Raw genomic sequence first — 576,716 nt, 5'->3', positions numbered from 1 at the left:
AACCTTCATTTCGCAAAAATCATTTGTCTAACCCTAGCCGGGATGTAGCAGATTAACTTTCCTGGGAGGCTAGAGAGCCAGAAAGACTCAAAACATTTCATTCGGATATTTTCTAAATGAAACACTTTGATATATTTTTTGTTTGAAACAACTTTTAGTTTCAAAGTTTACTTGAATTTTCTTTTTTTTAAAAAGTCAAAACGTTTTAAAACAGTCAATTTTAATCAATAATGTGAAAACAAACTCTTTTGTTTTACCCTGAATTATTTTGTTGACTTTTTGATTTGCCAAAAATTTTCATTTTCAGTCTGATCCAAAATGTTGTGTTTTGTTTGTTTACTTGTTGAAATTGGCAACGAATTGAAAAATCCATTATTCACCTTGCTCTACTTTTGACATATGTTAGCGGTACAGGTCAGTTCCAGCAGTAACTCTGCAATTAAACAACAGGAACTCAGCAGGTAACATTTTTACGATAAAATTGCAACATTTGGCCTTATCCATCTCTACCACTATCTTTATGGAATTTTATGAACTATTGAGAAGTGTGTAGGGGGAATAGGGAGGGGAAATTACTTATGGTTTTACTAGGAGTTCTAAATTCAAACAGTCTTAAAAATGCCTTACTCACACACCACTCTAGTGAATTTTTATGACTGTAGTTTAATATCATTGTGCTGCTGTTTTCCAAGCATTTCAATTGTCTCGATACTTTATAATTTATTAAATATTTGTTGTTTTGATATTCTTCTTCATCTTCTCCTCACAGTTGGCTGGCTGTAAAAATGATATGGTAATAGAGAAAGCTGCCTTCCTAGTGTTGAGTGAGAATTTACCACATTTGCCTTCCAAACTTTCCTTATAATAGTTAGTTAGAACTAAGAACAGCATTCCAGGTCAAACACTGCATATTTATTGGCAACATTAAAAGGTTACAGTATTTTCTAGCTACCTGAGAAACTAGTGTGGAATAGTAAAGCTAAGGAATGTTTGGAGAAGCAATCTCAAGTGACAGACATCAAAGTAGTATCAAAATGTAAATTTTTTATTTAAACAACTGATCTTTATAGTGACAATACCTTTGCATTTTTGCTATTCTCTACATTTCACAGATGAGGAAACTGAGGCAAAAAGAGATTATGGGCTAAACGCACAGCTATTGTGACTCCATTGTAGTCATTTGATTTATAGTAGGGATGACTTTTTTTCTTCTTTTTGTTGAGTGAGTGAAAATAGCTTTCCTGAGTCCCAGTTCTTTAAACCACAAGGCCATCTTATCTCCCACTACAGAGTGTTTCCAATCCCTTTTATATTTCTGTTCTTTTATTCTATAACAAGCTGCTGACCTGTGACCTTCAGGAATGCATCATGCACAACCATTCCAAAAATACATAAAAAGGCTGCCACTTCAGGCACCTAACCACCAAGAACAGTGACATGAGCTTTTTTTTCCAGACACTAATATTACTCATTGCTTAATTGCAGCATAATATTTGTACTTTTGTTAAGGCTTTTTCTGCTTACAAGTAATTAAATTGTTACTCACTTACTGTCTCATATGAAATGTTTTTTTATATTATAAAGAAATGGTAGCAACTCCATGGTTTTAGGCAGAATTGAGATTTGCACTTAAAGTAGGACTACAATCCCTCTGTTTTACACTGATGCTTGAATTTGGTGTAATATCTCAGAGGACAATTTACTTTTCGGTATTGTCATAACTATAAATGGAAGGGTAACAACCCTCCGGTGTACAATACTATAAAATCCCTCCTGGCCAGAGACACCAAAATCCTTTCACTTGTAAAGGGTTAAGAAGCTCAGGTAACCTGTCTGACACCTGACCCAAAGGACCAATAAGGGGACAAGATACTTTCAAATCTTGGTGGGGGGAAGGCTTTTGTTTGTGCTCTTTGTTTTGGGGGTTGTTCACTCTTGGAACTAAGAGGGACCAGACATCAATCCATACTCTCCAAATCTTTCTGAACAAGTCTCTCATATTTCAAACTTGTAAGTAACAGCCAGGCAAAGCGTGTTAGATTTATCTTTGTTTTCTCAACTTGTAAATGTTCCTTTTGCTAGAGTGTTTACCTCTGTTTGCTTTAACTTTGAACCTAAGGCTAGAGGGGGTTCCTCTGGGCTCTTTGAATCTGATTACCCTGTAAAGTTATTTTCCATCCTGATTTTACAGAGATGATTTTTACCTTTCTTTCTTTAATTAAAAGCCTTCTTTTTAAGAACCTGATTGATTTTTCCTTGTTTTAAGATCCAAGGGGATTGGATCTGGACGCATCAGGAATTGGTGGGGGGAAAGGGGAGGGAGGGAATGATTAATTCCTCCTTGTTTTAAGATCCAAGGGGTTTGGATCAGTGTTCACCAGGGAATTGGTGGAGGAGTCTCTCAAGGCTACCCAGGGAGGGAAAGGTTTTGGGGGGGGGAGACAGAGTTTCCCAAATGACTCAAACTATTTGGGTGGTGGCAGCAAAAGCAAATCTAAGCTGGTAGTTAAGCTTAGAGGTTTTCATGCAGGTCCCCACATCTGTACCCTAAAGTTCAGAGTGGGGAAGGAACCTTGACAGGTGTGGTTTTTTTCCGTAAAATATTTACTAACTTTTGCAAATGACATTTTTTTAAATGTTCCGTTTAGCGATCCTGCCCTGTGTCTTTCACATTTCTTTGGATTCTTTCAGCTAAACATCCATAGTTCCCACCAATGCCAAATTGCACATGCATATACACATTCTGATAACATCTTGGACATAGATCATTCACAGTTAAATACTCTGCATGCATGTGGGGACAGGGATTTATCCCTGTGCCAGTCTTAACACTGGCACAGGGACTTAGTGGAGGTGGCTTGTACTTCCTCTATTTGGAGGCTGCATTGGTCCTGGGTTGGGTGAGCCCAGTGTCTTTTTACTAAGCCAACTCCATTATGGGGAGCCCTTCAAATGCTGTTGCCTTGGATGTAGTGGCGAGAAAACAGTGTCTCTGTGCCAAGGCATTAGTGCATTCGGGGTGAACCTTGCTGGAGATTTTGATGTGCTGATACCTCAGCGCAGAGACATTGGGTTTCCCATTGGCACAGACTCCTGTCTATCCCCTAATTTCCCCACCCATTCAGAGTGCCCCAACTAAATCTCTCCCTTACCACAGCCCTCCACCTTCCTTGATTCACCCCTTCCCTCCTCCCTAACAGGGTTATTAATTGCATCCTTTTCCGGCCCTCATTGAAGGCAGTGGAATGCATACAATTCATTAAAGTATAAAATATGCACACAATTATGTTGATTAATAAGATAGTGTAAAAATAAGTTCATTCAGAACTACTTGCTCAAACAACCATATTGCAGTTTGAAACATTGCACTGTGACACTTCAAAGAATTTGTGTATACCCTCAATTTCGGCCCTGGCTGTAATAGATCTTTGCAAAGCCCTGGCTGTGGGCGGCGTTGAAAAGATGTGTGTGAACCTGGTGGATGGGAAATAGGAAAACATGAACATTCATGAAATTCCTTTTGGTGTCAAGAGGAGCACCTCTCCATTGAACTGATTTAGGATGGAACATCAGATGAAGTGGTTACATTTTCTCTTTACATTACAGTTTCTCTTTCCTGTGAGTCATGAATCTTCCTGTAAGAATGCACTATGGGTTAGCAGAATAGAGGTGATTCTCCACATTCCAGCTGCATCAGTCTGTTTCTTTTAGAAAAATACTTTAGCGGTTTCCATATAACACACCCTAACACATTAGGTGATGTGTAATTGCGAATCATCCTAGGTATAGTACTGATATAATCAGCAGGAATCAGTGTTCAGACTCAGTAGTTGTACACTTAGGCCTGGTCTACACTGAGGGGGGGAATTGATCTAAGATATGCAACTTCAGCTACGAGAATAGTGTAGCTGAAGTCGACGTATCTTAGATCGACTTAGAATTACTTACTTTGTGTTCTTGCGGCATGGGATCGATGGCCGCGGCTCCCCCGTCAACTTTGCTTCCGCCTCTCGCCAAGCTGGAGTTCAGCAGTCGACGGGAGAGCGATTGGGGATCGATTTATCGCGTCTACACTACACGCGATAAATCGATCCCCGATAGATAGATCGCTACCCGCCGATCCGGCGGATAGTGTAAATATACCCTTAGAGGTAGAAATGAGAGTGGTTTCAATGTTTTATTTTAATAACTTTTCAAATAAAAATATTTTATACCTCAAATATGTATGTGAATTAGAGAGAAAAGATGAAAAGCTAGTGGGATATTGATAAGGGGAGCATAGATGTGTTATTTACCACTTCACATAACTTAAAAACCAGGGGTCACTCATTGAAATTAATAGGCAGCCACAAACGTAAGGAAGTATTTCACACAATGCACAGTCAACCTGTGGAATTCGTTGCCAGGGGATGTTGTGAAGGCCAAAAGTATAACTGGATTCAAAAAAGGATTAGAGAGATTCATGGAGGATAGGTCCATCAATGACTATTAGCCATGATGGTCAGGGACACAACCCCATGCTCCAGGTGCCCCTAACCCTCCAACTGCCAGAAGCTACACAAGGGGATGGAAGACTCGAAACTGTCCTGTTCTGTTTATTCCCTTCAAAGCATCTGGCACTGGCCACTGTCAGATGACAGTATTCTGGGCTAGATGGCCCATTGATCTGACCCTGTATGGCCCTTCTTATGTTCTTGTGCCATAGGTAGGGCTTTTGGGGCTTTTAGCCCTTTTTTTTTGGTTGTTGTTTTATCTTTCACCCTCCATCTTAGTCCATCTTCTTGTTACCAAGGTTGGTGCCCTTTTTAGGAGCCTATTTTTCCGATTGGTTAAAATTTAAACCTAATCTACCTACCAACAGTAAAGCCAGGAAAGGGTCATCTGACGCTCGGTTATTCTGTCTAGTGAGAGAAAGATTATATAAAGGGGTTGCACAGTCTGTCAGGTGCTGTCTGCTCAGGAGGCAGCCCGTGTTCGGTCCAACCCGTCTCTGTGCTCGGTCATGCAATGGAGGAAGAGGAACATCATCAAACACCTGTGCTTACCTCGTTGTCCATCATCGAGGAGGTTCTCCTGTTCCATCTCGAGTTCCTGATTCCGGTAACTGTCCTCAAGGTCCCGATCTGAATTACCTGAGAAGCAAGACAGATGAGAGCATTGTGAGCCATCTGCACCTGAGCTCTTTTCACTCCTAGAGACTGAATAACATTGACATTTTATTTATGTTGTGCCCATATAAGTTAGGGGTTGGGTCTGGGCTTCAAGCCCACTGTACTTGTAAAACCACCAAGCTGTTTTATTCTGTTTTACTCTGTTTAATGCTTTCTTGCCCTTTTCCCTATCTTGTGTTACTTATCTCTTAATAAACCCTCCTGCCTGTTCTCACATTTTAAAATGACTATGTTTCATTTGACCTGCGGCTAATAGGTGATAGACCCTACAGGGGAATCAATCCTTTGGTCCTTAAATCAATTCCACCAATCTCTTCTGGTAACTGGGCAAATTATTTGTGAATAGAATAAAAGGAGTAAATACTGTTAGTAAAATATATGTGAATAGGGTAGCAAAAGAAGATTCTTCTTGCAAGAGATTGGCAAATGGGTGAATAATAGTTTAGACCTTGCTTTAACATACACCCAATTCCTCTTTGAAAGGGTGTACCAGTGGGAATGTGCATACTTTAGCAAGATAAGATAAACCTTAAGCTTGTTACTCTTTTAAAAATAAAAAAAGAAACTTACTCTAAGTTGTTCCTTCCTTTCCTAGCTCTTTGTGTGGATACAACGCGCCAGTAGAATCATTGCCAGTAACTTGTTTTCCCAGGTACACTTACCAGCATTCTGCTATCTTTTGCCACTCTACAAAAACATAATGAATGCATTGCCGCTGAATAAAGGTTAAAAATAAACACCAGGAATTTTAGCTATCAAAATTTGATCCTACGGGTCTCTTCATAAGTATTTACTTTGATCATTTCCTGGGATTGCCTGCCATGCAAGTGCTAATTTACCAAAGATTAAAGCTGGCTGAAAAATAAGAAGGAAAAAAAAAGCAGCATTTCTGTAGGAAATATTGAAACAGCAAGACCCCAAATAAAAAATCTATTTTCTTTTGTGTGCTGAGTAATGCACATTCACTATAGTTTATATCTTGGTTCACAATAACATTCAAGTCCAATCCAGAAAAGAGAAAACAATAGATTTGTTTAGTGCTTAGACTACAACAATTAAAAATAGACTCAGTATATCACACGTAAACACAAAAATGCATAAAAGACACACTTTTTGAAAATACACAACTTATAGAGCTAAAACAGAGATATTAATAATGTGCCTTGAATTATTTCCCATGGCCCAACACTCTTTGAATTGGCAGAATATTGTCCAGCTTAGGCTAGGTCTACACTACAGCGGGGGTCCGACCTAAGATACGCAACTTCAGCTACGTGAATACCGTAGCTGAAGTTGCGTATTTTAGGTCGGCTTACCTAGCGGTGAGGACGCGGGAAAGTCGACCGCTGCCGCGCTGCCGCCGACTCCGCTGCCGCCTCCTGCCGAGGTGGATTTCCGGAGTCGACGGCAGAGCGATCAGGGATCGATTTTACCGCGTCTTCACTAGACGCGGTAAGCCGATCCCCGATAAACCGATTGCTACCCGCCGGATCGGCGGGTAGTGAAGACAAAGCCTTAGTGAGGTATGTAATAAGGCTGCAGAGTCTTTGGTTAGCGTATAAGAGCTAGCCTGGGATTTGCATTGCTCTGTGTGAAGTAAGCTATGTTGGGGGGTCACAGGTTGACTTCTATGTGTAGGGTTGGTCTGTTTGGTGGGGGGAGGGCTTTCAAGGTGGAGGACAGAGTGCTGGAGTGTTGAAGACCAGTAGTGTTGTTAGAGCCCTCTGGAGAGTTTGGTCATCTAAATGGGATTGGTGCACCTTTCACTGGGGGGATTCAAAAGGGCAGGAAGACTTGAGTAGCCAAGTTCTCCCAGCAAAGGTGAAAAGGCATTGTATTTATGACTAGGCACAAAGTGGGGAAGTCATCGATAGGTGCTAGAAGGGAGTATTACACTGGTTTACAATTTTTGAGAAGTCGTCTGCTTCAGGGATAAAATGTGCTATTTATTATGTATTTTGATGTGCTGAATTCAAATATGACAATTAAAACAACTGATTGGCTACTGTTTCTAAGATATTTAAGTTTTTACATTTTATGTCTATGTATATTGTGTAGATAGTAGAGTTTTAATCATAAATTGTAAACCTAGGTCTTTTCATGTGTTTATGGTTGCTTTACATGATAATATTTCACCTGTCCTGTTTATGTAACACTTTAAAAATCAGCAAAAGGGTTATATAAATAAAATTTATTATGAAACAAAAGGCAAAAAACTATTATGTACATAGTTTAGTCCTATTCAGTGTCTACTCGGCGCTTCTTGGCTTGTCTCTTGTATTCATTAAATGGAGCATCTCTTGTCACTGTCCAGCAATAGTCTGCAAGCATTGATGGGCTCCATTTGCCCTGATAGCGTTTCTCCATTGTTGCAATGTCCTGGTGAAATCGCTCGCCATGCTCGTCGCTCACTGCTCCGCAGTTCGGTGGAAAAAAATCTAGATGAGAGTGCAAAAAATGTATCTTTAGTGACATGTTGCAACCAAGGCTTTTGTATGCCTTGAGGAGGTTTTCCACCAACAACCTGTAGTTGTCTGCCTTGTTGTTTCCGAGAAAATTTATTGCCACTAACTGGAAGGCTTTCCATGCCGTCTTTTCCTTGCCACGCAGTGCATGGTCAAATGCATCATCTCGAAGAAGTTCACGAATCTGAGGACCAACAAAGACACCTTCCTTTATCTTAGCTTCACTTAACCTTGGAAATTTTCCACAGAGGTACTTGAAAGCTGCTTGTGTTTTGTCAATGTCCTTGACAAAGTTCTTCATCAGACCCAGCTTGATGTGTAAGGGAGGTAACAAAATCTTCCTTGATTCAACAAGTGGTGGATGCTGAACACTTTTCCTCCCAGGCTCCAATGACTGTCGGAGTGGCCAATCTTTCTTGATGTAGTGGGAATCTCTTGCACGACTATCCCATTCGCAGAGAAAACAGCAGTACTTTGTGTATCCAGTCTGCAGACCAAGCAAGAGAGCAACAACCTTCAAATCACCACAAAGCTGCCACTGATGTTGGTCATAGTTTATGCACCTCAAAACTTGTTTCATGTTGTCATAGGTTTCCTTCATATGGACTGCATGACCAACTGGAATTGATGGCAAAACATTGCCATTATGCAGTAAAACAGCTTTAAGACTCGTCTTTGATGAATCAATGAACAGTCTCCACTCATCTGGATCGTGAACGATGTTGAGGGCTGCCATCACACCATCCATGTTGTTGCAGGCTACAAGATCACCTTCCATGAAGAAGAATGGGACAAGATCCTTTTGACGGTCACGGAACATGGAAACCCTAACATCACCTGCCAGGAGATTCCACTGCTGTAGTCTGGAGCCCAACAGCTCTGCCTTACTCTTGGGTAGTTCCAAATCCCAGACAAGGTCATTCAGTTCACCTTGTGTTATGAGGTGTGGTTCAGAGGAGGAGGATGGGAGAAAATGTGGGTCCTGTGACATTGATGGTTCAGGACCAGAAGTTTCATCCTCTTCCTCTTCCTCGTCTGACTAAAGTGAGAATGATTCTGGTGCATCAGGAACCGGCAGTCCTTCTCTGTGGGGTACTGGGCGTATAGCTGATGGAGTGTTTGGATAATGCACAGTCCACTTTTTCTTCTTTGACACACCTTTCCCAACTGGAGGCACCATGCAGAAGTAACAATTGCTGTTATGATCTGTTGGCTCTCTCCAAATCATTGGCACTGCAAAAGGCATAGATTTCCTTTTCCTGTTCAACCACTGGCGAAGATTTGTTGCACAAGTGTTGCAGCATATGTGTGGGCCCACCTCTTGTCCTGATCTCCAATTTTGCAGCCAAAATAAAGGTGATAGGCTTTCTTAACCATAGTGGTTATACTGCGCTTTTGTGATGCAAAAGTCACTTCACCACAAACATAGCAGAAGTTATCTGCACTGTTCACACAAGTACGAGGCATCTCTGCTCACTTTGGCTAAACAGAAATGTGTCCCTTTGCAAAATCAAACACTGACAAATAAGAGAGCACAACACTGTATGATTTCTAGAGCTGATATAGGGCAATTTGTTCAGCAGAGTGATGTAAGCTTCGTTATGATTGCATCATCCATGACTTCTAGGAATAACATGATGCAATTCATATCATGTATGACGCAATACCAGCTTCAGATTGCATCATTCGTGGTTTTGCCTAAAAAGCAAGTACTGTCCAAACCCAGTCATAGATTTATTCATAGATCCAGTCAAAGATGTATTTTAGTCATTTCTGGTTTAAATTGAGATCCCTTCCCTTTATAACTCACTTATCCTCCGCCATTCCCAAGTCAAGGGTCGTATATACTGACCCAATAGCATATCTTGAAAACTAGAGCCAATCAACAATTTTAAGCATCATTTTCGTTCTCAGTGACCCAGAATTAGTAAAGTTTGACTGCATTTATTTCAGAAGCATTTTGGCTGTAGAGCAGTGTTATCAGCAAAACAGCACTCCATTTGCACCCAAAGTTCATGACTTTACAACTTCACAGTTGGCACTAGTTTAGCACTGTCCTTATGTACATGCACTAATGTTTCTGACAGATGCTCTAGAGGAAGTAGCAAAAAACTGAATTCCAGGTTAATGTAAAGGTTTAACATCTTTTTTGGAACACACTGATATAAAGTAGTAGGCTCTTTCTTTAAACTCATTCTCATCTACAAACCGTAATTCTGAGTCAGTGATTTAGATGTAAAGTACATGGAGGGGAGAAAATCACAAAACAGTTCCAAAGCTACAGACTATGGTAAATAGCATGTTGTCATGTAGCAAATGATAATACAAACTATGGAAGAATGTAGAGTGGAGAAGAAAACACATTCCCTGGGGCTGAGAAGTTATTGTCTGTTTATAGCCATGGCACAGATAGTTTGAAAGAGGAGACATTTTTCTGCCTTCCACAACCCTGTAAACAAATCACAGTTCTGAATGATCAGACATTTATTTACTACATGACAAATAACTCATTATGTGAGCCCAGTCCTGCTCCTATTGAGGTCAACAGGAGCAACATCAGCTCCTAAAAGAAAATATTTTAAAAATATTTACAATACTGCAACCCCAAGTAGTCAAAAATCACGTGTCAGGCCCCAAAGTAACACAAGGTTTTTTAAAAATAATAAATTTGGGGTGCTTTTGATTTGTCTTTTGGTTTTTGAGCCTTTAGGAGAATCACATTTTCAAACTTTTGCCCACAACCAAGAGAGCTAGAAACTCCCTTTGGTTGTAAATTTGAGACGGGTGATAGTTACCCGTGTGATAGTGTATTTAGGGCTAGTTTGTGTCCCTGTATTAGACCATAGCTCTTTGTAATTTTAGGCACCTTACTATGCTGTCCCAAGAGCAGTGCAGGGGAGCATTGTAGCTCAAGGCCTCAGCTAGTTCTGATGGTTTGGGCCATAATAATATACTGCTGAATGTACTGCGCCTGCTGGAATGTTGGAGGGGTGGAGCCAACAGCTCCGCCTATTCTCCATTCCTCCTCACCCACACCCCATCTACCTATTTAGGGTCAGGGGAAAGAAGAGTTAAGGGTGTGTCTACACTGGAAGGTATAAGTTCCAGCTGGAGTAAACAGACTTGTGCTAGCTCTGATGGAGCTAACATGCTAAAAATAGAAGTGTAGCCATGCCAGTGTGAGCAGTGGGAGGGGCTAAGCCACTCAAGTACATACCTAGGGTCTCAGATGGGATCAGACTTGGGCAACTAGCCTGTCCCACCACTCACACAGCCATGGATACACTTCTATTTTTAGCACTCTAGCTCAATCAGAGCTAGTGCATGTATATTTACTCGAACTGGAAATTACACCTTCCAGCTCCAGTGTAGAAATACCCCATGATCCATGTACCAGTGCAGAGAAACAGAGGTGGCTACACTTCCCTGCATGGGCATTCAGTCAATATAACTCTGTGGAACAAATTCAATGTGGAAAGAGTTAAAAATAATACAGCTCTCTTATATTTCCCCAAACACTGAGCAGAGGGCAAAATTGTCTCTAGCATCCTACATACAAGAGAGGAAATACTGTTGGACGAAGCAGGGGGGGGAAGTGATGGCTTTTTGGTGTACAGAAACTTTATACTGCAATGAGGTAACAACTCACTCCTTTTTTTCCTTTAAAATAATGGAATAAATAATAGAAGCAATAGCTGCAACTCCATCCTCTGAAAGGTTTTTTCCCCTCCATGTCTCAAGATTTTATACAGAACTGCTAGTGAAGAACTGTCAGGTTGTGAAATTAGCCTTTGAAATGTGCTTTACAATGACTGATTTGCCAAACTCAAAGGTTATAGCTTTGCAAGTTTGGGGACTCGCAAAATCCACACAGCTCCACAAAAAATTGCAAATGTCTCTCTAACCACTTGGAACTTTTTTATGGCCTCTGGAAAAAAATGAGTTCAAAACTGGACTTTGATAACAAATTAAAATAAGGCTGGCGGTCCCAACCTGGTCCTTTGCTAAGTTGTCCACATCAGAAAACCCCCATGCAATTTGACATAATTTAACATCATCTCCTCAGAAGTCTAGCAAAGGAGTTGCAAAGCAGAGTTGGAAGTGTTGGCTGAGCTTTGCTGGGGAAGTGTAAATAGCGCCTTTGTGCACTATTGCAACTATCCATAATAATAAATATTTCTTTGCTCTTATATAGCACCTTGCATCAAAGGATCACAGATTGCTTTCCAAAATTCGGTAAGTTTTACTCAGTGCTATTAGTCTTTTTACAAGCATTAGATTCACACATCATTTGTTAGAAAGGAATTATTTAGAAGAGAATGTATGTGTTTTTCTAAATAGATGAATTCATATGATGGTATGAAATATTAACCACTATTTGAGATCTCTCGGCTCACCAAGTCACACATAGATAGTGCATGTAGTGACGTTTATTGGTTTATTTTTTATTACAGTCCTGTCCTCCTGAATGTCCTCCACAGTGCCCTGTGTCTATTACAGCAGAGCCTCAGAGTTATGAACACCTCGGGAATGGAGGCTGTAACTCTTAAATGTTCGTAACTCTGAACAAAACAATATGATTGTTCTTTCAAAAGTTTACAACTGAACATTTACTTAATGCAGCTTTGAAATTTACTATGCAGAAGAAAAATGTGGCTTTTAACCATCTTAATTTAAATTAAACAAGCACAGAAACAGTTTCCTTACCTGGTCAAATCTTTTTTTTAAACTTTCCCCTTATTTTTTTAGTAGTTTACGTTTAACACAGTACTGTACTGTATTAGCCTTTTTTTTTTTTTTTTTTGGTCTCTGCTTCTGCTTGATTGCGTACTTCCAGTTCCAAACAGGGTGTGTGGATGACTGGTCAGTTGGTAACTCTGGTGTTCATAACTCTGAGGTTCTACTAAATGTCTTTTATCTGTGATTCTAGAACCCTATCTCTTTATTTTGTCTCCTTTCATACTGTTATCCCAACCTTAAATTTCTGCAGCACACACTGTCTTTCAGTCCCTGATTTCAGCACCTCATCCAGTGTTACAGATGCTGATATCTCATCAAGGGTCTCTTTCTACACTGGGTCCCTTTCTTCCTGCCCTTTAAGCATACAGACCTCTTCTTCCTCTGTGCAACCCCACTGTGAAACCACTCAATCTCCTGATGCTTTCTACATTATTAATGCTTTCATTCTCTTTCCTCCTCACCACCACTTAGATCGCTCACAAAAATTTGACTGGCTTGCTCTGGGTGGGAGCCATGCAATGGCCACGCAAACAACATGTCTTCCCTCATCCAACTTTTCAGAAACTGAATTTCTAACTTGATCATTAAAGAACTGGTTCTGGTGGAAAGTCTCAAGCATCTCATGCTCTCCCAAGATGAAATTGTCTGGACACACATCTCTGCCATCCTTAGGAAGAGCTAATCCAAAATATCAACATAATTATAAGCAACAGGAACAAGGCAGTTATGTTCTCTGCCACAGTCTTCCTGTGTGACCTTGTGAAAGTCACCTAACCTGTCTGTGCCCTAGTAACATGGGACTAATAATACTTATTTTTTCTCACCCACAAAAGTCTGCCTTGCCCATGTAGATTGTAAGCGCTTTGGGGTAGTCACTGTCTCTTGCTGTCTGTATTCCCAGCAGCTAGTAAAATGAGGTCCTGATCTCAGTTGGTACTACTATAATAGTAGTACTACTATTAATAATTGATAAAAATTACAAAAAAATATTAAAAATTAAAAACAGAAACATGTACAGAGAATAGAGACAATAGGATACTACAGGGTTGGCTGCCAATACAGGTTTGCAGATCAGGAGAGGAATCTTCCTGATGGGATAAAATCAACTATTTTTATTGAAAAGAACAGCTACTAACTAGAGGTATGTGTCCTTAAATGTCCTTTTATAAATTAATGGTTAATCTAATGAGGCTTGGAACTCCAGCTTACAGTGACAATATACTGAATCAGTTAGGACTCAACTGAACAGAACAAAACCAAGCATTCAGCCCAGGAATACTATATAATCACTTCTCAGTCAAGATCTCCTGAGGAATTCTCCTTGCCTCAGAGAACAACTTCTCTAATGAGCCACCTCTTCATGTTCTGTAGAAAATGTGGAAATCTTGTGACTACTGCTGCAATTAATTACCTATCTCATTAATGAAGAAATCATCAAATCCCAGCCATTTGCAGTAAGATACCGCTTCCTCACAACCGCCTTCGTCCTTCCAGCATGTATTCTATTTTATTATTTAGAAGCATCAGATTTGTTCCGCTGTATCAAAATGAAACTAAAATGGATAGAATCATTTAATTCTTCCCATCAATGATTTTTTCAGCAGAACAAATGAAACCCGGTAGAGTTGTAGCAGTGTGTGAATCACTGAAAGCTTGTCCCATCAGAGAAATCATTCTTCCACACAGCAAAAAACATCTTTGAAGGATTAGAACTCCTTGTTAATGAATTTTCCAGTTCAACGTTTTATGTCCCATACATAAAGAAGACAGCTAATATGATTATATGCATGCACATCCGAGAGATGAAGCATGGCTAACAGGTATTGCTTTCATAAGGCCGCAATTGGAAGCTTTCTGTGAAGATAGTTCTGATATGAATGTGCTGAAATTCTGATATGGTACTATGGAAAACAGTGTTTTCATTCATAGTTCAGACATGAAGACAACAAATTATTAAGAAATCAAAGCAATTGTTTAGAAAGGTTTTTTTTTTATGAATTAGAGATAGCACCAACCTTGAACTATGTGAATAAAATACACTATTAGGGACATTTAATCTCTTCCAGCATGATTCCAGTTTTGCTGCATGGACCATGATGCTTGACTGCTACAAAACTGAAAGTATGTTTTTCTCTTTCAAATGTTGATAAAATTCCACATGGGGGAGAGAACTAAAACTGAAATATTGGGAAGCATGTAACACAATATGCTTTATAGTAACAGTGAAACTTGTAAAGAGACAACCTTCCATTTTAAGATACCACCAGAATTTCAACAGCACAAGGTAGGTTGAGGTGTTTTTGGCTTCTGATGGAATTCACTCCCCACTGCGTATCGGGTTCCAAATATTGGTCTGTTACATTTGTGCATTCCCCACTGACTGACATGAGGTAGCAAAGGGAAAAATGAGAGCACTGTCTATTTAACTAACATTAATTAATCATCCATCACTGCCAAGTCTTAACAGGATTGCCAAAGATGACTTTTACCCCTGAGACTCATAAAAGAGTTGATACTTTGTCTTTAAAATGTACCAAAATTACACTCAGCCTAAGGAATTGTCTAAATATTTGCTGGATGAGGATACTTCAAGTTCCCTACCAGGTATTCACCATCACCACCATCGCCATCCACCCATTTAAACTGCTTACACTGAACCCTCTGCTATAGTATCTATAGACAAAGTATATTTTTCCAGATCAAAGTATAAACATTTCTAGTAAGAGCACTTAATCTGAGTTTGTTTTCCTATCTCCTTACTTAAGGTTATGAAAAACATTTTTATGTACATAGGAAAAACAAATAGCTCCTCCTCCCTCTCATCTGTCCTGTCTACATACACAAATAGTATACAGGGTTTATCACAAAGTAAGCAGGAGCATTGTTGTGGGATCCCCTCATTACTGTGTCGGCAGGAAATCACTGCTGTTCTGTAAATGCTACATAGATAGACCTTGGTTGACTGGTTGAAGAAAAGGAAGTATAAAATCCTGAGGAAACTCTGAACATTTCTGAAGACTTTATAGGCAGAGATTTTGTCTGGACCATGTATTAATGGTGGCTATCCTACAATTTCCAAAAGGGTTTGCAGCCTCAGAATCATACTGGATCCATTATTGCTCTTAGATTCACAAGCAGCAATAGTGAGCTACTGTACATTTCCCATCCATCCATCTCTCCATCTCAACCCTTTATACAGTGCCATCCCTATAGCATTTAATGTCTTAGAGAATAATACCACGGGCAGCTAGCCAGGAAATTGGGGCCAACCCTCTCAAATGTAAGCCTTCCAATGATCATCCATACCTTTTTAACTTCAGACTTGACTACCATAATAGATCTCACTTAGACCTACTCTTGATGTTCACCCAGGAACTGTAGCTAATGCAGAACACAGCTGTCCATCATCTCAATGGGGTGAGTTACCATGAATATATATGCCTAAATCTATGAGCTGGCTTCTTGATCATTTCAGATTGGAGTTTTAGGTGCTGGTGGTGATTTATCCACCTATGAATACTCTGAGACTCAGGGCAGGTGAGAACAGCTGAGAAGTATTTGCTGACAGTTACTTAGTGATCGTTTTGGGCCAAATGTTGACCCAGTATAAACCACTGCACTCCCAGAGCCTTCACAAATACAGGGTTTTCTCAGTGCAAGCCTCCTATTTCTGGAATCAACTCCCCTTGGTCATCTATAAGAGCCCAAATGTAACCATATTGAGAGCACAATGCAGAGCTCATTTATTTTGTTCCATTTGTGATTAACCATTTGGTTGTTGGTTTAATCACTGCAATTGAATTAGATGACTGCTTTGCAACAGGTGCTATAGAAATTAGTAAATAAATATACATTACCATGTGTGTTGCACGCAATCTAGGATATGACATGAGCAGACTGGTATAAATTTGCAATTGACAGCTGTTTATTTAAAGTCTATTTTGAAGCTGTCATTGGTGTTTAATTATTTTGATAGTTTATAGATTATTTTATTGCACATCATCAAAAGAGTATGCTGACATTATACTGTACATCAACAAAACTTCAATCACTCCTGACGGGAAAAAGGTAGGAAAGCTGCTCATGGTAGCTCCTCAGAAGTATGAGGCACTTTTAAGTTGTTCATGACATAATTTAATTTAGGTTTTTGATGTATTTTCAAAAGTTTATTTAACATCATTGGTATAGGGAAAGAAATAAGATCTAGGACAACATTTTCAAAAGCAACAAAATTTCACTTAAGTGAGTTTAACTGGAGACTTGAGCTCCTAAGTCAATTAGGTGCTTTTGAAAATTTGACCCCTACAGTCACTGAAAAATCAAAGTCAACAGACTTCCCCACACATGAACTGTAAATTAAACTATGCTGGTTTAGCTTGGAAGAACCACTTAGAAGCTACCCCTTTTGGGGTCTATTTTCCCCTGTGTCAAAACTCCTCTCAGTGCAGAAGTGAGGTTTAAGAATTGGAGGATTAGAACCCAGGTCAGTAGAGCCTGGGACAGCTGATATTCCTACAGTGCTACCAGGAAGCTATACAGAGGTCCTCCCAGGCAGCACTGTAGAGAGTAGGCACTGCAGGAAGTACTGCCCAAGGGACCCAGTGTGATGGTACCCTGAGGCCCTCTGATTGGCCAAGCACCCTATTTAACCCTACGGATTGCCCCAGGAAGTTGTCTGGGTAGTAAAATCTGCACAGATTTTAACTTGCAGCAATGCCAGATGTTGGTTGATCTTCTGGTCTCTGATCCCAGGCTGACTCTGACCTTGCTTCCTGATTCTAGCCTGGTACTGCCTCAGTTCTCTGGTCTCTGAATCTGACTCTTACAATTCCTCCAACCTGCTGCTTAGTGACTACTGTCTCTGATGTGCAGACCTCAACCCAGCCGTGAACATGGCCGGCTCTAGGCACCAGCAAAACAAGCTGGTGCTTGGGGCGGCACATTTTTAGGGGCGGCATGGCCGGCGCCAGAATGCCGCCCCTGCCGCCCCTAAAAATGTGCCCTGGCCGCCCTAGCTCACCTCCGCTGCTGCCGCTCGCGCACCACGGCGCGCGAAACAGCTGATTCGCCCGCCGCTGCTCGCCCTCCCTCCCAGGCTCTCAAACCTGGGAGGGAGGGGGAGATCCCGAGCGGCCGCGGCGCGCGAAACAGCTGATTCGCGTGCCGCTGCTCCCCGTCCCTCCCAGGCTCTCAAACCTGGAAGGGAGGGGGAGATCCTGAGCGGCCGCGGCGCGTGAAACAGCTGATTTGCGTGCCGCTGCTCCCCCTCCCTCCCAGGCTTGAGAGCCTGGGAGGGAGGGGGAGACTCCGAGTGGCCGCGGCGCGCGCACCGCTTCTCCCCCTCCCTCCCTCCTAGGCTTGAGTGCCTGGGGGGAGGAGGCAGGGCTGGGGATTTGGGGAAGGGGCGGAGTTGAGGCGGGGCCAGGGGTGGGGTACGAAAAAAACGGGGGGGGGGGCGGCCAAAATTGTTTTTGCTTGGGGCGGCAAAAATCCTAGAGCCGGCCCTGGCCATGAATGTTAGGCCAAGCTGCCTACATCCTGGTCCTTTACAGTAGGTGCCATTAGCTGATCACAGCTCTCTAATTGTGCACCAGCCTGGCAATGGAATGAATCAGCACAGCCCGGGGGCTGCTCCAACTTACACCACTTGTAAATGGCCCCTAAGAGATTTTATACCAGTTGAGGTGGATTGGTGTGAGGTGCTGTGCCTCAACCAATCCCTGACATTCCATTCCCTGCCCCTGGGAGTCAGTGGAGCTGGCTTTATGACAGCGTGGAGTCCCTTCCACCAGGGAAATTCTCTGTATATCTGCGGATGTGGATATCTGCGGAGCTGCAGGGCTGTACTGGAAACCACAGCAGCAACATGTTGGGCTGCCACTTGAAGGAACCAGTGCCCAGCATGAGCAGCTCCTCCAGCGTGGCTGTACCACCTCCACTCACTGGGGCGGGCACTCGGTTCACCAGCAGCTGTCCCTGGTCGCACTAGTGTGTGCAAGCAGCTCACACGCTCCCAGACAGGAGTTCCTTCCATGCAGCAGTCTGCATCTCCTGTCCAAGAGCATGTGAGCCACTTGCACACACTCCAGTAGATCCCTGCAGCTCTGTGGATATAAATTTTGTATCTGTGCAGGGCTCTACTTTTCTGTTGAAATGTTACAGTGAGAAATTAGCCACTTTGCACCACCTGAACAGTACAAAAAGATCTGAGCATTGCACAAAAATTGGCTCAATCTGTCTGATTCTGAATCAAATCTGTCAATGCAGGATGCAGTTCAGATAATTAGGGAGGGAGGGATGCCATATTAAAATTATTCCAGTGGCTATAAAAGCACTGAAAAAGGAGAAGGTGGCAATATACTATACATGTCAACGCTTCATAGACTTATCAGTCACAGGCTACGTCCTCACTACAGGGGGGGGGTCGATTTAAGATACGCAAATTCAGCTACGCGAATAGCGTAGCTGAATTCAACGTATCGGAGCCGACTTACCCCGCTGTGAGGACGGCGGCAAATCGACCTCCGCGGCTCCTCCATCGACGGCGCTTACTCCTACCTCCGCTGGTGGAGTAGAAGCATCAATTTGGGGATCGATTGTCGCGTCCCGACGAGACACGATAATTCGATCCCCGAGAGATCGATTTCTACCCGCTGATTCAGGCGGGTAGTGTAGACCTGCCCACAGATCAAGTATACTTTACCACCTGGTGATGCCTAACTGAGCTATTGCTATTTTATAGCTCTTCATGGCCCTTTTCTTAGAGGCCGTGTGGCCAAGGGCAGCAATGTGGGTTCCATTCTCAGCTCTGCTACTGGCCTGCTGGGTAACCTTGGGCAAGTCACTTCACCTCTGTTTCTCCATTGGTAAAATGTCTATAATGATAGTTGCTGCCTTTGCAGAGTACTTTGAGCTCTATGCATGAAAAACACTATATAAAAATCAGGTGGGTATTAATGGCAAAAGGTCAGCTAAAAATTTCTCTTACATTTTTCTACAAGAAATTTTTCCAAATAACCTTACTCTACAAGAATGTTTTAGAAACATCCTTCAGGTAGATAAAATACTGTAAAGATATCTATAGTCTTCAGTCCTTAAGAATTTTAACTGTGTTATTTGGGGGAAAGGGAACAGAGACTTACTGAGGTTAATGATCTTGCTCTCTACCAGCTGAAGGATTTTAGTGCTATCGCTTTACCCTCATTCAAAGAGCCCCTGGGGGATATGGGTTAGATGAAGTTCTAACTTCTGAGCGTTGGTGAGAGTCTACAGCCCTTCATCTCTGCCACCTGTCCTTTTTGTAAGCAGGTAGGAGTTCACAGTACATATCTTGTGTTCTGTGTGGAACACTGACGCCACTATTGCATCTCCTGAAGTTTGGGGTGCACTTCAGCCTTCACCTTCTCTTTTGGAGGCCTCCTCTGTGCTCTACTAAGTCTCAGCTATTTAGAATTTCAGGAAGTAGAAGATGGTGAAGGGAAGGAAGCAAGAAGGGGGAAAACAATACAGTGTTGTGGGATTAGGGGATAACAATGAAATGTTATGGGAGAAAGAAAATGATAAATCCCCAGTTTTAGATACATGTGGATAAAAAAAAACATTAAGACTGCTCAAATAATGCCAGATTTCCATTCTACATAACGCCTCCTCTCCTTATTCATGTACATCTTCTTTTATTTTATTACTGTAACCCCCAACCTAGCATGTTATCTCTCTGTAGTATTGTCTGGTCTTTCAGCTTTGAGTTGTAAAATTGCATAGTTCTGCTGGAGATCTCACAAAGTGTGTGGCATTCAGAAAATATGTATGTAAGCTGTAAGTCATCTACCTCTTTGTCCCTTTCAGTGTTTGTTTAAGCAAATCAATTAAAAAAATCACAAAAAAGTCTCCACTAATTTTGTGTGCCCAATATGATATATCTAGGGCCTGATTCTAGAGGTGCTGAGCATCAAATACTCTAACTGAAGTTTAAGAAAAAAAACAAACCACAAAATTATAGTAGGAACTTTTGAAAATTTTGGCCCTCATCCCTAAATCTCAGTTTCTGCCTCTTCAGTTGAGGGGAAATATCTATACCTTCTTCATAGGGGTATTGTAAAGATTAATTAGTTAATCCTCCTACAAGACATAAAGCTCCCTCTGTATTGTTATTCCACTAAAGTTTTAAGCCCACTTCATTTTCTAAGCAGATAGCAAAAAAATTACATATTAAAGATTGATTTAACATATTTTGTAAATTATCATTTTTTACCCCAGAAAATGAATTAATATCCACAGTGGCTTTTGGCACTGAAGAGAATGCTCACTGTCACTACTTATACTATCTCTGTGTGGTTTGGTATATTTCTGCTTGTCAGAGTATCAAGTAGAACAAGGGCTGCTAACAGGGAGTTTTGCAAGGGAGTTCTCCAGGTGAAGGAGGAGCAATACAGCACCCTTGGGGTAAGTGACTGTCTGTAGTGTGTGTTTGTTAGTGTTTGGGAGTTACTTGCTGTGTGCTGAGCTTGTGTTTGTCAGTCTGTTTGTTTGGTTGGTTGTTTGAAGGACCGTGTGCTGTGGCTGGCAGTTGGAAGCTGTGAGCTTCAAAGGAAGGTCTGAAAGCTAGAAGCCTCTGGTAATTGGCTGAGCCTTAATCAGTGGGTGGGGCATTCATACAGGCCAGGCCAGGGCTTTATAAAGCAGCGCACAAGCGACCAGGGAGCTTTTGCGACCAGGGACTGCTAACAGGGAGTTTCGCAAGGGAGTTGGGAAGGGAGCGAGGGTCCCTTGCCGGTTCTATCTGTTTTCCCTTTATTCCCCTTAAAACCTATAAACCAACTACATTCAAAACTTCTTGCTTAAACAACCCTTTCAGCGGACAGGGGGCTGCAGACAGGGGAGTTTGAGAGGGAGTTTGACAGAGGGAGGCTTACGATGGTTAGGAAGACCCACAACACCTGTGCCAGCACTGCTTCTGTCTCCTCCACCTGCGCCTGTAGCCAGACAGAGCGCCTGAGCATGGATGCTTCTACCCAGATCCTGGTGTGGTTTTGCAGAGACTGTAACTTGCAATTTCCACTTACTGATATCCAGGCTGGGGGGACCATCCAATGTGAAAGGTGCCTGCTGGTGGAATCTCTCAAGCAGCAGGTGGGAGAGCTACAGGAGGAGGTGGCTAGGTTGAGGAGCATCCGAATCCACAAGCAATTCCTGGACAGTGTCCATGTGGAGACAGCTAAGGTAGCTGTCCCAGTACACAGGAGTGCTGATACACCACTGGTGGAGGAGGAGATGGCTCAGGGTGGACACTGGCAGCTGGTTACTTCTGGCAGCAGGCAGTGCTCCACCCCTGCTCTGAACCCTCCCGCCATGGTAATAGGTAACCGTTATGCTCTTCTTGATACAGGAGAGAAGGAATCACCCCCTACAGTAAAGGAAGAGAAGCCTCGTACCCCTAAGGCTGGGAGGTCTGCTTCCACCACTGCGAATAGGAAACGTAGGGTAGTGGTGGTCAGAGACTCTCTGCTGAGGGGGACGGAGGCGCCCATCTGTCGCCCTGACATTTCATATCGGGAGGTATGCTGCCTGCCGGGGGCCCGTATCCGAAATGTTACGGAGGCATTGTCAAGGATTATCCAGCCCTCTGACTACTACCCCATGCTACTCATCCATGTGGACACAAATGATACTGCGAGGTGTGACACTGAGCGGATCAAGAGTGACTACAGGGCTCTGGGAGTACGGGTGAAGGAGTTTGGAGCGCAGGTGGTATTCTCTTCGATTCTTCCTGTCAAAGGTAGGGGCCCGGGCAGAGACAGATGCATCATGGAGGTGAATGCCTGGCTGCGAAGATGGTGTCGCCAGGAGGGCTTTGGCTTCCTTGACCACGGGATGCTATTCGAGGAAGGACTGCTAGGCAGAGATGGCGTTCACCTTTCGAGGAGGGGAAAGACCCTATTTGGACACAGACTGGCTAACCTAGTGAGGAGGGCTTTAAACTAGGTTCAATGGGGACAGGTGAGGAAAGCCCACAGGTAAGTTGGGAACATGGAGACCTGGGAGATGGGTCGGAAACAAGAGGGAGTGTGGGCTATAATGGCAGAGAGAAAGAAGGGTCAGGGCAAAACTGGGAGGCAAGATCGAACCAGTATCTTAGATGCCTATATACAAATGCGAGAAGTATGGGCAATAAGCAGGAAGAACTGGAAGTGCTAATAAATAAATACAACTATGACATTGTTGGCATCACTGAAACTTGGTGGGATAATACACATGATTGGAATGTTGGTGTGGATGGGCACAGCTTGCTCAGGAAGGATAGACAGGGGGAAAAGGGAGGAGGTGTTGCCTTATATATTAAAAATGTACACACTTGGACTGAGGTGGAGATGGACATAGGAGACGGAAGTGTTGAGAGTCTCTGGGTTAGGCTAAAAGGGGTAAAAAACAAGGGAGATGTCATGCTAGGAGTCTACTACAGGCCACCTAACCAGGTGGAAGAGGTGGATGAGGCTTTTTTTAAACAACTAACAAAACCATCCAAAGCCCAAGATTTGGTGGTGATGGGGGACTTCAACTATCCAAATATATGTTGGGAAAATAACACAGCGGGGCACAGACTATCCAACAAGTTCTTGGACTGCATTGCAGACAACTTTTTATTTCAGAAGGTTGAAAAAGCTACTGGGGGGGAAGCTGTTCTAGACTTGATTTTAACAAATAGGGAGGAACTCGTTGAGAATTTGAAAGTAGAAGGCAGCTTGGGTGAAAGTGATCATGAAATCATAGAGTTTGAAATTCTAAGGAAGGGTAGAAGGGAGTACAGCAAAATAGAGACAGTGGATTTCAGGAAGTCGGATTTTGGTAAGCTCAGAGAGCTGATAGGTAAGGTCCCATGGGAATCAAGACTGAGGGGAAAAACAACTGAGGAGAGTTGGCAGTTTTTCAAAGGGACACTATTAAGGGCCCAAAAGCAAGCTATTCTGCTGGTTAGGAAAGATAGAAAATGTGGCAAAAGACCACCTTGGCTTAACCACGAGATCTTGCATGATCTAAAAAATAAAAAGGAGTCATATAAAAAACGGAAACTAGGACAGATTACAAAGGATGAATACAGGCAAACAACACAGGAATGCAGGGGCAAGATTAGAAAGGCAAAGGCACAAAATGAGCTCAAACTAGCTACGGGAATAAAGGGAAACAAGAAGATTTTTTATCAATACATTAGAAGCAAGAGGAAGACCAAAGACAGGCTAGGCCCATTGCTCAGTGAAGAGGGAGAAACAGTAACAGGAAACTTGGAAATGGCAGAGATGCTTAATGACTTCTTTGTTTCAGTCTTCACCAAGAAGTCTGAAGGAATGCCTAACCTAGTGAATGCTAATGGGAAGGAGGAAGGTTTAGCAGATAAAATAAAAAAAAGAACAAGTTAAAAATCACTTAGAAAAGTTAGATGCCTGCAAGTCACCAGGGCCTGATGAAATGCATCTTAGAATACTCAAGGAGCTAATAGAGGAGGTATCTGAGCCTCTAGCTATTATCTTTGGAAAATCATGGGAGACGGGAGAGATTCCAGAAGACTGGAAAAGGGCAAATATAGTCCCCAGCTATAAAAAGGGAAATAAAAACAACCCAGGAAACTACAGACCAGTTAGTTTAACTTCTGTGCCTGGGAAGATAATGGAGCAAGTAATTAAGGAAATCATCTGCAAACACTTGGAAGGTGGTAAGGTGATAGGGAATAGCCAGCATCTATTTGTAAAGAACAAATCATGTCAAACCAATCTGATAGCTTACTTTGATAGGATAACGAGCCTTGTGGATAAGGGAGAAGCTGTGGATGTGGTACACCTAGACTTTAGTAAGGCATTTGATATGGTCTCGCATGATATTCTTATCGATAAACTAGGCAAATACAATTTAGATGGGGCTACTATAAGGTGGGTGCATAACTGGCTGGATAACCGTACTCAGAGAGTTGTTATTAATGGTTCCCAATCCTGCTGGAAAGGCATAACAAGTGGGGTTCCACAGGGGTCTGTTTTGGGACCGGCTCTGTTCAATATCTTCATTAACGACTTAGATATTGGCATAGAAAGTACACTTATTAAGTTTGCAGATGATACTAAACTGGGAGGGATTGCAACTGCTTTGGAGGACAGGGTCATAATTCAAAATGATCTGGACAAATTGGAGAAATGGTCTGAGGTAAACAGGATGAAGTTTAACAAAGACAAATGCAAAGTGCTCCACTTAGGAAGGAACAATCAGTTTCACACATACAGAATGGGAAGAGACTGTCTAGGAAGGAGTACGGCAGAAAGGGATCTAGGGGTTATAGTAGACCACAAGCTAAATATGAGTCAACAGTGTGATGCTGTTGCAAAAAAAGCAAACATGATTCTGGGATGTATTAACAGGTGTGTTGTGAGCAAGACACGAGAAGTCATTCTTCCACTCTACTCTGCGCTGGTTAGGCCTCAACTGGAGTATTGTGTCCAGTTCTGGGCACCGCATTTCAAGAAAGATGTGGAGAAATTGGAGAGGGCCAGAGAAGAGCAACAAGAATGATTAAACATGACCTATGAAGGAAGGCTGAAAGAATTGGGTTTGTTTAGTTTGGAAAAGAGAAGACTGAGAGGGGACATGATAGCAGTTTTCAGGTATCTAAAAGGGTGTCATAAGGAGGAGGGAGAAAACTTGTTCACCTTAGCCTCTAAGGATAGAACAAGAAGCAATGGGCTTAAACTGCAGCAAGGGAGGTTTAGGTTGGACATTAGGGAAAAGTTCCTAACTGTCAGGGTGGTTAAACACTGGAATAAACTGCCTAGGGAGGTTGTGGAATCTCCATCTCTGGAGATATTTAAGAGTAGGTTAGATAAATGTCTATCAGGGATGGTCTAGACAGTATTTGGTCCTGCCATGAGGGCAGGGGACTGGACTCGATGACCTCTCGAGGTCCCTTCCAGTCCTAGAATCTATGAATCTATTATTGAATCAATGAGGTAATCTTTAATAAAAAAGTGCTGTTTTAATGTGGAAAAAAGAATATTCCTAACTCTATTAAAAATCCAACTGCACTGAATAGTTTGTTTTAATATTGAGATTCACTTGAGCTACAGGGCAATATGGCATTCAGGGGAAGGCCAAAAGTGAGTTAGGTTAATAGAGAAGACATGAGACAGACTGGGAGTGAATTGCAGTGCAATGTGGGGAGTCAGTGGAATTACACATGGAGTCACATATTTCTCAGCAAGCGAAAGGGGATAGAATTTGGCCCCAATGACTTGCACACGGGGATACTTTCAAATCACTTTGAGAGGGAGTTGGGCCCCTAACTGGTCTTTGTGATTTTGAAAGTCTTCCCCACATTTTTTTATATACTGCCACTTGTGTGCGCAAATGATAGAATTTACTAATGCAAAGTCTGTCTTTGCTCAATTTGTGTATGCAAAGAAGATTTGCATGTGTAATGTCTATTTGCACACACAAGTGATTGTGTGAAGCACTGCATATATGATAATATATCATATAAATGATCCATATAAATGTAAATAGAGGATACGGGCCCATTCAAAACTCACTTATACTAGTTTTATACCAGAGTAACTCTACTGACTTCAGTAGATTTATTCAGGGCAGCCCAGGGCGGGGGGAAAGTGGGGCAATTTGCCCCAGGCTCCGGGCACCACAGGGGCTCCCACGAGTATGTCGGAGGCTCCCCCTGCCTCCATCTTCCCCCATCCCCCGGCGTCTCGCTGGTAAGGGGGCAGGGCTGCGAGCTGCAGCCGAGTGGCGGGAACTCAGGCCCCGCTGGAGACACCACGCCACTGCAGCGCTGTCCGGGGCCGCTCCTGGACGCGGCGCACTGAGGCTCCGGGAGAGGGGGTAAGCGGCATGGTAAGGGGCCGGAGCTGGGCATCCCCCCGACCCCATCTCCCACAGCCCTGACCCCCAGCTCCGTGCTCAGCCCCTCTGAGTTGGGCACCCCCCCCGGCCCCATTCCCCCCACAGCCCTGACCCCAGTTCCGAGCCCAGCCCCTCTGAGCCGGGCACCCCCCCGGCCCCATTCCCCCCACAGCCCTGACCGCAACTCCGAGCCCAGCCCCTCTGAGCCGGACACCCCCCTGACCCCATTTCCCCACAGCCCTGAGCCCAGCCCCTGTGAGCCGGGCACCCCCCAACCCAGAGCCCAGCTCCCCACCCAGCCCTGGGCAACAGCAGCACCACCCCCAGGCAGCGACAGCCCATTGGCACCAACCATCACCATCACCCAACAACAGCCCATTATGTAATTGCAAATGTATACATACCATTAAAGCATTTAATGTTTTTAAATAATGTATTTAGTGTATTTTCAAATTATTACAAATTAATTTTTGAATGTATTTCACTAGTTATTTTTTACATTTCCAAATACATGTTACTATAGTATTGCAACTTTTTTTTATGGAAGGGGCCCCTGAAATTGCTTTGCCCCAGGCCCCCTGAGTCCTCTGGGCGGCCCTGGATTTATTTCAGATTTATGCTAGTTTAACTGAGAACAATCAGGTGCAATGTTTTTCTAACATATGGCTGAATGCACTCTTTGGTCCTCTTTAATTCTGGCCCTCATTTCAGCAAGTGGATCTGAATCGTAAGTAGGTGGGACTTTTAAGGAGAAAGTGGAATTATTCACATAACAGAGCTAACAATAACAGTGTAAATGTTCTTGCTTGGGCAGAAGCTCATACTCTGAGGCTTATCCCCCGTGACAGATCTCAGAGCCTGGGCTCCAACCACAGCAGGAATGTCTACACTGCTATTTTTAGACCTGTAGCATGAGCCTGAGTCAATTGACCCAGGCTCTGGCACTTGCTACCTCAGTATTTATTTTTTATTTTTTTTGCAGTTTAGACGTACCCTTAAACAACAATAGCTGTTGTGCACACTAATCGAGTACTATGCAGACCTATATAAGTGTGAGGAAAAATAGAAAGTAATGCCAGATGACACTAAGTAAATGCTTAGGAGTACATTTTCCAAGCTGTGAACAGGAGGAGGGGGACACACAGTTGTTGTTAATGGATTTTTCATATATAACGCCCACACACTGTACTTTGAGATTGTACCCCTTGGAAACATTATTAAATAGGTTAAAATTGACATTTGGTAACATCAGAAATAGTAATAAACGCAGTATTAATTCTAGGGTAAGTTTTTGTAATTTGTTTCACAAACCCAGATTATTCATTTTCTAACCTTTTGGTTTGACATGTCAGTTTAATATTTTTATAATTTGAATTTTGCAATTTGTTTTCTATTGACTGCTCTGTCCTTTTTCTCTTGTACACTATTGTACTCTTATTTGTCAGGTTTTAGTTTTACATATATAATAGAGAAAAGAACAGCAACTTTTCAGGGGAAATGAAATGGGAGTTATCAAGAGAATCATATGAAAGGATGAGCAAATAAATTTGGATAAAATAAGACCTCTCTTTGTACCAGTGCCCCAAATTTGAACTAAATCCAAACAACCTTTCTGGAGAGTCAAAAAATTATGATCAACTTTTGTTTGGTACTACTTTCATATATTTAATGTCACTACCCTTCTGGGTTTTTGCCTGGTTTAGAAACAGAATTCTTGAAATACTTTACCTGTCTGGAAGTAGATAGCACCAAAAAGCTTCTGAAATAGCTTGCTCTTTTAAGATTTCCAGCCCAATTTTGCAGACTGTGGAGGCTTGCACTGTTAAGAAAATCTCTGGACAAATAGCTAACCTGAGCTTGAACTCTGAACATTTTGAAGATCTATTCCAGAGGGGAGCTCACAGAAATCACTTGATAAAATTGTACCACAGAGAAGAGAAATTGGCGTGAGTCGCAGGTGTCTGAGGGTATGTCTTCACTGCACTAAAGTAATTAATTAATTAATTTAAAAAGAAGTGTGTTTTTTGTCTTGGGTTAGCTAACGCAGGTTAAAATAGCAGAGAAGACACTGCAACTTGGCTTTTAACTCAGCAGCTCTAGTTCAACCCCATCTCCCTGTAAGCTTTAACTGGAGCCGTTAACCCAAGCTGAAAGCTGAATTGCTGTGTTTTCACTGCTATTTTAACCTGAATTAGCTAGTCTGAGTGAAGGACACACCTCTTTTTGCAGTGAAGCCAGATCATGAGACCGTTTGTTCCTTCTCTAGATACCGCTAAATCATCCCTGACAAAGATGAGTTGCAAAAGGGTCCCTAGTTAGTGTACAGCCTGCTCAAAGCAACCAGAAAGCCAATAGATCTCACCCTTTAAGGACTCCCCCTCTGTGACTCTATGCCCCCCCCCTTCAAAGCCCACAGCAGCCAAGTCCAGTAGAAAAGGGGTGAGGTCAGGGAACCCTTTTGTCCCAATCAACCCTGGATGCCAGAAATGTTATTGTGGATATGAGGGGTGTGTGTACCCCAGAATGCAAGTAAGCTAATTGCAACCATATTATGTGCATTCAGCCACCATGAATTAATAAAATAGAACATCACATATTATAATTTGAAAGCAGGCTTTTAGAGGCAAGCTCAAAACTAGCTGGCAGTATCTGCTAATCAGAATGGGAGGAGGGGAAAGACAAGTCAACAATTAACACTGAAAACCTTGGTGGACGAGAACCTTGAATTTGGGCACCTTTGATTTAGAAGTGTTATTATAATTAAGATTGCTAGGAATGTTTGTTGATAAGTAGTTTATTGAAAGTTAGGAAAAGGATGATTTACTAGAGGTCATTATGACCTGTGTGTTTTGTTTAAGTTAGTTATAAAAGACTAGCTAATACAGTGTATTTTGGACCAGTCCTCTGAAGCCATCTTGAGAGACGTTTTTCCTGACACCTTTTCTCCCTGGCAGGTAAGCAACTGTCCACTGCATATCCACTGTTAATTATTCAATACGAGATTTTAGGTAAATATCAGATTTAGGTAAATATCTAAATCTATTGCTTATGTTTGTGTGTGCTTAAATCTAATAAAGTGCAGTTTTAGATAGCACATGCTTACTTGCATTAATCTTTCATCAAACGGAATTACTGTATTCCCATAGATTTATTCCTGACATGGCCTTGAGTGAAATAGTTCAGTTACCACTGCTGTGGGTTATGAGAACCTCTCCTTAGGGTTATGTGTTGCTGGATGTAAGTTAGAGCAGTCTCAGGGCTGGTCTAGCTTCTGTTAGGGACCAACCTCATCCCTGGTTAGTCCTGGAATTGAACGCTCATAAAGGTGTCCTCTCTTTCCCTGCCTCCTTCAGTTGTCCAAGCACAACTTGACCAGAGTGGATGATCTATTGAGTCCAATCAAAGGAGGAAATACAAGCAAGGAAAGGAGACCATACCTAATACCATTACTGAAATCCTGGCTTAAAGTGGTCTACTGTTCTTTTTACAATAGCTATGTATTGCTAAGAATATTTGCTACTCTGTCAATCAGGGCTTTGGAGTGGAGCCCGGAGCTGGAGCGCAGAGCAGCTCCGGAGCAGTGGAGCTGCAGGTTTTTGCCTGGAGCGGAGCCGGAGCACAGCTCCAAAGCCCTGCTGTCAATCAATACAGCTGTAGGAAAATTTTCTTTTTCACAATTGCTTATGTGGAAATCTATTGGCATCCTGCAGTGACTGAACATTCTATTATGTTTTTCCATCAACAGTTGACCTTAGACACTTAAAAACTGAAAGAAAATAAAGTAGATTGCCTTGCATGACAGACAATCTTGAATGATTATTGTTTGTGTAGAGCATTGGATATTGTGCAATGCATGGTCTTATATAAAGATGCTGCTTATTCCTGCTGTGAGACACGTATCATTAATTTGGTAGTGGGTTGCATGAAATAAGATATAGTTTTATTCCCCATCTTCACTGTGTAGATCTGTTAGTTAATGCTAGTTAGAAAATGCTTAACCCATTCCCAACTAGTCATTTAGTATGAAACGTCAGTTCTACTGTTTTCAGTAGAGGTAAGTTTGCTTGCCAGCTGGCATTTATACATCGCTACAGACATAAGTTATTTTGACTTGATTCCATGTCTTATAAGGTTTTAAAAAAATTAAATATTGAGAATGGCTAAATTGAGGGATTTCTCATAAACCAGGAGAAATTGCCAGGTTGATTTTCATGGAAATATGACAATTTCTCTATGGAAATACTGTGTCAGATCCTCTGCTGGTGTAAATCAGTGTAGCACAATTGATTTAAGTGGAACTACACCAACCTGGCCCAGTGCCTTTACGTAGTACTAGGGCTTCTAGAGTTTGTTGTTCAATTAGATTTTCATCCAGTCTAAAGTGTAACACTATATAGCTCTGGCTCTGAAAACATAGAATGTAGTAATGCCAACAGTTGGTTAGGGAAGGGAGAAGGTATTGTTTCTTTTCATTCTGTGACTGACTGCTACTTTCAATCCTCCAAACAGCCTGAAGTACAATAATCTTCACTTTTGCCTTATTGTTGTGCCTGATGGGTAGCTATCATTGCATAATCGATATTTGTTTGCCCCCTTTGAACACTTTTTCCTGAAGCTGTGCGAGGAGTTCAGAAATCTGTCCTGACCCTCTGTCAAACACTCCCTGAACTTTTCAGAAGGTTCTGTTTTCTCTTACTCATCTTCATTGCTCATGCTGCCCTGACTTCTGGTTATGCAGCCTTATGTGTTTCTGTTTCTTCCTTTTTACTACTTAGTTGCTTATTTGGAGAAAAAAGGAGGGAAATAATCACTATTCTCTTCTGTCTTGAATATGCAATTCAGTAATTGTTGGCCAATGCCACATATTGTGTTAGTTTCTCATTAAGAAAATAGTTGTAAAGCAAACATCTATATTGTAATTTAAGCTTAAGCGAGTAGAGAATAGGGTTACACAGGGGGAAGTAGAGAGTAAAGTGATGGGCTTGGTATGATTAGATTATAATGTTTTCTATTGTCTCTAACTAAGAAGTCCCTTTGCTATAAGATAACCAGTTTCCAGATTGGACTTTTGATCTACTACATTATCAAAATGTTGTTGAATAGATCCATACAGTTGCTCTTCACTATCTCCCAGGTACTTTTCCTACAGTGTACCAAGATTTATAACGTTTGCAATGTGACACACTCTAGTTACTGAATCATATTCACTTTTCATGTATTTTTGAGTCAATCACTGAAGATGGTGATAGATATTATCTGCCTACCTCAGTAAACTGATCTGGCTGATTTTTGCCTGCTAGGATGCACGGTAATTTAAAAAAAAAAAAAAAAAAAACTTTATTTGCTGCAGAGTGTCTGGTTATAATACAGGCATATATGTTTGCTATCATCACTCTTTACCTGTCTTATGTTTACCTGTATGCTTTTCCTTACGTCCCCACTGCCTCCATTCACTCTTCCTAGCATGTATTTGTCCTTTAGAAATCACTCCCAGTGCATTAAAAGTTGCTGTATTTATTAGGATTCAGCATTGCATTCATACACTTCTCATTGTGAAGTGTTTTATTATTACTGTACCAAATAATTTAGATGAGCATGATAAATGACAGCATGTTGGTGTTGTTAAGGTTAATGGCCCAATGATTTACATGTAAAGACACATTTAAAGTCAAAATGATTGCATTAATAGTTTCAGTGAACTTTGAGTATACTGTTCAGGAATGCTCTAGAGAGGTATCATTGCTATTACGTTAGTTGTGATATGGCATCTATTAGAGTTGAGCTAGTAATATGGCAAAATTGAGTACTTCCACATATGGCCGCCCTGTATCTTCTGGGTGCAGGTATTTCTCCAGTCAGCCATTAAAGGCCAAAACTGAAGAGAAAATTACCTCAGACAACAAATACTATAGACCAATAACCACTCTATCTTTTCCACTAACTGAAGATAATAGGCCAAACTCAGCCCTTGTGCTTACAAGCACATCTCCATTGAGATCAATGGAGTTGCATCCATTTCCATCAGAACTCAGTTTTGCCCAAATTCTTTCCATAGTAATAAAAAAAAGATTGGCAAATGATCTTGCTAAGCGTTTTCCGGGTAGTCTGGTAGAAAATTGAATGAGATGAATAAAGCAAGACAAGAAGTATTGGAGTTAATTTGTTAACCTTTGTAAAATGCTCACCTTGCTAGGTGGCGTGTGGCTTTGCTGGGGCTGGGAGCAGTGGAGACACTTTGAGGAGCTGTGTGGGGGGAGAGAACGCAACTGAGAAGTGTCTAAGGCAGTGCTCTATGTGCTCCCTCTCCTTTATTTTCTCTCTCTTTCACCAGTTCCTTTGTTGCAGCACGCTTCTTCTCCCTTCCCCTCCCTGTCCCCATCTTCTTTCCTTGTGCTCAGGATGTGTCGGGAGGTCACATGCTGCACCTGGGGTCAGGACTCGGGGGTCTCTCCCACCCACTGCTGCCGCCGCCATTGGGAGGTAGGGGTCATGCTAGGGCTGAGTGATTGTCTTGTGTCTGTACAGCATCGGGAGGAGGAGGTTGATACAGTTTACTATCTAGGTGGGTTGGCCATTCTGGGTTCTCTGTGTCAAACTCACCCTTCCCACCCTTAATCTAGTTGCTGGATCTCTGGTGATGTTGGAGGTTAGGCTACTCACAGGTTCTGGGGTCTGGAAGAGAAATTTCCCACATGGCAAAATTGCCAAACTGCTGGGTGGGTTTTTCACCTTCCTCCAGGCATCTAGGCGGTCTGGTTTGGGAGATTTAAATTACAATTGTCACAACTTTGGCAGGCTCAAGTGTGGTTTATGGTTTCGAAATGGTCCAGTTCAGGTCTGTGTAACCCAGTGGGCTGCTCAGGCATTGATCCTGAGCACAATATTGTAGGGTTGGCCTCTGTGTCAGGCAGCTTGTGGCTGCCCTCATCTAAGCTTTTCAACCTCCAGCTTCTAGTCAGGGTCCCTCGGCAGGCCAGAGGGTGCAGAAATGGCATATCCTTCAGGATTATACAGTAACTCCTCATTTAAAGTCATCCTGGTTAACGTTTCGTTGTTACGTTGCTGATCAATTAGGGAACATCTTCGTTTAAAGTTGTGCAATGCTCCCTTCTAAGGTCGTTTGGCAGCCGCCTGCTTTGTCCACTGCTTGCAGGAAAAGCAGCCCGTTGCAGCTAGCTGGTGGGGGCTTGTAACCAGGGTGGACTGGCAGCCCCCCCATCAGCTCCTCCTATCAGCTCCCCGCTCCCCTAAATTCCCTGTGCTGCAGCCGCCCAGCAGGCTATCAATTGCCGGGCAGTTCAGCTGTCCCTCCCCCCACTGCCATGTGCTGCTCCTGCCCTCTGCCTTGGAGCTGCTCCCAGAGACTCCTGCTTGCTGTGCAGGGAGGAAAGGGGGAGGCTAATGTCAGTGTGTCCCCCTTCCCCCTGCTCCTGCACCCCGCTTACCCCTTCTCCATATAGAGCAAGGAGGGGACACGGATGGAGAGAGACAGAGAGAGCCTGGGGCAGCAGCTGCTGTCTCAACTTCCTGGTCCACTTAAAAAGACAATGCACTTAAGAGTGGGTCAAGTTTACTTAAAGGGGCAGTGTGCATCTCTCTCTCTCTCCCACACACAAGGTGTGTGTCTGTCTCTGTCTGCTATGCTGTCTCCCCTCCCTCGTGTTCGTGCTGCCTTGTGTGAGAGGCTACATTAACAACAACGTGTTAAACCCTGAGGGCTCAGCCGAGTGCTAGTTCATCATTTAGTAGCAAGGCATTCCCTGGGAAATATCCCTCCCTCTTCTACCCTCTGACTTCACCACCTCAACCAAGCTTCACAATCATCATAGCTGTGAACAGTATTAAATTGTTTGTTTAAAACGTATACTGTGTGTATATCTATATAATATATAGTTTTTTGTCTGGTGAAAAAAATTTCCCTGGAACCTAACCCCCCCCATTTACATTAATTCTTATGGGGAAATTGGATTCGCTTAACATCGTTTCGCTTAAAGTTGCATTTTTCAGGAACATAACTGCAACGTTAAGCGAGGAGTTACTGTAGTCCAAAAGTGTCATTGGTGCCCATTGCCATCTGCATTGGAACAACTTGGCTGGGTAGTTTGGGATGGTTACCACACTTAGGTAATAGTTTTAAATAAAGTTGCAACCTCTTCATTTAACCATATTATGATGTCTGTGATTCATTGTTTCCATGTCCCCATCAACTAAGGCCACATAGCAAAACAGTTCCCTAAGTCAGTGGCTCTCAACCTTTCCAGACTACTGTACCCCTTTCAGGAGTCTGATTTGTCTTGTGTACTCCCAAGTTTCACCTCACTTAAAACTGCTTGCTTACAAAATCAGACATAAAAATACAAGTGTCATAGCACACTATTACTGAAAAAAATGCTTATGCTTACTTTCTTATTTTTACCATATAATTATAAAAAAACATAATTGGACTATAAATACTATACTTACATTTTAGTGTGTAGTATATAGAGCAGTATAAACAAGTAATTGTCTGTACGGAATTTTAGTTTGTACTGACTTCGCTAGTGCTTTTTATGTAGTCTGTTGTAAAACTAGGCAAATATCTAGATGAGTTGATGTACCCCCTGGAAGACCCCTGCATGCCCCTAGGGGTACATTTACCCCTGCTTGAGAATCACTTCCCTAAGTGTCAAACTAGCTGCACATATCTTGCTGTGATCTAAAGGGGCATGACATACAAACATAAAGCCAAACAGTCTACCCCTTTTTCTTATATTGGTGCAATTTATTTATTTAATTTACTTGTTTATAATTAAGGACCCATGAGAGTTAATGGGCTTGATCCTGCTCCCATTCAAGTCAATGAACAATTTCCCATTAGCTTCATGGTGCAGGATCAAGCCCAATGGAATTACTCCATGCTGGAAATAAAGGCTGTAGGCTCAGATCCATTGTATTTGGTCTGTGCACAGATAGATGAGCATATGCCCCATTGTACTGGCTTGTTCAGCACCTTCTTATTTTATTGTGAAGGATGCCACATATGTGAAATTTGCTGCTATCTATTAGCAAGAACAGACTTTGAGGTCAATGACAGTCAGAAGCAGCAGCTAAAATGTAGCACATGCCATTTTTCCATAATCTAATATTTTGATTCAGTACCACAAACTGAAATTAAAAAAAAATAGACTAGGAAACATTCCTCCTGTCAGGAACATATGTTCCTTTTACATTAACTGAAAGCTTTTGCAAATGTGAGAGCGGAAGCATATGTAGAAATGGCTGAATTTAGTAGGTGGGGGTAAAAGTGTTTTGCTAAGAATAAAGTTGCCAAAGCATATATGATAGGCTGAAAATTGCAGATTAAATGGAAGCACTTTAATTTTCAGGATCAGAGAGAAAATGCAAAGGAGAATCAAGCTGAGCATTTAGGTTTTACTGTGCTACAACAGCACCCTGCTCTGTCTGCAGTCACCAATGCCAGCATCATTACAAGTGGAGGAAATCCAAAAATTGCCAATAGATACAAACCTCTTCAGATACTCCCTTCCCATGAATTGAGTTTAATGAATTAATGATTATACTGAATCATGGCCCTTAACATATACCAAGGAAAATACTGTATGAAAATAAGGTGTTAGATTTCCAGGTAGAAATGACCCAGTTTTTAATAAGGTGATGATTTAGTAATTGCTGTAAAGTAATTGCTGACTTTTCATGAGGCACCCTGAAATTTTATACATGTGCTTTGTGGAAAAGCCTGAAAGGGACTTTGCTTCATTCACAGAACAAGTTCACCACAAATAAATTCTTCAGAATAAGGAGAAGAGAGAGTGTTAAAATAAGGGATGATGTTTATTGCATATGGCATTTAAAATACCTTTCAAAAAATAAAGAAGAGAGAGAAAAGACAAAAAGCTGTAGAGGCAAGGCAAGTTCTGGCAGTGTAGAAGTAAGAGCATGGATTTTAATTGGGAATGAAAGCTACAGTGAGATTGATTGAACGTATCTATAAATAAATATGGTTAAGGAAAAGAAAATGTTGAAAAGAAAGTTTAAAACCACAAAGGGACAAGCTAGAGAAAACAATCAGATAGTAACAAACTTCTCTCCCTTCCATTCTTGGACTTCTTTTTTCCTTTCTGCTATTTAATTACTCTTAAAGGTGTGGTTTGCATACTCAGTAGAACCTCAAAGTTACGAGCACCTCGGGAATGGAAGTTGTTCGTAACTCTGAAATGTTCGTAACTCTGATCAAAACATTATGGTTGTTCTTTCCAATGTTTACAACTGAACATTGACTTAATACAGCTTTGAAACTATACTATGCAGAAGAACAATTCTGCGTTTAACCGTCTTAATTTAAATGAAATGAGCACAGAAACAGTTTCCTTACTTTGTCAAATCTTTTTTTTTTTTTTTTAATATTTCCCTTTATTTTTTTAGTAGTTTATGTTTAACGCAGGACTGGACTGTATTTGCTTTTTTTCCCCCTCTGCTGCTGCCTGATTGTGTACTTCCAGTTCCAGAATGAGATGTGTGGTTGACTGGTTAGTTCGTAACTTTGAGGTTCTCCAAAGGTTCAACTGCTTATCTTCTGGCTTTCCATACCCTTTTTGATTCTGAAATACTGGCATAGAAATCTCCTGAGAAAAGGCTTTCTCATGAAGTTTCCAGAATTTAGGCTTCCAACTGTGTCCAGAAATACTTCAACTACAACATTTCTAGTGTTAGTCCACCATTTATTACTTCAGTCCCAACCAGAAACTGAAACTGCAAGTTAAAAATAAAGTTATTCGAACATTTCAGAACAACACAAAAAAGGTTTTCGTTCTGAAAATGGCTAAAGGTTCAGGAAGATCTTATTTTATTCAAACCACTTTGTCTCAAACTCTGTTGGAGCTACATACTGGGATAGTTATACATGTACTTCCTCTCTGATTTGATCCAGGCTAATCTATACATTGCTTTTGGGGTTAGAAAGAATATGCATTATTGTACAGCTGAAAAACCCGATTCAAAGGCTTTACCAGTTGGTGCAATCAATTGCCATTCTTGGATCCTGTAGTTGTAAGATTCTTCACAACCCCATTTCAAAGTTTTATCTCAATCCACCACTTTTCCATATAGCCTCTGTCATAGAGTGCAGCAACCTCAGTTCTTTTAAATATTTCCAGGAAGATTTAGTGAGTGACGATTGATTGATAGCTGTGAAAAACCTCTTCAGTCTCTATCAGTCTAATAACCATAAATGGTTCTTTCTTCTGATCTTCAGATGGGAATTCCACAGGCATTATGGTTTCTGGCCAGTTCAATACTTCACTGAAGTGCTCAGTCCCTCTCCATTTCTAACAGTTGAATTCTATGTGTTGCTTCAAGCAGAATTGGTAGAGTAGTGTATTTTATCTACTAGTAAGCAAACATTCACAACATAAAGTGACTTTATGGATCAGCTATTCAAATATAGGTGCCTAATTTGCATCCTCAAAATATATGAATGCATATCCAAAATGGTAGTCATGCGTGCAATTGCCAATTTTTGATCTGAATTTTCTAGTTAAAATGGCATTTATATATATGGGAAACAACATTAGGGTCCCAGATTGTGTTTGGCAATTTGTCTATGGATGTTTCTTAGTTACAGCCTGATATTTAATAAGGCTTCAATCTGTCCTTTGCTTGTGCATCTACATAGGTGGACACGTGCTTTATATTCATGATCATCTATGCACATATGGAAAGAGAGGTTGGCTGGTAATTAATGTACCCAACTGGGACTCAGGAAATTTGAGTTCTAGTCCTGGCTTTGCCACAGGGTTCCACTGTGATTTTATCCAAGTCTTTTAACCTCTCTGTACCTCAATTTCCCATCTGCAAAATGGGGATATTTCCCTATTTCTCAGGGGTATGTTAAGCAAAATTTGTTAATAGTTGTAAGGTGCATAAACCTGTGTATGGTAAGTATTATAGAAATGTTTTTAAACAAATGCATACATAATAAATAAATAAATTCTGGCACTTGTGCTTGCAGATGATAGGATTAAAAGGCAAAACATATTTGGATAAATAGAATTTTCATGTGCAAAATCCACCTCCCATGCATGTGAAATTGTAAAAAAAAATGCACATTGATCTGTGAATAAACACTGAGTTACATGGACAGAAGTGGACCTCCCCCTTGGAAAATCAGGCACTTAAGGTCACAAAAGGACAGAATTTGCACCCACACTCCATACTCAAGTTGAATAGTACTTTATTTCACAAGTACTCTCATTGGTTTTAAGAGGACTATTTGCCCAGTAAGAGAAGCTTTTCCTTATTTCTGATATTATATAAGGGGACTTTCTCTAAACAGAGAGAGTGAAATTCTGGTCCCATTAAAGTTAATGGCAAAATTCTCATTGACTTAAATGAAGCAAAGATTCCATCAAAAAGCATATTGGCAGTCTATCCTCACCAATGTCTAATCTGGTCATTCTAGAAAAATCATAACATAGAATTATATGTTAAAACTAGTTAAAATACATACATATTTCGCCTTCATATAACCATGACCAGTAAATATCACTGCAATTCTGTTCACAATGTTGAAGCTATTGCTCAGTCAGCTCACAGAAAGGTATCTCCAGTGAATGCATTTGTCTTTGTAGTGTTAGTGAGGTGAACATCCTGGGTTTCTCATTCATTACATAAATTGGAAAACTATCTTATTTCATCTTTTTAACTAGCTGCAATTAATCATGAAATCTGAAATAATCTAGAGAACATGCACCTATCACCTCTTTGTTGATTCCAAACATTTCTAGGGATAATTTTAGATATCAAGAATAAAACTCAGATGAGACACCAGCATCAACAGCTCGTGGCTTTCACTGGCATCTGTCATCTTCCCTGGGAGTGTTCTAGAGAGAGTTTGATGCATGGCTGGTGGTTGAAGTTGTGGTGGAAATCTATGAGTGAGTTTAAGTAATCTGTCAGAGGATGAAAATATCATCAATGTATCTCAGGTATATCATATGTTTTGTGATGCATTTTTTCCAGAAATTCTTCCTCGAGGTGGCCCATGAAGAGGTTGGCATATTGGGGAGCCATCCCAGTACACATGCCCGTTGCATGGTTTGGACAAAGTTTTTGTTGTTAAATGTAAAGTTGTAATGGATGGGGATGAAATGGATGAGTTCAGCAATGTGTGTAGGGTGGATATCTGAGCATTGTCCACTGTCTTGTAGATATTTGAGACAGGCAGCAGAAGGAAGTATGTTGTGTCCTGGAGGAAACTGGCCCTTTGTCTGGTGCGTGGTCTGAGGATGGTTTCTATGAGTCCTGATATTCCTTCAATAAGGATGCCATGGCCAATATGATGGGTCAGCCTGGGTTCCTTTGTTGTGCATCTTGGGAAGCATGTAGAAGGTCCTGAGGTGGATTTGTGTCAGATGAGGTTATTGAGTTTCTCTTGGAGTTGTTTGGGGAACAATTTGATGACATCCTTAAATTCCTGTGTGAAGTGTGGTGTGGGGTCTTCTCTGAGTACTTAAAGTATGTGGTGTCGAAGAATTGTCAGTTGGCCTTGTTGACATAGTGATCATGGTTGAAGACTATGATAGCGCCCCCTTTGTCTGCTGATTTGATCACAGTCTGGTGTTGGATTTCAGGGACAATATAGCTATCTTTTTTTCTGTATTGGAGAGATTGTGGTGGATGTAATTTTTGTTAAGGATTTCACAGTCAATTTTTTTCCTGAAGCATGGGGAAATTAGGTTTTGAAGCGGGGTATGATGAAGACTGTATGAATAGTGACAGTGGATTTAAGTGGTTTAATTTGATTTTTGTGATTACTGTGAATGTTAGATTTTGTAAAGGACTCCTATATGTATGCTTTTATTATGTGTGGTTTATAAATCTAAATGAACTCCCTCTGTTGATTATGTCAACTGTGTATCAAATTGCTTGCATATCATGATGAAATTATATGTCTGAATAAAATCTGAAATTTTCTTTATAAAGATTAAATGAATATTTCATTCCTGGTGCATGCTCATTCTTCACGAGTATTCAAGGAAAACTATTAGGCAGTTCAATTTCACTAGCAAAGAAAGTAGATATAAGCTTGAATTATGGGGAAATTTGGATCCTAACTTTGCAGCTCAGGATCCCTAGCTGTAAGGCTCTTTGGCGTATTATTCATAAATCCCTCATATCCTCTTTCTTTTTTTAACATGCACTTTCTATCAGCTTTGCTGTAAATATCAACATTTCAATTTTTATTCAGAAGTTATATAATGTTATATACAACAATTTCAGTGGTAAGAAAACTACATTAACACAGAGTTAAAGTTGCTTGGTGGTATGTCGTCCCCTTGCAGAAATAGGTTGAGCAAAACTTAAACTTCTGAAAATGCACAGTTAAGGTAGCCCATGCATTCTTCTGCCCTCTTTAAACAATGCCCCAATATGTCCCGTTAACACACATATCTTTACTCTTCCAATGCCCCAGTTGCTGAAATGTGCAAGCTGTTCACCTCCTTTTAAAACCCATTGACTCTCAGACACAGGATTCATCTCATACTATTAAAGGATAAAAAGGGGAAAAAAGAGAGCGGAGTTGGGCAACCATTACTGTGCATTTCCTCATTTTTAGAAGTTTGAGTTTTGTTCAATTCAGCGTTCTGCAAAGGAACGACATAGCACCAACTAACCTTAACTCAGTGTTAATGCAGTTTTTTTGCCATGAAATTACCTAGTTTTTTGAACAGGGAAAGATTCATTGTTGTTAGGAGATAGTCATTTCAGAAATTGTACATATGTTCTGCAATTTGCATGCTGAGCCAAATTAGCTTGTGTCAGCAATCTCCATTTCATGGTGTATTCCTTGGTCTGCCACAAATTTATGCAATCTTGTGATCCTGGAAGTGCCCAGAATCCATAGGTTGCCAACCCCGGCACAGCACATATTTCTTTTCCCTCAAGGACCCTGTGCTGTCAATTCTGTACCTCTGCACTATGTTTCTTTGGAAACACCTCTTTAATCTGCTCCCAGATCAGGAAAGAACCACTTGCTCTCGCCTCCCCAGAGGTTAGAAAAATACAGATTTTCTCAAACAACCAATCCAAGGCTTGCCTACCACCTATCCTCATTGCACACCCCTTCTGCAACTGCAACCCCTCTCCTTGTCCCTATCCCTCCCCACTCCCCCATGTCCTCTGTCTCCAGCTCCTCCCTACCCAAAATAACAACAGTTTTTCATAGATCAGCTATTGACTATTCTGCTGTGTTCACAGTAAGCCTCCCCATAAAATAGGAACACTTTATATTATAACAGGCAACTTGTAGCAAGCAACATGAGTTATTAAATCTTTTTTGCACAGGTGTGCAAAGGTTTGGGCTAGAAACATCAGTGGTGGTGTGTTCACTGGGGCACATTGGCACATTCCCTCAAACTACTCAGGCAAGCATAAAGTGGCTGCACAGAAAACCTCTCAGATTTTTTTTCTTTATTGGTGCATGCACACTGTAATCCTTCCAGACTGCACATCCATGCAAGTGAAGACATGGACACTTTCTTAAATACCCCAAAAACCTAGTGGGTGCCATACACAACCTTGGGTAAAAACTGACCAGTTGAGACCATTCTGAGCCGCATCATATCAATAGTTTGATCTCTGGCTGTGTGTAAAACCTACCTGGAAACTTTTTGAAAAACTGCTCTTTTCTCGGGGCTTATATCTCTGGAACTATTGGCTCAAATGATTCCAAATGTGGACCACTAACCCTATGCTGCACTCCCACAAAGCAATGCTAATTTCAAGAAATTTTCGTGCAAGCATGTGGATTTTAGAAGCATCATCCTTTAAACAGGAAGGATAGAGGGATGATGGAGGTGAAAGGGCTTCTCTCCACATCCATCTGCAGCACAGGAGTCTCTGAAAAGTTTGAATTGCCCCATTCATCTCAGTATGATCTTCTCAGCTGAATGAAAACATCCCAGGGAGATGAATACAAGCTGAAGCAATAGCTCTGAGACATGTGAACTAGTCCATTCATCTCAGTGGGTATTCACATCCCCTTCCTAAGTGCCTTAGAGCTGGTGTGATACATGACATATACCCATTCTCAGGCTATGTCTACACTAGCACTTTTGTTGGTAAAACTTTTGTCAGTCAGGAGTGTGAAAAGAACACCCCTCAATCAATATAAGTTTCACCAACAAAAGCGCCAGTGTGGACAGCACTGTGCCGGCAGAAGAAGCTCTTCTGCTGCTGTAGCTACCTCCATTCATTGGGGATGGTTTAATTATGCCAATGGGAGAGCTCTGTTCTGTCGGCATAGAGCGGCTACAGGGAGACCTTACGTGGTGCAGCTACAGCAGTGCTGCTGTGCCGCTGTAAGGTCAGTAGTGTAGACATAGCCTCAGTTCCCCACCTGAATGGGCAGTACTTCACCAGAATCTGTCTTACATGGGGGGCAGGGAGCGGGCCTCAGACCCTCCCAAAAGGGCAAACTCCCCCAGAACCTGGCATATATGAGAAGGCCAGGGAATGTGCATGATGCACACACAAGTGGAAGTGAAAGGGACTCAGACACCTAGAGGCGAAAGAGTCCCCCCCAACCCTGATCTGGGCACGCGAACGGGAGGGAAGAATGTGGGACTGTCAGGTGACACCTTATCTCCCCCAGTCCACCTGCCAGTCACCACCATATCTCGCTTCCCTCTGTCTCATTCCACCCCTCCACTCCGCCTACCCTCCAAGCCTCCCTCACATGAAGCCTCAACCTCTCTCCCATTCCCTACCACCCATCCCCATTTATCCCCCTCCCCATAATCCCCAATGCCTCACTTTGGGGGGATGCAGGGAGGTTGGGGTGTACTGGCAGGGCTGGAGCTGCATGATGATTGGGGTGCAGTCTGGTTGGGGTGCATGGGCAGAGATGGGGGGGTGCAGGATGGTTTGGATGTACTGGCAGAGTTGTGAAATGCACCGGGGTTGAGGTACAGGAGGGTTAGGGTGCACTGACAATACAGGGGATTGGGGAGCACTCTGGTCTTAGGTGGGAGTTTGTGATTAATTTATTCTTAGTTATGTTAATTCAAGGGTGAGTTCACAGCCATCAAGCTCAACTAGATCTGTGATTCATCCAGTCATTAGTATCTCTCAATTTAACAGTACAAGGCAGGAGAAAACCCTTTTTTGGGAGGGGGTCTGTAACTCAGGGAGCACTGTAACTCAGGAAGCCCTGGTCAAATGACTCCAGATTTGGATCACTAATGCTAATCTATGCCCCCATGAGCCACACCAAATTTCAAAGCCATCAGATTAACTGTTCAGATTTTAAAATACTTACAGGTGTCAGGCTTTCAAGCGTACAAAATGGTAGGAATGGAAACAGTCTAGCCATTTTTCTGTACTGGCACATGCATAGTGTGTTCACCGAGGCAATGGTGTCATCACATTCCCTCAAACTACCCAGGCCAGCATGAAGTGAGTGCATAGAGATCCTCTCATGTTTGTCTATTTATTTATTTATTTGCACATATGTACTGTAATCCAGTGGTGCTGGAACTAGGGGTGTTGGGGGTGCTGCCACACCCTGTGGCTTGAACTAGTCATAACAAAAAACAAATACATGATCTCCATGGTTTCCATCATCAGCACCCCCACTATAAAAATTGTTCCAGCACCCCTGCTGTAATCGTCCCAGACTGCACATCTATGCAAGCGAAGAAGCGAATATGTTCTTAAATACCATTCACAATGTGGGTCCCTGAGTTGGGGTGGACCAGGCCCTGCTGGAGGCCTTGCAGCCCAGCCACATACCACCCCAGAAAAGGGCAGTGGAGAGAGCTCTCCAAGCTGCCTAGAGTGGGACACAGCCAATCAGAAAGGGCTGCAGAGAGCAGCCAATCAAGGCCCAGCAGGCTAGTAAGAGAACAGCTGCAGGGCCAGAATGAGATCAGCTCCTTGCTGGAGCTGGAGGAGTGTGGATGGTGTGCCTGGCTGGCTGGCTGGCTGGCTGAGAGAGCGAGAGGACCTTGGACAGAGCAGTGCTGGCAGAGACCCGGAGGAGTGAAAAGGACCTCCGGGCTGGCTGCTGGGATTCAACCAGAACAAGGCCCTGAGGTAAGAGTGAAGAATGTGTTGGGGCCGCAGGGAAATGGCCCAGGGAATCGTAGCAGCAATGCAGTTTAAATAAAGGGATGTGGCAGATGGCTACTCTCTATAGGGTCCCTGGGCTGGAACTTGAAGGGAGACCAGGTGAAGGGAGACCAGGGAGACCAGAAACAACCCAGTGAGTTGGTCTCCCTTCACCAGCCACTGACAAAGTGGCCTAGACTTTGATGCACCCTCAGAAGGGAAACTTAACTGGTTAGAAGCCCAGTTGGAGACCTGGGGGCCAGAAAGGCCCAGAGAGGTGAAGAGTGTCCAGGGAGGGAGCCCTGAGGGCAAGGCCCCACACCAGGGCCGGGACTGTTGAGAACCAAGGAGTACTGAGATAGGCCCTGTTGGACTGTATATCCCTGGAGGGGAACTGCACTGTTTAGCAGCTCAGCTGGAGAGGTGGGGCCAGAAAAGCCCAGAGAGGCAAAGAGTCTCTGGGGAGGGAGCTCTGGGGGATGTGGCCACACACCAGGGCTGAGACTGCTTGAAGAGCAGGGACAGGCCAGAGGGGGCTGAGAGACCGTCCAAACCAGGGTACTGAGATAGGCCTTGCTGCGCAGATTGAGGATCAAGCCTAAGGATAGGGCTGCAGATAAAGGGACCTTACAGAGGGCACTGAGATAGGCCCTTTGTTGGACTTATACCCAGGAAGGGATTTGATTTTATGTCACATACAGACTGTGTGTTACTTGGACAGAGGGCTGAGTGACTGAAGACTCCACTGCAAGCGAGAGAGAAAGTGTAGACACATGCTCTCGGACAAGGGGGTGCTTGTGAGAGGGGAGTTCTACCTCATTACAGTCCCCCAAAGATTTAGTGGGAGCCATGCACTGCCTTGGATAAAATTTGACAGATTGAGACCATTTTGACCTGTATCACATTAATAGTTTGACCTCTAGTTCTGAACACAAAAATACCCCCCAAACCCTTTTTTATTAACGGCTACTTTTAACTGGGTGATATCTCTGGGATCCCCTGGCTCAAATGACTCCAAATTTGGGTCACTAACACTACTCTGTACCCTCTTGAGACACACCTCATTTCCAAGTAATCAAAATGTCAATTTTAGAGGACTTAGAAAGCTTGACATTTAAACAGATGTTGTGACTCCACCTTAACTAAAGTGGTGCTGCTGCGCCTATATATATATCATGGATAATTACTTTTCTGAAATCTGCATCAATAGGTCACAAAATTCTGTGCATTGCTTTTGCTCAGTTATGTCCAGTAATACCAATTTTCTATTCAAATAGACAAGCACATGGAATACTGAATGTTATCCCTGCCCAGAATTAAAAATTATAATCATGTTATTGAGTAAAAGAAAGAAGGGTACTTGGAACACTGATGTATGTTCTGCTGGATTTAGTGACCAGGCAAAGTAAAGAGAGCACCAATTTATTGTCAAAGGCATACCTATCTAGGGATTTACAATTTCTTAGTAATATAGTAGCACCTAGAGGCCCCCCAGGCATGATCAGGGCCCATTGTGGTAGGCACTGCAAACACATAGTCAGAGACAGTCTTTGTTGTGAGATCTTACAATTTAAATATACAAGAATGTGGATATTATTAGCCCTATTTTGCATGTTGGTAAACTAAGACATGGAGAGATTAGATGACTTACCAAAAGTCACAGAAGAAGTCTGTGCCAGTGCCAGGAATGGATCCCAGGTTACTTGATTCCTAGCTCCGTGCCTTAGCCAGAAGACCAACTTTCTTGTTTAAAAATCTTCCGGCATTTCAGAAATCTGCATTCAGATTTCTGCATTCTGTCCCTGTGATTACATACATCAGAGTAATAACGTGCATGGATGCCCAGCTAGAGGCATGCAATTCTGGCCGCGCAAATTATGTGCAAATGGTTACATAGTCACAGTTCTGAAAATCTGAGCTCTGATATGCTCCAGGACCTCCCTCTCTTCTTGTCTACATGGGAAAGGCAGAAAATAAATTACTGTGCCTTCCCCTCTCTGAAGGAAAGAAAAATTGAGATACTATCTACTTTCCTCTTCTTAACGGCATGAAAGAAAATATAATGGTGCTGACCTAAGGGAGAGGTGGAGAAAAGAGCATGGGAGCAAGGACAACAGACAAGTAATATCAAACTGTCCCTATTACCCAACAGGTGCCAGGTGCCCCTAAATCCCACTGACATCAACTGAGATGCTTAGTATCTTGTAGTGTCAGACTCTGCTATAGAGGATGAAACCCTCTGCTATTGAGGATGAAACCACAATTCCGCATAGAAGAGCCTGGTTCTTGAAATACTTAGTGCTGGGCATATAAATTACTTCCAGGAGTTATCCCATTAACCTCAATAGGACTACCTACTGTAGTAAGCATTATTCCCAGTAGTAGATATTTGCACACTCAGGCCCTGAATTCAGTCCTGTCCCATGACTGACTTCCCATGGAAAGTTTGCCTGAGTAAGGACCATGGGGTCAGACACACAGTACTCTGGCTCATGTCATGATGACTAGTAGAGGTGTCACAACCTAAGTTTAATTTAGCATAATATTTTTGGTTCTCTCAATTCACACTTGTTCCTCTATAAACTTTTAAAAGCTTTGTGTTTTTTTCTGTCTTAATCATATAGTTTGTGTAGAGCAGGGGTAGGCAACCTATGGCACGCGTGCCGAAGGCGGCACGCAAGCTGATTTTCAGTGGCACTCACACTGCCTGGGTCCTGGCCACCGGTCCGGGGGGCTCTGCATTTTAATTTAATTTTAAATTTAATTTTAAATGCTTCTTAAACATTTTAAAAACCTTGTTTACTTTACATACAACAATAGTTTGGTTATATATTATAGACATATAGAAAGAGACCTTCTAAAAACGTTAAAATGTATTACTGGCACGCGAAACCTTAAATTAGGGTGAATAAATGAAGACTCGGCACACCACTTCTGAAAGGTTGCCGACCCCTGGTGTAGAGTATAAAGAAAATGTGTTCCAATAGCACACAGTATACAATCTGTTCTCTGCGTAGTGGCTGCTATAATTTCCCATATCAGATGCTGTAGAAAATAAAATAGATAATATTGCATTTCACAAAACATCTCTTGCAAAGTACACACAGAATGAGTAGCTAAAGCTAATTTAAATGAGCCTTGAAGAAGTAACATTTCCTGACTGTGATAGGAAGAAATCAATGCTTTGATACACTTTGTTTTTGCACTGAAGTCTGAAATTCAGGGCATGAGAGCTAATCCACATCAAAGGAGAATTAAACAAATGGGTAGCTACCCATTTCAGAGAATGAACAGAAATGCATAAATCAACATTTCACAAGGAAATCAGTCCAAGTATAGGTGAAATTTTAAATTATTTTTGACAAGGAGGGAAAGCAGATAGGATCACAGTGTAACTGGAGTATAATGTGCATAATTAACTTGTTCGAGGGTCAGCTCCCTGCCAGCAGAGTTTTATGCTGTCAGTAACTTAGAAATAAATGGGAGCTGAAGGAGTACATGTAACCTGGAAAGGGCAGAGGCCTGTGGAAATTAAAAATCATCTTTGAAAAAGGTAAACAAGCAATGATTTAATGACCTAGTAACAGGTCTCAGCAATGGACTCTATAGAATGCTTTTGTATTTTAACTCATGATTCTGGATCTGTACTGTGTGTTGATAAAAAGAGTAACAGAGCCCAAATTTCCCTGGACGTTCTGATTAAAAACAAAGTCTTCCCCACTTCTAGGAGTAATGTATTTTTTAAACCTTTAACAAAACAAAAGACACACCACAGACCTGCCCACCTAGGTTACCAGTCTAGGTACTAATTTTCCAGTCCTTAAATAGCATCTTTCTTTAAAAACCACTAGAAAGAGTTTAAATCAGAGAAATTGCCCTCCTAGCTATCTAATAAGCTACCCAGACTTCTTAGGTCAAACTCACTGGGTTGTTTCTGAACTCCCAAGAGTCCCTTCTAGGCAAGGTCAGTAGGTTGTACAGCCTTTGTTGGGTTAATTGACAGGGTAAGAAGGATGATCACAGGTAAAGTAACCGCACTTGTTTAACCTCTGCAGTAGCTATGGGGGAACAGATGCTCTTTCCATGCCCACCTTGGAGCAGGATGTTGTCAGTAAAAGGCAATGACTGCTAACATCTGTACAGAGAAGCTACTGCAATGTAGGGGGTCAGGAAGTCCTGTGAAGCTCTCAACATGGAATTGCCTATACATTCTTTGGGTCTCACTTCATATAAGAAATGGAGAATTGGGCCCCCAAATGCACCAGTTCCTTGTTGGATCTTCAGAGGCACAGAGTCATCTGTGTAGAGAACCTATGACTTTGCATTAGTCCTTGGCTCCCACTGGCTCCCTGTTAACATGACTAATAGGGGCTACCTCACCAGCCACTGCTCCTGGAGCCCCTCTTACTTCATAGGAGAGGAGAAAGTTAATGCTGGATGCATGAACCTTATTAGCACCGACCAACCCATTAAAATTCCATGAGGATGCAGGGACTACTTCTGCAGCTTGTCTCCTCTCCATACAAAGAGTCAACTTTGATGGGGCTTCTGATGAGTCAAGAGAAGTGAGGGTAGGATGCTATGTGAGTGTCTTTCTTTTAGTCTTCTGGGTGCAAGATCTGCTAGAACCCTGTACCCATCACTGTGGAAATGAAGGATCCAACCTGCACTAGTATCTCTTCTCCAAAAAGCATATGTCTACACTGCACGCTTCAGTGAGGTGTGAAGTACACATATACCACGGGTATGAATAGCAGTGTAGATGGGGAGGCACACCTTAGGCAAGTATAGTACAGACATGCCTGAAGGATGTGGGCAGGTATGAGTGTATATACCCTATACCGCTCTCTATTTGCCCAAGCTGTGGCTCCAATCTACACTGCTATTTTTAGCAGTGTTGTATCCTTCTGCCTCTCCTCTGCTGGAGCCTTTCTCCACAGGAAAAGACTCCCCCGCCCCAGTGAGGAAAGGCTCTGACAGAGGGGAGGCAGCAGGGAAACCCCGCTACCTTTAAGCTGTCAGAGCCTTTCCTCACCACGGTGAAAGGCTCTGGCTATGGGGAGCTGCTGAAGCCTTTCCCTTCTGCGTCCTCTCTCCCAAAGCCTTTCACTGACACATGTAGCTACAGATCGCAGCGTGGATGCAGCCTGCTTTTCACCGTGGCATGTAGTTAAAGGTACGCTACATGCCACCAGCAGTGCAACACATGTAGACACACCTGAGCTAGCTTTCATAGCTCAGATATGTCTACATGTGCAGCAATCATACCTACTAATTACAGTGTAGACATAACCTAAATCTAGGCTTGACACAATGAGGTGAGGTAAAAAAATGAAGCTGGGAGAAGGAAGGATGAAAGTAACAACATAATCATGCAGTTGCTTTGGTCATTGAAGCTACTTTCTTTGTTTTGTTTGTTTTATTTCAAAGAAGGGCACACTACGTTTGAAGTAAAGCTGCCTGAATTTTAATTGGAAACAAATTGTCTGAAATTTAGCGCTTATTTGTTCACAATCTTATCTTGCATTCTGCATATTTTTTTTCATAAATAGCCACTATGTAGCTTATGTATAGCTTGGACAAATATGTTTCAGTTCATGGGCTACTTATGAGCGCATCACCTTGAGCATTTATTATTTGATTTGTCTAATTGGTCACATAAATCATGTTGTATTGTTTCCGCTCTTTAATCAGATGAAAAAAAATTTAAAACAGGAGGATAACAAATTGTAAATGGTAAATAGGGACTAGCAAATAGGAATAGTTTTCATTTGCATGAAAAATAGCTATTTCCCAGGTGTATTGAAAACCCTTTGTGAGAATATTCATCAGTAGCAAAAAAGAGGTGGTATGAAGTAAACAGCCATTTTGAATTCAAAGAAATGTTTGCAAACTTCTTCTTTTTTTGCCAATATTTGACCAGCTCAGTTTTGTTGAAGTGTGTTTTAGGAGAGGCTTAAAGGATGAATAGAGGCATAAAGTAAAACTAAGCAGTAAAGCTAATCAAAAGCTAAGTATAACAAAAATCAAGGCTGTTTAGCCAAATTGTTAATCATCTAACTGTTTAAGCATGAATTCCCTCGAGCATTCAGAGTAAAAGACATCTCTGAAAATTGTCTAAAGGATTTAAAAGCTCTTAGTCTAAAAATGTTTATTTAGATGTTCTCATTACCCCATTTATGCAAACTTGAGTTTATCTGTCCCAGACCAGTTTCTATGTCAGTCGTGAAGTATGACCAAAATGTTTCCAGCCATCTTTAGAAGATCAGACCAAGTTCTGGGCTACCGTTTGGCTTTGATTTTCTTTTATTCCCTTGATATTATGTCAAACAAGAGGCAAGCATAGTGACCCCATTGAGGCTGCTCTCATGGCCATGCTATGACCTGTGCTGCAGGTAGTCCATATAGGTGAGTAAAGCAGATGCATAGGCCAATCCACGATCTTGCCCTGAAGTTTTTCTCATTAGTGGGCAGTTTTCATTGACTTCTCTGAGAGACCTAAGTGTACATCCAAGGTTCGCAACTGGCCCTTAGCTTGCACATTAGGAGTATGATCAAAAGAAGTAACAGATACAGAAGTCTAATCAGGATTAGCCTTCTTAGATGCCTATTATTTATTATATGTAGGTTATCAGTCATAAGTGGTAGGCATGACCTCTCCTAGTGAGTGCTATAGTAGCTAAATGTCACAATCCAGTCCTGAGCCAGCATGCCCAGTTCAAGCTCTCTTCTTTCATTTTCCATAATTTGAACACAGGGCCAAGTGCTGTATGTTTACAATGAGTTATATTTAAAATGTTTGCAGTGAAGTAGGTGGGGCTGCTCACAAGAATAAGGGTTGCAAGATACCACCAAATTTTCAAATGAGCCCTGAGATATTTCCTTGGTAAATTTTGCATATATCCATTGGCATATGCAAAGCAAGCCTTGTCATGTGAATGCAAAGCAATGAATTTCATCTCTAAATCTCCAGTTTTCATGCCCACAAGTGCACATTTTGCAGGTGCAATTTCAGAGGCCACAGTTGAAAATTTGGCCCAAAATATTAGCCTAAAACTTTATTTATTTACATTCCAAAACAAACTGCTTCACACAGTAACTAGAGACAGGGTGGGTGAGATAATATCTTTTACTGGACCAACTTCTATCCTGGGGCCAGCACAGCTACAGCAACACTGCATATATACAGAAACTTAGATTCTAAAAAGCTAAGTAGGTTATATGACAACTTATTTTTTCTGGTCCTACTGTGCTGACTACGTTAAATTTAACAAACTCATTAAAGAAAGGGCCTCATACAACTTTAAGCAAAGTGTATTACTGCAAACTGGAGCTAGCATACAAGGGTCATAGGACTGTAGGACACTAGGCTCCAGTGGTCTTACATGCACTTAAGTCATCTCCTTAAAGCTTGTGGGTAAATATACTAGTATGCAACTTCTGTACAGTACACTGAGCTTGTGAGAACATATGCTATAAATGTGAACATCTGTGGTGACTGAGAGATTAGACTATGAACTGTAAGGGCCTTGCAAAACCATCTTTTTTCCAACTCTTGGAAAGGGGTAGTCTGAGGGTGTGAGAGGTCAGTGGGTCTTTAATTATGTGTCTGTAACCTTCTACATTGCATTCCAATTGATGAAATGGCACCCAGAGCACAGGAGCCTTTAAAGACTTTTATTAATTTAAAGAAATAAAATTAAATAAAGGTGAAAAAGAGGTTGTAGACACAAAAGAAAATCTGAGAATTCTTCATTAGGCATGTGTGGAAAGAAAAGGCTTATAAGGGTTATTGGCCCAGTCCGCCATACCCTTACTGTCAATGGGACTATTATTATGAGTATCATTTTCAAGATCAGGCTTTAATATCATATAGATTAATATGTTTCTATAGTACATGTTGCATTTCAAAAACCTGTAAAGTATGTCACTCCTCTGTTGGTTTATTATAATGAAAATCTGTTTTAACCGTTTCATCTGAAGATACACAGCTTTAATGTATTTATGGTAAGACAATGTGCTGGTATTTCATTTATGGCATTTTATTGTGCTGTTGAAAATATACGGGGCTTTAAATAATACCTCAGTTATTTCTTTTTATCTCCACAATAAGTCTGCACGAACATCAAAGTGTCTCTGTTTGCCCTGAGCCTGTACTGAAATAGTCTTCAAGGTCTTTTGCGTTCCAGAGATCCTGCTTAAAACATCCTGATTTCAAGCTAGTGGAATATATTTGCTTTACTGCTTAAAGTCCTTCCTTTGGTCTCTACTTAGTAGTCTTGAGTTTGTGTTACTGAACATAGGAGGATTTGGACACCTATTGGTAATCTGAATATTTTACAGATCTGACTTGCCTCTGTGCAAGTTTGAGTTGTTTACTGTGGTGCCGTTGTTGGAAGGATTACATTTACAAACACTACCCATGCAATAATCGGCAGTAGAAATGTTGGTTAGTAATAGCAGGTTAATATCCACAACAAAAAGAAATAGACACTGTGATGAATATGAGATGTAATAAGCTTAATTTAATTAAAATTGTTTATGCTTATCAGAAATGTATTCATGCTAAGCAGCCATTGGGAAGTTCTCCTTTCTGGAACACTCTCAAACAGGCCACATCTCCTTCCATTTTGGGAAATGCCCTGGATCCACCTAAATTTGATGATCTTCCATTGGGATTACAGAGACCCTCCTTGTTCATCTCTGGAATACCAGCCCCTGGAGTTGAGTGGCGGTGACTTTGATAATTCCATCTCAGGTTTCATATCAATCCTGTGGACTAAGTCAGCACTTCTTGTATTGTTGAACTGGTTTTCTGTGTATATTGGATCATCAAAATAAGGGGTTATTTTAGATAATAATACCTACCCCTTAGATAGCACTTTTCATCTGTGGATCTCAAAGCACTTTACAAAGGAGGTCAACATCATTATCCCTATTTTACAGATGGGAAAGCTGAGGTACAGAGCAATGATACAACTTGCCCAAGGTCTCCTAGAAGGCAGTGGCAGAGCCAGAAGTAGAACCCAGGTCTCCTGAGTCTATGTCCACAGCCATTTCAAGTAGGTCACACTGCCTCCCTTATGCAATATAGAGCTAATATAGGCATTGTAAAACTTATCTGGTTCATAGTCTTGGAATAGGAATTAAGATGGGAGACTTTGAAAGGCACCAAAAAATTTTTATCCCATTGGTATGATATAATCGAATTTGTTAACCACAGTGCACAGCCAGTCTGTTCAGATGGGCCTTTCTCTTGCTGTGCTGGGTGTTTTGTTTTTGGGATTGCTTTGGTAATGGATTGGGGAATCTTGTACAATTGCTTACTGGAGTAATAAAACACAGAGTCATAAGCATAACAGGCCAGATTTTTGAAGATATTTAGGTGCCTAAAGATGTAGATAGGCAACTGTTGGGATTTTTCAAAACACCTAAACAGTTAGGCCTCAATCTACATCCTAAGGCCCCTAAAAACCTTTGAAAATCTGGCCTCTTTTGCTTATGAATATATGTTTTTATGACTCCATTAAGCAATTGTACAATCAGAGTTTTCTTGTTGCCACCAATTCCTGGCAGCATAGTATTAAATTTTGTATAAATGTACCTTTCTAGTGTCAGTGCACCTGGAGGTTTAGCAACAGATGCATACTTTTTATCCTTCAAATGATAGTCAAACTATAGCGTAACTGTAAGAGACTTGATCAAAACAGAGCTTGTATCTACAAAGCAAGAGAGATCAAGGGTGAGATTTTCAAAGCCTCACAGGGTATTTCGAATGCCAGATTCCCATTAAAATTAATTTTAATAAATTTTAATAGGAATTAAGTATCCAAGTTCCCTAGGTACCGTTGAACATTTTACACTAAAAGTAAATAAAATTAATTCAATTTCTGATTAAAGGACTCACATTATTTGCCCATGGTTGGGATAAAAAATAATTTTAAAGATTGCAGCTGCAAATGGTGGACAAGAAAGAGATCTTGGAGTCATTGTGGACAATTCTCTGAAAAAATCCACTCACTGTGCGGTGGCAGTCAAAAAAGCTAACAGAATGTTGGGACTCATTAGGAAAGGGATAGATAATAGGACAGAAAATATCATATTGCCTCTATATAAATCTATGGTATGCCCACATCTTGAATACTGCATGCAGATCTGCTCACCCCATCTCAAAAAAGATATATTAGAACTGGAAAAGGTTCAGAGAAGGGTAGCACAAATGCTTAGATGTATGGAACAGCTTCCATATGAGGAGAGATTAATAAGACTGGGACTTTGCAGCTTGGAAAAGCAATGATAAAGGGGGGTATAAGAAAATCTTTAAAATCATGACAGGCGTGGAGAAAGTAAATAAAGAAATGTTATTTACTTCTTCTCATAACACAAGAACTAGGGGTCACCAAATAAAATTAATAGGGAGCAGGTTTAAAACAGACAAAAGAAAGTATTTCTTCACACAACGCACAGTCAACCTGTGGAACAATTTGCCAGAGGATGTTGTGAAGGCCAAGACTATAACAGGGTTCAAAAAGAACTAGATAAATTCATGGAGGTTAGGTCCGTCAATGGCTTTTAGCCAGGATGGGCAGGGGTACAAAACCATGCTCTGAAATGTCCCTAGCCTCTGTTTGCCAGAAGCTGGTAATGGGCAAGAGGGGATGGATCACTTTATGATTACCTGTTCTGTTCATTCCTTCTGAAGCACCAGGTATTGGCCAGTGTCAGAAGACAGGATACTGGGCTAGATGGACCATTGGTGTGACCCAATATGGCCATTCTTATGTTCTGATGACAATACACATAATACAATCCACATAATTGTTCATAATAGCGAATATTTTATTTTCTGTACTTTGTAATGATGGACATTAAATTAAGCTAGTTAACAGGATTAAGGATGGATTTTAACACCTACTTTAATAAATGTAAAAATATGTATTGCAGACTTTGCTTTTCAGAATAGCTTTTCCAAATATTCAAGGCCTTTCCATTTTCCTAATATCAGCCTTACAGAGGACCTTAAAAACTATTATTAGTATGATTTACTAGGATGCTGGGTTTTTTTCCTTTTTATTTATCAGCCAGTTTAGAACAGTGTGGTTGTGACTTGACAGTATAACAACAATAAATGTCAATTTGCATGTTGAGATTTTGTACAGTAGAAGCCATGATGCAGACACTTCCACTTCAGAGAAGATCCATAATATTAGGTTAAAAGAATGCAATTAATTTTCCTTCTTTTCTATCAGCCAGCATCCTAAAAATAGAATTCTGTTGTGATATTTGCTGTCCTAACATAACTATTCTGTCATGGGCCTGTTTGTGTTTTTATTGCAGTGTGAATGATTAGACTAAGGCATCACTCTAAAAGCGTAAATGAAGATCAATGAGACATAGGCTCCTAAATCATTTAGGCTTTTTTAACAATTTTATCCCTGGTGCTTCTTCTGAAAATTTTAGCCCCCAAAGTTGACATCTTATGTATTCTGTGATAGAGCTAAAGCGCCATACTGCATTGACCTTTCCAATATGATATATTGATTAGCTAGACTTTTTGTTCCTCTGAGAGTTTACTGTCTTCATGGTCTATGAGCAAAAGGGCAAAATGATCAGTCAATCAGGTTCCCAAATCTTAGTGGTGTTAGTTCCTAGTAAAATGTCAGTGGCAGATTAACTGCATTTGGCATTCATTTTCTGAAAACAAAGAATATTTGTATAGAATGTAAATTAGATATTCCAGTTCCTGTAAAGATTTCTTTAAAATCTTTGTTCTTTGTTTCCCCATTTACTCTCATTCCATCAGTACCTCTGCAGACGCTTCATCTTGCATTTTTGCTAGTGATTCAAAATTTCATCCTATGATTTTCAGTCACAATATTTCAATGTTAAATAAGGGAGACTCTATTATCTCACCTCTTCAGCAGCAGCCCTGGTTCTCAACACTTTTCAAGTAGTAATAACTGTTTCTATCATCTTACAAATTCTATCGTCTTACAGTCCATGAAGAAAAGTATTTCAAAAATGTGCACCAATGCAAAGGTCTTTGATTTTCTGTGAACAATTGTCTTTGTTTTAGCTAGACCTCCTTAAAATATTAATAATAATGCAAAAAGAGAGAATAAAAGCATCTTCAGCATTATTTTATTCTCTGAATCTGTATATCATTATAGTGTCTTAAATGGTTAGTATCCACTTCACTGCCATTGGAGGTCATAATCATATTCAAGAGCTCATTCTATTGTGCATCTGTGCTTAGTTCCTGTCTTACTTATCATCCTCATCAATGAACTGTGTGAGAGGGTAAACAGTACTTTAATGAGTAATACCAAGGTCTAGATTGTGAGTAAAGTATTCAAAGGTCCTACTGGCTTTCAATTACTTAGCTGCCTAAGACACTCAGGCAATTTTGACAATTTTACCCTAAGTCTAATTTAAAGTCAATGGGATTTAAACTCATAGGTGCTTAAATTCTGTCTTTTTCTCTTCTATAAAGGTTCTTATACCATGCTCATCATCATAGTAGCTCAACACCTTGCAGTAGTTCATTAAGTGACATGACTACAAATCTGTCACTTGATGAGGGAACAAACTACCTCTCTCCTAGAGCAGTGTGTGCAGTGGAGTGTCTTGTTATGGTAGGTGATTGTTGTTTTTGAATATTCATGTTGCTATGTATTTAGCAAGGCAGGTCAAGAAAATGTGCCTTGCACCTGGAGTGGAAGATTGTGAGGATTGTGCTAGTCCTTAGTTCCTGGGGAGTTCATTCCATAGTCTTGGGCTGGTCCCTATGGAAGTTCTGTCTCCCATGCAGACAAGCTTTACCCTTATTGTAGAGTTCCATTGTGATTCAGGAGTGAAGTTGTCTATCCTTTAGATACACTGGGCCCATACCATGAAGCACCTTGTAGATAAGGACTAAGACCTTGACCTTGATTCAGTGTTCTATAGGAAGCCAGGGTAGAGAGCTGAATACTGATCTGGTGTGTTCACAGTAGTCAGTGTCGCTGATGAGATGTTCTGTAGGGTTCTGTATGAACTGGAGTTCCCCAACTGCTGAAGACTTCATGTCCAGTTATATTGCATTGCAGTCCAGCTGTGAGATATGGGTACTGCTACGTGAGACAGGTGTCCACAAGGAATCTAAGAGCACTTCTAATCTAAAATTTGAATTAACTAGTTGTGGGTATGTACCTTCAGCAAAGGAGACCAACCAGTGGCTGCAAATTATTTTGCCCACCAGCATCCCCTCTTTCTTGCTTGGGTTCAACTTCAACCAGCTGCTCTTCATCCAGGAGCTGATTTCGTCCAAGCACTGGGCCTTCTCAGTGTTAATGGCATGGTTGTATGTGGTGAAGGAAAATTAGAGCTGTGTGTCTTCTTCAGTTTGCTGGCACTTGGCACCATATTAGCTGAGCAGTTCACCTAGTGGCTGCATGTACTTGTTAAAAAGGACTGAAGAGAGAATTGATCCTTCTGGGACGTCACAAGTGAGGGGTCTAGTGGCGGAGGTGCAGTTTCCCATTGCTACCCATTGTGTGTGTCCTTCCAGGAAGGGCTTAAATCATTTTAGCACATTATTCTGGACCTCTGCCATCTCTCTAAGGTGAGACAGCAGCATCTCAGGCACTTCTGAAAATTTCACTCTGCATCTCTTAACTCCGCCTCTGCACTAGGGGCAGTGCAGAGCCACATCAACTCGGAGGCTGATGAGGGAAGCCTGCCCTGTCCAGTGTACCTAGTCTACTGTATGGTTTTGGTTCAGAAGAGGGCCAATGTCATGACCCCACCTCTTGTATATCCCTTTTCGGATGATGTCCTCCCCAGAGAGGAGGACATCATTGAGTGTGGTAATTACATGGTGTGTGTTCCTGGCCCTCATGTAAGTATAATCTGGCCTAAATTTGCAAGGGTTGCAAGTGACAGTGCAGAAAGAAGGAAATGGCAGTAGAGATGTGGGATTGGGCAGAGCTGTTCAAGGCCTTAAAAATTAAGACAAGAAGCTTGGATTTGGTGACCAAGGTGAGAAGAAATAAGTGAAAGGATTCAAAGGAATCATGTTCAGATCTATATTTTATAGATATGATAATATTTGGAAGATACTCAGATACCACTATGACAAATATTGTACAAATGGTTGCAGTGTTGTTGCACCCATGTTGGTCCCAGGATATTTGAGAGACAGGGTGGGTGAGGTAATATCTTTTATTGGACCAACTTCTGCTGGGGAGAGAGATAAGCTTTCGAGCTTACAGAGAGCTCTTCTGACCTGAACAAGCTTGTCTCTCTCTGCAACAGAAGTTGGTCCAATAAAAGATATTACCTCACCCATCTTGTCTCTACTATATAAATGCACAGACTGGCTGGATGGAGAAAATCCCGTCAGAGCAATGAGAGAGGAAGATTACAATAAAAAAGGCAAGTCTTCATCTTTATTTTAGAGTAACGAGGTGAATTTGGCCAAGTTATAAGACTTTGAAAAGTCTCGGATTGCACATGCTCTGTAGAGATTTCTTAAAGTTTAGCAGCTAACATCTCCAAAGATTTTGTATGCTCTGTGTATGCCTTAGGCCCTCACCACCCTAGTACTGACCTGATTGTGCATGGGCCATTCCCACAGAGTGACTGAGCATGCTCCAGCCCAGGGCAACAGGGGTGAAGATGGACCTTCCCTGTAATTGCTTCTATCAGCTGTTCTGGGATGTTGTGAAGCCAGACACCGGAACTGAAAGTAGAGAGGGTGTGTCTCTTGTGTTCCTCCTGCTGATGCTCAGGCATCCTGGAGAAGAAAGAGGAAACAGCCTGTCCTAAAAGCAAATGAGTGAGGAGGGGTGGGAGGGAGGGAATAAATGGTGAGCAACAGGAGCTGTGAGGTAAGGGAGTGTCGTGGGCCTGGTCCATCCTATCCCCTTTGTGGGGGAGGGGGTGTTATGGCCCTGCAGCTGAATTTGGGTGTGCACCCCTGGCCTCGGGGCAGTGTGGCTTAATAGCCAGTGTCAGTAGGGTTGTCCTTTCTCTCAGGGCTGGGTGGGCTAACAACAAGAGTCAATAGGATAGAGCCACTAGAACACAGATAGAGCATAGGCCCTTTCTTTTGGGCCTGTGCGGCCTAGCAACCAGAGTCAATAGAGCAGCCCCTTCTGTCAGGGCTGTGCGGCCACACAGCCAGAGTCAACAGAGCTGCCTTTTCTGCTGAGGCTGTGCGGTCTTGTGGCCAGAGTCAATAGGGTGGGTGGTGGCCAGGGTAGGAGACCCAGACCCACCAGGTCCCAACCCAGGGCTCTGTCGATGGCGCCGTTGCCCCTCCTCTGAGTACATTAAATAGGTGATTAAATTTCTAAATGCCTATCCACTTTTTGACACTTCTCTTGTGTACATACTTGGTGTGAAAGCTTTTCCATTACAAGAAAAGTTCATGTTTTTACTATACCACAATTCCCTAGGACAAGAAGTCACATTTTTCCAGTAATGTGCAATAAAAAGTCTTATGGCTAACAATAAAAAGAAATTAATTTGTTGCTCTGTTTAAAATGTAAATCCTTTACTGCAGCATTAAGTAAGCAGGTCAGGAGATATCTAGGAATCTGGCATTTTGTCATAAGAGGAATCTCTTCAATAATTTCCTCCCAAACCATAAAATTTCTGGACAACACTATATATGCAGTATGTAAAATAATGAAAGAATTACACATAAATTCTGAAGGTGCTAAATAAAATTGCGAATGCTCCTTAATCCTCACCTCCCCTGCATGTAGCTGAACCCTCTTGGTAAAAGTCTGTAAGTGACAGGCCTTTGTGACATGCTACTGAGAAAGTTGAGACTGCTGTCTTTCTACACTTTGCAGACTATGACCAGATACAAGATAGTCATTGTTACATTTCAAATTACAATACAATACCATGACAATATATGGAGTAAGGGCTGATACATGAAAAGAAATTTGACATCCCTCCATTCTATTATTTTTATACGGAGCAGGACCAGCTCAGTGATCAGAGTATGGCATATAATAATGGTCATATTCCCCCCTGCATGTCTGGAAGCTTTGCAAGATGCTCTATATCTATGAGGTAGAATGTCCCACTGTTCTTCCTGTTGGGGAGAAGTGTTGTCACATCACCCCTAATACAGGGCTTTGCCTAAGGGCTCGACTATGCGCTGCTTTAGTCCACACTAGACACGTGTAAATTCTAGTGCACACTAGTGTGTTGCACACTAACTGGCCCATGTGGATCCTGCTGGTGCACCCTGGAAGGTCCCTAGTACTGTTTGAAATGGCATCCCTCTAGAGCAGACTAATGACCATGTAGACAAGCCCTAAATGTATAAGCCCTTCAGGGAAGGGATGGTCTCTTTTTTTATATGTTTAGTGCCTTTGAGTGCTGCCACAATATACATATCTAATAATAGTAGTAAGAATCAAAAGAGGAGACATACAGTACAACTGTCTGAATTAATAAAAGATGTGTTTATATCATTATAATGATTTATTTTACCGTTTTTATTGTTTAACTTCACCCAAAAACGGTGCATTGATTATATCAATCGGATTACTGTATTAACAGAGCTACCCAACAAACTATGATGTCACGTAATGCAAAAGGGTGATCTGTTTCTCTACATGCAGATGTACCTTACTGAGAAACCATCATTGCCTGTTACAAATATTCTAACAGAGACGATGTTGACATACATTATTAATCAGTAGTAGCACTTTGATCTCTACACTTATTATTTTATACAGGTTATTTTTGCCATGTAACTGTACAGCAGTAAAAATGACTTTTTATATCTCTGTCTGTGATGCCTTTATATTAAATGCTTATACAAAGCAAACAAGAGAGAAAAGATGATTGATGACCAATTGAGAAGAATGAATTTGGGCAAGTTAACAATATGCCTTTATGATAAGACCAACAAGTGAAGTTACAAAAAAAATGACTAATCTAGTTTTTCATTTTAAATAATTGTATTGTAGGTATAACCTCATCCATAGGTGTGGGAAGTAGGGATGCAGGGGGTGCTGCAGCACCCCCAGCTTTTATGCGGGGCCGCCAGCCCCACGCCCGGGGCTCCTCTCCCCAGCTTCGGTCCTGGGGGCAGGCCCTGCACCCCGCTCCCCAGCCGCCAGCTCCGCACCCTGGGCCCTGCTCCCAGCCCTCTGCCCGGGACTCCACACCCTGGCCCTGCGCCCCGGCCTGGCCACCGGCCCCTCTTCCCAGCCACTGGGCCCATTCCCCAACCCCGCACCTGGGGCTCGGGTCCCGGCTGCCAGCCCCACTCCTAGGGTGACCAGATGTCCGGTTTTGGACTGGAACACCCGGTCAAAAAGGGATCCTGGCGGCATGCACGGCTCCCGGGTCAGAAAGCAGCCGGCATATCCAGCTCTCAGCCTTAGGGGCAGCCAGGGTAGGGGGGTCCACGTGCTGCCCCACTCCCTGCCCACAGGCGCAGCTCCCATTGGCTGGGTCAGGACAGGGGAGGAACTAGCATGACTCGCGCTCAGCAAGCAGCTGTTGAGGGGTTGCATGGTGTGCGCCTCTCCCACTGCTGCCCGGCCCTCTTCTCCTCGTGCTCCTTGTGTGGCTGAGCTCGAACTGCGATGCGTGCCCTGCGGCGAACCACGGTCTGTCGCCCCATCGCCGGCACCCAGGAGTTGGAGGTATGTATATTCCCGACTCCGAGTGCTGGGAATGGGGCTGCACCCCTATCCCCCTCACTGCATCCCTCCCCATCCCAACCCAGCCACACCCCCATCCCCCTCACTGCATCCCTCCCCGTCCCAACCCCCCACATCCCTATCCCCCTCACTGCATCCCTCCCCGTCCCACCCCCACCCCCTCATCCCCCTCACTGCATCCCTCTCCATCCCACCCCCGCACTCCCATTCCCCTCACTGAATCCCTCCTCCATCCCATCTTGTCCTGCCCCCCACACCTACCAATCCCAGCCCTGTACCCCTTACAGCGCTTTCCCACCCATCCTCTCCACCTCCCTGAGCTGCCACCCCCATGTCCCTCATCCCCCACAGCCCTGCACCCCATTCATCTCCATACAAAGCTACACTCCCATTATGGCCCTATACACCCCTGTGCCCCCCACATCCTCATGCACCTTTAGCCTTCTGACTTCCCCTGCATCCCCATCCACCCCACATACCCTCCCACACCACCTCCTCTCTCCTTCTCTGTCCCCTCTCACCCCCAGTCTGCTCTCGTCCTTGGCCTCTTTCCCTACCCATCTTTTCCCCTCCAGCCTACCTTCCTCCCTTCCTGGCTGGGTGATTTAGGCAGTCCCTGAAAAAGTGTCTCTGTGTAGGCAAGTGTGTGCATGCATGCATTGTATGTGTGTAAGAGACTGTGTGTCTTCGTGTAGGGAGGTGTGTGTATTGTCGCATGTGTGTATACCTGTGTGAATAAAATTTGCAGCTTAACTCTTTGACTTTTATTACTTTTGCTGGCTTGCGCACAAAAAAAATTGACATAAAATGTGTGTGTTCATTTCATAACAAGTTTTTAAAAGAGAAAGGCACTCTAAAAGAAAAGTATTATTTCTCAAAAAGTGAATGTTGTTGACTAGTAATTGCAGAAGAGCCAATGGATCAGACATGTCTCCCTACCTTTGTCTAGCTACATTATAAACTCTTTGTTGCAGACTCTCTCTCTTTTTATGTGTATATCCAGCACCTACCACCCTGGAGCCCTGATCTTAGTTGGGGTCTCTAGGCACTAAACAACAATTGTAATATTAAATAATGTGGAAGTATATGTGTTAGTGCATGCTAGGTGTGTACACATGAATACATGTGTGAATCTGCATGTAGGTGTGGGAGTCAGTTTCTACAGATTTATTTATATAGGTATCTGGTCAGGTGTGCATTTCTGTGGTTTTGCTGTATGGATTTGTAACTAAGATGGGGAAAGCCGACTGCTGCAGCGGTGCACGTGGATTGGACAGAGACTTCTCTTAGAGGAGAGTCTATTGATAGAGATTCTCTAGGTTTTAGTCAGGAGGAGAGGATGGAAGAGGATAATCTAGGGGCCAGATCAGACGAGAAGCATTCACATAAAAAAGAATCGGACACATCAGAAAAGGGCAGACAAATAAACAGTGACAATTTTTTTAAGTGCTTGTATATAAATGCTAGAAGTCTAAATAATAAGATGGGTGAACTAGAGTGCCTCATGATAAAGGAGGATATTGATATAATAGGCATCACAGAAACCTGGTGGACTGAGGACAATCAATGGAACACAATCATTCTGGGGTACAAAATATATTGGAAGGACAGAACAGGTTGTGCGGGGGGGGGGGGAGGAGTGCCAATATATGTGAAAGAAAATGTAGAAGTATGAAGTAAAAATCTTAAGTGAATCTACATGTTCCAAAGAATCTCTATGGATAGTAATTTCATGCTCTAATAAGAATATAACATTAGGGATCTATTATCGATCACCTGACCAGGACAGCGATAGTGACGATGAAATGCTAAGGGAAATTAGAGAGGCTATCAAAATTAAGAACTCAACAATAGTGGGGGATTTCAATTAGCCCCATATTGACTGGGAACATGTCATCTCAGGACGAAATGCAGAAACAAAATTTCTCGATACTTTAAATGACTGCTTCTTGGAGCAGCTGGTACGGGAACCCACAAGGGGAGAGGCAACTCTTCATTTAGTCCTGAGTGGAGCGCAGGATCTGGTCCAAGAGGTAACTATAACAGGACCGCTTGGAAATAGTGACCATAATATAATAACATTTAACATCCCTGTGGTGGGAAGAACACCTCAACAGCCCAGCACTGTGGCATTTAATTTCAGAAAGGGGAACTATGCAAAAATGAGGGGGTTAGTTAAACAAAAATTAAAAGGTACAGTGACTAAAGTGAAATCCCTGCAAGCTGCATGGGCGCTTTTCAAAGACACCATAATAGAGGCCCAACTTAAATGTATACCCCAAATTAAAAAACACAGTAAAAGAACTAAAAAAGAGCCTTAACAACCATGTAAAAGAAGCAGTGAGAGATAAAAAGGCACCTTTTAAAAAGTGGAAGTCAAATCCTAGTGAGGTAAATAGAAAGGAACATAAACACTGCCTAATTAAGTGTAAAAATGTAATAAGAAAAGCCAAAGAGGAGTTTGAAGAAAGGCTAGCCAAAAACTCAAAAGGTAATAACAAAATGGTTTTTAAGTACATCAGAAGCAGGAAGCCTGCTAAACAACCAGTGGGGACCCTGGACGATCAAGATACAAAAGGAAAGCTTAAAGATGATAAAGTCATTGCGGAGAAACTAAATGGATTCTTTGCTTCAGTCTTCACGGCTGAGGATGTTAGGGAGATTCCCAAACCTGAGCTGTCTTTTGTAGGTGACAAATCTGAGGAATTGTCACAGATTGAGGTGTCACTAGAAGAGATTTTGGAATTAATTGATAAATTTAACAATAACAAGTCTCTGGGACCAGATGGCATGAAAGAACTCAAATGTGAAGTTGCGGAACTATTAACTATGGTTTGTAACCTGTCCTTTAAATCAGTTTCTGTACCCAATGACTGGAAGATAGCTAATGTAACGCCAATATTTAGAAAGGGCTCTAGAGGTGACCGGTAAGTCTAATGTCAGTACCGGGCAAATTAGTTGAAACAATAGTAAAGAATAAAATTGTCAGACACATAGAAGAACATAAATTGTTGGGCAAAAGTCAACATGGTTTCTGTAAAGGGAAATTGTGTCTTACTGATCTATTATAGTTCTTTAAAGGGGACAACAAACATGTGGACAAGGAGGATGCAGTGGACATAGTGTACTTAGATTTTCAGAAAGCCTTTGACAAGGTCCCTCACCAAAGGCTCTTACGTAAATTAAGTTGTCATGGGATAAGAGGGAAGGTCCTTTCATGGATTGAGAACTGGTTAAAAGACAGGGAACAAAGGATCGGAATAAATGGTAAATTCTCAGAATGGAGAGGGGTAACAAGTGGTGTTCCCCAAGGGTCAGTCCTAGGACCAATCCTATTCAACTTATTCATAAATGATCTGGAGAAAGGGGTAAAAAGTGAGGTGGCAAAGTTTGCAGATGATACTAAACTGCTCAGGATAGTTAAGTCCAAAGCAGACTGTGAAGAACTTCAAAAAGATCTCACAAAACTAAGTGATTGGGCAACAAAATGGCAAATGAAATTTAATGTGGATAAATGTAAAGTAATACACATTGGAAGAAATAACCCCAACTAAACATACAAGATGAGAGGGGCTAATTTAGCTACAACGAATCAGGAAAAAGATCTTGGAGTCATCGTGGATAGTTCTCTGAAGAAGTCCATGTAGTGTGCAGTGGCAGTCAAAAAAGCAAACAGGATGTTAGGAATCATTAAAAAGGGGATAGAAAATAAGACGGAGAGTATCTTATTGCCCTTATATAAATCCATGGTACGCCCACATCTTGAATACTGCGTACAGATGTGGTCTCCTCATCTCAAAAAAGATATACTGGTATTAGAAAAGGTTCAGAGAAGAACTAAAATGATTAGGGGTTTGGAATGGGTCCCATATGAGGAGAGATTAAAGAGGCTAGGACTTTTCAGCTTGGAAAAGAGGAGACTAAGGGGGGATATGATAGAGGTATATAAAATCATGAGTGATGTAGAAAAAGTAAATAAGGAAAAGTTATTTACTTGTTCCCATAATACAAGAACTAGGTGCCACCAAATGAAATTAATGGGCAGCAGGTTTAAAACAAATAAAAGGAAGTTCTCTTCACACAGCGCACAGTCAACTTGTGGAACTCCTTGCCTGAGGAGGTTGTGAAGGCTAGGACTATAACAGCGTTTAAAAGAGAACTGGATAAATTCATGGAGGTTAAGTCCATTAGTGGATATTAGCCAGGATGGGTAAGGGTGTTCCTAGCCTCAGTTTGTCAGAGGGTGGAGATGGATGGCAGGAGAGAGATCACTTGATCATTGCCTGTTGGGTTCACTCCCTCTGGGGTACCTGGCATTGGCCACTGTCAGTAGACAGGATACTGGGCTAGATGGACCTTTGGTCTGACCCAGTACGGCCATTCTTATGTTCTTATGTATTTGGGCTTCAGGAGTGGGCCTTTAATGGACCCATTGCAGCTGTGATAATGTGTAGTCCTAATTTCACACATAAAATTACAATAACTTTAGTGAAGAAAAAACATGGAGCTGGTTACAAAAAATGGGAATAGAGGAAGGAAAGAATCATGAAAACCTGTGTGAAATAAAAAAGACTATTTTGCTGCCAGCTCTAGCATCCTGTAACAAATAAAACCTGAACTTAGCATCATATATCTGTCAAAACAATAAATATGCCTGTTTGGGCCTTGCGGTGAAAATGAGCCTGTGAGAGAGGATGGGGGAGAGCAAGCGGCAGAGAGAGGGGGGATGGAGTGAGCGAGGGGTGGGGCAGGGGCGGGGTCTCAGGGAAGGGAAGGGGCAATGGGCAGGGCAAGGGTGTTCGGTTTTCTTGAATTAGAAAGTTGGCAACACTACCTACTCCCCGGCCGCTGGCCCTGTGCCTGGCCCCCCGCTCCCAGGGCTCTGCTCCTGGGGCCCCGCGCCCATCCCCAGGGCCAGGGCTCCACTCCTTGCCCCATGCCCACCCCCAGCTGTGGCCACAGCCTCAACCCCCTTACCCGTGTCCAGGTCCCCCTTTCCTGGAGACATAGCCCCTGTTCCCGGCCCCAGCTCTGGGGATGGGGGCGCGGACAGGGTAAGGAGGCTGGCTTTTAGCACCCCAACTACTAAAAATGTTCCAGCACCACTGACCTCATCAGATATAACATCAAGTAATGAATGTGCATTTCACTTACCATGAAATCTCAATAGACCTCTCCTGAAATCCTTACAGGCATAACTCCCACTAATTTCACTGAAGTTAGCTTGAGTGAGGACTACAATATCAGCCTCAATTCATGTGTACATTTTTAATTTGTATGTTTAAAATAGGAACAAAAAGATAATCTCCCAGTAACTGACAAATGAATTCCGAATAATCTCAGGTTAAGAATCAAAGGTTATAGACCCTTAATTTACATTTAATTGTTTTACAACTATAAATTCAAGACTTTAATTCCCAAAATAGTCTCTATAAAAATATATATTTCTTCCTGCTGGGCTCAGTTCTCTCTGCTTGTCTTTTTTGCCTTTAAATATCTGCTAAATTCCCTAACTGCTCCTTCTGAGAACTTGTTAACGTCTCTTGTGTGTCTTTTAGCTTCTTCTTAACTGCATTTTTCAGTTACTCTGACAGCTTTTGGCTCCCTATGTCACATCTCAGTGTCAGCTCTCCAGGTTTCACTCACTTTCATCAGCCATGTTTTTAAACTGCCTATACTTCCAGTTGTAGCTCCAGCCTGTGTTTCCGTTATTATAAATGCCACTGCTAACTCCACATCCGTTCTGAGTCTCTGCAGTGCCAAACTCTTCCATGTCAGCGGTGGATCCCTGAAATAATAAGCCTAAATTATAAGCACCTTATGGATGCATCAGAAACAGAAATACCCTCAGTGAGCTGGACAAATGTATTTGCACACATGATGTAAAAGTACATATTGGGATAAATTGTGCCTGTAGCAAGGGGTAGCGTAAAAACTACATCGCCTCAGGTCATGTGCCTCTAAGTCACGATTTCCTTCTTGCTTGCTCCAAGATGGTAAATATTATGGGAGTTTTATATAAAACACACACACTCACACTTACGCACAGCTATGAATATACAGAAACTTAATATAAACATTACCAGCTACTGACACATAAGAATATATAACATAGGTCGTAAGATTGTTGTACCAATAAAATTATTGTTGCCATGCCTTGCAAATGGCTTCTGGATTACACAGGTTATTCCTAATAATTTGCTGCTGGGCTATACCAATAGCAAACTGATGCCAGCCCCACTGACTCAGATAGGAGAAGATGCAGCCAATGCTCTGCCCATTCCCGGCCTCTCCCTGCACACCTGACCTATGTCCCAATTAGTCTAATCAGGGGCATCAAGGAGGTTCTTTCCCGACTGTATGGGTATGTGCTCAAAGCTACAATCTAGCCCATTGTTATTAACTTAAAACATTATCAGCACAGGCTGAATTATGCCTTCCCCCCATTAACTGCAGTGTTGCCAACTCTTGTGATTTGATCGTAATTCTTACAATTTTTGGTGTTTTCCTTAAATACCCAGCTCCTGGAGTCAGATTATTACATGAAAATCTCACTTCCACTGAAAGTAAAAAATAAGTTTATAACCCTCAAGTTTGAATTTGTAACCCAAACTGACTCTAAACACACAGAAACCCATAGGCAAATTAAAAGAATCCCAAATTTATTACTTTTTAAAATCTCAAGAGTTTTTAAGCCAATCTTAAGATTTGAGGGGACCTCGCATGATTTTTAAATCCTTGAAGTTGGCAATACTGTAATAATTTGTCTCAAAAAGGTACAGTGCACATAGGTTTTGTTAGTTTTGCAAAGTACAAATGACAATATATTAATGATGACAGAACTTTTAAAATATGTACTTTTATTTTAAAAGAGCCTGAGAGCAAATCCTCAGCTAGTTTTTTGGTTTGTTTGTTTTGTCTTTTAACAGTTGGACAAAGGGTTTAGCTCTCCAACACAAGACTGATAAACATGTTTCTCCCTCCCTTTGGAATATGAGGGTGCTTCATCAGAAACCGTGTGAACAGTGAAGTTAAGCACTTGCTTTGGAATTTAATAGGATGATTTTCTCTTTGCCACTGTACAAATCGGCCCAGACACAGAGGGGATTCCCCAGAACCAATGTATCAACAAAGCATGTAGCTGTCAATTCCCTTTTGATAATGCAGTCAGAACAAATGCGAAGCTGTAATTTTTTTAGCAATGGAATAATCCACGTATAGAAACTCATTAAAACTCATTAAATCTATTAATCTCCTGGTATAATGCCAATCTCATCAACATCCTTTTGTTCCTAAGGAGAGTGGGGAGATCATTCCCCCTAAATCAACACATACGAGGGTCTCTCCTCCATGCATTGCTCTCGCTACCCTGTGGAAGGAGGACAGTGGTCCCATCCTCCCTTGTCTCAGGACCTGCCAAGCATCCTTTCCAACTGGGGGGCTCTGTGTTGGACAGCAAGCAGGATGTGGGAGTGCTTTGGGTGAATATATTGTCCCTTCCCTACCCTTGTAGTAACCAGCAGGCTTGTCACAGAAAAGGTATTATAATCCAACGCTGTATTCCCTTGTCTACAATGCCCTTGCACACCATGGTACCCCCTTTCCTGATATGTTTTACGGCAGATCCTGGAATACACTCCATAGGACCATGGAGCTGGGAAGAACAAATGGGGTCTTGGGAGCTGGTGCACAGAGACAGGTCACACGGCTGGATGGCCCTGACCTCTATCAAATCCCCTAAATCAGTGGATCAGTGGGATGAACCTTCTGCTTTTTCTTGTGAGAGGGGGAATCCCATCCCCCAAAAGAAGTCTTTGGAGGAGACTGTGACTGAAACGTCACAATATTTTCCTCTCCCTTGATCCCTCTCATTATATACATTTTTTTTAGCCAAGATTTCAAAGCACTTTACAAAAGTAGTTAAGTAACAATGATGGGAAACTGAGCTATAGAGAGGTAACGTGATTTGTCCAATGTTACACAGCAAGTGAGTGGTGGAGTAGGGAAATAGAAGCCAAATCTGTTACACCCATGTTAAAAACCCTAGACTTTTTTTTAAAGATTGCTCTCACACCATGGCAAGGACTATATCTTCTTGCATGTCTGCAAAGGGCCTACTGCAATCTAGATAATAGCAATAATGTAAGTAAACAAATGCTCAGCTATCTCATACAGTATAAATGTCAGAAAGTAAACTTTCAGAAAACTGCATGCAACATATAAAATGCAAATGTCATACATAATATCCTGTGTGGGGAATGAAAGTTGAGCTCTTCTCCTGTCCTTTCCTTGTATTATTGGCTGCTATTGCTGGAGCAACGAAGCTATAAATTTGTCCTAAATCTCATCTAAACTTTCCTGAACAGAATGCAGTGAAGTGCTGAGATAGCTGGCCTCTTTCAAAACCAGAATAAAAGTGCACCTTGTAACAGCATGTTTTATCAGACCCACCTATATTGTACAAATGCTGGCCTTAGGTGGTAAAGAATGTGCTTCTTTCAGCCTTCTTCCATCATTAATTTCCCTTGACTCTATCTACTCTCACTCTTGCACTTGGGCATTTTTTTTTAAAAAAAAAATATAAAAGAAATGAAAGAAACCAGCGTATACAGCTTGCTTTCCTTATAAAAGATGAGCAGACTCCTCTTCCCATTGTTTGCTGTTGTCTATCTTCCTTCCCTACTTCTGTGGCCTTTATCTTTATTAGTTTTGTTATTTGTCTAATTATAGCCAGGGCTGATAGTGCTGGCTATTATTACAGTTGCCTGACACTTGCTATTAGAAGCTCCTATTTTCAGTTGCTTATATCTTTGCCAAGCTTTAACCATTTAGGCTGAATTTTTACATACCACGTGTCTGCCTCAGGCTTTTTTTTTAAATATTCAGTCGACATGGTTCAGTCATTTCCAAGAATGATGGGAAAATACATTGTTCTGCCCACATTAAAACAATTATTGAGACCTTTTATTTGAACAGTTCAAGTGACCCATGCTTTGGAGCAGGGACTTGAAATTAGAGCTGAGATGTATAGTCTTTGTGTCAGAGATGTGCCTTTTGACACCCCTGTGAAAGTCCACCAAAATTTGGCCAAGTGATAAGCCTTTGGAAAATTGTTCTTCACATGTGCTCATTTGAGATTTTGACTTTAGCAGCTAGAATCTCCAAAGATTCCATCCTCACTGAACAGGCTTGGGCCTTTCACAGGTCCTACTGATGACCAGACTGTGCATACACCATCACCCCAGAGCAATTATAATAATGGTTCTACTGTACTAATTCAGACAGCAAACACAACCCATGTACATATGGGCCAAATCCTGCTAATTGTTAAATCAAGTGGCAGTTTCAATACTGACTTCAGTGGGAGCAAGATTGGGTTCTAAAACTGCAGTTTTTCATCAATCAGCTGTCTGCTTACTCTGGACATTGACCTTTTATTATAGGGTTGTATCAGTATTTTAATCATAAACACAAAAATTCACTCCACACTCCTAGTATGCAAGATCTTAGCCAGGAAACTTCACTTATTGTTGTGTGCAGTTTTGAAAAGAAAGTAAAGATAGAAAACCACCATTGAGTTGTATTCTTGAGTGTTTGCACTGCTTTGCTTCTTCAGGCATACTGGCCCTTATTGAGGATTATAAACCTAATAGAGTTCCCATCAAAGTTCATCTCTAATCAGGCAGCCCAACCTCTCTTACTACACCTTCTCCTTCCAGAATACAAAGTACGATCCTCCTCCACTGTTTCTACCAATGCAACTACTTTCCTCTTCCACATGTTCATTTCCCCAAAACCAGTGTTACCAGCCAGTGATCTGGAGAATCTATGTATTCTAGTGCATTAGCTCAGGACATTTGAATTGAAGGAATGATCATATATTGAAAAAAACACTGCTTTGTGTGATAATAAGGGATGGGAGGAAACAGTTAAATCTATTTTTAACTTTTAGCACTATAATTGTGCTGATCTTAACAAAATGTTGATCAATATTCAATATCTGAATGGCCATAAGATATATTCACTGTTACCCTATTACCCTTATAATCACCCTATTCAGAATTATGTGGAATTTCAGAATAAGTTCCTACTTTTAAACTAGCAGTTTTTGAAGAGGTCTTTTGTTTTCTTTAAAGTAGTTAGTATTTCTAGAAATGAGAAAAGGGTATTGTTCTGTCCTCTCAACTAAGAAACAACTGACTAAAAGAAAATATTTGGACAAAGACTAATATAGAAAGTTTCCACGAAAAGGGAGTATTTTAAACACAATTATGAGGGTGTGAAAATTGCAGGATTATACCCCCAAATCATTGTGCAGCCTTCACTGTTGTTGTTTTTTTCTAATTTGGTACATTTTTATGAAACCATAAATGATAGTTCAACTAATCACTGCAGTTTTCCTTTAAATATGAATAATCCACATAAGAGGGAAATAGGCCCTTACATTTTCCTCTTCCTTTTAATTCTAGTCCATTTTTATGAGTACAATGCTATTCCTAGTCATTTCTATTATAATGAAGTTGAAAGTAGTCATTGCAAACTATGTGAAACTGGTTATTTATGTTGAAAGAACTGCATTTTTCAGCAGAAACTCAATTTATGTAAAGAATATAATGAGATGAGTGATTATCATCTTAAGGACGTGTGTTACAAGATCCTCAGAAATTTAAAAGCAAATAATCAATAACGATTCAGCCCAAGGCATTCTCAGCTGAATACCAGCTGATACAACAGTTTCTAACTATAGCACAAGTGAAATTGTTGATTTAAAGAAATCCAGATTGGTTCTGATTAGTAATTGTCTTTTATTTCTAATTTATTAGACATTTCCAGATAATGTGTAATCAAAATCTGAAGGAATACTAAATGTCGAAAGTCTGTCTGCAAAATTATACAGTTTATCTAATAGAAGGTATTGACAGAAAAATTGCAATGTGTCTCATGATTAGATCTATACAGCTTTCATCTAGATGTCTTCCTTATTTTGAACTGTTAGTTTCTCCCTGGAGTAGTCTCATGGTTTCAGAACTACAACTATAAATAATGTATTTTAAAACTTAGAAAGTTATGTTTATTTTAATATTCTGCTGATAAGAATTCACCATATTACTATGACATACAGTGTACTCTGAATAACTTATTTCTGCAATTTTAGTTGTTGCTATAGAAACAGATGCAGACTGCCTACTGCTTTACTATAACACAATTAGAAGTATTATGGAGTCTTTAATTGTATTCCTTAGAAACAACCATAGTCAGAGAGAAGCTATCAGTCTAGGCAGACTGTTGTTCTGTTTTGATATGGCAGTTTTGAGGTAATGCTGCAGGAAACCCTTCCCAGTGATTTATTTAATTAACAGTTTCTCTGCCCTTTTCTCTACCCTCTCCTCCCACCACACACACACACAAAATCCATACACTGAAGGTCTACTCTACACTTAGTATGTCCTTGAAATATGTAGAAAGAAAGAAAGAAAGAAAGAAAGAAAGAAAGAAAGAAAGAAAGAAAGAAAGAAAGAAAGAAAGAAAGAAAAGGAACCTGAGAAACTTGGATAAATGCCATTGTTTTATTTTACATCAGCATTGGTTGTCCACTTTATCTGAAATATCAGTGCAACTAAAGATTTATTCTGCTAAAGTAGACAACCAATATCAGCTGGAGAGTGTACACTTGTTTTCTCTTTTTTATGGTTCCCAAAATTGATGTTGTTCTTCATGTTGGAAATATAAAGAACATCTGTTTTAAATAATATCAACTAGCCTTTGAATGTCTCAAATGGAAAGAGCGGGGGAAATGAATTTACTCTTTGACTCAGAGCAGAAAAGTTAATGCAACAACTAAATGTACCCATAAAAACATACCTACATGCAGCACACACAAACACACACACAGCTGCAAATCTTTATTGTGGGGAAAAAACATTGCTGTGAAAACAAATAAAACCACACAGGTATAGGCAGTGGGTCACATCACTCTATATTTATCCAAAAACAGGTGAGTATGTAAAAAAATACTCCAAAATTACTCTTAAATAGGAGAGTGGAATACACCTTCTTCTATCATCAAAATATAAGAACTGTATACTGGATCAGAACAATGGTCCAGTGTAGCCCAGTGTCCTGTCTTCTAACAGTGCCTAATGTCAGATACTTCAAAGGGAATGAACAAAACAGGGCAATCATAAAGACTTGATTGCATTGTTTAAAGAGTTGGGGATGCTCTGTACAGGTAAATGGCTACACTTATACCCATGCTATAAAGCCCTTCATTTATAGTTTATGGAGAGCCCAAAAAGTACACATTGACCCTAACCAGAACCATCAGTTCCAGTCTTAGAGACCCCTCTTGTAGCATACTAATCATCGAGATAACAAGAGGCCCTCTTTTTTACTGGTTAGACCAGTGGTGGGCAACTTGCGGCCCACATGCAGCCCATCAGGGTAATCTGATTGCGGGCCGCGAGACATTTTGCTGATGTTGACCGTCCGTAGGCACAGATCCCCGCAGTTCCCAGTAGCCGCAGTTTGCTGTTCCCGGCCAATGGAAGCTGTGGGAAGCAGCGGGCCATAGGGACATGCTGGCCGCTGCTTCCCACAGCTCCCATTGGCCGGGAACGGCAAACCATGGCCACTGGGAGCTGCAGAGGGCCATGCCTGCAGATGGTCAACGTCAGCAAAATGTCTTGCAGCTCGCAGATTAACCTGCGTTGCCCACCACTGTGTTAGACTATGTAAATGGTTTTACTAGGAAACTGGTATATTGGCTTTAGTAGTTTCCTGTTATAACTAATGAATTGTATCACCAGCCTCCCAAAGTTACTATATATAAGAAATACAAGGTTGTAAAGAGTATCAACAGATGTATACAAAATACATATGCACAAAATGAGTGGCTATAGGTACTGAAGTCTTGAATCCCAGAAGAAAGATCGATATAATAGTGTCATCATCAGAAAGATACAAGAAGATATGGTCCCCTGAACTTGGGGCAAATTCTTCAGCTGTTCCCTGTTCTAATGCTGGTGTAAAATTCTGAACACAATCATCTCTTTGATGTTGAGGTTTTGTTTGTTTCCTTGCTAATAGCTCACATAATTTCACGTCTGTGTTTTATTTTCTCTTAAAAAAAAATAAATGCACAGAAATGAATTTATATAGCCATTCCAGTGGAGAAAGTCAAGGTAAATGTTTTGATTTGCATACTGTATGCAGCATGCTTTCTAAGTATCCATTTAGCTCTTTATTGTTACTATGCTGAATCTAAAACCATGCCACAAACTTCAGTAATGAACACCATTTTCGCAAGCTGTTTGCATGAAGATTGTGGTTCTGTGAATGTGGGGATCAATTGTCACATCTGTTGTTAGTGTACAAGTAGTGTATGCAATCAGCTACATACTAATAGTATATGAGCTTGCTTTCAGTGCTCCTGTTCTGTGAGATATGTGTCAATTCACTATTGTTATCTGTGTCTGCAGAAGATGATAGAAGGTAGTAATGATTAGTTAGAAAACAGTGAGTGAGCCATATTATAGCTGTGAGGATGCACTCCTATCTGTACCATCCATAGCAAGCTGCTCCATATGGTAGCCATCCAGATTATTCATTTCTCCTAATTCAACTTCAGCACTGCCTAGATGATGGTTCTTCACATTCTACTCCATAGCTATGGCAGGATCTGTATTAGGGCCATGCTTTCCATACCTGTCACTGATGCTCTGTGGTCATCACTCAAATCTTTAACTTCTTGGCTTTTGCCTAATTACCATTACCACATCCCATGGGACTTGCATTCAAATGAAGCAATAAATTCAAAGGGAACCCCCACCACCAAAAAACTGAGTAACTCTGTCTGGTCTGACGTTGAACCAAAACCATAACAAAGTGCTGAGCTTCATATGATTTCTTCCTGAAACAACAGGGACTCTCCCTTCTACATCCCTCTTTCTTCTGAAGGTTTTCCACGGGGCTGCAATCCTTACTCTGCTCTTGTGCTGGAGTAACTACTATGGGTTTGGGAGAAAAAGTTAGGGTAGAAGGAAGGGACAGACTGATAAGGCATTGCAGAGAATGGTGTGCATTCATCTTCTCTTTTGGGAGCCTTACAACTGACCCACCTGGGGATTGGGTGAGTGTCATGATGAGGGAGGAGGGGTGGGGGGGGGCTCCTCTGGAGCTCACTGCTGTTGGCGGGGAGAGTACTGGTGGTTCTTAGGGGTGCATTGCTGTAGGTGCTAGACTGTCTGACTTGTAGGCCTTGTCTGCACTGGGTTATTTTACACCAACATAGCTGCATTTGTGCAAGCCCCTAGTGTAGACAGTCCATGCCCAGTTAACCATGACTTGTACTGGAACAGTTTAACTCAGTGTGAAACACCAATGTGGACAAATTTCCATCAAGTGTTCACAACCCAAACATTACAGCACTGAGAACTTGGAATCATCTTAATTGATTTCCATTGTCCAAGATATGAGATGCGCAGACTGTAAGAGAGTCATAAATAGGTAAAGAAATACTTGTTTACAATATATGGCTTTTAGGCTGGCCATGTCTCCAATAATAGATTTTTGCATTTACCTCCCTGTCCACATTGATGAAGATTTACCCTTTTAGACCCCTTCATCTTGGTTACTAGGCTGAAATATTTGTATAATAGTTAAAACAACAAATCCAGTTAAATCAGTGTACATCATCTTAGTAGCCTTTTTCTGCACCTGTTCCAGTTTGTATTCATCTTTCTTAAACATGGTTCTTTCACCAGCAATCTCAAAATATAAATACGACACACAAACTCTACTGAACGAGAAGCATAAACATTATATATGTTCAGACTAGAGACCTGGCTATGATCCTTCTAGTCCCATGCAAGTGTCTGAGAGATACTTATGATACTACCCAGGGATTACAAATACCTAGTCTCCATGACAGCTTACCCACTGTAGCATGTACCATGGCTCCAGAGAATCATGCCCCAGACCTGCTCACTCCAACTGCTTAGTTTCCCTGGGCAGAACAGCCCCCAAAGCTTCCCAACTCTACCCTGACACCAGACATTCCATGTCTGATCTCACATTTCCCACCTCTGCCTTCCCTGGCAGTGGGAATCCTGACCTGATATCTGACTGTACTGACTATCATTCTTTGATATCCAGACAAATTCAACAATTGTGAATCCATCCCATCCCTAACCTTCACAATTTACTTGCCTTGCTGGTATCTTTCTCTTATGTGAAAATCAAGATGTGAAAGTGAGTATATACAAACCATGGAAAAAGGGAAGAAACTATGAGTTGCATATTCCACTCTGTTATACCAGTTTTATGTCAGTGTGACTCCAAGTCACTATGGTGTGAAATTGATGTAACTGACTGAAGAATCAGGCCCTATATGTTTTCCCTTAATATAATTTTCAGTATTCTCAATTTTTATGAATAGTAATAGCAATAAATATAATAATCATAATCATGCAATAATATGTTTTGACCTTATAGTGTCCCTTTAAAATTTTGTAGCAAAAAATATGCTCCTGGGCACAGAGTTTTCATGCCAGGTTTCAGCCTGGAGCAAAGTTTTAGTGTGAGTTATAAACCCCTGAAAACAGAGCATTATAATGGAAACGCTGATGAGAACCTTAACTACTGTGGCACAAATGACAGCATTGTAATAAGTAGCCTAGTGCATTTTGCTGTACCAATAAATATGCACATGATAAATTTTGCCATTCTAATATGCTAAATTAATATAATAAATATGCTAATATAACATACTATAATACACTTTCCTGATATATGGAAATGCATATACTAATCTAATTCACTATGCTGTTACAATATTCCAGCTAACTAGAAATAAATAAGAACATCACTAATATCTACATAATTGTCTTGATATAACAAATTGTATATCACAGCAGCTATATTCTTTTCATTTTTGGGTGTTATTTTGTTAAAGCTTTGCTCAAAACTTGTTTTTCTACACGTGATTACAATACAGAAATAACTGTCTGAATTCCAGCAATAAAATATTATTTTAAAATGTCTTTAAGACTTGCATTTGATTACATTCAAACTTCAGAAGTAGCAAATGTGATCTTCTGGGTGTCTTTTACAAGCAATTAAATACAAAACCAAAATGAAAAGTAATTTACAATTGTTGCCTAACTAAATCAAGAAGAGATTGTGCTACTTCATCAGGAACAGGTAAAAAGCTCATTAAAAGGCAGATCAGATAGCAGGTATTATCCACAATGTAAAATAAGATTTCCTAAGGCTGTGATATGAATTAAAGGGTCACAAATTAAAATTATAAGATACTACACTTTAAAGTAGTGGGGGGAGGGATAGCTCAGTGGTTTGAGCATTGGTCTGTTAAACCTAGGGTTGTGAGTTCAATCCTTGAGGGGGCCACTTAGGGATCTGGGGCAAAATCAGTACTTGGTCCTGCTAGTGAAGGGAGGGGGCTGGACTCGATGACCTTTCAAGGTCCCTTCTAGTTCTAGGAGATAGGATATCTCCATTAATTTAAAGGGTTTGATCTCATTTAATTTAAGATTCAAAACTAAAGCCAACCTATGATTGTATTCTGACATATCATCTGTTTAGCATAAAGAAGTCATCATGACCTTGGATACAATAGTAATTCAGGACCTTAATTTTATACTTAAAGGGGGTGGCTTTTCTGTCTACCACAACCCCATCATCCTGAAAATGTTCTGGTGTATCTAAGAAATGTTAGTACTTATTGCTTATCTCTTAGGATAGATTAAGGCTTAACAGTGATGATGCAGATTAAGTGTATTTCATGTTCCTGAAAGCATAGACATTTAAAACCCAGTTAATGAAAGTAATTCAGTTTAGGTTCTTGGACAGCTGTTTATAAAAACTATTCAATAATAATTGCGTACAGTGATTTTGGCTTGCCCTTTTAGACCACTTTCTTAGTTAAGGGCATAAGAGCTATGTAATGCATGACATATTTCATATCGTTACACACAATGCTTTGTAGTTTTAATTATTTGTAATGGAAAATCCAGAATGCTGGGGTGCAAGATTTGGTAATCTGGCAAGGAATTTTCCACCTCTAGGATGCCAGTTCGAATTCAGCCAGTGATCAGAGATCTTACTGGCCAATGCATGTTTGCCAGTTCCTGCAGTTTTTAGTGGACAGGTCACAAAAATCTTGTTGTTCCCAGGAGACAGACTAAGGACTTAAAGGAATCATGGAAACTGAAAAACTTCCTCACTTATAGATGGTCCCTCCAGCACCAAATTGCTGCATATTAATGGAGTAGTATTGGAAAGATAGATGTTCTGCTGCCTATGTTGCATGTCTTCTGGGGATAAAGAAAAGAATTCCATTTCAAGGGCTGTCACCCTAGTAGTACCTAAATACTAAAAATTCCCTCTACCAAAAAAAGTTGTGAAGGTATTTCTCTTTTTTAAGTTACATACATTCATCACTCTCTGTTTGTCTCTTTCTCTCTATCCAGGCATTTTCTGTATCTCTTGACCTACCAGGTATATAAAGTGGGAGCAGGGGGCAGTAAAGAAGGAGTGCTTTTTCCAAAGATGGTGGGAAAAGTAGAAACCGGCATATTTATTCCAGAAGTTAACCTTCCGTGGATGGTATAGCTAAAATATTTTGAAGTCTCGGAACAAAACCAGATATATACATTAAAAGCTACACCTAGGTACTGAAGCTTTAAGTGTATCCTTGCACTCAGCCCCAAGACCTCCCTTCCAGCACACAGCCTGAATATGGTACAAGGCTGTGCCTAGGGTAGCTCCATGGGAACCTGGGAGGTAAGAGTCTTCTCTCTCTAACTAATCTTTCGACCACCTTGGTTAGGCCCCAGTTCAGCAAAATTCTTGCACATGGGCTTATCAAAATCAAGGAGATTTAACATGTGCTTAAGTGCTTTGCTGAATCAGGGCCTTGCATTTTCAATTTACTTATGTATAGTTTGTTTCTTTTTCACGTTGAATTTTCTTTCTATTCAGACAAGAACTGCCACACCATCTTACATACAGTCAAATGTTTGTATCGGGCACTCTGCATTTTTCTGGATGGAGGGGCGGGACTGCTTTCTGGCATCTTTTGGCCCTGAAAAGGACAAGGAGCTAAAGCAGCTTTTGTTTGTCCATTTATATTTTTCATAGGAATGGAATTGGAACTCCATCTTGGCTTGCATAAGATCCTTAGTCAGAATACATCTTAATATCTGTGGTTATGCTTTTCCATCTGCAATAAGTGTTAGTGCCAGCAGAAGGGAGTGTAGATGTACAACCTAGCAGTATCCAAAGTGGCAGAATCAGAAGCATTACCTTGAGCAGAATATTGAAGCCGTTCTTGCCACCTACTTAGCATGAATCCAAGAATTTAGTGCAACATGATTCCTCTGTGGCAGAATATATGTTTATTGTTCACTTAGAATTTTGCTGTTTGAAGAAGTGTATGACTAGGGGGCAGGTAAGGGAAGACAGAGCTTTTCACCTTCAGATCATTGCTTTGAATTCAAATAGATTGGTCATAATTTAGTCAATACCATTTGATAGTTTTTCATTAGCTTATTTGAAATTGCTTCCTAGCACTGGTCTCAGTTAAGTGTCTGAAGGACAAATGTCCATATCAAGAATTCCTAAGCCTAGGTGACATCCTTATTCACTGATTTAATACAGACAAGAAGGACTGAGTTGGCATGGAAACAGAACTATGCTTCTCCAGGTCACAAATAAGGCACATTGCTTGGGCAGTGGGAGGAAATTTATACTGCCACTGCCATTCTGCACATGATCTGTGGATTATAAAGGATTTCCCATTCTCTGGCAGTAAATCCAGCACTTTTTATAAGCACCAAATGTATTTTAAAAAATGTCACTGTTCTTTTATGGGCCCAAAAAGGTAATCTTTATTCTAGTATTTTAAATCCTCACTCAAATACACCATTGCTCAAGTCTTCTACAAATGCTGTCCTCTTTTGTACTGCTAGCATTTAGGAAGAATAATGTATTGTCTCTATACTGCTTATGCCAGGCAGAATATGTATTTAAAAGTAAGTAATTTCAAAGCATTTAGACCTACAGAAAAATTAACTGTGATTGGAACATGATCTGGGGACAAATATGCAGTTGTTACATTTGACTTCTTATGCACATACAATCCTTTGCTCCATAAATCATGTCTCATTTGCTGTTTCAATTTTACAACTGCTGGATGCATGGGCTACAATAAAATACAACAATTTCTAGAAAAGATAATATTTTAAAATGAGAAAGCTATACACAAGCCTATAATCAACCAATCAATAAATATGTTTCTTGCATTTCCTTGCTATTGCAACAAAAAAAGTAGTTAAAGCAAAGTACAAATTCATCTCCTTCCGCCAATCAATAGCTAATCTCGCTAAGAAGAGCAAATAGCGACCTGGCACCTATATGTCTGAGTAATATGCTTACTTGCACAAAATCACCATGATGAAAATTTTCATATGCTCAAGAGTAGTAGGAACCAAAGTATGTGGGAGAGTTTATTTCAGTTAGAACTGAGAGCCTGCGATCAACTGCCACCAAGAAAAGTGTAAATAGCATAATCATCTTATATTTAGAGAAGCTTAAAATACAGTGGAAAAAATATATACCGGAAGAAAAGCTTCCAGAATTATGAGTGAGCTGAAAACAGCTGCCAGGTGTGAGCGCAAGAGAAGGAAACCAGTGAGTGTAATTTCTTCCTTCAGCAGGTTCTGAGATGGCACATTTATATGATTAATCATTTGCACTGTAAACCAAACAAGAATGCTAACAGCAAAGGAATAAACAGAAGAGTCTATTTCTAATTCAAAACAATAAGTCTGTGTATCCCTTCCCTTTTGTTAATTAGGTCCTTATAAAACTACTGTACTTGTAAACTGGTACTCCAGTTTAAAACTACCACAGTTCCCCTACTAGCCTTTTATTTATCTCAAATGCTGTAGAAGTGCTCATTTCATTAGAACAAGCATACTTTACTTCCCAGGCATACATTTTTATACTACATATTCTTATTACAAGTGTGGTTGTGCTTGAAAAGGTACTTCAAAGAGCAAATGAGGTCAAAAGCTACCGTAACAGCCTTCGAAATAGAAGAGGTAGAAATTCAAGACATTCCAAACTCAGTGGTTGATTCTCCTCCAAAACCACTTTTACAATGAATATAAATTGAAACCAAAATGTAACAGAAGATTGCCAGTCAGCCGTGCCAAATCCAGGTACAATTAAAAATAAATAGATTCCAGCTTAGTTCAGGAGCTAGCAACCCAGTGAATCAATCCCAAACTCAGCTAGCCCACCTCCCCAAATAAAAGCTTCCCTAAATAATATTTGTTCACCATTCAGTTTCATGAAGTAACTGAATTGTCAGTCATTCTCAACAGACTGAAGATGTACTCGTAAATTCATTGAGCTTCATTAGATCCACTCAGCAGTTCAAGTGTTTTTGACAAATTAAATAAGGCACCGTAAGTGTGTGGATTTTTATCCTTTCTGTCACAACCAATTTTCCATGTAATTTCACACTATACTCATAATACTGTACGTATATTTGCCACTGAAAAAAGATACTAAAATGTGAATAAATCCCTAAAGTGCATAAAGGGATGTGCTGACCAGCAAGGTTTCATAGCATTCTGAAACTAAACTTCTCAATCAGCTGTGTGTCAATAAGAAGATTCACTTGGGATAAATTATATCCTGGGGACCAGTAGTTTGTGGAGTGCAAGGAGTATATTGTCAGGACTTTGATGTTGCAAACAATTTGTCCTGCATGATATTTAGATCATATTCAAATTAGGTGAAATTTACCAGTGGTGTGCCACTTAAGTCCCACATAGGAACTGCAACATGAATTTGTCTTATTCTCACTTGTTGTAGTGTGACAGAAAAAGAATTCCCCTCCCTGCTCCCTTGCTGAACTCCAGAATGGAGCTTTTATTTAGGAAGTGGTCTCTGTGCTCTATGACACCTTTAAAATTCTCCCCTGGCTAAGTGTGTCTCTGAAGGGCAGGCCCATGAGGATCGTTTTCGTGGGTATCTTTTTCGAGCATGAGTCAGTGTTGCTTGCAGGAGTGGACTGCAACCATATAATCCAGTCTGAGTAAGGGGCAATGCGTAGAGTCACAATCTTAACCCTGCTTCTCCCTTGCTGTAGGGAGGCTGGCACACATTATTTCTTCCCCTGTGCAGGCTCCAGCATACCAGATAGTGAGTTAGAGTGGGCAGAGCTAAGGCTCCACCTAACTCCTTCCACTACTCATCTACTTGCTGCCCAACTTCATAGAGTCATAGAAATGTAGGACTGGACGAGACCTCAAGAATTCATCAAGTCCAGCCCCCTCTGCTGAGACAGGATCAAGTATACATAGACCATCCATAACAGCTGTTTGTCAAAACTCTTCTTTAAAACCTCCAGTGATGTGGATTCCACAACATCCCTTGTAAGCCTATTCCAGTTCTTAACTACCCTTATAGTTAATTTTTTCCTAATATCTAACCTGAATCCATCTTGCTGCAAATTGAGCCCATTACTTCTTGTCCTACACCTAGTGGACATGAACAACAATTGATCACCGTCCTCTTTATAAGAACTTGTAACATATTTGAAGCCTGTTATCAGGTGCCCCCTCAGTCTTCTTTTCTCCAGACTAAACATGCCCAGTTTTTTTTTAACCTTTCCTCATAGGTCAGATTTTCTAAACCTTTTATCATGTTTTGTTTCTGTCCTCTGAAAACCTCTGGACTCTCTCTAGTTTGTCCACATCTTTCCTAAAGTGTGGCACCCAAAACTGGACACAGTACTCCAACAAAGGCCTCACCGGTGCTGAGTAGAGCAGGACAATTACCTCCTGTGTCTTACATGCAACACTCCTGTTAATGCGCCCTAGAACGATATTTGCCTTTTTTTTTCAAAACTGCAATTTTTGATCCAATATAACCCCCAGATCCTTTTCAGCACTGCTAGCACCTAACCAGTTATTTCCTATTTTGTTGTTGTGCATTTGATTTTTCCTTCCTAAGTTAAGTACTTTGGAGTTCTCTTTATTTAATTTCATCTTGTTGATTTCAGACCAATTCTCAAATTTGTCAAGGTTGTTTTGAATTCTAATCCTGTTCTCCAACATACTTGCAAGCCCTCCCAGCTTGGTGTCATCTGCAAATTTTATAAGCTTACTCTCCACTACATTATCCAAATCATTAATGAAAATATTGAATAGTACCAGGCCCAGGACTGACTCCTATGGGATCTCACCAGATATGCCCTCCCAGTTGGACAGTGAACTATTGATAACTACTCTTTGAGTATAGTCTTTCAACTAGTTGTGCACCCCATCTTACACTAATTCATCTAGATCACATTTCCCTAGTTTGCTTATGAAAATGTCATGATAAACTGTGCCAAAAGCCTTACTAAAATCAAAATATATCAAATCTACAGCTTACCCCTTATCCACTAGGCAAATAACCATGTCAAAGAAGGAAATTAGGTTGGTTTGGCATTATTTATTCTTGACAAATCCATGATGGCTATTCCTTATAATGCTATTATCCTCTAGGTGATTACAAACTGATTGTTTAACAATTTGTTCTTGTACCTTTCCTGGTCTATAATTCCCCAGGTTCTCTTTCAAAGATAAGTACTATGTTTGCCCTTCTCCAGTCTTCTGGCACCTCACCCATCCTCCATGAGTTCTCAAAGATAATTGCTATCAGTTCCATGATTGCTTCAACTAGTTCCTTAAGTACTCTAAGATGAATTTCATCCAGCCCTGCCAACTTGAATACCTCTAACATATCTAAATATTCTTTATTCTGTTATTTCCCTATTTTGGTTTGTGTTCCTTCCTCCTTGTTGATAATATTAATAGTGTTTGAGTATCTCATCGTGATTAACCTTTTTAGTGAACAATGAAGCAAAATGGACATTAAATATGTCAGCCATTTTGGTGTCATCAGTTATTAGCTCTCCTTCCCCACTAAGTAGAGGACCTACACTTCCATCATCTTTCTCTTGTTCCTAAAGCATTCATAGAACCTTTTTAATTGCCTTTTGTGTCCTTTGCTAGTTATATGTCAATTTATAGCTAGGCCTTTCTGATTTTGTCTTTACATGCTTGTGCTATTCTTTTTTATGCCTCCTTAGCAAATTGTCTGTTTCCACCTTTTTTAGGATTCTTTTTACTTCATTAAAGAGATCCCGACAGAGCCATATTGGCCTCTTACTATTCTTCCTATCTTTCCTTCATATCAAAACAGTTTGCAGTTGTGCATTTCATGTTGCCTCCTTGAGAAACTGCCAACTTTCCTGAACTCCTTTATCCCTTAGATTTTCTATCAGAGAACCTACCAGTTCTCTGAGTTTGTTAAAATCTTATTTTTGAAGTCCATTTGACTTATTCTGCTGCCCTTACACATTCCTTTCCTTAGAATCATGAAGTCTACAATTTCATGAACACTTTCAACACTTTCACTCAAATTGCCTTCCACTTTCAGATTCACAACGAATTCCTCCCTGTTGGTCAGAATCAAGTTTAAAATGGCTGCCCCCCTGGTTACTTCCTCCACTTTCTAAAACAAAAAGTTGTCCTCAATACATTATCAGAACTGACTGGAAATTTTGTGGGGGGAATGAACTTACTGGAAACTAGGAAGGGGAGAGAAGTCCACTAGCAGCTGTTGCCCTCTCACTAATCTGTCAACATGGGTTGGTTGCACAGGGAAGTAAAGGGGACTCATATGCCTACTTATGCAGTTTATGCAGTAGGTCTCACAAATGAGATGAAGAAATAATAAAAGCATATGTTGCTAGGAATGTGATCTGAGTTTAAATGAGTGTTTACTTTTTCTTGTGCACAGAAATTTTGGTTTCCCACCAGACATTCAGACCAAGTGCTCTTTCGCAGCTAGAAGTGGCATGGGATACTATCCAATAAAACATAAGCAGCCTTTTCTTTCCTATATGAAAGTAGTAATATTATGAGCCACAAAAAATGTATAAAATCAACATACACACCTGTCCTCCTTTCCAGTGTGTCCCATCCTAGCTTTTTTGGAGAGGCCCTATCTAAAGCCTATTGCAATCAATGCAATTGACTTCAGCAGGCGCTGGATTGGGCTTCTATTGAGAATGATACAAAGACATCTTTATAACATATTCAGTATTAGAGATGGTCAAAAATACCAATTATATTTTGTGAAAAATTTCTAAATAGTCTCCTTTTCATTTTTGTCTAAATTTCCCATGATTGTGTGTGTGTGTGTGTGTGTGTGTGTGTGTGTGTGTGTGTGTGTGTGTGTGTGTGTGTGTGTGTGTGTGTGTGAAAGACAGCGAGAGAGAGTGATTATGTGGGGGCAAGCAGGGGGAGGTCATTGAGAAATTGAAATGAAAACTGGGCGGGGGAGAGGTTTTCGAAAACTGGTTTTGTTTAAAAAAAAAAATCCTGGTTTTTGGTAAATAAATAAATTCAGGTTTTGGTAAAATTTTTTGAAAATCAAAGCCCAATATTTTTACCAAAAAAAAAAAAAAAAAAAAGAGTTGTCTTTCAGTTTCTGGTTTTCCTAAAAAAAACCCCATAATTAAAAATGAATTTTTTCCACAGAAAATTACATTTTTAACAAAAAATATTTTTCTTTGAAATTATTTTTCAATGACATTTTTTGACCATTTCTGTTCATGGCACTCTTTTTCATCATCTGGATATGTAAGACCACCAATTAGTACCAATTTGCGAAATCTACAGGTACTGGATATTAACCAATGTTGTTATCTGACAGAGAGATCTGTCTTTCTCAGGTTACAGTGCTCCATATCAGCAAGAGGTGATTGTCTTCCAAAATTGATTTAAATGCAGAGAATTAATTATAAAGATTTGAATGAGCTAATATTATTATGCCATCAGAGATATACGATGTGCTATCCCCATTTGCTGCATGGGTGGGTATCAGGACAAATTAGCTTCTCTTCAGGATTCTCATATAGATTATTCATAGATAACAGTTTTATACAATAAAGGTCACACACAATTGCATGTATTAATTTATATTATATTGGATTAATTACAAAAAGGTAATAAGGTAAGCAAGCTTTCTAGAGGCACAGATTCTAATTATCAGGCCAGGGAAATAATTCAAGTAGAACAACTGACATAATGGCAAGTTGTTGATTGAGATCTTGTAATTTAATTAAGAGACAGACTGTGAAAGAAGCAGTTTTTTTTTTTAAGATGTACGTATGGACTTCTGTGACTTAATTATTATGTTTAAATTACAGTCACAAAACAATGAGTCTCAAAAGCTGGCCTATTCTATTATTTCTTCAGACTAGTTCAGTAAAAGCTATCATCTAGAAATACCTGAGATGCCAAGATACCAGAAACAAGGGTACAGAATGTAGCCTTTACAACAGCAGATCCGAGTCTTGCTGAACATTGCAAATATGTGGCCTTAAAAGAACTAATAAGAGAAAGAATTGTTGTAGACATAAGGAACACCAGTTTGTCAGAGCCAAAATTATAATTTAAATCAGACTGCATGAAATCATAAAGATATAGTAATGTTATTTATATGCCAGAAACAGAGACACCATATCAGATGGCACTGATACAATGACAAAGAGAAAAGGAAATCTGAAAGCAGTAAAAGGGAGAAAGCTCACAATAAAAATATGTACGGCTAAAGAATGGGAGACCAATGTATCTTTACAAGAGAGAACAACAGAAAAGCTGTGGAAGAGGTAACAAGACACCAAGTCACAACTGGAAGCTATGTACAGCACAAGAGGCAAAATGTAGAAGATTCCATAAAACAGTTTATTTTGCAACAACATGGAGGTTGCTCAGAAAAGTTGGAAACTACCCAGGTGGAACTGTTAGCATCATCATATTTCTAAGGGAGATATCCTTAACAATGAAGAAAACACAATGGTACATAGAGATTAATCTAAACAGGCAAAATCTTAAACTTAAAGATGACACTGGATCAACTGCTGCTGCAGTTCCAAAACAAAACAAAAAGAGATCCAAGGGTGGAGAGCTGCAAAGACTTGATAAGTTTTTATGTGGGCTCAGTTACACTGTTTTGGACTTTTGTGTCCAGTTCCTAGGGAAAGTGGAAGGGAAAAAACATTTTTAGACAAACAGAATGCATAACACAAGGACTGACAGCATCCCACTAGGTTTGGCAATGGTGCATAGCAGAGAAGCTTGTTTGCACGGATGATAAAAACAAACTATAGTGGAGATACGGCCACAAGGGTTTACACAAGTAGAAAGCTGATATTTGGGAATACAAAATAAGACTTGTGCCATTAGCAATTCCTTTTGTTCGTACAGCGCTATGTTGGGGAAATTCAAACAACTAAAGAGAATGAATAAATTGAGGTTATTTTATATACAAAGGAACCCAGCAATAGGTGGAGGAATGATAAAATCCTCATTAGCATATACTTCACAGTACTTAATAATAGTGTATGCAGAGAAAGACACATACCCTGCAGTTGACCAGACACTAATTCCGTTATCCTAAAGCAAGATATTTGTAAGGCTAGACACCTCAGCAGGCTTTTGGCAAATCTCTCTTGCAATATGCATCACCATGTTTGGAAAGTACTGTGTTAATTGGTTCTCATTTGCAATGTCTTCAGCACTGCCGCATTTTCAAAATCAAATATCTCAGCTCATTTGGGCTCCTTTACCATACTGCTATGTAGGAACAAGAAGCCAAGAGTGCACATAATCATCCATTCTGTGGACTAAGCAACACTAAGATGCTACCAACAGGCCATGCTCACATTGAATTGGAAATGTGACTATGGAAGTAGCAGGTAAAATTTGTGGTGCATATAATTAACAATCATAGATTCCGCTGGATCCAGACAAACAGTAGACTTTATTTATCTTATCTTAATTCTAAAACATTTGCAGTGTAAGAAAACTCATGAGAATAACAAATCACTTTAGGAAAATTTTACCCCATATACCAAAGCTAATAAAACATTTTAAGATGTGTTCTTTGTAGTAGTCATATTTGTATGTTGAGGAATCCACAACAAAACACACAAACAACTGGCATCTCCACCCGCTTAGGCACAATAATAAATTCACTCTCCAACAACAGTAGCAACAGCACATCTTCATATGATTTACAATCAGTAGCAGCAGAGGTAGTCTATAGGTCTGTCACTTTTGTTTCATAAAGCTTCACAGAAGCAGAATAGCACTATACTCATGAAAAAGGAAGCTTTAGCAGTCCGAATCTGTGAATGACGTAGTATATATTTGTTGGAACTGGATTTTACAATAAATAGAGACCACAAGCCCTTACGTGACACTATTGGATTCATAAGCATTAGATGACCTTCCACTCAAGATACGAAAGTTCTGACTGCAGATGTTGCAATTTTCTTTCAAAATTGAACACATCCCAGGGAAGGCACACATAGTGGCAGACCCTGTTATGAAGGGCTCCGGTTAAATAGCTGCTGATGGAAGATGAAAGGACGTTGGAGCCAAGATCTACATCCACCTTGTGAAAGCAGCAGTTCCAGCAGTAGTCAGCTGATGCCAGCAAATTAGAGATACATAACTAAGGCTATGGTTACACTAGAGATCTTACAGCGGCGCACTGATGCTGCTGAGCTGCCATAAACTCTCTAATGTAGCCGCTGTAAGCTGATGGGAAAAAGCTTTCCCGTCAGCTTAATTACTCCAGCCCCTGCGAGAGGTGGTGCTTCAATCGGCATATATTGTGTCACACAGGAGGGTGGCTAATTCACACCCCTGAGCAACATACTTATGTCGAATTAAGCTGGAGTGTAGTCATAGCCAAAAGGATAAGACAGATCAGAATCTTGCCTATTTTTGCCAAATAGGGTTAAGTCAAAGGAATAAACTTCTGATAGACCTGCTACTGTATTGGTAGGACTGCAATTATCAGTATACAGATAAATGCCTGCTTGTGGAATGACATCACAATTTTGTCACTGCTATACTTCAAAAAGAAATAGACCAGTCAGCTTAACTTCAGTACCCGGAAAGATAATGAAGCAATAATTAAACAATCAATTTGTAAACACCTAGAAGATAATAAGATGATAAGTAACAGTCAGCATGGACTTATCAAGAACAAATTGTGTCAAACCAACCCAATCATTTTCTTTGACAGAGTAACAAGCCTTGTGGTTAGGGGGGAAGTAGTAGACAAGGTATATCTTGACATTAGTAAGTCTTTTGATACTGTCTCGCATGACCTTCTCATAAACAAACTAGAGAAATACAACCTGGATCGGGATGGGCAAACTTTTTGACCCGATGGCCACATCTGGGTATGGAAATTGTATGGCGGGCCATGAATACTCACAAAATTCGGGGTTGGGGTGCGGGACGGGGTGAGGGCTCTGGCTGGGGGTGTGGGTTCTGGGGTGGGGCCAGAAATGAGGAGTTCAGATGCAGGAGGGGGCTCCGGGCTGGGGTAGGAGTGCGGGGGTGAGGGCTCTGGCTGAGGGTATGGGCTCTGGGATGCAGGAGGTTGGGACCGAGGGGTTAGGAGAGTGGGAGGGGGATCAGGGCTGTGGCAAGGGGTTCAGACATGGGAGGGGGTCAGGAGTGCAGGCTCCGGGCGGCACTTACCTCAAGCAGCTCCCAGAAGCAGCGGCCTGTCCCCCCTCTGGCTCTGTCATAACTATAAAGGGAAGGGTAACAGCTCTCCTGTGTACAGTAATATAAAATCCCTCCTGGCCAGAGACTCCAAAATCCTTTTACCTGTAAAGGGTTAAGAAGCTCGGGTAACCTGGCTGACACCTGACCCAAAGGACCAATAAGGGGACAAGATACTTTCAAATCTTGGGGGGAAAGGCTTTTGTTTGTGCTCTTTGTTTAAGGGGTTGTTCGCTCTTGGGACTGAGAGGGACCAGACATCAATCCAGGTTCTCCCCATCTTTCTAAACAAGTCTCTCATATTTCAAACTTGTAAGTAAAAAGCCAGGCAAGGCGTCTTAGTTTTACTTTGTTTTCTCAACTTGTAAATGTACCTTTTACTAGAGTGTTTATCTTTGTTTGCTGTACTTTGAACCTAAGACAGAGGGGGGTCCTCTGAGCTCTTTAAGTTTGATTACCCTGTAAAGTTATTTTCCATACTGATTTTACAGAGATGATTTTTACCTTTTTCTTTAATTAAAAGCCTTCTTTTTAAGAACCTGATTGATTTCTCCTTGTTTAAGATCCAAGGCGTTTGGATCTGTATTCACCAGGAGTTGGTGAAAGGAAGGAGGGGGGAAGGGTCAATTTCTCCTTGTTTTAAGATCCAAGGGATTTGGATCTGTATTCACCAGGGAATTGGTGAAAGGTTTCTAAAAGCTTCCCAGGGAAGGGAATGGTGGCAGCGGACCAGAACTAAGCTGGTAGTTAAGCTTAGAAGTCCTCATGCAGGCCCCCACACTTGTACCCTAAAGTTCAAAGTGGGGATACAGCCTTGACAGGCTCCTACACGGAGACACGGCCAGGCGGCTCTGTATGCTGTCCCATCTGCAGGTGCTGCCTTTGCAGCTCCCATTGGCCCTGTTTGCTGGCCAATGGGAGCTGCGGGGACGGCGCTTGGGGAGGGGACAGCGTGCAGAGACCCCTGGCTGCCCGTACATGTAGGAGCCGGAGGGAGGTCATGCTGCTGCTTCCAGGAGCCACACAGAGCAAGCCCCCGACCCCGCTCCCTGCAGAGCTCATGGGCTGGATGTGGCCCCTGGGCCGTAGTTTGCCAACCCCAACCTAGATGGAGCTACGATAAGGTGGATGCATAACTGGCTGGAAAATCATTCCCAGAGAGTAGTTATCAGTGGTTCACAGTCAAGCTGTTAGGGCATATCAAGTGAGGTCCCACAGGGATCATTTCTGGGTCCAGTTCTGTTCCATATCTTCATCAATGATTTAGATAATGGCATAGAGAGTACACTTATAAAGTTTGTGGCTGATACCAAGCTGAGAGGAGCTGCAAGTGCTTTGGAGGATAGGATTAAAATTCAAAATGATCTGGACAAACTGGAGAAATGGTCTGAAGGAAATAGGATAAAATTCAATAAGGACAAATGCAAAGTACTCCATTTAGGAAGGAACAATCCATAGCACACATACAAAATGGGAAATGCCTGCCTAGGAAGGAGTACTGCAGAAAGGGATCTGGGGGTCATAGTGGATCACAAGCTAAATATGAGTGAACAGTATAACACTGTTGCAAAAAAAGCAAACATCGTTCTGGGATGTATTAGCAGAAGTGTTATAAGCAAGACATGAGAAGTAATTCTTCCACTCTACTCCACGCTGATTAGGCCTCAACAGGAATATTGTGTCCAGTTCTGAGTGCCACATTTCAGGAAAGATGTGGACAAATTGGAGAAAGTTCAGAGAAGAGCAACAAAAATGATTAAAGGTCTAGAAAACATGACCTATGAGGGAAGATTGAAAAAATTGAGTTTCTTTATTCTGGAGAAGAGAAGACTGAGGGGGGACATGATAACAGTTTTCAAGTACATACAAGGTTGTTAAAAGGAGGAGGAAGAAAAAGTATTTTCCTTAACCTCTCAGAATAGGACAAGAAGCAACGGGCTTAAATTGCAAAAGGGTGGTTTAGGTTGGACATTAGAAAAAATTTCCTGTCAGGATGGTTAAGCACTGGAATAAATTGCCCAGGGAGGTTGTGGAATCTCCATCATTGGAGATTTTTAAGTGAAGGTTAGACAAACACCTGTCAGGGTTGGTCTAGATAATACTTTGTCTTGCCATGAGTACAGGGGACTGGACTAACACTAGATGACCTCTCGAGGTCCCTTCCAATGGTATAATTCTATAGTTCTACAACAATCAGGATTATGGGCTGGTCTGAGCAAGCAAATTTAGACTAGTACAGAACTGTGAAGAACCTTTACTCTATAAAGTTACCTGACAAACATTGTCTGTGAGTAACAAAATAATTGTTTTCTTCTGGAATGGACATGTGTACATATATTGTGGCTGATTACATTTCCAGATATACTTAGTTGGCATGGCAAGCCATACAGCAATGAAAAAGCAATATTTGCAAGACACAGTGTTCTTCAAGTCTTGATTTCTGGTATTGGTCTTTAAATGTTAGCATCCATGTTCATAGCTTTTGCACAGGATTTTAATTTTAAACATCACACAAGAAATCTAAATTGTCCCCAAAGTTAGTCCTTTGCATAGAGAATTCTATGGAGGTTTTCAGAAGTACAAACCCACTTTGGAAGACTGATAATCTCACATAAAAATCTTTGGACCAGATCTTCAGTTGATGCAAATTGGCATAGCTCCTTTGACTTGAAATCTGGGCCTTCATTTTTACAATAATAGGACTAGCTCTATTTAAGGCCCTAGTTTATATTGTTTTGAAAGGAAGATTTTATTTGTGTTGAAAAATTGAAATTTCGTCTTGAATTTTTGCTTTACTGGTTTGTGTCCCTAGATAAAAAGAGATTAAAGGTCTAAAGAAAGGGAGATGTGGAACTAAGTTAAAACTATAAACGTCTTCATCCTCTAGTTACTAGAGAGAATCAAAAAATGCTGTAAAGCAGACTTTACTAAAGTCTTGGGGGAACTTCCGTTTCAGGGAGCTTTACTCCTAGAACGAGGGTGTCCATTTCCACAACAGAAACAAAGTGATAGGAGACAAAGGTAAAGATGTAGGCCAACCTATATAGAGCTTTGAGTGGGATAACAAAAAAATTTGAACTTTATAAGCAGGGCAATGCATAAAAAGTAATTATTTTATTTACCTTTTTTATATTTTCATGGTTAATAAAGCAATATTGACCTCTGGGTCAGGGATTTCTTTTGCAATTAACGATGGGTGAAGTTAAGGGCCCTCAGCTTTGCCCTGGGCCCTCAAATGCAATGGCCAGACATTAACTGCCAGGAAATGCCTGACCCCAAAGTCCATTTATTACTTAATTAGCATCTTTACTTTTTCTGAAATTATAAGCATATTAAATAACTAATGGACCTAAGATCTCTGCTTGCTGGCTGTTGCTGCTCCACAACTAATCACTGACCCTCTTTTCTTTTTTTGTTCTTTTTCATAATAAGTGGGAATACTGGGATTGCAAATTTTTGGTTTACTCTGTCTCTTTCATTGGCAGACCTATGTCATTATAAATGCAGATTGGCACATCAGAGGAAGGGGGATTTCCAAAGCAAGCTTCCACTGTGCAAGAGGGGGACAACCATGGAGTTTGAAACAGAAAGTTTCCTGTGCTACAGTAGGCATGTAGACAGAACTGGACAAGGCATGAGGAGTAGAGCAAATGGAGGGGCACAAGTAGGGATGGAAGTTTTCTTATCTGTCCCTACAGAGAGTTGAAAAGACCACTCTAATCTCTGTGGATCTGCGCCGCAATCTGTGGGGATGATTCCTCACCCTTTTCGTAAACACGCATTTTCCCGGGGCGTAGTTTGTCTATTCAGGTCAGGAGCTGAGTTCAAGACTTGGGTTTATGTGGGAAGTAAATGAGGCTATGTCTACACAAGCACTTTTGTCAGTAAAACTTTTCTCAGTCAGGGTATGAAAAAACACACCCCTGGCCATCATAAGTTTCACCAACAGATGCACCGGTGTGGACAGCACTATAGCTACCACCGCTTGTTGGAGGTAGTTTAATTATGCTGACAGGAAAGCTCTCTCCTGCCAGCATAGAGTGGCTACACGAGAGACCTTACAGTGGTACATTTGCTGTGGTACAGCTGTGCCACTGTAAGGTCTGTAGCATAGACATAGCCTAAGTTACTTTGCTGGCTAGATAAGTGGGTGTTTCTAGGTATATACACACACACTCCTAAAAAGTGTGACTAGTCCCGGGTGGGAGGAGCTTGGATCTCAGGAAGTAATTCTAAGAGCAAGTTCAGGGTGAAGAGAAAGAGCAAAACTGTTTTTGTACACCACTGCTAGCCACGGGAAAGGAACTCCCTCTGTACCCTCTTCCAGTTGTTATGTTATACAAAGCACACGAGATCTTTTACAGGGGAGAAAGCAAAAATGCCACATTTATTGAGAATATAGCAGTTAGCATATGCTTTTCAGTTACACACACACACGCCATGCACACAGTCCGGCCCGTTGATGTTTATAGTTACCAGTCTGAGTCTGGATCAATCTAGTGGCCAGCCAGATTGGTCACAGAGGGAAGCCGGGCTCTGTCAGTCGCGATCCGATGCTCCTGGAGTTGTGGCAAGATGAACCCAAAGTCCCATGGCAAAGCACCCTGTTCTTACAGTCTTTTTTCTCTGTTGAAGTCTATGGATTTTGCTGTGTCAGTTTATGACCGGTTACTCCTTCATTGGTATTATCTTTTGATGTAAACATTCCAAAACACCTCCGAGAGGGTCATCCTGTCCCGGATTTGATTTAATCAATTGTCTTTAGGGGTGCCAGCCTCCACCTCAGGGTCATCAATCTGCCCTTCCTCAGTCATGGATGTACGTTGATGGTTCTCTGGTGTCAATAAGTCTCTATAAGGGTATGTCTACACTACGAGAGTACTTCGATTTTAGTTAATTCGAATATGTGGAATCGATATTACAAAGTCGAACGTGTGTGTCCACACTAAGGACAGTAATTCGACTTTGTGAGACTTTGTGAGTCCACACTAACGGGGCAAGCGTCGACATTGGAAGCGGTGCACTGTGGGCAGCTATCCCACAGTTCCCGCAGTCCCCGCTGCCCATTGGAATTCTGGGTCTAGCCGCCAGTGCCTTCTGGGTAAAAAAAAAAGGGTAGAGGGTGCTTTTGGGTAATTGTCGTCATCCGTCCGTCACTAACGCCCTCCCTCCCTCCCTGAAAGCGCCGGCGGGAAATCAGTTCGCGCACTTTTCTGATTACTGACAGTGCGGACGCCACAGCAGTGCGAGCATGGATCCCGCTGCGACCATCGCTGCAGTTGTGGCAGTTCTCAACGCCTCGCAGCTTCTCATCCACCTTTACCAGAGGCAGCTGCAGATAAATCAGGAGAGGAGGCTACGGCACCACCGTGAGGGCATGAAGTCGGAGAGTAGCTCCGACCTCTCAGAAAACAGGAGACCCAGCGCCCAGGACATCTCGGTGTCACTGGGTCTTGAGGATACTGTGGAACGGCGATTCTGGGCCCTGGAAACAAGCACTGACTGGTGGGACCGCATAGTGCTGCAGGTCTGGGATGAATCCCAGTGGCTGCGAAACTTTCGCATGCGGAAGGGGACTTTCCTCGAACTGTGTGACTTGCTGTCCCCTGCCCTGAAGCGAAAGGACACCCGGATGCGAGCAGCCCTGACTGTCCAGAAGCGAGTGGCCATAGCCCTCTGGAAGCAAGCAACGCCAGACAGCTACCGGTCAGTCGCGAACCACTTTGGTGTGGGCAAGTCTACCGTGGGAGTTGCTGTCATGCAAGTAGCCAAGGCAATCGTCAAGGTACTGCTATCAAAGGTAGTGACCCTGGGAAACGTGGAGCTCATCATAGATGGCTTTGCCGAGATGGGATTCCCAAACTGCGGTGGGGCTATAGATGGGACTCACATCCCTATCCTGGGACCGGACCACCAGGCCAGCCAGTACATAAACAGAAAGGGCTACTTTTCTATGGTGCTGCAAGCACTGGTGGACCACAGGGGACGTTTTACAAATATCAACGTTGGATGGCCTGGCAAGGTTCATGACGCTCGGGTTTTCAGGAACTCTGGTCTGTTTAGACGGCTGCAGGAAGGTCTTTACTTCCCACACCACAAAATAAGTCTTGGGGATGTGGAGATGCCTACTGTGATCCTCGGGGACCCTGCATACCCGCTAATGCCCTGGCTCATGAAGCCCTACACTGGCGCACTGGACTCAGGGAAAGAACTCTTCAACTACCGGCTGAGCAAGTGCAGAATGGTGGTGGAGTGTGCTTTTGGCCGTCTCAAGGGGAGATGGAGAAGCTTACTCACTCGCTGTGATCTCAGCGAAACCAATATCCCCATTGTGATAGCTGCTTGCTGTGTGCTCCACAATCTGTGTGAGAGCAAGGGGGAGACCTTTATGGCGGGGTGGGAGGTTGAGGCAAATAGCCTGGCTTCTGATTACGCCCAGCCAGACAGCCGGGCGATTAGAAGATCCCAGCGGGACGCGCTGTGCATCAGGGAGGCTTTGAAAGCCAGGTTCCTGACAGAGCAGGGTCTCCAGTGACTGTTTAGTTTGTGGACACAGATGCTGAACCTGCCCCCGTTTCTTTACCCAGTTACTGTTGACTATCCTTCCAAGTTACATACCCCCTTCACCACCTTCCCAACAAATAAAATCTGTTCCGTTTTGTTAATGAACAAGGTTCTCTTTCTTACTGTTTTCGCGGGAATGTTTTAAACCGGGGACGCAGACTGTGGCGGGGGGCGGGGTTAGTGTTTTGATGCAAATGATGCTTCTAAACTCCGGGAATGACAGGCTCCGCAGTGCTGGATTGGTTGTTTCAACGGAGCCTGCCAGCAGTCCTGGGCGGGACTGCGTGTATGTGTCGGCCAAGTGAGTTTCTGGCAGGGGGCGGAGGGTTACAGACCCCCGTGCTGCGTGGCTCTGTGATCCAGGATAAGGGCCGCGTCATAAGATCTCTAACTGCCCTCCCCCGCCACAAAGTCACAGATCAACCCCCCCGCCCCCCAGAACATGAAAACCACCTCCCAGACTGACCAGGGTAACTGGTGACTGCACTGTGTATGTGTCCTGATGCTGGACCTGCCCCCGCCTCTGTACCTGCTAAAGGTGACTGTCCTGTCCAAGTAACAAACCCCTTCCCCCCCTTCAGACAGAATCCCCTCTAAAAGACACTCTCGGAAACAGTACTTAACAGAAACAGATGTTTTATTATGAACCGCACATGAAAAGGGGGGGGAGGAAACTTGGACGGTGGCTTGTGTGAGATGGGTAGGAAAGGACTTTTCAAACTTTGTGGAACGAGAGCCTTCTATTGCTGCAGCAGTCTGCAGGGGCTGAATGAAAGTTTTAACGGCCCTTGCCGCCCCTCCTTCTTTGGACTTTTGGTGAGGGGGGTGTGGGACTTGGTGTCGGGGGAGGGCGGTTAGAGGTAGACAGCAGCAGGGCTCTGTCCTCCTGCCTCCGGTCTTGCAGAACATCCACTAGGTGCCGGAGCGTCTCCGTTTGCTCCCTCATTAGTCCAAGCAGGGTTTGAGTAGCCTGCTGGTCTTCCTGGCGCCACCTCTCCTCCCGTTCCATGACTGCTCTGTGCATTTGTGACAAGTTCTCCCTCCACTGTGTCGTCTGGGCTGCCTGCTCTCGTGAGCAGTCCATAAGTTCATAGAACATGTCCTCACGCGTCTTCTTCTTCCTCCTCCTAATCTGCGCTAGCCTCTGGGAGTGTGATGCCAGGCTGGGTTGGGAGACAGTCGCAGATGTGTCTGTGGGAATGGGAAAAAGGGAGTGAATTCCTGAGACAGATAAATGAAGTTGCTAACAAAGAACATAGTCTTTCTCTGTGAACAACACCATGCACTGCACCTTTCACATGCGCACTCAGGACAAGGTCGAATTTTCGGCCCTCGCCTTCAGTGCCTGGGGTCTTGCAGTTGCGATCAGAGAAGCGTGGCAGGACACCTCTACTTTTGTTGCAGGAAAACATGGTAAGCCGTAGACTTGTGGCAGCTTAAAATTTTAATAGTAGCACTGGGCTCCTTTCGCACTGAAAGCAAGGCCACTCTCTGCTGGCAGCAATCAGGGAAGCATGAGCTCTGCCCCTGTCACACCAGCTCGCGGCTGTCCCAGGGAAAAATCCCTGTATGCTGCCCCTCTGCCGCCTCCACCGCGTGGCTGTAAAGCAGTCCCAATACTAACATTCCCCTCCCTAATTTAAAGCAGGGCGTCATGTGCGACATAACGCTGATGAGGATCTCGGAGAGCGAGAGGGGACGGATGCTTCGGGAGAGCATGCAGAAGCCAGGGCCGTATGCCGCCATGCTCTGCCGTGCGATGATCCCGGACTACTTAATAGAGTCATGGCGTGGGAACGTGTCTTACCACGGTGGACCGAACAAGATCGCCCTGCCACGGAACCTGATGCGCATGCTTGAGCGGTACCTCCAGGAGAGCTATGCTGAGCTCTCCCAGGAGGACTCTCTGTCAATTCCCGGACATATTGACCGTCTTTTCGTGTAACTGTACTGGAAGGGACTACAGAGTGGAGCGTCCTGTGGTTGCCTAATCATGAAAATCCGGACATTATTTGATTTTTTATACATAGTTGGGACTAAATAGTTGCCTAAGGCAAAGAAATCATGAACACCCAATTGCTGATATAGTTAATATTCCTGTTTTGTTATAAATAAAAGTTTCTATGTTTAAATGAGTGAATGAAAAGCCCATTCTTAACAATATAAATATTCCAGTTATGTTAAAATTAAATGTTTAGATGTTTAAAGCACTCACTGCTTGATCCTTCCCCTGATTCGGTGTCCGGGGTAACGGCTGGGGACGGTTGGTAGGGGATCTCGGTAAGGGTGATGAAGAGCTCCTGGCTGTCATTGAAATCAGCGGTGCAAGCGCTGTCGACTGCCTCGTCCTCCTCATCTCCTTCCTCATCTTCCCCGTCCGCTAACATTTCCGACGAGGAACCGGCCGTGGACAATATCCCATCCTCAGAGTCCACGGTCAGTGGTGGGGTAGTGGTGGCGGCCGCACCTAGGATGGAATGCAGTGCCTCGTAGAAACGGGATGTGTGGGGCTGGGATCCGGAGCGTCCGTTTGCCTCTTTGGTTTTTTGGTAGCCTTGTCTCAGCTCCTTGATTTTCACGCGGCACTGCGTTGCATCCCGGCTGTATCCTCTCTCTGCCATGGCTTTAGAGATCTTCTCGTAGATCTTTGCATTCCTTCTTTTGGAGCGCAGCTCTGAAAGCACGGACTCATCGCCCCACACAGCGATGAGATCCAAGACTTCCCGATCAGTCCATGCTGGGGCCCTCTTTCTATTAGATTGCACGGCCATCTCTGCTGGAGAGCTCTGCATCGTTGCCAGTGCTGCTGAGCTCTCCACGCTGTCCAAACAGAAAATGAGATTCAAACTGCCCAGACAGGAAAAGGAATTCAAATTTTCCCGGGGCTTTTCCTGTGTGGCTGGTCAGAGCATCCGAGCTCGGACTGCTGTCCAGAGCGTCAACAGAGTGGTGCACTGTGGGATAGCTCCCGGAGCTATTACCGTCGATTTCCATCCACACCTAGCCTAATTCGATATTGCCATTTCGAATTTAGCGCTACTCCTCTCGTTTTCGAGGAGTACAGAAGTCGAATTTAAGAGAGCTCTATGTCGAACTAAATAGCTTCGTGGTGTGGACGGGTGCAGGGTTAATTCGATGTAACGGCGCTAAATTCGACATAAACTCCTAGTGTAGACCAGGCCTAAGTGTCTTCGCTCCTTCTTTCTTGACTATCTGGTTAACAATAGCCTTCACACCTTATCTTTTCCTGATGCATGCATTCCTCATTCACACAAACAGTCTTTTACAGAGACCTTCAAAGGTATACAGCAGTTTTTATGTTGAGCAAGAAAGGCATTGTAAATTAAACCTTACTAAATCTTGTAATCAAAACAGTTCACATTGTGGCCCAGGCCTTCAACATTCCTCTAATCTCCTTAACATAGACACAATACAAGATCCTGTCTCTTACTTACTAAACCTTAAAATAAAGAAATTTATATTTAACTAGAGTGCGTAATTTATAATACATATAGGAGACCATAGTAGACATTATAACTTATCCTAAAATAAAAGGGTGACCATAATCAGTCATAAGGATTGTTCTGGTCCGTCCCTGCCTTAACATCAGTACAGACACTGGCAATCTGTCAGATGCGTTTCTACCAGTGTCCCAGAGGGTCATTCCTTTCTGCTATTCAAAAAGGGTGGCTGACAGGATGAACAAATCATACATGAATTCTGATAGTACACATATAAAATCCTGCTCCTACACAGTAATATATAGATGTGGTTTCGTTGTTTACTGAGCTTGTGCCTACATCATTATTCCATGGATTTGGCCTGGCTTTGCAAAGGCACCAGCAAAGAAACTGCAAGATCTCATAACAGTGGAAATGTATTCAGACTGGAAAATAAGAGGAAAATCTCACCTCAGTTATAGGTCTCAGTGTGGTTCCTCTAATGTCAGCGTCAGTGCAATCGGTCTAGATTTACACCAGTGTATCTGGGAACAGAATCAGGCCAAAATCTTAAATGAAATTTTTACAAGTATTAAAGCATAAAATAAACTTTAAAAATACATCTGTCCTACTGACATTATGAAACTGTGTTGTATAGGCCATTTCAAAACATGAATCTAATCATACTTGTAGTGTATATTTTATATTTGGTTGTACAGATCCTTTGGCAACCCCAAAGACATGCCACAACTTAAGGGAAGGGTTCCATGAGCCAGCCAGGAATTAGGGGGGTTAGTTCCGAGCCAGGATACAGAGATTGCTCAGGGAAGCTCTGACTAGCTGGGAGCTAATTAAGTGCAACTAAACCTATTTAAGCTTGGCACTTAAAATAAGGATGTTATTTTCACAGAGGACAAAGGCAAATGAGATAGTGTTGACCAAAATACTGTTTAGTGCTGACCAAAATGCTCTGGAGAAACATAGGAAACTACTATGAATTGCTTGTCATGTTTGGGTTTGTTGAGGTAAGTGCTGCAGGAAGGAACATAGCTGGACATTCTTGTGTCTTTGTGGTCAATTCGGACAAAACTAGAACTTCTGTAATAAACCTCTGGTTGGGGAATGTGTTCAAACCTGACCTTAGAGTGAATTTTCCTTCCTTCTTATTCTGCTCCTGGTGTGATTACAATATCATAAATGAAAAATGAAACAATGAAAATCCCGATAAAGAACAGTAGGATAACAATAGATGAATGAATATAAAAAATGTTAGAGAAGGCCTTTAAAAAAAACACAGGTTGTTATATGGCAATGCAGTGACATTTTAAAATTACTAGTGCTGACTATAACTTTGCCACTCAAGTTTATGGTGAATATAAGTGAGGGTATATGTTGTCTTGGGAGATTTCACTTGTGCGGGTGGAGAATGAGGAGTAGATGCTGCAGTGAAGGGCTATGTGTGTTTGGGGCTATCGTGTTCTGGTTGTGGTGTTGTGTGGGTGGTTTTGAAGAACTGTGACAGTTAAGCCAAATAATCCTCCATCTGTGCAGTCTCCTTCAGATGACTTACTTATTACACCAATGAAATTGTTGCATACAAATTAGCTGTACAGTAAGGGTGGTGATTGGTTGCATTACCTCTGATATCACAATGGTCTAAGACTGTAGGCATAGATAGTTACTCGCCTTCCTATTTTATTATTTTGTTGCCAGTTTTGACCCAAGTGGCTAGACAGTTTGGGGCCCTGGGGATTTATCATTTGGAAATAGAAATTGGTTGTACTCAGGTATTTCTTTGATAAAGGTTTCTTAATTGACAAAGAATGTATCAAGTCCTGTGTCTTCTGAATGTAGAAGGAACCAAGAACAAAAGGAGCAGGGCTTGGAAGCCTCTTTAGAAGACAGCACACTCTTAGCATCATACTGTGCTTACAGGCTCTTGCTTGGCAGTGTTTTTTTTTTTTTCCCCCCTCCTTTCCTCTGCCTCTCTCTGTGTTCTTGTCTGTGGCCTCAGTACCTGTGTGTTCTTGGACACTCTCCCACATACCTACTCAAATAATACTCAGCCCAAATGTTCCTGGTCAGGTTCACACACACACCGTTTTTCTTAGTTGGGGCTTATGTTTACAGTTATGTTAATTGAAGGGCGAGTTCATACCTATCAACCTCAATGAGGTTTTAACCTGACACTTAACAAGGTCTTACACAGTTCATAACAATTGTGACAGACCCAGACCAGTGGGGTACAGGAGTCTGGTAGAGGGCAAATATACTGGTCACTGGATGAGTAGTTTTCTGTTCCCTGAGTGACCAGAGCAGGGGCTGCACTAGAGTAATCAGGAACCTGCTACAACCAGTTAAGGCAGGCAGGCTAATTAGGACACCTGGAACCAATTAAGAAGAAGCTGCTAGAATCAATTAAGGCAGGCTAATCAGGGCACCTGGGTTTTAAAAGGAGCTCACTTCAGTTCGTGGAACAAGTGTGAGGAGCTGGGAGCAAGAGGCGCAAGGAGCTGAGAGTTTGAGGGTGTGCTGCTGGAGGACTGAGGAGCACAAGCGTTATCAGACACCAGGAGGAAGGTCCTGTGGTGAGAATAAGGAAGGTGTTTGGAGGAGGCCATGGGGAAGTAGCCCAGGGAGTTATAGCTGTCATGCAGCTGTTACAGGAGGCACTATAGACAGCTGCAGTCCACAGGGCCCTGGGCTGGAACCCGGAATAGAGGGCGGGCCCGGGTTCCCCCTAAACCTCCCAATTGACCTGGACTGTGGGTTCTTCCAGAGGGGAAGGTCTCTGGGCTGTTCCCCAACCCACATGGTGAATCTCTGAGGCAAGAAAATCCGCCAATAAGCACAGGATCCACCAAGATAGAGGAGGAACTTTGTCACAATATATAAATGGACTGGGAGTTTAGGAACATGCTCACTGAGTGCCAAATCTAACATCTCCTGTGCCTCATGTAATGGAGCACATTGAGGCCAAATAACTTTCCAAATGAATAGACTGTGTGATGTACTGGTGTGTTGATACAAAAGACAATAAGGTTTCACTTAAGGCTTGTGTGAGATGAGCTGGGGTATGCAGTGATCTTTAGTAGCGGCAACCTCTATAGGTTTTCATTTTAGAATATTAGTTTCTTGCACTTCCTACTGGTCAGTGAGAAAATTACAGGCTAAGGCAGGCATTCCCAAACTTTTTTTCCTGAGGCCCATCTGTGCAGCTGCAATAGGCACTGTGGCCCACTATTAACACTTCTAGAGGAAAGTTATTGCCGTATATACTCGATCATAAGCTGGTTCGTTTATAAGCCGATCTCCCCTCCCCCCCAAGATAAGTAAAAATGGAAAATTTTTATAACCTGTTCATAAAATGACCCTATAATTCAGGGGTCAGCAAACTTTGGCTCCCAGGCCATCAGGATAATCCACTGGTGGTCCGAGATGGTTTGTTTACCTCGAGCGTCCGCAGGCATGGAGGTAAACATAAGTAAACAAAGTGTCCTGGTGCGCTAGCTGCTTACCCTGACAGGCCGGGACAGCAACTGGTGGGGAAATTTTTTTGGGGGGAGAAGCTGAGAGTCAGGGGAGTAACCCCTGTGACCACCCCCCACATGACCCCACCCCTAGCCCGGAACCCCCACATTCCCCCCATCCCATCCCTTCCCACCTTATCTGGGGAGGGCCAGGGGAGGTTGTCTCTGACCTGGCTGGAGCTGCTCCGGCAGGCTGGGCAGCGCGGCCGCAGCCTGCTCCAGCGGCCCAGACCGGGTGGCGCGGCCGCAGCATGTTCCAGTGGGTTGGGCAGCGTGGCTGCAGCGTGCTCCGGCACCCGGGCGGCAAGGCCACAGCCTGCTCTGGGGGATGGGGCCGAGCAGCATAGCTGCAGCCTGCCAGCCCCGGAGCTGCAGCTGCTTCGGAGGCTGGGGGGAGAGCAGCATGGCCAGAAGTGGAGAGACTCTGGCCCCGCCTCTTCCCTTTTGTCTCTGCTGGCTGTGCTGCCTCTCCTTGCTCCCTCTGTTGGGGGGAGGGGCCGTGTCCCACCTCTCCCTCTCTATACCCGTTCATAAGCCGACCCCCATCTCTGGTGCTTCCCTTTTTTACTAAAAAAATTCGGCTTATGAACAAGTATATACGGTAATTTTAACTATTACATACATATAAACTATAATACTGTAAATAAACAATGTACATGTTTCTTTTTATTTTAATGTAAACAATTGTAAGGATAGAAATCCCTAGCAATATGCATTCAAAGAAATGCTTCAAGATCACTGGGTACGTCTATACTTACCTCCGGGTCCGGCAGTAAGCAATCGATCTTCTGGGATCGATCCCGGAAGTGCTCGCCGTCGACACCGGTACTCCTGCTCCGCGAGAGGAGTACGCGGAGTCGACGGGGGAGCCTGCCTGCTGCGTCTGGACCCGCGGTAAATTCGAACTAAGGTACTTCGACTTCAGCTACGTTATTAACGTAGCTGAAGTTGCGTATCTTAGTTCGAAGTGGGGGGTTAGTGTGGACCAGGCCTTTGAAACCAAGCAGTTTTAGTAAAATTACACTTTAAAAATTTTTTAGAACAAAATGTGGTGTTCAAACAGGGAAACACAATTTTGTATAAAACTGAACAATAAGCAACACAGCAATGTTAACAAAATTGTTAATAAAACACATTGTGTTGTTTGTTGATTTCAAAACAAAATAATTGTCCAACTTTGAACACTATATTGTGTTTTCAATTTCTTTTTTGTGTAAAATCTGAATTTCTGTGCTGTGTAAGTAAAGACCCAACCCTACTCTCTACTAATTAGAAAAGAAACAAATTTTTTAAATAAAAATATAAAATAACAGTTATATTATAACACACTGAGGTAATGAGTACTTATCCAATTCGGTAAAGGAGAATCTAAACTTCAAGTATGTGTCATCATATTTTCTTACCACTTTCTTTATTCTTTTGGCTGCCTCATTTTGTGTAGTTGTAGATGGTCTGGGACTTTCATTATCTTCTTCATGAGTACACCCTTCTCGTTTTTGAAAAATACATCAATCCATGTCAGATTGAAATACTGCATGCTGATTTTTACAATTGTAAATGGTGGACTGTGTGTATGTTGCTAGGCTACCTTGCAAAGAAATGCACCTTGTGCTTGTGAGAATTAAAGTTGACATATTGCAGCTTGTTTGGTTTTTTAAATAAATAAATAACGTTTTTTTAATCCTCTATCCAACATATACAACTCAAAATATTACATTTATATAGCTTTTATTTAGATTACATGAGTCACATGGAGTTAAAGATTTACTAAGAGCTTGATTGGAGAACGCAGTTGCATTGGTGGAGCACCTGGGATTGTGTTGCGACCTACCTTTGGGCTGTGGCCCACAGTTTGGGAACACTTGGTCTAAGGGGAAATTCCTGCCTGATTGGCTGCCATTCTCCATTCTCCCACCTCCTGTAAAATGGCAGCCAGTCAGAGCTGCTCTATGTGTCGAGGGACAGCCTGGTCTTTCAGCACACAATGCAGCTAGTGTTTCCATCTTCTTTTCCCCCGCTACAGGGCTGACAGGCTTCAGTGTGCAGCAGCTGGATGGGGAACAGCTCCTCCTGCCCCCTTGACCAGGGCCGGCTTTAGGCCAATTCCACCAATTCCCCTGAATTGGGCCTCGCGCTTAAGAGGGCCCAGTGGCAGGGCCACCCAGAGTGGGGGGCAAGTGGCAGAGAATCCCTTCCCTGGCTAGAGGCGCCTTTTTAATTTTTACTCACCCGGCGGCGCTCCAGGTCTTTGGCGGCACTTTGGCGGCGGGTCCTTCAGTGCCGCCGAAGACCCGGAGCGAGTGAAGGACCCGCCGCCAAAGACTAGGAGCGCGGCCCGGTGAGTACAAGCCCTACGTGGTTTTTTTACGTGGTTTTTTTTTTTAGTCATCCCTGTCGGGGCCCCGTCGAAACTGTTTGAATCGGGCCCCACACTTCCTAAAGCCGGCCCTGCCCTTGACTTCCCAACCCACTCAGGGTAATGGATAGCCTTTGACCTGGTGACCCCTCCCCAGGCCTGGGGAGCAGGGAGGGTAAAGAGCAACTGTATTGTTCTTCCCCTAGCAGAGTGCTAGCAGACGAGTTCATAACAGTCCAGCCTAGTGGTCAGTCTGACTGCCAGAGCCAAGGGTCGAGACAGAGTTGGAATCAGGAGTCAGAGACAAGGGTCGGAGCTGGATTACCAGGAGTCAGGGAAGGCAGGAGCAGAGCTGGTACAGAGGTGGGAGCAAGGCTGGGACAGGGTGAAAAAAAGCTAGGTGCAGGGCAGGATCTGGGCTGAAGCTCTGGAGGAGCAAAGCAGGAGCAGGGCTTGGAAAGGTGAGCACAAGGAGGCAGAGAGTCCGTCCGTGTGTGCAGAAAGCACCCTAGCAAGCTGCTGCTGCTGAGCTAAAGAACCAGCCTGCTGGCTTCCTCAGCCACTCAGACAGGGCGGTTGGTCAGGAAGCCTAGCTGGCCCGTTAGGGTGTCAGGAGCAGCTGCAGAGCCTTACTCCTGACACAGAGCAGAAGAAACTGCTGCTTTTCTTGTAAGTGACAAGGGGGAGCAAGGCCCAGAACACAGGAGAGCACCCAGCAGGATAGGGGCAGCAGAATCAGCAAAAAAGGTAGAGCAGTTTGTGTGTGTGTGTGTGTGTGTGTGTTGTGGGGGTGGGGGAGGGGGGATCAGGTCTCTCTCGTATGTGTGTCTGAATCAGTTGTGAGTTGCTGTATGTGAAATAGCGATCTATATCAATTTTGGGGCTCTGTTTTAGTTGCTGACAGATTCAATAGTCTATTTTGGAGGAAAGAGCACAATTGGATGGGGGGGGGGAGCGAGATTTTGAACAGGAGGAAACTTCTTGCTTTTTCTCCACCCGTTCAGCCTTTTCCCTCCTAAAATCCTGTCACCACTTTTCCCCAAATTCACACAAACTTTCTTTCCCCCTGCCCATCCACCTTGTCCCTCACATCTCACACCCCTTGCTACATTTTATAATATAAAAAGGGATAAGATTGAAAGAAAACAAGGGGATGGAGGAGACAGCACCTTCCTCCCTCACTCTAGGGGAGAGGAGCCAGGACTCCTTGCAACGAGCACCCTTGCCCAGCAATCAGCTCACTGAGCCATCAGGGTCTATAAGAGCCATTCCTACCCTAAGCCCGGTGTGAAGAAAAATTGGAAGTTTGTGCATAATCAGCAAACACTTTAATAAGTTCTACTTAAATGTGTGAAGAGATGGAAATCTATGCAAATTTAAAATAACCTGTCTTTTTGGACAATGTTGGCAGGTATGTGCTGAAGATGGAAGATGAATCTGTTATGGAGGGCAGGAGTGTGTCATGGACAGAATTGTGGGCAAATTGAAGGTGGCAAGGAATGCTGGAAACATTTCCTTTAGCTTCTTAACTTCTGCTTTGAAGGTTGGTGGGTGTGTCCTGAGGCATCTTTAACAGCCACTAAATTTAAGTTTGTGTGTGTGTGTGTGTGTGTGTGTGTGTGTGTGTGTGTGTGTGTGTGTGTGTGTGTGTGTGAAAGAGAGAGAGAAACAGCAAAAGATTTCAATACATTACAATTAAAACCTATTCCTTTTTTTCATGTGAACTTCCCAAAATATTCATAAAATAAAGGTGTTTTTTTTTCTTTAGTACTGTAGTGAGGCAGAGTGGCCTCCCTCCAAGCCTGATGGGGAGGAACCGCCCCACACCCCCTGGGGGGTGGGGCCAAACCAGTTCTGCCCCCCATGCCGAAAGAGGCAGGCCCTCCATCTCAGTTGAGCTGGAGCCAGGGAAGGAGGCATACGTCTCTACCTCTCTGCGGATCCCCAGACCAGAGACCAAGCTGAGCGGCATCCTGCCCCCGGAGGAGACCAACTGTGGAGAGGAGTTGCTGGGACTGCCGTCTGTCATATACCCCAAGGAGACTGAGGAGCTATGGACTACGGAGCCACACCAAGGATGGGCAGTAGGAAGTAGCCCAGGAGAACCAGACATTAATCCGGTTGTGTATCCAGGAAATGAATCAGCGTGTTTCAGTGACTTCCCTGCTGACCCAGTGGCAGGACCACCCACCATTGTTAGGGTCCTCAACTGGGACCTGGTAGAGTAGGGTGGGTCCAAGTACCCCTACCCCCTGCCATCAATCCCACCCCCTGGGGTAGTGGCCTACTCACCCTAGACTGGAAGGTCTGTGCCTTGCCTGTGGCTTGTTACTCTGCCCCACCCAGAGGGTCAGAGCCCCAGACTGTATTTGCTGTCTGCTCCAGCCCGAAGGCTGCCGCTAAAGACTGCTCATTGCTCTGCCCTACCCAAAGGGCCACAGCTATAGATCGTAGATTGCCACCTGCCTCAGCCAGGAGGCTGGGCAATAGACTATGTTGCTGCTCTGCTGTGACCAGAGGGCCAGAGCCCAAGCTTGCTAATTGATTGCTTACTGTGTGACATAGTTAGGCAGCGTGGCCTCCCTCCGAGCCTGATGGGGAGGGACGACCACAGAACCACTACAAGTAAATACTAAAATAACATGCACTAAGTTCTAAATCTCAAGGTTCGTTATCATCTCGGCAGTTTCTGAATACTCCCATGTTTCACAGACAGAATTAATAAACGTCAGTACCTTTCAACAGTGTATAGAATTCTAACTACTCTAATTGACTGACATTTTGACTACAATTTCAGCCAATACTTTTTAAAATAAAATAGGTTTTTCCCTGTCACACTTTATAAGCTCAATACAAAATACATTTATCCAACCAAATATACACATTTAGGAGTTTGCATCACTGAACAGCTTTTCTCCAAATATTCATTGTATCTTGTTCACCCCTAAGGCCAAAGTGCTCCTAATTTATTTATAACCAATGCTTTCTAGTGGTTTCCTTTCTAGTGACAAGACTTCATTAGTCCCTATTGTGGCAGGGTGGTCACCCCGCCATGCCTTGAAGGGCTTAAAACAACCCTGGGAGAGGGCTGAGAGGGAAAAAGCTGGGCTGTCTGGGAAAACAGCCACAGCTATAGCGGGGGCAATTAGGGCCCAGCTGGCCCTTATAAGAGGGCAGTGGGCCAGAAGGACAGACATTCTCTCTAGCTACAGAGAGAGAAGGACCTGGCTGCCTGAGAAGCTGAGGAGGGTACCTAGGGTGGAGCAGTGCTGGGGAAGGGCAGAGGGAGCTGGGGAGCTCCAGCCTAGCAAAGCCCAGGCTGCAGACCAAGCTAAGGGCCCACAAAAGGGTACTAGGGCTGCGGAGGGGCAGCCCAGACCTAGGCAGAGGCAGCTGGTCCAGCCCCCCCTTGCCGATGATGAGTAGTACAGACTGCAGGCTGCCCCAGGGAGCGGGGGCTAGACGATGACTGACAGTTGCCACTGAGGCAAGGGAGGGGTGGGGGTTCCCGGGGAGAGGAGACCCAGACTAAGGAGGTACTGCCAGGGGGCAGGAACCTCATCTAGAAAGGCACCGGGGTCCAGGAGGGACATGGGGCCAGCGGGAGCAAGACGGCAGAGGGTGCTCCTGGCTGAAAAGAGCTAATTCCCTGGACAACCAGCAGGAGGCGCCACACTGGTGAGTCGTCGCCCTGCCACACCTATCATATCTAGGCTTTGATTAAATTAGTTAATAAAACACTTTATTCTGTTTTACTTTGTGAGGAAATAAACTACTACTAATAATAATAATATTTTAAGTTGGCTTGTCCTGCCAAACTGATAACATAAGTGATTGAGGACAAGAGACATTTTAAGAGTCAATCACAGTATGAAGTTTAGCAAATAGAGAACTAAGTCCTGAATCTGCAAAGTCTTACATAGCCAGGTAACTTTATGCACATGAGTAATCTCATTAAATTTAATATGTACTCCGTTGCTTAAGTGTTTTCAGGCTCAGGATCACAGTGTGTCATTCATTAGAATTTCTAAGTCTAGTGACTTAGCTCCACTGAGTATATGGATTTTACCTGCTGTTCATCTGTTAGACCTGCAATGAAAAATCATGCTACAGAATCATTAAAAATGTCAAACTGCTTTAAGCGGAGAGCCAATAGCACTGTTGAACCTTAATGTTCAGGCTGACATCACTGCCATGAATGATCACAATCTGAATTTTTACTTGCTGATCTTTGTGTGTAAACAGAGCCTGAGATGTCAGAGCCTGAAGGCTCAAATCTACTCTTCTTGAAATCAGAGGCAAATCTCGCATTCAATTCAAGAGGAGTAGAAGCAGACCCTCAGAGAAGGAGGACGGAGGAACTACAGATTCAACTTCAAAAGAGAACTGTCTAACAGGGCCCAATTCTGACTTAATTCAGATGGCCACTTAGCTTCAGCAAGAGCTTTGAGGACTGGGATGATAGTTTTATTCTTCACATGCAAGATACAGCCAGAAAACTGGGGCAGCAATGATCAATGATCAGAGAACTAAGAATCATTCAGAGTGAATAATTTATTCAGGGAATGTAGCCTCCTTCTTTTGTTTATGAATTGTCCAGGAACAGTGTAAGGTTGCTATGAATTTACTCATTCATAATTATTTCCCAAATACTTTCTGTGAATGAATCTTGGTCTGAATTAACTTAATGAGCAGTTTGTTACACATATTGAAGAGTCAAGAAGTGTTGATTCATTTGATTAATCACTTTATTATTTAGTTGTAGGGCCCTACCAAAAAACGTGTCACAGACCGTGAAATCTGGTCTCTCCCGTCTCCCCCCCCGTGAAATTTGGTCTGTTGTGTGCTTTTACCCTATATTATTCAAATTTCACAGGGGAGACCAGCGTTTCTCAAATTGAAGGTCCTGACCCAAAAGGGATTTGCAGGGGGTTATTTTAAGGGGGTTATTGCCACCCTTACTTCTGCACTGTCTTCAGAGCTGGAGAGTGGCAACTGTTGGCCGGGCACCCAGCCCTGAAGGCAGTGCCTCACCAGCAGCAGTGCAGAAGTAAAGGGGCAATACTGCAATCCCTGTACAATAACCTTGTGACCCCCCCCCCCACACACACACACACACACACAACTCCTTTTTGGTTCAGGACCCCTACAATTACAACACCATGAAATTTCACATTTAAATAGCTGAAATCATTAAATTTACTATTTTTAAAATCCTATGACCATGAAATTGACCAAAACAAACCATGAATTTGATAGGGCCCTATTTATTTGTACTGTGGCAAGAAATTCAGGGAGTGAGGCCTCATTATGCAAGGTGCTGTACATATAATGAAAAGACGATCCTTGCCCCAAATAGCTAACATTCCAAGTCCCAGTCCTGCAAACACTTCTACACATGTAATCCCATTGGTTTCAATGAGATTATTCATGTGCATAAGATTTAAGCATGTGTGTAAGTGTTTTCAGGATCAGGGCCTAAGTATATGATGAGAAAAACAGGTGGATACAACATTAGGAGGAGTACAAGGTTAGAGTGAGACTATTTTAATGAGCATAACAAGCATCAATCACACTTAAGTAATTTTTTCCTGTTCTCTGCCTGGATGAGCATAACTCTTAGAATCAGGTGTCCAGTGTCATTACTCTAATTTACAAATCCAAAATATGCTTTTTACATATATAATGTCCCGTTAGAATTCATTTTTCAACAACCTGTCAGAAAACTCATTCACCAGAATATTCGTAGAAAGGGACCACAAAAAGAATGTGACCATCACCATAATGAATTCATTGTTTTATCTGAATGAATGTTTTTTTCCTCTAGGTATCTATCCAGCTCTACTGAGCCACAAAACAGGTATAAGTAATTATTTTCTTGAGCATCAGAGACTGAAATTTAAATGAGCATCTTGTTGTACTGCAAGCCTTTCGGATGGGAGGGAGTGGGGAACAAAGCTGAGCTTTCTTAGCCATGGATTTTGAGACATTCATATAGCTGGAAAAATAAATAGTACTTATATGGCTTTGTAATTTCTAAATAATAAAGCAATAATAATGTCAATTAAAGATCTATATTTATTGATCTATGGTTAAACAATAATTTTGGAATCTGGTTTCTTGAGATTCATCATTATGTTACAGCTGCAGTCAGGACAAAGCTATTGTTCAGTCCTTAAAAGTAAAGACACAATAAGGTCACAATGAGCTCAGTAGAAGCACATTATAAAAGAGACACACTGTCAAACATTTATGGTAATAGTATGCATACTGTTCTTTAGGCAATGAGGCTCAGTAATAGCAACACCAAAAGGTTCCAACTAAGAGCTTCATGTTTCATCTCATCACTGAGGCATGGCTGTTTGTTTCAGCCTCAGACTATATCTGCATACTGATTTGCATAGCAACTCACAAGCCCAAATAGAATGAGCAATGTGTCTGATTGCTAGTTCATCCTTCGGGTAACCAGTATGAACACCATTAGATGACATTTCATGTTACTGCTAAAATGGAGTTTGCATGCCCGATTAGGTAAGATAGGTGGGGATTTTTATTTTACTGTTATAGTTCTTTATTAAATGGCTTCATTCTGATGTGCACTGCAGTTACATCTTTTCATATGACAGTATGTGACAATTTTGTCCAAGATAGGATATTCTACAGCTCATGATGATGTTGCCTCCTGGCACTTCAAAACAGAAGGGAAAGGTTTCAGCCACATTTTGTGATTCCTTAAGGATTCCAGAAACTGAGGGGATTCATACTCCCCACTTAACTACATTAACATACATGCTAAGGTTGGAAGGGGCACAATTTTAATCTGAGGAATTAGGACTGGGTTTAGGAAAAACGGAGTGCAAAAAATATGACAGCTGAAAATCAAAGAAAGGGCTGGCTTCCAGAATTGAGGCAACAAAAAAAAAAAGATGATTGCATCATCCCCCCTCGTATTTAACAGACTAAATTTCATTAAAACAGCCAGTTCCGTGAAGCTCAGCAAATGTAGGAAAACAGATGTCTTCTTATCCACCAAGACCTCAACAACGCCCCTCCCCCACCCCACATGCCAACGTCTTAAGTCCCTCAAGGCTTTCTGGGAACATTCACTTAGCCTCATGCAATCAGGCTATGATCAGAAGGAGGCTTGGAAAGCAGATTGGCCTAAACAAGACTTAAAACTTAAGCACCTTGTGCTGTATCCCATGCAGAAGGTTGCTGGGTTCGACCTTCCACAGACATCTTGGTCAACTCTGAACCAAATCCGAACCAACCATCGTAGATGTGCACATCTAATGCACAAATGGAAAATCAAGGACTTCCTGGCATGCAAGTGTGGCTCCCCACGACAGACCATCAAACAGATCACTACCTACTGCCCAATTCATAAATATGAAGGAGGCATCACTGCAATAAATTCTGCTACTCCTGATGTAGCCATCTCACTCGATCAACTTCAGGTGAAATTGTAGCTGCTGCTCTACACCAGCCATCGGATAGAAGAAGGTTAAAAGGGCTAGCTCTACAGTACCCCAATTAAGTTAACCCTATGAAGGACCCCTCATCTTTCTCTGGATCCATCTTCTCCCAGGACATTCTCTTTCTCTACCCGGTTTCTGTTTACCTCCATAAACATCCCCTTACTCCTCTGTTCTCTAACACTGTCTCTCTTTTACCTAATTGCCCGGAACTCATTCTTTCTCCTTTTCCCCCGTAGGGAAAAGGAGAAAGAATGAGTTCCGGGCAATTAGGTAAAAGAGAGACAGTGTTAGAGAACAGAGGAGTAAGGGGATGTTTATGGAGGTAAACATCTTCCTAATTACCCATGAACAAGTGGTATGTGATAGAATCTTCCTAATTACCCATGAACAAGTGGTACGTGATAGAATCTTTCAGAAGACCTCCCCTATAGATGTTGTCCAACAGTGGGGCAGGGTGCAAAGAGACAACTATTGGTTGGAAATATTGGTTGCCACTGGCATTCTTTACTCTTGCTGCTCCTCCAAGTACCAGAGGAATCATCATGCCACAACCAACCTCCTCTGTAAGAATAATGAAGTCCAACTGCTGAATCCCATGGACTGGCTGCCTGCAGCTAATCAGTTTCTCAAACAAGCTGCCCCCTTTTATTTGCAGGTAGAGACTATGTTGGCAGCTTACCAGAGAAGGTGTCCCAATTGTAGGCAGTCACCTGGTGGCCAAAAGTGAGTTTGTAGGTGACACATCTAGAACTCTGAACTAGAGCAGTTTGGTGGATTGAAAAAAATCAGGGGCAAGAAAATTGTTTTGGGTTGACCTGAAACAAACAAAAAATGAATATTTTGGCTAACCAAAAAAACTCCCCATCCTTTATTTTGTGTTGAATGAAACATTTAGCTCAATCCGAACATAAATGTTTTGTTTCGTTTTTGTGGTTTTTAACTTTTTTTTTATAAAATCTGAAAACGATTTGAATTTGAAAACTGTCATTTTGAATCAAAAATCAAAATATTTTGTTTAAAAAAAGGTTGAAATGAAACATTTCTGGTTTTTTGGATTTTTGTTATTGTTTTGGTCAGAATTTTTTTTTTTTAATGAATTTGACAGATTCACAAAATGTTTTGGTCCATGCAAATCTGCCTTTCTCAGCAAAAAAAAAAAAAAAAAAAAAAAAATCAGCTGAAAAATGTCACTTTCTCCTACTCTCAGTCAATTAGGCTGCCTTCCCTTGCAATTGTCAGTTTGTTGAGGTGGGGCCCCAAAAGATCAGGGAGCAGCTTCCAAGCAGGTGCTTGGGGCGGCCACTTCGGAGAGGGGCGGCACGTCCAGGTGTTCGGCGGCAATTTGGTGGACGGTCCCTCACTCCAACTCGGAGCGAAGGACCTCCCGCCGAATTGCCGCCACAGATCGCGATCGCGGCTTTTTTTGTTTGTTTGTTTGTTTGGCTGCTTGGGGTGGCAAAACCCTGGAGCCGGCCCTGCAGGGAGCCATAGGGTCTAAAAGTTGGATAGCAGAGCCCATTGTACCAAATTCTATCAGGAAACCACACAATCACTTTGGGGAACATGCAGCCTACCTACTTTGGAATTTTGATCTCTTGATGTAAGTAAATTGGTACTATGCATGTTTTTCTATCACTTAAAACATGCAATATCTTTGAGGGTATTTTTAAGCCCTGCTGATACATTCATATCACCTATTCACGAATTTGGTCTTTTCCTATTTAGCAAGAGCATTGTTTTGTCTGTTATTTTCAATGAAGTGCAAATTTAACCTAACTTTCTCAGTTTTGTTTTGGTTCTGTCTTTGTGCACTCGCTTTCTTGTTGGTTTCATTAATGTCAGCACAACTCAGAAGTGAGTTTTTGATGACTTGGACTCCCTTTGCTGACTGACTTTTCAGTAGCAAAACAGAAACAATTCTAGACTTTTCATAAACATTATCTGTTTTGATTTGTTTTTCCTTTATTGTTGAAAGAATAGTAGCTTTAAAATCAAATAGATACCTAGAGTCCTATAGTTCTTTTGTAATTCCCAAGCAACATATCAGTGGATTTCTGTGCACTACAAATGCAGTAGACCATATATTTACCTTTGCCACTGGATAATTTCATATACATACACATAACTCTTCCCAGATTTTATAATTTTTACAATCACAATATACTGTACCTATAATCCAACAATACAATATACCTGAAAAACAACATGTAATTTGCTATTTTGTTGTAGGAGTTAAAGTATTTCATAGCATACAACAATCCTCATGGTGAAATTATCTGCATGTCAAACTTAGTCTTTTCAGCTGTTGAATGCTGCCTACTTTCCAGTTTGGCACGGTCTAAGTATGCTGCCAGAGACTGAAAGTCCGTGCATGTGACATGCTTTTCATATGCCATGAAATTCTGCAACTCTCTCTGTCATTTTGAATAAACAATTCACAATTTATTTAGTTCTCACACATAATATTCCAAAACAATTCAGTAAAATGAGAATATTAACAGTATTATACTTCTCACCAATGGAAACAAAAGCTATTTTGGTGAATCTGTGTAAACTATAACTTAGTTTCTGGAACTTAAACCTTTCACACATGGTCACAAATCAACATTATTGCCTGGGTGCTAGATTCTGCATTAGAGTTTCCGATTTGACTGACCAATATGTAAAATCTCATGTAGGCCAACTGATCTGTAATGGCTATATGTATGAGAAGGTTTGGGCAGTTTTAAAGGATTTTAAACAGTTGAAACTTGCCTTTTCTAAATTGGTTCAAATCAGGGTACATAAAAATGAATGATTTTTTAAATAAAATGAAATCATAGTTTTAATTTAAATAAACTACATATTTCTTTTGAAAAATAAATTTCTTTAGAATTAAATTATGAATTATGACAACTTACGTTAAGGCCTAAAATTATGATAATTTATTAAAATAATTTAAATTTAAAAAGTTCAAGCAGTACAGGTTTACTGCTGAAGTTTTAAAGGAAGTCAAACTACTGAAATAGTGGAAGTCACTGGCTAAGCACCTGGAACCAGAGTTTGTTTAATTATTAAACCAGCTTTTGATAGCACTGGCCTCTTCTGCAGGTGCAAAGAGAATATTTTCATTTCAGTTTCTTCAGCTAATTCAGCTCAATGACTAATTCATCTCATTGAAAAAAGCAGGGAAGCTTGGTTTCCTCTTTCAATGTATGAATAAAAGCTAGGAGTGAGAGAATGAGATCTATTAGTTCTAAAATCTTGAAGGATGTGGGCCCAGATCCACCACGGTATTTCGGTTCCTAATTTTGATTGATTCCTTTGCTTAATAATTAGTTTTAAATGAAAAAACGTGTTTTGATAAATTTATTTTTTCTTATGTAACCAGCATATTTAAGGTAATTTTATTTAACTAATAAAAACAATCTTAAAATGCTGTTTTTGTGCATTTTAATTGAATTCCAATCTCCATCCTAATGCAATTTGACACAAATCATGACTAAAAAAAGAATCTAGTAAATAAAAATGCATCATTCATCATTTTCTAACATTTTAAAATAATTAAGAATCTGAGTAAATATGTTTTTATCACAAATGATTCTTTTACATAAATATTACCAATTCAACAAAAATAGGACGAGTAGATTGAGAGGCAATATAACCTAGAAGATTCATCATAGAAGTAAGTGCTTGATTCTAATCCTAGATCTACTCCTGACTCAATGTGAGGTCTTTGGTAAGCCATTCAATATCTCTGGGCCTGATTCTGCTGCCCTTATACTGAATAATACTGTACTCTGCAAGTTAAGGTGGAAGAATCTGGCCCAGAGTTTATATGGCTCCACTGAATATATAGAGAGACACTGTAAGGATTAAATTTTTAATATTTGTACAGCACTTCACATAAGTAAAGCTCTATGTAGCAATATAATAGGTAATATGCAATATATAATGCTAAGTATAATTACTGTTCCTGACTGCCACTAATAAGAAGTTATTCTCCTGTACAATAGGTTTCATGATACTGTCTCAGCTACCATGTTTTTCAATGAACAATAAAATAATCCAATCCCTGAAATTCAATATATCTTAACATGAAAAAATAGTGTGTGGACAAGGATGTTTAACTTACAGTGCAATTCAGGGACAAATTGTATACTTGACTATGCATACCCAGATTCTGTTGACTTCTGTGGGAGACATGAGTGAACACCCAAGGTTAGAAACCAGGCCCTTGCTAACACAGTAGGAGTGTGGTGAAAAGGAGTAACAATTACAGAAGTATAATCAGTGTTAACCACCTTAGATTATTATATTTATTACAGTAGGCCTTAGAGACCAATCAGGATCAGGCCACACTGTGGAAGTCACTCTACAAATATAGAGAGAGACACTGTTCCTGCTCCAAAGAACTTCCAATCTAAGCTCCTGCTATTGCAAGCAATGACACATATGCTTAAATTTACACACATCATTAAAGTCAAAGGAACTATTCAAATGTGTGAAACAAGCAGGATCAGAACGTTAGAACTGGATCACAACTAGGCTTCCCCGCTATGGAATGAGCTGATCAGCACAGTGTGAAGTTACAGGGATGGTTGATACAATGATGAATTTTCAAACTATCTGCTGTAGCTTTGTTAGTTCAGTTCCCAAGACAGAACATATTGCAGTAACGCTCTCTCTCTTTAGATGACAAGACTTAGAATCTTCACTTTCAAAAACAGGCCCTGATCCTGTAGTGGGAACAATGTGGGCAGACAGAGTCCAACTGAAGTCAGGGTGCTCCAAAGCAGTCACAGATGTCTGTTTGCATGGGTTTTGTACAGCCCTAGTAGAGCTTCCCCAGCTGGTCACTCACCAGGCTGCTGAGTTTGGGTTTCAATATGACCTGTGTGCTCTTAGTTGCCCTTGGTCTAAGTAGGCTCAAGCATTGTCTCTTTCCTTTGCCTCTCTGACGCATTTCTTGGGCACAGGCTCTCTGTCTGTTACCCCTTCACAGAAATGGGGCCTTATGGCTCAACTGCTCCCCAGAGTCACCAGTAATTTAAGCACACCCTTTCCATGAGCCATGTGGGGACTCTAGGCCTACAGTTCACCTCCTCAGGGACATGTAAGAAGGAAAGCACAGACTTTGTGAGGGTGTGATTAAGCTACTGGGGACACTGGGGATCAGCACTTGTCCTGAAGGCCTAAAGCAAGTGGTCCACGAGACCCCATTTCAGTGAAGGGGTAACAGAGAGCCTGTGCTGAAGAAATGTGCCAGAGAGTTCCAAGAAAAAGGACAATGCTGGAGCCTGCTCAGACCAATGGAAACTTACGAGCACACAGGTCTAGCATGTTGGGACCCAAACCCAGCAGCCTGGTGAATGTCCAGTTGTGGGAGTTCTACCAGGGCTGTGTGACAGGGTGGTAGTCCTGAGATATCGTGGCAATAGTGTGGAAGCATTTTGAATTATTTTATTTGTGAAGCTATTGGCTTTTCAGCTATATATAAAAGCTAAAAAAGTGAAAGCAATGTAAAAATCAAAGCAAGAGAAAAGGGAACTGCAGTACTCCACCAATGACTACTCCTTTGCTAAGAAATGTGTATCTTGCTATGTTAAAATGTATTTGCAATCAAGCTTAAAATGACATGAACAGAAAACATTTACATTAATTTCTTTTGTGAGTGTCTACGTGTGCAAAAAAATGTTTTTCATAAATTATTTTCTTTTTTCTTGTGATGGTTAAATGCTGGAGAACCAGGTGGCGTAATCTGTTATAATTCAAAGGTAAACATTGGATTGTGTTGTTTTTTTAATGACTTTGTGGATCTAAACAAATACTGCATAATTTAGACTTTTCATATCTGAGAAAACAAATAGTATGGGATTATAGGAGTCCAAAAAATATAAAAAAATATTTTTGATTTGAAGTTATATTGTTGAAATTCTGTATTATTGTGTTACCCATTTATTATTTTCTGATTAGCAATGAAGAGTATTATATAGATTTCTAGTAGAAAGAGGGATTCTTTGAGGAAACAGCTGACATTTATCATAAGTTTTCTGAATGGGCCAAACTTTTCTCTTAGACTAGGTTAAATCCTAGTAACTGTTCACTTCAATAGATTTACTCAGATTTACTTAGTTCGGTGTAATTGAAAGTGAATTTTGCCTTTAACAATAACATGTTTACTTGCTGATACTTCCCTGCTTATATAACATACAGAAAATTATGCCTATTCATTTTGAAGTGTTTCATTTTTGCCAAACTTATTCCATTAAGACTGGTAAAATTAGATTGATAATACAGCTGGTCTCTGTATGGAAAAATATCTATAAGTATCATTTTGTGAGGGTTGCCTTTTACTTTTTTTTTAATTTTTAAGCTTTTTTTGTTTTGTTTTTTTGTTTTGTGATATATTATACACCGCTACCTCGATATAACACGACCCGATATAACACGAATTCAGATATAACGCGGTAAAGCTGCGCACTCCGGTGGATCAAAGCAACTTCAATATAACGCAGTTTCACCTATAACGCGGTAAGATTTTTTGGCTCCCGAGGACAGCATTATATCGAGTTAGAGGTGTATATGTATTTGTTGGGCAGAGCTGAAATATGTTTTCGGTTAATATAAAAATTTAGTGATGAAAGACACTAATTCAATGCTTCGATGTCAATAAATCTTTCTATTGAAAAGCCATTTATCCATATGTGGTTGAATACTGCGTTGGAATTTTGACGATGGGGCAACATAAGGAAATTTACAACTCATACTGCTGCTGAAGTAAGTGGTGATGATAGCTCAAGGGATTTAATTAATAGTAATGACCCATTCTGATTATCTTCTTTACTGATAAATGAGGGCCCTATCCTGCAAGGCATTGAACATCCTCAGATCTCACTATCTTCAATGGGATTTGAAAGTGCTCAGAGATGCTGCTGATGTTCATCATAATCTCAAGGGAAGCCAGTTCCTGCAGAAGAGAAGAAATAATGGAGGTAGCCAGGGACCAGAGCCTAAAGAAATATGAGGATGATATACAGAGGACTGCAAGAGAGAATACAAAACAGATTCATACCAACACCAGGAAGAGACAGGTCTTTGTAATTAAGGACTCCATACTCAGAAAAATCAACAGGCCTGTCTCCAGACCAGATCCAGAGCACAGAACTGCATGCTATCTGCCAGGAGCAATGATACAAGATGTGGATGTGAGGCTGAAGAAAATTCTAATGGCAGCAGAGAAAAATCCACTGATTGTGATGCAGTTTGAGGCAAGTGACATTGCTAGATTCCTGCTGGAATGGATCAAGGAGGACTATGCTTGGCTGTGTAAGACGTTTAAAGAAGTAGAAGCTCAGCTGATTTTTAGCTGAATATTTAAAGTCCCTAGAGAAGGAGGGCAAGGGCATCACACAGTAATGAAGATGAACAGAAGGCTCAAGGATTGGTGCTATGAGGAAGGTTTTGGGATGATTGAGCATTGGAAGGCATTCACAAAAGACTCTTCTCAACTGATGGACTCCACTTGAGTACCTGGGGTATTAATTTTCTGGAATCAAGGCTGGCATGATCAATAAGAAAGGCTTTAAATTAGGAGATGAGAAGAGAAGGTTGGGAGAGTCTCCAAATGTCCATGCCTGAATTTAATATACAGGAGGAGGAAAATCAGCTAAATGAAGATATAGTAAGGGATAATGGAACACCACAAGCTAGAAAACGGAGTGAGGTCTGAGGAAAACAACTGAAATGTTTGTACATGAATGCCAGGAGTCTGGGCAATAAAATGAGGAATTGGAACTATTGGTGCAGGGAGTCAAACCAGATGTTACAGGGATTATGGAAACATGGTGGGACAGCACTAATTACTGGAATACAGATATTGAAGGGTAGGTGCTGTTTATGAGAGAGAGAGAGAGAGAGAGAGAGAGAGAGAGATGGTGGGTTAGTGTACCTCAACGAAGCAATAAATGTAAAGAAATACAAAGTGATGGTATGGACAGTACAGAATCTGTTTGGGGAAGGATTGTAAGAGAGATTATCTGTTGGGATAGTGTTAGGGATCTGTTATAAGTGATCTCTTTAATATTATTAATGAGATAAATATATCTGTGAATTGTGTCATACTGGGGTCTTTAATTTCCCACATAGAATCATAGAATATCAGGGTTGGAAGGGACCTCAGGAGGTCATCCAGTCCAACCCCCTGCTCAAAGCAGGACCAATCCCCAACTAAATCATCCGAGCCAGGGCTTTGTCAAGCCTGACCTTAAAAACCTCTAAGGAAGGAGATTCTACCACCTCCCTAGGTAACCCATTCCAGTGCTTCAACACCCTCCTAGTGAAAAAGTTTTTCCTAATATCCAACCTAAACCTCCCCCACTGCAAATTGAGACCATTACTCCTTGTTCTGTCATGTGCTACCACTGAGAACAGTCTAGATCCATCTTCTTTGGAACCCCCTTTCAGGTAGTTGAAAGAAGCTATAAAATCCCCCCTCATTCTTCTCCTCTGCAGACTAAACAATCCCAGTTCCCTCAGCCTCTCTTCATAAGTCATGTGCTCCAGCCCCCTAATCATTTTTGTTGCCCTCCGCTGGACTCTTTTCAATTTTTCCACATCCTTCTTGTAGTGTGGGGCCCAAAACTGGACACAGTACTCCAGATGAGGCCTCACCAATGTCAAATAGAGGGGAATGATCACGTCCCTTGATCTGCTGGCAATGCCCCTACTTATACCGCCCAAAATGCCGTTAGACTTCTTGGCATCAAGGGCACACTGTCAACTCATATCCAGCTTCTCGTCCACTGTAACCCCTAGGTCCTTATATACATATATACAGGAGAATAAATGCTACTAATACTGTTTGGGCCCACTTATTCTTGGCGGTGATAGACTATAGTTTTCTTCATTAGTGTGTCACTAGCCCAGTAAAAGGTGATGCAATTTTAGATTTGGTTTTGATAAGTAGTGAGGACATCATAGAAGATCTGGTCATGGGAAATAACCTTGAATCAAGTGATTACGAATAGATTCAATTTAAATTAAATGGAAGGATAAACAAAAACAGTTTGTCAACGCTGATTTTTTTATTTCAAAATGGCAGACTTTGGGGAATTAGTTAAAAAAAGTCATTGAGACTGAAGAACTCAAGGACATAAATGTGGAGAAAGCTTGGAATTAGTTCAAATCAATTATACAAAAACTATCCGAAATTTGCAACCCAAGCAAGGGGAAAGACTTCAAAGGGAAGTCTCCAGACCCAGCTAGATGAATAGCCACCTTAAAACGGCTGTTAGGAGTAAGCAGAGAGACTAAGAAAAAGGGGCTGATCAGCAAAGAATGCTACATTATGGAGATTAGAAAATGTAGGAATGAAGTGGGAGTTGCTAAAATTCTAGCTGAATTGGCTCTTTCCAAGGAAATTAAAATAAATAATAAGAGTTTTTTAGCGATATATATGTAACCCCCAAGGAGCTTACCTAGGTTCCTGGCTCTCTATGTGCTTGTAACTCACCTTGAGCCCTGCATCCTTTTTTGGTGAGGGGAAATCCTGGGAACAGAAGCAGCCTGATGCCTGCATGAAGAGGACGCCTGCCACCAGTGATCATCAGCCCCTCTGCACTGACTGAGGAGTCCAGATTCACCTCTGAACCTGAGGATCATTCATGGAGCTCTGAGTGCACCATCTTCTAGTTAGATAGTCAGGGAAATTGTCTGGGAGACCCTGTACTCCTTGAACTATGTCCTCAAGCCAGGAGTAAGGGTTTGGGGATTTTATTTCATGCTGCTTATAAAACCTGTGGAGAGATTTTACTATCTTGTCCCATGTGTGTCTTTTGGACTATATTGAACAAAGTCAGCCAAGTTGTTAATTGCTGCTAAAGAAGATATCATGGTCACAGGTCAACAAGGGCCCCTACAAACATTAGTTATATCATGTCACATGGCAGGGGAAATCGGGTATTATTGGCATAGGCACTGGTGACTGAGTGTAATGTTTTACCCGATTATGTTATATTTACCTCCAGTTTAATATAATTAGTGTTTTAAATATATTGTATGTGTTTGTGTTATTACTTCGAAGTCTCCAACTATCTGACAAGTAAGTGGGGGTTATCCTGTGGTTAGAATTTTCCTTCCAAGCTGCCATGGTGACCCTGCCAGGAAGGAGCGAGTGGGTTGGAGGCACCACCAAAAAATTCATTTGGAAAAAAATTAAGGAAGTTATCCCCTGCTCAGCTGGAGGTGGGATCCAGAAGAACCCAGGCCAGTCCATCAAAACCCATAAGGAGATTAGCGCTACAAGAGGAAACCAGGTGAATAGAGGTGCTACATATAAATGAAAACAGAATACGGAAAGATGAGGTTTGGCCACTATGCAATGTAGATGGGAAAGATATTAAAGATAATCTAGGAATGGCCCAAACCCTAAATAAATAGTTTGTCTCGGTTTTCAGTAAGGATGATAACATGGAACATGTGCACGAAGGCAGTACAGCTAATGGAAATGAGTATCTAAAAATGGAAATTACCATATCTGAGGTGGAAGAAAAACTTAAACTATGGGTACGAGATAATTTCCATCCCAGACTACTGAAAGAACCGGCACATGAGATTGCTAGTCCAGTAGCAAGAATTTTTAATAAATCTATCCATTTGGAGGTAGTAATATATATATGAGTGGAGAATAGCTAATGTCATATCTACATTTAAGAAAAGGAAAAAAAGTGTTCTGGGCAATTGCAGACCTGTTAGTCTGACCCCAGTAGTATGCAAGACTTAAGAACAAATTATGAAGGAAAGAATAATTAAATTAATAGAAGTAAATAATAAAGGGGATGTAATACAACATGGGTTTACCAAAGCTATATAATTCCAGACTCACCGGATTTCCTTCTCTGAGAAAATAACTGTGTGAGGGAGGTGGGAACTGTGTGTGGGGGGGCGGGGGGCGGTGGTTAGATAAGGGAAGTGCAGTAGATCTAATACACTAGGACTTCAGTAAAGCATTTGACATGGTACCACATGGGAAATTACTAGTTAAATTAGGGAAGACGGGGATCAATAAAAACATTGTAAGGTGGAGCTTGCTAAAGGGGAGAAAGCAATGGGTTATGCTGAAAGGTGAATTATTGGGCTGGAGGAAGATTACTAGTGGAGTTCCTCAAGGATCTAGGAACCAATCTTATTCAATATTTTTATTAGCTACCTTGGCACAAAAAGGAGGAGTCCACTAATGAAATTTGCTGATGATACAAAGTTTGGCGGCATCATCAATACAGAGGAGGACCGGAATATTGTACATGAAGATCTGGATGGCCATGAAGATGAGAGTGATAGAAATGGGATGACATTCACTAGTACAAAGTGCAAGGTCATGCTCTTAGGGTCTAATAAGAATTTCTGCTACAAGCTGGGGGCTCCTCAGTTGGAAGCAACAGAAGAGGAGAGAGATCTGGGTGTCTAGGTCAATCACAGGATGACTATAAGCCACCAATGTGATGCGGCTGTTAAAAAGGCATATGAAATCATAGGACATATTAGGAGAGGCATTTCCAGTAGAGACAGAGAACTATTAATGCCATTGTACAAGGCACTAATCAGGACTGGCTCCAGGCACCAGCGCAGCAAGCAGGTGCTTGGGGCGGCCAATAGAAAGGGGCGGCACGTCCGGCTCTTTGGCGGCAATTCGGCGGCGGGTCCCTCAGTCCCTCTCAGAGGGAAGGACTTGCCGCTGAATTGCCGCCGAAGATTGACGCGGCAGCAGTAGAGCTGCCGCTAAAGTCCCGCCGATCATGGCTTTTTTTTTTTTTTTTTTTGCCGCTTGGGGCGGCGAAAACGCTGGAGCCGGCCCTGGCACTGATACAACTTCATTTGGAATATTGTGTACAGTTCTGGTCACCCATGTTCAAGAAAGATTAATTCAAATTGGAACAGGTACAAAGAGCTACTAGGATGATCAAGGGAATGGTGGGCCTATATTATGAGAGGAGCCTAAAGGAACTTGGCATGTTTAGTCTAGCAAAAAGAAGGTTGAGAGGGGATATGATTGTTCTCTGTAAATACATTAGTGGGGTAAATACCAGGGAGGGTGAAGGACTATTTTTGTTAAAAGACAATGTCACAAAAACAAATGGATATAAACTGGCCATAAGCAAATTTAGGCTGGCGATTAGGTTTCTAACCATCAGAGGAATGAGGTTCTGGAATAGCTTCCTGTGATGTTTTGGGAATCACCCAGACCAGTAAGGAGTTCTAGCACTGCCTTCTGTAACCTTGAGTGCCTATATGCTATGCAGTTTTGGTTCACAGCCCTGACACCAGCAGTCTGTCCACAAGCACAAGGTCTTACTCTGGCCTCCACCAGCCTAGTTACTTCTTGCAGGGTGACACAAACAGCCCTTCCAGTTCCAATTTGCCCCAAATCTGTCCACCCCACATTCTTAAGTATTAGACACTAGGACTTTCCCCCTCTGGTTTGTCGCCCCCAAAGGCGTGAAACCAGCCTCCCAGACACCAACTTACTTTGGCAACCACGTGCCACTTTGCACACTAAATACCTGCCTGGGGTTAATATCAAAAGGTTTGTTTAATAGAAAAATCACAGCTTCAAAGATAAAATAATGAGGAATAGCAAATATATGCAAGTTACACAGAAAATAAACATGAAGATGCCACCGCAGGCTTTACATTTTCAAATTAAACTTTCTTTTCTAATAGATGTTGCCCATTGCCACTGAACAGTTTCCCAGTGTACCCCCTGCCACAGAAGGGATCTGGTGTTTCATGGACATCACTCGCCAAAGGCTGACCCTCAGTTTCTAGATGCCTTTCGCTTTATGCCTCCCTCCATTTTATGATGGTGTCTCCGGGATGCTTCTTCAATCGCTATAGATATTCAAAGTGGAGAAATCCCCAGCTGTCTCAATATTATTCCACTAACTTTGATAGCGGTTATTATTGTTGCCATTTCCTGGCTTGTACAATGGATCATTACTTGTATCTCGTTTTGAGTAAATGTGGTAGGATGTCGTATGTTTTTGCAGCAATTCAGCAAACTGCATCAAAAACTATGTGAAGATTTGAAAATTGCAAAGCCAGAATTCAGAATTCAGAATTTGTTCTTTGTGACCCTCATCGTTTGCTGGATGGTATCATAAAAGAAGGATTCAAATGTTCAAAACTTTTCCAAGACGTAGTAGCTTTTGTAATGCATTCTGGAGCTCTTTTTAAATATGCATTTGATGTCAAAAGACAGTTCATTGCTGTCTGTCACAGTGTCAGGGTTGAACCCTTGATTATTTCCAAAGTAACCCAAGGTTGTCACACAGAGCCGCTAGTATTCAGTTACTGAGGCAATAAGTGTTCTGATCAAATCTGATGTCCACTTATTACTTTTCTCAGAAGTTCACCTGCCAGAGGTAAGAAATGAGAATCTTTGTGAAAGTATGTGGCCAATGATGTAAAGAAAAACAAACAGTTTTGTCTCTTAATATGTTTTTTTTTTTTTTACTGAAAGTGCTTGGAAATTGAAAATGCCTACTGTGACAGCGCACCTCTTTTGTCATGTCAGGGCTTAGTGTTTTTCCCTCTGGTTTTGAGGAGGGCTGGGGTAAATCAGTCCCACTCCAGGGGTTCAATACATCACATTGGTTTATTTATAATATTTACAGGGTAGGCCTTAGGTTTGACCTGAGGACTTCTTTAAACAAAAACAAAAAAATTACATTTCATAACCCCCACTGGGGTACTGCCTCTTCTTATTTCAGCTACCAGTCACTAGCCACCCTCTCTAAGGGCATGTCTACACTGGCAGAGTTACAGCACCAGGAGTTACAGCACTGCTCAGAGAGCATTGAAGAGAAGCCGCTGTTGTGTGTTTACACTGTCAGCTGCCTGTGCAATAGCGTGTTCACACTTGCGGCACTTGCAGCGGTATTCGGAGCGGTGCACTCTGGGCAGCTATCCCACAGAGCATCTCTTCCTCTTCTGCCGCTAAGAGTTGTGGGAAGCCGGAGAGGGTCGCAAGGCATCCTGGATCCTGTCCCAATGCCCCATGATGCTTTGCTTCACATCCCAGCAATCCCTGTGCTTCCATCTGCATTTGGCGCCATCTTTCAATGGTTTGTGTACTGCGCGCCCTGCCTCTTCAGGCTGCAGGAATGGATCCCGCACTGTTGACCAATATGCTGCTCACTCTGACTAACACATCACAAGTGGCAGTGGAGTTATTCCTTAAACTACAAAGGCAAGAGGAGTGCAACATTGATCTCACCACGCATAGTAGCTATGACGTGAGATAGCTTGTAGCATTCATGGAGGTGCTGACCACAGAGGAACGCCGCTTTTGGGTTTGGGAAAGAAGCACTGAGTGGTGGGATCACATTGTGATGCACGTCTGGGATGATGAGCAGCGGCTGCAGAACTTTCAGATGAGGAAAGCCACATTCATAGGACTGTGTGATGAGCTCGCCCAGCCCTGCGGCGCAAGGACACAAGAATGAGAGCTGCCCTGCCGTTGGAGAAGCATATGGCAATTGCACTGCGGAAGCTGGCTACTCCAGACTGCTACTGATTGGTTGCTAACCAGTTCGGAGTGGGAAAGTCTACCATTGAACTCGTGTTGATGGAAGTCTGCAGGGCCATTAATCACATCCTGTTCCGAAAGACTGTGACTCTGGGCAACATGCATGACATTGTAGATGGCTTTGCACAAATGGGCTTCCCTAACTGCAGAGAGGTGATAGATGGCATGCATATTCCAATTCTGGCACCAGACCACCTAGCCATCAAGTACATTAATCACAAGGGGTATTTCTCAATGGTTCTCCAGGCGCTTGTGGATCGCCATGGGGTGTTTCACAGACATTAACACAGGCTGGTCCGGAAAGGTGCATGATGCACCTTTCGATAAACTAGGCAAATACAACTTAGATGGGGCTACTATAAGGTGGGTGCATAACTGGCTGGATAACCATACTCAGAGAGTAGTTATTAATGGTTCCCAATCCTGCTGGAAAGGTATAATGAGTGGGGTTCCGCAGGGATCCGTTTTGGGACCGGCTCTGTTCAATATCTTCATCAACGACTTAGATATTGGCATAGAAAGTACGCTTATTAAATTTGCAGATGATACCAAACTGGGAGGGATTGCAACTGCTTTGGAGGATAGGGTCAAAATTCAAAATGATCTGGACAAATTGGAGAAATGGTCTGAGGTAAACAGGATGAAGTTTAATAAAGACAAATGCAAAGTGCTCCACTTAGGAAGGAACAATCAGTTTCACACATACAGAATGGGAAGAGACTGTCTAGGAAGGAGTATGGCAGAAAGGGATCTAGGGGTTATAGTGGACCACAAGCTAAATATGAGTCAACAGCGTGATGCTTTTGCAAAAAAAGCAAACGTGATTCTGGGATGTATTAACAGGTGTGTTGTGAGCAAGACACGAGAAGTCATTCTTCCGCTCTACTCTGCGTTGGTTAGGCCTCAGCTGGAGTATTGTTTCCAGTTCTGGGCACCGCATTTCAAGAAAGATGTGGAGAAATTGGAGAGGGTCCAGAAAAGAGCAACAAGAATGATTAAAGGTCTAGAGAACATGACCTATGAAGGAAGGCTGAAAGAATTGGGTTTGTTTAGTTTGGAAAAAAGAAGACTGAGAGGGGACATGATAGCAGTTTTCAGGTATCTAAAAGGGTGTCATAAGGAGGTGGGAGAAAACTTGTTCATCTTAGCCTCTAAGGATAGAACAAGAAGCAATGGGCTTAAACTGCAGCAAGGGAGGTTTAGGTTGGACATTAGGAAAAAGTTCCTGTCAGGGTGGTTAAACATTGGAATAAACTGCCTAGGGAGGTTGTGGAATCTCCATCTCTGGAGATATTTAAGAGTAGGTTAGATAAATGTCTATCAGGGATGGTCTAGACAGTATTTGGTCCTGCCATGAGGGCAGGGGACTGGACTCGATGACCTCTCGAGGTCCCTTCCAGTCCTAGAGTCTATGAATCTATGAATCTTTCGGAACTCTGGCCTGTTCAGGAAGCTGCAAGCAAGGACTTTCTTCCCAGACCACAAGATCACCGTAGGGGAAGACAAAATGCCCATTGTGATCCTGGGAGACCCTGCCTACCCCGTAATGCCGTGGCTTAGGAAGCCATACACAGTGCAATTTGACAGCAGCAACAGGCTGAGCAAGTGCAGAATGACTGTTGAGTGTGCTTTTGACCGTTTAAAAGCCTGCTGGCACTGCCTCTATGGGAAGCTGAACCTGGCCAATGACAATATTCCTATGCTTATAGCCACATGCTGTACTGTACGCTTCATAATATTTGTGAAGGGAAGGATGAAAACTTCACTCAGGGCTGGACCGCTGAGGCTCAGCGCCTGGAGGCTGAGTTTGAACAGCCAGAGACCTGGGCTATTAGAGGGGCGCAGTGCATGGCCATAAGGATCAGGGATGCCTTGAGGCAGCAATTTGAACCTGAAAGCCACTAAATTTGTTGCTATGCTCGGGAGTGCAGTGCTTGTAATGCTAGGAGGTGATTGTGATTGGTACAGATGATACAATATGTGGGTTTAACATAATTGTATGTTACTTTGCAGGGCTCCTTTTGCTTTCAATTAATAGAATAAAGATTGCTTTCAAACCAACACAATTCTTTTATTACAAAACAATAACCAGAGGAGAGAGTCAAACAAACAAAAAAAACCCCACCAGCAGTGGGGGGGATGGGGGAAGGGAAGGCCCCAGGAAGAGGAGTGATCCCAGGATGGCTAAAGATTTGTGTATGTCCAAGGATCATATCGAACCTTCTCCTTTGGAGTACAATGCAGCGGGTACTGTACTCCAGCAGGGCCAAACTGCAGAGGGATGGGTGTTGCGTGCAGTGGGTAGTAGGAGTCCGCAGTGCTGGACTGTGAGGGGGAGGAGTGAAATGCCGCGGGTATAGGCTGGAGCCAGGAGTAAGAGTGTGTTGGCGGTGTCTAGGGGGCACATGGGAAAGAGCTTTGCGACAACGGCTGCAGGGGAGGGCGGGTGCAGAGCTGCTCAGTTTGAAGAGCTAGTATCACCTGGAGTGTGTCTGCTTGGTGCTCCATAATCTTTAAGAGCCGCTCCATGGCTTCTTTCTGGCGTGCTGCGTTCTCCTTTCGGTCCCTCTTCTCACTGTCCTGCCACTCCTTCAATTCCTGTTTCTCGGAGGCGGAGTTCATCATAACATCACGCAGAAAGTCCTCCTTAGTTCTTCATGGCCGCTTTCTAGTTCTGTGCAGCTGTTCAGCTGCCAATAACAAAGAGGGAGGCTGGGCTCCCAAGGTCATCTCTGTGAAGTTCAAACGCAACATTTTACAGAAGCAGTATTGTTTGCAACGCAGAGAACACTGATTCAGGGATTTAAAACACAGCCAGTACTCACATACCTGTCACTAACTGGCTGACCCCAGGCAAGCACACATGAACCACAAGACCCGGCTACTCACCCTACTGTGGTGAGTAGCCGCAGGGGCAGGGTAAATCACTCTTCCCGGACCCTGCTGTGCACCGGGCACATGGCTCTTGGGGAGAGCCAGCACTGTAGGGGGAGCCTGATAATCATTCCTGTCCCCATGCTTTCCACAGGATGTGATCATTATGGAAGATATCTTGCTGCTGAGGGTGAGCAGGGAATCAAGGGAGGGTCTTCTCCAAGACTGTGGCTTCCGCCCTGGCCCCTATGCGGCTCGCCTGTGTGCAGCAGTGGTTCTCCCCCCCCCCCCCCATATGACAGCACAGTGGCCCAGAAAAGTTACCATTCATGGGGCAAGAAACAAAGCAGCTCTGCTGAAGAACCTGCGGCAGCAGATTGCCCAGTATCTCCATGAGAGTTTCCTGGAGATCTCTGAGGGAGATTCCCGTGAAGTGAGGGAGTCTATCAACAGCCTGTTCTGCTGCTCAGACTAGGCATGCGGTAGGAGACAAGCCTGCTTTCTGCAGCAACCCTCCTGCCCCCAGGAACTTGCTTCAGCGATTCCCCAAATCAAATCCACTTACCAGGGGCCTCCTCTCCTGTTTGCGCTTCACCAACATCCGACAGCTGTGGCTGGCTAGCCTCCTCCGAGGTAGAAAAGAGCTCCTACTGCATGCATCTCTGACCTCCGAGTCATCCTCTGCCTCTAGGTCCCCCTCCACATCCTCGTCCAAGATTTCCTCCTCTTGGCTCGGTCCACTCTCGACTGGCACGAGAGCCACCAAAGTATCCACAGTGGTCTTCGCAGTGGAGGTGGGGTCGCTGCCGAGTATCATGTCCAGCTCTTTGTAGAACCGGCAGCTCCTGGGCACAGCACCGGAGCAGCGGTTTGCCTCCCACACCTTGTGGTAGGCGTTCTGCACCTCCTTCACTTTGACCCTGCACTGCAATGTGTCCCAGACATGGCCCCTTTCTGTCATGCATTGTGAAATCTGTCCGTAGGTATCATAATTCCTATGGTTGGAGTGCAGCTGGGACTGGACAGCCTCCTCTCCCCAAATGCTGATGAGGTCCAGCAGCTTGGCATTGCTCCAAGCGGGGGATCACCTGGGGCGTGGAGCAGGCATGGTCACCTGGAAAAATGCGCAGAGACCACTGCACACGTCACTGAGCAAACAGGAAGGGGACTTTCAAAATTCCAAAGGAATTTATGGGGTGAGGATGACGGTTAGTCACCTAAGGGCAGGGCAGTAGAGTTCAAACCGATGACCAGACAGGCGAGAACAGGTATTGTGGGACGCCTCTCAAAGGCCAGTCGCAACGCTGTAATCAACCAGGGTGTCTACACTGGCACCGCAGCGCTTTAGCCCCAGCGCAGAAAGCTGTACGCCTCTCGTTGGGGTGGTTTTTCTAAAGCGCTACAACTGTGCAGTTTCTGTGCACTAAGTGGCTTAGCAGTGTGTACACCTCGGGAGTTACAGCACAGAAAGCTTCTTTACTGCACAGAAACTTGCCAGTATAGACAGGATCTAACTAACTCTGGGCCTAGCTATGCTGGGAACCTAGGCCCCTTCCACAAACAGAAATAAACGCAAGATTTCCCCTTATAGAGGAAAATAGCTCTTTACCTAGAAGCCTTTTCCCCTCACTGCCCATAACCCGTCTACAGCTTGTTTCTCATTCCTTCATCCCTTTTCTCTCACTGGGAGAGATTTTTAAAGGTCACAGGGTGCCCTTAGTTAGAATCAGGTGTCTATAATTAACCTGAGGTAACCTCTTTCAGTTCTTAGAAAATAGGGCTTTAATCTGATATACCTGCCTTCTGCCCTCCTTCCAGATGTAAGGTCTGACTTTGTCATGCTACTTACATAAAAATTTTCAATAATCTGTGAGTCAAAGCAAAGGTTCTCTTTGAAAGCAAAACCATAAAAGAGTTTCTGAATTGGAGAAGCAATATGTACTTTGCTGAATCACTTGCCTTTAGAAGAGCAACAAGATACAGAATGAAACTTCCATTTGTTTTACAAGACCTTGTATGACAATAGCATTCCTCCCTGGCTAGAAATATTTCATCTCCTGAGATGAGATTTGAGAACAGCTCTACTACATTGTGGTACACAGCACAAGTAATTGATCCATTTTGAAAGGTGGAATTTTCTCTGAACTTTTCGAACTACAGATTTCTGTTTGATCACTTCTCAAGACATGAAAAATACCAGCACAATTTGCTGAATACCATTCTGTAGCAATTCTGAATAGCACCCATTTAACCATTCATGATTTCTGGAAAGGAACACAGCCACAGTGGCCTGAATTGACTCGCTCTGTATTGCAAGTGTTGACTTTACCTGTGTCCAGTGCGAATGCTGAGCAAGCATTTTAAGAACAGTTGTGAACGGAAGCAAGGAGCATGCTACTATCCATGAAGATGTATTCAATGCTTTATTACAGCAAGTTAAACAGTTTGCATTTTATTTTTATTTTTGATATGTATATGATTGTGATGCTTGAATGTGGCACTGAAAATTCTTCATCAACAATTTTCTCTATCCATCTACCAGTGGAAACTACATTTTTTTCATAAACTTCCATTTTCCTTGAAGATGGAAATTACATCCTTTTCCATCACATTAATATCTCAATGTAGTCAAAAAGCATATTTATGAAGAATTGTAATCTCTTTGGATAACAATAAGTGCATTCTTATTACATTATTTGGTATTTAATATTAGCTGCTTTTTATGGTAAATATGTCATCAAAAATGTCTGGCTAGTGCCAGGGAGAGGTATATGAAATGCACTAAATATTAAACCAGGGGTTCAATAACAAAGATACAATGTTTAAACTAACATGTAAGTCATTTTTATACATATAATAAAAATTAAAGTAGATCCTATTTAGACAAGAATTTGGGGTAGTACCAGAAGAAATTTTCTCATTTACATTATGTAAAGAGAAAAAAACCGCCCAATTTTTGGACATCAACAGAGAACTCAAAAAATGTCTAAATGAAATTAATTAACACTGAAAAAAACGGAGCTCTAATTATAATTTATATGAAAACCAGGCAATATATCAAATTCCATGCAAAGAGGTAATGGGTTAGGAAGAATCATAATAGGCTCACTCATTCTGGAAAGGAGAATGCTTGCTATGTGAAGAAAGATGTTAGGATCCAAGTTTCCTGTAAGTTTATCACTATTTCACATTTTCTAGTCAGTGTGTCTCATTCCAGTGCAAACAGCAGTCGGAATAAAAAACACACTACCCCTTTCACTTCTTCCCAACCAAAGGCCAGTAGACCTAGTTTCATTAAAAAGATTCTAACCATACATTGGAACCAAAGTACTATTAAAACTAAGGCCTCATGGGATTATGTAACTGTCTAACTTCCCCAGATACCACATAATTCCCTATTTGTGCTACATAACTCCACTATTTTGCTATTACTGCTTCTCCACCCAACAATCTGCTTCAACACTTCTGCAATGCAGAGGATATGAGGAGAACTGTGGGGCTTCTATTGTGGAACTAGGCAAATGGGTAGTGGCATAGCAGGCTGTAGAATCTGCAACAAGCCTAGGGATAGCTGTGCCAGAAAGTACCAGCCCAGAAGACGTGAGCAGTCATATCTTGTCTTTAGCAAGAATAGGTTCATAGAATGTGCAGGGCTATGGATGAGATGGACTGGGAGAACAGTGGCCTGTGGACTTGGCGGACAGTGAAGGGGAGACAGTCTTAGAGAAATGAAAGGGGATTTAAATGTAAATTGTCTTGTCAACTGAGAGCTATTGAAATTTCAACTAATTTGTTTTCTACCTTGAATACTTACGTACTGATAGTGGAAAAGGCAGGAAACAACCTGATTTTAGTTGTAATGGCTCCAGGCTGCCAAGCTGGTTTAAAATTTCAGTGCCTCCCCCATACCCCTTTACTGAATCCAGTCCTCTGTTTCCTGATCTACTGCTGCCCTTAAGTTAGACCAGTCATTTCCTTCCTACTGCTTCTAGATTGCTGCTCACAGAACAGCGCCAACCTAGACGAGTTTAGAGTTCCATTAGGCAAGTACCTTTTGATACAAGATTTCATATCCTCTGTCTTGCTGAACTTTAGGTTCCCAAGCTTCCTGAAGACGCTCCATACTGCCACTGACTCATGGACACTGTGATACTACAGAGTCAGGTGGTCTTGTCACCTGATACTAAACATTACCTGGGACAAATTGTGGGACCCTTAATGAATGGGGGAGGCAACCTAGTGACAGATGATGTGGAAAAAGTTGAAGTAGTCAATGCTCTTTTTTGCCTCGGTCTTCACAGACAAGGTCAGCTCCCAGACTGCAGTCCTGGGCAACACAGTATGGGGAGGAGGTGACAAGCCCTCAGTGGTGAAAGAACAGGTTAAGGACTATTTAGTCCTTGCACAAGTCCATGGGTCCAGATCTAATGCATCTGAGGGTGCTGAGGGAATTGGCTGATGTGATGGCAGAGCCATTGGCCATTATCTTTGAAAACTCGTGGTGATTGGGAGAGGGCCTGGACGATTGGAAAAAGGCAATTATAGTGCCCATCTTTTAAAAAGGGAAGAAGGAGAACCTGGGGAACTACAGACCGGTCACCCTCACCTCAGTCCCTGGAAAAATCATGGAGCAGGTCCACAAGGAAACCATTTTGAAGCAGTTGGAGGAGAGGAAGGTGATCAGGAACAGTCAACATGGATTCACCAAGGGCAAGTCATGCCTGACCAACCTGATTGCCTCCTCTGATGAAATAACTGGCTCTGTGGATATGGGGAAAGCAGTGGATATCTTGACTTTATCAAAGCTTTTGATAAGTATTCTTGCCAGAAAGTTAAAAAAGTATGGATTTGATGAATGGACTATTAGGTGGATAGAAAGCAGGCTAGATTATCAGACTCAATGGGTTGTGATCAATGGCTCAATGTCTAGTTGGCAGCTGGTATCAAGCGGAGTACCCCAGGGGTCGGTTTTGTTCAACATCTTTATTAATTATCTTGATGATGGGATGGATTGCACGCTCAGCAAGTTTGCAGATGACACTAAGCTGCGGGGAGAGGTAGATACACTGGAGGATAGGGATAGGGTCCAGAGTGACTTAGACAAATTGTAGGATTGGACCAAAAGAAATCTGATTAGGTTCAACAAGGACAAGTGCAGAGTCCTGCACTTAGGATGGAAGAATCCCATGCACCGCTATAGGCTGGGGACCGACTGGCTAAGCAGCAGTTCTGAAGAAAAGGACATGGGGATTACAGCGGACGAGAAGCTGGATATGAGTCAGCGGTGTGCTCTTGTTGTCAAGAAGGCTAAAGGCATATTGGGTTGCATTAGTAGGAGCATTGCCAGCAGATCGAGGGAAGTGATTATTCCCCTCTATTCGGCACTGGTGAGGCCATATCTGAAGTATTGTGTCCAGTTTTGGGCCCCCCACTACAGAAAGGAAGTTGACAAATTGGAGAGAGTCCAGCAGAGGGCAACAAAAATGATCAGAAGGCTGGGGCACATGACTTACGAGGAGAGGCTGAGGGAACTGGGCTTGTTTAGTCTGAAGAAGAGAAAGGTGAGGGGGGATTTGATAGCAGCATTTAACTACCTGAAGGGGGGTTCCAAAGAGGATGGAGCTTGGCTGTTCTCAGTGGTGCCAGATGACAGAACAAGGAACAATGGTCTCAAGTTGCAGTAGGGGAGGTCTAGATTGGATATTCGGAAAAACTATTTCACTAGGAGGGTGGTGAAGCACTGGAATGGGTTACCTAGGGAGGTGATGGAATCTCCATCCTTAGAGGTTTTTAAGGCTCGTCTTGACAAAGCTCTGGCTGGGATGATTTAGTTGGGGTTTGTCCTGCTTTGAGCAGGGGGTTGGAGTAGATGTCCTCCTGAGGTCTCTTCCAACCCTAATCTTCTATGATTCTATGACGTTTTGTAACTTTCCACTGGAAGAGAAGGGGTGTGTGTGTCAAGTTTGGGAAACAAAGGATTCCCACCTTATGTAAATCCTACTTAAGGGTGCGGAGGAAGGCAAACGGGACTCCTTCTCTCCATGGCCTGTCTGCCCAAGAAGAAAGATTGCTAAATGCACCTGAAGGGAAGGCAGGAGGAAGACCAGGGGGGGAGTCTCAGATAGGGGTCCAGTCTGAAAAGAAATATATCTAGAACTCTGAACCACAGAAACTATGCAACCTGCCTAAAATAACATTTAGGGTAAGAAATTACATTTTGTAACCTGTTTCTTAAGTATATTGAGCTTAGCTTGCATACTTTGGTTTATTTGCTCAGTAATCTGCTTTGTTCTGTCTGTTATCTCTTATATTCACTTAACATTCACCTTTTGTAGTTAATAAACTTATTTTTTGTTTATAATATAACCCAGTTTATGTAATTTCTAACTGGGGGGGGGGGGGGGGAGAAGTTGTGCATATCTCCCTCCACATTGAGGGAGGAGGCAAATTTCATAAAACCTTTGAGTTTGTACTCCTTCAAGGGAGTGGGTACCAGAGTTTTGGAGCAAGCCCCTAAGGCTGAATCTTTCCAGAGTGGATCTCTGTCTCTCTGTGTAGTGGGTGTGGCCCTGCCTGTGTGCTTGGCTGGAAGAGGCTTGTGAGCCTAACCCAGCAAGGCCAGGTAAAGGGCATCCAGGCTGGCAGAATAGACAGGCTCAGTGGTGTCTCTGCACATCAGGTGACACCCCAAGGGCCCAAATCCATCCCTATTAGGACCAGAGATTTTCCAGCATGAAGCACTTTATTAGCTTGTTAAACTGCTGTGAGAGAAGAGGGTGGCTCTGAGCGTTGGTGCACATTCTAAATAAAGATCTTTTATTTGTTTTGTTTTTAAAAAATAATTTTCAAGTGAAAATGTGATTAGCTGACAGCACCAGAGACTGCATTCACCACACTTCAAATGTGGCTTGTAGCATTGGCAATTGCAGCCCTTTAGCATAGAACAGGTCTGGCAAACGACATGGATTTCCTATATAGACTTCCCAACTCTGATCAAAAGGTACCACCCAAAGGCTGAGAGGGTTCAGTTTCTGCGTTCATTCACTCTTTAGCTTCTTTTCACTAAGGACCTGGTCCAAAGCCTGTTGAACGTGCACCCAATAGTTTTAAAAGAGCTGGCTGAGGAGCTCACTGGACCATTAATGTTGATTTTCAATAAGTTTTGGAGCACTGGGGAAATTTCAGAAGACTGAAAGAAAGCTAATGTGCCAATTTTTAAAAAGGGTAAATGGGATGACCCTGGTAGTAATAGGTCTGACATTGATCTCAGGCAAAATAATGAAGCAGCTGTTGTGGGACTCAATTAATAAAGAACTAAAGGAGGATGTGACCCTAGGACCCCTGTATTCACCCCCTACACATTACTGCAATAATATTTGTACAAAATATGCCTTGGGAGGTATATGAAAGTTAATGGACTGGTTATTAATATTATTGTAAAATGCATGTGTTATATATGAAGTTATTAGTTCCCTCTCTATGATGTGACTAGAACATTTTTAAGACCAGACAGCCCAGCAAGGAAAAGATGATAAGCAGGTCTGTTCTAGACAAAGTAATGTGGGTTTACATCAATTTACATATTAGGTGTAAACAAAGCCACTGAATTAAACCACCAATGGTTATCCTGAGCTCAAGAGACAAAATTAACATGGCTCCTGAACCCCAGAAAGACTCAGGAGACTGAATCTCCAGTACGAGTTAGGGCAAATCTACACTCAAAACACTGCATCGGCACCAATGCAGCTACACCGCTGTAGCACTTTAATGAAGACACTAAGCCAACAGGAGAGAGCTCTCTCATTGTCTTAGTTAATCCACCTCCCCGAGAGGTGTTAGTTGTGTCAGCAGGAAATGCTCTCCCACCAACATAGTGCTGTCTACACAGGGTGATAGGTTGCTATAACTACGTCACTCAGGGATGTGAATTTTTCACACCCATGAGTGATGTCGTCATACTGATATAGCTATAGTGTAGGCCAGACCAAACACATCCCTGCGGGGATATAAGAGAGAGACTCTATGTGATGGGGTGGAGGGGTACCCCATCCAGTGCGGGGTAAGTGTACCCCATGAGTAAGTGCCAGATTGCCGTTGACCTCAGGACAGTAATGCCTAATGGTCAGAGCCAAATGAGTTGTCCCTCCTTTTGGGGTTGTAAGGCCTAGTGGCCAGAGTCAGTAGAGTCGCTCTGGCTCTCAGGGCTGTAAGGCCTAGTGGCCATTTGGGGAAGTGGGCCACCACATAGGGGTGGGTGAGGGCTGGACAAGGGGGACCTGGGCCCTCCCTGCTCCATCAGGTCCCAGCCTAGGGCCCTAGCAGTGGCGGAGTGTTCCACCACTGAGTCGGCAGGACTACAACCAAAACACACCGTTTTCCTGCAGGACTATAGCTAATCCCCCTCGGGTCACTTCCCACCATGTCTTTTGGAGCTGACATCGAGGCGTTGTCAGGGTCCCTGGGCTTATTGGCACGTGGGGTTCCTAGTGACTCTGATCCCACTCAGGCACCCGCCTGCACTTGGGCATCTGTCTGGGTCTCGGAGCCTCCGGCTTCCGCGGTCAGGGGTTCCAGCTGCTCCTGGGCTGGAGCCAGCAAGGAGCATCCTTCCTCCTCAGCAATCAGCCCAGACTGTGCTAGGCTTCTCCCTTTTATACTAGTGCTGCAACTGGTGCATGCCCAAGAGGGATGTGGGGGTGTGGCTTGCTCAGCCCACAGAGAGGAGTTAACCTTTCTTCGTCTAGTGCGGGGTGAGTGCACCCTGTCACACTCCATCTTTATCCTTTGCCTTAAGGAGACAAAGAAATCAAACAATTTGATCTCTGTGATGGATCCTGGCCAGGCCAGCCAGCAAAAATCTGGAAAAGTGACTGTGGGTAAGAGAAATTATTTTGAACAAAGACTGTATCTTGCTAAACTAAGGGCAGGTCTTCACTACACGGGGGGGGGGGGGGGGTCGATTTAAGATACGCAAATTCAGCTACGCAAATAGCGTAGCTGAATTCGACGTATCGGAGCCGACTTACCCCGCTGTGAGGACGGCGGCAAAATCGACCTCCGCGGCTCCCAGTCGACGGCGCTTACTCCCACCTCCGCTGGTGGAGTAAGAGCGTCGATTCGGGGATCGATTGTCGCGTCCCGACGAGACGCGATAATTCGATCCCCGAGAGATTGATTTCTACCTGCCGATTCAGGTGGGTAGTGTAGACCTAGCCTAAGTTTTAGACTTTTAGATATATGTTTTTGCTTTGATTTGCTTGTAACTGTCTCTACCTTTCTCTCTTTTACTTGGTATCACTTAGTCCATGCTCTTTTATTAATAACTTACTTTTCCTTTACTATAAACCACTTAAGTGCGGTGTTTGGAGGGAAGGTTATATTTACCCCAGTTAAGCCTTGATATACTGACTCTTCAACAGAACTGTGAACTTAATATCTTCTGTGAATGCACAGTGGTAGGGTCTGTGCACTGCGGAGAAAGATCTTTGAGGAGCTTATGGGCTGATGTTCACTGATTGCTCACTAATAGGCAAGGTTGGGGATAGGGGACCCTTAAGAAGTTTGCTGGTGAGGAAGAGAGACTGCTGTGGCAGGGAGCTGACACAATCTAATTGCCAGTAAATCTCATTCTTGCTGAGGCAGGGGTATAATATGGTGGTTCACATCTGTGGCTATCCCCACCAGCATGTTACACAAGGTAATAAAATTATGGCAAATGAACATGGGTTTATGGAAAATAGATATTGTCAAACCAACTTGATATCTTTTTTTGATGAAATTACAAGTTTGGTTGATAAAGGTAATAGTGCTGACATAATGTATTTAGACTTCTGTAAGGCTTTTGACTTAGTACCGCATGATATTTCGATTAAAAAACTAGAATGATATAAAATTAACATGGCACACATTAAATGGATTAAAAACTGGCTAACTGATAGACCTCAAAATGTAACTATAAACCAGGAATCATCATCAAGTAGAGTCCCACAGGGATCAGTTATTGGCCATATGATATTTAACATTTTTATCAACTGACCAGACAGAAAACATAAAATCATCACTGACAGTTTGCAGATGACACAAACATGGGGAGAATGGTAAATAATGAAGAGGACAGATCACTGATCTAGAGCAATCTGTATAGTTTGGTAAAATGGCTGCAAGCAAACAATATGGCTAAATGTAAATATATACATCTAGGAAAAAAGATTGTAGGCCATACTTATAGGATGGGGGAACTCTATCCTGGGAAGGTCCTCTCATGGTGTAAAAATAGGAATAAAGGGTCAGTTATTACAATGGAAAGAGGTAAATAGCGGGGCCCTCAAGGATCTGTATTGGGACCAATGCTGTTTAACAAATTCATAAATGATCTGGAAAAGGGATAAACAGTGAAGTGGCAAAGTTTGCAGACAATACAAAATTACTCAAGATAGTTAAATCCAGAGCTGACTGCGAAGAGTTACAAAGGGATCTCACAAAACTGGGTGACTGGGCAACAAAATAGACAATGAAATTCAATGTTGATAAATGCAAAGTAATGCATGTAATCTCAACTATACAAAATCATGTGTTCTAAATTAGCTGTTACTTCTCAAGAAAGATATTGGAGTCATCGTAGCTAGTTCTCTGTAAACATCTGTTCCGTGTGCAGTGGTGGTCAAAAAAGAGAAGGGCAATAAAAATGATTAGGGGTATGGAACAGCCTCTGTATAAGGAGAGATTAAAAAGCTGGAACTGTTCAGTTTAGAAAAGAGACTGAGGAGAGATATGATAGAGGTCTATAAAATCAGGAATGGTGTAGATTAAGTGAATAAGGAAGTGTTATTTATCCCTTCACATAACAAGAACCAGGGGTCACCCAATGAAATTGATAGAGAGCAGGTTTAAAGCAAACATAAGGAAGTACTTCACACAACACACATTCAACCTGTGGAACTCATTGCCATGGGATGTCATGAAGGCCAAAAGTACAATTGGCTAAAAAAAAAAATTAGATAAGTTCATGGAGGATAGGTCCATCAATGGCTATTAGCCAAGATGGCCAGGGATTCAACCTTATGTTCTGGGTGTTCCTAAACCTCCAACTGCCAGAAGCTGGGACTGGAAAAAGGGGATGGGTAATGCAATAATTTGCCCTGCTCTGTTAATTACCTCTAAAGCATCTGGCACCAGTCACTTTTGGAAAACTTAATATCAGGCTAGATGAATCATTGGTCTGATCCAGTATGGCCAGTCTTATGTTCTTATGAAAAAGATTTGGGCATCATGGTGGATAATCAGCTGAATGTGAACTTCTGGCCTGGCACTGTGACCAAAAAAGAGCAAATGTGATCCTGGGATGCATAAACAGGGAAATATCAAGCAATAGAGAAGTTATTTTACCTATATTTGGCACTGGTGCAACCACTGATGGAATATGGTGTCCATTTCTGCTGTCCACTACTAGTAGGCATCTTTCAGTCTTGAGGAGAGACCATGGGTATGCGCTTCTACTGACAAGATCAAAAGCCTTTGTGAAATTGCTTTGTAAATGGGCTTTTTTGATCTCTGTATTTCTCTTGTAGTTATCTTAGCTAGAAGACCATGTCGATAGTCAGAGACCAGAGGTCAGAGGTAGTACCAGGCTGGAATCAGGAGGCAGGAATCAGGGTCAGAGCCAGAGAGCAGAGACAATACCAGGCCAGAGTCAGGAGGCAGAAGTCAGGGTCAGAGTCAGGATGGGATCAGAAGACAAAGCGAAGTCTGGAGCCACAGCAGCCAAAGTCTGTGTTTCAACTTTGTGGGCCAATCCCTGGGGTTAAATAGGGCACTTGGCCAAATAGAGGGTTGCAGAGTACTGTCACTCTGGCTCCCATAGGTGGTACTTACAGTGGCACCTACTCTCCACAGTGGTCCCTGGGGTTCTGCATGGTCTCCTAATGGCACTGTGGGAACATCAGGCTCTGTAGACTCAGGTTATAGTCCATGGACCCTTGCAGCTGATAAATTGGATAGGGTTTGGAGAAGAGACATGAGAAAGATTAAAAGATTAGAAAACCTGTTTTATAGTGAGAGACTCAAGGAGCTCAATCTACATAGTTTAACAAACAGAAGGTTAAACAGTGACTTGATTACAGTATATAAAGCATCTACATGGGGAACTAGGTAATAATGGGCTCTTCAAGCTAGCAGAAAAAGATATAAACACAATCCAACAGCTGGAAGTTGAAGCTAGACAAACTCAGATTGAAATAAGGCATAAAATTTTAACAGTCAGTGTATTTAACCATTGGAACAATTTACCAAGGGTCATAGTGGGTTCTCCATCACTGACAATTTTAAAATCAAGATTGGATGTTTTTCTAAAAGATATACTGTAGGAAATATTTTGGGGGAAGTTCTAAGGCCTGTGTTAAACTGGAGGTCAGATTAGATGATCATAATGGTTCCTTCTGGCTTTGGAATCTATGAAACTTAATGGCATGCTTGCTCTCCAGGGGATCAGGCCCCCAATCTGTATATAAATGAGCCTTATATATCATTTTGAAGAGATGATATCAGATAAATAACATGCATTTAAAATTAGAAATATCTATTAATCCATCATTATATACAGTGGATAAAGTTTAAAAGTTTGCTTTTATCTTTTCACTATTAGGTAAGATATTACTAGTTTCAACTAGTATTTCCTATGCATTTATTAAGTGTAATATTTATTCTGGTTTTCAAAAATATTCTAGAACTCACGGTATGTAAGAAACATTATAGAAAACTGATTAAATAAATATTTCTTGGTTGAGAACAGCTGCAGTGCAAATATTTGGGGTCAGATCATCCCTTCTAATGGAAAAACATGGGGAAGATCTTTGAGGTTGTCCTCAGTGAAATTTCCTCCAGATTACTCCATCCATGGGAGAAGGGGATTTTCCCTCACCCCTGTGCAGAAATTACAAGGCAGTCAGCTTCCCAGAAACTGCAGATTCTCCAAGTTCATCTGAAGCTCTGAGGCTTCTGGCTCGCTCACACACTACCCTAAACAGGGAAAGGGATGTTTCTATATCATGGAAAGAGAGTATAAAATTAATTGTGATTACATTCAAGTAGACTTCTTGAGGAATTGGTGGGGAAACAGTGCATGTAGTGCATTTTCCCCTAACCATGTCATGCCTTCTCTCCACACATCAATCCCTGGCCCCACAGAAGGCCATTTACAAGATCCAGGGATAGTGCTGCAGATTCAACCATTCTTTTTCCACATGGAAAGTGGTAAATCCATGCACACAGATTATCCTTCCTGCATGGATCTCTGGGGAGTGACCTGAGTCTTGCTTAATAATTTTCCATTATTTTTTCCCCTTTTATAAAAATTATAATCCAATTCAAAATATTTTGCTGATCTTGCTGTCAGGGCTACAGTCAAAAGACAAACTAGATTTTAATAAGGTCAGAAAACTGAAGATTGTGCTGATATATGACTATAATTATCTGTATTAATCCCAGTCGCCGACTTCCATTTTTCTGGGTGGGTGCTTCACCGCACGGCCCCACCCTGTTCCTTCCCCCGAGGCCCCACCCTCTCTCCGCCTCTGCCCACCCCGAGTGCCTCCAGCCCACTGCTGAACAGCTGATGGGTGGGTGGCTGGTGAGCACCCACTATTTTTTTTCTGTGGGTGCTCCAGGAGCACCCATGGAGTCAGCGCCTATGGTATTAATTGTATATTTCAATTCTTTTCACAAAACATGATTTATGTGCTTTACTTCAAATCAAATCAGACAGTTTCAACACCCGCACCTAAAGGGGAGACACAGTCATGAGGAAGGTGGTTACAATTCATTGAGACTGAATAGGTCTAGCTGCCCAAACAATGGAGCAGCCATTAGGAGGGCATTCTCCCGGATAGACCCTGATGAATGCTCCTGCTCACTGGGGAAAAAAACAACAACACAGACCCAGATGAAGAGACTCTCACTGTCAGAGACAAGCAGAGGTGTGGAGAGAAGAACAGTAGGTCATACTGTGAATGGTGACCAAGATGGGTCACAGAATCTCTGGGCTTTCTAGGAGAATGTAAGTCAGGTCACTTCTGTTTCTGTAATTTAAGAGGAAAACCCACGTTGAAATGTTTGAAATGAAGAGGCACATTAGATGAGGCTTCTTAACATGTAGGCTTTTTAAAAAATATATCCTTTTATTGTGTAACGCTTTGTGCAAATGCTAAATAAAAATAATTTTTTTAAAGAAAGCTGTTGGTCAGTCACAAGATCCTGAAGGGAAGAAATGCAGGTGCCCTGTAGGGTGATAAATTGTTGGTATCCAAGTCCTGGCCTAAGAGTAAAAGAATCACAAGACTCCAACCCAAGATAGGTCACACCTCAAGGGGTGCCAGAGAGACCAGAAAGGAGGTAGTGGTGCTGCTAGCCCCATAACCTTGTCCTAGGAAAGCTGACAATGTGGCTTTAAATAATTCCATTTTTTTAATCATAATTTTGTGAGTTAAGGCTCGAGTATTAACTTACTACTAAATCAATTATTAAGAGAGAGACCATATGATTTTGTGTACCAAAGAAAGCTTTTGGTGTCAAAACTCTAAATATATCAAGAATGCATTAAAGAAAATTGACAAGTAAATGCAATAATTCTTTGGCATCACAGGCTTTAATTTGCTTAATTCATGGAGACCTCTTGGCACCTCATAAGAAAATTTTGAAAAACTATTTAGAAGCAATTTATTTTATATTTTATTGTTATATTCTCTAACACCATTCACTTCCACCATTTCAATTATTGGGGATTTTTTGTCTCTTTAGTGCTCCTCCTGCTTAATTCTTATTTGAAGTCATAATCCTCTTTATCACATCATGCCAATTTCCCAGTAACCGATAGTGATGTCACAGACAGAGGATTATGACTTCAGGAGACAAATTGATTATATGGTAGTTTTTACTTACATGAAATTAGTCTTCCTGAAAGTGCTGGATTAAGAATACTGGAGACTGAAATTCTCTATGCACAGAACAGTTAGAACACAAGTAATGTTCAAGTTTCTCTAGAAATGCCTCTCAGTAATATTTTTAATGGATTTCACGCTGGAATGAGAAGGCAGTAGAATATGCTTACCCGTAAAATCCTTAGCTTCTCTTCTGAGGGTACTATTTCTGAACAGTATCATCATTTCTGTGATGTGGACACCTATTTAACAGGAACTGGACTGAAACCATAAACATTTCACACAGTCAGAGTTCTCTGAAAGACATTACTTTCAATCACTTTTGACCTCAAATTTATGACTTAAAAGTGAAAGTTTCAAGATGTAATTATCCAAATATCCTGACCTACCCTGTCTTCCAACTCAGCTGGTTTTAAATATATTTGTTGTTGCATCTTTAAAGCAATGTCAAAATTTCAGTGAGTTATTTAAGGGAACCTATCCTCATCCGTGTGTGTGTGTGTGTGTATGTGGGGAGAAGGGGAGTGTGAGTTCTGATTGCACAGTTTAATTTTGTAAAAAACAACAACTGCAAAACAAAAATACAAGGAAAGATTACAACAAAGGGCTAACCATTTTATAGGCAAAGGCTGTCCACTGTTGTAGGCTGTTAAAAAAGGAGACCTCACTATTATATGACAAGCTGCTGAACTAATGAAAACATCAATCAGATGTTTTGTTAGTGGTCATAATATTACCTTTTGACATCGCTAGATCAGAGGCAAGCCCTTTCATTTAGCATTGGGAAATGGTATCACTGACATTTAAAGCCCCTTACATATATCTTGACCAACCTGTTGGAAATTGGAGAGCAAGTCATTTTATAAGAATAATCAATAATTTATTGCTTTTTTTATAATTAACATAATGTTAAAGCATTGTCTTATAAAAAGCTCACAATGATGCAGGCTTTCTAAAGGGCAAAATATTAAAGATTTTGAAAGCTTTACCCAACACTAAAAGTCAAACTTTTTTTTAAAAAAAAGCACTGTTACTTCTGCATACATGTTGCTGACAACAGAAAAATGTAGGATTAATATACTGAGCATTTAGATATGAATCATAACACTTCTAATAAAATAATGGAAGGGCTCCTTTTCCTTTAATATTATTTTAGCAAGCTTGATTTGATGCTCCTGATCCAAAGTTCTCCTAATTTAGAAATTAGATGGGTTATACACTTCATGATCCTTATATCTTAATTTATGTAGAAAACTCACTTTTTTCAAATATCTCTCAGGGGAACGTGTAGATTTTTCATGCTAGAGTACTCTTACTCAATAGGAATCCAAAACAATACAGTTTTACATGTTAAAAGTTAACCATACTATTTAAAAACATCCAAGTCCACTTAAAAGTACAGTATATACCGTTTTAGACTTTGCTATACTTCCTACTTTTTAATGATTTGCCAGATGTGGTGATTTGTCTCTCCTTCTTATAAGCCAGACTTCTAAGGCTATGTCCAGAGATATAACAACAGTGAAAGAATTAGCTAAAAATGCACTGTTTCAGATACTGAAATGTGAAGGAGGCAAATTACTATATGATAGATTTATAGATCTTCATGTTATTACTAAGCCAAATCAAACATGAGTGAAGAAGAGAAATAACAACCTTTTTGCAAACTCAGTTTAAAAGACTGATTGTTTTAAGTATTTTAATTCTGAAATACAAAGCATTCGTTTTGCTTACAAGATACTAGTAAAATAGAATTTCAAATTTAGGAAACCATATCACTAACTTCTGTACTTTTTACTGAAAGATGCACAATTTGCCTAAATTTACAATCTCTGTTTTTAAAAAAGCCACACCCTTAAAAACTACTGTAGCGATTACAAAATAAAAACCCGATGGATTTTTCTAATTACTGGACAAATCTTTCCCCATTGGTAATTTTGGTTCTAATTAGATCTTCTAATAAGAACGATTAGTTGGGTGCAGATTGCTTCTCTCCCTCGGTCCCTACAGCAGGGCAGTTTTAGGAAAGGTGAGGAATTAACTCGTCATCCACACGCCACCTAGTGATGAGAAAAGGGTGGATTGTTTTAAAAGGCAACAGAAAGGACAGAAGGATGAAAATGCTCTCAGCACCCGTCCCACCGATCGCCTTTCTTGAAAGCTAGAAAAGCAATTTGGATAAGGGATGCGATGGGAACTACAAAGAGGAATGAAGCTGCTATTAAAAAGTCTCGCAATACTTCACTTCCAGTCTGTAATTTGATTTTTTCCCCTTAAGCAACTAATTTCCCCCCTTTGTTGCAAGGAACTAGCACTTCAAAGAGATCACCCTAATCGTCTCTTCTATGCCGTATCCAGAGTTTGACCTCCGCCCCAGGCAGCAGCCAACTAACTACGCCGCCAATGAGGGGGTGGACTGAGCCGCGCGGACACGAGCCACAAACACACACCCCGTGTCCTCGCCTGCACCGCAACCCGGCGTGTAACGATTTGTAATTCTCTTTGTTCCTCTCCCGGATCGATGTCCTCCTCCTTCACGCCACCTCGCCGGGCTGCTTCCTTCGGTGGCATTTGCAGGAGCGGAAAGGAGAAGCAGCCGCCTGGAAAATAACAACCTGCAGCCGCAGCAGCAGCCGCTCCTCTCCCAGCTTGGCGAGGCATGGCCCACCCACTGGAGGGGCAGGAGAGAGAAACCCTGCTGTGCCCTCTGCCTCGCCAGTGCCTCTTCCCCACCCAGTCCGCGGCCATCTGCAGCCCCTCAGCAGCCCGGCGGCATGGGCAGCGGCGCGACTCCCTCCTGACAGGGGCCACCCCGCCGCAAGCTCTGCTCCTCGGGAAAGACGCGCTGCATTAACTTGCCAGGCGCGATTACGCTGCTTCCTCCCCCCACCCTGGAACTTGTTGCTGGTGGTGCTTGGCGGCGGAGGGGGAAGCCCCGGTAGCTCTGGCCCCTTGGCTCGGGGCTGGCTTTCTCAGTAGCTCCCGTCTCTCCGCCTTTCCCGACAATCTCCATGCAAGTGAGCGCTCTGGCCAGACTTTGCCAGGTACGTACCGCGGGCTGCACCCGGGCCGGGGGAGGGAGAGCCGAGCCTGGGGCGGGAGGTCCCTGCCTCTAGCCGGCAAATTGCACCCGGCCAGAGTAACCAGGGAGGTTCCCTAAGCCTCGGCTCCCGCTCCAAACCTCTCCCTGACACCATCCGTACCACGAGCCCCCCTCCCCCTAATCCCACACGAGGCTCACTGACCCTTTCCCTGCCCCCTTGCACTATGGAGACCCCCTAAGCCTCCTGCATGAGGCCTCACAACCCCCCACCCCTCCCAGACACTGCCTGGCCCTTCTTCCCCCTCCCTGACACCCCCTGCACTATGGAGTCCCCCTAACCCCCTGCCTCCCTAGCCTCAGCATGAGCTCCTCTTACCATCACCCCTCCCTGACCCCCCTGCACTATGGAGACCCCCTAACTCTCTATCCCCACCCAACCCGTGTTGTTTCCCCTCCCAGCCCCACAATCACTGTAACGCTCCCACGCGTCTTTCCCTCCCCGACTCCAGCTTCAGCCCCCCCTTCCCCAAACTTCTATTCTCCCGCCCCAGCCCCCCATTCACCAGCAGGCTCCTCCCCCCCCAACAACCCCTTCGCCTGGATGCTTCAGCGCCCCACTGGCTATTCCCCTTCGCCGGGAGCCCTTCTGACCCGCCCCCCCCCCGCGCACCGGCTCTGCGCTGCTCTCCTCCCGACTCTGGACCCCGCCCCATCCCCGCATCAGCACCCCAGTCCCGATTTCCCCCTAGCCAGCAAGCATCCGCCCCCTCCGTCGGGGGTTCCCCCGCGCGTCACGCTCTGCTCCAGCGTGTTTTCTTGGAAGAAAACTTGCCGTGAAGTTTAAGGCTGTCGCCTTGAGCTCCTCCCCCGGCCGCGGGCTCCCCCTGCCCCTTCTCCCGAGGCCGAAATCCCAGGGGCAACCAGGCAGGGGGATCAGTCCCGACGTCGCGCTGGGGCTCTGAATAGGGAAGGGGCGGCCGCCTGCGCCTGCCCACTCCCCTTCCAGCCCGGCCACTTAGCGTTGTGCAGGGCGGGAGGGGCTGGGGAGAAATTCTGCGGTAGCCCCCGGCTGGAACGGATCCGCGGCTGCCGGCGCCTCTCTCCAGCGCCCATCCCGCCGCCAGCGGCAGTTGCTTGTCTCTTCTGGCAGGAACAGGTGGGAGGAGAGTCCGGTGGGCGCACATCGCTAGGGCAGAAAGATCTTCCCCTAGATCCAGGTGGCTGGCCTTAGCTGGCTGCTGGGTGCACATCCTTCGTAGGCTGTGTCTGTATGCAACAGACAGACCTTTCTTCACAGGAACCAGCTGGTAGGGAGGGTGAGGTTTTTTTGAACACCAGTACATGATGACTTTCCCAATAGTCTGATTTATTATCTTAAGCCACAGGGAAGGGAAAGGGAGGAGACAAGACAAGTCTTTAAATGATACCAGTGCTAATAAATAAATAAATAAATAATGTTCAGTACATTGATATTGTGTGAGCATTTTTATTTATTCATTTTTTAAATTTATATTTTAGTGGCCAAGCCTAGATTGGCTCTAAAGTGATCCCTCAGCAGCAGCTGCTGTAGCAGGTTGGACCATGGCAGCAGGAGTAGCAGCTTGGTTGCCATTTGCGCGGGCAGCAGCCATAGGATGGATGCCAGTGGCCACAAATCCCATGCCAGCTGCTCCCCGGCAGGAGAGAAAGCGAAGCCAGGACTCTCTGATTGTGCTGAACGTGAGTGGTACCCAGTTCCAGACATGGCAGGACACCCTGGAGCGCTACCCTGATACACTGCTGGGCAGCTCGGAGCGGGACTTTTTTTACCACGCAGAGACACAGCAGTATTTTTTTGACCGGGATCCTGACATCTTCCGTCACATCCTCAACTTCTATCGTACAGGGAAGCTGCACTACCCTCGACAAGAATGTATATCAGCTTATGACGAGGAGCTGGCCTTCTTTGGCATCATCCCTGAGATCATAGGCGACTGCTGCTATGAGGAGTACAAGGATCGCCGGCGTGAGAATGCTGAGCGCCTGCAGGATGATGCAGATCAGGATCATGCGGCTGAGTGTTCCCTGCCTTCCATGACAACTCGGGAGAGAATGTGGCGGGCCTTCGAAAATCCACACACAAGTACACTGGCCCTGGTCTTCTACTATGTCACTGGCTTCTTCATTGCTATCTCTGTCATTGCCAATGTGGTGGAGACAGTGCCCTGTGGGGTAAACCCTGGTCGCATCAAGGACCTGCCCTGTGGGGAGCGCTATGCTGTGGCTTTCTTCTGCCTGGATACTGCCTGTGTCATGATCTTCACTGTTGAGTATCTGCTGCGTCTGGTGGCAGCCCCCAACCGCTACAAGTTTGTGCGCAGTGTCATGAGTGTTATTGATGTAGTGGCCATCATGCCCTATTACATTGGTCTGGTGATGACAGATAATGAGGATGTCAGTGGGGCCTTTGTGACATTGCGTGTCTTCCGTGTCTTCCGGATCTTTAAGTTTTCCCGCCACTCACAGGGGCTGCGCATCCTGGGTTACACGCTAAAAAGCTGCGCCTCGGAGTTGGGCTTTCTCCTCTTCTCACTGACCATGGCCATCATCATCTTTGCCACGGTCATGTTCTATGCAGAGAAAGGTTCGTCATCCAGCAAGTTCACCAGTATCCCTGCGGCCTTCTGGTACACCATCGTCACTATGACAACGCTGGGGTAAGTGCAGATTTGCTTTGGCTATGGCCAACATTTTAACAACTTTATTGTCACAAAAGAGCAATGTTTGATTTCAAAAACGTCATTAGAAAAAGTGGGAATATCAGTATTTGTTACAAAAACTTTACAAACACAAGTGGGTGCTTTATACATTCTATTTTAAACCTATGTGAATAGGTAGGTGTAAAAGTGTTGCCAGAGGATAAACATGTGAATAATTTATTACAAAATCAAATTTTTTGTTTTCAAAATTATATGTAGTTTCTTTACTCTTTGCTTTTGCAGTTGGGACAGTGAGAGTATTTTTTGTAGTCTCCATGAGGTGTCAGTGGGTCTTTAATGATGTAACATAAGTCCTAGAAAAATCCTTTACAATTTGCTAATGTAGTGGCAATTAACAAAAGAGCCCAGATATAAAGTTTTAATCTTACCATATAGAAAACAGTGTAGCTCTGCCATTTTGTTTGAACCAAAGTGATGTATAGAAATGGACTTGGATACTCACAAAAGCATAAGTAAAACTTTAAACTTCACAAAGGCCAAACCTTGATCCCATTAAGTCACTGGCAAAATTCCCTTTGATTTCAGGGGGACTAGGAATTGGCCAAAAGTGAATGACATGTGTCAGCCTACATACACTTATGAAAGTGCCTGTGAAGCTGACTGAGAAAGTATAACTAACATATGTGACTAATTTAATTCCAGTATATATGTTAAAAGTTGTTCTAGTTATAAATTAAACTTCCCAATAATTTGGAATTAAAATATATCACAGTCGACATTTAAGATCCAATGAGTTTTAGTGGTTAGTTAGGAGACTTCATTGTTTAAAGATGATATTGATGTCATTGTAGCTGTTTATTCTATAGAGAAGGTTGTGGAAATGCATTTCTCTGTGATGCTAACAGAGATTTAGAAAGGTTGGTTAATTTGAGGAGGCAATTTGTCATTCTAGTCTTAGTTCTGTGATATATAGCATGTTGTAATAGCTATTATATTGAATCTGAATAGGAGTTTATTCATTGTAAATTTCTAGTTCTTTTATGACTGCACTTATTAAGAGACAAAACTTTTCTCTGTCACTAAGACCATCGTTTCATTAATCAAACATTTCATCTCATCTTGTTTAAATTGTCTGGGTTTATGGAACATGCATCTTTTTTTTTTACTTGACCAAAATGAAAGTAAACCTGTATAATTAATTAGTTTATTTATTACCTATTATCATAATCTAGATTGGAAAACCATGTAAAAAACTTTAAAGATAAAAGGGCTGTATTCTACCATCAGTTTTTATACAGAGCTTTTATCTTTAGCACAATATAACAAATGAAGATAAACACTGTACACTGGAAATATTTCATATGTCTTCTGGTATTGGTGTGTAATGCCAGAAATGTGTTACAAGCTGTCATTGGTAACAAATTAAGGATTTGTTGTTATATTCGGTAAAATGATCTTATTACTATAGTTTTTTAATACTATTACATTATTAATTATTATCTAAGCTGTGATAATTTCAGCAAAATCAGTCATGATCAATTAACATCACTGAGAACATTTACCACTGGAGATGAAATAACAAATGCAGGAGCTGATCTGTATTTGATAATAACTGATATCTGTTCGATAATTAAGGTAGTCAGTATTGGTTGGCAGTACTTGTTCAGGGTACTGAACAGTACATTGTTGTTAATACTTTATGTCCGCCTTGTAATTGTCTATGTTTCTGATATAGGAGCCTGTTTGGCACTGGTAGGAAAAAATAAATAAAAAGTGTATTATGTTATGATTCCAGATTACAAAAGTATTTTAGACTGGGTAACGTTTTCAAAAGCAGCTAAGTGAGTTAGGAACCTAAATCTCATTGGAAATCAGTGGGACTTTGGAGTCTAAACAATTTTTGAAAATGGGGTTTAGGTTCCTAAGTCACTTAGGCTGGAATTTTTTACAGGGATATAGGTGCCTGAGGATGCAGGATAGTAGGATTTTTCAAAAGGATTTAGGTACTTAACTCCCATTGGTTTCAAGAGGCCACTTAATAGGTGTTCTGTGACAGAATCTGTAAAGAGGCATTCTGGTGAGGGGCCTACAAATTAGGGGACAAAATTCTCATGTGTAAACTCCATGACCCATCAACAAGACCTGTGCATGCTATTTGTGCTACTGCCATGCAGAAGATGCATAGGACCACTGCTGGACAGAATACATGTTCCAAATACATGTACATATAGGGGCTAGATTCACTTTAGGCACCTAAATCCCAGAATCAGTCCCCATGGGGATTTACATAACCCCCATTCAGCCACTGCTGAATCCCATAGGCACCTAAACTTGCCTAAATTTGTGCAGTAAAAGTTCCTTAGGCACCTATATTTCTGCCTCTGAGCATACATACTGCAGTGACATACCAGGTGTCTGCATGTTCAAGCCGCAGCGCAATGTACAATGAGGGGGAAGTTAAGCATTCCTCTGTCTAACTTGCCTGTGGGGCCCAATCTGGCAAGCATGCACAGGCCTTACCTACTAGATCAGGCCCTAGTAGGCAAGCTTACACAAAATGGTGGGGGGTAGAGTAAAAAGGAGAAGTAGGAGGATCACCTCCCTCATAACTTTTAGCCCAGTGGTAGGGTACCCACCTAGGAGACCTCTGGTTTAAGTCTCCCCTCCACCTGAGGGGGGCAAAGAGTTTTGAACAGGGATCTGCTACCTCTCAGATGAGTGCCCTAGCCAGTGGGCTATGGGATAATCTGATGTGGGGTCTCCAAGGGTCTGTCTACACTGCAATTAGACATCCACAGCTGGCCCATGTCAGCTGACTCTGGCTTGCTGGGCTCAGGCTGAGGGGCTGTTTAATTGCAATGTAGACTTCTGGGCTTGGGCTGGAGCCTGGGCTCTAGGACCCTGCAATTAAACAGTCCCCCCAGCCCGAGTCAGCTGGCACAGACCAGCCGCAAGTGTTCAATTGCAATGTAGATACATCCTTAGTCTCTCCTATTGAAACTGTTCCACTGTGGATCAATCATTTAAAAAGTCATTGGAGCTTGGGACTGGATCCTGGCTGGGTCTCCCACGTGAGTGTTCTACAGAGCCACTCTTATGTTTGCTTTTTCTCTCTCTCTGGTCTAATGACTTTTTCATTATTTATTTCCTCCCCTCTTCCCCCACCCTCCACCCGCCAGCTTCTTGCAAAAATGGTATAGGTACCTAACTCCAAGAGAGGGTTGGCAGCTGAGAATCCCAAGCAGAGGAAGGTGCCTCCCTGCAGCCTGGACTTAGGTGCCTATCTCTGAGAGAGGGGTAGGGCGGGGTGGCCAACCTGAGCCTGAGAAGGAGCCAGAATTTACCAATGTACATTGCCAAAGAGCCACAGTAATATGTCAGCAGCCCCCCATCCACTCCCCCCTGCCACTCCCAGAGCCTCCCACTCACTGGCAGCCCCGCCGATCAGTGCCTCCTCCTCCCTCCCTGCACCTCCTGATCACCTGTTTCGTGGCGTGCAGGAGGCTCGGGGGGAGGGGGGGAGAGGAACGAGGGCATGGCAGGCTCAGGGGAGGGGGTGGGAAGGGGTGGAGTGGGGGCAGGGCCTGTGGCAGAGCTAGGGGTTAAGCAGTGAGCACCCCCCGGCACATTGGAAAGTTGGCACCTGTAGCTACAGTCCCGGAGTCGGTGCCTATACAAGGAGCCACATATTAATTTCTGAAGAGCTGCATGTGGCTCCGGAGCCACAGGTTGGCCACCCCTGGGGTAGGGCTTAGCATGCGCCCCTCAGCACCTCCTGCTGGCTAGTTTAGGTAGGAGTCGCCTAGCATGATGGCTTATGTGAATTCCATTCTGAGGTGCCTGTCTCTCCCTATTCGTTGTATAGGGAGTGGAGGTGCTGAACTCGGGCTTTGCAAATTCCAGTGATAAAGGTTAGGCATGGTGATACTCAACATCCCCACACCTATGTTCCTTTGTGAATCTAGCCCTTACGTGCCATTTGGGAGATAGCTGCACAGTCATCCTGAATTTGGCCATTAACATTTACGATAACACATAATTCTGGAGAAGTTTTAAGCAGCATGTTAACTGAAGAATGTTGTCCTTTTAATAATATCTTGTTAGCCACGTAAAGATTTTGATTAAATGTTAAATAGTGATGTATAACTTGAGTAGCATAAAAGGCTCAGAACTCTTCTCAGCTTGATAGAGTAAGTGCAGGAAAAGAGGGGAAAGTTACAAGGGAAAAAAAGTAAAGATCAATGAAAGCTGATTGTTATTATTTCTAGTAACTTGGATTAGGGATCAGATCCTGCCATCGTTACTTGGGCTACACTCCCATTAATTTAAATTAAAGTTTTGTTTGAATAAGGACTGCAGAAACTGATCTTACATGAACCAAGTTCTTCACCTAGGAACAAAACTAGCTGAACTCACTTATATTTTAGAGGATCACTGTGTCCAACAAGTTATCTGAAATGTTATAAAATTTTAGGAAAGCTAATGCTAAATAATAGACTAACTTTATTTGAGTTTTGAAGACTGGATATTGTTCTTACAATTTGTGAGATAGCAAGGGTGTCAACAGTAGCAATTTGGGTAGTTATCTTGGAAGCATAGCTATATTTCTCAGTTCTGCATAATTGGTAAGCAATTAAACCATCTTTTAAAAACACAGATTACATTTTTCGCTGTAGAATGCCAGCGACTTCAACTATTGCTACAGTTTTTAGACTCCAAGTACATCACAACTATTAACTATCCTCAACTCCAAATATCACAGTGGAAAGGGTTGTACGTGAGGTGTATTTATACCAAAAAAAAAAAAAAAGAAAGAAAAAAAAAAAGGAGAAATGTAGTTCTAGGAGTAGAACATGCACTCATGTAGAAGCTGAGAAATGTGCATTCAAATTTCAAGTCAGTATTTTAGTGATTTTTAACTATACTACTACTCTGGCTCTATAAACCATGAAGGTCCTTGGCCGTTCTCACAATTTGCACACCTCCCACCCACTTCTGTTAGGGGTTTGCTTGTTTCACCTGCATCAGTTTTAATTATAGAAAAAGGTTACAAGTGAGACAGAGGTGAGTAACAAGCACAGGAAAAACAGAAGGAGGTTGTAGAGATAGGGGGGAGGAGGGTTCAAGCCTCCAATAAGGACCAGAGAAGCTTGGGGCCAGCAGCACAAATGAGGCACAGAGGACAAGCAGCTGCAGGGTAGGAATGGAGGCAGAGCAGGAGCTGAGGTCTATTGAAACTGTGTCTGACAGACTTACGCAGGTGCTTATCAGATACCCACAACTACAATGACTGAATTCTGTTACTTTCTGCTGTAATCCCCTAATTTACTGGTTTTCTTCCTGACACTGCTATAGCCAACAAATGAGCTGGGGAAGCCTGGGCCAAGTTTTGGTGGAGTGGGAGTGTGTGTTTGTAGATCATACAGCAGTATTTGTACAAACTTATATATGCTGTTATATATTGTGCTTTAAATAAAGAATGTATTGATCTTTTGTGACTAGTTCAAAAACAATGACACAGGCATATTAAATAGTACCTTCATATTTATGGGCATGACATTATATAGTTTTGTCAGATCATATAACACATCGATAGGTGAATTATAGACTTTGTGGAGGGCTATTTAAAAATAAGAAAATTGATTTTTTGCTTTCATAATGTAAACTAGATGTATTTACAAAAGAAAGTAACAAACAGTGCCATTAATTATTATTATTTATTTATTTATTCATGTGCTGAGCATCTTACAACAGATTCCCTGCCCTGAAGAGTTTACAGTCTACTAGATGATATGATTATGTAACATGAGAAAGCTACAAATAATAGATCAGGGAATAGGATGATGGATCTAATGCTATCCTGCACCTGCTACTTCCATCCCCTACCTTCATCATTTATCTCCCATTCCTTTCAGATCCTTGAAGTACACTTCCTTTAGTTCTTCTCTTCTCCTCACAACACTGTTGTCTATAGTCCTCCAAGCTCTGATTTTGACTATTGGCTTTCTGTGTTCCTCTATTCCAGCTCCCTTACCCACAACCTGGGCAAATTTAACTTCCACATGAAAGACCCCTCTGACTTTTGCTTTCATTTGTGTCCTCTCCCTAGCTTCCTCATTCAGCTGCCAGAACTAGATCAAATCCTCCATTCATCACCATTGTCATTCTCCTGACCTAATCTTTACTCATAATGGTTCACTCTCTGACCTTTTCTTGACGAATTGCCTCTTTACAATCCTCACATAATCTCCTTCAGCAATGCACAATTCATACCTGATCTACACACTATCTTGTGTTCGTGTGACCTCCAAGCCATCAGTGTCTCCTGTGTCTCTGATCTTTGTCTGCTCCGAAACACCCAAATATAAAAAATAAAGAACCAATAATTAAGTAAAAATACAAAAAGAGAACACAATCCTGCAAACCCCTATATCATGAGTAGTTTCATTAAAACCTATGGGACTACTCATGGGAGTGAGGGCTATTCATGTGAGAAAAGATTTGCAGAATTGAATCCTTATTTCTGTATTTTTACTTAACTGGTTGGTCCTTTTAGTATTTGTATACTTGATATTTTGTCAAGTCTGTTTTAAATTTAATTTTTCTATTTTTGAGTACAATCTTGTGATAGTGTTAGACTCTGCAAATACATTAGATATTTTGATCTATTTTTTCTTCACAGTGGGGTCTGAATAGCTAGAATACTATAAAATGGGAGGGACAAAGTGTAATATAACCACCTTCAAAGTATGTTACTCGATATTCAAAATGGGCTCCAGATAAAATATGAAGTATTTGAAAATAAGGGTCAGTTTGGTGGCAATGAAAACAATTTTTGTTTATTCACTAATAAAAAGATGCTTAAAATTGCATTGTGCTATTGGGTGGCTAGTTAGGAAACAGGAGTCATTATATCTGCTTTAGTTCTCTTCAAATAGGTCAACTTGCATGACTAAAAGATCAAGCAGATTTCTTAGAGGGAAGGAAGATTGTTTACTTCATGCAATTTCCCTTGAGCATGAATTTCCTTACCACAGATACAAGCATGGATGTGGTGTCAGGAAGATGAGTTTTCTGTTGAGAATCTCATTTATTTACTTCTTTTGGTGGAAACAGATGGAATTTGGTTTCTTGTAGTTACTCTGAGTCAAGAATAACAACACTTGGGTTGGTGCTGAGGAGGTGGCAATAACAAAATATATGCCAGTACCCTGTAAGTGTATAAACTGACATGCAGAATAATCACCACTGACATCTGATTTATTGATTATAGCCCATCATATGAACGGTCCTGGGCTAGTAATGCGAATCTGAAATATATGAATGGTTTGACTTAAGTGATAAAAATCCAGGAAGTTTAAATTGAATGGTGACACAACAGTTAACTCAAACCATTGTGCACTTCTGCACCCCTGCCCAACAAGACATATTTACAGTGGAAATGCTGGGAAAAAAATCTATAAATATAGTAGTAGAGATAGTGCTGTTACATATGAAGGTACTTGGGAAATGAAATTGTAGTACTGAATACAGAAACTTGTAAAAGAGCTGAATATTCATCTGAAATCTTGTTGTTGTTATACAAAACATTTCATAACACAAGAAAAGACCCTCAATTTACTTTATTTATTTTGCAGAATAAACATTTGAAACAATGTAAGTCTATGGGCCTGTTTCTCATCTTATTGAAATTTTACCCCAGTATAATCCCGTTACTCCTCGTTTACACCAACAAAAGTGAGAGGAGAATTGGATTCTATAAATCATAAAGTGACTGATTAAAAGAAGGCATATAAAATACAAACCCAAAGACATAGTTTAGATTCAGGTGCAGCTTCAAATTTCATCAGCTATCTGACAGCCAAGTTGACACAGTGCTAGAAAAGATCCTGTATATTTCTGTACCTATCGTTCATCAGGCGGTGAATGAGAACACTGATTTTTATTTAAGACCTAGTCTACAAAATAGTTTTCCTTCACTTCTTATGAAAAAAGGAGCATTTTGACAAAAAAAAAAGGAGCATTTTTACCACAGTGCACCGAGAAGTTGTATTATTTTTTTCCAGACTGGCTTAAATAAGGGTCAGTTAAGGTGACAAATGTATTCTACCTTTTAGGTAGAACAACTGAAGTGCAACAGATGTGAGATCATGAGAGAGATCGCTGGATACTAGTATTTTTACATATATACCTACTGACGTAGGGTCAAAATAAAAACATTAGCAAATATAAAATTATGTGGCTTTTGGAACATTCCCTGAAAGATTTTAGTTCAATTTAAAAATAATAATAATAATAAATTAATAATTGGTAATTAATAAATAATACAAATTAATACTAACTCAAAAACAGTGTCTTGAGACAGAGCTAATCCAGATCCCTCAAATTTCAAACTTGCTAAAGGGAAACTAAATTAGTTTCTTTACACCAGCACAATGGCATTTCAAGAGATAAGAAGCATCTTATAGCAGAGATCCCCAGGTCTCTGGAAGGGATATGGATACCTTAGTGGTCTAAATATCCAGGTCTGAAAGTTCATCTGCACCCTACAAACCATACTCAAATATCAGCAATGTTAACACTTCCTATTTCTAAAAGCTGATTAAATAATCATAACATATTACTGTGATTGTATGAGATCGTAAAAGCCAAGTTCTGTCTGTGTGACTATTAAAGATCCAGTGGCGCTTTTCATAAGAGCAGTGAAGTGGTTTGCTCTGAGGTCCTTGATAAAACAATATTTCCTTTCCCACATTGCTGTGTAGCATATTGTACACTGGCTGGCTACAACCCTCCATCCCTGAGGTGTGAGCATTTCCAGAGTGCTGTGTGAATTCACTTAATTTGAGCCTGATCCTGCACCACTGAATTAAATGGGAGATTTTTCATTTCCTTCAGTGGGGACAGGATACAGGCCATTGTGAAGATGGAAGATGCTGTAAAAATAGTATGAATAATCTCATATTTATGTAATTTATCATATATGATCAGGCCCACATTTTCAAATTTGGGCCCAGATCCTTCAAAGTGATATATGCGAATAGTCCCTTACACCTGATTGGACTCCCACTGGAGTCAATGAGACAATGTATGAGCACAGGGATCCTCCTGCATGGATCAGATTGCAGGATCAGAGTGCTGTGAGCCAGATTTTAAAGGTATTCAGGTACCTAAAGATGCAGAGAGACACCTAATGGGTTTTCAAAAGTGCCTAACTGCCATTGAAATCAAAGGGAATTATGTGCCTAGGCGGCTAGCTGCATTTTAGGTGCCTAAATGCTTTAAAAAATCTTACCCTTATTTTAGGTTAAGCACCTAAATCCATACTTAAAGACCTAAATAAATGGCCTGATTTTCAGAGGTGCTGAGCACCAGCTGCTGGTATCGAAATAAATGGGATTTACGGGTGCTCAGCATTTGTAAAAATTAACATTTCCTATGTTCCTATAACATTAGCAAAGCAGAAAATTGTGTATGTGTGTGTGTGATATTTGTTTTTTGTTTTGTTTGTTTTTTTAGGAAAGGGAAGTAGATAGTTTAACAGTTAAAAGAGGGGAAATAACTTGGAGAGAGATTTTCTAAAAGCAAAATCTTCTCTTTGGTTTTCAATTTTTGCTGTCATTTTATGTAATTGATAATGTAGCAGGAAGATAATTGTAAGAAATATTAATTTTGTTATGCAAGTTTTACAAATTTCTTGTTTGTTATTCTTGAACCAATGAAAATGTTTTCCAGTAACTAACTGCAAAATTTTAAAACAGAGCATATGCAAGTGTCCAGTTTTGAAAACTGTCATAGCCTGGAGCGCTGATTGACTTCAGTGAGATCAGAATTTGGTTCAGAGACAGTAATTTTGATGAAAGGTCCAGCATAAGCACTTACACAATTGTTGGCTTTTTGTTACTTTTTAGTTTTGAAAAATATTGTGGGCTAATCCATGTGGAAGAATCTTTCAAGTTATCATTTGTGAACCTAGTCTTCCAGGAATTCTTTGTGAGGGGATGAGTCTCAACCCATCCCAACTGTGCCAGCCTGTAACATTAGCTAGTAATTACCCCTGCTAATTTCTTCTGAATCTCTATCGTTAGTTTCCTTCAATAAGTCATACCAAAAGGGTTTTCTATACAAGACCGTGGGATGTAGAAATGGCACTTAATTTATTTTCAGTTTTATTTTTATCAATCTGTTTTTTTTTCCTAAAAGGGGGAAACATATTTTCATGTTTGAAACTTTACTTTCCATTTCTGTAACCTGCATCTATATCACTTGTAGCCGGTTATCAATTTCTTGAACTTCCTTATCAGTTGTGGGCAGCAACTACTGCACTGTGCTGGGCTATTTAGGAATAAAGTGGATGGATGGATTACATGGTGGATTACAGTGGCAACATGCTGGTTTCTAAACTCTCCTGCTTCCCACAGTGGGTAGAGGGGTTGAAGATGTGTTCCCCTGATCAAACTGAAAAGAAAAGTTTGTTTTATGAAGTCTCATCTTTCGTTGAAGTTAAAAATAAGAGGTTTAAAAATGAGTCTCTTTGTATTGAAGGTACATCAAAATTAAGAAATCCCTATGTTTTTTAGGAGAAGCTTTCTTGTTAATTTAAATTATTCTGGATTGAATTAGGGGATTTTAGTTTTATAAGCATTTTAGAGTGTGTTTGACTATATTGATTACTCCTTTAAATCAATAAATCAAATCAAGTTGAGACAAAGGGCTTGTCTACATTACCTGCTGGATCGACAGGCAGCGATCAATCCAGCAGGGGTCAATTTCTCGTCTCTAGTTTAGACGCAATAAATAGACCACCGAGTGCTCTCACGTCGACTCTGGTACTCCACCAGGGCGAGAGGCGCAGGTGTTGATGGGAGAACGTCAGCCATCGATTTACCACAGTGAAGACACCGCGGTAAGTAGATCTAAGTATGTCGACTTCAGCTACGTTATTCACATAGTTGCGTAACTTAGATCGATCCCCCTCCCCGCAGTGTAGACCAGGCCAAAGATAATAAGACGTAAGGACAGAGTGGAATAGGCAAGCAGAAGCTACATATACCAGATGGTAGATAGACAAGTTAGGGGTGTTTAAATAATTCAGATAATAAAAACAACCAAGTCGCATTATAATATTTATTAGATATATTGTAATGAACTAAGTTAATTTTTGTGTTTTAAAACAACTGCAATGGAGAATTTAGTTAACCTATAATCAATAGCATTGTTCTTTTTTACCTCTGAGCATAAAACCTCACAAAAATACAAATATTATACAGACAGAAAGTTAAGAATAAACATATTTTAAAATTGCCTTAGTGGTTAGAAGATTTTCATTACCTGACATATGAAAATGAAGTAAAGGCAGAAAAGGCCCTTGATTTGAGTTGCTAGGAGAAACAGTAAAAAGGCCAGTAAGATGTTGGCTTATTTCAAAGGAGACATAACTCTAGGGATGGTGCTATCAATAAAGCATTGCCTACACTAATTTTGGAGTACAATACCCCAGTTTTGGCTATTACATTTGAAGAAAAATATAGTTAATTAGCAGAAGTGTACAGCATAATATGGAGTACTGGATAGGGCACATAAATAAGTGAATTTGAAGGGCTTTTATATGAAGAGAGAGGAGGCAACTGGATTACCTCCTTGTGCTTAGAAGTGGTTTCCTGCTCAATGGCCACATTGAAAAGGTCCTCTACTTCCAGGGTAAACCGAAGTCCAGACACAACAAAACGGCTTCCAAATAAGTCCTTTGCCCTCCCCATGCCATAGCCCTTCCCCTTGGTTGGAAAGATACAACCCCACAGTCTTTAGGTAGTATCTTAGGGCCATAGGGGAGCCCATGCCTGCCCTCTGCCTAGGACTTCTGCCTTGGGACCATAAAAAGTGAAGTAGCTATCCACTCCAAATTTAACCATTCTTGATTCATTTTTGCATCAGGTCCACTTCCTATGTTTGCCTGCTGTTTAGGCCTTTCCCTGTGAATGCAAACAAAATACCCAGTTAAAATCAGTTTTCAGGTTTATGGTTTTTCAAATAAAACCAAAAACCTTTTGAAGAAAATTATAAAGAAAATGTGTCAAAAGTTTTTTTTGTTTTTTTGTGGGGGAAAGGGAGGTTCAAAATCCCAAGCAGCTCTGTTTCTGAGTCAGCAAATGGATAGCCTAAAACGGATCTCAACCTCAAATCACCACGAGGGCCACATGAGGACTAGTACATTGACCCGAGGGCTGCACCACTGACACCTGTTCATATAAAGGTACAAAAGCCCCCCCGCGCTGCCCCCGGACTCGCCCCCACTCCACCCCTTCAATTAGGCCCCACCCCTTCCCCGCCCCCATTTCAACCCCTTCCCCAAAGTCCCCACCCCAACTCCGCCCCTTCCCCAAATCCCTGCCCCTGCCCCGCCTCTTCTCCGCCTCCTCCCCTGAGCATGTGGCTCCCCACTCCTCCCCCCCTCCCTCGTGGAAAGTGCTAAGCACCACCAAACAGCTGTTTGGCGGCGGGAAGCGCCGGGAGGTAGGCAGAGGAGCAGGGACGCAGTGCGCTGGGGGGGAGGAGGGGCGGCCGGGGAGGGGAGCTTGGTGGCTGCAGGAAATAACTCCGGGGGGGGTGTGCTGGGAGCTTGGTGGGCCGCAGCGGCCCGAGACCCCTGGCCTACAACAACAGCTCGAAAAGGGATGTGAACTGTTCCCATTTCATCTTAATCGGAAGCCTGCTGATGGAGATTTAAATGTCAACATTGTAGCTATTTAACTACTGACCATTTGAGAAGAATCACCAAACTAATGTGCTTATCTGACAATCTAAACTTACCTCCCACACCATTAGTGCCCCTAGTTCTGAATCTCCTTTAACCATGATGTCAAAATCTCCAGCTTCTACCATGCAGTTGTGCATTGTCAATACAAAATTGTGCAACAGACTGGAAATTTAGAGACAGAGTAAAATAAATTTAATTTAATACTAAATTAGATTACACCAAACACTGTACTGATTTTAATTCAGTAGAAACTTACAATTTTAACTTTACATAAATTGCTGCAAAAATTCCAGTCTGCAGCACTGGAGAACTGCAGAATCCTGAGTACCTTGCCAAAGAATTGAAGATAAGTTTACTGCAGAGTACATGAAGCTTTACTCATTTGTCTTCTGACTTTGCCTGCTTCTCTACAAAGTATGTGAGCCTCCCCAGGAGGTGAACTTCTGTAATTTGGTCTGAATCTTGTTATTGATGGTGGCCTGTTTATTATTACTTGAAAAAATTGAAACTTCCTCTCCATGTTTTGCTTCTCTGGAAAATCAAAACTTTGCCAGCTGGCATATTTTTACCATATTTCTATTATTGATAGGTCCCCTGAAATTACATGTTTCTCTCAGAGAGCCTGTCTTTCCTTTTGTCAGACTTCACCAGTTGAATTTTGTGTATTAATTGGAATTTTATTTTTCCCATTTCTGAATTAAAAGAATTGGAAGAATACTTCCTAAAGCTTTTGTTAGTTTACCCTATTCTCTCTAGTGGGTTTTTATTTTATTTTTTTGGCTATTTGTTAAAAGAGTGTGTCCTGGATAAGTTTCTCTCAATGACAGAGTTGTCATAAATTTTCAGAGCGAGTTCCAAATATAAGGTACTAAACTGCAGCTTTACCTTTGGTTAGAGGCTAGGAGAGAAAAATGTGAAATATCTGCTTCTCTGGTGAGTGTGGACAATGTGTACCTCGTGACTTCTGGGAAAACACAGTAGAACCTCAGAATTACGAACACCAGAGTTACGAACTGACCAGTCAACCACACACCTCATTTAGAACCAAAAGTACACAATCAGGCAGCAGCAAAGACACACACACAAAAAAGCAAATACAGTACTGTGTTAAACATAAACTACTAAAAAATAAAGGGAAAGCAGCATTTTTCTTCTTCATCATAAAGTTTCAAAGCTGTATTAAATCAATGTTCAGTTGTAAACTTTTGAAAGAACAACCATAGTGTTTTGTTCAGACTTACGAACATATCAGAGTTAAAAACAACCTCCATTCCCGAGTTTTTCATAACTCTGAATTCTGCTGTTCTGGGAACCTGCATTAATGTTGACCCTATTCGAAAAGAGATAGTGGGATATCAGAATGTAGTACTCCTGCTTCTCTTTCAGTTCTTAGGTCCTTGAATCTCGACAAACCTTTACGTGAATAGAAGGATTGTTCAGACACTTTCTGAATTTGGAGGGATTTTTTTTTAGCACTTTTCTGATATCTACAGAGACGGGGGGGGGGGGGGGAAAGGAAGTGGAACCACGTAGTGTCGCTAGAGAAAAAATATTTTAGCTAACCACTTTGTTAGAAATAATGAAACAGAGAAAGAAAAACAGTGCTGTAAATCTGAACTGCTTGTTTTACAAGCAAGCAACCTGCTAGTGACAGATTGATGATCTGATGTGGAAGAGAAATACATCTTTTTCTCATATTTTGTTTACTATGGTGTTAAAAACTGATAGTTTATTTACTAATTCTGTTTACATAATTTGATCAAAGCTATAAAATATAAAAAAGTGCCAAGAGCTTTTAAAATTAAAAAAAAAAAAAAAAAGTTCTGCTTTCTAGATTTCCTGCCAGCCTAGGAGCTACATTTTCAATTCAGCAACTAGGATTTTGTTCAAGCAACTCTTGATATCACCTATGAATATTTCTCATCAAAAACTGTCAAAAGCTTTATCCATTGACATGCACGTTAATAGTAGATCTGGTCAGGAATTTTTACACAAAATATTTTTTCATTGGAAAATGCCAGTTCATTGAAACCATAATTGTTCAGGAGAAAGGGCCAGTTTCAACAAACTTCTTATTTTGAAAAGTTTAAAAAGAGTTGAAATTGTCCTGTTTCAACATTTTCAAAATGAAAATGTTCCTTTTTATGGTTGAAATGACTTTGTTTAGAAATTTAATTTATAGTCATAAAATGTAATAAATAAAAAGAAAATAAAAAATGTTTTAAATCAAAACAAAACATTTTAATTGAGCCAATTCAAACTTTTGGGGGGGGATTTTTGGTTTGTGAAAATTTTTGAAATTTTGACTTTTGTTACAGTTTGGGACAAGAATACATTTTGAAATCTTGACAATTCTCACAGGATGGGAAAACCACTTCCTGCCTAGCTCTAGTCAATAGAGTCTCACTGACACCAGTGGGGTTTGGCTTACATTCAGATTGAGGAAACAAATCATAGGATCATAGAATATCAGGGTTGGAAGGGACCTCAGGAGGTCATCTAGTCCAACCCCCTGCTCAAAGAAGGACCAATTCCCAACTAAATCATCCCAGCCAGGGCTTTGTCAAGCCGGGCCTTAAAAACCTCCAAGAAAGGAGATTCCAGCACCTCCCTAGGTAACGCATTCCAGTGCTTCTCCACCCTCCTAGTGAAATAGTGTTTCCTAATATCCAACCTAGACATCCCCCACTGCAACTTGAGACCATTGCTCCTTGTTCTGTCATCTACCACCACTGAGAACAGCCGAGCTCCATCCTCTTTGGAACCCCCCTTCAGGTAGTTGAAAGCAGCTATCAAATCCCCCCTCATTCTTCTCTTTTGGAGACTAAACAATCCCAGTTCCCTCAGCCTCTCCTCATAAGTCATGTGCTCCAGACCCCTAATCATTTTTGTTGCCCTCCGCTGGACTCTTTCCAATTTTTCCACATCCTTCTTGTAGTGTGGGGCCCAAAACTGGACACAGTACTCCAGATGAGGCCTCACCAATGTCGAATAAAGGGGAACGATCACGTTCCTCGATCTGCTGGCAATGCCCCTACTTATACAGCCCAAAATGCCATTAGCCTTCTTGGCAACAAGAGCACACTGTTGACTCATATCCAGCTTCTCGTCCACTGTGACCCCTAGGTCCTTTTCTGCAGAACTGCTACCTAGCCATTCGGTCCCTAGTCTGTAGCAGTGCATAGGATTCTTCCGTCCTAAGTGCAGGACTCTGCACTTGTCCTTGTTGAACCTCATCAGGTTTTTTTTGGCCCAATCCTCTAATTTGTCTAGGTCCCTCTGTATCCGATCCCTACCCTCCAGTGTATCTACCATGCCTCCCAGTTTAGTGTTATCTGCAAACTTGCTGAGAGTGCAGTCCACACCATCCTCCAGATCATTAATAAAGATATTAAACAAAACCGGCCCCAGGACCGACCCTTGGGGCACTCCGCTTGAAACCGGCTGCCAACTAGACATGGAGCCATTGATCACTACCCATTGAGCCTGACGATCTAGCCAGCTTTCTATCCACCTTACAGTCCATTCATCCAGCCCATCCTTCTTTAACTTGGTGGCAAGAATACTGTGGGAGACCGTATCGAAAGCTTTGCTAAAGTCAAGGAATAACACATCTACTGCTTTCCCCTCATCCACAGAGCCAGTTATCTCATCATAGAAGGCAATTAGGTTAGTCAGGCATGACTTCCCCTTGGTGAATCCATGCTGACTGTTCCTGATCACTTTCCTCTCCTCTAAGTGTTTCATAATTGATTCCTTGAGGACCTGCTCCATGATTTTTCCAGGGACTGAGGTGAGGCTGACTGGCCTGTAGTTCCCCGGATCCTCCTTCTTCCCTTTTTTAAAGATGGGCACTACATTAACCTTTTTCCAGTCATCCGGGACCTCCCCCGATCGCCATGAGTTTTCAAAGATAATGGCCAATGGCTCTGCAATCACATCCGCCAACTCCTTTAGCACCCTCGGATGCAGCGCATCCGGCCCCATGGACTTGTGCTCGTCCAGTTTTTCTAAATAGTCCCGAACCACTTCTTTCTCCACAGAGGGCTGGTCACCTTCTCCCCATACTGTGCTGCCCAGTGCAGCAGTCTGGGAGCTGACCTTGTTCGTGAAGACAGAGGCAAAAATATCATTGAGTACATTAGCTTTTTCCACATCCTCGGTCACTAGGTTGCCTCCCTCATTCAGTAAGGGGCCCACACTTTCCTTGACTTTCTTCTTGTTGCTAACATACTTGAAGAAACCCTTCTTGTTACTCTTAACATCTCTTGCTAGCTGCAACTCCAAGTGTGATTTGGCCTTCCTGATTTCACTCCTGCATGCCTGAGCAATATTTTTATACTCCTCCCTGGTCAAACAGACTATTTAAAGCAAAAGTGTTTTGTAAGTCTGTGAACAAAAATGTTCATATGAAGAACTGATAACTATAGTGAAAAGGGTTTCTATTTTCTATTGCATCAAAGAATCAAAGGGACTAAGAATGATGCTAGATTTTCAGAAATCCGAGACGTGCATCAGGAAAAGCTTGGTAAAAACCTGGCTTTTAATCACAACTTTAATGTGCATAAGTTTTTTGCAAATATCTATCTGACCATACTCATATGCTTGTGGGCCCTACTCTGCAAAGTGATGAGAAAACCTGTGAGGTTCTGAGCATCCACAACTCATTAGGTTTTCAGTGGGAGTTGAAGGCATTCAGTATCTCCTGGGAGAGCTCAACACCTTGCAGAATCAAGTCCTGATCCAAAGCCCTTTGGAGTCAGCCAGAGTCTTTCCTTGGACTCCACTGGGCTTTGAATCAGGCCTCTATATGAACATGGCTGCCAGGATGATGACCAGTACAGCTTTGACTATTTGGGTTGTCAGAAGCCCAAGAGTTTTAACCAAACTCTTCAAAGTAGTGGTAGCACAGCTGAGATCTCTATTGGTAATATCGATCTTTGTCAGTTTAGGTGACAGCATCATTCACAGATTTAGCATGGAAGGTAACCAATAGAGCTCTGTTATCTCTGCTGAAGCACAGTTTATCATCAGTGGTAAAAAATTGATAATTGATTCCAATTCACAATATAACAGACTGTCTCTGCAAATTACCAAGAGGAGGTGGTTCATTGTGGCCAGCAAGTAACACAGTCTCTCTTCTGGTAACTTAGGTAATTTAGTCATATATGGGACTCTTTCAGGGTGCCTCACAAAAATTGGTAATAATGGACACCAGATGGGAAGCTCACTCAAACTTCATGACTGCACAAAAATGATGGGTGGGGGAAGAGAAAAACATCAAAAATAAATTCTTTCCTAAGCTTAGAGCAGTCTAGTTAACTCACCTGAACTTTCAAGGATCCTTGAAAGGATATCACATGATAATACAATCAGACAACATCACAGCTATAAGCCTGGTCTATAGACACTTTTTTTTAACTGGTGCTGGTTAGGGGTGTGATTATTTTTAAACCAAAATAGTTATACTAGTACAATACCAGTATGAAAGTAGTTATATCAATATAAAGGTGCCTTATACTGGTATATCTTATTTTCCTTCCCATATGGATTAGCTATAAAGCATCTTTATACAGATATAACTGCATCCACACTAAGGAGTTGTACCACTTTAAGTATACCGGTATACTATACTTTTATGTGTCGACAGGCCTATAGGTTATATAAACAGACACATAGGACCAAACGTTTGGTTCACCATCAGGGTCAATCAAGTAATCGATGAGCAGAAAATATAGAGTTCTAAGATCTGTACATATCAAAGGCACTTAGAATTGTATGAACTGATAAGCTTTCTTTTGTTTCTGCAAAATGGGAAATGACTGCCTAGGAAGAAGTACTGTGGAAAGGGATCTGGGGGGTCATAGTGGACCGCAAAACATCATTCTGGGGTGTATTAGCAGGTGTGTTTTAGGCCTCAACTGGAGTTTTGTGTCCAGTTCTGAGCGCCACATTTCAGGAAAGATGTAGACAAATTGGAGAGAATCCAGAGAAGATCGACAAAAATGATTGAAGGTCTAGAAAACATGACCTATGAGGGAAGATTGAAAACATTGGGTTTGTTTAGTCTGAAAAAGAGAAGACTAGGGGGAACATAATAACAGTTTTCAAGTGCGGAAAAGGTTGTTACAAGAAGAAGGGAGAAAAAAATGTTTTTTTTTTAAATCTCTGAGGATAGGGCAAGAAGCAATGGGCTTAAATTGCAGCAAGGGAGGTTTAGGTTGGACATTAGGAAAAACTTCCTGTCAGGGTGGTTAAGCACTGGAATAAATTGCCTAGGGAGGTTGTGGAATCTCCATCATTGGAGATTTTTAAGAGCAGGTTAGACAAACACTTGTCTAGGTAATACTAGTCCTGCCATGAGTGCAGGGGACTGGACTAGATGACCTCTCAAAGTCCCTTCCAGTTCTATGATTAAGATCACTGTGGTTGTGAAAAGGATCCTATTTTTTTTATCCTACTCCCCATTAAGAATGGCCACTATTTTAAGAATCTGTTTTGTGACAAATTCATATATTGGTATGTCTACAGAATTTTTGATCTGAGGGAATGAAAAATCTCCAGTGCTCTGGAAATCATGGAAGAAGAGCTGACAGGCTGTAGTTTTTATTTACAAATCATGACATTTTGCAGCATTATAAATGCAGATAAATTACATCAATGAGCAGGCTCTGCATATTAACAATTAGTTTGTGAGAGTAAAAGACTTGATTATTAGAAACTAACCATATAATATATGCCTAAATGAGTGTTACAAACCAACACAAAGCACCTACCTGAACTGTGGTCATATTCATCCTGGCATTTTCCATTGACTATTTTTTTTTTATTTGTGGCGATTATTTTCTTAATAATGGTTTCACAGATGGGAAATCTGCCAACAGAAGATTCATATTGTCGCTTCCATGAAAGAGTTATTCTATACATCTTACTTTCCTTCTTTCATGCCAAAGAAAAACACACACACACACACACACACACACACCCTATACACAGACAAATAAAATTTCTTTCATCATTCTTCCTGAATCACAGATTTCAGAAAGAAAAAATATGGTATGGGATAGATTCTAGGAAAGTATTAGGGATTTACTCTCAAATGAACACAGGACATGTGCAAATCTACAGATTTATTTAAAAACACCGAGGCGTACACCTCTACCTCGATATAATGCTGTCCTCGGGAGCCAAAAAATCTTACCGCATTTTAGGTGAAACTGCGTTATATTGAACTTGCTTTGATCCACCGGAGTGCGCAGCCCTGCCCCTCCGGAGCACTGCTTTACCGTGTTATATCCGAATTCGTGTTATATAGGGTCGCGTTATATCGAGGTAGCGGTGTACTTGTGGCACCTTATAGACTAACAAATTTATTTGGGCATAAGCTTTCGTGAGCTAAAACTCACTTCATCAGATGCATGGAGTGATATATATAACAGAACATAAAAAGATGGGCGTTGCCTTACCAAGTGGGGGGTCGAGACAATTCAATTAAAGTGGGGTATTATCAACAGGATGAAAAATCACTTTTGTAGTGGTAATCAGGGTGGCTAATTTCAAACAGTTAACAAGAAGGTGTGAGTAACAGTGGGGGCAAATTAGCATGGGGAAATTAGTTTTTTTTAATTCTTTTAGTGACCCATCCACTCCCATCAGGAACAGTATCCCCAATAATGTCACGGCAAACCTGGTGGCTGAACTTTGTCCTCACCCACAACTATTTCACATTTGGGGACAATGTATACCTTCAAGTCAGTGGCACTGCTATGGGTACCCGCATGGCCCCACAGTATGCCAACATTTTTATGGCTGACTTAGAACAATGCTTCCTCAGCTCTCGTCCCCTAATGCCCCTACTCTACTTGCGCTACACTGATGACATCTTCATCATCTGGACCCATGAGAAAGAGGCTCTTGAGGAATTCTACCAGGATTTCAATAATTTTCCACCCCACCATCAACCTCAGCCTGGACCAGTCCACACAAGAGATCCACTTCCTGGTGTCGGAGAAAAACAGAGTTCTCACTCTTCTGGCTGGGTGCAGCAAATCAGATACTTTATTATCTCTAGCAATTGCGTGGAGGGAGAGAGCTGAACAGGTCTCTCTACAGGTAAACAATTATAGCAAGCATTTATACCTTTGTTACAGACAATAATGAGCAACAGCTGCATTTTGTTTATACATAGGTCATCCTGATATCTTATTTTTCTCACTTATTTAGACTCTAGTCTACATTCCATATTATCTACACAAGGTCACAACAACTTCTCACACAGTTCTTTCCCACTCGCCTCACACAATCCTCGCTTCTACAAATCTCGCGTTATTAGGGTTACAGTTAGCCTGACTCTTGCTAACAGAAGAGACTGTTTGCATTGAAATCCCCTTCCAATCCCTGTCAGGCCTTGCTCTACTTCCACACTGGACACTGCAGTGCTAATTAGCTATGGTCACATAAACACCACCCCATACTTGAAACCTACTAACTGCTATACTTACCTACATGCCTCCAGCTTTCATCCAGACCACATCACGTGAGCCATTGTCTACAGCCAAGCTCTAAGATACAACCGCATTTGCTCCAAATTCCTCAGACAGAGACAAACACCTACAGGATCTCTATCAAGTGTTCTTAAAACTACAGTACCCACCTGCTGAAGTGAAGAAACAGATTGACAGAGCCGGAAGTGTACCAAGAAGTCACCTACTACAGGACAGGCCCAACAAAGAACGTAACAGAACGCCACTAGCCGTCACCTTTAGCCCCCAACTAAAACCTCTCCAGTGCATCATCAAGGATCTACAAGCTATCCTGAAGGACGATCCCTCACTCTCACAGACCTTGAGAGACAGGCCAGTCCTCGCTTACAGACAGCCCCTCAACCTGAAGCAAATACTTACCAGCAACTACACACCACACAACAAAAACACTAACCAAGGAACCTATCCCTGCAACAAACCCCGTTGCCAACTCTGTCCACATATGTATTCAAGGGACACCATCATAGGACCTAACCACATCAGTCACACCATCAGGAGCTCGTTCACCTGCACATCTACCAATGTGATATATGCCATCATGTGTCAGCAATGCTCCTCTGCCATGTACATTGGCCAAACTGGACAGTCTGTACGCAAAAGAATAAATGGACACAAATCAGACGTCAAGAATTATAACATTCAAAAACCAGTCGGAGAACACTTCAACCTCCCTGGACACTCAATAACAGACTTAAAAGTGGCAATTCTTCAACAAAAAAACTTGAAAAACAGACTCCAACGAGAAACTGCGGAACTGGAATTAATTTTCAAACTGGACACCATCAAATTAGGCCTGAATAAAGGCTGGGAGTGTATGGGTCATTACAGGAACTAAAAAAAAAACTAATTTCCCCATGCTAATTTTCTCCTAGGCCTGGTCCACACTACCCCCCCACTTCGGACTAAGGTACGCAAATTCAGCTACGTTAATAACGTAGCTGAATTCGAAGTACCTTAGTCCGAACTTACCGCTGGTCCAGACGCTGCAGGCAGGCTCCCCCGTCGATGCCGCGTACTCCTCTCGCCGAGCTGGAGTACCGGCGTCGACGGCGAGCACTTCCGGGATCGATCCCAGAACATCGATTGCCTGCCGTCGGACCCGGAGGTAAGTGTAGACGTACCCCTACTGTTACTTATACCTTCTTGTTAACTGTTTGAAATGAGCCACCCTGATTACCACTACAAAAGTGATTTTTCATCCTGTTGATAATAGCCCACTTTAACTGAATTGTCTCGACCCCCCCCATTGGTAAGGCAATTCCCATCTTTTCATATTCTGTTATATATATCTTCCTACTGTATTTACAACTCCATGCATCTGATGAAGTTGGTTTTAGCCCACGAAAACTTATGCACAAATAAATTTGTTAGTCTATAAGGTGCCACAAGTACTCCTCAGTGTTTTTGCTGATACAGACTAACATGGCTACCACTCTGAAACCTACAGATTTACTTGTATTTCATCCAGTTTTTTAGGTTTAAAGATCTGAGTCCAGTCTGCATAATAATGTAATGCAGCTTAATTCTTCATAACTATTGCTTATTTCCCATTCCAAAATATCTTGCATAAGATTATTTCTTCTAGCCATAATGTCTGATCAACAAGATAAATGCTGTGCTCTATCTGCTCAGGAGGTTGCCTAAGAACTTTAATGTGGTCATCCATGTACTGGTTGATAGTCACAACACATTTATGTATTAGATCTGCAATAATCTGGATATACATCTTTAGGGAGAAGGGCACTCCCTGCAGTGATTTCTCTAAAAAAATGTTGGGGTGTTAGTATAAGAATATTTTTTCCTACTAAAAGAATAGTAGGAGGAAAAACATACACAGGAATGAAATTACCTATCACTTACACTTAAACAATGCAGAGTACAAGTGAACTGATATACTAAGAAGTGAAATAGTACCAGATTGGGGGAGGGGGGGAGACTCCAAAGGGCCCTAGAGACCTAATAAAATGAATCAAGAGAACCTACGAAACTTCAAGATAAGACATCATATGGTGAACAAGACAACATATTATGGGGAAAAGCTGCTAGAGACTTTAGGGGAGTGGTGCTTATTGCAAGTGAGAAACATATGTATTGATAATTTTTTCTCCCTTTCTAAATTTACAAATAATTCCATGATAATTACTTGTACTTTCTTATGGCTATGGCACAAAAAAGGTATAAAAAGGGTGGAGAAGTTAATTATTTCAACCGGCATTTAGAGTCTGATGCGAAGTCCATTGGAATCAATGAAAAGACGCATTTACTTCAATGGGATTTGGATCAGGCCTCCAGTTATGTTTTAAAATATAAACTAATATTTTTATGTTATTAGTTCACGGCTTTCAAAGAAATCATTGTTGTGGGAATTTGTGGTGTTACATTTCTCCCACATGAAACCCACAACTCATAGTTTTGAACTGCCTTCCTTATCATCATAGAAGAAGGCAACCTGCTGGAGATGCATTGGTAGAAATGTTAATAATATAATGTATATAAAAACAGTTGAGAGTCTTTCTTTTGATCAATATTAAGTGCATCAAGGAAAGCTTTATCTGGTTTATGTAATCCACTTCAAAACGTATGTCTTGTCCATCAGATTGGAACATATCAATGTGTAAAAAATGCAATTACTCTTCAGGATTGAGGCAAGCTCTAATAGTTAGATGCTGTGCAAGCTTCTGAGACTAGATACCATGACGATTTTGTAGGCCGTCTCGTTAACAAATTGTAGCTCTGCAGCATACACTGCTTTACTTATTTATTGAAGAGATAATAAGAAATAACTGGTTTCTTTGTGAAGTCATAAATAATATGACAGAAGGATATTAAGTGCACTGAAATGTGACAGAGAAGCTAAAAACTTGTGAGGTTGAGTATTTTATGGTGTCTGTTCTTTTTTTACTAGTATATGAAAAACAAACAGATATGTTCTAGCTGTTTTTGTGAACAATTATCAGTTTAGTGTACTAGCTACTGAAATATGGATGTCTTAAATTATGAATTAAACTTAGTCTTGCTATTTTTTTTTAGTAATTTAAAAAAATTTAACCAAAGAGGAAATCTTTCTTTTTTTGCTTCTTCTGATCTTTGCCGTATTTGGGATACACAGAAAGTCTTGGTCTATGTCTTTGTTGTTATACGTTCACTCTGTGGTTGTTTCATTTTCAGTGTGAGTTTTCTCTCTCCCTCTCCACTCACACACACATAAACACACGCACACACATTGCATTATGTTATTTCAGTGTCTTACAAATGTAGTTGAAATGAATCTGTTTTTCTCTTTTCCCTGCTATTTTTTTTTTCTTTGTATGTGAGAAAGCCAAAGAAGGTTGTTATGAAGGTTTGTTGTCACCGGAATCTCTTGTGAGTTTCACAATGTTGGGCCAGTTTCTAAGAGAGCACTGTCTCTCATGCTCGCAAGTCTCACCCTACTGGCTGGGTGACAGTTCCATTGTTCCTGATAATGTAGATATCCTAGGGATCATGATCAGGAAGTAGTAGTCTGTCAGGTTGCTTGGGTCAGTCCTGTGAAAGACTTTGAATATCATGACTGAAACCTGGATTTGACTCTGGATTCAGAGAGAAGCTAGTGCATAAAGTAGAGCTCAAGAACTATGCATTCTATTCAGGTTTTATATACTGTTACCATCACCATGGTGCCTGTGTGCTTGCTTTGTTAATATACTGCTAAATGTGGAACCAATTATTTATTTGCCCAAGTGGAGTTTTGTCAGGGTTGGTGACTTCAGCCCTAGCTAAAGACTAATATTATTTTCACTAATGTGATCACTGTGGTTATGCAATTGTGAAGTCAGTCTTCTATTTTTTTACAGTTTTTATAGCACCCACTACCAAAGTACCTAAGGACTAAGGTGCTCTTCTTAGTTCTAGTCTTTTTATTGAAGCAGTTCCAAGCATTAGATGATGAGCCTATTGCTGATCCCACTTACATCAGTTTTACAGCAGTGTAAATCCATTGACTTCAATAGCCACTCGTTTTACACCTGTATTAGATAGAAAAAGGCCTCATATGTTATCACTTTTAGTGCTATCAGCAAGGGGTCCTTCATAATTCTTTTTGAGGTAGTTGGGTGTGGGGACAGGTGTTCCAATTATATTGATATATTGAATCAAATATTCAGTTTTTACTATATTTGCAGTATGTCAAACATCACATTGTACGCTGTTTACTATCGTAACTTAAAATTTCTCTTCTGTCATCCTGACTCAGACAGTTTTTCTACTGAAGTCGATGAGAATTTTGCCTCAGTCAGAAATGTAGGATTGGGCTTTCTATAGGCAAAACAGAAAATAGCTACACTATCTTCTATTGTGGGTCAGAGTGGAGTTTCACAGTGTTACAGATTGTACTGATGTTAGAAAAGGTTGTATGAATGCCTTCCTGGTTGGATCCTGGAGATGTGTATCTCATGAGACTATCCCACTGAGAAAAAATGTTTAATTAATTTTCTCAGCGTGCTAAAACTCTATTCACAAACATTAGCTGCATTTTTTTGTTTAGGGAAAAAGAATATTCTGGCTTCAATAAGCTTTTTTATCTCAATTAAAAATACAATCTAAAAACTGTAGGTATAAAACAGGAGCAGAAATGAGAAATTACTATCTAACATACTTTATAACTATCAAACTTCTAAAAGTGAAATGAATGCCTGTGTTTAGGCTTCCAAATCCTTTATTTAAGCACCTAAGTGACCTGATTTTCAAAAGTGCTGAGCACCCAGCAACTCCCATTGAAGCCTACTTTTGAAAAAGTTGGTCAAGTTAAAAGTGATTACTTATTGTACTAGTCTGTAGTAAGAAAACTGCATCATTTCCTGTGAGGTTCTGTTATTTTCTTGATGAAGGCATGATGAAGTAGGGTTCACAGGATTCAATACTGGACTAAATGCACTAAATCAAGGGAATGAATTTCAACTGTGAAAGCTGGTGTTTCACCTTCAATCTTTCCTAAATGTGACAAGCCACTAGATTATAACTCATTGCCTCCTAGAAAAACAAATTGCGGACACCTTTTTCATCCATTTCAGGGTGCTCGAAAATACCTGGTTGAAGTTAAAGAGTTTCAATCTAACTTGTGGGTTACCATGTCAACGGGCATGATATCAGGAATGTAGGGAGAGGTTCCATTTGTTTTCATTCATAGGCATATACAGCTTGTCATCCTTTTCTTGGTTATGACCTTGATTGTTTTGAAGTGCTTAAGGAGGCAGTAGCATCCTAGCTTCTTGAATAGCTCTGATGCCCTCCCTTTAATTTCCTCCTAGCTGCGTCTCATGCACTGGCTCTTTAGCTGGTATGCATGGGAAGAGTCTGTATTTCAGAGCAAGGCTCAGTTGTACCTTATAGGCTCAGTCCTGAGTTTGGGGAGATACAGAGCTATGGTGTCTGAGCAGAATAGCTCTTGGAGCTCTGCAAGTGCAGAAGCAACACAGTTACTTCTACATACTTAGATAAGGTGCTGTGTCGTACCTCTCAAACAGGGCTTGCCCTAGACCAAATAGTGCCCCCCCTCCATTTGTTCAACTTTTCAATACCTTATTTTTATTGCATTTGTAGCTCATTTCATGACTTTGATATATGAATTGCATGCAGATTTATCCCTGTCATATAAGATGATAAATTTGCACACAAGGCTCTGTAAATGTGTATTTATTCATGCCAAATATAAACAAATAAAAATATACATTTTCTCTAAGCTTATAGAAACTTTTTAATTTTAAGAATAACAGAGATGTACTAACCTCAAGAAACTGAACTGTACACCAACATTTGGTGGACCAGTATTAAACAGTGTTACAGTAACAGACTTAACCCTAGTCCTTTAGTTCAAAAGGTCACTTTTCTCGCCTTTGCCCTCACAAACTGAAGGACCGCATAAGAGAGATTAAAAGACTGGCCAATGGCATTTTAAAGCGATAAAATAGCAAGTGATGTCAGTCTCTCATTGGCCATAATCGATTGAAGATATGTTTTAATGATTCTGAGCTTCGAAAAGCTGTGCTCATCACTCACGACTGTGACTGGCAGTGTGAGCAGAATCCTCAAAGCTATCCACACATGAGGAAAAGTGTCCTTCAGCTCTGCTCATGAATGAACTGGAGAACTTGGAGTGGAGAGTGCTTCCTGTGTTGCAAAATGTGATGGATATTGTCTAATTTGACACAGAGGTCTTTATCACTGATGTCCGAACATTTTCCATGTGTCAGCATCTGGTGAATGTCCGCAAAATAGTTAAAGATTGTTTTCCTGTCTGCTGGCAGCTTACTAGGGTCATACAAAACCCTGCAGGTATTTTTGTGGTGCTTCATTTGTCCAAATGGACACTTGAGCAGTGTCAACTTTAATGGACACTTAAGCAGTGTCAACGAGTGAGCAAAAAACCTCCTTTTTGAATTTTTCTTCTGAGCTTCCCATCACCTCATCTTTGCCCTTGTAACAAAACTATCTCTTCTTCTGATGAATACAGGTTTCCTTGAAGACAGGCTCAACTCCTAAGTTTTCTGCCATTTCTTTGGCAGCATTGATGGCATCTTCAAATCTGTTGTCTCTATAGGCCACAGTGAGATCATGGCAGCTTCTCCTCAAAGTAATAGTGGTTACGATGTCCATCGCCTGAGTTTGTAATGCCTTGCTTACAACATTTACTTGGAACAGGATATATTGTGTCAAACCATAGCTGAGACCAGAGATCTGAAGCCAGTGATCTGGTTTGCCAGGCTTTGCACCTCGTGTCTGATTCTGACCTCAGCTTTACTCAACTGCATCAATTCCCTTAGGGAATCGTAAACCTCATCACTTGGTACCTCACTGGCCTTATGCTATCAATGGGCTGTCCCAGCGAGTATCTCTTAGCGGCTTCACACTCGGATTTGTAACATTGTCTGTGAGGATCTTCCACCTGATAGTTGATGCTGAAAACAGGACGTATATCCTTTCCAGTACTTTGAAGAGAGATACTGAATCTAAAGAAAATGACGCTGCATCTGACACAACCACCTTGAGGGAATGGCAGCCACAAAGCATGAAGAAAGCTCTTGGATTCAGTGCAAGGATCCTTGCCTGGACGCCACTGTTTCTTACCTTCATGTTTGTACCGTTGTCATAGCCTTGGCTGCAGCAGTCCTGACGCTTCATTTTATTCTCATTCAAAGCATTCATAAACAGTTCTGTTAGGCCTCTTCCAGTAGAGTCGTCCACAGACCGGAAACAGATAAAGTGTTCCTTTACTTGGATACAACCATCCTCATCGTCAACAAATCTTACTGTAAATGACATCTTTTCACTGTGACTAATGTCAGGAGTGCATTCCATTAATATGGCGTAGTACTTCGCTTTTCCGAGCCACGTCAATATGTTATCAAGCACCTTCTTTGCCATAAGGTCAATCAATTTGTTTTGAATTGTTTTGCTGCAGTAATGGTCCATAGCTTCTTTCTGAACTACTCAACATAAGTGCTCATGCATTACATCGTTGTATTTCCCAAGGAGCTCTAGCAAACTGGGGAGATTACCGTTATATTCAGTGAATAATTTATCTGCCGAGCCCCAGAAAGCCAAATTATTCTTTTCAAGGAAGAGGGTAATTGAGATCAGATGCTCGAGCATGTTCCTTCAGTGCTGGGTTTCTACATTAATAATGTGCTGGTTTTCTGCGTCTATGCATTTATTCAGCTTGAGCCTGGACTCGCCCTCCATCCAGTTGGAGTAAGCTGTAAAATGGCTGGGTAACTTTTCATATTGCTTCAGAGCATTAGCTATGTTATGCCAGTAATTGTACCCCAAAAGCAGAAGCAACGATTTGGCATTCTTATCAAATATTTTGCAACAAAAAATAGAACACTTTGTCAGTTGATTTTGAGTAAACTAACTAACGCAGATTCAGTTTCTCACCATTCTCAAGCACTATTTCACAATATGACTTTGAGAAGTGTTGCTTCTGCTCATTTACTGGAAACATCATATCCTTGATTTTGCCCAGCACATTCAAAAGCAGAGTTTAGGATCACCAGCCATAAAGCAGGATCTGATGTATCGATTTCTGGTGTGCAGTTTTTCTCACTGCTGCTTCTGTCATCATGCAAGGCTGATTGTTCTTTGTCATTTCTCTCCTTTTCATGTAAACCAGATTTTTCTTTGTCATTACTTTCCTTTATGCTGCCAGGAAAACTGGACAATTCTCCATCACTTTCCTCACATTTCCATTCTTTATCTTCAGGTAAATCTGCTAATTCCTTCATAATAGGATTTCCATCATTTATACGGCACTCCTCAATTTGTTCTGCATTGGGACGATTGCCTAAAGTATGGTCTATGTTATTCTGTTTCAGATATTTTCCTATCAGATTTGCCCCTTGCTACAAACTAGATCTCAGCTGAGCTTTTTGTTTCCTATACTGAGATCCTGAAGGCTTCTTCAGGGGCATCTTTTATTTTCTATAGGGGAAAACAGACAGTATTAGGGGGAGCAAAAGTCTATGTTCCACAGTCTTAAAAAGTCATCAAATATTACGTGTTAAACATGACAAAAGAAGTAACAGTATTTGTTTTATATTGTTGCATAGATAGGGGTTTGATAGATAAATCTGGCATCTCATTATATATGTCCTTTATTCATTGTTATTTACACTCTTCAAGTCTAAAAACACAAGGACACTTTCACAATTATACAGTAAAACAAGCTTCACAATATAGCAGCTGGGTTCTCACTTCACTTCATTCTTATATCTCACTGACTGACTGGTGACACCCTGTCCCTTATATACCCGTGAGGGCATGTCTGACAACATTCTAGGAGGTTCCAAGGAAAATTTAGTACTCACAAAGTCTGGAAGGTTCTACGAGATTCTACAAGGTCCAGAACATTCTAGGAGGTTACTGAAAAATGAATCCACATACGGAATACCTAAAACATTTTATTTCAAACATTCTATTTTCCCTTTTGTCACTAACAACAAAAACAGCATCAAAGCCTGGTGCTCCCCAAGCTGGTCACCTGGGTTGCCTGCTACTAAATCCAGCCCTGCTCTCAAATGTCTGCCCAGGTCTGCTAGGCTCTGTGTAAAGGAGTGGAGCTGTAGCCATAAGTTATTTCTAACTTTCCCTGCATGCACTGAGCCTGGAATCAGCCTGGCCCTTTTAGGGTTATTGTGCCCTTCCTCCCTTCAGCATCGAGCACCTACATAAGGGCCAGACAGAGTATCTGGCTCAAAATGATTGCAACTCATCCCAATTCCCACAAGTATTTGAAATCTGTCACCAATCACAAAATCTGGGGAGTTTTCTGGAGCTACTAAGGTCTACATTTCAGATGATTTCTTCTGCTTGTAATATTGGCTAAATAAATGGCTTAGTGTTATCTCTTAGGCCTGGTCTACACTAGGAGTTTATCTCGAATTTAGCGCCGTTACATCGAATTAACCCCGCACCCGTCCACACCACGAAGCTATTTAATTCGACATAGAGCTGTCTTAAATTCGACTTCTGTACTCCTCGAAAACGAGAGGAGTAGCGCTAAATTCGAAATGGCAATATCGAATTAGGCTAGGTGTGGATGGAAATCGACGGTAATAGCTCCGGGAGCTATCCCACAGTGCACCACTCTGTTGACGCTCTGGACAGCACTTCGAGCTCGGATGCTCTGACCAGCCACACAGGAAAAGCCCCGGGAAAATTTGAATTCCTTTTCCTGTCTGGGCAGTTTGAATCTCATTTTCTGTTTGGACAGCGTGGAGAGCTCAGCAGCACTGGCAACGATGCAGAGCTCTCCAGCAGAGTTGGCCGTGCAATCTAATAGAAAGAGGGCCCCAGCATGGACTGATCGGGAAGTCTTGGATCTCATCGCTGTGTGGGGCGATGAGTCCGTGCTTTCAGAGCTGCGCTCCAAAAGAAGGAATGCAAAGATCTACGAGAAGATCTCTAAAGCCATGGCAGAGAGAGGATACAGCCGGGATGCAACGTAGTGCCGCGTGAAAATCAAGGAGCTGAGACAAGGCTACCAAAAAACCAAAGAGGCAAACCGACGCTCCGGATCCCAGCCCCACACATCACGTTTCTACGAGGCACTGCATTCCATCCTAGGTGCGGCCGCCACCACTACCCCACCAGTGACCGTGGACTCAGAGGATGGGATACTGTCCACGGCCGGTTCCTCGTCGGAAATGTTAGCGGACGGGGAAGATGAGGAAGGAGATGAGGAGGACGAGGCAGTCGACAGCGCTTGCACCGCTGATTTCCCTGACAGCCAGGAGCTCTTCATCACCCTTACCGAGATCCCCTACCAACCGTCCACAGCCGTTACCCCGGACACCGAATCAGGGGAAGGATCAAGCAGTGAGTGCTTTAAACATCTAAACATGTAATTTTAACATAACTGGTCCACCGTGGTAACACACGTTCCCACGCCATGAGTCCAGTAAGTAGTCCGGGATCATGGCACGGCACAGCATGGCGGCATACGGCCCTGGCCTCTGCATGGTCTCCCGAAGCATTCTTCCCCTCTCGCTCTCCGAGATCCTCATTAGAGTTATATCGCACATGACGCCCTGCTTTAAATTAGGGAGGGGAATGTTAGTATTGGGACTGCTTTACAGCCACGCGGTGGAGGCGGCAGAGGGGCAGCATACAGTGATCTTTCCCGGGGACAGCCGCGAGGTGGTGGGACAGGGGCAGAGCTCATGCTTCCCTGATTGCTGCCAGCAGAGAGTGGCCTTGCATTCAGTGCGAAAGGAGCCCAGTGCTACTATTACATTTTTAAGCTGCCACAAGTCTACGGCTTACCATGTTTTCCTGCAACAAAAGTAGAGGTGTCCTGCCACGCTTCTCTGATCGCAACTGCAAGACCCCAGGCACTGAAGGCGAGGGCCGAAAATTCGACCTTGTCCTGAGTGCGCATGTGAAAGGTCCAGTGCATGGTGTTGTTCACAGAGAAAGACTATGTTCTTTGTTAGCAACTTCATTTATCTGTCTCAGGAATTTACTCCCTTTTTCCCATTCCCACAGACACATCTGCGACTGTCTCCCAACCCAGCCTGGCATCACACTCCCAGAGGCTAGCGCAGATTAGGAGAAGGAAGAGAAAGACGCGTGAAGACATGTTTTATGAACTTATGGAGTGCTCACGAGAGCAGGCAGCCCAGACGACACAGTGGAGGGAGAACTTGTCACAAATGCACAGAGCAGTCATGGAACGGGAGGAGAGGTGGCGCCAGGAGGACCAGCAGGCTACTCGAACCCTGCTTGGACTAATGAGGGAGCAAACGGAGACGCTCCGGCGCCTAGTGGATGTTCTGCAAGACCGGAGGCAGGAGGACAGAGCCCTGCTGCTGTCTATCTCTAACCGCCCTCCCCCGCCACCAAGTCCCACACCCCCCTCACCAAAAGTCCAAAGAAGGAGGGGCGGCAAGGGCCGTTAAAACTTTCAGTCGGCCCCTGCACACTGCTGCAGCAATGGAAGGCTCTTGTTCCAAAGTTTGAAAAGCCCTTTCCTACCCATCTCACAATAGCCCACGTCCAAGTTTCCTCCCCCCCTTTTCATGTGCGGTTCATAATAAAACATCTGTTTCTGTTAAGTACTGTTTCCGAGAGTGTCTTTTAGAGGGGATTCTGTCTGAAGGGGGGGAAGGGGTTTGTTACTTGGACAGGACAGTCACCTGTAGCAGGCTACAGAGGCGGGGGCAGGTCCAGCATCAGGACACATACACAGTACAGTCACCAGTTACCCTGGTCAGTCTGGGAGGCGGTTTTCATGTTCTGGGGTGCGAGGGGGTTGATCTGTGACTTTGTGGCGGGGGAGGGCAGTTACAGATCTTCTGCCGCGGTCCTTATCCTGGATCACAGAGCCACGCAGCAGGGGATCTGTTACCCTCCGCCCCCTGCCAGAAAGTCACTTGGCCGACACATACATGCAGTCCCGCCCAGGACTGCTGGCAGGCTGCGTTGAAACAACCAATCCAGCACTGCGGAGCCTGTCATTCCCGGAGTTTAGAAGCATCATTTGCATCAAAACAATAAACGAGCCCCCCGCCACAGTCTGCGTCCCCGGTTTAAAACATTCCCGCGAAAACAGTAAGAAAGAGAACCTTGTTCAGTAACAAAACGGAACAGATTTTATTTGTTGGGAAGGTGGGGAAGGGGGTATGTAACTTGGAAGGATAGTCAACAGTAACTGGGTAAAGAAACGGGGGCAGGTTCAGTATCTGTGTCCACAAAGTGAACAGTCACTGGAGACCCTGCTCAGTCAGGAACCTGGCTTTCAAAGCCTCCCTGATGCACAGCGCGTCCCGCTGGGATCTTCTAATCGCCCGGCTGTCTGGCTGGACATAATCAGAAGCCAGGCTATTTGCCTCAAGCTCCCACCCCGCCATAAAGGTCTCCCCCTTGCTCTCACACAAATTGTGGAGCACACAGCAAGCAGCTATCACAATGGGGATATTGGTCTCGCTGAGATCACAGCGAGTGAGTAGGCTTCTCCATCTCCCCTTGAGACGGCCAAAAGCACACTCCACCACCATTCTGCACTTGCTGAGCCGGTAGTTGAATAGTTCTTTCCCTGAGTCCAGTGCGCCAGTGTAGGGCTTCATGAGCCAGGGCATGAGCGGGTATGCAGGGTCCCCGAGGATGACTGTAGGCATCTCCACATCCCCAACAGTTACTTTGTGGTCCGGGAAGTAAAGACCTTCCTGCAGCCGTCTACACAGACCAGAGTTCCTGAACACCCTAGCGTCATGAACCTTGCCAGGCCATCCAACGTAGATATTGGTAAAACGTCCCCGATGGTCCACCAGTGCTTGCAGCACCATGGAAAAGTACCCCTTTCTGTTGATGTACTGGCTGGCCTGTTGGTCCGGTGCCAGGATAGGGATGTGAGTCCCATCTATAGCCCCACCGCAGTTTGGGAATCCCATCTCGGCAAAGCCATCTCTGATGAGCTCCACGTTTCCCAGGGTCACTACCTTAGATAGCAGTAGCTTGACAATTGCCCTGGCTACTTGCATAACAGCAACCCCCACGGTAGACTTGCCCACACCAAAGTGGTTAGCGACGGACCGGTAGCTGTCTGGCGTTGCGAGCTTCCAGAGGGCTATGGCCACTCGCTTCTGGACAGTCAGGGCTGCCCGCATCCGGGTGTCCTTTCGCTTCAGGGCAGGGGACAGCAACTCACACAGTTCGAGGAAAGTCCCCTTCCGCATGCGAAAGTTGCGCAGCCACTGGGATTCATCCCAGACCTGCAGCACTATGTGGTCCCACCATTCTGTGCTTGTTTCACGGGCCCAGAATCGCCGTTCAACAGTATCAACAAGACCCAGTGACAGCGAGATGTCCTGGGCGCTGGGTCTCATGTTCTCAGAGAGGTCGGAGCTAGTGTCCGACTTCATGCCGTCACGGTGGTGCCGTAGCCTCCTCTCATGATTGATCTGCAGCTGCCTCTGGTACAGGTGGAGGAGAAGCTGCGAGGCGTTGAGAACTGCCACAACTGCAGCGATGGTCGCAGCGGGATCCATGCTCGCACTGCTGTGGCGTCCGCGCTGTCAGTAATCAGAAAAGCACGCGAACTGATTTCCCGCCGGCGCTTTCAGGGAGGGAGGGAGGGAGGGCGTGAGTGACGGACGGATGACGACAGGTGCCCAAAAGCACCCTCGACACATTTTTTTACCCAGAAGGCATTTGGGGCTCGACCCAGAATTCCAATGGGCAGCGGGGACTGCGGGAACTGTGGGATAGCTGCCCACAGTGCACCGCTTCCAATGTCGACGCTTGCCCCGTTAGTGTGGACTCACAAAGTCTCACAAAGTCGAATTACTGTCCTTAGTGTGGACACACACGTTCGACTTAGTAATATCGATTCCACATAGTCGAATTAACTAAAATCGAAGTACTCTCGTAGTGTAGACAAGGCCTTAGAATACAGGTAAAAGCTCTCAGAGTTTGTAGGGTAAGCTGTGAAGTGCCATTCTGAAATAGGCAGGTTTTATAAGAGTTGTCAGTAAGTTACATCCTTGAGTCCATTACACTCTATTATAAATTAAATTATCAAGGACGCTATGTGGGGATTTAACTCTGATGCTTGATATACCCAGGATCTTCCTTTTGAAACTACATAGGAGATCTCTGAGACATTTCTAACTTTAAACACAGTATTTCTATCAGCAATGTGTTCAGAGAATCACATATGTGTAGTGGTCCTTGTTTGGTGTTTCCACAAGATAAGGTGGTGGTTAAAACTACTTTTTGTTGTTGTTGTTGTTGCCAGAAGTAGCTTGTGGTGGAATAAAGCACTCTACTACTTTTTATTATTAATACTGTTGAAAAGTATTTTAACAGACATTCAGGAATATTATTGTCAAGAAAAAGCATCCTAACATATTTTTGTAAAGGTTAAGCTATTTTTTCCTGTACATACCATTGAATATCTGTTAAAATACAGTGTAGCAGTTTTAATGATATAAAGTAGTAGATGTACTTTTTGTACTACCCCCTTTTGCTCCTTCCCCTGTCTTTTGAGACAGCAAGAATAAGACTCAGATACCCAATAGTCATATTAGATTAAACCACCACACTAATCTCCTTTAAGCAGCTATACTTTGAGCAAAAGCTGATAAAAAAGTGAATACACCAGATTTTAGTATGGGAAGTGAAACATATTTTACGATAGTTTAGAAGATATGCACTTCATGGAGTCCTCAAATATATTTACTGATTCAAAACAAATGGTAGACTTTGATTTGGCATACATGATATAAAAAAAATACAATAAACTCTTTAAAAAAATTAATTGCTTACATTCTGCCTTTATGGGGGAACTGTAAACCTGCAAGGATTAATTTTTAAAACTGTTATATATGAATGATTCATTAACATTTTCTCAGAGTTATAGTATCTTTCACAAATAAAATGGGGAAGAATTAATGTCTGCCATGAGAACATGGATATCTGGACTCCTTTGACTCTATATGCTAAGGAAACAAATATACAGCTCTGTTCTGCAAACCTTTATTCACAAGGCCAGATTCTGATACCCTTGCTCATGCTGACTAAGGCTCATTGAAATCAATAGAACTACTTAAAGAGTAAGGTCCTACTTTACGTAAAGGTATCAGAATCTGGCTCATGATTAGTCTTATCTCAGTTGTAAGTAAATTGGCTGTTCACATAAGAGTTTGGTGGATCAGGTCCTGTATTATCTTTTGTTTCATTGTCTGAATTAATTTCAATGGGACTTTTTGCATGACTAAGGAGTGCTCATGTGGATAAGAGTTTGGGTTTCCAGAATAAGGCCCAAAGATATTATTTGAATAGTAACTTCTTTATATAGAGTCCATTTTTTTTCTTTCAAAGTTGGCACAGAGCCCAATACTTTTTCTAAATACAAAGCTTGTTCACAGTTTTTAGCCAACTTCTTGTGCTACATGATCCCAAAGTTAATCGAAATCTCTCCCATTGTTTAATTCTAAAAGTGAATCTGTTACAAAATCACTTTGAACATTTTGACTACAAATTAAGTTGAACATAAATGAAACAAAAATAATTACTTTTAAAGTTTGTGTAAGTAATGCAATTAGTAAGTAAATTAAGTCCTGATCCAAAGTCCATTCAATTCAGTGGAAAAGACTCCTATTGACTTTAGTGAGCACTGGATCACACCTTTATGCTTAGTGATAGTTTTGCAGTATTAGCTGCATCACAGCTCCCTATCCAACCATTGGTCATAATTAGAGTTGGAAAAAATATATTTTAAGAATGTGTGACATTTGGGCATTTTTACATTTCATTGTGAATTCAAAATTGGTCCCATTTTTATGAAATTTTCATGCTAAAATTTGACTATTTTCCAGCAATTATTTTTCTAAACATGCACAATTTGCCATTCCTCAGGTTTTTTTAGCCAAGTTTCTGCTTTCATGACATTTTATAAAAATATGAAATTCAAGGTAGCATGAAATGAATGGAATTTAATTGCGGAAAAGTTCAGAAGAGAGAAGGGGAGACTGAGAAATTTCAGAAAGGGGGTTGAAGACCTTGGAATAGGCAAGGGAGAGGAGATGCCTATGGAGGGTTGATTTCCATTTGATTGCTGAAGACCTTGAAGGGATATAGCAGACTACTGAGCCTCCTCCCACAAGAACATAACAGATTGGAGAAGAGACAAGGCTCACTGAGTGGAAGGAGGATGTTGCAGTCATGATGGTATGGTAAATGTCACCAGATGATTCTGTTGCTCATAGTCTTCCAAGTTCTTTTCTTCATTGGAAAGCAAATGTTCAGTCTTGGGAAGACATGCTGTGTCATTTTTAATTTTGAGTTATGCAAGGTTTTGTGTAGAGGGAGCTGGTGAGCAGCAGGAGAATTTGCTCTCTGCCTTTGTGTCTCGTTGGAGACAATTCTCGAGACAGAGTTGCTCTCCGGGAGTGGGGCATTTGTGTTGGGCTGAGATTCCTAAAACAAGGGATTGCTTGCATGCTGGTTTAGTCTCTCTGTTCCAAGAGAGAGTCCCATTCTGACAACAGCATTGTCCCCCTGCTGAGTGACAGATGTCATAACAGGACCCCGGGTGTCGGAAGAAGAGGCATATAATATAGGTTGTGTTCCTACATTTGCGAAAGCAGCCTGAAAACTACCTCATAATTGTGTAGTTTTAAAGGCCTGATCACTAAGATAGATTTTTATTTTTCAATATTTTAATATAAAATTCTCGCACATGCGCGCGCGCGCACACACACACACACCATCCTCTGACACAAGGGGCCTAGAGCATTGTCCCTTGAACACTTTTTCAGATGCTGGCTTATTCGAAGATAGTATGACTTTCATAGACACTGTCAATCAAGCTCATGATGGGAAATCTTTTATAGTAATCAGGAATAGTATTGCCTTATTGACAACAAAACTGGTTTTAAATACAGATCAGAAATAAATGTGACAAATATCATACTTGTACTGGAAGTGTAAAATTGATATGGTATGATTAGAAGGTACTTTAAATCCACTTAGCCAGGTTAAATGTTTAAGAATTTGTTTTTTTTCTATCTTTCAGTTACAGTAACTGAGTTTTGCATCTAAGTTTTACTCATAAATATCAGTAGGGGTCTAAATGTTAAGAAATCTTGGTATAAATTCTATGGAAAGGAGCAAAGCTGTTTCATATTTTTTTCTGTCAATTTTAGGTTCTATGACTATGTATGTTTTAGTGCTTCATTAACCCTTACATTTATCATGCATTATAGGGATTGGTAGTTTTTATAGCTATGTAACACATTACAGTATAATTTGCTAATATGTAATTATATCCTTCTCAGATGGGAATATTTTTATACTGTCTTTTTCATTATCTTTCAGCTGTATACATAGTACATTGTATACTGATTTTAAGGAACATTTTGCTGTAATTAAAAATAACAATTTACTTTAATCTATTATTGCTTAAAGTTACAAGGTATACAGAATTTAAAGATTGGTTAGGAGGAAGTGAGAATGAAACAAATTGTTTTAGATTCTTAAACATCATTCCAAATTGATGTGCTTGAAAACATGATTGGCTCTTAAGATTACAGAACATGTTTTTCAAAATTAAATTGTCTTCAGAGGGTAATGCTATTGTGTAAGTGCAATTATATATAGTAATTCTATAGTAATTATATGATTGTAAAGCCAATGATTTAAAATCTATCAGTTCAGAAAGGGTTCTAAAAAATTTAAGCCATTAGTTTAACGAACTTTGACACATGTTGCTTTGTCTTAATACTATTGACACATCTGGCAATAAAGTAAAATAAAACAACTTTTGAACATGGGGACTTGGTTAAACCAATATAAATTCTAACATGTAGCAGTGTTTTATTTAGTGCAACATTACATATCGACTTATAGATATTATACCTCAAGCTTCATTATAATAACTAGTTTAGCATAGTTTTAGGAGTTTAACTGTAAAATAATTAGAATGTTACATTAACATATAATATGTAAAACCTAAATTTGTACTTACAGTCAATATGTATATTTATGCCCACCGTCAGGCCCGTTTACATTCCCATAGCAGTGTAGATGGGCCTTAGTATAACTGAAAATCAGGCCCACTAACTTTTTATTTGTTATTTAATATTGAGAGGTTGAGAGTTAGAATCCTGGGAAACAGAGTTGTGCAAAATATTCATGTGAAACTGAACATATCTAAACTGTCAGTTTTTCAGTTCACAGTGGTTCCATGTAAACAGTATTTTCTGGAAAATGTTCAACGCTGGGAAGACATTCTTTCCATTCCCTGGATGTCAGTGAAAATTTGATTGCATTCTCATGAGGCATTTTCAGATTTTGAGCTTGGTTGGTTAAGATTCCTCACATGGTATTACTTCATGCTTCCTGATTGGCTGAACCTATGTCCTTAAATCAAACACGCATAGTCTGCTAAGGACTGTTTTGGCAGCGAGAGTGACCCCGATTGATGGTGTTGCATCAGGCATTGCATAGTGAAGTTCCCAGGTCTGGCTCAACCCTGTGAATGCATGAATCTCAAGGGCAGTCCTGCAGGCAGCTCGAGCTGGTAGAGAGTTTGAGATCATGGTGTGCTGGGGTGTTGTTGTCATTCTGGAAACATGGTCAAGGAGTATGCAAAACTGATTTTTAATATAATGAGTGATTGAAGGAAGGCCAGATCTTTGAGAGATGATGACATTTTACACAAAGTTAAAGCACTTTATGCTAAGGATTTGGCATGCACAGTGCATGTGGAATGCCTCTAGCTGCTCCAATTCTGCCTATAAGAGAGTACAGGTTTCTGATCCATATAACAATAAAAGCATCACACAGGTTTGATAGATCCTGAACTTTGTCTAAGTGCAAAGACATTTTTGCATCCATAAGCGAGATATGGACTTCATGCAGAAAGTGGTGAAACCTGCTTATTGAAGAACATCCATTTTGCTGCAATTATTTGAACTCTGCTTGCAATGTAGGTGGATGAACTCTCCACAGTACTTGACCCCACCTACACCGCAGGTTCTTGTAGCCCAGTTCTGACATTTTGGACTTTGGTCTTTTGCCATGAGATGTTCAACCCCATACTGAGGACGTGCAGCTGAAGGTGCAGCTGAAATTCTCTGACTGTGCATTAAAGTTTATCTTTATCCCTTTTCAGATTCTGCTAGGTTCTGTTTTCAAGCAGATGTATTTTGGGCTTGGTTTAGTTCAGATCAAATTGTGTAATCTTTCAATCTAATTTTTCTTTCCTTTCTTAAAAATGGAAAAAAAACCAAATATATTCAATATTATTATTGGAAATTTAAATTCACAAATATTTATAAAGTCAAAAGTTACTATGGCAAATTTTGCTCTCATTTACATGGCAGCCCACTGATTTCTGTAGTTTCTGAGGACAGAATTTGATTTCCAGAGCAACTGTAACTTGTATTCATAGAATTGTGTGTTCCTCTATATAGTCTGGCTGTCAGTGTGTACTCCAGGTATTCCTGGATAGCTACTGCAATGATGCTCCCCAGCTCTTTGCCTCTGTGCTCAGAGGCAGAGGTTCACCAGGCACATGCATAAAGGAGCAGACCACGCTTGAAAATGACACAAAGAAAACTTTTACCTGCCCCCAAAACTTGGAAAAGGCAGAAAATTACAGAACAGTTCTAAGCCTCGTGGAGCTACAGATTCTTCTTCAAGTGATGTCCCTATCGGTGATCCACTGTAGGTGCGGCAGCACCCCATGCGCCTGGGATCGGAGATATTCATCAGCCGTGCCTGTTGGACCGCACATGCATACCTCCCCCCTCTCACACCGTGTGTATATATATATATAGTGTTGTATATATGCCCCCCAGTTCCTTCTTTACCGCCTTTTGGTCTGAGACGGAATCCACAGCAGAGCCCATTTCTCCTTTTTCCCTCATTAGAAAAGTGCCTTACCTGTCAGTTTTAGCACAGTTTAGTACTAGTTCTTTGTCTTCTTCTTTCCGCTATAATTTTTTTTGTTTGTTTCCGCTTTACCTTTATTGTTACCTCATAGATTAGGTTTTTGTTTCCCTGCTTCTTGCCCTTCCCAACCAGGAAGCATTTTTCCTCACCCTTATGCCTGGATCTCCTGGGTTTAAGAGGTGTGTCTCTTGCCGGAATGCCTTCCTGGTAATGAACAGCCACCCGCAGTGTATTCGCTGTCCGGAAGAGGGACACATCCCACAAAAGTGTTCCCACTGCCACAACTTGACCGCTGGGGCCAGAAAAGACTGGGACATTCAGTTATGACTTGCATCGGACACAGGCCAGGACTTTCCCCCTGTGCTGCTTTCAGGCTCTGTCAGGTCATCCACCGTTCCCCATTCCTTGCATCCCTCTAAGAGAAAGTGTCCCTTTCTCACTTTGATGAGAAGAAATGGGCTCCCTCCTCACACTGTGAGGCACAGCCCACCAGAACACCTTCCCATGTGAGGTCAGTCGCCTCAACATCATCTGACAGTGGACGTAGCTCCAGGGTCCATCTGAGTATCTCTGGTACTGGCATGAAACTATGGCCTAAGGACCCTAGCCAGACAGACCTACAGCCCTCGGTACCGTCTCTCAGCTCCAGAGACTGAGACAGACTGACTTGGGAGATATGACACCAACAAAACCAGTATCCTTTTCAGCACTGCCAAAGTTGTCAGCACCGACCAAGTATTCTGCACCAGTGAAGCCATCAGCACCGAGCAAGTCCTCAGCACCAAACAAGTCCACGGCACTGACCAAGTCTTCAGCTCCACTTGTTGGCTGTTCAAGAGAATGCATCTCTCACCCAGCACCAAGTTGTGCACCAGTACCAATGATGCTCCTTCCTCCTCCCCAGGAATTTAGATACCCTAGAGACCTGCTTGTATCTGACATGCCTGAGTCACCTCTGCTCAGACATGACCTCCCCGCACTTCCACCTTCCTCTCGAGACTCACAGCAGTCCTTCATTTCCCCTGCACCAAGAATGGCACCCCCTTTTCCCCAGCAACAAAAAGGAAGAGGAGGAGGAGGAGGAGTGCTCCATCGCACCCTCTTATTCGAGACAGGCTCCAACGACTTCATCTACACATCCTCACTATTTGCAATCCACATCCTGGTATGGACCACTGTGGATGCAACCACACGTTCCACTCCCTCCACATTGGCCATATTGGGATCCTTGGGCCATCTACAGGGCACAATTCGGGAAGCCTTCCATTGAACAAAGCCGGAGACCTACACCTCTCCCTTCTCCATCGGTTGTTTGCCCACCAGAGACTGACTCTTCCCTGGTACTGGCTGAGGAGGAAGAAAAGGAGGAGGAAGCTCCATCAACACTACATTTCTCTTCTTCTTCCCCCCATGAGACCAGGGCCAGCTCCAGGTTTTCTGCCGCCCCAAGTAGCAAAAAAAAAAAAAGCAGCGGCAGCGCAATCGCGCCGCTCCATTCTTCAGCGGCAGTTTGGTGGCGGGTCCTTCACTCCCTCTCTTCCTCTTCGGCGGCTCTTCGGCGGCAGCTCAAAGAGGACTGAGGGACTTGCCGCCGAATTCCCACCAAAGACCCAGACGTGCCTCCCCAATAGCGGGCAGAGTGCCGCCCCTTTGTATTGGCTGCCCCAAGCACCTGCTTCTTTAGCTGGTGCCTGGAGCCGGCCCTGAATGAGACTATCTATGGGTGCTCCACCATCTGCCCTCCTGCTTCATAGCTGACAAACAAGTTCTGCAGCAAGAAGGAACTGGGGGGGGGGGGTCAGTTGGACTGCACAGTGCTATATATACGTCCTGCTCATGGCGCTTGAGGTGGGAGGTGTGCATGTGTGGTCCAACAGGCACTTCTGATGAAGATCTCTGATCCCAAGCATAGGGGGTGCTGCCACACGTACAGTGGAGCACCCAGAGCGAAACACATCTCGAAGAACCTCAGGGTGAGTAACCTCTTCCCATGCAGACAAATACGGTTAAGGAAAGTAACTGTATAGTTTTCTTTAATTTAACCAAACTTCTTCGGTTTTAAAATTGTCTTTGAAACTGTTTTATGTGAATCTCATTACTCACGGGGGGTTAGTCTCTGACTATATGGAGAAAATAGGTTATGGAGAGAAATAGGAATTTCTCATTGGCCATATATAGGTTACCTACTGAAATGTGCCCACAGCTAAACACATCCCATATAACTGTAAGTACTACTTTATATTACTACTTTGAAGTTGAGAGTAGTGAGTATCTAAAGCACCTCTGGACCTGCTTAGCACTTATGAGCTTAAGCCAGAGATACTCCTAGGCAACTATAAAAGAGCAGATTGGACCTTTGGTTTACTGTATATATTTCAAAATATAAGGATTGAGACATAATAATTTGCATCTCTAAAAGTCTAAAATAAATAAATCATCTGAAATACATGGTCAGCTCAAAATTGAAAAAAAATGTTTAGAGACTCTTGAATCTTAAAAATAAAGCCCCAAATATTTGCAACCAATGATTGAATTAACAACTTCAATGTTAAATATGTGAGGGATTCTGTTGCATATATAATTTAGTGTGGTTATAAGGCTGAAAACTGATTCACAGTTTAATCTTTAGTCAGGAGAGAGGATTTTATGTTCTGTGTTAAAGCTGCTTTGGCAGGAGCACAGCTTGTACTGCAGTGTTAAATATAATGAATGATTTCAGCATGGACTAGCTAGTTCATAAGCATCTAATAAAGGTTACTAAACAGACTAAGAAATTGAGAGTGAAAGCCAAATAAGTTCTATTTTGAATTAAGAGTAATGTGAAAAGAGGGCATTGCAGTTCTCAGTTATGATTACATCTGGCTGTTATATTATCCCTCATAATTTGCTTTCTAAGACAGAAGTGAGAAACTTGTGTTTTGGGTGGATGAATGAAAATACTGTCAAAGCCACGAGTCTACAGACACTCAGTGTTTTCACTTGGGAGACAAAACACTAAGGCACATGTGAAATGAAGTTGCAAAATCTCTGCAGAAACATTAAGAATTGTAAAAACCGAAGGCCTGAAGATACATTCTTATTTATAACAGATTTTCTGTTTGCAAAAGGCCAATTCATGTAGTTCTTGAATTGGAGTGAGCACTTAACTGATGAAAATGGAAGTTTTGCCTCAGCGAGGATTACAGATAGATCCTAAGAGATGAAAATAGTAGCAGTTAGGGATTTAGGAGTAGTCTACATGCAAAATTGCACTGGTTTAACTAAAGGTGTGGTTTTAAAATGATTTAGAAAAAACGGGTGTAAAAAGCTTTGTAGGCTCTCTTATTTTTTATTTAAACTAGATTTAGGTGGGTTTATCTTAAGTAGATTAGAAAGAGGTTTAAAGTAAAATGAAATGAGTATCCACATAGTGGTTTGTATCGGTTAAACTAAGCTGGTTTAACTAAACTGGTGCAAATTTGTGTGTAGCCAAGGTCTTAGTGGGAGACTTTTAAAGGCAGTTTGGGCACTCAGACAATGGCAGTTGGATGCCTCAGTTATTCTTTGTGCCTTTGAAAATCTCCCCCACTGGCCTAAAGATGTCTTATAGGAGTTTGGAGTAATTTGAGTCTTATGGGAGTTTGAAGTAATAAAAGCAAAGGGTGCCAAATCCTCAAGTTAAACCACCCGTTCTATGTACACCAATGAGAAGAAACTCCCTTTCTAAACCAACATTAATAGGGGACAATTTTGAAAACTGGGAGGATGCTGTATATAGGACTGAGCAAACCAGACAATCCTTATTGACTTTTTACTCTGGCAAAACTGCCCTGAGTGAGGACTACAGGATTTAGTCCATTTACTTCAGTGGGCGTTTTCATGAACAGGGAGGGAAGAACTGAGTCCAGAGAAAGGGTGATCTGCAGTAAATTCAAAACAAAGCACCTTTTCTTTTTCCCAGGTTAGACATCTACAGCAAAACCTGATCCTACAGCTTGAAAATTACAATTATGATTTGATAATATTACTCCTTTCAAGTCAAAGTATACCATTTATCGGATTTACACATAATCATAACGGAGCAGAATGAGAAAAAAAGAATATTATTTTATGAAGCAATAGTAAAACATTGATTAATGAATTACACGACTAGAGATATGAAACAGGGTTGCTAATTCATGGAAAACAATGAAAAAGGTTGCATTAGTCTGTATTAATGGTGCCAGGCTTCTGGCTGGATTTATGCAAATGAATAAACAATTGGCTTGCTCCTAAACCCATTGAAGTCAATGGCAAAACTCCCATGGCTTCAGTGAGGGAAGGACTGGAGCCAATATCTGATCCACTTGGGAGAGTTTGATAGTGGGAACTAGGTCTAACTAATCCAAAGGACTAATCCAATGTGGAAGTGGTAGACGCTTCTGATTGTTTCATATACATTAGACAGCAATTGAACCTGCTGTCTCTCAAGACAGATCTTATTTTAATTGGTGATTTTGCTTTCTCTCTATCTCAGTTCAGAATTCCCCTAGCTCATGAATTTTTGGCACTCTACTCAAGCCCTAGCCCCACCCCAAGTTCCATTCCAACTGCCACAGCTCAGCTCCCCCTAGAATCTTCTTAATCACTTCTTTTCAGTCAACAAAGAAGCTCCTGTCAGGAGCTGTGCACTAGATTTTTTCCCCTGGTTTCTTCAGCCCTTACTAGGACTCAGTCTTACATTAGTCTTGCCTTATTCAGTACTTCTAATTAATCAGGTTTTTATCTGGTTGGACACCTTTGGTCTCAAAGTTTAGTGGTGTTCCCCTTTTAACACTTGTTAGGTTTTCTTTAATTAAACATGTGGTCTGATGCAAGCCTGAAGCCTGCGAGAGAAGCGAAGTAACTGAGTAAGCTCTCTGTTGGCATCTGTTGGAGAGCAAGGGGAGTTGACTGAGTGAGGTAGTACCTAATTTAAATATTAACTATGAATAGTTTGGGGACATTGGGGTATAATTTGGCTAAAGTTTTATACTTGGGGCAGATATTTTGGAAATCATCCTGTTAGGAACCACCTGGGCAAGGCCTGTATAATGGGTTTGGGATTACCCCGATTAAGACTGATGTTTGCCGAGGTTGGGTGAGAGGCCTGGACAGAGCCAAAGAGTGGGAGAAAAGCTGTCTGTTATCAATTTGTTGCTGGGAGCATCTCTCTGAATGGTAGAGACTCTGTGTAGGGTCCCTTATATCAGTGATGTCTTTGTTAAACAACTGAGTGGAGAGTAGCAGCTGTATGCTGGGAGGAGAGCACAGCAGCTAATCTGATCCAGATTTGAGAGCTACAGCCTTAGCAGAGCACCAGATCTGGTCCCCAGCTGAGAGCTATTGTATACAGACAGAGTGGAGTAGGAGTTCCAGGCCAGGTGAGAGCTACCAATCAGAGCCAAAGGATGAAGCAAAGTGGTAGTTTGGCCCATTAGCAGTGCTTAGTGTGGAGCAGCATTACTGAGGGCTGAATGTACGGAGAGTAGCAGATTGGCAATGGAGGGAGCAGATCTCCATCTGCCTAAGAACTCTAGTGAGAACTCCCTAACCAAGCATTACACATGAATGTCACTACAGCAGGTCAGGTAACAGAACCCCAGCTGTACTTCAGCTGTCTGGACCCAGGTTCTCTTGCGTCTTCCTGACCAACTAACTGTGAGTGCGGAGCTGGGAAAATGGCAATGCTGCATCAACCACTCATAGCTATTCTGAGGACGGGCGTAGGTTGGAACTGCTACTCATGCATCTTGGGGTAGAAGTTGTAGAAATTGTAAAGCTATAAGGTTGAAAACAAGCTTACCCTGTCATTGTCCTTCCCTCTTCCTAATAATGATTTCCTGTTAAAAAACCCTGGTCACTGTGCTTGCAAGTGAGGAATAAATTGCCTATCAATGGCACCCAGAGTGATTTATATGCATAGGTTCCCAGATTACTGGGTTGGGGCTTGAGCCAGAGTTATTTAAGTGTTAGAAAAAACCCTATAAAGCGAGGACCTGCTCCTTTATGCTGCTGTTGGGTTTTCTTTAGTTAAACATGTTGGTTAGATGCACGTGCTCCTTCCCTAGTTTGTCTGTGGAAGTTCAGAATCGGAGATGCAGTTGATGCTTGGGAAGATTCTTTAAGTGCCTAAAAGTTCATTATGAGTTGTTAGTACTTCAGGTACCCAGCTCCTGAAGACATTCTTTGGAAAGCTCCACAGCTGGAGCTCCAGAACTCAGACAACACTGTAGTAAGATGAGTCCCTGAAACATTATTGTATCAGAGGCCTGATATGAGGCCTAAGGCCTGAACTAAAATAATGGTCAAGACTTTGCTAACTTAACATAAAGCAAAGTTAAGCTGTGAGCCAGAGGCAGGCCCTGCTCACAGAAGCTGGCAAGGAAAGGGCTGATGCTGCAAAAAGAGACATACCTAAAAGGTACTGGACACTAGATATCAGAACATTCACATACTTGCACATTCCACACAGATAACAAGGAACAGGCTGACCCATCCTAAAGACAGGGTCAAAAGGGTAATATGATGGATAGAGTTGTTTTGTTTGAACCAACATGTACAAGGTGAGAGGCAGCACCTTACTGCGTAGAAGGGTTGTACCTTACTACGTAGGGGGGTTGCACCTCAATACGTCAGGAGTGATGTGTAACTTGTTTGTACCTGTGTATAAGAATGCATCCCTGGGGTGGTGTCTTTGTCTGGCCTAGGGGGCAGTGGAGAGTCCCGCCACTGACTGAGCCGGTCCATTGTCAGGGGGCACATATTCGCAGTATGTCCTGTAGAGTCTGCAGGGAACTATTACTATGCTTTGTTTGACAATAAACCTGGCCGGGTGCCTTTGTGCCTTATTAGAGTCTGTGGTCATTGGGGGTTCTCTCGGGGTCTGCTGTGCCAGAGAGTTCCGCACGCACACAGCCGACTGATATCAACATTGAACAGAGCAGAGCACCACACCGGTAGCATCTGATGACAAACACTACTGTAGGTATATGTGTTACAGAGGGAATGTGTACATCACCTCTGAATCATGTCATCATGGAAATCTCTTTCAGGAAAAGATGCCACAGGAAAACAAATCTCTGCTACCAAATAGATTAGTACTTAGTCTAAAAATAAATAATAGACCTTTACGTGCACAGGGGGGTACTTCCCAAGCATTGGAAGTGTCATAGATTCACTCCAGGAGAACAATACTGTCAATTTGTGTCTCACCCTGTGGGCTGGTACCAGTGTCAAGCATCTTCCTGAGACACTAGCAGTATTCTGAGTGCTCGAGCTTGAAGGCCATGTGCTTCCCTGCAGGAAGACTGGCTGATCAGGGACACCACTCTTGCAGATGTCAATAGATAATCTGTGTCTAAGTTGGATGTTGAAGACACTAGGAATGATGATAAACTCACCAAAGTCCTATCTTGTTGCCAGCAGATAATTGGATAGGAGTCCTTCTAGACAAGGCTTAACTCAACTCTTAACTTAGTAGCAGTTACAGATGAAACATTATCTGTTCTTAGTATAGAATTGTATTCAAGAACCAAAGTGGGACAATTATAAAATTATTATATTCTCAGTCCTAGTGATCCAATCTTGCTATTCCTCTTCAGACAAACTCCTACTGAAGTCAGACAATTACGTAATAACCATTTACTGAAGTGGTAGTGGTAATAAGTTCAAGGCAAGAGGGAGAATATTGTCTGCAGTGTGGGCCATTGAAAATTAACATGTGACTTCATTCTGGATGCCAGAGTACAGAGAGATCTTTGACAGAAGTGACATTGACACAGTGTATTGTTTTGCCTCTGGTCATGTGGCATCCCTGCACTTCGTTTCATGTAGCTGTTCATACATAGCTGTCATGCAACAAAGGATTGGAGGAATGACAGTGTAATTCTCTGGTGAAATTAGGCAGTTTATTCTTTCCAATGGTCTAAAGCTACAGTTCTTAAAAGATACTATTTTGTGGATGGTATATGGTTCATTAAAGATTTATCCGTGTAAGTGGCTTTTCCAAACACACATGCAGTTTCCAGCTATTCTAAATAAATAAAAGTGTTTTTTGGCAAAAGGAACACCTGCCTATGGATGTCGGTTACTCTTCCTCTTTTCTGCCTTTAACAAACATACTCTTCTGTACTGAATAACCTTTTAAATGTAGTATCATTAATTAATGTTTCATTGCTGTATGTTAGAGAACAGATCAGGAAGAGGTTTTTGTTGTTGTTGTTGTTCATTGACATCTGTTCAAACAAAGCAAAGTGGAACCTTCTGACATTACCTATCCAAGGATCTGAAAGGGAAGGCTGTTTCACACAATAGGCCCCATCATGTATTTCTGCAACTCACTATTCTGGCTTGTCTCAAAATAAATAATCTGTACTGATTAATTATCTTCTTAAAAAATAAACAGTAATTATAGCGTGTGAGTCATTTTCAATGTTGTTATTATACTGCTTGCCGTAATTCACCTGCGTGTACATGTGTTTGCATGCTCTCTATCTCTGTTACATTCTAAACCAAACTTATCTCCTTGACCTGTGGGTTAGCTTGCTGGCCAAGTGGACCAATCTAGGAACATTTGTCTTTTTATGAACTCCATCACCTTGGGTCATCATTTCCTATATAGAAGTCCCTATTATACCACCCATTCACGGCTATTCTCTGCCTATAAGCTGAAAAAAGTGTTCATAAGTGTTTTCTGTACTATTATTATTGTTTATAAAGTGTTGTGGAATCTACCAAATAGTATCCCAAATCTGAAGAGTATACTTCAGGGTCCCTAGCAACTCACAGAGGTAAGTGTTTTGACTCAGGTTGTAAGGACTTCTCTCTGTGAAAAGTGTAGTCTGCTTACTTTTGTCACCTAGCCTATGTCTGAATGTTCGGCTGCTGGCAATATAACCCTGTTTCCTCCCATGTGATTTCAGGCAATTTCAGGAGTGGCAGTCAGGATAAGATGTTTAACAAAGACCAGGGTCTAGATCCTACCCTATGGTAAAACTGCTGTGCCCAACTATACTTTTATGAAAATACACTAAATTGTGTTAAAGTTGAAAAATACATTGCACTATAGAATACAGAAATCATATACCTATGTTTACCCAGGATTGCTTTTGTATTCTCAGATCTTTCTCATTCAACAATATGGCTATACTTTAAGTAAACAACACATCTCAGGCTAGTCATATTGCTACTGATCAGAGTAAATTAAATAAGAAAATATTAACAGCTGTTTTTAAGGAAATCTAATTATAGATTAAAAAAAAATTGTATATTTAGAAATTATGTTGATGTCAGTCACTAAAACACCTGTATTAATTATATCAGTAAAATAATCAGTTAAAATTAACCAAATGTAACAAAGCAAAATCTCCTGCTTGTTAACAAATCCCCTTCCTTCTCGTTAAAGTTCAGTCAAAAAGCTGGCCAAAAATAAGTCTTAAACTATGACCCGAAGGCTGCTAAGCTCAGGTGCTGATCTTGGAAACAGTTTTGCACATAGTTAACTTTTTGCATAAGTGCTCCCTTTGAAGGTAATGTCAAGTCCTACTGCAGTCCGGTATAGTTGTGTGCATAAAGTTAAGCATGGATTGTAGCTTTGAGCTCTTGCAAACCACAGAAGAGTACAGGCTCCAGAGGTGTTGGCCCTGCACTGACAACTATGGTTAGCTGAAACAATACATATCTTTGGATTATTTATGCGTGGTTTTATGTATTCCAATATTTGTTTCTGCTGTTTTGTTATTGTTAATTGGTGGTTTTGGTTTCTGACATTACTTTATTCGTTTTGTTGAATGTTACTTTCTACATTCAGTCAGTGAATTCATTTAATATAAATTCTACATTAGGTTAAATATTTGAGCAATCATGATTCTATTAAAAATTTAGTTTATCTGCAGATATAGCAGTTATTGGATAAACACCAGTCTATTGTTGTGTAAATAAAAATAACACCATCAAAAATTAAGCAAATAGGATGAGGAAATTACAGCTGTTAGGTCCTTTTGTAAATGGTTTCTTACATAACTAAATTCCCTGGATATTCTTCTGTACTAGTCTAGACATTTGACTATAATTTCTTTGATGATAACAAATGGAGACGTTGGAAGTATGATTTTTGAGTGATTTAGTTTGCCTATATAAAGAGAGCTTGCCAGTCCATAGTCCGTTTCTGTCTGGGTTTGAGTCTCCACTAGCCTGCACATGGTGTAATCATTTACAGCTATGTGAAGTAATTGCAAATTGGGTGTACAGTATTACCAGTCTTCTTCACTCACACTTGTAGCATTTAACATCCACTTTGCACTCATAAATTCATAAATTTTAAGGGCAAAAAGGACCACTACAATAACTAGTCTGACCTCTTGCATAGAATTTCACCCATTTTCAAACCAGTCATAGTCATAGTTTACATCAGTGTGTCACATCTATGCTAGGGGCTTGCACTGATGCATCTACCAGAGTGTAAACTCTGCTGACGAGACATAAATTCTTGTAGCCTATTTTGTAGAATTTTTTCCTGTAACCTAGTTTAGACTGCTGATTCCAGTGGCCTTGGCATAAATCTCTTCCTCTTCCTGCTGTAGTAGACTAGGAGTCTTGGTGAATGGCAAAAAAAGAGAAAATATGCATAAACCATGAAAATTAGCATCCAAGGCTAAACAGGTGTCATCAGGGAAAAGTCATGCAGATTTAGGCATGTCGGGGATTTTATCTGGACTACCGGCCTTAAGAAGAATGGAGAGTGCACAAGCATTACTGGGACACATTGAGTATCTTTACTATGCATCTGGGATTGAGCCTCCAAGCCTGGGTTGACAGATTTGTGCTAGTGAGGATCACGCTAGCATGTTAAGAATAGCTGTGTTAATATTGATTTGATGTTGTAGCTCGAGCTGGAGCTTGCCTCCTATAAACAGATGCATACCTGCGTGTTTGTCTAACTGTTAATTTTGTATGATATACCTGGTCATCAAGAGAATTTGTATGTGAGTGAGCAAAATCTTACATAATTCCAGTGCTTCTTGAATAGAGGTCAGGTGTTCATTCAGACCTGCAGCTTTCTCCTCCCAATTCTGCAATATGGGGAAGAGAATAAGGGAAATCTTTGGACCTGCAAAGGGCGGCCTGGAGTGCTGGACAGCCTAGTGGGTAGTGTGTGTGGCTGGGGAGACAGTGCTTCCTCCCACGTGGCTGCCTTGACAAGCAGGTTAGAGATCCTTCCCCTCAGCTAGAGAGGTGGCTAGCTCCTGCCCCTTTGCCAGTCAGCCCTGAACTGAGCCAGGTTCTCTTCTTTTCTCCCCCTCCAGGCCTGGCACTGGCTGCAGGTATAACTGGATGGGGCCAGCTGAGCTCAGAGGCTTTCTTTAACACCTGATGTGCTGGCTGGCGGTTGCTCTGCTTCATTACAGGGCCTTTATGTATTCATGTGTTGTGTGAAAACTTGGGTCTGCCAGTTCCTCACCACCCATTCTGCACTCCAGTTTAAGGAGCAGGTGGCAGTCTCAGAGCCTTCACCTCCTGATTCCAGTGATGCAATAAGGGGTGTGAAAATCTCCAGTCCTCCAGTGCTATGAGAGCATTTGAGTGTTGCCCAATTTTATTACCCCAAATGGGACAATTTTGTTTACCCTCTGCCAGCAGGTGTCTGCTTCCTGGACTTCCCAGTCCTTAGATCACCCTACCACAAATCATTTCACTGTTCATGCTTCCTGGGTTGAAATAATAACATTTACTTGTTTCTGTACCGTGTCATTAGAGGAGTGATTCTTAATGAGGAAGCAGAAACATCTGGTAGCTTTGCCTTGTTTCATAAGAAGCCTGAGTAGCTTCTGCTTTTGTCTTTTCATATTGTCCACATTTTTCACCATGGTCAGATGATGACTCTTGTACTGGCTGAATCCAGGTGTATAATCATAGAGTTTACACAAGTAAATACCAGTCTGTCACTTATAAGGTGAAAAAAACTACATTCCTTATTTCTGATATTATTTTACTCCATCTTACAGAAAAAAAGACAACAGGAAAATTCTATAGGTAAGAATGTATGCTCATTCTTGGTATGGATATCAATAGAGTCTCTCCATTGACTGGTTTCAGAGTGGTAGCCGTGTTAGTCTGTATCAGCAAAAACAACGAGGAGTCCTTATGGCACCTTAGAGACTAACAAATATATTTGGGCATAAGCTTTCGTGGGCTAAAACACACTTCATCAGATGCATAGAGTGAAAAATACAGTAAGCAGAATATATATTATAGCACATGAAAAGATGGGAGTTGCCTTAGTAGGGGGTCAGTGCTAACAAGGCCAATTCAATCAAGGTGGATGCCGCCCATTTCCAACAGTTGACAAGAAGGTGTGAGTATCAGCAGAGGGAAAATTACTTTTTGTAGTGACCCATCCACTCCCAGTCTTTATTCAGGCCTAATTTGATGGTGTCAAGTTTGCAAATTCATTCCAGTTCTGCAGTTTCTCATTGGAGTCTGTTTTTGAAGTTTTTTTGTTGAAGAATTGCCACTTTTAAGTCTGTTATTGAGTGTCCTGGGAAATTGAAGTGTTCTTCTACTCGTTTTTAAATGTTACAATTCTTGATGTCTGATTTGTGTCCATTTATTCTTTTGCGTAGAGACTGTCTGGTTTGGCCAGTGTACATGGCAGAGGGGCATTGCTGGCACATGATGGCATATATCATATTGGTAGATGTGCAGGTGAATGAGCCCCTGATGGTGTGGCTGATTTGATTTAGAAAATATACCTTTGTAATATAATTTAGGAATTTTTAAACTATGTATACATGGTTGGCTTTGAACTTCTATTAGGATTATTGGAAGTTGATGATCATACCATATGTCATTCAAGAGGACATTTTCTATGAACTTGAAATAAGGTATTATATTTTACCTGCGAACTTGATGTCACAATACTTTCGATATTCTTAATATCCATCTTCTTCAGTGAGTATTTCTGCGAGGATAGAGAGATTTCCAGCAATAGGGAAACTGATTCTATATTATTTTACTCGTATAGTGGATCAACAGAGTGCTCTGACCAAATGACTATTAATTATCATCACAAATGACTCTGAATTGCCGCTATGAATGACAATGAATAGTTCTTCTCATCCTCTGCCCTTTTTGTGAATCTAATCGTGCTTTCCATTGCTTTTCTCAAAATAACTGAAAATCTAAATGAAATTTTTTGGATTGAAAAAAGATGTTTTGTTTTGACATTACCAAAATGTTTCAACTTTTTCTGTTCAGTTGAAGCTTATTTGCAAACTCAATGCAAATTTGTGAATGGTTTTGGTCGACCCGAAACTGCATTTTTCAGCGAATAAATTATTATTCAAAAAAATTTCACACAGCTGTAATTCTGATACATTTGTGTTTAAAGTCTCAACCTTAAATTTCCATTAACAAGTAATTTCCTGTAGAGCAAAATATAATTTGAATTATCCCTATGTTATGGTTATGTTCTTTCCATCTGCTACGAAATGTATATCTAAATTGGCTTGATTTCAGTTTTCAAAAGTCCAAAATTAGAAGCAAAACCACTTGTGATACAGTGCTTCATAAGCTTATTTTCCATGATGATATCTCCTCTGAAACAGACATTTCCTGACATTATTTGCTGCTTGTTTTTAATGGGATCTCTGGACTGACGGTAATGATAGATCATTGCTTTCCTTTGCCTAACAAGTAATGTGCATTTTATTCTAGCTGTTCAACCTTAGAAAATATGTACATACTTATGCAAAAATTTTGTTATATGGTGAGATAGTGTTATGAATCAGTTTTTATGCTGATGTTAATTCTTGCATGTGAAATTATTTGCATTTAGTTTTCAAAGGTATTTGTGAAAGCTGGAATCAAAATTGCAAGATTCACAGAAGAAAGGTTCACACTGGGTGAAATCCTGGCCCCACCGAAATCAATGGGAGTTTTGCATCGATGAAACTAGGATTTCACCCACTGTGTGTTAAGTATTCATGCTCATTAATATTTTACCTATATAGCTGTCTATGTATGTGGCAAGAAAACACTGCCAACTAAGCAGCAAATAGTACAGTAACTCCTCACTTAACGTTTCAGTTAATGTTTCATTATTATGTCGCTGATCTATTAGAGAACATACTCATTTAAAATCGAGCAATGTTCGGTTATAACGTTGTTTGGCTGCCGCCTGCTAGTAGGTAACTACTTTGTGACGTAAGCCAAGTGACGCTCCTGCTTCAGTGTGGCAGCCATTGTTGTTTACGTTGTGTCAGTACAAGTATTCCCTGAACATTTCTAACTCGTTGTGATTGTATCATCAGCATCATGAGTCAAAAACGCCCAGCAGGTGATAGTGGAGTGCCTAGCAGTAGCAGTAAGAAAACCAGGAAAACCATTAGTTTGGGGACTAAATTAGATGTTTTAAGGCATTTTGATGCATGCAAGCATGCGGTAGACATTGGCATCGCTCTAGGTCTTACTCCGACCACTGTGAGAAAAATTCAGAATAATGCTGACAAGATCAGGGCTAGTGCTCAGTGTGAAACACCACTTAGTGCTACTACAATAAGTCGATCAAGAAGTAGTTTGATGGAAAACATGGAACGTCTTCTCTCAGTCTGGCTAGAGGACCAAAACCAGCGGAACATACCTCTACATTTGCTAGTGATACAAGCTAAGGCAAAAAGTTTGTATAACAATTTGAAAAGAGATCAAGGTGAAGGATCACAGACAGAGACATTCACGGCAAGTCGGGGATGGCTTGATCAGTTCAAGAGGCACTTCCACCTGCATAACATCAAGATGTCTGGTGAGGCAGCTAGTGCAACAGCTAAAAAATTCTCCGACTATCTCAAGAAAATAATTGAGGAAGGCAGCTATTCACCTAAGCAAGTCTTCAATGTCGATGAAACAGGCCTCTACTGGAAGAGGATGCCTGAATGGACTTACATTTCCAGAGAGGAGAAGACAGCGCCCGGATTTAAAGCAGCTAAAGACCGCCTAAATTTGCTTCTAGGTGGTAATGCTGCTGGAGACATGAAGATGAAACTGCTGTACCACTCTGAAACACTATGAGCTTTCAAGGGATTTTCAAAGGAACACCTTCCGGTCATTTGAAGATCCAGTAAGAACGCATGGATAACTGGAGCTATTTTTTTCAGACTGACTCTCTGTGCCAGTGGTGGGCAACCTGCGGCCCATCAGGGTAATCTGATTGTGGGCCGCGAGACATTTTGCTGATGTTGACCATTCGCAGGCACGGTCCCCCGCTGGCCACCACTTCTTGCAGCTCCCTTTGGCCGTGAATGGTGAACTGCGGCCACTGGGAGCTGCAGGAGGCTGTGCCTGCGTATGGTCAAAGTCAGGAAAATGTCTCCCGGCCCACAATAAGATTACCCTGATGGGCTGCATGTGGCCCGTGGGCCACAGGTTGCCCACCACTGCTCTATGCCATCCCTGCATGGAAGAAATACTGTGCCAAGGTAAAACTTGATTTCAAGATTTTATTACTTAATAATGCACCGGCTCATCAAATTAACCTGGATGACCTGTGCAGAAACATCAAAATTGTCTTTCTGCCACCTAACACCACATCACTCATCCAACCCATGGACCAAGGAGCCATCGCTGCATTTAAGACATATTACTTACGCCGTACTTTCTACCAGCTCTTCAGAGGCACCAATGGGGAAGGCAATTGATTCGGCAATGACTACAACATCCTCAATGACATCGGTGAGTCCTGGGCTGAAGTTACTCAGGCATGCATGAATGGTGTGTGGGGCCTGAATATGTAAATGACTTAAAAGGATTTAAAGATGTTGTTCCCGCTATGAAGAAAGATATCCTCATCTTGGCCAAGAAAGTGGGTTTTGATGAGGTGGAAGAAGCCAACGTTAGACAACTTCTGCAATAACATGGAAAAGAGCTAACCAATGAAGATCTGATGCAACTAGAGGTGATGAGAGCAACAGAAGAAGAGGGCCAAGAAGTAGAAGAAGAACCAACCCATCGAATTTTGACTACCAAACGTCTTTCTGAAGCTTTCCAAATGATTGAAGCTGGCTTGCAAATCCTTAGTGATGACGATCCTAACAGGGAACGCAGCTCCAAAGTGTTTAGGGGAGATGGTGATGTAATGAATTGCTATAAATAAATTTACCAAGGAAAAAAAAGGAAAGCAAAACAACGATCTCTAGATGTGTTTTTTCGAGTTGGGAAAGTTCAGCAAGAGGAGAAGCCTGACGATCCACTCTCTTCCACCTTCTGACTCCATCACCTCAACCAAGTCACCATTGGTGAGTACAGTATTAAATTGTTTGTTTAAAATTATTTAAAACTTATACTGTATATGTATATAATGTCTTTTTTCTGGTGAAAAAAAATTCCCTGGAACCTAACCCCCCCATTTACATTAATTCTTATAGGGAAACTGGATTTGTTTAACATTATTTCGCTTGAAGTCGCATTTTTCAAGAAGGTAACTATGACATTAAGCGAGGAGTAGCTGTATGTTTCATATCTATGAAGTTGTTAATTACTTAAATTTCACTAGAGCAAATGAAATACTAGTGGTGATTTTATTGTGAAGTGGCACTTTTAGGTCAATAAAAGTGGCTACACCCACAGCTTCCATTACACATTTCATGGTTGCAATCTTGGATGTACATTTTTCTGTCTATGTAAGTTTGATACTACACCAGCTATGTGCTGCAAATTGTACAAACACATAGTAATAGGCAGCCCCTGCTTCAAAGAGCTTACAATCAAAATAGAGAAGGCAGACAAATGGTAGGAAGTAAGAAATATTAACTCCATTTTATAGAGTGAGAAACAGAGGCATAGAGAGATTAAGTGGCTTGCCCAAGTTCACAGAGAATTTGTGGCTGAGCCATGAATTGAACCCAGTTCTTCTGAGCTACAGTCCAGTTCCTACCATCTTTTCTCTCATAGATGAAACTAATCCAAAAAGGTGTTATGTTTTTAGTTGTAAAATGCTCTTCGAACATTTGGAAAGCTTTACAGATTAATACAAATGTTAATCTTATGATATTTAATATTTTTACAGTAAGTTTAAAACAATTTGTTGTTATATCTTTTAATTATAAAGAACACTGCTCAGGAGAATTGTGATAAGAAGCCTGCAACAAAAGAGACTGGTTTGAGTTCCACTGAAGTTTTTGCTATCAGGGCAAAAGGGAATAGAAATGAGTCTGTGCAACTGTTCCCAACCAGAGACCCCAGACTGTGTCCATCATAATTATATGTAGATTTGTAGTGATTGAGGAAGCCTGACCACTCGATCCTGGAGTGAAGTTCAAGAAATTTTCCCTCCAACCACTGCAATCTATGAAATTCCACCCGAATATATTGTTGAGCTGCTCAAAATAATTAATTGCCCAAATAAGGGCCATATTTTACAACATGTTCAGCACGTGCCACAAGTTGCTAATTGACCTCAACTCCTATTGACTTTAGTAGACATTGAGAGTGCGCAATACCTTGCATTATTAATCCCTAAGAATGGCTATGTGGAACATCTCTGAGTCTTTTGCCAAGATCTGCGTAATCTCAGTGCACCAATTTTCACATACAGATATATTTTATCTTTGCTAATGTTTGCTAATATTGAGCCTTGTGCTTCTTCAAACCTTACACTAAGTAGCACTTACTTGCACGAGAAGTGCCACTGAAATCAATGGAGAAGCCCCCATGAGTATGTGCTACTCAACATGAGCAAGGATTGCAAATAATGCATGCTTTAACTAAGAATCTTCCATCTGTTGAACTGAAGCTAAAAACACTCTTTATATAGACATTTCAACTAGCCAAAAATTGATAAACAAAATTTACTCCGTATAGTTATATATAAATTATGTGTGTAGTGAGTTTAGAATGCCAGAAATTGAACAACAGTATAAGGGAAAATTGCAACCAAATAGTTCAATTTGGGTATTGATTGAATACTTTTTTATCTCAAAAAGACCTGTAATCATACATGTTATTCTGTTCATAAAGGACCACTTATATAGGCATTCTGACCACACTTGATTGTATAGTTTCTTATTATATTAAGTATATATATTCTGTTATAAAATATATCCTGTTAAAAGAAAATTTTGAAACAGCAATAACAGTCTTTTCTTACAAAAATACTCTTGCTCCTTTCTGCATCTCCCCACTGTGTGTAGATTATCTTCAGTATGAGTCTGTCTGTTCACTTCTCTGAGTCTTGAACAGCTGTGTTCTCCTTGCAAGAATATCTGTTTTTATCCATTTTATCATGTTTGGTGCAGCTCTGAGTAGGAGGTGTAGTCTATTTTTCACAGTTTGTTTTGAAATGCACATCTTGTTTTTGTGTCATCTTTGGAATTCCTATGCCTACTTATCTCTAGATAAAAGAAAACTGTTCATTTAAGCAATAATACATGAGATGCAGTGTATTTCTGAGTGATAATTGCATGCTTTGTAGGGTATTATAAGGCAAGAGACAAAAGGCCAATAAACTAATAACCCAACAAAGTGAAATCACACTCTAGAAATATATTGCCTGTGGTGTTTCATGGCCACTATGAAGTAATAAGGATATATTTCGTTCAAATTGTTTATAGAGATTTACTTTCTGCCATTCCCATAAGAACGGAGTGAACGGTAATAATAATAATAATTCATAACTACCACCCAAATAATTCCATCTTTGGGCTATTTGCTTACTCTATGCATGTCTCTACTCTGGAGATTTCAGACACTGGTGATCCACTATCAGTGTAGTTGCACCAATACATACCACTAGGGTAGACAGAGAAATACCGATAAGCCATGATTTGCACCAGTTCATTTTACACCTTTTTTAAATGGGGGTAAGTTGCACCAGGCTAAATTGTAGCGTATGATGGCCTTTTGTATATACACTATAGCTTTGCACTGGTGCAGGTACATCAGTGTTGTGTCACTGATGGCCGAAATCTCCACTGTAGACAAGAGCAATAAGTAGACAAGCTTCCTAAAGTGACTGGGGATGCAGCTGCACTGGTGGCTGTAACTTGAGCAAATTCCCAGTATAAAAAAGGGTATATGTCTGTCTCGTTTAGATTATAAGCTCTTTTTGGTGAGTTTCTTATAAGCAAAAAGTGAGGCCTGTCTATTTCTTGGGTATTTTTAACAGCTTGTCCGCAAACTCCGTTTCTGTGTGGAATGTTAATCTGCATTACACACAAAACTCTGTTACAAGGACAATGTTAAAGTTGCAAAATACAACACTCAGAAGCAAAGAAATGCCAGAATTAAGGTTGCCTGTGCAACCGAAATCATCTGTCCCCTCCTTTGCTGTTTGTTTGCCTGCCTTCCCCGTCTCACCCAGGCCTCATTTGCTGTTTATTTACCTGCTTCCTTAGGAAACCCAAGCCCCAGCCTTTGGTGTTTGTCCTCTACCCAGGCCCCTTCCACTTACTTAGAATCATAGAATATTAGGGTTGAAAGAGACCTCAGCAGGTCATCTAGTCCAATCCCCTGCTCAAAGCAGGACCAACACCAACTAAATCATCCCAGCCAGGGCTTTGTCAAGCCAGGACTTAAAAACCTCCAAGGATGGAGATTCCACCACCTCACTAGGTAACCCATTCCAGTGCTTCACCACCTTCCTAGTGAAATAGTGTTTCCTAATATCCAACCTAGACCTCCCCTGCTGTCACCTGAGACCATAGCTTCTTGTTCTATCATCTGCCACCACTGAGAACAGCCTTGCTCCATCCTCTTTGGAGGATGAAGGTTGCTATCAAATCCCCCCCTCACTCTTCTCTTCTGCAGACTATCTATCTCATAGAGCTGGAAGGGACCTTGAAAGGTCATCAAGTCCAGCCCCCTACTTTCACTAGCAGGACCAAGTACTGGTTTTGCCCCAGATCCCCAAGTGGCCCCCTCAAGGATTGAACTCACCACCCTCAGTTTAGCAGGCCAATGCTCAAACCACTGAGCCATCCAGTTAATAAATCTGTTTTATATTTTACCTAAAACAGTCTGTTTTGGTTGAAGTGCTTGGAAAAACCTCAGCTCAGTTTATAAAGGTTACTGTGTGTCCACTTCACACAGGGAGTGGTGAACTGGATAATGACCTTACACTGGCCAGGCCTCTGACCAGTGTAAGATGGTACAGTTCTGGGTGCAGGACTGGGGAACTGGGGGGAATTAGCTAGAGCCTCTCTATTGTTGGGTCATGAGTGGCTGGGAGAGCATTCATATAACTCAGTTGGGTTAAACTATTTCCCCATGTTTATTTTTCCCCCTACTGCTCCTCATACCTTCTTGTCAACTGCTGGAAATGGGCCATTTTGATTACCACTAAAAAAAGGTTTTTTTTCCCTCTCCTGCTGGGAATAGCTCATCTTAACAGATCACTCTCGTTATAGCGTGTATGGTAACACCCATTGTTTCATGTTCTCTGTGTGTATATATATATCTTCCTACTGTATTTTCCACTGCATGCATCCGATGAAGTGGGTTTTAGCCCACGAAAGCTTATGCTCAAATAAATAAATTTGTTAGTCTCTAAGGTGCCACAGGTACTCCTGTTCTTTTTGCTGATACAGACTAACACGGCTGCTACTCTGAAAACAGTTGGGTGTGTGTAAGTGCAGAGCCTGTCAGAAGTTTGACACCCAGGCTGGTGGGACAGAGGGCTCAGCAGTCCTACAGTCCAGGTTGTACCTCAGGGAACCTATCACATACAGGCAGGTCGCCTTCCTGGCATCAGAGGCCACTGCCCACGACGTGGTGGAGAAAGGCATCTTGGTAGGGGGCCTCTTTGCTTCCCTTGAGCCCCTGGAGAACATGGGTATACAGGTGGTCCTTACCTCTGTCCTGCCCTTCCTCCCCAGTGCTGTTCTTCTGCTTTCCCTCTCCACATTGGGAAAGCTGGTCTCCACCATCCGCCCTCTGCCTCTGGGCTGTAAGGACCCCATCCTGCATCACATCCTCTTATTTCACAGACAAGTCATCATCCAGCTGCCAGCACCACCTCCTTGAGGAGGGGGGAAGAGGCCTCCTGTAAGGCATCCAGGACGGCCACCACTGGGCCTGCTTCCATGTCCCCCCTTCTTCCCCACCAAAAGTCCTGTGGATGGAACTGTCAAAGGAGGCTCTGGCAGTGGTGGGGAATGAGTCCCTTACAGAGGAGGCCTCAGAGGGAGCTCCCCTAGCTTTCCTGTCATCCCATTCCCCATTGGTGCTGAGGTGGAACTTGACTTGGTCACTGACTGGGATGACCCCCCTTTTGACAGGCAGAGGCCTCCAGGCCATCCTTCAGGCGATTTAGGACATGGGTCTGACTCCTGCAGCCCAGTGGGAGGATGACCCTTTGCCAGCAGACTTTGGTCTGGACACTGTGATGGACTCTGTGGCCCTTCCGCCTACTGCCAGGGATGCTGCCCCTGACTTTCTTCCTGGCATGCTCCCTGCCCTTTCCATCTGCCCAGCTGCAGATTGCACTATCTTGTGGCTGCCAAGCCCATTGAGGTGATGGGCAGTGCCAAGCAGCCAGGGTTAGAGCTTTCTAGCATGCCTCCTCCTGAGATGGGGGCCTCCTCCTGAGATGGTGCTTTGTTTGATCCTTCATACGGCTCCTTTGAGAGATCAGTCATGACTCCACTTCTTCTACTCTCTGGAGAAAAAGAAGAGTGTCAAAAAAGCATATCACATGCCTTCTGGCAGAGGATGGCACCCCTCTCACGGATCTGATGGATGCATGGAAGGGCCATGGCCTTGTGTGGCAGTCTCTTTTCTCCCCAGATTTGATTGATGGCAGTGCCTGCGAGGTCCTGTGGGATGGACTCCCCACATTCAGCACAGGTGACTGGAACCAGTTAGAGCAACTTCTCACTCTGGCTGAATTCTCAAAATCTCTATGTCCGATGCCCACCAATAAATCTCCAGGCATCGGTGGGCTGACCTTGTAATTCTACCATACATTCCAGGATATCCTGAGCCCACGCCTCACCATCGTCTGTGCTGAGTGCTTGGGAAGTGAGTTGCTTCACCTATTGTGCAGACAGGCCATGCTTGCCCTGCTGCCTTAAAAGGGGGACCTCTGCAACCTCAGGAACTGGAACCCAGTTTTGCTCCTCAGCACAGACTACAAAGTTGTAGTGAAAGTCATCTTGCTGTGACTGAAGTCTGTGCCGGCGAATGTGATCTACCCTGATCAGACCTACACCATCTCAATCTGGCCTATTTTCAATAATCTCTATGTGGTCCAGGGACCTACTCCATCTAGTGTGTAGGGATGGTCTGTCACTCACCCTCCTGTCCCTGGACCAACCATGTTTGACATGGTGTATCACAGATATCTCATGGGCACTCTGCGGGCATTTGGCTTCAGACCCTGATTTGTGGAGTTTCTCCAGGTGCTGTACATCTCTGCAGAGTGTTTGATCAAGCTCATCTGGCCCTTGTCAGAACCAGTCACCTTCCGTCAAGGGGTACACCAGGGCTGTCCACTTTCTGGCCAGCTCTATACCATTGCTATCAAAGTCCTTCCTCTGTCTCCTCTGCAAGAGATTGGTGCTTCGGGAGCTGGACTTGAAGGTGTTCCTGTCAGTGTATGCAAATGACATTCTCCTCATATCCCTGGACGCAAGAGACCTGGCGTGGGTGGAGGCCATCTATTCAGTGGCCTCCTCTGCCTGGGTCAGCTGGGGCAAGAGCTCTGGCCTGATGGTCAGGGACAGGTGGCAGGTGGGAACCCTTCCACTCATGCTCCATCCCTGTGGGGTGTGGGACTATCTGGGAATGTACCTTTCTGGCATCGATCATTCTCTGCTGGAGAATTGGATTGATCTAGAGGCCAGGGACTCTGAGCAGTTGTGGAGGGTGCTGGAGGAGGGTGTTGGTGATCAGCCAGCTAGTTTTATCCATGTTCTGGCAGCGGCTCACCCCCAGGGACCAGAAGAAGATCCTGGAGTTTTTCTGGCTGTGGTTGCACTGGGACTCTCTGAGTGTCCTGAGCCTCACCCTGGGGGAGGGCGGACAGGGTGTGGTCTGCTCTTATAGCCAGGTCCCTGCCTTCCACCTTTAGGCCCTGCAGAAACTCCTTTACAGTGTAGATAGTCCAGCATGGAACATGCTTGTGCACTCCTTCCTTCACCATCTCCGAGGCCTCCAATATAACCAGCTGCTCTTTTATCTCCACCTGAGAGATCTCCCTTGAGACTTCTCTGAGCTTCCGGTCTTTTACCAGGACCTCCTCAGCAGCCAAGTCCATAGTGGCTACCCAGTGGTGAGAACCTCCTCATGGAATCCCGGCTACACAACCTCTATCCTCATGTGCAGGTGGTGGAGTCCCCCTTGGTATGCCAGAAGATGGTCCTGGCTGGTACCATCAGACTCAGAGACTACTGGACTACGATCAGAGGGACTGCCAGCTCATGGGGCCGTATACCATGTGCATCTGCTGTTGTGTGCTCCAACAAGTGAGAGTAACCTTGCCTCCTGCTTCTCTTGCTTTTCCTAGAGCAAATCCTCTCCACCCACCCACCCACCCACTCCTCATCCATTGCCTTCCAGAACTTGTCATCAGGCCTCTGCCTCACAAGCCTCCCTGGTTGCTCCAGACACACCACCTGAGCCAGCTGCATGACATACAGCCAGTTCACCTCTGAACCATCCCCAGAAAACATCTGTATGTGCTAATGATTCATACCATTCACTTGTCCTCATGTCATGCCCTGACACCAAGTGGCAGAACCTGTTGCCCCCTGCAGAGGGCAGAGAACCCTGGTTGGCCAATTTGCAGTCTATTCCACAACCTGCCAGGGATATTAGTTGGTGGCTTCTCCATGGAGCTGCGAGCATGGGTGTATACCTGGAACAATTCACAGACTCCCCTGACACCTGTCCCTTCTGTGGCACTGTCAGGCTTTCTGGAGTGGCTCAGGAGCATGAGTACCAACCTCAGGGCAGACTGTTAAAAAGTAGGGCATACACCCCAGGTTGGATGTGGTTTCTATACATAGATTTCATCAACCAAGTATCAAGTGTGAACTCCTCAGCCACTACAACAGCCTTAACATGGAGTCACAGACAATCCCTTTGATTACTCTAATCTGTCTTGCCTCCCAACTGTATTTTAGGGCAGGTCTACATTACAGATCTGCATTGGCGCACCTGCACCAATGCAGCTGCGCCAGTGTAGAGTGTCTTCACCAGAAGCGCTAAGCCGGTCAGAGAGCTTTCTTGTCAGCTTAATAACTCCACCTTCATGAGAGGAGGTAGCTATATCGGCAGAAAAAGCTCTCTTGCTGACGTAGCACTGTCTACACACGGGGTTAAGGTTGGTATAACTATGTTGCTCAGGGATGTGGATTTTTCACACAATCACAATCACAATTTCTTTTTGGCTACCAGTCTCTCCCGCTCCCCAGTCTTTTTGACCACTCAGTTCTGGTTCCCTGCTCCTGTCCCAACAGACTCCTTCTTCCAGCTAATCCCAGTTCCCTCCTCTTGGCTCCTCCTTCAATCTGTCTCTCACTGCCTCCTCACTGGCTCCCAGTCTCAATATCCCACCCCAGGCCCCTCATCCAATATCAGTCTCATAGACTCATAGACTCATAGACTTTAAGGTCAGAAGGGACCAATATGGTCATCTAGTCTGACCTCCCGCATGATGCAGGCCACAAAAGCTGACTCACCCACAACAGAATCTTCCAGCCTGCGACCCCTGCCCTATGCTGCGGAGGAAGGCGAAAAACCTCCAGGGCCTCTGCCAATCTACCCTGGAGGAAAATTCCTTCCCGACCCCAAATATGGCGATCAGCAGAACCCCGAGCATACAGGCAAGATTCTACAGCCGGACCCTCATTTTACCCGCGATGGCCCGTTAATGCCTATTTGACTAAAATCACATTATCCCATCAAACCATTCCCTCCATAAACTTATCAAGCCTAATCTTGAAGCCAGAGAGGTCCTTTGCCCCCACCGTTTCCCTCGGAAGGCTGTTCCAAAATTTTACCCCTCTGACGGTTAGAAACCTTCGTCTAATTTCAAGCCTAAACTTCCCCACGGCCAGTTTATATCCATTCGTTCTCGTATCCACATTACTACTAAGCTGAAATAATTCCTCTCCCTCCTTGGTATTAATCCCTTTGATATATTTAAAGAGAGCAATCATATCCCCCCTCAGCCTTCTTTTGGTTAGGCTAAACAAACCGAGCTCCTCGAGTCTCCTTTCATAGGAAAGGTTTTCCATTCCTCGGATCATCCTAGTGGCCCTTCTCTGTACCCGTTCCAGTTTGAGTTCATCCTTTTTAAACATAGGAGACCAGAACTGCACACAGTACTCCAAATGAGGTCTCACCAGCGCCTTGTATAACGGAAGCAGCACCTCCCTGTCCCTACTAGAAATACCTCGCCTAACGCATCCCAAGATCGCATTAGCTTTTTTCACAGCCACGTCACATTGCTGACTCATAGTCATCCTGCGATCAACCAGGACTCCGAGGTCCTTCTCCTCCTCCGTCACTTCCAACCTATGCGTCCCTAACTTATAACTAAAATTCTTGTTAGTCATCCCTAAATGCATCACCTTACACTTCCCACTATTAAATCTCATCCTATTATTGTTACTCCAATTTACAAGGTCATCCAAGTCTCCCTGCAAAATATCCCGATCCTTCTCCGAATTGGCAATACCTCCCAACTTTGTGTCATCCGCAAACTTTATCAGCCCACTCCTACATTCGGTTCCGAGGTCAGTAACGAATAGATTAAATAAAATCGGACCCAAAACCGAACCTTGAGGAACCCCACTGGTGACCTCCCCCCAACCCGACAGTTCCCCTTTCAGTACTACCCGCTGCAGTCTCCCCTTTAACCAGTTCTTTATCCACCTCTGGATTTTCATATCGATCCCCATCTTTTCTAATTTAACCAGTAATTCCTCGTGCGGCACAGTATCAAACGCTTTACTAAAATCTAGGTAAATTAGATCCACCGCATTTCCTTTATCTAGAAGGTCTGTTACTTTCTCAAAAAAGGAGATCAAGTTGGTTTGGCACGATCTTCCTTTCGTAAACCCATGTTGTAATTTGTCCCAATTGCCATTCACCTCAAGGTCCTTAACTACTTTTTCCTTCAAAATTTTTTCCAAGACCTTGCATACTACAGAAGTTAAACTAACAGGCCTGTAGTTACCCGGGTCACTTTTTATCCCCTTCTTGAAAATAGGAACCACATTAGCTATTTTCCAGTCCATCGGTACCTCCCCCGAGTTTACAGATTTATTAAAAATTATCGCCAAGGGGCTTGCAATTTCTCGCGCCAGCTCCTTCAATATTCTAGGATGAAGATCATCCGGTCCACCCGATTTAGTCCCATTTAGCTGGTCAAGTTTGGCTTCCACCTCTGATACTTTAATGTCAATTGCCCCTCCTTTATTCCCCTCTGTCCCGCTCCCTCTATTCCTAAGCCCTTCATTAGCCTTATTAAAGACCGATGCAAAATATTCATTTAGATATTGTGCCATGCTTAGATTGTCCTTAATCTCCACTCCATCTGCAAGCTTCAGTGGCCCCACTTCCTCTTTCTTTGTTTTCTTCCTATTTATATGGCTATAAAACCTCTTACTATTGGATTTAATTCCCCTCGCGAGGTCCAACTCTACACGGCTTTTGGCCTTTCTCACCGCATCCCTACATGCTCTGACCTCAATAAGGTAGGTTTCTTTGCCGATCTCTCCTCTCTTCCATTCTTTGTACGCTTTCTGTTTTTTCTTAATCGCCCCTTTGAGACGCCCGCTCATCCAGCTGGGTCTAATTCCCCTGCCTACTGACCGTTTCCCCTTTCTCGGGATACAGGCCTCGGACAGCTCGTGCAACTTCAGCTTGAAATAATCCCAGGCCTCATCTGCCTTTAGCTCTCTAAGTATGTTAGCCCAATCCACTTCCCTAAGTAGTTGCCTTAATTTATTAAAGTTGGCCTTTTTGAAATCGTAAACCTTAGTCACAGTCATAGTTTTATTTCTGTTAACCCTTCCATTTAGTTTAAACCAAATTAGCTCATGGTCACTCGAGCCAAGGTTGTCCCCTACAACCATTTCCTCAACGAGGTCCTCACTACTCACCAGCACCAAATCTAAAATGGCATCCCCCCTCGTCGGTTCAGCTACTACTTGATGAAGGAATTCATCTGCTAGCACGTCTAGAAACATCTGAGCCCTATTATTGTTACTAGCATTTGTTCCCCAATCTATGTCTGGGAAGTTAAAGTCCCCCATGATCACACAGCTCTTATTAGTTTTTACTTCCTTAAAAACATTAAATAGTTCTCTGTCCGCATCCAGGCTAGATCCCGGCGGTCTATAGCACACCCCAAGCAGTATCTCAGGGGAGGCTCTAGTAGTTCTTTTACCCAGTGTAATTGTTGCCCAGACAGACTCCGTCTTATCCATTCCATCACTTATTATTTCTTTACATTTTAGCTCATTATTGACATACAATGCCACACCCCCACCTTTACCTTTTTTCCGGTCATTCCTAAACAGCACATACCCTTCCATACCTGTACTCCAGTCATGACTACCATTCCACCACGTTTCGGTTATTCCTACGATATCAGGTTTCATTTCTTGGACCAGGAGCTCCAATTCCTCCATTTTGTTACCTAGGCTTCTCGCATTGGTGTATAAACATCTTACCATATGCTGTCTATCCTTTCTCCCATTAGTTATGCACTTTGGTACGGACCCAGTAGTGTCCATCTGCCCCCTCCTTCTTATGTCCAATTCCCTACCCCTACCTATATCTGTGCTTTTCTCCTCGCCCTCTTTTTCAGTGTTGGAATCTGGCGTGGAGATCAACTGGACATCTCCCAACCGTCTCCCCCAAGTTCCTAGTTTAAAGCCCTTTTGATGAGATGAGCCAGCCTCCCTCCCAGAAGTCTATTTCCTTCCCTACTCAGGTGAAGTCCATCCCGTGAGAACAGCTGTCTGTCCCCGAAAGCCTCCCAGTGGCCATACATCCCAAAGCCCTCATTATAGCACCACTCCCTTAGCCAGCTATTTATCCTCACAATCCTGTCTGCCCTTTGCTGTCCTTCTCTAGGAACAGGCAGAATCCCACTGAAGATAATCTGAGCCTCGACTTCCTTAAGCGTCTTCCCCAGCCTGGCATAATCTCCCTTGATTCTCTCTAGCGAGAACCTAGCCGTGTCATTCGTTCCTACATGAAGGATGATCAAGGGGTTCTTACCCGCTCCTTTTAGGATCCTTTTCAACCGCAGGTCCACATCCCGTATCTTAGCGCCCGGCAGACAGCACACCCTTCTGTTTTCCGGGTCCGCCCTGGTCACAGGCCTGTCTAACCTCCTCAGTAAGGAGTCCCCAATCACATAAACCTGCCTTTGCCTGGGGGCAGCGCAATCTACCAATCTATCCCCTGTTCCCTGCGGCCGTAACTCCTGTCTGTCTCTATTTTCCCTTATAGTCCCCCTATTGCCATCCTGTATCCTCCCGGGGCCAAGTGTTGATGCTACTTCCATCAACTCCTCCCCCCTGTGTATTGGACTAGCTGCCCTTCTTTTCTTCCTCTGCCTCCCACCATCAGGTACCACCTGCTGCGTCCCCTCCTCGTTAGCCAAACACCCAAACCTGTTCCTGAGTTCTATTTCCCCCTCACTAGCCCTCCTTTTCCTTGGCCTGCTTCTCACGGTCACATGCTTCCACTGCTCTTGTTCTCCCCCCGACATTCTCCCCTCACAGACCATAGCCCCCGCTTCCATCTGCACCCCTGAGCATGCCCCTTCAGCCACCCCTTGCCTTTGCTCCATTAGCTGCTCAAACCCCCTTCTAAACTCTACCAGGGTCTCTATCTGCATCTCCAACCCACGAACCTTTTCCTCTAACAGGGCAAGTAGGCGGCATTTCATACAGACATACCTCTGATCAGGTGCACCTGCTAGGACTATATACATACCGCAGCTGCTACATGCTTTCATCTGCATTGTGTCCCCTGCTGCCTGGCTCATGGCTGCTGTGGTCTCTGCCTGCAGCCTCTGAGGGAACAAAGCACACCGACCACCGCGCCCACCTGCCTCCCCTTCCACCTCCCCCTGTACACTCCCACTTAAACTCCCCTGTTAGCAGCCCTGTTGGCCGGCTCCTGGGGGCCGCTGCTCGCTGCTAGGGCCGCTGCTCGGCTGGGAGGCCTCTTTTATAGGCCCCCTAATCAGCCAAGCTCCGCCCCCTAATCAGGGCGGAGCCCCTACTCAGGGCTCGGGGCTCAGCACACTGCCCCTACAGGCCTCTACACATACAAGCACTACAAAGACAGTCTCTCTCCCACCTTTTCCCAGGCTGCTTTTTCTAGTCTCTTTGCTTAGTCCCACTTCCCCCTCTGCTCTCCAGACCTTGTTAGGTCGGTTTCTCCTACTACTGCTCCTGTCTCCCACCCCACCCTGGGTCTTAGTTCCAGTCTCCTTGTCCAGTCTGTCACCCTCTGCCCCCCAGCTCTTGGTTCAGTCTCAGTGTTGCCCCTACCCACAGCCAACTGCTAGTCCCCCTTTCCATTTCCCTCATTGGCTTCTAGTCTCCCTCCACCTCCAGCTCCCACTTCTAGCCTCCCATCCTGATCACCAGTCTTACCCTCCAATTCCCACTTATGGTGTCCCTCCCCTTCCTGGAAATGACTGAACTGTGTGACTGAAATTTTCCAAAAAAACTTCAGCCTGAGGCAGACACCCAGCCTCTGAATTTCAGACCAAATGGTTAAAGTTTGGCAAGGTTATAAGCAACTGAAAACAGGGTCTTCTAATTGGAAGGGTCCATCAAAATTAATATAGGCGGAGCTACAAGCCCTGCCTATAATGTCATAATCAATTCTGTTGTTTTCATTGAAGTCTGTAGGAACTGAACCCACTTACACAAGGTATGAATTAGGTCCCCAAAGTTAAAGCAGTATTTAACACCTTTTCCCCTCAGCCCCAAGAAAGTATCCTACCAAATAATGTTGACTGTGACAGAATAAAATAAAAACAAAGAGTTAAGAGTAAAAATGTGCTGTTACATGAAAAGAGTGCCTAAGCCACAAAAATAATTGAAATTCACATCACAGAACTGTTACTTGTATCTATGAAGCCATGCATAATCCAGCAAATAAACCTACAAACCCCAGCAGGATTCAGTGCTCTACTCCATGGAAACTAGTGCTTTTAGTTGGCCACATGCTGTTTGGCATCTAAACGCTATAAAGTGAATTAGAAGAGCAACTTCGGTGCTGTCTCCTCTTCCCTCGGTGACACGATCAGAGGGACTGCCAGCATTTCACCTTCAATGTAAATGGACTTGCTTTTATTGTTTTCTATGGAAACTATAACATTTTTAGATGTACATTTAAGGCCACTTAAAAACAAAACTTCCAAGCCTAGCAGCACAATTCACTGCAGATCCAGATGACAAATTTGCATCTGTAAATCAGGTGGTTAGATGTTTAAATACTACCTCTTTCCCCTCGCTGAGGTTAACCCAACCCTAGAGATGCAATAACTCTTGTCTGATTTTGGCTGGAGGAGAGATAGTACTGGGCTCCCTATTTTATTATTATTTAAAATGTTAATTTCCCATATAGAGAATATTTTGGGTTTGAGGAAGGGTCAGGGTCACCAAGGACACTTGTTTTCTTCCTTCTCCCCTTCCATTTGTGAGATAGGGATGTCTTTGGCCTGGGGTCTGTCTTTTCCCTGGGAACTTCTGTGCAGATAGCTCTGTTTCAGGGATATTCACCAGGAGATCTGAATTTAAGACTGCCAGTCAGTTGGAAAAATTGGGAGAAACATGCCTCCCCTAATGTTATCCCCGTGTCCAATTGAAAACGGAGGGGGAGATGAAAGCATAAGCCTCTTTCCCCTCAGCATCTGTTTAAACTTCTGTGGCTTTGGAGCCCAGCAGGCTATGCAGCTCCTTCAGGCTTCACTGCAGATGCTGCTGGGGCCAGGATACAGCCCTGAGTTTTCAAGCAAGTTAAAATTTACCTTTTTCAAATGAATGTTTCTCCAGTTGAGTATATCACTTGTTTAGTCCATTTATATTTGATTGTCTTCTCCTCTTGAACTGTTATTTTTTACTTACTAAATGTGATACAAGGCATTTATCTGCCACTGGATTCCTCTCTGCAGTGTTTTACAACTCCTACCTATAACTTCACTGGCAGAAGCAATCCCATCAAGGCTGGAATAATTTATACTTTGATTTGTATTTTGATTTTTTTTTTCAGTGAAGGAGCCAAGTTGCTGTAGGCAGTTTGACATCCATAAACATGTTTAATTACCATAGTGTTAAATTCTCCTTTTTTGTTTAAGGTAATAGCTTCTGAATTTAGAATGATCAAAAATTACCAAGCCATTTCCTTCAGGGAGCTTTCAGTAACTTTGGTAATTCATGTACAACACTTTTAAAGTATAAAAAAGATCTGCAGTTTGAATATGTTTCACCATGGCCTGATACTGCCAAGAAAAAGACAAAAGTATAATCAAGGATAAGGACTTTGACTATTTAAAATACAGAAGCTAATTTTGTCGGTGGAAATTTTTGGCGACATTCTTATACCATCGCATCCCCATTTAATGTTGAGATTATGGCAGTGCTTCACTTTCAATCTGCCTTTTTCAGGAATTTAGAGAAGATAAAAGAGGGATTTATACTGGAGTTTGTTTACTTTATTTTTATGATATTGAAGATAAATAATTAAACCGAAATACACATTTTTTCACTGTTTGTTGGTTAACATAATTTAGGCCCTCATCATGCAAAAAGCACCATATTGGTGGACCCATGCCTTAGGGGCCTGCTCATTTGGAACATACTGCAAGATTGGAATCATGGGGTGGAAATATTTTAATTAGTGAAAACCATTTAAGATAAATATGAGTGGTTCTCAAATAGGCTTCTAAAGATTTCTCAGCAATGACAGCGTGTCTTAAGTTTCTTTTTTAAAGTTATAAATTCAATTAATGTTTCTAACAGATTGAAATTATTTTATTCTGTTTCAAGAAGATCTAAATTGCTACCCATTGTAAAAAATTAATTCCCCTCTTTCCCCCCCAAATCTGATGAACAATCTTTTTTCATCCCCATAAATCAAAGTCCTTGATGATAATGAGAATATTTTACAAGTCAAGGAAAGTGGGCATTTAGCACTATTGTTTTATTTATCACATGGAGGTTTAAAATCTTCATCCTACTGGCTGAGCTGTTGGAACAGATTAACAAAAGAGTGACAAAAGAGGTAAAACAGGTTATTATAGCAGCCATCTCATATTATGACCACAGCTTCCAGTGGAGCTTTACATTCAGAGTGTAGATTGGAAAGAAGAGAAATGTTAGGTATATTGCTGAAGAGGTTATGGGGAGCTCAATTTAAACCACAGAAGAAGCCTTTTACTGTAATTTTTACTAATTGCTTGGCATTAAATAGAATATTTAATGAGTATATTGATGAGCAAAGAGCTATAACCCACAGGAGAGAGGGCTATGATTAAGAAATAAGATGACAGAATGTGTGGTAGTGCTGATTAATACATACCTCAGACACACAGAGAAGTACTGGCAATGCATAGAGTCCCTAACGCACCTGAGGTATGCATTAATCAGTGCTAAGATATTGTTTGACTGAGATCACTACCTGGCATTTTTAAGTCAAAGTGTAACATTTTTTATGCTTAAAAAAATCTTCCTAAGTAATAACTAGTCCCAAGAGAGGCTTTTGTAAATGTTCAGTTCTTTGCAAGAATTGTTAGTTTAAATGTTTTATATGATGTAATTAACATTGTTTTAAAGGATCTTATTCTCTCCCCTGGCTTGTGGTTATGAACTTTTTCCATCTAGAGATGTCTGCTAGTCCACCTAGACTTTCATGTGGTGTCTCTGTCATGTCAAATTAATTTTAGAGAGAGAAGGTAGGTGACGTAATATCTTTTATTGGACCAACTTCTGTTGGTGAAAGAGACAAGCTTTCATCTCTTTCACCAATAGAATTTGGTTCAGTAAAAGGTATTAACTCACCCACTGTGTTTCACTAATATCCTGTAACCAACATGGCTACAACTACACTACAAACAAATTAATTTTATGCTGACAAAATTCAGGAAGGACCTACTTTGTTTATTCATTACACATTGAAATTAAGCAGCTGATCAGGCTATGGAGTTTAACTAGGTGTGATCTGTAATTTCCAGAAAACAAGCTTAGGTACAGGGAAAAAAGCTACTCTTTATCTACCTCACAGGGTAGAGCTGATGTATGTTTGTAAAGCGCTTTGGGATCCCTTCTCTCCCTAAACCAGCTAGACCTGCTCTTCTAGTACACAACACCTTTTCAGGGCTAGCATCAGGTACATGATTACATTTACCAGTTTCCCAGTGCTGTCCATCCAAAACCTTAAACTACAGCTGGTGGAACATTTTCCCACCAAAAGTTTCTGTCAGAAAATGTGGTATAATCAGAATTGATATTTTGCATAGGAAATATGTTCAAATATGCTTTTTGGATTGCAAGGATTGTCATATTTTACACTTAATAATATTTTTGGAGCCCATGCATGAATGCCTTCCCCCAGCCAGTGCATCCCAAACTGTGACTCATGGCTCCCCAAGGGAACCATGAGTGTTTGGGAAGATTTTTTAATCAATATGCCCATTTTTGTTTTTCTATTAAAACTACACTATTAGGCTACTAAATTCGGTTTAAAAATCACCTCTATCTTATCTATAGCTCTGTAGCTTATGCTGCTGCAGCTGCCAACTGACTTGGGTTTGTGGGAATTGGGCTAAGGGGCTCTTTAACTGGGGTGTAGATGTTCAGCTCATGCTGCAGCCTGAGTTTTGGGACCCTCCCACCTTGTAGGCACCAGCTCGAGCCCAAACATCTACACCACAGTTAAACAGCGCCTTAGCCCGAGGCCCACAAGCCTGAGTTAGCTGGCATGGGCCAGTCATGGGTTTGTAATTGCAATGTAGATATACCCTCTGTGCCCTCCGCTCCTTCAGCACAGAGGCTTCCCTATGAGGAAAGCATTCATCAGGAAAGCATTCATCAGCGGAAAGCCCCATGCTGGAGCAGAAGGCAAAAGAGTGCCAGCAGAAGCAGCAGTACAGCACCAGCAGTAGAGGTTAGGGGAAGAGGGCTGAAGGAGAGACAGGTGTGTCTTATCTTTATGATGAAATTATTTTTACCACATGCTAAGACTACATGCATTAAATGTTTGGCTGAAAAAGATAATGTGTTTAATAAAGTTACACAGAAAAGGAAGAAAATAGACAATACCATGACAGTTACATTATGTTTGGATTTTCATGTCTCAGTATTACCGTGGAAAGTCCACAGCCGCAGTATGTCATTTATTTTTATAAGTTTAGTAAATGAAAGTATGAGGCAAGGAAATGACAGAGGCATGATTTTCTGCTTCAGAAATAAAAATAATTAAAGCAGTAAAAAGTCATGTCTAGAGAAGCAACTGTTCCTCAAACACCTTAGAAGCAAATTCTGTTGTGGCCATGCAAATTACAAAACGCAGACGAGCATACACCATTGGCAAGACCCTTCTACTTTTAGCAGCAAAAGATGTGTAGAATTATGATTGGGGAACAAGTATCCATGGCACTGAAAACCATTCCTATGTCAAATAATACCATCTACCAATGCACTGATAAGCTTGCAGAAAATGTCCAGAACTAGTTGATAGAACAAGTTAAGAAGAGTCAATATTTTGCACTAAAGCTTGATGAATTCACAGACATAGCCAACATGTATCAGCTTCTGTGGAATTTGTCAAAGCAGGTACAATAGCTGCAGAACTTTTATGTTGAAAAGAAATCTCAACCTGAACTGGTGAAAAAATATTCAAGATTCTCGCTAAATTCATAAAGGATGAAGGTCTTAACTGGGCTATATATATATAACTGGGCATTGCAAAAAAATGACAAGGTCAATAATTACTTATGAAAAAACAAATCTAATGAGTCCTCCAGCAACTCCCAATTCAAACATTACATTAGAAGGCAAAGAAATACAAGAAGTGAGTCAGTTCACATACCTTGGCAATAATGTGCAAGTCAATGAGGATATCCAGAAGGAAATAATGTCACAAATTGGTCAGACAGTGACTACATTCACCAGCTTCAGTCATTGAAAATCTACAATTTAAAGACCAAACTATGAAACTTCAACTCCAATGTTATTTTCACCTTAACATATGGATATGAAAGCTGGCTATCCACAAAAGGTACAGACTTACAGCTAAATGCCTTTGAAAGGAAATACCTTAGAAAAATACTAATTATTAAATTGAATGAATTTATAACAAATGCCAAGATTCATTAGAGTTCAGCAACCCTTCATCTCCAAAGTTTTTCAGAAAAGAAGATGGAAATATCTGGGACATGTGTTAAGAATGAAGTCAGAGCATCTGCCACGGCAGGTGTGCCATTGTCAGCTAGAGGAACAGGCAAAATGGCCTGATCAAAGGAATTGCTCCATCGAACAGTATTTAGAAAGGGAAAACTTGTCTTAACATAGAGGACATGCAGAGAGAAATGCCAAAAACTTGTTTTGTGCTAAGTGGCGTTTTATGGTTTGGGATGGAATCAGTTTCAGATGCATGGGGTCTGCGCTCATCTGAATCACTTTGCATGATAGGGATCTGTAAGCACTGTCAAAGTTGACAACATCCCTTTAAGTTAGATGAAAAATTGAAGACTGACATGTAATTTTAAAATTCTGTTGAAAAACATCAGATGTTTTACAGACTAAGATCGATAATTCTAGTGCTTTTAATGATGCCATCAAAAATAACACATATTTGCAGTATGAAATAGAGATTATAGAAAACCTCAGCAAATATGTGACTTTGGGTACTATCTGAAGAAATGTAGGAGATTATTCTTCCTTTCAAAATGTCTTGATATTCTTGGATTTTAAATTTACATCATATCTTGACATTTTTTTTCTTTTTGTAACATACTGAAAATCTCCATTTATAAGTAAAGCCTCTATTTCAATCACTGATATAAGTCCAATTATTTCTTAAAATCTGAACAGATTGCATTTGCATGAATCTGAAACTACCACAGCTACTTGAGCTGAACTGAAAAATAATTCTTGTCACTTAAAATTGATTATTGATTTAGGTGTAAATGACTAAATTTCCATGCTAAAATTATGAAGATCATTCATTAGTGTCCAGGGGAAAATGATGAATAATGTATCTCTAAAAATGATGGTAGGGCAAAATGGTGTTCAACACTCAGTAAGCTCACTTGGGTCCAGACCCTTCAATGACGTTGAGAAAGGGGTTCTGCATGAGGAACCCTTGAGGATTGAGCCCTTGATTTGGATCCTGATTTTACAGAAAATTCTGTTATAGAATTAATAATCTAGTGAATTTTATTTTTAATTAAAAATAACACCTTTGTTTCTTATTTTCCATGAGCTAATTCTACATAATGGAGAAAACAAATGATATTTCATTCTGTCACTTATATTTATTTTAAGGATTACATTAATTATCATAGTTCATTCTATACAGTTATAATCATAGCTCTTTGGGATATATTGTGGGGCTTTTCTGTAGTATAATTTTTTTTGTAAGCTATTAGAGCCTGTTGAGCAAGTACAACTCATTGATTACTTGATTCTGGTTTTGCAGTCCTTAGACATCCAAAATTCAGTGGTGCCAACAAGAGGCTTGGGTGTGGAAGAAATGTAAGATCCAGATACTCCGCTCTCCTTATACAAACAGAAAGTAGAAACTGGGGCAGAAACAGCAAAAGGGAAGTGGTGGCTCTACTTCATGGTCCTAAATCTCTTGGAACCAATCAAACCCCTCCGCATGAGTTGCGTGTAGTTGGGGCTCCAAGTCTGGAGGAGGCATGTTGGGTCTGGAGATGGATGGAGCCAACGAGCAGCCATTATCTAAGTGGATTCCCTTTGGTATCTGAGTGAGTCTTCATGGGCGTTAATGCTGGTGGAGATATATATATATATTTTAAATGGAGATATCCTATCTCCTAGAACTGGAAGGGACCTTGAAAGGTCATCGAGTCCAGCCCCCTGCCTTCACTAGCAGGACCAAGTACTGATTTTGCCCCAGATCCCTAAGTTGCCCCCTCAAGGATTGAACTCACAACCCTGAGTTTAGCAGGCCAATGCTCAAACCACTGAGCTATCCCTCCCCCATAAGCATATTAACTTATGCTGTAAACTGTTTCCCTCCCTATGGAGTACAGGCACAGCAGGGGTAATAAAGGCCATACCACTGCACAGTGTATCATAGTATGAGGTAGGAGGTGGAGAGCAGGCAGCACTGCAGAGCAGCAGCCCATCTCTCAAGTTGGTGTTTCTTTCCATATAAATCCCCAGGTTCAGTAGACATGGGAGACCATATCTTCATTCGCTTCCTACCAGCACCCCCCAAAAGACCCTTTTATTTCTGATAATTGTATTCATTTAGCATGATTCTGTATTACAGAAGTTGGGTACATATACGTATAGAGTAAGGGTTTGATTCTGCAATGCCTTGCACCTGGTGTAGTCATTAACATCTTTGCAAAATGGGCCATGTTCTCTGCATCCGTCTTACGCTGAAAATAGCAAAGCGTGTAAAGGTTATGGCTAGTAACAGCTTCCTCGTTGTCTACTCAATTTAGAACACAAGGGTGCAAGAAGGGAAATGTAGGAGGCAGCTTCACCAATTCGTTGACTGCCCATGACTCAGCACTCTAGGAGCGTTACCTATGGGGCAGTTTTTGTAGATTTTCATTTTCTTTGGGAGTGGAGTGAGAATCTGATCCAGGAACTGCAATATCAGAAAATGCTACCTTTCTGATTAAGTCTCATTTGTACAGGTACACACATTGGGGAATCAGGCCTTGTATTTGTAAACAGTTTAAGGAATACTATATGAAAGGACAATATAATTAAAGATAACAATAATTATAAACTGAAAATCTAAGTTATATTTCTAGCATGATTTTTTTTTTCTCATTTCCATTGTAAATACTTCAAAATATGAAGTCTGGTTACTACAGAGAATTAGTATGAAAAGACATACAGTATGCTGCACATCTGTCTGCACAAATCACATTCCAGTCAACAGCAAAAAGATAAATAGTATTTTTTTTTTTAATTACAGGGGCTGACTTTAAAAAAATAATCTGTTTTCAGATGTATTACTATTGATTGCCCAGGTAAGGTAGATTTATTCAGAGCTTCAGTTCGTGGTTGCCATTATATCAACAGAAAGTGTTTACAATTCCATTCCTTATCCAAGCTGCATACCTAGATTACAAATGAGATTACGTTTTAATAGTTAAATTGTATAACACTTTTATGAATTTCAGAAGGAGAGTATTTTTCATGAAAGCTAATGCATTCAAGACATTACCTTAAAGTTATTTGGTAAATTAAGCACCCTGGATTTCTGGGGAGCTGAATAGCTCAGAGCATTGGAAATGGAGTCAGGAGTCTTTTCATCTCTAGGTTAGCATTTAAATTGCCTACAATTGGTATTGGCCACCAGTCATTGCCATTTGAGGGCTCTTTAGTGGTCCATTGTCACGGCTGGGTCATGGGCAGTCACCACCTTGTAGTCAGAGCCAGAGTCCACAGTCACAAGACAAGAGTCAGGAGGGTCAGGATACCAGGAGGTGAGAAGCAGGAGGCAAACTGGAGATCAGAACTACAAATTAGATGCCAGGAGTCATGCCAGGAAATCAAGCCGGGGGGCAGGGGCAGGAAGCATAAGGCACATAATGCCGAACAGGGCGGAGCCCAGTTTTTCATACAGCTTCCTCTTCTTGTTGCTGGTTTAAGTAGGGGCAGCAGGCCAATCATCTGCTCCAGGACTTGTCCTATAAGACAGCAGGGGAAGTGCCTCAAATTAGGGCTGGGCTTCCAGGTACATAAGCAGCAGCTACTGTAGACCCAGATTTGCGATTGTGGGTCATGACACCCCTGTGAAATGAGATGAAGGCCTCAGTCAACTTCTTAGCATAGAGGTGTCCACATCACGCAGGGGTTGCAAGAACTTTGGAGGACTGAATTAGAATTCAAAATGATCTTGATCAATCAGATAATTGATCTGAAATCAGTAAGATGAAATTTAGTAGAGACAAGTGCTAAGTACTTCACTTAGGAGGGAAAAATCAAACTTTCACAAATACAAAATGGGAATAACTGGCTAGGCAGTAGTACTGCAGAAAAGGATCTGGCTCACAAATTGAATATGAGCCAACACTGTGATGCTGTTGCAAAAAAAGGCAAATATTATTCTGACATTTATTAACAGGAGTGTCATATGTAGACATGGGAGGTAATTGTTCGTCTCTGTTCAGCACTGATGAAGCCTCAGCTGGAGTACTGTGCCCAGTTTTGGGCACCACACTTTAAGAAAGATGTGCACAAATTGGAAAGAGTCCAGTGGAGAGCAACAATAAGAGGTTTAGAAAATGTGACGACCTATGAGGAAAGGTTAAAAGAACTGTACATATACAGTCTAGAGAAAAGAAGGCAGAGAGGGGATATGATAACTGTCTTCACATATATAAAAGGTTGTGTTAAAAATGATGATGGTTAGTTGTTCTCCATGTGCACCAAAGGTAGGACAAGTAGGGTGACCAGATGTCCCGATTTTGGGGTCTTTTTCTTATATAGGCTCCTATTACCCCCCAGTCCCTGTGCCTATTTTTCACACTTGCTGTCTGGTCACCCTAAGGACAAGAAGTAATTAGGGTTAGTTTGAAGCAAGGGAAATTCAGGTTAGATATTAGGAAAAAAATTCTCTAACTATAAGGTTAGTTTAGCACTGGAATGGGTTACCTAGGAAGGTTGTGGAATCCCCATAACTGGAGGTTTTCAAGAACAACTTAGACAAACACCTGTCAGGGATGGTCTAAATATGCTTAATGTTGCCTCAGCACTGGGTGGGATGGAGGAGATTACCTTTTGAGGTCCCTTCCAGCCCTACATTTTTATTATTCCAACACTACACCCACAATCACAATGGACATAGTTCTGGGCAGTCTCAATAGAGAGGCCATCATCTGAGTATAGGCCTGGAGGTTGAACTAAGACTTACACGTAGCAGTGTCTTTCCACTGGTGCTGCAATGGTGTGCTTCCTCCAGTGCTACTGTTGGTGTTTTATCTGTTCTTCGGATAGGTAGGGATTTCAAGGTCAGTCCCTACCCCCTGGAAGAAAGGCTTCATGAGAGAGGAAGTTTTCTCAGCATTTCCTAAGGACAGTTAGACTCTGGATTCGCCCAATCTCCCCTAGAAGTTCATTCCATAGCTGGATGCCCTTGATCAAGACCACTTTGGCATCAGCTCTCACACGCTTCATAGATCATAGGTTTTAAGTCCAGAAGGGACCATTATGATAATCTAGTCTGATCTCCTGCATAACACAGGCCATAGGACTTCACCCAGTAATTTCTGTATCAAGACCATAATTTCTGTAGAGTTTTGTAATCTTCTCACATCATAATGAAGCAAAAAAGTGAACCCACCCATTTTCCCCTTTGTAGGTCACCTGTAAAGCACAATTTTGGTGGTCTCTCACCCCCTTTCTTTCCAGGATGGGAATTTTTTTTCCTCAAAGAGAGGGTGGCAGAAGGAGAGTTGGAGAATTTCAAACAAATAAAATGATGAAATAATCACATTCTTTAAAATTATCTCTTTTCACTTTTTATTACTTGCAGTTATATGGTGGAAGCCTGAACTCCTAATTCCAGTACTGCCACTTTTTGCTGTGTGGCCTTGGGCAAGTCACTTAGCCTCCATTGTCTCAGCTTTCCCACTGTAACATAGTAATACCGTTAGCAATAATGCTTACCAGCTTTGCAGAGAGTTGTTGTCAGGATTAGGTATTGTTTGCATAGAGCTTTGAAAATGTTAAGTGTTAATTATAATTGAGATGCTGGTGTTTAAAACGGTCTCAGATATTGAGAATTTACTGTTTTATTCTTTCAGCAGTAATTCTTGGGATGTAAATAGGCTTCACTGTATTTGATTTGTGCCCTAGCTCTTGAAGAGTGCTTTAAAAAATTACTCTCGACTATTTTCCAACTTTGCTTGCTTCGGATATGCAGAATCATTCTTCCTTCATTTTATTTATTTGGTTTATAATATTTTGTTTTTCTAAATCTCACATCGATTACATTGTACTGGTCTTCCACAAATGTCCACAGTGTACATCTCAGTTTTGCAAAGCTATATTGAGGTGAAATACAGCCGTTGTGTAGGTGGGTGAAAATCCTTTCTCTTCAATAGTGAACTTCTCTTGCGGAGCATTTGGTCCGAGGAATAACTTAAAATATTTTAAAGTGATCATTTTCTGCCTGTTTTTGGTCCCATTTAAGTCAAAAATATTTCAGTGGGAACAGGATCTAGTCCTTAATTGGTAGCAAATTAAATATCAAATAGCACTTCAATCTTATTTTCTGCTGAGTGGTCTAACACATAATTGCAAAGCATTAGTCTACTTAGTTATGTTTAAAATTTTGCCTGTGGTATATTTTACAGCTTTGTGAAGTGCAAAATATGTCACATAAGTGACTAGCTTTCATGGAAACATAGCTACTTTTTCTAATCTTCAAAAAAAAAATCCCCAAAAAACAACAGCTTGTGATGGTCTAACTTTTAGAGTATATGCTTCAGTGAATGCAATTATAATCAGGTCCCTTTAGGAAAAATATTAAATTAATTATAATTATTAAAGTACAGATTTAAATAGTGTTAAGAGCCCAGAGCTACTGAGTTCATAGTTTCAGCTACATTTCACTATGAAATAATTGACCTCCAATGCAAATGTAGAGTTGGCATTGATATAAAATGATTCATCCTGTCTCTCTATTTAATCTTCTTTATTTTTTTCTTTTTGAGCCCATCCTTCAAGTAGTTGAGCATTCTTAGCTTTCATTGAGGCTTAGATTTGAGTCTTTTTAGCACTCTCTCCATTTTTAATAAGTATGCAGTGTTTTATGAGATGACTTTCATAATATAACAGTTTACTAGTAAACAGATATAAAATTCAAGTCAAATAATAATGTGAATGATTTGTTTATAAAAGATATTTTAACAGTCCGCCAAGACAGTTAAATTTATTGAACTGGAAAATTGTGCTTTGCAAGACATGAAGAGTATGATGTCTCTAAGTAACGCTAAACAAGCATAGCTCCAAAATTGTGTCAAACATGCATACAGTCGCTGAACAAACAAGACAAGACCCCAATGTAAGATTATCAATCATCCATAAAGTGTGACTCTCACAATACAATTAGTATTTTGTTATTAATGATTTCTTTTAATTATATTTTAATACCAGCCAATTTAATATTGTGGCATTTCCACAGCACTGCACGATTCCAGGTACCTTCAGCAGGCATCCTGCTGATGACATCGGATAAGATGGGCACTGCTAGCTTGCTGCTCTGGTGAAGTGGGCACTAGAGGCAATAGAGAAGGAGTTGCAAGGTCAGGCAGTCTGGGAGCAATGCTACTAAGTTCCCCTGCCAGAGGAGCTGTGGGGTGTGTGTGTGTGTGTGTGTGTGTGTGTGTGTGTGTGTGTGTGTTTATATAATAAAATCTTTCTCAGTACCCCTGCTGGTGGTTGCTATCACAAAATGTTATCCTGAATCTGTATTAGCACACATTCCCCATGGCCACAGCAGCTTTTCACAGGGGAGGGAGAGATGCTCATGGATAGACATTGGGGAGGTGTGCTCAGGAGAGGAAGAATGGTGGTTCGGGCATTAGCCAGAGACCTGGGTTCAATTTCCTGCTTCACTATAAGGTTCCTTTCTGGCCTTGGGCAAGTCCCATAGTCTCTCTGCGCCTCCATTCCCCCACTAGTAAAGGAGGATGACAGAAAAGCTGGTTGAAAAATGGAATTTCCATCCTGCAAAAAATGTCAATATCTCAAAAAATATTTAGTACCGAATGAGGATGAAAAGCCAAAATTTCAAATTTTTTAAGAAAACTAAATTCTGGGGAAAAAAATAATTTTCGGTCAATTGAAATATTTCATTTCAATAAATTCAAAATGTTTTGTTTGAATCTGACCCTTTAAAAAAATTAAGTCTTTTTATATAAAATAAAGTTCTAAAAAAATAAAGGTCATGTCAAATGAAATCTTGAAACATTTCATTTCAAAAATGTCAAAAAAGGATATTTCAACATTTTCAAAATGTATCGAGTTTTATTCAGTTTTTTTCCTCAATAAAATTTTGTTGAAATCAATACAATTTAATGAAAAATGTTGGTTTTGTCAAAACATCCTGGGAATTTCTAAACATTATAGATGACAATTTCCTGACTCAAAAAGAGTTGCAGCCAATACTGCGGAAATCTTCAGTAGACTTGTCGTAATAAGATAAAGAGGAACTGATCACAGAATTAACTATTAATGGTAGCTTAGGTACAAGTGATTATGACTTATCACATTTATAATGTGCAAGCAGAATAAAGTCCAGATAAGAAATATAAATATATTTGGTGTTTTAACAGTGGTGATTTCACAAAGCCCAGAAATGATTATGAGCCAAGTCAGCTGTGAGGAAGAATTTAATCATAAAAATGTGAATGATATTTGGGAGTCATTTAAGAATACCTTATTAGATGCCCAAAAAGCCACAGTCCCACAATTGAGGAAGAAGGCTGTACTGGTTAAAAAACTGACCTGGTTTAGAGGGGAAGTGAAGGTTAAAAAATTTAAAATTATATATAATAATTGGAAGAAAGGGGAAGTCAGTACCAATGAATATAAATCAGAAGTTGATAAGGGAAGTCAAGGGACTCAGGGAAAAATCTACAGCCATCAGAATTAAGGACAATAAAAAGGAGTTTTAAAAAATATATTAGGATCAAAAATAATCCTGATAGTGGTATTGGTTCATTCCTTGACTGAAATGGTAGAATTATCAATTAATAATGCAGAAAAGGTATTATTCAATAAATATCTTTTGGCTGCAGTTGGGGAAAAAACAGATGATCTAGTCTCATCATATGGTGATAACACTTTTTCCATACCACTTGTATTTCTGGAGGATGTTAAAGAGAAGTTACTAAAGGCACACATTTTTAAATCAGTAGGTCCAGATAACTTGCACCCAAGAATTTTAAATGAGCTGGCTAAGGAGCTTGCTGGACCATTCACGTTGATTTTCAGTAAGTCTTGGAGCAGTGGGGAAGTTTCAGAAGACTGGAAGAAAGCTAACATTGTGCCAATTTTCAGAAAAGGTAAATGGAATTACCTAATTAAAGGCCTGTCAGCCTGACATCAATCCTGGGGAAGATAATGGAGCAACTGATATGGGACTCAATTAATAAAGAATTAAGGACGGGTAATTAATGCAAAGCACCATGTGTTTATGGAAAATAGATGCTGTCGAACTAACTTGATATCTTCATTTGATGAGATTACAAATTTGTTTAATAAAGGTAATAGTGTTAATATAATATACTAGAACTTCTGTAAGGTGTTTGACTTAGTACTGCATGACATTTCATTTAAAAAACGAGAACTATATAAAATGAACATGGTATACATGAAATGGATTGAAAACTGGCTAAGAGATCGGTCTCCAAATGTAATTGTAGACAGGAAATCATCATCTAGCACATATGTTTCCTTTGGGGTCCCACAGGGATCAGGTCTTGGCCCTTAGCTGTTTAACGTTTTTATCAATGACCTAGAAGAAAACATAAAATCATCACTGATAAAGTTTGCACCTGACACAAAAAATGGGAGAGTGGGAAATAATGAAGAGGACAGGTCACTGATTCAGAGCGATCTGGATTGTTTGGTAAACGGGGGGCAAGCGAACAATATGTGTTTTAGTATGGCTAAATGTTAACATATACATCTTGGACCAAAAACCGTAAGCCGTATGTACAGGATGGGAAACTCTCCTGGGAAGCAGTGACTCTGGAAAATTTGGGGGTTCTGGTGGATAATCAGATGAACATGAGCTCCCAGTTAGAAGCTGTAGTCAAAAGAACTAATGTGATCCTGGGATGCATAAACAGGGGAATCTCAAGCAGAAGTAGAGAGATTATTTTATCTCTATATTTGGCACTGGTGTGCCTGCTGCTGGAATGCTTTGTCTAGTTCTGATACACACAATTCAAGAAGGATGTTGATAAATTGAAGAGAGTTCAGAGAAGAGCCAAAAGAATGATTAAAGGATTAAAAATCATGCCTTATAGTGATAGACTCAAGGAGATAAATTTCTTTAACTTCACTGAGACAAGGTTAAAGGGTGACTTGATTATAGTCTATAAGTACCTACTGGGGTAACCAATATTTAATAATAGGCTCTTCAACCTAGAAGAGAAAGGTATAACATGATCCAATGGCTGGAAATTAAAGCTAGATGATTTCAGACTGGAAATAAGGAGTGATATTTTTAAGGTGAGAATAACCATTAGAACAATTGTGGATTCTCCATCACAGACAATTTTAAAATCAAGATTGGATATTTTTCTAAAAGAGATACTCTAGGAATTATTTTTGGAACATCTAGAGCTTATTTTATACAGAGGTCAAACTAGATGATCACAGTGACCCCTTCTGGCCTTGGACTCTATGAAAGCACTTCCCTACCTCACAGGAGCATGGTGAGGATATATACATTAGAGATTGACAGGTACTCAGAGCCTACAGTAATGGGGGCCATATAAGTACCTGAGATAGATAAATATAGTTTCAAAGTACAGTAGTGTGTGTTGATGGCAAGAAGCAATGTAACTATGTCTGCTTGTCATGGGAACTTATGGAGAACATGGTTGGGTGGCTTTAATTCTTTCAGTTCTCCCTACTTGATCTCCTCCTCTTTAAAAGCAGAAAGTGGCTCCTATTCCAGTAACTTTGCTTTCTAGAGAGCCCCATTCTCCCCTGAAATTCTCACGCTTACATGCTAGGAGCTACAGAGAAGCAGCCCTTGTGTTATTACCACATCTCGAACAGGATGCTTGGAACAAGGGAGTACTGGGAGCTTCCACAGTGTGAAAACTAGGAGATAAATTAATTAGAAAGAAAAGTTATTTTTTATGATAACCTACAACATTTCTGCAAATGTTGCCATTGCTGAAAGCAACACTTTAAAGTTAAAATGATTATTATAGGCCAAAAAAAGCCCCACGTGCAGCAGTAAATGTCATTGCAATACAACAGGATAGTATCATGGCTCTCAGAGATTCAGATTTCTGATGAGAGGCTTATTCAGGTTGCAAAATTTCTCTGAGTGTGTCAAACAAAGGCTCACGATAGCCTTCCTGCTACTCTTGTTGATGAGCGAGTCAGGAAGCATTGTGCCAAATCACTCCATGGTGTTCATTAATGGAGTTGCAAAAGGAATACATTTTGTCTACTGCCTTCAATGACTGATTCAGCATAGCAACAGGACATAAGAAAAGCTTGCTTTAAAGAAAAGGATTACAATTGCAGAAGCTATAAGTTACAACTCAAATACAACTACAGAAATTTCAAGAAGGGCTATGAATTTTTTTAGACCAAATAAAAGCATATTTCAGGACTCCCATAATTTCTTACTAAAAAAAGACTCGAAAACTAACAGCAATTTTTTTTTAAATACATCAGAAGCAGGAAGCTTGCTAAACGAACAGTGGGGCCACTGGATGATCGAGGTGCTAAAGGAGCACTCAAGGAAGATAAGGCCACAGAGAAACCAAACAAATTCTTTACATCAGTCTTCACTGTAGAGGATGTGAGGGAGATTCCCACACCTGAGCCATTCTTTTTAGGTGACAAATCTGAGGAACTGTCCCAGACTGAGGTGTCATTAGAGAAGATTATGGAACAAATTGATAAATTATACAGTAATAAGTCACTAGGACCAGATGGTATTTACCCAAGGGTTCTGAAGGAACTCAAATATGAATTACAGAACTACTAACTGTGGTATGTAACCTATAATTTAAATCAGCTTCTGTACCAGATGACTGGAGGATAGCTAATGTGACACAATTTTTAAAAAAAAAGGCTCTAGAGGCGATCCCGGCAATTACCGGCCAGTTAAGCTTACTTTCAGTACTAGGCAAATTGGTTGAAACTATAGTAAAGATCAGAATTATCAGACACATATATGAACATGATCTGTTGAGGAAGAGTCAACATGGCTTTTGCAAAGGGAAATCATGCCTCACCAATCTACTAGAATTCTTAGAGGGGGTCAAAAAACATGTGGACAAGAGTGATCTAGTGGATATAGTGTACTTAGACTTTCGGAAGACCTTTAACAAAGGTCCCTCACTACAGGCTCTTAAGCAAAGTAAGTAGTCATGGGATAAGAGAGAGGGTTCTCCCATGGATCTGTATCTGGTTAAAAGATAGGAAACAAAGGATAGGAATAAATTGTCATTTTTCAGAATGGAGAGAGGTAAATTGTGGTGTCCCCCAGGGATCTGTACTGGGACAAGTGCTGTTGAACATATTCATAAGTGATCTGGAAAAAGGGGTAAACAGTGAGATGGCAACATTTGCAGATGATACAAAATTACTCAAGATAGTTAAGTTCAAAGCACACTTCAAAGAGTTACAAAGGGATCTCACAAAACTGAGTGACTGAGTAACAAAGTGGTAGATGAAATTCAGTGTTGATAAATGCAAAGTAATGCACATTGGAAACATAATCCTAGCTATACATACAAAATAATGGGGTCTAAATTAGCTGTTGCCACTCAAGAAAGAGATCTTGGCGTCATTGTGGAGTTCTCTGAAAACATCATATCAATGTGCAGCAGCAGTCAAGAAAACGAACAGAATGTTAGGAACCAGGAGGAAAGGGAGCAGCTCCCATTGGCCGGGAATGGCGAACTGCGGCCACTAGGAGGTGCGAACAGCTGTATGTGTGGATGCTCAGGTAATCAAAGTGTCTCGCAGCCTACCAGGGGCTTACCCCGAACAAGCCGCGAACCAAGTTTGGGAACCCCTGACCTAGAAGATTTTAATGATGTGTAACCAGTGTCTATGATAAGTATAATTGGAGCATGATCTCAAATTAGTATATTGTCAATAGCTGCTTCTAGGCATGCAGGCATCAGTTATGAAGACACAAGAAATAAGTCAGTTAGGGAGTAAGATGAATATAGTATACAGAAATACATATAGTCATTCTCCTTGGGATGTCTCAGTCTCCATATATCTTTTAAATCAAGTTCATTCATTAATAATGAGGGTTGGCCTATTATGCTTTGAGAGCAGCTTAGGGATAGCTCAGTGGTTTGAGCATTGGCCTGCTAAACTCAGGGTTATGAATTCAATCCTTGAGGGGGCTATTTAGGGAACTCTGGGGTAAAAATCTGTCTGGGGATTGGTTCTGCATGAACAGGGGGTTGGACTAGATGACCTCCTGAGGTCCCTTCCAACCCTGATATTCTATGATTCTATGGATCTCATGTAGTTGGATTTGTCCAGTGGTCTATCTAGCATAGTATTCCAGTTGCTCCCTGGAATGACAGGAATGTCTTTTTTTAATTAGAAAGAATGTCTGCTATGTCTTTGGAAAATTCAGAATTACCTCCACTTGGATTGTAAATGCTTCCTAGAATTAACTTTTTTGAATTGAAAGAGGCTTCAAGAAGAATGCATCTTCCTTCGGGATCAGACCAAGACCGTATATATTGCAAAGTTACACTTTTATGAATTAAGAGGTATGTGCCTCTGCCCTTAGAATTCAATGATGAATGATACTCAGCACCTACCCCCATCTTCTTAATTCTATTTGCTTCTATTTTTGCTAGTTGAGTTTCCTCGTGAGGAAATGAGCAACTTGGCATTTTTTTGATCTGAGATACTTCAGGATTTTAATTATTTCAGAAGGTTGATTAAATACCTTCACATTCCAGGAGTACACTAGAAAATACCTGACAACATTTAAAATGATATATTAAGACATATAACCTTATTCTAGATATACATATTTCTACATTGATATTGCAAAATCACATTTCTAGGATATGGTCTGTATTTATACATATTAGATACAAGTTAGTTTTGAATGAATTTGTGTCTTCTTTTGAGCCTCTGAGGGTGTCAGGTATACAAAAAGATTTATAATTAATTATCATGTGTCTTCCAAAGTACATTTGTAACAGAAAACAAATAAACAAAAATAACAGACTTAAAACTAGCCAGTGTGAGCACATTTAGATTCCTGATGGCTTATGTTCCATCTGCTCAACCCCTCCCTGTATTATCTAATAATAGTCTAACACCTCTACATGCAAATATATTTTAAATCAAATATTACCCTGCAAATACCATTGGATATTTTAGAACATGTATAATATATTCCTATATACAGAAGTTTTTAAGTGTACATACATACACATATGAATATACATATATACAGATTCATCACATGTAAATTTACAGTTGATTTGGTAAATCAAATATAAACGAGTACAAAATCGAAATATGAAAAATACGACAATATAAAATTTATATTCATATTATGTCAAATGCCCTGCACAAATTTTATAATGAGTGCTATTTAAGTTTTAGGTTATAATCTACTTTACATGTCAGGAGTACTGACTGTTCCAAGGGACTTGTGGTTAGGGTGATCAGATGTCCCGATTTTATAGGGACAGTCCCGATTTTTGGGTCTTTTTTCTTATATAGGCTCCAATTACCCCCAACCCCCGTCCTGATTTTTCACACTTTCTGTCTGGTCACCCTACCTGTGGTTACCATAACAGGATCCATCAGAGACAGAACTAGTAAAGAGATTCTGTCTGGCAGTGGAAGTTGCGATGATTACTGCAGATAATACTTCAGCCAGTAGATGGTGCTATAAACCCCAGCTTAGTGGTAAACTGTTACTCTATGCATTGCCGTGCTATAAAGTTGTTGTTAATGCTCAGTTCCAAAGGAGATCAACACAAGAGTTCAGCCTAGCTAGTTATCTGCTAGGAGTTGGAAAATTATATAAGTGAATATTACCATATCTACAAGGATACATAGGAAAACAAACTTTTTTTTAAATGTGTTTAGGTATGCTTTTTAGATTAGGGTTGGAAGAGACCTCGGGAGGTCATCTAGTCCAACCCCCTGCTCAAAGCAGGACCAACACCAACTAAATCATCCCAGCCAGGGGCTTTGTCAAGACGGGCCTTAAAAACCTCTAAGGATAGAGATTCCACCACCTCACTATGTAACCCATTCCAGTGCTTCACCACCCCCATAGTGAAATAGTGTTTCCTAATATCCAACCTAAACCTCCCCCACTGCAACTTGAGACCATTGCTCCTTGTTCTATTATCTGCCACCACTGAGAACAGCCTAGCTCCATCCTCTTTGCAACCCCCCTGAAGGTAGTTGAAGGCTGCTATCAAATCCCCCCCTCACCCTTCTCTTCTGCAGACTAAATAAGCCCAGTTACCTCAGCCTCTCCTCATAAATCATGTGCTCCATCCCCCTAATCATTTTCGTTGCCCTCAAATAGAGGGGAATAATCACTTCCCTCGATCTGCTGGCAATGCTCCTACTAATGCAGCCCAATATGCCATTAGCCTTCTTGGCAACAAGGGCACACTGTTGACTCATATCCAGCTTCCCGTCCACTGTAATCCCCAGGTCCTTTTCTGCAGAACTGCTGCTTAGATAGTCAGTCCCCAGCCTGTAGCAGTGCCTGGGATTCTTCCATCCTAAGTGCAGGACTCTGCACTTGTCCTTGTTGTGGAGCTATGTTCTGTGGTGGCCTTGTGGTCTCCTCCTTCAGCGCTTAGGTGATTCAGGCTTAGGTCTTGTTGTCTCATTTTTTTTATTGGAATCCATATTCAACAGTTCGTAGTTTATCCAGGGGATTAATTTAAACTTTTATCACAGAAACTTATTGCCAATTTGTTAGGAAAGTAATTATTAGAGATGAATAGATATGTGGGGAGTAAGGAGGTCTGAAACGAGGCAGCCATCTTCCTCCTGGATACCATGTAACCCCTACTCACTACTTTCAACAACGGCTGATCAGCTGTAGCTAAGCCACAATGCTTTAGATTGTGGAAAGTTTTCCAGCTGACTACTTCAAAATTACTTATATATTGGGGAAAAATTGATAACATATGAAAACAGATTGAATTGTTAAGAACCTGTAATTTGAGCTTCAATAAGGAGTCTCTTAATCCTTACTAAGCTTCTGCTTGAAACTGTGGTAAAGTCACAATCTTGTGTTTGTGACATCAGTCGGGCCTGAGTATGATGAGAATTACAGAAGTTCACCATTATGAGTTTCATGCTCCCCAAGGTCCACAGCAGAGGTAAAGCAATACCTCTGTGAAGACTGGTAGCTTCAAGGTATGTGGAAAACCCTGTGGAATGTTTCCTTCGTAGTTGGATGGGTATTGCAGATATTCACACAGACACAGATGCTTCTTCTTGCAGCATTGATTTCTGCTCTGTGCCTCACCCACTCCCTTAGAAGGGATCTTTGAGCAGCACAAATTGGAGAGTACAGCTTCTAAGAAAGCGACTCTTCTAGAGAGAAATGAGGAAACGTTCCGCAGTTTTGGAGCCTCTCCAAGATGTATGAGGCTTGGAGGCCACAATTCTTGCATTCTCTGCATACCTTGCCACAGAATCTCTTTTTCCTGAGGGGATTGTTATTTGGAAACTGCAAGATGATCTGCACATTGGTCCCCGGAATTTCTGGTCCCCCTCTCATTTTGTTTTAATTATGGGAGTGCTTGATATTTTTATTTTTTTTACTTATTTGGATTTTTTCTGTGCTAATCAGTAGTCTCTTATGATATGTGCCTATGGCTAAATACTGACTGAGAGTGCAAGAACATTTGACTAAACAAAAATATTGTGTCTCTGACTCTTGTTACATGTTGAGGATGAGTATGAAAAGTGTAAGAAGCATAAATCTTGTCGTAGAATGATATGGAGTGAAAAAGTCCACAGTGAGTAATATTAGTGCCATTTAATTTTATTCACACACTGAGTTCCTACTTTATATTCTTGCCTTGAAAGACTGATAGCTTTGCCCCAGCTACCTCTCTGATCTTGTCTCCTATCACATTGCTCCTGAGCCTATCCTCTCTGCCAGCAACACCTGTCTCAATACCCCATTTGTCCCCAGTTAGCACTCCTCTCGCCACTACTGTAGGGTGAAATTTACTGTACTGAGAAGAACTTTATCAGTCTTTGGCAGTGGGTGCTTAAAATGAGTGTGACAGAGTGTATAAATCCCATGCGGATGAGGAAGGTGCCAAAGAGGGCCTGGCGGCAAAGAGGATCTCCCCCTCCGGCCCCGTCAATCATGCATGATAGTAAGGAAACTGCAGTCAGCGGGGAGGGGGAGGAAAGAAGGAAAGAATTGCCCTAAGCAGCAGAATGCAGGAGTGATTCCTGAAGCTGCAGAGGGAACCCATAGCCAGGAGACCTTCATCCTGGTTCTGAAGAGAGTACAGCAGACTCCAAGGGTAAGATGGACAGGCTGAGCCTGACTCAGAGGCCCAGCCAGAGCAATTTCCCCAAAACCCACTATGCTGGTTCTGTATAGCTGGCAGCACTGTAGACTTGCCACTTTCCTCCCCCTTTTTCTGGGGCTACAGGGATGAATTATCTCTGAATGTGTTGGGATTTATGACTTTTATTTTGATCCCCCATCTGGAGAAGGCCCACAAAGGGCAGAACCACCCCTGTTGCAAATAATAAGGAAGTGGGGCCTGTGTTGGAACCACCCGGTGTAAATAAGTGGGCGTGGTCAGATTCTCCTACCCTCGGAGGTGGGAAACCACTAAGGACTTTGTTACAAGTGGTGGACAAAATGGGCAGTTGCTCAGCCCTGCTGAGAAGTGGGGGAAAACCATACGAGGGGGCCCAGGGCTGTAAAGTCCATTGTGAGAAGTGAATCTAGAATGGAGCCTGCTAAAATGGGTCACTGAAAATCATCATCAGGCCACCCTACAGCAACAAAAGCAACAGCTCACCTCACAGCAACAACAACAGTTGGTGCAGCAACAGCAACAACAGCTAATAAGGGAAGTAGCCCCATGCCAACAGTAGCAGTAACAGAACCTACTGCAACAGACACTGTCTGTGCTCCAACCTCAAGGGGCGAGTGGGAGGGATGCAGTGAACAATAGCTCTGCCCCCCCCCCCAAATGCAATTCCCATCCCAGTGAAGCTGGAAAAGATGGACCCAGATGGTGACCCCAAGGCATTCCTCACCACTTGTGAGAAGGCTGCATCTGCCGCAGGGTGGGCCCTGGAACACTGGGCCATGCTAATGGCGCCCCACTTGTCAGGACCAGCCCAAATCACCTACCAGGAACTTGACTCAGCGTCGGTCTGAGACTATGCAAAGGTAAAAGAAGTGATCCTTGGTCATGTAGACATCACTGAGGAGACTCACTGGTGGTGGTTCTGGAAGAGGTGTACCCTCTGGCGGCACATATACAAACAGTAGCCTGGAAGTTGAGATATGAGTGCGGCAGTGATTGAAGCTGGAATCCCGAACGGGGTATAGAAATCATGTCTTGGTGTTAAGGCATTGGCTTTAGACCATGAATGACACCATGAATCTGATAGAAAACTACTTAGCTGCCTATAACCACTCTAAGATTCCTGGAGGTTGGACCCAGAGAGACAGAGAGATCTGCCAATAGCCAGTGACATGGGGCACAAGACCTGATGGGGTCTCACGAGGACCCACGATTGCAGAATTGAAGCTGGCCCTCCATGCCAGAACAGCAAGGAAGGACAGCAGCTTGACAGAACCCTCTACCACCCCAAAGGCCCTTCAGTCCCACATGGTAGAAACTCTGGCACAGCCCCAGAGAAACCAGATAGACAGGGCATGGCTGGTCGTGAGGCCCCAGACATCCACACTGTCAGTCAGGAAGTGCTGCTCCTGTGAACAGGCAGGCCACTTCTGTAGGGATGACCACTATATGGAACGTGACTCTGGGTGAGTGTGGACTGCAGAATCTAGGGCCTGTAAGAAAAGCCCCATCAAAGTAGTTGTCCTGGTGTGGGTGGAGGGTAAGAAAGTAATAGCGCTGGTGGACTCAGGATGTAATCAGATCCTGAACTGCCAGCAGGTCGTAGACTCAGGGAAGGATACTGGAGGAACGACATTCCTCCAGTGTGTCCATGGGGACGTAAGGCCTTACCCCACACAGTAAGTACAACTGGAGGTGAAGGGACTATCAGCGAATATGTGGTGGGCTTAGCATCCATGTTGGTCTATCCTGTTATACTAAGCAGGGACTGGGAGCGATTCAATGAGGTTCTGGTAGAGCTAGCAAACCCACAACCTACGGACCTAAGTCACTCTGATATAGAACCTGCATGGGTAGAGGTGAGCGAATTCGACAACCTTGGAGAGGGACCATCAAACCAGCCCTCATCCCACACAAGCCCTCCTCCCAAAGCAAAGATCTATAATGCCTACGCAGATATCCTCTCCTTAGACACCAACTTTTTGCAGGAATCGCGAATGGACCCCACCCTCTCCCATGCATATGACTAATTAGCCATGGTAAATGGGAAAGTCATAGACCCTCAGAGAGAAAGAAGCAATTACAGGAAGAACGGCTTTATTGCATAAAGTGAGTAAGGCAGACCTTGGAAACTAGGGCCCATCTGGCAGTCCCAAAAATGTATAGGCAGGAGATACTCTGCTTGGCCCATGAGGTCCCCTGCGCAGGACATCTAGTGAGGGCGAAAACCTTTGATCAGCTTGTGGACCGCTCTTAGTGGCCTGAGGTATTGTGGGACATTGCAGACTACTGCACTTCGTCTCCGGACTACCAATTGTCAGGGGCTAAGGAGTCAAACAGGCACCTCTTATTCCTGTGCCCCACCCCCTTTGAGAGGATAGAGTTAGATCTGGTGGTCCCTTACAAAAGAGTTTGGCAGGCCATCAGTATATCTTAGTAATAGTTGATTATGCAACACGTTACCCGGAAGCCCTTTTCCTGCAATCTACCAATGCAAGCACAATAGCAAGCGAGATAATTAAACTCTTTGCCAGGGTAGGCCATCCAATCTGATACGGGACTTATGTAGTCTCCAGAAGATAGACAAGTTAAAAACATCAGTCTACCATCTGCAGACTGATGGCTTGATGGAACATTTTAACAAGACCCTTAAGGGGATTCTTAAGAAGTTTGTCACCACAGATGCCAAACACTGGGAACAACTTTTGCCTCTGTTAGTATTTGCTGTCTGGAAGGTTCCCCAAGCCTTCACAGGTTTCTCCCCCTTTAAGTTCCAATATGGCTGACAGGCCCAGGCATCCTTGATTTATTACAGGAGTCCTGGGAAAGCCAGGGATCATTAGCAGAAAACCTAGTCCAATATGTCCGACAGTTGCACGAGTAGCTTAAAAAGTTGGGGGCCTTCACCGGTGAGAACCTGTAGGAGGCCCAACAACATTAGGCGGTGACATACAATTGCAGAAACCAGTTACAAAACTTCAAGCCGGAGGACCAAGTTCTGCTGTTGCAGAGTCCAATCTACTGGCTCAATGGCAGGGGCCTTTTGAGGTGTTGCAACCATAAATGATGAGGTACGATACCTGGAGAAAAGAAAAGACACCCAAAACTACCATATCAACCCCTCTAATAGCCTGGTGTGACAGGGAAGCCTTCCTTATCACTTCCCTTGCCACCAACCCCGAACTAGGAACTGGGATAATGACAACAGAGATTGATAACACTGTCAAGTTAGGGGAGACACTTGGGCCTGAACAAAAAGCCCATATGGATCACTTGGTACAAGCATTCCCTCAGGTATTCTCTGCCCTTCCTGGGCATATCCACCTAATGTATCATCACATTGAAACTGTCCATGGTCATATGGTGAGGGAGAACACTTCGTCCCTACCCAAGAAGGTGTGGGACATCGTCAAGACCAAACTCCAAGTGATGCTAGATCTGGTGAAGCCGTATATTTGTCATCTTGAAGCCCTATGGCACAACAAGGTTTTGCACTGATGTCTGCAAGGTCAACATGATCTCCAAGTTTGATGCATACCCCACTCCATGGGTGGGCGAGCTATTGGAATGGTTTAGGGCAGCCAGGTGCCTGTCCACAATTGACTTACAAAAGGTTACCAGCAGATCCCGTTGACTCCAAAATTCAGGGAAAAGACAATGTGCACTGTTACACTTTCTAACAATGCCATTCAGGCTGCATGAGGCAGCAGCAACCTTTCAGAGGTTAATGAATCGGGTGCTCCTTGCACATAGACATTATGCCACAGCGTATCGAGGTGATATAGTAATATAAAGCCTAGATTGGGACAGCCATCTATGCCATGTCACTGCAATACTAAAGTTGTTCACCAAATCTGGCCTGACTTCCAACCTGGCTATGTGTAGATATGGAAATAGCGAGACCACATACCTGGGATCTTTTGTGTTCTTTGTCCACCAGTAGGTGAATACGCTCACCTCCGACCATACCTGGGGCAAACCTGGGGTATGTTGTTGAAGGTGAGCATATGCATCCACTCATGGACAAAGTACAGACTTTGGCCAACTACTCAATACTCACAACAAAGAAACAAGTTAGGAAATTTTGGGGGATGGCTGGATACTACCAGCAATTTATTTCTGTCTTTGCCACCATCACAGCCTCCCTTACAGATCTGACAAGAGATGAGAGACTTCAGAAAGTGCAGCGGTCAGACAAGTGCGATATGGCCTTTAAAACATTGAAAGAGGCATTGTGTCATGATCTGGTGCTCTTCAGAATTTATACTCCAAATGGACGGATTGGACATGGGATTTGGGGCAGTGCTCTCCCAGAAAGGAATGCCCCATATATTGTTTAAACTGAAAGCTGTTCCTGCATGAAAAAGAATAATAGAAAAGGAAGCCCTGGCCATGAAGTGGGCCATTGACACCTTGCGCTATTAGCTGCTGGGGAACCCCTTTTTTGCTCATCTCAGACTATGTGCTTCTCTGATGGCTATGAAAATGAAGGATGCAAATGCAAGGATCATGCATTGGTACCTGGCTCTCCAGCCATGAGCAGGGCTCATGCTAAAGAATGACCCTACACAGACAGGGAAGGTGCCAGACAGGTCCTGGCGGGAGGGCTAGCCCCACTCCTCTGGCCCTGTTATGCTTGATAACGAGGAAAATGCAGTTAGTGGGGGCAGGGAGGAGCGGGACTGCCTTAAGAGCAGACTGCTGGAGTGACTTCTGAAGCAATGGAGAGAACCCCTAGCTAGGAGACCTTCACCCTAGCCCTGAGGAGAGTACAGCAGAATCCCAGGGTAAGATGGACAGGCTGAGCCTAACTCAGAGGCCCAGCCAGAGCAATTTCCCCCAAACCCACTACGTTGTTGCTGGATCACTGACAGCGCTGTAGACTCTCCACTCCCCTCCTCCCCCCCATTTTGCTCAAGCTACAGGGAGGGATTATCTCTGAACACATTGGGGTTTGTGATTTTTATTTTAATCCCCCATCAGGAGAGATTTAAGAAGGCCAACAAAGGACAGAGCACCCCTCTTGCAAATAGTAAGGAGGTGGGGCCTGTGCTGGAACTTCCAGTGTAGATAAGTGGGAATGGTCAGGTTCACCTACCTTCCGAAGGGGGAACCACCAGGGACTCTGTTACAATGAGGCTAATCAAATATGGATTCTACCATCAGGAATATACACAGCAGTAAAATTCTTTAATAAAGGATTTGTATCCATTTTATTCATTTAGGACTGGAATTTAGGATTACTATCCAGCCCTAACAAGGGTCTAAGAGAGTCCAATATGATCCTTGCTTCCCTTTTGCTCCAGGAACGGACTAATCTGCACCAACAATTTTGCTGGAGATGCTTATAAATGTTTATACTGTTCTCATCACCATTAAGTATCTGAACGTCTTCCAGTAGTGCCTTAAGTAACATAATTATACATTTGTCACATGTGGTTTGTTCTCTCATCCTCTCGATAGGATGGTGGGGAAGGGATTGTGTCTACAGTAGAGTGTCTTGGTTTGATAGATTTATTTTTAATTGTCCCTTTAAAATAAACATACATTCAAACAAACTTCACCCTCTTTATCAGCTTTGGTGCTTGGGCTGCTGTTTTGGTAGTGGAGGCACACAACCAAGGCTTCAGTCACCTTTCGCCCCTCCCTGCCTTCTGGGCAAGACAAAGTAGTAGCCCATTAGTGACTACTGTCTCGCTGCTTAGTTCCAGTGAGGCAGATAGCCATCTAGGGAGGCAAAGGTACCTTTTCCACTCCCCTTATTCCCTATGCAGACACAGAGGAAAGCTCACAATTGAGCTTTTAATTTTTTTTTTACTTATCAATTATTTACTTATATAGGGCTCACAACATTTAAAAATCATGCCGCATTGAAAATCTGTCATAAACCTTATTTACTCTGACATGTAGATGTAATTTTCTAAACATATTCCTCCTTTTTACATTGTGCACTGAGTTTCGTTTTAGAAATTTACCCATTCTTTGCTTTTTAATACAATGAACCAGAACAGCACTATAGATAGAAACTGTGCCAGAAAGTTTGTTTCCAATTTCTCTGACAGGCTCCTTCATTTTCTCTCCCATTTCTCCTGTTAAAAAACAACATAACCACTAAACTTAGCACTGTCAAATATTCCAAGATCAGAGAGAGATGCTCTGTGCCAGAACTGGATTTGCTGTCAAAGATCTTTTAACTAATTCACTGTCTCCAAAAAGTTGAATCTTTTTATTTCTCATTTTTGTAAAGATGCTGTTAGCTGGGTAGGCATTAAATCCTTCATTATAAAGTTTTATTTTAGGATAGAATGTTTGATTTCAATCATTCAGCTATTTCCCACTAAGATGCCCTTAAATTCACTAGATCAGGATGATGTATGTTATTTTTTTAGTGACATATTGGGAAGTCCTATTGGAATTGTCATGTTAGTTGCCTGTATTTGTTTGGGCATGTATAGGAGTGCTCATAGCTTTTCTTGCCTTCATGTCTAATGCGTTATTCACATTCCAGATGTGGTTTTACTTATTTGTTGGATGATTTCTTCTTCCTTTCCTGCAATCTTCCATTCTCTCACTTTTCCTCATTTCTTCCGTTCTACTGAACAATCACGAGGGAAGCAACAGCTATGTTGAGGATAGCACTGGAAAACAAATGAATATTCGTATTTCCCCACTAATGAAGGGGGAAAAAACAAAGAAAATAATAAAAATGACGTCTTATTCTGACACTAGCCTATATCAGAGCATCTCAACATTCTTGTCACAATGTACACACAAGAATTTTAATATGAATGACATCACCTTCAGGATTGGCTCCAAGGGCAATTATAAATGCCATGGTTCTCTTCAATTCCCTGCAGTACGGGCAGGATTAGAACAACATAATTTCCAACAGCAAAATCTTTAGGATGACTCAGTCTGGGTCCTGCTGAGGTCAACTGGCAAAGAATAATCTTCTCTCAGTTATAACACATAAGAAAAACCTTTTCAACATTGAAAAAAATAATCCAGAAAAGTTCTTAGTGGAAGTAGTTAATGCTCATGTGTAGTAGAAAGATTATTTGAAGTTTAACTACAAACTGTAGGGATGTCAGTAGAGTTATACCACTGTATATCTGCTTTAAGTGAGTGGGGAATCAGGCCCAGATGCTGCCCAGTGGTTTAATAAATCCAGATTTTGTATTCTAGGGATTTCCTTGTACAGGAATGAAAAAGAATCCCATATTTTTTCCTTTTATAACTATTCTGTGGATAGGATTTTTATGTATTCCTTTCATCTACCTGCACATGCTTTACCCACCTAATCCCTTAAATCAATAAATTATTTTTTACATTAAAAGCATGAACTCGGTATATCCATGTTCACATTTTGTGTGCAGCCGTTTTGCTGTTGTTTGAATCTAGGTAACAAATGAAAGGCAGTGCAAGAAAACCTTTTCTCTATTAAGCACTAAGGCTGATGTTTCCAAGGTTGTGTAGGGGATTTGGATGCCAGGTTACCATTAGAAATGAATTGGCATTGGGTATTCCTATCCTGCTGAAGGTTTTGGAAATTCCACCTTCCACACTAAAATCCAGGAATTCTGAATGGAATCAGGCCAGTTAATGGACCAGTTTACGTTTGAAGTTTCAAAGATCAGATGCTGTTTGAACTTTCCTACTCAGTTAAGGGAAAACAGGCCATAAAGTAAGATCCTGAATTGCTAAGGATAACTACAGGGTTTTGTACAATTTAAAGTTTTACATTTCCTTTTTTCACTGGGGATCCTCATAGCATCTTCAGTCTTTTGCTGGCTTTTAATAAGATTTTTCAACACTCCGAACAATCCGAAGGAATACATAAAAATCCTATCCACAGAATACTTATAAAAGGAAAAAATAGGGGATTCTTTTTCATTCCTGTACAAGGAAATGCCTAGATTATAGCAAAACTTTGGATACATTCTCTCAGGAAATTGTATTCACAAATTGGTGCAAAATTAGTGGAAAGGTTTGCGTATGTGTCCTTTACCAAGAGGGAAATGATATGAGGCAATGTATTGAGTTGTACATAGTGGAGTGCTGCAGACGTTAGTTTTAGGTTCAGTCTTATGTCATCCCCTGGATCAGGAGAGATAGACTAGAGGCTAAGAGTCACTTTTCTCCTTCCCTCTCTTCAATTGCAGCTGAAGATTTGGCTCCATGCATCCAAGATACACCCTCCATCTTTCAGAGTGGTAGCCGTGTTGGTCTGTATCAGCAAAAAGAATGAGGAGTACTTGTGGTACTCCTCCATCTTTGTGATTGTGAACTGCTTTGACAATCATCAAGCAACTCTTTTCAGCTGAGGGAGCTATAAGATGTAGTCTTTGCTAATTCACATAGAAGAGGAATCTTGATCTGAGGACCTCACAGTTTGCTAACTTATTTTTCCAATATCTGGTCTTGCTTATCGAGAACATGAGGCCATTAGAAAAGGGCATTTTAAGTTGAGGGGGTCTAAAATGCTGCTGTAATAAACAGACACAAGGTGGGTAAGGTAATATCTTTCACTGGCCCAACTTCTGTTCTCTGTGTAGCTCGAAAGCTTGTCTCGTTTACCAACAGATGTTGCTTTACCTACCTTGTCTCTAATATCCTGGTAGCAACATGGCTGCAACAGCACTGCAAACAAGCTGTAATAAATAGTCTATCAAATGTATACCTGTGTTTTTGTACTATAAGCACTAGTATCTGATAAAAATATAATGTTTTGTTCAGATTTAATACTGAATATTTCTCGGACGCAGAAAACCACAATTTGCAATATTTTGAAGTGAAAATGATAGTTCCTTTGATGCCATAGTTTGGAGTATATGCACCAAGAACATGTGGAAATTCAGCCAAATCAAGATCTTCCTTTATGTTTTACTAGAGAGCAAGTGAAACTGAGTAGATATTAGCCTTCTGGAAGTTTCATGGCATTGGACTTTTAAAGAGGCACTTTGATATGTTTGCTTGCCGTATGTCATTATCTCACTTTATGAAACACCGTTGCACACCGGTGAAATTTGCAATTTGCTATAGTCCTCACTCTTTGCTTATAGTGCACAGATTTCCAAATTGGCCCACATATCAAGAGAATGTTCCCACCCACTAGTTGAGAAAGCATGATAGTAAATATATAACCATTCCACCAACAACCCAGGCATACTTTGAGGGAGGACTAGAATTCCCTGGCCTGTTTTTAAGTCTACAGGTAGTTCTCCATGCATCTCAATATTCTTTTTATATTAGCGTGGATGAAAACATTGTTTTATTTTACCATATGAGACATTCTTCCTCTTAGTTTTCAGCCTCCAGGATTTCAAAAAATAAGAGACTCACATACCTTCTTAAAACAAGGTAACAGTTTTAATGAGGCAAGTTGAACATTCTGGCTGTCTGGTCACTATAGTCTACTGAGCTACCAAAACACACATTTTGGTGCTAACCTCTAAACCTTCGTGTCCACAAAAAATTCTTGGTGCAACCTTTATGAAATATGAAAGTCAGAACTTTCATTGTGATTTCTGTCCTTCTTGCATCTGTCTTCTCATACCAACCCCATCCTTCTTTCTCTGATTATGCCTTCCTTCCTTTCTTTATTCCTTCCTTCTCTACTACTATTTTTTCTCTCTCTTTCCCTAGTGTTTTCTCTTGTCTCTTCCCCTCTCTCTCCTTTCTCCGCTCTTGCCATGATGCTAGCTTTAAAGGGAACTAACTAGGATTTTTTTAAAAATAACTATTTTAATAAATTACAGTACAGTTGCCATAAAAATATGTCACATGTACAGTAATGGGAAATGTTAATAAAACAAATAATAAAGAGCCAGATCTCTTCTTCATATTGTGTGATACTTTACTCTGCCAGCAATTGCATCAAAATCAATAGGAACGAGACTGGGCCCTTATGCTATCATTGTTAAACATTTAATATGCATATAGAAGTGTAATTTTCAGTGGGTTGTAAAGCAACTAAATCAAAACCAGTTTTGCCTGGAAAACGTAAAATCAGTTTTGAGTAAAGGAGACTTCCCTGTCACATTTAAACTTTCTGTCCCCAGCCATTTCACTCCTAGCGCTGTTAAAATCATAAGAGGTTTTTTATTTCAATGGGAAATGTCTATTTTTTTCACTAGAACTAACAACATTGAACTGTGTTTAGTTTTTCCAAAGAAGTGCAGTTGAATGCGGCCTGATTTTACTCTTCTTTGCACCTTGTACGATCATGTACACTGCATTGCATTCTGTACAAAACATTACCAATCAGCAGGTTACATTTTACACCCAATTTGCACTCACTTAGCACAGATGTAATTAACTACGATACACAGCAAGAGAGTGAAGACTCAAGCTCCAAGTCTAGAAAGGTTAATCTCAAAAGGTGAAAGTTTCAGAATGTTTTACTGTGTGAAAAGGGATGGTGGAATGGAAACCATTATGCAGTCTTAACTTATAGTGGTTGAAACTGCTGCTGCTTGACTAAAAAGTTAGGGCCAGATCCCTAGCTGATATAAATTAACATAGCTCCTTCTCACCAATTTACACAAGCTGAGGATCTGGCCCGTTATCTGTTAAGATAGAAATTAATTAATAACTGATGGTTTTGTGTTGTTACAGAAATTTGAAAATAAAGTATCAGCTATCTAGTTTCAACAAAGGTTACAAATAGCCACTACCTTGTGAAAGACACTATCAAACTGATGTGCCAAACCGAACTATAATGAACCATTTAGAAATTACATTGAATGAACAGCATGTGCCAGACAATACAAATGAAAGCAAGCCAATGCATTTTCACCTTGACATAATGCAACAAGAGAGAAAGAAAACAAAGTTAATCTCAAAATGAGTTAAACCCAAAGTACCAGTTAATCAAATGTAGCATCTAATTTGCTTTTGGTCTCACACATCCAGTTTCTTACCCAGTTCTAAAAATGAATATTCAAGTCAAGCATCTTCAGTATCTAACAAGTGGGTTAAAGAGATAGCACGATGATAGCTAAAGGTCTCCTTTTGTATTCTCTCCTCTTCCCCATTCTCTCCAGTCAGCCAGGGATGGAGCCTCACCATACCTTTAATATCCTCTCACAACTCAGTGCCTCCCTCCATCCTGTCTCTTTGGCTTCAAGTGCCGTCTTCAAACCTGTTCACGGATCCTCCCCTCTTGTCTCATTCAGATTTTTTTCTCAAGATTCACTTCTGCCATGTCATCTATGGAAAGTGAGGGAGCATTTTTTTTCAGATATATCAATTGCACCATCAAGGTACACATATGCCTCACAGAATAACCACAACCCCAATTACTATTACCCTTTTCTGTCCTTTAGTTTATGGCCTCATGCTATATTTAGATTCAAAACTCATTGGAGCAGATACTATGGGTAAAATTTTCAGAACGGACTAAGTGGTTTAGGATCCTAAATTCCATTTTTCAAGTGACTTAGCCTCACATCCTCAAAGATATTTAAGTGCCTAACTCCCACTGAAATCAATGTGATTTAGGTGCCTAAATGGCTCTGGGGTTATGGCCTGTAGGGTCTCATTGACTTTCAATGAGATTTAGGCTCCTAAGTGCCTACATAATTTCTGACAATGGGATTTTGATGCCTACGTCACTAAGGCACTTTTGAAAACTTTACCAGATGTCACTACTTCTTTTGTGACTCCCTAGCACATGTTTTAATACACAAAAGAATAATAACAATGAACTCAATCATGGGCCACCAAGGCTGGGAGGCACAGGGCACAACGTACAACACTCTGCCAGATCCTCAGCTCTGGAGCTGCTTGATGCAGGTAGCATAGGTTATAGCAGCCTTGTAGCTGCTCTAAAATTACACCAGGGCTGTTTTAGCTTCCAGCTAGTGCAGAATTGGAGAAGTAGAAATGTGGTGTAGAGCTGCTTTCTCTCCCCCTCACTTCTCAGGGCACCAGTGTAAACTTGGCACAAGTGATGAACATTACTAATAATCTGCTCCCACATAGCTGATTGTTATGGAATCCTTGAGACTGTCCTCCCCATCCAGGATATAGCACTATTCCACATGCACAACTGCTGCCTATGGACCAGGGAGTTGGAATACTGTAGCAGAAGGGTGCATACAGATGCGAGGAATGAAAAGGGATGGTATTCAGAGAAGAGTAGAAAGAGCACTCCCTAGCTGGCTCCTGCTGCGCTCTTTGGGGAGAGGGGTAATCACCAATCCTTAGATCACCAATGCTGATTCTCCTCCCTTTTCCAGCGGAAGGGGTGCAGAACAGAGGCCTATGCAGACTCTCTCTTCTTGCCATGCAAAGAGTGACAGAGACAGTTATTGGCTGAGATTTCAAAATTCATCCATTTCTACCAGCTCTACTTAACATTGTTAACTATTCACACCCCATAATTACAGCACAGGCTTAGTGCACAATCCTAGAATAAGAATATATAACACCAGGTTACTGTAATGTCTGTATATTTAATTTTTATATTTAATTCAGCAAATCCCTCAATTTTAAAATGTATTTGCTGCATAATTTCCAGACGTTTTACCACAGTATCACAGAATACAGGGAACTTTGCCACAGAATTTATTTCCAGCTGGCCACAGTGTATATAGTAGGCCCTTCTTTAAAAGCACAAGCCGCTGCTACGTGAACCAAAGAAGGAGCTTCTCCGTTAATATTGTCTCCTTGGGCTCCCAGTAAGGAGAATCATCTATGAAAAATTCTGAGCTGAGCATTATAAAAGACATTTGTCTCATGCCTGTTTTTCAGCAATGAACATCATATATTAGAAGACGGTTGCAAAATATGGCTTGAGCCGTTGTCTCCAAGTCAGGAAACAGTATGTTCCCTTTGTAAAAAAAAATATCTTTGTTGTGTGCTTCACCTAGTAGTAATTATAATAATAATTTCTATCTGTAAAAGTGCTCTATCCTGGAGTCCTCAGAGTGCTGTAAATATAAGGTCAGGACAAAAATGTTGAAAAGAGGCCAATAAAATATGCCAAACAAACTGGCCATCACAGATAAAGAGCACAAACAAAAATGACATGCTTTTAGCTAACATTCTCTTTAATACAAAATCTGCAATTGCACTGCTTGATGGTCCTGCTTGACCTTTTGTAAATCTTTCACAACAAGCCATATCATCTTCGGAAAGGAAATGTAAATTCTCAGGATCTAACTGCTCCAGAAAGTTTAGGTGATTTTTTTTTCTTATTATTAAAGGTAAACTGAGTATAAATAAATTATGAGTTTGGAACCAATTATCCATGAATTCCAGCTGATAAGACATCAGTTCGGGTTTTTTTTAACTGTCTTGAATCAAAAGTAAGTAAAATGTTTTTGTGACTTGTGCTGTTGTTCTCTTCTACTTGAGGAAACTTGTTTTCAGTGATGTTTACATAAATCTCCAGGTTATTAACCTAGGCTATCAGATGATCAGTTTAAGCATCTGGTTTACTTTTGCTCACATGTACTATATCTGATTTCTTATCTGGTCTTCAGCCATGGCTTAAACTGAGTACGAGCACTTCTCCTTGAGGCTGAACTTCAGGATTCACTTTGTTTGCTTGGACTCATATTTTCACTGTTATTATTCTGCATTGCTAATTAACCCATTGTATGTGGTTGCATCCTTTAGGAAAAGGTGGATAAGGCAAGGGAATGGGTTGAGTTCCAGTCTCTACTATAGACTTCTTGCATTATCTTGAGCAAATCTCTCAGGAGTAAAATTTTCAAAAGTCACTAAGTGATTTAGGAACCATTTCCAAAGTGACCTTTAGCAATTAGGGCCAGGCGTGTAAAGGCATTTAGGCACCTGAAAAAGCAGATATGTGGGCTTTACAAAAGTGCCTACATGCCTAACTCCCATGCTTTTGAAAATCCCATGGGATGGGATGTGAAGGTAACGTTTGAGACACTCATAGACTCAGACTCATAGACTTTAAGGTCAGAAGGGACCAATATGGTCATCTAGTCTGACCTCCCGCATGATGCAGGCCACAAAAGCTGACCCACCCACAACAGAATCTTCCAGCCTGCGACTCCTGCCCTATGCTGCGGAGGAAGGCGAAAAACCTCCAGGGCCTTTGCCAATCAACCCTGGAGGAAAATTCCTTCCCGACCCCAAATATGGCGATCAGCAGAACCCCGAGCATACAGGCAAGATTCTACAGCCGGACCCTCATTTTACCCGCGATGGCATGTTAATGCCTAATTGACTAAAATCACGTTATCCCATCAAACCATTCCCTCCATAAACTTATCAAGCCTAATCTTGAAGCCAGAGAGGTCTTTCGCCCCCACCGTTTCCCTCGGAAGGCTGTTCCAAAATTTCACCCCTCTGACGGTTAGAAACCTTCGTCTAATTTCAAGCCTAAACTTCCCCACGGCCAGTTTATATCCATTCGTTCTCGTGTCCACATTACTACTGAGTTTAAATAATTCCTCTCCCTCCTTGGTATTAATCCTTTTGATATATTTAAAGAGAGCAATCATATCCCCCCTCAGCCTTCTTTTGGTTAGGCTAAACAAACCGAGCTCCTCGAGTCTCCTTTCATAGGAAAGGTTTTCCATTCCTCGGATCATCCTAGTGGCCCTTCTCTGTACCCGTTCCAGTTTGAGTTCATCCTTTTTAAACATAGGAGACCAGAACTGCACACAGTACTCCAAATGAGGTCTCACCAGCGCCTTGTATAACGGAAGCAGCACCTCCCTGTCCCTACTAGAAATACCTCGCCTAACGCATCCCAAGATCGCATTAGCTTTTTTCACAACCACGTCACATTGCCGACTCATAGTCATCCTGCGATCAACCAGGACTCCGAGGTCCTTCTCCTCCTCCGTCACTTCCAACCTGTGCGTCCCTAACTTATAACTAAAATTCTTATTAGTCATCCCTAAATGCATCACCTTACACTTCTCACTATTAAATCTCATCCTATTATTGTTACTCCAATTTACAAGGTCATCCAAGTCTCCCTGCAGAATATCCCTATCCTTCTCCGAATTGGCAATACCTCCCAACTTTGTGTCATCCGCAAACTTTATCAGCCCACTCCTACATTCGGTTCCGAGGTCAGTAACGAATAGATTAAATAAAATCGGACCCAAAACCGAACCTTGAGGAACCCCACTGGTGACCTCCGTCCAACCCGACAGTTCACCTTTCAGTACTACCCGCTGCAGTCTCCCCTTTAACCAGTTCTTTATCCACCTCTGGATTTTCATATCGATCCCCATCTTTTCTAATTTAACCAATAATTCCACGTGCGGCACAGTATCAAACGCTTTACTAAAATCTAGGTAAATTAGATCCACCGCATTTCCTTTATCTAGAAGGTCTGTTACTTTCTCAAAGAAGGAGATCAAGTTGGTTTGGCACGATCTTCCTTTCGTAAACCCATGTTGTAATTTATCCCAATTGCCATTCACCTCAAGGTCCTTAACTACTTCTTCCTTCAAAATTTTTTCCAAGACCTTGCATACTACAGAAGTTAAACTAACAGGCCTGTAGTTACCCGGGTCACTTTTTTTCCCTTTCTTGAAAATAGGAACCACATTAGCTATTTTCCAGTCCATTGGTACCACCCCCGAGTTTACAGATTCATTAAAAATTATCGCCAAGGGGCTTGCAATTTCTCGCGCCAGCTCCTTCAATATTCTAGGATGAAGATCATCCGGTCCGCCCGATTTAGTCCCATTTAGCTGGTCAAGTTTGGCTTCTACCTCTGATACTGTAATGTCAATCGCCCCTCCTTTATTCCCCTCTGTCCCGCTCCCTCTATTCCTAAGCCCTTCATTAGCTTTATTAAAGACCGACGCAAAATATTCATTTAGATATTGTGCCATGCCTAGATTATCCTTAATCTCCACTCCATCTGCATGCTTCAGCGGCCCCACTTCCTCTTTCTTTGTTTTCTTCCTATTTATATGGCTATAAAACCTCTTACTATTGGATTTAATTCCCCTCACGAGGTCCAACTCTACACGGCTTTTGGCCTTTCTCACCGCATCCCTACATGCTCTGACCTCAATAAGGTAGGTTTCCTTGCTGATCTCTCCCCTCTTCCATTCTTTGTACGCTTTCTGTTTTTTCTTAATCGCCCCTTTGAGACGCCCGCTCATCCAGCTAGGTCTAATTCTCCTGCCCACTAACCGTTTCCCCTTTCTCGGGATACAGGCCTCGGACAGCTCGTGCAACTTCAGCTTGAAATAATCCCAGGCCTCATCTGCCTTTAGCTCTCTAAGTATGTTAGCCCAATCCACTTCCCTAAGTAGTTGCCTTAATTTATTAAAGTTGGCCTTTTTGAAATCGTAAACCTTAGTCACAGTTTTATTTCTGTTAATCCTTCCATTTAGTTTAAACCGAATTAGCTCATGGTCACTCGAGCCAAGGTTGTCCCCTACAACCATTTCCTCAACGAGGTCCTCACTACTCACCAGCACCAAATCTAAAATGGCATCCCCCCTCGTCGGTTCAGCTACTACTTGATGAAGGAATTCATCTGCTAGCACGTCTAGGAACATCTGAGCCCTATTATTGTTACTAGCATTTGTTCCCCAATCTATGTCTGGGAAGTTAAAGTCCCCCATGATAACACAGCTCTTATTAGTTTTTACTTCCTTAAAAACATTAAATAGTTCTCTGTCCGCATCCAGGCTAGATCCCGGCGGTCTATAGCACACCCCAAGCAGTATCTCAGGGGAGGCTCTAGTAGTTCTTTTACCCAGTGTAATTATTGCCCAGACAGACTCCGTCTTATCCATTCCATCACTTATTATTTCTTTACATTTTAGCTCATTATTGACATACAATGCCACACCCCCACCTTTACCTTTTTTCCGGTCATTCCTAAACAGCACATACCCTTCCATACCTGTACTCCAGTCATGACTACCATTCCACCACGTTTCGGTTATTCGGTTATTCCTACGATATCAGGTTTCATTTCTTGGACCAGGAGCTCCAATTCCTCCATTTTGTTACCTAGGCTTCTCGCATTTGTGTATAAACATCTTACTGTATGCTGTCTATCCTTTCTCCCATTAGTTATGCACTTTGGTACGGACCCCGTAGTGTCCATCCGCCCCCTCCTTCTTATGTCCAATTCCCTACCCCTACCTATATCTGCGCTTTCAGGTACTGTTCTGATGGGAGCCATATAGTGCTCAACTGGAGCCAAAGATGCAGCTTGGCTAAAGTCTTATTGAACAGCTGTGCTTTATTCCTCAGCAGCGTCACAACATAATTAACAGAATGTAGTTTCTCAGACACAGTTCATATAAGGTAAATTTTTGCTTCAAGTTAAAAAAAAACATTATAAAAGCTTTCCATGGTCACTGCTTATAAACATGCCACCAGCTCTACGGGCCTAGTGCTTCTCCCTCAGTATTAAATAAATTAATATAGTTTGGTACAATTTCTCAATGAAGAATTAGGATGTCTCTTCTGCCACTGTCCATATAAATTACCTCACCAAAGAGCTGGCACTTATCTGGTGGTGGTCTTTTAACTTCCTAAACTTTATGCCTACACCTCAATACTTTGTAATCCAGATTACCCACTTTTAGTACAATTTAGCTGACAGGAGAGCATTATGAACCACTGATAAATCTTTAAAGATCTGAGAATCATTAATCAATCCTTTGTTATTGTAGGTTTAAAGCAATAATAAAAGTATGTCTTGGTAATGCTTCCTTTAGGAAATTCTAACTGAATTCATCATAGAGATCTTGTATTTGTGTAGCCAAAAGATAATATAACACATTTTTGTGTGGACAAACATTCCCTTTTCTATGATGTGTATAGTTACCAGGTTGTTAAAATTAATGCTAATGAACCATTGGCAAGCATTTGAAAAGCCAGTCAATGAGCCATTTTCCTTCAGAAGCTTGTGCAGAGTAAATTAAATGAGTTTAGTTTTTGTGTTGAAAGTATCCTGGAATTATTTCTACACATTGGAGAATCATCTCTCCCTATTAGAGAGTGTGTAATGTGCATATAGATTAAAGAAATGGATCATGTTCATTTAATGAAAATAAGACATATGTCTTTAAGAAATGTTGTGTTTGTGTGAGATAGAGTTTTCCATGACACACATTGCATATTCAGTGTCTGAATTCCAGTTAGATACCAGTATTTTTTGAAAATTATTTGCCAGTAAATTGTTCTGTGGTACTTGAGAATTTAAGAATGGTTTCCAAGGGATCTATGCCTTTTTTTAGAATGTACAATTCTAGTGCTATTCTCTTCTAAATAGATACTTATATTGCCCTCACAATCGAATTATCTGGAGCTCCTGAGTAGTACATTAAGTGATGTGACTAACATCTGATGTGTGGTTTGTTCTGTCTGTCATTCTTTCCCTAGGAGTAGAATTGTGTGTGCAGTGAAGTGTTATTTTATGGTGGTAGGTAGTATGTACGCACTGGTATGTATTTATGTCAGAGAAGGCAGGTTTAAGAAGTTTGCCTTGCATTTGGAGTGGAAGGTGAAATTTGTGATGTTCTTAGTTCCTTGACGAGTTTGTTCCACAGACTCAGACTATCCTTTAAAAAAGCTATCTTCTGCATGACAAGCTTTCTCCTTGGGTAGAAAGTTTCTTTGTGTCTGAGAAGCAGAGTTGTGGACCACACTACTCATCCCAGGTTAATTTACATATTCTGCTCTTTGACTTTTGATAAGTAACAACAAACTCGTGGTAGAGAAAAAGCAACTAAAGGAAGATGCACACAAAAACTTTGCAAATTCTGGCGATAACTTACTCCACACTTTAATCGCATATACTTACTAAACATAGGTAGTTAGTAAATAACAATGGTGCCTGCATTGATCTGAGTTATACTGAAGAAGGAAAAGGATAATGAAATGGACACCCAACATAGGGCTTGGCCTGAATGTAGTGAGAGCCCCTCCTTAATACCTTCATTTTCAATGAGAAATTATAAAATATTGTGTTACATCTTGTGAACTATAAAGAATTTGGGAATTTAAATAATGAACAGCTTCATTCATATACCAGTACACCTATAGTATTAAGATTATGGTCCTAATTCTTAAAAGTACAGAATTCCAAGACCAGCACAAAAATATGAGTGTAATTGTGTACATAATTTGTACTAACTACCATTATTGCATGTACAAAATGGGTATTTAATGCAAAAATAACCTGTTAGGCTACACATAATTAATTTGTGAAATACCCAGTTTGCCTATGCACATATGGTAGTTGTATGTGCAAATCTGGAGTGTAACTGTGCATGGCTCTGGGTTTCTGTGCTTCTGGAAATCAGGGCTTGTATAGCTACTTACCATATGCAAGAGAATCATGTTTCTTTCAGCAAGAACATACAAATTAGATTAAGGGCTTACAATATCCTTTCAGTCGTCAGCAGAATACTATACTCAAACCACACTGTGATCTAATATCAAAATAGAATGATAAACAAAACAAAAACACATAAGTCATGCAAAGACCATAATGCCAACTGAATAAACCAAGCAATTCTTTTAACATCTTTAGTAGATCTAAAATCAGATTTCCTTTCCTGTTCATAACAGTTCAGTCCATAGTAAAACAAAGAACACAGCAGACTCCTAAACAGATGAATTAGGCAATGTCTCCTTGTCACTCTCAAGATTAAGTCAAGTTTCAGCCTTTTTTCCCCTAGCAACCTTGCAGTGAATTCCATATCCCCCAAAATGGAAATTACATTTCTTTTTTTCATGTAGCTTTTTATCAGTCATTTTCATTCGTCTTTTACAAATCTACATAGTAATACATATTTCCAAGATCCATTCAATTTGTGCATTAATCTTGGACTCCTAGGGCCTGTTTCTCTGTTGCTCTGCACTTTGAGTAGTCATTTACACTGCTGCAAAGTGAATATAAAATGCTAGCACTCTGATTTGGTGCTGGACAGGGGAGAACAGGGACTCCGAGTTTTTCCTTTTGTCATAACATCCTTGTTTTGTATTTGTCAGAGATTTACCATGGTGGGAAATGGAGTGTTGGATTTATTCTTTTAAAAAAATCAAAGAACTCTAAAGCTGTGTGGACTCCTTTCTCTAATTGCATGGGAGAACATCCACAAGCCCTGTGGAAGAAGAGAAGAGGGAGAAATGCAGTGTCCTTACTGGATATTATAATATGGAAAGTGAGAACTTTAAGCCTGGTATGAAACCATAATTCAGGTTGCAGTGCCTTCATCTCAAAGGTTCTGAACTTGACAGAACAAAACTCTTAATTATCTTAATAGTGCATGTAGCTTTAAGATTTCTCTCTGCAGCCCATAAAATGGTAGTACACCTCTACCCCGATATAACACGACCCGATATAACACGAATTCGGATATAATGCGGTAAAGCACTGATCCAGGGGGGCAGGGCTGCACATTCCAGTGGATCAAAGCAAGTTCAATATAACGCGGTTTCACCGATAACGTGGTAAGATTTTTTGGCTCCCAAGGACAGCGTTATATCGGAGTAGAGGTGTACTATTAATAATCTCTAAACCTTGTCCCTTTCAAGAATCTAGAAGTTGTTTTAGGCCCTAGAAGTTCTTTAAGCCCCTATCATCTCTCTCTCTCTCTCTCATACACTCACATTCACAGACACACAGACACACAGACACACACACACACACACACATCAAACATGTGAGTGGGGTTGAATATGGAACTTAGTAATTATTCAGCATGTTCCCCAGACAAAGTGGTGCTATGATACTGGAAAACAACACAGAATTAATGCTGAACAAGTCCAAAAATTACTTGCCCTACAGAGCTGGTAACCCTAGTAGAGGACACTGATGAATGTAGGGAAGTAGACTGAGAAACCAACTGTTGCCTAACTTAGGAGTCAGATGTGTTGTCTGTGGAAGGGGGAACCTGAAGGCTCAAAGGATAGTCATTCAGAGCCTGATGTTTGTGGGTTTCCAATTGGTTTTATCTATCGGTCACTGGCTGCGAGATGGTGTATACTCTACTGCCCTTACCATATGGCTGCCCACCCTGTGTAGAAAGGAGATAATACAATGCCACAGCAGCTCTTCATAAATCAAAAATTTCTCAGTAACTTCTCCCATTCTGAATCAGATCCTTGGCCCCAGAAAGTCTGCTTTCAGTTGCTTCATGAGTAGAAGGCAGGCTTAAATCTGGCTTAAATGGCCAGGTGAGGATTCTGTGACATTATTGACATGAACTGTGACCGTATAGATCATTGTTGCAACCAAGGTCCTATAGTTGCACCAAATCTTGTAGAAAGGAGGTCAAGTAAGGTGCCTATAGAAAAGTTGTAATTTGCTGGTTATGATTATGCTATCTGTATGTGTGTATCATTTTTGTATTTGAAGTTATGAATATTGGCTATGTACTTGTATCTCAATGTGTTTGATTCTAAGTAGCCTCAGTGAAGCATGTGGTCAGCTTCTTGAGAAAGGACTATTCTCAGTAAGTGCCCAATCAAGTAACACTTAATTGACAATGGGCTTTGGGACACGCCAATCCACATCTGTGCTTTCCTGGGAATGTTCAAATTAACATGTAAACAATGGTGTCGGCCTGCAAAGAGCTGAATCATTCATTGACATATGACTTGCCCAGGTGGCTACAAACTCCATCTTATTGCTGTGATTTTGCACAGAAGAACAAAGGGGTTTCCGCCCACAAGAGAGAGAATATAAAAGGCCCTGGAAACCCCTCTATTTTGTCTTCAGCTGGCTCAAGAGATGGCATCTCCACCCCAAAGAGATGCCTGAAAGAAACTGGGACAAAGGACTATAACTAAGGGGGTGTGAGTGATTGCTGGACCCAGGCCATAAACCACAACATTGGTCTGAAAAGGATTGGGTCCATACTAGGAAGGAATCTAGTCTGTGAAAGAAGCTTATTGGGACATCTCTGAGGGTGAGATTTACCTGTATTCAGTTTCCTATTGTATTAGGCTTAGACTTGCATGTTTTGTTCTATTTTGCTTGGTAACTTATTTTGTTCTGTCTGTTATTACTTGGAACCACTTAAATCCTACTTTTTATACTTAATAAAATCACTTTTGCTTATTAATTAATAAGTAATTAATATCTGGGGGAGCAAACAGCTGTGCATATCTCGCTATCAGTGTTATAGAGGGTGGACAACTTATGATTTTACCCCGAATAAGCTTTATAGAGAGTAAAACGGATTTATTTGGGGTTTGGATCCCATTGGGAACTGGGTGTCTGGGTGCTAGAGACAGGAGCACTGGCTAAGCCATTTTCAGTTGTCTGCAGCTCTGAGGGCATGGGTCAGACCCTGGGTCTGTGTTGCAGTAGATTAGTGTATCTGGCTCAACAAGACAGGGTTCTGGAGGCCCAAACTGGCAGAGAAAATGGGCTCAGAGGTAGTCTCAGCACACCAGGTGACAGTCCCAAGGGGGTCTCTGTGACTGAACCCATCATAGATTCCCCCACTATAAGAATGTGGTTGGAAAAAGATAGCATGGTCAGGATACTGCTGCATTTGACCAAACTCTGGTTGCAGAAGTGGTCTCTGGGGCAGTTCTAATTTGCACCAGGGACTGGAGCTAGAACTTGCTGGCCCCAGGGTTGGGGAGTTACAAAAGTGGTCCATCTTGACTGATCTCAAGGACCTGGGCTTCTGTTTTTCACAGGAGCAAACATAGGGTTTCCTAAACAAAGGGAGAGAATGCAACTTCCATAACCTCAAGGCTGGGGGACTTTGTCTGGACTAGTGAAAAAAAGATGGTGGCTCCTTTTAAGGTCTCCCACTTCTTTTGGAGTTGGGAGGGGTGGTGGCTGGGAGCAGGGCCGGCTCCAGGGTTTTTGCCGCCCCAAGCGGCGCAAAAAAAAAACCAAAAAAAAAACAAAACCGCGATCGCGATCTGCGGCAGCAATTCGGCGGGAGGTCTTTCACTCCCAGCGGGAGTGAGGGACCGTCCGCCAAATTGCCGCCGAATAGCTGGACCTGCCACCCCTCTCTGGAGTGGCCGCCCCAAGCACCTGCTTGGCAAGCTGGTGCCTGGAGCCGGCCCTGGCTGGGAGTGAGGGACAAGGCATCAACTGAGCTGGAGGGTGGGCCAGTAGAGCTCAGTGGAGTTCCTTGTTCCATAGGGGAGATCCCATTCATCAATGAACCGGAGTTGGAAGTGGGCTTAGGGGAAGGTATCCTGTAAAGAAGCGGGAGAATTGGGTTGGGACTCCTAATGTCTGGTACAATGAGGAGACAACCCCCTTTCCTAGCCAGCAGCCCTGCACCAGGACAAAGTGATTAAGGAAGGAATCATGACTTGCACTGTATAGGTTATTACTGTTTAGTTCCCAGATGAATTAAGGAATAACGTTGTGATCTAATTAAACCACATCCCATGTGTCTTGTCTTTCTTTTTGTGTGCCTGGGACAATGGGAAAAATTCCCTTCCTTTCGTGCATTATCCTGAGCGTCTTTCCTCTCCAGAGTATAGTGAAATCCAAAACAAATACACATCTTCTCAGAGAGATCATTCTGTTGCTATAGTTGACTGATGTTAGTTGACTGAAAAACTTGAACTTTTTAATAAATCGGGGACATTAGAGACCGAGAGGGTGATATAATTTTAGCTGTAATATTATATTTCTCTGTAGTAAATGGTTCATGTCTTTCACTTTAATCTGTGCAGAAAATTTATATGCCAGTTTAAATGAACAGCTCATTTGTAGCTATGAATAAAATAAAGCTGAAATAAATGGCCAGTAAATTGTAAAAGTCACTTAAAGAAAGTAAGACAGGCATTTCTACATGCAAAATGTTTTGTTTCAATAATATTCAATGGGTTTAGTACCATAAGGTGAACTGCTCTACCTAAGCTAAAAGCAAGTCAAGCCTGTTTCATGTTCAATTTCTATGCAGTGATTCAGATGTGTGATGTAAATGGAGATTGTGGACATATCAGAGCATTCAGGACTTCTGTGCACTGAAATCCTGTTGAAGTCATTGGCAGTGTTGTATAGTATCTGTGGAAGAATATGGGCCAGAATACAGAAAGAACACAAATAAGAATATTCATCTGAATAAAAATACAGAAAATGGAAGTGAACTCTAAAAACCACTTTTGGTGGAATCTAAAAAAATAAATTAATGGAGATATCCTATCTTCTAGAACTGGAAGGGACCTTGCAAGGTCATGGAGTCCAGTCCCCTGCCTTCACTAGCAGGACCAAGTACTGATTTTGCCCCAGATTCCTAAGTGGCCCCCTCAAGGATTGAATGAACAACCCTAGGTTTAGTAGACCAATGCTCAAACCACTGAGCTATCCCTCCCCCATCTAGCCTGGTAGTAGTATTTTGTGATGCTAACCCTGGAGCTGCTGTGCAGAAGAATGTGGTATAGAAGCAATGTCACTATTTCCTCTTCTGGGGTAGTGGAAGCCCTTCTACTGTTTTTGATATTTACAAAAATATTCTCCTGATGCTGGCAAACACTTCCTTAACTAAATAAATAACTAGGCAAATGTTTTACTGTTTAACAATCTAGCATTAGCTCCTAAGTTGTTACTTTTCTCATGCGATCGGGGGAGGGATAGCTCAGTGGTTTGAGCATTAGCCTGCTAAACCCCAGGTTATGAGTTCAATCTCTGAGGGGGCCACTTAGGGATCTGGGACAAATTCAGTACTTGGTCCTGCTAGTAAAGGCAGCGGGCTGGACTCAATGACTTTTCAAGGTCCCTTCCAGTTCTAGGAGATAGAATATCTCCATTAATTAAAAAAATAATTAATCCATTAATTATGATAACTGTAACACCCCAGTCTTGTAGACCTTACTCTGGCAAAATTCTTATTGAATGAATTCCTGGAAACTGAGGATGATATTCTGGCCCCGTTAAAGTCAATGGTAAAACTCCCACTGACTTCATTAGGCCAGAATTTCATCCTACATTTCAGCAGTTTAGTGCAATTGGGGTTTTACCTGAGTAAGAACTTTGGGCCTTATAATATAGTAAATAAAATAATTTGCATTTGTTCCTTTACACATTGCAAGCTAACACTACTATCTCATAAATTTGTAAATGTTTAACTGGTTAAAACAATGAACATAAAATAGTACAACAAAAATCGGTTCATTAAAAAAAAAGGCTCAGCTATTAAACAGTAAACCAGTGATGTCAAACATCTGGCCTGTTGTTGTTTTCCTCTGGCCTGCTTTCCACATACCAGTCCTGCAGAATGCAAACAATCATGTTAAAACATAATTTCTCTCTCTTATGGCTGCAGGAATAGTTTTGTGAAAGTGATCCAATATAGCCCTGTTTCAGACAGCCTGAAATTACAACTTGAAGAAAGGGATGAACTGGCCTATTCATCTCAATGGAAAATCTCAGTCTGAAATCTAACAATGACACAAAAAAGGCTAGATTTTTTTTTTCCAAATAGATAAGGTGTTTTAAATTTTTTCTGTCTATTTTGGTCCATAGTATTACAAAAGACTTTCTTTATACTGGTAGATCACAATGAATTCTGTGCATAAGGCAGTGGCATGGCTAGAAAGTATTTTCTAGTCTGGGTTCTACCTTCAACAGTTATGGGTAAAAAAATAGAACAGAGAACATCCTGGCAGTCTCAGAATGAGTAATGCAGTATTAAATGCCTGCCTATACTGGAAATAATTAGTTAGGGTCAGCTTCTGATATGCTTACTCACTAGTCACTACCCTTCAAGTACAGTAACTCCTCACTTAATGTTGTAGTTATGTTCCTGAAAAATGTGACTTTAAGTGAAACGATGTTAAGCGAATCCAATTTCCCCCTAAGAATTAATGTAAATGTGGGGGGATTAGGTTCCAGGGAAAAAATTTTATGCCAGACAAAAGGCATTATATACATTTTAAACAAGCAATTTAATATAGGTATAATTTTTAAACAATTTTAAACAAGCAATTTAATACTACAATCATCACTGCTGAGTATGAAGCTTGGGTGAGGTGGTGGAGTTAGAGAGTGGAAGAGGATGGATTGTCCGGCTGCCCCTCTTGCTGTTCTTGCAAGCACAGGCACTGACTTTGCTGAGGGCAGGGGGCTCAACGCTCGGCCCATACACTACACCCCTTCTCCCAAGCCCCCACCCTTGACCCACCTCTTCTCCTCCCCACCTCCTCCCCCTTTACTTTGCACGCTGCGTCCTCGCTCCTCCCTGCTCCCTTCTGAATGCTGCAAGCCAGCTGATTGCCGTGGGCAGGAGGCAGGGGAGGGAGGGGGGAGGCACACCGAGTCCTCGCGCCTCCCCCCTCCCTCCTGCCCAGGGCAATCAGCTGGCTTGCGGCGTTTAGGAGGCAGTACGGAGGGGGGAGGAGCAAGGACTTGGTGTGCAGGCTCCCCCTTCCTCCCTCCCTCCCCCCCGCCTCCTCCCCGGGGCAATCAGCTGGCTTGCGGTGTTTAGGAGGCAGAAGGGAGGAGCGAGGACTTGGCGCGCAGGCTCCCCCTCCCTCCCCCATCTGCCTCCTGCCCAGGGCAATCAGCTGGTTTGCATTGTTCAGGAGGAAGGGGCGGGAGAGGGAGCCTGCGCACCGAGTCCTCCCTCCTCCCCCTCCCTCCTGCCTCCTAAACACCGCAAGCCAGCTGATTGCCGCGGGCGGGAGGCGGGGGGAGGAGGGGGAAAGCGCTGATCCGCGGGGTCTGCTGGTGGACGGAATGCGCTGTGGGGACGGGGGTGGGAAGCGGGAGGCTGCCAGCTGTGGAGAAAGCAGGCAGCCAAACAACGTAAGAGTGGAGCATTGCACAACTTTAAATGAGCATGTTCCCTAATTGATCAGCAACGTAACAATGAAACAACAATGGGATGACTTTAGGTGAGGAGTTACTGTAGTCTTATTGAAATCAGTGAGACCATTTGGGGAGAAAGGTGGAAATTATTAGCTATGGGCCAGAATGTGATCCATTCTGTCCCACAACTAATTATTTCTACCTGTGACATGTTCCAAGGTATCCCAAATTGGAGCTGATGACTTTCTAAATAGTTTCTAGATAGCATCATGAGGCAGATATTATTTTCATCCATGTGAGAAGAAGTTTATATTTAAATATGCTTAATGTCTCACTGAAACTTGAAACTAACAATATGTGAAAGAGAGTTGAGAATTTGATTATCCTTTGAGGCAAAAATCTGAGTCTGCCCTTTTTACGGTAAAAAAATTAACGCAGTACTGTATGGTTTTTATTTAAAATCTGATCAGCTTCATATCTTCTGTCCATCTCTCTCAGTTTAATAAGTTTGCAAAATATACACAAGTATAATTCTGGCTTTAACTTTAGTTTAAAAAGTGCAAATTATTTTTCTCTCGTGAATTATTTTCCACATTTATTTAAAATGTATCAAATGTAAAAAGAAAAAAATTCAAAAGGAGATTATTTGCTTCACAATGTATGTATATATTTCCGGCACCTTTAATGGTTCTCCTAATGACAAATCTAAATTTGAAGAAACTATGTGATTAAAAAAAAGTTACTTTTGAATACTCCGGTTAAGGAGCTGGTATAAATGCTAACACAAATCTTGACGCCTGAAAGTTGTGCACACACACACAAAGGTATATGAAAATAATATATTGCACACTTTAAAACAATTAGGATACATTGATGTAGATCAGATAATAATTCTGTTCTATCTAGAAATTTACATGGTATTCATCAGCCTAGTATGTGAGCACTTCACAATCATTCATTGATTTTATACTCACAACATCACCTGTGTTATCTCCTTTTTACAGGTGGGGACTGATGCATACAGTAGATTAAATGTCTTGGCCAAGCTCATACAGCAAATTGTAGGTGAGCTGGTAATTAAATCCAAAACCCCTGCATCCTAATCCAGTGCCTTATCTGCCAGAACATCTTTAGTAAGATGTTAGTATTTATAGAACAGAAATATCAAGCCTAATGACTGATTCTTTAGTAGCCAAAACTAGGGGTGATATATTGGCATGGGGGGAAATATGCACATCTGAGTAACTGGCAACCCTTCTCTCCATCCTCATCACTGCCAGCTGCTTGAGGAGTGTATCTTCAGTTGTCCATGCAGTAGAACAGGAGTGACTACTTCTATGGAAAATGAACGCTCTGGGGGATTGGGATTGGGCATAAGGTGACCTGTCCATAGGCACTCCGCTCTTACCATTTGTGCCAGTGAACAAGCAAACCTGGAGTGCTTAGTGGCCAAGGAAGGACTTATTCATCTTGTATGGAGACCTGTACAGCTGACAAATCTATACCTGTTGGCTCTTATGCACCTGCTGTGGTATGCAAAGCGCATCCAGACTTTGCAGGTTGATGCAGCATCAGACAGTTGATACATGTATATGCCCCTTCTTGGGATTACCAAAATGAAAATTTAAAAAATGCACACATGAACCTCATTAAAACCACCTTTATTCAGCTCTCAATCTTCTGATTCTCCTCTCAGTTACACTGATGTAAACTTAGGGTATGTCTACATTACGAAATTAGGTTGAATTTATAGAAGCCGGTTTTATAGATATCGGTTTTATACAGTCGATTGCGTGTGTCCCCACATAAAATGCTCTAAGTGCATTAAGTCGGCGGACCACGTCCACAGTACCGAGGCTAGCGTCGACTTCCGGAGCGTTGCACTGTGGGTAGGTATCCCACAGTTCCAGCAGTCTCCGCCACCCATTGGAATTCTGGGTTGAGATCCCAATGCCTGATCATGCAAAACAGTGTCACGGGGGGTTCTGGGTACATGTCGTCAGGCCCCTCCCCCTCCGTCAGAGCAACGGCAGACAATCGATTCACGCCTTTTTACCTGGGTTACCTGTGCAGACAACATACCACGGCAAGCATGGAGCCCGCTCAGCTCAGCTCAGCTCAGCTCACCGTCACCATATGTCTTCTGGGTGCCGGCAGACGTGGTACTGCATTGCTACACAGCAGCAGCTGATTGCCTTTTGGCAGTAGAGGTGCAGTATGACTGGTAGCCGTCATCGGCTATCTGGGTGCTGGCAGACGTGGGGCTGCATTGCTACACAGCAGCAGCTCCTTGCCTTTTGGCAGTGGATGGTGTATTACGACTGGTATCCGTTGTCGTCGTACTCCTCAGTGAGTTCAATCAGAGGCACCCGAGAAAGTTCTTCAGCAGATTTCTCTAAGAAATACTGCACCAAACTTTCCACTGGGCATCTGATTCTTGACAATGATGGCTATCAGTCGTAGTACATCATTTTCTGCCAAGCACCCAGAAGATGCCGATGGCTATCAGTCATGCTGCACCGTCTGCTGCCAGCTTAAGATGTAAAAAATAGATGGACCAGATTTGTTCTGTATTCATTTGCTTCCCCCTCCCTCCGTGAAATCAACGGCCTGCTAAACCCAGGGTTTTGAGTTCAATCTTTGGGGGGGCCATTCTGTGTGACAGTTGTTTGTGTTTCTCCCTGATGCACAGCCACCTTTGTTGATTTTAATTCCCTGTACCTGTACGCCATGTCGTCAGTTGCCCCTCCCTCCCTCCGTCAGACACTAGTTTCGCGCCTTTTTTCAGACCAGACACCATAGCACTGGGATCATGGAGCCCGCTCAGATCACCGTGGCAATTATGAGCACTATGAACACCACGCGCATTGTCCTGGAGTATATGCAGAGCCAGGACATGCCAAAGCAAAACCAGGACCAGCCGAGGAGGTGATTGCAGCGCGGCGACAAGAGTGATGAGGAAATTGACATGGACATAGACCTCTCACAAAGTACGGGCCCCAGCAATGTGCAAATCATGGTGTTACTGGGGCAGGTTCATGGCGTGGAACGCCGATTCTGGGCCTGGGAAACAAGCACAGACTGGTGGGACCGCATCGTGTTGCAGGTGTGGGACGATTCCCAGTGGCTGCGAAACTTTTGCATGCGTAAGGGCACTTTCATGGAACTTTGTGACTTGCTTTCCCCTGCCCTGAAGCGCCAGAATACCAGGATGAGAGCAGCCCTCACAGTTGAGAAGCGAGTGGCGATAGCCCTGTGGAAGCTTGCAATGCCAGACAGCTACCGGTCAGTCGGGAATCAATTTGGAGTGGGCAAATCTACAGTGGGGGCTGCTGTGATCCAAGTTGCCAGGGCAATCAAAGACCTGGTGGTATCAAGGGTAGTGACTCTGGGAAACGTGGAGGTCATAGTGGATGGCTTTGCTGCAATGGGATTCCCAAACTGTGGTGGGGCCATAGACGGAACCCATATCCCTATCTTGGCACCGGAGCACCAAGCCACCGAGTACATAAACCACAAGGGGTACTTTTCAATGCTGCTGCAAGCCCTGGTGGGACGTTTCACCAACATCAACGTGGAATGGCTGGGAAAGGTACATGATGCTCGCGTCTTCAGGCACTCTGGTCTGTTTCGAAAGCTGGAGGAAGGGACTTTCTTCCCAGACCAGAAAATAACCGTTGGGGATGTTGAAATGCCTATCGTTATCCTTGGGGACCCAGCCTACCCCTTAATGCCATGGCTCATGAAGCCGTACACAGGCAGCCTGGACAGTAGTCAGGACCTGTTCTACTATAGGCTGAGCAAGTGCTGAATGGTGGTGGAATGTGCATTTGGACGTTTAAAAGCGCGCTGGCACAGCTTACTGACTCGGATAGACCTCAGCGAAACCAATATCCCCATTGTTATTGCTGCTTGCTGTGCGCTCCACAATATCTGTGAGAGTAAGGGGGAGACATTTATGGCGGGGTGGGAGGTTGAGGCAAATCGCCTGGCCGCTGATTACGCGCAGCCAGACACCAGGACGGTTAGAAGAGTACAGCAGGGCGCGGTGCGCATCAGAGAAGCTTTGAAAACCAGTTTTGTGACTGGCCAGGCTACGGTGTGAAACTTCTGTTTGTTTCTCCTTGATGAACCCTCCCCCCCGGTTCACTCTACTTCCCTGTAAACCAACCACCCCACCCTCCCCTCCCCCCTTCGAGCACCGCTTGCAGAGGCAATAAAGTCATTGTTACTTCTCATTCATGCATTCTTTATTAATTCATCACACAACTAGGGGGATAATTGCCAAGGTAGCCCGGGATGGGTGGGGGAGGAGGGAAGGAAAAGGACACACTGCAGTTTAAAACTTTAAAACTTTAACACTTATTGAAGGCCAGCCTTCCAATGCTCGGGCAATCATCTGGGGTGGAGTGACTGGGTGGCCGGAGCTCCTCCCCCCCCCCCCACCGTGTTCTTGGGCATCTGGGTGAGGAGGCAATGGGACTTGGGGAGGAGGGCTGTTGGTTACACAGGGGCTGTAGCGGCGGTCTCTGCTCCTGCTGCCTTTCCTGCAGCTCAACCATACGCTGGAGCATATCAGTTTGATGCTCCAGCAGCCGGAGCATCAACTCTTGCCTTCTGTCTGCAAGCTGACGCCACCTATCATCTTCAGCCCGCCACTTGCTCTGTTCAGCCCGCGATTCATCCCGCCACCTCTCCTCTCGTTCATATTGTGCTTTTTTGCACTCTGACATTGACTGCCTCCACGCATTCTTCTGTTCTCTTTCAGCGTGGGAGGACATCTGGAGCTCCGTGAACATATCACCCCGAGTCCGCCGTTTTCTCCTAATCTTCGCTAGCCTCTGCGAAGGAGAAACATTTGCAGCTGGTGGAGGAGAAGGGAGAGGTGGTTAAAAAAGACACATTTTAGAGAACAATGGGTACACTCTTTCATGTTAAATTTTGCTGTTCACATTACACAGCACATGTGCTTTCGTTACAAGGTCACATTTTTCCTCTTATATTGAGGGCCTGCCGGTTTGGTGTGAGAGATCACTCACGCAGTGCCAGGCAACAGAATTCGGCTTGCAGGCAGCCATGGTAAGCCACAGTCTTTTGGCTTTTTTAACCTTCATAACATGTGGGAATGGTTTCAAACAGCAGCGCCCTCATTTCCCATACCAAGCACCCGTTGGGTTGGCCATTTAAAATGGGTTTGCAATGTAAAAGGAGGGGCTGGGGTTTCCGGGTTAACATGCAGCACAAACCCAACTCCCCCCCCCACACACACACCCAATTCTCTGGGATGATCACTTCACCCCTCCCCCCCCACCGCGTGGCTAACAGCGGGGAACATTTCTGTTCAGCCGAGCAGGAACGGGCAACTCTGAATGTCCCCTTAATAAAATCACCCCAGTTCAACCAGGTGACCGTGAATGATATCACTCTCTTGAGGATAACAAAGAGAGATAAGGAATGGATGTTGTCTGCATGCCAGCAAACACCGGGACCATACGCTGCCATGCTTTGTTATGCAATGATTCCAGACTACGTGCTACTGGCCTGGCGTGGTAAAGTGTCCTACCATGGCGGACGGGATAAGGCAGCCCTCCCCAGAAACCTTTTGCAAAGGCTTTGGGAGTACATGAAGGAGAGCTTTCTGGAGATGTCCCTGGAGGATTTCCGCTCCATCCCCATACACGTTAACAGACTTTTCCAGTAGCTGTACTGGCCGCAATTGCCAGGGCAAATTAATCATTAATCATTAAACACGCTTGCTTTTAAACCATGTGTAATATTTACAAAGGTACACTCACCAGAGGTCCCTTGTGTGCCCTCAGGGTCTAGGAGCACGCCTTGGGTGAGTTCGGGGGTTACTGGTTCCAGGTCCAGGGTGATAAACATATCCTGGCTGTCGGGGAAACTGGTTTCTCCGCTTCCTTGCTGTGAGCTATCTTCATTGTCTTCATCATCATCATCTTCCGCGTACCCCGAACCCGCTTCCCTGTTGCGTGTTTCTCCATTGACGGAGTCAAAGCACACGGTTGGGGTAGTGGTGGCTGCACCCCCTAGAATGGCATGCAGCTCCGCGTAGAAGCGACATGTTTGCGGCTCTGCCCCAGACCTTCTGTTTGCCTCTTTGGCTTTGTGGTAGGCTTGCCTTAGCTCCTTAATTTTCCATCGGCACTGCTGTGCGTCCCTGTTATGATCTCTGTCCTTCATGGCCTTTGAGACTTTTTCTAATATTTTGCCATTTCCTTTACTGCTACGGAGTTCAGCTAGCACTGATTCGTCTCCCCATATGGCGAGCAGATCCCGTACCTCCCGTTCGGTCCATGCTGGAGCTCTTTTGCAGTCCTGGGACTCCATCATGGTTACCTGTTCTGATGAGCTCTGCGTTGTCACCTGTGCTCTCCACGCTGGGCAAACAGGAAATGAAATTCAAAAGTTCGCGGGGCTTTTCCTGTCTATCTGGTCAGTGCATCTGAGTTGAGAGTGCTGTCCAGAGCGGTCACAATGAAGCACTGTGGGATAGCTCCCGGAGGCCAATAACGTCGAATTCCGTCCACACTACCCCAAATCCGACCCGCAAAGGCCGATTTTAGCGCTAATCCCCTCGTCGGAGGTGGAGTAAAGAAACCGGTTTAAAGGGCCCTTTAAGTCGAAAAAAAGGGCTTAGTCGTGTGGACGTGTCCAGGCTTAATTCGATTTAACGCTGCTAAAGTCGACCTAAACTCGTAGTGTAGACCAGGCCTTAGAGTCATTCCACTGATGTCAGTAGATATACACTGGTGTAAAACTGACGAGAGAAGAAAATCAGATCCATATTTTTTCCATTTATTTTATTGTATCATTGGAAATTCACCAGTATTTTCTCAAAATGTGTAGGTGATTTCTTAGAGACAGATACAGACATCACAAATGTGTCTTTCATTAAAATTACAGGCTCAAGCAATACCAGTCTTCAATGCATTATGTTAAGGCTACATTTTAGTCATGGGTATTTTTAGTAAAGGTCATGGACAGGTCATGGACCATAAACAAAAATTCACGGGCCCGGGACCTGTCCATGACTTTTACTAAAAATACCCGCCCAGATTAAAAGTTGGGCAGGGGGCCGCGGGTACTCGGGGGGGGGGGGGGAGGGCTGTCCAGGAGTGCCATAGGTGCTGGGGATTTGGCCCGGGACCCCCACTGGTACTAGGGGGGGCGGGCTGCAGCACGCAGCCTGGGACCCCTGCTGGGGGTGGGGGATTGGCGGGGCTTCCTACCCAGCTCCGCGTCCCTGCAGCTCCTAGGCAGGGGAGGGAGGGGCCAGGGCAGGGGCTCCGCTGCTCCCGCCACAAGTGCTGGCTGCCTCAGCTCCCATTGGCTGGGAACTGCAGCCAATGGGAACTGTGGAGGCATGGCCTGTGGGTGCGGGTAGCATGCGGCGCGGAGCCCCCCCCCAGTCCCTCTGCTGCCTAGGAGCTGCAGGGGGGCCATGCCAATGGGAGCTGGGGAGCCCCACACCCAGAAGTAAGCGCTCCTCCCCCCTGCACTCCCCAACCCCCTGCCCCTAGCCCTGAGGCTCCTCCCATACACCCAAACTGTTGCTGCTGGCCCAGGGGCTGTCTGGCTCGGGCAGCCCCTGAGCCAGCACCACCCACTGCAAAAGTCACTGAGGTCACGGAAAGTCACGGAATCTGTGACCTCCGTGACAGACTCACAGCCTTAATTATGATCCACAGCCAGTTCATCAGCATCTTCTCATACTTTGATTTTGATAATCTAAGATGGGCTGTTCACGTGAATAAGGTGAGCCAGCTCTCATGCTAAATTGATTAGTTTGCACCTCCAAAATAATTAGTTCCTTATGTTCCTTGCCTAAAGGCAATTTATGTTACATTCCAAACAGCCACACAGTTCATAGTCCTGTCCAGGTTACTGTCCAAAGTAAATTCAGCTATAGAATATTTGCTTCCCTGCACTATAGCGATATAGGTTAATGAAATATACTCTTGGAAGCAAAAAACAAGCAAAGATCTGAAGTACAGCTAAGGGCAGTGATGAATGTATTTACTGTTGCCTGTGTTATTCAGACCCTTCTGTTCTACTGTTTAGTTCCAGTTCAGATTATTAACATCTGCTCAGACCAAATTCCTATATAGCTGGTAGGGGGATGGGCACAATATAAACACTTGGATTGATAGTTGGACGTAGTATGTTAGGGCCATACTTCTGCTGGCCTTTTATTTCTGAAATGAAAACATTATGAACTCCAATATACAACTGTACATTCCTTCTCTTATATCCAATGAAGGAGACTTGGACAGTAGGTACTTACAGACATCAGTTGTATAAGTAACAAAGATTATTTACTACTAAGGCTGCTTAAAATAGTTGTGCTGTGATTGCTGAGGCACAGGAGACTGAAAACTATATTACAGTGAATGATTCTACAGCAAAAGCAACTACTGGAGGCAGCTTTTGTGGCAAATGGTATGATGAGGTCACCTAAAGATACATAAAGCAAGCTTTAAACATTGGCTTTATTCTGTAGTAATGTAACAGTTACTGATTTACAATTTCTCAAAAATTACAGTAAGAATCAAATTAAGGCTGTCTCTTAAATTACTGAGGCTTAATAAGATAAGAAATCTCTAAGTGAGGTCATCTTTACTAGGAATGATAATACCTGTACATTAAAGAGAAGGTCACTTTTATGTAATGATAATCACATAAATCCCTCATATATGACTGTTACAGTAAGTAAGGCACTTTATGGATCTTAGCATTTTAGTAACATTCATTCTTATATGACCTTTATTTGTATTAGTATTAAAACTAAAAATCCATTAAAATATGTGACCATAAAAAGGTCATATTTTAGTTTTTGAAATATTGGATTTGAAGATTTATTTTCATCACATATTGCATATCCTAAAATCATCATAAAATAAGCCTGATAGAATACTCACACTGTGATATTGACTCTGATGTTTGTACCACCTCATAAGCAGACTTCCTAGATTCAATTTTGAAGTAAATTAACATTCCATTTATTCATGTTTTCACATCTAAATTACCCTAGAAAGAAGATAACCAAGATGATGGTTCCATAAAAGTCTGTTAGTTAAAAGATAATCTTTGTCTCACCATTCATTTACTCATTTTCCCCTTTAGTACGTTTAAAGAGAAAGGCTGGTTATTCTGTTCTAATTGTACCACATATTATGCCACATGTACATAATATACATATTCCCACAAACCATTCCAAGAAGACCGTAAATTCTTGTGGTGATATTCCTGTGGATTTTTATGATGGTAACTATTATGAAACCAGCAGGAAATCATAACAGTGTTTTATGGAATGATTACAGAATATTTTCCCCCAAGATTACTTCTGTAACATGGCTAACTATAGATGTTTTCAGATACACTGTAAAAGAAAGGGAAGGGCCAAAACAGATTTTGAATCTGTAATTTTCACCCAAATTTTCTGAAGTTTTCTTTGGGTATTGGCTCCGAAGATTTTTTTATAGGGAGAAGAAAATCCCAGGAACATCATGAAATATTTTGACAATAGGTGTTTTTTTTTCTAATATTCTAGGAAACTTATGTAAAATACACTGTTAAGCATTTGCCTAGTTTGATATGATAGTACAGTATAGCAATTTTTTGTATTGTATCCTTCATAAAAAAAGGATTGTAAAATTCTTGACAACTAGTCTGTGTATATCAGGTTCATTTCAGAAATGTTTCTGAATGGGTCAATATCTTCTTAGTTATAAATATGGGATTAAAATAGTTAATTAAGGACCATTGTTGTTGATGTTTATTATTTTGAGTGCCCAAAATTGTGCTAGACAGCAAGTAAAGACTTGGGGCCTGATTCTCAGCTGGTGTAAATCATAGGGTTGCCAACTTTCTAACTGCTGACAACCAACCCCCCTTGCTCCATCTCTTCCCTTCAAGGCCCCACCCCTGCTCCGCCTCTTCTCCTAGGCCATGCCCCTGCTCTGCCTCTTCTCCCAAGGCCCCTCCCATGCTCCACCTTTTCCCCGTGGCCCCTCCCCCTGCTCCGCCTCTTCTCCAAAGCCTCGCCCCCGCTTGCTCCTCTCTCCCCCTTTCCCCCATCACTTGCTCCTCCCCCCCTTTCTCATAGATGGATCCTCTCCACCTCCCTCCTGCCTGCCCACGAGATGCAGGTAAGATGCAGCCCCAGTTGAGCAGTGACTGGACTTTTGGTATCCAGACAATACATATGATCGGACACTGCCAGGTCCCCTTTTTGACCAAACTTTCCGGTCAAAAACTGGACACCAGGCAACCCTAGTAAATCAGTATAACAATGTTTAAGTTAATGTAGCCATGACAATTTACCCCAGCTGAGGATCTGTTCCTCGGTTCCTGCCCCAAAGAGCTGACAGTCTGTAACTGACATGATGTAACAAGTGAGGTTCATAAATATATCAAAACAGAGAGAAAATTAAGGGTTAAAATAAGCAGGTAACACAGTTTAACTCAGCATGGCATAAACCCATCTTGGTGGTTCTGTTACTCAGGGGCAAGGGGTTGGTTTGGTTTGGTATTGTGTCGGGGCATCAGGCATGGTCAGGCTGGGTTTCAAACATTGTGTTTGATATTTCTAGATGCATTAATCTAATATTCCAGGAGGCCTATGAGTCGTAGGAGCGCTTCTTTCTGGTTGGATTAATTTGTTTTCTTTTTGTGTGTGTCTGTTTCTTCTGATGTTCTCTGTCTCTTCTTCCATTTTTCTTTCCCTTTGTGATGTCTTCTTCCATCCTCTATCTTTTTGGCACCTCCTCTACCTACCCCTCACCATATCCCGGGCTAACTAGCAAGCATCAGACAGAGCAGGTAGGATTACTGCTAGGATTACTGCTAGAATGTGGAATCCAGAAGCATGATGAGGTGTGGAGCAGAGTGCTTACACAGGAGCATTTCAGGAGCTGAATATTTCTAGTGTCTTATGCTGGTAATGTTTCTGTAATGCTTCTGCTTTCTTCTCTATTTGCAACTAGATCTTATTTTATTATTTAGTGTAATACCCAGACCCCCATGTCTCCTTTCCTATATCAGCCAGCACCATGTACAGCTGAGGGTACAGTGGGCAAGTTCAAGCTTTCCAGACCCTTTTCCCACATATTACACCCACACACTAAGCTAGGTGGCTTTTCCTCCTCCACATGCAGGGCAGTGTCAGGAGGACCCACTGTTCATGGACTTTTGACATCGTAATTCACCCAAATCTGAAACCTGGATTTTATTTTTTACTAATTTATTGTAATGCCAGTGGATATCGATTCCCCCTTCCACACAACCTTCTCTTACCACTGCAACCCCCTCAGCTGCCCAGCCTTACTCTCCTTGTCCATTATGCATCCTACCCTCCTCCTTTGCCTCTTCTCTCCCTCTTCCCCCTATTTACATTCATCTCTTTGTTCCCCACCCCCCTTTGTTCACTCCCCTTTCTTACTCCTGCATACCCTTTCTGCCACCTCTGCCACTCATACTTATTCTGAATAGCACCTTATTCCTCAAACAGACTTTATGGATAGCAGAATGTGCTCCTAAATGGTGTATTGTCTGGACTTGCAGCCAAATTTTCTTTTCTTTTCTTTTCTTTTCACTAAAGATCAGCTTATTTTTTGCTAAAATGAAATGTATTTAAACCATTCATTTGACTTCAGATTATGTAAATATGTGAAGATTTAAAGATTTAAAGCTTGAGGATGATTGCTTAATTTAATTTCAGGTCATAGGATGGTTGCTTAATTTTTTTTCAGGTTACTTATAAACTGTTCTCAGTGCCGAGTTCCTCCATCTCTTGCTGGAGTATCTCCAGAAAATACTAAATGCATAGCCTTCTGTTTTGAATTTTAAAAAGGAATAGGCCAGATCGGGCCATCAATTTTAAGGCAGATTCTCATAGACTCATAGACTTTAAGATCAGAAGAGACCATTGTGATTATCTAGTCTGACCTCCTGCACACTCCAGGACACAGAGCCTCACCCACCCCCTCCTGCAATAGACCCATAACCTCTGGCTGAGTTACTGAAGTCCTCAAATCATGATATAAAGACCTCAAGTTACAGGGAATCCACCATTTACTCTAATTTAAACAGCAAGTGACGCAGGCCCCATGCTTCAGGGGAAAGCGAAAAACCTGCCAAGCTGACCTGGGGGGAAATTCCAACCCCAAATATGGTAATCAGTTGAACCCTGAGCATGTTGACAAGTCCCACCAGCCAGATACCTGGGAAAGAATTCTCTGTAGTAAGTCAGAGCCCTCCCCATCTAGTGCCCCAGCTCTGGCTGTTGGGGATTTTTGCTACTAGTAGTGGCAGATGGGTTACGTGCCATTGTAGGAAATCTCATCATACCATCCCCACCATAATCTTATCAAGCACAGTGTTAAAACAAGTTAGGATTTTTGCCCCACTATTCCAGAACTTCACTCCTCTGATATTAAGAAACCTTTGTCTAATTTCAAGCCTAAACTTATTGATGGCCAGTTTATATCTCTATGTTTTTGTGTCATCATTGTCACTTAACTTAAATAACTCCTCTCCCTTCCTGGTATTTATCCCTCTGATGCATTTATAGAGAGCAATCATATCTCCCTTCAATCTTCTTTTGGTTAGGCTAAATAAGCGAAGCTCTTTGAGTCTCCTCTTGTAAGCTAGGTTTTCTATTCCTCTGATCATCCTAGTAGTGTTTGTCTGCACCTGTTCCAGTTTGAATTAATCTTTCTTAAACACGGGAGAACAGAATTGTACACGGTATTCCAGATGAGTGTTCACCAGTGCCTTGTATAATGGCAATAACACTTCCCTATCTCTACTGAAAATACCTCGCCTGATACATCCAAGGATTGCATTAGCTTTTTTCACAGCTGCATCACAGTGGTAGCTCATAGTCATCCTGTGAACAACCAATACACCCAGGTCTTCCTACTCCTGTATTGCTTCCAACAGATATGTCCCCAGCTTATAGCAAAAACATTTGTTAGTCCATAAGTGCATGACCTTGCACTATTGAATTTCATGCCATTTCTATCACTCCAGCTTTCAAGGTCCTTCAGATCTTCTTGTATGATATTCTGGTCCTCTTCCGTATTGACAACCCCTCCCAACTTTGTGTCATCCGCAAATTTCATTAGCACACTTCTACTTTTTGTGCTGAGGTCATGAATGAAAATGTTAAATAAGTTTGGTCCCAAGACCTATTACTGAGGAACTCCACTACTATTTTCCCTCAAGCCTGACAGTTCACCTTAGTATAACCCATTGTAGTCTCCCCTTTAGTTAGTTCCTTATCCACATTTCAATTCTCATATTAATCCCCATCTCCAATTTAACTAATAATTTCCCATGTGGAACTGTATCAAATGCCTTACTGAAATCAGGTAGATTAGATTTACTGCATTTCCTTTGTCTACAAAAAGCCAGCCATCTTCTCAAAGAAAGAGATCAGGTTGGTCTCACATGGTCTTTTCTACCTTTTGTAAAACCATGTTGTATTTTATACCAATTCTCCCTTGATACCAATGGAGATTTCTGCTTAAAATTGACTATAAGTTATGGCTTAATAATTTCAGAAATAGATTGGCTCACTTTTTCATAATAGATGTGATGGAGAACACAAAAGAAATCGATGGATTTTATATTTTCAAAAGCAGTTATTAAGAGGTAATAGAAAATTCATTAATTTTTCAGCTTTTTGAACAAGGATGATCATTATTAGCAAAATAGGAAAACCTGTGATTTTTAGTTAAAAATCAAGTTTTACTTCCCAAAATTGAGAAATATTATATTTCATGTAATAAAATTACTTAACAATAATTAACAGTAACAACGATTTGACTGGCAGAAATGGGTTCCAAACCAGTTTTCCCAATAAACGCCTATTCTTGGAATCTAAAACTGCTTTTGACAATCAAATCAACACTCACTTCGACAATATACCATTTAAAAATCCCATTGGATAAAGGTGTTTTCATTTAAAAACACTGTTTATTAAAATATCTGGGAAGTTCTTTACAGAACATTATACAACATGGGAAATCCTATTTGATTTATTGTTTGTTTGTTTTGATGTAAACAAAAATATGCTAATACTGCAAAAGAATCATTAATGTGGGTCTATAGATAGTGAGCACATGCAGTGAAGTAATTATGACTCGAAAGGTGGGTGGAAAGACAAGAAACTGGCTTTACAGTTGCTCATGGTCTCTGCTGTTTCCTTTTTAAATTTTTGCTGTCTTCCCAGTCTCTCAGGTTTCCCCCTTCAAGTCCCCCTATCTCCCACCTACTCTACAAGACTTCCTCCAGTCTCCATGCATCTGAAGAAGTGAGGTTTTTTACCCACGAAAGCTTACGCCCAAATAAATCTGTTAGTCTTTAAGGTTCCACCGGACTCCTTGTTGTTTTTCCAGTCTCCCTGTAATTTATTTCTACTCATCCTCCCCACACACTCACTGTCTCTGGTTCCTAGTTTCCCTAGCCTCCACTTCAGTACAGTACAGTTCAGTATTTTTTCCCCTTGCATTTTGGTATCTCTTTTTAATCCTCCCAATGTTCTGGAAGTCAGAATCTCTTCCCTACAACCTGCTGGACTTGGGAAGTGGCCTTTTCTCTGCTGCTCCCCCGGTGACCAGCTGCATGTAGAGCCAGAGCTCTCTGTGCTGCTGAGCAGTTGTTGAGTGGCTCTGTGAAGTGGATGTGGGGAGAGGCGCCTGAGCACTGCAGGACACAGCACAGGTCACTGCTTCTGTCCTCCAGATCTTTTGTCCTCTTCCCTTCTACAAGGCTAAGAGTGAGGGAGAAAGAAACTGTCATCACCCCCTACCTGAAAATTGTAGGGCTGATGTCCTCTCCCGCCCCACCATCATAATATTTATTCCCATGTTCATGATTAAAAAGTGTCCTCAATTTTGGGAGAGATTACTGGTTGCAATGATGTCATCCTTTTTACGGCTAGGGAATATCTCTCAAACTTCCAAAACAGAGAAAACCTTTTTTAAGTGCAACCACTGTACTGACTGCGTTCTGACCCAACAAGGTCCATAAGGAGCACCCTGTACAGATTATTCCTGCACAGAACAGGGACAGAATCAATCTGTGATATTTGGGGCAGCCGGGTGAAAAAAGAATCCTGGTTGACCACCCCTCTGGCCTCAAGTACCACTCCAGGACAACCCCTCAGGGTTGCAGACAGTGATTGCCCCATCTTGCAGACAACATCCACAGTAGGAGGCTCAAAGGGAGGAAATGTCCTTGAAGTTTCCCTTGTATAGTTCCTCCCAGCTTGTTTTCTTAAGGGGCATCAGGGTTTGCTCTCCTAATAGAACTGGTGCCAGTCCATTCCCTCCCCCAGACTTCCTGGATCCCCTCATCTCTGCAGAAGTCTAAGGCCATCTTTGTGGACATTCTGCCCCTGGCAGTGAATGTAACTCAGGGCTTCTCCAGCTATTATTGCCCCAAGGAAGCCTCTGTGCTCAGGTGAATTTAGGGTTATAGACAGGGCCGGTGCAACCATTTAGGCAAACTAGGCGGCCGCCTAGGGCGCCTAGTGGTTGGGGGCGCCTAAAAGCCCGCTCAGGCGAGGAGGTGGAGTGAAGGTGAGCTGGGGCGAGGGGGGGGGAGGGGCGGGCGCGGGGAGGGCCGCCCACAGTAATTGGGGGGGGGGGCGCACAGGGGAACCGCTCCCTGCCCCAGATCACTTCCACTCTGCCTCCTCCACTGAGCACACAGCCCCCGCTCTAAGTCTCCTCCAATCAGCGTTGCAAGCCTGGGAGGGGAGGAGAATTAGAGCGGCGCTGGCGTGCTCAGCGGAGGAGGTGGAGCCGAGGTGAGCTGGGGCAGGCTCCCCAGGCGGGGTTAGCTGCCGCGGGGGGGAGTCTCCCCAGGCAGGGTTAGCTGCCGCAGGGGGGGGGCTCCCCGGGCATGGTTAGCTGCCGTGGAGGCGGGCTCCCCAGGCTGGGATAGCTGCTGCGGGGGCGGGGGGTCTCCCCGGGCGGGGTTAGCTGCCGCGGAGGGGGGGTAGCTGCTGCGGGGGGGGAGGGGGTCCCCGGACGGGGGGGGGTGGCGGACTCCCCAGGTGGGGGGCTGGGTTAGCTGCCGCAGGGGGACGGGGTTAGCTGGGTGGGGGGAGGGGCACAAGGTGGAAGTTTCGCCTAGGGCGAGAAACTTCCTTGCACCGGCCCTGGTTATAGACTAGCATTTTCCAAACATTAATCTTCCAATGTACATGAAAATTATCATCCTATTATGGAGGTGGGGATACTGGGGCAGATAGGATAAGTGACTTGATTAAAGTGATACATGAAGGTAATGTCAGGGCCAGGATTCAAATGCAGGAATCTTTATTTCTCAGTCCTGTCTTTCGTCCTCTAATGCTCAAAAGGCGATGGGTGCTAGTGAAAACTGCAATAGCCCCTTGCTGTGGCCAAAAGCTACATTGATTGCACAGCACAGAAGTCTGCTCAGCTGTTGGTAGCCTGTCAGTGGCTGGTAGGGAGATTGTAACCGTCCTGGTGGTATCAGTGGCAGCTTGATGTTGTGTGTTATTGCCTGCTTGCAGGGATACCCTTAACGTGCAATAGATAAAGATTTTAGGGTTGTTTTCTGCTTATTATCATCTCTGGGAAAAGCTGGCTGGATACACTGGCATTGCAAACGATCAGTGTAGACTTCTTTTTTGTGATTCCATGGAAAGGGCCAAATTCTGTGCTCACTTACACCAGTGTACATCTCAAGTAAGTCTGCTGGCTTAAATCCAAAGTTAGTGTGTTGATTTACAATGAGGACAGAATTTGGGCTCACTGAATTTTGGAATTTGGGCTCATTTTGACAGCCTGATTGTCAACAGTATATTACCCTGATCAAAGTGAATTTCACACCCCCATTCTCAGTGATATGTCCAGTTCAACACCCTGTATAAGGCAGAGAGATAAAATGTATTGAGTAACAAAATGTATCTCAAATTTATGAATGTAGATGTATTTATGTCTCAGTATAATGGAATATTATTCAGTAATTTTCAAAGTATTCAGTAATATTTTGCTGATGGATTTTGTTCTGTTTTTCTGTGCACATGTTCTCTGATTTGACTTGCTTTTTTCCTCATAGGATGCTGAGTGCAATTTGTATGCTACATCTGAAGTGTGACCTTGGCTTCTCATGTGCTTTGATTCAGATAGCAAAGATCTCCGAGTGTTTGAGCTTTTGTAGGTCATTTCAGCGTTACGTCCATTTCAAACAGTTTTAATGTGATGTTTTATATAAATATCAAGTTATGATCTATTTTAATTGTCTGCAGTTCAGTTTTGTGAGACAGGGACAGTTTGCAATTAGCCCTCATTCAGGTGTGCTGTGCCAGGAGTGGGGAGGACGTGTGCAAGCAATCTTTACCTCTCCCTGCCCCATACATAAAGGCTACAGCCCTGGTGCACTCTACATTACCCCTCTCTCCCAGGAGCAGGCAGGGAGGAGAGGCTGTAGCTCAGCCTCCCCATGCACCTGGTAGCAGTGCTGGAAGTAAGCAGCACCCAGTGAAAAAGTGCCTTTGAGCTCTGGGAGGCATTCTGCTTCTCTAAGGCAGAACACGCCCCAGGGCTTCCCCTTGCAGGGGTACAGCTCTGTACTTCCCCAAACAAAGGATTGTGCTGTACAGACACAATTAAGCCCACAATTAATACTTGTGTTTTATGATTTCTTCGCTTTCATTATTCACCCTGTATTTTTAGCTGTTTCTTATAAATATCGTATGGCATGATGGAGAGAATTAATTTTTGAAAGGGCATCTGTGTGCAGACATGAACTGAATATCCAGCCAGACCACCTTAAGGACCTAGCCTAGTCCTCATGGTGCTCAATCTGAGGGGAAGTTATGACCCTTTGGGATTTGCCAAGATGATGATGACTGTGTCTGTTTTCTCAACGCTTTTTTGTCTGGTTAGTAGCACTGAAAGCAACCTGATGTGAACATGAGGGCAAAATCCTGGATTCTCTTGCTTGGGTGCTTTGTGGGGATGAGGGCACCGGGAGCTTCATTCCTCTGTGCAGTCCACCTCTGCAGGAGTAGGGCAGGATGGTTTCTTGTCAGGAATGCCATTTCAGATTTTAGGGGAGCAACTTTAACCTTGATTCCAGGGACTACTAAGGCACCTGAAAACTCTAGGGTTTTTTTGCAGATGATAACTTAGAAATTAGCTGACATGAGCTCTGTATCTAATTCCTGTATAAAGAAAGAAAAAATATATATACAAACACCAAGTAAAGCCATATTTTAATTTTATTTGTACATTTAGAACAATCAGAAGATAATATAGCAAAATATTACCAATCCCAAACCTTAAGGTGGAGTCAGAACTGTTCAGCTGCGTCCTGCCATTAAACCATTAACACCCTCGTTCAGCTCAATCAGTGGTGGGGAGGAGCCTATGCTTTGGGAACAGAGAAGTCCATTTAAATCCCCATACAGGGTAAAGTCCCATATGAGGAAGGGGTGCCACTGTCACTGAGGGTCCTGCAGCTCTTGGGGGGAGAATTCTGGATTTGGGAATGACAGATCCCAAGATCTCATTTCAGACAAGCTTAAGCAAAGACTGTGGAAGTTACGGGGTGGAAGCACTTGCTTCCACATAAGAGCTTTCTTATGCTGATGTCAGAAATAAGATCTGAACAGCTGGTTCTGAGGGCAAGGTTTGTCTGTCTAGGCAAGTATATAATGAACAGGCTAGTGTGTATGTGCACCATGTACCTCTCGTGGTTCCTCTGATTGCCATGGGCCCTATACTGCTAACAGAGATTCTCCGTTACCTCAGGCATCAGGGCCCTGTGCTTTGGTACAGGTGGTTCTGCCCTAGCCACAGCTGTGAAGCTCTCCAAGGCTTCTGTGTGCAGCACAGCGGCACATGGTGGTTCCAACGGGCTGAGGAACTGTTACAACAGAGCAGTACCTCCCTGGGTTATTCCTTCACCATCCCAGTGCCCAATCAGCTGTTCAATGCAGTGAAAAGGTTGTTACAGCATAGAACAGGGTAAAATAAAAGCTGGCCATTGTAATTTGAAATCCATGTGTGAGTGACAGGGGCCATGATTTCATCAGCAGCTGTGAAAAACTTGAGTCGCCAGACCCCTGAGCTGGAATTGCAGCCTGGGATTCCCCAGTTCCATGGAGCTGAGTGCATGTGAGTGCCAGGGGGGCAATTGCTGCTATCTGGGGCTCTAGGAGGCCTTTCGTCCTTGCCACTGCCATGCAGTTGTGTCAGGCTTGAAGGTCTGTCAACAGCCAAGGGACAGAGGTTAGCTCTGTGTGTGGCAAAGGCCCCGGGATGACACTGACCCTCTGAGTGACCTGAGCAGTGCCCCGTTGGTATGTGTCAATGCGATGTTCAGCCAGGCCTCCCAAGAGCCACGGCTGTGCAGCTGAGCATGCTGGCTTGTCAGCAGAGGAACCCTGGCCAAGGATGAGTCTGTTTAAATTCCAAACACCCTCTAGTGGGTACAATTGGTGATTAGGAACTTTAATGAGAGCTTTAACCCAGGTGCCCTCCCTCCCCCAGCGCTGGGAAGGGTCAGGCCCCAGGCTCACAACACTGCAGTCTCATCCCACTGCCTCCACTGGGACCACTCAGTGCTCAACTGATCTGCTGGATCAGGACCTTTAGGAGTAAGAGTAAGAAGCACAGCCCCCTGATGAGCGCTATGCTCACTCTCCCATGCCACAGTGTGTCTCATTACAGCAAAGCCAAAATGCTGTTCTTCAACCTTCATGCAGACTAAAGCAATGATGTAATTCAGCCTCATAACAAATACTTGATAGATCAGCACCACCACAACCCTTTTACATCACAAAATTGATTTGTTCATATATCAAATGTGATTTGTTTATAAACAACTACATCAGTCAACAATTTAACACTCATTCACACCACCCTGTAACAGCAGCAGCAGTGATTTTTAAGCTTTAAAAATGAGATTAAAAGTTGCTGTCACATCATTAAGCGTCAACTAAATTATCACTAAAATCATTTATTTTAATTACATTTTCTGAATATGTACTGTACATATAACAAGATTGAGAAAACAACGAACACTTAGGTTAATAAAAGGGCTAAAAAAACCAACAGAGAAGGAGGAAGGATTATCCAACTAAATTATAAATGTACGCTGACTTAGCAGCACATCTAAGATGTGGACCTGCTAGAAAGAGTAAGGAGTCAGTCCTTTGCTGCACTCAGCACAGGTGAAACAAAGGAGTTGGTTGCAGCTCCCAGATCCTGGGGTCAGGTAACGACTGTCTGTCCCTTAGGGATTGCCAGAGGTACAGCATGCTTTAGCTACACCCTTCCCTGCCTTGGCCCCACCTCTAACATACCTCTCTATATGGAGAGAATTGCCAGCTGGCTGTTTCAAGCCAGCTAATTGGACCCTTTGCACCTCATTAGCCCCACAAAGAGGCCATAGTGGGCCTCAGGATCCAGCCCTGCATCTTTCTAGAAGGACTTTACTTGTAAATTGGAGCTGTGAGAATAACTGATTTTTTGGTTTGCTGGCAGTTCCGAAAAATTGAAAAAAAAATTCACTTCATGTTGAATTAAACATTTTGTTCAATTCCCAGAGAAACATTTTGTTTAGATTTGGGGCTTTTTAACCCATTTTTTTTTTAAAGCAAAGGAACTTTGGAAACATAGGTAGATTCACAAGGATACTATGCCCTGGTCTAAACTACAGAATTACCTAAGTATAACTACGTCGCTCAGGGGTGTGAATAATCAGGTGTGTAACATAGTCATGTAGACAGTGCTTTGTTGGCTGGAGAGTTTCTCTCGCTGACATAGCTACCAATGCTCGCAGATGTGGATCAACAAAGCTGATGGGTTAGCTCTCTCCCATCAGCTTAGATCATCTTTGGCCTTGGCTACACTTGCGAGTTACAGCGCTGTAAAGCCGCCCCCAGCGCTGTAACTCACTCCCCGTCCACACTGGCAAGGCATTTGCTGCAGCGCTGTATCTCCGTGGTTGCAGCGCTGCATGTACTCCACGTCCCCGAGAGGAATAGCGTGTATTGCGCTGCCGCTGCAGCGCCAGTGTGGCCACCCAATGCGCTATGACTGACCTCCAGAAGTATTCAGCAGTATCCCACAATGCCTGTTCTAGCCACTCTGGTCATCAGTTCAAACTCTACTGCCCTGGCCTCAGGTAACCAACCATGTGACCCGCCCTTTACATTCCCTGGGAATTTTAAAAATCCCCTTCCTGTTTGCTCAGCCAGGCGTGGTGTGGAGTGCTATCAGCGAATCTTTCCAGGTGACCATGCCTCCACGTGCCAAGCGAGCCTCAGCATGGAGCAATGGCGAGTTGCTGGACCTCATCAGTGTTTGGGGGGAGGAAGCTGTCCAGTCCCAGCTGCACTCCAGCCGTAGGAATTACGATACCTTTGGGAAGGTATCAAAGGACAAGATGGAAAGGGGCCATGACCGGGACGCCCTGCAGTGCAGGATTAAAGTGAAGGAGCTGCGGAGTGCCTACTGCAAAGCCCATGACGCAAACGGCTGCTCGGGTGCTCCCCCCGCGACCTGCCGATTCTACAAAGAGCTGGATGCGATACTTGGGGTTAACCCCACCTCCACTCCGAGCACCACCATGGACACTTCAGAGCCGGTGGGGGGGGGGGGGGGAGGAGGAGGAGGAAAACGGGAGTGAAGGTGGTGGGCCGGATGGAGACACCCCGGAATCCCTGGAGCCATGCAGCCAGGAGCTCTTCTCGAGCCAGGAGGAAGGTAGCCAGTCACAGCGGACGGTACTTGGTGGAGGACAAACAGAAGAGCAGGTTCCCGGTAAGCGGGTTTTTTTTCGGGAAGGAATTTTTTCGGTGCGGGCTCTTTGGGAGAGGAGGGTTAGACATGCATGCCTTGATGCGGAATAGTGCATTGATGTGGTTTATCACATCACGGTAATCGGCCTCGGTAATCTCCTCGAATGTCTCATCCAGAACGTGTGCAATGCGCTTGCGCAGGTTTATCGGGAGAGCCACCGTGGTCCTTGTCCCAGCCAGGCTAACGTGTCCGCGCCACTGTGCCGCGAGGGACGGGGGGACCATTGCTGCACACAGGCAAGCTGCATATGGGCCAGGGCGGAAGCCGCATTGCAGTAGAAGACCCTCCCTTGCTTCCCACGTCACCCTCAGCAGCGAGATATCGTCCAGGACGAACTCCTGTGGAAAATGTTGGCACAGTGTTCAGTGTAGGTGCCCCCTGAAGCTGTTGGCTCTCCCCAAGGCACAGAAACCCAGAGGACAGTGCAGCCCTGAAACAATCAGTCCCCCTTACTCACCATTTTGAGGCTCCCGTGGGATATGTGTGCTGTTTCGGACGGGAAAATTATGCTATTGTGTAGACCCTGTGTGTTTTCTACTCCTTAAGTGCAGGGGAAATCATTACTCTGTCTGGTATAAACAATGCTGCCTCTGTTAAATGTTGCATTTTGCCTATACAGCTGCATCAACCTTGAGACCTCAGCCGTCCCTCTTATCGCCTGCTCAGAGACTGCAAAGACTCAGGAAGAGACCGCGAAAAAGCAAAGAAGACATGCTGCAAGAAGTGATGCGGCAATCTATTAAAGAGAATGAGAAAGCACAGAACTGGAGGGAGAGAGAAAGCAGGATCCACCAGGAAAACGCAGCGCACCGGCGGCAAAGCACGGAGCACCGACAGAAAAGCACAGATTGGCTCATAAGCATCCTGGAGCGCCAAGCAGACGCTATCCAGGAGCTCGTAGCCATGCAGAAGGAGCAGTACCGCAAACGCCACCTCCCCCTACAGCCCTTGTCACAAAACTCTTTCCGTTGTGCCCCACTGTCACCTCCAACCCACTTTCCCCAACTTCCGTGTTCTTCACGCCACCAGCTGCCTCCAACACCAGTATCTTCACCACCCAGCCCTGAAAGCCACGACCCTTACCCTCTGCACTCAACCCCCATCACCATGAAGTATAGCTATCCTGAAGTGCAGCACACACTGCACAGCACACCAGACAGGACATACGCGAATCTGTGATTGTACTGTTCCCCACTCCACCCCCTTGTTTCTTTTCAATAAATAATTTTTTTTTCTTTTCAATAAATGGATTTTTTGGTTTTGAAAACATTCTTTATTATTGCATAAAGTAAAAGACTCCTTAGCCCAGGAAATAAACAGGCACTGCAAGTCTGCTTGTGTGCTTAGCAAACACTGATTCCTAAAGATTGGAACTACTGCACTTCACTCCCGTGCAGGGCACCAGATATCACTGCTGGTTTTCAGCCTCAAATTGCTCCCTCAAGGCATCCCTAATCCTTGCAGCCCCAGGCTGGGCCCCTGTAATAGCCCTGCTCTCTGACTGTGCAAATTCAGCCTCCAGGTGTTGAACCTCGGAGGTCCATCCCTGAGTGAAGCTTTCACCCTTCCCTTCACAAATATTATGGAGGGTACAGCATGCAGATATAACCGCGGGAATGCTGTTTTTGGCCAAGTCCAGCTTCCCATACAGAGATCGCCAGCGGGCCATTAAACGGCCAAAGGCACACTCCACAGTCATTCGGCACCGGCTCAGCCTGTAGTTGAACTGTTCCTTGCTGCTGTCACGGCTCCCTGTGTAGGGTTTCATGAGCCACGGCATTAACGGGTAAGCGGGATCTCCAAGGATCACAATGGGCATTTCAACTTCCCCTAGCATGATCTTCCGCTCTGGGAAAAAAGTCCCGGCCTGCATCTTCCTGAACAGCCAAGTGTTCCGAAAGATGCGTGCGCCATGCACCTTTCCGGGCCAGCCTGTGTTAATGTCAATGAAACGCCCACGGTGATCCACAAGCGCCTGGAGAACCATAGAGAAATACCCCTTCTGATTAACGTACTCTGATCCTAGGTGGGGTGGTGCCAGAATAGGAATGTGCGTCCCATCTATCGCCCCTCCACAGTTAGGGAACCCCATTTGTGCAAAGCCATCCACTATGTCCTGCACGTTACCCAGAGTCATGGTTCTTCTGAGTAGGATGCGATTAATGGCCCTGCAAACGTGCATCAACACGATTCCAACGGTCGACTTTCCCACTCCAAACTGGTTTGCGACCGACCGGTAGCTGTCTGGAGTTGCCAGCTTCCAGATTGCAATAGCCACCCGCTTCTACACTGGCAGGGCAGCTCTCAATCTTGTGTCTTTGCGCCGCAGGGTGGGGGCGAGCTCCTCACACAGTCCCATGAAAGTGGCTTTTCTCATCCGAAAGTTCTGCAGCCACTGCTCGTCATCCCAGACTTCCATGACGATGTGATCCCACCACTCAGTGCTTGTTTCCCGAGCCCAAAAGCGGCGTTCCACGGTGCTGAGCATGTCCGTGAATGCCACAAGCAATTTCGTGTCATACGCGTTACGCAGCTCGATAGCATCGTCAGACTCACTCTCACTGTCACTTTGGATCTTAAGGAATAGTTCGACAGCCAAACGTGACGTGTTGGCGAGACTCGTCAGCATACGCCTCAGCAGTTCGGACTCCATTTCCCACAGACAGATCGCGCTGCACAGAAACCGTTGAAAGATGGCGCCAAAGGTGGACGGAAACAAAGGGATTTCTGGGATGCGAAGCGATGCATCACGGGGCGTTGGGACAGGACCCAGAATTCCCCGCACCCACGCCCCCTTCCCACAACCCACGGCGCCAGAATGGGAAGAGGTGCTCTGTGGGATAGCTGCCCATAATGCACTGCTCCCAATGGCGCAGCAAATGCTGCAAATGTGGCCATGACAGTGCGCTGGACACCTGTCAGTGTGGACAGACTGCAGTGCTTTCCCTACTCTGCTGTATGAAGACAGGTTTAACTCACAGCACTGTACAGCTGCAAGTGTAGCCAAGGCCTTTGTTAAAGTGCTACAGCAGTGCAGCTGCACCGGTGCAGCGTTTTAAGTGTAGACCTGCCCTTAGATGCCTAACTCCAACATTTAGGGATCTTTCACAAAGCCACAGAGGAGCAGGTGCCCCACCATGAACGCAGTAGTTAGGGCACTCACCTGGGATGAGGGAGACCTAAATTTAAATCTCTTCATAGGAGCAGAGATTTGAACCCTTGAACAAGGGTTCAAGATATGTGTGCTTGTCCTCAGGCTATGCAGGCAGGGGTGGGAGATGAGAGGGAGTTGCTCTTGTCTAGGGTAACCAGACAGCAAATGTGAAAAATCAGGACGGGGGTGGGGAGTAATAGGAACCTATATAAGAAAAAGACCAAAAATCGGGACTGTCCCTATAAAATCAGGACATCTGGTCACCTTACTCTAGTCTCTTCTGTTGAAGTTGTTCCATTTTGTATAAATAATTAAATATTTATTGGAGCAGGGACTGAAACCCAGGTGTCCCCTCTTTCAGGTGAGTGCTCTAATCACCAGGCAAATCACTCTCATTTTCTGGTCCAATAAGTAGTTAATTATTATACAAAATGTACCAGCTTCACCAGAGGAGATTCCCACCCCAGAGCAGCCAATACCCTGGTGATTAGGACACTCAGTTGGGAGCATGTGAGTTTAAGTCCATGCTCCAGAGTGAGGAGACAAACCTGGGTCTCCCACATTAGAGATGAGTGTCCTGGCTATTGGTCATGGGGACAAGGATCATACCATGTCCTCCTCCTTAATTTTTTGAATGGTACGTAAGCCTCCTTGTGACTCTAACCTGAAAAATCAAAACATTTTATTCTGAAAATAAAAATGAATGAAACAATTTGTCAAAATTGATATAAATTTGCAAAATATTTCAGTTGACTCAAATCTGTATTTTTGTGTCTAAAAAATGTTTCAGCTGAAAAAATTTCTCCAGTTGTATTGTAAATATCATGCTCACTGGTAACATTGCATGTATATTTTTAAATTACTTAGGAAAAAAGCATCCTCGATACTGAATGTTTTTCTAGTAGTTTAGAAGGGAGATTTTCATACCTACTGTATTCTGTGTTCGACAGGGTCAATACCCCAGGCCAAACAGTTCATCAATCAACATCCACAGGAGGAGCAAAACTGCTTTTCTTATGTGCTGTTCTGATCAGAGCCCTGGCATCACCCAACTGTATGCGATCGAACCCTCTAGCTGTGCCTTTGACAGAGACTCCAACTGGAGCGTAGGGAGCAGACCGTTTTTGCTACATCTCTCAGAAGTGAAAGTTCTGATTTATCTCTCCTCAAGAAAAAGTCTTTGCAGTAATTACCCAAAAATTGCCTAAGACCTTCATGTCATAAAATATACAAATTTGTGAGAAAATCTTATCAAATCAAAAGGAAAAAGCTTAAAGTTGTATCTGATGTAAGCCTGGGCAATCAGCTTACCTAGAGAAGGTAAAACTTATATCAGTACAATAGTATCAATGCAGGAAATAAAAGTATCCAGAGTACTCCTCTTGGTGTCAAAGTTGCTGCCTTTTAATTTATCTGAGTGTCAAGACTTGCACAGGCACACGCATGCTCACGCGCTCTGTAATCTTCTTCAGCCCCCACTCTTCTCTTTCTCTCTTCCTATTTATATCTCTGAAAGTCTTTGAAGTAAAGGTCTGATCTTTCATTATACCAAGCATGAATGCATCATCTATATTTAGCATCCTGAAAAAGCTATTTGCACAGGTGCATCTAAGAACATTGTGATTTCGAGCAATTGTTATCTGTACCAGATTCATCTAATGTTGTATGGCACCATGTTTCCCTGGGTAAATTGGAGTCATCTGTTTCTTGTCAGTTCCCAGGTGAATTTGAGAAGTTTCTTTGGGTTCATAGAAGTGTTAACTCATCATATGTATCCTGATTAGACTAAGGTATTTTTGTGTACCATAGGACTGATTCTCCATAGCCTTGCACTTTGTGTAATCCTTTACACGTGGGCCCAGTGGCTGTAAAATTTTACCAGATCAGAATGCACATGTGTAAATGCGACTACACCAGGGGTTAGGCAGTGGTAAATCAGACCCTAACGGTTCACATCCTCTAGAACAGGGGTTCTCAAACTGGGGGTCAGGACCCCTCAAGGGATCACAAGGCTATTACATGAGGGGTCGTGAGCTGTCAGCCTCCACCCCAAACCCTGCTTTGCCTCCAACATTTATAATGGTGTTATATATATAAAAACATGTTTTTAATTTATAAAGATGGTCGCACTCAAGAGGCTTGCTGTATGAAAGGGGTCACCAGTAAAAAAGTTTGAGAACCACTGCTCTAGAATGAGGTCTCTAACTCCTCTTGCATAGAATCCAGTCTAAAACTCATTGAACTATATGGAGAGGTCAAGGTCTTAATTTTTAGGCATTAGGTGAGGATCTTTCAGTCATGGGTTTAAAATGACAGTGACTGTGGAGTTTTTTTTAAATAATTCTATATGTCTCAGTACTACTGAGACATATCCAGTAGGATTCTTAATAAGCAACACTCAAATCTATAAAAATCTGTTATCTTAATACTCAAAGGAGTTCTATGAGTAATTTCCATTTCCACTGAAGGGCAATACCTTGGTAAATCAACTTCACATTGCTGGGAGAATAGTTAATTCAGAAGAAAGCAGTGTCAACAATTTAGATATGACCTTGCACTCCTCTTTTAGGCATAATCCTGTGAAGACAATAGGAGATTTACATGAGTATTAATAATATGACTGAGATTGAAGAGCCTGATTCAAAACCCATTCAAATCAATAGGACTCCTTTGGGAATGGGATCAAGCCCTTAGTAACCCCCTCAAAAGTAAGCCCTTCATAACCCACTGCATCCTCAGATAATGCAAATCAATATAGTTCTATTGACTTTAATGAGGTATGTTGATTTACACCAGCTGAAAATCAGGTTGCTAGTGTCTGATGAGTCTGACAACTCAAATGTTACCATAATAAGAATTTGCTTCTAAGGGTGCAACCTAGATTGGAAACCAGCAGACAAAGCTGAGGAGTAGCTATGGATGCACTGACCACAGCAAAAAAATGAAATACTACTACTTGTAGTTAAATCCGTAGGTGCCAATGACTCTGAATACTTCATCTTCAAGTATCAGGGAGTCGGCATGTCATACAGGGTCAGAGATTTATCTGAAGAGGTCCTGAGGTAAATAGTATGTTCTGTATGTATTAAACAGGGTCTAAGTACTGTTTGTACTTACCCAATGGAAAACAATTACTTAACCTACTAAATCAGTGTGCCAGTTTGAATGTAAAACATTTTTAAAATGGTGTAACATGATTTTAAATAATCTATTCTTACATAAGAGTCCTTTCTTAAACTAATAAAGAAAACTTATGCTAACATTCTTAATTGTATAGATATTGCTAAGGGTCTCAGACTAGAAAATTCAGAATCATTACTGTACTTTTGACAACAGCATAGAGACTGTGAAAATACGAATAAAAATAGTTTTTGGGATTTTTTTGGTTGTAACATATTTGCTTCATGTAGATGTTTCAGATAGCCACAGGATAGCTGATATAATATTAGTACTGATGACAAGAGACACAGCAGCAGCATTGACAGTAGAAATTCTGGAGCTTTTTTGCCTGCCTACGAAGGCTGCTTTGTGTTTTGATCCATGACAGTTTAACTGACAGAGCTCTGGTGTCAGCTGTAGCAGTGTCTTCACTTACTGTACCTCTTACAAGGAAGTGAGACATTCAAAAATTTACTAACAATGGTATGATCAACATGACACTGTAATGAAACCTAGGAGGATATTGGTATAATATATCAGACCAGAAACCATCATTAGTGTCATAGCTCTTACTGGTATATATCCTTTTTTCTAACCCTTATAACATTTCAAATAGAATATAGTAAGGTGTTTTGTTCCTCTAAGGACTGCTAGTGTAACAAGGCAATCTTTTGATTTAAGCCCTTACAAGTCTGGCCAGAATGGCTTGCAGAATAAAGCACGTTGATTACATAATTCAAAGTATTGTAGTGGGAAATGATGTGTAATCCCCATTCTCATAATAACTCTGTTTCAAATGAACCAAGGTAGAGCAGAGGAGTGGATAGAACTGCTGGATCATTTAAGGCCTAATCTTGTGAAGTTCTGAGCATCTCCTGAGAGGAGCTCAGCACCTTCAGTTCTTTTTGAAGTTGAGAGCACTGACTGTCTCTCCGGAATGGGACTTTACTTTCCAAATACAGAGTTTTGTAGCATTCTTTTGTTCAGGAGATTTACTGCACTGCAATCTGTAAGTAGTGCTGTTACTTTATTTGGATTGCTCACTATGGGTCCACTCACTGCTAAGTAATATGTATTATTTGATTAGTAGATATAAGAGAATAAATAATATTTTATAATCCCTTCATACCTGCTAGCAGGTCTGATAACAAAAAGAACAGGCAGTACTTTGAACTGTGTATAACATAAACATTTTAATCTCTTTGTTTTAAAATTGGCTTCTTCTTTACAACAGGAAGAGAATCAAAATACATAACATTAGCAAATGGCTAATATTTGAAATTGCTCGGTTAGTTAAGAGAGAGTGAAGCGTTAAGATTTTTCGTATATGGTGGCTTTACTGCTAGATTTAAATATACCACTTTCATTTTATAAAATTAAGTCAATAATCAATTGAGTAATGTTTTAATTCCTTTTAGTCATTTTGCTGAGTCATGCATAACCTTCAGTGTTACGCCTCCTCCTTTCTAATGTTTTACTTGTGCATTGGCACTAAAAGTGTCATGTATACAAATTGTAGTTGAAGTTAGTGGAAGCTGTAAATGTGCAGCTCCTCTGAAAAACAGGCCATTTTGGCTTAGAGAGCCTTACTATGGGTTTAGGCACAAACCTTCTGGTAGCCAGCTTTCAAAGTGTAGACCTTTGAATCGATCTATATTTTATACAGAAAAAAATTATATAAACAGATATTAAGGATGCATAATCAAGAATTCAAAAGTTAGGAAATGCCAGGACTAATGTTGCGTGCACACCCTAAATTCAGCCCCCTTGTGCATATGAATTATGATGTAGTCTTATTTATGTGATCACATCCCATTTTCCCAGGACTCCTGCCTCATTCAGTAAATGGATAGTTACTCAATATTTTGTTTTATCCTCACCATTGAATGTGTGGCCCAAGGCCTTATTTAAAATTCAAAACCTGCTCTGAAGACAAAATCATTCATTTACTCATGGGCTTTCCATGGCACTCATCACTATAGTATCTGAGTGCTTCACAAACATTAATTATGTTCACAACACCTTTTTGAGGTCAGGTGATGTTATTAGTCTTCCCATTTTACAGAACAAGAACTGAGGTACAGAGACATTAATGTCAAAGGTGTCTACTAATTTTGGATACTGAATTTGAGACACCTCCGTTATGATTTTTCAGCGTACTTAGCATTATGTAGCACTTTTTATGTTCAAAATATGCAATGTGAGAGGAAGTATGGTCCAGTGGTTAGGACATTGTCCTCACACTTAAGAGACCCAGGTTCAGTTTCTTGCTGTCCTTCAGATTTCCTGTGTCACCTTAGGCCTGAATGCACAAAATGAGTAAGGTGTTTTGATGTTGTGCATTGCTATGCCTGACTTTTAGGTGCCTAGAAAATCACTAATTCACAAAGCTTGACCTAAACTTCTATACAGTGACTGGGGAGAGAGAGGTGTCTTGAATGGGATTCACACAAGCCTGCGTGCTAGGCAGGGTCACCTATGCTAGCCAGTGAGAGATGCCAATGATGGGTGTGTGCTAACCCCCACCCCCTCTCAGATATAGGCACCTAAGTCTGGGCTGGAGGGAGGCACCTATCTGGGCTTGAGATTCGTAGCTGCAGACAGTCTCTTGGCATTAGGCACCTATGCTATTAGCAAGTAGCCCGTGGGGAGGAGGATGACCTGCCATGTAACTTTGAGCCCAGTGGTTAGGGTACTCACCTGGGATGTGAGACACCCCCACTGCACCCTCCCATTTAAGTCTAGCCTCCACCTAAAGGGGAGAAGGGATTGAAGGGATCTGCACCTCTCAGGTGAGTGCTCTAACCATTGGGCTATAAGATGTTCTGATGAGGAGACTCATAGACTCATAGACTTTAAGGTCAGAAGGGACCATCATGATCATCTAGTCTGACCTCCTGCATGATGCAGGCCACAAAAGCTGACCCCCCCCCCCCCTCCTGGAATAATTCTCTCCCTTGACTCAGCTGTTGAAGTCCCCAAATCATGATTTAAAGACTTCAAGTCGCAGAGAATCCTCCAGCCAGGACAGAGACTCCCTCTGTCTCTCTTGTTGAAGCTGTTGCACTCTGGATAAATAAAGAGTCATTGGAGGAGGGGGCTTGGGGCCTGGGTCTTTCACTTCTCAGGTGAATCCCTTACCCATTTGGGTAAAAGTTATAAGAGAGGGCCTCCTCCTCCTCCTCCCAGCTGGTTTTTGTGAACTCGCCTGAGGGATCCGACCTGGTAGGTGCCCTCCCAGCACGCTTGCCAGATGGGCCCTGCACCCAATTTAGGCAGCTGAATGCCCATCTTCCCGTGGTTTGTGAATTGCTCTAGGGCTTAGGCAGGAGATAGGTGCCTGGGCACCTAGAGGGAGGCAACCCTGTGCATGCTCAGAAGCATAAACACAGGTGCCTAGGGAACTTTTAATGCAAAATTGAGGTGGTGAGCGAGTTCAGGTTCCTACAGGCTTCAGAAGGAGTTTTGTACATTGGAGTGGTCCTGAAACTTAGATCTGGGTGCCTCCAAACAGGGACTTAGGACTTGTCTACATGTGGGGGTTAATCCGCAGAGTTTTGCCACGTGTCGGGTAATGCTCATTACTTAAGCCACAGTAATGGTGTGATCACGGGACAATGTGCTCTCTGTCAATGCACATCTTTGTGTATGCTCGGCAGCAATTTGCTGCAAACTAAGGGTGGGGCATTCTCGGGGGCAGGGGAGTGTCCCATGCATTTTTGCTTTACTGCTGAGCCATGTGCATTCAGGCATTTTTCTTGGTGTGCATTTTGAGATACATAGCGGAAGCCAGGCTGGCTCAAATTTTTTAAAAATCCCATGATTCATCAGTCTCCCCCATACTTCCTTTAGGGTGGACTAGTACCATTTTCAAATTACCGATGGCCAGCCTGGACCCAACAATGCTAAGTGGTACTGTGCTGGCAAACTGGAATACGCAGAGGCTTCTTGGGCTGTATTTCAGCACTCAAAGCTGAGTGAATTTGGTTTGGGACCAACCATATGATGTCATAGCAGCAGGAGGGTCTTCAACAGCGGTGGAACTGGGACATGGATGAAGAAAAAGAGGAAGACACGGAGCAACTGATAGTAGAGGTCTGGTTCCTGGAGCAGCTTCACAGCATGCAGTACCATTTCTGGGCTTGGGAAACCAACATGGATAAGTGGGAAAAGATTGTTCTGCAGACCTGGGATGACCAGCAGTTGTGAGAGAATTTCAGAATGGGGAAGGCAACTTTTTTGGAGATATGTGATGAACAAACTTGGAGCTGCAGCGGCAGTTTATCACCATGCGGTGCCCCATATATGTAGATAAGTAGGTCTCAATTGCCATCTCTAAACTGGCCACCCCGAATGCTACTGGTCCACAGGGGACCAATTTGGCATGGGGAGATTGACCATTGGGACCGCAGTCATTCAGGTCTCTGATGGCATGGAAAAGGTATTGGGTTATAAATAAGGCTATGTTTTAGTCATCGGTATTGTTAATAAAAGTCATGGACAGGTCACGGGCAATAAACAAAAATTCATGGCCTGTGACCTGTCAATGATTTGTACTATAAATACCCTGACTGAATCTTAGGAGCTTTGGAAGGCTCTGGGGCACTGCTGCTGCTCAGGAGGGGTCCAGGGTGCTGCTGCTGCTCATGGGGAGAAGGGGGCAGCCCGGGGCCGCACTGCTGCTCCGGGGTGAGGAGGCAGCTTGGGGTGCCACGGCTGCTCTGGGGGAGGCGGGGATGGCTCGAGTCCCCGTGGCTGGGGAGGGGCGGCCTGGGGCCCTGCAGTTGCTCCAGGAAAGTGCCCGGAACCCCTGCTACTCCGGTATCCCCTGGGGCAAGCTGCCTGGGGCCGCCTGAGCAACGGCCAGTGCAGCTGGCCCAAGGCTGCCCTAGCTGCTTAGGCAGGTCTGGGATCAGCCGAACTGCCTGCAGAAGTCACGGAGGTCCCAGAAATCATGGAATCTGTGACCTCCGTGACAGACTTGCAGCTGTAGTTATAAAGCATGGTGATGTTCAGGAAAGCTTATTGAAGGCTCTGTGCACAATGAATTCCCAAACTCTATAGGGGCAATCGATGGTCTTCTCAAAAGCGCTGCAGGAATGGAAGAGAGTAGCGAGCAGTATCAGAGGGGAATAGCTATGCAGCTATTCCTCATAATCTCGGAATAAAAATATGAGCAATTTCTCAGGCTTAGATTTTGCTTTATCTCCCCTGCAGACATGTTGAAAGTGCAGAGAAAAATAGATAGGCTTCTGCAATAATTGCCTGAAGCATTCACTGTTACCACTCTGTAAGAATGTGTGTCATCAGGGAATTTGTACTCTTTGTAGCTTCACAGGCATGCAATGTTGATTTCTACCTCATGTAAATTGAGAACACTAACCAAACTTCTTTTCCTATCATCACTGTCTCAAACTTTTGCATTTCACATACAAATATGTTTCCCTTATTCAAATCTGCTGCAGAGTGGACAGGGTGGAGCACAGGCAGTGGCTTTGCCATGCTGCCAGCTGACATTTTGAGGTGGTGAACAGGGCTTCGGGGTGGGGAGGCAGTGTTCTGTAGGCAGGACAGCTGAGGGCAGGGGAAGGAAAATAAGTACATGGGCATGTGCTTTCCACATTGTGGGCCTAAAAAAGGTCAGTAGTTGGAACTTTAGCTTGAAATAGAGGGTGATTGCCCAGCTGGAGCAACTGCCATTTTGAAAAGGTGTATGGGGCAGGAGGGTGAACAGACAGCATGGGCCAAGGGGGGAGTGCAGGAGGCGGGGACCTCAGACTCAGAAATGCTTCTAGCTCACATCCTGTGACCATAGGACAGAAGCTAGCATGGCAGTATAGCATAATAATAAGACAATAAAACTTAAATAGTAAATTATTTTCATTAAAAAAAAAAAAAAAACTTACATGCTGAGGTTCCCTCTGCTGTAGGTAAGGCCCCAGGGGGAGAAACCCTATTTAGGAAAGAAAATGGTTGTGCCCTGCCCTCAAATCCTCACACCCCTCTCCCCTTCCACCTTAACTTATCCACTGCACAGGGTAGCCGCTTTATCTCGTGGCCTGCAGGGCGGGCCTATATGACGAGTCTTCGCCGATGTTCTGATCCACAGCTTGAATGGGTCAGAGCTTCAGTTTGTAGCAAAGTTCCTCCAGAGGTAAGAAGCAGGATTGAAGACATCATGAAGGTGTTTCCAGGGCCTTTTATAGCTTTTGCCATAAAATCCCATTGTTCTTACTGTGGAAAATTACAGCAACAAGATGGAGTTTGTAGTCACATGGGCAAGTCACATGTCCATGCATTTCACCTGGTCACAGCAGGAAATTCCATTAAGTGTAGATGGGCGTCTCCCATGATCCATTGTCATTTAAATGTTCTTTTGATGGGCCACTCAATTTGAATAGTCCCTCCAAGATGTGCTGGCTAGCTACCTTATGGGCATTACCCCAGGAGCAAACATCTGAAATTCAGGTATAGAGCCAATACTTATAACTTCAAAGACAAAAATGATACATGCATACAAATAGCAGAATATATTCAGTGAGCCATAACTTTTCCACAGACACCTCACTTAACAACCTTTGTACAAGATTTGTTGCAAATATATAACAGTGGTTGCAACAATGATCTAGATGGTCATATTTTAATCAGATAACATCACATTCGGTCACAAGAGCTTCCTGTGCCAATGCTTTCTCCCCCCGCCCATCCCCGGGACCGATGAGATCCCGGGTCTCAGCACAGCTCCCCGTGGCTGCTCAAGGCATGTTATAGGGCTTCTGGAGCTTCTTCTTGTTATAGGGATTCTTATTGCACGTATTGTGATAAAGTGGAATCCAGAAGTAAATGCAAAAATCTGGCTCTGTGCCAGCTTATAAATAGAGAAGGGGAGATCTTGTCAACTTGACTTCAGAGCTGGGGAGGAAACACAGATAAACAGACCGGTGAGTAACAGTTGCCCGCAAACCAGAGTGGGATATCTGTTAGAAGACTGCCAAACTAACTTGTAGCAGCATTGTGTGCACATAAACAATAGACTGGACTAACTCGCTTCTCTGTGAAGTTAGTTCCCTTCAAAACAGGACTCTAGAGTTGGTGATAAATGTGTCATCAGTGCACTACAATGAACTGTGTTGTGTGTGTGTGCAAACATTTTCCGAGTGGATTAACTTAAAAAGTTGCTGATTAAACCACCCATGTAGATAATTCCTTTTGTTCAACCAAGAATTAGCTTCTGTCCCTTCTGTTCCCTACCTGTAAAAATGGGATAATAACACTTCCCTTCCTGACAGGGATGTTGTGAGGATAAACACACTAAAAAATGTAAGGTGCTCAGATAGTGATGGGGGCCATATAGATGGATAGATCATGTAAATACAGTTGGCTTCATAATACATATACACAAGGGAGCTAAATTCAGGTAGCACAGGCAACCTTAATTCTGGTATTTTCTAATTATGACTGTGTGAATGCAACCTTACTGTCTTTTAGCATATTTTTTCTATGTCATTTCCTAGGTTTTTAAAAAAGCAAGGTGAAAACAAAATGAAATTCCACCGTCTTGAACTACCCTGACACCTACATGGCTCATCTGCAGGATTAGAACCTTTAGATCTATAGCACTGACATCTGTCATCTGGGCTAACAGAGTAACTGATAATAGCAAAAGCTGGTCTTCCCCTACGTAGGCCCACCACTAAAAGGAGATGAGGCATGTATTTTGCTAATGGGTTTCACAGCTATTTGCTGACATCACAGGAATGCTAAGGCTCGGGAATCCCAGGTTCTGTTCCATATGCTGAGAGGCATGTACTGTAGGGATTACAAGTCTTTCTGCCCCTCTTTCCCCACTTCCCAAGCCTATCACCTTCTGCCTCCTGGCCGCTCCAGCCTTTCCTTGTCCCACTCACTCCCCAACATTTCCTCTTCCAAGTTCCCCACCCCTTGTCCCAGTCCTACCTCTCCTCCCACAGGCTATTCATCCAAATTTCCCTTCTCCTCACCTTGCCACCCTCCCAAGCCAAGCTTCTTAGTCTCAGAAACAGCTGCACCAATTTTTTTTAAATTTTCCCCAGAAAAATTCAGCCTGAGGCAGACACCCAGGCCAGCATGAAAAATGTCAGGAGAAATGGTTAAAATTTGACAAAGTGTTAAGCAACTGAAAACAGGGTCTTATACTAGAAAGTGGCAGGCAATATTAACTATAGGTGGCACCCATAATATTTTGTTGTAGGGTTATTTAAAGCGATGTGGTATATAAATTTGATTAATATAAATGTTTGTTAATTGCTTTTGTATTTGATAAATATTTTTAGTCTGAATTAGCAAAATTGCTATGCGTTTTGATGTTCTATCTAAAACCCTATGTACTCTGCATTACTAGGAACCTTAATTTAGAAAATTGTTTCTCTAAATGGATCCCAGTTGGCTTTTAATGGCTCCTCTGAACCTTCAGCAATGGTGAGTTGTTAGTTTTGTAGGTCAAACTGCAGAAGATAGGGGGTGAATATTTTTAAGTATTAGTAGTAGCAAGGAGTGAAGAAAAAACTATAGGATTACTTGAATTACTTTAATCTGTTATAGTATTTGAAAGACTTTATGAAAAAACACACACGCTCACAAGCTTGGGAAATCAAGGTTATTGTTGTTTTAAAGTTAGACCAGGCATACAGAAATTTAAAGAAATTTAAATCAGATGGATATTAGGAAAAACTGTTGTTATTGTTTTTCATTGTATCTCAAATAAGTACATATTTTATAGCTGTAGAAGGTTCTTATTTTAATCCTAAATTATATAACATGACCAAATTTTTTAAAATCTAGACCAAAGCAATAAACCTACATTGCAACTGTACAGAACAGCTTAGACTCATCTGACTTCATCAGGTAGTTATCATATGACTAATTTGTCTTTCTAAAGACAGGATAATGACAAATATGAAATGTGGAATGGAACTGGGATATTCAATACAGTTTCACTGAAACATTTTAGATCTCAGAAAACAAACTCCTGATGAAACACCATATAGTAGAAAGAATATAAATTGCATTGAACCTTTATTGGATTTTGTCATGGCTTTTTAGGTATTGGTTAGCGATCCATGGGACACTTATTTATTTATTTTCAGTTTTCAGTTACATGTTTATTCTTGTGTACCATTATTTTCTAAAATATAAAAATATTGGGCCAAGTCTTGTATCTACCCCACTCAGAACTTCCTATAATCAGAGAAAGAGGCAAGCCAAAGACTCCATGAAATCTACTGCAAATGATACAAGTATAATTAACTTTGGAAGTGTTCGGATTCTACAGAGATGAGTGCTAGTATAAAACCCTAATACAGAAATATCCTACTGAAGTTGTCTTCACATAAGTTTCCTGAATAAGGACTCAGAAAGTACTGAGTAAGGACTTCAAGATTTAGCCCTTTGACTGGTAGTTCATAGGGTAGAATCCTGGCCTTATTGAAATCAATGGGAATTTTGCATAGATTGCAAAGGAGCCAGGATTTCAACTATGGATTTTAAGGTTAGAAGGTACCATTATGATCATCAAGTCTGTCCTCCCCTCTAACATGTGCCAAAACACTTCATCCAGTAATTCCTGGATCAAGCCCATATCTTGAGTTTGAGCAAGAGCACATATGGTATCTGGAAATAATATTTTATTTACTTAATGCATTTTTATATTTTTTTAGTTTGGGGCAAGGGTATATATAGGTTAATTAGTGGGATTAATAGAAGATACAGTTAATTGATTTTCTTTCTTTACTTCCTCAGTACAAGATTTTGGTTTTCTATATTAGTGGTGTCAAAATGCTCATTGTTAGAAGAAACATCTTCAAAATGTTCAGATTTCCATTTACAGGTATTAAGAATTTATCTAGCCCAAATTTCCCTTGGTCACCAGTAATTCCCGATAATGATCCTGATTCCCAGGCAGGAACTAGCTCGTGCATAAATCTCCCTTGTTAGTTATCAAACAACTCCCTTTGGCCATCTCTGTTCCCATTTATGACAACTAATGTCAGTGACAATGGCAGGAATTACAGAGTATATTCTGTGAGGAGTCACCCTATGTCCAAATGCAGGGAGGATGGAATGTTCTTCTCTTCCTGACTGAATATGAGGCAGCCTCAGAAGTAAATTAAACGAGCCAAAGCTTTAAGCAGGTTTTCCTTGGCTGAGCTTCAAGATGGAGCTGTGAACATAGGGAGGAAGAGAAGTCAGAGGGACAAAAGATTGCTTTAAACTAATAGCCTACAAAAATGGTGACTGAAGAAGACAGTTTCCTCCCAGCTATTTGGGAGGCCTCCTTTATCTTTCCACATCATCCCAAAAGCAGAAGAATTTATCTAGTACACTCTTCAAGGCTTCTCAGCTACTCAGGTTTACACATCACACCAGTTCAAACACTGGCAGCTGCTCTACATCAGCCCTCCCACTGTTTCTACCCCTAGTAGACGTGAACGAGATGTAGCAACTGCGGGGAGGGAATTAAAATTCTAGTGTAGTGTATTCATTTTAATGAATAAGAGAATGTGGAAAGGAAAAAGAAGAGAAGCATTTATCAGCTGAGGTTATAAACAAAAACAAAACAAAGTAAATAAATATATAAAATAATAGGAAAAAAAGAAAACTACACAGAAAAAAAGAGAGAGGAAGGAAGAATAACATGAACAGAATAGGAGCAAGAGAAAATGGACAGACGGTGGAGAGGGTCACAGTTGTGTTAAGGCCTGTCATGAGAGTACAAGGGTGATAGTGGAGGTGCCCATCCCCCAGTCCATCACAATGAGGCTTCCAAAAGGAAGAGGTTGTGAACACAGGCCTGAAATGATGTTTTGTTTTGTTTAAAGGAAGATCTAAATCATCAGTGTTTATATAGCAGGTAAAATTCATATCAGACAGGCTGGACACCATCTGTCACAACCAGGTTTCCTCAAGATGACTGGAAATAGATGTTGGCAGCCTCCTGCTTAAAAATATCTGTTTAAATATTCACAAGAAATGTATCTTTGCTGTCATGGTCATCACTTGGGTTTAGATTTTTTTTAATGTAGACAGTAGAACTATATCAGTATATCTTAAGAAGGTTTGAGGCATAACAATAAATGCTTCTGTTTTATTCTTGAAACTGATTTATTATGTTCCAAATCCTTCCTAAGGCAATTTCCTTTTCTGAACATGCAGTAAGTTAATCTATTAGACTCAAGTCCTGTTTCTTTCTCTCCACACTAAATCTGATGATGGGGTTATAATTCTCCTCTGCTTCCAGGAGAAACAAAAAGTTAAAAAAAAAGTAGTTGTTACAGGAAACCTCCCCAGCCTTTATGCAGAAGCACAGAGAAAAATTTGTATTGGAAAACAGTACAGTGGACCAGTTCGCCCCGCATTTTTAAAAACCATTAACCTCTACAACAAACATCATAATTGTTCTTAGCTTCATGTACTCTGGATGCATAAATTGAAAAGTAGGTATTATATCGCTATAATGAGTTTGTATGTAACAAAATCTGATTATTTAACAAACCAACCATCAACATTTCTGGTTTGCTTACTGAGTGTGTGAATGAGTAGATACGATACTGTGAGCATTCGCATCAGTTGTTTCTGGTCACTTTTGGATCAATCCTGCACCACTAATCTCAGTGCACTCTGCACTCAATTTCCATAATAGCAGAAAGCAGCCAGTTACAGTGAAGAAGAGTCAGTGTATTATATATATATTTATATGTTAAATACCAGCCAGTTCATAACCCACACATATTACAGTGTGTTCATGCCTTGCATACCAACAAAAGTATTATGATATTCAGTTTACTATTTATTCCATCAAAAAGTATGTGCCATGACACTTGTCCTAATAAAATGGGCTCTAAGGTTTTCACTGAGAATAGTAATCACAAGACAGATTGTGAAGGGTTTAATTTAAAATTGTATCTCTCAAGCAAGAAAAGGTCTTGGCTGTAAGTAATAGTAAAATTTCAAATAAAAAAATATGAAGTCACATATTGCTTTTCCTGGATTGTTAGAGTAAATCTGATCTTATTACACTGTGCTGAAGACTGCAAAGGTATATCAGGGCCTTAGGGTTATTCACCTCTTAACAAAGTTCCCCCTCAATCATCCTGGTAATTTGATTTACTAATCTATTTTTTTTTTAATTAACCTTCGTACACAGTGGTTTTTGAAACAGCCTCTAGTCTTACGACTATTTCAAAGCCTCTGAGAACAAATACAAGGCTGGAATAAAACTAAATACTATTAAGAATAAGATTTCTGAAGCAACAAACAACAACATATTGGGGCTATTGCAGTTTACGCCACCTGATGGTCTCGCCCATTAATTGTACTGACTCCATGTCTGTTCTTATCCTTAGTTTAAGAAGAAACCATCTTTTCTAAAATATTCAGACTTTCCTCATATTAGTTTTACTGCACCATGGTTGCAGTTGATCATGACTGAGAGAGAGAGAGAGATTTATATAGATGAACATAAGAACATAAGAATGGCCCTACTGGGTCAGACCAAAGGTCCATCTAGCCCAGTATCCTGTCTTCCGACAGTGGCCAGTGCCAGGTGCCCCATAGGGAATGAACAGAACAGGTAATCATCAAGTGATCCATCCCCGTCACTCATTCCCAGCTTCTGGCAAACAGAGGCTAGGGACACCATTCCTGCCTATCCTGATGGACCTATCCTCCATGAATTTATCTAGTTCTTCTTTGAACCCTATTATGGTCCTGGCCTTCACAACATCCTCTAGCAAGGAGTTCCATGGGTTGACTGTGCGTTGTATGAAGAAATACTTCCTTTTATTTGCTTTAAACCTGCTGCCTAGTAATTTTATTTGGTGACCCTAGTTCTTGTGTTATGAGAAGTAGTAAACAACACTTCCTTATCTACTTTCTGTACACCAGTCATGATTTTATAGACCTCAGTCATATCTTCCCTTAGCCATCTCTTTTCCAAGCTGAAAAGTCCTAGTCTTATCCATCTCTCCTCATACAGAAGCCGTTCCATACCCCTAATCAATTTTGTTGCCCTTTTCTGAACCTTTTCCAATTCCAATATATCTTTTTTGAGATGGGGAGACCACATCTGCACACAGTATTCAAGATGTGGGTGTACCATGGATTTATATAGAAGCAACATGATATTTTCATCCTATTATCTATCCCTTTCTTAATTATTCCCAGCATTTTCTTTGCTTTTTTGACTGCCACTGCACACTGAGTGGATGTTTTCAGAGAACTATCCACAATGACTCCAAGATCTCTTTTCTTGAGTTAAACAGATTAACTTTATTATGCTGTCAGAAGATTAGTTAACAAAGTAATCATTTAATATGGAAAAGCTGTAATTTCAGTAACTAAAAACTATGATGGAACAAAGTTAATTGAAGTTAATGGAAAGACTTCAGTTGGCATTGGATTGGGCCCATGGTCCTTGCCCTAGTTACTGACTACATTTCCAAGAGCCTGTCGAGACATCAAAGTCCCACCACATGGGGACTTTTCCTGGTATAGAAGTTGAGCTAAATAATCTAAAAGTATGCCATGGCACCATGATCCACAGAAAGGCATATGAGTCCCATTTCAGTTCCCTCTGGACACTGGTGTAATTGTGTTTGGAATGGAAGCCCAATCTTTCAGTCGTGTCTGCAATCAATCAAGTGTTGATATTTTTCTACAAAACTTTCAGGACTCAGGATGTTTTGGGCTCCTGACTGACTGGTTTGGGAGGTATGAAACTGGTGCACGTGTATCATTATCACTTCCAAATTTCAGCCAGGACCATCCAGCACACACAATTACAACTCAGAAACTGCAGTGAAATGGCAACATGAGCAACAGTGCTCAAGAAGTTTTATAATTTTTTGTAATATGAGATATTAAAACACTATACAGTGGGAAAAAGATGGAACATTGAACATTCTGTGATGGACTAATGTCATAATAGTAGAGAAAAAAACCCACGTATGAAGTAGATGAAAACTTAAGGGATGTAGCCTGACCAACTATGGAAAACTGTGCCTACACAGCTAGATAGTGATTAATGATAAACAGCGTCTTTAATGCTATGATGAAAATTCAATTAGGTAGGGATAAAATCAATCAAATCTAGATGAAACTATCTTTGTTTGGGGAGGCAGGACAGTATCTGGAGGGAATAAATGCTAGGCCTTCTCTGCTTGAGTCAGTCAAGGAAGTTAGAACCCAAATAAGTTAGGCTGACTCTCAACACCCTTAACGACCAGCCCCCATAGTATCTTTAAAAATAAACAAACATGTGCATAAATTCCTTGGGAAACTGTATTACTCACTTTTTAAAAAACCTAACCAAAATTCCAAATATAGGCATCTCTAGGCAAGTTGCTAAAAGAAGCAAATGGTCACACTTCTATAATTCTGAACCAGCGTACTAAGTGGCTAAAGGCAAATTCTGATGAACTAAAGCTGTTAAGCAATAGCAGTTCAATTTTACCATAAAAATCATAGCCACCATTTGCCAACACATCACACATTACCATAAACTTAAATAGCATGAGAGACCTGTAATTTCCAGCAACTGGCTATTGTCTGCTACACTCCACTAACCATACCGTACTATAGTATAACCCTGACTGACTGCCAGACCTCTTCAGCACTCCACAACACTTCGCCTTCAGCTCATAACTCAGCGTACCAGCATCAGGACACATAATGGACCTCCTTGTGTGAAGAAGGATTTAGCACAGCTGTCGAACGATGCAGCTGGCACTCTTGTTGCGACCATTACCTTATAAAAGCATTAATACCCACAAGATGGGAAATGAAATCAGCTGGTTAGATTAGGGTAGGCAAACTAGCCCCCACCATTGTCCACATTGATATCTCTGTAACAAATTAACATATCACATTTCAAACTGGTTCTTAGAAGCTGAAAATGTAGTGAAACATGTCATATGTAAAACTGGCATACATTTCTCAAGCCAAATTCTGTCCTCACTTTACCCATGCAACACTACTGAGTTCCATGGGTAGAGTTAATGTCTATAGATGTGTCAGTCTCCCCTAAGGAGTCTGGGTCATGGTTATATCTCCCTCCACACTAACAGCACAACAGGCCCTATGGTGGGGGAGAAAACATGCTGCACCCTTTCAAAGTGTTGCAGTGGTTACAGCATAACCCCTGCAACCTCAAAAACTTTGTCTGGATTGGTACGACAAAAGGGTAGTGGCTCCTTTAAGGGTCTCCCCTTGGGAGCTGGGACAGAAGGGCATGGGAGGGTGGGGGAAAGGAAGTATCACCTGAGCAGGGGAACAGGCCAGTGGAGCTCAGGTAAGATACTGGCCCCAGCACACCCAGGGGAGGATATATCAACCATATCCCTCCAACCTGAGCTCCCTCTCACACATGGATTAGCAACTCCCACTCTCGGAATGAGTATAGGATTGTGTTCTTTGGCATATACAGCGATTAGTCAGCTCCAAAGCCCTCATCAGCTCACCCGGGCCAGCTGTGGGCCTTTTATCCCCTTGTAGACATACCCATGAACTCTAAGGCCAGAAAGCACGATTGTGATCATCCAGTCTGACCTGTCTAAAACAGGCCGGAGAACGCTCTCAAAATAATTCCTAGATCATCTTTTAGAAAAACATCCAGTCTCGATTTAAAAATTGCCAGTGACGGAGAATCCACCACAATCCTTGGTAAAATGTTCTAATGGTTAATTATCCTCACTGTTAAAATCTTACACCTTATTTCCAGTTTAAATTTGTCTAGCTTCAACTTCCAGCCATTGGATCGTGTTATACCTTTTATTGCTAGATCGAAGAGCCCATTGTCAAATATTTGTTTCCAATATAGGTACTTAGAAAATTATCGTCACCCCTTAACCTTCTCTTTGTTAAGCTAAATATATTGAGCTCCATGAGTCTATCGCTATAAGGAAGGTTTTCTAATCCTTTAATCCTTTTGGTGGCTCTTCTCTGAACTCTTTCCAATTTATTAGCATGCTTCCTGAATTGTGGACACCAGAACTGGATACAGTATTCCACCAGTGCCAAATACAGAGGTAAAGTAACCTTTGTACTCCTACTTGAGATTCCTGATGTTTATGCATCCAAAATCACACTAGCCCTTTTGACCACAGTGTCTCACTAAGACCTCATGTTCCATTGATCCCCAAATCTTTTTCAGAGTCACTGCTTCCCAAGATAAACTTCACCACTGTGTAAGTATGGCCTATGTTCTTCATGCCTAAATGTATATGTTTACATTTACCTGTATTAAAACAAATATTGTTTGTTTGTGCCCAGCTTACCAAGTTATCCAGTTACCAAGTTATCCAGATCGCTCTGTGTCACTGTTCTGCCCTCTGTTATTTACCACTCTCCCAATTTTTGTGGCATCTGCAAACTTTATCAGCAGTGGTATTATATTTTCTTCTGGGTCATTACAAAAATGCAGGATACTGCTAGAAACACACCTGTATGATGATGTTTCGCCGTGTACATTTACTTTTTGAGACCTATTAGTTAGCCAGTTTTAAAACCATTTAATGAGTGCCATATTAATTTTGTATCATTCTATTTATTTAAATCAAAATGTCATGTGGTGCCAAGTCCAGGTCAGGGTTTATCAAAAGTTTACGTTAACACCTGTGCTATAACTGTCCCTTTTGCTAGGACTTACATGTCTTTGGGGGGGGGTGTGACAGTAAGAAAGAATGTGTTTATGAAAGAGGCATGGAAAGGATCATTATGAGGGCAGAAGTGGTCTATACAAAGCCCAATTCCAGAATTCCACACCAATGGCCTTGGCATTTGGTCCGTGCACTTAAAAGCCTATGGAAAATTGTTTCTCTGTTGTGTCTGGTGGCATGAGATCACATTGCTGGGCAGAGCAGGGGACATTTGCTATTGGCAGAGGGAGCAGATCTCTGACAACAGGAGCACTCCCAGCTCTTCCTGATTGAGCAGGAAGACGCAGATCCTCAAAAGTGATTAGCAGTGCTTAATTTGTAATGAAAGAGGTGCCAGGGGGCTCAAGCTGGGTGGCTGGAGAGCAGCAGTTGCTGGCCAGGTGCCCAGCTCTGAAGGCAGCACTGCCGTCAGCAGCAGTGCAGAAGTAGGGTGACATGATATGATATATTGCCACCTCTACTTCTGCGCTGCTGCTGGCGGCAGCACTGCCTTCAGAGCTGGATAGCCAGAGAGTGGCAGCTGCTGGCCGGGAGCCCAGAGATGCTGGGGCTCTGAACTGCCAAGCCTAGAGATGGGGGGCCAGCCCCAGCAAGCCCTGGCACAAATTAAGCACTGGTGATTAGCAACCTAAAATGGAGGTCAGGTGCCTAAATACTTTTGAAGATCTGGGCTGAAATACTTCTGGTATTAGCACTCAAGCTAAATAGCAAATGTCACTAACAAAATAGCATGAATGGGAGTAAAGCCAAATATAGATAAATTTTTGACTAGAAATAAGATGCAGATATTTAATAGGGAAGGTAATTACCCATTAACTTACACAGAGATGTGGAAGATTCTCCATCACTTGAAATCTTTAAATAAAGATTGTCTGTCTTTCTAAAAGATATGCTATACCCAACAAGAAATTATGGGCTTGATGCAGGAATCACTTAGAGAAATTCTATGGCCTGCCTTATAAAAGAAATCAAACTAACCGATCATAATGGTCCCTTCTGGCCTTGAAATAGATGAAACAGTGAAAAAAATCTCCAAAACTATAGTTAGTCTGTGATCAGGGCTGGTGCAACCACTAGGCGAACTAGGCGGCTGCCTAGGGCGCCTAGTGGTTGAGGGCACCTAAAAGCCCGCTCAGGCGAGGAGATGGAGTGGAGATGAGCTGGGGCGGGGGGGCGCGGGGAGGGCTGCCCACAGTAACAGGGCGGGGGGCGCACAGGGGAACTGCACCCCACCCCAGATCACCTCCACTCTGCCTCCTCCGCTGAGCACACAGACCCCGCTCTAATTCTCCTCCAATCGGCGCCGCAAGCCTGGGAGGGGAGGAGAATTAGAGCGGCGCCGGCGTGCTCAGTGGAGGATGGAGCGGAGGTGAGCTGGGGCGGGCTTCCCGGGTGGGTTTAGCTTCCGTGGGGGGGGGGGGGGGGCTTCCCGGGCGGGGGGGGGCGGCGGGCCGGGTTAGCTGCCGTGGAGGGGGGCTACCCGGGTGGGGTTAGCTGCAGAGGGGGGGTAGCTGCTGCAGGGGGGACTCCCCGGGCGGGGGGGGCAGCGGGCTCCCTGGGTGGGGGGCGTGGCGGCGGGCGGGGTTAGCTGCCGCAGGGGGGGCTCCTCTGGTGGAGGGCGGGGGGCGTGGTTAGCTGCCGCGGGGGGGGTGGGGGCGAGGTTAGCTGGATGGGGGGGTGGCGCAAGGTGGAAGTTTCGCACCCTAGGCGAAACTTCCTTGCACTGGCCCTGTCTGTGATATGAGTTGCTAATGTACCATAACCGAGAGAAGAATTTGATCAGATTTTTTCTCAATCTATGTGTGATATTTTCAGTCATATTCTGAAATACTATAACTCTGAAATATTATAAGAAAGAATGTACGGTGAGACTCAGCCACACTTTCTTACTGCAATTCAAGAAATGGTTTGATTTTCCATAAGTATAACTGGCTGTTAAATATAACTTCAGGCTATTCAGATTAGGCAATATGTAAACATCTTTCTAGCATTATATTCTTTCACACAGTTACAGAGGTTACTTTATCTGAGAATGCTGATTTGTAATATTGAATATTGATACATACATTTCAGCAGATCTATAGAACCCATATTATGTACTAGTCTGTCAAAACAATAATTTAAACATGAACTACAGAATATCAGTAAAACTGAATTCTTTTTGTCATGGTTTTTAATCTTATTTTTTAAAATAAGGTGCCTACTCTATGAATAATAAAATATGAATAATAATGGCCATGATCCAGAGCTGATTGAATTCACCTGGTGTAGGATTGAGCCATATGAACATATGTTTTAGTTTAAGTTATCTTTCTAAAGTTAGATCAGGTTTCCTTAGAATGGTGCCTTCAGAACACTTTAGAAGATAAAATCACTCTCTTACATACTGTAGTCTTAATTTCCAAAATCATTACCAGTTCTACCATACATGAAGCACAGATACTGCTGAGAGCAGCCAAATAATAGTGGGAGATTTTTTTTTTTTGTATAATTAAAATGTGCGGGTGACTGCAGAGTGGTGAATGATGAAATTTTCCAATTTGTTTAGAGTGGTAAAAACTTTACTGGCATTGCCCAGGTACTCATAGGTCACTATTCTGATTGACTTGTAAATGTTCGGAACCATCATATAAAGATGCATTTTAATGCTGGCTATGTTCAATAAAATATACTTCCAGTTTTTATGTTGAAATGTTTTGAAACACTTTGGTCCAATTTGATTCTAGGCCCTGTTTTGATTCAGTGCAAAACAGTGAAGTTTTGTAAGAACAGGATTTTTTTCTCCCTGTATTTGACCCCATTCTGCAGTCACCTTCGTTCTAGCTGAGGTCTGAAAGAGAACCTCTTCAGAACCCGCTTGTGCTGCTCTTTGAGCTATGGTCTACACTATGAGGTTAGGTCGAATTTAGCCGCGTTAGGTTGATTTTATAAGCAATGCGTCTACACAACCAACCCAGTTCCGTCGACCTAAAGGGCTCTTAAAATCGACTGCTGTACTCTCCCTGGTGAGGGGAGTAGCGCTAAAATCGACCTTGCTGGGTTGAATTTGGGTTACTGCAGATGCAATTCGACAGTATTGGCCTCCGGGAGCTATCCCACAGTGCTCCAATGTGACGCTCTGGACAGCACTTTCAACTCCGATGCACTAGCCAGGTACACAGGAAAAGCCCTGGGATATTTTGAATTTAATTTCCTGTTTGGTCAGCGTGGCGAGCTCAGCAGCACAGGTGACCATGCAGTCCCCCCAGAATCACAAACGAACTCCAGCATGGACCGAACGGGAGACACTGGATCTGATTGCTGTATGGGAAGAAGAATCTGTTCAGGCCGAACTCCAATCAAAAAGAAGAAATGCCAATATATATGCCAAAATCGCACAGCGCATGGTGGACAGAGGCTACAACACGGACACACAGCTGTGCTGCGTGAAAGTTAAGGAGCTCAGGCAAGCCTACCAAAAGACAAAGGAGGCAAACGGTCACTCCGGGTCAGAGCCCCATACATGCCGCTTCTATGATCAGCTGCATGGCATTCTAGGGGGGACCCTTCCACTACCCCACCACTGTCCGTGGACACATGCAAGGGGGAGTCTCACACAACAGGGAGAAGGATCTTGTGGATGAGGAAGAGGAGGAGGAGGAGAATGTGCAGCAGGCAAGTGGTGAATCCGTTCTCCCTGACAGCCAGGACCTTTTCATCACCCTGGAGCCAATACCCTCCCAAGGCGGGATCCCCGACCCTGAAGCCGGAGAAGGCACCTCTGGTGAGTGCACATTTGTAACTGCAGTACAGGGTTTAAAAGCAATTGTGTTTAATGTTTGATTTGCCCTGAAGAATTGGGATACATTCACGGCCAGTACAGCTACTGGAAAAGTCTGTTAACATGTCTGGGGATGGAGCGGGAATCCTCCAGGGACATCTCCATGAAGCTCTCCTGGAGGTACTCTGAAAGCCTTTGCAGAAGGTTTCTGGGGAGGGCTGCCTTATTTCGTCCTCCACGGTAGGACACTTTACTACGCAAAGCCAGTAGCAAGTAGTCTGGAATCATTGCAGCACAAAGCATGGTAGCGAATGGTCCTGGGTTTTGGTTGCGTTCAAGCAACATTCGGTCTATATCTTTCTGTGTTAGCCTCAGGAGAGTGATATCATTCATGGTCACCAGGTTGAAATAGGGGAATTTTTGTAAGGGAACAGTAAAAGGACCCCGTTCATGCTGGGCTGTTTGCACTTGGCTAAAAGGGATCATCCTGGAGAATAGCCACACGGTGGGAGGGTGAAGGGCTCATCCCAGAGAATAGCCACGCGGAGGGGTGGGAGGACCTGTGTGCTACTACATCTAGCCGAAAAAAGCAGCCCCTCCTTTTAAATGGCAAACCCAACTGGCATTGCTTGCTATGGGAAAGGAGGGCACTGCAGTTTGAAACCATCCCATGTGTTATGAAGGCGGAAGAAGCCAACCCCGCGTATCCTTTGGCTTACCATGGCTGCCTGGAAACCGAATTCTATTGCCCAGCCGTGTGTGATGTGTCACCATACCGGCAGGCGCTCAATATAAAAGGCAAAATGCAACCTTGTATCTAAAGCACACGTGCTGTCTGCTGTGATTTGCTTGATTCACTGTGAAAGAGTCTCCCTTTTGTTCTCAGAAATGTATCATCTTAAATTTTACTCTCCCTTTTTATCCCCCCACAGGTGCAAATGCTCCCTCTATCATCTCCGTCCCTGAGGTTATCGCAGATTAGAAGGCGAAAAAACGCACTCACAATGACATGTTTTCTGAGCTCATGCAGTCCTCCCGCACTGATAGGGCACAGCTGAATGCATGGAGGCATTCAGTGGCAGAGGCCAGGAAAGCATTAAGTGAGCGTGATGAGAAAAGGTAGGAGGTGATGCTGAGGCTAATGGGGGAGCAAATGGACATGATGAGGCATCTGGTGGAGCTGCAGGAAAGCCAACAAGAGCACAGACCGCCACTGCATCCACTGTATAACCGCCTGCCCTCCTCCCCAAGTTCCATATCCTCCTCACCCAGACACCCAAGAATGCAGGGGGGGAGGCTACGGGCACCCAGCCACTCCACTGCAGAGGATGGCCCAAGCAACAGAAGGCTGTCATTCATACAGTTTTGATTTGTAGTGTGGCTACAATAAGCAATGTGGCCTTGTACTTCCATCCTCCCCTCCTCCCCTACCCCACCCGGCCTCCCTTGTCAGTTATCTCACTTTTTTTTAATTAATAAAGAAAGAATGCATGGTTTCAAAATAATAGTGACTTTATTTCCTTTGCCAGCTGTGATCGAAGGTGGGAGGGTGGTTGACTTACAGGGAATTTAAATCAACAAAGGGAGCGGGTTTGCATCAAGGAGAAACACACACAACTGTCACACCGTAGCCTGGCCAGTCATGAACCTGGTTTTCAAAGCCTCTCTGATGCACAGCGCGCCTAGCTGTGCTCTTCTAATCGCCCTGGTGTCTGGCTGCTTAAAATTGGCCACCAGGTGATTTGCCTCAACCTCCCACCCCGCCATAAACATCCCCCCCTTACTCTCACAGATAGTATGGAGAACACAGAAGCAGCAATAACAATGAGAATATTGGTTGTGCTGAGGTCTAACCTAGTCAGCAAACAGTGCCAGCAAACTTTTAAACATCCAAAAGCACATTCTACCACCATTCTGCACTTGCTCAGCCTATAGTTGAACTGCTCCTTACTACTGTCCAGGCTGCCTGTGTATGGCTTCATGAGCCATGGGAGCAAGGGGTAGGCTGGTTCCCCAAGGATAACTATTGGCATTTCAACATCCCCAACGGTAATTTTCTGGTCTGGGAAGTAAGTCCCTTCTTGCAGCTGCTCGAACAGCCCGGAGTTCCTAAAGATGCGAGCGTCATGCACCTTTCCCGGCCATCCCACGTTGATGTTGGTGAAATGTCCCTTGTGATCCACCAGTGCTTGAAGCACCATTGAGAAGTACCCCTTGCGGTTTATGTACTGGTTGGCAAGGTAGTCCGGTGCCAAGATAGGGATATGCGTTCCGTCTATCGCCCCACCACAGTTAAGGAACCCCATTGCAGCAAAGCCATCCATTATGACCTGCACATTTCCCAGAGTCACTACCCTTGCTAGCAGAAGGTCAGTGGTTGCATTGGCTACTTGGATCACAGCAGCCCCCACAGTAAATTTGCCCACTCCCAATTGATTCCCGACTGACTGGTAGCAGTCAGGCGTTGCAAGCTTCCACAGGGCTATCGCCACTCGCTTCTCAACTGTCAGGGCAGCTCTCATCTTGGTATTCCTGCGCTTCAGGGTAGGGGAAAGCAACTCACACAGTTCCAGGAAAGTGGCCTTACGCATGCAGAAGTTTCACAGCCACTGGGAATCATCCCAGACCTGCAACACTATATGGTCCCACCAGTCTGTGCTTGTTTGCCAGGTCCAGAATCGGCGTTCCACTGTATCAACCTGCCCCACTGCCACCATGATGTCCCAATTGCCACATTCCGTGCTTTCAGGAAAGTCTGTGTCCATGTCCTCCTCACAATCGTCCTCGTGCTGGCGTCTCCTAGCCAGTTCTGCACATACTGCAGGATAATGCATGAGGTGTTTACAATGCTCACGACAGGGAGGGAGGGAGGGGAGAATGACGACATGTACCCAAAACCATCCGCAACAATGTTTTTGCCCCATCAGGCGTTGGGAGCTTAAACCAGAATTCCAATGGGCAGCGGAGACTGCAGGAACTGTGGGATAGCTACCCACAGTGCACCGCTCCGTGAGTCGATGCTAGCCACGGTATTGAGGACGCATTCCGCTGACTTAATGCACTTAGTGGGGACATATACAATCGACTGTATAAAATCGCTTTCTAAAGATCGACTTCTATAAAATCGACCTAATTTTGTAGTGTAGACATACCCTAATTAGCCAGACAAGTCACTGCTGAGCAGTGTAAGAACTCACTTCCTCATTCCCAAGGATGACACATGCTTCCTTAGGTCAGTTACATCAGCGGGTGGACCCAAGAGCAAGATGCTGAGAATGGGAATAAAAATTCAGTCTCCTGAAAAACACAGTCAAGTGAGTAGCAGGAATTTAATCCCATAAAGAAGCATTTCATTAAGAAACACATATTTCATCATTAATAAACGCAATGGGTAAAAGTGTTAAGGTGACCATAATAAATACAGTCTTGTCCCAGAATTAAGATATTTCAGACTAAAGGGATTAAGATTATCAATATTATTTGAGATTACAAATTACTTCCCTAACATGTTTGTATTTGCTTAATATTTTCTAGGCAATTAAAAATACAAGTAAAAACTTCACAAGATAGATGGCTGTTGCCATTGGATGTATTATGAGACCAATTTAGGGGAGGTAAAGGAGTGTGAACATAATGGTAACGAAAGATTAGTATATTGAGATGGCTGAAAAGCTGTCATTCCAAATTAATGGTAGATTGATTGGAATTTGATTAATTGTGGATAGAGTATGTGCACTTCATTAAAGAGAAAGGGGATCTATATACACTGCAGGTGTGTGTAATTTAAATTTTCCTGGGTAATGAGGGGAAGCAGAGCATTCTAGACTTAGAATCATTGTTGTGTGGTTTTTTGAAGTGTGTATTATTTGCTATTTTATGTAACTTTGTACATTGAAAATTTCTAAATATGGTTGCTGGGACTTTTTAGCTGTACTTTATTATTAGACCTGAGGACTGTGAGATATGAACGCTGGGTCTTCTTCTTGACTCTGCCACTGACTTGCTGTGTAATGTTGGAAAAGGGTTAGATTCTGATACTCCTACTCACGCTGAATAGCAATTTATCCTATTTTATTCTATTCTGGACAGATTCTTATACTGCGCTCATCACTCTAGTACTAGTATCTGAGTACCTTCCATTAGTCCATTAAAACATGATTACACATCTGTCACGTAAAAAAAAATGAGGAGTCCTTGTGGCACCTTAGAGACTAACAAATTTATTTGGGCATAAGCTTTCGTGGGCTAGAGCCCACTTCATCAGATGTATGAAGTAAAAGATACAGGAGCAGGTATAAATACATGAAAGGATGTGGGTTGCTTACCAAGTGTTGTCAGTCTAACGAGCTAAATCAGTTAACAGCAGGATACCAAGGAGAAGTGTGTGCTGTGGAGTGTTTCATTTTGGACTTTTGTTGAAACTATCTGTTTTTTATTAATCTACCTCTGCCTCTCTGTTTCTGTCTACAAAATGAGAACTCTTCTTTGAGGGCCACTGTTACTGGCTCTAGGTTGCGCTGGCAGTGCTGCCACTCCCCCGGCTTGAAGTTGTAATAACAAACACCAAATACACCTCTACCCCGATATAACGCGACCCGATATAACACGAATTCAGATATAACGCGGTAAAGCAGTGCTCCGGGGAGGCAGGGCTGCGCACTCCGGCGGATCAAAGCAAGTTCAATATAACGCGGTTTCACCTATAACGCGGTAAGATTTTTTGGCTCCCGCGGATAGCGTTATATCGGGGTAGAGGTGTACGTGGTTTCCATGGTTTCCATCATCATCACCCCCACTATACAAATTGTTCCAGCATCTCTGTTGGGGGCCTCTGTGCATTCACACTTGAGGGATATGGCACTTCTGATATGACTGCAGAACTGCCTTCAAAAGTTGTGTCCTTTAGGCACAAGTGAGATGTAGTACAAAGATGACGTCATCCCCTACTGTAATAGAAATGAGTGCCCCCAAAGCTGCCTCAATTCCTTCTTTGCCATTGCAGAGAGAGAATGGAACTTGTTTTTGTGTTTTTCAGGCTAGATCTTTCCTTAGTGTAGTGTTTTTTTTTTAGCAGTTAGTTGAGGTAGAGTAGTATAGGATATATTAGTGTGCATAGCCTACTGTTGTCCTGGGAGTCTGCAGCCCCTGGCTGGGACTGTGTTGGGTTCAGAGCTCTGTAGGGGTTTAAATAGGTGCACCTTTTGCCCAATGATCATACCAGAGACCAGCACCCATATCTAGTGACCTCTGTGTCTGGGTGAGACCCACTCAGTAATCCAGTCTATGTTGTACCTCACCTTCACTCCCCACACTAGAAGGGAGAGGCACTCAAGGCTCCAGGCTCTCCTGGCTTCTTGTTGCTTACAGACTGCTACTCCAATGGGCCTGTTGAGGGTACCGAGACCAGTCTCTGTAACAAGTTCATCTGATACTGGACGAAAGATGCACTCTAGTCTCAGTGCTGCCTTCTCTCATGGGCCTGAGACCAGAATCTCCTCAACAATATAGTGGGAGTGAATTCCTTACCCAATACTACTCCTGCTGGCTGAATCAAAGACAGCACTGAAGATCAAACTGGCACTGCTTGTTAAGGCCTCAGTAGCCTTGGTGATTAACACAGGAAATGCCCTCCTCCATTTCTATTCCTCATCTGTTGCTCTTAGCATGGACTCCAGGCCTCTCCTCTGGCACCAATGCCTCAGGCTCAGCACCACAAGTAAATGCAGATAAAGACTATGGAGAAGCTGGCTCTAGCTGTTAACTCAGACCTTCCCAATCCAGTCAGAATATCTGGCTCTCTTGGTTCTCACCCTCTCTTCTATCCAAGAACAGAGTGTGTGTATCCTGTACAGGCTGAAGGACATTACATTTTGCTACAGTACCCTGGGGCAAACTGCATGCACAGAAAAGAGTTAGGGGCAACAAGGTGTTCCACTCCATTCTAGAGCTCGTCTGCAATTTTCTGACAGAACAGATTTTCATTGGAAAATGCCACGCTTCTGTAGAAAGTTTTGACAGAATCAACACATTCATGCAACATGTTTCAATTCCATTGCTTTAGCGATTTCCGATTCAACAAAATCTAAACATTTCAGTGGAATGTGTTGAGTCTCTCAAAACTTTCTACCGAAGCCAGGTAAGCAGGCGGACTGGTTTCCTGGAAGCCCAGCTAACTCCGCAGGCTGCGCAACTCCCCAGCAGCTTGCCTGGTGGGTTGCCTGCCTCCCAGAGTGACTGGCTCCCCAGCTCCCACCTCTTCCCTGCTCCAGAGGCTACTGGGCTCCTCAGCTGACTAGCTCCTCCAGCTGCCCTCTGGAGCTTTCCCTCCCTCTGTTCTTCCTCCGACCCTACTCGGACCCAGGGGACACTTGTCTCCATACCCTCAAGGTAAAGAGGGCAATCTCGTTTTACTTGGAAGAAACCAAGCTTTTCAGAAAAGTACCAAACAGAGACTTCCACACTGCATTAGCACATGAATAGAACATTGTTACATTTTAGCTAGAAAACTAGTACTTCCTGGTTTAAAATCCCACTCCATGAGAGCCACCCCGGTATAAGTAGCATGATTTAGGCAGTTTCCTCTGATCAAGATCTGCAATGCAGCAACTTGGATTTTGGTGCATACTTTCACCAGACACTACTCCTTGGATTTAGCATTGTGCTCTGATACCCAGTTTGGGAGATGGGGCAACTTTCCATATTTAGCTCCGAACTCCTGACCCACCATTCAAATAGTGCAGTACCACACAAGTGGGAATACACAGAGGCCCTCAAAGAAGAAAGAGACATTACTTACCAATAAGTGTTATTCTCTGAGAGTTGCCCTTGTATATTCACATACCCTGACCACCTTCCATTCTGCCTCAGAGTTCTATTCAACAGCAGGACTAGGTGGTTAGGGAGAAGGAAGTGAGGTGTCTGTGGGGTGTTTGCACTCCCTTATACAGAACAGGGTTATGATGTCACCCTCACATGAGATCTCGTGTGCACTCTGCAACAGACAATGCTTTCCAAGGCAGTTCCACAGCTCAACACCAAGGGTGCTATATCCAACAAGTGGGAATGCACAGAGGCTACTCTTAAAGATCAACAGTTACTGGTGAGTGACCTCTCTTTATAAACTTACCTTATTAATAAGACTCTATGAGCTATTAGTTAATATTTGTAAAGGGATTTGAGGTCTGAAAGGCAAAAATTAATTATGTTGTTATTTTATTAAAGATGTAATGTTATTGCAGGCATATCATACTGCACTATATACACATGTCCCAGTGTGCACAGATAGATGTGAGTAGTGAAGACCCATTTGTGCTTTTAATTGAATTGTTTTCACTGTTGATGAGTTTAGTTTGTATGTCAGTTTTGTGCATTTTGTTTTAGGGCCTTACATTCCAGAGTTACTTAATTAAATCTAAAGTAAGCTAACCTTATGATTATGTTTGAATAGTTCAAAACCTTTCTGCTAGAATTCCTATAACATGTTTCCTTTCAGTCCCTGAAACTTGTCAGTGTACTTATGTGCAATACAGCTCATTGAAGCTCTGCTATGTGCTTTATTATTGAATCCCTGAGCAATTCACTGTTCTCACTTCGGGCTTTGAATGTAGTGTTTCTTCCCAGTCATGTGATTTTTCCCCCTCCTCTTGCAGTGTAATACTCAGGGTGAAATCGTGCCCCTGTTGAAGTCAGTGGCAGTTTTACCATTAACTTCAATGGAGTCAAGATTTCATCCTAGAAGCTTATATGTACTAGAGGTGGTATATGTAGCATTGCTATAGTGGGAGATGTATGCAATGTTTCTAAGTATATGGGCTGCTGTTTGGGGTGATATTTTCTGTGTTAACATCCATTTTCTATCCCTCTTTTGTGGTGCTTGGCTGAACCATTTTTAAAGAGCTAGGTTTAGATTTATACATGGAAATTGGCAGGGCAAATATTTGTAAATTCAAACCAAGGACAAAATCCTGTATGCCTTATTCTTATGAATATTCCCATTGATTTATATAGGAATATTGCATAAATAGGGCAACCATTAATGTGTCTATCACTTGTGATTTTCACATATAATTTTTACATAATGTTTTACAGATTATTTCTTCTGAAAATGAGCATTTCAGTTACACAAAGACACGTAGATGTGGACAATTAACTTACACATATCTGAGCAAATACAGATGCAAATGTCAGTTTATTTTTATATGAAATTCAACAGCTATATTACCTCTGTATTTGGCACTGATATGGCTACTACTGGAATAAGTGCTTTTTACAGTGAGGGTAATTAATGATTGAAACAATTTATGAAGAGTTGTGGTGGAGTCTCCATCACTGGAAATATTTAAATCAAAATTAGAAGTTTTTTTCTACATGACATGCTCTAGTTCAACCGCTATTGGACTTGAAGTGGGAATTAATTCAGGGAAGTCCTATGGCCTGGGTTACACAGGCAATCAAACTATATGTTCACAAAAGTTCATTTGTCCTGAAATCTATGAATCCATGAACAGATGGATTTTTTAAAATTAACATTGTTTTATTTTATGACTCAAAACAACTGCAGTAGTCAGAATAAAACAAACTAGAAATGCAGGTTCAAATGCTTTGAGAATTCCAAGTCATGCAAACTCATTGACTATAATAAGACTGCAAGCATTGGAAGTCAATGCAGAATTTATTTCAAAATATGTGTATCCTTTAATTTTTTTAAATCTTTTCATATCCTCTTGTTTTGGACACAGAATTTTGATCCTCCATTAACATTCACATTTTAAGTGAATTGTCATAATAATGAAATGCCAATGAAGACTGCACTATAGTAGCAGTACTGATACTACGCCTAATTCTTTCCTTTCACTCTAGCCAATATCACTGCCTGTGTTTTCTTTACTGCTGATGTAGTTTTTACTGCTTTTGTAGGTATCATGAAGAAAAAGCTAATTTTACTGCCCAAAGTATCAGGCTATCAATTTCTGTTTTGGACTTGAAATCTGAAGTTGGGCACTACAAGGAAACATTGATTTCACATTTTGTATGACTGTCCTTTAATACGTCAAACCAAACTTGAGAGCATTAACACTCAAAGAGTGAAGAAGACACTGGAAAAATTTTACCTCACAAATCCACTTTATGCACTGCTTTCAGAGGCCTTTTCTACTTTACCACTTCACTATGGATGTGAAGCATGTGGTAGCAGCGATATTTTTACTAAGGATAGACACAGAAATCATAAAGATTAGGGGTACCTCTTTCAAAAACACCAATTTAGGATTTAGGAGCCTATGTCTCGTTTTCAAAAGTGACTTAGATGGTTATTTAGGGCAGGTCCACAAGGGACTTGTACAACTAATCCCCAGTTTTAGTTGCCTACATCCCAGTTTTAGGCACCTCTGTGATCCACAAAATTCCTTCTCAGCTGCTGCCTAACCTTGTAGGCACCTAAACTGACTCTGACTTGGTAGCTTTTTTCCTACTACTTGCAGACCTGTATGCTCTGAAGAAGGCTTGGCAAAAGATGGAAAACTATGGCAGATTCCATAATTAATTCCATACCATCATTGAACTTGTCGGCAAAAGGTTTTTATCTTCATATTAATAATTGTTTCATCTTCTATTTACTCTCTCATTTAACCTCTGCCCAATCGTGATTCTTATAATGTATTCTACTTTCCAATTGTCTGATATTGTTGAGATCCATTATTTTATGTTGCCAACTTTCTATTTGCAGAAAACCGAACATCCTTGCCATGTCCCTGCCCTGTCCCTTCTCAGAGTTCCTGCCCCCCCCCTCCATTCCCCCTCCGTTGCTCGCTCTCCCCCACCCTAGCTCATTTTCCCTGAGCTGGGGCAGGAGGTTGGGATCCTGGAGAGGGTGAGGGCTCCGGCTGGGGGTGCGGGCTCTAGGGTGGGGCCGGGGTTTGGGATGCAGGAGGGGACTCTGGTGAGGGGGGCTGAGGGATTAGGAGTGTGGGAGAGGGTTCCAGATTGGAGCAGTGCTGACCAGAGCCACCAGGGTCCCTTTTCGACTGGGCGTTCCGATCAAAAACCAGACGCTTGGCAACCCTATACAGCACTCAGAAGTGTGCTAGGTACCTTTATAGTACAAATAAATTGCTCATGATACCTGCCAGAGTACACCAGTTACCGGAATTTATCATTTAATTTCATACACGATGCAATGAAAGAGCTACAAAATAGTGTGGGTTGATTATTATTTATTTATTTGTATTAGAGTAGTGGCTACAGGACCACCCATGGATCACTCCGCTAGGTGCTGTTCAAGCATACAGTCCTTGTCCCAAAGAGCTTACAGTTTAGCACATAATGGCAGACAAAATCTAACAGTGAAAATGAATTATATTTGGTATAAGATCAAAGAAATAGCCTGACTCTTTTGCTCTTTAGGGCAGATTGCAAGCCCTCTCTGTTTTTCTGGTATCTGTGGAGGGGGAGGTGTTAATGCACTGAGGAGAAATGGGATGTTGAGTTGCTGATTCATTTATTGCATAATGATTGCAGTATTTTACTAAGGAGTGAGACACGTTAGGATGTCTCATTATACACTTTTGTATGATGATTTTATGTGTTGATAGGTTGCCCAGAGCTTCTGGATGGGTGCCTTTTTTGGTATTTTAGAAATCAAATTAAGTAATTAAATTAATTTAAAGATCTGTGTCAAATGAAGAGGAGGATGGGCTTATGAATGAGGTCAGTGCTTTGTGGCCAAAACACTGCATTTCTTTGAAAAACTGCTGTTGAATCCTTACCATGTTCAGAGGAAGGCAGCTCTTGGAAAACCCTCCCATAGGCAGTCACGCTAGCCAGACCTTCTTACAGACATTAGAGGATTCAAAATTGCTTCTGTAGCTTTGCTGGTAGGCAGTGCTCTTCAATTCGAAAATGATCTATGTGCAGATCCCCAACAGACTTACTGAAGATTTACTATGCTTTGACCCGTTCCACACTTTGCTGTGTAAATTCCTTAGGTGTTGAGCATGAGTAGAGCACAAAACTTAGATGAATTACGTCCTCTCATTTGTGAAGCTTAACACCTCATCTCTGTCTTGCCACTGTTCTGAGATGGATATAGTTATTCATCTTCAAATAATTTACAAGATGTGTATTTCACACTAGAATATTTAACATCACTATATCATTGTATTGCGTTTTCATTATTGCACCGAAGAAACGTTTTAATTGAATTCTGTTAAAAACCCCAGTAAAATCATGTACCACAGATAATTCTTTAAGTACATCACTTACAGTAGATTAAAGGTCTGCTCAGGCCCCTACAATCCCATGACTAAATGTAGAACTTGGTCCATGGAATTCAGAACCTAACTTGACTTCAGATGATTTCTTGGTTCTGGGTGAATTGTTCACATAGCTCTAATATTTATATACAAAAATATTATTTCTGGAATAGAAAGGCAAAAAGCAGTATAAGTAAGTTAATATAGGTTTCAGAGTGGTAGCCGTGTTAGTCTGTATCAGCAAAAACAACGAGGAGTCCTTGTGGCACCTTAGAGACTAACCAAATAAATTGGTTAGTCTCTAAGGTGCCACAAGGACTCCTTGTTGTTTTTTTAAGTTGATATATGTATTTTAATGTGCATTTTTGCTTGTATTTGCACTTGAAAAACAAAAGTTGATTCCTTTTAACAGTTTTGCTCTGGTATTTCATCTCAGCATATGCTAAATTTTTTCTCCCTAATTAGTACTGTTCAAGGATCAATATACCACTTCAGTTTACTATCGTTTGTCAGCCACCTGTCTTACTGTTGAAGAAAGACATCATTAGTTTCCTCTTACATTGTGATCCCAAACAAGATAAAGGTATTTGATCTTGGCAGATGGACAAATAGTGCTTATTAGTTTACTTGACTGGAATATGAATTATAGGAAATGAAAAAAGGGTTTTAAGTTTCTAAAAAAATCCACAATATAGGAGATATTTATTTTGATACAATAATACATGAATCATTTATGTTGTCTATTATCTTTAACGTTAAAACAAAATATACATAAATAGTATCTCAACATATCAGTTCTCTTCATATAACATATAGCAAAATATATCAGGGTTTTTTTTTAAGGGGCTGAGAACATATTTTTGGGGGACTCAAGGAACATGACTTTTTTATCTCTGATAATCCTGGCAAAAATCCTTATTTAAATGTTATCCTATATGTTATCTGAAAGTTAAGACTAAAAATAACTCCACCATCACTGACTTAAAAATGCATTGAACAGAATGTAATTTGTTTCTTCCTGTGTTTGTTTAGTGGTAGACTAGCACCTAAGGGCCTGGTCTTAAGATCTTTGAAGGCAACAGGAATCTTTCCATTGACGTCAATGGACTTTGGATCAGGCCCTCAGTATACCTTTCCTGGTTTAAATGTACTAATACCTTTTTCCGTTTACTAGAAGCTTATATAATAAATATTGACCCAGACCATCTCCTGAAGACCCAAAAAATAGGAGTCTGTACATGTATGGATCTTCCCATTTTCATTTGGAAGAAGGAGCATGCCACCCTTCTGTACCACCTGATTGCAAAGGACTCTCCAGATTTTCTATTGTGGGGGTAGGAACTGCGGGCAGGAAGGGACAGCACACTCTCCACAGAACTGTCCATTTCTCTGTGCCTTATATCCTCTCCTGAAGATTATATCATAGGAGGGGGCAAACAGCTCATCTGGACCCCTTTTACATTTAACAGCCAAAACTAATCTATTGATGTTCATGATTTAAACTTAACTACATGCTATTTTAATTTAAAATTAATGGTTGTAATGTTGCAGATGTTTTGTTTGTCAAAACGTTGAGACCTGGAAAAATCTATAGCCTATGGGCACGTTATGAATTAACATACTTCATGAAGATATAATTTTGCTGATTATTACATTTTTGGTCTGTAATATTCCATCAATTGTCACCACTATCACTGAACACAATTGGTTTGCATGTTGTGAAAACTAAATTATATAATTCTAACCAAAGAAGTAATTTTTAACTCTAATATTTTCTATCCAATTTGTTATTTTTTGTTTGTTTTTCACCTTTTCGCTTCTAATGTGTAATGTCATAATTATATGAAATTTAATGTCAATTGCTTGTAGGTTCCTTTTATATTATTTGTCCTCCATTTGATCTGGGCACATGTAAATTGAAAATATGTAGAATAGAAACATTCTTTTCTAATTCTGTATTATAAAATCAACCTAGGATAAAGTAGAATTTTGTTTTCTGGGACTTGAAATGTTGAGTGGTATTTGACCATTTGATAGTACCTGCTTGTTTCCTTAGGACTTCTGGAAATGTGGAAATCTATAGTGTTCAAAAGGTGGGTCTTCCACAAATGTAGGCAGATTCTGGCTGCAGTTTGATGTGATGGTATTTAGGAGAGAGAAGGATGGTAAGAGAGGTAGTACTGTATACTAGCAGATATCAGAAAACCACTGCACACTGAACAAGCAGAGAACACTAATCTTCCAAAAATAGGAGAAAGATCCGTACACTTGCAGAGTGTGTCAGTATATGAAGATGCAAAAAGGGACATGTGAAACCCAATGTACTGACACCTGTAGACCCTATATACAGAGTCATCCCTTGGATTATGACGAATCGAGGCAACTGCTCCGGGCCCCACGCTTTGGGGGGCCCCGCGGGCTGGTACGATTGGCCAGCACAGTCAGTCCCGGAAGTGACGGGTCGGTCCCGGAAGTGATGAATTTGTCACTTCCGCTCTGGGCCCCGCACCCCACATCCCCCTAGGGATGGCCCTGCCTGTATATATTGGTCTGATCAGACTTCCTGAGCAACTTATTCTACCTCTGCAATAGAAGAAGTTGGGCACATGGATACACAGCAGATTTAAGGTGCTGTTATGCAGGTTTGTTGAAACACTGAAGAAAAGTAATTGGATAGGAGCTATGGCAACCAACCTCCACACTGATGTGTGATAGAGACCTTTTATTGACTGCAGTTATACATGGAGAGTAGGAGTATAAAAATAGGCTTCAATTTCATCATAAACATAAAAGTTGTTTTCACTAATATGCAGAATGCAATCAACACCATAACGTTTACATATCCTGGGCTTGCGGACATTTTAGGTAGTCACCACTTCTTGGGCTAACCCTCCATGCTCCAGAGTTACATCTGGTTAATCAGTAACAGTACTGCAACTCATTCTCATGCAACAGCTATAACCAATCATTAACCATACTTGCCATGACATAACCGCTGCTGCTGTGGCTGTGACTTAGACTCTTTTACCCTCTGCATAAAACTACTTGTACTCTAGCCCTAACCTGTATTTCCCTACCACCACATTTCCTACAAAATCTCAACAATAGGCTGTGCTCTAAACCTTTCTTAAGTTTAGAGCTTCTTCATTCTTTACTTCTTCATGCTCTACTACTTACTTGCCTTTCACTCAGAAGCTATTCTTATTTTTCACCTTGTGAAGCCAAGAATACTTTTCTCCTTGAGGAAATCAGGGGGGCTAGATTAATTATGCTAGTCAGCCAAGCGTCTGACACAATTAGCTCTAATTAGTGGATTTGTTTACTTATAAACCATAGTAGGCAGGTATAGCATAATTCATATAACCAGCAGGCACATATTAGATGGCATAAAGATTTTACCTTTACACACTATGTCTAAATAGTTAAAGATCAGTGAAGAACAAATCACTCTCCTCACACTACAGTCCCTTCTCAGATACTACTGTCTTGTAGCCTTAAAGCACTAGACACAGTCATGTATCCAATAATGGTTCTTTAATTCAGTGGTTGGCCTGATTAGGATTAAATTAATGACCTCTTCTGAGTCTTCTGCACCATTATTCAGATTGTACCATAAAAAGAGTGTTAAACACTTGTCACATCCTTCATATATCATCTTAAAGACCACCATTACAATGTTGATTAATGTGTTTGTTAAATAATCAATCAATACATTAGAGACAGAATAAGCAGAGAATAACTAGTCTCTGTAGATAGCATAGTAATTAGTAGTTAGTGTACACTTGACTGTACACAAATTCAGCACAAACACATTTCATTTTCTCCAGGTATAGATTTCTCGATTATAAGGGCTAGATCCTCTGTGGATAACCAGGATTGTGGGTGTGCAAGAAATTCCTTTTCATTAGTGGAGAATCCCAGCCTTTAAAATATGTAGAACAACTAAACCTCTCCTCCTCCTTGAGAGGAAAGATGTTTTTATGGTTAAGATGGGGTGTCAGGAGATGTGGGGTTCTCCTACAGATTTCCTGCGTGACACTGGGCCTGTGTTGGGAAAGTCACACCATTGCCAAGGCGAGCATTGGAAAGAATGTCTTTGAGAGCTGCTAGGCACGCAGAATTGGTGCGCCCTCTGCTACGCCCTTTGAGAGTCCATCCTATTCCTGCACACATAGCCAGCCAACTTTGCACAGCTGGTTGAAATTCTACCAAACTGGATTTTTTTCCTGAAATTTTTCATTAAAATTTTGATTATTGACCAAAAGATTTTTGATAAACATTTTTGTGAAAATTAAGGCCAATTTTCAACCAGCTGTGCTAGCAAGTGACTAGTGAGAAGCAGAGCCATGGCCCTGTCTCCTTCCCACTTTCCCAACCCCTTTCAGATTGCCATGCACCCCAGGGGAGTAGGGAAAGAGTAGCCCTTATGGTCTTCAGCTCTGCCAGGTGCCTATGTGAGCCTCACTAGTGGGGAAGGCCTTCCTGTCACTGTACATCCACATCAGAGGAAGGCAGAATATCACCCTAAGTGAATATAGTGCTGGCGAAAAGTCCCGGATTGACAGTAATGGAACGTAAAGTCCTCTGATTAGCCACCAAATAGATAAAGCACAAGCAGCTGCAATTCGAGTTTAGTCATGCTGTAGTGTTGATGTACCTCGTCCCTGGCTTGGCAGGTACACTGTCAAAAATGAAACCATAGTTCAGTTTCTGTGCCCAGAAATCCTTACCCTTTTTGCTCAGGTTGCCATTGCAGCTGCAGTTGTTCCAGCTGTGATGTTTGTGAGAGTTTTAATTACATGATGCTCAGCCACATCTGTCCCATAGTCCACAATATCATTACATCACTGCATAACTGCCAGTCAGTAATTATTATTAATATTTATTATTTGTATTACTATACTGCCTAGGAGCGCTAGTCATGGACTAGGACCCCACTGTGATAGGAGCTGTACAAACACAGAACGAAAAGGCAGTTCCTGCCCAAAAGGACTTGCAGTTTAAGTATAAAACAGCAACAGCAGGTGGATATAGCCAAAAGCGGGAGTATAAGTAAACAATGAGGTGATCTTGGTCAACATAATAGACAGTGGTCTCTGCACACTAGAAGCCTAACCATTGTCAAGTTTTATGTAGGGATCATGGCTAAGAAGAGTTTTGAGGAAGGATGTGAAGGTGCATAGTGAGATAGCTTTGCAGAGGGTTACAGGGAGGATGTGGGGTGGCATAGGAAAAAGCACTAAGGAGTTTATTTGAAAATTTAACAAGTGGGCAAGGGAGGCTGGCTTTATGGACAGATGGGAGGCAACCATCTACATCTCTATAGTAAACGAGAAGTGATAAGGAGGCAAAGTTTAGATACAGCCTGGATGTGAGGACCTAGAGAGAAATCCAAGTCAAAGATGACAGGCCTGAGTGACAGGCAGGATGATGATGGTGCCCACAGTAATGGCTTTCATAACTATCAACATGGTATGAATTCAAGCCAGTGACTTGAATGTGAAGATGTCACCTCCTTTCTCCAACCCCATGAGTGATCAGCTTCTGTCTTATCTTGTTTATTTTTAATGTAGTTGTTTCTATTTTTAATGCTAATGTAAGATGGGAAAAGAAATTAAGAAACTAACAAATGATACATTAGTTTGGATACTGCATAAATGGATTCTGTTGAGTTTCATTTCGATTGTATCTTTGCTGCAGGTTTGAAACAGTACAAATATTTCTTTTTTTATCATTTCAGTATTGGTCACTTGAAATCATTGTCTACAGCTGCTGGCCTATGGAAACTCCATTTGTGTGCTCTACTCTTTGCAGTCTTAGAGACACTCTTTTCTCAAAGCAGAGCCTTCAGCAACCCTCTCTACTTCCCCAGCCCAATATGGCAGTCAGACCTGTTGGGAATGGAATGGGAGGGGAGGGAGTCCACCAGATGCCCTAATGTAAAGCAGATTCTTTCCCAGCTGGCTAATATCAGCTAGAGATGGCTTTAGTTTAGTTTAGTTTAGTTTAGTTTAGTTTAGTTTAGTTTAGTTTAGAAGAGACCACAGCCAGAAGTTTACTGGAAAACTTTTTAACTTCATTGACACATCTGTTCCTGAGGTCACCCTGAAAGAGCTATATATATGTCAACCTTTTGCATATAACTCAACTGTTATTGATGTTGAGGCCAGCTGGCAGAAATCACTCTCCGTAGCAGAGCTGGGCAAATGCTGCAAAAACTATTCATGAACTTAAAAATAAATAAATAAATAAACAAACTTGGTTTGACTATTTTGTGTCCCTTGTGAATTCACTTTCCACAAATATTCTAGCAAACTAGTTTAATAGTAGACATATTCAGTAAGGCCTCAATTGAGCAGTTCATCCATATTTAAGCATGTGCTTAACTTTAATCACATGCTTATGTCCCGTTTGGCCTCAATGAGACTTAAACATGTTCAAAGTTAAGCATGTGATTAATTGCTTTGCTGAATAGGGATTGATTTAAGCACATGCTTAAATGCTTTGCTGAACTGGAGCTTAAAACAGCTAATTTTAAGTGAATATTGGAGACTATTGGCATAATGAAATTTATCCTCTGTGCAGTGGGCCAGTCTGGGTCTCTGCGCTTACTAAAGTCCCACTTAAACCCTCAAAATAAAGGTTAGGCAGGACTCAAGTTCATAGTTCTTGACTGATCCTGTGCATAGGGGTGAATTTTACAAAAAAAAAAAACAAATTTCTACATCAGTTACATTCAGTGTAACTGAGAGCCAAAGCTGAATTTACTGGAGACTCTTTAGTCATCTGATGTGATAAAGATCAAGCATGGAGGTTAGTATGAAAAGGCTTCATGGCATTTTTGATTTTGAAAAGAACAACAATTTTCCCTGATTTAAGGAAAACCTTAAGTTCCCAGAAAGGGGTTTGTGGCACTCAAAATGGAATTCATCTCTACAGGAATAGATAAAGAAGTTTTGTTTTCTATAAAATTACACATATTTCTAAATAGGCAATTTTTTTCTAGATTTGATAATGTCCATCAAATTTGATTTCTTATTCCCCAGAAGAAGTTACTGAAAACTTGTTGTGCAGTTTATCTGCTTATGACAATGATTTGATTAACTGCTATTCCTTAATTTTGCTTGTGTTTGTGTTATCTACCCTAATATACTGTTCTATATTGATTTTGATGATGTGTTGCAATATGGAGTTGTCATGAGTTCTTTACATCTCTTTAAAGTTGTTTGACATCTTAATTTATTTTGGTTGGATGTATTCCTGGAGGTTTCATCACATGACATAATCTTTAATTAAAGACTTATCTTTAATTCCTGGAGGCTCCAAGACAATCCTGGAGGGTTGGCAACCCTGGTTGTTATAACAAACATTTGATAGTCATCTTTGTTTCTTAAATGCTCAGTGTATACTTCTGCTCCCCTATTTTGAATACCCATCTTGTGATAATCTGTTTTTCACTCAAAGGAGTTTACAGAAAACTGAGAAGGAAAAATTGTCCCCTCCTTCCAAGTAGGAGCTTAGAAGTAATGTTATTTTTCTGTGTTTCTAATTTTGACCATTACTACATCTGTATAATACAGTCTTAGAGCTCGTCTATACTGCCCCGCAGTTCAGTCTATGGGTGGGGGGGGAGAATAGCAGTGTGAACATAAAGCTGTACTGTGACGCCCCCAAGTGGATGCTGTAATGCGGGTGTAAACTAAAAGATTCCTAGTTCACATTAATGTAATCCTCTTCAAACTGGATTACACTAATATGCACTTAGGGTGACCAGACAGCAAGTGTGAAAAATCGGGACAGGGGGTGGGGGGTAATAGGTGCCTATTGTAAGAAAAAGCTCCAAATATCGGGACTGTCCCTATAAAATCGGGACATCTGGTCACCCTATATGCACTAGGAACCTTTTAGTTCGTGTCTGCAGCATCCACATGGGGGAGTTACAGCACAGCACTTTGGTGCACATTGCTATTCACACCTCCATATTCCGAACTGTGGGGCAGTGTAGACACAGCCTTAGACTCTACACCAGGTGTAGGCAACCTACGGGACGCGTGCCGAAGGCCGCACGTGAGCTGATTTTCAGTGGCACTCACACTGCCTGGGTCCTGGCCACCGGTCCGGGGGACTCTGCATTTTCATTTAATTTTAAATGAAGCTTCTTAAACATTTTAAAAACCTTATTTACTTTACATACAACAATAGTTTAGTTATATATTATAGACTTAGAGAAAGAGACCTTCTAAAAATGTTAAAATGTATGACTGGCATGCGAAACCTTAAATTAGAGTGAATAAATGAAGACTCGGCATACCGCTTCTGAAAGGTTGCCAACCCCTGCTCTACACAGTGCCTCGTGCAATAGGGCCCTGATTCTGATTAGACCTTCTTTCCCCTGCAATAATACAAATAATAATAATAACAGTAAGAATGTGAATTTATTTAATATATTTCAGTTGCATTGCTATTATTAATTATTACTATTATTATTCTCTGAAAAGATTAGGCACCTTATTAGTCAGAAGACTTACATTCTTTTTTAATGTTTATTTTCAAAAGTGTTCAATGTTATACACACAGAAGAAACAAGAAAACGTACACCAACCATGAAATGTGGAAAACCATTCACCCCGGTTAAATATCTAAATTGCATTCTATACTCTATAAAAATCTCAAAGGGAATCAGGAATTCTAGCTGTTCATTAGACTCTTTTCTTCAAATGCATAAATGAAGAGCAAGTCTTTTTGTAATGTCTGCACTTCTTTCTTCTATAGTCATTTGAAAGTAGGAAACGTTAGATCAAGTTGACAAGTTGTCGATTACAGTTAAATGTTTCCAGCAAGTGCCATTGAGTGCCCTAATTAAAACTACCACAGCTCTCTTAAAAGTTAATGGTATCTATCTTGAGCAACACATGTTAATATAGCTCAGTACAGAAAAATATAGAATTGTGTCCCAAATACTCCAGTGTGTGCCTGAATGTATGGCATGCCATATGTAGGGAATAAAACAAGATTAAAAGCTCAGTTCCCCCAAAAAAGAATCATCATTGTAAGAAACACAAAATATAGAGATAGCTTTAAAGGAAAGGGTAAATAATTAGACATAGAGTATATCATTGTGTGAATTTTACTCTCTTTAAAATGTGAATAAAGATCTGGGTTTACACAAAAATACCAGCTGTATGTATTCTAGTGAATGCATTGGCATGCAAACTTGTAGAGTCAGCCATAGTATTCTGAGGTTGTCTTGTGAAACAGATTTTCTGCCACAAATCTCCCCAAACTTAACTGATACTATCCACCGTGATCACGCACATCTATCACAAGATTTTCCTGAGAACTGTCCTTAGGATTTTAGGAAGGTGATTTGGGAAAAGAAATTAAGGACAGTAAGGGTATGTCTACACCCAGCCGCTAGTTCGGTGGCTGGGAATCGAAGTTCTGGGTTCGACTTATCGCGTCTTGTCTGGACGCGATAAGTCGAACCAGGAAGTGATCGCCGTCGACTGCGGTACTCCAGCTAGACGAGAGGAGTACCGCGGCGTCGACGAGGGAACCGCGGCGTCGACGGGGGAGCCTGCCTGCCGCGTGTGGACCGTGGTAAGTTCTAACTAAGGTACTTCGAACTTCAGCTACGTTATTCACGTAGCTGAAGTTGCGTACCTTAGTTCGAATTGGGGGGTAAGTGTAGACCAAGCCTTAGTGAGCTAATTTTCTGCCTTCTATGGCCCCTAAAGTCAGTGCATCATTTTTGTTATTTAAAGGGAGGAATACGAATCTTTGAGCTACCACAAGCCTTTTCTGCAGCAGGATAAGTTGGGCCCGGCTACTAGCATATGGGTATTGGATTCTATCAATAAATGACAACAAATCTTCTCCCCCCCCCCCCCCCAAGGATGATTCACTTTTTCTGAGCATGATGAAAGTCTCCAGATAATTCTGGTATCTAGGGCCACTAAACTCTCAGCTGCCAGAGAGCTTTCTGAGCATTCTGATGAATTTTAGGCTATTTTTTCTGTTCTTTTCCACCAATTATTTAATTATCAAATTGAGATATTAATATCACATACATGCTCAAAATATATCCCTTTTGCCAAAAATAAGAGATGGAAGAGAAATAGAGCCACATAAAGGGGGGAAATTATTTAAGTTAATCTAGAACAGGGGTCGGCAACCTTTCAGCAGTGGTGTGCCGAGTCTTCATTTATACACTCTAGTTTAAGGCTTCGCGTGCCGGTAATACACTTTAATGTTTTTTAGAAGGTCTCTCTATAAGTCTATAATATATAAGCAAACTACCGTTATATGTAAAGTAAACAAGGTTTTCAAAATGTTTCAGAAGCTTTATTTAAAATTAAATTAAAATGCAGATCTTATCAGTTTAGTGTGATCCTTGCCCTTGCTTTTCCTTGCTGAGTTTCCAAAGTCTGGCACGTATTTGGATACTTTAAGCTGCACACAGGCGTCTGAGTGATCAGTTGTTAACCGGCTCCGAGAGGGACAGAGGACATATTTCATGTGTGAAAATACCTGGTCACACAGGTATGTGGATCCAAATGCTGAAAGCATTGCAAACGCAATTTTCTTCAAACAGTTAAATTTCACTGGCAGGGACGTCCAGCAGGTCAGAATAGAGGCCCCATGATCTCTCTCGGTAGCTTCAAGTGCGCTCTGCAGAGCCACAAACTTTGATGTCCACAATTCTGAGCTTTTTAACTGAATGAGTTTCATTTTGAAATCTTCAACACCCATCCACTGAAATACAGACAAATCCAAGTTGCTTTCATTGAACTTTTCAGGTTTAATTAGAAAAGAAAGCATTGGGCCAAATTGCTGGAAATCTTGAAATCTGTCAGAAAATTCTGATTCCAGTTCTTGCATGTACTTTCCAATGTCATCGACATTGACAGTGCAACATGTCAATAGCTCTTTTATGAGTTGGAAGTAGCGGAAAGTAGAAGTTTGAATATCCCTGGAAAAAACTGCTAGTTTCACAACAAATGCTTTCCAGGCTTCATAAAGATCCAGAACTGTTTGCCCTGCACCCTGGAGACAGAGGTTGAGTTCGTTTAGGTGAGCGGTGATATCAGTTAGAAACATGAGCTTACACAGCCATTTGTCATCATCCAGTTCGGGGTAGTTTTGTTCTTTTTCCAACAAAAAGGCCTTGATTGCATCAAAACAGTTTACAAAGCGCACCAAAACCTTGCCACGACTTAGCCACCAAATGTTGCTGTGAAGTGGGATGTCGTTAAAAGCACTGTCCATCTCTTCTAGCAGTGCTTGAAATTGTCTGTGAGTCAAAGCAGATCGAGCAACAAGGAAACTCACAATTCGCACAACTGTATTCATCACATTATTAAGCTCTGAATTAGAAATTTTAGCACACAGGTTTTCTTGATGGATGATAGAGTGAAATTTGACTGTCGGATGGCCAATTTAATCTTCAAGTAACTTTACAAATCCCTTCTGTTTTCTGACCATGGCAGGAGCACCATCTGTTGTCACACAAAATATTTTTCTGATGTCAACTCCTCGTTCTTCAAAATGGTTTACAAAACTTTCCAGTATATCTATCCCTTTGTTGTGCCATGCAGGGGTTTTAGGCAACAAAGTTCCTCTTGGATTTCATCGGAAGCACAATATCTTGCAACAACTGCCAAATGTGGAACGTCGTTTATATCCACATTCGCATCAACTGCGACACTAAACACTGCTGTGTCTTTCAATGCAGTCGTCTGCTTTTCCTTAATGTTTTCTGCCATTTCACTTATGCGTCTCTCAACTGTTCTGGCAGAGATGGGCAGTTCTTTTATTCTAGATATGATTGTATCTTTATTTGGCAAATCATTGAACAAAATCTCCGAACTGCTGAGAAAAACTTTTTATGTATTCCCCATCTGTAAACGGCTTTCCGTTTTTTGCAATGCACTGTGCAATCTTGTAACTTCCTTCTGTAGCTTGATTTTTACTTACACTTAAGCTTTTAAAAACACTGCTTTGCTTCTCATAGGCTGCTACTGCCTTTTTGATTGATTCAGTCTTGTCTGCTTCATCAAGAAAGGTTTTCTCGTGCTTCGTTTCAAAATGTTGTCGAACACTTGATGTGCGACAAACAACAGAAAGCACAAATAGCTTTCATAACAGAAAGCACAAATAGCACGGTCCTTCTTTTCAATAAATCCAAATGCGTCTCTCCAAGCAGGCTGAAATGATCGGACATCTGGCTTCGCTTTCTTAGGAGCTGCCATTTTGTCAAATGTTCCCTTCAACTCTCAGTGGGGAAAAAAATGGCGATAGAAGGCAGGCACAAGGTCAAACGCAGTGTGGTCTGATATAAGCAATTTTAAGATGGGGGTGCTGAGCTGCACCCCCTCTTGCCTTGTGTGCAACCCTCACTGTCCCAGGCTGGGGACAGTGGACCACAGCGGGGAGGCTGCAGAGCACTGATCCAAGGCCAGGAGCAGAGCCCAGGGTGGCCTGCTGGGACTCCAGGCCGGAAAGCAGGCTGAGCAAGGCTGGAGATCCCGACCCGGCTGGCAGGAGGTCAGCGGCTGGAACCCCAGATCGGCAGCTGAGGTGAGTGGAGCTGGTGGTTGGTAGGGCTGAGCAGGGCCGGAGGCCTGGACCCTGTCTGGCAGGGCGCCTGCGCAAGGTGAATGGGGCTGCAGCGGGGGGGGACCCCGGCTGGCAGGGGGCCAGCAGCAGGAACCCCAGAGCAGCGACTAAGCGGCTCAGCCCACCGCCCCTCTGGGGTTTCGACCGCTGGCTCCTGCCAGACAGGGTCTCAGCCCACTGCCAGCCTGGGGTTCCTTCACCCAGGCCAGCAGCGGGAACCCCAGAGCGGCTCAGCCTGCCCCGCTCTGGAGTTTCGGCCGCTGGCTCCTGCCAGCTGGGGTCTCAGCCCCCTGCCAGCCTGGGGTTCCTTCACCCAGGCCAGCAGCAGGTGCTGAGTGGGGCTGCGGCAGGGGGGGACCCCGGCTGGCAAGGGGCCAGCAGCGGGAACCCCGGAGCGGCAGCAGGCTGAGTGGCTCAGCCCGGCCCCGCTCTGGGGTTTCCACCCCTGGCTCCTGCCAGCTGGGGTCTCAGCGCCCTGACAGCCTGGGGTTCCTTCACCCAGGCCAGCAGTGGGTACTGAGTGGGACCGGTGGTGGGACCCCGGCTGGCAGGAGCTGGCGGTGGAAAGCCCCATAGCGGCGGCGGGCTGAGCGGCTCAGCCTGCCCCGCGTGCCATCAAAAATCGGCTCGCGTGCCAAAGGTTTCTGACCCCTGATCTAGAAGTTGAGTGTAGCTTTGTGATGTTGATTGTAGAATGGGAAGTGGGCTGCTGAATGGTGTTTTGGGCGATGGATGAAGGTGAAATTAATTTTGGAGAGTTTGTTGTTTATGTCCTCACCTGTGTGCCATTACTTGTTTATAATAAGGTGAAAATAAATTACAAGTAAGAAAATAGAGTTTTTGAAATAAAGCAACGAAGATCAAAGAAGGATCAATACTTCAGTAACTTGATACACTAAGATACTGCAAAATAACATTAAGGATGATATACTGTTACATCTAGCTTTATCAATTTAGGCCCTGATTCAGGAAACCACTTGTGTGTTTTAAGTCCAGCTGACCTCAGTGGGACTTAGAGAATGTATTTAAAGTAAAGACAGGCTTAAGTGCTCTCCAGAATAGGTATGTTTTCCTGAATCAGTGCTTCGATACCTAGAGCTCTATTCAGGAGTGCAAGGAGAGGAGAGGAAGGGAGGTTTGCACATGTCAATCCCATGTACATGGAGAGATGAATAGATACCTACCTGTGTTTGACTCACAGATTTAATGCTCATTTCATATAGTTTTTGTTGTGTTAATTAGTTGTTGGTTTCAGTAAACTTTGTGTATTACCATCTATTTGTGTAATTGGTATAATTATGTAATTAAGGTTAATAGATGTAATCATTATTAGAATGTTTTGGATTTTATAAAAATCTTTCCAAAACATTATGGAAATCATCTAGTGTCAGTGTAACTGAGATACTTGCATTGTAGCAGTTAGCAAGGGAAGAAACAGTGGGGATGATACATAATTTCTTCTTTTTATTTTGGGGACTCTGTATCTGTAGTCTTGCCAAACCCCGGAGGGGTGGCTGGAGGAGTTAGGAACATCCAGAATCTGGTGTGTATCAGTCACCAAAGGTGCTCAATACCCATTTTGAAGCTATATAGGAAGCTTTCACTGTGGGCAAACCACTTGGCAGGCTACACCTATGGTCAACATCTTACGGCTGAGCCAATTAGAGCTCAGTGAGGAGGATGCTATAAATAGGGGAAGTTGGAGACAGCCTGGGGGAACTCAGCAGGTGAACCACGAGGGGTCAGAGGTGTCACCGGTGAGGTCTGTATCTCAAAGACTGTGCCAGTCCATTTGGATCCAGACAGTGTTCTCCCTATCTCATGGGGAGCCAGAGAAGACGACTGATAGTTGTGAGACTTTGATTGTTGTTGCTGAAGAGATGGAGAAGGGTTGAGAGGAGACTAGAACTACTGCCCTGCTCTAGCTGTAAGAAACTCAGGGGACATGCATACACACATATATACTTTGAATAGCACACATTGCAAGAAGGGCTAAGGATTCATCCCATGAGAAAGTTGAAGGGAAGTGTATGTATATGTGTGAGTTCAAGGTATACATTTCCTCAATATTTTGTAACCTTAGTAAGTGTGTAAGTTTGGGTGAGAAACACCAAAGGACTGTCACATAACAGTTGTTTATGAGAAATATTCACAATCCACTCAAATATTGCTTGTAAATTGTTTATACTTGTTAAAAAATAACATTTAATAAATTATGTGTCATTCTTTTTCTCTTTTAAACTTGTATCTTGAATGGACTGAGTTCTAGCCTGTGCGCCAGCAGGAGAGTAGGCTGAGGTGCAGATAAAGGGAAGTAATCACATATAATATTATCTAATTTTCTTTACCCAGTACATGAACAAGATGGCTAAAATACAGCAATTTCAAACCATTTTTTCCTCAGAATTCCATAGTGTATTAATCCACATTACAGACAACAACCTGTATGTCTGTATTGTCTGTTATATTACAATGACCAAAATGCCATTTGCACTTGTTATTCAAGCAGTATCTCATACCTTCTACTAGGGCATCAATCACAAAATAAAAATGTGTTTTCTGCCACCACAGGAACGTGGATACAAGAACTCACATACAAATCAACAAAAATATGAGCTCAGATATCAGGCAATCACTTGTTGAAATGTAGAGGGGTTTTTTCTTTAAAAAATGTCACTTTAGTACTATTAAAAGGGTCTGTCTTGAAAATCCCAGAGATTAAAGTCCTCCATCTATCAATAGAGAAGATATATTGTGACCAAGGTAGTGCAGAGTAGCTTTCCACAGACTGCTCTAAAAAAGTGTCTCAACCCTGAGATGGGGAAACCATCTCATTCAGTCCTTACCCCTTCTGCTGACACTGCCAACAAGCATGTCATTTGTGCTAGTAGCTTTTGTGATGTGGACACTTGTCTACTATGAATCAGACCAAAATCACAAATCTCATTTTATATAGACCACTGAATAGCTAGGGGATGGTAATGACTTTCTTTCATTTTCAGTCTGGCCTGGATTTGATGTAGCCATCCATGGGTGAAAAGCTCTGAATCCCAGTAACAACTCTCTGAAACAAATTTACAGTTTTAAGACTTGCTCCTGCTCTCCCACTCACCACATAGCACCCATAATATTTTACTTTATTTTAAGATGGTGATTTATTTTAATACTACATTTTTGGCACATAAAAAAGCATGTTTCTTCTGCCTATATATGACTTGTGATAAACTGGGGCAAGAGAAATAATTTCTCATTCAAAATGATTTATTTTATATATTTTAAAATGATTTTAGTATTCATGGAAGTGGAGAGATGATAAATGTGCATTAGAGAGGCAAGGTGGATGGGGTAATATCTTTTACTAGACCAACAAAGAGCTCTGTGTAGCTTGAAGGCTTGTCTCTTTCATCAACAGAAGCTGGTCCAATAAAAGATATTACCTCGCCCATCTTGTCTCTAATATCTTGGGACCAACATGGCTACAACACTGCAAACATATATCTGTGTTGTCAATTGTGTGGTAGATATCTTACAACTAATAAACAACAGTTTTTAACAGTCATAGAGGAAGAATGAAGGCCTCTATCCACAAAAGGCACGCAACACTGATACTGTGCACCATTTCCCACAAATGTGAGTCAAATCTGACGTTTGGGGATACAGTAACTCCTCACTTAACGTCCTCCCGCTTAATGTTGTTTCGAAGTTATGTCGCTGCTCCATTAGGGAACACAATCGTTTAAAGTTGTGCAATGCTCCCTTATAGCGTCGTTTGGCTGACTTTACAAGGGAGCATTGCACAAGTTCCTCTTTGCCTCCTCCCCCTCCTTTCCTCCCTCCCTCCCAGCTGTTTGGCGGCGCTTAGGACTTTCTGGGAGCTCCCTCCCCACCCCCGGCAGGCAGGGCCACACAGAACGCTTCTCTCTGGCCAGCTTTGAAGGGGAAAGTGCCGCATCTCTCTGGCCGCTGGCTGCGCGGCTGCCCCTGCTCTTCCTGAGTCCTCCGGCCCATGCTCGCAGGGCTGCATTCCGAAAGGGGCTTTAAGGCTGCAGGCCGGGGCCCCGGGGCCACCTTAGCCCATGGCTCTGCAGCCCCTAAAGCCCCTGCATTCCGGGTGGCCCTGCCTGCCGGCGGGGGGGGGGGGGGAGGGGCAGCTCTCAGAATCGCGGCTCCTGGAATCGCAGCCATGGGGGCGGTGCCGCGCCGTGCAGAGCCACCTGCACACCCCCAGTACCAAACAGGAGCTGCCCCAGGTAAGTGCTCTGCACCTCCTGCCTGCCCCAGCCCTGAGCCTCCTCCCGCACCCCCACCCTGAGCATCCTCCCGCACCCCTGAGCCCCAGGGGTAAGCCAGGGGCACCTCCCCACCACAGTACAGTACAGTACTGTTCAGTATATAATGCCTTTTGTCTGCTGCAAAAAAATTTCCTTGGAACCTAACCCCCCGCATTTACATTAAATCTTATGGGAAAATTGGATTCGTTTAACATCATTTCACTTAAAGTTGCATTTTTCAGGAACATAACTACAACGTTAAGTGAGGAGTTACTGTATTCTCTCAGAAGGAAAAACTAGTTTAGTCTTAGAGCTGTCCAAATAGCTGATTTTTGGTTCCCTGGCCAAATAAAAAATCGTGAAGTAGAGCTCTATGTGACTTGAAAGCTTATTTCTCTTACCAACAGAAGTTAGTTCAATAAAAAATATTCCCCCACTCACCTTGTCTCTCAAGTATATGCTGTCTGTTGAGAACAACGGGAGCTGCTAGATACTAGGCATTTTTGAAAATCTGACCACCTCATTTAGGCATCTAAATGGGAGCTGAGCTGTTTTGAAAATCTGCCCCCAATTATAGGTGCTGAGCATTTTTTAAAATCTGGCTCTTAAAATGTTACATTTTGCTGTTCTGAGGGCCAAATTCAACAACTTTAATCACATTGAGCAGTATTTATTCACATGAAAAGTCTCACCGCTTACACTGAGTTGTACTTAGTTGTGCAAAAAATTCCATTGTTTAGTGCTGCTTCTCACCTGAATAAGTGTTACTCATCACAAGTAAGCATTGCAAAATTCGGCCATGAGAAAATAGGAAGGAGATGAAATTTACAAATTTTGTTAATCGGCAAAAACCTAAAGTCCTGACTCAGATCAAACACCTATGGGAAGTCAGTGGAGTTTTGGCTGATTAACCTTAGAAAACGTGATTTATTTGAGTAAAAGAATAACGCTTGTTCCATTTTATATTTCATATTTTTGGAATTATTGTAAGTTATTTCATTATTGAGTTTTAAAACTGTATCTTGATTGAATATTCTGCTGACACAGACATCTACCAATGCCTACTTTCAAGTATCGTATCACTAAAGTTAAAGTGTAAAATGGTCAATTAGATCTAAGATTACACATTTTTTCAAATCACAAGGGGAAAAAAATCCATTGCTATAACAGTAGAATATTATCCTATTAGTATAGAACCAAAATGTTAATTTCATATCTGACCACAGACAGTCCTGTGTTTTTACCTTTTGACAGTCTTGTTTTTACTTGTATCTCAGCATTCTGCTCAGGTGGAGTTAAAGTGCACTCTTTTGAGTATGTATTACATTTCAAAAACTTCAGTGTTAATAAAAAAATTGTTAGCCAAAATATTCCATAATAAGGTGCATTTCCAGAAAAAGCCAAAGTCATACTTATATGCTATTTTCACAGTTCTGTTCAAGAAAGTCTTTAAGTTAGAAAAGTTTGATAAAACAGTGATGATGAAACTCTAGATCTCATTATGAATCAGTTGTCCAATTCTCGCTATGTATGTCTGGCATGGAAAGTTATTTCAAATTGTTTTCTATTAGTAAGTACCAACATAATAAAGTGCAGATATCTGTAATTGGATCAGGACACACAGGCACATGAGTGACAGACACAGGGATGGATATTAAGTTGCTGATCACAACTTTATTAACACTGGGGAGAGACACGATACACCCACCCCCTGCTCTCGCATCCCAGGCATTTAACTGGGTCCAATGTGGAGTTACAGAGATCTCACCATATAACCAATAACTTGAGGCAGGCTCAACTGATAACTTGAGCCTAGGACTAGGCTCATACCTGAATCCTCTCACCCTCCCCACTTGGAAGTGGGGGGCAGAGGTTACCGAATTCCACAAAGACTTCTGGTCTCCCTTTCTCCTTATAGGCACACGGTCCAATGGCAAAACCCTGCATTTCATTTACTTCTAGGAGCTGGCCCTTTTAGCCTTTATCTGCGCTAGACACCAGCCACTGGGGATTCTAGCCGTTAGCTTGGTTGCACTCCTCACCCGCACTGGCTGGTCCAGCCCTTAAGATCTATGAAGCCAAACGTCAGTCCCTGCATCCAACAGATGGACTTCATCATCCTAAAATACTTCAGGCCTAGCATGTGTTCTTGCCTACCCCCTTCTTTCTGAGCACTGTGTTTCATCCCAGCCGGTCCAACCAACTACCCCTCACTGAGACTGGTGTGGGGCGGAGGGGGCATTTTACCATGTAACAAGGGGCAAATGGTGCCATCTTCCATTTCTATCTTGATGTATGACTTACCTTATATTCACAAATCTCAAGAGTTGAAAATGGCTTTAATACCATGTCCTGTAGAACCACTTCTGTTGTGACACCGACAATGAACCAGCCAATGAATGTTAGTTATGTTGAGTCACTTGCTCAATACCAGGGCAGTTGACGATAGCTTATACTTAGTTATTTATGTTTTTAAAAACTTGTAAGTGACTCAGAACCATCAACATAGCTAGTCCTATTACTACGATCCTCATCGTCCCGTCCAGCTTCCTCCTGTTGCATGTTATACTCATGTTGGGCCTGATCCTGATCCTGAACCAGGGAAATCATTGAGCACAGGATCAGCTCTTTTGTGGGTCATGTCTTAAATCCCTTTGTTTGTTCTATGTTGGCCATTGCTGCTCACTTCTCTGCAAGCAACTGTTATTACTGAAAAGCAACATGCAGATGTAGATAGTACTTCCTTCCTGCTGACCAGCAATGTGGGAGCACAGCAAGGAGAAAAATGATGCCACCAGTCAGGGAATAGATGATGCGGGTCTGTGGCACTCCTAATGCCAAAATTGTTGAGGAATGGTTTATTTGAGTCAGATACTGCAGTGAATGCCTCAGAGGATTTCTCTGCAGCTTGGATGTCACATTCTGGGTCTCCTGTATGTTAATGGTACCACTTCCTGTATGTATGGAAAATCTCATGGGTAGTAGGAGGTGTCAGCATCAGTTCTATCTGTCTATCTTAGATGCTTATATGGCTGTCATTACCATAATATCTGAGTGTCTTACAATCTTTAATTTAATATAAGCTTACAGAACTCCTGTGAGGTAGGGAAGTGCTTTTATCCCCATTTTACTTTACAGATGGGGAACTGAGGCACAGAGAGACCAAGGCACAGATTTTTAATGGTATTTGGGCATTGCTGAGCTTAGTGTCGCAAGGCCTAAGAGACTTAGATGGCGAGGTTCCATTTTCACTCAGGAGCCTAATTCTCATTGAAAGTCAGTTCCATTAAAAATGTGGGCATAAGTGACTTGTCCAAGGTCACACACAGGAAGTCGATGGGAGATCAAGGAATTTGAACCAAGGTCTCCAAGTCCCAGCCCTAGCCACTGGACCATCCTTCCTCTCTAAATACTGATACCAACCATTTGGTATTCAGATAAATATAAAAATAGTTGCTTCATCACATTTTCTAATCTGAACTAGGCTGACTGTGAATGAATAGCTCTCTGCTAGTCATGCAGGTTAGAGAGTATGGTTATTATGAGGGATACGTTACATCTGAAACACTGATATGCTGTGGAATACCTCTCCCATCAGGAGGCCAAGTGTTCCAATTCATGTATCATGGTTTACATGTATTTTTATTGTCTGTTATCTCACAATAAATAGCTTAAATATGTAGACTGTATTTCCAGACTAGCAACTGGGTTATATGGTGACAACACTCACCCATCACAGTTGCTACTAGTGTCTTTCAGCAATGCCCCAGAAACACTGTAAAACTTATTGCCATATGTTTAGTTCTATCATAGGGAAACATTCCTGTGTGTGTGTGTTGACACTCATCTAAATCCTACCTGCACCTCTAAAGTAAAGAAAAGAGTCTTTCTTTCTTTGTTTCTTTTTTTTTCTTTTTTAAATTTAGGGTGAAATTTAAGGCTACCAATTATATATTGACTGGAGCCAGAAATAATATGAAGCTTCTCTCCCAAGCTTGGCAAATGCTCCTTAGTTATGATCTGCGGGTCCCCTTGCTGCTCCACTTCCTAGTGTCTTCTGATCAGACGTATTTTATGCACCTCAATGCTATTATTTCATAAAGTTAACAAATCCCTACCTGAGACAAGGTTGTGACATTAAACTAATTCCATTAATGACTGATTTCAATCAGGTTTTTCCAAGGTGAAAGACTATATTGACTCTCTGTGCCATGAAGGTTTCTGGAGAATGTTTCTTTGCGAAAGGTACAGCTACCCTGTGATTTCACCCAGACATTCAACATTATGGGAAGAAAGTGGCTTATCTGCATGAGGCATCTTTTCATAAATCATGTCCGAATTGCCTAATATCCTAATGTTTTATTATCACTAGCTTTTCATCATAACTTTTAAAAAAATCCCTTTTCTATACTTTATTGTATTTTGGTGTCTCATAGAGTTCAGTTTTACACAAAACTATTTCCTTTTCTAGCTATTTATAATAATCTTGCCTCAAAGGCCATTTATCCATAAATTTTATTGTTTATCTTTAAAATTTTAAAAAGAAGAAAACAAAACAAACATTTAGATTTCCCCCCTTCTACTGGGGAGAAAAAGGTCATTTAGGGGGAACTGCCAGGAAAGAGGAATAGACACAATCCTTGTATGGGTGCATAAGTAAGAAAGCAGCTTAAAAGCTGTGTTTGGGGCACATGGGACTGCCATGGGAATGCCTTACATGGGTTGTCCCACCATGGTCACCATGAAGAGTTCTGCAGCTCTCATCAGACAGGGAAATGCAAGGGTGTCAAAGGTATGGCCATTGATTATACTCACAGCACAGATCCATGCAAATATTTGCATAGATTGAGACAGGGAGTTATGTCCACTACTCCCCCCACAACCAGAAACTGGACACAGCCCAGTTAAGTAGGTGCCCTATACCTTGGAGGTGAGGATTCTTCCTCAGGTTCCCTTTGTAATTTCTATGAGCACAAAGCCCTGTTACTCAGGTTTAGCTCACAGGGTAGGTTTGGACCCCATGCAAATCCAATCATGGAATCCTTATTCAGGCAAAATTAACATCAACTTCAAGTCATGAGTACAGCCACAGGGAGAGGCTCTTAATTTGTATCTATTAGTATCTATGGTGTTGTATCTCTGTCTAATAGCATTTAAGACACAATAACAGCATGTAACTTTTAAAGGTTATTTCAAGATATTTCTTTGCAATATGCACCTAATAAATGATACATATGACACCTCTGCCAACACAGTATATTTTTTCTTCCAGTGTTGGTTTTAAATGTTAAACCTCATTCCATGGGTATAGTGAGAAAACAAAGAGTAATTCCTGTGTGATATTCTAAACCAGCACTTATGATATCAGAAACAAAATGTTAGTTCTACGAGGTATCATCAGCAATTGTCAAACTTTTCTTCATTTTTAATAAAATATGGTTTGATCTATTGTTTGTTAAAGATGTAAGACTGCTTACTCAGAAATTTTTTTATGCTGCAGTCTCCTTTTTATCCGATTCATCCATCTCTCTATTTTAACGTATGCTGTCTTGCTGTAGAGGCTCACAGAGCCAAGATGACCTTGCCAAAGATCAAGAGGTGTATCTGGAAGAATTATAATTTCTTGGAGCACGATTTATGTGATTACTGTGTAAAACAGTACTTGTTCTGCAGTGATTGATGAGAATGCTGGCAGTATTGACTGATGATTAGAAATATTTATACGGCAGCTCCCTTAAGGTGGTAGTAGACTTGTAGGGGAGATAAACTGTATACTGAAAGGAAAATAGTTTCTATGAGCACTGAATGAGGGCATGTAGTTCTTCTGTAATATCTTTAATTACTTTTTTCATCTTTGCCTTGCTTGAGATCCACAAATTTAACAAATGATTGCCTCCAAAATGACACGTAGACCCCACAAAATTAATTGTGCAGAAGATATCTTCATGTATTTCAAAAGCAATTAAATTTTATTAGTGTAATTAACATTACTAAACGTGTTAAAAATCTTCTTAGGTATTGTGCACAATATGTAAAGTAGACTGTAGAAACATAAACAAATATACTACAGAATCTGCCCATCTCTTTTTTCAAGGTTCTTAACATGAACCTTAAGTGAATAAAATATATGCACACTTTGTGGCTTTTGCCTCTGGTATATTTTTAGAGGTTAATTATCTACTATATTATTTAAAAGATTAGTGTTTTGTTGACACATTAATGACTGACCTTTAGTAAGTATATGCATGTGTTTTTAGCTATTTATAATGATTAAAAATAGATGGTCTATTTAGATGGTGATATAAAATACAAATGGGCCTGTTTCTGCTCTTATTTACATCATGAAAATCCAGAGTAACTCCATTAAAATCAGTGAGTTGATGGAGTTACTCTGGATTTATACTGGTGTAAATGAAAGCAAAATCTGTATTTCTGTGTGTGTGTACATAGATATATACAGAGAGAGCAAGAGAGAGAGCATTCATATAGCATGCATAAAATTATATTGTCTTGTCACTATGTAACATTACTTTTCTATACATTCATGTGATTCTTTTAAGTTGGGCTAATATATCAATTACTTCCTCTTCTCCGTGTTGCTATGTCATGGAGCTCATGAAAATGATTGCACTTTCTTGAGAGATGAGTTTTTGAAACATCTAATACCAAATAGACCATTTTAGTGTTGCTAATAAATTCTATTCAGCACCTAATATGAAATTACATAGTTCTTTAGGTATTAATAAGTCTATTATTTAATATATTGACATAAAGAGAGTGTTGCACTTCTTAGTTTATATCTTAGCAATTTTACACACACCTCTAAAATGATAATCACAGAAATATTTAGCCATTTAAATTTTTCATTAAAAAAAGGTTTTTAAAGCTGCTTATAGTATATAACTAAATTTATCATGCTTGTCCTTCATGTTTCATTTCATGGGAGTTAATTGTTAGTTGTTTTTAATTATACATCATGGCCTTTGTCCTGGAGACAATCCAAAGAGTAGATCATCTTGGTGTGTAATTTACTGAAACAGTTTCCAGGCATCATGCCATCCCCAAAACCATGTGGCACAATTGTCATTAAAATTAGGGAAATATTAGCATACATATTTGAATTAAGAATAAAGGGGATAAATGTTTCATAATGTTCTGAAAAGTGTTACTAATCCGATGAAAGTTTTTTATCAATGGCCTAATTTCTGAGTATCTTTAAAACAGGACTGCATATCTCAGAATAGTCTTTGATGTTTGCCTCCTTGGCTGATGGAAAGTACAGCATCTCATGAATATGTATGAATCTCTTTAGCAGGTGCATAGATGTGTAAAGCACCTCAAGCAACTATTTTGGGAGTTGCCATGAGACAAAGATGGTCCTGTTACATTGTAAGCCACATTTCTTTTCAGCTGAGATGTCCATACCTTTAGGGTACAATTCAGTAAAACTGCTTTATATTGAGGTGTGCTGTGTAAGGGCGTAGGGGACAAAACCTACCGCTTCAAATCAAGGGCAGCCCCTTCATGGCTGGCACTACAGCCTACAGGTTGGAATAGCAGTTGCAGCTCCCTGCAGCTCCTATAAAGGATTCCTAGCTACTGTAGCAACATAAGCACATCCTACAATATAATTCAAAGCAGAGATGGAGGCCACCTCCATGGTGCAGAGGCTACAGTGACCCTCTGCACAAATGCTTCACCTGTTTCACCAGTACTGTGCAATGCTTTCACAGCAGATTTTCTCTCTCCATGACCTCCACCAAGTGATTGCTTTCATCCATAAAGTTCCTGATCCTGCAAACACATAGTAGAAAAATCTATTTGATATAATTAATTTATACTTTAGATTATGAGGAAATACATCAATATATTAAAAATCCTGACATTTAAACACGTGGTTCTTTTGTTGAAACATTTTATTGATGTTCAAAGGCCTGATCTTGTGAAGATTAAGGCTCTCAGTCTTCCAAACACTGTATTCATATGAGTTAAGTACTTCTGTTAATGTGTGCAGAATCAGGGCCTTAAAAATGTTTAGAACCTTTTTTTTTTCTTGTTCTACTAAATTTGTAAAATATCTGTAAGATATTTTAAAACTTCTATCACCATTTTTATATATTAATAAAATGTATACAAAAACAAAAACTGTTACCTTTGGAAGTTAAAATCATGGAAACATTTAATAAGCTTCATAAAAATATTTTTTTTAAATTATATTTAAAACATTATACTCGGGGTCATATTTAAATCAACAGTACTCCTTTTCAATTATTTTTTTTTCAATTCACAGTTTCTTTTTAAGAATTTTCACCTCAATTTCCATAATAAATATTCTATATTCTGCACACATACAAAATGGGGGGGAAAATGGGAAATGGCTGCCTAGGAAGGAGTACTGCGGAAAGGGATCTGGGGGTCATAGTGGATCACAAGCTAAACATGAGTCAACGGTGTAACACGGTTGCAAAAAAAAGCAAATATCATTCTGGGATGTATTAGCAGGAGTATTGTAAGCAAGACACGAGAAGTAATTCTTCCGCTCTACTTTTCGCTGATTAGGCCTCAACTGGAGTATTGTGTCCAGTTCTGGGTGCCACATTTCAGGAAAGATGTGGACAAATTGGGGGAAAAAAAGTCCAGAGAAGAGCAACAAAAATGATTAAAGCTTTTGAAAACATGACCTATGAGGGAAGATTGAAAAAATTGGGTTTGTTTAGTCTGGAGAAGAGAAGACTGAGAGGAACATGATAACAGTTTTCAAGTACATAAAAGGTTGTTACAAGGAGGAGGGAGAAAAATTGTTCTTCTTAACCTCTGAGGATAGGACAAGAAGCAATGGGCTTAAATTACAGCAAGGGTGGTTTAAGTTGGACATTAGGAAAAACTTCCTAACTGTCAGAGTGGTTAAGCACTGGAATAAATTGCCTAGGAAGGTTGTGGAATCTCCATCATTGGGGATTTTTAAGAGCAGGTTGGACAAACACCTGTCAGGGATAGTCTAGATAATACTTAGTCCTGCCTTGAGTGCAGGGGACTGGACTAGATGACCTCTCGAGGTCCCTTCCAGTTCTATGATTCTATGATTCTATAATTATTGTGCATGTCATTTTACACACTGCATATTTTAAGTGGTATATCTATTCCATTGTACTGTAAACGTTTTGTAAGTTTTCATAGCTGTTTTCTCTACTGCTTTTCAGTACTGCTTATATCTCTAAAACATTTTGGGCCACATTCTGCCATTTTAGGGCAGATCTCACTCTCATTGATGTCAATGGGAGCTAGATCAGCCAGTAAGCCCTTATTTAGCAAATTGTTTAAGCATGGCTTAAGTCCATCTCTGTTGAGCCAAGTATTCACACGTGTTCTTAAATCCTATTTCTTCTGCAGAAGTTCTTTGCTAAACCAGGACTTTAAAGAACCATGTGACGAAGAGAACAAATCTGATAGATGTTTGTATATCAAAGATATGTTGCCGACTTCTTTTATTAAGATCCACGTGGCTCTGAGTAGTTTTGCACTTTTGATTTTGTATGCCTAATATATTGTGTGTCACTTATATGGATGCCCATATATTGTCTTCTGCTTCACCATTATTGTGTCTACATGTGTTGTTTGGACTGTTCAATGTAGGCTGAGTTTTCTAACAATTTTTACTTGGTTTGACACTGAAGTTATCATAGTAATTGATTCACACTTTTAAAATAATTTTAATAAAAGCTTGACTGTCTCTCTGTCTATTATGTTTCTCAGTCACTCATATGTTGAGTTATCCAGCTGTTTTGACCCTGAGTGTGGAGTAATGAAAAAGTGCTAATCAGCGTTAGTCTTTGTGGTTTCTAGATTGTCAAGAAGAGCTCTCCCAAACTCAAGGCTGGGCATTGTCCTAAGATTTCATGCTAGTTTAAGTAATAGTTTTTTCCTAATTATAATTAGCATTTCATGAGCTGAAGCTAATTGTATTAGCAGTCAAACATATATTTTAATTTGGAAAGTTTTTTGCAAATAAGTTGTCTTTTCTTGATTTAGGTAATTATGTTAATGACAAGGACTGTTCAGGCTTTTAAAAATATTCTAGCTCTCCATAGAACAGTTATTAAGAGGAGTGGGGAGTATCTAGTTCTCTTTGATCACTTTAATGAAACTCAATGTTTTTATTGTCTATTAACTTACATGCAAACCATGGCACATCTGTCTATAAGCTACTGATTAGAGTTTTATTCCAAAAAGATAAAAGCAACCAATGCCATGATTAAGATTTAAAAAAAAAATGTGTTTCCTAATGGTTATCAAAGAAGACAGCAAATCCTTTATAATTACATTTAAAATGCACCTCCTTTATTATGGAGATTTAGTCTTTGACTGCTTTTAATTTTACATTAACTCATGTTTTGTGAAGTAGATGCTTCATCCTAATTACAGTATAACATGAATGTTGGTCTATATTATCTAGGATTTAGGTGGTTTTGTTTAGATATTCCATTACCTTTTTTGCTGAGGGCAGTTCGTGGTGCATTTGATTAATGAGTAATATACTTGTACACTTGGCCTTTCTATTTGAAGGAAGTTCTGAAATACTCCCACCATTTTTCTAGTACCACTGCAGCTCTGTAACTTCTAGCAATGGTGTAAGTGCCGGTATAGAATGGATGTTGGTGCTTTTACCACCATGTTGATTAGACTAACTTTTCTATGCCTCAGTTCCTATGTGTAAAATGTGGGAAATAATACTGATCTTCCTAACAGAGGTGCTTTGAGAACAAATGCATTTACTATTTGTGAGTCATTCAGTGTGACAGTGGTGATAAGTAATAGAAATGATAGAAATCTAGAGAGAGAGGTTTTTTCCTCAAATGAAGAAGGCATGGATGTAGCCATAGAAAAAACAAAAGAAAAATGCTATGAAATAGCCTCATATTCTAAGAAAAAAATGCACTAAGAGCACATTAGGAAGCTGTAAGCAACCTTATGAAACATCATGGGAAATGGGCTCTGTAAACAGAACAACAACAAAAAATAGCACAGAACATCCATTAGGTGATGCAGAACTCTTAGCTTTGGACATTTACCATGCTTTAAATAGTAAATTGTGGGGTGGGAGAAATGTAGCACTTAAAGTTCGAAATTCACTTTTGCAGCATTAGAAACTTCAGCTTCTTTGTGAATCTAGGGCTAAATGCTCCCATTCTGTCAATCAACCCATAGTCACAAAAAAATTCTCTTTTATAGGGCGGGGTGCCCAACATACGGCTCATGGGCAATACACAGCCCACCAGAACATTTCATAAGGCCCATGGCCTGCTGCAACACAATATACTAATGGCCGATTCATTAGAATTCTGTCGTCATGTTTACATCATTTTAGTTCAGCCAAGTGTGTAAATAGACAATACTGTACATAGAAACAACTTATCTAAATACATCTGAAACAAGCTGAACTGAACATATAAATCAATACAGGTGACTTTAGATCTTATTCAAATATGTAGAATGTGTTTGGGTCACAAAAGGTTGTGCATAGATTTATGTGGCCCTCCTATGTAATAAGGTTGGGCACCACTGCCACAGGGGAAGTTGTTTGCAGCTCTTAGGAGGGGCCATTGAGCAAGGCTTTCCAACCCCAAGGAGAAAAGATGTACAGTTCAAGGAAATGAGGCCCCAGTCCCCTGGCCCAATCTCCATGGAAGACTGGGGGAGTCAGGGCTGCATTCTATGGAACGTTCTCTTTTCTGCCACTCAAGAGCCGTAATGCTATTGCCCCTAAAAGCAGTTGTAAATTGCTCCCTACTCTGTTATTGGCAGTGGTGGAGATAAAAGTTATAATGAACAAGCTGATTAATGCTATTTGATACTTCCCTCCTTTCCAAAGTGCTTTGAGGTCTACTGATGAAAATTGTTGTATAGGAACTGGGTATTATTATTGGATTTGGCGTAGTAAAGCTATATGAAGTGTAATGCTATTTGGAGTAGTATTAATTTCTGCCCAGATTTCCCCTTGGACTTGTTGAGGGAAGCATGCTGCTCTCCAGCTCCGCCCCATGCAGCCCCACAAAACCAGTATATCCACAGATGTGTGGGAGAAAAATAACCCCCCCACAGTTAGCTGATAGTCTCCCTATAAACAATTTATATTTCAAGTACTTAAAAGAATACAAATGAATGTTATCCATCTACAAACTCTCTGTGTGTTGTTTGTTTCCACACTTGTCCATTGATAATTTCAGCACATCTCCAGAAAATGACCTACATTAAAAGAGGGCACAGATGTTAATTAGATGTATCAATTTGAGATGCAGTTACTTTGGACCCTGCACTGACATTACTGAGGAAAGTGCTCTGACATATCTTTGCTACAATACAAGCATATATTAATGTTTTGTCTGGATTTAACAAATATATGTCTATAATTTATTTGCCTTTGTATGTAGCAGCATCAATGAAAATAACTGAAGAAATAATTTTATTAATTGACTCATTGTGCAACCTGCTAAGGCTGAATTCACTTCTTCCACCCAATGCTTGTGTGATCGGGCTTTGTGGCAGGGCACTAAGCAGTGGTTGGAAGTGAGGGAATTCACTCTCCTAGCCCATAAAGGGTCACTGAATGGCAAAGTAGCCACATTCTGGCCATGCTGCACCATTCTACACCTCCTCTTTTAGGGTGTTATCCAATGCTCTTTGAAGTTACTGAAATTCTTTCCATTGACCTCAGTGGGCATTGCATCAGACCCTTGGGGCTAGAGACGCAAAGGTACTTAGGCACTTAACTAAGTCCACTATTTATGTGCCAGTCATTCTCAAAACCACAACTTACCAGCTGCCTAATCCTGTGTGTGCCCCAGTTTCTGTCGATAGGCGTGTACAAAGCCACCTAAGCTGTGATGCTGCCCCTCAGCTAATGAGCAGCTCAGAGCCCTTGCTGACGCCCTGGTAGACCCAAAGAGAGATTCTCAAACTAGGTGTTCCCCTGTCTAGCTCACTTGCAGGACCTGATTCTGTAGGCTTTCTAAGAGCATGCCTAAAACCTGGCACAAAAGACAGCTGGGAATAGGTGCCCAGTAGTAGGGCATTCACCAGAGACACAGGAAATCTGTATTCAAGTCCCTGCTCTGCCTGATTTGGACCATATCTTCTTGCGTGAATGCCCTCAGTCACATGTAAGGGTATTCACAAGAGGATATAAATATTCAATCTTCAGCCAGCAAGGCTCTCCCCATTTAGAAAGCTGAAGTCATCCAAACAAGAAACAGAAAGAATATCATGTGGCTTAACTAACCCATCACACACTGCAAATAGCCAGTAGTCAAATACGTCATTGAGTTTCCAAAGAACCAAAGGCTGAAATATGTTTGGTAACAGTTATGAATAGAAAATTCATAATAGTCAAAATCTGTTTGCAGATAATTCAGAAACAGACAAGGGCTAATTTTGTAATACAAAGCATTCACTATGAATAGTTTCCCCAGCTCAAGTCACTAGTCCTTTGAAATTCAGGTTAGAATTTGAAATTTTAACTCGTTTCCTTATTTTATATCTTAATTACATTTTCTGTTTAACTTCCATACAATTAACAGATACCTAGAAAGATGGTAACAAATATTAAAAAATCAAACCAAGATTTTCTTAATGTTTATACAAAGAAAAGGACATGTCTGTTTTCAAGCAGTTCCATATTAGCAGTTCTCCCTAGTGTGGCACGGACCCCGAGCACATGCAAGGTGTCCTAGCCATGAGGGCAGCTCATGGACTGCTGCAATGGTCCATTACTCTCCTATTCCTTTCATGCAAGTAGGAGTGAATGGACCAGTGCGCCTCCTCGTAACTGACTGCTGCCATGGTGAGGGGTATGAGGAGAACCAAACTTGTTAAAACTGTGAACAAATGTGATACATTTGCCCAATGAGAATTTGGATCCACAATTCCCATAATAGTTATAGGTGCCCTATTAGAGCCCGCTCTGTCATGCACCTTTGTAAAGTTGACCCACGTGCATTGGAGGGAGGCAGGAGGAAGCAGAGCATGGTAGTAGTGGTTGTTTGGGCAGGTAATAAATCATATGCTGGGCTCCAGGATAGCAGCACGTGCACAATTAAAGCCATTACTCTATGGATGGTGGTGAAAAATTCTAGTGCTTTGTATTCTCTGTCCATTCCAAAGTTGGCTGTTTTTATTTGCAAAACTTCTCCAAAATTCACCCAGGTATTTTGAATATAATTTGGAGAACCCATAAACAAAACACATATTCTATATAATGCAATCAGCTCTCTGGAACTACCCTCTGCATTTAGTGCATTGTTAGTAAACAAAAGGTATTATTATATAAGTACTAATATTCCGAGGTGGCATGAATTCTGTCTAACCTTCAGAAATTAGAAAAGGTAGCAATTATACCCTTAAAAAGTCACTTTTGAATTAACTCATTAATCATTCATTGCCCTCGGCACTAATAAGTCATTAGACTTGTAGTGGCTCATTATAAGGTGCAATATGTAGAAGGGCTCATTTATACAACTCCTGGCTGAATGTTGATTAGGTTATTTATAGATAATACGTGCTCGTTATGATCAATTATGACTTACATCAGTGAGGATTTTTTCTGTTGAAAAGCAACAAGATTAAGACTTAGTTAAAGCATCTGTCCAATTATAGCTTTGTAAAAGAATCTGTTACTGTCTTATTTCTTTCAGTAATGATGGCCTCTACCCTTGATAGAAAGGAATCTAGCATACTGCATTTCGTACATTAGGTCTCTGTCACTATTTAGTTTGTTTTTCAATTGTTGGTCTGTCTGCTAGAGTTACTCATGATTCCTGCGAAATTCAGGAATATAGGAATTGAAGTAAAATACTTCAAAGTACGGTATTTGAAGCAACATACTTGCAAATAGACTGAAATGTATGGAGGCAGTTAAGTTGCATTGTTCCTTTTTATATGCCAATTTCCAAAGCCTTCAAAAAAGATGTCATATGAAGTCGTAGCTACTGGGTATATTAAGCAGTGTTTCAAAAACTTTGTCTGATTTTAAAAGACACACAACTACAAAAAAAAAGGATAATGTCTGGTATATTTAATATGTGCCAAAATTGCTAATTTAAAACCACTACCATATTTTTAATCGATCCTTCTTTTTGTCTGTGTCAAGAACAGACTTTGCAATCAAATAATTAAAAAGCATGACTTTCCACTAAAAGAGACATAAGTGAAATGCAAAAATCATGTAATGGGTTCTTTAAAAATTCAGGGACAAATTCTATCTCAAGATACATGCACAGAAATCCATACGTTCCAATAAGAATTGTGATCATATATAGATCATCTGTGGGGATCAAACTCAGCATTTCTGGACTGAAAGAATAAACTTCTACTTCTTGAGCTTAAAGACCAACACTGTTAGATTGTAAGCAGTAGCAGACTCAAAAACCTCTTTGCATGAGATAGCCTCTAGGTGGGGCAAAAGACTCACACTGGTATTAATGCAGGTTACATATGCATATTTGAATTCAGAATTTGACCAGTGTGTAAAATTTAGTGCTATATTAAATTTAGTTCAAATGTAAGCATAATAAACACATATTTAATAAAGTGTCATCAATAAAGCCGGATAGTAGAACCTTAATATTCCACATTAATAGCAGGGAGAGCAATTACAAATTATGTAATTTTGCTGATTAGTTTAAAGAAAAAATAATTTTAGAAGCAAGCAAAATGTATAATAACATGTACTTGGCTCATTGTAACAGAGTATACTACCCCTTCAGGCTAGGCTGTCATCTAGCTCTGCCCAGAGCTAAAAGGGAATTATAGAAGGTGGTGTTCCCAGAACTGAGAAAACTGTGGGCTGAAAGCAAAGCCTGCTGGAAAAAGGGAATCTAGACAGAAGATCCAGCCTTTCTCCAGTAAAGATGAGAACACAGGAGAAGCCATAGCTATGCAGAGTAAGAAGGAAGCACCTGAAGGAACAGGATCTGTCCTGGTTCTATCTGGTACAAGACCTCCTGAAAAAGCAACTTCTGGTGGGTCTCTACAGTGAGGCTGTGATTGGGGTCTGGGCTAATACCTGCAGAGGGCAGCCTGGAAATGGCTGTAGGAAGAAGTCTGGAAATTACCAGAAAGGAGACCTAGAGATTGGTGTAGAAATGGTTGGTAATGGAAGGACACTGATCATTGAAGCCTGCAGAAAACCTAGGATGAACATCTATTTTCTTTTAAAAGACCTAGAATTAGGACTTTCAGAATAAGGAAGGAGGAAGTCCCCCTTCATTCAGTCCTCAGTACAATCAGGCAGGAGATGGTCATAAATTCTCCAGACAGCCTGGGACCAGAACAGCTGAAGAACTAGCTGGTTGAGACTCCTGAAACCAAGGGGAGAAGGACCTTCTGGAACCCCTGCAACTAAGATGAGGAGGCTGCACAGGCTAGGGAAGGAGCCCTAGATGCCCAGGCATGGCAGAAGACTGTTTTGTTTTGGATGTTTATTACCCCAGAATGGGTGGCTTTTGCAAGTGTGGCCAAAAGGCTAAACTAAGCAAGTAAGAAAAGGCACTCTGCTTCCACAAGTGACAGTATAGGTGAAGATGTACCCCAGGAGGCCAGTTCAAGAGACATAGAAGCTCGCTTGGTGGCATGCTACTTCTTCCTCAACACCATAGATATCCCAATATGGATGCTTTGCAGAGTGAAGCCTCAAGGGATGGGGATAGGCCAGAATGGCTATGGCCTGTGCCAGTGTGACCCAGTCTCCTGTGATTTGCACAGTCACCAAACCCACCATGCAGAAGAAGAATTAGCAGGAAATGTTATGAGTGCAAACTTACTGAAGCCCTGATGCCGCAAGGTACTTAAACACATGCTTAAGTGTGACCCTATTCAAGACAAATTTCAAGCACATACTGGGGATGGGAAGCACATACAGGGCCTTAAGCACTTAAGTAGTCCAATTAAAATGAATAGTAATAGAGACATGTTTAAGTTATGTCCCTTCCTGGATTGGGGTCTGGGATTCCAGTCCTTCATATGGAGACTGAAGAGGGGAGAATGGAGCTCTGGTAAGTAATGTACCGTATATGCTCAAATCTTAGTTTAAATGTTTCTGCATTAGGAAAGAAAAGTTGTTTAGCCTCATCTCAGACTTTTGTTATGTAACTTTACAGCTAGGCAGAGCCTTCCAATGGACTATAGACAAAATAGCAAAATCAAAAGTATAACTAAAAATCAAAGTAAAAACCTTTCCTAATCCAGTTAAATTAAACTCTGTTGAAACCTGTTCAGTCACCTTCATAACGATTTAAAATAGTGATTGTGCAATACCTGTGTGATCAAAGTTAATGTAATATTTATGCAATCAAAGTTAATGTTAAGACATATAATGATTTTGCTAGTTGAGCCATGAATATAAATGACAAATTAACATAATTATTAAAGATCATAATATTTGCTTGGAGAAAAAATATTTTTGCAGAAATAATGGTTTGTCTCATTATCTCTAAGAGGATTCCATGTATTATTTATTTTAGGAGAAAGCTTCCATATGTCAGCTGATGATTTGACCTTTTGGGGTGATTTTAAACATCAGCATTTGGAGAGTCATTTTGAATAGACTGACAGTTTCATATATGCACAATAGAACCATCTTCTCTTTTTACTACCCAAACCCAAAACTCAATACACCTTTGCCATTGACTTCAATAGGAACACAGATTAGGCCCTTTAAATAGGTCTACATCTTTGAGGTTCTATATTGACACATTTTATGAAGGTTCCCTACATCAGGGAAACACATTCCATCCCAGAGCCTCAAGCTACTTCATGAGAGTCCACCTACTGCTTGCCACATCCTTTCAGGGCATGCAGTATGAACTCTCCTTTATATATCGTACAGTGTGAAGATGGAGGTGGGACCGTAGCCTTGCTCCTTCTTGCTTCTTTCTGCTCACTTTGTGATTTCTTCTGTCCTGGAGGGTCTTAGGAAGGATCTGTCCCAGCATTTAGGGGAATACGGGGACTGCTCTGTGCATGGGTGTAAAGTGTGAATAGCTTCTTATGCCCCTTCCCACACACATCCACAACAGTCAGACACAATCTGCCCTTTCTTGTTTTTTAACGTATAAACACATGGGTGAAAGCTAATCAAATCCTAAACTTTCCTGTCTTCATTTTAATGATGTTATTCATATACATGAGGTTGAAAGTATCAAAAAAGTAAGAAACTGCCTTTCATTGTAGGACACCTCCACATTACTCATCTCTACTGACTATGTGACAGTATTTTTAATTCTTCTCCTAATTCTTCACTATGCATTACTTCCTCCTGCAGTGTTTTAGATTGCCCCAAAGGCTCAGTCCAGGAAGGACTAATGCGAGTTGACGTTACTTGAAACCACAAGAGGCTTTCTATACTATGTAGGATCAGACCAATAGTATTTGGTCATGCCTCTCAACCTGCTGAGGCCCAAATGTGGGAACCAATATGTGTGCATCCATCCTTTTGGGTCATTATTTAAGCAAGAAACTTAAATTGCAGTGGGATTCATTTTTCAGTGTAAACAGGACCTCTGTTTCATGATTCTGCTTCTCTGCTTCTCAACTATAAAAACGAGGGGACATCAAATTTGTGTTGAACTGAGCTAATTTTGGTATTAAAATGAATGACAGCCCTCAAAATGGACAACAATTGAGATATACTCCTGATTCTACTTTCAGAGTAATGATTTGATAACAATTAAGCTTTAATGAACATAAACTCATAGAATTTGTCATATTTAAACACACATATTAATAATATAATATTTTTTTAATAAATGGAGATATCCTATCTCCTAGAACTGGAAGGGACCTTAAAAGGTCATTGAGTCCAGCCCCCTGCCTTCACTAGCAGGACCAAGTGTTGATTTTGCCCCAGATCCCTAAGTGGCCCCCTCAAGAATTGAACTCACAACCCTGGGTTTAGCAGGCCAATGCTCAAACCACTGAGCTATCCCTCCTATTTCTTCATACAGTGAAGTGACAAGGGTGAAACAAGCACTCTTCAATTATACAAAGTTTGTTAATATGTGTTATAAATAAACACACACAGAGAAACAGCACAAATAGTGGGTCTTACCATTTCATGCTGATGATAATGCCAGTAGGCCCTGCTGTGCATGCATTTACAATCCTATGGCATGTGCATTACAGCATAGTACCCATATCAACTTTATTATGCTCCAGCCAATCAAACATAATGAGATTCTGTTCTATAATTGTATAATTTATTAATGGCACAGTTATTTCAGGAGATTCTTTGTCCTCTCTCAAAGTATTTAGATGATGCCTAGTCATAGTGTACACTTTGTAATTAAACTGAAATCATGGAATGTCGTAAAGCCTGAATATCACGTACCAGCTGTCTCATTCAGCTGGCTTGTCAGTCAACACAAACTGCAAATCACAACTATATTTGATCCTGATTGTGAGTTTATTTCGGGACCCAAGCCAGTACAATGAAAATGTTGTACCGAAGGGATAGCATCCTTTGTAACTGGTGCAATGAGGACCAAAAAAACTCATGGCTGCACAGTTTTAATGTATTCAGTTTTTTTTAAAACATGTTCGGTAGCCAAGAGCTTTTTAACAGCCCCGTGAAGCATGCCTCTGTTCCAGTTTTTCTCTCCAACCCTTCTCTCCCGCTCTTTTTCCTTTCTCTCCTCCCCCCTCTGTTGCCCTGTCTATTTCTCCTCTGCCCTCTAACACAGCTGCACCTTCCTCCTGCTGTCTTGAATCTGCTGCTGGTCAGGCATGAGTTTATGTCATACTTACAGACCATAGCTGTCGCTTTTAAACTCACTCTCCTTGTTTGTTCGTTCGTTAGCTTGTTTGTTGACTGGAAGATTTGGATGGATTGTAATTTTTTTGAATCAGCGAAGCCTGGTGCGCGCTGCTGTTGCATTTTGAATCATTGTCGGAACCTTCATATTACATTGAAAGTTATATTTGTTTTTTATCTGCTATAATAAAGTACACTCAGCATCTTGTTTATTGTGTATGTCTTCATCAGGCACTGCTACCCTGGTCTGGTTGTGGACTGTGCTGAGAAAATGTTCTCTTTTTTTTCCCAAATGTAAATATCTCAACATATTGTTAGTATTTTACCTAGTCTCTGCTCTGGTTACCAGGTGCTTTCTGCTGTTAATACTATGCTGCACACCAGGGTATTCTTAAAACAACACAGTCTTACTTCCTTTGTGCTTTGATTTTTATTTCCTTTCTGTCCTTAAGAATCACATTTTACCTCTAAGACAGAACCACTTGCTCTTGTGCTTATGCAAACATCTCTCTCTCTCTCTTGGATTTGCTTTAAAAATGACTATCCTTAAACACTTTCACCTTCAAAATTTCAGCTTCTAAAGTATTTAAAATTCAGAATTTTCCAGTAGTTATACCTTCCTTCCCCTCTCCGCCACCTCCAATACAGTATAATGTTTTCTTAAGTCTGTGCTTGGATTTCCTTGAAAACTGTCAGTATTCACAGGTGCAAGGGTGTTCGTGTTTTCCTCATTTCAAGAATATCCTGTACTGAAACTCTGTTCCAGGTCTCTCTCCCAAAGCTGTTTGTTCATGGCAGTGACCCAAGCTGCTCTCCTTGTTGCTGAACTTGAATTGCTCTCTCACCTTGGCAACGTTTCAACTATGTCAGTTAAATCACAAAGAGGGACACTCAGGCCAAGGTCAAAAACCCCTTTCCTAGAGAGATATGACGCTGACCCAGAAATAACCCACAGGTAGCCAAAGCATCATTGCACCATCCAATACAGTTTTAATAGAGAAGAAATGAGCTACTGTGTCTGTGCATATTCATTCATTGCTGTGCTGTGTTGTGTCCCTGTGTGTGCTTACTAGGAAGATTTAAACGTATAGACAGGGGGAAATATTGTATGGTATATGAAACATTCTGTTTGCTACTCTGGAATGCAGTGTAGTACAATATTTAATCATTAACAAGGACCAATCCTTTACTATTAGTAATTGCTGCATGTGGCAAGAGTGTTTGTTAGCAGAAGCAATTTTACTTGGTGAATTATTTTAACCATACATTTTAATACATTTGGGAATAATAATAACAATAATACTTTGCACTTCTATAACACCCTTCATTCAAAGATCTCAAAGCAGTTTATAAACATACTATTGTATTCTTTGCTCTATGTTTAAATTAGCTATAGGAAGGATCTTAAAACAAAAATTTCTTTGCATGCAGTATTTCTCAATGCACATTTCATATTGGCCTTTCCTGTTAATGTCTTGGATACACACAACAATCCAGTAGCTTTATTAAAAGTGCCTTTTTATTTGTATATTTTCTTTATGTTGTATTGAGTGCCAACATGCCTTTGGTTATTGGGTGCCTTGTAAATACACAGTAATGGTTCTAGGTTTGGGGGTCATGATGGAAAATGAACTAAACATGGGCTCCAAGTATCACGCTATGGCCAAAAGGGTTATTACAATCCTTGGATGCATAAACAGGGGAATCTCGAGTAGGAATAGAGAGGTCATTTTACCTCTGTATTTGGCACTGGTGCAACCACTGCTGGAGTACTGTGTCCAGCTCTAGTGTCCACAATTCAAGAAGGATGCTGATAAATTGGAGAGAGTTCAGAGAATAATCAAAGGATTAGAAAACATGCCTATAAGGTATGTCTACACAGCCCTCGGAAGCAAGCCTCCAAGCCTGGGTCAATAGATTCAGGATAGCGGGGCTCGCACTAGTATAACCCACACACCTTCAGGGTGTGGTGTTCTGTCCCATTTAGTGGCACTGTGACCACTTAAAGAGAGAGATAAAATGAGTCTGCTCTACAGCCTTAGCTAACAGCCAGCTGGCTTTTAGCTCATGCAGTAGAGGCTCATGCACTAAACTCCAGAGGTCCCAGATTCAATCCCGCCTGCCGACGACTGGGGTTTGTCGGTGTTACAAGTGGGGGCTCGTCTGGGATTTCAACTGGGAAGTCTCTGAAGCTCGGGACGTGCTTCCTCAGCTAGGGGAAGTATGTAACTTGCACACCTCCTGGTGTGGTGTTCTGTCCCATCGTGGCACCGAGACCACTTAGAGAGAGATTATGAGTCTGCTCTACAGCCATAGCGAACAGCCAGTTGGCTTTTATGCAGTAAAGGCGCATGCACTAAACTTCAGAGGTCCCAGGTTCGATCCCCCCGCCGATGACCAGGGTCTGTCCACGTTACACTAGCACTCTAAAAATAGTTGTGAAGACAGCGCTTTGAAGTTGTGGCTTGGACTCAGGCTCTGAAGCCTAGGCAGAGGGGTGAGCTTCAGTGCCCTCCTAAATCTTCAAAGCCTGAGCTGTAACTTCAAAGCACTGTCTGCACAGCTATTTTTAAAGCATTTGTGCGAGCCCTGGTAGCCCAAGTCTATCGACCAGCTTGCTTCCATGGGCTGTGTAGACATACCCACAGTGATAGACTCAAGGAACTCAATCTATTTAGCTGAGCAAAGAAAAGGTTAAGGGGTGACTTGATTACAGTCTCTAAGTATCTGCATGGGAAACAAATATTTAATAAGGGCTCTTCAATCTAGCAGTGGAAGGTATAACACTATCTCGTGGAGTAATTAACCATTAGAACAATTTACCAAGGGTTGTGATGGATTCTTCATCACTGAAAATTTTAAAATCAAGATTGGATGTTTTTCTATGCTTTAGGAATTATTTTGGGGAAGTTCTCTGGCTTGTGTTATACAGGAGGTCAGACTAAATGACCCTTCTGGCCTTGGAATATATGCCTGTAGGTGCTAAGTATAATATGCAGATGACTGTTGTACACCTCTAGAAAAGACAGAGCAGAAATTATCAGACCAAAAATAAGTACATCATCTATTCTCATGGAATCAGTTTGAATCAAGGGTGTAATTTTTAATGTGCTCAACATAGGGCTAACTTTGATCCCGCTGAAGTCAGGTTCGCCATTGACTTTAATGGGAGCAGAATAAGGCCATTGCTCAGTGCTTTTGAAAATGCCACCCTAACTTTAAAAGAAACAGAAGAGACACTAGCAAATCAAAAATCAACATGTTTTATATAGTGGTTATTAGCCCTTTAGAAACCTGAAAGTCAAATCTTTTTCCAAATCAGAGGTGTTTAGCAAATTATTATCCCATACTTATTTTATACTAATTCAATGCAAATTTAGGAGCTTGATTAAATATTCGAGAACTAGCAATTGATATGTACCAAAATAATGCACCCAGGCGGTGTGGTTTTGGCTTTATGCCCTGGACCCCAGCAAGTCTAATGCCGGCCCTGCTTGGCGGACCCCCTGAAACCTGCTCGTGGCCCCCAGACCTCTGGTTGAGAACCACTGTTCTGTGTCTCCAAGTGGTGGAGGAGGTTCCTCTGAAATCCAGGGCTTGTGTAGGGCAGTGCAACCTGCTGTCATCACATGAGCAGCCTGGTTCCCATATTCATTTGATACATACACTGCTTATGGGATTTCCATCACCGAGATAAAATGAGATGTGTACATGCTGTGTATATTTATGTACTGCAATCTCAACCTGAATACTATTACCGGAAGATTTGCTTTTTAATTTAAAACCTTTTATTCCCAATTTATCTATTCCGGTAATTAAGGTTGTGGCCCACCCTAAAGGAGTTTCCAGGGAAAGCCGCAGTTAGCTAACTTCCCCTTGAAAGGACACGGATACAGCCCTCCGATAAAGAATAGGCAAACAAGCAGTAAATTCTTCGAAAACAAAAATAATATTTATTTAGAAGTGAGTGAGTTCTGTAGAAGAGTAGAGATACAGATAATAAGAGTTACAATTAAAAAGGAATGAAGCGGCACAGCAAATAAAGACACAACACTACAATTGAGAGTCCTGTGGCACCCTTAAGACTAACAGATGTATTGGAGCATAAGCTTTCGTGGGTGAATACCCACTTCGTCACCCACGAAAGCTTATGCTTCAATACTTCTGTTAGTCTTAAAGGTGCCACAGGACTCGTTGTTGCTTTTTACAGATCCAGACTAACACGGTTACCCCTCTGATACTTAACACTACAATTATCGTTTCAATTAACTCTATGGCATATAACAATAATATAATCATTCTATTAATACTCTATACCTTAGAACAATATAGCAGTTAAACATATAACAATATATTAATTAACATTCAATATTAAACACTTAAAACTAAACATCCAGTAAGCGCTGGCCTGGCGGTTACTGAACGGGTAGGGAGAGATCTCGCTCAGAGCACAAGCATCCAGCTTTATTTACACTTGAAACCCACACACTCTAAGATGATAAAATAGAGGAAGATTTTGACTTACAGAGGCCTTCTTAAAATCCCTCTGATTCGTCACCGGAAGGGTCCTTCTCTGTCACGGTGCTGGCGTGCGAGGTCAGCTAGTCACTGAGCTTGTGCTGCTGGCTGCGGTGTTGTTCTGCTGCCTTTTCCTGAACTAAAGCCGTCCCTCAGGCAGGAGAGATGGAAGCCCGCTGGGTAATTGCTGCAGTGGCTGCTGCGAAGGCCCCCTGCTGGCTGGGTGGCAGGAGCGGCTGTTGCCAGGGCCAACCCCAGAACCCTGGGTAGGCTGCTGCTGCTGCAGTAGCTGCTTTTCAAGCAGCCTCTCCTTTGCTGGGTTCCGCTGATGCTGCTGCCGTTGGTCCGTAAGCGCCTTCTCCCATGCAGGTATCTGGCATAGCTCCTCTCTCTAGCTGTTCCTTGTTCCCTACAGAGGTTTAGCTAATTTTCCATCATAACCTCCAAACCTAGAACCATTACTGTCGCCTTTATATACGGTTTGCAGCTCATTAGCTATCATTTATTATTGCAATAAACCTATCAGCTTTCAGAGATTAGCATATGTTAATTATATGCTAATTCATGACATGTACTGGTAGCTCCTCCTCCTCCCATGGACTTCTATGGGCTCAATGTATTCCTATGGAGTTTTTCAGCTGACCTCTGGAACAACCCTAGCTACTTCCTGTCTGGAAGTCCCATTTGTTTCTATGGGCAACAATGTATTCTTATGGGGTTTTGCGAAGTCATTCCTCACAGGAAGTGATGCAATACCTTGCCTTGATTGCATCATCCCTATTCATTTCAACGGGCTCTCATGTATTCCTATGGAATTTCCCACTACATTACATAAGCCTATAGTCACCATTACTGTATTTTCTAATTTAAACTAGTCTTAATTTTTAATTACACTTTATTTTTAAAACTAATTACTGTTCTAAGCATGTCAAATGGTCCTGACACTACCACCACTACCACCACTCATTTTACATCCAGTTAAGAGAATTACAATTTCTCCAAATTTAAACCCCTTCCTGGGGGTTTTCTGCAAACCTTCATTGTAAAGTGTTCTAAGGCACGCCAGGCAACTGAGGCAAAATCTCTCACCACAATACTAGCAATATATTCAATATTCTGCTTCAATCATTAATATCAATCCAATATCAAGGAGCTAAGTATTTGTCAAATATATTAATTAGACTTGACACTCAAAAGGACAGAGTAGGTTTCTTTCTTGTACCAGTTGCCCATTGGGAGCAATGTATTATATGGTGAATTTTCCCTGATGAGGTGATAATGATCTTGAGCTATTTTAAAATCTGTTTCCTAATCTTTTGGGAAGTGCAGGGATGATTGGATAACAATACAAATGCTACTTTACACAGAAGTGAGGTTTGAATTAGAAGAAATTCACTGACTCAGCATTGTATGCAACATAAATTAAAAAGTCATTAAGAGGTTTGACTCAAAAAGTCTCTGATTAAAATGTATCAATTGACCATGCTTACATCTAATTGCTTAAATGTGATATCACTGAACTTTGCAGTTAACACTTTCAATAACATTTTTCATCATCTCTGGGGAAAAATAGACCAGAAATGTCAGTGTTTGTTTAGGATATTGTTGCAATATTTTGCTTCACATCAGGCTAAATACATATACACTTTTGTAGTATATAATTATATAATATACATTCATATATTAATAGATATTTTATTTTTGTAAAGTTATTGTCATAAAGTTATTGTTCACAAATTCTAAGTACTGAATTGTTGTGTAATAATTTCACTGATCATAATATTAATCAGACAAACAGATTGGTTCATTATTATATTGAACAAAACATCGCATTGTATGTGTTGTGCTGGGATATATTTACATATCTGGTGTGATGCTAGGCATTCAGATATTATATTATAATATGAGATACAAACTTGAGTACCTTATTGTGTTTATATAATGAGCTCTATGTAACATGACAGCTTCAGTGACATACAATGCAAAAATAATTGTACATAGTGGAGTGACAAGCTATTTAATGACACTTTCATTTTAGGACCTCATATGGGAGAGATCAAGGGAGAGAAAGTGAGAGAAGTAGGCAGCAATTAAAAAAAGAAAAAGTTTAAGGAGGAAGCAGATAGGGATATTTCTCCCTATTAGTGTTCCCATAAGAACCTGTGCTAAGCTGCCAGACTGGATTTTGGTGTAGCCCTATGTTTGTTAAACAAGACCAACGAGTCTCAACATACTCAGGAGAGCACCCTAATTATATCATGACGGCAATGTAACATTTTAAAAATATCAGCTTAGTAGGAGCACTTGTTTGTGCTGGTTGGGAAATGTGGATTCTTCCAACAATAGCCAAATAATTTGGGGTATCTTTACCCCAACAGCCATTCAAAAAGTATTTTTGTGGATAGTTTAACAAAACACACTAGATTTTTATGGCTCATCCTATAGTACAGAAATTTCTTAATGACATAGGAAAAACTAAGTATTAATAACCATTATAAGAACTAATCAGGCACTATATTAATTAATTTCACTTCATTTCCCATGGCAATTTCTCCAAATCATTTATACTTGAATTATATGAATTGTTGGACCTTAAGAGCTATTTTAATTAGATAATAAGAGAAACTTCAAAAATAACTAAACTATTTTATTAATTACCAATGAGATGTGATAACCAGCACGGTATTTTTTTAGTTCCATTCATAATAGATGTCCCTTTAATATTAGGCTTCAGTATGCTTTATATCTATATATCCCAGTTTAAATAAATTAAGCTCTAACCTTAAATGTAAATCCTTTATGCTGGATGTAAAGGGACCCTACTTTCTTTAGTAATCCCAGACCATGAGTAGGCTTATAGATGGCCAATAAAGGACTCTACTTAAGTGTCAATATATTAAAGTCTTGTTTTTACTCTTTAAAGCCCACTAAACTCTGTTAAAAATCAGCCTGTCACTAAAGCCTTTCAGTTTCAATTAATATTGTTTCTTGTCTCATCAAAGTCAGAATGCCTGTTCCCTCTGGATTCCCTCTGGATGTTTATAATGGATAGACACAAAGTAACTTGTTCACATTAACTAATCCCTTTGTGGGGCATTCTGCAATTCATTTCTCTCCTTGAACAAGACAGTGTCTTGGCTGTTGCCTTCTTGGGGCTGATGCTATGACATGAATTTTCTTCAGGAGAGTGTTACCACTTCTCCCTTGAAGATGATGAAGCTGTTAGGGGTTTCTTGGAATGGAGAGTCCTGGAAGATCTTGCCTGTAGACTCAGCATCAGTTTAATTACCTGGGTTCTACTAGCTGCTGACTGCAGAACTCATGTTGCTGGCCCCCAGCAGATCTCTTCTCTGATGAACCACAGGCAGTTCATCAGAGCACTGACTGTGGCTTAATCAGTGGAACTGGAGTCAGACGGCCCATGTTTCCTGGAGAGGCTGTTATTGACAGGACACTAGGGGAACAGGGAACAGGTGGAATTAGGCTAGAAGCAACTCAGACACATGGACAGAGCTATTTACAGGATTTAATAAAATTCCACTTGTTCAATATAACCTTCTTTCAGCTTTACTCTTTGCAAATGAAACACTGTTGTTGTCTTTAAGATGTCTGCGGTCATCGGAATTGTATTTAATGTGTTGTGAATGGGTGTTGATGAGTGTAACAAGAAGAGGATTGAAGAGGAGAAACTTAAATGGTCAACTTCTAGATTTTTAGATATTACATTGTTGAGGTTTGTACTTGAGCAAACTTAACACTGTGTTAATGATGTTTTTGTTTTAGAGGCACACATATACACAAAATACACGTGAATAACATATGGGCTATTTCTTCTCCAGAAGCATGAAGGCCAACCCCTTGCTGCAGGATTTCTTTAGGCCCACAGCTCTAAAACTGAGCATAATAAAATTCTTATCATTTGGGAATGATTGTTCTGATAGGTTTAACGCTGAAATATCGGACTATTTTTTGTCTCCCTGAATATGTACATGATGCTGTTCATGAAGTGGCACACTTGCTAATATAATATAGGTTTTATAGTATTGTGACACATGAAGATATCATTTTGGGGACTGGAGCACAGTGTAATGTTCATACATTTCTATCTGCATTCTGCAAACAAAATATATTTTAACTTTACATAGTCAGAAAAAAAATGTTTTCATACCTGTGCTGGTCTCAAGCCATGGCAGAGTGAGGACCTTATTCTGTACTGTGTTACACCAGTGTTATGCTATTGATTTAAATTGAATTTCGTTGGTTTCAAATAGTTGTACTGTACTGGAGAATTGGGCTCTAAGGCTGTAGCACATTGAGTTTTCACCAGAAATTAATGATGGATGCTGTCTTATAAATGAATTTAAAATGTGCACCGTTCTATTTGTGACTTCTGTTTAGGGACTGATACTGGAAGGTGCTGACCACCTGAGGTGTTGAGCTCCCTAAACTCTTACTGAGTTTAATGAAAGCTGAGATTGTTCAGAACATAGCAGGATCAGGTCCTTAGTGAACAAAATCTTTGTAGAAGGGTAAAAATGTAATGGATTTTAGATTCTTGATATTGTCCTGTTATAATCAACAGTGGCTCGTCCTTGGCACACTCAAACCAATCATTATCATTTTAACCTTCTCTTTGAAACAGCTTTGTTGGATCATGATCTCAGATAAGCATCTTCTTCCTTGCATAGATTTTTTTTTATCTATTAGGAGTATAATTGAAAATATCAGGAACTAAAGCACTAATGGGGAAAAGGACTTTTAAAAAAGGATATGCATGGGATTTATGTAAGTAATCCTTTATGCATCAGTGGAAGATTAGGCTGTTAAATAGCACAGGGAGTTCACTTTTTAAAGGAAAAAAGTTTCATCCTGTATTGAGTTTTAAACATGCTACCATTGAAAGAATGAAGAAAAACATTACTTTGGCATGTCCAGTATAGTTCTATCTTATGGATCCAGATCTGCCCCTCTCCCACACCATATCTAAAATAATCTTTGGTGCTGGTCTAATTTGATAAAAAAAAGTTAATTTCCACTTTATTTAAAAACCCAAAAATATAAATAAGTGATAGAGTACTTGAAATAATTTAGAATATTTAAAATAAATGGGAATATTAACACTTTACATAAATCCTGTCAGACATTATGAGAACACAACTCTGGAATCTTGTAGTCCTAAAATATTATTTAATTGGTGCTGTTCCCTTTTTCTATTGTGGTGCCACATTTTCATATTAATATTTCATATTTATATATTGCAATTTCTTGTATTTGTACTTCTAATCTAATTTTGTTGTGGTTACTCTTTTAAAAAAAACTTCCTTTCATTTGGAATCATTTCTTATAAGTGATTAATAGGATGCATGTTCTTTATATTGTTAAAATTAATTTGAAAAATTTGAACCCCCCCTCCAAAAAAAGTGCTTGACAGTGTGCCTTAATTAAGAGATAATGTCAATAGAATAGAAGGTTGTCTAATGTTAATGGTCTCCAGCTGCCATATAAATGCTGAGGCAAAGCCAAGGCATTTACTTTCAAAGTAGGAGACATTGATCTTGTGACAGTGTTCTATTACTGTTACTTCATTCCTGTTATATCAAATGATTGATGTAACTTTAATCATTTTATCAGATGCATTGTGGTGTGGCAGCATCACAGCTGCTCAATGTAACATTGTTAACTTGTTGCATTTTGATTGGATAAAGAAGTTAGCACATCTGTTTTCTTAACCATTCAGATTCCTGATTACATTTTTTATAAGCAGCTAATTGCTCATCAACTGCCATTTTATTTTCTAAATTTTTCTCACTAAATAATTCAACCTGCAATCAGAATGGATAGAACAAACTGTATTTGATATTCCATAATAAAACTGTTAATGAATGGAATTTTTAGTTTATGACAGGAAAATGTTTCTTAAGTTGAAAATGTGAACAGTGCATGGGGTGGAAGTGGCAGGTTAATATATGCTTATTTTACTTTCTCTGTATACATACTGATTTTTTTTATTAAGTACTGTACATGAACCCTGAGATGTATAAATGGCTATATTTGAAAGATAAAAAAATAAATGCATAAATAATATAATAGAGAAACTATCCTTTTTATATAGGATAAACATTTATGTGCTTGAAGCAAAGCAACAATATTCTAAATGGGTGAAAAGATGTTTTAAAATAACAGATGGACTTATCAGTGAGCTTTCTCTTTGTTCTAAAAGCATCCAACCTTATACTGCAGCAGTATTAAAGGACTGTTTTAAAGGCTCAGACTGAGTTTTAAATGTAATATGTTGAAAGTTGTCTGTTCTTTTAGCAATTTATTCACCAACTCCTATTAGCATTAATTGAAGTTTCCCGAATAAATACCTATTGTATCAGTGAAAAAAAAATCTCATAAATGTGCTTATTAATGAAAGAAATTCTTGTAAAATGAAATTTTACCTTGAACCTTCAGCATCATAATGTAGAGTTTCTGTAGTCTCCAAATTATTTGCTGTCACAGCACGTTCTAGAGCCGAACAACATAATGTTACAAAATAGAAGCTGAGGTTGTTTCATGAGCATAATGGACATATGAAGAAGTGATTTGAGTGTGGGGAGTGATTGTCTCCTTCCTATCTGCAAAAGGGGGAGAGTAATGCACCCACAGAACCATCCCTTCTCCTTTGCACACTGTGGAAGCCCCACTGGAGATTTTGGAAGGAGAGGCGATAGAACCGCTACCATCCCCTGTAAAGCCCATGGATATACAATGCTGCCAGCTTTCATGGCTTTATTGTTAGTCTTGTGATATTTGTTGTTTCTTTTAAATCCCTTGTTCCTGAAGTCAGGTGATTACACGAGAAGCCCAGCTTTCATTACAATAACAGTTTCTAGCACTCCTGGCTGCAGGGAAAAAAAGCTGGAAAAACTGACCTAAGTCTGACCTGAAGGCGAAGAACCCCAAACATATTTTTAAATCTCATGATTCTGATTCCAGGCTCATGATTTTGGGGAGTCCTTACTTATAGAATTGGCAATACTGGCTACATGACAGAGTTTATGCTAGTGAGAATAAATGCCCCAATTTTGAAGCCAGTCTCATGATTTCTGAATGCTTTGGGTTAGTTGTACTGAAGTTTATTGAATATGAGGCCATTTAAGCCTATAGATCTGCGAGGAGGAGACCTCCCACCCCAGAGTCATGGAGGAAGCACTAGCAGGAACCAGAGCTGTCATTGGCTGCAGCTGTTCAGTAGGAGAAACATAGGAGCGTCTGCAGGGTTTCATGTTGCTTTGAGCAGCGTTTACTCTCACTAGCATAAACTCTGTCATGTAGCCAGTATTGCCAGTTCTATGACAAAGTACTCTCTAAAATCATGAGCCTGGCTTAAAAATCATGAGGGGGGAGAGGTGTTCCTTGTAGTTTCTGAGCCTTCCAGGTGCACTCAGGTTTTATTTTGCTTTTCTTCACAACATTGAATGCCAGAAACTTAGCTTTCTTTCTTTTTCTTTTTTTTTTTAAAGTGAGATGTTCACATAATCACTTGATTCCAGGAGTTTGGGCTTTAAGAAGAAGACTATTGTGTGACTCACAATAAAATCACAAGGCTTGGTAACACTGAACCTCAGTTCCTCACCCCAAGCTCTTCTCCCTTGAGAAGATGCTGTGCAGGAAACTCTGCAAGGTGAACATGGCTATTGCAGTATTTTCTTGCCTTTTTAGTCCTTCCCCGGTGGCAGAAGTTAATCTGGTATATTAAAATTTTAAAAATCACATTACATTGACTAAGGCATGTTTCTATTTTCAAGGTATTCTTAATAAGATGCTAAAATTCATTGTGAAATTTAACATTTAGCCACTTGTTCTACATGACAGCTTCAGGTGGAAGTGGCCATCAGCTCCTCAGAAAGAGTATATTCTTAAATGTACACTACGAACCGTTTTTTTTAAAGATCAAAGAAAGCCATAAGTCTCTTCTGCAGGTCAGGAAGAGCTGCGGCTTTTAAATGGCTGCAGGAGAGTGTTCTTCTGTGAGAATCATTTTTATGAACATGATACCTGAGGTCAATATTTTTATTATTGTATATTTTGGCTTTTTAGTTACAATTTCTGTAATGAAAGTTCAGTGTAGAAAAACAGTAAATCCTAGTGTCCTAATAAAGCAGAAAATCCTAATAGCCGTACAAAAGCCGGAAAACAAAAATCTGCAGAGGAGCTAAAATAGGAGTTTTCAGTAAAAAAAAAATCTCCATTGACTAAAAGAAAATGGAAATTGAGTTAAATAACTAATTGTGTTAACACCTGATGAATAAACATCATAAAACCGAGAGACAAATATAAATTAGTTCATTAAACTAACACTATGCATTATTCCTATCCATTTTATACCACTGTAATGCAATTATAATTAAACATCAGTGTGAAATCCTGCCCCCACTGATCTCTATGGGAATTTTGCCATTGATTTAAATGGGGACAGGATTTAATCTCAGGTAAAGATGACTCTTCAATCTCATTGCTAGACAACGATGCTTTGTGTGAGACAGAAGCAGTAGGCAGTTTAACTTGTAAGGAAAAAAATGTTGTAAGAGTCATAGGTCTGCTCCATTGCTCTGCACCTTGGAGTCACAGTAGGGTCCCTGGTTTCCCTCCTTCCTCCAGTGAGTGAAGGGAGGATCTGTGTAAACCCTATAGCTAGATGCACTGGACAGCATGAGCCAAGGCCTTGCCCACTCTTCACCCCATCAACTCATATTCTGCCTACCCATAAAGGAGGGGGAGTAGTGATCCTGTGCAGGCTACTTCCCCTGTGCAGCTACTCACAATAAGTGTAGCCTGTGTAGGAGAATAAGAGGGACCTTACACCCGCTAATTTTCTCCACCCAATCTTGACCTGTATTTGATTAAAATTTGTTTGACAACGTAGAGATATCGCAGGCCTAATCCTGCTGTCCGTAACCAGAGTAAGGACTATTAGATCAGGCCTCTGTTTCTTGAGGTTAAAACAAGCAAACTTTAAACATTAACTGCTGTCATTTAATCTCATAAACTCCCACTTCAGAGTGATTTCATTAAACCATTGTTTTGTGGTGCCCCAGATGAAAACTAAACAATAAGCGTTCTTCTAAAAAGCCCTTATGAAACCATTATAGATACTGAGACTGCTGTGAAAATGGTCACACTACTGAATAGCTGAGCTTTCGAAGAAGAAATCTGTCCTGATGAAAGACAATACTAAGGTGAAATATCCCATTCCACGTTAGGTTTAAATGAATTTTTCATTTGCATGATTGGCCTTGGATATCTGATCCTCTTTTATCAGTGAGCTCTAAATGTGACTGTCTTTGATCAAAGGCTAACATTAAAAAAATAACTACAGAGCTTGGTTAGATGCTTTTTTGGGTTCTTAGAATTTATCTTCTATCCCAAAGTGAGTTCATAAATAATTCAGTGTTGATATAAACACTGCTACTTTCCATAGAAACTCTTGTCCCCAGGGTCCTGAAAACATTTACTGTGGAGTGTTTTACGACATAAAAGCTCGCTGCAGATTAATCAGCAAAGCAGAATTTAGGAATTTTGTTTAATGGTAACGCTTAAAATACTTGCTGGTTTGTTATGTTTGTGCACTGTACACAGGTGAAATGATAAAGAACTGGAATGTTCTAATGTATTATGTATATTTGAAAATCTCTACTCACATAATCAATTAAAAATCCAAGAAGCTTCCACAAAATAAACCATTGGAAAAAAGAAGTTATGGCAATCTCTCTGCAAACAATTGGAACTTTAGCTTAGCAGTGGTATCATTCACAGCTTAGGATGCATACTTTAAAATTATTCCAAACTTAAGCTAAAGTCTCTTGTGGTTGTGGGGGTATTGATGTCTTAAGAAATATCAGCAGGTTTTTGTTTTTTTCAGAAATAGAAAGTGAGCTATATATGTTGAAAGCTGGGAAGTTAAATGTGACTGCTTTATAGTGAAAACAAATTATATTGTATTACACAAAAAACCTAGGTTACAAGGAAGTTATTTGGGTGCACAGTCAAGCACTTGAAAGCTAGTAAATGTTAATTTTAGAATTACGCATGCAACCTTAGTTGTGCTCCCTCATGCATCCAAACTGTCCACTGAATGAGGCAGAAGTCCTGTGGAAAAAATAGTAGGTGATCATGTGCTTAAACGCTGTGCTGTGATGTATGTGCACAACGCAGCAGAATTTCAAAGGCCTATTGCAAACAATGGAGGTGTTACAACTTTTCAATAAAAAGGTCACAAGGATCTTTGATAATGCAAAGTGTTAGGCAACCTAAGTATTGAGGTCACCTCCAGCTCACCCTGCAGTTTATAATAATAATAATTAATAAAAAATTAATCATTAATAATGTGTTGCATTTTACACAAATATAAACAAGTTTCTCTTTTTGGAAGTGCGGGAGAGGAGTGCTGTCCCATCTGGTGCACCTGTATTTGTAGCCTCTTTGCCTCTCTGGACATTCCCAGGGTTTTGTTCCTTCCCTTCATGTCTATATTAATAGTTCTTCCCCAAAAATAATTCTGGATGAAGAACATTCTCTACCAGAACTGATGTCATTCCCATACAGCTCCCCAGTCATGACTCTCCGTACTCTGTTTTTATTTCACTTCTTCCTCTTCCTTCCTGGTGGTTGCAAGGTTGCAAGATTGTACAGAGCAGTTTTAAATTGATAGCATGCTGTGGGCTGAAGAATATTGCAAATTATTGTAAATTACAGGATTTTTCGAAGCATTTAGCAAAATGTCTTTGAAGTTCTAAGAAATAAACTGAATTCCACAGTACCACCACAAACTGCATTGTAATGATCAAGTGGGATTACATCCTAGAAGAAGGAAGAGACCTTGGAGGCCAAATTCCATTCTCATGTACATCCTGTACAATGTCACTGAGGTCAAAGGGGTTTTACAGGATGTTCAAAATAGCCTAGAATTACTAACATTACAAGAGCAGTGGTGTGGGGAATAGAGGGGCAAAGGGAGGAATAGGAAAAGGGAAGCGCAAGAATAGAGAACACAGTGAGAGAAGAATAGCAAAGGGACATATTGGGAATGAATGTGTAAATGAGACTAGAGCAAAAAGAGGGCAAAAGAGACCAAAGACAACAGGGAAGGGAAAGAAAACAGACAATGAAAAATAGAGACACAGGAAGATTGAGAAAATATATCCCATCAAAAAGGACTTATTACACTTCTCCAAAGGAGTTGGCAATACCAGTGAACCCGTAATTGAGTGGTACTGTTGCAATTGTGTTTTTCCCCTCTTTAAATTATCACAGAGATTACAGAAAATAAAATATTTCAGTAATTTTAAGGGGGATTTTTTATCCATAAGTGTCTTATACTTTCTAAAATATCTCCAGACATAGGCATAAAGGCCTGGATCTACAAAGGATTTAGGTGTTGCAACATTGAGCATTGCAATGCCTAACTTATAGGCACCTAGCAAATCACAGGAACACTGTGATCCACAAAGCCTGAGTTAGGTGCCTAGGCTCCGTATACAATGAATGGGGAGAAATAGGTGCCTTACAATGTGATCCACAAAAGCCAGCATGTTAGGCAAGGAGCCATTTAAGCTAGCCAATGGGACATGCTGATAACAATGGTGTGTGCTAAGCTCTGCCTCTTTCTCGGAGATAGGTGCCTAAGACTGTGTTGCAAGGAGCACCTATCTATGCCAGCAGTCCACGAATGGGAACCTGCTGCATGGAGTCGGGAAGCTTAGGCACCTAAGACATTTCTTGCAGGGATGAGGTAGGCACCTGCCTGGCTCTACACACAACAACCAGAGCAGGAGTAGGTGCTGCCCACATTATAATTTGTAGCCCAGTGGTTAAAGCACTCTCCTGGGTTCAATAACCCCTTTACCCAGTAACCCCTAATTAAACAGGCTCAATAACCCCCTTTACCTGATGGACAAAAAGGATTTGAACAGGGCTCTCCCACCTCTCAGATAAGTGCTCGAATCACTGAGCTATGGGATATTCTGGTATATGGGCTCACTCAATCTCTCCTGCTGATGCTGTTCTATTGTGAATAAATAACGAAAGTGATTGGAGCAGGGGGACTGGACTCTGGGTCTCCCAGCTCCCAGGCGGGTGACCTAACTGCTGGACTTCTCTCTCTGGCACAATGACTGTTCCACTGTGCATAAATACTTAAATTGTCATTGGGCCAGAGTGAGAGAAGGGGTCTGTAGTCTAGTGAGTAGAGGTGGGAGACTCAGTGCTGTCATGGTGCTCCAGTCACTATTAATATAAAATAAAATAATATATGGAGATATACCTATCTCATAGAACTGGAAGGGATCCTGAAAGGTCATTGAGTCCAGCCCCCTGCCTTCACTAGCAGGACCAAGTACTGATTTTGCCCCAGATCCCTAAGTGGCCCCCTCAAGGATTGAATTTATAACCCTGGGTTTAGCAGGCCAATGCTTAAACCACTGAGCTATCCCTCCCCGTATTTAGCCACAGTAGAACACCTTCAGCAGGCAAGACTGAGGGAATCCCCCCCCTTCCTGTGACTCCCCCCACATCAGACTATCTCAGTGGTTCTCAAACTTTTGTACTGGTGACCACTTTCACATAGCAAGCCTCTGAGTGTGACCCCCCTTATAAATTAAAAACACTTTTGAATATATGTAACACCATTATAAATGCTGGAGGCAGAGCAGGGTTTGGGGTGGAGGCTGACAGCTCACAACCCCCCATGTAATAACCTTGTGATCCCCTGAGGGGTCCCGACTCCCATTTTGAGAACCCCTGGACTATCTCATAGGCCAGTGTTTAAAGCAGACTCTGGAGAGACGAGCGACCCTGTTCAAGTCGTCTCTGCCACACTGGAAACATACAACAGCCTGGGCTGGTGGATTCCTATTGAATTCTGAGTGAGTGCCCTGATTGTTTTTGGCTTCTCTCTTAGGATCCCAAAGTCCCTTTAATCTTCTGTTTGCAGCTGTTCCATCCACCCAATGGACTGTCCTTCCATCTGTGGTCACGGCTATCTGTTTGATATCTCAGCCCCCAGGTAGTCCTGCACTTGTTGCAGTCTCTTCCAGTGAAGATATATAGTGCTAAGCACACCCACGTTTGTGTCCTTCCAGGAAGACTTTCCAAGAACTTCTCTATCATTATAATGGCCATTAGCTCACTACTATCCAGATTTCTTCCTTGAGTTAATGAGTTGCCTAATCTGTCTAGTGCCAGCATCAGAGAGCAACAGAGAACTAGCTGGAGACTGAGCTGCCAGAGGAACTCCCATGGCTACAGTTGTTATTTATAATTGAAGCCAAAGAATCAACATTGAGCAGAACAATAGGATATTGAAATTCTCAAGGAGAGTCAGTAAAGATCAAAGGGATCAAGGGCACTCACCAAGAATCTGAGCTGAGGGGCCCACAAATCCAGCTGGAATCCAGGTGGAATCTGCTAGTGTAACCTATTGAATGTTTGCAGTGCAGCACAAAAAAGAAGTCCATGGAAAAAGAAATGCTGCAGGCAGCAAGGAGACTGGATCTTCTGGAGTATGGAAGTTGGGTCCCAGCTAAAATTATGTGTGAAGAAAATTAAGATGAGCATGCCCTGGGGTCGCTCTTGGTAGGTGGTATGTCAGGTGCTAGGAACCAACGTAGAGATGTATAGTTATTTTTGTCTGACTCACCAGAGCAGATGAGTCCTATTAGCTTTACCCCCTTGGTATAACAAGGATTTGTGCCTCTCTTAGAGGTACAGGACAATAGGGACAGAGACTGAGGGGCCATGCAGGGAGAAATTTGAGAGGCACCCTTGCAACAAGCCAATCTCAGAAGAAAGCTGGGTTGCAATTCATGTTTATTATTATGTCATTAATAATAAAAGCAAACTCCAGGGAGGAAGTGAGTTGATGCTAGGTTGAGAGTGGGGTGAATATTCTGCCCATTTTTAATGTGACAGAAGGATTTAACCTTTATTACTCACAAGTTTCAAAAGCCATTAGTGAGTTGTGCAGATCATCCCAAATGATTCTAACAACGTTGTTATATCACCCCATACCAACAGATAATCTGTATATGCCACATTTCAGAAAAAAACAATTTCTCCAATCTGGAGATTTTTAAATGACTATTTTTGTATTCCTACCCTTGTAAAGCCAGCTGCTGAAGTTTTTATGAGAACTGCAAAGTACTCAGAGGGAGTCATTAAAACCTCCTAAAATGACCTAAAAAGCTCTTCTAGACATAAAAATATCACTGTTTGAAGTCTGGTACCTCTGGAATTGTCAGTTACCAACAAGTACGGCTCTCATTGGAAAGTGGTATTGTCCCCTTTCCACCAGTAGGACTGAACACTGTTCATCCTGGTTCTCGGGCATTTAAGGTTAGATCACGTAAATAAGTGATCCCCGGCAAGCCAACTGATTGTCCTTTCATCTGCAAGACCCTGGATTCATTGTGTCACAATTTTTCTATATATGTCATGATGGCTTGTCTATAAATATAATTATTATTCTCACTGTCAGATGCTGGGACTGGACTATAGAGGATGGATCACTTGATGATTGCCCTGTTCTGTTCATTCCCTCTGAAGTATCTGGCATTGACTGCTGTCAGAAGACAGGCTATGGGGCTGAATGGACCATTTGTCTGACCCAGTATAGCCATTCTTATGTTCTTATATAGGGATACTAGCAGGTCCCAGATGAGACTGGGGTCTCATTATGCTAAGTGCTATACAAATACATAATAAGAGAGTCCCCAAAGACCTTACAGCCTAAAGAGACAAGACAGAGAATGGGAGAAAAGAAGTAATATCTTCCTTGTCTTACAGATAGGCAACTGAGACACACAGAAATTAAATTATTTAGATTATAAATTCTTCTTGGAAGGGACTTTCTTTTTGTTATGTGTTTGTACAGTGCCTGCCACAATGAGGCCCCATTCTCTGATTAGGTCCCTTAGGTACTACCACAATACAAATAAAAGTAATAATTCATCCAAGGACACAGGAAGATTCTGGCAGGGCCTGGAATCGAATCTAGTGCTCCCAATGCTCAGACTAGAGCCTTTGCCACAAAGCCCTCCTTCCTCTCTTATGTTCTTTTTCTAAGAGAGTTTCTGTGTTTTTACAATGCCTAGCACATGGGCTCCTCATCCATTACTAGGATGGATTCCTAGGGTTCCTCCTGCTATGATAATACATAATAATAACTTCATGAGACTGTAAAAAAAACATTTATGATATTCCCATGACTTCCTGTTTCCTATGAATCTATGGACCCATTTCCCAAACAAACCTCTAGACAATTTGAGTAAAAATTATAGATATCAAACTTTTTTTAATCTTATAAGAAGCAGGAAATTGCACCTGATATTTCACAGTTTGAAGGAAGAGCACCCCAGAATTCCCTTTTAAGCCCCCAATCTTGTGAAGACTTATGCACATGCTTTATTTTATGCTTAATTCATATTGCAGTGAATTCCCACCACAAAAAAGCATTCAACAGATTACCTACAATCCTGTATCAGAGATTACAAAAACAGTGATTTTTTAATATCTTTGCAGTTAGTCATAAAAATTCTGTAGAAAAAGCACTAAACTAGTAGAACTGGATAATTTTTGCATTTCCATTAAACATTTTCTTTTATATTCATTTAAATGAATTGGAGTTATGCCAAGAAAATATTTGTTGCAGAAAGTATAAAGAATATTTGTAAATAATTTAGCATAGTAATTCTGGATATTATCTAATTAATAAAAAAGAAGGCAGAAAACCTCCAGCCCTGGAATGTTGTTATGCAATTATGGCATAAATGATCTTTAATTGTTCTCCCTAAAGACCATTTATCTAATTTGCTCATGATTGTCTGCTCCTATTTATAAACTGCATCTAGCTATTAGCTGTATTCTCTTTTCCTCTGTAAATAGCCTCAATTTTACAGACCAAAACACTGGGTTTTATAAGCAACATGTAATTTTTTTTAATACAATTTTTGAAGTTTTCAATCGCTGGCCTATTTAGCACTTTTTTAGAAAAGCCTCACAGGTGACATTTCATTTTTATAAAAATTGGTTCTGAGTGCCATATTTCCTGAGGAGGGAAACATTTCTAATACTCTTACAGTAGTTACCATTTCAAAAAAGAAAAACTTTGATTCCCCACCTTCCTCCTCCTCGTTGTTTGTGGTGTTCAATAAAAAAGAGAACAGAATATCTAATCAAGAGGAATTTCTTCAACACAGTACATTTTCCGTTGAGAATGCTGCTACAATGTCCTTTAGAAATGCTGATATTAAAATATAAACAGAAAGAAGGTTACCCTCATGGGCAGCTCCCATTCTTTGATACCGAGAGAGTTTTGCATTCACTTCATCAGGGCCAGGATTTCACCTATACTGCTTGTTAAGTGGCTGCCACATTCCGCAATGGGTTGTTTCCAAATGGTTTTTGGGTGTGGTGTCATAAAGTGTACTTCTTTAGTCTAAGTGCAAGGTGACAGAAATATGGATTTACAGAAGCATCCAATAGAAAATGGTTGCAAACTCCAGGCCAGAAGTAGATATAAAAATCCAACAGCCCTGCCACTGAGTGTGGTAAGAAGGGTGTGAAAGGAGACAGATTTAATAGCCACTCCAGGCTGGGAGTGAGATAGGGAGCAGAGCTAAGTTTTATTGGATATAATAATTCCTAAGCACTTTACAAACAAATTACTGTATTAAGCTTCTTAGCATCCAAATGAAATAGATAACTACTACTATTATCCCTGTTTTCTGGATAGCGGAACTGATGCAAAGTAAAGTTAAGATATTTATCCAACATCAACACAACAGTGTTAATGACAAAGCCAGGAATACATCCCTGATCCACAGTTGTATACTCTCATATTTTGACCTGCAATAGAGAGAGACAAGTTCCTAGTCTGGTTTTATTGCAGACATCAGGGAAGTTGTCTAAAACTATTTATAAATATTTCCTTCTTTAATTTCCTGGGCTAGCAAACTACTGGGTATCTGATTTTGCTGCCTCCTCTATAGCTTAATGCAGCTGCATGAAAATTAGCTACAGTAAATCCAGCTTTGTTTAGTAGTTTGGACTTTGGGTAGCACAATACAGATTTGTACAGCATCTCTTTCTGAGCTCTGTGTGTGTGTGTTCGAAGAATCGTGTTTATTATACTTGATTAGTGAGGCATATAAATAGTTGAAAATTGTTTTTCAAATAGATATAATAGGTATGAGTACTCCACTCACTGTTGCTAGCTAGATGTCATTAGCAATGCTAGAATGACTATCAGAGCGTGGCTTCAGTCCCAATTATTTTCAGTGACAGAGCTATTTTTTGCAGTCCTGCCCTCTTAGAGCGCTATTGTAATACAGAAGTATAAAAGAAATACTAACTGCATTCTTGATGTGTGATAAACACAGAATACATAATTTGTCACATAGTAATGAATGTGGCACTCATAGCATCACTTTCTAACTTGTGGTAATTAATTTTGACCTAGTTCTCAGTTGCATTATGACTACCTGGCTATTGCTTGTCTGTCATCTTCTATCCCCTACCTTTCTCGCCTTTGTATTAATGGCAGTCAGGGATGTTACTGTAGGCCTTTTATAACATACCCTTTGCAATGCTGTCAGTTTAGTATACTGGTTCAATATTATTTAGAAGCTCCTACGCCAGTATTCCCACTCCTGAAGAGAGGATTGTACACAGAATGACTGCCCTGCCTGATATAGATCTTAAAAAAAAAAAAAAAAAAAAAAAAAAAAAAAGCTTTATTTAAAGTGATTAGGATTTTTCTCCCAGGGAGGTGCATCAGAAATCAAGATGCATGCTGTTATTAGCTCTTTGGACACGGTTCTTGTTCTGTCCTTGCTCAAATCACAGCCTTTCCTGAGGGCAAAGGCACAATAGCCAGTTTATAAGCAGGAGCTTAATAATTTGTGTATTGTGCTGTGATTTCTAATCTGTGCTGGACTAGTTTAGTTTTGTGAATATATAAAAATAAATTACACTAGCAGTCCTGGGAACATTTTTGCAGCTTGCTGCACTTTCAGCAGTTTACCATGTAACTCACCCATTGCTCAGGTTCAAAGCTTTTAATTGGCTTCAAAATTCTGTTGACATAAAATGATTCAATTCAGTGTGCATCCTCTTACAATTTACTTTAAATTAACTAGTACCTTTACAGTTAAGCACAGTGTATATAGAAAGCATTTAAAATACCTTTAAGTTTAATAGGTAGGTGCACAGTAATGCAGACACACACACACACTGCATGATCATGTGAGGTGCATGTATTACGAATAATTTGAGAATGGTAAATAAATCTTTTGTATTGAAATTCTGAGCAATTTATGGTAGGCTGTAAAATGTGAAGCAAAAGCTATAATGAGAGATCTAGTTTAACTACACTTACTCCCAGCACACAGAGCCAGATTAAAGCAGGGGCTTTAGGGGCTGCAGCCCAGGGCCTCGGCTCAAGGGAGTCCCCGCAAAAGTAAATCACAGGCAGGGATCTCCAACTCCAGGCTGCTAAAAGTCCCGCGGCGCAGCGGTGTGCTCAGGCAGGCTGCCTGCATGCCATGGCCCCACACAGCTCCCGGAAGTGGCCGGCTGCTAGGGAAACCCTTTACAACCAAGGGGTTGGGTCTGAGGAAGGGCGCTGAGCCTGGATTCTGAGAGGTTGAGCATGGTAGAGGAAAAGGTCTCTGAAATTCATGTATGTGGAGCCACATTAGAAGCTTGGCACATTAACTCAGAGGGCAAAGTGCAGGACGGCTTGTTTATTTCGTGAGGGAAGATGGAGTTACTGAGACACTTGAAAAGAGTTCTCCTCAAGACTATAGGGTGCCGCAGCGGTGCAGTGAGAACACTTTTTGGTACTTCAGAATCTACAGTTCCCTTCTACATTCATTAAAATATTTTGAACTAGGATGTACTGCATGTAGAGGAACTCAGGTAGTTTCAAAGGGACTAATTATTGAACATCCTGTTCCCCTTGGAGCCTATGTAAGTCCAGAGCTTCCTCAGAGACCTAGGAGAACTTAAATGGGAGTCTTAAATTTCTTTACAATTCTGCCGTTACAGATCTTCTTTGGGGTGAGAAAGGAACTGATTCAGAAGAAATAAGATGATGTATCCTCAAGTATTGAAATGTGTGTCTTAAGGGGGAGAAGTATTGCTGCTGCCCTCTCTGTATATCACTGCTGTTCTTTTCCTCATTCTGTTTTTAGGTTTGTTTAGATAGAGGAGTTCATAAGCAAACAGACTTAAAAGTCAGAGTGAATGAAGTAAAATATGTGGAAGAAGTTCATGTTAGCTTCCACCTGAACAGAATTTTTTGTGTTCCTGTGGTTCTGGCCACTTGAGGCTGTATGGGTTACCAAGCATCTCTTAGATCTCAGTACCTGGCAGAAATGAGGTTATGGTAGTACATCCAGGTAGGTTTGGAGTCAGGTCTGTGCTGTAGTCAGGAGCTGTAGGGGAGTTAAGATAAAGTTAAACTGTGGGGCATGACTACACAGCACCTCAATGATGCTCACTGAGTATTAGTGTCTTCTGGAGTATCCATGATCCAACTTTCTAATCGCAGAAAACCAAACACCCTTGCCCCCGCCCCTTCCCTGAGGGTCCGTCCCTGCCCTGCTCCTTCTCCGAGAGCCCTCCTGCTCACTCCATACCCCCACCCTCCATCGTTCGCTCTCCCCCACCCTTGCTCACTTACTCATTTTCACCGGGCTGGGGTAGTGGGTTGGGGTGTGAGAGGGGATGAGGGCTCTGGCTGAGGGTGCGGGCTCTGGCGTGGGGCCAGGTATGAGGTGTGTGGTGTGCAGGAGGGGCTCTGGGCTGGGGCCGAGGGGTTCGGAGTATGGGAGGGGGTGTGGGGTGCAGGCTTTGGGAGGGATTTTTTGTGCAGGAGGGGACTTAGGCTGGGGCAGGGGGTTGGGGTGCAGGAGGGGGTATGGGGTGCAGGAGGGAGTGTGGGTGTGGGAGGGGGCTCAGGGCTAGGACAAGGGGGTGGGATGGGAGAGGGGGTTTGGGGTGTGGACTCTGGTCAGCGCTTACCTCAGGCGGCTCCCGGAAGCAGCGGCATGTTCCTCCAGGCGGCTCTTAGGTTGAGGCATGGCCAGGCGGCTCTGTGTGCTACCCCCGTTTGCAGGCACCACCCCCGCAGCTCCCATTGGCCATGGTTCCTGCCCAATGGGAGCTACAGAGCCAGCGTTTGGTGTGGGGGCAGCACACGGAGCCCCTGTGGGCACCCCTGCATGTAGGAGCCAGGCACGCCAGCTGCTTTCAGGAGCCACATGGAGCCAGGGCAGGCAGGGAGCCTCCTTAGCCCCACTGCGCCACCAACTGGACTTTTAATGGCCCGGGAAGCAGTGGTGACCAGAGCCACCATGGTCCCTTTTCGATGGGGCGTTCCAGTCAAAAACCAGACACCTGGCAACCCTAAACCTTTCAAGTGGGTACAGTGTGCACTCCCTTCTATAAGCTCTGCTGGCCAGAGATGAATCCATAACCCTACCTCTTACTTTTCTTTTTCCTCCCCCTTTTGCACAGACTAGTGTCAACAGTCGCACTAGCTCTCCTAATACAAGGAGTCCCATTGTACTCTTCCAGGAGAAGAGGTTTTTTGTACTGTCTTCTCAGACCCATTACAAGGCACAATCTGGGCCAGACTAAATGTAATAGATAAGTCTGTAATGGCTGCATTACAATAAAGAAGACTGCTATTCCAGTGTCTTCATGGGATTTCAAGTGGCCACACTCTTTGCAGGATCTTTGGAAGATGCTACAAATTAAGGTCCAATATCCCAAAAAATCATAAAGGCTTGTCAAGAGAGTAAGATGATCTTACCACACAAAGAAGGCAGAAGGAAAGGGGAAATGCTTCCATTACTATCTGCCAACTATACTGCTGTTGATTGTGCCTCAAAATCCTTAGGTTCCTGAGTAGTGGCATTAAGGGTTACAGAGTGCAACTAGTAAATGGTACATATAGAATCATTTGCTAAAGGCTTCACCTGCCTTTGCTATTTGGGGCATTCAGTACATATGCCTATAACTAACTAATATAAAATATATTTGCAGGTCACCTTTAATAAGCTTCTCTGCAGTGGCTGTCCTATTGTGTTAAGGTACTTTCAAGCGTCTGTGATAAAAGTTGTGTAATATATGATGATAAAATGTATAACATGTATAATGATAAAAGTTAATGTGCATGCTGAAAAGACAGTTTTCAAGCTTCAGCTCTTCTTAGCCGTTTTTCTCCTCTCTTCTTTTAAATACCAAAACCCATTAGATGCTATTTTGTGTTTTTTAAGTCAAAGTGTTTTATTATGAGATACAACATATTAGGAGAAAAAGCATGTCAGACTTTTAAACAACTTGTTTTTAATGTCTACAATGCAAACAGCTGAACTGGGTTTTATTGAATACTAAATAAAGCAATTTGGTCCTAGGCATAGAACTTCTTGGCAACATTTTTAATTTTAGAGCACAAAACTTCACTAAAATGATATAATGGTGTGGAATGAAGTTAATAGCATAATGGGGAAAAATAAATGCACTACAACAAAGAAAGATAAGCTACCATGGGATGCTGAAGTACAAAGGGGAATGATGTTATAAGAAGTAAGAAAGGTAGAATCAGTAGACCTTTATTAATAGTAGACTGTTAGAGAAATAGAAGTATAACTAGGTGCAAAACATTATGGCACTAAGGTTAAGAAGGGCTATTATACAGTATGGAAATAGAACGGTTGATTTTTCTTCATTTCTCAGATAACTGGTTAAAAAAGAGCAATGGTATGTTGCTCAGAACATCTCAGAACAAAAATGCACAGAACAGTAGCAAATATGTATAATTGAATCTTTGATACCAGAATCTTCTTTTTATATAGTTATACATTTACAACTTTTTTCTCTTAAATAGTAAGAGGATATAACACAGTACTGGGCCATTGGGCACATGTGCACATCTCAATGCACCTATTACAACTTTTGGGCCCTTTAAGAACAGATGTTCTGGGAAATGTCGTCCCTCAGGAAGGACTGAAAATCCAGAGGTCACATGACAGGTAATCAGGTGACTGATTTGGGAACTACATAAGAGATAGCCTTAGCTCAGTAGGAGGGAATAGGAAGGAAGATGAGGATTGACATAAGGCCCTGAGGAAGTTCTTCCTTGGGGATTTGTCAGGAAGAATGGGAGATATCCAAGAAAGCTTACCTTGGGAAAAGTTGTGTCTTCTCCCCTTTCTGGCTTGCTGAAAGCTCGAAAGACCCCTCCTGGCTGAGACCAAGTTCTATGAGTGGCTTTAGTCTTGCTTTGAATCCTTTTGTGATGATAAAGCCCTGAGGTAAAGGCCTTGGATTGAACTATAGTTTGGATTTTATTTTACCTTCCCTATCTGGTGTATCTGTCCACCAGCTTACAGGGCCAGATATGACCTTGATCCATAATGACTCCCTTATTGACATAAATTGGAGTTCTGCATAGAGACTGGTGATAGCCCGAAAGGAGAGAAATTCTTCCAAACTGTCTCTTTGTAAAGAATGATACAGCAAGACTGAAAAGATCAGCCCACAGCTACTAAGAAACCACTGAAAATAAGAGCAAAGAGGCAACTTTTGCTATATTTAGCAACATAGGGCATGATTCTGATCTTACTTACACTGGTATAAATTCAAAGTAGCTTCATTGACAGTGGAGTTACACCACTCTAAAACTATTATGAGTTGTATCAGAAGCACGAACAGTAACACATTAAAGTTAATGATGATATTTTATTTGACATTTGGTAGTTTACAGGTTCTCATTTGGCTTTCCCAGATAGACTATAATAATGGATATGGTAAGGGTGAGACAGAGTCTAGAAATAGTAATACTTGAAAAGGTCATTATGATTTCTCTTGCTTGTCTCCTGCAAGTAGCGAGGTACATTCATTTAGATTAAATGGACGTGTTCTAAAGTATATTGTATTGGCATATACATCATGTCTAATATACTGTTTATAGTATCCCTTTTAATAGGAGTTGATATTTAAACAAAGTAATTTTCCTGTTACACCTAGACATGTTTTGTGTCTACATCTTGCACTTTTAGCTGTTTTTATACAGTCCGTCATTTGCAACACTAAACCTCATCAAATGCACCCTAAAATTTAAGGAGTGAGAACAGTATTTCCTTCCTTTTTTCCAAACTGATTTACAAGGCCTCAAATGGGTGAGTGATCATAAAAACAAATGATAAACATTGTCATCTTAAGAACCTGGGATGATATTTTGTCATTGTAAAACACTGCTTTTCAGCACAGGCTTATATTAAGAAGAGAAAGGCATGAAGGAGATTTGAATCTGCTGCCCTGTCCTAACCCTGAGTGACTTGTGATGGTGACCTGAGTTTTACAAAAACCGGTCTTGGTGCATAACTTTCTCCTTTTATTCACAAATTCCATTTCAAAGACACTGAATTCCTTTAATTTGCTTTGAGTATAAGTCAAGGATCCCCGCAAAGTAACACCACTCAGGTGGATATTCCCAGATCAGTCTAAACAGCAAAACAATTACTTGCCAGTTCTTTTTTTGAAGTTTAAAGTATATTGGGCCTCATGTTGCAGTCCAAGCTCAGGCAAATCTCCCTTTCACTATAATGGGAGAGTCAATTAAGCAGAAATCTTCTATATCTTCACTTGAAGACTTTTTGACAGATTATCTCATTGTGACTATGCTAGTGGGGGTGGAGTGCAGTGTGGTCTTTATGTCTGCATAGAGAAAAAAAGGCTGGTTCCTCCAACCTTGCAAAAGTCTAGAGATCAATGGAAAGAGGGGCAGAGGGAAAGGCAAGACACATCCATAGTGAAGAGCTACTTCTCTGTGCAACGTCTCAGCCACTTACTCCATGGCAGCACAGCTTCTTAAGGAGCCTATTGACTCTCAGATCTGCTTCCTAAGCCTCTTGATCTGGAGCAGGCTTTTCATGGGACTGAATATTGCCAGGATTAGCATTAAATTCTATGGAAATTTCTGCATGTTAACATAGGGATGATGTAGTGCATAGGGACTCCATTATCTCCACTCACTTCTGCCTTCATATGTTCCAGAACCTCTCTTTTTTTCTCTTAGTTCATGGTTTTCATTTGGTTACATTTCATCATTCTAAGGAATATAATTACTTGTTAATATAAATGGGGCGTCACATAAGACACATGCACTTCAGCATGGTGCCTTTTGTGTCTTTAGGGGCCTGAGAAATTATGTTTTCATTCAGTGGGAGACAAAATACATCATTTTTTCTATAGTCTAATAGAAGGAAATAACTTACTATCCTTTGAGAGCTTAGCTGGGAGATGTTCTACACCTCTGTCATGTTTTTATGTATTTTTGCAAATGAGATGTTACACTGAACAATTGCTCAAGATCAATAGAAAATACATTGTGTTGTCCAACTTAGAAGTTTTCATAAAAACATCTTATGTTTCAGCCTTCAAAAATTTATGGGCTGTTAATCATTGCTACTTTTTGTTCCTTGGAAAAGCAGTAGTGAAACTGAAGAAAAGACCTAGAATGAACAATTGACAGGGGCATATGTTCAGAATGTTTTAATAATATGAAAAGGGCTGTGTCATCTTTGAGGTACATGAAACATAATTTAAATTATGTTTAAGAGCATATGCTACCCTTGTGATCTGTTGTATTTTGGCATTCTGGTCAGCTCTATATACAAAAAATGTCTAGTACAGCCAGGATCATTTTATTCATTGGGTTTGGTTGTGCCCATTATTGTTCAGTTCTGGTCACAGGTGGAGGTAACTTCTAATAGTAATAGTCTTAAAAGTTTCTTTTCAGATATACATACTGCTGTTTCTCAAGTGAGTTACATTTCAATGAGCTGTGTGTTATTGTTTGTGGGACTGGCTATATTGTGAGTGAGGTCTGTCTATAGAGACTTCAGTATGTGATTCAGTAGTAGCAGCTATTTGTGCTCTAGAGACTATAAGCTTCATGAGGTCAGGAAGGGAACTGAGTCAATTTCACCTCATCCTCTGAGGCTGCTCCTGTCTCCTGCTCCCAATGGTGGAGGGGTTAGGATGCACTGTGTGATACACTTCAGTGGATCGGAAGATGATGTCTGTCTGTATCTGTGTGACCAGGGCCGGCTCCAGGGTTTTGGCCGCCCCAAGCAGCCAAACAAAACAAAACAAAACAAAAACAACAAAAAAGCCGCGATCGCGATCTGCGGCGGCAATTCGGCGGGAGGTCCTTCGCTCCGAGCAGGAGTGAGGGACCGTCCGCCGAATTGCCGCCGAACAGCTGGACGTGCCGCCCCTCTCCGAAGTGGCCGCCCCAAGCACCTGCTTGGTAAGCTGGTGCCTGGAGCCGGCCCTGTGTGTGACATTATCAGGGATACTGTTCCTGATGGCTTGTAGTCCATCTTTGTGTGGAATGTTGGTGTAGAGGGCTTCTACATCCATAGTGGCTAGGATGGTGTTTTCAGGAAGATCACTAATGGATTGTAGTTTCCTCAGGAAGTCAGTGGTGTCTCAAAGGTAGCTAGGAGTGCTGGTAGCGTAGGGACTGAGGAGGATGAGAATGAGAGACTCATGATAGAGAAGGGTTCACTTTTTCATTAGGGCCAGCATCACTGATGTGAACTATTAGGTGTGTGCATGTGACTCACTTTAAACTTAGAGGAGTTTAGGATTTCCTTCTATCACCACCCTTCTCCAACAATGGAGGCAGAAATGGGGGAAACCAAGAGAAGCTACGTCAAGGATTATGAAAATCCTGGGGGGTTTTGGGTGGAGGACACAAAGTTCTTTTTTTTTTTTTAAATGTCTGTCACTCTGTGGTATGGTATTTACATGAACATAACATAGTTTGAAAGTTTTTGGTACTAGAAATTTTAGGTTCTAATTTGCATCAGTGAAACCAATAAACACTTTACCTATTCTAAGAAGTTAAAAGGTTGGTGATGAGAACATGAAGGTTTTCTAGGTTATGTCAATTGGAAAATGGTAAGACAGATGTAGAACTGTCCAGACACTTAGCAGGACAAGGAATGGGGGGGTGGAGTAATTGGTGATTCGAGAGAATGGTGTGTTAATGGGTGGGATCAACTGTTATGAATGTTGGAGAAGGGGTAGCTTGGTTTTCTAGAAGATAGTCTCGTGATAATATGGTTCCAATATAAAGCGGGATTGCTTTGCTTTATTTTTCAGCCTTCACTGTGTTGACTTCCCTTGGCGGTTGTTCCTCCTTATAAATCTAAACATAAAATCTTCTGATCAGTACTTGGTGATTTAGTTTCTAGTGGTTACCAAACTTCAGTGAATGAATTGTTCTTATCTTAGGGCAGGTCTACACTTACTTCCTGGTCCGGCCGTAAGCAATCGATCTTCTGGGATCGATTTATCGCGTCTTGTCTAGACGCGATAAATCGATCCTGGATCGATCCCGGAAGTGCTCGCCGTCGACGCCGGTACTCCAGCTCGGCGAGAGGAGTATGCGGCATCGACGGGGGAGCCTGCCTGCCGCGTCTGGACCCGCGGTAAGTTTGAACTAAGGTACTTCGACTTCAGCTACATTATTAACGTAGCTGAATTTGCGTACCTTAGTTCGAAGTGGGGGGTTAGTGTGGACCAGGCCTTAGGGTTTGTACTGCCATCCATAACAGTAGTATCTGATCTCCTTCCTTGTTAACTAGATTGACAATAGTGAAGTCCCTAATATAGTGGAGTCTCTTGCTATTCTCCCTTTTTCAGTTACAGAAAGCTGTAAAGGGGTTTTGGTTTGGGGTTGGTTTTTTAATCAACATGCCTAAAGTTGAAAGACATTCTACAAAACGAGAGATTGATGAACTGACTGCAGCAGTGGGAAGGGGAGAGTGAGATGGTACTCCTGGGGCCAGGGCTTCGAGGCTATCAGATCAAAGAAGTGCATCTTCCTGGAGGCTGGTAGTGCTTGAGGGGCTCTCATTCTGTTTCCTGCTGGGATTGAAGAGAACAGCACAGTCCCTTTGGGTGCTGCTCATATATATATATCCTTGGTAGAAGTTATCGCTAGTGTAGGAGATACCCAGCAGCTTTGTAGCTCTCCTCGGGTTGCAACAACTGTTTTGTCCGGTTCCGTAGGTGGGAGTGTTGAGGATTTTTTCCTTTATACTGTTCCTGCTGCAGGGAAGGAAGAGAGAAGTGAAACCACAATGCCTGTACACAGGCTTTTAAGTTTTCAAGCTGCTACAGCTGATTTTTACAATTCCCTGGTGCGGGGTGTGGCAGGGGGGAGTCCTCCTTTCCTTTGGGCTGCCTGTTGCTCCTAGAAGGAAGAGGGAAATGAAACTGCAGATGCTGTTCTGAGCCTTTTACACTCTTCATCCTCTCGTGTCAGCTTGAGTTCAGTTTTTCGGACACTCGTATCTCCAGCCATGTATCAGCAATACCTTTCTAGGTTGTTTACATGCAGACTGCTCATGACCAATTCTGTTTTACGTTTATCACAAGTCATTCCCTGTTTCAGGGTGTATATCAGTGGGTAGTTATTTTCCTTTGAAATTGCAGAAGTTTGATTTTGTCTATAATTCCACTTCGGTTGGTTTTGACACAGATTCCAGGATCCAGAGCTGTCTGTCTTCAAGCTTGTTGGAAGGGATGATTTTATAATCAGCTTTTGCTTACTAGTTGCTTGTTTGTGTACTTGTATTCATAGGTGCTGGAAGTGGTTTCCATCATATACAGGGTGTACAGTTTGGGTCAAGGCTCTCAGCACCCCCACTATACACATTGTTCCAGAACCACATCTTCTATTTCAGCTACAGAACCATTGTTCTGATAACAACCCTATTCCTCTTTCTGTTTTTAGAATTTTGGTTTATAAAGGAGTAATTGAAACTGTATAGTTTATCCACTTCTTATGTTACTAATACAGTATTAATTATTTATGGCCTTATAACTGTATAACATTTCTTCAGATAACCTTTTAACATCTTGAATGGTTACCATTCTCCTATAATATATCAGACATTAGACACTGTTTTTACCTGTAAGACATAATATTGCTCAACTCCTTGGTTAGTGTTCTTAATGTTTTTATTCTGGGCTATTCATCTTAGATAGCAGCAAGAACATTTTTTAGACATTCTTGCTACTGGAAAAATTGCATGGATGATAAAAAAGAGAAGACTAAAAAAAGACCCAACATTTGAGTAAATTTAGTGTTTGTGAAAGATGCTGTACATGCATCTCTAGGATGAAGTCTGTTCTTTACCCACAATTTGGGTGTAGCACAGAGGCTGGCAATATAAACTTCTCCATTGCTTGTTGAGATTACCAGCAAGGTGCCAATTTTTATTATTGTTTTGTGACATCTGTTTACTAGGAACTGTACCAATTCCACCACTTTTTTTAAACAACCATCAGTTGATAATGGCTTTCACCACTGTCAAAGGAGGCTATGTTTGAACAAGTGACTTCAAGAGGAATCCTTGAAACCATTCACACTAGGACACCATTTCTCAAATTTGGCCACTGTGGCTGTATGTGGCCACCAAGGGGTTTCCCTGTGCCCACGACAGCTCCCTGGGCTGTGATGGGGGGGAAGCAAAGCATCAGCCCCTCCCTCTCCCTGCCTCCCTGTTGCTCCTGGATGCGCTACTCTGCACGTCTCTGAAGACAGGTGGGGCACAACACTGAAGGAGCAAGGTGAGTTCTCTACCGGGGAGGGACGGGGGGACTTAGTGGAGCTTGGACTTCAGCCATGGGTTGGTTGGGCGGTGGAGACTTAGGGAGCATGGCTGCAGACTAGGGCTCCAGCCATGGTGCTTTAGATTCCAACCCTTGGCCACGCAGCGGCGGGCTCCAACCCCTAGCTCTGGCCACGTGGTGGTTACCCCCAATCTCACCAGCGACCGCTGGCCCTAGGCACTGACCCCCATCCGTGCGCTCCGACCCCCAGCCCTAGTCACTGACCCCGGGTGCCGGCCTCAGCTGCCGACCCTGAGCTCCAGTGGCTGCCGGCCCTGGGTGCAGATCCCCGGCACTGGCCTTGGGCTCCGGTGGGTGCTGGCTGTGGATGCCAACCCCTAGCCCTGGCCATGTGGCAGCAGGCATAGACCCCAAGTGCCAGTCCCAAACCTGTTGGCAGTCAAACCCTGGCCACGTGCTCTGACCCCCAGCCCCAGGCACCAGCCCCGGGTGCAGATCCCCAGCCCCAGTCACGCAGCAGCAGGTGCCAGCTCCAGGTGCCAACCCCCGGCTGCGTGTCAGTGGGTGCTGATCCCTGGCCCTGGCCACGCAACTGCAGGTGCCGAGCCTGGGCTCCAGTGGGTGCTGGGCCAGGGCGCTGACCCCCAGCCCCAGGTGCCGACCCACACCTCCGACCACGTGGTGGTGGGACCCCTCATCCATCACCCATGCCTCTGCTGCCTCACCCCCAGCCCCTCCGTCCAGGTCTTAAGTTGCCAGGACCTGCTGTCAAAAGTGATATTAACAAACACACAAATATTACTTTTCACAGCATTATTTTTATTATTGACACTCATTATATAATGCTGCATCTGTAATTTTCACTCCATGCATCTGAAGAAGTGTTTTTTTTACCCACGAAAGCTTATGCCCAAATAAATCTGTTAGTCTTTAAGGTGCCACCAGACTCCTTGTTGCTTTCTTGAAACAACTTTCTCTCCCACTGGCTTTAAATCTGGGGACTAACAATTTTTTCAATTTGAGCCCTTTTCCCCTGAAGTAGAATGCATTTAACAAAAATACTGTGTTTAAGAAGCTGTGCATCATGGAATCCTACATGGTAAATATTGTAAGTTTTCCAAATGAAAAAGTTGACAAAATACACTGCCCATTATATACCTTTTGTATTAATTTTACATATTTTTAATTTAATTAAAATTAATTTAATTTTGCAATATTTTAGGTTTATAAATATAAGGCAGAATATATATTTCTTTTCCCATTTTACTTTTGTCTTGGCTTTTTACTTTTGAAAAATTTCTCTTTTTTTAATGGGAATAATATAGTCCATATTGCGACATTTGTTTATTTATTCATTCATTCATTCACCCTTCTAATGGACAAAGAAAAAGCTCTCTGTTCATATGCATCATTCACCAAAACATTCATTCACAATTGGGTTTGTATGGTAGTGAGTAATTAGCAAAAGCATCATAAACTGCACCTTTATTAGGAATTGTCAGGTCAACAGTGGGAACATCCTGTCATATATCAAAACCAGCAATTCATTATGTCTCTCTTGCATTATACTGTTCTGTATAATTATGTGTTTTGTATGCAAACTATCAAATATCAAAAGAAAAGTTGTTGATTCATAACGTTGTTAATGTCTCTAATACTTAATACCAGCATTAAGATCAGCTTTTCTTAACGGTTTTCTGTCTTTAAAAGGTGTTATTTTTCCTCCATTTCCTACCTGAGCAGAATTTTAAGTTGCTGTTCCAAATCTTTGCCAGCGAACATTCATAACCCCAGCTGAATGCTCTTTTTGAGCCAGTAAGCCTAGCACTGTAGTTACTGTTCAAGTCTCTAAGATCTCTTTTGTGTAAATCCTTCTTAGTTTGAAGTCTACATTTTAATATTATTAAATTGTGAAAGGTCACTTTTTTATATAAACAAGGCCCATAAGGTAAAATAATTGCTTGATTAGTATTGAAGGCTTGTGTATTTCTACAGAAGGTTTCTGGCTTCAATGCAAATATATCATCACAGAAATTAGGGGGGCTGTTATTTAGGAGGCAAAGTCACACAAGTTCTAGTTTTTTAGATTCTATAAAAACAATTATATTTCAATGTCTACTCTAGAAATATTAGATAAACTACCTAAAAATATCAGTGCTAAACTGTAAGGCTCAAGCATTTTACTGCCATGTCATTTGACCTGTAAACTGTTCTGTTTGAAGCACTGATTCCAGCTAGTGACAGATTAGATTACTTATAGATGTATGTTTCCAAAAATATTCATGTTTAAAAATATCTGATCAGGTAGAAACTATAAAGAATTATTTTAATTTCTTGTGCAGTACTGTATCATAATTCTTGGAATTTGAGCCTCAAGGCAGATATCTATCTTTCTACTGGATGTGTGTTAAAATCAGTAAGAGTTTATCCCTGTGAGTATTGTAAAAGATTGCCTGTAAGCTGTAATGACTTTGGGTTTTTTATAGATAGATAGATTCTTTTACATATAGAGCCTTTAGGACAAAAAAGACCCAAGAAAATCACAATGAGAGGACCTTTTTTTCTTTTCAAAGTTATTCCTGTAACACGGGTGATCATTTTTCAGATACAAAATAAGTAATGAATACTTTTTTGTTTAGCAAAAAGGTTTTTTCTTGACAGTTGCCATTAAATGTAGATGCTATTGTTACTGAAACTCAGACAACTTAGTTCTTTGTGCCCTTCTAATAGCTAGGTCATTTATAGACTACTACTGCACCTCAGCTACTGCAGCTGGTTGTTTAGCTTGGGCAGTGCAGGGTCTTTTTTTAGACCTAGAGGTCCTGGGTTGGGGTCCTTCAGGCATCCCCACCAGGGGCACCATTACAAGTGCACACCATTTCAAATAGCTGTACAAGCAACCGCTTGTAATAACACACCTGGTTATTACTGGCTGCAGAGATTCTAGTGGCCCTAATTTTCAGTCTTCTTCCTCCAGATTGAGAGGTATGATTTCACAGCATATATATGATGTAGATTACACTGCATTACTTCAGTTGCGACACTCCATTGCTTTATTGTATTGCTTTGTTATAAAAAAAAATGACATATGGATACAATTCAATGGATACTCTTTGTAATTAAATTAGCATGAGTCTAATATGAAAATTCTGTTGAAGCATTATTTTCTACCTTTCAGCACACAAATCTCATTAATTTAGTAGAAATAACTGGAATGTTAGTAAGAATAGATCTTGTGTTAGATCGTTAGATTTGATATTAGGCCTAGTCCAACAAGTCCATGAGTCATGCAAACACTTCTTGTTTTGTTCCTAGAATTGAACCTTCCTTTCTTCATAGCAGCTGATTAATCAATTAGCATAGCAGGATAGACTGTCAACACATTTATTTTTTCAATGTCTTTAGAGCACATATCCAGAGCTTTGGGTGCTTTTACCGAAACATACAAAGTCAGAAGTAAAATTCACAAACTGCATAATGAAGTGCCCCCAAAAATATTTGCCTGAGATGATTAATGATGATGAGATCACACCCACAGAACTGGCTCACTATGGAACTAATTCATTCTACTCAATGGAAAGACTGCTGTTTTCAATGGGAGCTGGAGCTGTCCCCAAATCCACTCAATCAGTACCACATAGGGAAAGACAGTGTCTCATGTCATGCATTGTACTTTCTTTGTTGGAAAAATAACTGAAATCACATCCTATAACTTGTTCATCATATTTAGATTACAATTTTATATCTAAACTTTATTTAAACCTCTCTGAACAAAAGGGTCTGACAAATTTTGTCAGAGTATCTATTTTTGCCTTTGTTAATGGTATAATCGTGTTTAGTGAGAAAGGGCATTTGGAAATGTGTATATGAGTATATCATCTTCTCTCTATACCTCACCCCCTTCTGACCCTCATGTGAAAGGTCTCACCATTCTCCTGCTTGATGGTATTTATAACCTGAGGTTGTAAAGCACTGGTTAGAAAAGTCTCCTTAAAAGCTAGACACATTTTCCTGCAGACTAAGGGTCAAAATGAATCAAATATTAGTTCTCTGTAATGTCCAGAGACAGTGCATTTTTGTGGTCAGATTATAATTTCAGTGCTGAATTCATTGTGTAAATTGTAAAACTCATGTCTCTTTAGAACACAAGAATTTAAACCAAGAGGGTTAACTGGGAGCATTATAATATATATAAGGCAAATAGAAGAGCTGAGGAGGTGAACTACATTTTTAAAAAACACTTACCATGTATGTACTGTACAGGACATTACAGAGCCATGAGATCAAAACTTGAGGTTTTAATAATCAGCGCTGAATAAAACCCACACCTAATTTTAACTAAAAAAAAATTATTAACTGCTTTTGAAATATACAGAAATGTTGTTGTGTATAAGGGATTTAGTGCAGAATATTGAATAATTCAAACCCATAAGAGATTCAGCGTACTTATAATAAAGTTAAGCATGTCCCAGGATCAGTGCCCACATTGGTAGATGCCTTGGAAAAACATAAGGACCTGATCCTGCAGTGTCTTTTATGTGGACATAAGGGTCTAAACCAGATATAGACCGATTGCAAAAAAATTGTCAATTAATAACCTCACATTGCCAACCCCAGCTTCTCAATGCCACCCCCCCCCCCCCGCCCCACCCAACAACATAAGATTAAAAAAACAGCCTTTGGATTCATCATTTCCCTTCTCAGTATTGAACTTTTAAGGGTCACGTTTTCACATTTTTTCTCTGCAATCATAAGGATTAAAAACTGACTCTTTTTTAATGAAAGCTGAGATTCAAACAAGGAAGAAAGGGAAATAATAAAAATAAAGACAATATTTTGCATGTTACATGTTAATGGCTCAGCTGGTGGTGTCCAGAAATTTACCCATCTATATTTTTAAGTAATAAAAAGGTAATAATTTAATTTTCTCTTTTTGTGTATATATGTGTGGGTGGCACATGTAGCAATAACTACAATTAAGGTTGCCTAACACTTTCCATTATAAAACCCTGTTTTCAGCTATTTATAACTCTGCTAAAATTTAACCATTCAGGCTGAAATTTTCCATGCAGGGGGTTGGCTTCAGGGTGAATTCTTTGGGAAGATTCAACTAAAAGGATTTAGCTTTAGTGCCTCCATGGTTTGGATAAAGGACTTGAAATTTGCCAAGGTGGTTGCTTGGCATCAGGGATGTGCCTTTTGCTGTCTTTGTGAAAATCCACCCAAATTTGGCCAAGTTGTGAGGCTCTGAAAATTGTAACTTGCACATGCTCAATGGAGTTTTGTTAGAATTTGGCAGCCAAATTCTCTTAAGATTCTGATTGCACTGAGTAGGCTCCATCCCTCTGCAGCTCCTACACAGTGACTGGACTTCACATACACTATCCCACAGAGTGACTGATCATGCGCCAGCTCAGGGCTGCAGAGGCTGAACTGGACTGTGGGGATGTATCATCCTTACACCAACCTAATGGAAAGTTCCATGAGAAGGTAAGGGTCACGATGGGACACTTGCCAGGCAATGGCTCATGGCCTTGTAAAACAAAGGCGCCCCCTGGTGGTCTAGGGATTATATAAGATGAGGTAAACAAGGTAATAAATCATGGCCTTATGTAAGGCCCCCTGGTGGTCTAGGGATTATATAAGATGAGGTAAACACGGTAATAAATCATGGCCTTATGTAAGGAACGGTTGAACCAATCGGTGTGGGGCTATACATGTGATAAACACATGATTCTCCTTCTTGTCCAATCGGTAGATGTGTGATTATAGCCTAATTGTGTTATGTAATGTTGAGAAAAACTATAAAAGAAAGCTTGTAATAAACAGGATTCGATTCAGCTTGCAACCACATTGGTCGTGTGCTTTATCCACTCTGCATGGTACCCCACACTGGACTTTCTCTGCAATTGCTCCTCGTGGCTGCTTCGGGCTGTGTATGCTGGGCACAGGAACCATGTTAACGCAGAAGTAAGGTTGTCCACTGGTACCTCGTGCCATTCCAGAATATGAAGAGTGGCTTAACTTAAACCTCTGAAAACCAGGAAACACAGAATTAAGATACAAGCTATCCCCACAAAACACAACCTTAACTCTGTCTTCTTTGAACAATGCCCCAATATGCCAATAATACACATACTAGTACTCTACGCTCACAGATCCTATAGAACAGTGGTTCTCAAACTGTGGGTCGGGACCCCAAAATGGGTCATGACCCCGTTTTAATGGAGTTGCCAGGGCTGGTGTTAGACTTGCTGGGGCCTGGGGCAGAATCCCAAGCCCAAGCCCCACTGCCCTTGGGATTCGACTTTGGCCACCCGCCACCCGCCCGGGGTGGTGAGGCTTGGGCTTCAGCTTTGGACCCCCACCAGGCTTCAGTCCCTGGTCCTGAGGTCGTGTAGTAATTTTTGCTCTCAGAAGGGGAGACAGTCGAATAGGGCGGCAAATTTGCAGGGGCGGAAGCTCCCCTCTGCGCCCCGCTCCCCTGCTCCAGCTCACCTCCGCCTCCTCTGCAAGCGGGCCGCCGCCTCCTGTTTCTCTCCCCTCCCAGCTGTTTCGCGGGGCAGGGAGGGAGGGGGGAGGAGGGGGAACGCCACGCGCTGGGGGAAGAGGCGGGACCAGGGGCAGGGATTTGGGGAAGGGATCCAATAGGGGAAGGGAGGGGGCGGAGTTGGGGCGGGAACTTTGGGGAGGGGGTTGGAATGGGGGCGGGAAAAGGGCGGAGGCGGGGCGGGGCCAGAGCGGCAATTATTTCCCGGCCTAGGGGCGGCAAAATTATTAATCCGCCACTGTTCATATCCCAGTCACAGCTCTGCTAAACTCTTCCACCATTCAATCCCTCCACCATTTAGTAGAACTACAGCATACATAGTGAACGCAGCTGTAGTGCATGCAGGTAAGTGCTGGATTTCAAATCTGAAATACCATCATAATCAATGGCGTATTCACTTAGTCCTTCTTCATATCCACTTATTATAGATTCATAGCTTTTAAGGCCAGAAGGAAAAATCTAGTTTGACCTCCAATATAACTCAGGCAATAGAATTTCATAGATTCATAGCTTCCAAGGCCAGAAGGTACCATTGTCATCATCTAGTCTGACTTCTGTATAACACAGGCCATGGAACTTCCCAAAATAATTCCTAGAACAGATCTTTTAGAAAAACATCCAATGTTGATTTTAAAATTGTCAGTGATGGAGAATCCACCATGACCGTTGGTGAGGTGTTCCAGTGGTTAATTGCCCTCACTGTTAAAACTGTATGCCTTATTTCCAGTCTGTATTTGTCTAACTTCAGCTTTCAGCCAATGGATCATTATCCCTTTCACTGCTACATTGGAGAGCCCATTATCAAATATTTGTCCGTGGAGGTACTTATAGACTGCAATTAAGTCACTCCTGGACCTTCTCTCTGTTAAGCTAAATGGATTGTGCTCCTTGAGTCTGTCACTATAAGGCATGCTTCCTAATCCTTTAATCATTCTAATGGCTCTTCTCTGAATCCTCCCCAATTTATCAACATCCTTCTTGAATTGTGGGCACAAGAACTGGACACAGTATTCCAACAGTGGCTGCACCAGTGCTAAATAAAGAGGTAAAGTAACCTCTCTATTCCTATATGAGATTCCCGTTTATGAATCGAAGGACGGCATTAGCCATTTTGGCCACAGCATTGCACTGGGAGCTCATGTTCAGCTGATTATTCACCATGGCCACCAAATCTTTTTTCAGAGTCACTGCTTCCCAGGATAAAGTCCCCTATTACAGTGCTTCTCAAAGCCGGTCCACCGCTTGTTCAGGGAAAACCCCTGGTGGTCCGGGCCGCTTTGTTTACCGGCCGCGGTTCACCGCTCCAGGCCAATGGGGGCTGCAGGAAGGGCGGCCAGCACATCCCTCGGCCTGCACTGCTTCCCGTAGCCCCCATTGGCCTGGAGCAGCAAACCGCGGCCAGTGGGGGTCGCGATCAGCCGAACCTATGGACGCAGCAGGTAAACAAACCGGCCCGGACCGCCAGGGGCTTTCCCTGAACAAGTGGCGGCCCGACTTTGAGAAGCACTGCCCTATTGTGTAATTATGGCCATCACTCTTTTTTCCTAGAGGCATACATTTACATTTAGCCATATTTAAATGCATATTGCTTGCTTGCACCCAGCTTACCAAGCAATCCAGATTGTTCTGTATTAGTCTTCGGTCCTCTTCATTATTTTCCACTATCCCAATGTTTGTGTCATCTGCAAACTTTATCAGTGATGATTTTATCTTTTCTTCCAGATCACTGATAAAAATGTTAAATAGCATAGGGCCAAAAAATGATCCCTATGGGACCCCACCAGAAATACAATCGCTGGATAATGATTCCCCGTTTACAATTACATTTTGAGATCTACCAGTCAGCTTTTAATCCATTTAGTGTATGCCATGTTAGTTTTATATCATTCTAATATTTTAATCAGAATGTTGTGTGGTACCAAGTCAAATGCCTTTCAGAAGTCTAAATATATTACATCAACACTACTACCTTTATAAAACAAACTTGTAAGTTCATGAATAAAGATATCAAGTTATTTTGATAGAATATTCCATAAACCAATGTTGATTGGCATTAATTATATTAGCCTCCTTTAATTTTTTTATTAATTGAGTCCTGTATTAGCTGCTCTATTAGCTTGCCCAGGATCAATGTCAGACTGACAGACCTATAATTACCTGGATCATCCCATTTACCTTTTTTAAATATTGGCACAACATTAGCTTTCTTCCAGTTTCTGGAACCTCCCTGTCTTCCAAGACTTATTGAAAATCACCATTAATGGCCCAATGAGCTACTCAGCCAGCTCTTCTAAAACTCTTGGGTGCAAGTTATCCAGACCTGCTGATTTTAAAATGTCTAACTTTGTAGCTGCTGTTTTGAGCTTAATAACTTGTGAAATTGCTATATCATGGGAAACCCCTATGTGGATGTGCATCCACCATCTTTCACTGGACCTTCAACATATGCACATCAGACTGAGGCCCTTGAGGAGTACTTAGCTTTAATGACTGTGTTTTGACTGGAAAAAAAAGCTATGCTAAGATGGCTTGCTTGAGGTGGGAAAAGGTACTTCCTCCTCCTGTCTGAAGGGAGGGCAGAAGTAGGAGAGTGGAAAAGTCCCAAATGCAGAAGGTAGGTGATCAAATGGGAGTCTATAAAAGGATTCACAGATTGGGGAGGAGGCACCAAGAGACACATAGGAAGTTTAAGCAAGACAAAGGAAGGGCATGGACTGGCCAAGGTAACAAGAAGTAAACTGATCTAGGAAAAAGGCTCTATGTCAGAACACAAGCCATGCACTGGACAGAAAGACTTTGACCCCAGACAAATCAATACCCTGAAGTGGTGAGGAAACTGAGGAAGGGACATGTGACTAGGGTTTATTTTTTGTATAGATCTGTATTTTATGTGATTAAGTAAAGAGCAATAATATACTAGAATTCTGTGCAAAATGTTTCTGTAGCTTCATCTACACTTGGAGGTAGGGATGTGATTCCCAGCTCGCACAGACGTATCCACGATAGCTCTGCTATTTTTCAAGCTAGTGTGGGTATGTCTATGTGAGCTAGGAATTGTACCCCATCTCCAAGTGTAGCTATAGCTTGTGTGTTATAGGCGACACCCTGAGGGGCTAACACTGAGCCTGGGGGCTAGGTAGCTGGACTATGTCCCTACCCCAAATCTGGGCCTAATTTATGCGGAAGGAGTTCTACACATCCATCTGCAGCAAAAGAGGCTCAGAGTAATATGAACTAGTCCATTCATCTCCATGAGATGTTCTCCGTAGAATGACAATATCCCGTGGAGATGGACACAGCCTGAAACAATAGCTCTGAGACGTGAACTGTTCCATTCATTTCAGTGTGTGTTCTTATCCCCGCTTCCTGGTGTCAGTGTTTGTGAGCCCCAAGCTGTGCACCGAGTGTGTCTGTTCTTGGCTCCTCACCTTAGTGTCAGCACTCTGTGCCTGGTGCATTCTCTGAGCATGGCTGTTCTCTGCCCCCCACCCCTGAGCCCCAGATTCCAGCTCACAGGCAGAGGGGCAAAGCACTGATAACAGCAGAGCCCCCAATTCCTGGCTCATATATCGCAGGGACCAGGCCCTCTCAGAAGTGCAGAACTCCCCAAATGCTGGCTCACAAGGCAGGTATCAGGTCCAAAAGAGACAAACCCAAGCCCACAGAGCTACCAAGTAGGAGCCTTAGCTTCTGTGCTACCAAAGGGATGCTGAGGGAACTTCTGCTAATACCCCACCACCAGAAGCTACACCCACTGACTCCAGACTGTGATTGGACACCACAGAGTATAAAGCTTCCTGTTCCTGTCCCCCTTGTCTGAGCAACTAGTTGCTAGGCCTTTTGCTGCCTAGACATCTGAAACCAAGTTCCTGCTTCCTCACCTGGTTCCTGCTATCCTGTGTCGTCCCTGTTCCTGCTACCTGCCATGTCTTGCTCCTGCTTCCTCACCCTGACCTCAGTTGCTGACTCTGGCTTGACCCTTGGTGTGACTTCTGACTCTGATGCTACTCCTGGCTCCAACTACTAGGTCAGACAGCCCATGTTATGGGCCCTAATACCTTGCTCAGACCGTCTTGGTCTCCTGTGGGACTTGTTGTTGAACCTCTGGACTGAGTAGGGACACTGCCAGGGCTCTTGCCCCTTTGCCGTCCAGGTGCCCTGTGAGTCCTCAGGAGCAGATCACTACCCACCAGCCAGAAAAAACCAGAAACTGAGGAACCAAGTGTGAGAGCTGCAGATGGTAAATCATTTCCTGCAGGAGCGAGCTACAGAACTCAGAGTGGCTCTGGGTAACCATATGGCTTCTTTTATGACACCAGCTCAGATGACCAGCCCCAGAGTTCTTCTCTCAGAGAGATATGATGGTACCCACAGTAAGTTTCCAGGTTCATTACCCAATGCAGACTCCTGCTTATGGTCCAGCCCCAGGAGTTAGTCGCAGATCAGTTAAATTGGGGCTATTACTGAGCCTGTTTACTGGTGAGGCCTTGGCATGGAAACTAGGTCAAATTATGAAGGATGAATATAAAAAAAATACAAGCACGTAGGGACAAAATTATAAAGGCCAAGACAAAAAATGAAATTAAACTAGCTAGGGACCTAAAAGGTAACAAGAAGGCATTACACAAATACATGAGAAGCAAGAGGAAGACCAAAGGCTGGGGAGGCCCATTACTCAAAGAGGAGGGAAAGACAATAATAGAAAATGCAGCAATGGCTGAAGTGTGAAATGCTTTTTTTGGGTTTGTTTTCACCAAAAAAAGTAAGCAGTGATTGGACAACTAATAGAATAAGCATCAAAGGGGAGAGAGATAACCCAGACATTCCTTTGTATGGTAACAACCATGTCGGACCTTGAAATGTCATAAGTTCACGATGGACCAGGTCTTCCTGTGACATACCAAGACTACCACAATGTCTTTGAAAACCAGAAAGCAGACTTGCTGCCCCGCATTGTACCAAGTATGATTGCCTCCTCAACCTTCAGCCTGGAGCCAAGGTTCCATTCGAGCATATATATTCTATGTCTGAACCAGAGCTAGCAGTGTTAAGGGAGAGCCTCCAGGAAACCTCCCCCACAGGCACATGGGAACTTTTTATGAAGCAGAATGATGGCTCTCTGAGATTCTGTGTAGACAACAGGGCACTGAACCAAATAACCATACACAGTCAGTACCCTTTACCATTAATCCCCAAGATCCTGGACTGAGTACAGTCAGCATGGGTGTTTACTAAACTGAACTGCACAGGAGTATATAATCTAGTTTGAATCAGGGTAGGGGACGAGTGGAAGACCGCCTCTAGTACAGAGTATAGGCACTTTGCATATTTGGTAATGCCCTTTGGACTCATCATTTGGGCTCCCACCATTTTCCAGCACCTGTTCAATGACCTATTTTGAGATATCCTAGACTGGTTTGTGGTGGCATATCTAGATGATATCTTAATCTATTCCAGTAGTCAAGCAAGACATGACCAACATGTCAGTGAAACTTTCACATGATTGAGCCAGCATGGGTTATATGCAAAACTGGAAAAGGGCATATTTGACCAATCATCTGCTGAATTTTTGGGGTTCAATCTGTCAACAGATGAACTATGGATGGACTCTCAGACATATATACCAAAGGCTCAGCTGGAGGCATGCACTAGCTGAGAAAAATCCCAACAGATTGAGATCAGTTTGGGGAGGATCTGAACCATAGTTTGAGCTCCAGCTGTGACCAAAAAAGTTAGAGGAATGAGTTAATTTTGTAAAATGCTGGGTTTTTTAGTAGAGCTGTATTTTAGTAAGTCTTTGCTCAGATGACACCAGATTTGAATTGCTAATCCTATGTTACACCACCATGAGACACAGTACATGTTAGGACAGTCTGAGCAAGTTTGTGATTTTAGAGCACTTCGGAAAAATAATCTTTAAACAGAAAGCAATGCTCAACCCAAAGTACACTGGAACTAGCATCCCGCTATCATACACACAGATGCAGTACTCTTAAACATATTTTTAATATAAAATGTAGAATTTTTAGATGTAGCTACTAAAAGAACAAAGCAAAATTAAGAGCAAGAAAAAATATTGTTATATTTTGATTAATGAAAACGTTATTGTGGCCCAATTTTGTGTTTCTTACGCACCCAAAACTTTAATTGAAAATGAATGGGAGTTGTGCATGTTCAAGGTACACAGAATGGAGTCCTCTCTGGGATACCTATGCACACACAAAATCAAAGCACAATTTTCTTATTTTTAATTTATTGTATTTTGATTGTAATGAATATTTAAAAGTGTCTATTGTAAGCTCTAGGTGTACGTGCCACCAATTATAAGTCACATAAAAAAATTGAACAGCTGCTCCTCACCCCAAAACCAGAAAATAATTAATTAGGAATAAAATCAAAACCCAAACAAGTTCTTCTCCCATAGAAATCTAATGGTACCCCAAGGCCTGATTCTGCAAGGTGTTGAATGTGTCCTGTAGGGATACTCAGCACATATAATAATTCCAATTATTTCATTCTGTAGAGTCCAGTCCAGCTCCTATTGATGTCAGTGGGTGTCTTTCCACTGACTTCAGGGGAAGTTGGACCAGATGTTTAATTCCTCCTGATTTAGGGAACTGAGGGAACACAGCACCTCACATGATTGGGCCCTTAATGTTTGTACAGCATTTTGAAAATGAAGTGCTGTTTCCTCCAAGGGCTAATGTATTAAACTTAGCACTTACATAGCACTTTAAATTCAGAGCTATAGTAACTATTTTCTGATGTGTGAACTCAGTTGGACTGCTTATCTGAATAAGTTTCTTGTGTGCTTAAGTGTAAATCTACTTGAAATTTTTGAACAATTTTTTTTGGTTAAAAATGGTCTTTTTAAAACAAAAAAAATCACTTTTTTAAAATCCATGGCATTTTAAAATTTTAATTATTGTTTTACATGGGTTGATTTTGAAACGTGCAAACCGAAACAACTTCAAAACTTTGAACATGTTCATGATTATTTTTTTTTTTACTTTTTTTGATCAGCTCTGTTTAAGTGTATGGAAGACCAGTCTCTAAGTCAGCTTTTTATTTATAGGGTGAAAGCTGATTGGGAATAGTTCTGAAAGTAAGATCTGAAAAAGGAGTAACAGCTGATTTTAAATGTAACATAGCAACAATAATAGCAAGATTAAATTACGTGTTCAGTTAAATGGAGAATTCCAGTAGCATCTCTGTTTGATGGTTCTGACATGAAGGGCAATAAAAGTTAAACAATTGCATTTTAATGGTTTATTCTCAAGTTGATATTCAGAGCTTTAGTCACAAGGTTGCCATTAATGTTAATAGAGGTGAGACAGCTAAAGCCAGTTTCATCAAGTTAAGAAGATATTCCTAAATGTAATACATGTCATACGACAGAACATGGGTTTTGTAATTAACGAGATTTTAGGTTTCAGTGGAAATTGACTGTGTCCTAAAGTGAAGAGAAGAAGAAACAGGATACAGAATGTCCACCCACATGCACCCAGCCTCAGAGGCGGGGAGCCTTTATCTGGGCCAGCAGGGGAAAGAAAACCCTTGGCCTCTTTAAGGATTGCACCTCCCTTCTTCTCAAGGGCTTCTGGGGAGAGAAAGAAGACTGGTTGGTTGGACAGAAGTGTGCAGCATAAGCCTATTGGCTCCCTCACACTCATTAAGAGATCTTATAAGCCCTTTCCCCTGTCTGGGGTATGCCAGTCTGCACTGGAATGAAGGGAAAGAGGGAGAGGAGCCTGCTGCACTTACACATGGCCACGACACCACCCTGTAGGCTTGGGGATACCCAGGAGCCTCAGGGTGACCAGTGGGGGCCCAATGAGAACTGTCTGGAGGCAGTACAACATTGGCCCAGTGGTTGGACCTCTGTCACTCAGCAGGACCCAGAACTTTTCTCTTGTGGGGTGGCATGAACCCTGCCTGCTCCTGACCGAAGCAGAGGCAAATGGGAGCTAGTGCAGGTGTTTCCCCCAGTGAAGCTTTCTCCTGGGCTAGGGGTGAGTGAATGAGTGGCAGGTTGGTAGATACCCTGGCTGAGTTCTTCCCCCACACGCCTCTCCTCAGAGAAGGGCTTGGTGACTAACAGAGTAACTTGGATCTGGGAGAATGAGCATGTTGCCCACCTGATATGTGCAGTCTGTCAGACAGATATTCAGCCTTGTCAAAATACAGCAATTGAGTCTGTTGGGCCCACAATCCACTTAGGGCTATGGCATGAGCCCATTCAGAGGAACTTAGACTGATGGCTGCAATGTGCATGGCCATGAAGTGGGACAGGCTGATACTGAAATCTGGTGAGAATTGATTACTTTGTCTCATACAGTTTCATCCTTTTTACTTTTGGTGGTTTATAGGTTCCATAGCAGGCAAGCTGGAGACCTGATGTTAGCAAGCAATTATGCTGGGCCCTCACGGGCAAGTGTTGTTGGAACTTATGCAAACACAGTTTACAAACACAGAGGTAAACACAAATGGCATCCACAGAGCACACATGTGCCCCAGCCCCAAGGGAGGTAATGGGGTCAGTCAGGTGCTCCCCATCCAGGTACAGGTCCAGTAGTGGAAGAATGCGAATGGCCTACTCCACAGTTGGGCTCCAGGTGCTGTAGGTTCTCCTGTGGGATTGCCATAACAAGGGAGAGCATAGTGTGGGAAGAGTGTCCAGTAGAACTAAAGACACCACTTTGATGTCCTTAGAGGGTTTATATTGCATAGTGAAAAGTAAGATTTAAGCTCTGCAAGCCTGCCTTTTGAAGTGGATGCCCAAAAAGATATCTTGGTGAATATCACTTGAACCACTACCTTCATATAAGGTCATTAGACGAGAAAGATGTGTCTTTTGTTGTTCCTTTGTCCTGCTGTTAACATGGTGAGGGCCTGAAGAATGGGGGGAAAGTTCACAGCAAGCGGCTTTCTGGCTACTCCAAATACAACTTCAGAATTTAATCTTCTGAGGCTTCTTTTAGGGAGGGTCAAGTTATTTTGTCAGGCCAAACCCATGGATGCTTATGACCATGCTCAGCCTCCAAAGGTTCAGAATAGTGTCAGAGAGGATGGTGAGATGTGGGTCAGGTTTGTGATTTACAGGGGGTGGGCCACCTGGATGAAATTTTTATTTGCAGCAATGGTGGATTCAAAAGAGGAGACAAGTTTGTTGGCCTCTTGTTAGGTTGGCTGGTACGTTAGAAGTACTGCCAGCAAAATAAAAAACAGAGGACTTCCCCCACCTTTTCCAGTGAAGGGAGGCAGCCAAGCAAAACTGAGTGGTGCCTCCTAGTGCCAGGAGCCCAGTGCAGATAATCATTCAATAGAGAGCTTGGTTCCCTGATTAAATTGGAATTGGTTAGGGGAACACATCTCCTGAAGAAGCTGGGGAATGGGATTGAGGCTCCTAATGTCTGGTACAGTGAAGCGGTTAAACCCCCTCTTCACCACCCCCTTAGCCCTTGTATGAGGGGAGGCATTGGGATGCCAGCAATAGTACTAGGGCCAGGTTAACAGAGTTGGGAGGTTGATGGGAGGCTGATGGCAGCCCTCTACCAGGTGGAAGAGATTATAAAGGAAGGGTGACCTGCATTGAATGAGTTGTTGCCAGCTAGTTCCCCGATGAGTTACTTGATAATCTTAAACAAAATTCCTGGTGTCTTGCCTGCAGTGTCCGAGACAAAGGTACTTTTGTAACAAATGTCCCTCTCTGCCTAAGTCTTGTGCAAAACCTTAGCATCAATCCTGTACAAAAGGTTCAGCCCTGCAGTGCATATTCTGGGAGACTTCTAGTGATTCAGTGTGAACAGTAGGATCAGCCTCAAAATGTGGCTATTTAGGGATGCGGCTTCTAAAAGGTTAATGTGATGAAATGTACAGTTCTCCACAGGAGAACAGGAGACACAAAATAGTATGACTCCAAGTCAAGTACCCTAACCATAATACAAGAGAATCCTGTAGTTTAACACAGTAGTGTTCCTTTTACTTGCATAAAAAAGTAAATGAAATGTAATGTTCCATTAACTTACCTTGGGTATAATAAAAAGTGAAATTAACAGAAAAATGGGGAATTTTCTTGTAAAGTCTGTGAGAGCTGCTTATAGCATCAATCATCCCTTAATTCATAAATCCCTTTACTACATCTTACAGCTGGTTGAAAGTATTCACATGAATTTTAAGGAATAGTAGGTATTAACCTTCCAGGTTCACCTCCGTCTATAGAAGATTAAAATGCAAGCTCATTTGAGACTGATAGCTCTACTCTAAATCTGTTCCCCATTTACAAAAAAAAGCAGTTTACGGCGGCTTAAGAGCTTTTCTGACTAATTAAAAAAGGAAAGAAAACTTCCAACAGGGTCACAAAATGTCCCTGGGGACACCCTTAAAATAATTTGAGTTTGTCTTTTCTAAAGAAGTTTGGCAATTTTTGCCTTCACAGGAGTGATCATTCAAACGCATAAGCAAACACATTTTTAGTACAGCTACAATAAATAATAGCAATCTCAAACGTTGACTAAATGCTTGAGTACACTGGAAATGGGGAGAAGCACCCCCTGGCACATTAGAAACTCGGCGCGTATGCCTACTATCACAAATCTGTCTGTCCAGGCTGGTTAGCTTGTTGCCAGCTGCAATGTAGACATACTCATTGACTCAGAGAACACCTCCCCCTGGTTAAAATTCTACACATATTCTGAGAGCTAACCTATTCCCTTTGCTGATATATTCACCCTCATTTGAAAGGCTGAGAAGTGTTCATGGTAAATGCATATGTATTCTCTGTCATTTGCATTGCAGTAGCACCTCCAGGCTGTACATGAATGTAATGAAAAATTAACCCTTGTCCCAAAGATCTGCCAAGAGCATAGCAGAAGCCTACTTGCCCCATGCTCTTGCCTCAGGCTGGCCAAATAGAATTGACTCATGCAAAGTGTAGCCCAACTGCATTTGCAGGACACATGCCTGCACCTTGAATACTGTGTGCAGTTCTGTCACCCCATCTAAAAAAGATATATTAGAATTGGAAAAGGTACAGAAAAGACAACAAAAATTATTAAGAGTATGTTATTTACCCCTTCACATAATCCAAGATCTGGGTGGTCACCTGATTAAATGAATAGGTAGCAGGTTTAAAACAAACAAAAGGAAATCCTTCTTCACACAAACACAGTCAACCTGTGGAACTCTTTGCCAGGGATGTTGTGGAGACCAAAAGTATAACTGGGTTCAAAAAAGAATTAAGACACGGTCATGGAGGACAGGTCCATCAATGACTATTGGCCAAGATGTTCAGGGACCCAGTCCATGCTCCAGGTGTCCCTAAACCTCCAACTGCTAGACGCTGGGACTGGACCACAGCAGATGGATCACTCGATAATTGCCCTGTTCTGCTCATTTCCCTCTGAAGCATCTGGCACTGGCCACTGTCAGAAGATAGGATATTGGGCTAGATGGACCATTGGTCTGACCCAGTATGGCCATTCTTATGAGACTAGAAATTCACTCTATAACTTTTTCAATCTTATTGAAGCTCAGGAATTTAAAAATGGTCTCTCTTGTATAGCGTTTTACACAGTAGCCTTTAATGTATTGAAATAGCATCTTGGTCTAGTTGTGGTTCTAGTGCAACAAAGCTTACTTTTTAAAATATTTCATTTGTAACTCAGTTATTGATTCTGCTTTCCTAAGCATTTTGGAAGGGTTCTTTATTTTGGAATCTTCTTCAGATTTCCTTCAAAGCTCCTTGTATATACCTGGAATCTAGTTGTAGCTAGCGCCTGCTTAGCTTGTGTTCTGGTCACTGGGAGGACTGGAGGGAGCACAGAACATCGGAGGATGCCAGATATTTCCAAGGGAACTTCAGACTTCATTAGCTTTTAAATTCACCATACTCTCATAAATGTCCTTTCAAAAGGAAAACAGACTATGGAAGTAAATTGTAAAGTGATTTTTAAAAATAGAGGGGGAGGTTACAATTATGTAGCAAAAGTGACTAATTAGCAGACAAGCACTGTTACCTTCCAGTAACACTGTGCATTCTACTTTTCTTACAAAGAATATATGTGAACACATTAAATATAGGCCTCTAGGCTACGATGTACTTATTGTGAATTATATCCATTACGTTATATAAAGATTTAATGATGTACCCTGTTTTAATTTTTTTTGGTCAAGTTGAAAATGCAAGTGCTTTGGTCTCTACCTATACCATGAGAATAAGGACAGAAAATCAGCAAGGAAACATGAAAAGGCTCTTCCCTCAAAATTCTGTTCAGAAACAAAAGAACCCCTTGTAAGTCAGTTTCTAAACTATGGGATGATGCTGTAGCAAATACTTTGACAAATGCTTTGTGGAAGTAGAAACACTATCAGCACTCAGTGCTCCGTTCTCCCCTCAGCAGTCAGACTATCTGATGCCTTAATCAGTGTTCTTTATCCCTTAAAATGTAGACTTGAGGTAGAGCATGAAGACTATAAACAACACTGAATGAATGGGGGAAGGAATAAGGAACAGCACATTACAAACTATTTCATTTTTACCTTGTAGGTGTGCTTAGCAGAATTACCTAGTCAGAGGCTTTGCCCTTAGAAAGGCAGCAGCTGTCCAAAAAATAGCATTGCCACACTGCAAGGCAAATGGGAAAGTCTGCTAGTTAGGAACAGGTCTGGAACAATGTCAGATATGCGGATTGTTACTAGGTATAAAAGGGAGCATGCATAACTGGGCTGAGAGATTGGCAGCCCCTCAGATTCTTGTAGTCTACCCAAGTGGTGTCCACCCCTTTTTAGAATATCTTCTCCTACACAGAGCTAAATGAAAACTGTTAATGTGGTGCTTGCTGAGATAAACTGATGAGCTGCCAGGAGCTCAGAGCATTCCAGAAATGCTACTACTGGATCCTGGGCAATAATAATTGGGCATCACTGTCTTACAAGTTTTGTTCTTTTATGCTTATTCTTTTCTTGCTGCAGGGGCACCTATATTGACTTCCTTTAGCTCTGTGCTAATAGCATCTCTCTGGCTCATTCTCATTAGAATTTCTTATGTTTGCCCACCGTAATGCTATATCATGCATGATGGCAATGTCATTTAAGAAAGCCACACAGCATGAACACATTGAATACGTTAGCGGGGCTGTAAAAATGTACCATCAAATGTATTTAGGTATCTATTTTGATATTTAGGTATTTATTTAGATTTAGTAAATCTAAAGCTCAATTTTAAAGTGTCATAGTTTCTTTCAGTAACCAGTCTGGTGAGCCTTAATAATAAAGCATTATCATTTTCCTCTCAGGGGGTATTAGAATAGGAGCCAGGAGCCATGTTTTAAGTGTAACCAATATCACCTGAATGAATAAACAAACAGCGCAAAACATTAGAAATAGATCCAGTAAATTGGGAACACATAGCAAAAAGGGAATTGATTTATCCAATAGCCAATCACCTGCAATCTCACCAGACTCCCGTTCAGATAGATTATTTATTTCAAAGAAAAGAAAACTAGAGAAAACAGAGCACAGAAAAAGATATCAGTAACTAATCAAGTCTATGAAAATGATCACAGGAACGAGAAATGGAAAAGACCTATGAGGTCATCTAGTCTCTCTCTCTCTCTCTGCTGTTACTGATTTTTTTATTCTATACATTTTCTTGTGATTCTAGTCCAATTTTTATTTACATATTTAGATGTTTAAATATCCACTGCTTTCCTCAGGAAGCTATACAGCTGCCAAATAGATTTCATTGTACAAGTATTAAAAAATATATCGTCTAAGTCAGAGGTAGTCAATAGGCAAACCATGCACCAAATCTGGACTGCCAGATGCTTTTGAACAGACCCTGAAATCTTTTTAATTAATTATTATTATCATTATTGTTATCTGGAGTCTGGACCCTGACTATACCTTGACCAAGAAATTTGGACCTTGACAAAAGATAATTGACTACCCCAGTCCAAGTGATTACACTCTTACAGATCCAGCGGCCAGGAGTCATCAAATAGGAAGTATGGTGGGACAGTAATTGTTTTTTCAGCCCAGAGGGAGTGGTGGTCATAGAGGGTGATTGTGGGACTGTGCTGTTGCTCTGTGATCTCTTCCAGGTTTCCCTCTACCCCTCCAACCTCCACTTGTTCCCTCCACAAAGCCCATTTTCCAGGCCCTTTGGGTGAAACTGTAACATCCCTGTGTGCGCACCTGTTTGAACTCCATGCACTGAGGCAACTTGCACACATACTTGGACAAGAAACTCTTTATATTTACATGAGTAGCACAGGTAGAGACTTTTGACTGTCTGGTCCAATCTCATCTTCTTGTTTCTGTTTCAAGAAAATGTGAGATTTTCAGCATAGAGTATATAAGTGATGGTAGACTATGGCCCTTAATGTCTTAGTTAATTCATTCTATGGTTATAGTTAAGGCTAGGTTTTAGTCACGGGTGTTTTTAGTAAAAGCCATGGACAGGTCACGGGCAGTAAACAAAAATTCATGACTCATGACCTGTCCATGACTTGTACTATATACCCCTGACTAAATCTTGCGGAGGGGTGGCCTGGGGGTGCCACAAATGCTGGAAGGTGGCAGCCCGAGGGCACTACAGGTGCTGGGGAGGGTGGCCTGGGACCCCCACTGATGCTTCGGCAGCACATGGCCCAGGCCTCCCGCTGGTGCTGGTGGGGGTGGGTTGGTGGGGTTGGCAGGCTCCCTACCTGGCTCTGAGCACTGTCTCTGCCCCGAGTGCTGGTTCCACAGCTCCCATTGGCCAGGAACTGCGGCCAATGGGAGCTGCAGGGGCGGTGCCTGCAGTTGGAGGCAGTGTGCAGAGCTGCCTGGCCACGCCTCCGCTTAGGAGCTGAGGGAGGGGGATGTCGCTGCTTTCAGGGAGCCCCCCAAGGTAAGCGCTGTCCAGAGCCCTCACCCCTCCTGTGCCCCAACCCCCAGCCCTGAGCCCCCTCCCCCACCCAAACTCCTGCTGCTGCTGGGGGAGGAGGGCCCGATGGCCCGAGACTGCCCCAGCAGCGGCCGGTGCGGCTGGTCCAGGGGCTGCCTGTGCTGCTCAGGCGGCTCCCAGGCCAGCTGCCCAGGCAGCTGCAGAAGTCCTGGAGGTCCCGGAATGTCATGGAATCCATGACTTCCATGACCTCCATGACAACCTCGCAGCCTGAGTTACAGTAGACAAGCATGCTAAAATGCAACCAAACTGTAAGAGCCATATCTAATTATACAATGATGCTATTTTAGTATCAAAATTACTTAGCTTTCCAAAGACTTCTAGCAATGTAGCATAAGAAATTGTATGGTTTGATTTAATTTGACACAACATTTTGCATTTCCTTTCTTATTGTCTTAAGAGAATCTTAAAATAATGGAAAATTTAATTTATCAACAGCAAAATCGAAGAAGTAAATAAAAGGGAGCATGTGTACAAACTTAACAATTTTCACAGCTATTAAATATTAATGGCTTTTCAGTCTACTATGGAACATTCACTAAGTATATCATAGTGAAAAATAAAAGTCGAATTAGGAGTGTAGCATTATTTTTATGCTAGCGATATTCAAGAAATAAGACTAAATATTTTATCAGAGTTCACTTCGGCCGCAAGTATTAAACCATAAATGCAATTCCTTCATTAGTTACACCTTTTACATTTATCTGTTATATTTATATATATATTATTTTATTCACCATTAAAGGAAGCATTATAGACAATATACTGTTAGATTTGCCTGTTTAATTGTAAAGGTCATCTTGGTTCTATTTATTTTAGGACTGTGAGCACGGTCTGTCTGGTTTGAATTCTTGGGGTTGGGCTGTTGTCCTTTTCACAGAAGTCTGTTTTTGTTTATGTTTTCAACATTAACCCAAGGGCTGATGGAGCTCAAGAATGTTCTGGTGTGATGTGGGAAGGCTATGAGAAAGGTAAAATCATAGTCCCTCGGTACATCATTAGCAAGCTACTGAAATGTTGTGCCCAGAACTGGACACAATACTTTAGTTGAGGCCTAATCAGCGTGGAGTAGAGCAGAAAAATTACTCTTGTGGGATCTTGCTTAGAACACTCCTGCTAATACATCCTAGAATGATGTTTGTCACTTATATTTAGCTTATGATCCACTCTGACCCCTAGATCTCTTTCTGCAGTACTCCTTCCTGGGCACTCATTTCCCATTTTGTATGTGTGCTACTGAGTGTTCCTGCCTAAGTGGAGTACTTTGCATTTGTCCTTTTTGAATTTCATCCTATTTACTTCAGACCATTTCTCCAGTTTGTCCAGATCATTTTGAATTTTAATTCTATCCTCCAAAACACTCACAACTCCTCCCAGCTTGGTATCTTCCTCAAGCTTTGTATGTGTCCTCTCTATGCCATTATCTAAATCATTGATGAAGATATTTGGCAGAACTGGACCCAGGACTGATCCCTGTAAGACCTCACTTGATATGCCTTTCCAGCTGGACTGTGAACCACTGATAATTACTCTCTGGGAATGTTTTTCCAACCAGTTATGCATCCACCTTATAATAGCTCCATCTAGGTTGTATTTCCCTAGTTTGTTTATGAGAAGGTCACGTGAGACTGTATCAAAAGCCTTACTAATGTCAAGATATACCACACCTACTGCTTCCCCCCTATCCACAAGGCTTGTTACGCTGTCAAAGAAAGCTATTAGGTTGGCTTGACATGATTTGTTCTTGACAAATCCATGTTGACTGTTACTCATCACCTCATTATCTTCTAGGTGTCTGCAAATTGATTCCTTAATTATTTGTTCCATTATCTTTCCGGTCTGACTGGTCTGTAATTCCCTGGGTTGTCCTTATTTCCCTTTTTATAGATTGGCACTATATTTGCCTATTTCCAATCCTTTGGAATCTCTCACGTCTTCCATGACTTTTCAAAGATAATTGGTAATGGCTCAGATATCTCCTCAGTCAGCTTCTTGAGTATTCTAGGATGTATTTCATCAGGCCCCAATGACTTGAAAACATCTAACTTGTCTAAGAACTTTTTAACTTGTTCTTTCCCTGTTTTAGCCTCTGATCCTACCTCATTTTCACCGGCATTCATTAAGTTAGTTGTTCAATTGCTATTAACCTTTTTGGTGAAAACTGAAACAAAAAAGTCATTCAGCACTTCTGCCATTTCCACATTTTCTGTTATTGTTTTTCCCTGGGTAATAGGCTTATCCTGTTTTTAGTCTTTCTCTTACTTCTAATGTATTTGTAGAATGTTTTCTTGTTACCCTTTATGTTTCTAGCTAGCTTAATCCTCTTTTGTGCCTTTGCCTTTCTAATTTTGTCCCTACATACTTGTGTTTTTGTTTATATTAATCCTTTGTAATTTGACCTAGTTTCCACTTTATGTAGGTTGCTTTTTTGAGTTTCAGATCATTGAAGATCTCCTGGTTAAGCCAGGGTGGTCTCTTGCCATACTTCCTATCTTTCCTACACAGTGAGGTAGTTTGCTCTTGTGCCTTTAATAATGTCTCTTTGAAAAGCTGCCAACTCTCCTGGTTCAGGAGACAGGAGCAGCATTGGCACTGGCAATGCAACCCTTCCTAACCATAGCAACTATATTACGACTCCCTCTTACAAACTCCTTCTCAAACTCTCCTGTTTGCAGACCCCTTGGTCGCTTAGCCCTCTGACTTTTAAGGCCTTCTGTTTTAGGTCAGTCCTATCCCCTCTTTAATCAGACAGGAGGAGGGTGATCACAAGGCTGATCAAGTCTGATCAAAGATGATCAAGGCTGATACAGGGAACCAAAGCTCAAACAGTCCTCACACACACAATCTCAACTGACCCTGTAACTTTAAAATACCCTGAAAGAGAAAGAAAAACACAAAAAGCCCAAAACCAAACAGACAAACAAATTCACTAACCCCAAGATTAGTACTTGCACCTTGTTCTTTCTCTCCCTCTCAAACTCCCCTATTTGTGGTTCCCTGTTTGCTACCTCCTCGTGGTCCTGGGAGCAATAATTTCCAGATATCTGCACATATTTACTGGGGACATTCTAAGTAGTAAGAAAAAACTGGAGATAAATATTATCCAGTTTTATTATCCAGTATACCAACATAATATAGGGAGAAGTAGTAATTTAACTCTGTGGATGCTGAGCAGCTATAGATATACTATTTATGTCCGTTCAGATAAATATTACTACACTCAGTAAATGGTTCCCCTAGGTAACAGTTTCAAAAGTACCAAAAAAACTTAGGAGCCTTAGCCCTATTTTCAAAAGAGTTTCAGGCACTTAGGCCCATATCCTCAAAGGTATTTAGGCTGCTAACTTCCAAGTTACAAGCTTAAATACCTTTGAGGTTCTGGCCTCTGGGCCAGATTATTAAAGGTATTTAGACACCTAGTGTAGGGTGACCAGGTGTCCAGTTTTCGACCGGAACAACTGGTCGAAAAAGGACCCTGGCGGCTCTGGTCAGCACCACCGACCAGGCCGTTAAAAGTCCGGTTGGTGGTGCTGCGGAGCTAAGGCAGGCTAATTCCTACCTGTCCTGGCACGATGCTGCACCCCGGAAGCGGACAGCAGGTCTGGCTCCTAGCCAGGGTGGCCATGGGGCTCTGCGCGCTACCCCTGCCCTGAGCACTGGCTCCGCACTCCCATTGGCCAGGAACATATGCGACAGCAGCATGCATAGCCGCCTGCCTCGTCTCCGCCTGGGAGCCGGACCTGCTGCTGGCTGCTTCTGGGACGCAGCACAGTCCACGGTACCAGGACAGGCAAGAAGTCTGCCTTAGCCCCCTTCTGCGCCGCTGACTGAGAGCCACCCGAGGTAAGCCCACACCCCAACCCCGAGCCCCAAACCCCTTTCCCAAACCTGGAGCCCCCTCCTGCATCCCAAACCCCTCATCCCTTGCCCCACCCCAGAGCCCGCATCCCCATATGGAGCCCTCACCCCCCTGCACCCCAACCCCCTGCCCCAGCCCAGTGTCCCTCCAACACCCTGAGCCCCTCTGTCCCATCCCCAAGCCTGGAGCCCCCTCCTGCACCCGAAACCCCTCATCCTCAGCCCCACCCCCAGATGGAGCCCTCACCCCCCCTGCAGCCCAACCCCCTGCCTCAACCCGCAGCCCCCTCCTGCATGCTGAACCCCTCATCCCCAGCCCCATCCCAGAGCTCACACTCCCAGCCGGAGCACTCACCCCCTCCTGCACCCCAACCCCCTGCCCCAGCCTGGAGCCCCCTCCGGCACCCTGAACTCCTCATTTCTGGCCTCACCCCAGAGCTCGCACCCCCAGGTAGAGCCCTTACCATCTCCCACACCCCGACTTCCTGCCTCAGCCCAGTGAAAGTAAGTGAGGGTGGGGGAGAGCGAGCCACCGAGGGAGGGGGAATCTACTGAGCATGGGGGCAGGGCTTCGGGGAAGGGATGGGGAAAGGAGCATGGCCTCAAAAAAGGGGCAGGGCTAAGGTGTTCGGTTTTGTGGGATTATAAAGTTGGCAACCCTAACCTAGTGGGATTTACAAAAGTATCTAAGTGCTGAACTCACACTGATGGGAGTTAGGTGACCAGGCATGCTTTTTAAAATCCTACTACACTAGGTGCCTTTCTGCATCTTTAAGTGCAAAAATTCCTTTATAAATTCCTTTATTAATCTGGTCTTTAGGACCCTAAGGGTAACATTTTCAAAAGCACCTGGATAATATAGGAGCCTAAATTCCACTAAAAGTCGATGGAATTTAGCAGTGTTTAATTTGTAATGAAAGAGGTGCCGGGGCTCAAGCAATATTTTTATATTCTTAACTGATGCATCAAGCCCATAGGTGCCAGAGCTATGAACTGTCAAGCCTAGAGGAGCCGGAGCTCAGCCCTTGCAAGCCGCTGGCACAAATTAAGCACTGGAATTTAGGTTCCTAAGTCACTTAGGTACTTATGAAAATTTTACTCTAAGTCTCACTGAAAGTCAATGGGACTTAAATCCATATGTCCTTTTTGAAAATGAGATTTAGACTTTTAAGTTACATAGGCACTTTCTAAAAATTCACCCTACATGAGTACTGTTTTTAAGGGATTAATTTACTGCAGGGGTCGGCAACCTCTGACACACGGCTTGCCAGGGTAAGCACCCTGGCGGGCCGGGCCAGTTTGTTTACCTGCTGCGTCCACAGGTTCGGCCGATCGCGGCTCCCACTGGCTGCGGTTCGCCGCTCCAGGCCAATGGGGGCTGTGGGAAGTGGCGCGGGCCAAGGGATGTGCTGGCTGCGGCTTCCTGCTGCCCCCATTGGCCTGAAGCGGCGAACTGCGGCCAGTGGGAGCCGCGATCGGCCGAACCTGCGGACGCGGCAGGTAAACAAACCGGCCCGGCCCGCCAGGGTGCTTACCCTGGCGAGCCGCATGCCAGAGGTTGCCAACCCCTGATTTACTGTATTGAACAATCTAAATAATTTAGTCTCCCTCCTCTTAAATTTCCTAGACAACAGGAAATTTCTATCTGAGCCGTAATTGAATCATGGTGTAATTAACATTTCTTCTGTAATTTAAGTTCCATTCTGAACAAAAATATGTCTATATAAAATGTAAAAGCTTACTCAATAGAATGCGGCCTGTGTGCATTCAGTCATACCTACTTCTTTTAGTGTCAAAAACACTTTTTGTATTTCCTTTTTTTCCTGTTATCACTGCAGAGACAATTCATCTATGGGAGAATGAGTTGGATTCCATTCTGGCTAACACATCATCAACAGAATTGTTAGCTAGGCCCCAAACTGCAAATTCTTTATAACTGTTTGCATGTGAGCAGGAAAGAACACAGTGTGAGTTTCAGATTCCAGATTGAGTTTGGCAGTTAAAATCCCCTAATCTTTTCTTCATAAAATGAGGAGATTTGATATTCATTTAGAGAGCCTATAAACACACAACCCTATGATGCCATTAGAGGGTCACTTTTCAGAAATGCACTTTAAGTAATTAATATTAAAAAAATCCTATATGCCCTACAGCAATGTCTCCATAATCATTCAGCTGTGAGTATCACTCTTGTTTTAATCCATTCCTATTGTACTAGTACTTGGAAAACTCCCAAAATTTTGAAACCATGTGTGTAGCAGACATTTCTGAGACATTCTGGAGAATCTATATAATTTTTTAAAGCAAAGTTCACAGTAGGCATAAAGCACAGATTTCACCATACACAAAAGTGCAGAAAGGGCAAACACATTCCACTGTGTGTGAAAATTTAGAACTCAAAAAACCAAAATAATGAAAAATAAACTATTTGAGGTTATGCCGATTTAAAAAATAAAACAGAAAATGATGAATCGGTTTTTATCAGCCTGACTGATAAACCTATTTTTATAGATTTTTTAAATTAGGAAATTTAGAAACGTTCATTAAAGGTACGAGTCATATAACCTTGGCAACTGGCGTCAGTTATTTATCCACAATAACAGATATAGTGCATAATGCAGTAGTGTATATTGCTCTGGCAATATGCCTCAACACATGCTCTGGAGGAACCACCACCAAGGTTGAGTGTTTCCATGGCCGTTCAATCCTTGGCCTTTCTGAGACCCAAGAATAAGTATCAGGTTAAATCATAGTTTTTATGCTGTGGGCAACCGCCCATTGGAAACTGGATGAAGACCTCCAATTTTCACACATTGTTGAATTCACCATGGATCAGCCATTCCAAGACCCCTCAAATGTATAGGATTGAGGTATTCTGACTGAGCCCTGCCACATGGGAGCTCTTTACATGCACTTAATACATCACTAGGTCCAAGTAGTGCTTCTACTCATCATTTCTGTGACTATAATGCCCAATTCCAGAGTAGAATACCAAGCTGATCCAAACTTCCAAGAGCAGGCGTGGTGGACTTCTGCTCATGTGTAATGAATGAATGAGGATAATCTGCACTGCTACTACTCCTCTCCAGAAACAGGTCAGAGCAAATTTCCAGCCTTTATCTGTGCCAAATGTCACATATTCTGTACCACTGAGCAAGCATTACACATTAATGAATTTCATTCACCACTGACCTGGGCAAGAGTTGAACGAGGGACTAAAGTTTAAAGGCTGCCTATCCCATTACTGCTTTTTTGAGCCAGTTCCCTCTTCCCCATAAATCCGCCTTTCTTGAAAGATGCAGCTCTATGACACTTGAGTTTAGTAACATCTTTATTATATTTCCTTGAACTTAATGCAAAACTTTGTTTGCATTTTGTGAAGCACTTTAAGTAGGAAACATACCTTAGTAGCACAGATTTGTACAGCATGCGGATAAGGTAGTAAGCTAATTCTGAGGTTGTGATATTTTCTCACAGATAATATGCTCATAATTGTATCCCATATTTAAGTGTTCACTTGTCTGAGGACCACAATAGGTAGTCAAGGAATATAATTATGTGTTGCATTTCTTAAAATTAATAGCTACACAAATATTAGTTGTATACATAAGCATACACCTTTAACTTAACTGAAACACATATCCCCAACTAATCAGTATTTTATATCTGAAAGCTGATTTCTTAAAGAGCTTATTATTTTTAATCACTAATTGGTGCTTTCTTCATTTGTTAGATTCTAACACAGAAGGAAGACTCCTCTTCTGCCAACTGATGTCAGCTGAATCCATCTAGTGGCACACTGTTTACATCAGGATTACATGTGCCGCATCTGGTTACATTTAAAGTGATTAAATTAAGATGCTAGGATCTGAGTAATTTGAAAATGTCTTTCTCTTTACTCCTTTTTTTTTAACTTGACAAAATCATAAATCAAAAGATCATTGAAACTCACATTTACAACTCATTAATGACACCTGGCTCATAGGGTAAGGCGTTTCAGGAGGAAGCTGACAATGATGAGGAGTGCTGGACAGTAACCTTAATCTCTGAACCACTTCTCATGTCCATACTTTAAATAGGAGAGCAAGGTAAACCCAGTGTTTCATAAGAAAGACTGAGAAACTGTATCCAGAACAAAATATTAAAAAATGCTGGGTTAGATTGTGATTCCTTCCTATACCGCCATATAGGGCCTAAGGGTGTATAATGCTCCCACCCACTTCATTTGTGGCCATTTAGGACCTGAGTCTGGGTGTGTGAAGGAACTCAAGCTTTGCTGCTACTCCTGCAAGCAAGAAGGGGATGTGATGAGAACAGAGAGTAGTTGCTGCCAGAGTTCCAACCCTACCTAACCCCCACTCATGGCCGAGGCATTTAAGGCATGTAGGGGGCATGCCAAGGGATGAGGTGTAGCTGGAACCCTGATATGCTCCTGTGGTCCCCAGCTGCAGACAAGACACTTAGGCAGGAACAATCAGTAACACATACAAAATAAGAATATAAGAACATAAGAATGGCCAAACTGGGTCAGACTAAAGGCCTAACTAGCCCAGAATCCTGTCTTCCAACAGTGGCCAATGCCAGGTGCCCCAGAGGGAATGAACAGAACAGGTAATCATCAAGTGATCCATCCCCTGTCACCCATTCCCAACTTCTGGCAAACAGAGGCTAGGGACACCATCCCTGTCCATCCTGGCTAACAGCCATTGATGGACCTATCCTCTTTTTTGAACACCGTTATAGTCTTGGTCTTCACAACATCCTCTGGCAAGGAGTTCCACAGGTTGACTGTGCGTTGTGTGAAAAAATACTTCCTTTTATTTGTTTTAAATCTGTTGCCTATTAATTTCATTTGGTGACCCCTAGTTCTTGTGTTATGAGAAGGAGTAAATAACACTTCCTTCCTTACTTTCTCCACACCAGTCATGATTTTATAAGCCTCTATCATATCCCCCCTTAGTTGTCTCTTTTTCAAGCTGAAAAGACCCAGTCTTATTAATCTCTCCTCAGACGGAACCCGTTCCATACCCCTAATTATTTTTATGTCCTTTTCTGAACCTTTTTCAATTCCAATATATCTTTTTTGAAATGGAGTGACCATATCTTCAGTATTCAAGATGTGGACATACCATGGATTTACATAGAGGCAATATGATATTTTCTGTCTTCTTATCTATCCCTTTTCTTAATGATACCCAACATTCTGTTCTCTTTTTTGACTGCTGCTGCACATTGAGTGGGTGTTTTCAGAGAACTATCCTCAGTGACTCCAAGATCTCTTTCTTGAGTGGTAACAGCTAATTTAGAACCCATCATTTTATATGTATAGTTGGGATTATGTTTTCCAATGTGCATTATTTTGCATTTATCAACATTGAATTTCATCTGCCATTTTGTTGCCCAGTCAACACTTAAAAAACTTGTCATTTTTTAGCTGTCTGCCATTACATGATGCAATTGAGTGGGACTTCTAATGACACCTCAATCTGGGACAGTTCCTCAGATTTGTCACCTAAAAAGAATGGCTCAGGTGTGGAAATCTCCCTCACATCCTCAGCTGTGAAGACCGATGCAAAGAATTCATTTAGTCTCTCTGCAATGGCCTTATCATCCTTTAGTGCTCCTTTAGCATCTCGATCATCCAGTGGCCCATGCTGCTTGCAGGGATTTTACTTTTGGCTCTGTACCTTTTAATTTCTGTTTAACTAACCTCCTCATTGTTATGTAGTCCCCCTTTCTGAAATTAAATGCTACAGTGTTGGGCTGCTGTGGTGTTATCCCTGTCACAGTGATGCTAAATTTAATTATATTTAATTATATTATGGTCACTATTACCAAGTGGTCCAGCTATATTCACCTCTTGGACCAGATCCTGTGCTCCACTTAAGACTAAATCAAGACTTGCCTCTTGGACCAGATCCTGTGCTCCACTTCAGACTAAATCAAGACTTGCCTTTCCTCTGGTGAGTTCCAGGACTAGCTGCTCCAAGAAGCAGTCATTTAAGGTGTCAAGAAACTTTATTTCTGTATCCCATTCTGAGGTGATATGTACCCAGTCAATATCGGGATAGTTGAAATCTCCCATTATTATTGAGTTTTTTTATTTTAATAGCCTCTCTAATCTCCCTGAGCATTTCACAGTCACTATCACTATCATGGTCAGATGGTCGCTAATATATCCCTACCTCTATATTCTTATTATTAGAGCATAGAATTACTATCCATAGAGATTCTTTGGTACAGTTTGGTTCATTTAAGATTTTTACTTCATTTGATTCTACGCTTTTTTCCCCACAGATAGTGCTACCTCCTCCCACCCCCCACCAGCACAACCTGTTCTGTCCTTCCGATATATTTTGTACCCTGGTATTACTGTGTCCCATTGATTATCTTCATTCCACCAAGTTTCTGTGATGCCCATTATATCAATATCCTCATTTAATACAAGGCACTGTGGTTCACCCATCTTATTATTTAGACTTCTAGCATTGGTATATAAACACTTAAAAAACTTGTCATTTTTTAGCTGTCTGCCATTACATGATGCAATTGAGTGGGACTTCTTTCATTTGACTGTTTCTCATCAGATCCTACATCTATTTTATCATCTTCCATCCTTTCCTCCTTACTAGGACATAGAGAATCTCCATTAATAGATCCTCCCCTAAGGGATGTCTCTGTCTGAACCACATGCTCCTCTGCACCTGTCGGCTTTCCCCCAGCCCTTAGTTTAAAAACTGCTCTAGGACCTTTTTAATTTTAAGTGCCAGCAATCTGGTTCCATTTTGATTTAGGTGGAGCCCATCCTTCTTATATAGGCTCACCCTTTCCCAAAAGTTTCCCCAGTTCCTAATCAATCTAAACCCCTCCTCCCTACACCATCGTCTCATCCAGACATTGAGACGCTGCAGTTCTCCCTGTCTAACTGGCTCTGCATGTGGAACTGGGAGCATCTCAGAGAATGCTACCATGGAGGTCCTGGACATCAATCTCTTACCTAGCAGCCTAAATTTGGCCTCCAGGACCTCTATCCTATCCTTCCCTATGTTATTGGTACCTATGTGTACCACGACCACTGGCTCCTTCCCAGAACTACACATAAGTCTATCTAGGTGTCTCAAGAGATCCGCAACCTTCGCACCAGGCAGGCAAGACACAATGTGGTTCTCCTGATCATCGCAATCCAGCTATCTATGGTTCTAATGATCAAATCACCCATTACTAATACCTATCTTTTCCTAATAACTGGAGTTCCCTCCACTGGAGAGGTATCCTCAGTGCGAGAGGACACCACAACATCATCTGGAAGGAGGGTCCCAACTATGGGATCTTTTCCCTCTGCTCCAGTTGGATGTTCTCCTTCCCTGAGACTTTCATCCTCCTCAACAGCACAGAGGCTGTCTGACCAGGGATGGGACTGTTCATCTGTGTCCCAGAAAGTCTCATCTATGTACCTCTCTGTCTCACTTAGCTCCTACACGGTCTCTGAGGGCCAGGAGCTCCTTGCACTGAATGCGCACATACACCACCTGCCCATAGGGCAGGTAATCATACATGGTGCATTGGGTGCAATAAACTGGGTAGCCCCCACTCTGTTGCTGGACTTCTGCCTGCATTATCTTTTAACTCCTGAAGCTTGTTCCTTTGTTGTTCTTTTGTTTTTATTAGGGGGTGGTTTTGGCTTTAAGTTTGCAGAAGTTTAAGTGTACCTTAAGTTAAGTGTACCTAGCCACTTCACACTCCCCCTGTAAACTCCCTTGCAAAACTCCCCTGTTAGTTGCTCCTATTTGCTAGCTCCTCTGGTTGCTTAGGAGCCAAGGGAAATGAGTGCCCAGGAAGGAGTACTGCAGAAAGAGATCTGGGAGTCAGAATGGATCAGAAGCTAAATATGAGTCAACAATGTAACACTGTTGCAAAAAAAGCAAATATCATTTTGGGATGTATTAGCAGGAGTGTTCTAAGCAAGACCCAACAAGAAGTAATTCTTCTGCTCCACTCCACTCTGATTAGGCCTGAACTAGAATATTGTGTCCAGTTCTGGGTGCCACATTTCAGGAAAGATGTGGACAAATTGAAGAGAATCCAGAGAAGAGCAACAAAAATGATTAAAGGCCTAGAAAACATGACCTATTAGGGAAGATTGAAAAAATTAGGTTTGCTTAGTCTGGAGAAGAGAAGACTCGGAGGGAACATGATAACAGTTTTCAAATACATAAAAGTTTGTTACAAGGAGGAGGAAGAAATATTCTCCTTAACCTCTGAGGATAGGACAAGAAGCAGTGGGCTAAAATTGCAGCAAGGGCGGTTTAGGTTGGACATTAGGAAAAGCTTCCTGTCAGGATGGTTAAGCACTGGAATAAATTTCCTAGAGAGGTTGTGGAATTGCCATCATTGGAGATTTTTAAGAGGAGGTTAGACAAGGGATGGTCTAGATCAGGGGTCGGCAACGTTCGGCACGCGGCTCGCCAGGGTAAGCACCCTAGCGGGCCGGGCCAGTTTATTTACCTGCTGACATGGCAGGTTCGGCCGATCGCGGCCCCCACTCGCCACGGTTCACCGTCCCGGTCCAATGGGGGCGGCGGGAAGCGGCGCGGGCCGAGGGATGTGCTGGCCGCGGCTTCCCGCTGCCCCCATTGGCCCGGGACGGTGAACCGCGGCCAGTGGGGGCCGCGATCAGCCGAACCTGCCGCGTCAGCAGGTAAATAAACTGGCCCGGCCCGCTAGGGTGCTTACCCTGGCGAGCCGCGTGCCGAACGTTGCCAACCCCTGGTCTAGATAATCCTAAATCCTGCCTTGAGTGCAGGGGACTGGACTAGATGACCTCTTCCAGTCCTACGATTCTATGAGTCCATCACAGGAAGAGGGCCCCACCTGCATGGTGGTTTCCCAGCAGGAGGTGTTGGCACCTGAGTGGCCAAGTAGCTCTGGTTTCCAGGTAGCCCCAGCAGATGAGCGGGAAAGCTCTGTCTGAGTGAAGAACACGAAACACATGAAAAGATGCAAATTGCCTTACCCAGTGGGGGGTCAATGCTAACGTACTGTAATATATATAACTGCCTACTGTATTTTTCACTCCATGCATCTGATGAAGTGGGTTTTAGCCCATGAAAGCTTATGCCCAAATAAATTTGTTAGTTTCTAAAGTGCCACAAGGACTCTTCATTGTTTTTGGTGATACAGACTAACATGGCTACCACTTTGAAACCTAATTGACTAAGGTTTATCTTAATTCCATAAGGTTTGTTCAGGACGTTACAGGTTATTGTCAGTCTGTCACATCTCCCCACTGCAGAAGTGGGTGTGTGCAGGTGCTGACTGGCATCCTAGGGGATTATTGCCTGGACAGATTTATTCCCTGGATGGTGGTTTTGCCATTACTTTTCACAATTTCACATTTCACCTGTTCAGATAACAAACATTCTGCTAGCAATCCAGCATACATCCTTCAAAAATCCCCACATGCACCCTTCTTACCCCCAAACCTTTGAGTGTAAACTTGAGACCTAGTTCTCTCACTCTCACCTCCTGTCCAGTTTCTAGGGAGTGTGTGTGGTGTCCCTTTGTCTCCCAAGGGATTAACTGCTTCAGCAATGGATTGAGGTTCCCCGCCCATGGAGGAATATTACAAGCAGCCATTCTGTGGACCAAAGAGAGAACTCTGTCAGAGTTGCCTCCCTGTGAAGCAGCTTTCAACTATACAGTGCTCTTAAGAGCAGAGTTGTCAGGCCAAAGAGAGTCTTCAAGCCTCCCCCAAAGCCAAACTCCTTTCTCTTCCCCATCTCCCATGAGGTTGGGATGCAGAGACTGTGGTGGCCTCACTCCAGCTCCTTTGGGTGAGAGGGAGGATTATTCCCCGCCCCCCACCCCTTAGGTTCCCCTCACACTGAGTCAAGGTGAGCAGAAATCTCTCTCCCACCTGGTTCAGGATCCTTTACATTTTCACAGACCATCAGGCACTCAGAAACTGCAGGAAGTAGTCCCCCTTCTTTTCTGGCTGTAGTTACCTTTGTCATCTTCCAAGCATCTATCATACCCTTTACTTGGGCATTTCCCACCCTTGGGTGGGTGTCAAAGATTTGGCAATGCGCTTCAGCTGCCTCAATGTCCCTACTTTTGGCTGGAGACACTGCCATCACCATGCACTGTACTGCCCCTGAGTCCCTTTGAAGGGTTGGCAGAAAGCTCAATTCCCTGATCTGGGGTTTATGAACCAGAGAGTTCCCCATCAAGTCAATAGGTCCTGTCTCTTCTGTGGAGTAACAGGTGATCTTATCCCCTGCCTAGGTATTTGTCTCCAGAGGCTAGGGATATATATCCTGACTCTTCTTAGACACTGGCAGGGGGGATGTGACACACACCAGCATCCCCCATTAGCTATTCTATTTGCATGTTTGCTCACACACTCTCCTGGCTGTCTGAGGCTAACTGAGGGGGCCTCGTCTACCCTTTCTGTTTTCAATGCTCTAACATTGCCCAAAAAGCAAAGAATATGGAGTATCTGACAACACACCTACAACAAGCACACTGACATTTCTTGGATCTGTATAGAAATCTACGATGGAGGTAGAGCGATTGCTTTCATACCAGGATCCTTAACCCGCATTTCACACCCTGGGAGCATTTGATGGGGTTTCACAACCTGGGGCTTAGCTACAGTTTTAGCAGTCCCAGTGTCTCAGCATCCGGGGAATGACTTGCCATTAACCACCACCTTCACTCCCATTGCTGATTGAATGGGTCTGCATCCAGGAGGGTGCAGCATGACATGCATATAATGGTCTGGTGTGTGAATGGTTCAGCATGAACATTATACTCCATTGACAAACTGGCTCTGTGACTCTCTCCCTTCAGAGGTTCGGTCACACAGTTAACTGTGTGAGGTTAGGATGCAGCACTGCACTGGGACATAGTGAGCATCGTGGGCGGTCTCAGGCAAAATGACCCCACTGGCCACATATAGAACACCGCTTCTCCCCATCTGTCCAGGGCTTCTGGGAGGTGGTTTCCATCCCCCCTGAATGTGGATCTCTGCTTCAACCCAGTAGCTCTCCTCTGATCCCATTCCCTCCCTATATTAGGTTTTCTCTGACAACCAGGACAATTATCCACATACTAGTCTTCCAGTTTCTCCGCTATCATCACGCCTCTTGGATTTTTGTCTATTAAGCATGTTTTCAGGTTAAGGTTGCAGAATTTATAGAATTGTTCTATACCCATTAACTCTTAGGCCTCATTAACTGTGCCAACCCCCAACCAGTTCTCCATTTCTTTACATAACCCTAATTTGGGTTAAAACCTCAGCATATGTCATTTACCCCTTTTATGAACTCCCCAAAACCTTCTCTGATACATTTGGGGTGTCAGTTTAAACTTTCGCAACAAAGCTTGTTTACAACAATCATAATCTTTATAGTCCTCTCTTCTAATAAGGGTAAAAATGTCCAAGGCCTTTTGTCTGAGACCGTAGTAGAGCCAGGTACCTTACTATAGTCCCTTTTCCCACCTTATTCAATTCACACCCCATTTCAAAAGCATATAGGAACACATCCTGTCACCCACTTTCCTTAGGCAAGCAAGTAATTTGGGGTCTATACCACCCACCGGGACATGTACCTGGGGGCTGGCTCCACCTACTGGATTCCTGTTCTACTGGTGCAGTCTCTCTATCTTCAACTGATATTGATGCTCCCTGTCCTTCTCTCTCTCTCTCTCCTCATGCTATCGCTGGCGCTCCTTGTGCTGATGCTGATTCTCTTTCTTTTCTCTCTCATACTGATGCTTTAGTCCCATCTCTTCTCTCTAGCTCTGGTGCTGCTGCTCCCAATCTGCTCTCTCTTGCTCCCAGTCTGCAAGCTGCTGTGTTTCCAGACATACTCTGTCCCTCTCCAATTGTAGCCTCGCCTGCCCTAGCTGTTGGGCTGTCCACCAATCCTGTTGCAGTGGTGTGCTTGGTCTGGATTGAACATAGAGCTGTAAGGGTAAGGAATAAAAAAATATTAGTGGGCCAGTTTCAGATCCAGGAACTCCCTGAGGGTAGCCCAGCAACTTCTTGGCAACATGATGGGAGAGGAGGTTTCCCCCGCCTGCTTTTCAGCTGTCCAGCCTTGCATCCTTCTGCAAAGGCATATTCCCAGGCCCAGATTTCCTGCCGTGGCCACGCTCTGCTCGGTGCAAAACTGGGGAAAAGAAGAAAGGAGGAAAGTGACTTTAAGACACCTGAGGCCAGATGATCCTGAAGCCAAATGAGGACTGTTTTCAGGACTGTGTGCTGAGCCAAGAAGCCTGCTAGGCTAGGCTGAGAGTTTACTAACGAGGCTCTAGCCTGCTGTCCTTTGATCCCTAATCCCTGTAGGATCCCTTGACAAGGGGGCATGGCTAACGCAGGGAGAATGGGGTTTTAAAAGGCAGCTTTTAATGGACCGGAGGCGCTAGCAAACAGGAGCAGCAAACAGGGGAGTTTTGTGAGGGAGTTTAGAGAGGGAACATGAGAGCCAGATACACCTAACAAACATACTTTAAACTTTGACCAGTAACCTACCCACAAAGTAGAGAACAAACAAACAAACAAACAAAGTCCTGCAAAAGTAAAAATAACCCCAGCAGAAGGCCTGCAGCAGAGTGGGGGTTATCCATCTGATTGCATTGAATGCAGCATGTTACCTGCCTTGTGGGCAAGTGGCGTATGTGTGCATTCAGTGCAAGCAACTCATGGGCTCTTGAGACCAGAGTGGCTGAACTGGAAGAACTAAAGGAGACAGAGAGGTACATAGACAAGACTTTCAGGGACACAGTAGATTGGTCTCACCCCCAGTCTGACAGCCTCTGTACTGTTGAGGAGGATGAAAGTCTCAGGGAAGACCATCATCAAACTGGAGTGGAAGGAAATGATCCCAAGGGAAATGATTGCCACCATCCTTCCAGATTGGTGTCGAGATCAGTGTTCCCTCTAAGCTGCGCGCCTGCACGGCCACACAGCAGTCGATCAAGTGCCGCACACCTCAGATGCCCATGCCCCGCTGCTTCGCTGCTCCTGCCCTCTGCCTTAGAGCCCCTGGCCAGCTGCTCCCGGGAGCCTCCTGCTTGCTGTGCAGAGAGGGGCAGGGAGGGGGGGACTGATGTCAGGGTGTCCTACTTCCTCCCACCCCCTGCCCATGTACCCCATCTCCGCAGAGCCGGGCGGGGGGGGATACAACAGGGCTCAGGAGTGGGATGTGGGACGGAGCTGCTGGCGGCTGCTGCTGTGTCTGAACAAGCAGCCTTCAGACTGGTGAGCGCTGATCTACTTAAAGGGGCAGCGCGTGTCTCATACACTCCCCCAGCATACACACTCTGTCTCTCACACACATACGCACACACTCTCTGTCTCTCACACAAATACAAACACACACACACTGTCTCTCTCTTTCACACACACACGCACACGTCTCTTTCACACTCACCTCCCAACACATACTTATATTATTGCTGTTGTTGTTACTTCTTGGTACTTCCTGCAATGCACATATATTCTGTCATTTTATTCTTTCAAAGTGATGTTATTTTAGTTTTTTGACTGGTCTATGCGTTTCATAATTTTATTTCGCTCTTATGCTTAAATTTAATTCTTTCATTAGTGAGTTCTAAAACGCCTAAGCTGTCCTGGCTGGAGTAATTATCACTATGGTAACTTTTTAAAACTATATATTATATCTAGTTTTTTTTTTCTACTGGTGGCACACATCCGCACATTACCTCGATATTGGGGCACATAACAAAATTCATTCTGCACATGGATGGAAAAATTAGAGGGAACGTTGGTCATGATCCTCTCACACTGAGGATAGTGCTCTGGAGATGGGAACCATTGTTATTAGGAAGAGACAGTTAATACCAGTGGAGGATTAGATTATTAGAAATATAAATAGGGCAAAGGCAATTTTTGATTTAGTCCTAAGTGGCACACAGATTAGTCTGAGAGGTGAATATAGCTGAACTGCTCAGTAATAGCAACCATAATGTAATTAAAATTAAAATCCTGGTGGGGGAAAAATACAAACGAAACCCACCACAGTAGCATTAACTTCAAAAACAGGAACTACACAAAAATTAGGAAGCTAGCTAAACAGAAATTAAAAGGAACAGTCACAAGGTTGAAATGCCTGCAAGCTGTATGGAAACTATTTAAAACACCATAATAAAGGCTCAAACTAAATGTATGCCCCAAATTTAAAAAAAAATGGTAAGAGGACCAAAAATTGACACCATGGCTAAATAACAGAGTTGGAGAGGCGGTTAGAGGCAAAAGGGCATCCTTTAAAAATTGTAAGTCAGATCCGACTGAGGAAAATAGAAAGGAGCATAGACTCTGGCAAGTCAATCATAAAAGTATAATTAGACAGGCCAAAAAAAGAATTTGAAGAACAATTAGCAAAAGATACAGAAACTAACAGGAATTTTTTTAAGTACATGCGAAACAGGAAGCCTGCAAAACAATGAGTTGGGCTACTGGCTGATCAAGATGCTAAAGGAGCACTTATGGAAGACAACGCAAATTGCAGAAGAACTAAATGATTTTTTTCCACCAGTCTTCACTGCAGAGGATGTGAGGAAGATTCCCACACTCGACTCATTCTTTTTAAATGACAAATCTGAAGAACTGTGCCAGATTGGATTGTCAATGAGAAGGTTTGAGGATAAATTAAACAGTAATAAGTCACCATAATCAGATGGTATTCACCCAAGAGTTCTGAAGAAACTCAAATATGAAATTGCGGAAATATCAACTGTGGTATGTAAGCTATAACTGAAATCAACCTCTGTACCAGATGACTGGAGGATAGTTTATATAACGCTGATTTTTTAAAAAGGCTCCAGAGACAAACCTGACAATTACAGGCAAGTAAGCCTAAACAGTACCAGGCTGATTGGTTGCAACTATAGTTAAGAACAAAATTATCAGACATATAGATGAACATGAAATGTTGGGGAATAGTCAATACAGCTCGTGTAAAGGGAAATCATGCCTCACTAATCTATTAGACGTCTTTGAGGGTGTCTGCATGCATGTGGACAAGGGTGATTTAGTTGACAAGGTCCCACATTAAAGGCTCTTAAGCAAAGTAAGCAGTCATGGGATAAAAAGTAAGATCTTCTCATGGATCAGTAAGTGGTTAAAAGATAGGAAACAAAAGGTAGGAATAAATGGTCAGTTTTCACAGTGGAAAGAGGTAATAGCGGGGTCCCCTAAGGATCTGTACAGGGACTTGTGCTGTTCAGCATATTCATAAATGATCTGGAAAAGAGTTGAACAGTGTGGTGGCAAAATTTGCAGATGATATAAAATTACTCAAGTTAGTTAAGTCCAAAGCTGACTGTGAAGACTTACAAAGGGATCTCATAAAACTGGGTGACTGACCCACAAAATAATAAATGAAGCATAGTGTTGATAAGTGCAAAGTAATGTACATTTGAAAAAATAATTCCCAACTATACATACAAAATGATGGGGTCTAATTTAGATGTTATCACTCAAGAAAGAGATTTTGAGTCATCCTGGGTAGTTCTCTGAAAATATCGTCTCAATGTGCAGCGACAGTCAAAAATGCTAACAGAATGTTCGGAACCATTAGGAAAGGGATAGATAATAAAACAGAAAATATCATATTGCCACTGTATAAATCCATGGTACTCCTACATCTTGAATACTGTGTCCAGTTCTGGTTACCCCATCTCAAAAATGACATAGAATTGGAAAAGGTCCAAAGAAGAGCAACAAAAATGATCAGGGGTATGGAACAGTTTCCATATGAGGTGAGATTAAAAGTCTGGGTCTGGTCATCTCAGAAAAGAGATGACTATCGGGGATATGAGAGAGGTCTATAAAATCATGAATTAGGTATAGAAAGTGAAAAGGGAATTTTTATTTATCCTTCAGATAACACAACAACCAGGGGTCACCCAATGAAGTTAATAGGCAGCAGGTTTAGAACAAACAAGTAGTGCTTCTTCACACAACATGCAGTCAACCTGTGGAACTCGTTGCCAGGGGATGTTGTGGAGGCTAAAATTATAACTGGGTTTAAAAAAGAATTAGATAAGCTTATGGAGGATAAGTCCATCACTGGCTATTAGCCAAGATGGTCTGTCTGACTGCCAGAAGCTGGGACTGGATAACAGGAGGATGGATCATTCGATAATTGCCTTGTTTTGTTAATTTCATTCCCTCTGAAGCATCTGGCACTGGCTACTGTCAGAAGACAGCATACTGGGCTAGATGGACCATTGGTCTGACCCAGTATGGCCATTCTTATTTTTATGACTATGCCATACCTGGTGTAAGTTAGTTTAGCCTTAAGAATGTTGTAAGTTACACCTGACTGCTCACAATCCCAAGAGGGCCCCATCCCCCTTACCAGCCTCAATTCCAGCTGAAATAGAACTGCCAAACACTAAGATCAGACATTAAGGTGGAAATTACTGCTCCCTTTTTACCACCCCAGTCTGTTATATGGGGAAAGGGACTCTGACTGAATCCCTCCTGATACTTGCCCTCCTCTCTCTTTCTATATTCCTTTCATTCTCTCTCCTCCTGCAGACAATGAGAAATGAGATGGGGCAAAAGCACTGGCACCAGTCTCCATCCCTCAGCACTTAATGTTTTGAGGGTCTCTGTCTGAAGAATGCCACATTTCTGGCCTTCCACCTCTGCCTTCAAGTCACAGTAGTGTCCATCTATACTTCTGGCTCATACTTCTTGCAGCTGGCTGATCCCTGACTGCCAAAACAGTACCTGAGGGCTATTTATGGGCTGACATAAGATAGGGCTGCCTGATTTGCACCCTGATCCTGGTCAGGCCCAGAGGTTGGGGATCTGCAAAAGTGGCTGAGTGTTTTGCCTCCTCCCCTCCAGACTTGCACTAAATGCAGTTTTCCTGGTCCAGGCGATACGGATCCAAAAATCTATTTTAACCTGCTGTCATATTTGCTGATAAGCATTTGTTTTTAATATTCATTGTGCTTCCAAAACCCTAAAACATATTTTTAAAACCACTGGAATCAATACACAATCATCCTGAAAAATAACCTGTTTTGATAAATCAAATTCCCCAAGTTGTTATTAACAGTAGCTTTGCCTCCTTCCTTGCAGGCATTTTTCTTCCCCTTTCATATTTCTTTATTTTTAGTATTTCAATACCTACAGGAATAGAACAGAATGGGTTTTTTGGGGGCGGGGAGGGATGCGGGGGATTTCAGGCTGAAGTTTTTAGGTTCTGTGCATGATATTTCAAACAAGTATTTGTAAAATAAATTCATTGAAAATATTAGCTCTTTTCCCTTCATTTTCCCTTTGCTGTATAAAGTAAATTATATCTGATCTTCCCTGAATAAAAGTAGTTAATCCATATTCCAGATGATGTTGAGGACTTAATATTTCCTGACTTCTCTCAGCAGCTTCCTGTTGTCCTTCAGAAACATTTCCATAAATAAAAGAACTACAGCACCACTTATTGCTGCATCGTGTTTTTACACCAACATTGTTACAATTACCTATAAGTGAGTACCTCCAGAGGAGCTGGAAAAAAAACCTTTTAGTGGAAACCTAGCACTCATAGATTCTGCACTATGAAATTGACCTAACAAAATATCTTTCTTCTGTGCACTGGATTTTAGAGGCACAGATTATTCTGATTTGAGGAGTCATTTTCGTGCTATAAAGAACAGACATTCAAAACTGATTACTCTGTACATCTGAAAGGATGTGCTAAGGGCAGGGGGGACAGCAAGTGTGTGGGGGGGAGTGGGTGTTGGAAGGCAGCAAAGAAAATATAAGTGATAAATGTTTTTAATGTAGATGAATAAATATACTTTGTGAGTATGAAGTAAAATATGCAGATGTGGTGGTAGCACTCATATAATTGAATGTTTCTGAGATAATAGTTGGGAAATGTGAGCTTTTTTTTTTTTACTTGTGCTAGATTAACTTCTAAAATCAGAAGGCATGCAGTATTGTCAGATAGAACCCTGAGCTTTGCACCCCTATAAAACATTCTCAGAACCACCACTTAAACAAACCTATTAATTAATGACAAGTGGGAAATATTGAATAAGCAATTCTGAAAACTTGCTTCAGTGAGTTATGCACTTTAAGAATGTCAGTCATGCTCACATGTGAGCAGAAATGTACTAGTCTATTTATATTAAATACTATGGAGTGTTAATTCATAGAATGCACAAACTTTTTTTTTTCTTTTCCCATTTAAGGTCAATAGCCATCAATAGGTCCCTATTTAGCTACTTTCAAAATAAACATATTTTGATTCATTTATTTCACATAAAATCTTAGCAGAACTTGCAGCTGCTTATAAACACTATTTTACAGTGATTGATCTGATTGCTATCTAAGCACTGAGTAGCTGCCACTTTCTATTAATATCCATTTGCTGAGTACTATTGTAGAGGTATTTCTTGTTTTTACACAACACACTGTACAGAAATAACTGCTAGAACAGCAGATGAAGATTAATTCTATATACAAGAAAGAGTGGTAAGAATATATTGTGTTGTGAGATTAAAGTTAGAACATAGACGATCATCTATTATTTGAGATGGAAAAAAGTAAAACTATAACAACTTAGGATTTGACCCTCCATTGTCTCCCTTATTTGCACGTCACAGAGTGAAAAGCAGGCAGGGATGGAGAATGGTTGAGGAAACATTGCCACAATCTTTCCTTAAATGAACTTCAGGGGATGAGACAATTATCTGTGAAGATAACATTGCATTTTCCCCAGTTCCTCACTTTGGAGCCATTAAGCTCACCAGGATACCTTACAAAATAACCAGAAACGGAGACACAGGCTTCTCTGGAGACCAAGCTTGGAAAAACAAATAAACCTTTATGTCATCCTTTGAATGTTTATTTAGCTAATACTATTCCTTAAAGCAGAGAACATAAAACTACTTCCTTTATAATATTATTATTTAGATACTTGTGGGGTTTTATATTAATATCCAGTATAATTCCTGCATTCTCAATGTAAAGAAAAGTTTTAATTCTTTAAACTTGAGCTATTTATACATCATACACTGACAATCAGAAGCTTCAGCTCCGGCAGAGCTCTCCATGGTACTGGTTTTGTTTCTCATTGTCTGGGCAGCAATCCAAGCAGTGAGGAAAATTCGTGTGTACCAGTCTATGGAGTCACACAGCGTCTATGGATTAGTTATCAATCAAAATGATATGATCCTAAAGGGACCACAATTTACCATTAGTATCTGGAAACTTTTAGCTCTGCTCAATCCTCAGAAAACCAGGAACAAAGCAATTTCAAAGGAATGTGACACAGCATTACAATAACAGCATTACATTAAATCCTCAGCACCCATTGACTTTTTTGAGAGATGAAGGCTCAAGACCCTTTGGGGTTGGGCTACATGAAGCTGATCATTGAGGAATCATAGAAGCTAGAGAGGAAAAAGACCTATTAGGTCTTTTCCAGCCCACTGTCATCACTGCAGGATTGTTCCCTATGTTACACTGTCTGGAATGGCTCATAACCATGAATGCCTACCTCATGGAAGACTGTCAAAAACAGGGCAGACACCTCAATCTGGTGGTATGTTCTATAATTAGATTTCACCAACCCAATAACAAATGAGAACTCCCCAAGTACTACCATTGTCTTATAATGGAATCACAGACAATCCCCTTAGACACTCCAGTCTATCTTGCCACTCAAGCAAGCTTGACTATGTGATAAATGGACACTTACACCAAAAATCTCAAGGTTACACATAGTCCCAAGAGACCAATCATTCCCCCACATTAATTTGCATCTCAGATCAAACACCAAAGACAATGCTGGTAGCCAGTTCTATAGTAAAAGAACTAAAGATTTATTAGCTAAGAAAAAGGAACAAGAGTTATTGAGAGGTTACAAGAGGTAAAAATATATATACAGGTGAATCACTGTCTATAATTTCAAAAGGCAGCAGAGATGTAGTAAACTGCCAGTTTCCTGAAAGTCTTTTGGGGTCACTCAGAGTAAATCTGTGGATCTCCATCTTTTTGTTGTTTTTCTGCCCTGTTAGAAACCAAGCAGTCCAGAGATGACGTTTTCCTTGGTTCCATATTTATAGCTTCTTTCACAGGCTGACAGCAACAGTTCCCACGCAGGTCCCTTCTTTATGGGTGGTGAGGGGATGGAAGGAATGCACTTAATAAAGTCTTTGATCTTTGACCTTGCATTATGGCTCATTTGTGTTTAATGAACAGAATTTAATATTTTCTTCTTAGAGACCATCATTTGCATCACACAAAGCTTTTTCCCTGTTTGATGAGTTACTTAGTCACTGAGGTTTAGAATGCAAATACTTGCTATTACTTTATAACGTGGTGTATAGCTGAGAGCGAACAATACATGCAGCATCCTATAAGAATTTAAAAAAACACTAAACACATTCTTATCAACTTAACACCTAATATTTATTTTAATAAGCCTACACCTTGGTAAGCAAGGCTGGCTTCCAGCTATGTATATGTAAGTGTGCAGTGAGGCCTGGGGCCTTGGCATGAGCTGGCATCTGGTCTACCAGTGTCACACCCTACTTATATTTTGGGAACACCAGAAAGAAGACATTAGGTAGAAAAGCTTGAAAACTGCATCCCTGGCTCACTGCTGTGCGTTGATGGTCCTTTAAGCTGAACTCAATTGAGTCCCTCAGTCTGTGTTAAACCAGGATAAGAACAGAACATAAGAAAGGCCACAGAATCATAGAATAGAATCATAGAACTGGAAGGGACCTCGAGAGGTCATCTAGTCCAGTCCCATGCACTCAAGGCAGGACTGAGTATTATCTAGACCATCCCTTACAGGTGTTTGTCCAACACGCTCTTAAAAATCCCCAATGATGGAGATTCCACAACCTCCCTATGCAATTTATTCCAGTGCTTAACCACTCTGACAGTTAGGAAGTTTTTCCTAATGTCCAACCTAAACCGCCCTTGCTGCAATTTAAGCCCATTGCTTCTTGTCCTATCCTCAAAGGTTAAGAAGACCAATTTTTCTCCCTCCTCCTTGTAACAACCTTTTATATACTTGAAAACTATTATCATGTCCCCTCTGAGTCTTCTCTTCTCCAGACTAAACAAACCCAATTTTTTCAATCTTCCCTCATAGGTCATGTTTTCTAGCCCTTTAATCATTTTTGTTGCTCTTCTCTGGACTTTCTCCAATTTGTCCACATCTTTCCTGAAATGAGGCTCCTAGAACTGGACACAATACTCCAGTTGAGGCCTAATCAGCGTGGAGTAGAGCGGAAGAATTACTTCTCATGTCTTGCTTACAATACTCCTGCTAATACATTCCAAAATGATGTTTGCTTTTTTTGCAACAGCGTTACACTGTTGACTCATATTTAGCTTGTGATCCACTATGACCTCCAGATACCTTTCCGCAGTACTCCTACCTAGGCAATCATTTCCCATACTGGGATAGACCAAAAGTCTGTCTAGCCCAGTATCCTGTCTTCCGACAGTGGCCAATGCCAGGTGCCCCAGAGAGACTGAACAGAACAGGTAATCAAGCATCAAGTGATCCATCCACTGTTGACCATTCCCAGCTTCTGGCAAACAGAGGCTAGGGACACCAGCCCTGTCCATCCTGGCTAATAGCCATTGATAGACCTATCATAAAAAGTTAATTGCAATGACTCTGAAGTGACCACACTAGTCTTGACTGCACTGAAAGGATATTTTTGAATCAGTGTTCTCCTGACATAATTAATCAGGGTTATATTTGTATCTCTTTTTTATAGATTTTTAAGCACCTGTTGCTGAAGCCTATGGCTGCTGGTCAGAATCTAAAACAATAATACATTATATTTTGTATTCAGTTGTTTTGACATTTTTCTTTGTTTTGGACTAAATCTAAGTGGAGCACTAGACATGGTAAATAAAGTAAAATTGGAAACAAAAATGGTAAACACTAATTTGAAACAAGTGCAAAGTGGATTGCACACTTGGATGATTTTCAGTCATTTCTGCCCTTATGCAAGAACTATCAGTAGAAACATTCGGTACTTTTTGCATCTGATGGAAACAGATACATATATGGAGGTTAGCACCTTAAAGATATAGGTGGCAGCTCTCTAGGTTCTTAGAGAAAAGAGAGCTATAATTTAGTGGTTTGAGCTTTGGGCAGGAAGGCAGGAACTCCTGAATTCTAATACTAGCTCTGACCCACTGGGGCCCTGAATAGCCTTTTTGACTTCCTGACATAAGGTCTCTGGTTAGGTTTCACCATCTGTAAAAGGGAAATAATAATAACATGTTCATACCTATCTCCTTTTGATGACTAATTAATGTTTGTAAAGTGTTTTGAAGATGAAAAATGCTAAGTAGTATTCTCATTATCAGCAGAACTCTTATTCCGTTTGCATTCTGACACAGCTTTTTTTGTTTAGTTCCATTGATTCAATAGCAGAACTACTAACCCTAGGAAAAGAAATGATTAATACTTTATTTTTATTTTATTAGGTTATTGTAATAGAGCAACTGCTCTCCTAGCAGTAAGCAAATTATATCAGTCACAGTATCCGTCACATTGAATATTGATCATTGCACCATCCTTTTCACAGACAGAAAGGAAAGGGCAACCAAAAATATCCTGGCTATTTCTTATTAGTCCTTCCACTTAGGGTGGGGAGGCACAGGAAAATTAACTCAGGAGCATCTATAATACTTTTAAAAATATTGTGCAACAGTGTTTGTGCTAGGGGCAGCATGAAAGCTTCTGTTTGAACCATTGTACATTGTGTCTTTAAAATCAAAAGTGGAAACGTTGGGTCCATTTTTGGTGGAAATTCTTAATACTTTCATTAGGGAGGACAGGGTTCTACCAGCTCTTATGAATGTGATTCTAAGGCCCATGCTCAAGAAACCTTCAGTTGACACTGACATTGTCATCGATAGGACAAAACTGCCCTATCTCTCTTTTTTATAGAAATTTTTTTTGAGAAAGTGGTTGTGAAGCAGCTCTGGCATTATCTGGAATTCTGAGCCAGACAATCTGGTTTTAGCCCTGGGTATGGAATGGAGAATGCACGGGTCTGATATGTCAATTATCTCCTTCTGGCAATTTACATAGATCAGGTGATTAGGCTGACTCTGTTGGATCTTTGATACCATTGGTGATAAGGTTGAGTTAACCTGATTGCAGACCCTGGCAAATATAGGTGGAGATGAGCTTGAGAGAATCTTTCATTTCTCTTTGAGAGGATCCAGAAGGTAATGAATAGTGAGTAATTGATCATTTGCCCTGAGGACTCCACATGGTTCTTCTGTCTTGTGACTTCTCCTGTCCAACCTCTATATATGGCAGTCACAGATATACAGAGTTACTAGGTGCGTCATTGGGCATTCAGTATTCAGCTCATATCTACCGCTGTAGGTGAGATCATGGATTCAGTGCAACAATTTTGCATTATGCTGCCAGTGGAATATGCTCGTAACTGTGATGTATCCAGCCTACGTAGGATCATTCCAGTGGAAGGAAGATTCTCTGGTGGTATAGAGCAAGCATGGAGGCTCCTATGCCACTCTCATGCCTGCAGGTGGTATAAGGGAAGGGGCCAGAGTATAGGGGATGTGGCCACAATGTCCTACTCTGCAGAGTAACATTTCTGCCCATGTAGCATGTTAGGAGCCATTAATCAGTTATAGCAGCCCTCGGGTTGCTCTAATTTATGACAGGGAAGTAGTCCTTCATATAGTGGTGCCAGGATTGGGGGACTGCATAGATGAGATTTATACTATTTTTCCTCCTTCCTGTTGCATGTTCCTCAGCTGTAGGTGAGTATTTGGCTCCACATCTCTCCTTTATCAGACTTTGAAAGTGCAGTTGTTTGATTTACCCAATTTGGCTAGACACTGGGCATCTGGATCAGAGCTGAACTTCAATCCAACTATAACAGAGGTAATGCTGGTATGCTGGGGAAAGCAAGTGGAGGAAATAGCAAATGTTATAGCAGTTTTCTTGAGTGAGGAAGGTTACCTGCCTTTTGTCATTCTGGTTCACAGTCTAACAGAACTTGGCTGCTTCTGGATGGCTAGATTCCTGATAACAGAGATGGCTGAGAGTGCTTTTTTAAAAATCTGCACTTGACAAAGAGGCTGCAATCATTCCTTTCAGATACAAACCTCACTACAGTTATTTATGCCCTTGCCATCTCCAGATTGGATTAATGTTATGTGCTCTACATGAGACTACACCTACAATCCACATGGAAACTTCAGCTGATATAGAATGCAGCTGCCTGCTTATTTAGTAGAACTTCTCCCTGACGGCACATTACAACTTCATTCAGTAGTCTGGACTGGCTTCTAGGGTGGTTTATTTCCAGCCTATTATACACAGCCCTAAATGGTTTGTGTCCTGGCTACATTACAGAATGCTTCTCTCCGTGTGTGCTGCTTCATCAGCCAAGATCAACGAAGGGACTCAAAATGATGCCCTCCTAGTTTAAACAAAAAGAGGGCTGCGAACAGAGCCTTGTAGTTATGGGGAAAGATTTTCAAAGGCACAAAGAGCAGTCAGTTGCCCAGCTCCCACTGAAAACCAATGGCAGTTTCCTTTGTGCCTGCAAAGTTCTCTCCCATACATCCTTGATTCTGAATTTGCTTCACATTTTCATATGAAAGGGCTCAGAATTATCAATCTTCAGCCCACTGCAAGGCCCGTCTCTTTTCTTGTCTACGCTCTCTGTCTGTTTCCTCAGGCTTTTCCTGAGGTGGAGTTGAATGGTGGCAAGAGGGCCTGAGCAGTGGGGGAACAGCAGTTTGAGGATTTTGCATCAGTTTAGGTTTTTGTGTAACTTTTTTATTGTTACTGTAAGTTCAGTTGTGATTTGTGTTAATTGTATGTGCACCCAAGGCAATGGATGGACACATTGTTAGTAAAACTAAAGAAATCATATGAAGTATTTAAATATCCTCTCCATACGGAGAGAAATCAGTCTGAGTGTTGTAAAAACCAAAGCACCACTCTTCTTTTAGATTTTATAAGCCAGCACACTTACAATGAACTGAAGAAAAGAATAAAAAGAGAAAACAGTTTATACCCTATTACGTGGTGTTATGTAGCATTAACGTGTAATGTTGCATATAACAAATATAGAATTAATTATGGTGTTTCAGCAGTAGCCTTAATACCCAGTGCCCACCATCAAGTGATTTAGCACATCCCGTCTCTTAGAACCAATGAAGCAAATTAAGTAATTGAAGAAACACTAGCAAAAAAGCAAAGCAAAGCAATAGCTATTAATAGCACAATTTAATAGTCTCATTAAACACATCCCAGCAAAAATTACTCAGTCTAACATTCAGTCCCTATCCAAATCTTCTGACTTCATCCACAGTCTCTCCTGAATATGAATAGTAGCTGCATAACAGATGCATGTGTCCCAAAACAAAAATGGATCAGTATAAATCAGATGTATGAAACTGAGCTGTGACTCCCTCCTTAATAAAGGTGCGGCAAAATGCTCTGTCCCAGGCATCTGAAAGAATCAGAATTACAACTCTTGCCATGCATCCGACAAAGTTGGTATTCACCCATGAAAGCTCATGCTCCAATATGTTTGTTAGTCTATAAAGTGCCACAGGACTCTGCTGCTTTTACAGATCCAGACTAATACGGCTACCCCTCTGATACTTAACTCTTGCCAGTACATCCTAGCCATCTTCTTTCTCTCTCACTCCCTTTTGCTGTTTCCACGCCCAATATCCAGCCCCCGCCCCCCGTCCCATATAAATAGGGCCCTTCCAAATTCATGACCAGAACGTGAAATCTGGTCTCCCCCTGTGAAATCTGTTTTTTGGTGTGTTTTTACTGTATACTATAAGATTCCGCCCCCCCCCATCCCCCCGCGCCCTACAATAACCTTGCAACCCCCTCCCACAACTCCTTTTTGGGTCAGGATTCTTACAATTACAAAACCATGAAATTTCAGATTTAAATATCTGTAATCATTAAATTTACGATTTTTAAAATCCTATGACCATGAAATTGACCAAAATTGTGACGGAATTTGGTAGGGCCCTACATATAAAAGTGTCTTCCTTTAATTTCAAATCCAGCTGAGCTGAGGGTTCAGATTTCCTAAGTGCTACCAGGACAAGAGTTTTTTGACTTAACCCTTTTGGGACATTTAGGCCACAAAATTCAAAAGTGACCCCTAATTTTGGATGCCTCCATTTTTGAGTTCTCAACTTGAGACATCTTGGTCTTGATTTTCAGATGCTGATGACCTCAACTCCAACTGAAGTCAAAGGAAACTGTGGGTGCACAGGACCTCTGAAAAGCAGGGCCATGGTGTTTTATATTGGGTTTCAGAGAACAGGTGTATATCTGGTCTCCAGAAACCACTCCATGCTTCAAAATGACTAGCACATAACCGAGCCCAAAGTATAGTGGGTGCACTTTAACAGTTCATTCCAGTTCTGGAAATATTACACTCATTCCCCATTGTAAGTGTGAGAACAATGATATCTCTAAACCAAGAATGAACTTTGTCAGATTGTTCATCATTTTTCTGAGGAATGTTCCTGTGTCGGCAACTCAGGAGAAAGGAATGCTCAGTTACTGCACCTTGACCCTCTGCCTAGATGTTGTCTGTGGCACTGGAGTTCAGTGTATCACTTTTAATGTTCTCTTTGGTCATCTTGATAGGTTTACAAACACTTTCTTATTTAGCAACAAATAAATATATAAATAAAATAAACAAAAGGGAGAACAGAATAACTACAACAACTTGCAATACCTGCAGTGACAGAAAAATAACTAATCCTTACTGCAAAGAGATTTGTCATTGGCACCCTAGCCATCACTTGATAGACGTTTTTGTCTTTAAGCATTTAAAGAAGCATCATTTACACATTCAGTTTTACAGCACTCTCTTTTCTGTGTGTCCATCAAAACTATCTTTTGGGTGGTGATGTCTTCTGTGAGGAGAACTTGTGAGCTACAAGCTCTGTCAGTGTGGGTACTTCTCGCTTCACTTCCACAAAGACAGAATAGTTTCTTAATATTAACTTTCTCTGACACAAAGCAATTGCACTCCCATCCTTTGGCCCTAAACTACAGCATCTAAAAGCAAAGTCTCTCCACACACTAAATGTCAAAAGAGTTCTAACATTTTATTTGGAAAGAGTCTCTTCTATGTAGGATAGACTCTTTGTTCTTTTTAGATTCTCTAAAAAGATTTTTTTCACCTGCTTCCAAAGCTTCAGTTGCCAACTAGATGGTTTTGTACATTAAAGCAGCACATTAAGGTAAGGGTTGTCAATTGACTTCACATATCAGAGTTCACTCCAAGAGGTAATTGGCTACATACTGGGCCTTTCATGGGAAGCTTTAATACAAGACCTGTGTAATGCTTCCATCCAAGCTCTCTCTTGTTACTTTACAATGGATCTTTGATCTTTGACCAAGGTGACTTTTGGTAAAAGAGTCCTTCAAGTTGTAGGGCAATGGAGGATTTACCCCTCTAAGATACTGCTTTATAGTCTCTAGAGCCTTCAGGTTGTTACAAGGAATACTATAGAAAATAAAATTAAATAGCAGCAAAGGAATTTATTTTCTTTGCGTTCCTCTGTTTGAGTCCCCTCACTTTTCTTAGCTTGCTGCCCTCTCTGGGAGGATGTTTAGATTATTATTCTACATCTTGTTTTGGAACTATCATCTTTTCTCTCATCATTAAAAGGAGTTTAGTTTTACATGTTTGCGACAGCATAAGGGACCAGACTAAAGATTTTGGCCACCAAGAGATATAGCTTTATGTTTGCTTCAGGATTTGTCTCCTTTTTTGGCAAAACTTAAAGGCCTCAAACTGATAAACAAACCTTGATGTTCACATTTGAAACAAATAATTTTCTGGGTTTAACACTGTCTGTTTTCTTGAAGGACAGTTAACATTCAAGAGGTTGCAATGTCTCATGCAAAAAAAGCAATTTAGCAGAATGTATTTATTTTATTTTTTTTATTTATTTATAGATGGTTCACCCTATTAGACTTCTGTGAGAACATATACAAATGAAAACACATTAATTGCATAACAAAATAATGTCCTGTTCCGTGTGTCTTGTGTTCCAAAGTAGTGTCTTGTGTATGAGTTGAACCCCTCTGTCCATGCAGAGCCCCACTGAATGGGAACCCCACAGACACAGTGGTCATATTGCAAGATTGGGGGCTAACAGTTAATGCAAAGACCAACAAATGACCAACTAAAATCCAAATAAAAGACATACCCATCCCCCCAAAAGCCTCCACTACTTCCTCAGGCAGATGCCTCTCCAAAGGCATCGTAACATTCCTTGAAGGTCAGTAAACTTGATCTCTGTTGCATCAACAAGGGGAGCGAGTTCCAGAGTAGAGGGCATTTCAGTGTAAACATCTTACCACCAACCCCCAGACATTTAAATGAACAGGGTTTTATCTGGAATGTTTCATCTGATCTCTACTGCCATGATCGGACATAAGGGGAAAGGTGGGCTCTTAGATAAATAGGACTCAAAGCATAGGAGTTTTTATGTGTCAAAAATCAACATTTTGAATTGTGCTAATTATTACACATTATGTCTTTCTAAAGTAAATTCAATATGTTCGGACAATTTGAAAGTAAATTTTTACATCTCCTTTTCATTTTTAGTATATTAATATGCAAATGATACTTGCCAGTAGCAGACTTTTAATATAAGCTCATATGGCAGAATTTGAAATTAGGTGTATATGACTTAATGTTATGAGAGTGCTACTAACTACATCTGCTAACTAAATCTATAAATTAGAAAATCTTTTGGCTTAGCACTCACATCAGCCTTAAGGAATTGCCAATTAAAAGAGATTATATGTATTTCTAACAACTGTTTCTAAAGCTGTTGACAGAAAGTAATGCATGTCTAATATCTTCAGGTACATCTGAAAACAAGATCAAGGTAACATTTTGATCCATTTTCATTTAGATAGTGTTAAATCAAATGTAGGGCATCATAAAATATTGTTTGTGCAAGTTTAATGTTTTTATTAACTTTATCTACTGAGTCATTCCCATACAGGACCATTTACAGGGTTGCTAATACTTTTTTTAATGCAGTTAAGCATATTATCTGTTTCTAAATACAAAAGCTGATCCAGCTTTAAGTAGACAGCAGTATATTTGAGTATGGAACTCACTGACATTTAAAACAAAGAGATTAGATGGTACTTGAGAAAATTATTATCTACATTGTGCAATATAAAACGTGCTATAATGCACAGATGAGCAGGGGATTTTTTAATATTTGCACCAGCTTTTTAGGAATATGTGCGCAGAATACTAAACAAACACCAGAAAGTACTGGTGCTGCTGCCACCTAGATCCAGTGCGGATTGCTCTGTTGTGCGAAGTGAGTCCTATTTTTTAAAAAAAGGCACTGCTACATTGACTGTGTGTATCTGAATAACTTTGAATAACTGATCCTGCTGTCACTGAAGTGAGTGGGGAAACTCACCTTCACTTCAGTTGGGCTCCAAGTGAGAGGCTACATCTCATTGTGAGATACAAATATTTGAGGTTTTTATATGAAGAAACAGTGGACCAGATCCTAGCCCCTGTTAAGGCTGCGGTGCACTGTTCAGGTGGCACAAAGCAGCTGTAAAGCCCACTGATGTAGCTACTTGAAGACTTACCTTGTAGAGAATCCCCTGATGTGATAGAGCCAGTACATAACCAGTGGAAGAAGGGCATAGTCGATTTGCTACTGCATTTCAGCTGCGAGATTGGCCTCCTGGGGGCTGTTGCAGCCATTGCAATTCAGAGCAGCTCTGAGTCTGTGCTACATTGCATCTTGGGACCAGCCTGATGCCCAGTGGCAGGAAGATCAGGAAAAGGGCAAAGGTAAAATACCCTATATAAGTAGCAGATGACATTTCTTCAGTTTGATTTGCAATTTTTGTAAATGTGCCATGAAGACCATTGTTAGGGAATTTGCTAAAGGGAGGGCTGTGTCCCAGAACTGGGAGACAGAACCAAAAACGTATTGTCAGATGGCTAGTAGGTTATTGAAACATGGATAGCTTTGAAAACACTAGGTCAGCTACCCCATTTTTGTTTGCTTTTTTTTATTCTCAACCAGCACACCGTGTCCTTTCAGACACACAAAGCTATGTTGTTCCTTGAATGACTGGTAGAGAAGGGGGAGGGCAGACTTAAAGGACTATATGGACTAATTCTGCCATTGTGTGTTGGATGAAGTGACTGGAAAGTAGTGCACCTGTCATTTACTATATACTGGTGTTTTTATCCCCCCTTGACATTTGTATTTTCCCATTTCTCTCATCATGTGTCTCCGAGCCCACCATGCATTTTGTAATTGATTTTTATTGCTAGGACTCTCATTTCTAATGCTAATTATGAGGCCTGAGAGGATTGAGGTCAGAGATGACTCGATAAGCAGCCTGATTTTCACAAATGCTGAGCTTCCAACAGCTTTCACTGACTTCTGTATTAAGAATGCTCTGCTACTATTCAGGGATTGTCTGAATTTAGGAACCCACGGAAAGAGCTTAACAGACAATCTGAATCGAAAATATTGTTCCTTCTGCAAGATTCCACAGTGCTGAGAAAGAGATGGTCTGAATGTCATAGCAGGCCGAATCATTTCAATTAAGCCAAGGTGGATTTGTATGTGCTTTGAATACCCAAGAAGCATTGGTTACATTTCTCATATGGCGGCATTGATTCAAAATGGCCCCATAGCTCTGCTTCTCCTTACACTGGATCTCATTAAGACAAGTTCTAACTCTCCTCTGTTCTTGAAACAAAATCAAGACCTTGGCAATGGAACCCATTGCTCTAAGCCTGACATCTGGACAAAAGTTAATTCACAACACAGAAAACTGAAATTTCTGAAAATAAATTGTTAAGATTTAAACCTAAAAGTTAACCAGATAGTTTAATTGCTTATAAAATGTTCTTTTGAGGTTAGCTTTCTGATGGATTAGGTCAATTCTTATTTAATCTGAACCAGTTTGCTCATCTTTCTAATACCAGTAGACAAAATTCATCCCTGTTCTAAATGTCAGTAGAGTTAGAGCAGGGATTAATTTGGTCTACCAAGCGTATGTTCCTGTCTTGCTAAGTTACTTCATGTGCTTGTTGCAAATACATGGATGGATTTATTTTCAACCAGCTAGCAGTATGTAGAAACTGTCAAACACTTAATTCAAGGGAGTTGTCTTTGCTTTTGTCAGGCCATGACCCAACCTTATCATTGCTAAATCAGACCATGCTTCACACTAAGTACTTGGTACACAGTACTCTTTCGTTTTAATGCTCATGAATCAAATGATCTCTGTTAGAAAACGAAAAAGAAAAAAACCCATTCTCATGTCTAGCCTAAAACTCTAGTGTATGTGCCATTCCACTTTTCACAAATCAAATTTTAAATTATGGATCTCTTAAATGTGTTTTTTTAAAAACATTCACTGCTTTCGAAGATTGATTAGTCAATAGTATTTCTATTTTTCCCTTTCGGCACTTTGAGCCTACCCTGTGGAGTTTGTTGATAGAACTCTGGTAATATATTGAGCCTTCAATGAAATTTATTATCCTTTTTAGGCGACATACAAATATCTTAAATAAAACTTTGGCATCAACATCAAAGCACTAAAATATGTCTTCTGTTCTCTCCAGCTATTTCATATTTTATGTGTGTTTGATGTTAATGTGAATGTGATATTCAAGATTAATAAATATGTGGTAAAGGGAAAAGTAAATGTCAATAAGCTTCACTGAACACTTTCATTAAATGCTTGTGTTGTGTGAAAAGACATCTTGAAGTTTAGAGATGCTGTAAATCTTCTATGCCACCATTCTGTGGTTCTGTGTGTTGTAAAAAGATTTCTAATACACTATAGAAATTGCCAAAGTAGTAAGTTGTTTTGATATTTTAATAAAAAAGCATTAATGTATTAATATTGTTCTTATTGATAAAGGGTTTTCAGCTACCTGCTTTTGGGTGCCTTACACCGAAAATGCTGCATCTGAACATGACAATTTCATATTATGTGAATAGGTTCTTTAAATGTTCTTATTAAAAAAATACATTAATTAAATCTTTTTCTGGATCTTTTTACGATTTGCAAAATATTATATTTGTAATAATAAATGGCCAGCATCTTCTCTGTGTTAAACATCTGTGCATTAAAAATAGTCTGTACTTAAAATATATTTTTATCTACACATTCTGCACAAAGAAAAGATGACACTCACTCCAGGCATATACTGGCTTCTGCCAAAATAAACCCCAGCACACGTCTCCAGGGTCAGCAAGTCTGCCAGGGAAGGAGTTGGAGCAAGATACCATCTCCCTTCTTACATACTTAGTGTTCTGCACAGTCCAAAGAGTGGGTGGCACTGGCTGAGAAGTTGGCATGACCAGGCTAGCAGGGGAATGCACTGTTTCACATTTTTGGAAAATGTTATAAATAATAATAACAATAATCCAGTGTTTCCCACTGGCTCCTGTGAGGTCCTCAGCAGAAGTCAAAGCTTTCCCCTCAACATAAAGGGAGGGAGGGCATAAAGGGAGAAATACCTTCACAATAATGAATCTCGCTGGGTGCAAGGCACCTTCGTATTGGTCTGTTGTAGCCTGCACCGTCTTTGCTGCAGGCTACAGTTTGAAATCACAAGCAGCTGTTCAGCTTTTCAGTAGGAAGTATCCAGTAATGCAGTTTGCCCCATGAAACAACACAAGTGGCAACTTTCCCCTGCTATAGTTATTCAGCTTTAGCTGTTTAGGTCCCTCTCCTGCAATCCAAGACCCCATTTTCTCAGGGACTTCTAGAATTCTTAGATTACTGATTTTTACTTTATTCTTCATCACCTCCACCTATGCAGGATTAGCTCATTTTTTTCCATTTCAACCTCAGTTGATGCTGGAAGGCTAGAGACCTACATCTCCAAATCAAATATTCTTGTTTCCATCCATTGCATTTTACTAACTCCATTTTCTTTTCCCTACTGGAATAGAATTATGGATTAAGTTTACCTGGTTTTATTTGAGAACTAAAGTCTTTTTGATTTCTTTTTTTTTTTTTAATGTTTTCTCTAAATCCATATTCCATCTTTATGAAGAAGAGAGTTATATGTATTGGGTATGTATTTGATAATAACAGACTAGAACTCTAAAAATCTCTTTAGACCTTACCATGGCATGTTTACCAAGTTCACCATTACTTTTACTGACACTTAGAAGTCAAAAAAACATGAGACGTTTGTCCTTGGTTATTAACATTCAAATCCTTTTGAATCAAAGTGGAGCACAGAAAGATGTCTTTGCACAGCCAGGAACACTTGAATGGGCCCCAAAACAGTTCTGCTAACCTCCATTGCTTTATGCATGGATGGGTTGTTATGACTGACTCCTCTTATTAACTGCCAAAGAGAGACAGAGAGAGGAGTCTCTAGAATAAATTCTGAATGAGCAGCAATACAAACATTAGATTTTTATCCCTCTGAATTTTAATGGTTAGAAATATGACACTGTGTTTTAAAATGATATCTTGGTTGATGCTACTTTGCAATATTTATCTCTGCCTCCTGCCCTCTCCTTCCCCGCCCCCTGGTAATAGCCCCATTGAGATTTGGTGGGGGGTTAATATGCCATAGCATCAACATATAGATCTGAGCCACATTTTTAAAAGTGACTAGTGATTAACTCATCACTTTTAGGGTGCCAAACCTGAAATGCATTAATGGGGCCTGTTTTTTCAGAAACTGGGTTCTTAGCACTTTCTGAACATCAGACCCCTTTACGGAGTGTCAGGATGAACCTCCTAACATTTTAAAATAGAGCTTGTTGGATAGAACCTGAACTGTTTGGGTGAAATCCTGGCCCCACTGAAGGGAGTTTTCCCATTGACTTCAATGGCACCAGGATTTAACCTATAATTTTTTGCTTTATGCTTAAATTTTGATCCATAAGTTTCAAAGACCAATAGAAGAGGTTGAAAAATGGCAGCTGCTTAGCCAAAATTCTCAGCCTCTCTGTTCCTGCAACATAAACCAAAATCTGATTTCAGTTTGAGTTTGAACTTCAGAGCAAAGGGAATCACTATGTAATTAAAATCACCGAACAAAACAGAACCAGGGAGACTAGGCCAGACAGTATCAGAAGTGTTAGAAGCAAAGTAATATAGCCTGCCTATATTCTCCAATAAAGTAGAACAGTTTCTTATTTATGATGTTTACCTATGATATTATGATAAATTTAAACTAGCCCACTTTCTGATTGAATAGAATGCCCTGAAGCCTGCTATTGGCTTGCTGGTAATCCTCAGCTTTTATTAGCTACTGGGCTTTGTGAGACTCATTAGACATTCACTGAAATGTACCTTTTTAGCTTTTAGAAGTAAATTTTTATTCACAGTCTTTTGTTACTAACAGCACGGGAGAATAATTAATCCAGTATATTTGATCTTATTAACGAAGTTCCTGTTGGCATTTTGAGTCAAAGCTAATGAAAAAATAAGTAGTGATAAAGAACAGTAAAATGGTACTCTCTTTGTATGATCAAGATATTTAGCTCAGTATATATTTTTATCTTGCTTTATGTTTATTATACCAGAAATGCATCATTACCTGAACATTCGTGCTAATGTACTTTTTTATTCTATGGGAGAGAGTAGCAATATCAATGCATTGTAAACCAGAATTGATTCCATGAATATAAAAGTAGTAAGGTAAGTAATTGAACAGTGCTCTAGAGCTAAAGAACAAAAGTTTCCTTTCTGTCTGCTGTCACGTCATAGGGCCAAATTCTGCTCACACTTACACCTGTTAAATCTTACTGAAGGGAGAAGGTCAAATTTGGCCAACAAAGAACAAGACAAATATAATGAGTCAAAATCATTCCCGATGCTGAAGTCAATTTATTATCAGAGTTGAATTTGGTACCTTTTCCATGTAGGTGATTGTCTTTCACTCGGGAGATGAAGGAACCCAACTCATCAGTACTTGATTTATGCAGGTTGTTTGCCTGTGTCTACAAAAATCAAATAAAGTAATGGGCAGCACCGCAGCAGTTGTCTCAGCAAGCATTAGACAGCTACATGTTTTGAGGTCAGATTTCAAACACAGGTAACAGGAAATTCCTATTCTGGTTAGGTAGTTGACCAATGTTAAAGCAGAATGTACTATCTACCTTATCAAGAAAGATGCAGGGTGCGTCAGCAAACAGAGGGCAGCCGGAGGTGGGTTTAAGCAGTATCTGCTCAGGATCCGAGTCTTGCTGCTGACACATTTAATGTTCTTCTAAAGGCTGTTGCTCTCATAGTCTCTGCTGTGACTGCCATTGTGCATTCTCAGGTAATAAGGCAACAACAAACTCTGATCTTTGGGTTTTAAAATGGGGGATACTGAGGGAAGGTCTCTGTGAGTACACATAGTCGCTAAACACTATCAACTTGAGGAGCCACTTGAGAGGGATAGTCCCCCTGAGAAATATCATGTGGCTGATTAATAGAGCTTTAAGTAATAATCTAGGGCTTGAGGTTCTGGAGATATTTGGAGGAATACAGAGTGAAGGAGCACCACAGCTGATTTGAGAAATGACTCTCAGAAGCATTAGAATTAAATGCTGAAGATAATCCTTTGTGTGTGGCAGTAGCACACAGTACATAACAACCAGTATGTCTAATCAAATCTGTGAGGAAGGAGAATCAGGATTTTCTGTTTGTACTTGAATAATAAAAGATTTTTGCTAGAAAGAAATGCCTGAACTTTATTGAGTAGGATAGTTTGATGTTGGATCCCCTAGACACAAGCAGGGAGGCAAGCCAGTTTCTTCTGCACAAATAAACAGAGGTATCAATCCAATACCAGGCAAAATGTAAATTAGAATACCAAGGTACTCGTTATATATTTTGGGATTTGGAATCTGCTGATAAACTATTAGACAAACTGAATGAATGTGAAATGCCTGATCTCTGTGTGATAGAATCTGATTAAGACTTACTGGCCTCATACTAGAGTTTTCTATTTGACAGGCTCTGTTAAAATCTATTTGACAGGCTTCATATATAAAATGCACATTGCTATGTTTGTTATTAACATTTGCCTCCCTTGAGGCATTTTGATTATTGTTTAACTGGAAGTTTTTTTAAGGCTAAAACCCTTTCCTGGGTAGCCAGGAGCCCAGGTTGCTGTTGCTAGCACTTAGGGTTGTCAACACTCCCCTCAAAACACTCCTACCTCAGCAGGGCTAATTGGCAGTGTTCCATTTGACAGTGTAGACATATAAACCAACAGGGAGGGTATGAACTATGAAAGAATGTGTTGGGAATTTGAGATTTCTAATTGAATGTGTCTTATCTTATTCTCATGTTTGACTTGAAGCTGCAGAAAGCATTACCCTTTCTGGGTGATACAAGCCTTATTATATATGGATAATAGGTGAAGGAAGCCTTAACTTTATACTGAGACAAAGCCTAGTTACCCCGCTAGCTGCTTCCCTGAACAAATTGTCACACTGATGTTGAAAAAAAGGTGCATTTATGGCCATAATTAAATGCTGGAGAATGGTTCATCTCAGTGAAACATTACCTCTGTTTTCTGTTCCAATACACACCCCACTGTTGTGCCACAGGGTATTTTCCAGTCATTAAAAGACAACTGAATAGATATGTTTTTAGATCGTATCTGTTTTTTAAAATACTTTTTCAATTCAACTGCTTGTCAACCTTGAAATTTATTTGGCTATCATTGTGGAAAGCATATTGCAGGAGTATGTGGTTTTACATGTTTCACTTTCATTTGTTAGTGTATTTCTCAGTTTGGATCTGGTAGTTTAGTCAGCTCATAGGTGTACTCTTAGGCAGATTAAAATGCATAGAAAGCTTCCCTTTACTAGAATGTGATTTAAGTTTCATAAGTCACAGTTTGTATGAATATCTTAATTAAATACTCATTCATCTTGTGACTTTGGAGATGAAATCTGAAAGCATGTCAGTCATGTCCTTTCTAAATGTAACTCCAGTAACTGACTTTGCAGATATATTTTCCTCTCTCTCTTTAAGTATCATTAATGAAAAGGGTATTGGAGCCATTTTCACACATTTGTATATGAAAAAAGTGGGGATTTTTTTCCCTCACAGTAAGAATGTTTCTGAAATTCTTTACATTCCTTTTTTTCCTCCAGCATGTCAGTGAACTGCAATTATTTTACTCCAAAAAGGCAGTGTCAGCTGTTGGGGAAAAAAGATGATTCCTATTTTTGAGAGCATAAATGAGGCCTACTAATCAAAGTGAAAACTTTTGAAAAGGAGGATGTAAGTAAGGCACTGGATCTGTGGGACAGTAGTAATTTATACCCCATTACTTAGTCAGGGTTGCATTTCTAATTATGCCTTAGAAAAAGATAATGATTATACTGCAGTGATTATTCCTTTCATCACATGGTAAAATAGTGTTGGTACAAAGTTCTTTGTTAAAGAAGCACATGCCTTTTAGAGGAAATGCTTTACATTTTGCAGTGCCTGAAAGAAAAGGAATATGAATAATAGTAGGAAGCCATGTGGTTCCCTACTATGTGGTTTGTGTTCCAGTTAAGTCTATAATTGGACATAACATTCAAAGTCTGTAAAAGAAGGGAATCCTGTGTCGTAATTTGCTGTTGTTGAAATGACCCATTGCTATCTAGAGAGAGGATAACCTTATTATATAAATGTTTATATATGTCCAACTCATTGATCCAAATGCAGCTCAAACTGCTCCAAGATTTATTCAGTTCCTATCACTGGGGTGATCATAGCTGCCAACTGGAAAGCATTACATGTACCCAAATTGAGTGGATGGTTTAAAGAGGAAAAAAAGAGAACATATTTGTTGTGGGAAAACAGTCAGAAAAAGGAGACTTCGTGTGACTTGGCAGCTATCATGGGACTGCACTGAAAGAGACCCAGGAGTCCAGAAACCCACCTTCCTTCATTCAGAGATGTATCATTGAGAACTTCCTAAGCCCATTTTGCTAATACCCATTACTCTTCTCCTGTTGTTGGTTCTTCCCCTGTCTATTCTGATGGCCAGATTCAACCCAAGCATCTGCTGGTTTCTATTGGCAGAAATCAAGGAGAAGATTTCTGATTCCAGAAAATCTGCTGTAGGGGAAGTTACAGCAACATAAAGTGGCTATTGCTTCCCTTCCAAAAAAGGGCCTGAAGGAGGCCAGTATAACTTGGATCCACAAAGTGACTTAGATGTTGCAACACTGAGTGTTACAAAGCCGAACTTTTAGGTGCCTTGAAAATCACTGGAATCTACTAACCATAGGTTAGGTGTCCAGGCTCCTTGTACAAGCATGGGAAGACATATGTGCCTGAGAATGGGATCCACAAAAGCCAGTATACTAGGCAGAGAGTTGCTTAATCTAGCCAATGGGAGATACCAGCAAGAGGGGTGTTTCCTAAATCCCATCCCCTCACAAAGTTGGATGCCTAAATCCAGGCTGAAGGGAATCTCTGGTTGCAACCCACAACCAGGAACCTTCTCCTGGAGTTAAGCAGGCATCTAAGCCATTCTCTCAAGAACATCTTAGTCGCCTGCCTAACTCCACACAAAACAGGGGTGGGGGACAAGACTCCCCCCCAGAACCTTTTAGCCAGTGATTAGGACATTCACCTGGGATGTGGGAAACCCCAGATCAATTCCCCCTTTGCTTGATGAGGAAAAAGCATTTCAACAGGGATTTCCCACCTCTCAGGTGAGGCATCGTGGCCAGGGGATTGTGCTGTGTCAGTGTATACATTCAGCAGCTTTTCCTATAGAACCTTTGAAGCTAGCCTCAAAGGCCTGAAGGAAGGCATGCAGCACTATCCCCATCTGAGCCCCCCATGTGCAAGAGGTCAGGTAAATAGCTCAGATGCACTTAGCTACCCAGGTCCTGTTTTAAATCCAGTAAATGCTTATTCCCATTCCATGTAATTTTGCCAGCCTCACAATTCATTGTTGTGCCTTGTTGGAGTTTCCATACTTTTTTTCTTTTTGTCGTTGGTTGTGCTCTGCTTTTCTTGTGCTTAGAATGCTTGCATCAAATGTCTTTTCCTGCCATGGCTTATTCCTAGATATTATCTTATATTACCTACAGTTTGTTATAATTTAGCCCAAACGTTACCCCTACTTAAAGGATGAGTGTTGTTTAAAGTATAACATCTTTCTATGAGTTTTCAATGTTTTCAGGCATCCAAATCAAATAAAAAGTTCAAATAAAAAACATAAATATTATTCAAGCTTTTATTCCAAGGATGGCCTGTAGCTACTTCAAAAATATTTATCTCCTATCACATTCCTGACAAAGTTTATTTTAGATAAATGCCTCAAATTCAGGTTGGCATTTCTTGTTCAAGCTGTATCTGGAGCACAAACTCACATTCTCACATAAATATGAAAATTATTTCTTTGATTGGTTTGAATTAGAGTAGCACCTAGAGACCCCTATCCATTGCACCAGCAGCTGTGCAAAAACACAATAAGTGGCAGTTCTTGCCTCAGAAATCGCCCAAATCAGGAAAGCATTTAAGCACATACATAAGTGTAGCCATATTCAGGAAAGCACTTAAGCAAATGCTTAAAGTTAAGCACATGCTTAAATGCTTTCCTTAGGAATCACGATTTCAAGATTTGAGGCTTATGGCCTGAATCCTGCAAAGACTTACACCCATTCTTAACTTTATTCACAGGATCTGGGACTATCGGTGTAAAAGATATACATGTTTGTTAGTGAGGCATATCATACCATATTTATCATACTCTTTGATGTTATGAAAATAAAAATCTGTAATTAATAATTGCATAAGTGTTACTAAAGAATTGATCATTTGTACTGATTCATTTTTTGATGAGTGAAGATTTAAAATTACACCATTTTGGGGGCTGTGTGCTGAGCCCAGCGGCCTGCTAGGCTAGGCTGAGAGCTTGGTAACAAGGTGGAAACCTAATGGTATTCTTTGATGCTTAACCCCTTAAAAATCCCTTGAGAAGGGGTGGGGACTAACTCCGGGAGAAAAGGGGTTTAAAAAGCCAGTTCCTAGGCAACCAGAAGCGCCAAAAAGAGGAGAGTTGTGTGAGAGAGTTTAGAGAGGGGATGTGAGAGGCAGATATACCTCACAAACATACACTGAAATTAGGTCAGTAGTGTCCCCCTTCCAAAATAAATATATAAAACCATGCAAGAGTAAAAGTAATGCAGGCAGAAGTCCAGTAGCAGAGTGGGGGATAACCAGTTTATTGAACTACCGCAGCATGTACAATTACTATGGGCAGGTGGTATATGTTTGCATGCAGTGCAAGCAGCTCTTGGCCCTCAGAGAAACAGTATGGGCATTTGCGGCCAGAGTGTCTGAACTGGAGGAGCTAGGGGAGACAGAGAGGTACATAGGTGAGACTTTCAGGGACACAGCGGAGCAGTCCCATCCCCAGCATAACAGCCTTTGTGCTATTAGGAAGGATGAAAGTCTCAGTGAAGAAGAACATCAGCCTGTTGCATAGGGAAACAATCCCATCGTTGGGACCCTCCTTCCTAATGATGTCATGGTATCCTCTCGCACTGAGGATTCTCCTCTGAGGGAGGAAACCAGTTACTAGGAAGAGTCAGATAATAATAATGGGGGATTTGATTATTAGAAACATTGATAGTTGGATTTGTGATGACTGGGAGAACTACATGGTAAAATGCCTGCTGGGTGCGAAGTTGTGGATCTCATGAGACCTCTAGACAGACTTATGTGCAGTGCTGGAGAGGAGCCGGTGGTTGTGGTACAGGTAGGTACCAGTGATATAGAGAAAGGTAGGAGAGAGGACCCGGAGGCCAACTTTAGGCTGCTAGGTAAAAGATTAAAGGCCAAGACCTTCGTGGTAGCATTCTCTGAAATTCTTCCAGTTCTATGCTCAGGGCCATTTAGACAGGTGGAACTGCAGGATCTCAATGTGTGGATGTGATGATGGTATGGGGGGGGGGTTAGGTGTATTAGGAACTGGGGAATCTTTTGGGAAAGGAGGAGCCTATACATGAAGGATGGGCTTCCCCTAAACCAAAACAGAAACAGATTGCTGGCATGGAAAATTAAAAAGGTTGTAGAGGATTTTTTAAACTAAGGTCTAGGGTAAAGCCAACAGGTGCAGAGGAGCACATAGTTCGGGCGGAGACTCCCTGATGGATGAATTTATTAAAGGAGGAATTCTAGATCCTAGTAAAGAGGATAGGAAAGAAGTTGGTAAAGTACAGGTAGGAGTTAGTGTGGAACAGTCACATGTAAGAGAGCCCCATTTAATTATAACACATGAAGGCAAGCAACTGAATATTGACAAAATACACAAGTGCTTATCTACAAATGCTAAAAGTCTAAATACCAAGATGGGTGAACTAGAGCAGTGCTTCTCAAAGTCGGGCCACTGCTTGTTCAGGGAAAGCCCCTGGCGATCCGGGCCGGTTTGTTTACCTGCCGCATCTGCAGGTTTGGCCGTTCACGGCTCCCACTGGCCGCGATTCGCTGCTCCAAGCCAATGGGGGCTGCGGGAAGTGGCACGGGCCGAGGGATGGGCTAGCCGCCCTTCCCGCAGCCCCCATTGGTCTGGAGCAGCGAATCGCGGCCAGTGGGAGCCGCGATCGGCCGAACCTGCGGATGCGGCAGGTAAACAAACCGGCCCGGATTGCCAGGGGCTTTCCCTGAACAAGCGGCGGACCGGCTTTGAGAAGCATTGAACTAGAGTGCCTGGTATTAAATGAGGATATTGATATAATAGGCATTGCAGAAACTTGGTGGAATGAGGATAATAAATGGGACACAGTAATTCCAGGGTACAAAATATATAAGAATGACAGAGTAGGTTGTGCTGGAAGGGGAATAGCACTATATGTGAAAGAAAACAGAGTCAAATATAGTAAAAATCTTATATGTATCAAACTGTACCATAGAATTTCTATGAATAGAAATTCCATGCTTGAACAATCAGAGTTTAGCAGTAGGAATATACCTCCAACCACCTGACCAGGATGCTGGTGATGATGATAGTGAAATGCTCAGGGAGACAGAGAAGTTACAAAGGTAAAAAACACAATAATGACAATGGATTTCAATTATCCTCATATTGACTGGGTATATGTCGCCTCAGGAAGGGATTCAGGGATAAAAATTTTAGACACCATTAATAACTGCTTCTTGGAGCAGCTAGTACTGGAACGCACATAGTGAGAGGCAATCCTTGATTTAGTCCTAAGTGGAGCACAGGATCTGGTCCAGAAGGTGAATATAACTGAACCATTCAGTAATAGCAACCATAATGTAATTAAATTTAACATCCCTGTAGGGGGAAAAGTGCCAAAGAAAACCACTGCAGTAGCACTTAATTTCAAAAGGGGGAACTACACAACATTGAGGAAACTAGTTAAATGAAAAGGAACAGTCACAAGGGTAAATACATACAAACTGCATGGAGACTATTTAAAAACACTATTCTGGAGGCTCATAGTAAATATATACCCCAAATAATAATAATAATAAAACAACAGTAATAGGACCAAAAATAATGCAACAACAGCTAAACAACAGAGTTAGAGTGGCAAAAAGACATCCTTTAAAAATTGGAAGTCAAATCGTAGTGAGAATAATAGAAAGGAGTATAAATTGTGAGGAGTCAAATGTAAAATTATACTACGCAGGCCAAGAAAGAATTGAAGAGCAAGTATTTAAAGACGCAAAGACTAACAGCAAAAAATTTTCAAGTACATCAGAAGTAGGAAGCCTGCAGAACAATCAGCACCCAAGGAAGAGAAGGCTATTGTGGAGAAGCTAAATGAATTCTTTGCATCCGTCTTCAATCAGAGAGTATGGGGGTGATCCCCAAATTCGAGCCATTCTTTTTAGATGATAAATCTGAAGAACTGTGCCAGATTGAGGTGCCAATAGAGGAGATTTTGCAACCAATTGATAAATACACAGAAATAAGTCACCAGGATCAGATAGTACTCACCCAAGAGTTCTGAATGAATTCTAATATAAAATTGCAACTATTAATTGTGGTATGTAACGTATCGCTTAAATCACCCTCTGTACTAGATGACTGGAGGGTAGCTAATTTAACACCTATTTCTGACAAAGGCTCCAAAGATGATCCTAGCAATTACAGGCCAGTCAGCCTAACTTCGGTACCAGGCAAATTGGTTGAAACTATAGTAAAGAACAGAATTATCAGACACATAGATAAAATGATATATTGGGGAAGAGTCAACGCAACTTTTGTAAAGGAAAATCATGCCTTACCAATCTATTAGAGTTCTTTGTGGAAGTCAACAAGCATGTGGACAAGAGTGAACCCATTGATATAGTGTACATGGACCTGTGCTTTTCAACATATTCATAAATGATCTGGAAAAGAGGGTAAACAGTGAGGAGGCAAAATCTGCAGATGATACAAAATTACTCAAGATAGTTAAGTCCAAAGTTGACTGTAAAGACTTACAAAGGGTTCTCATTAAACTAGATGAATAAGCAACAAAATGGCAAATACAATTCAATGTTGATAAGTGCAAAGTAATTAAAAAGTAAATAAATGCACATTTGAAAAAATAATTCCAACTATACATACCAAATGATGGGGTCTAAATTAGCTGTTACGACTCAAGAAAGAGATTTTGGCATCATTGGGATAGTTCTCTGAAAACATCCACTCAATGTGCAGCAGCAGTCAAAACAGCTAACAGAACAATAGAAATCATTAGGAAAGGGGTAGATAATATAACACAAAATATCATATTGCCACTATACAAATCCATTGTATGACCATACCTTGAATACTGCCTGCAGTGCTGGGCACCCCATCTCAAAAAAGATATATTAGAAATGGAAAAGGTGCAGAGAAGGGCAATGAAAATGATTAGGGGCATGGAACAGCTTCCATGCAAGGAAAGATTTAAAAGAATGGGACTGTTCAGCTTAGGGGAGATATCATAGAGGTCTACAAAATCATAAATGGTATGAAGAAAGTGAACAGCAAAGTTTTATTTGCCCATTAACATGACACAAGAACTAGTGGTCACCCATAAAATTAATAGTCACCAGGGTTTAACAAACAAAAAGAAGTACTTCTTCACACAATGTGGGCAACTGTGGAACATATGGCCCTGGGATATTGTAAAAGCTAAAAGTATAACTGGTTCCAAAAATAATTAGATAGTTCATGGAGAATGGTTCCATCAATGGCTATTGGCCCAGATGGTCAAGGACATAACCCCATGCGTCGGGTGTCCCTAAACCTCCAACTGCCAGAAGCATCTGGCTCCTGCCACTGTCAGAGACAGGATACTGGGCTAATGGACCATTGGTCTGACCCAATAAGGGTATTCTCATGATCTTATAACAGCTACAAAGGCTTGTTTTAGCATGAATTGACCAACACAGCACTTTGAAATTTTTATGTTATTATCCTTTGAGTTAGGTCATCATTTGACAAAGTGCATTCCTTTCAGTGAAGATTTAATTACTTTATATTAATCTCATGGTGGCTTTAGTATGCTGGAGAACTTCACTATATATTTATATTTTTATGTGATCATACATTTGCATTTAATAGCTTTTCGGAGCCAAGTTGGTGGCTATCCTAATTAATAATAATGATATAGTTGCGTGTTTTATAGCAAATTAACTAACCAAAAACAAGACTGAATGACAATAACATAAAAGTTATGGTTTGTGCTTCATTCCACATCCAATTTACAGGGAAGAAATTGTAGATTACAACATACAGAACATTAAATAATCCTATTCATAAATCAAGGTTCCTCTTCATTTCCAACTTTATAGCAGACCAAAGCAGACCAAAAAACATGCCATGAATTAGTCAGTTGTTTTTTTTACTATCACTTATGCAAGTATTCTATTTTTAAGAAATGTATAAACATAAATATTAATTTTGTTCACTTTCATCTAAGGATCTCAAAGCACCATACAAACATTGCATTAGATTCACAATAGTCCAGTGAGATAGATATGTATTACATGCACTGTACAAAAAGCTCTATTGAGGCCCAGAGAACTTAGATGTCTTTACCCAGAGCAGACAGTGGAGGGAAGTCAGTGGCAGGAGTCCTGCCAGCCAGCTCCATTCCCCAAACCACTAGATCACACTCTCTTTCATGCAGCTACCTATGACCAAATCAGAAGCTCTTTTGGTGATAGAATATTCAAAATGTGTACACCTGACAATGAGCAACCAGGTGTACAAGGTGATTTGTAGGGTCCTTCAAAATGACTTAGAGAGGCCATTATTTTCTAAAGATCATATAAAAGTGCCCATCCAGCATCACACAATGAAACCAATACATGGCAAACACAGGTGGAAGGTGCAACAGCTCTAAGGGCCTAGAATTTAAATAGATTTTTCTAAGAAATTTAATGTATGCAATGGCCATTCTGCTTATTATTCTTTATTTCTGGTTGGGCAATACTAGAAGACAAACATGTACAATATAACTAAAAATTAGATATGGCAAAAAATAATGAAATAGAGCATAGATGACTTAATTTCTGCCAAATCAGTGCTAAAATTCTTCAGGGGTTTTGGGCTAATCAGGAGTGAGCTTTCCTGATACTCCATGGACAGGCAAATCCATCTGTAAAAATACTATAGCTACTCCAGTTTGGACCTTGGAAAGATACATAAAACTAGGAAACAGAATTAGACCATTTTGGAGCCCAGTAAGAAGTCAGAGATACAGCAGCTGCCATACTGTATCTGTAATAAAAAAAAATGCATCAGTCATAACCCTTCTTGTAATAGCTTATTGAATACAAAACCAACATAGTTATTGTTTCAATGAGAACTGGTCAGCATAGTTCTAAACTTTCTGCTATACAGCTGCCACTATGAGCCCTATATGACATAATTCTATTCTGTCTGTTCTGCGAATTATATATTAACTCACATAGATAACTGGCTCCATCTCCCCATAATGAATGCCGGACTACAGCCCGCATTTCCTTTCTAAAAATGAAATGAAGATGCGATTTCACATATGATTTTAGTGCCTTCCCAATACTGTGCATGCTATTAGTCAACCTCAGTACACTGTATCAGCACAGAATCCTAGAGAGTAGGGCAGGGAAAGAGCACTTAGTTTATCCAGTCCAATCCCCTATATTTTGCACGACAATCACATAGGGCTACACTGTGCCATTTAGGCACAGCCCTCTTTGTGGATGGTTTGAACCTGCACCATCCCATGGGGAACACGAGATGCACTCTGGACCAGAGCTTCCCTGTGTGCAGTGGTAGTGTGCTCATTGCTGCAGTATACGCCCCCTGTGTCGCTGGCCACTCCCCTGGCTGGTTCATGGGATGGAGGCAGAACCATGGCTCTAACCACACTTCCATGCGCCCACTGAATTGTTAAGGAGACGTCCCTGTAGTCCTCTGAGCAAAGGGACTGCAATTCTGTTCATGCCTTATGCAAGCAGCAAGAGTGTGGGTAGCAAGGAGGTTCCTTACTCCCTACCCCCAGGCATACACCCTTGTAAGAGTATCTAACCCTAAGGACCATATCTTTTCTTGTTGTATCAAGGAGATGCAGGAGAAAAAAGTTGGGTCACAAAAGATTTATGGAAACTGGGAATTTGCATGAGAAATGCTGCATTCCTACTTCCACATGGACCCAGCTGTGACGTTCAAGTGCCAAGAGATGGGCCATGAATTTGACAGTTGAGGTGAAATCATGGCCTTATTTAAATCAATCACAAAACCCCTACTGACATCAGTGGGGATAGCCTCACACCCCGATCAAAGGAAACGTAGCTGGCCATTTGCCCTATTGCCATTGACTCTCAGCCGACAGCTGTGCTCTGGGTCACAGTGGGACAGTTAATATTGCTCCAGGCAGCATTAACTAATCCCTCATTTCTCACATGGCTCTTTGTCTCTGGGGGATGCCACTTCAGCTATGTTTATGCTACATGCTAGGGATGTGATTCTCCTGCTTATGTACACATATTCACACTAGCTCTCATTGAGCTAGCCCAGTGTTTCTCAATTGGGGTGGGAGGCACAGGACAGGTTTATGGGGGTCACTAGGTCAGGTTGTCAACCCTCGTGCAGTGGGGCTCTGGCGGCATCAGCCCCCTACTTTTTCAAGTCTCAGTAGGGAAGTCACAATTTTTTTAAGTCCAAAGGGGGTGGCCAGCACAAAAAGTTTGAGAAACACTAAGCTAGCCTGAGTATACATAGCAGTGTAGCTGTAGTAGGATGTATTCCTGATGGTTTCATCACATGACATAATCTTTAATTAAAGATTAATCTTTAATTCCTGGAGACTCCAGGACAATCCTGGAGGGTTAGCAACCCTTGGAGAATCACATCCCTAGCTTGAGGTGCAGACATAACCTTAGAGCAGCTGTTCCCAAACTCCTCCTCTGGTTCTTGACCAGTTTTGTTCCCTGTGTGGCCTATGGATGAGCCACAGAATTTGTGTGGAGGAGGGAAAATATCTTCTGTACCAATCTTTTTCCCTCCAACTTCCCAGCTCTCTGTGGTTTTTGCAACCCCACTTCATTTGCAGCATTTTTTCTTCTACACATAATGCGTGCACATATTGCCACTGATGTCTTACACAATAACAATATTAAATATCTGCAGTGATGGTGCTTCATCCAGTACCCTGGATATGGGATCCACTGGCCAGTTGTTCATAGTGTAGGGTTTTCCTTCCTTAGCAACCAGGCCATAGCCCTTTGTACTGGTGCAATATATAGTGTGTTTAAACACTATCGTTGGAATTTTCAAAGGAGCCTAAAGGAGATAGGTGCCCAGCTTACATTGGGAATTGGGTGCTTAACTCCCTAATTAGGCTCCTTTGAAATTCCCAGTCTCAGTGATGAATGTTCATTGTTAACTCCATTTACATACTATATTTTTGTATGTAGTTTATAGATGCTAGTGCACTGGTTCTCAAACTTTTTGTATTGGTGACCCCTTTTAAACACCAAGCCTCTGAGTGCAATCCCCCTTAGAAATTAGAAACACATTTTTTATATGTAACGCTATGATAAATACTAAATTTAAACCCTGTTGCTTAAAATGAATTTACCTTTTCTCACTGGTTTTAAATTAAGACTAAAACACATTTTTATCAAATTAAATATAAGCGGAAAAGTTATTTTTAAGTAGAATTTTATTTTTATATGTGACAGCAATTAATGACCTGAAGCAGCCAAAAATCAGTGAGATGGATGATGCTGTTTATTTGACACAAGAAGTTTTATTCTTGGTGTTGTTTTAGAAAGGGCGCATCTGATGTCGTCCTTCACATCAGGCCGGTTTCGAGATTTCGTCTTTATTGTGAGAAGACTGGAGAATCCACCCTTGCATTCGTAGGTAGTGGGAAATGGCAGAAGGACTCTCAGGGCCATTTCAGACACCAGCTGGTATTCACTTGCAACTGAGCACCAGAACTGGTTTGGAGGCAACTGTGTGAATTTTGCTTTCACTTCATCATCATTGATCATGTCGACAAATTGTTTCTGTGCATGAATATCCTCAGTAGGTAACTGTTCAGCTGTCACACTGAAAGGGTTCTTCACCAGGGAATGAAATGCTTCTGGTTAGCACTGGGAAGTAGTGTGAGAACTCTTCATGAAGGACTCTCAAATATTCACTGATAGCTGACTTGAGAGCACTATCAATGTTAACTTCCTCCTCCTCACTGAATGAGGAAAGTGTCAGAAACATGCCATAACTGTCTTGTCCAACTTCCTGCACCACAGATCCAACTTCATCTGGAAGGCTCTGAGCTTATTAGTCAGGTCTATTAATGTTGAACATTTTCCTTGAAGTGACAGATTGAGATCATTAAGGCTATCAAAGATGTCAACTAGATATGCCAAGCAGAGAAGCCATTTCTTGTCACTGAACTTTTTGTTCAGCTCTTGTTTCTCTTTTCGCAGGAAAAACTCTGCCATCTCTTCACAAAGTATAAAAACATATTTTAATGCGCGTCCCCTAGAAAGCCATTGGACTTGAGTGTGGAAAAGCATATTCATATTCACCACCCATTTCATTGCATTGCTCTCGAAAGAGACGACTATTCAGAGCATGAGCTTCAATGTAGTTCACTGCTCGTATAACAACATCCACCACAGCATTAAGGCATATTGGCAATGTCTTTGCAGCTAGGGCTTGACGATGGATTCCACAATGAGTGACAATCACATTAGGTGAGACACACTTTACCTTCTGCTGAAAGCCAGACCATGCACCCATCATTGCTGGAGCACCGTCGGTACATATACCACAAAGGTTTTTCCACTCAATGTCATTGCTTTTGAAAAAGGCATTCACCTTATTGAAAATGTCCTGTGCTGTTATGGTTGTTTTAAGTTGTTCACAGAATAAGAAGTCATCCTTAACATCCCCAGCATTAACATACCATACGAATGCTATTAATTGTGCACAGTGAGTAATATCAGTAGTTTCATCAAGTTGCAGGCTGAACATACTGAAAGCAGAATGTTTAATTTCATGCACAACTTGTTTTTTGATATCTTCAGACATCTCACATATTCTGCGTTTCACAGTATTATTAGACATGGAGAGCATATTCAGGTTTTTGGCAGTATCATTGCCAACCAATATCTTTGCATGCTGGCATAATAAGCTCCTCGCCTACTGTATGCGGCATTTTGGTACGGGCAATTCGTAGTAACACAACATAAGAGACCTCCACAGCTGAGGACATTTGCTGTTGGAAACTTCCATCAGCATCAAGCCTGGCCTTCTTTGTTGCTTCTTCTCTGTGTTTGAAAAAATCCACCTTTTGATTTTTATGCTCAGAATGTCGTTTCAAGATGTTGCTGCAGTTTGCAATGGTTTCATTGATTCAGCAGACAAAACTTCAGAGCAAATGACGCATTGCGGTTTTTCAATACCAGAGGTGATGATACTGGTAAAACCGAGTTTAATGTAAGTTCAATATACTTTCATTTTTTAGTGGTGTTAGCAATACAGGTGGCCATTATTTTCAAGAGAAAGTTTGCGCTTGTGTGTCTGACTGTTAATTAATAAAGTACTTGTTCAGCTGCTAAAGAATCAAGCCCTCTAATGTTGTCTGATGTTACCAGCCATAGGAAAAATGGTGCCCTGGGCAAACTTCTATTTGGCACCCTTCCTTTGGAGGCGGAGCAGGGCTGGAGGTGGAGTGGATTTGGGGTGGAGCTGGGCTGGAGGAGCTTGGGGCTCTGAGGTCCGCACATGGTGGTGATGGGGGCTCACAACCAAGCGCCTGGCCGGACTCACAGTAGGTGGCGGGGCTCGGGGCTGACAACCCTGTGTGTGGCAGGGCTCGGGGTTAACAACTTTGTGTCTGGTGGAGCTCCCAGCTGATAACCCCTGGCATGGCCGGGCTCTGCCTGACAACCCCAGTACAGGGTTTGGGGCTCACAGCATCCTGGATGCCCCAGCTCAGGGCTCACAGTCCCACTCCTGGTTGGGGTCGGGGATCACAACACTGTGCCTGGCTGGGGTTGGGGCTCACAGCCCCGCATGGGGGTCGGGATCAGGGCTCACAGCCCCGCAGCCCCATGGGGGGGTGGAGTCGGGGTTAAAGTCCCACGCCTAACCGGAGCTCGCAGTCCCACTCCTGGCCAGGGTTGGGGTCGGGGCTTGCAGCCCCACACGTGGGTTGGGGTTGGGCCTCGCAGCCCCATGCCAGTGTTGAGATCAGGGCTCATGGTTGCAGCCCAGCGCAGGGGTCAAGACTCGTGCCTTGCAGCCCTGCTCCTGGCCAGGGTTGGGGTCGGGGCTTGCAGCCCTGCAGCCCCACATGGGGGTTGGGGCTCACAACCCCACACAGGAGTCGGGGTCAGGCTCACAGCCACACATCGCTGTTGGGGTCGGGGCTCGCAACCCCCCACATAACCGGGTCACGACCCCAATTTCAGAACCAATGTGCTAGTGTAACATAACAGGTCAAATGATGGCACTAAAGTAACCTGATCAACAATGCCAGCAAGCAGCATTTGAAAAGAAGCACCAGGAAGAAAGCTCTGCTTCAGATACAATAACTTTTCAGTATGTTTGTATTTATGATCAATTATTTATATTGCAGTCACACCTAGAGCTAGATTCACAAGGAGGTCTTAGCCACCTAATTGCCACTTTAGGTGTTAAGTCCAACATGTAGGTGCCACAGGCATTCACAAAACCACCGCTCAGCTGCCACCTAACCCTGTAGGTACTGTAAGTCCCCAGAGCCTCAGGGCTTGTTTACACTACCGCACGGGGTCGATCTAAGGTACGCAACTTCAGCTACGTAAAGCTACTTCAGCTGCTGCTCTCCCATTGACTCCGCTTGCACTTCTCGTTCTGGTGGAGTACCTGAGTCGATGGGAGAGCGCTCAGCGGTCGATTTATCATGTCTATACTAGATGCGATAAATCAACCCCCGCTGGATTGATTGCTGCCTGCTGATCCAGCGCGTAGTGTAGACAAGCCCTGAGTTTCCACTAGTAAAGTCCCCCTGCCAACTAAGAAAGGGCTGATCTGACTTAGGCTCTAACTCCCTTTGATGGGCAAGGAGGCCACACCCCTTTTCTCAGCATTTCCTGTTGCTAGTTTAGACAGCTCCCTGCTCATCTTGCTGGCTTCTGCTAATCCCTTTTTAAGATGCCTAACTCTTCCCATGCATTGTATAGGAAGCCTGGGCAACTAACTTGAGATTGTGAATTCCACTACTAAAGGCCCTTTGTGCTAGATGCTGTACGTACACATACTAGACAGTTCCTGCCCTCAGGAGCTTACAGTCTAAGTAGTCAAAAAGGCTATATGTGTTTATAATTAAGATAATAACTACTCAAAACCCTATGTTGGTTGTTGCTTTTACTCTTGTTACATAGAGAAATAAACTGTGATTATTTCACCTCTGAAATTCTTATAGGTGTCTTCTTGGGTTTGCAAAGATACTGGCCCAGCATGTTCTTAGAAACTCTGCTTTGCTTTCTATATCAATGCAGAATCCTGCTTTACTTGATATATCTGTGCAATTTTCTCTATTTAAAATTTATGTGACTCCTCATTATCTAATTTTATTATTATAGAATTATTTGCCAGGGTAGCACTAAGAGAAACAGAACAGGTTTAAGTCATAAAGCTTGTTTCATAGTGATTTTCACAGTTTTGGTTCCTTTAGGGCATGAGGAAAAGGAGTTGCATATGAAGCAGAATGAGTTAACAAAATCCCAGGGAATTCAGAGTTTTTATGGGACACCTTTACAATTCCAAAAAAAAAAAAAAATACTACAGTTATATCATTTCCATTGCTATTTATATTCAGTGCTTAACAGATTGTGTCCTGGTGGATCTTTACATGATTTATTTCTCCAAAAATCTTGCAAAGTCAAGAGAAAGTCTAGCTGTATGCTGATCTTTAGTTTTAATAAATTCTGTGGCCAGAAAGTTCAAAGGAATGACACAACCCTAAAATACAAATGGGTCCCATAGTGTTAGGCACTGTACAGCTGCATATGGGAAAGGAACAGTGGGTGGGTGGGCTTGTGTTTAAGGTACTGGCTAAGGACCAGGAGATCTGGGTTCAATTCCCAGCTCTGCTACAGAAATCTTGAGTGATCTTAGGCAAATCATTCAATATCTCTCTACCTCACACCCTTATCCCCAAGATGGGGATAACAATACTTCTCTACCTCAGAGGGGTGTTATGAGGATGAATTCATGAATCTGTATGGTGCTCAGATACTATAGTGATGATGGCCATAAAAGCAAATAGACAGAGTCCTTGCTCATAATAGTCCTTGATCCTGAAAAAACTCATGCACTATGACTATTGATGTCAATGGGACTACTAACACCATGCAAAACTGAGCATGTGTGTAAGACTTTGTCAATTCAGGGCCTAAGAACACACCTTATATATGCAGAGCAGTGTGGAGGGACACAATCAAATATATACGTATATTATATAGTATGAACTGTCTCCATCTGCCTCTGAACCCTAACCATCCTAACAGATGTGATGGGAGAAGCAAGTCTTAAGGAGGGGTTTGAAAGCAAATGGGGTTATGACCTTACAGTTCAATTCAGGGAGGGCATGCTGGGGAGCTTGGGAGAATGCATGTAAATCTATGAGAAACTGACAAACAAGGCTGGTGTCATTGATGAAGAGGAGGCAGTAAAGGGACATGATAAGAGACAATTAGGCCAATTAGGGATGAGCAGGGGTGAGGACAAGAAGTTTGAACTTGGTTCAAATGAAAAAAAAAGTATTACAAAAGGCTGCAGCCTAGTTTATGAAAGATACGTGATGACTTCAAAAACTCTTTCCTTGCAAATCAGTGCTGTGTACAATTCATAACTTTTGTTTTGTACAGAATTTTTCATCATTTTACTCAATTTCTCATTCCCAATTTTGCTTTAATTACAAAATTGCTTCACTGCAATAGCTGTGGATTTTATCTGCTTACCATGCAAAAGCCATAATCACTTGAAAATGGACTTATCTTGGCTTTGAGATAACTTATTTTTGCTTGAAAACTGTCCCATTGTTCACTGGATAATAATGGGAGGGTTTTTTGCTTGAAAAATTTGTATACCTCAGTGAAATTTCTTTCAAATGTGGGCCCATTTTCAAGTTTGTAATGATGTGAAAAACCTAGAATTTCAAGTATTTTTGCACATGGCTGCAAATGCTTCACACATACATATTCTAATGCAATGAAGTCCTCTTCATTATATACCTGATAAGGAAATGAAACAACATATGTTCTTGGCACTGAAGAAAAATACATAGGTTAGCGTGTAATTCAGCACCTATATACTAATAACTGCTAAAGGAATACACCTATTTAAAAATTCCATTGACCAAAGGATTAATTTGCATCACCAAGTTGACCTGTTTGCTACCTGCCGGTTAAAAGAATATCCTTTTGCTGAAAAAAAATCATAATACAAAAAAGCACTCTTAGATGAATACCTGGTAGAGCAATAAACGTGTTCAGAATCTGTTCTCAGTGTATCAAGGTTATCCATTTAACTGCTGTCTCCTTTACTATCTAGGAGCATGCATTTTCAAACCTAGAAGATTTCACACATGAATGGTAGTAACACATTCTGTAATTATCTTTCATCTTATGTCTTTGTCACATTGTAATACAGCAGTTTTTCAACATAAAAAAAACTGGGGATTAAAAACCTTGAAATACATTTTACACATTTCTAGAATTCATACATGTATACGTGGAGAGCAAAAGTGTCAATACCTTACAAAGTATTTGTGTTGAAAATATCATAAAAAGCCAAATAACTATAATTTTAAGATTATTTTGACTATTTTCAGACTATTTTAAAGAACTTTTCAAGACAAATAAATAGGATTCAGTGGTTTAGTGTGTAAGATAAAGCCTTACATTTCCAAAAATTGGTTCAGGTCTACCAGGGTTTTAAATGAAATGACTGTAATTGTCTTAGTTAATTTTTGAGTGGTTAGCGATAGACAGAATTTGATACCATATAACTTCAATAATAACAGATAAGCACATAATCTTTTGTAAAAGATATCTTCAACATGCCATTAGAAACTGAATAGGTATAGCAAATCAATAAAACTACAGTGCCAATTTCATTCACTTTAAAATGATGGTGCTTTTAGAAATAGATGATGATATGAGTACCACATCATTTCATTTTATTTTCCATATATAGTCATTTCTCTGTTAGCTAGAATCTGTTGTGAAGCATAATCACTTTCTTGTAGAAATACTTTATGGCAGCTCAGAGTTTCAAACCATATGTTCAAATGGAAGATCTTTAACTTTTACTGCTCATTCTTTACAGACGATGTACAAACACATTAGTAAACCTATTCTTGTGAGGACATAGAGTCATTGCAAAATATAATAGCGAGAGGTGCGAAAGGAGGTGGAATTTCCAATTGGATATTGGATTATTTTTTAGTGAAAGTTTACAGTTTATCATTTTTTTCTATTTCCCACTTTTCAGAACTTCATCTTTCAGAACTTAAGATGCATTCAAAATTTTAATATATCTTTATCATATTGGCCTGATTCTGATCTCATGTGCAATGGCTTTATCCTGCTTTATCTATTAACTGAAACAGAATTGTTCCAGACTTAAACCTGGTCGACACTAAAATATTAGGTCAGTGTAACCGCATCGGTCGGGGGGGAGTAAAAAATCCATATCCCTGAGCAGCATAGTAACTACTGCCACTCAGGGAGCTGGATTACCTAAGCCGATGCAAGAATCCCTCCAGTTGGCATAGGTAGTGTCTACACTGAAGTGCTACACCGGCACAGCTACAGCAGCGCAGTTGTGCTGCTGTAGTGTTTTAAGTAGAGACAGTCCCGTACAATAGTATAACAAAGAAGAGAATCGGGCCCTATGACCCCAATCAGGCAAAGACTTATAAACATGCTTTTCGTTATAATTGATTTCAGTGGGAGCAGGGGAAGGCCAGGAATGAGCAAATTTTGTCATCTACTTTCATATAAATTAAGGTGAAATGTCAAAGTTCCATATTATCTCACATACATAAAGCCAGGAGCAAAAGAGCATATCATAAAATGCTTTTTTATATCTGGAGCATTTTCAAGTGAAAGAAAATGAAACTCTAGCATTCAAAGTATCTTCTGAGTTCTTCCATCATTGAACATTTTCTTTTTTCTTAGATTTGCTAATGCAGGCTGTATGCCTTATGTTATCCAGCCCACCAATAGGCCAGAGGTTTGATTTACAGAACTTCAGCGTACCCTGCTTCTGAAGTTATTGAAGTTACGGTACAATGCTCTTCTAGCTTGCCAGTAACATTTTCTTTTCCAATAAAAGAGAATGTAATACAGAAACAGAAGATAAAAAGACTAACAGAGCAGCGTTTTGGGTAGTATCCACTCAGGTTGCTTCCTCTGGAAACAAAGGAAGAAATAATGGCTTTGGCTAGGAAAGATATACAAGCAGTGGCAGTAGATAAAGCTGCCCAATAATGGAAGCTCCTGCCATTTACCAGGAACCTCAGGACAGGGTTGTTCTGCACTCAAACATCTTTCTTGTCACAGCAAATTGAAAGCAACATAAAGGAGCTTAATAACTCCCAAGACACCTTTCTTTTATCATGGGACACTATGATAGAAGCTGCTAGAGGCAAACTTAGTTCACTGGCAGTATCTGACAAAAATAAATAAACAAATAAAACTTACAAGTGTAAAGTTTGAAACAGAACAAAAGAAGCTAATAGATCTTAAGGCGTCTTCAGGCTCTGTAACAACTGACCAACAAGAGAGAACAAGTAGTTATTAATTAGTTGCTGAAAAACCAAACATTTGTGCAGACTGAAGTCAGATTTTGAAGAAAAGTTCACAAGGTTAAATAGGCTTTTGATTGACCAAACTGAAAAATATCACTACAGGGGCACTGGATGCTTCAAGGAGTTGGTAATGAGAGAAACTTGTGACCTAAAGTCAAAAGTTAAATTCAGTTTAGTTTAATAGTGATCAAATATCATTGTCATGTGATTGCTATTTGGCATCCTGTTGATCTCAGTTTAGTTCCTGGTGGACAGGTTTACATGTCATAATTGTCTCTCTTTGCCAAAGACAGCAAGTATTATTGAGTGGGAGAACTACCATATCCAGGCACATTGCTGGGGTCTAGAACATTGGGGAAATTTTTATTGCACATGCTTAAGCCCATTCATTTTCCATTTAAACCGATTTTACCTGAAAAATTCCCAGGTTTTACAAAAAGTATTCAGTTTTTTCTCTGATTTTCACCTTCCTTTTGTATCATTCAAATATATAAAAATAACTTGTTTTATTAGGAAAATACAATATATTGCATGAGATACATGTATTATGATAATACATTATTCTGTGTGTATTTGCAAAGCTGCCTGTTGAAGTAAGGCTATGTATTAGTCTAGAAGATACACACAATAAACAAACAGGCACCCATGCAAGCTCTGAAGTGTGTGCACATCTGAACGTACTGATGAATCTCATGCTCAACACGTACACATTTCAAGCTGTTAGCCGATAACAGTTTAAAGGTTTGACACACTAAAATGCAAAGAAAACGAAAATCTGTATCAGAATATGTTTCAGAACACAACAAAGTATTCGAATGTTTTAAAAAAACAAAAACAGGAGAAAAGGATGAAGTTGAGTGTATGCGCTGCAAATGGTGTGGCCCAATTATTAAATGTAAATATTTATAGGTTAATAGTTCTAAGTCTACTCCAGTAAACTGTTTATTCAAATGTAAAGTTTTATTTGGGGATTAGAGATCTATTATTTTCTTAAACTCAGAGGTGGCATTGTGTTTTGAGTCTGTTTTAGTTCTGCAGCAAACCACATGGATGAACAGAATTCAAAGCGTTAATCTACTGAATATGTTTCCCCTGTCCTTCTGTCCACCAAAATAAACCCCGATATTTACCCAGAATAATTATTAATAGTTTTTGCACTGATTTTCACCTTTTTTTGGTGTGCTAATAAACTGATAAATTCCCAGGAAAAATAAATAAAATAAAAACTGAAAACGAAGGGCCCTGCATGTGCTGTACCTGTACTATACATAGAGACCAAGCCCTATCAATCTTGGGGTGCACTTATAAACTAATTACATGTACAGCAGGCTCTCAAGTCTTCATCAGGATAGGTACATTTACAGTTTCAAAAGGGCTTCCCAATGGAATTTTTTATACCCTATACTAAATTCAAGAATATGGCAATAAGAAAAGCTCTTCTGTATAGGGTGACCAGATAGCAAGTGTGAAAAATCGGGACGGGGTGGGGGGTAATGGGAGCCTATATAAGAAAAAGACCCCAAAATCAGGACTGTCCCTATAAAATTGGGACATCTTGTCACCCTACAGCTATTTCACTATATTGTGCTCTCCTTTTTACTTATGCAATCCATGCAACCTCAGCGAAGTAGAAGAGTTGCATGGGTAGATATTAGAGCAGCACATCTGACACACTGGTTAAATAAACTGACTATTCCTAAGAAATCTGTAGTTTCCAACATGTACAAAACAAGAGACAGCAAGTGATTTTTCTCCAAAAAGGTTCATCTTTGTTGACAAAGGAAGTGTAAAACAGCAATATTGTTATCAATAATAATAATAATAATACTTACCTCTTGTATCACAGTGCACTTACGTAGAAATTTCCTTCCCTCCTCCCCCCCCCCATGTTATTCTTATAATTAGTATTATTGTAATTCATGAAGCAAAGCAGACCAAAAATCAGCTGGGATATATGTGACACAGGCCCAGAAAGATATTTCTCCTCCATTAAGAGTTTGGTATTTCCTTATTGCCTGGCCATTATGGTGGTACTTCCAGAAATGCTGATTTACTGCAATCAATTGGGAATTTCTGATAGTGTCTGTATATGCACTTTCAGAAGCAGCATGTACAATAAGTAGTACTTCCAGAACTGTTAGTACATCACCATCATTTCCATGGAAAGCAGTGGAGTTATGCCAGCATAAAACTGGTGAATCAGGCCCCTTGTCTTTTAATTTTATTGAGTGCCCTCTTGTTCATGTATTATGGGAAACAGTAAGTAGGAGCCCATTGGCCTTTTCTGTACCATTCAGTTTTTTACATACCCCTAATAACATCTTCTTCATTTGTCTGAGAGCCCATATGGGCATGCTTTGTAGAGCTTAATTGCACTTATTCTATGTCACTTCAAACCACTGTGGTTTACAGCACAATTTATAGTTTCACTGCAGCATTAAATAAACTCCCCCAGATTTCTATAGATTTCAAAGGGGCTATTTTCTTTCTCTTTAATGGAGAAGTACTGGAGTATACTGTATATTTCTCTCAAAGTAAGTATTTATGGTTTTTATAAAATACTTTGCATATACCCATGGTTTTATGTTATAATCCTTTATATGTTTATAAACTTAATCTACTTTATTTGAAGACCGATATGCACCAAAAAATCACATATGAGTTAAGAAATAAAAAATAACATGAATCCTGATCAATGGCTTACATTTCTCCCAGGAATGCTAGTGCACATATTTGCCATGGTAACCAGACCTGTTTCGTATTTCTCATGCCACACTTTCCTCCCTTTGTCTCTGTCCAACTGAAAATATAATGAATCACAAGGCTCACAGATGCTGGTGTCTGATAACAAAGAGCTTGTAAGACTCTTGTACTTTAGAATTGTCACAACATGAAAGCTCTGTAGAAAGGGAAAATGTGTACCAACAATTAGTCTCAAGCAGTTACTCCAAAATGTTAAATGACAAAAGTATAAGCCCAGTAGAAAATCAAGATTCATTTTGTTCCACTTATGCTTCTAATAGCATCAGTCTTCTGCAGCTGTAAGTGCTGGTGACCAGGTAATAAGCAGGTGTTGTACTGCTGTACATCTACATTCTATGTAGTGATTACCATTCTGTCAGAAGCAGATTGTCTAAAATAGGTTTAAGATTGGTATTACTGAAATGTTGGCAAATTCCTCTGATCATGTAACTTTAGATGGAAAGTGGAATATGAAATGTATCCCTGTTGGCTCTATAGTACTCTGCATGTTACCCAGATAAAAGGGAATATTTGCCAATTTACTGGATCCTTCAGAAATATTTTTAGTGAGTACTATTTCTAGATGCGTGAAACATGCATCAGCATTCCACATATGTTAATCAGTTCCATCTGTATCCTTTTCTGAGAGCATATGCATTAATTTGGGAGCCATTTTTGCTGAACTGTCAGTGCAATAGATGGCTTTTAGTGAACTGCGACTGAGTCTCTTCCTCAGCTCCATTTATTGAAAATAAACCTTATCTGTGCAGCACACATGCACTCTGTTGGTGTGCACTACATTTAAATTTCATTGTAATTCTTGCATATTAACTCTGAGACTGTTACCATGATAGTTTAAACATCACTGACATTTACATTAATGTTTAAATAAATGCAGTTTGTTTGCATATAACGTGTCTGTTCTTTGTTTGTAGGCAGATATAGTATTTGGTAATATTATCTGTTTCTGTAATTTTTCAGCCATCTATTTCTTATTAAAAACATCTAAATACATTATAGTTTCATAAGAATGAGAGCATGTTGAAAAAGAAAAGAAACAGAATTTTAACTTGTTTCATTGTACTTAGGTCTAAGAGGCCTGATGCAGAGAAATGTTTCCATTGAATTCTATTCTGTTCCGTTGTCACACCTCTTCCAAGCAGTTGCAGATTTGGGGTCCTTACAAGAAATTTTCCTGTTGAAGGAGAAATCAGGGATGTAGAGTCTGGGTATTTTCTGAGAGTAACTTGTTTTATTTATCCTGTACGCATCAGTCCTTGAAGACAGGTGATCACAAATGGCAGACAGGAAAATCTTTTTCAGAAATCTCAGCTCCAACACCAATGCCCAACTCTGCCCCAAGAAGTTGGCTAGAGAAACTAATGCAGAGAGCATATTCCCTTGATGATTGCCACAGCTTCACCATAAAAGAAAGTGCATCACAAAACTAACAATACCATATTTCTTCAAAGATTATAAGCTGCTTACATGATAAGAAAAACACTTGTAAGAATATGTGCTACAGTGCCACCTTGTGACTCCCACCATAATTATATTATATATATATATAAATATATATATGTAAAATGTTTATGTACTTATATATTAATATGCATGTATGTATCTGTCTTTATATAAGTGTGTGTGTGTGTGTGTGTGTGTATATAGATGTATATATTATATACTTTTTTTCCTTCAGTGATGTGAGGTTCATTTTCCTTCTGGAAATGTTTCACTGTCTTCAAACTTATTCAGCTTCCTTACCGACTTTTCAGTCTGTCTGTTCGATTTTGAAGACCTTTGTAATGTATGCTTCAGTATTATGGTAACTGTTATTTGGTTGTGGGTTTCTTTCGCTGGAGTACCGGATGTTTTTACATATTCACTGAGATTTCCCCCCTGCCTTCCCAGTTTCTCAGGACGGCTTTCTCTTCTTGCCCTTCAGTGATTGCCAGCTGCTCTTTGGGCCCTTTGCACTGACCTTCCATCCTGCTTAGCTGATTCTCTCAATCTTTTTTGCTAATTCTTTGTTACTCAACTCATCCAGCTTTCCATTTCTAATGCATTCCTGCCTAAGTTCTTTTTGCTACATATATTAGGATCCTCCAGTCCTGCAATATTCTAGTTACTGGGCCAAACACAGCTGGGGTAAATGCATCCCATGGAACTTTCTGGACCAAATGAACAGGCATTTATATGATAACATGGGGCCTGAATCAGATTTTATGCCAGTTTTACATTAGTGCAACTGCACTGACTTCAGTGAAATTACTCCTGTTTCACAATGGTATAAATGAGAGCAGAATTAGGTCCATAAGTTACATGTATGGCCCAGATCCTGGTCTTAGGTTGCATAGTGTATAGCACAACTCAGAAGAAAAGGGGTCTTGCAAAGCTGACTTGGAAGCTAACCTTTGCTCACCCCCAATCCAGGGCCAACTGTACGTCAGGCACAGGCTCTTACTTACTTGGGTGTAAATTAGAGCAGACTTCAGTAGGAGTTACTCCAGATTTACATCATTATAAGTGATGTCAGAATCCAGATAACTCTCCTACTTTCCTTCCTTCCTTTGGTATTTTTTTCCGAAGTTTGCAATAAGATATTGGATTTGATTTGTGATTCCCATGGCAATCTCTATGTATGTAATCTTCAGGCAAACAAGCTGTGGTTGTTTTTGTACATTTGGTAGGATTTTTTTAATTTACAAATATGGACTCAATTTCGAGAGCTCAATAACCCATAAACTGTAACTTATTTTCACACATTCCTTCTACTGCTCCATACAGCAGTTCTTTTCTTTTATCATCCTTGATACCCTGTACTTAAAATTCAATGGAAAAAAACTATGTTAACACAGAGTTTAGATTCCTCTTGCAGAACATTGCGTTGAGCAAAACTCACACTTCTGAAAACTAGGAAATGCAGTTAAGGTTGCCCACGCACCCTTAACTCTGTCCACTTTCAGCAATGCCCTAATATGTCCCATTAACATACATACCTTTACTCTGCCAACCCACAGTTGCTAAAGCTCTTCATCTTCTTTCACAACCCAGTCACTCTCACCCACGGGATTCCATCTAACACTATTAAAGGACAAAAAGATGGGGAGCAAAGTTGGTCACACACCCTTCCCTCTCTTCCTCTGGACTTGACCTGCTCTGGTTCACAGCCTTTGGTTCACACTGTTTGTTATGCCTACACTCCAGCAAGGCTTACACTGCCGTGTTCACAGAAAATCTCCACATAGAATAACATATTATAGCAGAGACAACATGTAGCAAGCAACATGAGTTATTAAATCTTTATTGCACAGGTGTACAAAGGTTCAGACTAGAAATGTCAGTGGTGGATTATCCACCGGGACAATGGCATTGGCACATTCCCTTGAAGCAGGCAAGCATAAAGTGGTGGCATACAAACCCTCTCATGGGTTTTTTTTCTTTATGGGCATATGTGCACTGTAACCCTTCTAGACTACACAAGCAAAGACATGAACATGTTCTTAAATGCTATTCTCAGTTTGGGTCTCCCCTAACATTTAGTGGGTGTCAAGCACTATCTTAGGTCAAACTTGACAGACTGAGACCATTTTGACCCGCATCACAGCAGTGGTTTGATCACTAGGTCTGAGCACAACAAAAACAACCAAAACTAGAAACATTTTGAAAAACGGCTATTGGGTGGGGAGGAGGGCTTATAGCTCCTCTACCCCTAGCTCCAGTGACCCCACCTTTGGGTCACTAACCCTACCATGCACTCTCATGAGACAAACCAAATTTCAAAGGAATCCATGCAAACATGTCCATTTTAGAAGTTCTGATGCAACCTTAACTAAAGTGGTGCTGCTTCACCACTATAATCACAGAGACAGTCCATGGCCAGAAGAGCTCTCAGCTTAAGTGAACAGATGGATGTGTGCCGAGCTTGTGCAGGGCTTGGGGTGCATTGGCAGAGCTGGGGATGCAGAGTGTTGGGGTGCACTGGCAGAGCTATCAAGTGCAGGAAGATTAGGCTGCAGGAGGGCTGAAGGTGCCCTGGGAGAGTTGGTGGTGCGGGGGGGTTGGGATTCACTGACCGAGCTGGGGGTGCAGGTGGTTGGGGTGCTTCGGCAGAGCTGGGGAAAATTGGCAGAGCTGGGAGTTCAGGGGGATTGGGATGCACAGATAGAGCTGGGTCATGCTATCCCTCCCTCATCTAGGTCCCCTGTCCCATGCATGCCCATTTATCTCCCTCCCCATACTCCTTTCCCTCATTGCAGCCACAAACCCTTCTCCCTCAATTCTCCCATCTTCCACCCCTTAATACTCCTCCCCTCCCAGGAAGCATTCATATGTCTAATTTTCCCCCTGAAGACTTTAATTACATTCCCTCCACTCATGACTCACAAATGGCAGCAACCTCCAAACACTCAGTCCCAAACCTCTTTGGTGTTAGGTGTGGGCTCGTGATTAATTTATCCTGAGTTCGTTTCATTGAAGGATGAGTTCACAGCCATCAACCTCAGCCAGGTGAGTGATTCATCCACTCACTGCTATCTCTCAGTTTAACAGTACAAGGCAGCAGAAGGAAACTGTTTTTTTTATGGGGGGAGAGGAAACTTGGGAAGTCCTTTGTCAAATGACCCCAAATTTGGATCACTTATCATACCCCAAGGCCTCCTGAGGCACACCAAATTTTAAAGCAATTCAACCAACCATTTGGATTTTAGAGTATTTAAAAGAGACAAGCTTTAAAGCATGTAAAATTATGTTTGGAACCTTCTGTCTGTTTTTTCTGAACTGGTGCATGTGTACTAAAAAAATACACATTTTCTTAAATACTATTCTCAGTTTGGGTCCTCCAAAGATTTGTACCATGTACTATGTTAGGTAAAACTCAACAGATTGAGACCATTTTGGTCTGCATCACATTAATAATTTGATCCCTAGCTCTGTGTAAAATAAAGCCATCTAGAAACGTTTTGGAAAATGGTTATTTTGGGGGAAGCTTGTATCTATGCAACCTCCAGTTCAAATGACTCCAAATTTAAGTCACTACCCTGGTCTCTTCTAACACAAACCACATTTCAAAGGAATCTGACTGAGCATGTCCATTTTTAGAGGACTTAGAAAGGTTGACCTTTAAACAGATGTCATGACACAATGTTAAGTATGGTGGTGCTGCAATGCCACTATAACATTTAGGCCTTGCTCTTGCAATAGCCTCTATGTGAGTCCACCCCTTCATCCAGATGGCACTCATTGCAACATTGGGGCCCTGGTTATTAAGTATATATCAATACTTTGATCCCTAGCTCTGTGTAAAATAAAGCCATCTAGAAACGTTTTGGAAAATGGTTATTTTGGGGGAAGCTTGTATCTATGCAACCTCCAGTTCAAATGACTCCAAATTTAAGTCACTACCCTGGTCTCTTCTAACACAAACCACATTTCAAAGGAATCTGACTGAGCATGTCCATTTTTAGAGGACTTAGAAAGGTTGACCTTTAAACAGATGTCATGACACAATGTTAAGTATGGTGGTGCTGCAATGCCACTATAACATTTAGGCCTTGCTCTTGCAATAGCCTCTATGTGAGTCCACCCCTTCATCCAGATGGCACTCATTGCAACATTGGGGCCCTGGTTATTAAGTATATATCACGTGTAAAATTCTCCCTAAATCACCCCACTGTTTAGAAAAGTATAAATGCTATTGAAGGGGAAATTCACCACCAATATAAACTGAACAGTCTCTACTTCAGAACAAGCAAACAAACACAGCCAAAAGGAATAAACAAAAGTGCTAGTCACAGCCTTGGAGGAAGGATAAGTCCCTCACAAACCCATTTTACACAGCACTAACAGAAAAAAGGGTCTTTACAATCATGCTCGCTTCTGCCACAGTTGACCCTGTTGGAAGCCCCCAGGGGTGAAAGTCTGCAGGGAGGTTGTAGTGGTGGAAAGCTGCCATAATCGCTTCTTCTTCAGTGGACCTGTCTTTATGCAGCTGGAAAAGGAAATCACTCTGATTGGGGTCATGGGAAGGGGCGAGGGGAAGCACCAAATCAGTAGATTCCCCTTAGTTGTCATGTTCTTCTGCAACAGTACAAATGCCTTTAGTCATGAATCCATTTGCCTTGCTTAATTGCCCATGCACTGCAAAGTAGTTTCTTGTCACTTCCTTGGTGTCCTTTAGATATTTGGGCCAGTCAACCCTAACATAATTCAGAACTTCCAGAAGCTGCGTGTCTGTTGAGGTTGCTTTTTGTTGCTGGAGTAGTCTCTTGTCTGACACTAGTATGTATGTGTCCACAGCATCCATGTATGCCTTTATGTCATCTTTGAGCTCACGGGTAGTTGAGTGCAATGCTGGGCTCCATGACAGAATGTCTACTACTACCAGATTTTCCCCAGGAACATATTTAGCAATTGGGTTAAATCGCATTAACCTTAGCAATAGATGTTGGCATCTCAGCGGTGCTTGAATCCAGTAAATTAATACAGTCAACACAGATATCTGTAAAAGATTCTCACATGCCATATATTTGCCAGACACTCTTTTTCAATCTGTGCATATCGTTTTTCAGTTTCTGTAAGTGTGCAAGAGCAAAATATAGCTGGCTTCCACTCAGAGCCATGTTGTTGCAACAATACATCACTTAGACTGTATCTGCTTGAATCCACACTGAATCTGTGGGTTTGTACTTGAGAACTGGAGCTGTTGAGATCATTTATTTAACCTTTGAAAGGGATTTTGTGCATGTATTACACCGTGTGCCTCTGGCTCAACATAGTCAAGGTGTGTTGGACTTTAACAATTCATTCAGGGTTTTTTGTCAGTGTAGAAAGTTCCTGTAGGTACCACCAAGGTAATTTACCATCCCCAGTATATGTCTCAGTTCTAGTATGTTGGTTGGTGCATTCAATTCTTGAATTGCTTTTGCTTTTTAAGGACTAAGACTAATTCCATCTTTGTTCATTGTCTGACACAAAAACTCGATTTGTGGTAGGTGGAACATGCATTTTTCCATGTTTAGCTTCAGTGAAGACTGACTGATTATGCTTAGGAGTTTGTTGAGGGTTTGTTGTGTTCTTCCATCAAAGATTCATATATCAGAATATTGTTGGTGAAAACTACAACTCCATTTGTGTTTGTTAACAGTTCTGACAATTTTCTTTGGAAAATTTCTGGTGCACTGCTAATCCCAAAAGGTACTCTTCAAAAGGAAAATCTCCCAAATGGTGTGATAAATATAGTCATTTTAGCATTTTCTTTGGCTAAAGGAATTTTCCAGAATCCAATCGACACATCCAACTTGGAGAATATTGTAGCTCTTTTCACTTTGGGGCGGAAGTCATACAGTGTTGGGAGGATATATTTTTCTCTCACAACTGCTTCATTAGAGAGACAAGGTGGGTGAGGTAATATCTTTTATTGGACCAGCTTCTGTTGGTGAAAGAGAGAAGCTTTGAAGCCACACAGAGCTGACCTCACCCATGTTGCCTCTCTCATGTCCTGGGACCAACACTACACTACACTACACTACATACAACTGCTTCATTTAGCTTTTTAAGATCCACAAAGATTCATATTTTTCCATTTTTCTTTATAATTGGTATCACTGGGGCACACCATGCTGTTGGCTCAGAGATTTTCTTGGTTATGCCAATCTGTTCCATTCGTTTTAGCTCAGTTTCCACTTTCTGAAGTAATAGAACAGGAATCCTGCAAGGTGTATGTACACTATATGGTTCAGCATTGGCTCTTAAAGTTGGAAGATCTCCTTTCAAAAGTCCAATATCAACAAATATTCCAGTGAGTTCTTCCACCTTTCTCTCTAGGCCCACCATGGCTGCCACACTGTGTCTGAGAAGGTTGTTGGTCTGTGGTCCTTTGATCACATGCAGTCAGCATGCATAGCTTTTGTCTTTGTAAGTTGTTTCTGTGTTGAGCTGACCCATGTAGTTCAGAATACCTCCAGGGCTAATCAGAGCCATGTCAGGTGACTTCAGCTCCAGGAGTGGCTGAAGGTCATTGTAAGTCCCTTCTGAGGTAACTGTGATGTCAGCTCCAGAGTCAATTTTAAAGTCAATAGTCTTGCTGTGAATATTCAGTTTCACTCTCCAGACAAGCTCCGTGTCATCAAAAGTGATAGATCCCAGAAACAATGTGTCTTGATTGTCCATAATACAAGTTAATTCCCTGACTGCTTTGGTGTGGGAGACTATATGTGCCAAATGTCCATATTTTGTGCATGTATTATACCATTTGCCTCTGGCTCAGCATGCATCATCTCTTGGGCTATGACTTTTTCCACAGCTTGGGCATATAGGCTGGAATTTGTCCCTCTTAATCTGGGAATTCTCTCTCCTTGCCTCAGCAGTTTTATAATAATGACTCTTAACACTCACATGTTTATTTATAACTTCTAAGCTAGTTTCATGTTTTTCAAGTTGCTCCTGCCTTTCGTTCTGTTGTTTGACTAACTCTGGTTGCTTTGCTATTCTGTATAGCTGTGACTAGGGTTAAATTTCTCTTCAGCTGTAGCTGCTGTGAAAGGTTTTTATCTGTTAACCGAATAACCAGTCTGTCTCTGATATTTTCATGTTTTGCATTCCCAAAATCAGAATTTTCAGCCAGAGCATACAGAGCTCTTATAAAACATTTTCTCCTGGTTCTTGAGTTCTGTGGTGAAAACATGCTTTTTCGTAAACCACATTTCTCTGGTGTGTAAAGTATGCAACAAACATAGCCAGAATCCTTTCATAGTCATCTTTGTTACTGTCTTCAGTAAAGTCAAAGGATTTAAAGATATGCTCTGCTTGCTTCCCAATAGCATAAATTAAAGAAGATATCTGAATATCTCTAGTTTCTTTGTGCAGCTTGGTAGCAATGCAAAAATCTTGCAAAATATTTCAGTATGTCTGTTCCGAAAGTTTCTCGTAGCTGAAGTTCTCTGGGGGCATTTGAACAGTAGCATGTTGACAAGGTCCTGAAAACTTTGTTGTTTTGTTCCTTCTGTTTGCAACATTTACTGCTATTTTCCTTCTATTTCTGTCCTTATTTTACTCCTGACTCCATGTTATGTCCTTCTATAGCAGATATGGACTGGTCACAGAGCTTGCTTATATGCACCAGATCGGTTCATTATAATATTCTTTAATACTCTGCCAGGAATGGCTGAGATTCATGTAAATAAGGTACCTTGTGCCACCTTGTGGCTGAGCAGTATAATACCTTTCAGCATTGCATTACATCAGTAGCCCTAATCATAACGTAGTGCTTCTCCCTCTGGTGGGAAACTCTAAATGATGGGGGTGGCTAGCCAATCTCCTGATCTCCTAGAGAGTGGGTTTCCATCCTGTCCCCAGGAGCATAGAGGGGCAAACTGGTGCAGGGAAGGATAAGCTATGCCTCCCTGCATCTGCTTCAATAAATCTTACCAATTGTGTTCAAGACAAATGAAGAGAGGCTCCATGCATGTACTACAACAGTGTTTGCTTTTCCTCTGAGGGATTCCAGAAGGCTTTTGGACAAATAGAAACATTCCCCAGTTCGAGCGGGCATGCAAACATATGCATTCCATGCACAGAGCAGAACACACTTTCTGTGGTGCTCTGGTAGGCAGGCAAGCAGGCATGAAACTGAAAACCTTCAAGCACAGACAAAACAAGTGCAGGCAAATACAGCCTTAAGTTCTTGAAAAGAGATAAAGGGCTTGGGAGGAGAAGCTTCACACCTTACCTCAACTCTTCCTACTTGTTACATGTTCAAAAATGTTTCCATCAAAAGTAGGGATATAATTTAAACTATCCGAGAATCATTTGCAGCATTATTATCCCAGAAGGAAGTAATCTCAGTGACCTGTAACATCTGATGGCACCTAACCCCCATTCCTCACATGTGTACACAAGAATTGTGTGTCTTGCTTGTGGATTTTGGAATAGTGCTGGATATTTGTTGAACTGAATCTCTTTTGAATTTGGGATGCATTATACTAGTGCTATTAAGTGCATCTTTATCATTCCTAGGACTCAACATTAAAAAGGAATAATGGGACAAACTGGATGTAGAGGTAGGGTGAGGAATGTCTGGAATGTGGGAATTAATAAATGTTTAGGAATAGGAATGTCAACAAAGGGGAGGAGGGATGGTCACAGCTTATCATCTGCTTAGCCATGAGTAGCAGCAAGGATTTTGTAGGCATCCTGGCAGCCTTAACCAGTGATTAAAAGAAGAAATGGAAGGGGCTATATGGAATTACTGAGTTTTTCCCATGCACAGGGCTGGTGCAGGAAAAAGTGCAGGGGTCTGTAAGGCAGATGCCAGCTACTGGACAGTAAAACACAGTATCAGAGAAAAGAAAAGGGGCTAACAGTGGCTGGAAGTTGAAGCTAGACATATACAAACTAGAAATAAGGAACAAATTTTGAAGTGAGGGTAATTAACCATTGGAACAATTTACCAAGGGTTGTGGTGGATTCTCCGTCACTGACGTTTTTAAATCAAGAGTGGAAGTTTTTCTAAAAGATCTGGTCTAGTTCAAACAGGAATTAATTCAGGGAAGTCCTATGGCCAGTGCTATACAGGAGATCACACTAGATGGTCACAATGGTCCCTTCTGGGCTTATAATCTATGAACCAATTAAATATTTCAAATTAGCATATTTAGCAGTAAATTTCAAACCTTGATTTGTTAAGATGTGGGTATAGTTAGAAAAGGTTCTCTGTCAAATGATATTGTGGGGCTCCATAGTTATTTCCCTTTCATTGACTTCCATATCAAATTTGCTATATAAATCAAGGGAAGATATTTTTATATCTGGCAGGTCTGTAAACACCTCCTGGGATCCAAAATGAAGCTGAATTCTTTCTGCTTCCTATATAACCTACATTACCTTTCTCTGTCTCTCTATTATATATTGGTACGTATATGATCCCATTTCCTTAGTGTCTGAGTGCTTCCGAAGTATTATGAAATAGGAATAACTATAACAATCTATCTTCTTTTCCTCCCAAGACTGCAGAAGAAACAGCTTGTGTCTGGGTGTTTGTTTGTTCGTTTAGGTGGCAGGGGGAGGTGAGTGGAGGTGTTGTGCATGGCTGAATGAATTATTGAGGGAAAGCTAACTTTAATTTTCATTTTAGCACTGTCGTTATTCTCACCTTCTGAGGAAATGAGTGACCGAGTCCAGGCTGCTGTGGAAGTTTTGTCTCCTGTACTCATAAACATCCTGCTATTGGTCGATAGTTTCATTGCTCCAGTAGAACGGAGCTGTTGTAGCAGGTGATTACTGTGTCTGGAGAAGCAATATGGCAGCTAGCAAGAACCAAGTCTGATGGAGGACTTTTGAAAATCAGGGTAGAGACACTGAATTGAGTTCTGTGATCAGTGGGGAGCCAGAACACAGAGCATGACAGCAAGGTGATGGGCTCAAGGGCCAAGAGAAACAAGAGCTGCTGATTCTTTACCATACTCTGACCTGAAGTCTGACTGAGAGGGATTGAAGATACTGGCAGCTAGTAGTTGGTACTGGAGACTGTTTTTGCTGGTTTCTTAATTAGGAAGCTTAGAAAATGGAGATTAAACACTGGGTGGTAGTTTATGAGGTCTCTACTGTCTAGCAATGGGGTTTTTAGTACTGGTCACAGTACTGCATGTTTTATGGTGAGTGGTAGATTCCCCTCATAAAATGAGATGCTGCCAGTCTGTAGAGGCTCCAGGTATTCTCTGCACTCTGTTGCCATCCAGGAGGAGTAGGGGTCAGAGTCACACAGGTGGCGCCGACTGCTGGCATTGCTTCCAGAACTCATTTTTTGTGTGAGCTGAATTCTTGGAAAGAGGGCATTGTATTTCTGGCCCTACTCTTCGCTTCTTTTCATGGTGGCCTTCCCAGAGGTGGGTGATCTTCTCTGTGCTTTGTTCTGGGAAAGAGTGGAGGCAGATAGGGTTAACAAAGAGATTAATGATTCAGAAATATTATATGGGCCATGACTTACCTGACAACTTTGTTCATGATGCATAAGACTGAATAGAATCTTCCATTGTTATGTTCTATTGTACTCTGCATAGGTACTTATAACACACACCCCCATAAGCATAATATCTGAGCACCTTCCAGTGCATTAAGAAACAGGTCTAACATCTGTCACATGTGAAACTGATCCCAATAATAAACCTTGATTTACCTAGAAAGAAAGCTTTACTAAGCTTTTTGCAAACACTTTCAATATCAAGTAGCATGGTTACGCATCAGCAAACATATTTTAAGCTCTCATTATGTACAGATGAGTACATTTAGTGTAAAAAAATGGATTGAACTGCATTGAAGTGGTAGTACTTCAGAGGAAAGCTTACAATTAAATGAGAAATGAAATCATTGAGGATCAATGCATCCTTTTAAAATCAGGCATGGCTGATTTGAGTACCATGTCACATCATCTGCTTTATTTTATAATCTCACTCAGGAAGTAGCCTCACTCGGGAAGGAGCAGAAAAAACAGGGCAACAATTCAGAAATGCTATTAGCCCAGTCAGTATTTCCATAGCCTCCGGTCATTGAACACAGATTGCTCTGAGTTATTTTAGAAAAGAACTGGTGTGACACAAAGCAGAAGTGAAGATCTCAAAACATGTAATATTGATGCTAACTAGACATGCTACCTGCCTGGGCTAGTTTGGGTCAGATTTTCTGTGGGAAAGTTCCAGGTTTTTGTGTGTTGTTCTTTTGCTGTATTTAATTAATCTGATCTTTATTATTTATATTACAATACTCCTAGAGGCCTTAACCAAGATCAGTGGCACGTTGTACTAGGCACTGTCCAAACACATAGTAGGAGACAGTCTCTGCCGCAGATAGCTTACAATCTAAATATACAAGACAAGCAAAGGGTCAGGAGGTGAAACAGAGATACAAAGAGATTAAGGACCAGGTTTTTAAGGGTATTTAGGGAGCTAACTCACACTGAATGGGAGTTTGGCATCTGAATACCTTTACAAATCTGGCCCTAAGTGACTTGCCCCAGGTCACACAGCAGGTCACTTGCAGAGCCAGGAACAGCAGCTAGGTCTCCTGAGTCCCAGTCTAGTGCCTTAGCCACTGGACCATGCTGCCTACCTGACCTAGTATTTTGATCTGAGACTTGTGTGTGGCAATGCTGCTTAAATGTATGAAACTGGGGCTACAATGACAATTTGCCAGTAGCCTGAGGAAAATACTTAATTTACCCAAAATGAAGTAGATTGCAGCCTCACCTTCAATATGAAAAAAAGGAGGTGTGGCTTGCAGATACTGCAGCTCCCTGTACTAGGTGCTCTGTTCCTTAGATCAAGCTAGGCAGCAGCTCTGTGTTCAAGCTGAAGATGGCTATAAGCCATGTCGTAGAACTCGACAAGCTGTGTTTGGAACAATCAGAGAAGCTGCTGCGCGTGCACACACATATTGTCTATTTCCCAGGGACTGGCTTTGGGTTTTGTGTGTAAAACAAGCAGCAGTTACAGAAACTGGCATTTCAGGTCATAAGAGAAATTCCACAGCTTTAATATTTTCAACCAGAAATAACTGTTCCCAAGTGCTTAAGAAACTGCATAGTCTTTTCTTTGACTCTGACTCACCAAAGCAGTGATTCTTTTCACTAAAGAAGTATTGTTTGTTGGAGAAGGTTACATTTAACAAAACACTGATGAACATATGGGCTGCCATTGTAATTGCAGTCGTGTTTTATTCTGCTTTTAAATGTGATTATTGGCAAATAGGAGAATAATAGGATTGCATTTTAATTCAACCTCTGGTCAACACATTCTGACATCTATTTTCTGTTGAATTCACTATTACCTACTTTCAGAAATGTTGCTATTTTTTCTGTTTCAGTAAGATACCTTTCAAAAAAGATAGTCAGGTGTGTTAAAAAGGTTTGAACAGTTTCTGTGCAGTATAAATTTTAGTGCATACTAGTATCAAATTTGAGCATGATCTGATTTACAGATAATCCTTTGGAGTGATATCATAAAAATGTATGAGCATGTAAATTGAAAAGGAAATGGGGAAAGCATGTGTCTCTTAATAGACCAAGTACAAGAAATATTAAATTATATACTCAATTGCATAACTCAGACTAATAATAAAAATTGCAATTAATAAAACAGCGGAATATATTTAGAGTAGAAGTGACCTGTGAACTTGAATAGTAAAACCAAAGTAAAGTAATCATAACTGAAAAATTATTTCAAAGTTCATATATTAGTTTCTCCCAAATGCAGGTACCAGTTTTTTTAATAAATAATAAAGTCATTATTTATTTATTGAATTGGTAGGACAGCCAATAATAAAGTTATTTATTAGCTGTCCTACCAATCCAGTCATAGATATATAGATAGAGAGAGAGAGAGATAATGTGGGTATAAAATTTATTTTTGTGTATGTGTAAACATATAAATACACATACACAAAAGTAAATCATAAAAAGAAGGGACATCTGAAATATCACACCATTCATATTTCAGAGGAAAATACTCATTTATTCATCTCAGTATTCTGGAGCTCTGTTGAGAAGAAATGGGATTTTTATGGATGACAGGCACAGAGGTTCTGGGACCTTCTACAGTTCATCACCAAAGAGCTATTGCTGGCTGATCTTTGAGCTCCTCGAATTTTGTTGCTGGGATGTCACGCACGTGGTCTATAAAACCCCATTCCATGCTCCCCACCCTTCTTATTAACTTACTGATACTGATGTTCACATTACAAAGAAAAATATTCAGAAATCATGAAAGCAACAGGATGTGCATTCAATCACGTTTCTTTCCATTGCTCCCCTTCGGCCCTGCCCTCTTGTCTATATACTATCTACTTAGACTCTAAGCTCTTCCGAGCATGGCATTGTCTTCATCTCTATCTGTAGGTGCACACTGTACCATACCAATAATAAATCATCATCACCAACATTTGGCAGTGTATCTGCTATCTCTGTCCAAAGAGATATGATGCACTTTAGACGACAGAGGTTTGCTTACAGAAACAAATTCACAGTCTCATTTTCTCTGGTGCTGCCCCAGTGATTTCAATAGGATTTCACTGATGTAAATTAGAGAAGAATTTAGCCTACTGTGGATATTTAAGCCTGCTTCATATAGAGGCCTTATTTCTCTATAGTTAAGATTGCAACTAGCTTTCATTATAAGACCCTGTTTTAGCTCCCCTGTAACTTTGGCTTGGGAACTTGGTTTGAACTAATAAGTGCCAGAGTTTTATTCTGGAATCAAAGAAAAATGTTACTCCAGAGTTTGAAGAAAATTCATCAAATGGATTTTGAGATGTAGGTCATTAGAAAATTACTCTGGTATGAAATTTTGACTTTTGACTCAAAAACAGTTTCTTACTTCACTTTTCAAATATTCTCTACAGTTAAATCTCATTGAAAATTCATGTGCTGATTATTTTTGAAGAAAATGGATTGTTATAGTTAGTTTTAGACCTAATCCACTGCCTGTTGATTTCAAAGGGAGTTATAGGTCTAGTTCTGCTCTCACTAATGTCACTAATGAGCAGAATCAGACTCTGTTTAAGTGTGAGTATGTTGACTTTATGTGAGTGTGAGCTATTGAGATACCTTTCTCTTTTTCCTAAACTGCTCTTGTAGTCCTTCAAACACTACAGATAGGATGTGGAAGTAGGGTCTGAGGCCACATCTCACAAAACTTTGATGCAAAAGGTTCTTCTAGACTTGCTTACATCATTGTTACTCCCAACTGAGACTCACACTTTAAAAAATGGAAATTTGAAAATAGTTTTGATAGCAGCGTAACAGCAGGATTTCTGCTCTAAGTCAGATTATTAATCTGTAGGAGAAAGAGACAAATACTGTAATGAAGTCTCCACCTCCAAGGTCATTTATCTATGATGCACCTATGGCCCTTAGCAAAAACTATTCTGCAGCCCTGCTGTCTTTCCTGTTTAACAGCTCTGCTAGATGAAGGAACTAGATATAATATGGTACGCATTATACGCTGACCTTCCACAGCTTATGAGAATAGCTTCCAATAAATATAAAAGTAATTATTTTTGATGAGTCCAAAATATTTTTAGAAAGAAAAACAGCATTTTATAATACCTGTTATTTTATGTCACATTCTAATTTATTTTCAGAGGATACATTATATGGCTTTGTAAACTTCTTAAAGTTTTTTTCAGAGGATTAAATAAATCCTCTAAATCCTTTAGCTACAAGCTAAAATGCATAAATTACTTTGACTGTCAAAAAGTTTTGATTGTCTTCACTCTTTCTCCAGTGCAGTTCAGGACTCCTGAATTGCAGCAAACACCTGCGTCGCAGATGTTTCATTCCAAGTTGTATTATAATGGTCTCCATCTTTCAGCACATCAGCATAAGTCGATTGTTTCTAAAGTAAATGTGTAATTATTATGTCAGAAGGAGAAACAATCTCCCTGTAAAACATCTGAGACACAGAGTATTAATTCCATTTTATGTAGTTGTAATAGTCTATACCAGTGTCATGTACTTCAAAAAATCAAAGAATTTCTCTTTATATTATTTCCCCCAGTTGTTGCTATTCTTCAGTATCGTGAATAGGATTTAAGTACACAGTTTAAGTAGTGTTGGCTCCTTACCAATAACACTAGAGAAAGCAGCAAACATACTTAGTCGTGCTGGGGGTACTGGGATTTCCTGGGATGCCTCCCTTTTTCTCATCTTTATTCCATCTATTCTTCACCCTCCCACCGTTGTTCTGTAGAGCTGTATGTGGGTCCATGAGCACCACATCATCATCATCACCATGAAGATTTCTAAGAAAGCATGCTCCAGATGTTAGAAAGTAATGAGTTTATAAGCCAAATCTTGAGAGTGAATGAATGGCCGGCTGGCCAGTTGTTGCTTCCATCGGTCAGAAGTTCTTGGATTATCAGACAGTTAGTTAAGGCTATTTGAGGTTTGGGGTAGAACAAAGTAGAGTAGTAGAAAGTAAGAAAAGGGTGAAAAAAGCTGTGTTCCTGCTCTGGATACAGTATTATATTTCCTCAGACAGAGGTTACTGTTTCATTCCTTAAGAAGCTTCCATTAATAACTACTTATATTTTCTTCCTTGGGGAAATCCACCTCCTAGGGGAGCCGCAGTGGATTTTCCCTCTGGTCAAGTCCACCCCTCCCTTTACTGGAGCAGGGATGGCAACATATTTTCTCCCCAGTTTATTAGATAAGTGATTATTAGAGAGAATTAAAGCTGGGATTTCTTAGTTCCTAACACAAACATACCCCCTGCTTAATACTGAAGAAAGGAAGGCTTAGAGAGAGAACTTAAACAGTTCCTTTAAAGGTGAACATGTAATAAGGAAGGGAAACTTTTAAAACACTGATGATCAAAATTTGGCCTGATTTAAATTTATTGGAATTGTATATTATTATGAATTAGCTTTGTAACACCCAAAAGTGAGCTAGTCTATTTGCAGTACATTAAGAGACAAGGTTCCTGCCTTGAAAGTTTTACAGTCTAAGTTTAGATATGTGATAGATGGTTCAACAAACAGCAGAGAGGGAATGGGGAAGTAAGACAAGGCCTACTCAATTTAGGTGTGTGTCCAACTAGATGGGTTGTTATCACTGTTGTTGGAACGAGTCTTAAGGCGGGATCTGAAAGAGGAGAGGATAGTGGGTGGACACACCAGAATTGGGATGGCATTCTCTGAGTAGAGAATGTGATGGTAAAAGTATTGGGAACCACTGTGGGAATCCAGGGCTGACAAGTGTCACTCATCTTGCATCTCAGTCATATATTTCTGCAATCCAGTTTGCTCCTCATGCATCCAGGAGCTGTAGTTCCTCCTCCAGCCACCAGCCCCTCCTCTCTCACTCACTGTCTGACTGCAACACTTGCTGGCTCTAGGAGCCCAAGGAAGGAAGAGAGGCAGTAGTGGCAGCTGGTTGGGAGCAGCCAGGGCGGACGGAGTGGGAGTCTGAGAAAGGACATGGGAGAAGGCAGGACTGCCTAGGAGGCTGAGAAGGTGGGGAGAAAGTAGGACAGGAGCTGAGAGATGGAGCTGGAATAGGGAAGGGTCTGAACAGAGTGGGGGAGGCGATGCAAATTATCTCATTAAATCACATAGAAAAGCATGAAACTTGGCATCCACAATTAGTATGTGATCCTCTGAGCCAGACTGTGAACCCCAGATATTCACAACTGGGGAAATACTAACACAAGCAGCCCTGTTGAAGTCACTGAGCCCACTGGTGTGAGTAGAGGGTCACAGTCTGGTCCTAAATAGGCGTATACTGTAAACAATCCAACTCTTTCATGGGGAAATAAATGTTTGAAAACCCAACCCTTCTGTCAGGTATGTGAAATCTCTTCATTTCACACAGGGGCCGGGATTGCAGCAGTAGCTAACTCTCTGTTGGGCCAGCACTAGCAATTAATTAACTAACTGTGTCCCCAGAGCAGTGCTAACATTGCATTGTGGGCACAAACAAGAAGTATCCAAAATAAAAAAAGAGCCACTGGGGGGGAAAATCAATGTCTGACAAACAGAAAAGGACAAACCTGGCAACAGAAAAGGACAGACGACTTGTTATTTTAAGGTTCTAAATGGATTGTTTTAATGGAATGAAAAAGAAAATTAAAACATATAAAACAGAGGGGGGTTGACAGCCTTGATTTAATTGATGCTGTCTTGGGTCCAGAACATGTTGTCACTGAGATAAAAGAAACATGGTTTGAACCAAAACACTGAATAGAAATTTAAAACCCCGAGACAGATTGTATACTGAATAAGGTAGGCAAAATAAAGGAGGAGGGCTTTCAAATATTGATAAGGGCTCCTGATTGATTCTGACAAATGAAAAGATCAATATTTTGGTTGATAGAGCTGAAGCTTAGGCAGGTAGCGGTTGTCAGAATATTCTTGCATGGTGCTACATTCCAGGGCAGCTATAGAAAATAGTGCAGGAAGTATTCCTTCAAAGATGTGCAGAACTCTGTTCATGAAGGATTTCACTTGCTTAGTTATTATTTGGGCTATTGATTCCTCAATAATTAATGAGGGGAGAACACATTTCGGAAGTACAGTGGCCACTAGTGAAAAGTCAGCATTTACCAAGTTACCACACTATAATATCTGACATACCACAGTATTACCCTGTATTTGCTATAGCTCTTGTTTTAAAAAGGGTTATTTTTATTATCCAGAAAACTGCATCTTTCAATAGTGATGCTGTAATATTTAAGGTGATTATTCTAGCATACTGCACTATTTTCTTTTACTAGAGGAAATAGTTGTGGTCTCAAAGGGTATGTCTACACTGCAATTAAACACCCACAGCTGGCCTGTGTCAAATGACGCAGGCTTGGGCTACGGGGCTGTTTAATTCTGGTGTAGATGTTTGGGCTCAGGAACCCTTCTCCCTCACGGGAGTTAAACAGCCCCATAGCCCGAGTGCTGCGAGCCCAAGTCAGCCGACACAGGTCAGCCATGTGTGTTTAATTGCAGTGTAGACATACCCTTAGATGTTGTGAAAAGTGGTGACGTTTTAATGGTTATCACTATATGTATAGTATAGCTTTTCCGCTCAGGCTGCATGGTCAGAGGTGTTAGTGATCATTAAGAAATAAACCTGGCAGGATAAGAAAAGTAGAAGTTGGGTATTATCTAGGGCTTTGAGGAATAATTAGCAATGGGCAAACCTCAGAATATCTGAGGAGCATCCATTTGTTTGGGAGCTAGATGCTCAGCTGGTATAAATCATCATAACTCTATTGACTTTAATGGAACTATGCCTATGCAGGAGATCTGGTCCCAGATATTTATGCAACCCACTGGTGAGCATGTTACAGGTCCTGCCCTGTGGTGATCCCAAGAAAGCGAGAATTGTTAGAGTTCTTTAGCTCAAGTTGCAGCATTTTTAGGCCTGGAGGTCTCTCTAGTTCAATCTCCGGTTGTCCAACCAAGAGAATGGCCATCACATAAGTGAGGGCTTGTTTGTGTTTCATACTGTAGTGGGCCTGAGATGCTTGGGAAAGTTTCCTTTGAACAGAGGAAGTATGTAACCCACTGATGAGGTGTGTTACAGAGATCTCTCTGTGCAGATCCACAGAGGATATGAGGTATTACAGCCCCCAGAAATAGAGACTGTCATCTTTAGCTCAAGATGTAGCAGTTTATGAGTTTAGCTGTAGAAGTCCGTGGTTCAATCCATGGTGTGTCAGCCACGAGGACAGCTGTCACATTTATACACAACTTGCCCAACAGAGTCCTTAGGATACAAAACTCCCTACCATGCTCTGGATTCTGTCCATCCCCATGCAGCCCAGAGAACAATCTCCCTCCATCCCCCATTCCACACCACAAATACCCTTAAAGAAGAAGATGTTTTCTGGAATGGCCAAATGGCCCACTCCCCATCTCCACTACAGGTTAGTCTTCAGGGTGCATGCAGTTTTTTCCCTCTCCAGAAACGGATCATTCTCAGAGTAGTTTGGCATACTCAAAGGAGACTTGTTTTTCTCTTCAGTGGTGGAGGCAGAAGCTGAACAGCAAGACACAGTAGCTGACTTAAGCATGTACACTGTTCATGCTGGGACTGAGGTACTGGAAAGCCAAGAGCATGTAACACAGTCTGTGCAGTAAAGAGTTGTGTTACTGTTTGCCCTGTAACCCTGGGTGTTTCTGTCTAGTACCAACTTTCCCAAAACCATCTCCTCTGAAGTGCTCAGCCCCTTTGATGGTAGCACTCACAAAAATGTATCAAGTTCTGCTCCTTTAAAAAGATACTACACAGCCAGGGCCGGCTCCAGGGTTTTGGCCGCCCCAAGCAGCCAGCCAAACAAAAAAAAACCAAACAAACAAAAGCCGCGATCGCGATCTGCGGCGGCAATTCGGCGGGAGGTCCTTTGCTCCGAGCAGGAGTGAGGGACCATCCGCCGAATTGCCGCCGAACAGCTGGACGTGCCGCCCCTCTCCGAAGTGGCCGCCCCAAGCACCTGCTTGGTAAGCTGGTGTCTGGAGCCGGCCCTGTACACAGCACCAGCTTGTTAGTTTGGCTGATAATATTACTCATTTGTAATACTGTCCTGAGATTGTTGTGCAATAAAACAAGCTTAAGTTTATTAACAGAGAACAGATATTTAAATGATAACAAGTAGAAGGACTCGGGATAGAAATGGCTACAAACAAACAAAAGCAAAACTACTCATATAAGACTAAAATCTCTCTTAACTAGAGTCTTTTGTTCAAAGTAAGTTTGATATTAGCCAGGACCAATCACAGAGCTCAAAGCATTGGGTTTCTTTGTCTCCTCAGGTGAAGAATAACTTAGGGGTTCTCTCCCTCTCCCAACAAAACTGGGGCTTGGTTAGCATCTGTGTTCTTAGACTCAACAGAGAACTAACCTTACATTTCTCAAGGTGTTCCATTAAGACAGGGGTGGGCAAACTTTTTGGCCTGAGGGCCACGTCTGGGAATAGAAATTGTATGGCAGGCCATGAATGCTCGTGAAACTGGGGTTGGGGTGCAGGAAGGGGTAAGGGCTCTGGCTGGGGGTGCAGGCTCTGGGGTGGGGGTGGGGATGAGGGGTTTGGGATGCAGGAGGGTGCTCCGGGCTGGTATCAAGGGGTTCAGAGGGTGGGAGGGGAATCAGGACTGGGGCAGGGGCTTGGGGCACAGGGAGAGGCTCAGGGATGCAGGCTCTGGGTGGCACTTACCTCAAGCAGCTCCCGGAAGCAGCGGCCATGTTCCCACTCCAGCTCCTACGCAGAACTGCGGCCAAGCAGCTCTGCGTGCTACCCTGTCCATAGGTGTCACCCCTGCGGGTCCAATTGGCTGCAGTTCCCAGCCAATGGGAGCTGCGGGGGAGATGCTTGGGGTAGGGGCAGCATGCAGAGCGGAGCCCCCTGGCTACCCCTACATGTAGGAGCCAAAGCGGGGCCATGGCGCTGTTTCTGGGAGCCGCGTGGAGTGGCCCCTGACCCTCTCCCCAGCGGGAGCTCAAGGACTGGCTTAAAACGGTTGGTGGGCCAGATACGGCCCGCGGGCCGTAGTTTGCCCACCCCTGCATTAAGAACACAATGAGAGGGCACTGAGGGAAAGCTTTCATTGGCAATGCCCATGTTACACTGGTTTTATGGGGCTTAGGTGTTGTGATGCTGAGTGTTGCAATGCCTAACTTTTAGGTGCCTAGAAAATCACAGGAACAACAATGTGATCCACAAAGACTGGGATAAAATTTAATAGTGCAAAGTGCAAGGTCATGCGCTTAGAGACAAACAACAAGAATTTTTGCTAAAAGATGGGGACTTACCAGTTGGAAGGGACAGAGGAGAAAGACCTGAGTGTATTGGTTGATCACAGGATGACTATGAACTGCCAATGTGATGCAGCCGTGAAAAAGGCTAATGTAGTCCTAGGATGCATCAGGCAAGGTATTTCCAGTGGAAACAAGGAAGGTTTAGTACCATTATACAAGGTACTGGTGAGACCTCATCTGGAATACTGTGTGCAATCCTGGTCTCCCATGTTTGAGAAAGATGAATTCAAACTGGAGCAGGTGCAGAGAAGGGTTAATAGGATGATCCAAGTAATGGGAAACCTACCTTATGAGAGGAGACTCTAAGAGCTTGGCTTGTTTAGCCTAACCAAAAGAAGTCTATGGGGAGATATGATTGCTCTCTATAAATACATCAGAGGGATAAATACCAAGCAGGGAGAGGAGTTATTTAAGTTAAGCACCAATGCTGACATAAGAACAAATCGATATAAACTGGCCATCAAGAAGTTTAGGCTTGAAATTAGGCAAACCATCTGAGGAGTGAAGTCCAGGAACAGCCTTCCAAGGAGAGCAGTGGGGGCAAAAAAACCTAACAGGCTTCAAGACTGAGCTTCATAAATTTATGGAGGAGATGGTATGATGAGACTGCCTACAGTGGCATGTAGCTGATCTGAGACTGCTAGCAGCAAATATCTCCAACAGCTGGTGATGGGACACTAGATGGGGAGGGCTCTGAGTTACTAAAGAGAATTCTTTCCCAGGTGTCTGGCTGGTGGGTCTTGCTCACATGCTCTGGATCTAAATGACTGCCATGTTTGGGGTCAGGAAGGAATTTTCCTGCGTGTCAAATTAAGATCCGGGGGGAGGGCAGAGAGAGAGGTCCTTCCTCTGCAGCATGGTTCACTTGCAGGTTTAAACTAGTGTAAATAGTGGATTCTCTGTAACTTGAAGTTTTTGAATCATGATGTGAGGACTTCAGTAATTCAGCCAGAGATTAGGGGTCTATCTCAGGAGTGGGTGGGTGAGGTTCTGTGGCCTGCAATTTGCAGGAGGTCAGCCTAGATGATCATGATGGTCCCTTCTGACCTTAAAGTCTATGAGTCTATGAAACAACGTTAGGCACTTAAGCTCCCTACACAAGGAATAGGCACCTAAAAATAAGAACCACAAAAAGCCAGCACGCTACTCAGGGAGCCGCCTAAACTAGCCAATGGGAGATGCCAATGAGAGGAATGTGTCCTAAGCCTCCCCCCTTCTCACAGAGTTGGATGTGTAAGTCCAGGTTACAGGGAGACACCTATCTCCTCTGGCAATCCACAGCTGGGAACCCCTATCCTGGAGTCAGAGAAAGAGAAAGGCATCTGCCCCATTCCACACAAAGCAGCTGGCAGTGGTGGCAGCAGCCACCTTCTGACTTTCAGTCCCCAGGTTAGAATACTCACCTGGGATGTAAGAGAACCCAGGTTCTATCCCCTCTGCCTGATGGGGAGAAGAGGGGAATTGAAACCTGGGTCTCCTGCTTTGCGGGTGGGTGTCCTAAAGAGCAGGTGCCACAGGACTCTGTGCTGCTTTTACAGATCCAGACTAACACGGCTACCACTTTGAAACTAAAGAGCAGGCTTATTCTTATGTGCTCACTCTCTGGTCCAGTGACTTTTTAAGTATTTATTCAAAGTGGATCAGCTTCAGCAGGAGAAAATGAGGAAGACTCACACTATCCCATAAAACAGTGGTTAGTATAACCTCCTGAGAGGTGGGAGACTCTTGTTCCACTCCTTTCTTCCCCATCACATGTGGGAGAGACTGAAACCAGGTCTCCCATATCCCAGGTGCATGCTCTAACCATTGAGCTAAAAGTTATTAGGTGGGCCATCTCCTCCTCTGGCCAGAATTTGAATGGCACCTGCTCTGGTTGGCAGCCTCTGAGCACACCTCTTGGATTGGGCCCAGCTGAGACGGGCACTTCTCTGCCAGTCTGCTGCTGTTCGTGGATTGCACTGGGATGTAGGCAGGAGATGTCTAGAGTGAGGCTGAAACTTAGGCACCAAGGGAACTTTTGCAGCTAAACATTAGGCACCAAGTAAGTTTAGGTGCTTACCGGGTTAGGTGGCAGCCAAGCAGGAGTTTTGTGGATTGCAGTGGCACCTAAAACTGGGACTTTGATACCTAAGTACCTCTGTGGAATTGGCCCTTCGTCTTCCAGTTATCAAACCAGTACTTTTTGTGAGTTTATAAATTCCTTTATTCAAAATTCCCAATTTAAAATATATACATTATTTTAAGGAGCACTCTGAGTTTGTGACAGGCTGTGTAGACCCTATCCAGCAACTGGCAGGGAGAGGGTTAACTCTCTCTCCATAAGCAGAATATATCACACAAGTGTCTGCTTTTATTACAAGGAAGGGAATGTGGCTGGGCTCAGCTGGAGTGAATTACTCTGTCAGGAGGGACTATAAAAGGATTGAGCTCAGTAGCATTCCCCCTTGTTCTTTCATGGTCTGGGAGCTGACCTAGGATGAGTGGGGAGTCTGACTGTTTAGAGCACTAGTTTGTTTTCTACGGAGTGAACTCTGGCTTTTATTTTGCTAAACATGAAGCATGTGGGTTATTTCTTCTTTCTTTGGCCCGTGGCTTATCTGACCTGGCACAGAGACTGATAAAAATAAAGAGAAGAGAATGAAAAAGATAATTAGAGCAGGATAAAAAAAAAAAAAACCTGAACATTGAAGCCAAGATGCTTCTTGCAATCATAATGAAAGGTTTCTCAAATATACTCACTAAAAAGAAACATAGGGGAGAGAGGTAAGCCAGGAGGCAAAATAACAATAGTCATTCTCAGAAGAAATACTGTAGTGACTGTGTCAGGAATGGAAACAAAAACAGTGGACTTCTAATGAAGTTTTACATCTGAACATAGTAAATGGGGGCAGTTTGTGCACAACAGTTTATGCAAAAGCATCCACTGGCTTAACGGGGACATTCTTAATTGTTCTCTAGATTATAACACCTGTATTGAGTGATTCCAGGGAGTTTAGTAGCTTTTATTATTTTAATTCCCTTGAATATAATGGACTTAGAATTAGTGTTAGGGAACAACTTGTTTCCTGCAAAGAGTTATTCCAGCATAAATATCACTGGCACAAACCATATTGTGTTTTGACTAGTTTTGCCTGGAGGACGAGAGAGGAAAAAAACACCCTGGAAATACTATTTTCCATTGAGAGTAGTGTTAGTAAGTGACATGTTAGAGTATTTTAATATGCCAGATGCTCAGCTTGATCTAATATTCCATTTCAAACAATATGAAAATCTTTAAAGCAAGAACACAACAAACAAGGAAAAAGTCAATGTTTTTTACCTGGTTGTTTCTTAAAGGGTGAGGAAATTCTGCTTACTATTTCAAGATTACTGATATAGTATTATTAGAAGTTAACATATAATAAGAAAGTACAATGGTGCATAACTGGGATGCATTTATGACCGTTTGTATATGATAGTTTTTAAGAAGATAGAAGAAAACCCATACTGAAATTAGGTGCGTGTTTTGGTAATTTACCCTTTTGTAGACAGCAAAACTAATAGTTACAAATCTGTTTAGAATCATTAAGATGCAATAGTAACAAACCTGCATGAAATCATACGTAGTTCCAGTTCCAGCCATTACAGTGCTGAAATGTCCTAGTGCAAGTAGAGGCAAAATCAATTTCAAGGCCTTCAAAGGCTCTCTGAGCTTTATGCAGATTTGGGATCAGTTGGATTTGGGTCAGAAGTGAAGTAACTGTGGTGATCTCAGTCCAATTTCCAACAAGTATTAGTTAATATACCACAAAACAGCACAATTATAGTTGTAAACAGCCCTGTGCATGCATAGTGCTAAAGTATGTGGTATGTGATTTTTTTTAAAAAAATAATAATTTGGCCTATTTGGCAATATGTGCTCTGGAGAAGTTTAGGAGAGGAGGAAATGTGTTGACCAGATCAGAACTGAGTAGGTTTGACCTTACTACCCTGTTTAATGTAGTTTAGTATACCATACTGTACCCTAAAGGAAATCTAAGGGATCAGTTGATTAATAAATGGGGTATACATGAAATTCCCATGAATATCATTGGGCCTAGACCAGAACACTGGATGGTCCCCCTACTGAATCGAGCGAGCACATCAGAAAAGAACACCCACAAACTTTGGAGAAGTTCAGTTTGGATCTGAGTCTGGATCTGAACTTCACAACTCAGGCCCATTTTTAGTTGCTGTACTTGGGAGTTGGCTTACACAATGCATTCCCAGCTGTGAATAGACATGTGAATGTAATATTTTTAAGGTGAACAAACAGCATATAAATAAAAAACAAAATCAATCTAGGGAAAGGTCTTTTTTTAGATGTTGTAGTAGCTTGGATTTGGGATCAGCTAGTGTATGTAACAAGCCTTATTCCATAATGGGGAGACTTAGTAAAGCCTGGAACTGGCTTCTCTTGCTGTATGACCTTGGGCAAGTCAATTAATATTGAATAGTATCCGACTCAGGACCCCACTTAGATACATCTTCCCAATTTATCAGCAAACCATTGATATCTACTCTAGGAGAATGTTTTTTCAACCAGTTTTGCGCCCACTTTATAGTAATTTCATCTATTTTTTATGAGAAAAGCTTGCAAAGTCAAAAGCTTTATTAAAATTGAGATAAATCATGTCTACCTCCCTACCCCCCCTAGGTCAGGAACTCTGTGAAAGAAGGAAATTAGGTTGGTTTGGCCTAAGTTATTCTTGACAAATCCATGTTGGCTATTACTTATAGACTCATAGGCTTTAAGGTCAGAAGGGACCATAGTGATCATCTAGTCTGACCTCTTGCGCATTGCAGGCCACAGAACCTCACCCACCCATTCCTGTAATGGACCCCTAACATCTGGGGAAAATTCCTTCCCGACCCCAAATATGGCAATCAGTTAGACCTTAAGCATGTGGGCAAGATGCACCAGTCAGACACCTGGGAAAGAATTCTCTGTAGTAACTCAGAGCCCTCCCCATCTAGTGTCCCAGGTGCTTACAAATTGATTGTTTAATAATTTATTCAATATCTTTCCAGGTATCAACGTTAGGATCACTGGTCTATAATTCCCTGAGTCCTCTTTGTTCCCTTTTTACAGATAAGTGCTATGGTTGCCCTTCTCCAGTCCTCTGGGACCTCACCTGTCCTTCATGAGTTTTCATAGATAATGGCTAATGGTTCAGAGATTGTTTCTGCTAGTTCCTTAAGTACCCTAGAGTGAATTTTATCAGGCCCTGCTGACTTGAATACCTCTAACTTATGTAAATATTCTTTAATCTGTTCTTTCCCTATTTTGGCTTGTGTTCCTTCCCTCTTGTTATTACTATTAATCATGTTAAGCATCCAGTAACAATTTTTTTTTTTAGTGAAAACTGAAGCCAAATAAACATTAAACATCTCAGCCTTTGTGTCATCTGTTAGCAGGGAAGGAGAGCTGATAACTAGTGGACCTATACTTTTTTTTTTGCCTTTCTCTTGCTCCTAATGTATTTATAGAACTTCTTCTTATTGCCTTTTATGTCCCGTGCTAGAAGATTGTGCTAGTCCTTTTACACTGATCCTTAGCAAATCATCCATGTTTCTGCTTTTGTAAGATTCCTTTTTGGTTTTCTAGTCACTGAAGAGTTGCTGGTGCAGTCATATTGGCCTCTTACTATTTTTCCTCTATTTCCTTTGCATCTGGATAGTTTGCTGTCGTGCCTTTAATATTATCTTTTTGAGAAACTGCCGGCTCTCCTGAACTCCTTTATCCCTTAGACTTTCCTCCATGGGACCTTACTCAGAGAATTAGTAAGTATGTGGAAGGCTGCTTTAACTTTAACCACCTGAATAGCTCCACTGAAGTCACTCTTTTGCTCTTGGAATCAATGGTGCTGGCCACATGCCACATGCCTAAACACTTAAAAATATGCATAAGTGTTTTCAGGATCAGGGCCAACAAGACATATATTTTTATTATTATTTAGACTGTGATATCTTCCAAAATGTACTAGAAGTTTTCAATGCACAAAGGAAGAGGCAGAGCCTGCCCCAAAGCCAGGGCCGGCGCAACCCATTAGGCGACCTAGGCGGTCGCCTAGGGCACTAACATTTGGGGGGGGGGGCGACCGCGGCGGCCGGATCTTCGGCCGCGCCGGTCATCGTCGGCATTTCGGGGGCGGGACCTTCCGCCGCCTCTGTCGGGGGCGGCATTTCGAGGGCGGGACCTTCCGCCACCTAGGGCGGCAAAAAAGCTGGTGGCGCTCCTGCCCAAAGCACTTACAATCTAGAGTGTAGATCCTACAAATGGATCTATCTGGGAGGATCCCTGCATGGAGCCCGATAAATTTCATAGTTGCATGGATCACTCGCATGAAACAGCTTATACACCCCCCCCACACACAATGGTGTTGTGAGAATAAAATCCATTAATGACTATGAAGCAGTGAAATACTATGGTGATGACTATGGCCATAAGTACCAGGTAGATAGATAACTTGCAGGACATGCGGGGAGGGGGGACCTAAATAAGAAAGTGGATATAAAGGGAAAAGTATTATGTTATTATATTATACTATAGTATTAGTCATCATGTACCACTTCCAGAATGTGTGCATATTAGAAAGCCAGGTAACAATGTCCATCTCTCTCTCTCATCCTAGTTGTTCTTTCCTCATCTAATGTAAAATGTTACCTCCTTTTTTCTTAGTTCAATTTGTCTGAGAAGGAAATTTTGTAAAAGAAAACAACCAACCAAAAAATTGGTTTCCATAGAACCAAAACTGTGCGATACTTTTACCCCTCCCCTGAAACAGTGTTACAATGATATTAAGTAGGAATACTCTTTTTATGGTGAGGCTACTCTGCACCGCACTGTTCCTGAAGCATATTTTACAGAGCTATAGTATTGTAAATATTGATTTATTATCGAATGGCATCGGAGTCGCAACAAAAAAACTTTATTCTCATTGTCAGCTACTTGCCAGTGATGAGGATTCCTGAGCTGCCATTGAGTACAAGATCAATATTTCCAGTTCCAACCAGTACAATGCTGAAAATGTAGTAAGGACGTTGGTGTGAAATAAGACAATGTCATTTTTAATATGTCTTGCTGCACCAATGTTGTTTAATACACCTCATGACATGTTGTGGTTTCATATAGAAACAGTAGCCCTCTGTTGCAGGGTGCCACACAAAACATATACTATCTCAAACCTTGTCCATATCTCCCTTTTCAGTTCATTTCTGTATCTTGAAAGAGCTAGACAATGTAACCCTAGTGTGCATACATGTCTGTGCTGTGTGTGTGTATGTAATACACACATATATATAAAATATACCTGTTGAAAAATTGTGTAATGACCATGTAAGTAGTGACTACTATGTGCAAAGCCTTGGAATATTTTCTGTTAAAGAGGTAGTTAACTCAGAGTTGCCACTGAAAAGATCCAACTTGTCCTCTGATCTTTTGTCATTTTTTCTTTGACTTATTTATTGTTTGCTTAATATAACAAACTGAAAAAATAATTTTCCCCACATAGTATAGAGCATCTGAGCTACAGGAGAAAAATACATTGGAAGGATTGCTAACTCTTGTACTCGTTATGTATATTCTATCAATAATTATCCAACCAGGCATTTATCCCATGCTCATCACCATGGTATCAGAAAATCTGAAAGTAAACATGATAAAGGATCTAGTTTTTGAAGTTCAAAATATATTTCATAACAATCAGATATCATTTTCTTAGTACAAATAAAGATTTTAAAAAAGAAAACATTTCCCCCTACCCTTTGTTTTGAAATGGAGGAAAAAAACTTTAATTTTATATTTAATTTTCAAATACCATAGCCCAAAATCATGCCACATTAATGTATAGTATCTTTTTTAAAAAATGGAAATAGTCCCCAATGACAACTTGGTTAATTTTTAAATGGTAAACTCAAACTGTTTACCAATCCTCAAGGCAACACAGTTGAAAGGCACATGCATGCTGCTTAAACTTATCACCAATGGCATTTTAAATTATCTGCTGTAGGATGCAGTGCTGAGATAGATGACTAATTAGTGTCCACTTGCCAGTGTTTAGTCACCAAGTAGCTGGGAAGCACTAGGGAACAGCTTTATAACAATTTACTGCATCCTTCTCAGACAAGGAAACCATTTTGCAATTGTCAAATATAATTTGACATCTCTATAATATTGCTTCATGTTTGGCATTTTTGTTCTGCTGTCAAAACAGTTTCAGTACTTCACTAAGGGGTTTTTTTTAGCTGATCTCAAAAGGAAAGTATTCAACAGTGCATCTTGCTAGCACTGGAGAATTATCCTCATCTTCTACATTAATTGGGCTGTTTAGAACTGATTTGTGAATAAATGGTATCTAGACAGCATGTTTTAGAGTTAAGGTGAATGGGGAGTTCACAGTTAGGCTCTCTGCATTTGGACAGGCATTAGTTATTCTTGGTTCATGACTTCAAGTTTGTTTTTTACATGCATAAGAGCTAGAAATACGGTGGTTTTTTTTTGTTTGTTTTTTTTTTAATGAAATGTGGGAGTCTGATCCATCATATGCCTCCAGGAGATGGCACCTCAGGCATGGGCCGTTAGTGCCTCTGCCTTAATCTAGCCCTGTATATAAGGATTCTGCTAATGTTGCTATTCCCAAAGATCTGCCAGCATTGCCAGAATTGTTATTTTTAATTATCAGAACAGCCCCCTGATGAGAGCACTTTAGAAATAAAATTACTCATAAACAAGCTAGGATTATCCATTCTTCGATGCTGATTGTGCAAGCCACTCCTCTCAGACCATTTCAGTGTCTCTGTGAATTCACATGGGCACAGGATTCCATTCTCATGAAGCAGCTTGCAGGAGTGGGGACATAGATCGTAAACTCTTCAGGAAAGGCCCACATTCCTCATATGTGTAGACAATGCCTAGCACACTGTGGGCACCCCTATACTATAAGTAAAAATAACAATAAGACAGACTGGTAAGTGCTTTTCTGTCAAAACTGTTTTTCTCTGTGGAAAATTGGGTTTTTGACTAAAGAAATTTATTTTGTGAAAATTTGTGTGAAAAGTGCCTGCTTTCCACAAAAAAAATAGACTTTTCTATCTAGTTCTAAAAACTAAAACTCACATTTTTGGGGGTTTCAACTGAAAATTGAAAAATGTAACTTAAGAAATGCTGCTATAGTGCCATGGAGTAGTTGCTGTTTGACTTGTCATGCCCCCCGATCTTCTCTATAGGCTGGGTTCCCCAGCTGAACTACTCCTCCCATGATGCATCACAGCAGCTCAGCAAGTTCCAAAAAAGTCAAAATTTTCCACAAGGGCAGGAGGAGGAGGACAATTTCAACCGGTTTTAGCAGTGAGGTGAATCAGAGAACTACAAATCAGGTGACCTGGGTTCTTTTCCTGACTGCCACAGACTCAGTGTATAACCTAGGTCAAATCTTTTAGCCTTTCTGTGCATAATTTTCCATCTGCGAAATCAGAATACTTATACCCACTTTTACAAGTCACTTTAAGGTTCTAGGCTGAAAGCTCTTGTATAAGTGTAAAGAATTACTATTTTATTAGAAACTTTCTATTTGAGAAATGTTTACCTCAGCCAACCTGGCAGTCCTAGGGGCAACATAGTGCACTCCCATATGGAGATGTGAGTTTGTCTGTCTTGCATTTTAGGTTAGGAAGACCTGAGCACATCAACCCTTGAGAGGAGGGAGTGCTTTCATTGTTTGAGTGATCACTCTGGCCAATGCTTGGAGCACCATTCATGGGCTCTGGAGGGAACCATGTCCATCACTATTCAGCAGAAGAGATGGTTATTGCAACATAGGGCCTCTAAAGGCCCTATGTAAAAACAAGGAGAAAAATGGTTTACAACTCCATACAGAATCTCTCTAGGTTGGAATAAAGTTTGGGATAATGCATACAATGCTCTGGATTTCGCTTCAACAACAATCTATTGTATTATTAGACATTTCAAAATCATTAGGCTATTTTTAAGGTCTAGGTAAGGGTGTAGATTTATCATAGCAATTGCCAGTGTCATAGAGTCCAAGAACTACTTTTCTTGCTTCCCCCATCTGCAACTACGTGTAAGTGCATGATTGGCTGGCTGGCTGGCTAAATGGTCAGATGAACAACTGTATACTCTTCACTGAGAGTCTTAAGAAAACAGCCTTTGGGGCTGTGCATGAAGCTACTATTGAACATAGAATTGGCATTAATCATGATAGGAATCACGGGAACAGTTCCATGAACTCACCATGGAGATTGGAGGAGGGAAATTGTTAGACCACTTTGGCAGCTTAGGCGAACAAATAGAGCAAGAACATCCCTTATCCACTAACATTTAGGACCGTATTTGTGAAAACTAGAGATGGTCTAATTCAAAAACTCAGATCGAAACTTTGCGGATGAGTTTAACAATCCCCAGTGAAAGAAACTTGGGCCTGAAAGGAAAAAAGGGACAGGGATAAGTATTCCTCCATGTCCAAACCAAACCTGGTTTTGACAAAGGCTACAATCTACATCTGATTTTTTGGGGGGGGGTAGGGTGGGAGGGGGATTTGCCATTCTTTAGTCAGAAATTACCTTGCCTTTTCAAAGGAACACTATCAAGTTCATTTTAATGGCCTGCCATTTATTTTACTACAATCTTTGTAATGCCTTTTCATAAGTTTGAAAAAAGAAACACTACTATTCCTTTTTCAGTAAATAAGGAGGAAGTTATACAAGAAAACCCCACACAATATAGGACTTATATAGAGAATGTAAGTGAATTGGAACTGTATGTTTGTACGCAACATGTATGTAGCAATATAAAAATGACAGTTTTCTAATATCAGAGGGGTAGCCGTGTAAGTCTGTATCCACAAAAACAACGAGGAGTGTGGTGGCACCTTAAAGACTAACAGATTTATTTGGGCATCTGAAGAAGTGGGTTTTTTACCCACAAAAGCGTATGCCCAAATAAATGTTAGTTTTCTAATGGTGTTTTATGCCCTCTAGTGGGTTTTGAATTTATTGCACTTATTATGCCTGAAATGCTGGTTATTTTTAACTGTTTGCTTTATCAATGTTTAGTCTGTGTAAAATGCATACACTAGATTTATTCCTGAATAGTATACCCTACACATTTAGAAGGATGCCTATTATGCCCAGTTTAATTCTTTCTGGGAGTTTTCTATCACAGCCTAACCTTTGTTTAACATTTCCTTCTGTAGCAAACGTTATGTTCCTAAGACATATTTACAGTGTTAAGCAACCACAAAAAAGATTGCTGAGTGATAGCTGCATGCAAGTGATGTTATTGCACCAAAATAAAAAATTACACTTCTGTTGCACTTTAAAAAAAAAAAAGACTCTTTTGACCAGATAAATAATTGTATGTGGAATATGCGGAAGTGTCTCTCTTCTCCATTTAAAATTTTGAGCATTACCCTCTCCACTCACATCACGGAAAAATGGCAAAAATGATTTTTTGAGTTGCAATGCAGAACTATGACTTCTCCATACTCGATGTAGGGATTTCCACAGCTTCCTCCTTAGACCCATCAGAGGACCAGCCTGAGAAAACAATCTGCATTAGATTCAAAATGGGTCAAAGAATGGTGCTGTTAGCCCACGATGCCACAAATATGGACAATATTGTCTGATATTTCTTGAAATGAGGCCATGTCAGTAGAAAATATGTTCCACCCATTAGGCAGAGTAACTGATGTGCAATGACCACTACTGACAGCGCTAATAGGTATTGTAGATGGATGGATACATTGATAGACAAATACTGATCTACTAATGTAAATGTTACAGAACACACATTAATAATCCCACACATTAAACCGGTTGTGGGAATTCCCTAATGCCCATGTTATCCGAGATGCCACAAATTTAGTTGTTAGCTTGTAAAAGGTACAGTCCCGGCTCCCATGTTTCTCATGCAAAACCATAGGAAATCACATCCATGTTCCTCAGACCACCACTTAGAAAGGTCCAGTTGTCTATCAGCATAAGGAGACAATCCATTAACTTGATATTATCCCTTACAATGAGGAGTCAGACATGGAACAATGGTCTGTTGTTGAACACAAGATTAAAGCTAAATTTCATCCATTTCCCAAGAGGTATTCATTTGATAATGCAGTTTTGACTTCTGGTATGATATAGCTTAATTGACACACCACAAGTGCACATCTAGTTTGTCATATCCTTTTCACTTCACTTTTTTCGATAATAAAGCAGAGCACATGTGAATAATACAGGAATCAGTGGTACTATTTTTGTTCAGTCAGCTAAAGTATACAATCTTGTGATGTCCTTTTGTTATGTTACAAAATTAGGTAGAAAGTTAATACAAATAATGAGGACCAAAGCATTGACTAAGATATGTTCCACAATAATAGGTTCATATGCGTTATATGCAATTTTGATAAAGAGACTTGCAAAAATTGCAACTGAAAAAATGTGGAGAAGGAAAATGCACTCACTATTATAATTTGTATAACAATAAGATGAGAAAGAACCAGACATTAAGGTTTTAGCTACTACCTATTTTGAAAAGTCACTGTATAAAGGGCTTCCATGTTTGTTGTATTTCAGTGACTTCAAGATCAAATTTGCTCAGTTGTCAAGTAACAAGATAGTTTTCCCACTTTATAATACAAGTTTTACAAAACTCACCCTCCCGTCTCTTCACTTCACTTGGGCTTGCAGAGACAACCCATGACTACAGATAGTGGGCTGGGGGGCAGAGTGAGGGCAGCCAACTTCAGCAGTGTTACTGAGCATGCTCAGTCCATGCCAAGGAGCAAATCTGAGAGGACACGTGACCCCGCATGCCTCCCCACACGTTGCCTCTGCGAGGTGCCCACAATTCTTCACTTCTTCTTCTGGTCCTTTGCACGGGTTTCTAGGTCATGGAGTTTCAGTCCTTTTCTCTTCAGACTCCTCTTGACAGAGCTTTCCATCATATCCTCAGTCTTCAACATCCTTTCTTGCTGTCATCTTCCTCCAAAGATTTCTTTACTGGCTGTACTTACATTCTCCAATTCTTTTCACATGTCCTGCCCACCTCAAATGTGTGCTCTCCAGCCTATCTATGATTGAGAGTCCTAAAAAGAACAGGAGTACTTGCGGCACCTTAGAGACTAACAAATTTATTTGAGCATAAACTTTTGTGGGCTACAGCCCACTTCATCAGATGCATAGAATGGAACATATAGTAAGAAGATATATATATACATACAGAGAACATGAAAAAGTGGAAGTAGCTATACCAACTGTAAGAGGCTAATTAATTAAGATGAGCTATTATCAGCAGGAGAGTCCTAAATTCATCTTTCCCCTAATTTCTTCCATGCTCATTTTGTCTGTCCTCTGGTTGCCTGCCATTCTCCTCTGCTACTACCTGTATCTTCTTTTCTTCCATCTCCATAAGACTCACCATTTCCAAACCATAGAGCAGACAGGAACAAATACAAGCAGCCTACACTTTTCCTTTCAGTTTGTTACTTAACTGCCAGTCTCACAGTACTCTTGCCACCTTTTTCACTCCTACCCATGCGCATTGGGTTCTTCTTTTCAGTTCTCCAGATCTCTATCCAATGGTACTAAGTTTACTTCCCAGGTACGGTAAACAAATTCTTTTTTCTGATTCAGCTTCTCTCCTAAAACTTTGATCAACAGCTCTTCTTCCACCTTCTGTTCTTGCATAACTTCAGCTTTCTTTATATTTACCTTCAAATCATGATCTTTAAACACAGATGCCCACTTTTATACTATATTTACCAATTCCTTTTTGCTGTCAGTCAAAAGGGCCAGATCATCAGCATATGTTGGTTTTGTCTGTGTCTCCACTAGCTTTGTTTTTCTACTAATTATCTCCATACCTAGCATGAAAAGAATTGGACTCAGCACACTATCTTGTTTCAACCCCGCCATCATCTCACAACTCTCTGAAATTCTATGTGTTGTTACCACCATAGCTCTGGACCTCCATATGGCTCCTCTATCATCTGCACTTCTTGAAGTCCCCCCTCAATCCCTCCATCTGAATACTTGAAACACCAGCTCCCGCTGAACCAAGTCATATGGTTTCTCAAGATCAAAAAATGCTACATACCAGTTAACCCATCTATTTATCATTCTTTCAAACTTCTGTCTCATTGCAAATACTGTGTCTATAGCACTCCTTCCTTTCCTAAAGCCATGTTGCTGCTCTCCTATATTTTGCTACACCTTGCACCTCAACCTTGTGTCCAAAACTCTCTTAAGGTCTTTGAGGTTAATTTAACAGGGCGATACCCTGATAGATATTTGGATCTTTTGCATCACCCTTACCCTTCTAGAGAGGCACAATCAATCCCATTCTCTAGTCCTCAGGTATCCTTGCTTGATACCAGCAAACTCACAGTAATCTGTGAAGCCACTTTGTTCCTGTATCTCCAACTGCCTCTATCATATCAACAGTTATTTCATCTTCATCAGCTGCTTTATCATTTTTCACCTTATTCAGTAATGTCTCTAGCTCCTCCTCTACACAGATCAATACCTATTGAGGCTTCCCCGTAAGTGTTGACAGTGCTTCCATTCACAATTCCCTCCTCACATTTAACAGCCTTTGGGAATCTTTTTTCGATATCTCTATCACCTCTTTAGGGTTAGTCACCACACAGTTCCTATCCTTCACACATAAAGATTTCTTCATATCTTGTTTTTTCACTGTTCCTTTTTTATGCTAACCCAAAACCCAATTTCCTGCCATCATCCTCTTCCATCTTTCTATATAATTCCTCTTCAGCCTCCATTCTTGCCTTAGTAACCATATTTTAGTCTCCTTTTTTACCTGTTTGCATGCATTTTTGATTGTCTCATTATCACAACCTGCTTCCTCAAACTCTTTGAATAATCATTTCTTTTTAATTTCACTTGTACATCCGACTTCCACTATCAGCTTGTTCTCTGAAAGCACCCATCTTACCACTTGTTCTGCCACATGTTACCTCCATTGACTTAATGAAACAGTCTTTTAATTTCCTTCATTCTTCCTCCACTGACTTCATTGTTGCTGGCAAAGCATGAAAGCCTTCCTTTATTTTTTTGGCAGAACTGTTCCTTTCTCTTGACCTCCCCCACTTCCCATTTCTTCCTCAATTTCATCTTCTCTCCTGATTTCTCAGGTTGCATTGTTCTGACACATATTCACTCGGTATAACCTTTACATCTTTCACCATTTTCATATGTTCTCTTCTTATCAAAATATAGTACACCTGGGCTTTAGTTTTTCCACTATAGTATGTCACTAGGTGTGAGTCTCTTTTTTCAAACTATGTATTCGCCACTGAAAAGCCATTAAAAAACACCACTCAACCTACTTCTTCTTTTGCATTTATTTTACCAAAGCCAAATTAACCCACCACTCCTTCTACTAGGCTCCCTTCACCAACGTGGCAGTTTAAATCACCACTGACAGGTAACAGGGTGTTACTCTCAACCATAACCACCACTTCTGCCAGCTCATTTCTAAAGCTCTCCTTCTCTTCCATAAATCTGCCTTGCTGTGGAGCATATGCTGACATCACACATATAATCTTACTCTCTATCATCAGTCCTACTGCTATCAATTGGTCTTTTCTTTCTACACTCATGATACCCTGAGCAATCTCTGGCCTTATGATGATGGCTACCCCCATTCATTTTTTTCCCTCCAGACCAAAAAAGTTGAAATCCATCTTTCAAGATTTGACTTTTGCCTCCATGCCACCTCGTTTCCTGCAGACATAGTATACAGATTTTCCTTCTAGTCATTGCCTCAACCTCCTCTCCTAACCTACCCATAATGAACCTATATTCCAGGTCGCAATTCCCAGGTCTTTGCAAATTTGTTGCTGTTGCACAGAAGATAGCACGTTGATTGCCCCGAAAACAGTAGCATGTTTTAAATGACTCAAGTGTGAAGAATCCATGACACACAAAGAACTCAGTAGCTAAATAGCCCTCTGGCACTGCCCCACTTTGCTGATCCTGCAACATTACAAACCCTGACATTTGAAAAATCAAGCTGTGCTTTCTCTGGTTCATGCATCATCACTAGTAAAAAAGGAAGTTTCTTTGGGCCAAATTATGCCCTCATTTATACACTGTGCAACTCCATTGTCTGAAGTCAGTGATGTATTACAGATATAGCAGCAGATTCACAGAGCTATAATCTAGCCACAGGTGTGTATAGAATGGACTTCCCTCTTGAACAGTCCCTTGCAAGTCTTCTTCCTTTGGCAAAAGTCAGTATGGGAGGATTGAGGCTTCTTAAATCCCTCAGAATTGCATTTTCCAACCTCATCTGTGGTGAGCTTCATGTTCTACTTCCTTTGACCTCAGCTCTATAAACCTTCTTCTGCACATTGTACATAACCCCACGATTGCAGTCATCCTCTTCTCAACTGGTACAAGACTGCAACTTGCCAGGAACTTCTACATATCTCCTCATTTGTGACAAAATCAAACCAATGGATGTTAAGAATACGCCGTAACTTTCAACACTGAAAACTGTTTAGTTTCCTTTCCTCAGCTGTTTCTGCTCCATGTAACAGAGTTGTTATTACTACTGCATTGAATACTTGTATCTTAGTTATCACACAACATCACGCCACCCAAACAAAGTCCTTTGAAGATATTGAAATGCCATTCATGCAAGACTGGTCCGATATGTGACTTCTTCAGATATAGAACCTTCTGCTGTCAACTGACTACCAGACAGATAAAACTATCCACCCATTCAGTGTAATTGCCATATACATGCAGCATCAGCAGGTCATTTCCATTTTATAGGAGGCATGCTTAGCTTTGGTTAATCAAAGTCCCATAGATTCTGCAGTTTTTAGCAGCTCTTCCAGCATTAGCTGTAGTTGGTCAGTAGTCAGCCCAAGTAAGACAATATCCACATACTCGAGATCCTCTAACGATGAATCTTTAAATTTCCCACCTCCTACTTTGGCCTCAATCAGCTTTGTCATCAAATAGTCTATTAGAACATTAAATAATGTAGGTGATAGAATGCATCCCTGGCATACTCCTGAGTCTACTGAAAACCAGCCTGCAATTAACAATCATTTATCTTCATATGGCTAAATGTACCATGGTACAATTCCTCCACTAGGCACATTAAGTCCTCAGGCACACCATACGGGCATAGCAGAATCCACTGAGTCAAAAGCAGTTGGTAATCTGTAAGTGTGATGTTAACTTCCTTCTCTTGCTCTAGTCATTTTTCAGTAACGTTCCACAGAACATATATACCATGGATTGTAAATTGAGCTGTATAGAAACCACACTGAATGTGAAATTTAGGAACTTCAAAGTCTCAAATACACATTTCTGGCTATGTCTTTCGGAGGCTTTCTGAATACACTGTTCCATACCATTCCACCATTGATTATGATCATTCTCACAGGCCCTCATGACTGCTCATTCAAGACATTGCTTTTCCTCTATTGCCCATTTCCTCTTCCATTCACTGACTCGATTCTGACCTTCCAGTGCATCCATTCTGCATCATCCCTCTTTTTTTCTCACTCATACTTTGATGGTATCATTTGTAATCCAATATTGCTTTTTCATTCTCTTTAGTCCCAGTTGTTCTCCAGCAATCTCTGTGTGATAGAATCCCAAAATAAAGCCCATTCTTCCTGGGCGTTAGACAGCTGGTAATCCAATATAGAATATTTGTTGGAAATTGCTACCCATGTAACTATTAGCAATTGCTTCATCATGAAGCTTATCAACATTTAAACGTTTCAATGCAGTAGGTACCAGTCTTTGGAACTTTATTAAATGGAACATCATCATTGCTGTTAGGAGTTGATTATCAGATTCCAGAGCAAGATCAGCACTCCTAAATACACGTACCTACTGTTTCCAAACTAGAACGTGATCCAAGGTTGTATTGTCACCCAATGGATATTGAAAAGTAAACTTATAGCAGTTCTTGTGCTGAAACCAGGTAGCCATTAAAAATAGTTCATGTGGGGAAGCAAATTCTAATAGATGAAAACAATTATCTAATCTCTCCTCCGGTAAACTGTGTGGTCCCAGTACTAGTTCAAATCCAGTTCTATCATGGCCAATTCTTGTGCTCATATCTTCTAAGATGACGATATGAAGTCAGGGTATATACTAGATACAACGTCCTCTAACATGGTATAAAAAGCATCTTTTTTAGCATCAGGCCTTGTGTCATGTTGAGCATATCCACTAATAACTACCTACCTTCAAACTCAAAATGATGGCTATCAGGCATGGCCAATAAGCCTGCCAAGTCAGTTGTGCAGATTGCGCCACAGGGACAAAATCAAAGCAACACCAGTGTGCCCTTCAGATGTGTCATTAGGCATGCAACAATTGAAAGGTCTGACTGCTACAAGTCAGAGTTGTGCAGTCAGTGTTTAAATTCCACCATGTCTCCTGCATGCCACATACAACAGTCAACTTTCCAGTTCTTCAGCCAGGAGAGTCCTCTTTCCGACCGCTGTTAATGATCAGCCATTTCATGGTCCATCCTCAGATACTGATGTTGCTTCAGAAGGGGACATACCATCTTTATGTCAGGTGCTTCCCTCCCATTTCTGTTTATGGAAGAATCATCATCATATAGTGTGAGTCCTCTGCATGCAGTAGAAGATTTAGATGAATCCTGAAGCTTGGTTCCGTTGTGAGTAGTAGACGAAACTGCCGAAGCAGATAAAGCAGATGAAATTGCTAACATTGTGTGTTTTTCTTCTGCATGTCAAAGCTAGAGATGTTTTACAGGGATGTCTTGCCAAGCCATTGCCCAACCCTCCCACTTTATCTGGGCTTGAGACCAGCACTAGGAACAAAGACATTGTGGTGTGGTTATTACAGGTATAACTGAATGTAAAATTTGGCCCTCCAGCTGGAACTTAGTTAACTATTTTGTTGTGGCATATACCAGAATAGAAACCAGGTCCCATAGGATAGTAGACCTAAACAGAATAAATGTAGGAAAACCTTTAGTTTTGTCACAAAACTGAGCAGCTATGATTCTGACTACCCACAGGGTTGATTAAGAAGCTGTCATTTCTACATAGTCACTCTTCTGAACATAAGTGCACTTTAACATCTTCAGCACAGTGTTTATCAGCAGGAGAAAACTTAAATTAGACAAATTACTGCCATGCACAAATTACAGCTATCAATAAGGTGGAGGATATTATTAACACTAACTAAGGGCCAAATAAGATTATAGTTGGAAAATGTTTTATTGTTTTTCCTTATTCAAGTAGAAATAGGAAAGGTAGTCAGAACTGGGATACTTCATAGCTGAAGCTAAATCCAGCTCTTTACTGTCATTTAACACAACAGACACAGAGAAACATATTCACTATACAAACAATCCTAAACATTTTATTTCCAAGTTTTATATAACTCTTTGGAATACTATGGAAAAATATCATCCCATGTCACAGCCTTGGAATATATACATGGCTACTGAAGTATTGGAAGCTGACTGGCCTAGAGTCCTTGCTACCATTAACATCAAACTGCAGTAGACTTGCACAAACATACAATTATATTACCAACAGAGTGTTTTATTCCGCAACAAATGCAAACAAAAACGGAGCCAGAACTGCCTTCTAACTGTCCACAATGTTCCGTTAGTGACAATGGGAGCTTTTAGTTGCTTTGCACTTTTGAAAATCAGGCTGTTTATTTAGGTGCCTAATGTGGATTTAGAAACCTAACTTTAAGCACCATCTTGAAATTTTAGATCATGCATAAGTATAAATAAGTCTTTCTAAATATGTAAATATATAGTCTACCTGATGTGTTGTGTTGTATTGGGGGGAAATATAAAGACTATACCCCCCCCAAAAAAATGTAAGGTAGGTGCTGGGGACACCTGTATTGTGAGATACCGCTGCTAACTTAATGGAAAGTATGGGTCTCTTTCTGGCCTCTTTCCAGTCCTAAAGTATCCTGCTCCTCACACCATCCACATTTAGTCTTTAAAAGATAGAACCCATCCTATGCTACTCTTTCTACCCATTTTTGCAGGTTCAGTATTGGTGTCACTAGTTTTTAACAAATGTGATTAACAAAACTAAAACTACAGTAGGTGTTTTAGTATCTATCAGTGTAACATACCGTTTTATATGTTGTTCTGGCCAGGTCTTGTAAAGCCACTAGACAGTTCTTTTTAGATAAAATAAGTATGGTCATTACCATCATTACATAGGTTGTTCCGGGCTATAATATCACCTGATTACTTGATTCCCTCCATTAGCACTTCATTTCTTACCCTATAAAATCAAGCCGCTTCTCCTCACCTTAAAGGCTACTGAATCTTGCCCTGACACATACCTCTGCTCTCATTTCTACTGATATCCCATCCTGCTCCCTATGCCCTGCCCCCATCTCCGTCCTGCTCCCTATGCCCTGCCCCCATCTCTGTGTTACTCGTCCCTTCATCTCCTTCTCTCATTCTTGGGTTCGGACCTGCCAAGTGCCTAGAAGAGTCTCCCTGTTTTCACCCACTTCTCTCTTATCCCTCAAATCCCTGTGTAAAACATGTTTTATTCTCATCAGAGCAACTCCCAAACATTGCCTCTCCTGCAATGTTATCCTACAGCTTGCTTTGTGTTTGGTCTTGTCCTATGTAGACTGTAAGATCTTTGGGATTGGGAGTGTGTCTTACCTATGTTGTGTAACATGCTATGCAAATTTACAGTCCTATGTAAATATTTAATAGTAATTAATAACCCAACCAAATTAAACAGCAAATGTAACTTAAGGGTATTTAGCTTATTCTTGAACTCAGTAGCACTCAGTTACACATTTTGTGCTACAATACAACAAACTACTGGGTGTAGAGAACAGAATCCTCTTTATAAGCTGTCAGTTGAAGTTCCGCTAGGTAATTCTTAATGTGTCAACTTAAGCACTAAATTAAAATGGAAATGATTTACGTACATACAGCACATAGACATACAGACAAATGTATATGTGTATGAATTGTTCTTTGCAAATTATAGTAAAAACAGTTTCTAGCTAGTTTGACTTTAAATCTGATACTTAAGAGTAGTTAATGTTTTTACATAGATTTTGTTTTCTTTAACCCAGGTATGGTGACATGGTGCCGAAGACAATAGCTGGGAAGATTTTTGGTTCAATTTGTTCCCTGAGTGGGGTCTTAGTCATTGCTCTGCCAGTTCCTGTAATTGTCTCCAACTTCAGTCGTATCTACCACCAGAATCAACGAGCAGACAAGCGCAGGGCACAAAAGGTGCGCTCTCACTTCCATCCCACACTCTTGATTTGGTGCGAAGTAGATAACAGATGGCTTTTTTATATGCTGTGTGTCATCCAAGGGAACATAATTTATTAATAGGAGGGCTGCTATACATTCATGATAGCAGGGGCCCTAAGGCAAATTTACTAATTTAAAAGTACATTTCACTTTTTTTTTTATGCAAAAATTGCTCCTTTCTTCTTCTTGTTAATGTCCACAGATCCACTACAATAGGTACTTTAGCCTGCTTGCAGCTTGGAGGCAGAACCAGCCCTGTCAGCCACTGGGAGTACGGAAGTACCTTGCTTCCTGATGTTCCCTCCAGGTTTCTCTGCCTCCACACTGGCCAGTGGCTCAGCCAGACCTCCCTGCAGATTTCTCAGGAAAATTCTAAATTTATTTTAAATTTTTAGACTAACCATTTGGTTCTGTCTGATTCCCAGTCATGTCCCAAGGCTGCATTTGCTTTTGGGGACATTGTCCTGTCAGCTCTCCTTCCCTTTCTGGGGCATTTACTGCAGCTGGTGCTCCTGCCAGCTTCAAGGACAGAGCTAAGCCAAGAAAAGGCAGAGGCAAAAGGAAGGGTCTGTGTCTCATGCTCCTCCACATTATCGAGTGTCTCGTTAAAGAATTCAGCCAGCTCTGTGGGAAGAATGCGGTTTCCCTCATAGTCCTGTCTGGGCCAGATCACCTCCCCACACCCTTCCCTGGGTAGAATAGGAGCCAGGCAGGACTGGAGAGGCTGGCTGTGCTGAATAAGATGCAGCCCAGGCCCAGTGGGGATACCTTAGCCCACTCCCCCAGCAGGAAAGGTGTCTGGCAGGATTGGACAAGAACTGGCTCCGGGGCAAGCAGACATCCCCCAGGAGGGAGTGAAGCCAGAAGGGCAGAGCACCAGATGGAAGATCGTGTCTGAGTCCCCATAGCCCGCACCACCTGCCAGTGCTTAATTTGTAATAAAAGAGGTGCTGGGGCTCACGCAATGAGGTGATGGGGCTCAAGCAATTTTTTTTTACTTTCATAACTGATGCAGCAAGCCCAAAGGTGCCGGGAATATGAACTGCCAAGCCTAGAGGTGCCAGGGCTAAGCCCTGGCACAATTTAAGCACTGCCACTAGCTACACCTCTGACTGCAGGGCTCAGCCACCTCCTCCCCCTCTTTTTCCCAATGGGTCGCAGATGGAGGGCTCCGGACACAACATGACTGAGACCTCCAGGGGAAACACAGGCCTATCTGGCTCATGTGAATTCCATTCAACAGAGAGGAGTGGAGCTTCTGGGGAGCCCATCCTTAAGCTCCAGGCTAGTACCTTCCTTGGGAGATCCAGAAAGAGCCCATGTGTGGGAGGGGAGCCAAATAAGCCTAGCCTCTTGGAGGACAGAAGTATCACTAGTCTCTTGAATATTTTCAGAGAAATCTCTGTGTCCAGTTTTACTTGAATAAGTAGCCTCTCACTATATAGGCCCTTTACAGGCATCCAAACCCAGGCAGGCATTCTCTCCGCTCCCTCCCTTGATCATGGAAACTCTGTGATCTGTTTCACACAGGTACATGGGGCTTTGGTCTTTGGGATCAGATGCTGAAACAAATCCATTCCCAGCTGTCTTGGTGATACAATGGAAAACTTTATGGAAAGACGAGGCAATTCAGTGTCATCAGAATAGTCACCTTATAGTTCTGGCTCCTACCATACTCTATAGAAAAGACTACAGAAACCCTCAGGTGACATCAGACTACCCCCACTAAATAAATTAACAAATAGGGATTGTCATCGGACACCCTAAATGCCCCTCCAGGCTTTCACAAGCAATGCTAACACTGGGGTGGGGAGTAGGATTCACATCTGTTTCACACAGGTACGTAGGGTATTGGTATTTGGGATTAGATGCTGAGACAAATCAGTTCCCAGCTATCTTAGTGATTGTAATGAGCATTACAAACCCCATATAGAGTTGAGGCTGAAGGGAGAGGAGATCCTTCCCTGCTTACCAGTAATCATGCTGACCACACCCCCGCACCGCTCCCAGAACTGCCAGTCTTGGAGACAAGCAACCACAGCTGTGACCAATAAAGAAAATGAAGCCAGCTATAAAGGAGGGAGAACAGAGAGGGAAGGGAAGTAGAAAAGGATAGCAGAAAAGTAACAATTCTGCACCAGGCTGTCTCTAAGAAACTGACAGGGAGACAAAAGGTGTCAAGCCCTGGAATTTAAAGGCTGATAAACTCAATTTAGTAAGTTCCTAATTTCACTAAGTTCCTAAAAGAGACTTGTCTTCAAAGCATTCCCATTTTAACCCTCCTTAGACAATTCCTATATTTTGCAGAGGGATGGCAGCATTTTTCTTTTCCCAACTTCAATCATTACTGTTCATCCTGTGCTTCCAGGGTCTCTCGCCAGGATCAGCCAATAATATTGGCTTTAGGGAAGAAGGAAGTTGCTTATCTTTTGCCACACAATTTTTCTGATCCGGTTTCTGTACAGAGAGAAGGATGACAGAAAAGCACTGTATAATGTGGTTCCTGGAATGTCTTGGATTCAGGACAAACACACACGCATGGGATTGTCAGGGATGTCAGTCGTACACCTGAGCTAAGGATGGGTACTATCAGGTATCCCAGGTCTCGTCTCAGAAGAATGTTAGCAGAAATATCTCACTCACCATAAGACATTTTGGTAGGCTGCTGATCAACACCTTTGCATCTTGAAACAGTAAAGTACCCTATGACCTCTCTGTGTGAGGACACAGGATGCGAGTTGGTGAATGGTATCTTGCAAAGCTGAGCAAGGTCACTGATATGTGTCTTACCAGCTATTACACTGTTCCCTAGGACAATAGAAAAGATAGGAATGGGAGAGTGACAGTGACAATGTTTATGCCTTTCTTGCTGTAGCGACTATGGCTCTCTGGCCTGATCAACCTAGTGTTGCATCTTTGGATGTCTCTGTCTCACAGAAGAGGTCTGCAATTGCAAGACCTGTCCTGCATCTGGGATCAGACAGGTTTAAAATGAATACTTGGATAAAGTGATTATTGCTCTCCTGGACCTCAGAAGAGAAGTCAACAAATAGAACATATTCTACTAGCTGATACAAAGACAATAGTTTAACTACCCTGTTAAATAAGTGAAACATAGCCTTGAGTTCTTCCAGGAGGATTTTACTGTGGGTGTATAAATGTCCAAGTTAAAATGTAAAGCCTCTGTAATATGTTGTCAGCATGTTCAAGAAAAAGAAGTTTTGTACAATTATCAACCCTAAACACTTTTTTTTAGAGCATCAACCTTACTCCAACGCTGCAAGGTCATAGAGCATAAGAACACTGATCCATCGAGTCCAGTGTCATGTCTTCCAATGTGGCCAGTGCCAGATGCTTCAGAGAGAATGAACAGAATAGGGCAATTATCAGTTGATTCATCCCCCATTATCCATTCCCAGCTTCTGGCAGTCAGAGGTTTAGGGTTATGTTTCTGACCATCTTGGCTAATAGCCATTGATGGACCTATCTTCCAGGAACTTATCTAACTCTTTGTTGAACCCAGTTATACTTTTGGCTTTCACAACATCTCCTGGCAATGAGTTCCACAGGTTGACTAGGTGTTGTGTGAAGAAGTACTTGTTTTAAACCAGTTGCCTAATAATTTCATTGGGTGACCCCTGGTTCTTGTGTTATGTGAACGGGTAAATAACGCTTACCCATTTGCTTTCTCCACAGCATTCATGATTTATAGCTCTCTATCATATCCCCCCTTAGTCATCTCTTTTCTACACTGAACAATCCCAGTCTTTTTAATCTCTCCTCGTATAAAAGCTGTTCCATATTCCTAATCATTTTGTTGCCCTTTTCTGTACCTTTTCCATTTCTAATATATCTTTTTTGAGGTGGGGTGACCACAACTGCATGCAGTATTCAAGGTGTGGGCATGCCATGGATTTATATACTGGCACTATGATATTTTCTGTCTTATTATCTATCCCTTTCCTAATGGTTCCTAATATTCTCTTAAATGTTTTGACTGCTGCTGCTTTTTTCAGAGCAGCTGTTTTCAGAGATTTATCCACAATGACTCCAAGATCTCTTTCTTGAGTGATAACAGCTAATTTAGACCCCAACGTTTTGTATGTATAGTTGGGATTATGTTTTCCAATGTGCATTACTTTGCATTTACCAGCATTGAATTTCATCTGCCTTTTTGTTCTCCAGTCACCCGGTTTTGTGAGATCCCTTTGTAATTCTTCACAGTCAGTTTTGGATTTAACTATCTTGAGTAATTTAGTATCATCTGCAAACTTTTCCAAATTATTTATGAATATTTTGAACAGCACAGGTCCCAGTACAGAGTCTTGGGGGAACCCCACTATTTATGACTTTACATTGTGAAAACTGACCATTTATTCCTACTCTTTGTTTCCTATCTTTTAACTGATCCATGAGAGGAATTTGCTTAAGAATCTTTGCTGAGGGAGATTGTCAAAGGCTTTGTGGAAGTCACAGTACACTATATCAACTGGATCACCTTTGTCCACATGCTTGTTGACCCCCTCAAAGAATTCTAATACATTGGTGAGTTATGATTTTCCTTTAAAAAATCCATGTTGACTCTTCCCAAACACATTGTCTTCATCTATGTGTCTGATAATTCTGTTCTTTACTATAGTTTCAACCTATTTGCCTGGTTCTGAAGTTAGGTTTGCCAGCCTGTAATTGCCAGGATTGCCTCTCTAGCCTTTTTTAAAAATCAACATTACATTAGCTATCCTCCAGTCATCTGGATAGCGATAGGTTATATACCACATTAGTAGTTCTGCAATTTCATATTTGAGTTCCTTCAGAACTCTTGGGTGACTACCATCTTATTCTGGTGACTTATTACTGTTTATCAATTTGTTCCAAAACCTCCTCTACTGACACCTCAATCTGGGACAGTTCCTCGGATTTTTTCATTTAAAAAGAATGGCTCTGGTTTGGGAATCTCCCTCACATGCTCTGCAGTGAAGACAGATGCAAAGAATTCATTTAGATACTCCGCAACAGCCTTGTCTTCCATGACTGCTCCTTTAACACCTTGATCGTCCAGTGACCCAACTGATTGTGTGGCAGGCTTCCTGTTTCTGATGTACTTAAAACATTTTTTGCTGTTAGTTTTTGTGTCTTTTGCTGGTTGCTCTTCAAATTCCTTTTTGGACTGCCTTATTATTCTTTTACACTTGACTTGCCTAAGTTTATGCTCCTTTCTATTTTCCTCAGTAGGATTTGACTTCCAATTTTTATAAGATGCCTTTTTGCCTCTAATCACCTCTTTTAGTCTGCTGTTTAGCCATGGTGGCATTTTTTTGGTCCTCTTACTATTTTTTTATTTGGAGTGTAAAAGCATAACCTTGGAACCTCATTCTTCTCCTTATAACACTACCCAGACTGAACCCCTGCAGGAGGTGTCATTATACTTCCTATCCATTAGAGTAGGTCTCTCAATGGCTATGTTCTCCAATCAGATGAGTCTATTTTAAATGGGAACTTTCTCCAATAAGATACAGTATTGTACTTTTAATTTAGAAAGGTAGTCCTCTCATACCTATTGTAGCATTCATTCCCTAAGTAAATTCAGGAAATGTTCCTCCTTTGGTTAAGCATCAAAGTCCAGTCCTTAGAAGAACTGCTAGGCTCAGGGTAGAGTAGTCGTCCTCTCCTGCATTTAGATATATTAGACGGCTACATGGCCATCGATACATAAATTCACCAAATTCTGCGTATTGGTCATCCAATCGTAGCCAATGCTATTTCTTTACTTTTGACAGCAGTCTTCTCCACATTTTAGAGAGGAAAGGTAGAAGAGATATTTATATGTAATCAATTTCACTTTTGATATCTACTTTAAAAGAATGATCCTGCTTCCCACCCTGAATGCACACTGCTATTAAAATCCAATTGTAGCGAGATCTGTGGACCTTAGCATGAATAAGAACAGTAAAATGTATCCGTGCTCATATGAAAATTTCCTTTCTTCAAGTAATAAGGTCCACAGATATGACCCACCCTGGAGACCAATGTATCATCCAGAATACAGATGGAAATTGACATCTGAAGACTTGGGTTTGGTAGGCAGAATTTACCATGTCCTGCTGTAGAAGAAATTGTTGTGCTTTTTCTTCAGAGTATATTTACCGCAATATGTAATTTAGGAAAGTAGATTTGAATTATACTGGCTGTGAAATTTACCTCAACTGAAGGGAATTTCAGAAGACAGGGCATTCCCCTGCTGCCAGTGACTGACAGGTATGGTTCTTCCCCCAAGCTGGAAGCAGGCTGAAGTACCCATTTTACCTGATCTGTAGACTTTATTACTTAAAGGACATTTTCTGTGAGGCACAGGTTTTCCTGTTCCGTATTTTCAGGGTATCATGGGTTGAATGTTAACAATCATTTATAATAATACTATATGCTTCTCTTTTCTGTGGACCCAATGTTTCTTCCTAAATGCTCTCCCCATTTTCCATCCCCTCTTTTGCTTCACCTTTTGTATAGCTATCCATGAATGTACTATGTCCTCTCAGCCAAGGAATCTGAGACCTTGTCTACACCAAAGGAAAAAGTCGATCTAAGTTACGCAATTTGGGTTACGTGAATAGCGTAACTCAAATCAACGTAGCTTAGATCTACTTACCGCGGGGTCCGCACTACGCGACGTTGACGGGAGACGCTCTCCCATCAACTCCCCTTAATCTTCTCGATCAGGTGGAGTACAGGAGTCGATGGGAGAGCGATTGGTGGTTGATTTAGCAGGTCTTCACTAGACCCACTAAATCGACCACCGATGCAATGATTGCCGCAGCATCAATCTTCTGGTAAGTGTAGACAAGCCATAAGAGTAGCTCCTTCAGAGTCTATCAACACTGGTCCCTAGATATCTTGAGGAGTCCTTAATTGCCAATCTCAATGATCACTTTCTCCACAGAAGAGCTTTTCATGATTCCTTAATAACGTCCAAAGAATTAACTGGTACCATAAATTAAGTATATGGTCTTTCATCTGATCATGATCTGATAAGGCTTTTACACTTTTATATAGCAACTTTTATCCTGAAGGTTTGCTGATCTTTTATTTTACTTACTGACTGTGTACATAACATATCTATCTGTCAAGTTATGAATAACTTTACATATTACTGAAGTACAACTAGCTCTGTAAAGTGCAACAACTGCTTAATAGCACCTGGCAGCTCAGGGCAGAGCATTTCCATTAGGGCATAATGCCGGCTACCATCGTTTAACACTTAATTGAAATGTTAACTTCACTGAGGTTACAGAGATATAACTGATGTAAGAATTCAGCCCAGATTTTTGAATGTAGTAATAAAGCATGTTAAGCTTGTGCTCAGTGAGCAATTATTTATAGAACCACCATTTTTTAAATGCAGGATATATCAATTTGAATATATTATTGAAAAGAAAGGTAGTAGGGCTGAAGAAATCTCTGGATCTTATTTAATTCCAGATCCACTAACTGTACAAAGTAAACAACACTTCCTTCTTCACTAAGTGTTGGTGTCATTGAAATTCTCTTCACCAATCTAAAGTAAATTATGTGCAGTTATTGGGAAACAATAAAGCAAAGCAAGAAATACTGGCCTGAGCTCTGTTAGATATAAGTGTAAATTACACTTACACCCACTGTAAGGCCCCTTTACACTACCAGAATGGTGTAAAGGGCCCTTAGTGGAACTGAGAATTCAGGTCATTTAATCCATTGTTCTTGAATCCACACGACATATTAAGGCAGTGATACTCACCCCTCAATGGTTCAGGAACCAAATTAGCGATCAATGTTACCCCAAAGAGCCACAGTAGTGTGAATTTATTGTTTCATTTACTGTTTACAATTGATACTAATAACATAATAAAAGTATCCTGATTGGTTAATAATTAAATCACAGTGTTTTAATATCATGTGCTGCAAACAGCCGCAGGAGACACATTAAAGAGCCACTTGTAGCTCGCAAGCCTCAACTTGAGTATCACTGCATTAAGGTATTGTTCTTATCTTTACATTAGAAGATCATGAAGGTACCGACTAAACACTAACTAGAGAATTTGTACTGTTTCCGTAGCAATAGGAAGAGAAGTAACTATCTTGGTGGCCAGCAGAATGGACACAACACTATTAATGTTGCATTTTGTGCTATTGAAAAAGATCATTAAAATGGACCAAATGTATCTCTTGGGAAATCTGATAGAGCTAATTTCCAGTGAGGCATAAGAAGCTTCCATGTTGCAGAGTTCCTACCATGGAATAACATTAATATTACTATGTTTTGAGCTGGTGCTACATCTAAACATTTATGAAATTCGGGGGACTAATCTATAAACGTAAATTCAAAAGACAGAAGAAAAGCAAAGAGCTCAAAAGAGATGTATGGAACCTTTATCATCATGGAGAAAGAAGTTGGACACCCATAAGAATGTGAGCTGATGGTCCATTTGTTGGCAAGTTTAAGACCGAAGACTATGGTGGAATTTTACCAAAGCAGCTAAAAGAGCCTTCCTAGTTCTGATATTTTGTACTTTCCCCAAAGATTGCAAAAATTCACAGAGCACTTCGACCGCATTTACAAAACGTCAGTGTCCTGGGGACTAAGGGAAGAAATGGAAAGCTTCACAGTAAGGAGGATGGTTTCCTGTGGAAGAGTTTAGTCGTCTCTCTTTTTCCAGGCACTGCTGCTCAAAAGGAGAGTCGGACGAGGTTTGTGTTGGCTGAAAAAAGGAGTATCTGACAAAACGTTCTGGTGACAGGCACTAATGAAAAAATGTTGTCTTCTCTTCCTCTTGTGACGTACAGAAACCATACATTCTCCACCTGGCACCTCTCGGGGACTAAACTTATATTATACTTCTGTTAAGTTGCATCAATGCACTCTGTCAAAAGCAGCCAAATATAAACATCTCAGAACAATTCCTTTTTGGCAGCATATTATATGATCATTGGTGCTGTGACAATTTTAAAAAGAAGCAGCAGGATTAATTACTAGAACAACCAGCAGTGTTTATTGGACACGCATTTGCTTGGAAATCCACCAGGAAATGAAGGGAGCATGTTATGAAACAAAGCTGCCCCCCGTTCCTTCAGCCTAAAACCTAGCACCAGGGATTCTCTATTCCATACAGTGCCAGCACTAATGCCCTCTCAGTGTCGGAGGGACAAGGGAAAAATACAGAGGAGCCACTGTGTTCTCTCCTTTCTGTGAATTGAGTAGCATTGCAGACATATTTTTCTACCCTCCACACTCTATAGTAGATAGAAGTGTATGATCCCATTTTTGTGAACCACTCATTTGTGTGGCAGTCACCTCTTACTCTTCTCAGTTCCTTCTTCATGCAGAAGACATGCTGTGAACTGCCGTGCTCAGACTCTTCTCACTCAAGCTCACACTTACCAACCCAACACCACTTAGAAATCTTCTCAGATATTGGTTGGCAAACTATATCTATTTTGTTTCACATCTCCCAGGAAGATTGAGTGTGGCAGCTGGAAGGCCGTTGCCCTGACAAAGAGAGGGAACACAGATGAAGGATTAGTGTTTAACATTTTGAGCCTGCTATCTTCCCTCAAAGGTCTGAACCAAAAGATCTGAATTTTTAAAAGGTGGTTTTACATGAGATCTGACTGAATGATTTATACAAGCAATTCCCTCAAAGAACGTTGTAATAGACTTGACAAGTCTAGAAGCTATGACATTTATTATTGTTATTATTTTATTTGTATTATCTTAGCACATAGGAGCTCAAGCCATAAAGTTCCCATCAACCCCCAATGACACCCAATATTTGACAGAATTCAGAGCTACCGAAAGTGGGCATTCCCCTGCCATAGTCCATATACCCATAAACACCTTTGAATGCATCTTATTAAAAAAAAAACCCTATCATAACAAATGTATATAATTTTCCTGTCCTTGGATGTAGGGTTTTTTGTTTTTGTTTCAATAACAAAGACACTTTCTCCTATTTTTACAAAGACACAAAAGTGTGGAAGAATTTAGATCATCAGGTTTCAGAGTGGAACTCAGATTTTATTTTGGTTTTTATCTATACTAGCAACCAGCAATTTATAGAACAGATCTTGAATAAGCATATCTTCCATTCCAATAGTTTTGCAGCCTTAACTTAGACAATGAAATTATCCAGCCTCCTCCATGAGAATTTATTGCATAATGTATAGTGCTTACAATCCTTTGGCTGGCCTAAGTCTTTATTAATTCAGTTGTGGGGAGGGTGTGAAGCCACCAGGAGCAGTGAACTAGTTATCTTTTAGGGTCTGATCCAAAGCCCATTGAATGCAATGAATGGACTTCTGTTCCCTTCAGTGGGCTCATGATCAGGCCCCCTGCGAGGAGCATTTTCTAGAAGTTAAAACTGTGAATGAAAGTCAGGATATCTGGTTCCTGGCTCTGTCACAGATTTGCTGTGCAATCTTGGGCTCTCCAGTCTGTCTTGCCACCCACGCAAGCTGGACTTAGTGATAAATGATCACTTACACCAAAAATCACAAAATATTCAGGTTCTTCCAGTCCCAAGAGACCAGTCACTCACCCTAGATCAATTTGTACCTTAGATCTTATACCAAAGACAATGTCTGTAGCCAATCCTGTAATTAACTAAATGTTTATTAACTAGGAAAAAGAAATAAGAGTTATTTACAGGTAAAAGCAAGCAATCATATATGCAGTCTGTGATTCAAAAGATGACAGATATGTAGTAATATGTCCGCATTGAATGTCTTTTTAGGACTTAACCCAGGTTGACCCTGGGGATCTCTGCTTCCTGTTTCTCAGTGCCAGCCCTTGTAAGAATCCAAACAACAAAGATGATAAATCTTCATGTTAGCTATTTGTATTTCCCTCTTCCACCATTCAAACCGATGGGATGAAGCCTTCTGTACTTCTCCATGGGTGAAAGGGGCAATCAATAAAGCTTTTGTCCTGCAATGGCCCACTTAATTTTTGATAGTCCTCCCAGATGGGCAGGGAGAGCAAATCTTCCCATCTGAGTTCTCAAGTTCAGAGCAGGATTTTTACAATTATAAAACAAGCTTATATTTTACCTTGTATCATAGAATACAGACATTACAAGTAAGATTAATGGATGCACAAATTTACAAGCATTTCATATAGTTTAAACACTAAATACATTCTTATAAGACTAATACCTCTTTTGAACAGAACTAACATACAGGTGAGCTGGTTTGGTTTTCAGCTATGAGTTTCAGTTCTTATCTAATGCCTATGGCCTTGGCCACAGCTGGCACTTGGTTTACCAGCATCATACCTGTAACCATGTGTCGCATGCTGCAAGCAGAATTGTCTCCATAGTTGATTTCCACTATATTTCTCGGATTCCTTGGCTGGCTGCTGAGAAGACTCTCTCTCCCTTTGGAAGTATGAGGCAGAAAAAGAAGAATAATTTCATTCCTCAGAGCTGATCCAGATCATGATTGGAGAAGATATTTGACTAATGCAGTAACCCTGTTGTCTCTCCCCATGCGCACTATTCCAGGATCATATTATACTAGTAGGAGTGCAACAGTAAACAAATGGGTTTATTCTGTGATGCCATAGGAGTTGGAGAAGAACTATCCCCCTATTTTCTGAAAACTTCAACCTAGTAATTATTGAGAATGGAAAAAGTCATATTACCTCAAAACAAAACATCGAACTCTCTCTTCTACTGCAGTAGCTCAAAGCTCTTCACTTGAGCTTATAGTCTACTAACGAAGTTCAAGTTTACTAAATCATTGTTCTGCACATGGCTTTAGGAACCAGAAATCTTTGGATTGAGCATGAGGACAAAGTCAAGCTCACTTTGATATACAGGGAACCAGTCATAAAAATTCCTGCAGGAATTGTACTTACGACTCCAAACTTTCCAGGAAGCCAACAAAGCGAAGACTATTCTGCAACTTCTGCTTTCGGTATTATTGATCTTGAGAGTCTTTTCTTTAAACATAGGGTATCCCCTCCATTGTTAGCTTCCCACTGTTTAGTCTACACTATGTGACTCAATAATTCAAACTGACAATTTTACCAAACATTTCTTAGGGAAGCTCAATCATCTTCCATCCATCATCCTCCACCCACAGTCTAGCACCTCCTCTGGACAGCTACCAGAGAGTGGTCCTACTGGGTTCCAGAGAACTGGGCAGGCGCAAGCCTGCACACGACTAAAGGACCCTCCCCCAGCCTATGGAGAGGATCCACTGAGCCCGGGACTCAAATTATTGCGGGACAGGGAGAGGAACAGAAAAAATAACAAGGACATGGTGTGACGGTCAAAGGGTCAAAAGTAGGGAACTGGAAAGGGACACCAAGCAGAAAACCTTGGACAGCACCCACTGCTCCTCGAAGGTGTCAAGGGAGCCAGCGGACACCGCCCAGATGAACTCTGCCCAGATACATGAGCGGAGAGAGGAACGGAAATAGGACCCACAGTCACAGAGAACCCCTTCAGCCAACATCCTCTCCCTGGTGTTATAGATGGCCACTTTGGCCATCAGTAGGAGGAGGTTGACTTGGAGGTCCCGCGACTTTGTGGGGCCAGGGGATAGGGTGTGCATATAAGAAAAGGTGGGGGGAGAAGTGCAGCCAAAAATGCAACAGTAGGTCTAGGAGGAACGGGAAAAGGGACTGCAACCTGGTGCACTCAAGGTAGACATGCGCCAGTGTCTCCCTCATGCCGCGAAAGGGACAGGCATCAGAGACAGGGTGAGCCGTGGGACCAAGGTGGAATATAGGCTGGCCCACCGGGGTTTCTCACCCTCATTAGATGGCAATAGGTCCCACTACTTAGTATCGGGGTGGGACACGTGGGTAAGGATATGGAGAGGATGGAGCATGAGTGTGTAAATATGTGCCCTTGGTGCGGTTCGAAAGTGAACCGGCTGTAGGTCCCGCAGCCGGTTCGAGGTGTGTGAGTGGAACGGCCGGGGGGACTCGCAGGGAAAGGGCCCTATGAACAGATCTGGAGGGCTTGGGGTGTGGGGTGGGCGGGGAGCATCCTCCTCCAGGACCCACTTGAGGTAAGCCTGAAAAGCGGGCGATAAAGCTGCCCTCACTGCCTGAAGTATGTACTGCGGAGTTCAAAGGGTGGAGAGCCCCATGCACTGAGCGAGTGACAGGGGATCCACCCAGGCTCCCCAGTCATAGTCCAGGAGGTCTCTGATTCTGGTGACTCCTGACAGGACCAGCTGCTGGCACACCGAGGGGGACTCCGCCACCTGCACACCAAGTTGGGGATTGTGTAGCAGGGGCTCCACGTGGAAATCTACCCCCTCAGCGGCCGTCACGGACCTGGTTGCTGATACCAGCTTCCAGGTCTGGAGGAGGTCCAGAAGCTCATAGAGGTCTCGCGGAAGACCTCTCAGATGGAGATAAAAGAGCTGCCGGTCATATCAGAGCCCTTGGAAGCAGCGCAGGAAGGCGTGCACCAACGTGCTCCACACCGGACTACCTGCACTATAAAGAAGTCTCTGCAGGGCCTGGAGGCGGAAGGCATAGATTTGAGTGCGGAGGCAGATCAGGCCCTGTACTCCTTCCTCCAGGAGGAGACTCAAGACCCCGCAGAGATCCAGTGCAGTCCTGGCCAAAAGAACTCCAGGACCACCTTCTGGAGGTAGGCCAGGAAACCTGGGACCAGGATCAGGGTGTTGAGCCGGTGCCAGAGCATGGATAGGACTAGCTGATTGAACACCACTGCCCTCCCCCACAGGGAAAGGCACCGGAGTAGTTCTGTCCACCTCCACAGCTGCTCAAACACCCTGCCCTCCAAACCTTGCCAGTTCTCCGGCGGAGAAGGATGCATGGTGGTAAGGTAAATGCCGTGATAGAGCAGCAGATCTGCACTCCACCGAATGGCCTGAAGCCCGGGTGGAAGGGTGCTCACCTGCCACTTGTCCCCAACCACCAGGTCAGAGCTCTTGACCCAGTTGACCCGGGTGGAGAAGGCCATCGAGTAGATGGCCTGGCAAGCCTACACCCATACCAGGTCGCCCGGGACCTTGACCATGAGAAGCACGTCATTGGCATTCACTGATAGGATCAGCCACAACTCTGGCTCACAGAGCACCAACCCCGTCAACCTCCTACAGAGGATATGGAGGAAGGGCTCGATGGCCAGAGTGTACAGCTGGCCCGATAGCAGACACCCCTGATGCACCCCTCGCCTGAAGCTGACCGGTGCGGTCAGGGTTCAGTGGAGCTTAACCAAACACTCTGTGGAGATGTACAGCACCTGGAGAAAACTCACAAACTGGGGTCTGAAGCCGAATGCCCACAAAGTGCCCAGGAGATACCCATGGTCCACTCTGTCGAATGTCTTCTCCTGGTCCAGGGACAGGAGGGCGAACAACAGACCATCCCTACACCTGAGCTCTAAGAGGTCCCGGACCAGATATAGATGATTAAAGATGGTGAGGCCCAGGATGGTGTAGGTCTGGCTAGGGTGGACCAGGTCCGACAGCACAGACTCCAGCCACAGTGAGATGGCTTTCACTACAGCTTTGTAATCTGTGCTGAGGAGCAAGACGGGACACCAGTTCTGAAGGTTGCGAAGGTCTCCCTTCTTTGGAAGCAAGGTGAGCACAGGCCGCCTTTACGACAGAGGGAGGACCGCGCTCCCCAAGGACTCGGTCCATACAGCGACAAGGTCCGGGCCAAGGACATCTTAGAACATGCGGTAGAACTCCACGGTCAGCACGTCCATGCCCGGAGATTTATTAGTGGGCATGAGATGGAGGGCTTCTGACAACTTGGCCAGAGTGAGAGGTAGCTCCAGCTGGTCCCGGTCGCATGCGCTGACAATTGGGAGTCTGTCCCAAAGCACACTGCAGGCTTCGCCGTCGGTCAGATCAGGGAGAAAAGAGTGACGTAGAAGGCCCTAGGCCTTTCATGCATCTCCTCCAGATCCATGAGGGGGGCACCATCCTCTGCCAAAAGGCAGGTCACGTGCTTCTTAGCTCCCATCTTTTTCTCCAGGGAGTAGAAGAAGCAGGAGCCACAGTCCACCTGAAGGAGATGGATACAGGATCGAACAAACGCGCCCCAGCCCGATGGTCCTCAAGGGCTCAGAGCTTCTCCCGGCATACTCCACAGAGGGATGGATCCCCGGGGCTGGCGACTAGACGCCTCTCCAGCTCCAAGACTTCCTGCTCCAGCTGCTCTATCACCACATCCCTCTGCCAGCTGGCGCTCCAAGTGTATTCACAACAGAAGAGCCAGGCATGCACCTTCCCCACGACCACTGCGCCGAGGGAAAGGCACATATCTGCACTCATCAGGACAGCCAAAACTCCTGGAAGGACGCCACAAAGCCCACATCCTCCAGCAGGCTATTGTTAAAGTGCCAATAGGCCGGCCCCAGCCTCTTCAAAGTCAGAGAGGCTGTCACAGCCACCAAATGGTGGTCAGAGAGCACGGGGCTGGCTGGATGCTGGAGGAGTGGACCTGCAAGAGGTGATGGTGAGATAAATAAATGCGATGTAACCAGGAGTGATGCGCCTGATCTGCTTCCACCCGGATATAAGCAAAGATAAACTCATCGGCCGAGTGGTGGTTGTGCCAGACTTCCACCAGGGAGCGATGGCCTATGATCTCCTGGAGGACGTCCGCGGTGGCCGGGCACTGCTCGGCCCCGAGCGGACCCGCTCTTCAAGGGCGGTGTTGAAATCCCCGTCCAGGACCAGGCACTCACGAGGATCCAAGGAGCTGAGGAAGGCAGACGCCTGCTGAAAAAAAGCTCACCTGCTCCGGGCCCGATGTCAGGGCATAGACATTGACAAGGTTCAATGTCAGCCCCTCCACGCGGGCCCGGAGGTGCAGTAGGCGGCCCGGCACAACCTCAGCAACCCCAGCACCTCGAGCCATAGGTCGGGGGAAAACAGGGTGGCCACTCCAGCAGTACGAACTGTGAGATGGCTAAAATCCCCCCATTCCGGCCACCAGCGAGCTTTTCAATGGCTGGATCCGTATGGGTCTCCTGCAGGAAAACCACAGAGTACCCCCCGTCCCGAAGGAAGAAGAGTACCTGGCAGCTGCGGAGACCCATCCTACTGCCCCAGGTGTTTAGTATGACGAAGGTGATTGGTGCCATAATGAAGGCTGAGGAGGATCCTCACGGGAAGGAATGCTAACGGCCTCCGTTGGACCCTGCAACAGTCTGTGACCAACCCTGAAAGCTATCGGGGAGTCACGAAAGCTGCGGGCCTGCTGGTAGGCCATAGCATCCTGCCTCCCAGTCCCTTTACCCTCCCCCAAACGGCCCTTATGGCCTGGAGGACGTGATGGAAGTCCGTCCCCCCCCGTCACCCCCCAGTGCTGGAGAGCAAGCTGCACCTTATTCCGGGAACCACAAGTGTCCAGGAGAAAGACGCGCAGCTTGTCTCACAGCACATCAGGGGCTGGGGTCGCAGAACTCTGGGCATCCTCCGGCCAGATCCCCACGGCCTACTGAGATGGGCAGGCCGGGAGCAAACCCTCAGAATGGGGCCTGTTCTGCTGGTGCCACACAGTCCATCTCAGACCCCGGCATGGGAGGGGGGGGGGGATGGAGGGAAAACAGCACCCCCTAAGGGGTCGGGTGAGGGGAACACGAAAACCGCCCCCTGGGGGCTATTGACAGAAAGGGAAACAAGATGATCCTGGGGGTGGCAATAACATGGGTGGAAGGGGAGGAAGCAGGAATGGCATCAGGGACGGGAACGGGACCAGGATCAGGGGCAGGGGCAGAGTTGAGATCGGGGGCCCTGGCAGCCAAGCTACTGGGATGCAGCACCTCTTGACCGGGCCTGTGGGTCAAGGGAACAGGAAGAGGGCCCTCAGTGATGCCAGGTTCGGGTGCCATAACAGACTTAGCACCCACAGCCACGCATCAGGGAGCAGGGTATCTGCAGTCGGGCCCCCGACCGGAAGGGAAGGCAGCTGCCCTGCATCGGTAGGAGGTGCACCCAGTGGCTCAAGGAGGCCGCTCAGCACTGGCCGTCGCCTCAGTGGGCTTGGCAGCCATGAGCAGAGTGCCATCCATGGCCGGGCCGGTGGACGAACCCAGGGGCACCCCCAAAGTAAGAGCGGTGGCAGCAGTCAGGGGGAGGGGAGAAAGGAGAAGAGGGGGCGGCGTAAAGGAACCGCTGCCTGGATCGAGGCCCGCTGGTCATTGGGGTCAGACCCAGGGCCTCGATTGCCTCAAAAATGGAGCGGAAGTCCCCACCCGCTATCCCGGGGTCCTCCCCGCCAGCGACCAAGTCAGCACTCACTTCGGTGCCGCTGGGGAGCGCAGATGACAAGGGGATGGGGGGGGGCTCCATCTGAGGCACCCACAAGAAGGGACTCCAGAAGTGGGGAGATTCTGCCCCCCATTGCTGCCACGACTTCCCCAGCTTCCTCTAGTTGTTGGGCCCTATCGGGGGCACGATGGAAGGCTCTGCAGCAGCGGCCCCCCTCCGCATCAAGGGGGAGGTGCTGAGCCCGTACCTTCCGCTTGCCCCACTTCCCCTGGACAAGGACCCAGCCCTCCAAGATGTTAGCGGAGGGCTGGCAAGCAGGGGTGGGGCCAGGGGGCAAGGACGATGGTACTGGAGGTCGGAGAGGTAATGGGGGGGGGGCAGAGCGGGGAAGGGAAAGCTCCCCCTGGGGCAGGCCCTCTTCCATGCCCGGCCATGGCTTTGCTGTCCTCTCCTCCGCAGACCCCGCTGAACTACATATGATGGAGGTGGGGCCCGCCTGCTCGTCTGGGTGCAACGGGGAACTACCCCCATGGCCCGAATGGAGGCAGTGGCAGGCAGGGGAGAAGGAGGGATGACTACTGGTGCCAGGTAACCAGGGTCGCTGGCGGTGACAGGGCTGGTGCCCTCCCGGGACTCGGGGGTCCCAGGAGTCCCACGGTGCCGGGCCAGGGGCAGTCGTGCCCCGTCGCCCAGCAGAGGTAACCCCGGGGCCTTCCCTGAAGAGTAGTACACCCGGTACCAGGACACCTGGGGGGCACCAAAAAGGACCCGTCACACGCCGGCGGCGGCAGTTGAATCTGCACCTGCCAGCATAGGCGCCAACCTCTCATGGCGCCAGAGGGTGCTCACGTCCCTCACACCCCCGGCCCTACCCCGACTCCACCCCTGCCCTGCCCCTATTCCAACCCCTTCTCCCAAAGTCCCCGCCCCAACTCCGCCCCCTCCATGCCCCTATTGGACCCCTGCCCAAATCCCCGCCCCGGCCCCGCCTCATCCCCTGAGTGCGTTGCGTTCCCCCTCCTCCCTCCCAGCACTTGCCGTGCGAAACAGCTGTTTTGCAGTTAAAGAGTTGGGAGGGAGGGGGGAAAAGCGGGCACGGGGCACGCTCGCGGAGGAGGTGGAAGCGGAGTGGAGGCGGAGGTGAGCTGGGGTGTGGCGGGGAGCTGGCAGTGGGTGCAGAGCACTCACCAATTTTTCCCCGTGGGTGCTCCAGCCCCAGAGCACCCACGGAGTCGGTGCCTATGCCTGCTGGTGGAATGAGAGGACGTGAAGGAGGGCGGGGTCTTTGCAGCCTAGCAGGAGAGGGCTGATCACCAACAGGGGCTTCCCCAGGGAAGAAAGGAAAGGCAAAATGGCAGCATTGGGAAAGAAGGGTGGGACAAAGGTAAAAACCACCTGTACCCCCAGGTCTTCCAAGGGCTCTAGGGGGACGTACATGCCCCCATGGCCAGGCTCTTCTCCACCACCTCCTGGGCAGTGGCCTCAGATGCCAGGAAGACGACCACCTTCCCGTACATCTTAGAGGCCCCCTCCAGGGCTGTAGGCCCCACCACCCTCACCAATGCCCGCACATAGGTCTCGACATGGGGCGAGGTGGGAAACAGGAGGCAGCGGATGCCATGCTTCCTGGTCAGGGTGGGAAAGGGGCCCCGGCTGCCAGGAATGGAACTGGAGGCAGTGGCAGGGGTAGATGACAAAATGGCGGGCAGAGGGACTGCCACCCCCTAGGCATACGCTCTGGGGGATGGGGGAGGGACGCCCCCAGAGCTGGTTGAAGGAACGGCAAGGGATAGGGCGGGGGGGCCATGGCCAACGGCAGGGCCGCAGTGGAGGGTTCAGCCCCTACTACGGAGGGGCTTGCCATGCCGAGTGGGGCTTTTGACCTTTTTCTTCCCTTGCCCTTTCTGTCAGTCGAGGGGGGGGGGCTCCCCCAAGAACAGAGGAGATAGGAGGCATGGCAGCAACAGAATCCATACCCATGCCTGCCGCCGGTACCCTAGCGGGGGCAATGGCAAGCAGTCTGGCAGCAGCGGTCGAGAGGGAAGCCTGAGGGACAGATGGGAGAGCAGGTGGAGGGGAGGCAGCAGGGGCAACTCTGGGGGGGGCCCACCTGCCGTTTCCCCCACCATTCGCAGAGGGGACAGGGACGAGCACTGAAGAGAAGGGGGAAAAAAGAGAGGGAAACGGGAAGAGGTAAAGCCAACCGCTCCTCCCCGCTAGGCTGCAGGCAGGGGAGGAGGGCGCCAAGGAGAGAGGGGGCTCAGGGACATCGATCAAGGCAGGAAGGGGGGGGTGGTGCGATCACTGACACGTGGTGGAAATACCGGCTCCTCTGGCTGCACTGGGGAGGGGAGTGATCACAATATCATAAGGGGGTGCAGTGAACAAAGGGGCTCAACAGAAAATGGGAAGGGGCACAAGCGCATGGGAGGGACATGGGCGCATGGAGTGAGGGGGCTGGACAAGGAAGGGGACAACAAAAGGTGAGGGGAGAAAGGAACGGGTTGGAAGCAGACCAGGGCCAGGGTAGGAAACCCACTGGGACCAGCAGCAAGGGCCAGAGCAGGGCAGGCAAAACTAGCAAACACCAAGGGACTGGAGCGGGGCAGGCAAACAAACAGAAAGTGCCAGAGGACTGGGACCTGGGCCGGGAGGCAAAAATAGGCAGCAAGGAGCGGGCGGGACAGGCAACACAGGGAAAGGGGGCAAACTGCTGCGGGGAGGCCTGTGGGCAAAGCAGAGGGTGGGGGAAGCCCACCTGCCGAGAGCAGCAGAGGAAGGGAGGGCAAGTCCAAGGGGACAGGAAAGGCATGTGCGCTTGCGGTTTAAAAGCCCTTGCTCGATGCTGCAAAAGCCAGGTGGATAAAAGCCAGGCAAGCGGCAAAGTCCAGGAGCAGAGAGCAGTCAAAATGGTGAGAAAGGGTAATGGAGGGGGGTGGCAGTGGTGGTGGTGAGGGTGGTAGATGGACTAGGGGGAGGGCTCCATGTCTCTCCCCCCCACCTTCCGAACAACAACAAGAATCACCACCACAGGAGTAAAGATGTTAAAGTCACTCAGTCTTGTGAAAAAAAACCCTCCACAATGTCCTGCAGTAGCTCCAGGTGTACCACGCACTGCAACTCCTCTTCCTCTTCCTCACACCTGCAGCAAGTTCCACAGCAGCAAACAGCCAGCCGAGAGAGCCCCCACAGATGGTAGCAGGGTCCCTCACTCCCCCTCTGGGGAGCAGGCCAGCAGGACTCCCCAAGGAATAGCTGCCACCAGCTGGTGAGGTAGCGGGGAACGGGGGTCTGGCCCAGACAAAAGCTAAAGTGGGTGCTCTGGGCCCAGCAACAGCAACTCCACACCCACAAGAGAATGGTAGAAGACAGGCATATCAGCCCTAGAATGGTCAAGACCCTGTCCCCAGGAGCTGAAAACAGCTTATCTCAGGTCAACAAGGGACTCCCGAGTCCAATTAAGGATCTTTAAAAAACCCTTTTTCTGGTGAGAGAGAATGAGGAGAGATGGAATATAAGCTGTGGCAGGAAGAAATGGCTTCTCCTAGGTGTAAGGCGGCTCTCTTCCCTATAGGGGAAGCAACCATGCTAACAGACTGTTTGGGTAAGGACTGGCATCCAGAGGCCAGCATAATGAGGCAATACCCCCCAGGGAAAGGTATTCTCTTTTTGTTTGGCTGAAAAGTACTTCATGGCCTACTTTTTACCTTGTAAATACTGAAGAATAAAAACTCTCCAGAGTGGGACAGATTTACTCCAGGTGTGCCCTCCCCCCCCCCTGCCCCGCCCTCCCAGAGAGGGAATTGCTGAGCCTGGTGAGGTAAAGGAGGTGCTTTGCCACACTACACAAACAAGAGCTAAACTGGCCCATCCTCTCTCAACAATTTGTTGTTTACAATTTCAAGAGAATGCTCAGACTGGGACAAGTGGTGATTCGTATTAAGTACCTTTATACAGGTAGGCATAAACAAAATGTAACAAACGCCTTGCAGCAAGTAGAAGGCTTTAGAAAGGGCTAGCAGGAACTCAGGAATTTAGCTTTTCTGTGTACTGACGCCTTTCTCTCTCATTGTTATACATATGTTTCTCTGAAAATTAGAATGATCTGAGGAACTATGGAGGTTCTTCGTGGCTTATAGCAGTTGAAATGTTATGTTCTCTTGGACCATTGACCTTTCTTTTGAGGAACTTTTAACTGAAGGATTAGAAATGACATAGGTTGAGATGGAAGCAACATTCCTGACCTGCAAGACAGATATAGAAGTGACATGATCACTGCCACAGAAAAAGGAAAATATAACACGCCTAATATTATGAGAATATGTATAATCATTTATCCAAATCATTGTTCCAATTGGCTGATTCATGGAAAGAAACAAAAGCTGCTAGCTAATTTGCAGTTTAACCGGGAAAACACTCTTTTGATTTGTTGCCTGAATGACCATCACTTTAGCGATTATGACATTGGTATTCATAAACAGCAGATTCCAATTAGCTGCTTTCTATAAACAGACTAATGGATACAAGTAGAAGTGCCACCATTTCTTTTTGTCTCCTTCTTTACACAGAAAGCCAGACTTGCTAGAATTCGAGCAGCAAAGAGTGGGACTGCTAATGCTTACATGCAGAGCAAACGAAATGGCTTACTGAGTAACCAGCTTCACCAGGTAATATATTTATGTAATCCAGCTCCAGAAGAGCTACTTAATAATAGCACAGCTGCCGTTTATTCTATTTATCATCAGGACTAGTCAATCTGACTCTATAAGTAATACTATCAATAGAAGTAGGTTAAAGAAGGACAAATTGAACTATTATTGTTTAAGCAAGATTACAGGACTGGATGACAGTGTATAAAATAACAGAGGATGGGATGGTTCACAAACTCTGGATTCAAATACATCCCAAACTTAAACTGAAGTTTGGTTCAAATAAAAAGTCCATAGTTATCACTATCTCTCTGAGCCAAACCAAGACCCTGCCTCTGGGCACCCTCAAATTTTGGGAAAATGTTGATCTAGATCTGATCTTTATGGTCTGAGAAATAAAATTTTAACTACAAATGTGCTCAAGCAACTAAATATAAATCTGGATTTTATACATCCCAAAGTTTGGAGTGTTGGGACCTAGAGGACGTTTTATGCCCATCTCTAATTTCGACATTTGATATAGTCCCATTTTCATCCCAATTTAGTTTAGTGCCCTCTAATGAATAATGATAAAAGCATTTAATAAATCAGGAAACGTTTTCTACATAATTCTTCATTCTGTGTCTGTAACATCTGCTGTACACTTTCTGAACTCAGTGGTTTGGGATTAGTCAGTGACATGATTTTTTTGTATAAAGGGTAATACCACAAATTCGTCAGCATTATTAAACAATCTCAAGAGGAAATAAGACAACTATATGCAATTTTCTTTTTTAAAAAAGGCCCATACACACGGAAAAATCTTTTACCATCAGTTAGATTTATGACCATTGAAGTGTGTGCTGATTTTACACTCAGCACCTTAACATGACGATTACATCTGTAAGTTGCATTGTTCTAACTATACACAAAAGGCCATCCAGTTCCGGGCACCACACTTTATCAATGATGTGGATAAATTGGAGAGTCTAGAGGAGAGCAACAAAAATGACAAAAAGCTTAGCAAGCCTGAGCTACGTGGAAAGGTTTTAAAAACTGGGAATGTTTAGTCTTGAGAATAGAAGACTGAAGGGGAACCTGATAACAATCTTCAAATATGTTAAGGGCTGTTATAAAGAGGACAGTGAATAATTGTTCTCCACGTCCACTGAAGATAGAACACAGAAGTAATGGGCTTAATCTGCACCAAAGGAGATTTAGGTTAGACAGTAGGAAAAACTTTCTAAGGGTAGTTAAGGTCAGGAATAGGCTTCCAAGGATGGTTGTGGAATCCCCGGCACTGGAGGTTTTTAAGAACAAATTGGACAAACACCTGTCAGGGATAGTGTAGGTTTACTTGGTCCTACCACAGCCCAGACCTGGACTTGATGACCTCTTGAGACCCCTTCTAGCCCTACATTTGTATGATTCTGTGGAAATGCTGAGGTTTGAGACATTCAAGAAGGGTTGCAAGGAAAGCAGAGAAAATATTTTGATTAATAAACAAAAAAGACATCATGCGCAAACTGATTTATTTTATATCATGTAGTTTTGCCCTGATAAAGCACTGCAGATATACTGCAGTATACACCCCAAGTCTGTTTTCATCAAATATTTGGCTAAGAGACTTTTGTTCAAAAATGAAAATAATAGAGAATTCTATGTATTTACAGTCCAACAAGGAGGAAGAACAGAACTTTCTTAGCAAATCTGGCTCTTCCTTTGAAACACAGCACCACCACCTGCTTCACTGTCTGGAAAAAACCACGGTAAGAAAATGGAATCAGTGTCTTCCTGTAAACCTAATTTTGGTTTTGTAGTAGCTTATTTCTCCTAATTCCTCATGTTACAGTCCTTACCCAGGACCAAAGGCTATTTTGTAGATTGGGCTGATTTAGAAATTTTCTAGTTTATTTTCATGCAATGTACATAGTAACATTTAAAGATCATAGGTCAGATCCTCAACTGACATAAGGACATTAACCTTAATGGGACACCCCAATAGGCTCCAGCTGAGGATCTGGATTTATATATATTTATACAGAGAAAGAGTTAATTTATGATTTGCATGTTTACACACTGTGCTACAGTAAAGTTTCTAGGGATTCCATCCTCCAGTCCTTACTCATGCAAAATTCCCAATTCAGGCAATGCAAGCTTTCTCCTTAGCAAGGATGGAAGTTCTGGGTCCTTAGGTTCAATCTTATGAGTTGCTGAGCACTTCCTGTGATGTGAGCACTCAACTCCAATTTAAGTGAGTGCAAGTTGAGAGTACTCACCATCTTAATCTGCAACTTCATCCTCTGAATTGAGATGCAGGTGCAGCGCTACTGAATCGTTTAGCCCAGGGGCGGGCAAACTTTTTGGCCTGAGAGCCACATCGGTTTCCGAAATGGTATGGAGGGCTGGTTAGGGGAGGCTGTGTCTCCCCAAACAGCCAGGTGTGGCCCGGCCCCCGCCCCCTATCTGACCCTCCCCCCCGCTTCTCACCCCCTGACGGCCTTCTACCCCATCCAACCCCCCATTCCCTGTCCCCTGACGGTCCCCCGGAACCCCTGCCCCATCCACCCCCTCCCTGTCCCCTGACTACCCCTGGACCCATGCCCCGGACTGCCCCCCACCGCCCCATCAACCCCTCCCCTCAAATTTCTGACTGCCCCCTGGACTCCTGCCCCATCCAACCACCCCTTCTCCCTGACTGCCCCCAGAACCCCTGCCCCTGACTGCCCCCTGCTGCCCCATCCAACCCCCCTCTCCTTCCTGACTGCCTCCTGGGACCCCTGCACCCATTCAACCCCCCTGTTTTCCCTCTGACCCCCCCAACCCCTATCCACACCCCCGCCTCCTGACCACCACCCCGAACTCCCCTGCCCTCTATCCAACCTCCCCGCTCCTTGCCCCCTTACCGCACTGCCTGGAGCACCGGTGGCTGGCGGCGCTACAGCCGCACCGCCCAGAGCACCAGGGCAGGTATCCGTGCCGCACAGCTGGAGCCAGCCACGCTACCGCGCAGCACAGAGCACCGGGTCAGGCCGTGGCTCTGCAGCTGCGCTGCCCGGCAAGAGCTCACAGCCCTGCCGCCCAGAGCATTGCGCCGGCGGCGCAGTGAACTGAGGCTGTGGGGGAGGGGTAACAGCAGGAGAGGGGCCAGGGGCGAGCCTCCCAGGCCAGGAGCTCAGGGGCCGGGCAGGAGGGTCCCGCGGGCTGGATGTGGCCCACAGGCCATAGTTTGCCCACCTCTGGTTTAGCCTCAGCTCTGACAGCCCCTTACAGGAATAACTGAATAATTCACAACCACCAAAACACACCTGCTTTGGTTAAAAACTTCCAAGCAGTCAAAACCAGATGATGGACCGCATGTGTCTACTGCTTAATATCTGGATAACTATACAGCCATCATGAATGTTAAATTAAAACATAATTACACTTCAGTAATATTAATAAGAATGAGGTGTGGGCACCAAGTGGTTAAGGCGCTTGACTGCAATCCTGAAGGTTGTGGGTTGGAGTCTCACTTGATCTCACACTGAGAGATCACCTCAGGTTCACCCAGCTGCAAAGTGGGTACCTGATCCATAGAAGATAGGGAAGTCCAACACGGTTGGATATGATGCTAACCATACCACTCCCTTGTTTATCTTAAAGGTGTGTTGCCTGATGAGCCATATTGACTTTGAATATTAACAAGCCATATGTCTCATTCACAGATAAAATATTTCTGGTCAGAAATGTCACAGAGGCATTTCTGTTATCCTGATCATTATTGTTTTTACATCATTTCCTGTTTATTATTTCCTAAGGAACCTAAGGACATGAAGAATAATTACATTGAGTGTAACCTATGTAAATGTAATAATTTCACATTGGGAAATGGTAAAATAATCTATATTTGTCCTTGTATTTTCTCTCCTGTCACCATATTGCCATGTAGGGTTTATCTTATGTTGTGGATGATCCCATCTTATCAATAAGCTGTTCAACACCATTTAAGGTACAATTTACAAATTTAGCTCTGATTTTATCAAATGTAGATGCACCTAACAAATTATCTGGTAGTGACCATCAGTATGTACAATACTTTGCCATTTCCTGACAAAGAGTTTAGATCATGTTGACCAGAGATGGGCCCAAATTCCAGATTCAAACACTCAAATTTTAAGTGCTAGAAATCAGAATTGGGATCTGAATTTTGTGGCTGGTGCCCATCTCTGTGGTTGACGTGTTACAAGCTAATTGTATGAAGGTGCATTACAGCAGAAAAAAATCAGAGATTGTCTATATGTGCACAGGCATCATGTCTCATCATTTGGAAATTTAGCAAACTATGTTAAATTTCCCTCATACATTGCTCAATGCTCATCATATTCATGGAATCACAAGGTTAGAGAATCATGCATTTGATTTTCATGAATCAAAGGTTTCCAAAAAAAATTTGGGGTCCATTTCCCCCCCAAAAATGTAATATGTTACAACATATGTGGCTGAGTTTCAAGATGAAAAATTGCCAAGTGGCATTTTCTAGTCATTGTATAACTTCTCTGTGAGGTATGCACATATAGCACAAAGTTTTGACGTTTTGTCTTAGTTTTATTGTTTAATGTTGGACTTTTATGCACTGCATCTGCTGTATTCAAAACAGAAAGTATATGCAGAAGCTTTTTTTATTGCTCCTGTTCAAGTGAGAGCATAATAACAATTTCTCCATTACACACGTTATTAAATTAAAATACAACTTATGTACGTGTATAACTTCATATTTTTATTTTCACAGCCTGTTTATTCAATTGCCTTGTAATTAACATGGTCCAGTTGTTGTTTGTCATTTAGTTACTTATGTGTCATCTTTCAGGTGCTTATGCTTTTTACATGCTGTCTTTTTTAATATTCATTTCTGATTTAAAGTACAGTATAGCACAAACTGTCTGGCTTTAAATGTATATTACAAAGGACTTGCCTGACAACCTATCTCCCCTACTACAGTTTTATCCTTTTGGAACACTTTTGAGGCATACCATAGTAGAACTATGAGCATGTCTATACTACAGCCTAAGTCGATCTAACTTACATCCCTATGGGGTGTGAAAAAGCCTCCCCTCCCCCAAGCGATGCAAGTTTCACGCTGGCCACACCAGCGCTATGTTGGCAGGAGATGCTCTCCTGCTGATATAGCGTACGCTTCTCACCAAGGTGTAGTAATTATGCTGACGGGAAAGCACTCTCCCGTTGGCACAGCATATCTTCACCTGAGGGGCTACAGTAGCATAGCTTCATCAGTGCAGCTACACCGACCTAGCGCTGTAGTGTAGACTTGCCCTCAGTCATAGACGTCTGCTTTGGACATTGCTTTCCGCTTGAACTTTACAAATGAATTCACAAACTTTCACCTTAGCAACAGGCCTGGTCCAACTCTCAGAAAACTGAATAGAAAGACTCCCATTCACTTGGATGGGACTTGAATCAGGCCCAGAAGCTTTTCCATCTCCCCAAGTTATTAATAATGGAAAACTTGATCCTTTTTTTTTCTTTTTTAACAATGGCTCTTCAAAAAATGTATAGTAAAAGCCTGATCTTATTTTATGGAATATACATGATATTTGTTTGCTTTTCAACAATTTTCTTGAGAGATAAGGTGGGTGAGGTAATATCTTTTATTGGACCAACTTCTGTTGGTGAGACAGACAAGCTTTCGAGCTTACATAAAGCTTTTCTTCAGAACTGGGAAACTAACTCAGTGTCACTGCTAAATACAAGGTTTGAAAAGATATGCTAAACAATCTGTTCAAACCTTGTATTTAGCAGTAACACTGAGTTTTTCCCCCCAGACCTGAAGAAGAGCTCTGTGTAAACTCGAAAGCTTGTCTCACCCACAGAAGTGGGTCCAATCACCCACCTTCTCTCACTAATATCCTGGGACCAACATAGCTACAATAACACTGCATACAACAATTTTCTTGGCTGTTGAGTCCTACCTCCCAGATATGTGCACACCCACAACACACGCAGGTAATTACTTAGGAGCAGGGGTATGTATTCTATTTGTAACTGATCAATTGATAAAGTCAGATGGCCAGATCATGCCTTCCCAAAAGTTAAGTGAGAAAATGCAAGTTTGGGAATATTCATCTTATGGGGTGAGGAGTGTTTGTTTATTCAGGGTGGAGATAAAACTAGCCACACACCTTCTAAGCCTCCCTTCCTTCTTTGAAGACAGTGGATACTAGCTACAAGGGGGTTTATGCAGAAGGACTTCTTCAGCATCCAACAGAGGCCACTTTGGCTCCTCTACCCTCTTTCCAACATTTTTAGGCCATTGAGCCTTTCATCTCTTTTCATCTTCTCTGAGAAGTGCAGTGGATGGCAAGTTATGGCCTGTAGCTTTCTTCTTTGAAATTACTTTTGCAATGGCAACACTTGTATTCAGAGAGGTATTTTTTACAGGATATCTTTTCAGCTAATATTTAACAGTTAATTTACAGCTCACAGAAGAAATCTGGACTTCTTAAATTTTAATTATTTTAGGCTTGAATTCCTAAATGCATATTTTAAATCCAATATGTCAAAGTTCATTGTATGACAGTAAATTAATATATCCCATATGCTGGAAACTTGACATGTATAATTCAATATATTTGTTTGAGCCATTATATAATTTCAAAATATCTCCAGTCTATATTAAAAGTTCACTCAGCATCACTCTTTAATAGACTATGCTAATTGAATTCTGTTTGATAGCTCCATAATAGCTTTAGGAAGCACAAAACTGTTTTCTATTGGAAAACTACCAGAGATCTTGGCAAACATACTGGAAGCCCCTATAACCTGAAGACAGTTATTAAGTAATTTCTCTCTCTGTATCCCATATCCAGACTCTAATTGCATTTGAAGTCTTGTTTATGAACATTAACTGTGTAAAGTCAATTTTCAAGGAAGTTACACAAGCAGTTCTTTCTCCTTGTGTCACTTGAAATCATTATTCTTCTACACCATTTCCTTCCACACAAGCTGACACCTGACTATTATATGGGTCAGGGAGGGTATGAGGGAGAGCAAATAGCAATGGCATGCTGAACAAGTTATTTCCAGTTGTACCAAACATTCAGCTGCCTTAGGAAATTACTGTGCTGGTGCTCACTTTGCTGATGAATATGTACTTACTTTCTTCTACTTATGCTATGTTTCTTTTGGACAACATGAATGTATTCACAGAGTACCTATTGGCATCTGAATGACATTCCATGTTAGTAGATCCTTCTTTAGGGAAGGAAATAGTTTTCCTTATCCTGGGGCTTGTACACACTAGCGCTTACTTTGGTATAACTTAAGTTGCTCGGGGTGTGGAAAAGCCTCCCCCCCGAGTGACACAAATTACATCAACCTAAGCGCCGGTATGGACAGCGCTCTATCAGCGGGAGATGCTCTCCTGATGACATAGCTACCGCTGCTCAGGGAGATGGAGTAATTATCGCGATGGAAGAGCTCTCTCCCAGCAGCATAGAGTATCTGCCCTAGCAGCGCTACAGCAGCACAGCTGGTACAACTATGCCACTGGAGCGATTCCAGTGTAGGCTAGCCCCTAGTAAATGAAAATGCAGAGAACCAACCCAGTTGAAGTAAATGGGATTATGTGGAGTGTAAACCAGTGTTTCCCAACTCAGTGTCAAAGCATCTGCAGTTGGGAATTTGGAAACAGAAGTTGTCTCAAACAATCCAAAATAATGGGATTATAAGCATCAGCATCCTGTTGTCCATTTCGTCTTGGGATTCTACCTTAATTCTATGGCATATATTCTTACAATGTAAAACCACACCACCAGTTTACCCTTCTTGGTGTGCAGGTAAACTGTGGCAGTCGCAATTTTGTGAGTCGAGCTTCATAATCACATACGAAGAGTCGAAGTACAATGGCTATTACTGTACTTGGAATTTCCATAGGCCACCCACTATGATGTGCCTTAGGATTTCTATCTATGTTGGGATTAAGCAAAGATCCCGTGAATAAATACTATTTCACTGAATTAAAGGCTTTGTCTTATGAACTAATTTAGATATATTAAGCTATTATAACTAGTAATAGTAACCTCTGTAGAGAATGTTTGGTATTTATTTTAGCTTCTTTCCAATGGACACTACAGTTAAGGTTGCATTTTACTTTTTGATAAACACAGGCTTATTCCTGGATCGTGTAATGTATTGTTTCAAGTCATGATTTCACACCTTTATTTTAATATGACATTTTACAGACTGAGTCAAAAATTAAAGTCAGTATTATTTTACTATATTTAAACATAATCATGGATGCTGTTACTCCCATTTAGAGCATTTATATAAACAGAATTGAAAAAGCCTGGAAAATGTTTCAAATTTTTTTTATAGATTACACAATAGCCCCTAGTAAGAATATCTGAGTAATGTTTTGCCATCCTACAAAAAATTTTGCATTAACTTTTTGAAAACTGAAGTTAACAGTTTGGTAATTTTGACTCTGTATTGACACTTTTAATATATTCAACCCATCCTGATATGGGTTGAAAATTGCAATCCTTGTCATTTTCCCAGACTCTGGTTGTGTAAAATTAAGCCATTAAGCAGGCCCTAATACAGTGGATTTTGACAATCAGCATCATGAATGTTTTCAATTATAATCCTATCTTTTTGTGTGTGTGCTTTTACCATGTTTTTGATTGCTCGGGACCAGAATCACGAGTTTGTGGATGAACATGTCTATGAAGACAGCTGCATGGAGGTATCCACAGTCAATCGATCCTCAAGCGACAGCCCCTCTCTCTCTTCCCAACAAGGCGTTACCAGCACTTGTTGCTCACGACGACATAAAAAGACTTTCCGCATTCCAAACACCAATATAACTGGCAGCCGCCCAGGCAGCATACAAGAACTTAGTACCATTCAGATCAGATGTGTGGAGAGAACATCTCTATCTAACAGGTATTTATTTTAGTTTTAACAGCAATCTGAGATGCAATGCTATGGCAAACCTTTGCTCAGTAAGGAAGAGGTCTAGATTGTAGTCTAAGTGGGAAGGTGTTATTTGATGCAAATTCAAAATAAGTAAGCCGCATTCCTTAGTATTAATGGGCTGCCCATTCAAACGAGCATTTATTTTCTTGAGTCTTATTGGGCAGGGGTTCCTAAGCCACACAAGTCTTGAAATGGCAGATCAAGGTAAATAATATGGGCCCAGAGCCTGAGAGGCTTTGCACCTCCAACTGCTATTGGGATTTAGTCTTTGTTTAGCAAATGCTTATGCAAGTCACAGAAAAAATATTGTAATATTTATTATTTGTATTGCAATAGCACCTAGAGACCCCAGCTGAAACTGGGACCCAGGTGTTCCAGCTCTTGTACAAACACATAAGAGACAGTCTCTACCTGGAAGAGTGTACAATTCAATTATACAAGACTGAAAAAGGGGAGAGTATTATTATTCCTATTCTTAGATGCGGTACAGAGACACAAGAAGATTGTGACATTGTGAAATTCACACAGAAAGTTTGTGACAAAGCTGAGACTTGAAACGAGATCTCCTGAATCCAGTCCAGTTCCCTAGTCTTCAGACCATCCTTCCTCTCTAAAAATATATAATGAATGAGAAAACTATAAACCCTGGCTAGGGAAGTTATTGGAAAAATTAGAAAAAATGTAGCTCCAGAGGCTAGGGAGCAAGAATTTCCTTATCTTCTCTGCACCCTCATGTATCAAGTACTTCGTTTTGATATTTATGTGTATGGATACAGTCTTTGAAAACACCAGGAAAGTCATGCTAGACTTAAAAGTGTTTGTATGTTGAACTGAAATATACCTTCATTTAAAAAGCATCATTTTCAGCACAGGTTGCTATAGAGATTGATCTTAAGTGAAATTTTGAATAGCTGGCAGGTAAGAAATTCACTGCCATGAGCAACCCAGAAGCTCCTTGACTTGCAGCTGAGGTAATTTTTTCTGCCATTACTCAAGGGTGGTGGAAGGGAACATATTCCTGGAGGTTTAATCACGACCTAATATTTAATTAAAGATTAATCTTTAATTCCCGGAGGGCTGGCAACCATATGTGGAACCAGCATCCACAGCCTAGGTATTTCATGAATAATTCTGTCTGGCTCTGACCTGTCTTCTGCTGGGTGACTTTCCAGCACACCCTTCCCTCACAGCACAAACACAGAAGAATTAAAAACAACAATACATATATACATATAGGAGTAAATCTCACAATCCAATGAATTTAGATTTTAACTGTCTCTTACTGCTTGTCCCCCAAGAACAAATATACAGTCCACCCAGCAGCTCAGTGTGCACATGAACCCACCCTCAGGTGCATGGCTAAACTGATAATTGTGAATACAAAATACTGTGAGTCACTGCTCATGTGATTACAAATAGTTCAGTAGCTCACAAAGTCTGGAGCAAAGAGCAAGGGACTGCTCTGTTACTGACTTGCTGTGTAACTTTAGATAAGTCACTTAACCTTTCCAGGTGTCACTTTCCCTCTACTGTGGCCCAGATATACCTCCACCCCACCCCGACCTCCTTGGTGGACAAAGAAAGCTCTAAATGCACTGGAACTGTTACTTTCTAGTGTGGAAGAAGGGGAAGGGAGGAAGCAGGGGCTTGCACAAAGCTTAAGGTGGGGAGTACAGTGCAGATTGGAAAAGGAGGGTATGGAGCACAGGAGAGGAAGGCTAAAGGCATGCCCAATGGAGCAACTACTACACAGCTAGTGAGCACTAAGCTAGAAAGTGTGCAGGACCCTAGCTGTTGTTACATCCCATGGGGCTGTAATGGTGGCTTTGCAGCTGCTCTGCATGAGGTCCCTGAGGTGGACAGATTCCTTCATCCCAGTCCTTCCCCATCATCTATCTTACCATTCATATTTGTGAGCTAGCTATTGTTAGTTGGCCCATATTGTTCCAGTCAAGTGACCAGTTACTGGCTGCCATGTTGAAGCACCATCTGAGCTAATGAATGTCACCTTCTCCTACTCCGCCCAGACAGGGCAGAAAACTTGCATTCGTCTGCCCTATCTGAACCTGGTTTCCTTCCACCCTCACCACTCTTCCTTAGACACAGAGCTGGTGAGTCACAATTGTGCCCATCAACATGAAAGCACTGCTGGTTGTACCTCTTGAAGCAATAATAGGTGGCAGTGGTTGGGGCATAGGCACCAGAGACGGTTGGGGGAGGGGTGCAAAGGGCTATTGCCCTCCCTTACTTTTCAAGACCTGGTTGAGAGGATGCATGCTGCAGCCTGGCCAGCTGGCCAGCCAACACCAAGGTCCCACTCGATGTTGTGCCAGTAGCTGGGCCCTCACCTGCCAAAACTGCAGCTCCTCTTGGTGCCAGGGACTGGCTGGATCCAGGCAGTGGGATGGCACCTTCATCCAGGGGGCTTGGTCAGGCCAGCAGGGAGTGTAAGATTAGGAGAGGGGGAGCCAGGGGCTCCAGGAGGGATGGGCTGGTGGGGGGTGGGAGGGTTTGGCCCCCACACTTTTGCAGTCTTTCCAGCACCCGTGGGTTGGTGTGACAAACTAGATCAGCCATCTACACTGCAAAGAAAAACCTGTAGCTGGCCACTGCCACCTGACTCAAGCTCATGGGGCTCGGGCTGTTGGGCTCTTTTGTTGCGGTGTAGACTTCCAGGCTCAGATTGCTACCTGAGCTGTGGGATCCTCCCAGCTCACAGGGTCCTCAAGTCTGGGCCCCAGCAGAGCCCAGAAATCTACGCTGCAATGAAACAGCCCCACAGCTTGTGTCAGCTGGCACGAGCCAGCCACGGGTGTCTAACTACAGTGTAGACATACGTAGGGAGTGAGCATAGGCCAGTGGATAGAGTTGGGAGTCAGGCGAGGCTATTTTTAGGACTACATTTGAAATTGCTGATGTCTGTCTTTTATGAAACGGCAATGTGGTGTCAAGGCCTTGCAGGTAGGTCAGTGCACCTAGCAAGAGTAACGCTATTGGTAACACCTAATGTGGGTCTCGTTTGTAAAGGTTTGGGGGGCACAAAGCTACTGTTCTTTTAGCAGCATAGGAAGGCAAGTCGGGAAGGGTGTCAGTGAGGGATGGAGGATTTCTATGGTAATGGGGGACCTTGCTGGATTCCTCCTGTTCACTTTCAGTTACCGTGACCCAGGGCCGGCCCACAACATTTTGGCACCTGAGGCGGGGAGCTCCAATGACGCCCCCATGCCTCCTCGCTTGGGCCAAAACTTTGAAAGGTCTCAATTCTGCCTTCTTCCTGTTCTACTCCTCTCATGGTACTGCTCTGCTACCTACCCCAATAAAGGAGAACTAACAACTTAAAATGCCTTGTTCAAAAATTTTAAGTAACACTTAACTTTCAAATGCCTGAACAGCAAATGTAACTTTTCTTGTCTGCATAGTAAACATTGGCATTTTTATCTGTTTGAATAATCAAAGTGGTGCTTTCCGTGCCTTCTTGGTTGCAAAGATTTGAACTGCTTCCTGAAGATCCACAGTCTGGGCCAGCTCATGTTCTATTGAGATGGTTGCATGGCCAACCAGCCTCTCCTGTGTCATTGTGGAGCGTAGATGTGTTTTTATTAACTTCAGCTTGGAGAAGCTGCGTTCTCCACTGGCAACTGTTTCAGGAAGTGTTAGTAGTATGCGCAGAGCAACAAAAGTATTTGGAAAGAGGATGGTCATTTTATTTGAGCACATATATTCCAGAACACCCTTTGGAGTTGATCCTGCTGAAATGTATCTTGAAAGGGCTTTCAGTTCATCACCTAAATCACTCGCATCAATATAGCTCATGTAATCATGTGTCAACACTGTCTCTTGTGCCCTGCATTGCTGGTGTAGGTCTTCTTCAGGTATAGTATGATATTCCAAAACTCCTCACAACATCCCAAATATACTGCTGTGTTCCTTGAGCTGCATGAAACGTTCTTCAACTGACTGTATTGCACAATCTAGCACCTGGTTAAATAATTGAGCTTTGAATTGTTGTTTGGGGTCTCTTATGGGATTATCCCGTGCCTCGTAATCAAAATGTCTTCTTCTTCGGTGACTCTTGTATTCTTGAATGGGTGGCAAAATAGCTTTAGTGTGAAGTTCCTCTGCCAACTTCTGTGCACTCTTCAGAACGTTTTGAAATCCCTCATCTGACCAGTAAGCCTGTAGGTATGACTTTGCTTTGTCCAGTTGTTCCATTGCTCCAGATATATCAAGGTCAACACCTTGGAGTCTCTTGCTTACAACATTTATTTCAGTATGTCATGCCACAACACTAAGCCACACAGAAATTTGAAGTTGGGTATGTTTCTGGTGATTCCATTTCCCTCTGCCACTGTTCTCCCACGAACAGTTCCTGTCGTAGCATTATCCTCCATAATGGCAACTATGGCATCATCTATCTTCCCAATTTGGTGTTTGATAGGCTTTATCATCTCCACTTGACTTTCCCATCATGTGGCACTCAGTGGTTTCAGTGTCAGAGAGGATGTTCCCAGATGTTGCTTCAAAATTTGCCATCGATGAGTTGACACAGAGAAAAATACATAGATGCTTTGAATTACATTAAAAAATTCAGAAGCCTCACTAGAAGCTGATGCTGTATCACTGACCACCAAGTTCAATGAATAAGAACTGCATGGGACAAAAAAAGCTCCAGGGTTTAACTCTCGGATCCGTGTCTGCACTCCTCTGTTCTTTCCTCTCATGTTGGCACCATTATCATAGCCCTGACCTCTCATGTCAGCTATCGCAATTCCTGTATCTTCCAGCTTTTTAAGAAGCCACATTGGGTTCTACAGGAACAAAGGACTGGAAAAATCTGGCTAGAAATCTGGCATGCCATGAGAAGGCAGCAAATCAACAGAGAGCATTCCATAGGTGGAAAGAGCTTGAGATGAGACTAAGGTTAAAGGCCACCATAGATGATCAGCATCAAGAGAAGATTGCATCAGAGTCTCTTTACTGGCAAAATGTTCTGAAAAGGCTCATTGCCATTGTGAGAATGCTTGCTACCCAAAACCTAGCACTGTGTGGCAATTCAGATCAGCTGTATGTGCCAAACAATGGAAACTTCCTTAAAATTGTTGAGCTGATGGCTGAGTTTGATGCTGTAGTCCAGGAGCATCTAAGAAGAGTCACCACCCAAGAAATGTACACACACCACTACCTTGGAAAAACAATTCAAAATAAGATCATACAGTTACTGGCAACAAAAGTCAAACAGAAGATTGTGTCAGCTCTGAAGTCAGCAAGATATTACTCTGTTATTCTAGACTGCACACCTGACATCAGCCATATGGAACAAATGACTTTAATGGTGTGTTTTGTAACAACACAGAACCTAGTGAAAATGTCCCTGCAATGGTGACTGTCAGAGAGCACTTTCTAGAATTTATTGCTCCTGTGGTATCATCAATGTCAATGATTTGCTGTCTTCTCATGGCATGCCAGATTTCTAGCCAGATTTTTCCAGTCCTTTGTTCCTGTAGAACCCAATGTGGCTGGAACAAAACAGTATGCAGCATTCTGGGTTTTTGAGTACGTAAGCCATGACCTCTCCACTTTGTCACCGTTGGGGATTTCATGCCAGTAATGTGTTGGATGGAAACTTCTATTTTCATTGTCTTTGGGGAACTTGAAGTTTTTCACTTGCTGTGATCAATGCAGTACAAGGAAGTCCCTCAGGTTACTGCTCAAGTGGGTCCACAGTCCTGGATCATCTAGACTTAAGGAACTAAACTCAGCAGCAGCTGTTTCTTGCGCCTCCACCACACTCTTCTCTGATCTACACTTTTCTTCAGGAATGTGCATGGTTACATCCATTTGAGATGGAGATATGGATGCTGCAGTAGCTGGCAGGTCACCTGCACTCTGACTAACTGGAAGATCAGGCATCTCCTCACCACTCACATCCTCACTGGGGCCGGAAGTCTCACCGTGAACATTTGTGTCTATGTATCTCAGGAGAGCTCCTTCCTGCTTAGATAGAAAAGCTTCCTTTGCTTGCTTTCTTTTTCTGAATGCTGCCCCAGAGGGGCATTTTCTTCTTTCACTCATGACTGCTGTTCTGTGCCAGCTATAGTGGCTCTCAACACTCAGTTGAAGGGGACAAATAAGCAGGCTGGTAGCAGGGCCTGAGTGAGGGAAGATATCAGCGTCTTAAGGGCCTAACTGGCTCCTACTACTTCAGTTGACTGCCTGTTCTCCTCAAGTGGATTCAGGGAAGCAGCAGGAAACAGGAAGCTCCCTGAGAAGCTGGTGTTAATCAGTCCAGGCTCCTGGGGTATTAGAAAGAGACATAAGAGGTTCCTCCTCCTCTCTCTCTCTGCAGCTCCTGCTGCTTTCTGTTATTCCCTCTCACCTTTTCTCCTGCCTGCCTGTTATGTCTCTTGTGCCCTCCGTCCTCCAGCACAGCACTCCACCGTCTCTGTGCATCTAGAGCAGAGAGAATACATATGCACCAGCAGCAGACACAGTTTTCTACACACTGGGTCCTAGTGGCGCCCCCCCCCCCCCCCCCCAGTCTGACACCTGAGGTGGCTGCCTCAGTTTGCCTCACGGTAAGGCCAGCCCTGCTCCCTCCCTTGTTTAAAGGGGTAGAATTTGTGTAAGGAAAGAATGACCGCCTTGTAACTAGAATTCAGGTCAGCTTCATTTTGCTTCTTTGGGCGCTGGCCCTTTTAATGCCCTGTCCAAAGTGTCCTACCTCCCTAAAACTAGGGTGCAGGTCTTCCTCTCACTTTCCTACACTTACATTCCATTTAAACGCTGCTCCACAAAACCACCATCCTTCACACTGATCTATGATCATGTCCTACTGCCACTTTCAGCCCTGGATTCTCTGCAGCCAGGTCTCCTGCTCTCTGTCACAGACTGTTGTGGAAGACTAGGAGTTTGGGTAAATTATAGTAGACAAGAGTTTCTCAGCAGTTGAATCTTTATTCATCCTGTAATTTACTCAGCCCATCTCTCGCCTCCTTTTGTACATTTCAAGATTTTCCTGAAATGCACCCACAAAAAGGGGGCCTTTGCCCCAGAGAGCTAAAACTCAGAATAAAACCTCATGATTGTTAAGATCAATTCCTGGTTTGTTGTGTCTGACTGAACCACCTAATGTTGGCAAAACTGCAAATAAGAAAATAATACAATGGACCTACAATAACCAAAAGGAAAGTGTCTGGATAATTGTACATGTGGAGATAAATTTATGAACAGGTTTATATGATGGGGTTGTCTGTGACAGCCAGGGACTGTACTCAATAACCCAGGAAGTCCCTTTCCGTCCTGTATTTCTGTGAAAAACACCAAGAGAGCTAAGTATTTTAATAGGAGTCACATATCGTTCTTCCTCGGCTACATGCTGCACGTCCAATGACCAAAGGAGCAGAGGCCGTGTTTGCAGTGTATCTGTGTTTCTCCTACCTGATAACAAAACAGACTTTAAGCTCGTTGGCTGGGATAATGGAATTGAATAAGCAGAGAAGTTTATAACAATGTAAACATTTACATCATTGATTTTTTTCCCCCTTTAGCCGATCCAGTTTAAATGCCAAAATGGAAGAGTGTGTTAAACTAAACTGTGAGCAGCCTTACGTCACAACAGCAATAATCAGCATCCCAACACCCCCAGTGACCACACCCGAAGGGGATAATAGGCCAGAATCTCCCCCATATTCAGGTGCAAATATTGTCAGAGTATCTGCTTTATAAAACAATTCGAATAAAGACCACTTGCCAGCTGAGCTCTAGCAATGAGAAGAGTTCTGGAGAAGGAGAGAGCTGGAAAAGACAATACCCCCTTGGTCAGTGTTACCGCAGCCACAGATTGAGGGGGTCAGAAGAATTCAAACATTTTGGGTTTCAGTGTTGTACCGCGTGAAGCAGGCAACCAAACAGAGTTTCTACACAGCGTCTGAACGGTTATACAGCGCAATCTTCTGTGACCATTTTGACTTACTATATGAGCACAATGAAATGTCCCCCATTGATGCTTCTTATTACCATGGGAACTTTTTAAAAAAAATAAACAAACAAAACAAACAAAAAATACCCCACGTTTGGACATTATGTTCCGGCTGAATGCAAAACAACAATGAAAAACATTTTGATAACGTCATTTTTTCCTGTTGATAAACCATGAACTTGTTGACAAACTCCCTATTGTTAAAAAAAGAAGAAGAAAAAGGGGGGGAAACAAAATGCTCATAGGAAATATGTTTGTACTGACTGGCAGAAATACAACCATAGTGCATGCTGAAATTCTTTGGAGCTGTGATCTCAGTTTACTTATGTTGTTTTTCAGATTAGGCATGATAAAATATTACTGTAGAAAGGGGCATTTCTGTGCACTTACTGCTGGTTGTTAATGTTCCATGGTAGTTGTACAAATAACTTACCTTTGGAAAATGCAGTATTTCTTACTCAAACACTCATTAGCGAACTCAAGGTGTTCAGTTAGTTCAATATTTATTATTGTTTTATCTTGCTTCCTTGGTACTGCTACAACTGCAATAATTCATTGTATATCTGTTGTATCAGGAATCAGGATTAATTTGTTTAAATATTTTGCACAACTTCATCTACACCATGAACCCCGTGGATAGAAAATATTTTCTCTAATGTGGAGAAGTTTTAAATAACCATATAATCAAAACTGTGTCTCACAAATGTACTTTTCAGTCATACTTCTTTTTGTCCACTGTAATCTCTATTTTCATGATGCAGCACATTTATCTGATCTAATGTTGCTTTCTTCTTTGGGATTCCAAGACTCTTCATGAAGTGGCTTAATCTTTTGTTCTGCAAACATTTGCCTACCTTTGTATTTCCTGAACCAGTCTTCTAGTGTGGTGTTACAGTGTCAATCCCATTTGAAATGAAATTAAGGGGTTTTGTGACAAACTAACACTTAGCTCTAAACCTCTTTGTTTTTCTGCAGTATCCAGAATATTGTCTATGTTGAGCATTGGAAGACATTTAGTGAAAACAGTTTGCTAAAACTTTCCTTGTAGTTATCTGTAAACCAGCATCCAAAAATTTATTTGGGGCTTCATATCTTGTCAGACTATACCCAAGAAACACTGATAAACTAGAGATTTGAGATTTTCTGCAAAATTATGATTGACTCCAATGGGAATTTAGCTGTAGGATCAGGGCCATAAATGGACATTAAGACTTTACTATTTAAAAATGCCTTTTTTGCTTCATTGTCTTATGGAAATCTACATTTTCTTACCAAAAGATTTCTGCTAACTGCAGTTTTATTTACTAGAAGACAAGAATGTTAAGAGGTTTGTCATCTTGAAAATGCAGTGCACATGGAATAGTAGGTGTTTATAGCAGAAATACTGTATCAGCAGAAATTACCGCATGGCTCCATATAAATATAGATATATGCCAATCACAAAGCTCTATGCATTAGAAGACATCACCACAAGTGAAAAACATAGTTATTTAAATAGTTTGAATGTTGTATGTTTCATACTTTATGGTACCAATTACTAACTACTCCCTTGACTGAGCTTAACATTTATATTAAGAGGAAATACACTATGAAAGTAGAACCTTGCTAATTTACACCCTTTTTACTCCACACAACTAGTTGGTGGTCTCGCCTTATCTATAAGCAAAGATTTAAAAACAGACGCTGTAATGAAGGCTGAGATTTTATTTTTACAAAGTATGCTACAGAATATTCACTACTATGATATTGTCATAAATTAAAACTAAATTACACCTGACAAAAGAAGAGAGTATATTTTGCAATGGGTGATCCTTGTTTTCTTAATGTTTGTTCACTTATTCACAAACTTGGTTAATTTGCTATGTAGTTCCCATTCATTTGTGCAAATTAGCAAGTTTCTACTGTTTATATAAATGGAATCAAAACTTGAATTTCTTTTAAGAAACCAACAAACTGATTTTTCACTGACTAACAGTGAACATGTCAAGTAATTCCATTGAAATCAATTATTTTGATCTCCTCTCTCTTACAGTGTTGTAAAACTGGGTTCACTACATTAGTTTTTACTTGCTTCCTACGTCTACTCATAATTTCTCATGGAAAAAAGACTGGCTTTGTTCCTAGCATTTGCTGAAACAGTTACTGATATGAAAACTGCCCTGATATTAACAATCTATTACACCTTCTTCTTTCTCACATGGTGCTTCTTAATTAATTACATCTGGAAACTAATATAAGATGGCAGTTGCTGAAAACCATTTGGGACAAGCCCTGAACTGAGTTAGGCCTTGTGCAATCCCATTGACTCCACTGAGATCACACAGGGTTTAAGAATTTGGCCTCTTAATTTTATTTTTCATATGGACTAAAGAAACTGCAATACAGCAATATTTGCATAGCGCTTACATCCCCGATTACAAATTTTATCTTCTTTTTTAAAGTACAGGTTAAGAAATAATTTGGCAAGATTTTTCCGAATGCCATTCTTGTCTATTTCCATATCACTTATGCAAAATGATTAATTTATTTTGAATTTGGAAAATAAACATTCTTTTGGTGTTCTAGGTGATTTAAATGCTGTTTTGGTAGTGAATGACTGTTGATGACTGTGTAAAATGCATCTGTGCTGTAAATGAAATGTAATTATTTCTGTGTATCATACAAAGAAACCAAGGTTGTTGTTTTTGACAATTTTGTTTGAAATTCATTTAACGTATTTCAGAAGACAGCATAATACATGTGTTATGCTGAATGAATAGACAGCAGAGGAATATTTAAATAAAAGATCTGCATGCTTGAACGGGACAACCTGGTTTTTCAGTAACTTATTATTCATGGAGCACATTTTCCTGTCCAGATTCAAGGAACAGCCAACATGTGTGCAACAAACCTATATGCAAGGTGTACACAAATTTACTATAGAGACAACGGGCCCAGTGATTCTTCGGTACAAAGAGCTACACATAGGGACTCCCTTGCCACCCCCTTTGCCAGCAAACAGCACAGGGGAGTGGCCAGGTGGAAAGAGGTATGTGGGCAATGTATTCCTTGGCTGCTGACACGGCCATGTGGAAGGTCAGATAGTCAGGTGGGCCATAGAATTGGGACCATTAAATTACTGCCAACAAGGTGAGCTCTCTCTTACCTATTTTTAAAACCACCCTTTAAAATGACAATTTTTGAAAACATCTTGGCAAGAACAATTCTGCTGAACCTGCCCAGATACCACATTATTTCAGTGCTGGCATCAAGTTCTATTCTTACAATCTTCTTGCTAAGATGGTCAAATTCTTTTTTTAGTGTAATAGCAGATGGCAGATTGTACAGTTCTCTTCTAAAAGAAAATAACCAAATGTAAATAATTCCCTCTTATTAACCATTTATATGGTAGTATTGATGTGCATGCCATTTTACTGGTTCCAAGGATTTAACAGTCTCTTCTAGACTACTCCCCTAAAGAAAAGCCCTTAGAATTTAACCATCCCATAGAATTGAATAGACTGATTGTCCTGCTATTTAAAAAACCCCTATTGAAAGCATAGCACTCTCTTAGATTCTATGCATTTGTAGAGTCATTTCCACAGAAACATTAAATTCCTGAGGACTTTCCCACATATAACACAATGAAAAGGACATATGTATGGGAGGGGAAGAATCTTGTAGGTTGGTGAGTTGGGGGGAGATGAGTAAATAGCAAAAATATGGATCTTGGGGTCAGTATTTATTTGTTTTTCCATGGCATGTAGACTATTTTTCAGAACACATACACCTATTTCCCTCCAATAATACACATTTTGCATACAGCAACCATAGTTACTGAAGCAAACCTCTACTCATACAACTGATCAGATAGCCAATAGCAGTATATTTTGAATACTTTCTCCTGGAGCAGCAACCGAATGCAACTACTGAAGGGAACTGACACTAGATCTTTAAATGTAGTCATTGGACATGAGTAGACCAGAGAGGGGAGTGGGTGATACAAGTGCCTACATATCTAGAATTGATATAGATTGAAAGATATACTTGGTTACCTATCTAGCTTACTTAGTTACCATCTGTCTGTCTATCTTGGTTATTTATCTATCTATATTTAAAGCACCCATCTTTGTCACATCTAGGCATGGATATCTAAGGAAGATTTGTGTCACAGGAATTGTGTCCAAAGTGAATAGATGGGTGTGAAATGTCTGAAGTATTTAAGACATTCCAAATCATCTAAAGAAACTCACTCAATCAGAAGCAAGATTTGCAGTGCTATATTAAATATCTCATTTCATCAACAGCGCTTCACATACATTTTAATATTCCAATGGTCAAAACATCAAAAGTGGTATCAGGATTCTGGTCTATATAAGACATTTAATTGTATAGTGACCTATGACCAAAGGCCTCTGTTGTTGTCACTGCTTATTACCTAACATGTATGTGGCACTTTACAAAATGAGTTAGCTATGTTTACTGTAGGCAGAGTTTATAATTATCCTCCCTCCAGCAAAAAGACTAAAATACATAAACCTTGGCCAATACATATGGCCAAAAACTAAGGCTTTGGCAGAGCCCTGGGGAAAGTAAATTCCGGAGTCAAGGGCTGCCTCATGAAAATACCCTGCCTTTATCACTATTTATATTTCAGTAGAACCCAGACACTACAATTGCGATAAAGGTTCCCATTATGCTACCTGCTGTACAAATACAGGGCCTGCTCCTGCTCCTGTGTAAATTTACCCATGTGAGTGGTTTCTTCAGTGTCCCACTTGAAGCATCTCTACAACTTAAGGTCATCACTGCATCTTTCAGACATTTATGCACTACTTACTGTCACATGTGAACATGTGTCACATGTCCACTGACTTCCCATGGAGGTATTTGTGTGTGTTGCTTGCATACGTAGGGGCTGTGGAACTTTGGGGAGCAGCGCGGCACTGGGGAGATGTAGAGGACAGAATGCAGGAAAGACGAGGGGTTGGCACGCAGAAGAAGGAAGGGTTGGCTGAGTGTGGGAGGAAGAATATTACCAGTCAGTATTTGCCAAGAGTCCAAAAACTGAAGGTATAAAGGTCAAAATGCTGGCTCTGACATCAGGAGTCACTTAAAGTGCGTGCACCTCCTTCCTCCCCTCCTTGCCGCTGTTCGGCTTCCAGGAGGGCTGGGATGTTAAAGCTTCATTCTTGGCAGCCTGATGCTGGGGCCAGTAGTGGCTGCATGGCTGTGCAATGCCATGGGAAGGGCCCGGTGTCTCTGAGTGGGTTCCCTGATGCTCTGATAAGGGAGCAGGCCAGGGAGGGCATAGATGGCCAGATGCCCCTCCCCACTTCCCTCTATCACTGCTACTCCCACCACTGGGTAGCTTCCATCACAGCCACTTTCAAATATAGCAAATATCAGCAAATCCCAATATGGGGACTGACAGCTCATCTCCATTGGCAATGGTGTACAGGGAGAGAGGTGGTCCCTCCATTAGCATGGATTTAATTGATGTAGGGTTTTGATACAGATCAACACCCTCCCCCTGTAATTAGGATAAGGAATCAGTGAAGTCTATAAAGCACAGGTGTAATGTCCTACACATGGAAAGATCCTGGAGCAGATGACCATTATATGCACTAATTGATGCTTCTGAGGAGCTGCTGAGGGTAGCCCACCTGCCACTGCACAATTTGGAGACTATGAACATGGATAATTATCAGAGGGGTAGCCGTGTTAGTCTGAATCTGTAAAAAGCAACAGAGGGTCCTGTGGCACCTTTAAGACTAACAGAAGTATTGGGAGCATAAGCTTTCGTGGGTAAGAACCTCACTTCTTCAGATGCAAGAACCTCACTTCTTCAGTTGCATCTGAAGAAGTGAGGTTCTTACCCACGAAAGCTTATGCTCCCAATACTTCTGTTAGTCTTAAAGGTGCCACAGGACCCTCTGTTGCTTTTTATGGATAATTATAGTAAAGTACACACCTGAGAAGAAAGATATTGCATGCCTAATCCCCCGGCTACTGTTGCTGCTTTGGGATGGAGAAGCTGGTGGTCAGAAAGGACTCCCAAGACTGTGACCCTCACTGAAAAAAGAGGAGAGAGCAGCTATCACCCCAGTAAACTCCTCTGAACCCTTCCCCTGAAAACAGGTCTCTCCTCCAGCATATGTATTTATTACACACAAAACACAGTGTTAAAAGAACATTAAGGCTGCAAAGTCAGAAGTTAGGAATTGCCCAGAATTAAGGTTGCCTGATCAACCTTACTCTGACCCATGTGTGTGTTTGCATTACGATACAGACTTCACATACTACTTTTTCCACAGATACCAAAGCCGACTGAAACAGAACAACAGACAAACTGACACAGCCAACTGACAAACAGAATCCTTACTGATCAGGGCCAAATCTGGTTATGGCACAGAGACCTCTCTTGTTCTATTGGCAATGATCTACCCACAATGAATTAAGATGAGGTGTGCATGCCAATATTAGCTCTACCAGCTGCCTTAGGGTACATGCACACTACAATAAAAAACCCACAGCACCAAGCCTTAGAGCTTTGGTCAATTGACTTGGGCTCACAGGGCTCAGGCTGCAGGGTTAAAAAAAAAGCAGTATAGATGTTCGGGCTTGAGCTGGAGTCCAGACTCTCAGACCCAACCCCATCATGGCATTTCAGACCCCAGGCTCCAGCCTGAGCCCAAAATGTCTACACTGCAATTTTTAGCACCGCAGCCCAAGCCCTGGGAACCCAAATCAGCTGGCCTGGGCCAGCTGCAGCAATGTAGTGGTACTCTTAGATACAATCACAATCACCCAAGAGCCATAGCAAGAATATAAGGCACCACCCTTTGATGGCTTCATTCTTTTCTGTCAGAAACAACCCAGAGGGCATTTTCTGGCAGTAGTTCTTCAGCCCTGCAGATCCACTTGTGTGGGGTGCCACTGGGTGCTCTTCTTACACCAGCCCCTGTTCAACGTGTATATGAGATCACTAGGAGAGTTAGAGAGACACTCTGAACTAAAGGGTGTTCTTTATGTGGATTTCTCACCTATTCAAAGGCATGTATTTATTCTACTTACAGACTTCCCTAAGGTGTCCATCTGAGTGCCTCAAACATTAATAAATAAATCCTCATAACATACCTGGGAAGGAGAGAAGCATTAACTTCAGCGGGACTAAGCCTGATAGAAAGTGTTTGCAGGATCAGGTTCTAAATTGGCGGGGGGGGGGGGGGGGGGAAAGGGGGAGAAACGTAACAGGAAATGACAGAGGGAATGGGGCAAGGGAAATAGAGAATACAAAACTGAGGAAAAGGGAAAACTGCTCTTAAGAAAGCATCATTTCTTGGACAACTTTGATC

The 576,716-nt window shown here is 41.9% G+C and overlaps 1 protein-coding gene across 3 annotated transcripts; it reads left to right on the top strand.

The window, feature by feature from the left end:
* Window positions 1–151,090: 151,090 nt before the first annotated feature.
* Window positions 151,091–569,126, top strand: KCND2 (potassium voltage-gated channel subfamily D member 2). 3 transcript variants are annotated; one of them, XM_065417539.1, is made up of 7 exons: window positions 151,091–152,205; window positions 530,367–530,529; window positions 552,366–552,447; window positions 554,079–554,194; window positions 556,357–556,416; window positions 561,121–561,368; window positions 568,949–569,126. In XM_065417539.1, exons 1-7 carry the CDS (start codon window positions 151,091–151,093, stop codon window positions 569,124–569,126), a joined length of 1,962 nt encoding a protein of 653 aa, XP_065273611.1. The 3 variants fall into 3 exon arrangements, with proteins under 3 accessions (XP_065273611.1, XP_065273620.1, XP_065273629.1); XM_065417548.1 differs by lacking the exon at window positions 556,357–556,416; XM_065417557.1 differs by lacking the exon at window positions 556,357–556,416 and having other exon boundaries at window positions 552,366–552,464; window positions 554,099–554,194.
* The last annotated feature ends 7,590 nt before the right edge of the window (window positions 569,127–576,716 follow it).

This window comes from Emys orbicularis, chromosome 1 (genome assembly GCF_028017835.1).
Source record: "Emys orbicularis isolate rEmyOrb1 chromosome 1, rEmyOrb1.hap1, whole genome shotgun sequence".
NCBI lineage: Eukaryota > Metazoa > Chordata > Testudines > Emydidae > Emys > Emys orbicularis.
The sequence above is the reverse complement of the archived record's forward strand: the minus strand, read 5'-3'. Positions and strand labels throughout refer to the sequence as shown.

Coding starts and splice junctions, on each gene's coding strand:
- KCND2 (XM_065417539.1), top strand. CDS start 151,091: ATGGCAGCAGGAGTAGCAGCTTGGTTGCCATTTGCGCGGGCAGCAGCC. Junction 152,206..530,366: donor GTCACTATGACAACGCTGGG/GTAAGTGCAGAT, acceptor TCTTTAACCCAG/GTATGGTGACATGGTGCCGA. Junction 561,369..568,948: donor AGAACATCTCTATCTAACAG/GTATTTATTTTA, acceptor TTCCCCCTTTAG/CCGATCCAGTTTAAATGCCA.